The 576,716-nt window shown below is 42.7% G+C and overlaps 2 protein-coding genes across 6 annotated transcripts in view; one reads left to right on the top strand and one right to left on the bottom strand.

The window, feature by feature from the left end:
- The window catches only part of ccser2a (coiled-coil serine-rich protein 2a), an 86,490-nt gene extending 41,200 nt beyond the window's left edge, over positions 1-45,290 (top strand). Inside the window, exons 2-12 of one of the 3 annotated variants that reach the window (XM_055902513.1) lie at positions 1,371-2,691; positions 2,867-3,072; positions 18,960-19,077; positions 23,772-23,883; positions 24,184-24,373; positions 26,164-26,235; positions 26,317-26,409; positions 27,309-27,437; positions 36,744-36,828; positions 38,065-38,104; positions 41,736-41,894. In XM_055902513.1, the coding sequence (XP_055758488.1) occupies positions 1,374-2,691; positions 2,867-3,072; positions 18,960-19,077; positions 23,772-23,883; positions 24,184-24,373; positions 26,164-26,235; positions 26,317-26,409; positions 27,309-27,437; positions 36,744-36,828; positions 38,065-38,104; positions 41,736-41,796 (2,424 nt within the window). In that variant the 5' untranslated portion in view covers positions 1,371-1,373 and the 3' untranslated portion in view covers positions 41,797-41,894. Of the gene's footprint in view, positions 1-1,370; positions 2,692-2,866; positions 3,073-18,959; positions 19,078-23,771; positions 23,884-24,183; positions 24,374-26,163; positions 26,236-26,316; positions 26,410-27,308; positions 27,438-36,743; positions 36,829-38,064; positions 38,105-41,735 lie in introns of all 3 variants that reach the window. The other 2 variants (XM_055902514.1, XM_055902512.1) reach the window with 2 other exon arrangements.
- Positions 45,291-173,150: 127,860 nt separating this feature from the next.
- LOC129836401 (glutamate receptor ionotropic, delta-1-like) lies at positions 173,151-549,364 on the bottom strand. 3 transcript variants are annotated; one of them, XM_055902509.1, is made up of 18 exons: positions 549,223-549,364; positions 548,768-548,886; positions 539,107-539,262; positions 327,863-328,147; positions 281,314-281,519; positions 235,460-235,513; positions 221,082-221,255; positions 218,705-218,866; positions 216,920-217,039; positions 204,085-204,186; positions 199,658-199,855; positions 197,119-197,449; positions 192,964-193,102; positions 184,703-184,898; positions 180,874-181,040; positions 178,228-178,468; positions 175,511-175,649; positions 173,151-174,459 (listed from the first exon to the last, which is right to left on the bottom strand). In XM_055902509.1, exons 2-18 carry the CDS (start codon positions 548,844-548,846, stop codon positions 174,053-174,055), a joined length of 3,156 nt encoding a protein of 1,051 aa, XP_055758484.1. In that variant the 5' UTR covers positions 548,847-548,886; positions 549,223-549,364; the 3' UTR covers positions 173,151-174,052. The 3 variants fall into 3 exon arrangements, with proteins under 3 accessions (XP_055758484.1, XP_055758483.1, XP_055758485.1); XM_055902508.1 differs by lacking the exon at positions 549,223-549,364 and having other exon boundaries at positions 548,768-549,212; XM_055902510.1 differs by lacking the exons at positions 175,511-175,649; positions 549,223-549,364 and having other exon boundaries at positions 548,768-549,212.
- Between the last annotated feature and the right edge of the window lie 27,352 nt (positions 549,365-576,716).

The raw sequence follows: 576,716 nt of genomic DNA, 5'->3' as shown, positions 1-576,716 counted from the left end.
GTGTGTGTGTGTGTGTGTGTGTGTGTGTGTGTGTGTGTGTGTGTGTGTGTGTGTGTGTGTGTGTGTGTGTGTGTGTGTGCTGCCTCAATGCAGCCTCTGTTCTGGAGCTGATCCAGATTAGTAGTAATGGGTCTGGGAATGGGGAACCGTTGGATAAGGAAGATGAAGGTTCTTTACCAGGTGCTGCAAGAAAAGGAAGCTATACTACATGCGGAACCTAAAACTTCCCCTTCCCTTTGAGCCAAATATGATTCACTATTATGCCCTATGCATCTGTGATATAATAAAGCCTATGGTGCTCTGGTGTTTTTATGATAAGGTAGCTGTGACTCATCAGCTTCGTTAAGTTGGGGGGGAAACCCAGAGGTCCCATTGAAGCATATCTAAAGTGGTAATGAATAGAGAAGACAATGGGGAAAGTCCGCCAAATATCTTTCAAAGTTCATTCTTCATTGTCTGTGGTTTACAAATCTAACTCTGTAGATAGTGAAATAACAGACGGTTGGTTCTGGTACTCTACAGTCCAACAAAGGATTCTGTCTATCAGGGATTGACTCCAGAATGTTTACTCTTTTCAACTTGTATATCGTTGCATAGAAAAAAAGAACAATAAGTTCGCTATGATCTTGTGCCACGCTCGACACAGAACGCTGTAGGGCCGGAATCCTTGTGTCAATGCCGGTATCCAGTCTAGTCATTCACCAAAATAAATTATTACTAATCTAGGAATCATGACATCATGTCATTGTCTGTCTCACTGCTACAACATACTGTATATATACTGAACAAAAATATAAACGCAACATGTAGAGTGTTGGTCCCATGTTTCATGAGCTGAAATAAAAAATCTCCTACATTTTCCACATGCACAAAAAGCTTATTTCTCCAAAATGTTGTGCACAAATTTGTTTACATCCCTATTAGTGAGCATTTCCATTTATCAATATAATCTACTAGACAGGTGTGGTATATCAAGTAGCTGATTAAATAGCATGATCATTACACAGGTGCACCTTGTGCTAGGGACAATATAGGCCACTTTAAAATGTGCAGTTCTGTCATACAACACAATGCCACAGATGTCTCAAGTTTTGAGGGAGAGTGAAATTGGCATGCTGACCACAGGAATGGCCACCAGAGCTGTTGCCTGGGAATTTAATGTTAATTTCTCTACCATAATCTGCCTCCAATGTTGTTTTAGAGAATTTGTCAGTACTCCCAACCGGCCTCACAACTGCAGACTATGTGTAACCACGCCAGCCAAGGACCGCCACAGCCACGCATGCATGAGAGTATGAATTTGCAACAGAAATGTAATTTTGATCTCTCTCTCTCTCTCTCTCACACACATACACACACTGTGCTGGCAGCTGATGGAAGAGAAGACACCCATCAAGCTTGCCATGGTGTCCAGACTGCCTAAGTTCGGTGTCCGCCCCACCACGGGGGTCACCAGCCCCCTACCCAATGGAACCACCCCTTCACCCCAAGACAGCAAGACCACCCCCCCAGCAAGACCCAATGGGGTGGTCCGTGCCTCCTCCTTCTCTCTAAAATGGAGGAAAGACGGGGGCAGTACTCCAACCACCCCCACTAGCCTTGAAGATGATGCATGCCCAAAGGAGGGAGGGGACAAGCCCAAGACTCAGCACTCCACATGGGGGAGGGAGATCAAGAAACCCTCCCCATCCACCCCTAAGAGGGTCAGGAGGTCTGGTTCGTCTGAGTCATCTACTTCCAGCCCCAGGGCCATCCCCCGCCAAGCCGCAAAGACCAGCCCCAAGGCAGGGCCCAGACAGGGGCAGAGCAACTCCTTCAGTGGAGGCCCCAAACTAGGCCAAAATGGAGCTACTGATGGCCCAGGACAGTCAGGCTCAGGGCTGGTGAGGCCACGGGCCAGCTCCAGCTCCCCGTGCAGCAGCTCTAGAGATAGCCTGTCCCAGTCCAGTGACAGCCTCAAGTCCCTCACACTGGACAACATGGTGCGCTCGCAGAGTTTCACCCACTTCAAGCAGATCCCGTCCCCGACCAACTTGCCCATGGCACGCTCCTTCTCGTTTAACCGGGCAGTGGAGCTGGCCAAGCCTCTGGCCAACACCCAGTTACAACCACCCAGGACCAACCACATCAGAGCCCACCAGCTGTCGAATGGGAGGCAGGGCCTGGGGATGGGCCTAGGGACAGGGCTGGGGGGGCTTCAGTATCCTCGGAGCCTCTCTTCAGCCGGCTCCCCCTCCACAACCCCTAGTGCCCTGAAAAAACCTCTTCTCCCCAACTGTGTTCTGAACAAGCCTTCTGCTCTGGGCTATAGACTGACACGGCCTGGCCAGGTCAAGCAGCAGAAACCCCTGTTTACAGGGAGGGTGAAGGGGGAGGTCAGGGCTGGAGGAGTGGGGGACGGGGTTAGGGCAGAGTCACCCCCCCTCACCCTCACTCCAGACCCCCTTAGTGACAGCGACAGGACCTCAGGGGGGCAGCTCAGGGGGACAGGGGAGGGGCTAGAGGACATGTCTCTCTCCTCAGCCTCATCGCTCTCTCGAGGAGACACCAGCGAGGAGTTCTTGGATGACTTTAATAACCTGGCTGATGGGGATGTCCCAGACAACAGGACGAGAGATAGTACTGCCACTCAGACCCGCCTGCGGAGCTTCCTGAATGAGACCATGGACTGGAATGAGATGGGCCTCTCAGGTAAGCGAAAAAAACACCTGCTGAAATCTTATTTTCTGCTGTTGTGATTTGTTACTACTAGTTGCCACGATTAACCACTCTAGAGCTTTGATAACACTGCTTCAGTCCCGGCATTCCTGACAGTCAGTAAAATGTACAGTATGAACTGTTTGGCCTGTTTGTGTCCCCTGTGCAGGGCGGAAGGAGGAAGTTGTGGTGAGGACAGTCCTTAACATCCTGCCCCCAGAGAGGGGAGACTTCCTTCAGGGCTCGTCTCTGGAGCTGTCCCCCTCCAACAGCTCGGGGGGCACTTACATGTGGGACGAGGAGGATCTGGAGCCCCTGGGACCCAGAACACACCCATGTGAGAGCTATGATGACTCAGACCGCCTCAACAGCATGGTGAGTCAACGCTTGGTTTGCTCCAGGGTACCAAATTCATACACACGGAAACACCCATATTTACCTGGCTGGTCAGATACAGTCAGAACATAGAGAGGGTCAGGAGAATATTTAGTAATTGTTTCGAAAAACTGACTGTTTTATTGTCCGCAATTCCCTTGTCTTCCGCTTAGCATACACTTGATATAGTATCCCTGACTAGTAATGACATACTGTCATTTCTGGGTGATGCACAGTACAGTACAAAGTTAATTCATCTGATTGACTAGTGTTGGTATTCACCAGAGGCCTGTATCTTTGACCCTATTATGTCAGTCCAGTCCTCTCAGCAAGAGCTACCTGCTTTATTCTATCAATTGATCCCGCTGCTAAAAATTCTGTTAAATTAGATCCTTAATTAGGGATTAGGAGAACAAAGACTCGGGTCAGAAAGGGAATGTGAATGCCAAGGCTGCCAGCCACCCACTCCCAACCAAGGTTTCCCTCCTTTGAGGTTCCCAGATTCAGGAATGTCTGCATAGCTCCTTACAAGCCACATATGATCTCCTGGAGATAATCGAACAGTTTCTTTCTGTTTTCCTCTCTGTGTTCCGGTGCCATTGGCTCTGGAATGTTTAACGAGCTTAATGACGGGGATTTAAAACAGTTAATCAGCTTAGTCTTTTCTTCCCTTCCTCTGGGGTTTACCATTACATGAAGACACAGAACTGTTGACCGAACACTGGTGCATAGACAACTGAGACAGTGTGTATTGAGGAGAGAGCTGTCTGGGGATGCCAACTGTTCTGAGTGGGTGTGAGTGACTCTCTCTAATATATAATAATAATATTTAGCAGACGCTTTTATCCAAACGACTTAAAGTCATGCGAACGGCTTCGGGAATCGAACCCACAATCCAACAGCCATAAATCATTGTACTGATACAATGACAAAGACATTCATGTATCTGGTAAGCCTAGTAGAATAGGGTCCATCTAACATCATGTGTCCTAAATGTTTGGCCTATTGGGTCAAAGCACCCTTGAGATGTGCTGCATTTGTTTGGAACACGTGATGCAGAGCAAACACAGCAAAGTAAAGCGTGTATGTAGGGTGACACCATGTGGCCAAAGCCATTTGTTACACTGATAAAGAAGTATAGATTGGAGTAGAACAGGGGACTCTGTAATAACATATTGTACGGAATTCATTTGTACTGTAGTGAAGCCGTCTCTAGAGTAATGCAAGGTCTCTTTCATGATCATGTGACACGTCAATTGCTATGGAAATGCTGGGATGTGTTTTTCAATGATGTTAAAGTTAATTATGATGCAACTATGACGGTGATACGATATGAATTACAATTATCATCATGAATATCAAGGCTATACGCACTACATGTTACACACACACAGACACTCAAATATGCAAATTGGCGAAGTTATTATTTATTTGGATAGTAGACATTATAATCTTACTCTTATACAGACATCGTACACACTCTCACTAAATCACATCCAATATCATACACATCAACCTACTCAGATTTGCTACACACATAATATATTGTCTCAATTTTCTAACATCTGTGGCATTGGCTCACAGGCAAACAGGCAAAGGAATAAAACAGATATTGCTAGAACCTTTTTCTTGAATTATAAATATCAGACATTTGAAAGCTCTAGTTTTGACTGTCATAATACCTCTGATGGAAGTAACTTTACAAGCACTAATTATGGTCAATTTAGACTGAGAATAGTATCTAGTTATGGTTAAAGGGTGAAATAAGTATAACCAGTTATAATTGTAACAGTTTAGCAGATTATAAATAAAGAAGATCAGTCTTTACATGGCTAAAAGAAAAGGAATTTAACATATACTGTTTACAGGAAACTCACAACATCCTTAGATGAAGTTGTGTGGAAAAAGGAATATAACATATACTGTATACAGGAAACTCACTCTACATCCTTAGATGAAGTTGTGTGGAAAAAGGAATATAACATATACTGTTTACAGGAAACTCACTCTACATCCTTAGATGAAGTTGTGTGGAAAAAGGAATATAACATATACTGTTTACAGGAAACTCACTCTACATCCTTAGATGAAGTTGTGTGGAAAAAGGAATATAACATATACTGTTTACAGGAAACTCACTCTACATCCTTAGATGAAATTGTGTGGAAAAAGGAATATAATATATATTGTTAACAGGAAACTCACTCTACATCCTTAGATAAAGTTGTGTGGAAAAAGGAATATAACATATACTGTTTACAGGAAACTCACTCTACATCCTGAGATGAAGTTGTGTGGAAAAAGGAATATAACATATACTGTATACAGGAAACTCACTCTACATCCTTAGATGAAGTTGTGTGGAAAAAGGAATGGGGTGGGGAAATAATTACTGTCATGGACAAAGGAACTCAAAGGGTGTGATGATATTAATTAACAAACATTTTGATCTGAATGTGCAAATAGTCACGAATGATTCGCAAGAAAGGTGGATATTTTTGAATATGAAAGTGGATGAAAAAGAGATTTGGCTCATTAATCTATATGGTCCAAATCAGGATGATCCATACTTTTTTGAAAACATTTATACCAATTTATTGAACTTACAGGCAACAAATTGTCACGCCCTGGGCTTAGTTATCTTTGTTTTCTTTATTATTTTAGTTAGGTCAGGGTGTGACATGGGGGATGTTTGTGTGTTTTTGTCTCGTCTAGGGTGTTTGTATTGTCTAGGGGGTGTTTGTAGAGTTCATGGGGTTGTGTTCATTGTAGGTGTTTATGTAAGTCTATGGTTGCCTAGATTGGTTCTCAATTAGAGACAGCTGTCTATCGTTGTCTCTGATTGGGAGCCATATTTAGTCAGCCATAGTCATTAGGTAGGTTGTGGGTGATTGTCTATGTGTAAGTTGCCAGTGTCTGCACTTATTGTTTGTATAGCTTCACGTTTGTCTGTTTGTTGTTTTATTTAGTTTGTATAGTGTTTGTTTCGTTTTCTTCTTCATTAAAGAAGTATGTATTGTTATCACGCTGCGCCTTGGTCCTCCTCTCTTTCACTTTACGACAATCGTGACACAAATGATCAAATCATTATGGTAGGAGACTATAACACAGTGTTAAGTACCTCAATGGACCGTAAAGGTAATCACTCTACAAACTATCATCACCGTGCCCTTAAGGAATCACAAATATTATGGACACATTAGAAATAGTTAATATTTGGAGACTAAAAAACCCAGACCTAGTGAGATATACATGGAGGAGACTTAATCAAGCTAGTCGTCTTGACTACTTTCTTGTCTCTTTCTCTCTTGCATCAAAGGTTAAAAAAGTTTTAATAGGAGACAGAATTCGATCAGATCATCATTTAATTGGCATTCACATAACTCTTATAGATTTTCCACGTGGACGGTGATATTGGAAATTGTATCGAAGTTTACTGGAGGACAACCTATTTTTAACTAAGACAAAATAATTTAACTGAATTTTTCCAGTATAATATAGGTTCCGCAAATCCCCTTATTGTTTGGGATACCTTCAAATGTACCTTCAGAGGTCATTCAATTCAATATTCATCAATAATAAAAAAGCAGTTTCTGTCTAAAGAGACAAGACAAACTAATAGTACAGGTAGATAGCAATAAAAATGACACTACAGAGATACAAAATATGTATGAGGAAAAACAAAAATAACTTGAGGAATTATTCAAGAACAATCTAATGTAATCTATTACAAAAATAAATCAAACTGGATGGAATATGGATAAAAATGCACAAAATGCTTCCTGAATCTCCAGTACAGGAACGCTAACAAATCAAATTTGGAGAAACTCGTTACTGAAGACGGAGTCATCTATGATTCTCTGAATTATATTTTAAAAGAGGAAGCTAATTATTTTAGGCAGATGTTCTCTTTTCATTTTACATTACATTTACATTTAAGTCATTTAGCAGACGCTCTTATCCAGAGCGACTTACAAATTGGTGCATTCACCTTATGACATCCAGTGGAACAGCCACTTTACAATAGTGCATCTAGATCATTTTAAGGGGAGGGGGGGGGGGGGGGGGGGGGGGGGGGGGCAGAAGGATTGCTTTATCCTAGGTATTCCTTGAAGAGGTGGGGTTTCAGGTGTCTCCGGAAGGTGGTGATTGACTCCGCTGTCCTGGCGTCGTGAGGGAGTTTGTTCCACCATTGGGGTGCCAGAGCAGCGAACAGTTTTGACTGGGCTGAGCGGGAACTGTACTTCCTCAGTGGTAGGGAGGCGAGCAGGCCAGAGGTGGATGAACGCAGTGCCCTTGTTTGGGTGTAGGGCCTGATCAGAGCCTGAAGGTACTGAGGTGCCGTTCCCCTCACAGCTCCGTAGGCAAGCACCATGGTCTTGTAGCGGATGCGAGCTTCAACTGGAAGCCAGTGGAGAGAGCGGAGGAGCGGGGTGACGTGAGAGAACTTGGGAAGGTTGAACACCAGACGGGCTGCGGCGTTCTGGATGAGTTGTAGGGGTTTAATGGCACAGGCAGGGAGCCCAGCCAACAGCGAGTTGCAGTAATCCAGACGGGAGATGACAAGTGCCTGGATTAGGACCTGCGCCGCTTCCTGTGTGAGGCAGGGTCGTACTCTGCGGATGTTGTAGAGCATGAACCTACAGGAACGGGCCACCGCCTTGATGTTGGTGGAGAACGACAGGGTGTTGTCCAGGATCACGCCAAGGTTCTTAGCGCTCTGGGAGGAGGACACAATGGAGTTGTCAACCGTGATGGCGAGATCATGGAACGGACAGTCCTTCCCCGGGAGGAAGAGCAGCTCCGTCTTGCCGAGGTTCAGCTTGAGGTGGTGATCCGTCATCCACACTGATATGTCTGCCAGACATGCAGAGATGCGATTCGCCACCTGGTCATCAGAAGGGGGAAAGGAGAAGATTAATTGTGTGTCGTCTGCATAGCAATGATAGGAGAGACCATGTGAGGTTATGACAGAGCCAAGTGACTTGGTGTATAGCGAGAATAGGAGAGGGCCTAGAACAGAGCCCTGGGGGACACCAGTGGTGAGAGCGCGTGGTGAGGAGACAGATTCTCGCCACGCCACCTGGTAGGAGCGACCTGTCAGGTAGGACGCAATCCAAGCGTGGGCCGCGCCGGAGATGCCCAACTCGGAGAGGGTGGAGAGGAGGATCTGATGGTTCACAGTATCGAAGGCAGCCGATAGGTCTAGAAGGATGAGAGCAGAGGAGAGAGAGTTAGCTTTAGCAGTGCGGAGCGCCTCCGTGATACAGAGAAGAGCAGTCTCAGTTGAGTGACTAGTCTTGAAACCTGACTGATTTGGATCAAGAAGGTCATTCTGAGAGAGATAGCAGGAGAGCTGGCCAAGGACGGCACGTTCAAGAGTTTTGGAGAGAAAAGAAAGAAGGGATACTGGTCTGTAGTTGTTGACATCGGAGGGATCGAGTGTAGGTTTTTTCAGAAGGGGTGCAACTCTCGCTCTCTTGAAGACGGAAGGGACGTAGCCAGCGGTCAGGGATGAGTTGATGAGCGAGGTGAGGTAAGGTAGAAGGTCTCCGGAAATGGTCTGGAGAAGAGAGGAGGGGATAGGGTCAAGCGGGCAGGTTGTTGGGCGGCCGGCCGTCACAAGACGCGAGATTTCATCTGGAGAGAGAGGGGAGAAAGAGGTCAAAGCACAGGGTTGGGCAGTGTGAGCAGAACCAGCGGTGTCGTTTGACTTAGCAAACGAGGATCGGATGTCGTCGACCTTCTTTTCAAAATGGTTGACGAAGTCGTCTGCAGAGAGGGAGGAGGGGGGGGGAGGGGGAGGAGGATTCAGGAGGGAGGAGAAGGTGGCAAAGAGCTTCCTAGGGTTAGAGGCAGATGCTTGGAATTTAGAGTGGTAGAAAGTGGCTTTAGCAGCAGAGACAGAAGAGGAAAATGTAGAGAGGAGGGAGTGAAAGGATGCCAGGTCCGCAGGGAGGCGAGTTTTCCTCCATTTCCGCTCGGCTGCCCGGAGCCCTGTTCTGTGAGCTCGCAATGAGTCGTCGAGCCACGGAGCGGGAGGGGAGGACCGAGCCGGCCTGGAGGATAGGGGACATAGAGAGTCAAAGGATGCAGAAAGGGAGGAGAGGAGGGTTGAGGAGGCAGAATCAGGAGATAGGTTGGAGAAGGTTTGGGCAGAGGGAAGAGATGATAGGATGGAAGAGGAGAGAGTAGCGGGGGAGAGAGAGCGGAGGTTGGGACGGCGCGATACCATCCGAGTAGGGGCAGTGTGGGAAGTGTTGGATGAGAGCGAGAGGGAAAAGGATACAAGGTAGTGGTCGGAGACTTGGAGGGGAGTTGCAATGAGGTTAGTGGAAGAACAGCATCTAGTAAAGATGAGGTCAAGCGTATTGCCTGCCTTGTGAGTAGGGGGGGAAGGTGAGAGGGTGAGGTCAAAAGAGGAGAGGAGTGGAAAGAAGGAGGCAGAGAGGAATGAGTCAAAGGTAGACATGGGGAGGTTAAAGTCACCCAGAACTGTGAGAGGTGAGCCGTCCTCAGGAAAGGAGCTTATCAAGGCATCAAGCTCATTGATGAACTCTCCAAGGGAACCTGGAGGGCGATAAATGATAAGGATGTTAAGCTTGAAAGGGCTGGTAACTGTGACAGCATGGAATTCAAAGGAGGCGATAGACAGATGGGTAAGGGGAGAAAGAGAGAATGACCACTTGGGAGAGATGAGGATCCCGGTGCCACCACCCCGCTGACCAGAAGGTCTCGGGGTGTGCGAGAACACGTGGGCAGACGAAGAGAGAGCAGTAGGAGTAGCAGTGTTATCTGTGGTGAGCCATGTTTCCGTCAGTGCCAGGAAGTCGAGGGACTGGAGGGACGCATAGGCTGAGATGAGCTCTGCCTTGTTGGCCGCAGATCGGCAGTTCCAGAGGCTACCGGAGACCTGGAACTCCACGTGGGTCGTGCGGGCTGGGACCACCAGGTTAGGGTGGGCGCGGCCACGCGGTGTGAAGCGTTTGTATGGTCTGTGCAGAGAGGAGAGAACAGGGATAGACAGACACATGGTTGACAGGCTACAGAAGAGGCTACGCTAATGCAAAGGAGATTAGAATGACAAGTGGGCTACACGTCTCGAATGTTCAGAAAGTTAAGCTTACGTTGCAAAAAAATAAAAATAAAATACAAGATCTTATTGACTAAAATGATATAGTACTGCTGGCTGGTGAAGTAGCCTGGCTAGCAGTGGCTACGTTGTTGAAAGTGAAGCTGGCTAGGTAACCTCGACAATTTCACTAAATTTCTCTAAACTACACAATTATCGTGGATACAAGGACAGCAAAGACAACTAGCTAACACTACGCTAATCAAGTCGTTCCGTTGTAATGTAAGTTTCTACAGTGCTGCTATTCGGTAGAAGTTGGCTAGCTAGCAGCGTTGGCTAGGTAGGAGGACGGCAGCGCGGCAGGCGAAAAATAGCTGGCTAGCTAACCGATAATTACTCAAAGCTACACAATTATCTTAGATACAAAGATAGCAGAGAAAACTATGTAGCTAGCTAACACTACACAAGTCAAGTCGTTCCGTTGTAATGTAATCGTTTCTACAGTGCTGCTAATTGGTGGCTAGCTGGCTAGCTAGCAGGGTTTACTACGTTACGTTACGTTAGGGCGAGAATACCTGGCTAGCGAACCTCAGCGAACCTTGATAACTACACAATTATCACCGATACAAAGACGGCTATGTAGCCAGCTAAGTAGCTAGCTAAGATCGAACAAATACAAATCAAAGATAGCAAAGACAACTGTGTAGTCAGCCAACACTACACTGATCAAGTCGTTCCGTTGTAATGCACTCGTTTCTACAATGCTGCTATTCGGTGGCAAGCTGGCTAGCTAGCCGTGTTGGCTACGTTGCGTTACGTTAGGGCGAAAATAGCTGGCTGGCGAACCTCAATAACTACACAATTATGTTTGATGCAAAGACGGCTATGTAGCTAGCTAAGATCAAACAAATCAAACCGTTGTACTGTAATGAAAATGAAAATCAGACCGTTGTACTATAATGAAATGTAATGAAAAGTTATACGGTAGACGGTGGACGTTTGCTAGCTGCTGGGCAGATAGCAGTGTGGACTACGATAGGCGACGAAATACGATGATTACGCAATTATCTTTTATACACAGACGGCTAAGTAGCTAGCTAAGAAGAAATTGCTAAGGTTAGACAAATTAAACCGTTGTACTATAATGAAATGTAATAAAATGTAATGAAAAGTTATACTACCTGCAGAGCGAATGCAAATGCGACCGCTCGCTCCAAGCCAGCCCTAAATTCTGTCCCATCCTATCCCACTGAATGGAGATTACGGTAAGTAATTCTTAGTATATCCTTTTTTGATATACTAAAAGCTCCATTGTTAGATTGTTTTAACTACTCCTATAGAAATGGTAGTCTGTCAGGTACTCAGCAGGAAGGTCTGATTTCTCTATTATTAAAACAAGACCCAGATGACAAATATAAAGACCCAGTCTATCTAAGAAACTGGAGGCCCCTTACACTTCAATGTTGTAATGCAAAAATACTAGCGAAATGCATAGGTTTTACCAGGTATTGTTCATCCTGATCAGACAGGTTTTTTACATGGACGATACATTGAAGATAATATATACGACAACTACTAGAAATAATAGAACGTCATGAAACATCTAAGAGGCCAGGCCTGGTATCTATAGCTGATAAAGTAAAACTGGATTTTAATTATAAATGCCTCTTATAAAATGGGTAAAAATAATGTATAGCAGCCCCATGTGTAAAATATTAAATAACGGCTACTTCTCAGAGTTTTGAATTGTCAAGAGGAGTTAAACAAGGGTGGCCGCTGTCACCATATCTATTCGTTATGGCCATCGAAATGCTAGCCATTCAAATCAGATCCAATAGCCACATTAGAGGATTAGAAATCCAAGGTTTAAAAACAAAGGTGTCCATGAATGCCGATAACTCAAGTTTTATATTAAGTCCGCAAGCTAGATCCCTGCAATGTCTCATTGAAGATCTAGATACATTTTCTGGACTCTGGACTAAAACCTAATTATGATAAGTGTACAATATTACGTATTGGATCTTTAAAAAATTCTACTTTTACATTACCCTGCAGTTTACCTATAAAATGGGCTGACAGTGAAGTAGACATACTTTGTATTCATATCACAAAAGATATAAATGAGCTCTCCACAAGGAATTTCAAAAGAAAACTTGTAAAACTAGACAAGATCCTGCAACCACGGAGAGATAAATACCTGTCTATTTATGGAAAAAAATTGCCCTGATTTAACTCCTTAGTCATATCTCAGTTTACTCACTTATGGCGCTGCCTACTCCTAATGATTCATTTTTAAAATCATATGAGCAAAAATGTTTGCTTAACTTGGGACGCTAAACCAGACAAGATAAAATGTGCCTATCTATATAATGAATATGAATTGGGTGGGTTGAGATGATTAAATATAAAAGCACTAAACCTCTCTCTAAAAACTTCAGTTATTCAACCCTAAATGGTTCTCAAGTAGATTACTAAGAAAAGCTCATCCATTGTTTAAAAACTGCCTTTGTGCTGATTGCCATGTCTCACTTTCGATTAATTGAAAAGGATACTTTTTTCAAAGTATCTCTCTTTTTCCAACAAACATTGCAGAGCTAAGCTATAATTTCAATTTCATCCCCCTGAAAAGATGGAACAAATATTACAACACATTTTATGACTGAACTCAAATGTGTTGGTTGATTTAAAAAAAAGTTTTTATGGGTATTTTTTATTATTTTTTTATTTCACCTTTATTTAACCAGGTAGGCCAGTTGAAAACAAGTTCTCATTTACAACTGCGACCTGGCCAGGACAAAAGTACAGTCAACAACAATAGAAACATCTATATACAGTGTGTGCAAATATACAGTGTGTGCAAACAGGTAAGGCAATAAATAGGCAATAGTAGCGAAGTAATGACATTTTAGCAGATTAACACTGGAGTGATAGATGTACAGATGATGATGTAGGAAGGTGTTCCTAATGTTTTGTACACTCAGTGTAGACAGACAAGTCTCTTAAGAGGCAACAGCCAACCATGATGATCTGTCGTCTGGTGTTGGATTAACCTGACAAACGTCTTATGATCCTGTGTTGTAAAAGAGCTTCATAACACAGAACCCAGACAAAAAAATTTTTTATGCTGTGTTGCAATACCTCTATGACTCCACTTGATGGCAGTGTTAAGTTAAATATGACATAAGTGTGTGTGTGGTAAGAGAAGTACATCACCTGGTTTCCATGTTTTTCACTTGATGATTTCCTATAGCCTGCTGTTGAGTAGTAGACAGCCAGCTTCATAATTAGAAGTACTCCTACCCTCATATTAGAGGTTTTAATGCATTATAATAGCATTTTATTAATCTCTGTTTTGGATATAAATGGCATGATATTTTGTTGAACTCGAGCGATACGTTCACATTCCCATTCTTCCCCCTGTACAAGCATCCTGCAGATGAAAGTTGATGCTTGTCTGTTTTGTGGATATTGGCAAAGATATGTCCTAAATGGGCTATAATGATATGGCAACAGCTAATATTTATTTGGCTCGATTTGGTTGCTATAGAGACCGTCACTATCATCACAATGGAAACAAGAATGTAAGTGCATGTATATGCATGAAAAAGTAACATTTGAGTCCAACAAAATGAAATATAACAGTCTGGATAAAGTTTGAAATGACACGATATGTACAACATCTAAAGACCTGCCTCACTATATTGGGAGCTTTGCTGTTTCTAAAATGCCGTATTTGGGTGTTTCTGTAGCCGTTGTTCATGTTTTCTGCTTCCCCTCATACTGCCCAATGAGCCCGAGGAGGTCTATCGCTGTTGGGGTAAGTTTCTCAAAACCAAGTGAAATCAAAACGTGTATGAACACTTCTGTAGCCTTTCATTTTTATAAAAACATGTGCTTTGGTTAAAAATAGCCAGTGGAAGACACATTGTAGAGTGGCTGTCTGTATTCATTCTAATGTACCTGAAATGGCTATTTCCACCGAAATGCTGTCACTGATAGACATTGGAATAAACAATGTGAAGCCACTCTCTCTTCTATTCTTTTCACTTACTCTCTCCTTGGCCTGTTTATTCCTTATTTCTGCAGATACCTAGTATTTGCTGTGTTTTTATTTGAACTCGGCTTCTCTCATGTGAGACATATCCTCTCAGTGGCAGAGCAAGCTCCTGACGGCGCTGTCTCTAATCCTCGCCTCCTCTCTGACTTCAAAGCCGCAGAGCTGCTGCTTCTTGATTTATTTATTTGGATCTAATGTTAGGCTTTGTAGCACTGGGTGGTGACAGCCTAATTCATTAGCAGCTAAATGAGCTAGGTGTTAAGCCTTTCTCTCTGCAGTACACTGCTGTTATAGTACACACACACTCAGCAAGCAGACTGTTGTCATATTAGTTGGCAATTTCTGCGTGGCAAACAAAGCAGCCTAGATATTAGCTAACATGTCCCTACATTGTCTTGTCTGATAATTAATTGATTTCTTATTTCTCTCTCTTGCCTTCTGTCTTCCCTCTTAGTATATGACATACGCCTGCATGCATTTATAGCTGCTATACTGAACCAATGTGTCGTCAGCCAGAACCTGTAGAAACACAGTTGATAGTGGTTACTACTGTTTTTTCAAAGTATTTGTGATGACGGTGATCTGTGTCAGCCCTAAGATTAGTGGGCTCAATGTAGTCATCATATTTTCCTGTTGGTTGCTGACCACAGTGGAAACTATTAGTAACTCCCTTAGTCTGTTTTAAATGTGATAGTCGAAGGTCTCCATTTAATCTCTTAATTTTGTTCCACAACATAACATTCTAAAACTGTCTAGTTTTGCCTCCTCGCGTCTTTCCTTATATAGCCTGCTTGATGTAAACCAGGCTTACTTTTACTTTGCTGCTTTTGGATTTGTTGAATTGATTATGAAGTTGATAAAAGCAGTCAAGTGTGGGCAGGCAGGCAAGGCAAAGGCAGGCACCTGGTTGAAGGAGGCATAATGAAGGCAGAGGTTTATGAAAAGAGTGGAGGACGAATCTGTCACTCACTTATCCCCGTAGCTCTGTTCGCATCAAATAGAGATGACAGGAGGATGAAAATGGAACGAAGAGGGAGAGATGTATGTAGTGTAATTATGAAAGGCCTAATTCCCTCATGCCAAGTACAAAGAGACACCGTATCAGAACACACACACACACCAAATACAAGCACCACTTTAGCACTGTCCTTAAATACAAAACCCTGTAAACAGTGTCGTTTCAAGTCATTTATTATAGTCAGCTAGATGGACAACAGCTTCTTGTCTTGTCATTTAGCATAAATCCGACCGCCGCCGCTCTCAAGCCGTATTCACACACTGGCGTCAGAATCCGCTGCTGCTTCCGCAAATGAAAGCGTTCATATAATGTCCCCCATTTTTCCCATTTGAAATCTGGATGAATTTAAACCAATCTACACCGACAACTCTCCCTCCAACACATTCTGGTGGGTTCGGGTTGGCTGAACGAAGGGGCACCTGTCACCAGAAGCAGAGAAAATAGAGCAGTGATCTATTTCCCACCACTTCTGCCGCCCATATGACCGTCGGGTTCAACGTTCGTTGACTCTCTATGGTGGTCAATGCGGATTCCGCTTTTTGGAACGTTTCTTTATGCGAGGTCACTGTAGACAGTCAGAGGGCAAATGATCCTGGCACTGGATTATTTCCTCACTGGAATAGCTGGATCTAATGGAAAATGTGAAAATCCTGCTTGTGTTCCTACCAGTACAAAATCCAGCCTGTGAGCTCATAGTTTTTGTGGACAGACACACGTAACATAAATGGTATCGTAGCGTCTGTCAACAGACTGCGGGGTATGACAATTAATGAGAAATGTTATGTTTTACTGGTTTTTAGTCTCTGATTATCTGGACAAGTCACGATTTTGAAGGTCTTTCAAATGTAGCTGTTCTAAAAAAAAAGTTTTAAATGTACAGGGAAACCTTTGCCTATCACCTTTAACCATCCCAACCCTGAATGTCCCAACCTACAGCAGCACAACTGACCTTAGATCAGCGCTATGGGGCCATCTCACCTTACATCTCTCTTTTGTGCCCAAGTCAGTATCATCCTAGTGTCCTTGGAAGGGAAGTTCTGCTCTCATCAATCTCTCTAACACTTTCCGGGCTCATAGTGACCCTCTAATTGTCCCTGTAAAAGTCAATAAGCCCTTTGCAGCAACGGACGCCTAGATTACACCACATTACATCCTTTGTAGAACCACAGAGAATGGTCATATGCAGTTGGCTAGAGCCTGAGAATTGAGTTTGGGGGAAATGCATTAGTTCAAGAGCAGTAAATGAGTCGAATAATTGGATTACAAAGAAGTGCTATCATTGTAGAGGTAGAGGGCATATTTTCTATTTAAAGGACAAGCTTAGTGCTTTCAACTCAGAACTTCAGTGTAGAATAAGTTCAACATAATGTCATTGTGGAGGCATTGTGGAGGCATACTCACACACAGGTTAGTAAAACTTTATTTGGAGATATTGTATTGGTCTTTTATCAAAGAAACAGTTTTGAAATCTTCAGTATCTTACATTGCAGTAAGCCCCACTGTGTTACATTTAGTCTGGGAATGTCCTTCAATTAGAGTGAAGATCTACTGAAGGAGCAGCAGTTGGTCTGCAGGCAGCTCTGAAGCCTTCATTGAGAGTTATGGGAAGCAGAATGGACATGTAATGAAAATGCCATGATAATTCTAATCTCAGGCAGAGGGGCTGGTGACTACGTCTGAGAATCTGCGACAGCTATTGATTTGAACAGTTTCAGACTCATTTCTTAAGCCCCTCTAGGATGTATTAGACGTTTGGATGTTTATATTTGTACCCATGATTCCTTATACAGTAGAACAATCATTTACCCAGAAGTTAGTCTTTTTCATTTGTTCTAGTTTCATGTTGTATTGATTACGTTTCTGGGTTAGGCAGGCTGAAGTTCTGCAGGGCTTGGGTTGTGGGGGCAAAGCTACATCATATATTAATCACACTAGTGGGTCATATACTAGTGGGTCATATGAGGTCATCTGTGTGTGTTTTGAGCCTCAGCTAACCTCAGATTCATATCTGAACAGAGAGTTGTGTTTGTTTGAACTTTCAATTCAATATGTGGTTGAATGGGCCAAGGCTTTTCCTTTGGTTTATTATTCTCCATTGATCTCCCCACCGGGTGCAGATTGAGAGGGTAGTAGGGAGAAGATGGGCAATGTGAGGTTAACTGACTGAGGAACACAGAATGGTGCAGGAATTTCCATAGCATGTTACAGTCCCTGTGCACAACCACAACAAAATGCATCCTGAATTGATGTAATCATAATGTGAATAATGTGTAACCTCAATCGATTATATATTTGAACAACGTGTAATCTCAATGAATGAAATATCTTTATATGAAAGATGTATGGTGAGAGAGATGGATAATCATGCTAATCCTAAAAATCAGTTGCCCATTAGTCTGCATCTACTGAACAGGCAGGAGGTGTAGCACCACTGAGGGGACCACCACTGGAGCTATCTTCATTTCAACATGGGGACCTGCTGTGGTACTGTGGTTCTGTTGGACCCCCCAGTCCTCTCTGTTTGGCTGGCGGTTCCAACGTCAGAGCCCCAGGGCAGTCAGCTGGAGTGGGATTTGTGTGAAATATGACCCCAGATTCCCAGTTCATTCAACCAGCCTTTTTCTCCTCCTTGGGGGAGATTATGTGGCCCGCTCAGCTAAGCTGCAGCCTGCCAGTGTGAAATGCCATTTCCTCTCGAGCAACGTGCCGTGACTAAGGCCTGCTCTGCATGAGGAACCTCTAGAGGAGAGAGGGATGGAGTGGGGGAGGGGGAGGAGGTGAGGAGAATGGAAGAGAGCGAGGAGACGAGAGGAAGAGGACAGAGAAAGGGAAAAAGAGAGTGGGAGAAGTAAAGAGGGTGATAATAGAAGTAGTAAAAAAGCAGAGGAGGGCGCAGAGGAGAGCAGGCGTGTGGGAGAAAGACTGAGTACAGTTCAGTTGGGTGCACTGGCAGATATAAGTATGGATCAGAAGATATTGGATTGTTATTTTTCTGTTTTCTATCATGGCTCCCTGCTTCAATGCCAGTTTTTGATTTAGATAACCATTCTCTAACCTTTAATAACACAACATCCATTAAATACCACCAACCACCATCATTTTGTGGGTGCATGTTCAAGTAAAGGCCTCGCTATGTATTTTCATTTTCTGCTGAAGCACAACATTGCCTGGGAATTGATGCTTTGGAAAGCAAAAAGGTGAGGAGTACAAATCAACACTTCATACTTTGAAGTAATAATTTGTACTCTTGCCTTTTTTGCTTTTGGGTATGTTATGCTTTGAATTCAACAACAAGCAAAGTGCAGACTATTTTAGCTTTAATAATAAGACATACTTACCGATTTTATATTATTATACTCATTCAAGAGTGATGTTTCTTTTGAGAAATTCATTTCTGCAAATCTTTTGTTGTCTCCGACTCTGCTTCTTGTTGTTTTGAATAACAACCTGTGTTTGTCCGTGAGAATCTGATTCAAAGGGAGAACTGTTAGCATAAAAATGTACTCACTACTTTTGCACCGGCAGACAAAATCAGTGAACTAATCATGCCTTTACAGATGGGAGCGTTGTGAGATGTTTTTTGAAATACCCCGACATTCTGTACAATCTTTTTTTGAGGATCTCTTGTGAACTGACAAAACAAAACAGTTGGCTTACTCGCTTGAGTATTGTCATAATATAAATTGAATCGAAATAACATAACATCAATTGAACCAACTTTTGTCTCTTCCACCATGCAGGACATTCTGAACAACCTGGACCCCCTGGAGCCAGCTGACCTGGAGGACGACGACCTCATGCTGGACGTGGACCTCCCTGAGGACGGATCTCTACGAACACAGACAACAGTGGCTCCAGGTACAGTCATCGCTTCCTTCATCTTTCCCCAGGCTTGGTGCTCAACACTAATGATTGGTTCAGTAGAGCCCTAATCATTCCAATTATAGCCTAATCACTGTGACCAGACACTCTCACCTTTTGAGTGTAGCTCTTGATTCCATTCTGTAAATGTAATCATGGCACACCTATGGAAATGACAATTTAATCTCTAATCATGACACATTCCTCTGGTCCTATTTCAACTGCTGATTAGGTAAGGAGATAGTTTTGGTGAATAGGTCTCTATTCTCAGAGACAGCAGGATTGTATTTGTGTGTGTAGGTGTGCTGTGGGTGTGTGTGGGCATCTATGTGTGTGTCTGCGTTATACAAGCCATCACAAACTCCCTACGTCAGAGATCATCGGTCATTGATCATGAATCTTAGGTAATGAAGTCTCTCCACTGTATTGTGAATGCGATACTGACAGTGTCATTCATGGCGAATACAGTTCTTTCCACTGCTCTGAAAACACTTGGCCCAGTGTGAGACTGCTGACCAGTCTTGCCAAAGGATTGCTAACAAGGGTCCCTTTATGACCATAAAACTCACAGACAACCCAAAGTGCATCTCGTTCTGTCTCTATACACACAAACACACACAGACTGGTTTTTCAGTTCACAGAGCGCTACATTGAGTGTGTCGTGTTTGTGTGTGTGACAGGAACGTTCACTCTGAAGGATTGTGAATCCAACCGGCATCCTGGAAAGAGACCGTATTTATTTATAGCTCTATGTCATAGCGAGGGGTCGTAGTTAAGGGACAGGGGAGCGGACAGAGGGTCCAGCCATGCTCAGCCCTCCGTGGCAGGCCTAAAGAGAGGGGAGGAAAGGAGAGAGCTTCAATGTAGCATAGCCTTAGGCCCATCCTCCCTCTCCTCCCCTTCCTCCCTCCTTCCCATGGGCACAGGCTCTGCCAGCCAAGCAGGAAGGGGAAAGGGAGAAGGGAAAAGGAGGCCCTGCTATTTTCTCCTGAAGGCAGGCTCCAGCTCCAATGACAGGAGAGGTCCTGGTGGTCTCTCCCCACCCTGCCCAAGCCGGTGACTCCCAGCCTGGCCACAGACACAGACACAGCCACCCCAGCCTCTCCCTCTCTGGCCACTTGGGGAGTTTCTCTGGAAACAGACAGCAGGGTGGAAGAGTTTCTCCAGCCCTTTAAAAAGCTGACTAGGACTTTAGCCCACTCTTTTCCCTCTTCATTTTACCACTTTGGATTTGTAATCTTTGGATTTGAGTTTTGTACATGTTGAGAAGAAGTTGACGGATGTTGCAGAGCACGTTGGAATGTAGCAGTTCACTTCTGGAATTACTGGGCTAACTATTTAGACGGGGTCGTCTTCAGTTGCGGTATGTGGAGAGAGGCTGGGTAAGGTATTTGTTTAGTCCTCAGCTGAAGAACTCTCATGCTACAACCGTAAGATTGAGTTATTTGAAGACTGGCACACAATTTTATGCAGTTTGTCTTTTTTATTTTGTCTCAGTTCATTAATGGCTTGTTTGATTAGAGTGTTGCCAAATATTTATGTTCCTTGGTTGCTCTATTTGGAAGAGTAATTGTGTGTCTGTCTGTGTCTGTAATGTAAGTATTTTGTGGGTGGGTGTTTTGTGGGTGTGTATGAGTTTGTTAATTTTCTCTGTTGATGTTAACCCCTGAGAGTCATACTGTCTGACTGTTGGTCTTAGCTTGAAGCTAGAACTGCCTTCTTCTTGGGTTTGATGTCTTATTCAGTACAAATCAGTGAATGTGTTATGAGATGAAAAACTGCTTGAAGTATCATTATTTCACTATTTGTATTGTGTGTGTGTGTGTGTGTGTTGTGTTGTGTTGTGTTGTGTTGTGTGTGAGACACCAAATAAAGTCCCCTAAGTTAATCTTGTCCCATGAGGCAATGTTTGTGTATGCTTGGCAGAGTGTATACAGGACTCTGTTTACCAGAATGGAATGGTATTGAACACATCAAACAAATGGAAGCCACGTTTGACTCCATTCTAGGGCTGACCCCACTTAGTCGACTGGTCGATTGTTTGGTCGATAGGCTGTTGGTCGACCGAGATTTCTTTAGTCGAGCAGTAGCAAAAAAACAAACAATAAAATCATGGTGTACAAGACACCTGTTTATTGTGGAGGCCGTGGGGATGCCATAGTCCATCAGTCTAAGACATGTGCTACTGAAATTGTATATTGTTATATTATGTAAGAACAATGGTGCAACACAAATAAAAAATATAATTATTTTATAACAAATGTGCTTTCTCCCCCGTTGGATAACAGCCCTTGCCTTAATTGTCTAAGAAAAGTGAGGAGAGTACATCCTGACTTAATTAGGTCCATAATCAATAGCCTAACTGTTAAATGTGCCTGTCTTCATAAATCATCCATATACAGAGCCTTCAGAAAGTATTCAGACCCCTTGACTTTTTCCACATTTTGTTACATTACAGCCTTATTCTAAAATGTATAAAAAATCCTCAGCAATCTACACACAATACCCCATAATGACAGGTTTTTAGAAATGTTTGCAAAAAACAGAAATACCTTATTTACATAAGTATTCAGATCCTTTGCTATGAGACTCAAAATTGAGCTCAGGTGCATCCTGTTTCCATTGATCATCCTTGAGATGTTGCTACAACTTGATTGGAGTCCATTTGTGGTAAATTCAATTGCTTGAACATGATTTGGAAAGACACACACATGTCTATATAAGGTTCCACAGTTGACAGTCCATGTCAGAGCAAAAACCAAGCCATGAGGTTGAAGGAATTGTCTGTAGAGCTCAGAGACAGGATTGTGTCGAGGCACAGATCTGGGGAAGGTTACCAAAAAATGTCTGCAGTATTGAAGGTCTCCAAGAACACAGTGGCCCCCATCATTCTTAAATGTAAGAAGTTTGGAACCACCAAGACTCTTCCAAGAGCTGCTCCCCCGGCCAAACTGAGAAATCTGAGGAGAAGGGCCGTGGTCAGGGAGGTGACCAAGAATCCGATGGTCAGTCTGATAGAGCTCTAGATTTCCTCTGTGGATGATGGGAGAACCTTCCAGAAAGATAACCATCTCTGCAGCACTCCACTAATCAGGCCTTTATGGTAGAGTGGCCAGACGGAAGCTACTCCTCAGTAAAAGGCACATGACAGCCCACTTGGAGTTTGCCAAAAGACTCTCAGACCATGAGACAAATTATTATCTGGTCTGATGAAACCAAGATTGAACACTTTTGGCCTGAATGCCAAGCGTCACGTCTGGAGGAAACCTGGCCCATCCCTAAGGTGTATCACAACCGGTCATAACTGGGAGTCCCATTGGGCGCCGCACAATTGGCCCAGCGTCGCCCGGGTTTGGCCGGTGTAGGCCGTCATTGTAAAGAAGAATTTGTTCTTAATTGACTTGCCTAGTTAAATAAAGGTTAGTTAAAAATATATGTCAAAAAATAAATACAAAAAATAAGGTGAAGCATGGTGGTGCCAGCATCATGTTTTTCAGCAGCAGGGACTGGGAGACTAGTCAGGATCGTGGCAAAGATGAACAGAGCAAAGTACAGAGATTCTTGATGAAAACCTGCTTCAGAGCGCTCAGGAGCTCAGACTGTGGCGAAGGTTCACTTTCCAACAGGATAACAACCCTAAGCACACAGCCTAGACAACGCAGGAGTGGCTTCGGGACAAGTCTCTGAATGTCCTTTAGTGGCCCAGCCAGAACCCGGACTTGAACCCGATCGAACATCTCTGGAGAGACCTGAAAATAGCTGTGCAGCAACGCTCCCCATCCAACCTGACAGAGCTTGAGAGGATCTTCAGAGAAGAATGGGAGAAACTCTCCAAATACAGGTATGCCAAGCTTGCAGCATCATACCCAGGAGGACTTGAGGCTGTAATCGCTGCCAAAAGTGCTTCAATAAAGTACTGGGTAAAGGGTGTGAATACTTATGTAAATGTGATATTTCAGTTCCAAATATGTTATACATTTGCAAACATTTATAAAAAACTGTTTTTGCTTTATCATTATGCGGGTATTGTGTGCAGATTATAAAAACTATTTAATCAGTTTCAGAATAAAGCTGTAACGTAACAAAATGTGGAAAAAGTCAAGGGGTCTGAATACTTTCCGATCTACAGAAAAAATACTGATCCTGCTTGTGTTACCTGTATGAGTGTATGTTTAATAGTCTACTGATTCAGGTGCTAGTCACACAGTCATACTGTCTTTTTTTAACACAGCGCAGCAAGTCTGAGCCTGGCACAATCAAATCAGTCATTTGTGTGTCTTAATTATTTAATCAAACCGTTTGCTTAAAGCATCAGACAAGCTCAGTGCATAATACAGTTGATTTGATCAAAAAATATTTTGACCGATTGATTCGTCGAAAGAACAGACGACTCTTGGTCGACAAAGATTTGTTTTGTCGTGGACAACCCTACTCCATTCCATTTATTCAATTTCAGCCTCCCACCAGCCTCCTCTGCTGTTTACATGCAACATATAGAACCACTACACACACACACACACACACACACACACACACACACACACACACACACACACACACACACACACACACACACACACACACACACACACACACACACACACACACACACACACACACACACACACACACACTTACACTTCTAAGCTACCTTGTGGATGACCGATCTATCCATCCATCCATCCATCTAGACGCTGATGAGATGGCCCATTCTGACCGCTCAGAGAGGGGGGGACGAAAGGGTCACTGGAGGAGGAGACAGCCTCGCTGGAATGGACTAGACCACTTCCATAATGACAACAGGTGAGACGCAGTAGCTGTTCTACAGCATGAAAATGGCAAAAAGACCAAACACAACATAGTCTACTAGGTGTGCTGTATTTATGAATATAAAGCTGCTGTGTGAAATATGATTGGCCATTATTGGATATTTTCTGGATAAAGCCAGAGTGCATTTGATAAATGACTTAATTTTCCCATTTAAGCCTAGTCAATGTGGCAAAGGTCATTCTCTTACTGCCTCTCCTCTTTCTATAATATTATAATAACACATGCTCCTCTTTTTCTCTCTTCTCTGTTCTCTCTCTATCCATTCTCTCCCAGGGGTCCAGTGTTCCAGCAGTATGAGGGTTACACTTGTCATGGAGGGTTCATGGTTGGCCCCCGTCCTCTTCCTCCTGTAGGGAGACACGATGGCTACTTGGGGGCGCTGGATGAGCTCACACTCAAACACATGGCCCAGGACTGCAGCTCTGTGAAAAACAAGCTGCTCAAACTCAATAGTTTATTACAGGTAACACACACACACACACACACACACACACACACACACACACACACACACACACACACACACACACACACACACACACACACACACACACACACACACACACACACACACACACACACACACACACACACACACACACACACACACACACACACACACACACACACACACACACACACACCCTCAAAGTCTCGAAGGCAGTCTTTAGGAACTCAATACAATTCCAATCTAATCACTTAGTTGATTTGAGCTATTTACTGACTAAGCAAGTGGAAATCACATCTTGTCACTGGCGTCAGCTCCTTTTAGAATCAAATAGATTTAGCGTCCAATAAAATGTCACTTGATTAGGATAACTATGATGTCACGTTAGAGTTTTTAATTTGTCAGACGGAGGCTGCACATGTTTTATTAAGCAGTAGCTTTATAGGAGTTTATCACACATCAAAACATCCAGGTGACCGAAAGCTTCTGAAGTTTAAAGGCAGTAGAAATCTACACTGCCACATGCCAGTCACAGTGACCCTTTAGGCCTGTGTAGCAGAGATGCACTGGTTTAATCCATTTTGTGATGTAGAAAATAGCTGCTGGCTTTACTGTGAATGCCATGTCTCATGCCCATGTCTTGAGAGTGAGCAACAGTTAAGCTGTGGCACAGGGTTTTATTCTGTGTGTCAGTCATCTCTTCTTACCTGTTATTACTCCTGGAGCCAATCCTCCTCCCTTGTGGTTACCTATGGTTCCTAATCACTTAATAGATCTGTCAGATGACACATTCCATTCAACAGAGACACACACACAAACACACAGAGTCAGTGATGTGATGTGTGAGAAGTTAATCAGTAGTGTACAGCTTTTGACGGTACAGTGTCTCTGTCTGGCCCTGTAGGACCCCATTATCTATGTTAGTGTCTGGCTGGGTGATATTGGCTTTGCCCTCACAGCCCTCAGCACATTACATTCCTCCAAAACAAGTCAACTGCACCCAAAGAGGGTCTGTGACATGACAAAGCACCACACAGCCACTCTCTGTGATAGTCATTTGATTTGCTTGTCAGAGCGGAGAATATGTTAATTATCTCCAAAAAGGAACATCTTTTATCGGGACCAAAGTGATGTGTATAAATGTGCGTTATTTGTACCCATGTTTGATTCATGTTAATTTGACCTCTTACTGTGCAAAAATGTAGAGATCGTGGCAAACGGCAACAGTGTAACGCCCCTTGCGGGTCTCCCAGCACGTAGGCAGACCTGCTAACCACTACTCCAATAAGGGTTAACCTGTTAAGGGGGATCATAAAACAGGCCTACCTAGGCAAGGTTCGTTACACTAAGTAATGCTCTTGCTGTTGATTATAGTCATGTAATTGCTAAATGACAAAAATGTCTAATTGAGAAAGTCTGAAAGTATGTCTGTCTGTTTGTTGTCTGTATTTAGCAGGGTAGTTTGGCCTTGGGCACCATTAGATGTTCTCTTCTTAATTATCTTTCTTTGGAGCTGTGATGATGTGCTGTGGGCAGCAGCTGTAAAATGACGCTCTACTTTAATCGTAATTGATCTCTCTGAGCTACAAGCAACTGGCTTTATCAGTGTACCCAGCTGGCTATAGGCTAGCTAGAGCAAGGCCTGTCTACAGAAGACATTACAGAAGAGGCTCCAAACTTAGTAGCAATTAGTAGTATCATTATAATCAACTGTCAATATCCATACAGCTAGTCATGCTGTCTGCCCCATGTAGTATAGTTCAGAATACTGAAACCTATGTGTTGTGTGTGCTTTGTGTTTGTAGATGGAGGATGGAGGCCCAGAGGTTGTGAAGGAGGGTGAGGAGGTTGAGGAGGATAACAGCACAACTATACAGGTACAGTCAGCCACATCCAGGAACCAAGACAAGTAGCATTGTTAGCCGTGTTCAGAATGAACCACTGTGTATGTGTTCCAGTTGGAGGAGCTAATGAAGGAGGTGCGGGAGCTCAGGGAGGAGCTGAGGGATAAGGACAGGACAATCACACAGCTCACACGACAGCAACAGGCGGTGAGTCTCCAGGAGGGGTCAGTGAGACAACGGCAGTCATTCTCTGCCAGTGCGTTTGCCTCCATCATAATGCAACACATTACACGTGGGAGTTGTGTTTCTACGAATTCCATAGTCAAGACACCGACATACTAACCTCAGTTATGTTTGCTTTCACATGGATCCATCAGTGTTGTGACGTTCATTAGTTTCCAGGGCCTAGTGTGCTCGTTAGGTAAACAACCAGACCGTCCACTGACATTATTCAAATTCCCCATGTAGAGCAATAGCAAATGTCACAGCAACGTAAGGTACAGTAATAGCAAATGTCACAGCAACATCAGTGTTCCAACCGCTCTAGTTCTCCCAATTAGGGGGGGAGGGAGATATAATAATAAATCATTACTATGGAGAGAAATAGTAAGGGAGTTACTGATTGAATAGTAGATGAGAGAAAGAATAATAGAGAGAATGATATAATTAGCCAAATAGGGAGAAAGAAATAGTGAATGCTCTGTGGGTTGAGCTGCCAGGAGTTCATGCAGATGTTCTGTTTTACTCATTAGCAAAGGATGCTTGGTGTTGTTTTTATTGAACTGTGAGGAGAGAGACAGACGTGGGTATGTTGAATTTTAATGTAGCTCAGCTTAATTAATAAAATGAAGTTATCAATTGGATTGAATATTAACCTCCCCTCATCTGACCTTGGTGCTCCTGGAACGAATGCATTCTTTAACGACAAACTGTGAATTAGCAGCTGATCCACTGCTATAGTCTAAAGTTGAAAACCCACTGGGAATGACCTCCATAGTATTAGAGTTAATAGGGTCTAGTAGTTTTTGAATACCAATTCACCTTAGTAGATCAGTTGGTATTGTATTTTCCTGACACATTAGTGGTAACTCTCTCTCCTGCCCCAGTCTGCTCATGCTGACCAGCCTGGGAGCTGTCACTGTCACCAGAGGCCACCGTCGCTCGAGGAGGACAGACAGACGCACCAAGACAAGGCCACACAGACCCCCTGGAGAGGACAAGGAAACAGCCATGCCGTGAGTACACCTGTATAATATATACTTGGAGAATGGAGACCCACATCCAGTCTCATCTGTCCACTGCTAGTCAGTCATCAAGTCAGTCCATCACCTATAGTCCCCTTCCTCACACCCTATCCTCCCATTCAACTTAGTCACTGGTACTACACCTCCAGATCCCCCACCCCATCACCATTGTTCTAAATGGTGGAACCACTTAATGGATAGTGAGACTGTCTGTGTATTTGAGACAAGCCGTCAGCCCTCAGCCCTCAGCCGTCAGCCGTCAGCCGTCAGCCCTCAGCCGTCAGCCGTCAGCCCTCAGCCCTCAGCCGTCAGCCCTCAGCCCTCAGCCCATAGCCGTCAGCCCTCAGCCCTCAGCCGTCAGCCCTCAGCCGTCAGCCCTCAGCCCTCAGCCCTCAGCCGTCAGCCCTCAGCCCTCAGCCCTCAGCCGTCAGCCCTCAGCCCTCAGCCCATAGCCGTCAGCCCTCAGCCCTCAGCCGTCAGCCCTCAGCCCTCAGCCCTCAGCCATCTACACACAAGGCAGGTGTAGTGACTACCTCTTTTATCTTTCTACCTCTGTATGTGTCATTCTCGCTTATTATTTCCCTATTTAATTATTCTTGTTGTCTCTCACTCACTCACTCACTCACTCACTCACTCCACTCACTCACTCACTCACTCACTTCCTCCCTCACTCACTCACTCACTCACTCACTCACTCACTCACTCACTCACTCACTCACTCACTCACTCACTCTCTCCACAGACAGTTCAAAGGGACTGTTGGAGCAGGTGGAACATTGGCCCAATATTTGACCTCTGATTAATTATTTAATTACTAAGATGAGGTTTAAGGGTGTTCCATAGTGACATGGTGAGATAAGTCATGCTTCAATAACTGTACCTGCTCGCAACATGTGTCCCACATCCGAAGATACATCCATAATCTGTAGACGGTTCTGATTGGAGAATCACCATTGGCATCACATTCCATGTTGTATCCTCACTTTGCGTGAACACTGGTCTGTGTTTCACACCTGTTTGTCTAGCTAATCATTCTTGCAGTAGAGGAAATGTGTGCGTGCAAAACCAGAACAAAACATTGGCATCCATGTTAGATTTTGATTTGTGGAGGGGTGTGCATCTAAAAACTGGGTTTAATAGTTTCTTGTTCACTGCTCGGCGATACAAATGGTGATTCTCCAATCAGAACCGTCTACAGATTATGGATGTATCTTCGGATGTGGGACACATGTTGCGAGCAGGTACAGTTATTGAAGCATGACTTATCTCACCATGTCACTATGGAACGCCCTTAAACCTCATCTTAGTAATTAAATAATTAAGGTTGAATATCTTCTCTGATCCTAATTACTACCGATACTGTTGTTGTGTGACATCCTGGTGCTTGCCTAATAGTCTCTTTTTGAGGTTTACCCAATACACTACTCAGAGGGAGGTGTCTGATGATCAGGATGTTGTCAGAGCTTTCTGATCTCTTATGGAACGGGAGTCTTCTACACACCACACTTTGATAGATTTAACGTAGTCCACTTTAACTACAGAAGATATGAATGGTACTCGTTATCAGATATAACTCCCTATGGCTTAATTGATACACTGTTAATGCACTGCTGTGATTCGAGAGAGAGATCGAGAGAGTGCGCATGTGTGCCTGGAGGTTTAGGATTGAAAGAGGACAGGAGAAGAGGTCTCTGATCAAAGGGCTTAGACAACACCAAACAGACTCATTAATAATGTAGAAAATCAAACAGGCAGGAAGAATAATAGAATGCAAAACCTTGTTTCGTCACACCAAGACAAAAGGCTAATTACTGTCTTCCTGTCTCTCCTCCTCAAACTTTTCTATTTTCTTCCTTTCCCCTCCCTTTCTTTCTATCATTATCGAAGTGGTAATTAGACACAATGCTCTTGTCATCCTGTCAGCAGGAGGGAGAGAGGTAGAGAGAGAGAGACCCCAGAGATTCCACACTCACCGCACTGCCCCCAGCTACCACCCGAACGCTGCTGCTTTGTAAATCAACTTCATATTATCAGACAGGTGCAAATTTAATTGCCAGAACTACCGAAGTAAACATTTGTGTACAGACCTGGGTTGTATCGCTTCTCTTGGTGCTGTCCTCAGTCTAGCGAAATACTTTTTATCTAGTGGATGATACAAGGTACTTCAGGACACTGCTAGCAGAACTGCTAATGGCTTGATCATTTGTAATGAGCAATGACACCATGCTCCACAAATAAGGCCTCAGACCAGTTTGTAAGATGAAAGGGGAAGTGAACACTTTACTAGTATAACTGCTTGTGCTTTGCTTCATCATGAACAACAGCAGTATGCACACCTTATTAATGCTTCACACTGACATGTTAGGCCAAGACACTGTTAGCATGCTAATGACATCATGATGAAAGACAAATCCATCTAATAACGGGTCCATCTACTTGTGTGCTTGAGGCCCAGACAAAATCAGTGGACATGTGGGGCAGAACATGGCTAATGAACTGAATGTTTTCTTCTTACAATTTAAATCAGACGAGGTGCAACTAATGAAAGTGTCATTACAAATGTGTGAGGGGGTTATTGTTAAATAGGTTGATGATTTGAAATTGTTCAGGGGATGTAATACACACGAAAGCCCATGCCTAGACAAAATAGTGTTAAAGTACTGTGCTGAACAATTATCTGGTGTTTTTACCATTTCCAATCCTCCCTCATCCAGCAACACCTGCCAGTGTTGTGGAACAACTCAACAATTATACACATTCCTAAAGAATCTAATCCCTCTGTGCTGAATGACAACTGCCCTGTCGCCTTGACATCCTTAGTAATGAAATGCTTTGCGGAAATTGTGAAAAGCCATATCCTCGACCCTTTTCATTTAGTCTATCAGCCCAGCAGAGGAGTTGATGATGCCGTTCTTACACTCCTCAACATGGTCTATAGATATCTAGAGGACCCCAAATCCCATGTCAGAGTTCTGTTAGTTGACATTTCTTCTGCCTTTAACACAATCCAGCTGTACATTCTGACACAGAGACTCACTCGTAAGGGACTTCTCCTTAGATGGGGGTGGGGGGTTGTGGCTGTTGGACTTGCTGAGCCAGAGGTCAAGGTGGGTCCCCGTGTATCAGACCAACGCACCACCAAGACAGGCTCCCCACAGGGATGTGTTTTGTCCCCACTCCTATACATCTTGTACAGCAAGTATTCACTTTTTAAAACTTTTTGTATTGTTTGTTGCTTTGGCAATGTCAGCCAGAAAATATGCTGAGAAGGATTATCACCACAGCAAGCAAGGTATTTGGAGTCAAACAGACAGGCCTAGATGAGATCTTTAAGGTCAGGGCCCTCCGCAAGGCTCACAAAATCCTTTTAGACCCAAGCCACCCCCTGTACCTGGACTTTGAACTACTCCCCTCTGGGTGTAGGTATAGGAAAAACACAACTAGACAATCATTTGTGTCAGGTGTGATATACCTTCTAAACAGCTCTGGTTAATGTTCCTATCTTATCCACCCAGTAAGGTCAGCAGGCTGGTCTTCTTTCATCGGTATACACTGTATGTAACTGTTATGAATTTTTTATTGTCAATTTGTATTTAAACACCACTTTAAGCGTGTACATGATACTGCAACAACATTTCACTGAGACAATAAAGTCAGTAAAGTAAAAGTGTTCCCCCCGAACTGTCAGACATGGGAAGTAGCTACGTCTTCACACCAGAATGTTAGATTAAGATGGGATAGCTCTCCCTGAGCTGCAGACAGCCCAATAAAAATGCCAGTCACTGTCAGCTCTAGGCTAGCCCAGGCCCTCTTTCCCATTTCAAACTTTCCTTTCTGCAAATGAAGCCGTGGCAGGTGGCTATGCAGAAGGGTCCTGCTGTAATTGTGTTGTACAAGACTGACAGGGAGGAGGTTGATCAGAAACCTCATTTCTCATCCACTTCCCTAACCGTGGGGGTCTTTGAAATAGCGCGGGGCCCCCCAGAGAGTCCAATCTCTTTCACCCTAGATGCATATATGTCCCTCTCGGATTGAAGAGATTTGGGCAATTTAAGAGCCGGCCCCAAACAGTCAGGAGAACCTGTTGACTGTCATCTCTGGTTAACGTAGCGCCTGCGGCCGCCCCTCCACTCCTCTTTTACCCAGAATGCTTTTATGTTTATGCCCAGTTTGGGACTCTTCAGGTGGGATTGGGGCGGTTATTGAGGACAGGCATTCGCCCTCACACACAGACAAACATTCTGTCTGATTATTCAGTGCTAAACGTAATAGACTGTGGGAAAGAGAGCGAGTGAGAGAGACTGCGATTGAAAATAAAGGAAGTAGCTATTGGAGAGAGGTTCACATAAGTACAACATACATTTTAACTTGTATGCCTTTCAAAAGTGTTATGTTTTTGCATTGACATCCTAGAGCAGGGAAACAGAGAGTGAGGATGTAAGAGGAGACAAATAACAGACAGAGTGAGCGATGTGGTCTTGGTGGGGGTGGGAGGAACAGTGGGGTACAATTGATTTTGGCTACTTGCTGTCTGCTGACGGACATTGATGTCTGTCCCTGGCTGCAGAGTGAAATGGAGAGATTGGGTTGATAACCCTTCCTTCTTCCTCCCTGCATTCCTTCACCTGGAAATGACAAGTCAAATTAAGCACTAGTTCTGCGACAGGCTGGCTGGCTTTACAATATGTGACTCTACCTTTCTTACTTTTGTAAATGGTCTTTATAAAGTCGAAACGTCATCCCACTAACGTTAGCATGTTAACAGGATGTGTGTTTTTTCATGCTCGTCGACGTCATGCTTCCTACTCACACAATCGCTCATAACATGGCTGGATGTCTTGTGGAGAAAACAGTGTCTGTCAGTGTGTGTCAGTCAGTGTGTGTCAGTTTCAGTCAGTGTGTGTGTGTCAGTTTCAGTCAGTGTGTGTGTGTGTGTGTGTGTGTCAGTCAGTGTGTGTCAGTTTCAGTCAGTGTGTGTGTGTGTGTGTGTGTGTGTGTCAGTTTCAGTCAGTGTGTGTGTGTGTGTGTGTCAGTTTCAGTCAGTGTGTGTGTGTGTGTCAGTTTCAGTCAGTGTGTGTGTGTGTGTCAGTCAGTGTGTGTCAGTTTCAGTCAGTGTGTGTGTGTGTGTGTCAGTCAGTGTGTTTCAGTCAGTGTGTGTGTCAGTTTCAGTCAGTGTGTGTGTGTGTGTGTGTGTGTGTGTGTGTCAGTTTCAGTCAGTTTGTGTGTGTGTCAGTTTCAGTCCGTTTGCGTCAGTCAGTGTGTGTGTGTCAGTGTGTGTGTCATTCAGTGTAAGTGTCAGTGTGTGTGTGTGTGTGTGTCAGTCATTGTCAGTTTGTGTGTGTCAGTCAGTGTATGTGTGTGTCAGTCATTGTCAGTGTGTGTGTCAGTCAGTGTATGTCAGTCTGTCAGTCTGTCAGTGTTTCTGTCAGTGTGTGTCTGTCAGTGTCTCTGGGTGTGTGTGTGTGTGTGTGTGTGTGTGTGTGTGTGTGTCAGTCTGTTAGTGTCAGTCTGTTAGTGTCAGTCTGTCAGTGTCAGTATGTGTGTCAGTATGTCTGTCAGTGTCAGTATGTCAGTCTGTCTGTCAGTGTCAGTATGTCAGTCTGTCTGTCAGTGTCAGTCTCTCTGTCAGTCTGTCAGTGTCAGTCTGTCATTGTCAGTCTGTCTGTCAGTGTCCGTATGTCAGTCTGTCTGTCAGTCTGTCTGTCAGTGTCAGTATGTCAGTCTGTCTGTCAGTATGACTGTCAGTGTCAGTATGACTGTCAGTGTCAGTCTGTCTGTCAGTATGTATGTCAGTCTGTCTGTCAGTGTCAGTATGTCAGTCTGTCTGTCAGTATGTCTGTCTGTCAGTGTCAGTCTGTCGGTGTCAGTCTGTCTGTCAGTGTCCGTATGTCAGTCTGTCTGTCAGTGTCAGTATGTCTGTCAGTGTCAGTATGACTGTCAGTGTCAGTCTGTCTGTCAGTATGTATGTCAGTCTGTCTGTCAGTGTCAGTCTGTCTGTCTGTCTGTCTGTCAGTGTCAGTATGTCAGTCTGTCTGTCAGTGTCAGTATGTCAGTCTGTCTGTCAGTATGCCAGTATGTCAGTCTGTGTCAGTATGCCAGTATGTCAGTCTGTGTCAGTATGTATGTCAGTCTGTCTGTCAGTGTCAGTCTGTCTGTCTGTCTGTCTGTCAGTATGCCAGTCTGTCTGTCCGTGTCAGTATGTCTGTCAGTGTCAGTATGTCTGTCATTGTCAGTATGTCAGTCTGTCTGTCAGTGTCAGTATGTCTGTCAGTATGTCAGTCTGTCAGTGTCAGTCTGTCTGTCAGTGTCAGTATGTCAGTCTGTCTGTCAGTATGCCAGTCTGTCTGTCCGTGTCAGTATGTCTGTCAGTGTCAGTATATCAGTCTGTCTGTCAGTGTCAGTATGTCTGACAGTATGTCTGTCTGTCAGTGTCAGTCTGTCTGTCAGTGTCAGTATGTCTGTCAGTATGTCAGTCTGTCTGTCAGTGTCAGTGTCCGTATGTCAGTCTGTCTGTCAGTGTCAGTCTGTCTGTCAGTGTCAGTCTGTCTGTCAGTGTCAGTATGTCTGTCAGTGTCTGTGTCAGTATGTCTGTCAGTCTGTCAGTGTCAGTCTGTCTGTCAGTATGTCAGTCTGTCTGTCAGTGTCAGTCTGTCAGTGTCCGTCTGTCAGTGTCAGTCTGTCTGTCAGTGTCAGTCTGTCTGTCAGTGTCAGTATGTCAGTCTGTCTGTCAGTGTCAGTATGTCTGTCAGTGTCAGTATGACTGTCAGTGTCAGTATGACTGTCAGTGTCAGTGTGTCAGTGTCAGTCTGTCTGTCAGTGTCAGTCTGTCTGTCAGTGTCAGTATGTATGTCAGTCTGTCTGTCAGTGTCAGTATGTCTATCTGTCTGTCAGTGTCAGTATGTTAGTCTGTCTGTCAGTATGCATGTCTGTCAGTGTCAGTATGTCTGTCAGTGTCAGTATGTCAGTCTGTCTGTCAGTGTCAGTATGTCTGTCAGTATGTCAGTCTGGCAGTGTCAGTATGTCAGTCTGTCTGTCCGTGTCAGTATGTCTGTCCGTATGTCCGTATGTCAGTCTGTCTGTCTGTCTGTCTGTCAGTGTCAGTATGTCAGTCTGTCTGTCAGTATGCCAGTCTGTCTGTCAGTGTCAGTATGTCTGTCAGTGTCAGTATGTCAGTCTGTCTGTCAGTGTCAGTCTGTCTGTCAGTGTCAGTATGTCTGTCAGTATGTCAGTCTGTCAGTGTCAGTATGTCAGTCTGTCTGTCAGTGTCAGTATGTCTGTCAGTATGTCAGTCTGTCTGTCTGTCAGTGTCAGTCTCTCAGTGTTCGTATGTCAGTCTGTCTGTCAGTGTCAGTATGTCTGTCAGTATGTCAGTCTGTCTGTCTGTCAGTGTCAGTCTGTCAGTGTTCGTATGTCAGTCTGTCTGTCAGTGTCAGTATGTCTGTCAGTGTCAGTCTGTCTGTCAGTGTCAGTATGTCTGTCAGTGTCTGTGTCAGTATGTCTGTCAGTATGTCAGTCTGTCAGTGTCAGTCTGTCTGTCAGTATGTCAGTCTGTCTGTCAGTGTCAGTCTGTCAGTGTCCGTCTGTCAGTGTCAGTCTGTCTGTCAGTGTCAGTATGTCAGTCTGTCTGTCAGTGTCAGTATGTCTGTCAGTGTCAGTATGACTGTCAGTGTCAGTACGACTGTCAGTGTCAGTGTGTCAGTGTCAGTCTGTCTGTCAGTGTCAGTCTGTCTGTCAGTGTCAGTATGTATGTCAGTCTGTCTGTCAGTGTCAGTATGTCTATCTGTCTGTCAGTGTCAGTATGTTAGTCTGTCTGTCAGTATGCATGTCTGTCAGTGTCAGTATGTCTGTCAGTGTCAGTATGTCAGTCTGTCTGTCAGTGTCAGTATGTCTGTCAGTATGTCAGTCTGGCAGTGTCAGTATGTCAGTCTGTCTGTCCGTGTCAGTATGTCTGTCAGTATGTCAGTATGTCTGTCAGTGTCAGTATGTCTGTCTGTCAGTGTCCGTATGTCAGTCTGTCTGTCTGTCTGTCTGTCTGTCTGTCTGTCAGTGTCAGTATGTCTGTCAGTGTCAGTATGTCAGTCTGTCTGTCAGTATGCCAGTCTGTCTGTCAGTGTCAGTATGTCTGTCAGTGTCAGTATGTCAGTCTGTCTGTCAGTGTCAGTCTGTCTGTCAGTGTCAGTATGTCTGTCAGTATGTCAGTCTGTCAGTGTCAGTATGTCAGTCTGTCTGTCAGTGTCAGTATGTCTGTCAGTATGTCAGTCTGTCTGTCTGTCAGTGTCAGTCTGTCAGTGTCCGTATGTCAGTATGTCTGTCAGTGTCAGTATGTCTGTCAGTGTCAGTCTGTCTGTCAGTGTCAGTATGTCAGTATGTCTGTCAGTGTCAGCATGACTGTCAGTGTCAGTATGTCAGTCTGTCTGTCAGTGTCAGTCTGTCTGTCAGTGTCAATATGTATGTCAGTCTGTCTGTCAGTGTCAGTATGTCTGTCTGTCTGTCAGTATGTCAGTCTGTCTGTCAGTATGTCTGTCTGTCAGTATGCCTGTCTGTCAGTGTCAGTATGTCTGTCAGTGTCAGTATGTCAGTCTGTCTGTCAGTGTCAGTATGTCAGTCTGTCTGGCAGTGTCAGTATGTCAGTCTGTCTGTCCGTGTCAGTATGTCTGTCAGTATGTCAGTCTGTCTGTCAGTGTCAGTCTGTCAGTGTCAGTATGTCTCTCAGTGTCCGTATGTCTGTCTGTCTGTCAGTATGTCTGTCTGTCTGTCTGTCAGTATGTCAGTCGGTGTCAGTATGTCAGTCTGTCAGTCAGTGTCAGTATGTCAGTCTGTGAGTCTGTCTGTCAGTGTCAGTATGTCAGTCAGTATGTCTGTCTGTCAGTCAGTGTCAGTATGTCAGTCTGTCTGTCAGTATGTCAGTATGTCTGTCAGTGTCAGTCTGTCAGTGTCAGTCTGTCTGTCAGTGTCAGTATGTCAGTCTGTCAGTGTCAGTATGTCTGTCAGTGTCAGTATGTCTGTCAGTGTCAGTATGTCTGTCAGTGTCAGTATGTCTGTCAGTGTCAGTATGTCTGTCAGTCTGTCTGTCAGTGTCAGTATGTCTGTGTGTGTGTGTGTGTCTGTGTGTATGTTTCAGTTGGTGTCAGTCGGTGTCAGTCAGTGTGTGTGTGAGTTGGTGTCAGTCAGTCAGTGTCAGTCAGTCAGTATGTGTCTGTCAGTATGTGTGTGTGTGTCTGTCAGTGTCTGTGTGTGTGTCAGTCAGTGTGTGTGTGTCAGTGTATGTCACGCCTCCTTTGTCTTTTCTTTGTGCAGGGTGTGCCGCCCGCCCCCTTCCTCTCCCCCTGGCAGAGCCAGTACCATGGGCCGCCCCGCACCAGCATGCACCAGAGCAGACAGAGTGAGTCACTAACCCAACCCTCTGACCCTCTCACTTACCCTTCTGTCTCCTTCTCTGCTCCCCTCAATTATCCCGTGTCTCTGCCCCCCTTGACATGTTTCTCTCTGTCATTACTTTCTTCCTTTTAATATGATCTACCCATTAACACTTGAATTCAGTTAGGTGGGTGAGTGGTGTTCAGTTCAGTCACCTGTGTGTTTGGGGAAATCAGTTGGTAGCAAGGTTGAGTGAGCAAATGCAGCGGGTAGTTTTAGTAAATTGACTTGGATCGTTATCAGACACCCTAGTGTAAAGGAACAAGACTAGCTAATGCTTGGATGAGTTCAGTGACAGGGAGTCAAGACTCCGAAGCAGGGTGCGTTTCCACAACCCGGGGCAGTCTATTGGCTGCTCTTGTATTAGGATTGACAAACATAATGTGTCAATCCCGCTGTCAATCAAAGGGGTGCATTGACAGAGTTATGAGTCCACACACGATATTATCCTGCGTTTAGATGAGGGACGCAAAAACCGTTAATACCTGTCGGCATAGCGGGACAAGAAAGCAAGAAAGACTGTGACGGCAAAAGCAAACGAGCACGATGGAGTGCGTTGCTATGGTGATTTCAGTAAACAAACAGTGCAAATCAACATCTGATAGAAAAAACAACGCAACGACAAAAGTTTTCATATTTGAACTCTGACCCGTCTACCTTGGCAGCTGACGCCATTCACCGCCAACCTCAATGGCATTGACCGTCATGCTCTTATTGAAAACAACGACATCCGGTTTGCCGTCTACCTCGTACCATGTAAACACAGAATGAGAGTGAGAGAGAGGGAGAGAGATGAAGAGGGAGCTGTTTTAATGAGTTGTAGCCAAATGCACTGGATTGAGCTTGTTTGCAATTAACCATTTAACCCTTGAATTCAGGTGTGATGTGAGTATGTCTGTCTTTTACTGTGCCTGAATGGGACACTGAGTCATTATGATGGAGTGGTCATTGGTCAAGGTATTTGTCTACGAAAATGTGAATGCCAGTGAAGATGTCATCACTCATTGATGCAAGTGCTCCTTTTCAGCTACCTTACTATCTTAATCCTGTGTGTGTGTCTCTCCTCTGTCAGTATGCCTTCTGCTCGTCTTTGTCATCTGTCTATCGATCTCTCTCTCATCCCATCTTTCTCTCTCTCTCTGGGAATACGTTGTCAATGTTCTTTCTCTCCCTCTGCCTCTCCCATAATGCCTTTGGCAAGGAATGGAGCACCTTGTGCATTACATCACTGACAAAGCGTGGTACAGTAACCGTCTAACCATCACCCTGGGCCCTGCACGCTGGCGTAGCATGACGTGGCACAATGAACAATGAAAGCATGCCAGTGTTGATGTGTATCTGCATGCCTTGGGTTGGATTTAGAGTCTACCTTGTCTTCCTGCTGGGCCTGCATTGCTCTGTTAAATTATAATGCATGCATCAATAAACATCTACTGTATTTTTAAATTGGCTTTCCCAAAAAATATATAGCTCCTGAACAAGGCCACATGTATTTGAAGCCCCATTATCTCTGTTGTCAGCTTTCGCTGTCCCACTATGTAATCACAAACAGTTTAGCTAAGCCAGCAGTCGACAAATGAAAGCAATCAGGCTTCTCTCCCCCTGTATCATTGGCTCTAATCTGAGCAGTGTAATGTAGACAAAATTGAAATTGCCACTATTTTCGCAGCAACCAATATACGATTGTGCACTAAACTAGAGCTGAAATAGATAATGATCATCATTGGCAATATTCAGAGGGTTATAATAGGGGGATTTCCAGGGAGCTAAATTAGTATAATATTTCAATTCCACAATATCTAGGTCCTTCTGCACTCATTATGCTTAAATCACTGTAGTTTTATTGACACAGTGGGATGGGGTTGTTGAGATTGGTTTGATAGCCTGGGCAGATACCTGTAAATGATGTTATAAAGGGATGTCCTATTGTACTTCATAGACAGTCCACTCAAAATCACAGATGTAGAACCTCTTATTTATACACTGGCCACTCCTGTGAGATAGAAAACTATTCACTCGATTTCTCATTTATTTACACATTTCTGCTTTAGATTTCAATGTGGTGTGCTATTTTTTCATACATACATCACCAAAAGTATGTGGACACCCCTTCAAATGAGTGGATTTGGCTATTTTAGCCACACCCGTTGCTGACAGGTGTATAAAATTTGAGCACACAGCCATGCAATCTCCATAGACAAAGATTGGCAGTAGAATGGCCTTATTGAAGAGCTCAGTGACTTTCAACGTGGCACTGTCATAGGATGCCATCTTTCCAACAAGTCAGTTTGTCAATTTTTTTGCCCTGCTAGAGCTGCCCTGGTCAACTGTAAGTGCTGTTATTGTTAATTGGAAACGTCTAGGAGCAACCACGGATCAGCCGCGAAGTGGTAGGCCACACAAGCTCACAGAACGGGACCACCGAGTTCTGAAGCGCGTAGCGTGTAAAAATCATCTGTCCTCGGTTGCAAAACTCACTACCGAGTTCCAAACTGCCTCAGGAAGCAACGTCAGCACAGGAACTGTTTCGTCGGAGCTTCATGAAATGGGTTTCCATGGCCGAGCAGCCACACACAAGCCTAAGATCACTACACGCAATGCCAAGCGTCAGCTGGAGTGGTGTAAAGCCATTGGACTCTGGAGCAATGGAAACGTGCTTTCTGGAGTGATGAATCACACTTCACCTTCTGGCAGTCTGATGGACGAATCTGGGTTTGGTGATGCCAGGAGAACGCTACATTCCCCAATGCATAGTGCCAACTGTAAAGTTTAGTGGAAGAGGAATAATGGTCTGGGCTGTTTTTCATGGTTTGGGCTAGGTCCCTTAGTTCCAGTGAAGGGAAATCTTAACGCTACAGCATACAATGACATTCTAGATGATTCTGTGCTTCCAACTTTGTGGCAACAGTTTGGGGAAGGCCCTTTCCTGTTTCAGCATGACAATGCCCCCATGCACAAAGCGAGGTCCATACATTAATGGTTTGTCGACAGTTGGTGTGGAAGAACTTGACTGGCCTGCACAGAGCCCTGACCTCAACCCCATCGAACACCTTTGGGATAAATTGGAATGCCGACTGCGAGCCAGGCCTAATCGCCCAACATCAGTGCCCGACCTCACTAACGCTCTTGTGGCTGAATGGAATCAAGTTCCCACAGCAATGTTCCAACATCTAGTGGAAAGCCTTCCCAGAAGAGTGGAGGCTGTTATAGCAGCAAAGTGGGGACCAACTCCATATTTTAATGCCAAAGATTTTGGAATGAGATGTTCGACGAGAGGTGTCCACATACTTTTGGTGATGTAATGTATTTTGTTACATTCGTTCTTTTTGGTGGTTGTGCTTGTCAATGTCTAGAATGTTATCAAAAATGAATTGCAGGCAGGAGGCATATAGTGGGTACTTATGGTAATCTAATAAAAAGTATAATCACCATAGACAATCATGATGTTTACCATATCTGATTGGTGTAGTACGGGAGATGACCACCAGGTGGAGCTGTGGGCCTAATCATCCCATTGCCTCTGTCAGGTTACTGCTGGAACAGACGCCTCCCTGGTCTCCTCTTGGGTGTTTGAGGCGGACTGCCTTGGCCAGACCAGGGCCATCATAAGTATTTTCCCTTTGGCTTAGGAGGGATTCACACAGAGCAGGGTTGGGCTCAATTCAGTTTGTAGGCAGTCAATTCAGGAAGTACACCAACAATACAATTCAATAATTGAAATAGGATACTTCTTTTCAATGACTTCTCAATAAACTGAAAAGTAGAAGCACATTTTTTTTCTGATTTTAAATTCAAATCACTTCCTGAATTGACTGCCCAACCCAGCTCCACCCTGACACAGGGCCCTGGAGCACAACTAGAGTACTGACTCTTGCTAGATCATAAAGATGGCAGTCTCCTAAGGATTGGTAGGATTTAGGAGGATGATCATCACAAGATATGTCCCTTTTTATTGACTGCAGGTTCACAGACAATAAAGGACTAGAAAGCATGAACTTGTTAAGGACTAGGAGCAGAGGCGGCTGGTGGAAGGAGATATAGGAGGACTGGCTCATTGTAATGGCTGGAATGGAATACATGGAACGGTATCAAACATATGGAAACCACTTGTTTGGCTCCGTTCCATGTATTCCATTCCAGTCACTACAATTAGCCAGTCCTCCTATAGCTCCTCCCAACAGCCACCTTTGACTAGGATGTATGTAAGCCCACAGACCAGTAGTATACCAGTCTGTTTTATGTCTACAGAAGTCTGGTTGATGTATGACCCCCTCAGGCTGTCTGAGAGACACAACGCCGACCACCACAAGCTCAAGCCTTCATTCCCCTCTCACTGGATATCACCACAGGGTAAAGAAGAGTGGAGTATGGTTGCCCTCAAAACCCTGCTCTAACCATGGACTTTCCTTGCTCCAGCCTGGTTCTCTCCCGACAGGAGAATAATCTCGTACCACATACTAACTGATAGGTCACCCTGAACTCAGGACCCACAGCTAGCAGCCAGCTGTGCTCTTCCCTGACTCGGTGTTAGATCTGCTTTTTGTCTGATGCACTGGCCTGTGCTAGGTGGGTGAGAGGACCACTGTTTGACTACTACTACTCTCACTGATTGTTAGAGTACAAACAAGTCCTCAGGGCAAAGAATCTTGGCTCGCTGTCCACAGTCTACAGTTTTCACCCATTTTTAATTAAGGGCAAGTTTTTGTTCCAAGAATGAATTGGAAAACTGAATGGGGAAACCTCATCTGGAATTGTAGATAGAAAACATTTACATTATAAATTAACATCTTCATCAATTATAGACCTTTAAGAAGGATAACTCACTACTGGTGAATTGATAATCATGTGTATGTTTTTGTTTTTCTTCCATAGCTTCAAATACTACAGCCTTCCAGCCCCAGCCACCACGAGCACCTCACCCAGGAAAGACTAGTAAAAACAGCCCTCACCGAGGGCCACAGTGACCCCCAGAGAAGGAGGAGCAGGGGAGATAGGTCCCCTTGCACAGACTCTGACCGCCCTGCTAGAAGCCCGGCCAGGGGTGTCGACACTCCCCCAGCGCCCAACCCAGATGAGTTGAGCGTGCTGCTCAGCACCCAGCTCAACATCAATGACAGAGAAGGGCCTGGGACCACTCCCAGCCCTACCCAGGGGCTCCCTGCAGCCAGCAGCCCAGCAACAGGAGCGCTTTCCAGGCCAGACGGGGGGCAGCGAGCCTCTCCAGAGGGCCCTGGCTGCCCTCGCGTCCTGCAGCGGCCTCGCCTCCACAAACGCGTGTCTGTCCCAGCTCTGCCTCAGAGGTACACTAATGGCTCTCTTCTCCGATCAGGCTCTGTAGGACTGCTGGCCAACCACAGGACCAAGCAGCTGCCGCCTCCCTCCAGGGGTCTACCCTGCTTCAATTCTGGTCCCCAGGCAGTGGGCCCCTCCTTGGGCTGCAGTGTGCTTGCTCAGCCCTGCACGCTGGAGGTCAGGAGGGACCTCGAGAGCACCAGCCCCCCTAGTCTGGAAATGCTAGACCTGGGACTTCTCGGAGCTAGAGTCCTGGTTCCCCCCATCCTGTCACGCCTCCCCAAGCCAAAGATCCATTGAAGAGTTCACATCATCAAACATATTATATACTGTATAACATCTCTCCTCTTCCACAGCCTCATGGTTATGACTGAGATACATGGAGGGACTGTTTCTAACTGACAAATCTCCTTCATAAATTGTCCAGTTACTTACTTACTTACTTAGCAGCCTTTCATTGCACATACTCATTATTTTTCTGTATATGACAAACATTAATATTTTTTATCTGGTAATCTCACACGTGTGTTTTCTTTAAGAACGCCAAGACTGTACAGAATGCTCCGGTCAACTCTACTCACACTCACATGGGTCCTTCCTCTGGAACAGCAGAACATGGTTTGACCATGGTCTTCCATGACCTCAGCAATGTTACATTTCTCCCAGAGGGTAAAAATAGAATGACAGAAAAAAAGCAGAGGGGTGGGGGGAGAAATAAGGAGTGGAGCTTTCTGCTCAAACAGGGAAATGGGTTGAATGAAGAATCATTCAAAGAAAGAGGCTCAAAGATAAACACAATTCTCCTGAATTAACCACAGTTCATCTTGTAGTCCTATTTCACCTCTATGAGTATGTAAGGTGATGTGTGTCTGTATGGGTGCTCTCCCTTTCATCTGAGATCAACGTCAGTGTTTATTGTATTTTGAGTTTAGGGCTAAGGTCAGTTTGAGGATTTGAGGGTTGTGTTTATCTCCTCTTCAGAATAGTGGTTAACGTTTGGATGCATTCAGACATGGAGAGTGTGTTAAACAGTTTCTGACAGACTATGGCAGCTTCCATGAATGTGGGCTATGGCTGTAAGTTAATGACTCTGGCACTCTCTGTTTTACAGTACCCATTAATACCATGCACACATGAAAACACACACACACATAACACACACACACATAACACACACACACACACACACACACCAACCAAATACTCTCACCACGTTAGCGCTGTCCATAAATTCAAATCACTGTACACAGTAGTGTTGTTTCAAGTAATTTATTATAGTAAGCTAGATGGTCAACAGTGTCTTGTTTTTTTAGTATAAATCCGACCGACTGAGAGACACACACACTTCTGGAAAATTCTCATATGGACATTGATCCATCTGTCCCCTACAGCAAGACAAGATGGGTGCCAGTGTGGTCCTGGGGGACTGAGCTGAGCCCAGGTGATGACAGGTGTGTGTGTGTGTGTGTGTGTGTGTGTGTGTGTGTGTGTGTGTGTGTGTGTGTGTGTGTGTGTGTGTGTGTGTGTGTGTGTGTGTGTGTGTGTGTGTGTGTGTGTGTGTGTGTGTGTGTGTGTGTGTGTGTGTGTGTGTGTGTGTGGTGTGTGTTTTGTGTGTGTTTTGTGGGAGAGAGAATATTTGTGTTTGCCATGGTGAGATGTCCCATGCCATCCGGACCTGTCAGTCAATACTGCTTGGTAATTCCAAACAGAGAAATCAATAGGACCTTGGTTTTTAGTGAGAAGGGAGGATGTGTGTGAGTCTCTAGATATACCAATCTGGCAGTGTTTTCATTGGGTGTGTGTGTGTGTCAGGTGTACAGTATGTGCCCACAGGCCACAGAAATAAAGCCAGGGAGAAAGGGTAATGCTGTTCTCTCCATCAGCCAATCAATAGCTTTCATCAATAATTCTAAAGCAGGAGTATAACTATCTCGGGGGTCCAACAGGTCGATCTCGCAGCCCGTACTCTGCCATGATGTGCACTAGGCCTAAACAGATAAATCGCTAGCCAAACACATTCGTCTCTTGCTAGGTGTGTACTTGAATTAAAGGGGAATTACACTCAAACGTATACATTTTGAAAAAAAATTCAAGACCTTAACATTTTTATTTTGATGTGATTTATGCATTCTGAACATCCAATTTTGTTGTTTTTCGATAAGTAATTGTCTGAGTGAAACAACAGAAAAAAGCAAGCAGATAAATGAGTAGCTCGCAGCATTTTTTGAAGTAGATCTCATGTTAGAAATTGCCGGAGACACCTGAGTTAGCTAAACCAGAACAAAGAGCCCACACTGCAACAAAACGAGCGGAATGAATTAGCCATTTCTAACACGTTCTCTTTAGTGGCAAAACTAGCAAGCGTTTTTTGTTCATTGTGTTAGTTAATGGAACATAGCTGCCTGCCTATCATCATTAGCATATTATACTTTACTTTTTTGTAGCTGTTGTTAAAGATGACATATTTGATGCAATTGTGCATGTTCCGTTTAGGATAGGGTTGTCCACTCTGCTGTTTGGTTGTCGGTCAAGGCTTTGGGCGTACTCTGATCACATTTCTAACAACATGGGGGTTAATTAATAATTGTGAATCTACCTACACTGTTAATGCAACAGGACTACAATTCCCTCCAGTTTTTCCACTACTTACACATAAACCACTAGAAGTTTACACACCAGTTAACTAATTTGTTGATTACTTACTTAGTTACTTAGTTACTAAAGTGTAATTACAACCGTTGTGAGAGGTATATGTCTATCTTCAATGTTTAACATTTCTTGTTTCTGTATTTCATGTCAAATTACCTATCCACCCATCCTGCTGTAATACATTATCCCATTGCATAACATGCAATATTGTAAGAAACAACAGCTATATTAACCAATATACACACTGTTATTGCAGCAACGCTATATGCCTAACAACTGTTAAGCAACGCTATATGCAAGTGGATTTTTATTTTATTTTTTAAAGCTAATCAGCGATGCACTTTAAATGACAGTTGCGACTGAAGGAACACTAAACGGGAGATTTGACTGGATTCTTTTGTGTTTTCCTTTCTCTGTTTGTACTGTACGTCACGTTCTCTCTCCTGGAGGTTGTGTGAGACAGCAATAAAGACTGTATCAAACTTGCCAGGTCTGTTTTGGAGTCATTTACCTCAGGTCAAGCAGTGAAAGATGTCAAGTTGTTGTGCAGGATTCCGCTTATTCATGCTTTAAAGCAGGCTGCATCAGCCCCTGTTATTGTGGGCCATTGTTGTCTGTTGCTTGTTTTCATCAACTGATTCAGACCTGACATGCCAGATATATGGGTGTCAAGTGGCATTTATTAATGTAATACTAGGAGGAAGAGAGAATGAATGATTCTGCAGCCAACTTCGTCTAGGAGTGACGGCAACCATAGAGAATTATAGGCCATATTAGCATGGGTACTGTAGCGCCATTTTAATGTAGTCAACTGGGTGGGAATTACAACTTCATTGATTGATCCCTCCTGGTGACCCTGTTGTAGTCCGTGTCTAACTGGGTCATCAAGAGGGACCAGCCAATCGCGAAAAAAATTGACTATAGTAAAATGGAGATGGCCTCAATGGCGCTGCTCATGTCACAGATGCTAGTGCTCCCGTGTGGCGCAGAGGTCTAAGGCACTGCGTCTCAGTGCTAGAGGTGTCACTACAGACCCAGGTTCAATTCCTGGCTGTATCACAACCGGCCGTGATTGGGAGTTCCATAGGCCGGTGCACAATTGGCCTAGTGTTGTCCGGGTTAGAGTTTGGCCGGGGTAGGCTGTCATTGTAAATAAGAATTTGTTCTTAAACTGACTTGTCTAGTTAAATAAAGGTTAAATAAAAAGATAAAGAGGCTAAAATGGCACAGATACAAAGATGAGTCCTCTGTCTCTATGATGGCAACAGATCTATGGTTTTCCTGATGTGTTGTGCCCCTGCTGTATGAGTTTTGTGGATGGAATAAATGGAGGTTGTGCTGAATCAACTGTGTCTTGTTTTCTGAATTGTTCTAGTCCTAACTAAGTTGCTCTGGAAAAGATTTAGGATTCTTTAAAATTATTTTATTCGGATCCCCATTAGCTGTAGAAGAAGCAGCAGCTATTCTTCCTGGGGTCCACACAAAACATAGAGCATGACAAAATACAGAACTCTAATGGACAGGAACAGCAACCCACATTTTAACAAAGAACAACACGACCAATGATACATTTTAGGTCTTGTGAGCGGAAACTTGAATTTGTGCATTTTCCGGCGCACGTTTATAGTGAACACTAAGGCTGTACCCTTACAGTTTTTGACAGTAGCCAATAGGCTATTTTGACTGTTTGAGCATAGTGTAGGCCTGCCAACCAAACCAATGTAGCAAATCCTATAACATTTTCACATGGAAATAGCTTTGATTTCTATGATATAGCCTATAGGTGGTGTTCAATGTAGGCCTACATTGCATGAGACTTTTAAAAACGTTTTTACATTTTGAAGGGCTTGACATTAATTCATTATTATTTACTTGGTCTGTAACAGCATGGGCCAAATAGATTACTGTAAATTGCATTGTGTTGTATGATGCAAGAATCCACTTTACAAAATAGAATTAATTATTATTACCATACAGAGAATTAGACAATATAGGCTACCCATCTGCCTATTGGCTTATTTGCATATTCCAGCCTGTCTCAAAATATAATGCCCCTTTAATTAAGACGAAAGCTTTTTACCTGACTGGCTTTTCAAAGACAGCTTTAAATGTAGCTTCCACGTTTTGTGCTCTTGTAGGAAAAGAGACCCTTAAACTCACACTTAGATCACACACCCACTCCACTAATGCTTGCAGTAAGCCACTGATTCCTTCCTAACTCATTGTTGAATTTGCGATTTCCAACTTGTTGTATAATGTTTATGTCCAATGGCCAATGAGCCCTGATACGTTTTATCTCTAATTTCTCTTAATTTCTTTTCATATTGAAAAGGATTTGCCAGTAGATTGCCAACTTGATTCATGATGATGACTGCTTGTCTAGCTTGCTAGCTAAGATTTTGAAAGTATGATGTTGACATGATCAGTCCAATCAAAACTATGGTAGATATAATGTGATTTGATGTCATTTTAAGTGTGGCCAATGACCTTAAGCCTTTTTGGATGGGCACTTCTAAAATAACTCTATGGCAGCACCAAAGGGACTTGAATTTTCAAGCTCTCCCCATAGATTTTGCGGTGACGTAGTGTCCCCATGAGTGACAGAACACAGAGCCAATCACGGCGCAACTAGAGAACATTACCAACCCCGACACCCTGTGTTTTCCACTGGGTGCCCTACAACCACAAAAAGCACTGAGCTAGGCTGAAACACCTGCATTTTGGAGCTGCCTTACTCAAGAAAGCAAAAAAGAGACCATGTTTGCATGCGCATTTATTAACTCAAATATTTTTTTTATACATTGTTTGGAAACTGATATGTGCCATGTATTAATTTCAAAATAACATGCAAAACAGACGCCATTTTTTTATTTAAATAAAGTATTTTTTGTGTATATATCTTTTTTTAGCTTAACAGGTGGGGCTCAAATGAACTCTGTGTCGCCACTGAATATGACGTAAAAACACTACAACTAAAGAACACTAGGACTATTTTAAGATGAAAGAGAAAATAAAGAAAAATGAATAATAAGAAGAATAATGTACGTGGGTGTGTGTGTCAGAGTCTGTGTTGTTTCTTGAGGTTTTGTTTTATCTATTTTTTTAAACAGATTTTATTGCTTGCCTGAGTTACCTGGAAGAGAATTCCATATAGTCATTGCTCTATATCAGGGGTATTCAACTCTTACCATTTGAGGTTTGGAGTCTGCTGGTTTTCTGTCCTACCTGATAATTAATTGCACACACCTGGTGTCCCGTGTCTAAATCAGTCCCTGATTAGAGGGGAACAATGGAAAAAAAACTGTGAAACTGGCTTCGAGGTCCAGAGTTGAGTTTGAGGTCTCTATACAGTGCTGTGCGTCTTCCAGCCTCTGTTCTGGACTTGAGGACTGTGAAGAGACCCCTGATTGCATGTCTTGTGGGGTATGTATGTTTTTTTTTAGCTGTGTGTTAACTGGTTGAACAGACAATTAGATACTTTCAGCACGTCAATACTTCTTACAAAGACCAGCAGTGATGCAGTTAATTTCTCCTCAACTCTGAACCAGGAGACTGACATGCATGTTATTGACATTGGCCCTCCCTCCATGTACATTTGAGAACCAGACGTGCAGCTAAGAGCATCTGCTAAATGACTAAAATGTAAAAAAATTGTAATATTTCACTAACAAACTACAGAATTTTTCCACAGCTGAAAGCTGAATCTTGACTTCAACATCCCATGTCAGAAGTTGTAGTGATATTCCCTGTAGGTTTGATAGACGAATGAGAAACCCCACATACTGTAGATAACAGCACAGTTTGTAGAGGTCTTTGGGGTATCATGGGCCTGTATTGCAGCTAGTTGCCTAGCTTTGAAGCTTTGGGAGAGTTATCAGTCAAAGGAGAGTCTGGAGGATCCAGTCATCTAAGGTGCAATAGGGGGAAGGGAGCGAACCAGAGTCTTTGAAGAAACTATCTTTTTGAAGCCTCACTTGGCAGGACAGTGTATGAACCCTGACCCCACTTCCGCACCAATCACTGTCGCTCTATTGAAAGCTTGGCATAGCCGCGGCAAGTAGGGGTGCTGAAGGTGCTATAGCACCCCTTGAAAAATCAGAATAAAAAACACAATTCTCAGCTGTGTACATACAGAATGTGCAAGCTTTCATCCTAAAAGTATATATCTGAGTCCACTGTGTACTGAGTTCCAGGTTTTGCAAAAGTCCGGTAAACAAACATCTCCCAGTTGTCTATGGTTGTGTGTTTGAACAAGGAGGATCTTCTTGTTTCATATTTCCTCCTCTATGATAGCTATGTCCAGAAATACAGATTCAGTCCCTGCATCCTTGCTAATCAGCAGTAAATCATCTCTCAGCTACAGAATATCGCCTGTGGAAAATAACATAGTAATTAACATGAAAGATTTTAGAACAAAATCTCTGTTGATAACATGTAAACTATATTTCGTCTTCAATGTTTATTAAAAACATACAGTACCAGTCAAGTTTGGACACATCTACTCATTCAAGGGTTTTTCTCTATTTTTACTATTTTCTACATTTACACCTCCAGGCTGTGTAAGGGCTATTTGACCAAAAGCAGAGTGATGGAGTGCTACATCAGATGACCTGGCCTCCACAATCACACGACCTCAACCCAATTGAGATGGTTTGGGTTGAGTTGGACCGCAGAGTGAAGAAAAAACAGCCAACAAGTGCTCAGCATATGTGGGAACTGCCAAGAGTGTGCAAAGCTGTCTTAAAGGTAAAGGGTGGCTACTTTGAAGAATCTCAAATATACCATTTATTTTGATTTGTTTAACACTTTTTTGTTATTTCATAGTTGATGTCTTTACTATTATTCTACAATGTAGAAAAAATCCTGGAATGAGTAGGTGTGCCCAACCTTTTGACTGGTACTGTAAATAAAGTTGCACAATGAGCACATGTCCCTCAAATACATTGTTACAGTTCTTGGTTTGTTAACTAGCAAATGTTAGCCATATTAGCATAGGCGTGACTTCAAAACAAGACATGGTATCAAGAACAAGATCAAACAAGCTTTAACAAGCCACTTACGATTCACCAAATGGCAGTTTCTAGTAATTGTTGCTAGCTACAGTATCTGGCCATCCAGAACCATAACAACACACAGCCTTCTGTCCCCTTGAAGCTCAAGCATCGTTTTCATGACATTGTCAGCTAACCCATATATAAAGCAAGATGCATGTGTGTGTGTGAACTTGTTGATCACATAACTCTCTGAGGAAGTGCGTACTTGAACTTCAGTGTCAATAGAGACAGTGACAAAACAACACTAGGCATGGTTGTCATGAAGTGTCCCTTTGTGATTTTAACAAAGAAATGAGCCACTCTGTCACTCACAACGGCAAACAGAAAATCTATGTTACCCACTGTGTTTGTTTCTAGAGACACCAATATCCCAATGTGTTGTTATTGAATGTGTGTAGTGCGTGTGTCTACAGGGCAGAGGCAACCATGCCAGGGAGAAAGGGAGTTACTTCAATTTCCTTCCAGTCTAGTATTCTCTACAGTGCACCATATTCTCTACCATCGATCTCTGCATAGGACACCCTTTAAGAGTGTGCTCACTTTAACCTCTCTCCACATGACAGCTTTTAAGAATATGTGAATATTAATCTAATTCTGCTGAAGCATTCAAGAAACTGTGCACTTGAACTTCACTTTTTTGAAGTTACAGATTCGACTGGTAGGAGGTTGATTAGCTGAGAAGTGAATGAAAACTAGTGGGAAGCACTTAAACACTCTTGGTGACTGATTGACAAGAAATCTGACAGGTGGTCAAGGTTCTCCCATCCCCACTTATTCTGTATGTCTGACTATTCTGTACAATACTATCAGATTCAATTGATTATCTCTACTTTGAGGCCAGGGAAAAGAAAAAATATCCATGCACAGATATAGATTCCAATGTTTAATTAGAGCGACCACACAACTTCAGGGGACTAATAAAATGTAAGGAGAGATCATATGAGTAGAGAGCTGGAACCTTGGATGTAATCATTAGGCAAAACGGGAGTTTCTAGTTTAAGAAACGTTTTGCAACAGAATAGACATAATGAATACACCCATGCCGTGGCACACAAACCCTAAACTGAAGAGCTACCCCAGCAACCCCTGCTCTTTATGCCCTAGAGCTACAGCTTCCGCTATCAAAATCAAAGTCCCTTAATTACGGTCCCACACTAGCTTTACCAGCTAGAGCTAATTAACATCTAGTGAGTTTTGGAGTTGTGGGTAAGGAAAGGGTTGGCCTTGATTCCGACAGTTAACTTTTCAGCACTAGACCCTGGAGAGTAATGATAATTCTATCTATAGTGCTTGTTTCATCAACTATAAATACATTTTTACTCTGTCTTTATTATGCATTAATTACAGGTCAAGTAAGATCTTACCTTAATGAAACATTTACAGTATTAATAATGTGAATGGCTAGTCTGTGATTTGTCCATTAATGAGTTATCAGTTTTAATCTAAAGGAAATGTATTGAAACATTTTATATTTTTCGGTTTTTACCCCACTCATCTTTGCTCCATGAAGCAACATTTGCCAATTCATACAATGGCTTCTAAATACCTAAACTGTGACACAGCAGAAAGGCACAGAGGAACTTTTTACATTTAACTTGCATTGTTTGAGGAGTTTTCTGCCTCACTTCCACAGTGTAGAATACCATGCCTCTCTTAAAGGGAGATGCCAACTCTGCTCTCTTCCTCAAGGCGATACTTTCAAATATTCACAAACGCTGCAGGCGAGACGGCGTGTTTTGAAAGTGAAAAAAAGGGACGTGAGAGAGACGATGGCAGCAGAACACGGTCATAATCAGATCCCCAGACGCTAGCCTTCATTTTAAAAATCCCTTATTTTGGACTCCATTTTGCTGATTTATTCAAACACCGCTCATGTGTTTTCATACAAATTTCAATGAGTCAGTGCAAAGGATAGATGTTACCATTCCTTTGCTGCAGGACATGCTGATCATACTTGCTGTGGACTGGCTGGGCATTGAGAAACATGTGCTACTCTAGAAAAATCTGTATGATTCATGTTCAAAGTGAATGTATAATGCAAACTGATGAACGCTATAATTGCAATGTGACATCTTCAAAGAGATGTAAATGGACTGCATCAGCGAACAATTATCAATTATCAGATAGCATATTGAGCAGTAAGACTGGTAGGCTAAGCAGTGGTGTCAATAATGGGATTTTACAGATGGGTTGGGTTAAATGCGGAAGACACATTTCAGTGGAAGGCATTCAGTTGTCTAACTGACTAGGTATCCCCCTTTCCCTTTCCCTTTATATTCTAAAAGCTGATCCAGTGAATGAATGCAATCCAACATTCATTTGTAACAGTGCTGCATTGTTTATAAAAATGTACATTTACTCGATTATTGCTGTGCGAAAAACACGTATGACAGTATTACAATGTAAAACACAGAAGGGACATGAACCTGGTATTACAATGTAAAATACAGAAGGGACATGAACCTGGTACTACAATGTAAAACACGGAAGGGACATGAACCTTGTAATACAATGTAAAACACAGAAGGGACATGAACCTGTTATTACAATGTAAAACACAGAAGGGACATGAACCTGGTATTACAATGTAAAACACGGAAGGGACATGAACCTGGTATTACAATGTAAAACACGGAAGGGACATGCACCTGGTATTACAATGTAAAACACAGAAGGGACATGAACCTTGTAATACAATGTAAAACACAGAAGGGATATGAACCTGGTATTACAATGTAAAACACAGAAGGGACATGAACCTTGTAATACAATGTAAAACACAGAAGGGATATGAACCTGGTATTACAATGTAAAACACCTAAGGGATATGAACCTGGTATTACAATGTAAAACACAGAAGGGACATGAACCTTGTAATACAATGTAAAACACAGAAGGGATATGAACCTGGTATTACAATGTAAAACACAGAAGGGATATGAACCTGGTATTACAATGTAAAACACAGAAGGGACATGAACCTTGTAATACAATGTAAAACACAGAAGGGATATGAACCTGGTATTACAATGTAAAACACAGAAGGGATATGAACCTGGTATTACAATGTAAAACACCTAAGGGATATGAACCTGGTATTACAATGTAAAACACAGAAGGGACATGAACCTTGTAATACAATGTAAAACACAGAAGGGATATGAACCTGGTATTGCAATGTAAAACACAGAAGGGACATGAACCTGGTATTACAATTTAAAACACAGAAGGGACATGAACCTGTTATTACAATGTTACATTATATAACTGCATGCTGTTACTGTACATCAATATGTTGTTACAATAGTATCTCAAAAAGACTACCCATTTTGATCCAATGTTGATTTGCAGAGAAAAAAGTGTTTGCGAGGTGAGAAAATAATAAAGTCATTATTTCACAGGTGCCTCCAAGGCAACATAATTGAATGTCCTACTCCCAGCAAGCTATTCACTCTAATCAGGTGTTCACACAGGTCTGAGAGAGGTGAGAAGATCTGTGTCATAACCTTGACCTCCGACTGAAGATTGTAAACACACAAGCCTGAGAGAGAGAACGCTTTTGGAAATATAAAGAGAGCTCCTTAACCTCTCTTTCAAGTTTGACTTTGTTATTATTCATTAATAAACACAATCCATGTTTGAGATGTTAATGTTTGATATAATTCACACTTAGCTTTTCTGGCTAATCTTTTATCTCAAATTTTAATATTCATTATTCGAGAGACTTTGACCTGAGTGGAATAATTCATCCAAGTACAGAATTCAGACATGAAATCAATTGGAGCTGCTTCACTACTGTGTGTGTTGTGTGTGTGTGTCTGTGTGTGTGTGTGTGTGTGTGTGTGTGTGTGTGTGTGTGTGTGTGTGTGTGTGTGTGTGTGTGTGTGTGTGTGTGTGTGTGTGTGTGTGTGTGTGTTTCAGACAGCAATAAAGGGAGAGACAGGTACATACAGAAAATGCCAAGCTTTGAAGATATTTCTTATGTGTCCTTTCTCCTCCCCAACTAGTGTCTACTGTATGTTCAGACAGAGAGATCACTCGATATTGATGAAATCCTGCTGGTATATAACAAATACATTACAAGAACCAGCCTTTGAGGACAGGCTTATTTGTATGATTTTACTACTTGCATCTTTATGGATGAAAATAGGTAAGAGTCTGTCATTAGTTTGTCTTAGCTGGTCTGTATCCAAATAGACCCATGAAAGAGTTGGGAAATAAAGTCTTTGAAAGCAGTATTACTACTAACTTCATCAGGGTATCCATTGGGCCTTGTCAATGATGATTAAATAGTTTGTATTGGGTAGACTGACGCCATCAATGCAATTAGTTGAACTCCTCTCTGCTTTATTACTCAGTATCAATGCATTGATCATTTGTTGCCTTAGCTTTGAAGTTGTCCATATCACTTGTAAGCACAATTTTCTTCCTAAACTGTACATTTCTCTGTATCTTGCAAATTTCAAAGGGATGTTTTGCAGTGTTTTTATTTACCTCAGGCTTATTGGTCTGTTAAAATGCATCTTCCAGAGCAAATTTCGAACACCACCTCACTTGGTCTGTATGTAAGGCTCATGAAGAAAAACTTGCCACAATTACCGGGTGAATCTCAGCCCTGTCAAACGCCGACCGGTGTATGAAATTATTTCTTTCGTCAGACTAAAAACAACAAATAGAGAGAGAGAGACACGAAACCCTGAACACAGGATCACGGCCTAAACTATCAGTCGTTTCTCAGTTGGCCTCAAATTAGGAGGAGTGTGTCAGTACTTGAGAGATCAAACAACCTCGCGGATGGTTTGAAGTGTGACTGAGATGGAAAATCATTTCAGGAGCAAAACGAAGAACGCAACATAACCGTGATAGGAGCAAGAGAACGTGTTGCTCCCTCCACGTTTATGGAGATCAATAGCACTTCACTATAAAGCCGTCTTAGGATGCAGCCTGCTTGCTAATGATGGTAGTGGAGGTGATCCTAAGGGGCCCTGTTGCCACTGATTTATCAACACCTACCGCGTCAAAGATTTATCACTCGCTCACCACAGGCCAGACTGTACAGCAGGGAACACCGGCTAATTGCCCAAAGTATACATACGGTGACTAGAGGACCTATGAAAGATTAATGAGAGGTGCTCCAAGAACAAGGGGCTGTTGAGATGACTGGGAATAAAAATCACAAGCACTCCTAAACATACAGTACACTCACCCACACATAGGGCATACTATGCTATCAGGCCAACGAATACAACACACACACACTCATCTTTGAGTATCCATGAGAAGCTTCTTCCATGAGAAGCTTCACCCATACACGAGAAGGGATAATCATGTCAGGAGTATTATGATATTAAAATAACATTACGGCAGTGAGAACCAATGATGTATAAACCCTGGATTGCTGATGCTATGAATTGGCCATTGAGAGGCTTTGAAGCCAACTGTGTGCCATAATGGCACTCCCTAGTAGGAGCAGTCTTCCATAGGAATGAATGGAATTCTACAGTAATTCAATTATATTTCAAGGACAAAGTTCCATATATTTAAGCATGTTTTTGTTATATTAGGGACAGTAACATAAGTAATAAAAAATAGATATACTTTAAGGAAAAAGTTACCCGTAAAAAACCCGTAAAAAATTTGGACACACCTAATCATTCAAGGGTTTTTCTTTATTTTTACTATTTTCTACATTTGTAGAATAGTAGTGAAGACATCAAAACTATGAAATGACACACATGGAATCATGTAGTAACCAAAACAGTGTTAAACAAATCAAAATATATTTTATATTTGAGATTCTTCAAAGTAGCCACCTTTGCCTTGACGACAGCTTTGCACACTCTTGGCATTCTCTCAACCAGCTTCACCTCGAATGCTTTTCCAACAGTCTTGAAGGAGTTCACACATATGCTGAGCGCTTGTTGGCTGCTTTTCCTTCACTCTGCAGTCCAGCTCATCCCAAACCATCTCAATTGGGTTGAAGTCGGGTGATTGTGGAGGCCAGGCAAGTCTCTTCTTCTTATTGGTGTCCTTTAGTAGTGGTTTATCTGCAGCAATTTGACCATGAAGGCCTGATTCACACAGTCTCCTCTGAACAGTTGATGTTGAGATGTGTCAGTTACTAGAACTCTGAAGCATTTATTTGGGCTGCAATTTCTGAGTCTGGTAACTCTAATGAACGTATCCCCTGCAGCAGAGGTAACTCTGGGTCTTCCATTCCTGTGGCGATCCTCATGAGAGACAGTTTCATCATAGCGCTTGATGGTTTTTGCGACTGCACTACATTTTCAAAGTTCTTGAAATTGTCTACATTGGCTGACCTTCATGTCTTAAAGTAATGATGGTGATGGACTGTCGTTTGTCTTAGCTCATTTGAGCTGTTCTTACCATAATATGGACTTGGTCTTTTACCTAATAGGGCTGTCTTCTGTATACCACCCCTACCTTGTCGCAAGACAATTGATTGGCCCAAACACATTAAGAAGGAAAGAAATTCCACAAATTTACTTTTACAAGGCACACCTGTTAATGGAAATGCATTCCAGGTGACTACCTCATAAAGCTGGTTTAGAGAATTCCAAGAGTGTGCAAAGCTGTCATCAAGGCAAAGGGTGTCACGTGTGCTCCCTCTCCGGCCTCTAGGTCAACAGGCTGCTCGTTAAGGCGCATACCCATAACCATCGTTTTGCACATTAGCGCACAATGAAACTCACCTGGACTCCATCACCTCCTTGATTACCTGCCCTTTATATATCACACTCCTTTTGGTTTCTTCCCCAGTTGTCATTGTTTCTGTTTCAGTTTCAGGTCTGTGCGTTGTTCGGGTTTCGTGGTGTCGGGTCCAGGGGTCAGGACCGAAGCAACCGGGGAGGTCTCAGCTGGCTCATCAGGCTCTCACTCCTCAGCCGGTTCGTCAGATTTCTGCGCCTCGGAGGAGGCGACCGGTCTGCTCCCGAACCCCTGGATCATCCCTGTGGTTGACGTCCTGTGGCTGGAGCTGAACGCGCCAAGGAGGGGGTACTGTCATGTGTGCTCTCTCTCCGGCGCCCTAGGACGCCATGCTCCTGCGCCTCAGCTGGATCGACAGGTTCCTGCGCCTTAAACACTCACTTCTTGAACTTGCTTGCCGACTCAGAGCACATCGTTACCAAGGTATTTTGATTTTTTTAATGCTTTTTTGGTTACTACATTATTCCATATGTGTTATTTCATAGTTTTCATGTCATCACTATTATTCTACAATGTAGAAAATAGTAAAATATTAAGAAAAACCCTTGAATGAGTAGGTGTGTCCAAACTCTTGACAGGTACTGTATATATATTTGTTTATGTTTAGCTCGCATAATATACTTTAAAAGTATGTATTAAGGTGTCTGTAATTGAATACAATGTGGCAAAATGAATGAAGACATTAATAAATGCATTTCTATAGTTTTGAAAATATTTTCACAAAGGTGGGGCATTACCAAGATGGATGCAAGGTGGTTTCAACCCAGCGCCCCCCCCCCCCCCCCCCCCCCCCCCATTTAATCCCATCAGTCATCTAGTGTAAATATCAGTCATTGGTGAGAACAGACATAATGAAAACGAAACCTTAATTAAATGAGCTATCAATCCAAAGCACACTATAATATGACACGCCAAATCTTGCCAGAATTACATTAATCTAATATGAGATTTTTTATTTTATTTTAAATCCTCACCTCAGAGATTTCCAACCACTTTAAATCTTAAGTCGGGAACCTGTTTAATGTGTAGCACCTCAAGATTTCAATAATTAGGCTGAGTAGTAGAGGCAAAGCAAGGCAAGGGCCCTCTACTAGAAGGAAGGGCTCAGCACATTTCTTGGGGAGTTCATTGCCAGCTGTTCTGCCACTACATTGATTTTGCTGACATGGAAATGATTCGCCATGTTAGAGAAATCTTCAAGTCTGTTAAGTGGGTCATACTTTACCTGTGTCTGACAGAGGCTACCGGTATGTCCTCCTGTTTCTACTGACTGCCACACAACATTTTTCAAAAGCCTATCTGTTCTCTGTAGAGAGTGATGAAAGGAATAGGGGAATGGCATACTCAGCGATGATTTGAACTGTTTCATTTCTGCAACTTCCTCTGTGCTTTCTCGTCCTTGACTTGTCCTTAGATCATAGACAACATATATTTCAGATATTTGCTCAAAAACTATTTTATTTCAAATAGAACACAACTGCCTTGAGAAGTCATAATATTACTGTTTGTCTGTTTCGTTCCTATTTGTTACCTCATGATTGAGTCTCCAAAGCCCATATTTCCCCAGCTGGCAGTGTTATTGCTGTCATTACAGACTAATGTTTGTTGGTGTAGAGTTGGAGCACTCTCAGTAGACAGCCCTGCGGGGCAGAGGGGGCCAGGTGGGTGTTGAACAAAAAGTGAGGGATAGGGGCATAAAATATACTTTCAACTTATGTTTGCAGCTCTCTTGAGCAGCCAATCATAAAGACGTACACCTCCACTTCAATAGAGGTATTGTGGCTCCAACAACATAATTGCAACCTTTATAGAATGAAAAGGATTAAAGTGGTGTGAAATCAATCTTCATAATAGACTTGAATGACTAACAAAGAAAAATACAGCCAGCCAAAAATGAAAATAAAGCTAAGGTAACGGGAAGGGGAAAGAAATCTAAGGTAAAGGGAAGGGAAAAAGAAAGCTAAGATAACGGGAAGGGAAAAATAAATCTAAGGTAACGGGAAGGGGAAAAGAAAGCTAAGATAACGGGAAGGGAAGGGAAAAAGAAATCGAAGGTAACGGGAAGGGGAAAAGAAAGCTAAGATAACGGGAAGGGAAGGGAAAAAGAAAGCTAAGATAACGGGAAGGGGAAAAGAAAGCTAAGATAACGGGAAGGGAAAAAGAAATCAAAGGTAACGGGAAGGGGAAAAGAAAGCTAAGGTAACGGGAAGGGAAAAAGGCAACACATGGAACCTCATTCACTTCAATGGGAAGGTCCTTCATCATGGTCAGAGCAACACAGTTTAATGACTGAGAACCTTCCGTTTAAAGTTCTGCCTCTCATCAAAAAAAAATTCCTTTCTTTTAGTGTCAGTTTTTTTAAGTGCCACATATTTATTCATATTTTATTGCCCAATTTCTCAATGAGTAACAAAATATTGTGTTGACGTCAACAAATGTAAAAAAATGACATCAATGATCTTGAGTGTGTCACACAAGATCCTCCTCTTATCTCTTGCCTCACCTAGATGCTTTCCCTCTTCTTCATATGACACAACAGAGGGACTCCTCTCCCTACTCTGATCTACCATGTCACGGACACCCTTCTGATCGCTCTCCCACCTGTCCCTCAGTTGGTGGGATTAGGCTAGATTGATGTTGCCGGTAGCGTATTTGTCAGAAATTGATAAACGTGGCCAGCCCCACTGACGGCCGCTTTATCATCTCAATGGTAGATTGATTGAATTCCACTTCCTCCCAACAGGAGAACATAGAAGCACAGCTGCAGAAGGTGTGGCATTCTAGCCTCTGGGCTCCACTGAGCTCCATACTTAGAGAGCTTTGCCTACACTTAGGGCCCTATAAAAATCCATGATGCGTAGAATGTGGATGGAATCACGGAATCAACAATAAAAACGGAATTCAACAATATTCAAAAATGTACATAGAATTTAGTAGGAAATCAACTAAATGTATTGCATTTATTCGAAAAATAATGAATATGCCCAAGATTATCATAAGACATGAACACAATTCATCAGTGAATCATATTTTCCTTCAACTTTCTGAAGAGGCAAACCCTGACTAAGATATTTGAGATAAAAATGGCTGTATTGGACCTTTAACTACAAAGTTGTAGAATGATATCATGATTATTTGCATCAATCCAGTGACGATTTGTTAAGCAAACTCTGCAATAACATGTGTGCTATAGAAACACCATGACCAAACAAGTCTCTTGCTGTTGTGCACTTGAATTAAAGGGTATCTACACCCAAAAATAAAATAACAAAATTAGATTTTTCCCAGACACCCAAAGTGGTCTCCTGATGTAGTTATAAGCATTGTTGGTCTGTTAAAAAAAAGTGTGATTTTGAAAGCGAAAAATAAAAAAAAACAGACAAATCTGATACCTGGAAAAACAAAACTGAGAATTTGTTTTTGGAAAAAACTACAGAAATAGGCAATTTTTTCAATATTTTATAGGGCCCTATACTGTACACTCCAGCACAGAAATGAGTAAACGTATGGCCCTCACACATGAGGATTTGAGGGGTGCAAAATCACTTAAATCTCACTGGAATAATTGATTGATTTCCTTTTACTCTTGCGACTTTTCCACACCATTGGTGGTGCCATTCGTGTTTTACTATTCATGTTACAACTGTGGAAAAGTTTGTAATGACCTGTCAGTCAAACACACCCCGGTTGAGTCTGAAGTGGGCTCAATGGAATACAATGGTTTTTCGTTGCATCTATAAGAATGGCAACTCTTGGTCTTGGATTTAATGCATCGTCTCAACACTTGTATCACAAAAAAATCAAGAAAGATAACTTCATTTTGGTGGCTGTTCATTGTTTGTGCAATTGAAAACAGTAATCATTTAATATAGTTGAAAAGCAACTTCCAAAAATGAAAACTTGGATTATAGTGATATGTCTGATCTCACAAACAACAAGTATGTAGAGATGTAAGATCTTAATTTGATCAATATTGTCACAGCAAAATAACCCTGCAGGAACAGGATTTTAACGTTTTGTCCATTCACAATTTTCTGCCGATGTAATGTTGCTTGATCGGTGGTTAGGCTATTAGCTAGCCAAAATTAGGCTACATGAAGTGCAATACTTAATATAATCGTGTGTAAGTGCAGGTTTTCAGTGAATTCATGTAAATTATGTGATGCAGGAAAATTCTAGAGCAAGGCTTGTTGATTGGGTGGGTTATCCTTCTCTTGACACACTTGTTGAATTACACAAGAGAACGTGAGAACAGTAATTCCTAAATATAGCTGCGAGCAGCAATGAATGATGTTCACAGTATGACAGAAAGGACACAAGATCAGTTGGATAACAAAGTAAGCGCTTTATCATGTAGGAACTATTTTCCTTTATGTGCAATCATGAGTCTAAAAACAACATCTGGAGTGAATCTGACTTAAGGTTCATTAGAGGAAGATGATTTTGTGCATTAACGTTACAAATGCAAAAAATGAGTTGTTAATAGTTTTCTTGTTTTTTGAAATAACAACACCAAATTCAGTGTGGTTCATCTTAGGGATGCCCATGATATGTTTCAAGTTAATACACCACTGTGGAATGGATTTATAATAATAAATATATAATTTATGGTTTAAGTGGACACTCTTTTTTTTAACCAATCCCTTAGCTTTTCTCAAACTAAGCTAAGACATGCACTATGGGTCTACATTCCAAATTTGGTGTCATTTGGTCCTATGGTTCATGACAAGAAGATTTCTGAAGTGTTGTATTTGAGCATATTAGCATATGTGCTAATGTGCAACTACTGGAATAGTGTAGCCAACTTTGAATGGATCAACGTTATTTTCTCAAACTCACTATATTTCAGTCGATATCTAATGGATCTTAACTTCAAGTTTGGAGTATCTTCATCCATTGTCACACTGTTGCATCTATCAGAATTTTTTTTTTAACCTTTTAACAATTTTGACGACCATTGCTAGGATGGGATGCTGGCTGCTTCAGTGAATGGCCTAGCTATTGATAATGCCTCTCAAGCACAGCGGAGACGGACGGCTCAGCTTAGTTTTAAGAGGAACAGCTGCCTTAAAAGTGTGTGTATTCTTAAAACTGGGTAGGGAGAGATTAGTGCAGTACACACCAATCACTGTATACCTGCCCGGAAAATCTTAGATGTCATATACAGCGCCTTCAGAAAGTATTCATACCACATTACTTATTCCATATTCGTTGTGTTACAGCCTGAATAAAACATTGATTAGATCTATTTCGTCTGACCTATATGCACACAATAACCCATAATGACAAATGGATAACATGTGCTTAGAAATTTTACCAAATGTATTAAATTAATTACAGAAATATGTCATTTACATAATTATTCAGTTTCCTTTTCAATGACACTCTAAATTGAGCTCAGTTGCATCCAATTTCCTTTGATCATCCTTGAGATTGTTTAGATTTAGAGAGAAACACACCTGTCTCTATACTGTATGGTCCCACAGTTGACAGTGCATGTCAGAGCAGAAACTACACCATGAAGTCCAAGGAACTGTCAGTAGATCTCAGAGATATAATTGTGATGAGGCATACATCTGGGGGAGGGTATAAAACAATTTCTAGATTGTTAAACATTTCCAAGAGCTCAGTGGTCTCCATCATTGGGAAATGGAAAAAATATGGAACTATCCAGATTGCATCTAGAGCTGGCCGTCCAACCAAACTGAGCAACCAGGCAAGAAGGACCTTGGTCATGGAGGTGACCAAGAACCCAATGACCACTCTGACATAACTACAGAGTTCCTTGGCTGAGATGGGAGATCCTGCCAGAAGAACAACAAAAATTTAACTCTATGGCCTGAATGCAAAGCATTTTATCTGGAGAAAACCAGGCACAGCTCGTTACCCGTCTAACACCATCCCTACCATAAAACATGGTGGTGGCAGCATCATGCTACGGGGATGCTTTTCAGTGGCAGGGACTGGGAGACGTTAAGGATAGCGGGAACAATGAATGGAACCAATTAGAGGCAAATAGTTGAATAGAACGACAGACTGGGGTGAAGATTTACGATCCAACAGGACAATGACCCCATGCATACAGTCAAAGCAACGCTGCAGTGGCTTCAAAACAACAATGTGGATGTCCTTGAGTGTCCCAGCCAAAGCCCAGACTTGAATCCCATTGAAAATCTGTAGAAAGACTTGAAGATTGCTGTTCACCGCCGCTCCCCATCTAACTTAATAAATGGAACACTAGTTACTTTAATAGTGACACTTTAGGAATTGTGCATATCTCACATTACTCATCTCTTATACTGTATACTGTATCCTTCACTATCTATTCTTTACGATCTATTGCATCTTAGCCGCTCTGTCACTGCTCATCCATATATTTTATACTTATATATTCTCATCCCATTCCTTTACTAGATTGTGTGTATTAGGTTTTGTTGTGGAATTTGTTAGAAATTAGGTTTTGTTGTGGAATTGTTAGATATTACCTGTTAGATACTGCTGCACTGTTGGATCTAGAAGCATAAGCATTTCGCTACACTCGCAATTACATCTGCTAACCACGTGTATGTGACCAATACAATTTGATTTGATCTGATAACCAGACATAATAGAAATATAACTTGTTTTACAATATAGAGATGTGTGTATTCCACAGTAGAGGACGGAGGGGAGGGGAGGGGGGGGGGGGGGACAGACAGGGAGCGATGGAAGAGAGAGAATTATGAGGGAGAGGGGAGAGAGTGTTTAGCAGAGCTGCAGTAAAGAAGTTCAAGAGGGGAGAGGGGTGGTCTGAGGAGGAGAGATGAAGATGGGTGAGATGAGCCTTGTTAAATCTGCCCTTATTACTGTGCGTGTGCTAACACTTTCCCCCAGGCTCTCCCTAATGAGAGGGCTATGGGATAGGTCTGGAGAGCCAAACAGATCGATGGGAACTGCTCCGTACATGCTAAACTGGGCCATGTCTATAATGAAGGACTGTCTCCCTTGAGGCCGAGAGAGAGCGGTAGGGGGAGGGAGAGATGGAGACAGGGAGCGAGAGCAAAGCTATGTAGATGGGCAACCCAGAAAATAATATTTAATATCATATTTTCTTGTATAACTAACGCAATGTTTAGACAACCTTGAAATATGTCATTGTTACATTTTCTCAGACGCCAAGATCATCTCCTTTGAAAGACGTCAGGCCTTGCAGGGCTCCATGGCCACAATGCTCCCCAACCACTCAGTGCAGCATAGCAACTAACCCACAAACAACACTCTTCTATTCCCCCAAAAATACCTTGTTCATCATTATGTGGTGGCTAACAATACTCAAACAAAACATCTAAACACTGATTATCTGAGAATTCCAAGCTAAGAGTAAAGTATTGTACATTCAAGTCTAGGGAGCTTGGCTGCCAAAATGCTTAATCTAATGAGCATATGGAATATCAACAATTTCCCTGAGAAAGCAAGAGGGCAGCCCTATCAGCCTACCAAAGCCACAAAAAACTCACAATTGTGGAGGCCAATATTGGGGTGACAGTAATTTGATACAGTAAAACACCAAACTTGTATTTTCTGTGGGAGAATATACTATTCTAAATGCATTCAACCATGTTGATTAGCTTTAGAAAGAACACCTATCAGTTTCAGACCTCAGTTATGAAACAGCAGCAAACAGATTTGCTTTCACTCTCATGGCTGCAAATGCCAAGACTGAAATGATGTTGATTTGCAGCAGCCAGGACAGCTGGGTCTTCCTCTGTGCCTTTGCTGGACTCACCCAGATAATCAGACACTCCTGCAATCAGAGCTCATTAGCATCTGTGGCCCCAAAAGACACAGGGAATCTCTGGAGATTGATTGGGCTCTAGTTGAAATTCAATTGGATTCTGACAAATGCAAAACAAACATTGCACCTGGGAGTGTAGTTGCAGTAACCTCAAATTACCTATTCCTTACTTAACTATACGAAGGTAAAATGGTAATTATGCTGTATAAATTCATTAATTTCCTGTTGGTGGTCTGGTGGGGGTTGAATTAATGCCTATTCTATTTTTCTTTTTGGTTTTCACTTGGGGACATGGACTTTATCATTTACTACAAAGCAGAATTACTCTGTTACCACAAGCCCAAGACCAAATCTGACACTAATCATACCTCAGTGTGTGGGCACTGATCTAGACTGCCATAAAGTGCCCACGAAGAAAAGGCAAGGAAGGAGAAAAGTGCCAACACCATCAGACAGCAGCGGAAATACCTATCAGTTCTATTTAAGTGGTCTCTAACCTGCATCTTTAGTGACAGAGCGCTCACTCAACCTCACGGCTTCTGTCCTGATCGCTGATAGTCAGGATTAAAATGACTCAGCAACTTTGCTCTCTCTCTCCCTGGTTGAAAACATTGACTGCTGCACTATACATTTCTTAAGGGACACTACACTGCTCTCTTGCCCTCTGGTCTTCCTCTTTCTAACGCCTGTCTGATCCATTTAAAACACTAAACATCCCGGACACACAGCTCAGCAAAGAATTGCTAAGCCATTTGGCCGTGCTGCTGTAACCGGAGTGGACAGTAGTGGAAGGTTACCTGTCGACCGCGGCCCTCTAATGCAGCCAGGCTGGGCGTTCGTGCACTGGAGGAACAAGGACACAGCGGAGAACGGTGACGGTGTATTCCAGAGGCACGGCAGAGCTGCGTCAGGTGTGAACTGATGTAGAGAGACAAGGCGGAGGGCCGACTGTGAAATATTCATCAACCCAGCCTGAGCAACTATCCTCCTCACCCTCCCCTAAAGAAAGGGGCATCTGGATCAGTGACCTACTATGTATTAAACAATGTTTCCACACTCAACATCTTACTGCTCTGTCCTCTAAAAGTTTATGATGAGAGGGAACTCCTAAGGAAAGTAAGTCACCCAGAAAAAAAATACAATTCTTAAATACTACCAAGTAATACTCTATGGTCTACCAACTGTCTTGTCAAGTTATCAATGTTGACATTTAATTTACATTGGATTACTGTGTTTTAACTGGGAATTATAGCTGTGAACAGATTTTGCCAAAGCGTTTGACTGGTCAATTCATATAATGTACTCTCTATGGCAGGCCTTCCTTTCAGGTACTGTCCCAGACCAGAGTCACCTCATCAAGTAGTGTGATTGAGTGATTGGCCAACACTATAGTGGCCCTCTACCCTGTCCTTACTCCACCCTGTCCCAGCTAGAGCACTAATGAAATTCTAAACTTCAAATGGCAGACACCACTTTCAATTACCACACCGTGAAAGGCAGCTAATTCCCATTTGTATGGCTCACCCCATTCATTTAACGCTTTGTCAGTTAACACTGCTTGTGTCGTGTTTTTCCCCCTTTGTTCTTATGAGCAGCAGGAAGCAGAGCTATTGTGATTATATTCCCTGTGGTTAATGAGCTCTCTCCTTCCTTGGTGATCTACCTGCTTCACTGAACCCCTAGGAGCCTCTCTGGATAAGAAGCTAGTGGGCCCAGCTCTCACTTCATCCTTAGGGATATCAGGGAGCAGTGTCATGCACTGCAAAAATCTGAGGGGGCACTGAATACGTCAAGACGGCTGCGGGATGGTCTGGAATAGGCAGAGTTGCAAAGAAAAAGCCATATCTCAGACTGGCCAATATAAAGAAAAGATTAAGATGGGCAAAATAACACAGACACTGGACAAAGGAACTCTGCCTAGAAGGCCAGCATCCCGGAGTCGCTTCTTCACTGTAGACATTGAGACTGGTGTTTGAGGGTACTATTTAATGAAGCTGCCAGTTGAAGACTTGTGGGGCGTCTGTTTCTCAAACTAGACACTCTAATGTACTTGTCCTCTTGCTCAGTTGTGCACCGGGGCCTCCCACTCCTCTTTCTATTCTGGTTAGAGCCAGTTTGCGCTGTTCTTTGAAGGGAGTACTACACAGCGTTGTACGAGATCTTTAGTGTCTTGGCAATTTCTCACATGGAATAGCCTTCCTTTCTCAGAACAAGAATAGACTGCCGAGTTTCAGAAGAAAGTTATTTGTTTCAGGCCATTTTGAGCCTGTAATCGAACCCACAAATGCTGATGCTCCAGATACTCAACTAGTCTAAAGAAGGCCAGTTTTATTGCTTCTTTAATCAGGGACAACAGTTTTCAGCAGTGCTAACATAATTGCAAAAGCGTTTTCTAATGATCAATTAGTCTTTTAAAACGATAAGCTTGGATTAGCTAACACAAAGTGCCATTGGAACACAGGAGTGATGGTTGCTGATAATGGGCCTCTGTATGCCTATGTACTGTGGACATTCCATAAAGAATCTGCCATTTCCAGCTATAAAAGTAATTTACAACATGTCTATGTACACTGTATTTCTGATCAATTTTACGTTATTTAAATGGATCATATCACTTCCACCTTACCTGTCACCCTAGACCCACTTCAATTTGCTTACCACCCCAATCGGATCACAGATGATGCAATCACCATAACGCTGCACACTGCCCTATCCTATTTGGACAAGAGGAATACCTATGTAAGAATGCAGTTCATTGACAATAGCTCAGGATTCAACACCATAGCACCCTCCAAGCTCATCATTAATCTTGAGGCCCTGGGTCTCAACCCCACCCTGTGCGATTGTGTCCTGGACTTCCTGACGAGCCGCCCCAGGTGGTGAAGGTAAGAAACAACATCTCCACTTCGCTGATCCTCAACACTGGGGCCCCACAAGGGTGCATGCTCAGTCCCCTCCTGTACTCCCTATTCACCCATGACTGCATGGCTATGCACGCCTCCAACGCAATCATCAAGTTTGCAGACGACATAACAGTAGTAGGCTTGATTACCAACAACGACGAGACAGCCTACAGAGAGGAGTGTGGTGTCAGGAAAACAGCCTCTTACTCAACGTCAACAAAAGGAGATGATCGTGGACTTCAGGAAACAGCAGAGGGAGCACCCCCCCTATCCACATTGACGGGACAGCAGTGGAGAAGGTGGAAAGTTTTAAGTTCCTCGGCGTACACATCATGGACAAACTGAAATGGTCCACCCACACAGACAGCGTTGTGAAGAAGGTGCAACAGCGCCTCTTCAACCTCAGGAGGCTGAAGAAATTTGGCTTGTCACCAAAAACCCTCACTAACTTTTACAGATGCACAAATGAGAGCATCTTGCCGGGCTGTATCACCGTCTGGTACGGCAACTGCACCGCCCACAACCGCAAGGCTCTCCAGAGGGTGATGCGGTCTGTACAATGCATCACCGGGGGCAAACTAATTGCCCTCCAGGACACTTACAGCACCCGATGTCACAGGAAGGCCAAAAAGAAAATCAAGGACAACAACCACCTGAGCTACTGCCTTTTCACCCCACTATCATCCAGAAGGCGAGGTCAGTACAGGTGCATCAAAGCTGGGACCGAGAGAATAAAAAACAGCTTCTATCTTAAGGCCATCAGAATGTTAAACAGCCATTACTAACACAGAGAGGCTACTGCCTACATACGGACTTGAAATCATTGGCCACTTTAATAAATGGATCACTAGTAACTTTAACAATGCCACTTTAATAATGTTTACATATCCTGCATTACTCATCTCATATGTATATACTGTATTCTATACCATCTATTGCATCTTGCCTATCCCGCTCGGTCATTGCTCATCCATATTTTTATATTCTTATTCCATTCCTTTACTTAGATTTGTGTATATTGCATAGTTGTTGTGGAATTGTTAGATTACATGTTAGATATTGCTGCAGTGTCGTAACTAGAAGCACAAGCATTTCGTTACACTCGCAATAACTTCTGCTAACCATGTGTATGTGACCAATACAATTTGTTTTGATTTAATAGTTGCACTGTATTGTGGGAGTATTGGTTGATAAAAGTAAAAACATTCATTAAGTGAAAACAACCATAACTGAAGCTGCAGACTGTACCGCAAAATCAGCAGTCGTCAGTAAGTTGTAGCTGAATGCCAGCTGCAGTGCACTCATTGTTAGAGTGACAATGTTACTGACACCACTGTTCTACCAGGAGCTGCTGGTCTAAGCCAACATACATAGCCTTGTTGATTGTTTGTGTTTGTCCTTTAAGTCTGAGAACAAAAGGTTGTCAGAATAGTTGTAGGAAAACTAAAACATAAAATCAGAAGAAAGAAATACACAATCATAAACACACACACGCATACAGTTGAAGTCGGAAGTTTACATACACCTTATCCAAATACATTTAAAAACTCAGATTTTCACAATTCCTGAAATTTCATTTTGTAAAATTTCCCTGTCTTATGTCAGTTAGGATCACCACTTTATTTTAAGAATGTGAAATGTCAGAATAATAGTAGAGAGAATGATCTATTTCATATTTTATTTATTTCATCACATTCCCAGTGAGTCAGAAGTTTACATACACTCAATTAGTATTTGGTAGCATTGCCGTTAAATTGTTTAACTTGGGTCAAACGTTTTGGATAGCCTTCCACAAATATCCCACCATAAGTTGGGTGAATTTTGGTCCATTCCTCCTGACAGAGCTGATGTAACTGAGTCAAGTTTGTAGGCCTCTTTGCTCGCACACGCTTTTTCAGTTCTGCCCACAAATTTTCTACAAATTTTCCTTTGCTGTTGTTCTTGGATTGATTTGCACTTTTCACACCAAAGTACATTCATCTCTAGGAGACAGAACGCTTCTCCTTCCTGAGCGGTATGACGGCTGCGTGGTCCCATGGTGTTTATATTTGCGTACTATTGTTTGTACAGATGAACGTGGTACCTTCAGGCATTTGGAAATTGCTCCCAAGGATGAACCAGACTTGTGGAGGTCTACAATTGTTTTTCTGAAGTGTTGGCTGATTTCTTTTGATTTTCCCATGATGTCAAGCAAAGAGGCCCTGAGTTTGAAGGTAGGCCTTGAAATACATCCACAGGTACACCTCCTATTGATTCAAATTTTCTTGAATTTTCCAAGCTGTTTAAAGGCACAGTCAACTTAGTGTATGTAAACTTCTGACCCACTGGAATTGTGATACAGTGAATTATAAGTGAAATAATCTGTCTGTAAACAATTGTTGGAAAAATTACTTGTGTCATGCACAAAGTAGATGTCCTAACCGAGTTGCCAAAACTATAGTTTGTTATTAACAAGACATTTGTGGAGTGGTTGAAAAATGAGTTTTAATGACTCCAACCTAAGTGTATGTAAACTTCCGACTTCAACTGTACGTGTTTATACTACCTACTGGGGACGCCTGTTCTGGCACCACATTGTCAGAATAGTTGTAGGAATACGAAAACATAAAAACAAGAAAAAACGACACAATCCAAAACACACACACACACACACACACACACACACACACACACACACACACACACACACACCTATATTGTTGTTACAGCCTTTAAATGCGCTTAACATTTAAAGGTAATTTCCAACTGAGCCGACTGCAGCGTTTATGTAGCGTTTACCGTGAATGCGGTTTCCACAAACGTGGGGAAATTATCTATATAAGGCCTACAGTTCAGAGGTGTTAGACCATTTATCTTCCAAACCATTACTCATTTTGAATTCTCTGATCTTAGCAGCTAATAACATCCTCTAATTGGGGGATACACAAAGCAATTACTCTGACATCAAATAGGATCTTATTTTTGTGAGCCTGTCAAATCATACAGTGTTGTAATTACTCTCGCAATTCTGTAAATCAACACTATTTCTAAACCAAAAACGACTTGAGTATTCCCAATGATGAGTTGATGTCCTCTTTGCTAGTCACCACATATTCAGCTGTAAAACTAGTAGACATGTTGTAACGTTTTTCTGATTTGATACCTGTGGTTATATGCCTGCCTTCATTTAGCAGGACAAGGGGGTATAATTGAATCAATAAAGCTATTTGTTTTCTGTTTTACTTTTTAAAATGCCAGGCAGGAATTGAAACCAAAGTCATTTGAAACTACAGTATGATTAAACAATATCACTTGTTCTTGTTGCTGTGATTAGAGTGCTGGTGTCCAGTTTCTTGAGCCCTAACAGGTTTCATAATTAGGGAGTTCTCAGGGAGCCATCCTAATCTTGTTTGATATACTTACTGTAGAAGTATTTTTTCTATGAAAAAATAATACATTTTATGGCAAAGAATGGACTCTGCAGGGCACTTTGATTAATCAAATTGTGATTGAAAGGCTTTTATCATATCTCAGCTAGATAAATTCCCCTCAGTAGCCAAGTTCCCTATTATCACATTTTCTGAGCAACATATTTCTCTAGAAAGTGCTGCCATGGACATGGAAAGATGTTTACCAGAATGTTACATTAAGGAGTAACATCCAAGCCAAATATAATCTGTGTGAGTCAAATAATCCAGAATGAAATAATGGCAAACTCTCTGCAGGAAGAACAGACATATTTGCATCAGAGCTTTGTTACGTCAAAGCAAAAGTCTGCGATTTTGGGGAAAGCAACACTGACAAGAGCCAGAACATATGCCAGAACATATACAATCAGGTCCATAATTATTGGCTTCCTTGATAAAGATGAGCAAAAAAGACTAGAAAATAAATAATACAAACACCAAGCTATGTTGTATGCTAAAAGAAAATGGTGAAATTATATAAAATTGTGAAATTTTATTATATGTTAAAATTGTGATATTTATAGCCCCATTTTATACTAATACAATTTCTCAAAGAAAGAGATGTTATTAAACAAGTGAGAAAATAATCTAAAAGATTAAGGTTAACATTTTTAGCAGCCCGTTTTCAATACTCTAGCAAGCACCCTCCCCTTGCGAGGATAACGACACTGAGCCTTTTTCTTAAATGTTTAATGAATTGTAGAACACATTGGGAGGGATCTTAGACCAGCCCTCCATACAGAATCTTTCCAGATCCTTGATATCCTTTGTCTGGTCCTCTGGACTGCCCTCTTCAAATCAAACCACAGGTTTTCAACAGGGTTCAAGTACATGTTCTGGTACTTGGTAAAGTTCATGATGCCGTTCACCTTAACAAGGGCCGTGGGACTAGAAGAAGCAAAATAGCCCCATAACAAAGATCCACCACCATATGTTACTGTAGGTATGAGGTACCTTTCTGCATATGCTTCTGTTTTTCAATGCCAACCCCACCACTGGTTCTTGGCCAAGGAGCTCTATTTTCATCTCATCTAACCGTAGCACCGGTTCCAATCCAAGTGCCAATGGCGTTGAACAAACTCCAGGCGGTGCTATTGTCAGATGACATGAAAATAGAGCTCTTTGGCCATGCACACCGGCGGTGGGTTTGGCATTGAAAAACAAAACATTCATAGAGCCCCGCAGTGGAGGTGTCATAATACCCATAAAACCTAGCGGTCAAACAGGGAAATGGTTTGACCGCTGTGTAACTCTCTCTCGGACAAGGTGACTATCAATATATGCGGCTCTATTTACTCTCAGATTCTAAAATGCTAATTAGCATCAAAGTAGACATCATGCAAGACTACAAATCCCTGCAAGTTCCTGCACATCATATCTAACTGACATCTTTGCTAACAGGTATTGTGTCAATTTAAAACTTGCACAAGAGTTCACAGAATTGTACATTTAAAAAGAGTATAGCCAATTTATTCATTACAAAATGTAATGCTAACATTACATATTTAATCCAGAGATTCTTACCTTTGTCTCATCCAGGTCATCATGTCATTCACAGTTATTTATAATAGCCACATCAGCAGCTAATTAGCGTTTCATTTTTGGGGGGTACAATGCATTCGGAAAGTATTCAGACCCTTTGACTTTCTACATTTTGTTACGTTACAGCCATATTCTAAAATTGATGAAACTGTTTTGTTCCCTCATCTGTTAAGCGGAGTGACACAGGGGAACCCAAGAGCAGACTCAGATGAGGAAACAGGGATGATATTTATATTTATTGTTGCATAGAGAGAAATGGAGTGCAGATCCGGGGAAGCTCGGATGAGTTGCAGAAAAACCAGATGTGGAGACTGAGGTTGGAGTTGGCTGAGTAGAACAGGGTAAACAGGTCCTGAGGGGAATTCAAGGTAGTGGTGGTGAGTAAAATCCAGAGCAAGGTAGTTGCGTGGTGAAATGTGGAACAGAAGCCAGAGACAGAGCAGTAACTGCAATGAGAGGATAAACGGTGTCAGGCAGGGAAACAGGAACTTGAGTAATAATACATGGCTAGTATTATGAACTGACTGAGCAGAGATTACGATCTGGCAGAGTGGAAGTGGCAGGACTGAGTATTCGTAGAGGTCTTGATTATGGAACGAGTTGCAGCTGGTAGGGATCTGCTCTGACTCAGCACACCTGTCTCCAACCACACAATCACACAGAGAGGGAGAGAGAGAGAGTGTATAGGGGGAGTTACTGCAGGTCAAGAAGACACCGGATGAACACCAGAAGGCGTAGCAGGAGCAGATGTGACATCATCAATCTCCACACAATAGCTGCATAATGACAAAGCAAAAACAGTTTTTTAGAAATTTTTGCTAATGTATAAAAAATGTAAACTGAAATATCACATTCACATAAGCATTCAGAGCCTTTGTTGAAGCACTTTTGGCAGCCATTACAGCCTCATGTCTTCTTGGGTATGACGCTACAAGCATGGCACACCTGTATTTGGGGAGTTTCTCCCATCTTCTCTGCAGAACCTCTCAAGCTCTGGTAGGTTGGTCATCAAGGATCTCTCTGTACTTTGCTCCGTTCATCTTTCCCTCGATCCTGACTAGTTTCCCAGTCCCTGCCGCTGAAAAATATCTCCACAGCATGATGCTGCCACCACCGTGCATCACCGTAGGGATGGGCCAGGTTTCCTCAAGACGTGAAGCTTGGCATTCAGGCCGAAAAGTTACATCTTGCTTTCATAAGACCAGAGAATCTTGTTTCTCATGGTCTTAGAGTCATTTAGTTGCCTTTTGGCAAACTCCAAGTGGGCTGTCATGTACCTTTTACTGAGGATTGGCTTCCATCTGGCCACTCTACCATAAAGGCCTGATTGGTGGAGTGCTGCAGATATGGTTGTCCTTCTGGAAGGTTCTCCCATCTCCACAGAGGAACTCTGGAGCTCTGTCAGAGTGACCATTGGGTTCTTGGTCACCTCCCTGACCAAGGCCCTTCTCCACAGATTTCTCAGTTTGGCCCAGACGGCCAGCTCTAGGAAGAGTCTATGTGGTTCCAAACTTCTTCCATTTAAGAAAGAGGCCACTGTGTGTGTTCTTGGGGACCTTCAATGCTGCAGAAATTGTTTGGTACCCTTCCCCAGATCTGTGCCTCGACACAATCCTGTCTCTGAGCTCTATGGACAATTCCTTTGACCTCATGGCTTGGTTTTTGCTCTGACATGCACTGTCAACTGTGGGACCTTATAAAGACAGGTGTGTGCCTTTCCAAATCATGTTCAATCAATTGAATTTACCACAGGTGGATTCCGATTCCAAGGATGATCAATGGAAACAGAATGCACATGAGATCAATTTTTAGTCTCATGGCAAAGGGTCTGAATACTTATTTAAATAAGGTGTTTCTTAAAAAACAATTGTAATACATTTGGTAAAAAAATAAAACTGTTTTTGTTTTGTCATTATGGGGTATTGTGTGTAGATTTTATTTATTTATTTAATTAATTTTAGAATAAGGGTGTAACATAACAAAATGTGGAAAAAGTCAAGGGGTCTGAATACTTTCTGAATGAACTGAAAAAACAGGCGAATATATTGAAAAAAGCCACCTTGTCGTAGAGAGATTTACACGGTTATCAAAACGTCATGCCAGGGTAAGCCTACACAAAACACAGCCCTTATTCTAAGCGTTTCTAAAAAATCCCCTATGGGAAAACTGAATGGTGAAAAAACGATTGGAATCATTTTCTTGTTTGACCGCTAAGTTTTATGTGTATTATGACTCATACTGCGGTAACATTACAGGTAACGTTACAAAAATGTTCTCTGTCCCTAGAATTGTTAGAATGTGGGTTCAGGCTAAAGGTTTAGCGACAGGCTAATATCAATAGCACATAATAATTATCAGGGAGTGAGGCTCACTGAAGAGCTACATTTATTCACACTCACACTGTCAAATGTTGAATTGACCATCAAAGGTGACACTTAGCATGAACCTTTCTGTTTTTCTTTTGAAGAGGTACTGATGAGGGGTGAGCCCAGATCCACAAAGTCATCCCACATTGTGATGGAGCAGTTTGAAGGTGAGTGTTATTTATCTGTAAAATGTTTCATTAAAAGGTGTTTTGTTATAAATGACATGGTAATTTACTCCACGTTGTGCACTGATTAGATCAACCCACATGGTGCTTTAGGAGAAAGTGGCTCACCTGTAATTTGATGTATCAATAGCAATGAATTATAGATGGTTTACATCAGTGTTTTTTTTACATTTAGTTTACAGTGTTTGTTTACATTTACAGTGTACAACCTTATGGGTTCTGATGGGATACGACAGTTGAACTAAGCTCATGGAGCATTTATAAGTAATATTCTTCAAGAATCATAAGGTTATTTATAAGTCCAATATGTAGCAACTGCAGATTGCCCATTTAAGCATGAGGCTGACTTTCCCTGTGTGTAATAACTGTAGATTATGTCTAAACTTAGATTTTACACTTCTACATCAGCCTTCACAAATGATTTCCAAACATGTTTACTCTTGAACATGTTTTTAAGAACTTCAAAGTTCCTCATCCACATCAATAAGGCCGGTTATAACAAAAATAACCACAGTCAAAGGAACACTGTGTTGTGGTTGGACAACATCTTCTCTTCCTCTTTATGCATATTTAATGAACTCTGTCCTCGCAAATAACATCAACAAAGAGCCAGGGAACCTTTCCTTAAGTCTTCTGTCCACCTTTGTTAACTGGGTGACAGTCTATTGTGAGTGACTGTGTAAGTGCTGCCACTGAGATAAGAGATCAGAAGAAGGGCTGAAGAATGGCCCTCAACCACATCATTTCATAATGAAAGTTTCAAATGTTTACTGCATTCTATATTACTTGGCAATCCAGTACCTACAGCACCATGTCACTGAGGTCAGGGACAAAATAGTTTTGTTTCTCAATAAATTGTATTCAGACACAGCTCTGTGTAGATATCCCTTGAATATTTTATTTTTTGAAATGGCACTAACTCAGAAAACTAAGGGGTTAAGTAATTTACTTGATAAATGAGCAGTTTAATATCGAAGTGACTACATCCATTTGTTCTCACATTTCTATAATTCAGCTTATTTGGTTTCATCACAGAGCCATACCAAACCATCTATTGCTCTCGTGCCCAAAAGGAAGAACAAATAAAGCAGAAATCAATCCTTTAGAGGTCACCTCCACAACAGGTCTGTGACACTTAACTCATGTGAATTCAAGGATGACAGACTGCACATGCAAAGGTTATGGCCCTCTTTAAGAATGACAGCTCCTGCTCATCCATGCATCAAACTGTCACTTATGGATATAACGAGGTCATTTACAGTGCCTTGAGAAAGTATTCCTACCCCTTGACTTATTACACATTTTGTTGTGTTACAGTATGAATTCTATATGGTTACCAAGCATATTTTTCTCACCCAACTCCACCCAATACACCATAACATACATAATACACCATAATACACCCCTTTTCGATCTGGTCTCACCTCTGCAACTCCCCAACGTGCTCGGGAGGCGAAGGTCGAGTCATGCGTCCCCCGAAACACGTGTGCCATCACGTTCAAACACGATTAGGACACGCAGGTTTGAAATATCAAAACAAACTCAGAACCGATTATATTAATTTGGGGACAGGTCGAAAAACGTTGAACATTTATGTAAATTTAGCTGGCTAGCTTGCTGTTACTAGCTCATTTGTCCTGGGATATAAACATTGGGTTGCTATTATCTGAAATGTACAAGGTCCGCTACTCCGACAATTCATCCACAGATAAAACGTTAAACCGAATTTGTTTTTAGTCATCTGTCCTTCTTCCTTCAGTATTCTTATTATTATTTTGGACTTTATATGGCAGTTGGCAACCAACTTTAGGTGCATTACGGACCTAAATTCATCTTTCAATCACCCACGCGGGTATATGTTCCTAAAAACCAATGAGGAGATGGGAGAGGCCGGACTTGCAGCGTGCTGAGCGTCAAAAATAGAACCAATTTCTATTTTAGCATCTGGACACGCAGACGCTCGCGAGCAGTTTGGGTTCAATGATTGAATAACATGTATGTGTACATTTATTTTGCAGCGCGACATGTCCGGTCTGGTCAGCATGTAAGAGCTTTCCACACCTGGATTGTGCAACATTTGCCCATTATTCTTTTTAAAATTCTTCAAGCTCTGTCAAATTGGTTGTTGGTCATTGCTAGACAACCATTTTCAAGTCTTGCCATAGATTTTCAAGTAGATTTAAGTCTTAACTGTAACTCAGCCGTTCAGGAACATTCACTGTGTTCTTGCTCCAGTGTAGATTTGGGCTTGTGTTTTAGGTTATTGTCCTGCTGAAAGTTAAATTAATCTCCCAGTGTGTTGTGGAAAGTAGACTGAATTAGGATTTTGCCTGTGTTTAGTTACATTATGTTTATTTTTTAACCTGAAAAACTTCCCAGTCCTTAATGACGACAAGCATATCAATAACATGTTGCAGCCACCACTATGCTTAAAAAAGTGGTACTCAGTAAATTGTTTTATTGGATTTGGCCCAAACATACACCTTGTATTCAGGACAAAAAGTGAATAACTTTGCAACATTTTTTGCACTATTACTTTACTTTCCATGTTTTGGAATATTTTTATTCTGTACAGGCTTCATTCTTTTCACTCTGTCAATTAGTGTCACAATTGTTTGAATGATTGGACCAAGGCGCAGCGTGCATAGAGTTCCACATAATATTTTAATAAATTAAAATCACCAAAACAAAATACAGACAGAAACTAAACGAAACGTGACGCAAATGCAGGGCTAACAGGCACTACACAAAACAAGATCCTACAAACACCAGGTGGGAAAAAAGGCTGCCTATATATGATCCTCAATCAGAAACAACGATAGACAGCTGCCTCTGATTGGGAACCATACCAGGCCAACATAGAAAATGAAAAACTAGAATGCCCACCTTAATCACACCCTGACCTGACCAAATAGAGAAATAAAGAGGCTCTCTACGGTCAGGGCGTGACAATTAGGTTAGTATTGAGGAGTAACTACAACGTTGTTCATCCTCCGTTTTCTCCAATCACAGCCATTAAACTCTGTAACTGTTTTAAAGTCACCATTGTTCTCATGAAATCCCTGAGTTGTTTCCTTCCTCTCCGGCAACTGTGTTAGGAATGACGCCTGTATCTTTGTAGTGACTGGGTGAATTGATACACCATCCAAGTGTAATTAATAAGCTCAAAGGGATATTGTATTTAATGTCATTTTTGTTTAAACGTTTAAATATATATTTTTTTACATCTACCAATAGGTGCCCTTTTTGCCAGGCATTGGAAAACCTCTCTTGTGGTTGTGTTTGAAATTCACTGCTTGACTGAGGGACTTTACAGATAACTGTATATGTGGCGTACAGAGATGTGGTAGTCATTCAAAAATAATGTTAAACACTATTATTACACACAGAGTGAGTCTATGCAACTTATTATGTGACTTGTTAAGCAATGTTTACTCTTGGGCTTATTTAGGCTTCCTATAAGAAATGGGTTGAATACTTTTCAGCTTTTCATTTTTAATTAATTAGTAAAAAAATTATCAAAAACATAATTCCACTTTGGGGTATTGTGTGTAAACCAGTGACACAACATCTCAATTTAATCTATTTTAAATGAATTCTGTATAACAACATTTTGGGGGAAATAGTCAAGAGGTGAATACTTTCTGAAGGCACTGTACCTGGTTCCAGTAGTGGTTTAATGTATGCATTATTATGGAACTTTAAAATCCAGCTGTCACTTTCAGTATTACCCCTCCAGAAAGCTAAACCATTATTATTTAATCCTAGGGTTACATAATGGCGAGCCTTTTTACCTCATCATCAGTACTGAATTCATATTCTACAGCATAGAAATCATGTCCCCCTGCCACTACAGCCACTTCTATTCCTTCGGACATATGTGTGTACTGTGTACCGTGGCCCAGGGGGGTAATAGACATGAATGCATAAAGCGAGGGTGACTTTGACAGTGCTGTCAGGATATCCAATCCCCAAGGAGGCTTGATTATCATGTATTCAGACAGTCACTGTAGCCAATCAGTTTTCTTTTTATTACGATGTGTACTGTAGAATTCTTCCCCTTATCCTAGGGAGAATTGGCTTGTCTAATTGAATATACTGCAAATAGGAGGCATCCCCTCAGGACATTGTCTAACACTTTTGAGTAGGAATTGTGACTGTGTGGGTGTTGCATATAAAATGTTGCTTTAAGGCTGTACTAACGTGGCTCTTGGGGAGAGGAGGCACATCTGGGAGATAATGCAAGCTGTCACCCATGTCAGATGGAGACCATTCTCATATAATCTCCTGCCATTTAGCTGCTGGTGAGAGGCTGCATGACCAATGTTGATGAAGGTTAGCCAAACACCTCACAGATAGGGGGCATGAATGCTTGCCATGTGAAATTACAGCGCTGGTCAGAGGCAGACAGAGAGAGCTCCACTGTTGCTTAAGTAGGTTTTTTTCTGTGATTCAGTCGTGATTGAAGCTTTCAGACAAATGACTCTATTTTTTGCTTTTGTAATAGATTTTGCATGTCACCCTCTCTATGGAACTAATTTTCCCTACATATGTCCAATAGTGTGACAGAGCCATTTGTGAGTCAAACCACAGGAGAAACTAAACTGTATGCAGTAACATGTTGTACTGTACATATTGTACTGTGCAACAGACTTTCACTGAGAAAACAGGGCATATTGAATTTACCCTGTACATCAAATCAGTGTTTAGGGGTGCAGGGTTTATACACCTTCAGACAATTAGACTAACAACTAGAACTATGGAACATGAAATTCTGTTCTGTACACGATTCACTCAAGAGGTTAGAGAGTGAGAAGCATGGCACGATAGCTCACCCATAACTATACTAGCTACTAATAATTTCTTACCATGCATGCTGTCTAATGGCCAATTTGTTGTCTTCTTTCAGAAGACGGCAGCACAAGAGGTGATGTGACGTGATGGTCCAGTTAAAAATTGATTGTAGGTTACTTCATTTCAGAACAAACATCAAAACGCTCTCATATGCCCTGTGGCCTACTCAGTGCTGTTATTTACACTGCATATCGTTTTTTTGTGACAAGATTACAAGGTGTGGTACAGTGATGTTAAGTATATGTTGCTGATCTTCAACAGATGTGATGTGTGTTTCATCACACTTGACTACTGACCTGTCAACAGGAAATAGGCGTGAGACTAGAGACTGAGCACTGGGGTTTTCAGTATTGTTCATACCCATATTTACATCCTTGCATAATGTTTGAAATGGTACAACTGTTCTAAAGGCAGGGGGAATTATGTCAACATGGAAACCAATATAAGTTTCTCCCATGTTCAGTATGTACATCCATATCGAACTAAGTTGCATTCATCAAATGCCTCCTGGTTGTAGGCCTACCATTCAGTATTTCCATACAGTATTAAAACAGAGAATGTCGTTCACTTAACCTGCATCTTTCATGTTGTGTTGCAATCCGCAGTGTTTTATGGTTTACATACACAATGTCATTACTCTTATCTTAAAAGGAACAAGGAAGCATATCTGGTGGCTAAACTGTCTTCTGCCTTGAAGTTGAGTATGTGTTTAATAAGCATGTGGCATAATTCCTTTCTTGTAAAATAATAAAAAGAACAGAGAGAGAGAAAAATACCATTGCAAACAATGTTGTTTACATGCATTCAACAGACATCTGTAAAGCCAATCACCCTTTGAAAATGGATTGTGTTGTCCAGTGGAGAACAGAATAATTAGCATGGACAGGCTGTTGTCAGTCTTGTGGTAGGTGAGCTGGAGAACTACGATGGGCAGGCTGGCTGTTGGTTTCCCTGATTACTATACTTTCTTCACATTCTTTCTTGAGTTTTTCCTCATCTATGTTTGATCCCATCCATCTTCTGGTGTCCCTGTACAGTATGTCCCATTGCAGGTGGACTAGTATCACAAAGGACAGGCTTGTGTGTAATCTCCTACTTTTTTGAAGAGGTTTAACTGGAAGAACTCCTGGCCTTTGATAACTGTCGTTCTATCTTTTCTAGTTCGTCCTTTTTCCTCTTCTTAATGGGAATTGCTCATCAGCCAATGGCATCCATCAGCTAAGATCTTCCAGTTGAAAAACTTGAATACAAACACATCAACAAAGTTTATTCTTCCAATGTGATTCCTTCACTACATTGATAATCCTGGCAGTTTTTTCAGAGTGTTCCGGCAATGAAACATCATAGTTTCAGTTATTTACCCATCAATCATTTTTGACAGAAGCTTGTGCAGCTCTGTTTTCAGGTTGGACCTAGTGAGACTCAGAATGAAACTGTTTCCACTACTTAACACAACCGTATGTTAACACTAAGTCACACAGCATGCTTGGAGTTAAAGGTCAAACAAGGTACACAGGGCTCACATTTTGCATGCTTTAGTGTCATATACAGTTTGTCACAAACTACTGAGATTTGCACTTTACCAGGATGGAATGGGTTCAATACAAATCCCTGTAACACCCAGACATGTTCTTATAGTGGATTCTTGTTAACTTGAGCCTGGCCAACTGTTTCATCACAATAACACATACACAATCAGAATCCATTTAGAGAGACAGGACTGTTGGATGTGTTTAATTAAACAAGACATGCTTCATTGCAGAGACTAATGTAAAGTTAGCTTATGCTTTCACCCATAATACACTATACAAATTAAAGCATTATCATGTAGTCACAGCCTAACTGTTCAATGGATATTCCAAATTGAATCACAGATAGTACCAAACTTGGGGGGAAATTATGATTTCGATAAGATATATATACACTGCTCAAAAAATAAAGGGAACACTTAAACAACACAATGTAACTCCAAGTCAATCACACTTCTGTGAAATCAAACTGTCCACTTAGGAAGCAACACTGATTGACAATAAATTTCACATGCTGTTGTGCAAATGGAATAGACAAAAGGTGGAAATTATAGGCAATTAGCAAGACACCCCCAATAAAGGAGTGATTCTGCAGGTGGTGACCACAGACCACTTCTCAGTTCCTATGCTTCCTGGCTGGTGTTTTGGTCAGTTTTGAATGCTGGCGGTGCTCTCACTCTAGTGGTAGCATGAGACGGAGTCTACAACCCACACAAGTGGCTCAGGTTGTGCAGCTCATCCAGGATGGCACATCAATGCGAGCTGTGGCAAGAAGGTTTGCTGTGTCTGTCAGCGTAGTGTCCAGAGCATGGAGGCGCTACCAGGAGACAGGCCAGTACATCAGGAGACGTGGAGGAGGCCGTAGGAGGGCAACAACCCAGCAGCAGGACCGCTACCTCCGCATTTGTGCTAGGAGTAGCACTGCCAGAGCCCTGCAAAATGACCTCCAGCAGGCCACAAATGTGCATGTGTCTGCTCAAACGGTCAGAAACAGACTCCATGAGGGTGGTATGAGGGCCCAACGTCCACAGGTGGGGGTTGTGCTTACAGCCCAACACCGTGCAGGACACACGCTCAGCGGTCATCGTCACCGGTCTACTAGCTGCCACCGATCCCCTTTTCCTTTTCTGTTGGTTTTGTCTTATTGGTTACACATGTTTCTTGTTTGGGTTTTGGTTAGGGCTATTTAAGCCGGTTATGCCCGCCTGCTTTTGTGCGGGCTTGTTTCTCAGTTCGTTTTGTGGATGTGCATTTTTCTTATTTTCTCCGGACTATTTGGGTCCTATTTTTGGGCCGGTCATTGTATGCGCCTGGTGTTTTTGGCGTGACCTTTTCTGTCAGCGGAATACATACGGTTGTCCTAAACCCTCTGCTCTCTGCCTCTGACTCCGCACCCACTACTCCTAGAAGTCGTAACAATTAGCCTCATCTAACACAATCTGTCTGTCAGTCATTCGAGATGTGGATGAAATTACTCATACATTTTGAGAAAGTAAGACCTGTTGTAGAAAGAATGAAGAACATTGTAATCTAAACCAAACTGCAAGTGCTAGCTGAAGCCTTACATTGTGTAATTAAAAGAAAAGGTTTAAATCTGCTGAAAATCATCTGAGGCTCTCAATGTCTTAAATACAATAAAAAACAATAGAGAATGTCAGTCCTTTTGAACTAATAAGCTTCCTATTTCAAAGCTTCTAATTTAAAACATTTTGTTAATCAAATAGACAAATCTAACCAAATGAATAGTACTTCTTTAAAATTAGCAAGAATGTCATTATTACAAAAGTGGTAGCTTTGGCCAGCTAAATCCTGAAATATTTGCTGCTCAAACTGCCAGACACAATTTCCTGTTGAGTGTGTATCTCCCACTCCCTGTCCAGGAAAAGCATGTGCTGCTTTGTGGTCCTTAATGTACATAGACAGACCAGCCAACTTCTATTGGAGGTCTCATTAGATTTTGAAAGGCCCAGAGAAGAAAATTATGATATTTTACCGTAGAAGCTTCCCATAGTTCCAATTGTAAAGGAAAGGCCCATCAGGAATTGGCCTATTGTCCTTGTATGTGCCTGCCTAAAAACGTCTCACAAAATGTTGTCTTGAAGCTTGTTAGAATACATGGAGGGGACAGTTAGACAGAATGCACAGGATGTTATCACACTGAGATGTCTGCTCCAATCCTTAACATATTTGAAGGGGTGGGGGTTAAGGCTAGGAGTGAGTCTTCATATTTTGACATAACTCGTTACTTATTAGCTGATAGACCATGGGTAGTGAGAGAGCTGAGCTGACTAGTGTTGTCACGATACCAACATTTTACTAACAATACCATACCAGACCAAGTATCACGACACCGCATATTATCACGACACCACAGGGGGAAAAATTCTGAGTGACCTAGCATCCTCTTCATCCATTCTCTCTGAGGCTTTTTCTTTTCTAAACATTATGAGCATGTGCTACACAGAAAACATGTCCCTTATATTCACACTTCTACTCAATACAACACAGATAGAATTTAACTTCACACTGTATAATACAATGCTGCATAGAATGACTGATTTGCTCAAATTTTCAAAGGCCTACTTGTGATTTGGCTGGAGAAATGGGAGAAAGGAATATACATGCATACTGATCTGCATTACATTGTGGCAGTAAGCAGAAAACATGGCATGACACCTTCTTTACTCTTCAGTAAAGAGACCCACACAGAGCTCCCTCCCTCCCTCTCTCTCTCAAACACACACACACACACCACTCTCTCTCCCACAAACACATACACACACTTCCCAACTTGAAAACGTTAAGCACCAAATAGAATATAAGGACCATCAGAAAGAGATAGATTGTTTGATACAGTTTAGGTCTACATATGAATCCTTCCTTTGAAACACATCTCATGAGTGGTGAAGCAGACCCTTTTACTTTCTTTATGTGCCAATCACATTTGCCTGACTGAACAAAATTGTTTATCAAACCAATAATTAGCAACCCGGGATTAGTTTAAAACAACCTGCGGCATGGTTTGTGAAATGATATAAAATCAGTGTGAAAACACGCAGGGGAAAAAGGTAGCTCCAGTAATATGGGTCAAATTTTTTATTACCGTTTGAGCTGGAGACAATACGTTGTCTTTGATGTAAAGCTGCAAGCCTGCCTGTCGTGAAGCTGTGCTCTATTTATCCTCTCTGGCACCTAGAGACTGCGTGACAGCGAACTTGCAAAGCCTACTCAGACTGGCCTGTGCTTGATGAAATTATACAATGTATCAACTTTGCTCACACTGCACTCTGCGGACTGAGAGAAGCAGGTGAGTGATGGCTGGAAGGGGATGTGGCTGCCGGCTGGCTGATTACAGCTCCCACAAGTGATATGTGTATGAAAGTGAAGTGGATAGTATTGGACTGTCGCATACAAGTGACTAGCGTTGCTTAAAACTTCTTAGGGATAGGTCCCTTTTTTCTCAATTTCCTGCCTGAATGACGTGCCCAAAGTAAACTGCCTGTAGCTCAGGCCCTGAAGCCAGGATATGCATATCATTTTTATCATTGGAAAGAAAACTCTTTGAAGTTTGTAGAAATGTTAAAATAATGTAGGAGAATATAACACAATAGATATGGTAGGAGAAAATCCAAAGAAAAAACAACCAGATTTTTGGGGGGGCGAGAGACCATCCTCTTAAAAATGCAAGAGAAAGGTCATATTGTAAATTCTATGGCTTCCACTGTTAGCAGTCTATGTTCAATGTTTCAGACTAGTAACTTCAAAAACAAATAAGAAATAACAGTTTTAGTAGAAGGACACAGTCTTCGGAAATTCGTGTTTGCGCTCGCAATGAAGGAATTATGCACCTGCTAAAATCGGTTTCCTATTGAATATACTTCTTTCCAAAATAAATATTATAGTTTGATTACATTTTAGGATATCTGAGGAGTAAATAGAACTGTGTTTTGACTTGTTGAAACAACGTTTAGGGGTAGATTTTCGGATTCCTTTCTCTGCATGTTGAACGAGAGGATTACTCAAATCGATGGCGCCAACTAAACTGACTTTTTGGGATATAAAGAAGGATTTTATCTAACAAAACGACACTATATGTTATAGCTGGGACCCTTTGGATGACAAATCAGGGGAAGATTTTCAAAAAGTAAGTGAATATTTAATCGTTATATGTGAATGTATGAAACCTGTGCCGGTGGAAAAATATTTTGATGTGGGGTGCTGTCCTCAAACAATCGCATGGGATGTTTTCGCTGTAATAGCTACTGTAAATCGAACAGTGCAGTTAGATTAACAAGAATTTAACATTTCAGCAGATATATATATACATATATTACTTTATTAAAACTATATATAGTTTTTGAGTGGAGTTCACCTTTAACATGAAACTTGGACATGGGGAATTTCATTTAGTATTAAGGTCTGACACAGTAGGGGTTTAATAATTGATTCATCATACACCACAGGTAATAAAAACCACACATGTTGTGTGATAGCCTACTGGACTACGACACATTTCATACACACAAAATTAAAATGTCCTCTCATCTACACGTGAACATCTGGCTGGCAAAAACCAGGAGGTTCATTGTCGTCACTCTCTGAAGAGTGAAATGCTGCCCCCCCCCCCCCCCCCCCCCCCAAATTAGCTAATTAGTTATTAAGGCTTCATTTGAATCACTTAAGGTGAACCAAACCCTATTTGTCTGGTCAAGTCTACAAGCTTAGGTGGACCCCCAGAGCCTACTATATTGTATGTGCTTAAATGCTGTAGTTGCCATGGCAACGTGGCCAGGTAGAAGAAAGTGGATGAAAGGAGGTGTAGACGGGGGTGACAGGTGTTGTTGCATTCTATGACTTATTGACTGTATTTCCCCAGCTAGTGCATCTTTTTCACACACACCAGCACAATGCTAATTTAAGCAGTTCTGTGTTGGCTCTGTCAAAAAGTGGAGATGTTGTATTGGAGCAACGTTATTGAATTACTTGGTTTCCGTAGGTAAAAGCAATGGTGTGGGTTTCTTATCCTCTCTATGTCATTGCCTGCCCATTTCACCAGGCTGAACAAAAGATGATAATCTGCCAGGTAGAGGCACTGCTCCGTAATGGCCTCAGGTTTTCAAAGACTAAACAAAATATCTATTTACTTATCACATAGCTGACACATGTTGAGTTTGTTTGGCTGTAGAGTATAATGAGGGGCTGTTAGTTTGGAAGAAATTTGTAATATCCACAATTACAATTGCATGTTACACTTTCCTAAATGAAATGGTGTTAAATTAATATCCTGAGGCAAAAATAAGCATTGAGACTTTAAGGAACACGCAAATTAACATGAGTTACATTTGTACTAGATCTCCCGGGTGGCGCAGTGGTCTAGAGCACTGCATCGCATTGCTAGCTGCGTCACCAGAGTCTCTGGGTTCACGCCCAGGCTCTGCCGCGACCGGGAGGTCCGTGGGGCGACGCACAATTGGCTTAGCGTCGTCCGGGTCCGGGTTAGGGAGGGTTTGGCCGGTGTGGATATTGTAAAGTGTGTAAAGTGTAAAAGTGGATATTGTAAAGTGGTTGTTCCACAGGATATCATAAGGTGCATGCACCAATTTGTAAGTCGCTCTGGATAAGAGCGTCTGCTAAATGACTTAAATGTATTTGTATTTATTAAGTATCCCCGTTAGCTGCTGCCAAGGCACCAGCTACTCTTCCTGGAGTCCAGCAACATCAAGGCAGTTATATACAATTTGAAATATTACATGACTTTACATTTCACAACACTTTGTCCAATACATTTAAGGTGTTCCCTCAGGCCACTACTCCACTATCACATATTTACAGTACAACATCTACAGTGGGGAGAACAAGTATTTGATACACTGCCGATTTTGCAGGTTTTCCTACTTACAAAGCATGTAGAGGTCTGTAATGCAAATGAATTACTTAAAAATCATACAATGTGATTTTCTGGATTTTTGTTTTAGATTCCGTCTCTCACAGTTGAAGTGTACCTATGATAAGAATTACAGACCTCTACATGCTATGTAAGTAGGAAAACCTGCAAAATCGGCAGTGTATCAGATACTTGTTCTCCCCACTGTATGTGTATGTGTGTGTAGAACACGTGTCTTATCATGTGTATGTGTGTCTGTGCCTATGTGTGTGTGTGTGTGTCTCTTCACAGTCCCCTCTGTTCCATAAGGTGTATTTTTTTACTGTTTTTTAAAATCTGATTCTACTGCTTGCATCAGTTACCTGATGTGGAATAGAGTTCAATGGCTCAATAGTCATGGCTCTATGTAGTACTGTGTGCCTCCCATAGTCTGTTCTGGACTTGGGGACTGTGAAGAGACCTCTGGTTGCATGTCTTGTGGGGTATGCATGGGTGTCTGAGCTGTGTGCTAGTAGTTTAAATAGATACCGCGGTGCATTCAGCATGTCAACACCTCTTCCAAAAACAAGTAGTGAAGTCAATCTTTCTTCCACTTTGAGCCATGAGAGATTTACGTGCATATTTTTAATGTTAGCTCTCCATGTACTTTTTAAGGGCCAGCCATGCTGTTCTGAGCCAATTATAATTTTCAGAGTTCTCTCTTTTTGGCACCTGACCACAAGACTTAACAGTAGTCCAGGTGCGACAAAACTAGAGCCTGTAGGACCTGCCTTGTTCAGAGTGTTGTTAAAAAGGCAGAGCAGTGGTTTATTATGGACAGACTTCTCCACATATCAAATCAAATTGTATTTGTCACATGCGCCGAATACAACAGGTGTAGACCTTGCAGCAAAATTCTTACTTACAAGCCGTTAACCAACAATGCAGTTGTAAGAAAAATAAGTGTTAAGTAAAAAATAATAGTAACAAATAATTAATGAGCAGCTGTAAAATAACAGAAGTGAGGCTACATACAGGGGGTACTGGTACAGAGTCAATCAATGTGCGGTGGCAATGGTTAGTCGAGGTAATTGAGGTAATATGTACAGTTGAAGTCGGAAGTTTACATACACCTTTGCCAAATGCATTTAAACTCAGTTTTTCACAATTCCTGGCATTTAATCGTTGTAAAAATTCCCTGTTTTAGGTCAGTTAGGATCACCAATTTATTTTAAGAATGTGAAATGTCAGAATAATAGTAAAGAGAATGATTTATTTCAGCTTTTATTTCTTTCAGCACATTCACAGTGGGTCAGTAGTTTACATACACTCAATTAGTATTTGGTAGCATTGCCTTTAAATTGTTTAACTTGGGTCAAACGTTTCGGGTAGCCTTCCACAAGCTTCCCACAATAAGGATTTTGGCCCATTCCTCCTGACAGAGCTGGTGTAACTGAGTCAGGTTTGTAGGCCTCCTTGCTCGCACACGCTTTTTCAGTTCTGCCCACAAATCTTCTATGAGATTAAGGTTAGGGCTTTGTGCTGGACACTCCAATACCTTGACTTTGTTGTCCTTAAGCCATTTTGCCACAACTTTGGAAGTATGCTTGGGGTCATTGTCTTTTTGGAAGACCCATTTGCGACCAAGCTTTAACTTCCTGACTGAGGTCTTGAGATGTTGCTTCAATATATCCACATAATTTCCCTACCTCATGATGCCATCTATTTTGTGAAGTGCACCAGTCCCTCCTGCAGCAAAGCACCCCCACAACATGGTGCTGCCAACCCCGTGCTTCACGGTTGGTATGGTGTTCTTCTGCTTGCAAGCCTCCCCCATTTTACTCCAAACATAACAATAGTCATTATGGCCAAACAGTTCTATTTTTGTTTCATCAGGCCAGAGGACATTTCTCCAAAAAGTACGATCTTTGTCCCCATGTGCAGTTGCAAACCGTAGTCTGGCTTTTTTTATGCCGGTTTTGGAGCAGTGACTTCTTCCTTGCTGAGCGGCCTTTCAGGTCAAAATAGGACTCGTTTTACTGTGGATATCAATACTTTTGTACCTGTGTCCTCCAGCATCTTCACAAGGTCCCTTGCTGTTGTTCTTGGATTGATTTGCACTTTTCGCACCAAAGTACATTCATCTCTAGGAGACAGAATGCAGCTCCTTCCTGAGCAGTATGAGGGCTGCGTGGTCCCATGGTGTTTATATTTGCGTACTATTGTTTTTACAGATGAACGTGATACCTTCAGGTGTTTGGAAATTGCTCCCAAGGATGAACAAGACTTGTGGAGGTCTACCATTTTGTGGAGGTCTTGGCTGATTTCTTTTGATTTTCCCATGATGTCAAGCAAAGAGGCAGTGCGTTTTTAGGTAAGCCTTGAAATACATCCACAGGTACACCTCCAATTGACTCAAATGTTGTCAATTATTCTATCAGAAGCTTCTAAAGCCATGACATAATTTTCTGGAATTTTCCCAGCTGTTTAAAGGCACAGTCAACTTAGTGTATGTAAACTTCTGACCCACTGGAATTGTGATACAGTGAATTATAAGTGAAATAATCTGTCTGTAAACAATTGTTGGAAAAATGTCTTGTGTCATGCACAAAGTAGATGTCCCAATCGACTTGCCAAAACTATAGTTTGTTAACAAGAAATTTGTGGAGTGGTTGAAAAACGAGTTTTAATGATTCCAACCTAAGTGTATGTAAACTTCTGACTTCAACTGTACATGTAGGTGGAGTTAAAGTGACTTTGCCACCTGGCCAGTCTTGACACCACTGCCTGTTACAGCACTCCCCAGTTCTTCACGGACCACCTCTCCGAGCCCAAGGATCACCCCCAACATTTTAAGCCCTTCACAACCCCACTGCAAACCCCCTTGGAAGCAGAGGAGGGGTCCTTGTCCCCCCCATAGCAGAGCTTTGCTCTTGCCCCAGTTTACCTTAGCTGATGAAGCTCCCTCGTACACCTTCAGACTAATTTCTAGTGCCTGCATATCCTGACCATCCCTGACCATCACAGAAATATAATCTGCATACGCTGACACTGCTATGCCTGTCACCACACCCATGCCTTTCCAGCACTCTCCCTGCAGTCTCCTGTATAGCAGGCTCAAAAAAGGCTCAATGGCTAGTGTATATAACTGCCACGATCGAGGGCATCCTTGTCTAATGCCCCGTCTCACCCAAACTGGCCTACTGAGCCCCCCTCCCACCTTGACCATACATGACGCCACAGCATACAACATCTTCACACAGGTCAAAAACCTTTCCCCAAACCCAAACCCAGACATAACATTAAACAGATACTCATAGTCCACTCTATCAAAAGCCTTCTCTTGATCTAAAGAGACCAGTCCAAAGTTCACATTAGAACCTCTCGACAAGTCCAACATGTCCCTGATTAAGAACAAGTTGTCCGTGATTGAGCGTCCCGATACACAATATGTTTGGTCCTTATGTACTATCGAGTCCAGATGGGACTTCAGTCTGAAAGAGAGGACCTTATCTACCTCATCCTCATACTGTATTTATTTATTTATCTTGCTCCTTTGCACCCCAGTATCTCATCTTGCACATTCATTTTCTGCACATCTTACCATTCCAGTGTTTAATTGCGTTATTGTAATTAATTTGCCACCATAGCCTATTTATTGCCTCACCTCTCTTATCCTACCTCATTTGCACATGCTGTATATAGGTTTTTCTACTGTATTATTTATTGTGTGTTTGTTTATTCCATGTGTAACTCTGTGTTGCTTTTTGTGTCGAACTGATTTTCTTTATCTTGGCCAGGTCGCAGTTGCAAATGAGAACTTGTTCTCAACTAGCCCACCTGGTTAAATAAAGGTTAAATTAAAAAAAATAAAAACCTTGGCAAATATTTTGCAGTCCAATGCCACAAGCCTCCAGTTCTTAAGTTCACACAAGTCCCCTTTTTGGGCAGGAGAGTCAGTTCCGCCTGACGGCAGCTCATCGGCAACTCTCATACCCCAAGGCATTCACGCAACACACAAAAGAAGTCCAGTCCAATTATTCCCCAGAATTTTTTATGAAACTCCACTGGGAGTCCATCAACCCCCGGTGCACAACTCCCCCAGTTGTGCACCGGGGGTCGATGGACTCCCAGTGGAGTTTCATAAAAAATTACATTTGGATTACGGCCTCTGCCAGTTCATGGGACAACAGAGGAATGTCCATTTCATCCCTCTGTGCCAGATAGAGCTTAGGGAGTTCTGCAAACAAGACCTGAGCACACATAGCAATACACATTTATTCCCTATACAACTCAGTATAAAACTCCACAGTTCGCTCCCGCATCTCCCCCACCACAGAGGTCACCTACCCATCAGACAGCCATAGACAATGCATACCCTTGGCTTCACCGCTCTGTCTTTCCAATCCAAAGAAGAAGGAGCTGGGAGCATCCATTTCCTCCTCCCCCTAGTCTCTTACACTTCCCAACTCCTCATCCACTAGCATAACCTGACTAGACCCAGTCTAATCTACACCACCCTCCATAGCATGACTTGGCCCAGCCTCATCTACCCCACCATCTCTAGCCTGATTAGGCCCAGCCTCATCTACACTACCATCCATAGCACGACTAGGCCCAGCCTCAGCTACCCCACCATTTCTAGCCTGACTAGACCCAGCCTCAGCTACACCACCATCCATAGCTCGACTAGACCCAGCCTCAGCTACCCCACTATCTCTGTCATGACTAGGCCCAGCCTCTGCTGTCTGTGTCTCATTTCCCCCTGCACGTTGACCTCGATGTCCCCCACGGGCGCTTGTACCCTCACCTTGTCTATGGCCTTTATGTGGTCACGGAAAGCTCTTATGCCCCAAATCCCCATACTCAAAACACTGTAGACTATCACTGCTGGCAAACCCTGCGTAGAGCCGCTCTCCATACCTGACTTTAAAATGCACATTTAGCTGTTGCTCATTGTTATTCAGAAACATGAACACTTGCCTCCGGAATGAAACAACGTGCTTAACGACATCTGCCTGAAAACCTGCCAACAGTACAAGAAAACCGCTAGCAAACTTACCAAAACGAAAGAGAGAGAGAGAGAGAGAGACTCAAAACCTGCCACACAAGGCAAAACATTCCATTACACGTGTCAACAGTATGTTTACGTTATATAAAATTTTCTGAAATTGACCATATTAAATTAGCATTGTAATTTGACACATATTAATGTTAGACATGCACCTACCCCAGTACTCTGTTTCTGTTGACTGGAGCAGGACAAGACACCCTCTTTTTGACTGATGACTGATATCAATCAAGTTTATTTTATATAGCCCTTCGTACATCAGCTAATGTCTCGAAGTGCTGTACAGAGACCCAGCCTAAAACCCCAAACAGCTAGAATGCAGGTGTAGAAGCACGGTGGCTAGGAAAAACTCCCTAGAAAGGCCAAAACCTAGGAAGAAACCTAGAGAGGAACCAGGCTATGAGGGGTGGTATAAGGGCATGTACGTGATAGGCCTATCTGGTTAATATGATTATGATGATCATAATGCTTCTTGACCGTGTCATCAAGTGCATTTTCTTAGTCCAAGTAAAGTGACACATAATGCTTTATGAAAGTGTCATAATGTATATATCTATATTTTTTAAGTATATATATTTTTAAATGTGTTGGGAAAAAACATGACCGTAAAGAATTAATCACAAAATGTCAAAGGACTTAAGAAACACATTTTCAAACAAAAGGAAACTTCTTGGCAGGGAAAACACAAATTTGAATAAATGTGGGTTATGACATTATGTAGATGTCATAACCATCCATAAAATAATGACATGTCACAACAGGCATAAATAAGGGTCATTACAGTGTTATGACCATATTATGACAGGTTATGACAAGTTAAGTCAGCTGTTATGACATATTATGACATGGCTATAATGTGTCATCACGTGTTATGACGCTTGGTATCAAGTAAGTGTTACCGAATTGATATACCTCAGTGTGTATTAATTATTTTACATATCCCTTGTATGGAATAAAAAAATATGGTAAAAATGTTATGATAGAAGGTCATTTGCATATATAATCAATGTTTTGTAGTATTATTCATTCAGGTGAATAATTGCTAGTAAATTAAGGCCTTGATTCCATCAGATCAAGCGTTAACCGGCGATAGCCGACACCCACATAGCTGATGTTTTGGCAGTGTCAGAGGTGGAACTGCATTGGAGCTGTCAAATTGGTGAGCAGCTGCTCTTGATTATTGTCACGAAGCCACACCCATCCCACTTGCATTAGAAGTACACAACTAGAAAGGGTAGGCTATATAGAAATAATGACGGTCAAATTGAGAATCATTCAACCAAATAATTCCAGTGTTCGAATTTGTAAACAAGGCTGCATGGGATTTCTCTTAATGTGACTTCATGCAGCGAATTGCAATATCCACTTTAGGTAAAATGCCTGGAGCCACTTGGGGATCTCCTACACTGCCAAAGCAACGGCTATGTGGATGATGGCAACAGTGGATCTGATTGAATAGAGCCCTAAATTGTGTTTTTCTGGCAGAAATGCCTTCTGGAACATGAATTTTCATTTGCCTTAATAACAAATTGTATGCCATATGTAAATACAAATAAAATTGTTAAATTACAAGCCTAGTTGGTTTAGCCACAGAAAAAGTCAGCAACCTTCCCGCTAGCCATGATTGGTTGAGATAATGAGTGGGCTGGACATACTGAGAGATTAGTTCAGATTGGTCTGCCATACAGCATACTTCTGTCTATTTTAGCTGGTTAGTATGTGTAGGTAATCCTGTCTAACGCGGCTTTAAAAAATATATATATTGCTTAGTAGAACTGCATAAATGTTGCTCTCCACTTTCTGGAGGATAGCGTTTTGAAATCAGTGGAATTCGAATATGATAGCTAAGGAGATAACACCTGTATCTGGATTACAATTTCAAACTAAGGGCAACCATGGCATCCGTGACAGGGAGAAGCAACCAACCATGATGTATATGGGCAAGATAGTCTAGCTTGCTACATTTTCAGATATTACACGTTTCTCATTTTGACAAAGTCGTTTTCATTTCAAGTTAAAGTATACTGCTAGCTAGCTAGCTAAATGTCTTAACAAAAGACTCCACTATGCAAGTATCCATTTCAATAGAATGTCACTGACACAACTAGAGCTGTTAGACGTAGCTGGTAAATTTGCTCTGGCTGTCTACTCCGATTTCAGAGCACAGGTAAGATAGTCTAGCTAGCTACATTTTCAGATATTACACTTTTCAAATTTGTACAGAAAGTCGTTTTCATTTAAAGTGTACTGTTAGCTTGCTAGCTAACATTATTTGTTTGGCTCGCTAGCTAATGTTACGTGTATGATCTTATTATTTGTATCTCAGAGACATTTGCTTGGCTAGTTATAGCCTAATGTTAGCTAGCTAACATTGAACCTGGTTGGTTAGCTACCTGCAGATTCATGCAGGGTAGTAACGTCATGAGTTGGGATTGTGGTTCATTGTTTACCTAGCTAGCTAGCTACATGTTTTAACTAAAGACTCCACTATGCAAGTAACCTTTTTGGGTGCATTGGTAAATTCAGTCTGGCCATCTACTCCGATTTCAGAGCACTCTCGTCTGACTGTGCCAGAGTGCAGAATAACTGATGAATGCTTAATACCTGTTGAATATGGCCGGTGCCAGTAAACATTTACCACAAAGCATAATTAAATTGATGCCAGCAGCACAGTTACATACTGACCAGACCGCTCACGCACGTGCGTTCACATGCCCCATCGCATGCATGTTGATTTTGTCCACTCACATTAGATGCGATCAGGACACACAGGTTGAAATATCAAAACGAAATCGGAACCAACTATATTAATTTGGGGCCAGGTCGAAAACCATTAAACATTTATGACAATTTAGTTAGCTAGCTTGCTTTTGCTAGTTAATTTGTCCTGGGATATAAACATTGGGTTGTTATTTTGCCTGAAATGCACAAGGTCCTCTACTCCGACCATTAATCCACAGATAAAATAATAGAGATAAGAGTTAGTTTCTAGTAATCTCTCCTCCTTCAGGCTTCTTCTTCTTCTTTGAACTTTGGTTGGCAACCAACGTTAAGGTGCATTACCACTACCAACTGTACTGGAGTGTGAACTTCACTTCATCTTTTGATCACACTCGTGGGTTTATGCTACGAAAACTAATGAGGAGATTGGAGAGGCGGGACTTGCAGCGTGTCAAACGTCACCAATAGAACTTGTTGACACGCGCGACCAGTGTGGGTGCAATGATTGAATAACATGTATGTGTACATTTATTTCACAACGTTTGTGCCCGCGATGCGAGCTGTGTGGTAAGCATGTTACAGTCACCAACGCTGTGGATAACATGAAAACAGCCTAACTATCTCTGCTAGTGCGAGTAAAATGATCAGAGTGGGGTATTCTCTCATTTGTGTCTGGAAGTAGCTAGCAAGCGAGCCAATGTCATCCAGTTTGCTTGGGTGCTTGACTGCCGTTGTGAGGTCAGAACGCTCGGATCAACCCTACTCCTCAGCCAGAGCATCCAGTGCAGGCTCTGAACGCTCCGAGAGCGGAACGCCCTGAATTTATTAACGGAAAATCTGACAGCACAGTTGCAGTCACCAATGCTCTGGAAATCATAAAAACAATCTAACCAGCTCTGCTAGGGGGAGTAATGTTCAGTGAGCTGTTCTCTGGAAGTAGATAGCAAGTTAGCTTGGGTGCTTGACTGCTGTTGTTAGTACAGAACGCTCAGATCAAGCTTTTAAGAGATGGGTCGAGCTAAAGCTTAAGAGGATGTGAACGATGCTGAATGAGTGTAGACAAAGAAGAGCTCTCCAGTTGGTGCCAAAAATATTCAAAGGCCATTTTCTCAAAAGTGAGGTTACACGTTTATCAACTTTCAAAGCAGAATGACTTTTCCTCAAATGCAGTGTATGATATACCATTGTATGACCTACCATTTTGAAGCTGTGTATCTCTGCTTTTATCCAATGTAAAAAACACTATTTCAAATTTTGTTACATACTCTAAGACTGAATCAAGGCGGTCGGTCACAATTTGACATCAATGGCTGATGAAACGTATGGAAAGCTGTTGATTATCTTGTAAATGGATTCATTGTTTACAAGCAAACATGCAAGTGAGGAAACAGACTAATGTCAATCAATCAATCAAGTTTATTTTATATAGCCCTTCGTGCATCAGCTAATACCTCGAAGTGCTGTACAGAGACCCAGCCTAAAACCCCAAACAGCTAGAATGCAGGTGTAGAAGTACGGTGGCTAGGAAAAACTCCCTAGAAAGGCCAAAACCTAGGAAGAAACCTAGAGAGGAACCAGGCTATGAGGGGTGGCCAATCCTCTTCTGGCTGTGCCGGGTGGAGATTATAACAGAACTATGCCAAGATGTTCAAAAATGTTCATAAGTGACAAGCATGGTCAAATAATAATCATGGTCAGATAATTTTCAGTTGGATTTTCATAGCTGATCATTAAGAGTTGAAAAACAAAAGGTCTGGGACAGGTGGCGGTTCCATAACCGCAGGCAGAACAGCTGAAACCAGAACAGCAGCAAGGCCAGGCGGACTGGGGACAGCAAGGAGCCACCACGCCCGGCAGTCCCGACGTATGGTCCCAGGGCTCAGGTCCTCCGAGAGAAAGAAAGAGAGAAGGAGAAAATTAGAGAGAGCCAAGATTTTCAAAATGTTCATAAATGACAAGCATGGTCAAATACTAATCAGGAATAAATCTGTTGGCTTTTCATAGCCGATCATTAAGAGTTGAAAACAGCAGGTCTGGGACAGGTAGGGGTTCTGTAACCGCAGGCAGAACAGTTGAAACTGGAATAGCAGCAAGGCCAGGTGGACTGGGGACAGCAGGGAGTCGTCATGCCCGGTAGTCCTGACGTATGGTCCTAGGGCTCAGGTTCTCAGAGAGAGAGAAAGAAAGAGAGAACGAGAGAATTAGAGAAAGCATACTTAAATTCACACAGGACACTGGATAAGACAGGAGAAGTACTCCATGTATAACCAACTGACCCTAGCCCCCCGACACAAACGACTGCAGCATAAATACTGGAGGCTGAGACAGGAGCGGTCAGGAGACACTGTGGCCCCATCCGAAGATACCCCCGGACAGGGCCAAATAGGAAGGATATAACCCCACCCACTTTGCCAAAGCACAGCCCCCGCACCACTGGAGGGATATCTTCAACCACCAACTTATAATCCTGAGACAAGGCCGAGTATAGCCAACAAAGATCTCCACCACAGCACAAACCAAGGGGGGGCGCCAACCCAGACAGGAAGATCACGTCAGTAACTCAACCCACTCAAGTGACGCACCCCTCCCAGGGACGGCATGAAAGAGCACCAGTAAGCCAGTGACTCAGCCCCTGTAATAGGGTTAGAGGCAGAGAATCCCAGTGGAGAGAGGGGAACCGGCCAGGCACAGACAGCAAGGGCGGTTCGTTGCTCCAGAGCCTTTCCGTTCACCTTCACACTCCTGGGCTGACTACACTCAATCATAGGACCTACTGAAGAGATAAGTCTTCAGTAAAGACTTAAAGGTTGAGACCGAGTCTGCGTCTCTCACATGGGTAGGCAGACTGTTCCATAAAAATGGAGATCTATAGGAGAAAGCCCTGCCTCCCGCTGTTTGCTTAGAAATTCTAGGGACAATTAGGAGGCCTGCGTCTTGTGACCGTAGCGTACGTATAGGTATGTACGGCAGGACCAACTCGGAAAGATAGGTAGGAGCAAGCCCATGTAACGCTTTATAGGTTAACAGTAAAACCTTGAAATCAGCCCTTGCCTTAACAGGAAGCCAGTGTAGGGAATTTAGCACTGGAGTAATATGATCAAATTTCTTGGTTCTAGTCAGGATTCTAGCAGCCGTATTTCGCACTAACTGAAGTTTATTTAGTGCTTTATCCGGGTAGCCGGAAAGTAAAGCATTGCAGTAGTCTAACCTAGAAGTAACAAATGCATTTTTGGACAGAAAATTTCTGATTTTTGCAATGTTACGTAGATGGAAAAAAGCTGTCCTTGAAACAGTCTTGATATGTTCGTCAAAAGAGAGATCAGGGTCAAGAGTAACGCCGAGGTCCTTCACAGTTTTATTTGAGACGACTTTACAACCATCAAGATGAATTGTCAGATTTAACAGAAGATCTCTTTGTTTCTTGGGACCTAGAACAAGCATCTCTTTTTGTCAGAGTTTAAAAGTAGAACGTTTTCAGCCATCCACTTCCTTATGTCTGAAACACAGGCTTCTAGCGAGGGCAATTTTGGGGCTTCACCATGTTTCATTGAGATGTACAGCTGTGTGTCATCCGCATAGCAGTGAAAGTTAATATTATGTTTTCGAATAACATCCCCAAGAGGTAAAATATATTGTGAAAACAATAGTGGTCCTAAAACGGAACCTTGAGGAACACCGAAATGTACAGTTGATTTGTCAGAGGACAAACCATTCACAGAGACAAACTGATATCTTTCCGACAGGTAAGATCTAAACCAGGCTAGAACTGGTCCGTGTAGACCAATTTGGGTTTCCAGTCTCTCCAAAAGAATGTGGTGATCGATGGTATCAAAGGCAGCACTAAGGTCTAGTAGCACGAGGACAGATGCAGAGCCTCGGTCTGACGCCATTAACCTGTTGGGGATGGGGGCGCTGTTTAGACTATTTATGCTAATGTGGCTAATTTTTTAAACGGCTTCCCACAAAATCCTTGATCGTACAATATGCATATTATTATTATTATTGGATAGAAAACAGTCTATAGTTTCTATAGGAGTTGAAATTTTGTCTCTAAGTGGAACAGAGCCCATTCTACAGCAATTTCCCTGACATGGAGTCAGATTTGAGAAACGTTGGCCACTTTTCTGAAGTCATTTAAACGGGCACTGTCGTTGCTATGACTATACGGACACTTCTTACGTCTTCCCCTGGATGCCTTTACGTGATGACGATTCCAACGGGCTCGATTGCTCGTTCACAGGCACTACAAATGAAAAAAACCTTTAGCTAGCAAGTCTTTTCTTGCTGCGTAACGCGCGTGGAAGACACCGACCCTCTCCTGTTCCAAGCATTAGTTTAGCCTGTTATATTTCTCCGGTCATCTTTTCACTCGTTATAGGAGTTACAAACATCACAAAGTAGTTAATTTAAAGCGTTTTATAGCAATTTATATCCGTTTAGTGCGATTTTGGGACATTTATTTTTGCAACGATGTGAAAAGTTGGGAACGCTTTTCAGTTCATCCCGAACGTAGTTGACATTTCCACATGGCAAGAGGACAGCTTTCCACCAAAAGACGATTTCTCCCAAGAAAGGATCCTTTGCCCAAGATACTGATGGAAGAACAGCTCAAGGTAGGACATTTTTATTATGATAAATCGTGTTTCTGTCGAAACATTTTAGTGGCTTAGGACGCCATGTTTTTTGACGTAGCTTCGCTTGGCGCAAACTGTATTGAAAAGTAAGGATAAATTAAAAAATGTAATAACGCAATTGTATTAAGAATTAAATTGTCTATCAATCCCTGTCCACCCTATATTTTTTAGTCACGTTTATGAGTATTTATGTATAAGAGTAGATCACTGTCTAAGTGGCGCAAGGACGTTTTCTTTACCAGCTTGTCTACATTTCACATTGTCTAACCATGATTTTGGTGGCTAAATATAAACATTTTCGATCAAACTGTATATGCATGTTGTAATGTGATGTTACAGGAGTGTCATCGGAAGAATTCTGAGAAGGTTAGTGAAAAAATTAATATCTTTTGGCGATGTTGACTTTTATCGCTCACTTTGGCTAGAATCAATGCTGGGCTGCTAATTGCTATGTGCTAAGCTAATATAACGATTTATTGTGTTTTCGCTGTAAGACACTTAGAAAATCTGAAATATTGTCTGTATTCACAGGATCTGTGTCTTTCGATTCGTGTATGCTGTGTATTTTTACGAAATGTTTGATGATTAGTAGTTAGGTAAACACGTTGCTCATTGTAATTATTCTAGTCCATTTGTGATGGTGGGTGCAATTGTAAACTATGCCATATACCTGAAATATGCACTTTTTTCTAACAAAACCTATCCCATACCATAAATATGTTATCAGACTGTCATCTAATGAGTTTTTTTGTTGGTTAGGGGCTATAAATATCTTAGTTTAGCCGAATTGGTGATGGCTACTGGTGTTGGTGGACAAATAAAAGATGGTGGAATATGCTAATGTGTTTTTAGGTAATAGATGTACATCTTTACATATTGTGTCTTCCCTGTAAAACATTTTAAAAATCGGAAATGTTGACTGGATTCATAAGATCTGTGTCTTTCATTAGCTGTATTGGACTTTAATGTGTGAAAGTTAAATATTTTAAAAAAATATTTTTTTTGAATTTCGCGGCACTGGTTTTTCAGTGGGGGGGGGGGGGGTGTGCCGCTAGCGCCACGCTGATCCTAGACAGGTTAAAAGGTCATTTACCACCTTCACAAGTGCAGTCTCAGTGCTATGATGGGGTCTAAAACCAGACTGAAGCATTTCGTATACATTGTTTGTCTTCAGAAAGGCAGTGAGTTGCTGCGCAACAGCTTTTTCTAAAATTTTTGAGAGGAATGGAAGATTCGATATAGGCCGATAGTTTTTTATATTTTCCGGGTCAAGGTTTGGCTTTTTCAAGAGAGGCTTTATCACTGCCACTTTTAGTGAGTTTGGTACACATCCGGTGGATAGAGAGCTGTTTATTATGTTCAACATAGGAGGGCCAAGCACAGGAAGCAGCTCTTTCAGCAGTTTAGTAGGAATAGGATCCAGTATGCAGCTTGAAGGTTTAGAGGCCATGATTATTTTCATCATTGTGTCAAGAGATATAGTACTAAAACATTTAAGTGTCTCTCCCGATCCCAGGCCCTGGCAGAGCTGTGCAGATCCAGGACAGCTAAGCCCTGGAGGAATACGCAGATTCAAAGAGGAGTCCGTAATTTGCTTTCTAATGGTCATGATCTTTTCATCAAAGAAGTTCATGAATTTATTACTGCTGAAGTGAAAGCCATCCTCTCTTGGGGAATGCTGCTTTTTAGTTAGCTTTGCAACAGTATCAAAAAGAAATTTTGGATTGTTCTTATTTTCCTCGATTAAGTTGGAAAAGTAGGATGATCGAGCAGCAGTGAGGGCTCTTCGGTACTGCACGGTACTGTCTTTCCAAGCTAGTCGGAAGACTTCCAGTTTGGTGTGGCGCCATTTCCGTTCCAATTTCCTGGAAGCTTGCTTCAAAGCTCGGGTATTTTCTGTATACCAGGGAGCTAGTTTCTTATGACAAATGTTTTTCGTTTTTAGGGGTGCAACTGCATCTAGGGTATTGCGCGTTAAATTGAGTTCCTCAGTTAAGTGGTTAACTGATTTTTGTCCTCCGACGTCCTTGGGTAGGCAGAAGGAGTCTGGAAGGGCATCAAGGAATTTTTGTGTTGTCTGAGAATTTATAGCACGACTTTTGATGCTCCTTGGTTGGGGTCTGAGCAGATTATTTGTTGCGATTGCAAACGTAATAAAATGGTGGTCCGATAGTCCAGGATTATGTGGGAAAACATTAAGATCTACAACATTTATTCCATGGGACAAAACTAGGTCCAGAGTATGACTGTGGCAGTGAGTAGGTCCAGAGACATGTTGGACAAAACCCACTCGAGTGTCGATGATGGCTCCGAAAGACTTTTGGAGTGGGTCTGTGGACTTCTCCATATGAATATTAAAATCACCAAAAATTAGAATATGATCTGCTATGACTACAAGGTCTGATAGGAATTCAGGAAACTCAGAGAGGAACGCTGTATATGGCCCAGGAGGCCTGTAAACAGTAGCTATAAAAAGTGATTGAGTAGGCTGCATAGATTTCATGACTAGAAGCTCAAAAGACGAAAACGTCATTTTTTTTTTGTAAATTTAAATTTGCTATCATAAATGTTAGCAACACCTCCGCCTTTGCTGGATGCACGGGGGATATGGTCACTAGTGTAACCAGGAGGTGAGGCCTCATTTAACACAGTAAATTCATCAGGCTTAAGCCATGTTTCAGTCAGGCCAATCACATCAAGATTATGATCAGTGATTAGTTCATTGACTTTGACTGCCTTTGAAGTGAGGGATCTAACATTAAGTAACCCTATTTTGAGATGTGAGGTATCATGATCTCTTTTAATAATGGCAGGAATGGAGGAGGTCTTTATCCTAATAAGATTGCTAAGGCGAACACCGCCATGTTTAGTTTTGCCCAACCTAGGTCGAGGCACAGACACAGTCTCAATGGGTATGGGTATGGCTGAGCTGACTACACTGACTGTGCTATTGGCAGACTCCACTAAGCTGGCAGGTTGGCTAACAGCCTGCTGCCTGGCCTGCACCCTATTTCATTGTGGGGCTAAAGGAGTTAGAGCCCTATCTATGTTGGTAGATAAGATGAGAGCTTTTATCTACAAATTCTATCTTTTTCGAGGGGCAGAAAACAGTTTTCAACCAGCGATTGAGTGCTGAGACTCTGCTGTAGAGCTCGTCACTCCCCCTAACTGGGAGGGGGCCAGAGACAATTACTCGATGCCGACACATCTTTCTAGCTGATTTACACGCTGAAGCTATGTTGCACTTGGTGACCTCTGACTGTTTCATCCTAACATCGTTGGTGCCGACGTGGATAACAATATCTCTATACTCTCTACACTCGCCAGATTTAGCTTTAGCCAGCACCATCTTTAGATTAGCCTTAACGTCGGTAGCCCTGCCCCCTGGTAAACAGTGTATGATCGTTGGGTGATTTGTTTTAAGTCTAATACTGCGGGTAATGGAGTCGCCAATGACTAGGGTTTTCAATTTGTCAGAGCTAATGGTTGGAGCCTTCGGCGTCTCAGACCCCGTAGCGGGAGGAGTAGAGACAAGAGAAGACTCAGCCTCAGACTCCGACTTGCTACATAATGGGGAAAACCGGTTGAAAGTTTCTGTCGGCTGAATGAGCGACACCAGTTGAGCATTCCTACAGCATTTCCCTCCAGAAGGCATGAGAAAGTTGTCCGGCTGCGGGGACTGTGCGGGGGGTTTATACTAACGTTACTATCTGTACTTACTGGTGGCACAGACGCTGTTTCTTCCTTTCCTACACTGAAATTACCCTTGCATAACGATTGCGTCTGAAGCTGGGCTTGCAGCACAGCTATTCTCGCCGTAAGGCGATTGTTCTCCTGTATATTATGAGTACAGTGACTGCAATTAGAAGACATCATGTTAATGTTACTACTTAGCTTCGGCTGTTGAAGGTGCTGACGAACCATGTCCAGATAAAGCGTCCTGAGTGAAAAAGTTGAATGAGGGAAAAAAAAGTTGCGATGGAAAAACAAAAAATATAAACGGTAATTAAAAACAAAAACAAAAACAAAACGTAAAGTTGTCAGCTAGCAAAGTAAAGTTGGCAGCAAAACGCACAGCAACAAAACGCACAGCAGACACGTCTGCAAATTCAACAGGAATGTGTGTGACTTGATTAATAAATCATATTTGGAGGTAATCATCGCCCTGCTGTATGAACACTGCTGCAGTGTATGTGCTGGGGGGCTTGGGTCAGTCTGTTATATCTGTTGTAATTATCTTGTTTTATCTGGTGTCTTGTGTGAATTTAATTAAGTATGCTCCCTCTAATTCTCTCTCCCTCTCCTCCTGGAGGACCTGAGCCCTAGGACCATGCCTCAGGACCACCTGGCCTGATGACTCCTGGCTGTCCCCAGTCCACCTGGTTGTACTGCTGCTCCAGTCTCCTCCTGTTTTTTTCTCTCTCTCTCTTTCTCTCCCCCCTGCACCTGCTGTCTCGACCTCTGAATGCTCGGCTATGAAAAGCCAACTGACATTTACTTCTGAGGTGCTGAACTGTTGCACCCTCTATAACCACTGGGATTATTATTATTTGACCCTGCTGGTCAATCAATCAATAAAATGTATTTATTAATCCCTTTTTACATCAGCAGATGTCACAAAGTGCTTGTACAGAAACCCAGCCTAAAACCCCAAACAGCAAGCAATGCAGATTTCTAGGAAAAACTCCCTAGAAAGGCAGGAACCTAGGAAAAAAACAGGCTCTGAGGGGTGGTCAGTCCTCTTCTGGCTATGCCAGGTGGAGATAAGATTACATGGCCAATAAGGCCAGATTGTTCTTCAAGATGTTCATGAGTGTTTGAACATCTTGAAGAACAATCTGGGTCTGAGTTTGAGTAAGAATCAGAGTTTTTCCTAGAAATCTGCATTGCTTGCTGTTTGGGGTTTTAGGCTGGGTTTCTGTACAAGCACTTTGTCCCTGATTGAGAGCCATACCCGGCCAAAACATAGAAACAGTAAACATAGAAATAAAGAAACTAGAATGCCCACCCTAGTCACACCCTGGCCTAACCAAAATAGAGAATAAAAGCCTCTCTATGGCCAGGGCGTGACACTGACCACTTTTTTATAGACCGAGTCACTGGTGCTTCCTGCTTTAATTTTTGCTTGTAAGCAGAAATCAGGAGGATAGAGTTGTGGTTGGATTTACCAAATGTTCAAGAATATTTTTCCCTCTGGTTGCACATTTAACATGTTGATAGGATTGAAAAACATTTACGTTATCTAAGGGTAATTAATGAATGTTCCATCTGATTCTAAACATTTCACCATTACATAACAACAAATCGTACAGTAAGGCTTAAGAAAAATATGCATCTTAATTTAAATACCATTGCAGGTCTTCAGCCTACCGTACCCATGCTAATTATTCCAATAAAATTAGCACATAGCAACAACAGATGAAAATCCTAGGATTCATTATTTTATGAGTGTGGAATGAGAAAAAACACTTGGGGACTGACTAAAATATGAAAGGCATGCACTTCAAAGTTACATGGTAATGGTATAATTTAATAATATGCTGGTTATACAAATAACATGTGATGTGACTGAAATAACTTAAAATGGAAATCTACAGACAGCAATTGATAATTGTATGGGTTGATTGATCACATTAACATGATTGACCATCTGTCTGCTCAGAAGCAAAACTATGCTTAACATTATAACTGTACTCAATCTTCGAAATCTAAGATATCATGCAAATACATAAAAAACTATTAGTTGAAAAGAACCCTTTACAAACCTATGTAGGGAAGAAGGTTGCAATTGCTGTGTCGTGTCTCTCAAGTGAGACCACATGCACATTTGTTGACATACAGTTGCCTACATGTATTCCTCCTTATCAGACCAATGTCGTTCTCTCCATGGAGATGCGATGATGAAGCAACACCTCATGTACCCCAACAACACTTAACGTCTCGTCTCAGATATGCACCGTCACAGCTTCAGCCCCTACTTGGGGAAATTTATGTAGAATATGCAGACAATCATGTTGCATAGATAATTGCCATTTATTATTTACTAAATAATTAGCTTAGAGGCTAAAATCAGAGATGATTCAAAGATACATTTCAAAGATGAAGAGGATATTCACTAAGTGTACAACAAATTAGGAACACCAGCTCTTTCCATGACAGACTGACCAGGTGAATCCAGGTGAAAGCTATGATCCCTTATTGATGTCACCTATTAACTCCACTCAATCATTGTAGATGAAGGGGAAGAAACGGGTTAAAGAAGAATGTGTAACACTTCTTATGGCTGAGATCCCGCTAACGGGATCTCAGTGAAAGTGCAGGGCGCCAAATTCAAACAACAGAAATCTCATAATTAAAATTCCTCAAACATACAAGTATCTTATACCATTTTAAAGGTAATCTTGTTGTTAATCCCACCACAGTGTCCGATTTCAAATAGGCTTTACAGCGAAAGCCCCACGAACAATTATGTTAGGTCACCGCCAAGTCACAGAAAAACACAGCCATTTTTCCAGCCAAAGACAGGAGTCACAAAAAGCAGAAATAGAGATAAAATGAATCACTAACCTTTGATGATCTTCATCAGATGACACTCATAGGACTTCATGTTACACAATACATGTATGTTTTGTTCGGTAAAGTTCATATTTATATCCAAGAATCTCAGTATACATTGGTGCGTTATGTTCAGTAGTTCCAAAAACATCCGGTGATTTTGCAGAGAGCCACATCAATTTCCAGAAATACTCATAATAAACGTTGATCGAAGATACAAGTGTTATACATGGAATTTTAGATCCACTTCTCCTTAATGCAACCTCTGTGTCAGATTTCAAAAAAGCTTTACGGAAAAAGCAAACCATGCAATAATCTGAGATAATCTCAGAGCCCAAACCAGACAAAAAGATATCTGCCATATTGTGCAGTCAACAGAAGTCAGAAATAACATGATAAATATTCACTTACCTTTGGTGATCTTCATCAGAATGCACTCTCAGGACCCCCAGTTCCACAATAAATGTTTGTTTTGTTCGATAATGTCAATCATTTATTTCCAAATAGCTACTTTTGTTCGCACGTTTTGTAAACAAATCCAAAGTCACGAAGCGCGTTCACTAGGAGCAGACAAAATGTCAAAAAGTTCCGTTACAGTCCGTAGAAACATGTCAAACGATGTATAGAATCAAACTTTAGGATGTTTTTAACATAAATCTTCAATAACGTTCCAACCGGAGAATTCCTTTGTCTTCAGAAAAGCAAATGGAACAGAGCTCGCTCTCACGTGAACGAACGTCACAAGCTCAAAGCATTCTGCCAGACCTCTGACTCATTCCCCTCTCATTCGGCCCCAGTTCACAGTAGAAGCCTTAAACAAGGTTCTATAGACTGTTGACATCTAGTGGAAGCCTTAGGAAGTGCAACATGACCCATATCCCACTGTATCTTCAATAGGGAATGAGTTGAAAAACGACCAACCTCAGATTTCCCACTTCCTGGTTGGATCTTTTCTCAGGTTTTTGCCTGCCATATGAGTTCTGTTATACTCACAGACATCATTCAAACAGTTTTAGAAACTTCAGAGTTTTTTCTATCCAAATCTACTAATAATATGCATATATTAGCAACTGGGACTGAGGAGCAGGCCGTTTATTCTGGGCACCTCTGGGCACCTTATTCATCCAAGCTACTCAATACTGCCCCCAGCCGTAAGATGTTAAGCCTTGAGACAATAGAGAGATGGATTGTGTCATTCAGAGGGTAAATGGACAGGTCAAACTATTTAAGTGCCTTTGAATGAGGTATGGTAGTAGATACCAAGTGCACCAGTTTGAGGGAGTCAAGAACTGCAACGCTGCTGGGTTTTTCATGCTCAACACTTCCCCATCTGTATCAAGAAATGTCCAACACCCAAAGGACATCCAGCCAACTGTGGGAAGCATTGGAGTCAACATGCGCCAGCATCCCTGTAGAAGGCTTTCGACACCAAATTGAGACTGTTCTGAGGGAAAAAGAGGGTGTAACTCAACATTCCGAAGGTGTTCCTAATGTTTTGTACACTCAGTGTACAATAGTTGAGTGCAACAGACATAGCCGCAAGAACTAGGGGTGCTGAGGGTGCTACAGTACCCCCTGAAAAATCTGAATAAAAAAAAATATATGTACAGTAGCAGTCAAAAGTTTGGACACACCTACTTTTTCTTTAGTTTTCTTATTTGTACTATTTTCTACATTGTAGAATAGTAGTGACGACATCAACACTATAAAATAGCACATGTGGAATCATGTAGTAACCAAAAAAGTGTTCAAAATATATTTTATATATGAGATTCTTCGAAGTAGCCACCCTTTGCTTTGACAGCTCAGCCAAATTGTAAAAATAAAGAAAAGCCCTTGAATGAGTAGGTGTGTGCAAACTTTTGACTGGTACTGTATATATATATATATATTTGAGAAAAATATATTATTTCACAGAAGTAGTGCAGTTAATAGTCATGTATTAGCGGACCGATATAACCGTCTGCAGCGCGGAAACCTTCCCGTGGCTATGGCACCAGATGACTGTAAGGGCTGCAGTTCATCAGATCAAATAAACAGTAAAGCCCCTGACAAACAGCCCAAATGAGGAAATCTAGACTAATCTCAAATCGACTTGCATGCGTCCAGATTTTCTAATTGCATTGGGACAAAGTCCATCAAAAGAGATGAGCCATCTTGTCTGGGAGGACCTCAGGCTAGGAGAAGAGATGTTAATGTGTTTCTGTTTGATACACTGATGACAAGTGAGGGGATATCTGCCTTCCTTGCCAAAGGTTCCCCATGGTGAATCAGATCACTGTCAGAGTAAGCAAGTGTCTGGTAAGGGACAGACGTTTAGCGTGTGCGTGTCTGTGTGTGTGTATGTACAGTATGTGTGTGTTCGCATGTGCGCATACATGACCAGGGGCTCAATCATTGGTCCGCGGAAGGTTTATGTCAGAACTCTGAGCAGGTGTCAGTTTTTGTTGTTGCAATGTGTTGAGTAATGTGGTGTGTTAAAATGTTAACACTTCTTATCAGACAATTACGTTTTTTATTATAATTCTGTGGTGTGTTAAAATGTTAACACTTCTTATCAGATAATCAGTTGTTTATTATAATTATGTGGTCAAATCAAATCAAATCAAATCGTATTTGTCACATATACGTGTTTAGCAGATGTGTTTAGCAGATGTTATTGTTTATTATAATTATGTGGTCAAATCAAATCAAATTGTATTTGTCACATATACGTGTTTAGCAGATGTTATTGCGTGTGTAGCGAAATGCTTGTGTTTCTAGCTGCAACAGTGCAGTAATATCTAACAAATAATATTGAACAATACACACAATCTAAGTAAAGGAATGCAATTAGAATATATAAATATTTGGACGAGCAATGTCAGAGCGGCATAAACTAAGATACATTAGAATAGGATAGAATACAGTATATAAATACACTACCGGTCAAAAGGCGTTTTCTTATTTTTACTATTTTCTACATTGTAGAATAATAGTGAAGACATCAAAACTATGAAATAACACATATGTAATCATGTAGTAAACAAAAAATGTTAAACAAATCAAAATATATTTTGCATTTGAGATTCTGTGTAAGGCTTGTAACTTGAATGTATCCTCTGCAGCAGAGTTAACTCTGGGTCATCGCAAAAACCATCAAGCACTATGATGAAACTGTCTCTCATGAGGACCGCCATGAGAGCCTCATGAGAGCCAGTTTCATCATAGCGCTTGATGGTTTTTGCGACTGCACTTGAAGAAACGTTAAAAGTTCTTGACATTTCCATATTGACTGACCTTCATGTCTTAAAGTAATGGACTGTTGTTTCTCTTTGCTTATTTGAGCTGTTTGTGCCATAATATGGACTTGGTCTTTTACCAAATAGGGCTGTCTTCTGTATACCACCCCAACCTTGTCACAACCCAACTGATTGACTCAAACGCATTAAGAAGGAAAGAAATTCAACAAATTAACTTTCAAGAAGGTACACCTGTTAATTGAAATGCATTCCAGGTGACTACCTCATGAAGCTGTTTGAGAGAATGCCAAGAGTGTGCAAAGCTGTCATCAAGGCAAAGGGTGGCTACTTTGAATAATCTAAAATCTGAAATATATTTTAATTTGTTTAACACTTTTTTGGTTACTACATGATTCCACATGTGTTATTTCATAGTTTTTGATGTTTTACAGAATACTGTAAAAATAAACAAAAAGCCTTGAATAAGTAGGTGTGTCCAAACTTTGACTTGTACTGTATATAAAGTGCCTTCAGAAACTATTCATACCACATTACTTATTCCACATTTTGTTGTGTTACAGTCAGGATTCAAATTGATTAAATAGATTGTTTTCTCTCACCCATATACACACACAATACCCCATGAATAGAAAGGGAAAACATGTTTTTAGAAATTTGATCATCCTACAAATTTGATCATCCTACAACTTGATTGGAGTCCACCTGTGGACAATTTAATTGTTTGGACATGATTTAGAAAGAAACACACCATTCTACATAAGGTCCCACAGTTGAATGTGCATGTCAGAGCAGAAACTAAACCATGAAGTCCAAGGAACTGTCCATATATCACAGAGATAGAATTGTGATAAGGCATATATATGGGGAAGGGTATAAAACAATGTATAGTGTTGAAAGTTTCCAAGAGCACAGTAGTCTCCATCGTGGGGAAATTGAATATGGAACTACCCATACTCTGCCTAGAGCTGGCCATCCAACTAAACTAAGCAACCAGGCAAGAAAGACCTTGGTTAGGGAGGTGACCAAAAACCCAATTACCACTCTGACAGAAGTACAGAGTTTCTTGGCTGAGATTGGAGAACCTGCCAGAAAGACAACAGTCTCTATAGCACTGGGCTTTATGGGAGAGTGGCCAGACGGAATCCATTCCTGAGAAAAAGGCACATGACAGCACGCCTGGAATTTGCAAAAAAAGGCAGGTAGAAAGAGTCTGAGAGCAAAAGGCAAAAGATTCTGTGGTCTGATGAGACAAAAATGTTACATTTTGGCCTAAATGCAAATCGCTATGTCTGAAAACCAAGCACAGACCACCGAAAACCAAGCACAGATCATCACCCGTCTAACACCATCTCTACCATGAAGCATGGTGGTGGAAGCATCATGCTATGGGTATGCTTTTCTTCGGCAGGGACTGGGAGACTGATAAGAGTGAAGGGAACTGTAACGGCATTCCTCCTCCTCTTCATCTTCATCTTCGGAAGAGGAGGAGTATTGAGGGAACCAAGGCGCAGCGTAAAGAACAGACATATTTTATTAACGAAACACGAACTTGATTAACTAACAAAAACAACAAACGGTATAGACAGACCTAGACGACGTACTTACATAAAACAAGAAAAAACGCACAAATAGGAACATAGGCTACACAAACCGAACAAACCGTAAACAGTCCCGTATGGTGCAAACAATTACACAGACACGGAAGACAATCACCCACAACGAACACTGTGACAACGCCTACCTAAATATGACTCTTAATTAGAGGAACGCCAAACACCTGCCTCTAATTAAGAGCCATACCAGGCAACCCAAAACCAACACAGAAACAGAAAACATAGAATGCCCACCCAACCTCACGTCCTGACCAACTAACACACATAACAAACTAACATAAATAGGTCAGGAACGTGACAGGAACAATGAATGGAGCCAAATACAGACAAATCCTTGATGAGAACCTGCTACAGAGTGCAAACAATCTTAGAATGGGGCGAAGATTTATATTCCAACAGGACAATGACCCAAGCATACAGCCAAAGCAACACTGGAATGGCTTCAGAACAAGAATGTAAAAGTCCTTTAGTGACCCAGCCAAAGCCCAGACTTGACAATTGAAAATCTGTGGAAATACTTGAAGATTGCTGTTCACCGCCACTCCCCATCGAACTCAACAGAGCTTGAAAAAATCTGCAAGGAAGAATGGGGGAAAATCCACATATCCATATGCATAAAGCAGATAAAGACATACACAAGACATCTTAAAGCTTTAATCACCGCCATTGGTACAAAATATTGATTCTAAAAACATGTTTTCACTTTATCACTATGGGGTATTGTGTGTAGATGCAAAATATGTATTTTTTGTTTGTTTGCTTCTCTGTAATACTACTAGCTGTCATGCCCTGACCGTAGAGAGCTTTTTATGTCTCTATTTTGGTTTGGTCAGGGTGTGATTTGGGTGGGCATTCTATGTTCTTTTTTCTATGATTTGTATTTCTGTGTGTTTGGCCGGGTGTGGTTCTCAATCAGAGGCAGCTGTCTATCGTTGTCTCTGATTGAGCACCATACTTAGGTTGCCTTTTCCCACCTGTCTGTGTGGGTAGTTGTCTATGGGTAGTTGTCTATGTGTAGTTGCATGTCAGCACTCTGTTATTATAGCTTCACGTTCGTTTTGTTGTTTTTATTAGTTTGTTTAAGTGTTCTTCGTTTTATTAAAAAATAATGTATTCACATCACGCTGCGCCTTGGTCTCCTCACTATGACGAACGTGACAGAACTACCCACCACCAAAGGACCAAGCAGCGTGGAGGAGAGGACTGGACATGGGAGGACATCCTGGACGGCAAGGGATCCTACACAAGGGAGGAGATCCTGGCTGGAAGGGATCGCCTCCCATGGGAACAGGTGGAGGCAGCCAGGAGAGCGGAGGCAGCAGGAAAAGGGAACCGGCGTTATGAGGGAACACGGCTGGCAAGGAAGCCCGAGAGGCAGCCCCCAATTTTTGGGGGGAGGGGGCACACGGGGAGTGTGGCTGAGTCAGGTTGGAGACCTGAGCCAACTCCCCGTGCTTGCCGTGGCGGGCGTCGTACTGGTCAGGCACCGTATTATGCGGTGGAGCGCACGGTGTCTCCAGTACGCGTTCTTAGCCCGGCGTGCTACATCCCAGCTCCCCGCATCTGCCAGGCTAGGGTGAGCATCTAGCCAGGAAGGATTGTGCCAGCCCTGCTCTCCAGACCTCCAGTACGTCTCTACGGCCCAGGATATCCTGTGCCGGCTCTGCGCACTGTGTCTCCAGTGCGTCTGCACAGCCCAGTGCGTCCTGTGCCTGCGCCCCGCACGTGCAGGGCCAAAGTCACCATCCAGCCAGGACGGGTTGTGCAGGCTCTTAGCTCGAGACCTCCAGTGCGCCTCCACGGCCCAGTGTATCCGGTGCCTCGGCCAAGGACAAGGCCTCCTGCATGTCTCCCCAGCCTGGTGAGTCCTGTGCTTGCTCCCAGAGCCAGGCCTCCTGTGTGTCTCTCCACACCAGTGGTGATCCATGGCACGAAGCCTCCAGTGATGACCCATGGCACGAAGCCTCCAGTGGTGATCCATGGCACGAAGCCTCCAGTGATGATCCATGGCCAGAAGCCTCCAGTGATGATCCATGGCAAGAATCCTCCAGTGGTGATCCATGGCAAGAAGCCTCCAGTGATGATCCATGGCACGAAGCCTCCAGTGATGATCCATGGCATGAAGCCTCCTGTGATGATCCATGGCACGAAGCCTCCTGTGATGATCCATGGCAAGAAGCCTCCGGTGGTGATCCATGGCACGATGCCTCCAGTGATGATCCATGGCACGACGCCTCCAGTGATGATCCATGGCACGAAGCCTCCAGTGATGATCCATGGCAAGAAGCACCCAGGGGTGAGACATGGCACGAAGCCTCCAACGGGCGTCTCCAGTCCGGAGCCTCCAGCGACGGTCTCCAGCCCGGAGCTTCCAGAGATGGCCTCCAGCCCGGGGCCTCCAGTGACGGCTTCCAGCGCGGAGCCTCCAGAGATGGCCTCCAGCGCGGAGCCTCCAGAGACGGCCTCCAGCGCGGAGCCTCCAGAGATGGCCTCCAGCGCGGAGCCTCCAGAGACGGCCTCCAGCGCGGAGCCTCCAGGGACGGCCTCCAGCACGGAGCCTCCAGAGACGGCCTCCAGCCCGGAGCCTCCAGAAACGGCCTCCAGCCCGGAGCCTCCAGCGACGCCCTTCAGTCCGGAGCTTCCAGAGGCGCCCTTCAGTCCGGAGCTTCCAGAGGCGCCCTTCAGTCCGGAGCTTCCAAAGGAGCCCTTCAGTCCGGAGCTTCCAGAGGCGCCCTTCAGTCCGGAGCTTCCAGAAGCGCCCTTCAGTCCGGAGCTTCCAAAGGAGCCCTTCAGTCCGGAGCTTCCAGAGGCGCCCTTCAGTCCGGAGCTTCCAGAGGCGCCCTTCAGTTTGGAGCCTCCAGAGACGCCCTCCAGTCCGGAGCTCCCAACAATGGTCCCCAGTCCGCCCCCCACAACGAGGGTCCCCAGTCCGGGGCCCGCTACGAGAGCCGCCACCGTGGTGAAATGCCAACCCAGACCCTCCCCTATAGGTTCAGGTTTTGTGTCCGGAGTCCGCACCTTTGGGGGGGGGGGGGGGGGGGGGGTACTGTCACACCCTGACCGTAGAGAGCTTTTTATGTTTCTATTTTGGTTTGGTCAGGGTGTGATTTGGGTGGGCATTCTATGTTCTTTTTTCTATGATTTGTATTTCTGTGTGTTTGGCCGGGTGTGGTTCTCAATCAGAGGCAGCTGTCTATCGTTGTCTCTGATTGAGCATCATACTTAGGTTGCCTTTTCCCACCTGTCTGTGTGGGTAGTTGTCTATGGGTAGTTGTCTATGTGTAGTTGCATGTCAGCACTCTGTTATTACAGCTTCACGTTCGTTTTGTTGTTTTTGTTAGTTTGTTTAAGTGTTCTTCGTTTTATTAAAAAATAATGTATTCACATCACGCCTTGGTCTCCTCACTACGACGAACGTGACACTAGCCACCTAGCAATTTTATGATGTTGGCTTTAACTAGCCCAGATTGGTTCCTAATCTCCCATCCTCATAACTAGCTATCAAAAAGCAATTTCAGGCTATCCATCAAGTTAGAGTGGCTAGCTTGTCTAGCTATCTTTGCTGGCATGCCTTCAGACAAGGTTGGTAGAGTTTAGAAAGGCAATAAATAACTACATGTACTAAATACATCTCACATTCCTTCAAATCTTTTACCCAGATTTAAGCAGAAATGCAGAGAAGCATTTTTAGTTTCTTTAAAAAAAACTACCTGTCAGGAGGATAGAAACAGCTCAAGAGTTGTGCTTAGATATGCATCCTCATGTATTTTGTGCCCCATCAGATATTTGGGATGCATGACTCACCTGGGAATTACTGCTTACAAGCAAAAACTTAAAACAGGAAGTACCACACAACAATACGGAAGTTGTCCAATGAAACGGATGCTAAACTACATGACTGCTTCACCAGCACAGACTGGAATATGTTCTGGGATTCATCCGATAACATTGAGGAGTGACCATCAGTCACCGACGACGTCCCACCCACAACGACCATATGCACATATCCCAACAAAAAGCCATGGATTACAGGCAACATCCTCACTGAGCTAAAGGCTAGAACTGTCGCTTTCAAGGAGCGGGACAATGATCAGAACACTTATAAGAAATCCTGCTAATACCTCCTATGAGCCATCAAACAGGTAAAGAGTCAATATAGGACTAAGATCAAAGCCTACTACACCAGCTCTGACACTCTTCGGATGTGGCATGACTTACAAACTATTACAGATTACAAAGGGAAGCCAGCCGCAAGTTTCCCAGTGATGCAAGCCTATCAGACGAGCTAATATGCCTTCTATGCTCGCTTCGAGGCAAGCAACACTGAACCATACACTCTGCGGCATACTTTAATCCTTAAGAGTCGATTGATGCACCCGTATGTACAGTTGAAGTCGGAAGTTTACATACACTTAGGTTGGAGTCATTAAAACTCGTTTTTCAACCACTCCACAAATTTCATGTTAACAAACTATAGTTTTGGCAAGTTGGTACGGACATCTACTTTGTGCATGACACAAGTCATTTTCCCAATGTATTTCAAGGCCTACCTTAAAAAATGGTAGACCTCCACAAGTCTGGTTCATCCTTGGGAGCAATTTCCAAATGCCTGAAGGTACCATGTTCATCTGTACAAACAATAGTACACAAGTATAAACACCATGGGACCACGCAGCCATTATACCTCTCAGGTCTGTCTCCTAGAGATGAAGGTACTTTGGTGCGAAAAGTGCAAATCAATCCCAGAACAACAGCAAAGGACCTTGTGAAGATGCTGGAGGAAACAGGTACAAAAGTATCTATATCCACAGTAAAATGAGTCATATATCGACAGAACCTGAAAGGCAGCTCAGCAAAGATGAGGCCACTGCTCCAAAATCGCCATAAAAAAGCCCGACTACGGTTTGCAACTGCACATGGGGACAAATATCTTACTTTTTGGAGAAATGTCCTCTGGTCTGATGAAACAAAAATAGATCTGTTTGGCCATAATGACCATCGTTATGTTTGGAGGAAAAAGGGGGAGGATGCAAGCAGAAGAACACCCTCCCAATCGTGAAGCACGGGGGTGGCAGCATCATGTTGTGGCGGTGCTTGCTGCAGGAGGGACTGGTGCACTTCACAAAATAGATTATGTGGATATATTGAAGCAACATCTCAAGACATCTCAAGACATCAGCTAGGAAGTTAAAGCTTGGTCGCAAATGGGTATTCCAAATGGACAATGACCCCAAGCATACTTCCAAAGCTGTGGAAAAATGGCTTAAGGACAACAAAGTCAAGGTATTAGAGTGGGCATCACAAAACCCTGACCTCAATCCTATAGAAGATTTGTGGGCAGAACTGAAAAAGCGTGTGCGAACAAGGAGGCCTACAAACCTGACTCAGTTACACGAGCTCTGTCAGGATGAATGAGCCAAAATTCACCCAACTTATTGTGCGAAGCTTGTGGAAGGCTTCCTGAAACGTTTGACCCAAGTTAAACAATTTAAATGCAATGCTACCAAATACTAATTGAGTGTATGTAAACTTCTGAACCACTGGGAATCTGATGAAAGAAATAAAATCTGAAATAAATCATTCTCTCTACTATTATTCTGACATTTCACATTCTTAAAATAAAGTGGTGATCTTAACTGACCTAAGACAGGGAATATTTCCTAAGATTAAATGTCAGGATTTGTAAAAAACTGAGTTTAAATGTATTTGGCTAAGGTGTATGTAAGCTTCCGACTTCAACTGTACATAATAAATACATCCCCATCAAGATCAGTCTGTTTAAGTGAGAGATAACATTTTTTTTTTTTTTACATGGGCTTCATCTCAATCCACAGCATCAGACTTTCGCATTTGCGGTGGGAAGTGGCAGAGCTACAGCTCTGTTTGTCAGACCAGGAGACACTTAAATAATCGCTTTACTCACCGGTACCGTTTAAACAATGAATGGATGTATGGAACTAGTTTTATTAGGGTTAAATATGTGTAAAGAAATATCTTTCCTGAGTTTTCTTATATCTTCACCCACAGCGTAGACTTTTAGGGTTTAACACTAAGTAAGCCTTGAAGATAAGATAATCATGGAAGGGCCCTTGCTCATGGAAGGTTTTAAAGTTTCTCTTAGTGATAAGGCATGGTTTAGTTTTAGACAAGTTTGTGTTTCTGACAGACTATGGGACAGTGATCACTGAGGTCCATGGAAAAGTCACCACTAATTGAGGATTTATTAGGGTTATTTGTAAGTATGAGATCAATTAAAGTGGATTTAGCAGGAGTCTTTACATTCAAACGCGTGGGCGTGTGTTCAGATCAATGCATGCTGATTAAGACCTTCAGACAAGGGAGTAAGCCAATTGAGATTCAGATCCCCCAATATCACTATTTCAGAGGCTATGAATGGGGATAGTGGCTCCGACACAGTATTTATTGTGCCCGCTGTGGCGGAGGGATGGTGATAGATCCCTGCGACATAGAAATTAACATTCTGGGCCCCCCGAGTGGCGAAGCAGTCTAAGGCACTGCATTACATTGGTCCGTAGGGCGGCGCACCATTAGCTTAGGGTTATCCAGTTTAGGGAAGGGTTTTGGCCAGGGGGGGGCTTTATTTGCCTCATCGCGGTCTAGCGACTCTTTGTGGTGGGCCGGGAGCTTACAGGCTGACCCCGGACATCAGTTGAACAGTGTTTCCTCCAACACATTGGTGTGTCTGGCTTCCGGGTTAAGCAAGCTGGTGTTAAGAGAGAGCTGGTGTTGACTGATCATGTTTCGGAGGATGCATGACTCAACCTTCGCCTCCCGAGCCCGTTGGGAAGTTTCAGCAATGAAAAAAGATTGTAACTACCAATTGGATATCAAGTTATTGGGGAGAAAAGGGGGGGGGGGGGTATATATTATTATATGTATTATCAATCACTTAAAAATCTTTTACTGAACAAAAATTTAAATGAGACATGCAACAATTTCAATGATTTTACTGAGTTACAGTTCATATAAGGGAATACGTTAATTGAAATAAGTTAATTAGGTCCTAAGCTATGGATTTCACATGACTAAGCAGGGGCACAGCCATAGGTGGGCCTGGGAGGGCATAGTTCCACCCACTTGAGAGCCAGGTCAACTCACTGGGGAGCCATGACCAGGCAATCAGAATGAGTTTTTCCTCAGAAAATGTCTTTATTAAAGACAAAAATACTCCTCAGTTTCATCAGCTGTCTCGGTGGCTGGTCTCAGAGATCCCGCTGTTGGAGAAGCCAGAAGCGGTGGTCCTGGGCTGGCATGCTTACATGTGGTCTGTGGTTGTGAAGCTTGTTGGACATACTGCCGAAATCTCTAAAATTACATTGGAGGCGGCATGGTAGAGAAATTAACATTCAATTCTCTGGCAACAGCTCTAGTGGACATTCCTCCAGTCAGCATGTCAATTGCACACTCCCTCAAAACTTAAGACGTCTGTGGCATTGTGTTGTGTGACAAAACTTCACATTTTAGAATGGTCTTTTATTGTCCCCAGGACAAGGTGCACCTATGTAATGATCATGCTGTTTAATCAGCTTCTTGATATGCCACACCTGTCAGGTGGATGGATTATTTTGTCAAAGGATAAATGCTCACTAACAGGGGTGTAAACAAATTTCTGCACAACATTTGAAAGAAACAAGATTTTTTTGCATTTTTCGGGGATCTTTTATTTCAGCTCATGAAACATGGGACGAACACTTTACATGTTGTGTTTATATTTTTGTTCAGTATCCATATCAGCCATGATCAGAATTATGCCTAGCATTCAGCGCGTCTCTGTGTGTGTGAGGTGCATAATCTGCTTGTGCAAGTGGGCTGTTTCCCGAGGGGTGAGAGAGGGACTATTCAGCAGCAGGTAGCCTATAAAAGAATGATAGACTAACTATGTACAGTGGCAAGAAAAAGTATGTGAACCCTTTGCAATTACCTGAAATTCTGCATAAACTGGTTGATCAAATTTGATCTGATCTTCTAAGTCACAACAATAGACAAACATAGTTTGCTTAAACTAATAACACACAAATTATTGTATTTTTCTTATCTATATTGAATACATACATTAAATATTCACAATGTATGTTGGAAAATGTATGTGAACCCCTAGGATAATGACTTCTCCAAAAGCTAATTGGAGTCAGGAGTCAGTTAACCTGGAATCCAATCAATGTGATGAAATTGGAGATGTTGGTTACAGCTGCCTTGCCCTATAAAAAAACACTCACAAAATGTTAGTTTGCTATTCACAAGAAGCATTGCCGGATGTGAACCATGCTTCGAACAAAATAAATCTCAGACGACATAAGATTAAGAATTGTTGACTTGCATAAAGCTGGAAAGGGTTACAAAAGTATCTCTAAAAGCCTTGATGTTCATCAGTCCGCGGTAAGATAAATTGTCCTTAAATGGAGAAAGTTCAGAACTGTTGCTACTCTGCCTAGGAGTGGCCATCCTGCAAAGATGACTGCAAGAGCACAGCGCAGAATGTTCACTGAGGTTAAAACCTGTCTAGGACTGGGGTTCCGCCACATTCCACTGAAAAGGCAGCGCGGGAAATTCAAAAATATTTTTTTGATATATTTAACTTTCACACATTAACAAGTCAAATACCGTAACGCTCGTCGTTAGGAAAAAGAGAGGAGGACCAAAGCGCAGCGTGGTAAGTGTTCATGTCTTTTTAATAAGCAACACGGAACAATGGAACAAAACAATAAACGAAGAATAACGAACGAAACAGTACCGTGTGGCGAACAAACACTGACACGGCAACAAACACCCACAAACCAAAAGTGAAACCCAGGTTGCCTAAGTATGATTCTCAATCAGGGACAACGATTGACAGCTGCCTCTGATTGAGAATCATACCAGGCCGAACACAAAACCCCAACATAGAAAAACACACATAGACAGCCCACCCCAACTCACGCCCTGACCATACTAAATAAAGACAAAACAAAGGAAATAAAGGTCAGAACGTGACAAATACAGCAAATGAAAGATAAACATCTTGTGAATCCAGCCAACATGTCCGATTTTTTAAATGTTTTACAGCGAAAACACCACATATATTTATGTTAGCTCACCACCAAATCCAAAAAAGCACAGACATTTCTTTCACAGCAAAGGAAGCTTTCACAAAACCTACAAATAGAGATAAAATGAATCATTAACCTTTGAACATCTTCATCAGATGAGTCATATAATACATTTATGTTTTGTTCGATAATGTGCATATATATATATATATATAAAAAATCTCAGTTTACATTGGCACGTTACGTGCAGTAATGTTATGATTCCAAAACATCTGGTGATTTTGCAGAAATACTCATAATAAACATTGATAAAAGATGCAAGTGTTATTCACATAATTAAAGATAAACTTATCCTCTATGCAACCGCTGTGTCAGATTTCAAAATAAACTTTACGGAAAAAGATTAATCTGAGAACGGCGCTCAGAGCACAATCCAGCCAAAGAAATAGTCGCCATTTTGGCGTCAACAAAAGCTACAAAAACACTATAAATATGCACTTACCTTCGAATAACTTCATCAGAAGGCACTCCCAGGATTCCCAGATCGACAATAAATGACTGAAAAGTTCCATAAAGCCCATCATTTAGCCACTTTTAGCATGTTCAGCCAAGGAATCCATTTTCATGACGCACGAGCAATCCCTCCAGACAAAGACTTAAAAAGTTCCGTTACAGGTCGTAGAAACAGGTCAAATGATGTATGCAATCCATATTTAGTATGTGTTTTACATGAATCATCAATAAGGATCCAACCGGAGAATTTCATTGTCTGAAGAAAGAGCATTGGAACGAGAGCACTCTCTCTCGTGAGCGCGCCAAAAGAGACTGAAAGTTTCTGACGACCACTCAGTAAAATAGCTCCTATGAGCCCCTCCTTTATAGTATAATCATATAACTAAAATCTAAAGACGGTGACATCTAGTGGAAGCCCTAGGAAGTCTTTGCTTATCCATATAAGAAGGGATATCATTTGACACTGTTTTGAAAATCGAGTTCTCATTTCCTGTTTTGACCTCTTCTCAGGTTTTTGTCTGCCAAATGAGTTCTGTTATACTTACAGAAATAATTCAAACAGTTTTAGAAACTTCAGAGTGTTTTCTATACAATAGTAATAATAATATGCATGCATTACCTTCTGGGACAGAGTAGGAGGAAATTTCGTTTGGGCACGCAATTTGTTCAAAGTCGAAATGCTGCCCCCTATCCCGAAGAAGCTACGAAGAATCCTAGAGTGTCAGCTAAAGACTTACAGAAATCTCTGGAACATGCTAACATCTCTGTTGGCGAGTCTACAATACGTAAAACACTAAGCAAGAATGGTGTTCATCGGAGGACACCACGGAAAAATCCACTGCTGTCCAAAAAAAACATTGCTGCACGTCTGAAGTTTGCAAAAGTGCACCTGGATGTTCCACAGCGCCACTGGCAAAATATTCTGTGGACAGATGAAACTACAGTTGAGTTGTTTGGAAGGAACACAAAACACTAGGAGAAAAAAAAGCATAGCACACCAACATGAAAATCTCATCCCAACTGTAAAGTATGGTGGAGGGAGCATCATGGTTTAGAGCTGTTTTGCTGCCTCAGGGCCCAGAAAGCTTGCTATCATCGACAGAATAATGAATTTCCAAATTTATCAAAACATTTTGCAGGAGAATGTTAGGCTATCTGTCTGCCAATTGAAGCTCAACAGAAGTTGAGTGATGCAACAGGACAACAACCCAAAACACAGAAGTAAATAAAAAACAGAATGGCTTCAACGGAAGAAAATACACCGTCTGGAGTGGTCCTGACCTCAACCCAATTGAGATGCTGTGGCATGACCTCACGAGATGAGTTCACAAAAGATCCCAATAATATTGCTGATCTGAAACAGTTTTGTAAAGAGGAATGGTCCAAAATCCTCATGACCATTGTGCAGGTCTGATCTGCAACTACAGAAAATGTTTGTGGTTGTGGTTATTGCTGCCAAAGGAGGGTCAAGCAGTTATTTAATCCAAGGGTTCCCATACTTTTCCCACCCTGCATTGTGAATGTTTACACGGTGTGTTCAATAAAGACATGAAAATGTATAATTGTTTGTGTGTTATTAGTTAGCTTCAAATAATATTCACAACTCCACAACGTGGTTCTTGGAGCACTGGTATGCAGTTAACAAGAAGCTAACACCCTCATGTCAATCCATCTAAAGTAATGTTGTACCCACGTTGGATTACAACAGCTCTCCAATGTAATTGCTTGCTCTCACTGTTTCACACTGCATAGGCGCAATCCCATAACAGCTTGTACACATTATTTACTGACCTCTTAAAGGGACAGTTCCATCTAGTGGATATAAATAAATACAGCTTTGTGCTTTGACCATCTGGCAACATAAGAATGGACAGAGATAGGCCTATGCATTCATCTTATCATACAGGATTTCTAAAATGCAGGGCGTCTTGTTTGCAACAAAACTGTCCCCGGGTCAAATTCCAAATTGGTCAATTAAAATCGTTGAAGTAGTTGGCGTAGTTATCAGACGTCATTAGGAATCTGAGCATGGTACTTTCAAGGGGTATGCCTATGCTTTTTGCCATTTTCTTTAAAGGTACAATGCTAATTTCTGAGTAACAATTAAGTACCTTACGTACATTTTTGACTAAATGGTGACAAAGACAAAAAAATGTTTCTTAGCAAAGAGCAATTTCTCAAGCAAGATTTTTACTATGACTGTCTGGGAGTGTCACACCCTGATCTGCTTCACCTGTCCTTGTGATTGTCTCCACCCCCCTCCAGGTGTCACCCATCTTTCCTATTACCCTCAGTGTATTTATACCTCTGTTCTCTGTTTGTCTATATGCAGTTTGTCTTGTCTTGCCAAGTCAACCAGTGATTTTCCAAGCTACAGTTTTTCATAGTCTCTCTTCTCTAGTCCTCCTGGTTGTGACCTTTTGCCTGCCCTGACACTGACTCCCCCTGCCTGACCAGTATGCCTGCCCGTGACCTTGAGCCTGCTTGCCTGCCGCACTGTAATGTTTGTACTCTGACCTAGTTATGAACTGTTGCCTGTCCTCGATCTGCCTCTTGCCTGCACCTTGTTGTTCAATAAATATCAGAGACTCAAACCATCTGCCTCCTGTGTCTGCATCTGGGTCTCGCCTTGTGTCGTTATAGGGAGTGGGGAGGGGAAAAAGTGAAAATTAGCTGTTATTGGCTTGGAACTATTACCTAGTTAAACTCCATCCCAGTAAAACAGGCTGAAATTTCAGGTGGACTTTTCATACAGCTCTTACACTAAAATGGCGTTTTCATAATTTTCACAATTTGACAGTATTATTCCAATCTCATAGTGTGGAAATATATACAGTGCATTCAGAATGTATTCAGAGCCCTTTACTTTTTCCACATTTTGTTAGGTTACATCCTTATTCTAAAATGTATGCAATTGTTTTTTTCCCTCATCAATCTACACACAATTCCCCATAATGACACAGAAAAAATGAAAAACCTTATTTACATAAGTATTCAGACTGTTTGCTATGAGACTTGAAATTAAGCTCAGGTACATCCTGTTTCCATTGATCATCCTGTAGTCCCCCTGTGGTAAATTCAATTGATTGGACATGATTTGGAAAGGCATACACCTGTCTATATAAGGTCCCACAGTTGACAGTGCATGTCAGAACAAAAACCAAGCCATGAAGTATAGGGAATTGCACATGGAACTCCGAGACAGGATTGTGTTGAGGCACAGATCTGGGGAAGGGTACAAAAAACGTCTGCAGCATTGAAGGTCCCCAAAAACACAGTGGCCTCCATCATTCTTAAAACTTCTTTGGGATAGGGGGCAGTATTTTCACGCCCGGATGAAAAGCGCTCCCAAAGGAAACTGCCTGTTTCTCAGGCCCAGAAGCTAGGGTATGCATATAATTGGTAGATTTAGAAAGAAAACACTCTAAAGTTTCTAAAACTGTTAACTTCACTAGGGTAGGGCGCAGCATTCGGAATTTTGGATGAAAAGTATGCCCAAAATTAAACTGCCTGCTACTCAGGCCCAGAAGATAGGATATGCATATAATTAGTGATATATTTGGATAGAAAACACTCTAAAGTTTCCAAAACTGATAAAATAATGTCGTGAGTATAACAGAACTGATATGGCAGGCGAAAACCCGAGGAAAATCCAACCAGGAAGTACTATTATTTTGAGAGGCTGCTTTTCCATTGAGAGCCTATCCACCATACAAAGACTTAGGACCCAGTTCACGAGCTCTTTGGCTTCCTCTACATGTGGCCAGTCTTTAGGCATGGTTTCAGGCTTTTACTCTGAAAAATTAGGGAGAGACAGCACTTTCAATCAGTGGCCAGTGGAAATTTCCATTCATCAGCCATGCGCCTGATCGGGAACGCGCCTTTCTTGTTTCTCCTTTCCTATTGACGAAGCTTTTGTCCAGTTGAAATATGGTTATTGATTATTTATGACAAAAACAACTGGAAGATTGATTGTTTGGCATGTTTCTACTAACTTTTATTGTACTTTTAAAAACTTTTCGTCTGGACTTAGTGCACGCGCCTTAAAACGTCTTGTCAATAGGGGGCGCTGTTTTCACGTTGGAAAAAATCATGCCCAATTTAAACGGCCTCGTACTCTATTCTAGATCGTACAATATGCATATTATTTTTACTATTAGATAGAAAACACTCTCAAGTTTCTAAAACTGTTTGAATTATATCTGTGAGTAAAAGAGAACTCATTTGGCAGCAAACTTCCATACAGGAAGTGAAAAATCTGAAAACGAGGCTCTGTTTCACTTGCATGCACTTCATACGCCTTCCACTAGATGTCAACAGGCAGTGGAAGGTGGAATGGGGTGTCTAGCTTGATCTGAGGTTGAATAAGAGCTTTTGGAGTGACAGGTCCGGTATTTTCTTTGTCCTCGAAGGCGCGCAGGGGAGCTCGACATTGTCTTCTGAAAAGCGTTTGGTATACACGGCGAATATCTCCGGCTCTGATTTTATTTGATACATATGATAATAACATCATAAAGTAGGTTTTTTCAACCGAGTTTTATCAGTTTATTCAACGTTTATTGGGACTTTTGGAGTTTTCCGTTCTTTGCGCCAAGAGAGGGTGGGAATGTTAGCAACCTTGGCTAGCATTGTGGCGCGAATTCGACAGAAGAAATGGACATTCTAAAACCAAACAACGATTTATTCTGGAAATAGGACTCCTTGTACAACATTCTGATGGAAGTTCAGCAAAAGTAAGAAAACCTTTATGATGTTATTTCGTATTTCTGTGGAATATGTAGAATCCAACAGGGCGGAGAATATGTGAGCGCTGTCTCACAATAATGTATTTTGTATGTTGTAGTAAAGTTATATTTAAAAATCTAACACAGCTGTTGCATTAACTTCTACTTCATCCCAATCCTGGATCCGGGAGCACCCACATCAGTAAAAAAGCTGACTAGCATAGCCTAGCATAGCGTCACAAGTAAATACTAGCATCTAAATATCATTAAATCACAAGTCCAAGACACCAGATGAAAGATACACATCTCCAGCCATCATTCCCTGTTTTACAGGGAAGACACAATATGTAAATCTATTAGCTAACCACGATAGCAAAAGACACAACTTTTTTTTCCCACCATTTTTTTCCTGCATAGGTAGCTATCACAATTTCGACCAAATAAAGATATAAATAGCCACTAACCAAGAAACAACTTCTTCAGATGACAGTCTGATAACATATTTATTGTATAGCATATATTTTGTCAGAAGGTATAAATCATAGTTTACCATTGCAGCCACCATCACAACTCTCACCAAAGCAACTAGAATAACTACAGAGACCAACATGAATTACCTAAATACTCATCATAAATTATTTATGAAAAATACACAGCATATAGCAAATTAAAGACAAAGATCTTGTGAATCCAGACAATATTTCAGATTTTACAGCGAAAACACAATATGGCATTATATTAGCTTACTACAATAGCCAAACACAACAGCATTGATTCAAGCCAACAATAGCGATAACGAATAAACCAGAAAAATATATACATTTTTTCACTAACCTTCTCAAAATTCTTCAGATGACAGTCCTATAACATCATATTACACAATACATATAGAGTTTGTTCGAAAATGTGCATATTTAGCGGCACAAATCGTGGTTATACAATGAGAATAGTAGCCAAGCTGCCAACAATATGTCGGGAGAAATCTTGGGAGAGGCACCTAATCTAATCAGTAACTAAATTTAAACTTGACTAAAAAATACAGGTTGGACAGCAAATGAAAGATACATTAGTTCTTAATGCAATCGCTGTGTTAGATTTTTAAAATTAACGTTACTACGACATACAGCGTGCGTTAAAGCGAGACCGCACTGAAATTAATGGCGGAATATGAATTTTACATTTTTCAACAGAACAACGAATTAACATCATAAATAGTTCTTACTTTTTGATGAGCTCCCATCAGAATCTTGGGCAAGTTGTCCTTTTTCCAAAAGAATCGTTGCTCGATTGTAGATTGTCGCCTTCCTAGCCACCGTGCTTCTACACCTGCATTGCTTGCTGTTTGGGGTTTTAGGCTGGGTTTCTGTACAGCACTTCGAGATATTAGCTGATGTACGAAGGGCTATATAAAATAAACTTGATTGATTGAACGTTGGAATTAACAGTAAACATTAGCCATGTGGGCCAGACGTGTCCAACTCCCTAGAACGCAGCACAAATAAATACCCGAAAATCGCAATATACTGATATAAACTGATATAACTCGGTTTAAAATAATAACATTATGATGTTTTTAACACCTATATCGAATAAAATCAGAGCCGGATATATCTAAGGGCTATAGCGGGAGCTTTCCAGAACGCAATCCTGAGGTCTGTCTTGCGTCATGGCGAAGAGAAGAAAGGGAGGACCCCACGTTGCCAGCCCATTTATAAGGCCTCAGATCTGCCTAGCAACTCCATTTCAATTCTCACTATTCGCTGACATCCATGGGAAGGCGTATGTAGTGCATCTCAACCAATAGAAGACTTGCAAATTAATAAACCGACCTCAGAACAGCCTGCAGATTTCAGATTTCTCACTTCCTCATAGGAAAATTGCTCCAAATGAGTTCTGTTATACTTACAGAAATAATTCAAAACGGTTTTAGAAACTAGAGAGTGTTTTCTATCCAATAGTAATAATAATATGCATATTGTACGAGCAAGAATTGAGTACGAGGCAGTTTAATTTGGGAACGAAATTATTACAAGGGTGCAAACAGCAACGATTTATTCTGGAAATAGGACTCCTTGTACAACATTCTGATGGAAGCTCAGCAAAAGTAAGAAAACCTTTATGATGTTATTTCGTATTTCTGTGGAATATGTAGAATCCAACAGGGCAGAGAATATGTGAGCGCTGTCTCACAATAATGTATTTTGTATGTTGTAGTAAAGTTATATTTAAAAATCTAACACAGCTGTTGCATTAAGAACCAGTGTATCTTTCATTTGCCATACAACAAGTATTTTTATGTAAAGTTTATGATGACTTCTTTGGTCAGATTAGGTGAGTGTCCAAAATATCTCCAGACATTCTGGGAAAATGTTGCTACGTATTCACAATGTATAACCACGATTTACAGCTCTAAATATGCACATTTTCGAACAAAACATAAATGTATTGTATAACATGATGTTATAAGACTGTCATCTGATGAAGTTGTCGAAAGGTTAGTGATTAATTTTATATCTTTTCCTGGTTTTTGCGAAAGCTACCTTTGTGGTGAATAAATGTGTTTGTGTGTTTGGCTATTGTGGTTAGCTAATAGAAATACATATTGTGTTTTCTCTGTAAAACATTTAAAAATCGGAAATGATGGCTGAATTCACAAGATGTTTATCTTTAATTTGCTGTATTGGACTTGTGATTTCATGAAAATTATATTATATGATATCCCTGTCCCGTTAGGCTAGGCTATGCTAGTCAGCTTTTTTGATGAGGAGGATCCCGGATCCGGGAGAGAGAAGCGGTAGAGGTTTTAAGCATTCGGATTACTGGACAAAACGTGCAAACAAAAAGGAGGTTTTTGGTCATAAAGAGGAACATTATCGAACAAAACAAACATTTATTTTCTAACATGGAGACCTGGGAGTGCCACCAGATGAAGATCATCAAAGATAAGTGATTAATTTTAATGCTATTTCTGACTTTTGCATTTGCATTAAGGAGAAGTTTATCTTTATATGTATGTTTAACACTTGTTTCATTTATCAATGTTTATGATGAGTATTTCTGTAATTTGATGTGGCTCTCTGCACTTTCACCGGATGTTTGTTTGAAACAATGCATTTCTGACCTTAACGCGCCAATGTAAACTGAGATTTTTGGATATAAATATGAACTTTATCGAACAAAACATACATGTATTGTGTAACACGAAGTCCTATGAGTGCCATCTGATGAAGATCATCAAAGGTTAGTGATTTCTGACTTGTGAGCCCTCTCCTTGGCTGGAAAATGGCTGTATGGTTTTCTGTGACTAGGTGCTGACCTAACATAATCGTATGATGTGCTTTCGCAGTAAAGCCTTTTTGAAATCAGACACTGGTTGGATTTACAAGAAGTTTATCTTTAAAATGGTGGATAATACTTGTATGTTTGAGGAATTTTTATTATGGGATTTCTGTTGTTTTGAATTTGGCGCCCTGCAATTTCACTGGCTGTTGTCGAAGTGGGACGCTAGCGTTGCAGTTCCTAGGGCTTCCACTAGAGTTCAACAGTCTTTAGAAATAGTTTCAGGCTGGTTTTTAGAAAAATGACCCGGAAATTGAAGTTTTTCTAGGTGGCTCCCATTTTGGCTTTAGTGATTCCAAGCGAGTCGAGGAAAGCGCGTTCTTTGTTGTTTATCTCCGGAAAAGACTTAAAGATTCTCTGTCTTAAATTTGATAGTTTATTTGTGTATTCGGATATCTAAGGAATGACTATTAATGTTGTTAGACTTGTTTGGAAAAGTTTATTAGTAACGTTTGGGATTCATTTTGTATGCATTTTGACGGAGGGTCACAGCTAAACTGAGTTTTTATGGATATAAAAAAGGACATTATCAAACAAAAGGACCATTTGTGATGTTTATGAGACATTTTGGAGTGCCAACAGAAGAAGATCTTCAAAGATAAGGCATGAATTATATCGTTATTTCTGAGTTTTGTGTTGCTCCTGGCGGGTTGAAATATGATTGTCATATGATTGTTATATGATTGTTTGTTTGATGGGGTGCTGTCCTCAGATAATCGCATGGTATGTTTTCGCCGTAAAGCCTTTTTGAAATGTGACACCTTGGCTGGATTAACAAGAAGTTAAGATTTATTTTGACCTACTGCATATGTATTTTCAAGAATGTTAAATATTTACAATTCTGTAGTTTGAATTTGGCGCCCTGCGCTTCACTGGATGTTGGTCAGGTGGGATGGTAGCGTCCCATCTAGCCTAGAGAGGTTTTAAATGGAAGAAGTTTGGAAATACCAAGACTCTTCCTAGAGCGCCCGCCCTGCCAAACTGAGCAATCGGGGGAGAAGGGCCTTGGTCAGAGAGGTGAACAAGAACCCGATGGTCACTCTGACAGAGCTCCAAAGTTCCTCTGTTGATATGGGAGAACCTTCCAGAAGGACAACCCATTTCTGCAGCACTCTACCAATCAGGCGGAAGCCACTCCTCAGTAAAAGGCACGAAAGCCCGCTTAGAGTTTTTTCCAAAAGGCACCTAAAGGAAACCTGCCACCATCCCTACGGTAAAGCATGGTGGTGGCAGCTTCATGCTGTGGGGACGTGTTTCAGTGGCAGGGAATGGGAGACTAGTCAGGATTGAGGGAAAGAATAACAGAGCAAAGCACAGAGAGATCCTTGATGAAAACCTGCTCCAGAGCGCTCAGGACCTCAGACTGGGGCGAAAGTTCACCATCCAACAGGACACCCTTAAGCACACAGCCAAGACAACGTAGGAGTGGCTTGGAGAAAAGTCTCTGAATGTCCTTGAGTGGCCCAGCCATAGTCCGCACTTGAACCTGATCGAACATCTCTGGAGAGACCTGAAAATAGCTGTGCAGCGACAATCCCATCCAACCTGACAGAGCTTGAGTGGATCTGCAGAGAAAAATGGGAGAAAGTCCCCAAATACAGGTGTGCCAACCTTGTAGCGTCATACCCAAGAAGACTCAAGGCTGTAATCGCTGCCAACGGTGCATCAACAAAGTACTGAGTAAATGGTCTGAATACCTATGTAAATGTGATATTTTCAGGGTTTTTTCAAATAAATGTGCTAAAATGTAAAAAAAATCTGTTTATGTTTTGTCATTATGGGGTATTGTGAGTAAGTTGATGAGGGGGGAAAAAACATTTAAATCCATTTTAGAATATGTCTGTAATGTAGCAAAATGTGGAAAAAGTCAAGGGGTCTGAATAACTTTCCGAATGCAATGTATAAGATGCAGGAAACTCATGTTTTTTAATGCATTGGGCCTTTAATAAATGGTAAGCCTATGGCATACCCTCTCATTTGAGTCCTGGTTTTCACTTACCAGCCCTTCACTGACACGAAGGTAGGTGTCATGACTGTCCGGATCAGGTCAGGTTACAGGAGACCACAACCCTACAGATTATCTCTCACCCCAACAGAGGAGGAGAGATCTAGGGGTATGAAGATGTGGGGGTTTTATGACCCCTCACGCCCATTGTAAATCTTAGGCAACAGACAAAATTCCTTTGTCCTCTCACTATGGAGAAAAGGCCTCAGAACATTAAACATGCAATAAATGGACTTTGGAACAATGGTTTCATCAGCCACAATGGTGGTAATGACGATAGATGGTATATGAAAATGACTGTAATTTTTGTTATGTTATTAAAAGTCAAAGGACGACGTTACAACGAAAACATTGTAACTTTAAGAGTTTTCCTAATATGTGCTTGATGGTTATACATTGTACATTGTGTGGAAAATGTCCAAATCAAAGAGAATGTTTTTGTAAAGATGAAATGTGAAGTTAGTTGTCTAAATTGGATCTGAGTAAAATCTAGACCTTGCCTCATCACTTTGTACGCCCAGAGAATTGCCATAAAGGTGGTTACGCCCACTTCTGACCCGAGGGTATAAGACATGTGAGTTAAGAATTAACATATCAGACTAAGTGACCCGAGCTGCAGCCAAGGTCTGAATAGTCAACGAACCCAAAACGCAACACGGGGTTGAAGACAAAGGAACCTTATTCTATCCATGCTACGGATGAGTAGCTGCGTCTAAGAGGGTGAATTTAGAACAGATCACCCGGTCTCCACTCCCCATCGAAGCGTGTACCTACACTGTTTTCATTCCTACGCTGTGAGGCCTGAGCTACAGGGCTGGCTGTCCTCAGAAGACCCCTTTCAGAACGAGGGCGAGGAATCAGACCACTAAGCAAAAAGGACACTGACATCGTGAGGCCACTAGAGAAGTGCGCCATCCGAGAAGACGAAACGGTCCACGCAGAGACCCACAGCGGAGACCTTCAACACGTAATTACATCATTATATTCTGACCCATAAGAGCTGCAGTTCGAGGCAAGGTTAGGGTTAAAATAAGCATAGCTGACAAATGCACCCAAATGTATATTTCTCTTGTGTACTTTCTCTTTTTCTCTCTCTTTTGAATCCCCATTTTGGGTAACACGCGTCAGATTGTGTTCGCCCGTTATACTAAGTTCTAACCAATAGCCTAGACTGTGTTTAGTGTATGTGTATCTTTTATCATCATTTTAGCTTTCTAGTAAATACATAATCAACTGAAATTGGTGTGGTACGAACTCATTGGTGGAACTTGGGTTTGTGCAGATTCCCGGATTATGCAACGTTCAGAATGAGACTGTAGAGGAAATTGATTAATTAGCAACTGTTGTAAAATTGATATTCTGATATTCTTTGAGTTAATTTGGGAAATAGAAACTCAATAAAACTAATTTTCCCATGGTGCCCCAGGTTAATGAGTTAATAATTGCCTGATTAATTTAATCAGGCAATTATAAACCGTTAATCATTCGATGAGCAGCAGTCGTCACATGAACTAATACGTCACGACATAGGCTACATAAAGAGTGCATGTTGGGTGGAGGAATTGGCTGACAAATCTATGTCTAAAGCAGCCTATAGCCTAATTCCGTCTGTCAAATAGGTGGACCTACCACATTTCTTAAACAGGAAGAAAGAGGCTCCAACACAAATCCCTCTTGTTAGTAAAGGCAATTTAAAATGAAGACGGTTTAAATGAATTATGCCTACTCGAATTTGCCTACTTTCAGCACAATGAGCTGTTCATTACCAATTGATTGTGTCGAGGCTGCCGCTTCAACTTTCAGCACGACAATGTAAGTTACTCAGATCTGGCTTATTGTGAGGTCAATAACTCTGATAAATGCATCATGGGCAAGAAACATTGTTTTCACAAAATCAATTATAGTATTAGAATGCTATTAAAGTTGACCTTCTCATCTTTTCTCTCTTTCACAAATTGAACAGAACATATAAGCTAGTCCGCATGCTCGATATAGAGTTTTCTGGACTATACCTCATCAAAAAGATGGGCGACACCTGGAGGGGGTGGAGACAAGCACAAGGACAGGTGAAACAGAACAGGGCGTGACACTTGTAGGCGTCCCGGAAGTTGGAGTAGCAGTGGTCGAGTATTTTAGCAGCACGAGTATTACAGTCAATGTGTTGATAGAACTTCGGTTGCGTTTTCCTCAAATTTGCTTTGTTAAAATTCTCAGCTACAATAAATGCGGACTCAGGATATGTGGTTTCCAGTTTGCACAAAGTCCAGTGTAGTTCCTTGAGGGTCGTCGTGGTATCGGCTTGAGGGGGAATATACACGGCTGTGACTATAACCGAAGAGAATTCTCTTGGGAGGTCATAAAGTCAGCATCTGATTGTGAGGTATTCTAGGCTGGTTCTACAAAAGGACTTGAGTTTCTGTATGTTATCACAATCACGCCATGAGTAGTTAATCATGAAACATTCACCCCTGCCTTTCTTCTTCCCAGAGAGTTCTTTATTCCTGTTTGTGCGATGAACTTAGAACCCAGATGGCTGTATGGAAGGGGACAAAATATCCGGAGAGAGCCATGATTCCGTGAGACAGAGTAAGTTACAGTCCCTGATGTCTCTCTGGAAGGAGATCCTCGCCCTGAGCTCGTCTACTTTTCTACTCCAGATACTGAACATTAGCGAGTAGTATACTCGGAAGCGATGGAGCAGCCTCTTGGAGCAGCCTCTGGGATAAGTTCAATTGCCCAGGGGGGTAGGAACAAAGAATCCAATTCAGGAAAGTCGTACTCCTGGTTGTAATCCTGGTGAGTTACCATTGCTCTTATATTCAAAAGTTATTTCCGGCTGTATGTAATAACACAAAAAACTCTCTGGGCTAATAATGTAAGAAATAACACACAAAACAATTAAAGACTGCACAATTGCTTTGGAGCTAGAGGCAGAGCTGCCATGTTTGTGGGTGCCATTTTTGACTCTCCTCCTGAACTGCCACGTAAGACCTACACAGCACCGCCATTGGTTAGGAAGCACAAAAAAAGGCAACCAGAGCAGGCCGGGGTTGGAATATCCATTTCAGTGTGTTATACAGCATAATTTTATTTACACCTTCCCAGCAGTGCAAAAGATTCAGAATAGAAGAGCATTTTCTTCTAAATTGTACTTTGCTCTGTGCTTCTCCAAGCATGCACTTTATATAACTATAGGTTATGTATCATTAGATTGAGACCACACTAAATAGCCTATAGGTTCAATTGATATTGAGCACCCAGTGGAAAATCACAGATATAGCCTAATAAGCTTCATACTCATCGCCAAACCCACTGGCTCCAGGTCATCTACAAGTCTCTGCTAGGTAAAGCCCCGCCTTATCTCAGCTCACTGGTCACCATAGCAGCACCCACCCATAGCACGCGCTCCAGCAGGTATATCTCACTGGTCACCCCCAAAGCCAATTCTTCCTTTGGACGCCTTTCCTTCCAGTTCTCTGCTGCCAGTGACTGGAATTAACTGAAATCACTGAAGCTGGAGACTCATATCTCCCTCACTAGCTTTAAGCCCCAGCTGTCAGAGCAGCTCACAGATCGCTGCACCTGTACATAGCCCATCTGTAAATAGCCCATCCAACTACCTCATCCCCATAATGTATTTATGTATTTCTCTTGCTCCTTTGCACCCCAGTATCTCTACTTTCACATTAATCTTCTGCACATCTACCATTCCAGTGTTTAATTGCTATACTGTAATTATTTCGCCACCATGGCCTATTTATTGCCTTACCTCCCTTATCCTACCTCATTTGCATATGCTGTATATATACTTTTTCTACTGTATTATTGACTGTATGTTTGTTATTTCCATGTGTAACTGTGTTGTTGTATGTGTCGAACTGCTTTGCTTTATCTTGGCCAGGTCGCAGTTGCAAATGAGAACTTGTTCTCAACTAGCCTACCTGGTTAAATAGCCTACCTGAAAATATAGACATTTAATCATTTACAATTGACATGACCCTCCCCTGGACTAGATTAAAAAAATACTAAACCCTCCACTTGACTGAAATTGAAATAGCATGATACTCCTCCATTTTCCTCCAGGTCCCCATTCTGTACATTTCTAACCATCCCTTAGTAGCTAGTCGCTTTGTCAAGGAAGCTTCATGCAATATTGGGACACTAACGTTTACAGACCTAGTGTAACAAAAGAAAACCTTTGAATTTGGAATTTCTAAATATCCCTCTGGTTGCCAAGTTGACCTATTTTAATAAATGCCACTGGTTGGTGGATATAAAGTCCAATATCTTTGATAGGCTGATGCGGAATTTGTTACAGGAAATAATTACTGTCAGCTGGTGAAGTTAGGATACGGCTAGCATGTGCCAGTTATCTGATGGGACCAGCTACAATACAATGTAGCGTTCTATCACGTGCAACTATGTTGACAACTGTAATTGACTGATGCTCATTTTGGGGTCCAGGTTAAACTTTTTCAAATGTTTGCAATTAGGGGCGCAGCTTAATTTTTTGAATCCAGTCGGGTAAGAACTCCAAACAGCCTTCCCGACACTCGGAGGCATCCGCATGGTCCTGTTGCACACCATTGTCTTGTTTTGTGTCACATTCCAATGATAAAACTTGGGGGGACAAAAATGTAATTTCAGAATGTCCCCCCGTCCCCAGTGAAAGTTGCGCCCCTGTTCGCAAGTATGGACCCAGTATGTTCAAACTTTGCCTCACTTCCAACTGAGACCAGCATTTGATTCACTCTGAAGGAATAACCTAAAAAAAGTTGTCCCACACTAAACTTGCATCTAAATTCACACACCATATCCCTCCTCAGCAGTTATTGTAGCGTACAACAGTTTAGTTCTGCTATGCTGACATGCCTTCCGTGCCAACACTGGTGCTGATGCCTTTTGAAATGGAAGCAGACTGACTGTCCAGCTGTCAGGACAGTTATCATAGACTGCATCTTCTACCTGACATCCATCTTAAACAGAGAATTAGATTTAAGTGTCTGCCTGTCTGCAGTTTGATTTGACTCCAAAAATATCTCACAATTTTGGTACTAGTGGAAGAGTTGACACACACACCCAATTTATTATTCCATTCAGACTGTTTGGGAATGAACCCCTATCATGAACTTATTTTTAGAAATGTACATTATTTACCTATTATCTAGTTTACCTGTCTTTATCAAAGGCTTTTATAAAGGATTTATATTGACATTTTGCCATAGCCAGGCTATGAGTTTGAGTGAGGTCCCTAGTCGTTCTCATATTGGTTGCTGACGCTGAGGTGAACCTCAGTCAATCTACAAACATGTAGCCTATTAGCTATACAATTACCTGCTACACATTAACTTAGCACGAGGATTAAAAACTAATATTAATATACTGAACAAAAATGTAAATGCAACATTGTCACGCCCTGACCATAGTTTGCTTTGTATGTTTATATGTTTTGTTTGGTCAGAGTGTGATCTGAGTGGGCATTCTCTGTTGTAGGTCTAGTTTGTCTGTTACTGTGTTTGGCCTGATATGGTTCTCAATCAGAGGCAGGTGTTAGTCGTTGTCTCTGATTGGGAACCATATTTAGGTAGCCTGTCATTGTGGGTTGTGGGTGATTGTCTATGTGTAGTGTTTTTGTGTCAGCACTATTATTTATTAGCTTCACGTTCGTTGTTTGTTATTTTTGTATAGTTTCATTAAGTGTTCTCTGTGTTAATAAATATCAAGATGAACACTTACCACGCTGCATATTGGTCCTCCGATCCTTCAAACTTCTCCTCCTCAGGAGAGGAGGATGACGAGCGTGACAAACATGCAAGGTGTTGGTCCCATGTTTCAGGAGCTGAAATAAAAGATCCCTGAAATGTTCCATATGCACAAAACATTTATTTCACAAAAATGTTGTGCACAAATGAGTTTATATCGCTGTTATTAATAATTTCTCCTTTGCCATGATAATCCATCCACCTGACAGGTGTGACATATCAAGAAGCTGATTAAACAGCATGATCATTACACAGGTACACCTTCTGCTGGGGAAAATAAAAGGTCACTAAAATTGGCAGTTGTGTCACATAACACAATGCCACAGATGTCTCAAGTTTTGAGCAGGGTGCAATAGGCATGCTGACTGCAGGAATGTCTACCAGAGCTGTTGCCAGATCATTTTATGTTAATTTCTCTACCATAAGCCATCTCAAAAGTCGTTTTAGAGAATTTAGCAGTACTTTCAACCGGCCTCACAATTACAGACCACGTGTAAACACGCCAGCCCAGGACCTCCACATCCGGCTTCTTCACCTGCGGGATGGTCTGAGACAATCCACCCGGACAGTTGATGAAACTGTGGGTTTGCACGACTGAATAATTTCTGCTCACACTGCAGAAACAGTCTCAGGGAAGCTCATCTGTGTGCTCGTTGTCCTCACCAGGATCTTGACCTGACTGCAGTTTGGTGTTGTAACCGACTTTAGTGGGCAAATGCTCACCTTCGATGGCCACTGGCACGCTGGAGAGGTGTACTCTTCACGGATGAATCACAGTTTCAACTATACCAGGCAGATGGCAGACAATGTTTATGGTGTTGTGTGGTTTGCAGATGTTAACGTTGTGAACAGAGTGCCCCATGGTGATGGTGGGATTATGGTATGGGCAGGCATAAGCTACAGACAATGAATACAATTGCATTTTATCAATGGCAATTTGAATGCACAGAGACACCATGACGAGATCCTGAGGCCCATTGTCATGCCATTCATCCACCGCCATCATCTCATGTTTCAGCATGATAATGCACGGCCCCATGTCGCAAGGATCTGTACACAATTCCTTGAAGCTGAAAATGTCCCAGTTCTTCCATGGCCTGCATACTCACCAGACAAGACACCCATTGAGCATGTTTGGGGTGTGTTCGACGTGTACGACAGCGTGTTCCAGTTCCCGCCAATTTCCAGCAACTTCGCACAGCCATCGAAGAGGAGTGGGACAACATTCCACCGGCCACAGCCTGATCAACTCTATGCAAAGGAGATTTGTCGCGCTGCATGAAACAAATGGTGGTCACACCAGATACTGACTTATTTTTTGATCCACGCCCCTACCTTTTATTCAAGGCATTTCCCAGTCATGTGAAATCCATAGATTAGGGCCTAATTGACTGATTTCCTTATATGAACTGTAACTCAGTAAAATCTTAGAAATTGTTGCATGTTGGGATCTGTTATTAATAAATGGTAAACCAAATATGTTTGCTTTACAGAGCCTTTTTTTGGTTGCAGTTTTACAGCAACTTTCCTGCAATTCTACACATTTTCCCATGGGGTGGTGAGATTTTAGTAGTTTTAAAGCCAATTTCTTCTAATGTTACACATTTTGCCATGACTTATGCCAGGTTAGCCTTACATCCATTCCCTGGCTTAACCATAACCCTAACCCTGATTGTCAGACATATCAGTCATTCAAATCAATGTGCAACACTTATGTTATACTTTGTTATAAGATAACTACATTATTTGTTATTTTTCCAACTTATTGGCTCTGTTTCACTGAGCTGCCAGCTGGTGTTTAAAAAAACAGGCCTCTTAGAGTAGAGCACAGACTCCCAGACAGAGAGAGACGCACTGATAGAGATAACTAGTTAATTTGTGAGAGTTTTAATTATCATGTTTTACTATGGTGATATGGCAGGCGAACATAAGGAAACATGTGCTGGGGTGAAATGTTCTCCATAAGTTGGACACCCAATAAGAAGTGTTTCAGTTTTCAAAGCCACACAATTTATACATTCAGTTTATGGTCACGGTTCAGTACAATAGGCAGGCCTCAACTTTTGTCGTTTCATAGACTCTAAGGGGGAAATGTATTATTGCTAAACGAAAATATTTTGGCAAGCCTGGTTGAATGCCAAATGTACTTTAAAATCACAACATATAACTTGCCAAATATCCCTGTTTGTCTATTAACAACTTCACTAGTTGGAAAGCTGTATTAGGTGCCTTCTTTAAACTATGCACATTAGCTGGGTGTAACATGTATTGATGGCATATAAAAAAGTAAAATATTTCACTAATCAAGACATCTTCTACATTTAAGGTTTTGAAAGGTCTAAACATAAATAATGTTGTCATAAAGACATATCAAATTTGATTAGGATGAGTCTTGTCCTTGAAGCAAAACTGAGCGATTTTGAGCTAGATGGGCCAACTGCAAAGTTAAAATGGTCTACATTGTAAAAATGTATCAAAACAAAAATGTGCTTTTTGGACTTATAAGGTTAGCAGTGTGGTAAGGGTTAGGTTTAAAATCAGATTTTTTTACTTTCTGGCTGTGCCAGCTACACTCTTAGAAACAAAGGTGCTATCTAGAACCGAAAAGGGTTCCATCGGCTGTCCCTGGAGGAGAGGGTTGTACCTAGAGCCAAAAAAGGTTAAAAAAATGGCCAAAAAGGGTTCACAAGGGCGGCAGGTAGCCTAGCAGTTAGAGTGTTGGGCTTGTAACCGAAAGGTTGCTGGTTCAAATACCTGAGCTGACAAGGTGAAAAATCTGTCTGAGCTCTTGAGCAAGGCACTTAACCCTAACTTGCTCCAGGGGTGACTTACTACTATGGCTGATCATCTAAAACAACACATTTCATTGCACCTATGTGATGTATGTGACAAAAAAGTGTGCTGCCAGGACCTATGGGTGGGAAGTTGGGCTGCAGAGTTGTGAATTGTTTGAAACTTATGGAGGGAGCTTGAGTTGATCCCGGAAAGTAGACAGTTGCAATTGTCAAGGTGGGAGGAGATGAATGCATGTATGAGGGGCATGATGGGAGAGGGAGGACCTGACTTTAGCAATGTTGCAGAGGTGGAAGAATGAGAATTTGACAGTATGTCTGATTTGGTATTCGAAGGACTCCAGGAGGACACCAAGGTTGCGTGAGTGGGAGAAGGGAGAGACAATGGTGTCATCAATGTTGAGGGTGAGGTTGCCAACTTTGCTAATTGTGTTTTTGGTGCCTAAAGGAAACCAGTAATATAAAAGTATTGGCAACCTTGATAAAGATTAGCTAAAAATATTGTAAAAAAATGAATAATTAATACTAAATAATAATAAATACTGAGCTATATTGTATGAACAAATATTTTGGGAAATTATATGATTTTATACTAATACAATTGCTCAGAGAAATTCGTATCACTTGTTTAACAAGATACTGTAGCTGTCAATTACTGGCAGCCCTAAAGATTCTTATAAATGAAAACACAATAAAAAATCTGCATTGACATTTTACTTTTTAAAACTAATCTCAGTTTTTTTTTTTTTTTACCGTTATTTTACCAGGTAAGTTGACTGAGAACACGTTCTCATTTGCAGCAACGACCTGGGGAATAGTTACAGGGGAGAGGAGGGGGATGAATGAGCCAATTGTAAAGTGGGGATTATTAGGTGACCATGATGATTTGAGGGCCAGATTGGGAATTTAGCCAGGACACCGGGGTTAACACCCCTACTCTTACGATAAGTGCCATGGGATCTTTAATGACCTCAAAGAGTCAGGACACCCGTTTAACATCCCATCCGAAAGACGGCACCCTACACAGGGCAGTGTCCCCAATCACTGCCCTGGGGCATTGGGATATTTTTTAGACCAGAGGAAAGAGTGCCTCCTACTGGCCCTCCAACACCACTTCCAGCAGCATCTGGTCTCCCATCCAGGGCCTGACCAGGACCAACCCTACTTAGCTTCAGAAGCAAGCCAGTAGTGGTATGCAGGGTGGTATGCTGCTGGCATATATAGTTTAAAGAACTATATATTGTATTATGGCCTTCCATAGCTTCATGTTTCACTGGGGTATCAAAATTAGGTAACATGCATGTAAAATCCTTTTGTCATCTGTCACCACGGGAAAAGGCAAAGAGCTCACAAATGAAAAGAGACAAATGGTTGTTGACGTTCATAAATCAGGCAATGGGTACAAAAAATTGCTAAAATTAAATTTACTACTATTGGGACATTACAAACCACTGGAACAGTGGTAAACTTGGCAAGGTTTTGGATTCAAGTGTATCTTGTCCCTACGCACAGTGAGGAAGATGGTTTGAAGATGGTTCGCAAAGAAAAATCCCAGAGGCCAAAGTTGGAGAATTACAGAACTTGTTCGCATCTTCAGGTCACCATGAGTCCAAATCTACAATTACACGCCACTTCCATGCCAATAGGTAAATTGGAAGGGTTTCCAGAAAAAAACCTTTATTGAGAACAAACAGCAAATGTAAATGCCTGGAATTTTCTCAATAGCATTGGCACTTAGATTGGAACCAGTGCTATGGTGACATGACACAAAAATAGAGCTCTTTGGCCATGCACAACAGTGGTGGGTTTGGCATCGAAAGAAGGACGCATATGTTATGCAGAAAATAACCTAATGCCTACTGTAAAACATGGTGGTGGATCTTTGATGTTGTGGAGCTGTTTTGCTTCCAGGGACCAGTCCTGGGGCCCTTGTTTAGGTCAATGGCATCATGAACTCTACCAAGTACCAGGACATTTAAGCAGTGGTGGGAATTCTTGGGTACCAAGGGAAGCCAGGCTTCCCCCAAAAATGTATTAAGAAAATTAGAAAAATACATAAAATATTGTATATTTTGTTTCTCTGTGTTTTCATAATTTTCATTCAATTCACAAGAGGCTGAATGTATCTCACCGGAGAAAGCATCTGAGCGAAACAGCACCCCTCTGTCACTGTATGTGTAGGCCATCTATCTGATGCTGTTTGGTCCAAAAGAGTATGACATTGTTGCCACCTGTAGCACTGAATGCAAGGGAAGTCATTTGGCCTCCGTCGATAAAAAAGTGTAAAATTTAAGCCAATTGCATTGGAGGAACACGTCATTGCCAGAAACCACTTGAAATGTTCCATCTCGTTGTGTTGTTGTCCTCCGGTGGCTAGCTAGCTAGCTAAAATTGTCCCTTTCCTAAATTAGCCATGGACGGAGATAGGAATTTTTACTTAATTCTCTGTACTGGCCAATGATTATAACGGCGATTCTGAACCAACCATGAATTAATACATTGTGCCCCTGGCCTGAGAGGGAGGAATTTCAATACGTAGCTAGATGTACAAGGCTAACGTTAACTAGCTTAACGTTGCCCATGAATGGAAGTTAGGCTAGCGAGCAAGCACTTAGCCAGGTAGTCAAGGACAACAAAAAATAAAAGCATGACAGAATAATAGACCATTTCGTCAAGTCTTGTTGTGAATTAGTAATCCAATTGGGGGAAGGGTGGTAGGGTTAGGGGAAAATAATAAAGGAAAATATATCAAATATATATATACACACAGTGCATTCGGAAAGTATTGAGACCCCTTGACTTTTTCCACATTATGTTATGTTACAGCCTTATTCGAAATTGTATTTATGTCTTTTTTTTAAACTCATCAATCTACACACAATACTCATTAATGACAAAGCAAAAACTGTTTTTTATACATTTTTGCAAATGTATAAAAATAAAAACACCATATTTTAAAAAGTATTCAGGCTCCTTTACTCAGTACTTTGTTGAAGAACTTTTGGAAGTGATTACAGCCTCGAGTCTTCTCCGATATGGCGCTACATGCTTGGCACACCTGTATTTGGGGAGTTTCTCCCATTCTTCTCTGCAAATCCTCTCAAGCTCTGTCAGGTTGGATGGGGAGCGTGGCTGCACAGCTATTTTCAGGTCTCTCCAGAGATGTTCGAATGGGTTCAAGTCCGGGATCTGTTTAGGCCACTCAAGGAAATTCAGAGGCATGTCTCAAAGCCACTACTGCGTTGTCTTGGCTGTGTGTTTAGGGTCGTTGTCCTGTTGGAAGGTGAACCTTCGCCCGAGTCTGAGGTCCTGAGCGCTCTGGAGCAGGTTTTCATCAAGGATCTCTTTGTACTTTGTTACCACCACCATGCTTCACCGTAGATATGGTGACAGGTTTCCTCCAGACGTGATACTTGACATTCAGGTCAAAGAGTTCAATCTTGGTTTCATCAGACCAGAGAATATTTTTTCTTATGGTCTGAGAGTCCTTTAGGTGTCTGTTGGCAAACTCCAAGCGGGTTGTCATGTGCCTTTTACTGAGGAGTGGCTTCCGTCTGGCCACTCTATCATAAAGGCCTGATTGGTGGAGTACTGCAGAGATGGGTTGTCCTTCTGGAAGGTGACCATTGGGTTCTTGGTCACCTCCCCGACAAAGGCCATTCTCCCCCAATTGCTCAGTTTGGCCGGGCGGCCAGCTCTTGGAAATGTCTTGGTGGTTCCAAACTTCTTCCATTTAAGAATGATGGAGGCCACTGTGTTGTTGGTGACCTTCAATGCTGCAGAAGTTTTTTTGGTACCCTTCCCCAGATCTGTGCCTCGACACAATCCTGTCTCGGAGCTCTAAGGACAATTTCTTTGACCTCATGGCTTGGATTTTGCACTGACATCCACTTTCAAATTAAATTAAACTTTATTTGCCACATGCGCCGAATACAACAAGTGTAGACTTCTCCGTGAAATGCTTACTTACACGCCCTTAACCAACAGTGCAGTTCAAGAAGAAGACAACATTTACCAAGTAGGCTAAAATAAAAAGTAATAATAAAAAGTACCACAATAAGAATAACAATAACGAGGCTATATACACGGGGCAACGGTACCGGGTCAGTGTGCAGGGGTACAGGCTAGTTGAGGTAATCTGTACATGTAGGTGGGGGCGAAGTGACTGCATCGGTAACAAACAAACAGCGAGTAGCAGCAGTGTGCAAGGGGGGGGGGGTCAATGTAAATTGTCCGGTGGCAATTTTTCTGAATTGTTCAGCAGTCTAATGGCTTAGGGGTAGAGGCTGTTGAGTAACCTTTTGGTCCTAGACGTGGCGCTCCGGTACCACTTGCTGTGCGGTAGCAGAGAAAACAGTCTATAACTTGGGTGACTGGAGACACATCGCCCATTATATAGGTCCTGGATGGCAGTAAGCTTGGCCCCAGTGATGTACTGGGCCGTTCGCACTACCCTCTGATCAGCTCCTTTGTCTTGCTCACACTGAGGGAGAGGTTGTTGTCCCTGCACCACACAGCCAGTTCTCTGATCTCCTCCCTATAGGGCGTCTCATCATTGTCGGTGATCAGGCCTACCACTGTTGTGTCGTCAGCAAACTTAATGATGGTGTTGGAGTCGTGCTTGGCCACACAGTTGTGTGTGAACAGGGAATACAGGAGGGGACTAAGTACACATCCCTGAGGGGCCCCAGTGTTAAGGATCGGCGTGGCAGACGTGTTGTTGCCTACTCTTACCACCTGGGGTGGCCCGTCAGGAAGTCCAAGATCCATGTGTAGAGAGAGGTGTTTAGTCCCAGAGTCCTTAGCTTAGTGATGAGCTTTGAGGGTACCATGGTGTTGAACGCTGAGTTGTAGTCGATGAACAGCATTATCACATTCATTTTGTTCATTTTGTCCAGGTGAGAAAGGGCGGTGGGGAGTGCAATAGAGATTGTGTCATCTGTGGATCTGTTGGGGCGGTATGCGAATTGGAGTGGGTCAAGGGTGTCCGGGAGGATGGTGTTGATGTGAGCCATGACCAGCCTTTCAAAGCACTTCATGGCTACCAACGTGAGTGCCACGGGGCGGGAATCATTTAGGGAGGTTACCTTCACTTCCTTGGGCACAGGGACTATGGTGGTCTGCTTGAAACATGTAGATATTACAGACTCGGTCAGGGAGAGGTTGAAAATTTCAGTGAAGACACTTGACAGTTGGTCTGCGCATTCTTTGAGTACACGTCCTGGTAATGCCTCTGGCCCAGCAGCTTTGTGAATGTTGACCTGTTTAAAGGTTTTGTTCACATCGGCTACTGAGAGCGTTATCACACAGTCATCCAGAACAGCTGGTGCTCTCATGCATGCTTCAGTGTTGCTTGCATTTAGCTCATTTGGTAGGCTCGTGTCACTGGGCAGCTCGCATCTTGGTTTCGCTTTGTGGTCCGTAATAGTTTTCAAGCCATGCCACATCCGGCGCGCATCAGAGCCGGTGTAGTATGATTAAATCTTAATCCTGTATTGACACTTTGCTTGTTTGATGGTTCATCTGAGGGCAAAGTGTGATTTCTTATAAGCGTCCGGATTAGTCTCCCGCTCCTTGAAACCTAACCTTCAGCTCGATGCGGATGTTGCCTGTAATCCATGGCTTCTGGTTGGGATATGTACGTACAGTCACTGTGGAGACGACGTCATCGATACACTTATTGATGAAGCCAATGACTGAGGTGAGGTATTCCTCAAAGCCATTGGATGAATCCCGGAACATATTCCAGTCTGTGCCAGCAAAACAGTCCTGTAGTGTAGCATCTGCATCATCTGACCACTTCTGTATTGAGTGAGTCACTGGTACATCCTGCTTTAGTTTTTGCTTGTAAGCAGGAATCAGGAAGACAGAATTATGGTCAGATTTGCCAAATGGAGGGCGTCGGAGAGCTTTGTATGCATCTCTGTGTCTGGAGTAAAGGTGGTCTAGGATTTCCCCCCCCCCCCCTGGTTGCACATGTGATATGCTGGTAAAAACTTGTTAAAACTGTTTTAAGTTTTCCTGCATTAATGTCCCCGGCCGCTAGGAGCGCCGCTTCTGGGTGAATATTTTCTTCTTTGCTTTTGGCCTTATAGAGTTGGTTGAGAGCGGTCTTAGTGCCAGGTTTGCTTTGTTGTGGTAAATAGACGGCTACGAATAACTCTCTTGGTAGATAGTGGGGTCGACAGCTTATCATAAGGTACTCTACCTCAGGCAAGCAATACCTCGAGACTTCTTTAATATTAGACATAGCGCACCAGGTGTTATTGACAAAAAGATACACATAAGGTCAACAGTGGGTCCTTAAATAGACAGGTGTGTGCCTTTCCAAATAAAATCAATTACATTTACCACAGGTGGGTTCCAATCAAGTTGTATAAACATCGCAAGAATGATCAATGGAAACAGGATGCACCTGAGCTCAATTTCGAGTCTCATAGCAAAGGGTCTGAATACTTATGTAAATAAAGTATTTCATTTTTGTAAAAAAAAAAACTATTGCAAAAAATCAAAAAACCCGTTTTCGCTTTCTCATTATGTGTAGAATGATGAGGACATTTAAATGTATATACATTTTAGAATAATGCTGTAACGTAACAAAATGTGGAAGAAGAAGGGGTCTGAATACTTTCCGAATGCTCTGTGGATCTCGGTGTGGTAGTTGAGGTTAAATTGTAGATTATGAAGAGTAAGGGGCCCAGCACATTGCTCTGGGGGACACCCTGTGTGACAGCAGCAGAGTCAGAGGTATGGCCATTAAGGGAGATGTAGTGGGTCCGGTTGGTGAGGTAGGATTGTAGACAGGAGAGTGCGGTGACCTCAACACCCAAACCTTCCAGCCTGTTGAGCAGGACTTGATGGCTTTTTTTCAGTAAGAGTATTTCCATTTCTTTGAAAAAATATGTAAGAAATACAGGTCTACTCTCTCCAGTGTCTTTTCATCACTCTTGGTTCTTTTTGCTTGATATTCCGAAGGGTTTTGCAGAGGACGGCATAAACATTTCATGGCTCTGTCGGTATGCTGTGTTTCTCCTGGATTATTGATCAAATAGAGAGAAGTTGTTTATCACACTGATCATACTGTTCTGCTCAGGTATGAGAAGGATGCCGTTCAATATAGGCCACACACTGAATATTCATTTATTTTCACCAACAGCAAAGTAGAAGAATGGAAGTGTCATGTTCATTCAACAGAAGTATGAGACAAAGATAACACAATGCAGTGCAGTCGTGAGCACTTCTTCTGGTTCTACTCAAATAACATGTGGTAGAAATGAGAATATGACAGTGATGAGAAATACACTGTGGAGAGAGTAACCCTGTATTGTGACACAACACAGATAGAAAACATTAAACACGGTTTTGTGAACATATGAAAAACAAAGCAAGCCAACAATACAGAATTCCATCACAATTCTGTGTTATACTTGGGGCCCCATCAGTGGAGGCTGTTGAGGGGAGGGCGGTTCATAATAATGGCTGGAACAGAGCGAATGCAATGACATCAAACACATGGAATCCATGTGTTTGATACCCTTCTCCATTCCACTGATTCCGCTCCAGCCATTACCAAGAACCCAGTCTTCCCCAATTAAGGAGCCACCAACCTTCTGTGGCCCACCATAATCGTTACAAACATATGACTGATGTTAAATGGAAAGTCATATAAAAAACAACAACAAAACATTTTTGCCAGTGCCTCAGATGGCTATATTGGTCTGCTAATACTGGACTAGTAAAGGCCCAGTGCACCACTTTTATGAGATTTTTTTTAAATATTATATAATAATACAATATAATTATAATACACTAATTAAAAAAAATATCTGTATTTTTTATGTATTATTATTATTCAGATGTTGCTGCAGCACCATCAGCACCCCTACACCCATGGCTATGCTTCTCTTTCATCTTAATCATATCCATTTAGACTGAATTGGATGAAGCCTATTGTCATAAAATGAGAAGAGATAAATAGTCAGGAGTAGGGTTGCAACGCTACTGGTAGTTTACCAAAATGAACGGAATATTCAGTAACTGGTATTTACCATGGAATTTATGGTAATATATTGTAATTTTGGTAATTAAACTTTAATCGTCACATTCTTTACATCTTTGTCAATCCTAGGCTACCTGCCGAACTGGGGCGGTTAGTGAATAGAGCATTGGACTAGTAACCGAAAGGTTGCAAGATCAAATCCCTGAACTGACAAGGTAATAATCTGTCGTTCTGCCCCTGAACAAGGCAGTTAACCTACTGTTTCTAGGCCGTCATTGAAAATAAGAATTTGTTCTTAACTGACTTGCCTAGTAAAATAAATCAAAACTTGTCTATGAGTGGAAAGATCATTGAGAACATAATTTTATTTATTTTTCTCAACTGCCACAAGTGCCGCCCCAAAGCATTTACAACAAAGATATACATTGAGTGTACAAAACATTAAGGACACCTGCTCTTTCTATGACATAAACTGACCAGGTGAATCAAGGTGAACGCTATGATCCCTTACTGATGTCACTTGTTAAGTCCACTTCAATCAATCAAGATGAATCAAAGTTAAACAGGTTGAAAGATGACAGGTTAAAATAATGTTTTTTAAGCCCTGAGACAACTGAATACATGGATTGTGTATGTTTGCCATTCAGAGGGTGACTGGGCAAGACAAAATATTTGTGCCTTTGAACGAGGTATGGTAGGTAGTAGGTGCCAGGCTTACCGGTTTGTGTCAAGAACTGCAACGTTGCTGGGTTTTCACTCTCAACAGTTTCCCGTGTTTCCCGCGTATCAAGAATGGTCCACCACCCAAAGGACATCCAGCCAATTTTACACAACTGTGGGAAGCATTGGAGTCAGCATGGGCCAGAATCTCTGTGGAATGCTTTCAACACCTTGTAGAGTCCATGCCCTGAGAAATTGAGGCTGTTCTGATGGAAAAAGGGGGGGGGGGGGTGCAGCTCAATATTAGGAAAGTGTCCTTAATGTTTTGTACACTCAGCGCATTGACATAGTAAAATAAAAATAGCTTTTAGAAATGTATAGGTATTTCTTTAAAAAAATATATATTATATCTTTTTTAACCCCTTTTTTCTCCCCAATTTCATGGTATCCAATTGGTAGTTACAGTCTTCTTTCATCTCTGCAACTCCCATACAGACTTGGGAGAGGCGAAGGCCGAGAGCCATGCATCCTCCAAAACACAACCCAGCCAAGCCACACTGCTTCTTGACACTTCTTGACACATGCCCACTTAACCCGGAAGCCAGCCGCACCAATGTGTCAGAGGAAACACCATACACCTGGTGACCGTGTCAGCATGCACTGCACCAGGCCCACCACAGGAGTTGCTAGTGCACAATGGGACAACGAGGAAGGATACACCGTGCACCCGCCCCCGTGGTTAGCGCGCACTGCGCCCGGCCCGCCACAGGAGTCGCTGGAGCGCGATGAGACAAGGATATCCCTACCGGCCAAACCCTCCCCTAACCTGGACAATTGTGCGCCACCCCATGGGTCTCCCGGTCATGGCCGGCTGCGATAGAGCCTGGACGCGAACCCAGAATCTCTAGTCGCTTAGACCACTGTGCCACTCGGGAGGCCATATACAGGTATTTTTTTATATATTTTTTAAATTTTACCCCCTTTTCTCCCCAATTTTCGTGGTATCCAATCACTAGTAATTACTATCTTGTCTCATAGCTACAACTCCCGTACGGGCTCGGGAGAGACGAAGGTCGAAGTCATGCGGCCTCCGAAGCACAACCCAACCAAGCCGCACTGCTTCTTAACACAGCGCGCCTCCAACCTGGAAGCCAGGCGCACCAATGTGTCGGAGGAAACACCGTGCACCCGCCCCCTTGGTTAGCGCGCACTGCGCCTGGCCCGCCACAGGAGTCGCTGGAGCGCGATGAGACAAGGATATCCCTACCGGCCAAACCCTCCCTAACCCGGACGATGCTAGGCCAATTGTGCGTCGCCCCACGGACCCCCCGGTAGCGGCCGGCTGCGACAGAGCCTGGGCGCGAACCCAGAGACTCTGGTGGCACAGCTAGCGCTGCGATGCAGTGCCCTAGACCACTGCGCCACCCGGGAGACTCATATACAGGTATTTCTGATATGGAAATGGAGAATTAGAATGGTGCTGGAAGGGATGGCTGACATTTTACGGGCTCCTAACCAACTGTGCTATTTTGTTCGTGTTTTAACTTTTTTTTCTTATTTTGTACATAATGTTGCTGCTACCGTCTCTTATAACCGGAAATAACTTCTGGACATGAGAACAGCTATTACTCACCTCAAACTGGACAAATATATTTTCTTTAACGAGTCTGACACAAAGGATAAACTGCTTTCTCGGGAACGGGCTCAAATCCCTGTCATTTTCTTGAAAAAAAGATGGAGAAAAATGGGGCGGAGGTCAGACTGCCTTCTGAGAATTCGTAGGCGAGTGAGTAAACCTCCACTACCATCTGTTCTATTGGCCAACGTGCAATCATTGGAAAACAAAATGGATGATATACGATCAAGACTATCCAACCAACGGGACATTAAAAACTGTAATATCTTATGTTTCACCCAGTCGTGGCTGAACTAATATAGAGCTGGGTGGATTGTCCATACATCGTAAGGACAGAGGAGCTACTTCTGGTAAGACGAGGGGCAGGGATGTGTGTCTAGTTGTCAATAACGGCTGGTGCGCGATGTCTAATATTAAAGAAGTCTCAAGGTATTGCTCGCCTGAGGTAGAGTACCTTATGATAAGCTGTAGATCTACCAAAAGAGTTCTCATCTACTGTATGTTATTCGTATGCACCATTGAGAGCATCCTGACCGGTTGCATCACCACCTGGTATGGCAACTGCTGAGCATCTAACCATAAGGCGCTACAGAGGGTAGTGCGTACGGCCCAGTACATCACTGGGGCCAAGCTTCCTGCCATCCAGGACCTACTGTATATACTAAGCTGTGTCAGAGGAAAGCACCCAAAATTGTCAAAAACTCCAGTCACCCAAGTCATAGACTGTTCTCTGTTACCGCACGGCAAGCGATACCAGAGCGCAAAGTCTAGAAGCAAAAGGCTCCGTAACAGCTTCTACCACCAAGCCATAAGACTGCTGAACACTTAATCAAATGGCCACCTGGACTATTTACATTGACCCACCCCCCTGCTAATTGCTGTTTATCTTCTTCAGAATACAGGGGGTGCTGTTTTCGCATTAGCATAATTGCCTCTACAGATTAAACTGCCTCTTATTCAATTATTGCTGTTACTATATGCATATAACCATATACCATTGGATAGAAAACAAGCTATGGTTTCTAAATCCGTTTCAATTTTGTCTCTGAGTGAAACACAGGTCATTTGACAGCACTTTCCCTGAGCCAGAAGAAGATTGCAAGATGTGTATGCTCGCTTCAACGCTCTGCCTATATATGGTCACGCCACCTATGACCCGAAACACACTTCATTCGTCTTCCTCTGGGTGTCAGGAAGACGTCAGAGGAGAAATTTTTTGTTTATCTTGTACTGACGTGAAATAAGACCTATTTCTTTAGCGTGACCGACAACTTCCGGTTTTCTGAAACGCGCGTTTTAGAGGTGCAATTGTCTTTTGTTATGCTGACGTTACAAATGAAAACTATCTCCGTCTCGAAGTTTGTTTGATACATGTGACCATATCATCGTAATGTATGTTTTTTCAATATAGTTTAATCAGATTATTTGAATTTTTTCGGGAGTTTTGCCGTGTTCCGTTCTGTGAGTTTTTTAACTTTGGACAGAATCGTGCCAGTCGACCAGTACCCAGGCTAAATGAAGAGGAAAAGTTGCCATTGTGAATGGATTGAACGACTCATCAGGACTAAGGACACCTTGATCAATATTCTGATGAAAGATCAGCAATAGTAAGATCCAATTTACGATGTTATTTCATATATCTGTCGTGCATGTGAACTGGTCGGGCGCGCCCAGCTGGTTCTGGCTGGCGTGGCTATGCTAAATTAGCGCTACATTTTGTTTTCGCTATAAAACATTTAATAAATCTGAAATATTGTTTGGATTCACCAGATGTTGGGCTTTCAATATCTGTACGCTGTGTATTTTTTCTGAAATGTTTTAAGACAAGTAATTAGTTATATAACGTTGGTCTCTGTAATTGTTCTAGCTGCATCAGCACTATATCAGATTGCAGCTGCAATGTAGAACTGTGATTTATACCTGAAAAATGCACATTTAAAAAAAAAAAACTATACTATACCATAAATATGTTATCAGACTGTCATCTTATGAATTTGTTTGTTGGTTAGTGGCTATCAATATCTTAGTTTAGCCGAATTGGTGATAGCACCTGATGGAGTAAGAAACTGATGGAGTTAGAAAAGTGGTGTCTTTTGCTAACGTGGTTAGCTAATAGATTTACATATTTTGTCTTCCCTGTAAAACATTTAAAAAATCTGAAATGGTGGTTTTATTCACAAGATCTGTGTCTTTCATTGGGTGTCTTGGACTTGTGATTTAATGATATTTAGATGCTACTATTTAATTGTGACGCTATGCTAGCGATGCTAATCAGTGTGGGGGGGGGTGGGGGGTGCTCCCGGATCCGGGTTAGGTACTCGGTAGAGGTTAATGTTTATTTATAATCACTTTGCCCATACCTGCATGTACAAATTACCTCGACTCAGCTGTACCCCCGCATATTGACTTGGTTCCGGTACCCTCTGTATATAGCCTCGTTATTGTTATTTATTGTGTTACTTTTTATTATTTTTTACTTTACTTTATTTGGTAAATATTTTCTTAACTCTTTCTTGAACTGCATTAGTACTTGGACAACTGGCCACCATCATACTTATATTCTTCTGAGCCACTTTCATCTTGTGTTGTGACATCTGTTATTGGCTCAAACAGTTTCAAATTCAGAACGAAATGCCACCATTTGCCACCATAGACCCTTTTGTTGGTCAGCCTATCGCACACCTTAATAAAAGATGCGTACAATACATACAACACCAATAAATACAGAAATACATAGAGACAATAAAACCAGGATTTTATCAATGCATTATAAAAAGATTACCTTGGTGTGCGCAATCCCATAGAGTGACCAATTGCGCTCTGATGCAGCAGATGTAGGTGGTATCTGCAGTATGACTGAGGCAATGGAGGACAAGGCTTCAAAGCTGCAGAGTATCTTTTACCAGAATGACACACTGATGTGTTCAGCGGAAGTCCAAATCCCATCATCTTTCCACAAGCCATCCTACGTTCTGAATTTGGCCAAACTCCCCAGAACCTTTCCCTCATCCAGCTGAAGGTGGTGTGCCATGACTGAAGTCATGTCGTATGCTGACATGATCTGCTCCGCAGATAGGATTGGAGGCTTTCTGGCACCTTTTGGATTTAGCAAAAAGCTGCATGGATGAGCTTGGTGCAGAAGTCTTGCATTTACATTTAAGTCATTTAGCAGACGCTCTTATCCAGAGCGACTTACAAATTGGTGCATTCACCTAATGACATCCAGTGGAACAGCCACTTTACAATAGTGCATCTAAATCTTTTAAGGGGGGGGGGGGGGGGCAGAAGGATTGCTTTATCCTATCCTAGGTATTCCTTGAAGAGGTGGGGTTTCAGGTGTCTCCGGAAGGTGGTGATTGACTCCGCTGTCCTGGCGTCGTGAGGGAGTTTGTTCCACCATTGGGGTGCCAGAGCAGCGAACAGTTTTGACTGGGCTGAGCGGGAACTGTACTTCCTCAGTGGTAGGGAGGCGAGCAGGCCAGAGGTGGATGAACGCAGTGCCCTTGTTTGGGTGTAGGGCCTGATCAGAGCCTGAAGGTACTGAGGTGCCGTTCCCCTCACAGCTCCGTAGGCAAGCACCATGGTCTTGTAGCGGATGCGAGCTTCAACTGGAAGCCAGTGGAGAGAGCGGAGGAGCGGGGTGACGTGAGAGAACTTGGGAAGGTTGAACACCAGACGGGCTGCGGCGTTCTGGATGAGTTGTAGGGGTTTGATGGCACAGGCAGGGAGCCCAGCCAACAGCGAGTTGCAGTAATCCAGACGGGAGATGACAAGTGCCTGGATTAGGACCTGCGCCGCTTCCTGTGTGAGGCAGGGTCGTACTCTGCGGATGTTGTAGAGCATGAACCTACAGGAACGGGCCACCGCCTTGATGTTAGTTGAGAACGACAGGGTGTTGTCCAGGATCACGCCAAGGTTCTTAGCGCTCTGGGAGGAGGACACAATGGAGTTGTCAACCGTGATGGCGAGATCATGGAACGGGCAGTCCTTCCCCGGGAGGAAGAGCAGCTCCGTCTTGCCGAGGTTCAGCTTGAGGTGGTGATCCGTCATCCACACTGATATGTCTGCCAGACATGCAGAGATGCGATTCGCCACCTGGTCATCAGAAGGGGGAAAGGAGAAGATTAGTTGTGTGTCGTCTGCATAGCAATGATAGGAGAGACCATGTGAGGTTATGACAGAGCCAAGTGACTTGGTGTATAGCGAGAATAGGAGAGGGCCTAGAACAGAGCCCTGGGGGACACCAGTGGTGAGAGCGCGTGGTGAGGAGACAGATTCTCGCCACGCCACCTGGTAGGAGCGACCTGTCAGGTAGGACGCAATCCAAGCGTGGGCCGCGCCGGAGATGCCCAACTCGGAGAGGGTGGAGAGGAGGATCTGATGGTTCACAGTATCGAAGGCAGCCGATAGGTCTAGAAGGATGAGAGCAGAGGAAAGAGAGTTAGCTTTAGCAGTGCGGAGCGCCTCCGTGATACAGAGAAGAGCAGTCTCAGTTGAGTGACTAGTCTTGAAACCTGACTGATTTGGATCAAGAAGGTCATTCTGAGAGAGATAGCAGGAGAGCTGGCCAAGGACGGCACGTTCAAGAGTTTTGGAGAGAAAAGAAAGAAGGGATACTGGTCTGTAGTTGTTGACATCGGAGGGATCGAGTGTAGGTTTTTTCAGAAGGGGTGCAACTCTCGCTCTCTTGAAGACGGAAGGGACGTAGCCAGCGGTCAGGGATGAGTTGATGAGCGAGGTGAGGTAAGGGAGAAGGTCTCCGGAAATGGTCTGGAGAAGAGAGGAGGGGATAGGGTCAAGCGGGCAGGTTGTTGGGCGGCCGGCCGTCACAAGACGCGAGATTTCATCTGGAGAGAGAGGAGAGAAAGAGGTCAAAGCACAGGGTAGGGCAGTGTGAGCAGAACCAGCGGTGTCGTTTGACTTAGCAAACGAGGATCGGATGTCGTCGACCTTCTTTTCAAAATGGTTGACGAAGTCGTCTGCAGAGAGGGAGGAGGGGGGGGGAGGGGGAGGAGGATTCAGGAGGGAGGAGAAGGTGGCAAAGAGCTTCCTAGGGTTAGAGGCAGATGCTTGGAATTTAGAGTGGTAGAAAGTGGCTTTAGCAGCAGAGACAGAAGAGGAAAATGTAGAGAGGAGGGAGTGAAAGGATGCCAGGTCCGCAGGGAGGCGAGTTTTCCTCCATTTCCGCTCGGCTGCCCGGAGCCCTGTTCTGTGAGCTCGCAATGAGTCGTCGAGCCACGGAGCGTGAGGGGAGGACCGAGCCGGCCTGGAGGATAGGGGACATAGAGAGTCAAAGGATGCAGAAAGGGAGGAGAGGAGGGTTGAGGAGGCAGAATCAGGAGATAGGTTGGAGAAGGTTTGGGCAGAGGGAAGAGATGATAGGATGGAAGAGGAGAGAGTAGCGGGGGAGAGAGAGCGAAGGTTGGGACGGCGCGATACCATCCGAGTAGGGGCAGTGTGGGAAGTGTTGGATGAGAGCGAGAGGGAAAAGGATACAAGGTAGTGGTCGGAGACTTGGAGGGGAGTTGCAATGAGGTTAGTGGAAGAACAGCATCTAGTAAAGATGAGGTCAAGCGTATTGCCTGCCTTGTGAGTAGGGGGGGAAGGTGAGAGGGTGAGGTCAAAAGAGGAGAGGAGTGGAAAGAAGGAGGCGGAGAGGAATGAGTCAAAGGTAGACATGGGGAGGTTAAAGTCACCCAGAACTGTGAGAGGTGAGCCGTCCTCAGGAAAGGAGCTTATCAAGGCATCAAGCTCATTGATGAACTCTCCAAGGGAACCTGGAGGGCGATAAATGATAAGGATGTTAAGCTTGAAAGGGCTGGTAACTGTGACAGCATGGAATTCAAAGGAGGCGATAGACAGATGGGTAAGGGGAGAAAGAGAGAATGACCACTTGGGAGAGATGAGGATCCCGGTGCCACCACCCCGCTGACCAGAAGCTCTCGGGGTGTGCGAGAACACGTGGGCAGACGAAGAGAGAGCAGTAGGAGTAGCAGTGTTATCTGTGGTGAGCCATGTTTCCGTCAGTGCCAAGAAGTCGAGGGACTGGAGGGACGCATAGGCTGAGATGAGCTCTGCCTTGTTGGCCGCGGATCGGCAGTTCCAGAGGCTACCGGAGACCTGGAACTCCACGTGGGTCGTGCGGGCTGGGACCACCAGGTTAGGGTGGGCGCGGCCACGCGGTGTGAGGCGTTTGTATGGTCTGTGCAGAGAGGAGAGAACAGGGATAGACAGACACATATTTGACAGGCTACAGAAGAGGCTACGCTAAAGCAAAGGAGATTAGAATGACAAGTGGGCTACACGTCTCGAATGTTCAGAAAGTTAAGCTTACGTAGCAAAAAATCAATAAAATTAAAAATCTTATTGACTAAAATGATATAGTACTGCTGGCTGGTGAAGTAGCCTGGCTAGCAGTAGCTGCCTTTTGTCAATCATTTCCAAAACGGCCTCTTCTTCGGCTTCATCCAGCAAAGACGTTGTCAGTGCAGCACCAATCTGCTCACACTGACCTGTGAAGAGCCATTAAACATCTGACCAGACTGCCCCATCTCCCTCCACCTGGTTAATGGCAGACGCAATTGGGGTGAGTAAGGTCAGGTAGTTGCCAACATGCTACCAAAACACATCTTCAAGGAATGTCTTCTCGATGGTAGAATTAATTTCTTTGGACTGAGATGGTGAACTCTTACAGGGACATTGCCTTCTAGAAGGCTTGTGTACATTATTACAGATGAGCCCCATCTGGTTTTGCAAGGCAGTTTGTGAGAGGTGTTCTTCTAAGAACTTGGCTGAGGCCACCCATTTCCCTTGGACATATTTCACCACCAACTTGGCTTTATTGTACAGTATCCGCATGGTTTTCAGGCCCATGATGTCTCCCAGGAGAAGATTGAGAAGCATGAGCTGCACTGCCGATTGGAGTGAAGTGAGGGAAGGCTTGTTTGACTTGACTCCAAGCTTTCATATTTCCCTCATTGTCTGTAACTATGGCAAAACACTTTTTGGGGAACCAAGTTCATTGATGATGTTGATCAGCTCATCTGCAAGTAATTTGCTTGTAAAACGCTGGCTGGGGAGTGCAGACAATGTCATTGATAATACCTTCACCACGTACATTGGACCATCCATCAGAGATCACAGCAATACAGTCTGCCTTATCAAATCAAATGTTATTGGTCACATACACATATTTAGCTTATGTTATTGTGGCTGTAGCGAAATGCTTGATTTCCTAGCTCCAACAGTGCAGAAATAATTAACAATTCACAATAATACACACAAATCTAAAAGGAAAATAATGGAATTAAGAAATATATAAATATTAGGATGAGCAATGTCAGAGTGGCATTGGCTAAAATACAGTAGAATAGAATACAGTATATACAGTTGAAGTCGGAAGTTTACATACACTAATACTGCACCCAAACCGGCTGCGCCATCATCCGCCATCGTGCATAAATGTATTTTGTCCCCCCACACCAAACATGATCACAACACGCAGGTTAAAATATCAAAACAAACTCTGAACTAATTATATTAATTTAGGGACAGGTCGAAAAGCATGAAACATTTATGGCAACTTAGCTAGCTAGCTTGCACTTGCTAGCTAATTTGACCTATTTAGCTAGCTTGCTGTTGGTAGCTAATTTGTCCTGGGATGTAAATATTGAGTTGTTATTTTACCTGAAATGCACAAGGTCTTCTACGCTGCCAATTAATCCACACATAAAACAGTCAACCAAATCGTTTCTAGTCATCTCTCCACCTTCCAGGCTTTTTCTTCTCTTGACTTTATATTGCGATTGGCAACTTTCATAAATTAGGTGCATTATCGCCACTGACCTCGTTCGTCTTCCAGTCACCCACGTGGGTATAACCAATGAGGAGATGGCATGTGGGTACCTGCTTCTATAAACCAATGAGGAGATGGGAGAGGCAGGACTTGCAGTGCGATCTGCGTCACAAATAGAACTGACATCTATTATAGCCTTTGGCTACCCAGACCGCCAGGTCCCTCACTTCCTCCCTTTAGGCTGTCTCATCCTTGTTGGTAATCAGGCCTACTATGGTTGTGTCATCTGCAAACTTGATGATTGAGTTGGAGGCGTGTTTGGCCACGCAGTCATGGGTGAAAAGGGAGTATAGGAGGGGACTGTTGCACCCTTGTGGGGCCCCTGTGTTGAGGATCAGTGAAGTGGAGGTGTTGTTTCCTACCACCTGGGGGCAGCCTGTTCATTGAGCTATAGTCAATGAACAGCATTCTTACATAGGTATTCCTCTTGTCCAGGTGGGATAGGGCAGTGTGCAGTTCAATGGCGATTGCATCGTCTGTGGATGTATTGGGGTGGTAAGCAAATTGAAGTGGGTCTAGGGTGTCAGGTAAGGTAGAGGTGATATGATCCTTAACTAGCCTCTCAAAGCACTTCATTAGTCTGCTTTCTGCTTGGTGTGCCAATCAATACCATGGGCAGTTGCTGCTGACTCAGATGTTGATGCTGTGTTATCTTGGTTGTCTTTGCTGAGAGTTGAAGGTTAAGTTTTTGCTAAACTTATTTGACCAGTAATTGCACAGAAACTGATATCTTCCATTTACATGAAACTTTTTGGAATGCCTCAACATGTGCAAGGGCTATCAGTAACATTCCAACTATCTACTAACCAGTGGTGGTCATTGCCATTTAAGATGAGGGAGGACAACATTTTTTTTCATGAGCTAGGCCTTATTTCTATTACGGCATATTGGATGACTGTCATTCATATTGTAACAGCGATAGGTTTAGGCTACTACATGATACTCAACTGTTCACTATACCCATCATGAGGTTGCTACAACCTAGCCACAACCTAGCCTATGAATGACAGTTTACAACGTAGGTGCACGCACACAGTTCGAGAGACAAATTTGAGGTGACAGACAGTGACACGGACAAATTGTGTACCGCCTTGCACACTTGTGCATGAATCTAGTTGATCTAGGGTGTAATCATTAGTCCAACAGTTGCAAACAAGAGTTTCCATTGGACAAATCCAGGTATTTTTATACCCGTTTTGTTCCGTTTGCTTCTGTTTACGAAATGTTTTTCAACAGAATCGGCAGAAGGAATACACCCCTGATCACATGTAAACACAGTTCACTTTCATAGCAGCCACGTTGTATTCCTTCTCGTATCTATGCGCTCTCCTCCTCTCACCTCTTCCCTTTGCTTGTGGACTTCAACGAACAACACATCAGCTGTATGTGACCAGGCAAAAAAAACTTTCCAAGCCAGACTTCTACACACAGCCTACATCGTTATCACTATATTAGCTAAAGTAATGTGATTGTCAGCATAGCTAATAGAATTAACGCGTTACTATGCTCACTACAATCATGCAGTAAAATTACAGTGTACAGTCAGTAAGTAGTTACACTTGTGGGCCCCGGTGGCAATAAATTAGTAAAACCTAAAGCTTACCTTGACTTGAAAGAGTTCCAGTGTTGTGTTTGAAAGTCATAGCCTGCTAGCTAAGACTTTCATAACACCCATTTGTTTGAACAGGATGTTTCAGTAGGCTAAACTAGCTAATTGCATTTTCTAGCTAAGTAAGTGAAAAAATGGCAATCTCTCTCTACTTCTCTCTTGCTTCTCCTCCATTTTTGAAGAAATTAATTTGTTCAAAACTGTTCAACTACTGTCTTTCTCTCTCTTTGAGTCAACTACTCACCACATGTTATGCACTGCAGTGCTAGCTAGCTGTAGCTAATGCTTTCAGTACTAGATTAATTTTCTAATCATTTGATTGGGTGGACAACATGTCCGTTCATGCTGCAAGAGCTCTGATAGGTTGCAGGATTACTGTGTAAGTCTATGGAAAGGGGTGAGAACCATGAGCCTCCTAGGTTTTGTATTGAAGGCAATGTACCCAGAGGAGGTCGGAAGCCAGCTGTCCTCTGACTACACCATGGTGCTACCCTACAGAGTACTGTTGAGGTTACTGTGTTTTAATCAATTATTTGGTGACTTGATCATAATTAGAATAGTTTTATATAAAAAGATAACTTTTTTTATGTTTTACAATTTACATTTTTATGAAATGCACTGAGGAGGATAGTCCTTCCTTTTCTGAAGAGCCTCCACTGCTACTAACCCTAACCCTAGCCCTAACCCTAACCTTAAACGTTATCCAAACCCTAAACTTAACCCTTACCCTAGCCTTAACCTTGACCCTTGCCCTTACTCTAAACCTAACTGTAACCTTACAAAGCAGTTGCTTATCAACAGATAGTTTGTTGATACTATGACAGATGGACAATCTGGACTATCCATAATAAAGTGTGATCCTGTAAGGTGGAGAGAGGTTAGAGGTCAGCTAAATGCCACATCTAAAGGCGTCCTCATAAATAGGTTAGGTTTTTCTCCGAGGCGAAGCGACCGTCTGTGCTCGCATACTCCCTTAAAAGTTTTGCTTTAGTCACCATAGCAACAACATAGCCAGAAACACTTTGTCTGAATTAATCTTAGATAAATCAATAAACCTGTAATTCATTTTGATGTTTTTGCAGAGGTCTTTCTACATCTAACTAAAATGTTTGGTGCAATATTTCTCAAGTGGATGACAACAAACACTTAATTGAAGAATCCCGTCCATAATTCCCACTCCTAGTAGGAGTAGTACTGTTGACCAATCACCAATGAAGGGCTACCGAACTTCGACTTGCCTCAAGAAAATAAACAAAATGCGAACAGCAAATCCTTCCCTAGCCCAAGTGACCAAAACGTCACAACATTTCGTCATAATATATGCGGGAATTGTTTCGACTGGGAAGCATACGGTAAGCTTTGAGACTACAAGTATCACCAATGCAAGAGTTCATTTCTCAACCACTTTGTGGTATATTGAATTCCAATACTGCATTTCCTCTCACAGTAAAGAAAACATTTCACAGGGTGATTTGATATGTATGTTAAGGAAGCCTATGGGGTATTATTACCAGCATAACAAAGTCCTCTGTGCCATGATATTGCCCTTACAGGAACAAAGACTAACTCTTTTATTTATTAAACCATGTGTGTACATTCCCTGTAGAAGCGCACATAATCATAAATATTTTAGCACATTCATAGAAACGTTTTGTTTCACCCAAACATGATTTGAAAACCAATACTTTCCCCTCCACTAGTCCTTGAGATTGTCTCTGTCTCCCATCATATCTTGAGTATTGGTGTGTTCTCTCAGTCCACACTCTATACAGGCAAATATTGATCCGCAAAATTACTCCCCAAGGTCAGAGGACTTGAGAAGAGCTGTCAGTGCTTTGTAGGAGATATTATGTGTCACCCCCCTTTACCTTTCTCAGGATTGCCTTACGGTAGCATTCAACATGTGTACAATATACACAAGTAATACTCATCTACAACATTTCTCAAGTTTCCCGTGCCTGGAATTGGAAATACACTGGTCCTGCTGTGTTTTGTGTATTTCCTACATATACTGTACTTTGCTCCATTGCTCCTTTTGAATTGAAGTCTCTCCCATGGTGAATCTTCAAATAAGAGATTTTATATCTACATTTCTTAAAATGTAATACCTGAGGAACATTTCATGCATGCAACAGACTAGCTGGAGACTAACTTACAATAGAAGACAGAACCTCAATTTCCAACACATTTGTTCACAAAACTTGAAGACAGATAACAAGGAATCGAGTGTTGGTGGGTAGTGAACTACATGTAGTTCAACTAGTGATTAAACTACATTTTGCAGTAGCTTGGTGGTAGTCAAATCTAGTAAGTGTTTTCAGTATTTAATTACTTTTTTCAGTGGTGTAAAGTACTTAATTAAATTTTTTTTGGGGGTATCTGTACTTTAAATTTGTATAATTTAGCCATTTGCTTTAGAATTTTAGGAGCCCTGTTGGTATAAAAATATAACATATGTCTTTATTTAATTAAAGATTGAAATTGTCCTTTACTGCCATAGCCCATAGAAACACATTGAATAACTTTTGTACACAGCAAAACATACAGTCAAATCATAACGAATAAGGTTTTGAAGTGTCTGTCCTATAGACCCGTGTTTGGTCACGTTATTCATGACACATTTTTACAGCCCGGTACTGGGTTACCTTCAGTCAGTTTTGCGAGAAGACCTCTTTAGAAATTAGAACGTCAGTGATAGAGAGTTCAGACGACTGCCGTAGATCGAAACAACCAACACTGTTGTGTTGCTTACTACGTATAGTCTTGGTCTGGGGTTGTTATGAGCAACATTAGCTACGAAGCTTTAGGTTAACTGAACCCTGGTCAGGTAAAGGCAGAAGGGACAGACGGTACTGTAGGTGATCTATCCCAGAGGGACAATGAGTGCCATTTCTCACCAGATTGCTGCACGGTGCACAATAAAGCAACTTTTATTGTCACATACACCAGATTGGTGTAGAGAAATGTGTTGTTTTTACAGGGTCAGCCATAGTAGTATGTCATCCCTGGAACAAATCAGGGTTATTAAGTGCATTGCTCAAGGGCACCTTGTCGGCTCAGTGATTTGAACCAGCGACCTTTCAGTTACTGGCCCAACGCTCTAACTGCTAGGCTACTTGCCACCCTGTAATTATACAGACCATGGATGCAACTGATCTGGTAGATTACATCATTAAAAATATGTTAATCTGATAATAGTACATGTTATAGCCAATGGGGATCCTGTTTTACGTATTGAGTCTGTTCCTACTGTTTCTGAGTTGGAGATATTAGCATTCAAATCACTTAACCCCTTTCTTATTTATTTAAACCAAATAATAGAATACTTGCTGTGCAACAAAAACAGTCTCCTAGCAACCAATTCACGAGCAGCAGCACTTAAGAGCTCCTACTGAAATTGCAATTTCTTTTAAAATAATTGTATTATATGTGAACAGTTTAGTTATTTTAGTTCATTGCTGTGTTCTGCACATTAAACGTCACATTCACCTATAGGTGCATTATTTAAATAAGGGCTTTCATCTAGAGGCACATGCATATCATTCTAGAACAGAGTGTAATGTTTAAACAGGTCACCATGGAGATGAAGATGGATGCATTCTCTAAGCATTGTTTCAGAGACCTTGCCATCACGTATCCTGAAAATGCTACAAGGAAAAAGTCTTGAGTCAGGTAAAAATTAATTCAAAAATAAATTGCTAATACAATCCCCAGAGACTCAGAGGGCAAACTTCCTCCTGAAAGCGAACAAAGAAATAAAATGAGACGTTCTGTTCTACACAGATGATCCTAATACGTGGCACACAGCTCTCCACAAGATCAACAAGGAACTTCAAATGTCAGAAAACAGAACAATGACACAATTTTACATTAATTTCACCCCCAAATGTAACGTTAATATTTATAATAATGGCACTGTGATGATTCAAGGTTCAGAGGCCAGACTGGATAAATTTTTCCCCTACTTTGACCAGATAAAACCTCTTGTTGCTGAACTTAAAACCTCTACACTGTCACAACCTACAACAGCCTCCACACCCTGTGTGCCCCAATATGTAGTCCCCAGTGTCCCTCTCTAGCCTGCAGCAGCCACAGCCCTGAGCATGCGTCTCTCACACGTGACACCTGCAGTATCACAGCAGAGGAGGAGATCAGCCTGGTGAGTCAGCATAGGGATGAGATCAAGGCGCTGTAGTGTGCAATGAAAAATGTTGAGGAGGACAACCAGGCTCTCAGGATGGAAGTGCGCAGACTTAGAGAGGAACTGTCCAGAACAGTCAACACCAGCCACATTCAGGACCTGCAGAAGGAGCTACATGAGCTAAAGCAGAAATTTCTCAGCCACCACCACCCGCTCTACAAAGAGTCCCACAAAATCTCAGGACCAAGCCAACAGCTGAATCAGCACCCATCAACCAACCCAACCAACCAATGCACCAACCCAGCTGACCCCCTCCATCCCCATTTCACAGCCTGTAATTACTCCTATCACTCCACAGACCTGATGAGAAACCAGACGTTTTATTAATGATGGACTCCAATGGAAAGTTTATATTAGAGAAAAAACTTTTACCAAATAAAAAGTTATGGTTCCCCTCAACAGAGAGAGCTATGGAGCTCGTGACTGTGGACCAGCTTGGCTCCCCCATCCATATCAATCATATGGGGTGGCAGGGTAGCCTAGTGTTTAGAGCGTTGTACTAGTAACCAAAAGGTTGCAAGTTCAAATCCCAGAGCTGACAAGGTAAAAATCTGTTGTTCTGCCCCTGAACAGGCACTTAACCCACTGTTCCTAGGCCTTCATTGAAAATACAAATTTGTTCTTAACTGACTTGCCTAGTTAAATAAAGGTTAAAAAAAATAATATGGGGACGCATGACCAACAGGAGAGGATGGCTACATCACTAGCATGCTGACCGGACCAGACGCATCGCAAAATAAATTTAGAAACCCATGTTAATCAATTATTGCACCCACACTGCTTGCACGCGCCAAGGAGCGTCTGCGACACCAAGGGCTAAAATAGATGTCGTTCCTATTTCTGACGCAGATCGCGCTGCAAGTCCTGCCTCTCCCATCTCCTCATTGGTTTATAGAAGCAGGTATCCACGTGCCATCTCCTCATTGGTTTATAGAAGCAGGTACCCACGTGCCATCTCCTCATTGGTTATACACACGTGGGTGATAGAAAGACGGAAACTGTTTTGCTGGTAGTCTTGGTAATACAATGAAAGTTTAGATGCGATCACCACATAATTTAAACGATGAAAAAGCCTGGAAGGAGGAGAGATGACTAGAAACGATTCGGTTGGCCGTTTTATATGCGGATTAATTGTCGGAGTAGAGATCCTTGTGCATTTCAGGTAAAATAACAACTCAATGTTTATATCCCAGGACAAATTAGCTAGCAACAGCAAGCTAGCTAAACAGGACAAATTAACGTTAGCTAGCAAGCGCAAGCTAACTAGCTAAAATACCATACATGTTTAATGCTTTTCGACCTGTCCCCAAATGAATGTCATTGGTTCAGAGTTTGTTTTGATATTTTAACCTGCGTGTCGTGACCGCGTTTGGTGTGGGGGGGCAAAATAAATTTATGTACGATAGCGCACGCACGCAGCCGGTTTGGGCAAGGTGTAAGGGTAGTGATAGAGAGGGCCTCCACTATCAGGACTGTGTGCTATCGTCCAGTGTGCACCTGGCCCACCAGCCTGGACTGTCTTTATGATAATGTACACCTGTACAAACAGACAGTCCTCGCCTTCTCCATGACATTGCTATTAGCCCATACAAACTACGGTTGAATATTTTCCCGGTATTTTTTAAATGTTCCATCCATAGGATAAATAACTTTTCTCCTGGGTAACCCGGTATTTCCCTCTAAAAACGGAAGTGTCATTCAAACGCATTATAAAGCAAAGAAATGTCTGGATTTGATTAAGGCTTTGATCAGTATGAAAATTCAAACCTGATGCTACATGAGCCTGATGAGCCATATAATTAAATACATTTTATGAGCCCTAAATTAACAATGTTTAAGGAGCCCAGGCCCCAAAAAATACCAAATGATTGTACCGTTATCCAATACATACTGTATATGATTGTCACGACCGTCGTATGATTAATTGGACCAAGGCGCAGCGTGAGTAGAGTTTCACATTTTAATGATAGTGAAACTTCCAAAACAACAAAGATATAACGATCGTGAAATACATAGTGCACATAGGCACTCATACAAAACAATATCCCACATCACAGGTGGAAAAAAGGACACACTAAGTATGATCCCCAATTAGAGGTAACGATCATCAGCTGCCTCCAATTGGGAACCATACACACACCAACATAGAAATATAATACCTAGAAACACCCCTAGTCACGCCCTGACCCCGAGGGCTCTCTATGGTCAGGGCGTGACAATGATAGGCTACCGCACATTACGCATTACAGAAAAACATAAAAGCCCATAGATGTAGCTAGCTATATTCTCTCTTGGATAAATAAATGAAACAAACTCCAGTAGGCTAATATTTTTGAGTGTGAACTGTATTACTGTACTGCATTGTATTATCCTGTATTATATAGATTGGAATCACGTCGTTCAAACCATGATAAAGCAGAAGAGAACATGTGATTCTAAAGGAGCACATGCGGCTAGCAAATTTGATTTCAATTTTGAAATATAATAGGACCTAATTGTATAATTAGTAGGATGACACATATAACATACCAGTCAAAAGCTTTGACACAGCTACTCATTTCAGGATTTCTTCTTTATTTGTACTATTTTCTACATTGTAGAATAATAATGAAGACATAAAAATGATTAAATAACACATATGGAATCATGTAGTAACCAAAAAAGTCTTGAACAAATCAAAATATATTTTATATTTGAGATTCTTCAAAGTAGCCACCTTTTGTCTTGATGACTGCTTTGCACACTCTTGGCATTCTCTCAACCAGCTTCATGAGGTAGTAACCTGGAATGCATTTCAATTAACAGTTGTGCCTTGTAGAAAGGTAATTTGTGTAATTTCTCTCCTTCCTAATGTGTTTGAGCCAATCAGTTGTGTTGTGACAATGTAAGGCGGGTATACAGAAGATAGCTCTATTTGGTAAAATACCAAGTCCATATTATGTCAAGAACAGCTCAAATATGCAAATAAAAACAACAGTCCATCATTACTTTAAGACAGGGGTGGGCAATTCTAGGCCTGATTTGTTGTCACAGTTTTGCCACAACCCCAGCTAACACACCTGACTCCAATAACCACCAGTTATGATCGTCAGTTTAGAATGCAATTTGATGAATCAGCTGTGTTTGCTAGGGATGGAGAAAAAGTGTGACACCAATCAGGCACTCAAGGACTGGAGTTGCCCACCCCTGCTTTAAGAAATGATGGTCAGGCTATCTGGAAAATTCCAAGAACTTTGAAAGTTTCTTCAAGTGTAGTCGCAAAAACCTTTAAGCGCTATGATGAAACTGGCTCTCATGATGACCGCTACAGGAAAGGAAGACCCAGAGTTACCTCTGCTGCAGAGGATAAGTTCATTATAGTTAACTGCACATCTCAACATCAGCTGTTCAGAGGAGACTACGTGAATCAGGCCTTCACGGTCAAATTGCTGCAAAGAAACCACTACTAAAGGACACCAAGAAACACGGGCAATGGAAATTAGAACGGTGGAAATCTCATATATATATGTTTAGATTTGTTTAACACTTTTTTGGTTACAACATGATTCTATATGTGTAATTTCAAAGTTTGATGCCTTCACTATTATTCTACAATGTAGAAAATAGTATTAAAAAAAAAAAAAAACTTGAATGAGTAGGTGTGTCCAAACTTTTGACTGGTACTGTACATCAGTTGGGTTTTAGACCAGGTCCTAGCACTGTAGCTGCTGCATCCATAGTTGATGGCGTTAGATGATGGCGTTAGCTGTGTGAATAAAATGTTGTGCTGCCCTCTTCATTGACCCGTCAAAGGCTTTCAATACTGTTGATCACTCAACGCTATATGTAACTGGTTTAAAAATTACTTGACTCAGTGCGTACAGTATCTACTGATGGTGTTAAATCAGGTTTCCTGAATATTACGAAATGTGTCCCCAAGGGGTTGATTCTGGGTCCTGTACTTTTTACTGTTTATATTAACAATATCGACTTGTCTGTAAAAACATTTAACCTGCACTTGTATGCCGATGAGATTGCTGTTTGTGCTATTGCCCCCACTGTTAACCAGGCTCTATCTGAACTACAGTCTGCCTTCATTGTATTACAGAAAACCTTTATTGACCTGAAATTAGAAATGAATGCAGGTAAAACTAAGTATATGTTGTTCTCTAGAGCGTATAAACATATCTCTGATGATTTAAGCACATGTACTTTGGATGGTGTCCATATTTATCGTGTCCCTGCTTACAAAAAACGGGTCATCTTGATAGATGAAAAGCTGTCTTTTAAAAAGCATATTGATGAGTTAGTTAAGAAGCTGAGAATAAAACTGGGCTTCTATAGAAATAGGTCCTGCATCTCACTAAATAGTAGAAAGCAGATTATTCAGTCGACGTTCCTATCGGTCCTAGACTATGATGACATCATCTATATGAACGCAGTTGCCACTTTATTAAAGCAGTTAGATGCAGTTTATCATAGCGCACTGTGCTTTATTAAGGTCGGCAGTTTTAGTACTCATCACTGCATTACCTAGCAGAAAGTTGGTTGGTCCTCTTTGATGTTGCATACTGTGGGTTGATACATTGCTATATTGTCATTTATTAAGCACTTTTACAAAAGGTCCCACTGTCCGTAACATCATTACTGAACTTTACCACATGTGGTCTAAGGGACGGCTAACTCTGGAAATTTCTTTGCTCTTTACTTAGTTATTGTAAATCAGCTTTTTGTTTCTTGCACCTTCTTTGTCGAACAATCTTCAAAATGTTCTTAAATTTGATGTTTTTCAGAAATCTGATTGAGGACCTTATTACTGACAGTGTTTTTCTTTCTGCTTGCATTTTGTATTTTCTGCTTGCATGTTATGTGTATTTTGTGTAATTTATGTAAGTCAGTGCTCATCTGTAAAAGAGATATTGGTCTCAGTGTCTTGATAAAATAAAGGTTAAAAATAATCAATATTCCAGGCATTCAATCCAGAGGTTCCTCCTTACACAGAGTGGTGGCGATGGAGCATTTGTGTTTGGCGAAAGCAGGAAACCAATCTGTGACAGGGTACACTGCGTCACTGATCCCTCAGGATATACAAATAAAGTTCTGAGTTGGAGTCAGCTGCACTTCTGATTGACAGAATCAGCCTGAGGTCAGGAAGGGCAAATCAACAACAACAACACACACACAATATGACCCTGCCTGGGTCGATCCCATGCATCCACCACCACCCGCACTGTGCAGTTTAGAGGTTAAGTGCACCAAAGTCAGTTGAATACTGTAGCCTGTTACAATAAGTGGCCTTCAGGTCTCAGAGAGAGTTGAACATCGCTGTCCAATGTTATGTCCCCATGGAAACTATCTAGACTAAATTATACTAGATGGATGGTTCTAAGAAATCAGATAAATGTGTTCTCTTCATTCCATTGAGTCTTTCCCTTCGCCAAGGCCCTATGTCCCAATAACACTTTAAATGGATAAAGTAACCATTAACCAATATCCTGTACAAAAGTACACCATGATTTCCATATGTTCATCTCTCACTAATTTGGGTTATGTCCAAATAGACTTTTGCCAAAGCATCCCATTGAAACTGGTGGGGACTGGGGACTACTCCTTACTGGTGTAAAGCAAGGCCCTCTAATGGATTTTGAAATGAGAACATGTTGTTTTCCTCTTTGACTGACAGTTAAAGAATGTTTTACTCCTCAAGGACTTTCTATTCCACATTGGTAAACAGCCATTCAGTTCCCATATCACTACCGTTGAATCTTTTCCATCTGTAGTTGAAGAAAACTTCCATTTGCAGTGGGGATCAATGCACATAGTGAGAAACTTTTTTGTATAAATTCCAAGGCCGGTATGGTAAACTGTTTGCCTTTTATCCATGATATTGATGAGTACTGATAATAATTGGATATAGTGGAATGCTGCTCATGCTGAAACCATTCTCAAATAACTGAATTCAGCTCCACTCTCACACTCCAGTGTGTACAGTATTGCCTCTGTATTGAGTACGATATTGATTACAGCAGATTGAGTCAATACTTTATAGGCCTGGTTGAATTTTTTTATTTCACATGTGTTTCGTACGTGTTCAGTATACACCCATAGAAAAGAAATATCATGATGTATATTTTGACAGCTTCTGAGAGCCGATTAATGTGACATACTGTAAATAGGACAGAAACACATTATGGTGGTGGTGCTATGAATATTAAACCTTGATCTAAATTAAAACACATTTACATAATCACATAGGTAACAACATGTTGCATGAAGAGATATTTTGAGGACAGACCTGATATCACAACCCATCTCACAATCTTGAAGACATAGGCAATATCTGAAATCGGTCTTACTAACTACTTAAACTGTATACGAAAGTCATAACATTCTGTTGCATATTGGGGGGGGTGTCAATGGGTTTCGGGGTCAACAACCTTATAAGGTGGTCCGGGGACATGCTTCAAAAATGTATAGCTGTGAAATGGTTGTTTCTGGTTTTAAAGGGAAAACACATCCTAAACTTTCCTGATAATTTGGTCAATATATCCAAATCACAACTGAAATACCAATAATTTCTGCATTACTTTAAACTGTCGGTCTACTTGACAATTGTTTTGTAGAACGACTGTGAGAAAGTCAGTTCTGGGGTGAGCCCAGTTCCATTCAACCTTTGCTACATTGCGTAATGGCTTGTACTAAATGACACGTTTGCCCAAAACGTTTTTCAACGTTCTTGAACAGACTTTGAGTTAGCCTATGTTTGGTGGGTGTGGCAGGGTGTAGCTTGAAGCAACGTGTGACATATTTGAAGGGTAGTGGTACATTTTGAACCCACAACCCAATCCCTCCCCATTTTTCAACTGGTCGTTCAGAACAGCACTGTTTCCGTTTAACTGAACGTTGGATTATGTTTTTTTGTACTGAACGTAGCCCTGGTGACTTTTCTACTCCAAAATGAATTACAATAAAATGATTCAAATATAATTTCCCCCTCCAAAAATATAATTTCCCCCTCCAAAAATTTGCCTAACTAAATATTGGTGTATATTATCAGGCCGGTTTGTTATTTAGCAATAAGCATAATCACCTGTAGCCCAACTAATAAAGCATAAAGGCTATACATAAATACAGTAGGCTGAAGCTTGGGGTTTCCCATCTGTATTTGTGATAAGTGCTTCCCAAACCTTTTCAGTCATAATCGGTCGGGGGATCACTCATAAAATGAGGAATGAATGGAGTATTACTGTATACTATAAAGCCACAGAAAGCCAGTAGCTACCGTGGGGAAATAATTTCCAATCCATCAAATTCATCATGTTACTGTATATTACTTAGTGGGTCAAATTGGCCGGCCTCTAATATTGTGGGGGTCATTACCCCCCCTTCAAGTTAGGCGCCTACTGCATACTGTGTAGCCTACAAATTGTACTACATACTATTTGCTGTAGAACGCAGTGTTTAGTTAAAGCGAATCCAGTAAGTGACAAATATCAACATAGTAGCCTTACCTATCCTACAAATGCGTCATCTAATGTGCAATTGCGTTGATTACTGCCTTTGTTCATTTGGGTACAGTGCATCATCCCGAGTTGTTCTGCGGAGTTGTTCTGCGGAGTTGTTCTGCGGAGTTGTTCTGCGGAGTTGTTCTGCGGAGTTGTTCGAGGAAGGAAAGAGAGGAAGGCTCCACACCACTCTATCACTTCAGTATCTTATCTAGTTATTTTTAGGTGATCCAATTTTCCTCTTTTGTAGCTTTGGCAACTATGTGTGTGTCTTCTATAAATGTTCTCTCCTCTCCCTGTAGGCTCTACAGACGCTTCCCACCCCTTGGCTGCAACCCTTCTAATTTAGTGTACTCTGAGCGGACAACCCAATTAGAATTCCGGATCTCTGGCAGTGTTTGGAGCTGCCTATCTGCGGTCAAGAATGCAGAGTTCATCTCAGCCTGTGCTGCCCTTCAGACCCTTTACTTTTTTTTGCCCTGACAGAGACAAGGAGCTACTCTCTCTTCATCTGACTACGTTTTCTCTCATAGTCCCAAGAGCATCTGGTCATTGTGGTGTTCGCACAGGGCTACTCATTTCTCCTAACTGGAGATTTTCTATTTTCTCCCTCTCTCACCTGTCCATCTCATTTGAATTCCATACTGTCACTGTCACTTGTTCACTCAAGCTTAACATTGTTGTCATCTATTGCCCACCAGGTACCCTTGGAGAGTTGCTCAATGAGCTTGACACCTTGATAAGCTAATTTCCTGACGATGGCTCACCGTTCTTCGTATTTGGCGACTTCAACCTCCCAATGTCTGCCTTCAATTAATTTCTTTTCAACTCACTATTTCCCCTCCTTGACTTGTTTGACCTCACCCTTTCCCAATCCCCTCCAATTCACAAGGCAGACAATACGCTTGACCTCACCTTTACAAGAGGCTGTTCAGCTACTAATCTCACTGCAACCCCTCTCCAGGTCTCTGATCACTACTTTGTTTGCTTTTCTGTCTCTCTTTCCTCCAACCCTAGCCACTCAGCCCCTACCCCCTCCAGGTCTCACTTTCCTCCAACCTTAGCCACTCTGCCACTACCTAGATCATCATGTGCCATCTCAATCTTCGGTCTCTCTCCCCCACTACTCTCTACTCTTTTATCCTTCCATCTCTCCCTTCTACTAAATCCTTCTCCCTACTTTCTCCTGATTCTGCCTCTTTGACCCTACTTTCCTCGCTTTCCGCATCATATGACTCGCACTGTCCCCTTTCCTCTCGGCCAGCTCGACCCTCTCCTCCTGCTCCATGGCTGAGTGACTCATTGTGAGCTTACAGAACAGGGCTGTGGGCAGCTGAGTGAAAATGAGGGAAAACTACACTTCCAGAGGACCTATCATCATTTTACTCCCACCTCTCTATCTTCTCTTCCTCTGTATACACTGCTAAAGCCACTTTATATCACTCTAACCCTAGGAAAATCTTATCCACCTTCTCCTCCCTCCTTATTCCTACACCCCCTTGCCCACCCCTTCTCCCTCTCTGCGGACGACTTTGTCAACCTCTTTGAAAAGATGGTTGACGACATCCGCTCCTCATTCACTCAGCCTATTGAGTCCGCTGGTCCCACTCACACAGAACTACCCTATGCCTTGACTTCTTCTCCACTCTCTCTCCAGATGAAATCCTGTGACTGGTGAGGTCTGGCTGCCTGACAACCTGCCCGCTCGACCCCATCCCCTCCTCCTTTCTCTAGACCATCACTGGAGACCTTATCCCATTCCTCACTTCCCTCATTAACTCATCCCTGACTTCTGGCTGTGTCCCCTCTGTCTTCAAAATGGCCAGAGTCACTTCCCTCCTCAAGAAATCAACACTCGACTCATCTGACTTCAAAAACTATAGACCCGTGTCCCTTCTTTCTTGTCTTTCCAAAATACTTGAGCATGCTGTCCTGATCAACTCTCTAATTATCTCTCTCAGAATGACCTTCTTGACCCTAACAAGTCAGGCTTCAAGATGGGTCACTCAAACAAGACTGCTCTTCTTTGTGTCACGGATGCTGTCCACACTGCCAAGGCTGACTCTGTCTCCTCTGTTCTCATCCTCCTAGATCTATCTGCTGCCTTCAACACGATGAACCATCAGATCCTCCTCTCCACCCTCTCAGGGCTGGGCGTCTCAGGCTCGGCACACTCTTGAATTGCATCCTACCTGGCAGGCCACTCCTACCAGGTGAACTGGAAAGGATCTGTGTCCGCACCACATACTCCCACTACTGGTGTCCCCCAAGGCTCGGTTATAGGTCCTCCACTCTTCTCTCTATACACCAAGTCACTCGTCTCTGTCATATCCTCACATGGTCTTTCCTATAATTTCTATACAGATGACACTCAACTACTTTTCTCCTTCCCCCCTTCTGACAGGCAGGTGGCGATAGCTACTTTATTGAGGAAAAATGTATTTACTATGCCTGTAATATACTATAAAACGTAATATTTGCACATAGGCCTACCTAAAATGTTTCCTATATAGAATTCAAGTATGGGTATTCAGACATGGCCACTCACTCATACATATATAAATAAATTCATAAATTATGATTTTACAAAAAACAACATGTAAGGCATGGCTTAACACGGCTCAAAGTAGCCTACACAGTTTGAACTTTATCATGATTTTTTATTGTTTTCATACTAAACAAATCAACTCTTTCCACTGTCTTTGAAGTGTGAAGTTAGTGTCTTTTCATAAATTGGATACATTCATATAATGTTCATTTGAAAGAAAACATCTTTGAACTTGGCACTTAGAAAACAACCACAAGGAATTATCACCTTTATTAATTTAGAACAAAATTTACAAATCCATTCAAACAGTCATGTTTTAATACTTTTGTATCTGTTTTTTAAACTCAACTTTAAAAAATTGAGAATATTCAAAAAACACTTTTTTTTTTTTTTTACCTCACCTCTTGATGTCCATAATTACAAATATGTACATGAAAGTCATTTTCCACAAGTTGTTTTCCTACATATTTCTTCAGCAGTAAAAAAACACATTTTCTTGCCATCCATATTTACACTCCCTCTCACCATTCACTCTGTATAGCTCACCACAGCCGAGCCTGAAGCCCCATTAATAACTGGTTCTAACATGCGTCCTGTGTCCTGATCTTGTCCACATTCTGATTGGACCCACATTTTCAGACATGCATCTACACATGGTGTTAAAATGTGTCTATTATCCATCCACTGTGTCTGCATTGTGACCAGACCTCCTGGTCCCTCCATGTAAGCAAATTATATGACAGATATTCTTTCAAAATATATATATTTTTTATTCTAAGACACTGTCCAGATCTGTTTACATTTGTAAGATATCCAGGTCACAATCATATCACAATGTGTCTTTTATCGTCTACACCTGTCTAAAAATGTAGGCAATCAGAATGTGGACATCATCAGAACAAAGAATGCATGTTAGAACCAGATATAAATGAGGTTTAAGTGTCTGTGATTGGGCTGAGGCTGAGTGCTCAGATGGAAGTCCCGTGGTTTCCATCAATGGCTTCTGGAATGGGTCCTCCGGGCACTGACTGGTATGACATTGGCGTCTTGACGGGGCTCTGTCGGAAGAGCCCCCCGTTGGGGGCCCTGTGTTTGCAGCGGATAGAGGGCATGGTGGCGCTGCTGAGGGGTAGGGGGAGGGTTCTGCCAGTGCCCCTGCCGAGTGTCCTTCCTGCCCCATGTCCCTCCTGGAGGAAGGTGGTCACAGAGAGCGACCCCCTGTGGTGGCCTGGGTAGTGGTCCCGTGAAGGCAGGCCTTCCAGGGACTGGCTGGGCTGCATGCTGCCGATGTCCAGGGCAGAGATCTCGATAGATTGGCCCGGCAGCTGCTTGTGCGCCATGTCCTCGTCTAGGAGGCTGTTCAAACGCTGGTGGACCTGCTCTAGATTCACCTCTTTGTCCTAGAGAGTGGGAGAGAGGGAGAGAGGGAGAGAGGGAGAGAGGGAGAGAGAGAGAGAGAGAGAGAGAGAGAGAGAGAGAGAGAGAGAGAGAGAGAGAGAGAGAGAGAGAGAGAGAGAGAGAGAGAGAGAGAGAGAGAGAGAGAGAGAGAGGGGGGGATAGGGAGAAGGAAAGAGGGAAAGAGGGAGAGAGATACACAGAGACATAGGTTGTAAGGGATGAAAAGTGCAAGAAAGGTGAAAAGTGAGAGGGGGTTGAGAAAGAAAGAAGCTGTGATCAGAAATTGTTTGATTTAACAACATGACTAATTATCCACATTGTTGACACTACATTTCCAATTTGAATAATATGGAACTTGAATGTTGAATTACTTCAAATCCATATTATTCAAGGAACACTAACGTCAAACCCATGTCAACACTATGCTACAACCACAAGCTAAGCTGCAAAATCAAGGCGTAATGGTACAACATAAAACCAAATGATTTAATGTGTAATTTATAAACTTGTCTCCTCCAGTAGAAAGCCTTTCTTGAAATGCATGTATCTATGCAGCACACTACTGCATGAAAAGCATCCCTATAAAATGACTGGTTCAGATGGGCATACTGTACAATGTCAATGCATCACACTTTATGGGACAAGATAGACAAAATGTAGGAGACAAGGACTTTCAATCATTTCAATGAATCCTGTATTTTTTGTCATTCAATACTCCGAAAGTTGCAATTTGGGGGTGAGAAGCAGCCACAAGTGCCAAAAGAAATTAAGGGTAATAGATTCTGCAGAAAAATCTCTTGCACAGAAAAACACAGCCAAACATATGGCCTCTTGGCTACTTCTCCTTCCTCTCATTGTTCCAACATTTCTCATGATGTTTAAATCATACCACAAAGACGAAACACCAAACAACAGGAGAGACCATGGAGTGAGATGACTGGTGAAGCGATACATATCTACTCCTATCCAGCGCCCATGCCCCACCCAACCCTATCTGACCCCCCACTTCCCCAACCCCATACAGTGCCCCGTATATCTCAGGTCTCTCCTGACCTGTGTCAAAAGTCTCTGTCTCCTCCCAGTCTCTCTCTCTGTCTGTCCACATGTCACGCCTGCCTTCCGGTGAAGCACTTGTAATATCATTATATGTCAATGGACCAGAAACCCTTTCGAGACTGTAGTCCTTAGTGACCTGCACAGGATCACAGACAATCATACAGTACGTAAATAACCAGCAAGGCTGTGTATCCGGACATTGACATATAATTGCAATAAGACGTCACTCAGTAGAATTACCAGGGATTATTATGGACCGGGGCACAATGTATTGCAAATTGTTGTCATATTGCCTGCATATGCTGTCGCTGTCATAAGACTGAAAGGACACCTGCCATTGAAGGTCATGATAGGTTATGACATCTAATGGCCAATTTATAATGGGGTATTACACTATCGGACATTAAATGGGTAATGTTTAAAAGTCCCGTTTTATTTGAAGTGCATCTTATGAAGGCTTCATAAAGCACTACATACAGTATATCATGCTTGTAATGACTGAACACTCACACTTTGATGCCAAGGTAAGTATATTGCTTTACTGAACAACTGCAGTGATACATATCAAACCTAGAGCCTCATTTTTAAAATCTCGCTCAGGGATCTTGAATGTGACCTTCTTATTAAAAAAGGCCATGCTACATTACAATGCTCTATAAAGATTCATAATAGGCCATAACTGTGTGACATAACCATCCATTTATTTGTTCACATTTATAAATCCTGTATAGAGCATGAAATTATTTGTGACCCATTTATGTAGTAGTGCTTATAAAGCCTATATGAATGCTTTGTGAAGCCTTCATATGATGCACTTCAAATAAAGTGGGACCGTTTAGGTCATCACTCTTTAATCTAATGCTCCATTAATAATATGTAGCAATCATGACAATATTCTTACATGAAGTGCTTTTTTTAATGTTCTCTTTTTGCATTATTGTATCGTCCAATCAAACAGACAGGTCAAGCTAGCATTTTGTTTGCTCAGACTTTAGTTTAGGGATCCATGTCAAGCTTTTGATCTCTGGACACCATATCCACAGAGGCTGTTCAGTCTCTTGCAGGTGCTTTGATAAAGGTATTTGAAAGCAGTAAGACTTGAATGGATGAGCTAAAGGGAGCGTTTGCACGACTGAGGCAGCACATATCTACCCAGAAGTACAACGTTGTTGAATCAGTTGACCAACATAATTGTTGTCATTATTCATTTTTTTTGCTGTTATCATTATTGCCATCCATGAAAATGATGATGTTAATGAATTCTCACTTTTCAGCAGAAACAAGCAAAAACAAGCAATTAATTGCATGTTTACGCTTTTGAATAATCCCTCCAAGGCTCTTTTGAAATATAAAAAAATGGAGAGAGGAAGCGCTTCAAACAAGCCACCCAAACTGACTTCTCTCCCACCCAAACTGACTTCTCTCCCACCCAAACTGACTTCTCTCCCACCCAAACTGACTTCTCTCCCACCCACACTGACTTCTCTCCCACCCAAACTGACTTCTCTCCCACCCAAACTGACTTCTCTCCCACCCACACTGACTTCTCTCCCACCCAAACTGACTTCTCTCCCACCCAAACTGACTTCTCTCCCACCCACACTGACTTCTCTCCCACCCACACTGACTTCTCTCCCACCCACACTGACTTCTCTCCCACCCACACTGACTTCTCTCCCACCCAAACTGACTTCTCTCCCACCCACACTGACTTCTCTCCCACCCAAACTGACTTCTCTCCCACCCAAACTGACTTCTCTCCCACCCACACTGACTTCTCTCCCACCCAAACTGACTTCTCTCCCACCCACACTGACTTCTCTCCCACCCACACTGACTTCTCTCCCACCCAAACGGACTTCTCTCCCACCCACACTGACTTCTCTCCCACCCAAACTGACTTTTCTCCCACCCAACTGACTTCTCTCCCACCCAAACTGACTTCTCTCCCACCCAAACTGACTTCTCTCCCACCCACACTGACTTCTCTCCCACCCACACTGACTTCTCTCCCACCCAAACTGACTTCTCTCCCACCCACACTGACTTCTCTCCCACCCAAACTGACTTTTCTCCCACCCAACTGACTTCTCTCCCACCCAAACTGACTTCTCTCCCACCCAAACTGACTTCTCTCCCACCCACACTGACTTCTCTCCCACCCACACTGACTTCTCTCCCACCCAAACTGACTTCTCTCCCACCCAACTGACTTCTCTCCCACCCAAACTGACTTCTCTCCCACCCAAACTGACTTCTCTCCCACCCAAACTGACATCTCTCCCACCCAAACTGACATCTCTCCCACCCAAACTGACTTCTCTCCCACCCAAACTGACTTCTCTCCCACCCAAACTGACTTCTCTCCCACCCAAACTGACTTCTCTCCCACCCAAACTGACTTCTCTCCCACCCAAACTGACTTCTCTCCCACCCAAACTGACTTCTCTCCCACCCAGACTGACTTCTCTCCCACCCAAAGACAAGATGAAACGATCACATCAATTTGGACTATTGTTAGGGCACACCTATAACTGTGTGTACTGGAGCTCTACTAAATCGGGGCTGGTGTCTGTGCCTGGATCCATAAAGTAGAGTGTGGCAGTGGCATCTCTGGGCAGGACCGGGGGACCCGGGGGTCTGGGTCTCGGCCTGGGCCTGGGGAGGGGCCGCAGTGGGTCTGGGCCCTGGGTCGGGGCTGCTTTCTCGGTCACCTCTTTGGGCTGCTCTCGCCGGCAACGGTTGCTGCTCCACCAGGTCTCCAGTGCGGCCACCAGGCAGGCCAGCAGCAGCCCTGCTGCCAAGATGCAGAACACCCCAGCGAAGCTGTGGAGCCTCAGAGCCCTGCCCTCTGGCTGGGCCTCTGAGTGGCTGTCCAGGTCGCAGCGGCCCTTCCTGGGCCACCATTTCTGCTTCAGGATGTCCAGGTCCCCTTTCTCCTGCAGTTCCAGGATCCTGACAAACACAGATAGAAGAGTTTTATTGTTCTTTGTCTGCACTGAAAGCACTTGGGTGAGAAGCGCGCTAGAGCGAATTCCCTATTCAAACACTTGTGATAGGATTAAATTAAATAGAGAGAATTACATTGGACTCAGTTGTGAAAATGACAGATTACTGGTAGAGGAGACCCACTGGGCACAGACGTCAATTCAATGTCTATTCCACGTTGGTTCAAAGTCATTTAATTGAAATGATGTGGAAACAACGTTAATTCAACCAGTGTGTGCCCAGTGGGGATGTTTAATTAATGTAAAATAAAGCAATGTAGAGAAGTTACTGTGTAACCTACCTAGGGCTGTGGCGGTCATGAAATTTGGTCAGCAGGCGATTGTCAAGCAAATAACTGCCGGCCTCGTGGTAATTGACCGTTAATTAACATAAATACATTTAGCCACTGATGCAGACCGTTGGAACATCTACATTTTAAAAAGCCTACACCATTCACAATAAATCTATTATTTCTTTTTGACAGTTCAAAAGAAACATGATATGAAAAAAATGTAGTCTATTTCAGAATAACAGAATAGCAAATCCCGAGTTGTCCTTATTTTAGGCCCTAATCTGGCTATGCCATATGGCTGTGGGCTACACTAGTTCATTTAGCAGACAAGATTTGCTTAGAATTCCGTGGCATTATTTTATATTATTTTATACCATGAAGAATACAATTGAGCATAGCTGAATAAAATAGAAAGGATATTTTCTCCAAATGATTTCTGAGGAAGTGCGCATATGCGGTGGCTATTCTGTGTTGAGCGGTTAACAAACAAACAAGTCCTCCTTTACGGTTAATTCAGAGTTATTTAGTTGTTCTACAAACGTTGGGCTCTATGTTTTGATTTTTAAAACATTCTAAGGCTGCATGACGTGACTCTAATGATGATTTGAAAAAAATTACATGAAAGAAATGAGCTCTGCTTTGTTTCTTGCGTAGGCTGCAAACATCTCATCAGTCTCTCATTCCCAATTTGACAAGCACTTGATGATATTCTTTCCTGGCCTTGAATTTTCTGGCGGCACCCCCCTTGAGTGGCTGTAATGCCCCCTAGAAAAATCCATTGTGCCCTAGGGCTGAATATAATCATTATAATTCACTTCTCCCGGCTGCCAATCGCTGTGCTCCGATGCACCTCTCACTCACATGGTTCTCTCAGATATCTCAATTCCTATTAGCCAATGCCCGTCATGTGATCGCGTCCTTCTCACAGGCATCTGAGGTCTTAAGTACACTACAAGTGAAGACAGACACATCGGGGATGCAACTGCTGCATCCATCTTATTGAATTCCGAGGCGCATATTGAAGATTTTAGAAGAACTGTCCACATGTACTTTTTGTCAGCCAACAAGATGAGTGGGCCCAAATTAATACAACCACTCGCATCAAAAAACATTTTAAAAGCAATGAGACTGATGCAACAGATCAGACTGTTTATCTTAAAATGTTGATAATAGAGTGCTGAGTACCAGGCAGTTAGCAAATTTGGTAGGCTACTATGACCATCAGCAGCATCAGAGCTTGGAGAAGCCTAGTTACCATGACTAAACGTTCACATGGAATTTGACTGCGGTCATGACTGCCGGTGTGGCGGTAATACGGTCACTGTAACAGCCCTTAACCTACCCCTATACTGTACCCAGTGTAAAAACATAAGAGAAGATTAACAGCAGTCCTTTAAACTAAGACCGTGGCCTGGAAGATGGTGACTTTAAAATGAATTGGTTTTGAAACGAGTTAAACAAGCACTGCCAGCCTGATGATGAAAGACTACAGAGAGTCCATTAGTAAGCTTACAGTATGGATGAGAATGGATATAAGAGAATGATGGCAAAGTGGCTGAAACGTTAAGAAAGACAGTTCATCTCTCCCACCTAAGGTGATGGCTTCTCACAGGATCTTTATTTATCCCACTTCACAACCACACACACCACATAAGCTACGGAACTGTATATTCACACTTATGAGTAATCCCCACTTAAGTTTTCACCATTTGGTACCTGAGTCATTCCACGAATTGAGTGCCTTTTAGGTAGTGTATTGGTAGTGTAATTTTATCAGAAATATCTATTTATTTCACCTAATTTGAACATTCTATCATAGAGTACATGTTCAACTTCATAATAAACATGTTTTCCCATCTCCAGAGGTAAAAAAAAATACTATAAAAGACAACTATTAAGTGACATGGTTGACCGTAACAGGGTTGGCAATTTCACCTTAAATCAGCAATAACTCCCCTTGTGACAGAGGGGACGGGCGCTTGTTGCGTGCAACAGGGAGGGGCAATTGAATGCAAGCTTAACACAAACATTGACCGTGCTAAAACATTTTAGGGTGGGTTGGCTGGAAGGGGGCACTCACTTCTGGGAGAAGAGGTCTCTGTAAGGGCTGCCGTGCTGCAGGGCCAGGCCATAGCCCTTAATGCTCATACTGTTTCCGGTCACCGTCAGGGTGCAGTCATCATCTGTCAGAGCAGCATACTCTACCACAGCCATGTCCCACAGGAAGGCAAAGGAATCTCTCTTCGCCTGGGGAAGGATATACACAGGGGATACATTGAGGGGAGATCGGACTAAATGGGGAAAACAGAAATGTACACAGAAACACACATGCATCACCAGCCTTAAGCACAAACTTAACCACAGCATATTTTCAAGTCCATGACAGTCAGTCAAAACCAGTCAGTGCTGTTCACTGTGGCATTAGCTAATGTGAACAAAGTAGTTTTCAGTAGGAGTGATCATGGCACATCTGCATTGTCAGGGTACAAAGCGGTAGTCTGGCCAGATCGCTTGACCATGACATTTATCCAGACTAACAAGAACAGCAACAGAATCTTTTAAATTCTTGCAGAGTGTGAATTTGTTTTGATCTGTTTATCCTGGCGCTTCCCAATAGTCCCAGGTATTTCAAGGTAATGTCATTATTTCCCCAAATAGAACCCTAAGCTGCCTGTCTGTATACATATTTGTTGAACTGCACAAGGTCCTGAAGGAAAACTCCAAAACTAAACTCCAAAAGAAAGTCAGAAAAAAGTAATTTCCCATCGGATTCTCAATTTAAATCTTCTCATTTACGATTTGCACTGAACAGTATCTCAGTTCAAATCTCTAAGATACGTTTTGGTTTAAGTAGGATCTTAATTTGAGCCAGTTTGCTACAGCAGGAAAATAATGAAGTAACAGGAAATGTGAACCAGTGGAGGCTGCTGAGGGGAGAACAGTTCATAATAATGGCCAGAGCAGAGCAGATGGAATGGCATCAAACACCTGGAAACCATGTGCTTGATGTACAGTGGGGCAAAAAAGTATTTAGTCAGCCACCAATTGTGCAAGTTCTCCCACTTAAAAAGATGAGAGAGGCCTGTAATTTTCATCATAGGTACACTTCAAATATGACAGATAAAGAGAGAAGAAAAAAAATCCAGAAAATCACATTGTAGGATTTTTAATGAATTTATTTGCAAATTATGGTAGAAAATAAGTATTTGGTCAATAACAAAAGTTTCTCAATACTTTGTTATATACCCTTCGTTGGCAATGACAGAGGTCAAACGTTTTCTGTAAGTCTTCACAAGGTTTTCACACACTGTTGCTGGTATTTTGGCCCATTCCTCCATGCAGATCTCCTCTAGAGCAGTGATGTTTTGGAGCTGTTGCTGGGCAACACGGACTTTCAACTCCCTCCAAAGATTTTCTATGGGGTTGAGATCTGGAGACTGGCTAGGCCACTCCAGGCCACTCCTTTGTTTCCCGGGCGGTGTGTTTGGGATCATTGTCATGCTGAAAGACCCAGCCACGTTTCATCTTCAATGCCCTTGATGATGGAAGGAGGTTTTCACTCAAAATCTCACGATACAGGGCCCCATTCATTCTTTCCTTTACACGGATCAGTCGTCCTGGTCCCTTTGCAGAAAAACCCATGCTTCACAGTAGGTATGGTGTTCTTTGGATGCAACTCAGCATTCTTTGTCCTCTAAACACGACGAGTTGAGTTTTTACCAAAAAGTTCTATTTTGGTTTCATCTGACCATATGACATTCTCCCAATCTTCGCCTGGATCATCCAAATGCTCTCTAGCAAACTGACGGGCCTGGACATGTACTGGCTTAAGCAGGGGGACACGTCTGGCACTGCAGGATTTGAGTCCCTGGCGGCGTAGTGTGTTACTGATGGTAGGCTTTGTTACTTTGGTCCCAGCTCTCTGCAGGTCATTCACTAGGTCCCCCTGTGTGGTTCTGGGATTTTTGCTCACCGTTCTTGTGATCATTTTGACCCCACGGGGTGAGATCTTGCGTGGAGCCCCAGATCGAGGGAGATTATCAGTGGTTTTGTATAATAATTGCTCCCACAGTCGATTTCTTAAAACCAAGCTGCTTACCTATTGCAGATTCAGTCTTCCCAGCCTGGTGCAGGTCTACAATTTTGTTTCTGGTGTCCTTTGACACCTCTTTGGTCTTGGCCATAGTGGAGTTTGGAGTGTGACTGTTTGAGGTTGTGGACAGGTGTCTTTTACACTGATAACAAGTTCAAACAGGTGCCATTAATACAGGTAACGAGTGGAAGACAGAGGAGCCTCTTAAAGAAGAAGTTACAGGTCTGTGAGAGTGTCACGACTTCAACCGAGGCAGGCTCTCCTTCCCGTTCGGGTGGCGCTCGGCGGTCGTCGTCACCGGCCTACTAGCTGCCACTGACTCTTTTTCCTCCCCCTCCTTATGTGTTTATCTGTATCACCTGGGTTTAGGTAATTGGCAATTAGTGTGGCTTTATTAGTCAGCCAGCCTGTACGCTTCTTTGTGCGGGATTGTTCGTTCTGTTGCTTTGGATTTCGGGAGTGGTTATTTGTATTGTGTACTGGGTTTGTCTCCCGTGTTTGTAGACAGGTGTTTATGACATCCAGTAAGTCCGTGTTGGACATTTTGGTTTGCCGGTTGGGCATTAAAGATCCCCGTATTGAAGCTCTGCTGGTCCTGCGTCTGATTTCACCCCCCCCGACACCCAGGTCGTTACAGAGAGCCAGAAATCTTGCTTGTTTGTAGGTGACCAAATACTTATTTTCCACCATAATTTGCAAATAAATTCATTAAAAATCCTACAATGTGATTTTCTGGAATTTCTTTTCTCATTTTGTCTGTCATAGTTGAAGTGTACCTATGATGATAATTACAGGCCTCTCTCATCTTTTTAAGTGGGAGAACTTGCTCAATTGGTGGCTGACTAAATACTTTTTTGCCCCACTGCATTTGATACAATTCCACTGATTCCGCTCCAGTCATTACCACGAGCCCGTTCTCCCCAATTAAGGTGCCACCAACCTCCTGTGATGTGAACTAATATGTGGATTATAATTAATGGACATTTTTTGTAGGGGTTGATACATTTTTTTGTAGGGGTTGATACATTTTTCGGTTGGGCAAATGAAGTCTGACATTTTAAAGTGGAGATTACAAACTTAAGAAGTATTTTTAAACCTTGAATACACTACACGTTTGCAGCTTGTTTAATTCATGGAAGATATCTCAGGCTACTCTGTCTGTGTACTGCTGGGCGTGTGTGTGTGTCTGTTTATTACTGTGATTATTCTGAATTACCATTCACACTGAACTTCATCTCAGTTCAAATGACTCTTAAACATTTGGTTAAATTACTCTACTCTTGTCAACACAAATATCAATAATTTAATTTTATGCACAAAAACACGAAGCAATATCCCTCACTAAGTATCTGGTTTAATTGACCATTACACCAAGTATCTGCTGAACACTACGGGTATTGGCTGAACGAATTACAATTAGCAGCTCAAAACATCATGATGTTTAATGACAAGCGTGTGTGACTAGACTCTGTTATAACTCATGTGTTTAATTACTAAAACATTTCTCAGGTTAATTTGTCTGTGTACTGCTGTGTGTGTGTGTGATAGGCTTTGAGATATTAATTTCAGCTGAACCATTAACTTTTAATCAGGAACAATTAAAAAGCCACACCATTCAATTGTCTCTCTACGGACATCATAGTATGCCCTGCATAGTTCCGTTTTTGTGTGTGTCTGAGAGTACTTTACCTTGTATAGCTGGAGTGATTTAGAATAAAACATCTACCAATCATTTTCACTCACCTGGAAAAACATTGTTAGGTGGCTCCACTTTGCTGAAATCGATGAATTCAGACATGGCTGTTCCTGAGCTCACCTTGCGGATGCCTTCAGAGGGGCTGGAGACTGAGTGTTCGTGTCCGTTGTTCTTGTTGATGGTTCTCCAGAGCTCAGCGAAGGTGCTGTCCTGCTCCAGAGCGTTGGTGCCTTTGGCTCTGAAGTACTCGTATACGGCTGAGTCTCTCACTGTTCCGTAGGCTAGGTCCATCTGCTTGGACAAGTCCTGGAACGTCCTATGGAGGGGAGCAAAGGAAATGGGTTACATGTGGGGTAAGGTAGTCATGTGCTGTTGAAGGTCGCCCTTTGCGACCAGAATGATGCATTTTTAGTTTTAAAGAATACACAGTGCACTGGATTCATTCTAAACCAACTTACCCCAGTTATGCTTCTTACATGCATTTGTGATCTAATGCGTAACTTCAGGTATGCAAATGTTCTCTTACTTCAGCTAGGCAAACATTCTATTTCTAGGGTAACTTGGACACAGCACTTCTAAATGCTAACCAGTAGAAAACTGGAATTTAACCACACAGACAAATATCGCCTTTAGCACTTGAACTTGTGCCTATGTATCTTTTCAAGTCCTCTAACTTGCTGGAAAGGGATAAGGAAAATAAAGCATAGGTGATGTTAAATGCCGAGTGTTGATGCCTTGTCAAAGAAAAATAAGAAATGAAAAATAAGACTCAATAATGTATCTTCTCCAGTGTCGTATGTGCACTGTACAATAAATGTATTTTCAGATACATGCCAGGAAAAGTTAAGAATGCCAATTGGACAGGATTATTGCAAATATATGTACAGTGCATTTGGAAAGTATTCAGACCCCTTCACTTTTTCCACATTTTGTTTAATTACAGCCTTATTCTAAAATTAATTAAATATAACATTTTCCTCATCAATCTACACAAAATACCCCATAAAGACAATGCGAAAACAGGTTTTAAGAAATTCTTGCAAAAAAAAAAAATGGAATAACTTATGCATACTTATTGCATAAGTATTCAGACAATCTGCCTATGAGACTCAAAATTGAGCTCAGGTGCATCCTGCTTCCATTGATCATCCTTGAGATGTTTCAACAACTTGATTGGAGTCCACCTGTTCAATTGATTGCACATGATTTGGAAAGGCACACACCCGTCAATATAATTTTTTAAACCTTTATTTAATTAGGCAAGTCAGTTAAGAACAGATCCTTATTTTCAATGACAGCCAAGGAACAGTGGATTAATTAACTTCCTTGTTCAGGGGTAGAACGACAGATTTTTACATTGTCAGCTCGGGGATTCGATCTTGCAACTTTTAGCTACTAGTCCAATGCTCTAACCACTAGGCTATTTGCTGCAGGCTGTTGGGAGGCTTCCTGCCATTGACAGTGCATGTCAGAGCAAAAACCAAGCCATGAGATTGAAGGAATTGTCTGTAGAGTTCCATGACAGGTTTGTGTCGAGGCACAAATCTGGGGAAGGGTACCAAAATATTTCTTAAATGGAAGAAGTTTGTAACCACCAAGACTCTTCCTAGAGCTGGCTGCCCAGCCAAACTGAGCAATCAGGGTAGAAGGGCCTTGGTCAGGGAGGTGACCAAGAAGGTGACCAAGAATTCATTCATGATGGCTCTGACAGAGATGGTTGCCTCGCTTCGCGTTCTTAGGAAACTATGCAGTATTTAGTTTTTTATTATTATTATTTCTTACATTGTTACCCCAGGAAATCTTAAGTCTTATTACATACAGCCAGGAAGAACTATTGGATATAAGAGCAACGTCAACTTACTAACATTACGACCAGGAATACGACTTTCCCGAAGCGAATCCTCTGTTTGGACCACCACCCAGGACAACGGATTTAATCCCAGTAGCCAATCCAAAACAACGGTGCCACAGAAGGGGCAGACGGAGAGGCCTTCTGGTCAGGCTCCATTGCTCCCGAGCAAACTACTCACCAATGTCCTGTCTCTTGACAACAAGGTAGACTAAATTCGGGCAAGGGTTGCCTTCCAGAGAGACATCAGAGATTGTAACATTCTCTGTTTCACGGAAACATGGCTCTCTCGGGATATGTTATCAGAGTCGGTACAGCGACTTGGTTTCTTCACGCATCGCGCCGACAGAAACAAACATCACTCAGGTAAGAAGAACGGCGGGGGTGTATGCCTTATGATTGTGGTGTAATCATAACAAGATACAGGAACTCAAGTCCTTTTGTTCACCTGACCTAGAATTCCCTACAATTCCTTACAATCAAATACAAAAGCATTATCTACCAAGAGAATTCTCTTTGATTATAATCACAGCCGTGGATATCCCCCCCAAGCAGACACATCGACGGCCCTGAAAGACATTCACTGGACTCTATGTAAACTGTAAACCATATATCCTGAGGGTGCATTTATTGTAGCTGGGGATTTTAACAAAGCTAATCTGAAAACAAGGCTCCCTAAATTTTATTAGCATATCGAATGCGCGACTCAAGCTGGCAGAATTCTGGATCATTGCTACTCTAACTTTTGCGAAACATACAAAGCACTCCCCCACGCTCCTTTTGGAAAATCTGACCACGACTCCATTTTTTATTTTGTTCCCTGCCTATAGACAGAAACTAAAACTGGAAACGTCCGTGCTCAGGTCTATTCAACGCTGGTCCAACCAATCGGATTCCACGCCTCAAGACTGCTTCGATCACGTGGACTGGGATATGTTCCAGATAGCCCAAGACAGCAACATTGATGTATACACTGACTCGGTGAGCGAGTTTATTAGCAAGTGCATCGGTGATGTTGTACCCACAGTGACTATTAAAACCTTCCCTAACCAGAAACCGTGGATTGATGGCAGCATTCACGCAAAATTGAAAGTCCGAACCACGGCTTTTAATCATAGCGAGGCAACCGGAAACATGACTGAATACAAACAGTGTAGCAATTCCGTCCGCAAGGCAATCAAACAAGCTAAGCGTCAGTATAGAGACAAAGTAGAGTCGCAATTCAACGGCTCAGACACGAGACGTATGTGGCAGGGTCTACAGTCAGTCATGGATTACAAAAAGAAAACCAGCCCCGTCGCGGACACCGACATCTTGCTCCCAGACAAACTAAACAACTTCTTTGCTCGCTTTGAGGACAATACAGTGTCACTGACACGGCCCGCTACCAAAACATGTGGGCTCTCCTTCACCTTGGCCAACGTGAGTAAAACATTTGAACGTGTTAACCCTCGCAAGGCTGCCGACCCAGATGGCATCCCCAGCCGAGTCCTTAGAGCATGCACAGACCAGCTGGCTGGTGTGTTTACGGACATATTCAATCAATCCCTATTCCAGTCTGCTGTGTCCACATGCTTCAAGAGGGCCACCATTGTTCCTGTTCCCGAGAAAGCTAAGGTAACTGAGCTAAACGACTATCGCCCTGTAGCACTCACTTCTGTCATCATGAAGTGCTTTGAGAGACTATTCAAGGATGATATCACCTCCACCCTATCTGATACCCTAGACCCACTCCAATTTGCTTACCGCCCCAACAGGTCCACAGATGACACAATCACACTGCACACTGCCCTAACCCATCTGGACAAGAGAAATACCTATGTAAGAATGCTGTTCATCGACTACAGCTCAGCATTTAACACCATAGTACCCTCCAAACTCGTCATTAAGGTGGCCCCCAGGTGGTGAGAGTAGGAAACAACATCTCCACCCCGCTGATCCTCAACACTGGGGCCCCACGAGGGTGCATTCTCAGCCCTCTCCTGTACTCCCTGTTCACCCACGACTGCATGGCCATGCACGCCTCCAACTCAATCATAAAGTTTGCAGACAACACTACAGTGGTAGGGTTGATTACCAACAACGACGAGACGGCGTACAGGGAGGAGGTGAGGGCACTCGGAGTGTGATGTTTTGTTTGGGTGGCACATCATTTGAGAATTTCAGGAAGTAGCCTTTTGCCTGTACCACCTTTGTCCATGTTTACTGACTTTTTTCTTCAGTGTTATGCATAATGATTTCTTTGTTAGATTGTAACTACAGCTCACTTTCTTTCTGGCCTGTTGCGGTGGCAGAAATAAAAACACTGCTGAAAATAAGAGCTACTGTCACAATGAATTGTGAGAGTGCTAAACAACACCCACACATATTTAACCCCTTATTTTTGTTGGCACAAAACTACCTCCACACTTCCATTTGTTTTTATGGGTTAACTTCGGACGAGTCCCGTGACACTTGGGGGTCATAGAACAAAACGATTGAACACCATTATGTCCATGAGCGTCTCCCCTTTCCATAGTGGGGTCATATTAGTTTGTAGCTCAAACGGTTCAGACCCTATAGTCAGAAGTTGGCACATCAGCATTACTGACTTCAGACGAGTCCCGTGACACTTGTGGGGGTCGTAGAGCACAACCATCGTGTTTGTGAGAGTCTCCCCTTTTCACAATACTGTACTTTGTAGGCCAAACCGGTCAGAGGCTACAGACGCTTTTGTGAGAAGACTGATTTTCAGGATGTCTCATGGTCTGACAAACACCACCTGCCACCACAGATGCAGAAGGCCTGATATCTGTAGCTTAAACTGACGGATTTTGATGGGGATTTGGGGGATTTTTTTAAATTATGCTAATTAGATTGATGCACAGGTCACAAGAATTAAAACATGTCACAGTGACATTTAGTTAGCATTTGTTATTATGGAATATGACTGCACTGTATTTTCATTTTACTGGTGGTTTATTGTGCAACACGTGTGGGAACATCTTTGAAAGATTATATTCCTTAGTTCTTTTAAGTAATGTCTTCATTATAATTGATCGAAAGTAGCTAATTTGAGTGTCTGTACAGTAAATGTGACACAGATTTACTCATTTTATAGTCACATAATTTCTCTAAACCGTTCACAGTAATGTCTTTGTAAGGCCGTAATTGCTTTGGATGGCCAATGCTACCCCCAAACAAAAGACATTGCTACGTAACATTCTGACAATGCATTTAAGCAGCACTCGTTAAAATGGTAAGATCAATAGAAATACCCAAATTGCCGTTTATCTACAGTGCAGTATTTCATGGCGAGTTTAAAATGCAACAGTTATGCTGCATCATGTACAATCACCAGAGGAACAGACTGTTGCTTTGTCTTACATTTTTCACCTGAGATAAAGGTAATAAACAAAACATTGTATTTTATGACCTTGGCCAGTATTGGCCATATAACCCACATAATGTGTTAATTGCTTTGATGAACCCTGATAAGGCAGCATAAGTAACTGCCTACATAACCAGCCAAGGGTTATGTAACCAGCCAAGGGTTATGCCAATTAATGTTACGTTTCTTAAGAATGTGGGTGTATTTTGTGTTGCTTATCATTGTTATTATTCCTCATGCTGACATCCATGTAAACTGTATACTTAACATACTGACTATGTTACCTGAGAATTTATGTTATGCAATGTATGAGTCATTGAGAATTGTTTGTGCATTTCCAAACTCTAGTGACCAACACTCACATTTGTATGTGTCTCAGCTACGCTAAGCATATTTAATTGTGTTCCCTTCAATTACTTAAGAACCAGCAAATCCATTTGCACATTTCGAGACTACGACATTAGACCAACTATCTGGCAAGGATGCTGAGGTATGTCTTAATCCCTATCACTAGACCTGATAGACTGCATTGTAGTTTATTTCAGTTCCATTTTCAGTTTGTAATCATGAAGGAGAGTCTGGATTGGACTGTTGCTTCTGTGTTCCATGTCCCTCCACGTAGAGTTCTGTAACATGAACAGTACATCCATGGCAGAAAAACTGAGATCCTTCGGATAAGGAAGAATTATTAGCTACAATGACACCCCCCCCCCCCCCCCCCCCCCCCCCCCCCTAGGATCTAGAAGTAAGAGAGCAGGACAGGTGAGAGCAACATGAGAGATATGCACATTACAAAAACATGAAAGTGTATTTTGCTTCTCTGTCATTTTGACAAATCAATATCATGCGTAGTTTGCTATCCCACGTATGCCTACATACTGTATAACTGAATCGTCAAACAATGGGACTGTGGGCATGCTTCCTTTAAAAACACTATTTTTATTTGATTTATTTATTTGTTATTTTACCGTTATTTTACCAGGTAAGTTGACTGAGAACACGTTCTCATTTGCAGCAACGACCTGGGGAATAGTTACAGGGGAGAGGAGGGGGGATGAATGAGCCAATTGTAAACTGGGGATTATTAGGTGACCATGATGGTTTGAGGGCCAGTTTGGGAATTTAGCCAGGACACCGGGGTTAACACCCCTACTCTTACAATAAGTGCCATGGGGTCTTTAATGACCTCAGAGAGTCAGGACACCCGTTTAACGTCCCATCCGAAAGACGGCACCCTACACAGGGCAGTGTCCACAATCACTGCCCTGGGGCATTGGGATATTTTTTAGACCAGACGAAAGAGTGCCTCCTACTGGCCCTCTAACACCACTTCCAGCAGCATCTGGTCTCCCATCCAGGGACTGACCAGGACCAACCCCGCTTAGCTTCAGAAGCAAGCCAGCAGTGGTATGCAGGGTGGTATGCTGCTGGCAATGGAAAGTGATTGACAGTTTGCTAATGGAACACCTATTGTGTGTCTGATTTTTTTTAGTGTGGCACATATATCTGATACGCCCTATGCCCACTTCCTAATGCACTCGCTGCTTCCCCTCCATTCAACCCCCCTGAAGCCCACATCAATACAGCAGACACCGTCATTAGGTGTAATGGTTGGGTGGAGATTCAAATCCATTTCAGGGGGGCACTGCTACATTATCTCCCCCTCTCCCCCACCCACTCCTCCTATGTCTTTGTCTCTAATGTCATTAATGCCTTCTGATGTGTTGTAGGAATCACATCAGCTTGACAGTGCTAAATGACTTACTGTGATCTCTGGCTCTAGTCTAAAGGAGCTTGTCTAGGTGCTGATGATTTTATAAATTGGTTGTCAATTTTAGTGCACATTTTTATGGATGTGCTAATATCAGGAGATGTGCTCCGCTGAATACTTGCGTCTCAATCCCTTAAAGGAGCATTAAGGAAATGTTTTGGCAAAAACATTCTTGACCATGTTGCTATCATGAAGTGACAAAATACTGTTTATATTGGTGTGATTTCTCTAAGGGTTGATTCAAAGGGACATTTTGCTGTGCAGATTTTCCTCAGTGCATATTTGATTGTACTCAAGCCCAGAGCTAATAACTTGCCAACTGTCTATTATATGTTTGTCTGCCAAACAAACAAACCCTGGTTACTATGATACATGAGTTAATTAGTCAATTAGTGTGAAGATTAGAAGAGTTTGTCATATTGTTCTGCAGAGCGACAACAATCTGAAGCGATAAATTGAATCCCAGTCCTTTGATGTCACCTCTTGACCCTGAGGCATGGTGATTACAGTCTATCTTCTTTCAATAGAGAACGAGAAGAAATTATCACACCAATATTCATTACATTGAGTTTATGGAATGATTAAAGCGAGCAAATGTTGGCTGATGGGGCTGATAGCGTTTATTGTTGAAATCATTCCTGCCGTCTCGAGTCTGGATTTGGCCCCAAGACAATATAAATCTTCTGTAATCTTATCCATCTTCTGACTGTGTTACTTCCACTCTCCACATCTATACAGAGACACACTCATTACATCTGAGCAGTAGAAAGACTTTTTCCACTAATATTCCAGTCTTGTACTAATGGGCACTGTGGTTGTGGGTACAGATTCTTGAACAATAAGCCATTATATAAAGGATCTATTTAGCATTCTTCCCTGTAACCCACATGTGCTATTTGCTCGACACCGGACAGACTAAACACAATCAAACACTTCTCCGCCTGCCCTTCAGGAAAGGAGTCTGCTAAATTGGATTTATTGACAAATAACATTTGGACTGAGGAGAGCAAACTTGTTATAAGGAGTGGGTCAGGAATTACAATTGTGTGTCATAGGCTGCGTTTAGACAGGCAGTCTTTTGACCAATCACATCAGATCTTTTCACATCAGATCTTTATCAGAGCTGATCTGATTGGTTAAAACACCAATTAGTGAAAAAAAGATCAGAATTGGGCTGCCAACTTGAGTTTTTGGCATGTCTAAATCCGCATACATGGGTGAGATCTAACCCACAAAGACAAATAACACCAGGGAATTGGCAGTTCAGGTCAATGCTGGAAAAGGTAAGACATAACAGTATCTTACCACCAGGAAATCATGACATCAGACACTGAGTCTTGAACATGGAAGGATACACTGAGCAACAGGGTTGAAAACTGTTGATAACATACCGTACAGCGTTGTCCATTCGGGACACAGTGAGGTAGGCTGCCAGATTGGCCGTGTAGGAGGAACACACAATGAGTGTGAAGAGCCACCAGCTGCCCATGACGATACGCAACGCCACAGAACCCAGGATGGAATCTCCCCCTAGGAACACAACAACATAAGATATATTGTCCTGTATGAAGTCTTGAACAATAACATTATGCTGATTAGATATATTGTTTGTGATATCGCAACTTATTGCACCATTGTTCTGTCGGTTTTATTTTAGCCTGTTGGTTCTATTGATCTGGTGTATATTTATAATGTTTCTGTATTTTTCAGGACCCATTTCTGTCTCAATTTTGCTCTCGCTCTCTTTAATCCTCCATCTACCAACAGCTTTTCGTTCACAATGCCACTGTTTGCCCAGGCAGCAAGAGGAAGATCCATCTATGAGACAAGCTTTTTCATAGCCGTCTCTCTCTCCCTGTAGCAGAGGTCTAAGCACTCTGTTTAACTACACAGGAAGCAAAATGAGGAAATATCTATGTGAATTCTTATTTTGAAGACTAAAACCACAGAAATGTCATCTGAGAGATTCAGGGTGTGAGAAAAAAAGCCCATTCATTTGATTCCAAGTGTCACTATCAATGATATACCCTTAGAACTGTTTAGAAACAGAAGACAACCAGGAGTAATATTGTGTTCAAGCCTCAGTGAGTTTAATTAAATAGGCTTTGAGGCACTTATGCCAAGGTCAAGAGGTTCCAGGAGATTTGTCTCTGAGAGGCGTTTGTGGAACTTGATCTAAAGGCACAATGTCATAGGGTCAAATATTTTTTTTGAATGTAAAAATGTATATATAAATATATATACACACACTACATGACCAGTATGTGGACACCTGCTCGTCGAACATCTCATTCCAAAATGATGCGCATTAATATGGAGTTGGTCTCCCCTTTGCTGCTATAACAGCTTCCACCCTTCTGGGAAGACTTTCCACTAGATGTTGGAACATTAATGCAGGGACTTGCTTCCATTCAGCCCCAAGAGCATTAGTGAGGTTGGGCACTGATGTTGGGTGATTAGGCCTGGCTCGCAGTTGGCGTTCCAATTCATCCCAAAGGTGTTCGATAGGGTTACGATTTCCCTTCACTGGAACCAAGGGCCTAGCCCAAACCATGAAAAACAGCCCCAGACCATTATTCCTCCACCAAACCTTGCAGTTGGCACTATGCATTGGGGCAGGTAGCGTTCTCCAAACCCAGATTTGTCCGTCGGACTGCCAGATGATGATTCGTGATTCATCACTCCAGAGAACGCATTTCCACTGCTCCAGAGTCCCTTGGCGGCGAGCTTTACACCACTCCAGCCAACGCTTGGCATTGCACATGGTGATCTTAGGCTTGTGTGCGGCTATGGAAACCCATTACATGAAGCTCCCGACAAACAGTTATTGTGCTGACGTTGCTTCCAGAGGCAGTTTGGAACTCGGTAGTGAGCGTTGCAAACGAGGGCAGACAATTTTTACACCCTACGCACTTCAGTACTCAGCGGTCCCATTCTGTGAGCGTTGTTACTCCTAGACGTTTCCACTTCACAATAACAGCACTTACAGTTGACAGGGGCAGCTCGCGCAGGGCAGAAATTTGAGGAACTGATTTGTTGGAAAGGTGGCATCCTATGACAGTGCCACGTTGAAAGTCACTGAGTTCTTCAGTAAGGCCATTCTACTGCTAATGTTTGTCTATGGAGATTGCATGGCGGTGTGCTCGATTTATTTTACACCTGTCAGCAATGGGTGTGGCTGAAATAGCCGAATCCACTAATTTGAAGGAGTGTCCATATACTTTTGTATATACAGTGTGTGTATACAGTATATATACTGTGTATATATATATATATATATTTATATATATATATATATTACAAGAAAGCTCTGCCAAGATTTAGAATGACATTATAAAGATTTAAACCTTACCTTACTTAAACCTTGCCACTCTACAGTAGCATCCATATTTATCAACACAGTCGCATCATTCTCTAAAGAGAAACAGATATGCCATGCCCCTGAGTGAAACACAAAGTGCCAATAGAAGTGCCCAAGGTCAACAAGTGAAAAGGAAAAAATGCAAGGATCCAGCTTTCCTAAAATATAGTTGCCGATGCGGCTTAAAAAGGTTGCCGGCAAAGTGCCATACTTTGATAGATGTTTTTGAGGGTTTGACAGGGGTTGCTGAAGGAGTAAGTTATTCATATCTTAGATGCCTGGATCCAGATCAGACTCAAATACCTGATATTCCTTCAGTCAAAGGAACCCTTAAAATGCTATAGCGGAAAATGGGCTCCATGCTTCAAATGAACCCCTCTGTGCTGCTGTCTGTATGTGTGGCATTCATAGGGACATAACAAAGCTATTTCGATTGCTTTTATGTCTGGTTATTCACAGTACCAGTCATAAGTTTGGACACACCTACTCAATAAAGGGTTTTTCTTTATTTTTACTATTTTCTACATTGTAGAATAATAGTGAAGATATCACAACTATGAAATAACACATGTGGAATCATGTAGTAACCAAAAAAGTGTTAAACAGATTCTTCCAAGTGGCCACCCTTTGTCTTGATGACAGCTTTGCACACTCTTGGCATTCTCTTAACCAGGTAGTAATGCTGGAATGCTTTTCCAACAGTCTTGAAGAAGTTCCCACATATGCTGAGGACCTGTTGGCTGCTTTTCCTTCACTCTGTGGTCCAACTCATCCCAAACCATCTCAATTGGGTTGAGGGTGGGGGATTGTGGAGGCCAGGTCATCTGATGCAGCACTCCATCACTCTCCTTCCTTCTAGTCAAATAGCCCTTACACAGCCTGGAGGTGTGTTGTGTCATTGTCCTGTTGAAAAACAAATGATAGTCCCACTAAGCGCAAACCAGATGGGATGGTGTATCGTTGCAGAAAGCTGTGATAGCCATGCTGATTAAGTGTGCCTTGAATTCTAAATAAATCACAGACAGTTTCACCAGCAAAGCACTCCCACAACATCACACCTCCTCCTCCATGCTTCACGGTGGGAACCACACATGCGGAGATCATCTGTTCACATACTCTGCAAACCAAAAATCTCAAATTTGGACTCATCAGTCCAAAGGACACATTTCCACCGGTCTAATGTCCATTGCTCATGTTTCTTGGACCAAGCATGTCTCTTCTTCTTATTGGTGTCCTTTAGTAGTGGTTTCTTTGCAGCAATTTGACCATGAAGGTTTGATTCAAACAGTCTCCTCTGAACAGTTGATGTTGAGATGTGTCTGTTACTTGAACTCTGTGAAGCATTTATTTGGGCTACAATTTCTGAGGCTGGTAACTCTAATGAACTTATCCTCTGCAGCAGAGGTAACTCTGGGTCTTCCTTTCCTGTGGCGTTCCTCATGCGAGCCAGTTTCATCATAGCGCTTGATGGTTTTTGCGACTGCACTTGAAGAAACTTTCTTGAAATTTCTTGAATTTTCCGGATTGACTGACCTTCATGTCTAAAAGTGATGATGGACTGTCGTTTTTCTTTGTTTGTTTAAGCTGTTCTTGCCATAACACGGACTTGGTCTTTTACCAAATATGGCTATCTCCTGTATACCACACATACATTGTCACAACAAAACTAAGGCACAAATGAACTTTTATGAAGGCACACCTGTTAATTGAAATGCATTCCAGCTGACTACCTCATGAAGCTGGTTGAGAGAATGCCAAGAGTGTGCAAAGCTGTCATCAAGGCAAAGCGTGGCTACTTTAAAGAATCTCTAAAATAAAATATATTTTCATTTGTCTAACACTTTTTTTGGTTACTACATGATTCCATACGTGTTATTTCATAGTTTTGATATCTTCACTATTATTCTACAATGTAGAAAAATGTAAAATATTAAGAAAAACCCTGGAATGAGTAGGTGTGTCCAAACTTTTGACAGGTTCTGTATATATATACATCAGCCATCTATGGATCTATCTATGTTGGTGTCATATTGCTGCCAACGGACTGAGGTACCACAATGGTAAAAAGTCGCTGTCTTGTTGTTGGTGATATTGTAACAAGTAAGCATTCCACTATATATGAAGTAACTTTGCTGCAAGATGCTGGTGTACCCTATTTCTTTTGATGCCACATTACCAAGCTCACCTTGCTGTACAAAGGCTCCGTAGACAATCCAGATGGCGCTCTGGAGGGATGTGGACACAGAGGTGGCCTGGTGTCCCCCTGGGGGATTCTGGGAGCGGACTGACTGGACGCGCCTCAGGATGAAGATCATGACCCCAACCACGGGGATTGCGGCTGCGATGCACGCCCACACAGCTAGGTCAAAGGGCGCCAGGAGAGAGAAAATATTGATCTTCTCCTCTGACTTCCTCATCAGAATCCCCACGGAGTAGTCCAGGTAGCGCTTGCTAAAGTCCACCACGCTCTCCCTGTCTGGAGTTATGGTGATGGCTGATACTGCCAAGTCTGCTCGCTGTGGATAGATAGAGAGATATATCAGTTACAGCCATGACATTTAAGATGTTGGTTCAGAGATAATAATCTGTTTGTTGATGTTTGCCATTTCATTTTTATCTTGAGGCCAAAGTCACAGAAAAAAGTTGATGTAATAACACTGTAAAATGTCTGTGTTGTGGCTTTTTCGTTTGTTCTTTGTATGGGCTTGAAATGAAAGCGACAAGATTTTGCCCTCTGTTATTTCTTTCTTTCACACTTGTTCTATTTCACACAACAGAAGGCCGTGCAGAAAAGGATGGGAAAACATTTGATACATTTATATATCGCAATATTATTTTTGGATGATATTGTATATATATTTGACTCCAAGTATCGATTTGTATTTAATAAATAAATAAAAATAAGTCAAATCAAATCAAACTTTTATTTGTCAAATCCTCCGAAGTTATACTATAGGTAGGGTTATACTATAGAAGTTATACTATAGGTAGGGTTATACTATAGAAGTTATACCATAGGTAGGGTTATACTATAGAAGTTATACTAAAGGTAGGGTTATACTATAGAAGTTATACTATAGGTAGGGTTATACTATAGAAGGTATACTATAGGTAGAGTTATTCTATATAAGTTATACTATAGGTAGGGTTATACTATAGAAGTTATACTATAGGTAGGGTTATACTATAGAAGTTATATTATAGGTAGGGTTATACTATAGAAGTTATACTATAGGTAGGGTTATACTATAGAAGTTATACTATAGAAGTTATACTATAGGTAATGTTATACTATAGAAGTTATTCTATAGGTAGAGTTATACTATATACGTTATACTATAGGTAGGGTTATACTATAGCAGTTATACTGTAGGCAGAGTTACATATAGAAGTTATACGATAGAAGTTATACTATAGGTAATGTTATACTATAGAAGTTATTCTATAGGTAGAGTTATACTATATACGTTATACTATAGGTAGGGTTATACTATAGAAGTTATACTGTAGGCAGAGTTATACTATAGAAGTTATACTATAGGTAGGGTTAGCTAGCGCTAGTCAGCTGTACCTGCGTCAAAACTCTGGTATTTGTCATCCTATAGCTTGTTCTCCATCTTCTTTTTAAACAGTTAGCCAACATATTTTCAGCACTTTTATTTCCCTGACTGGTCAAAACTCATTTTCTCTCTGCAGCAGACATATGGTGAGCAATATGTTTGGAACATCAAATTGCCCAAAAATTGCAGTATCGAATCACAATACATATAGAAGTGTGAGAATCACAATACATATCATATTGGCACCTAAGTATTGTGATAATATTGTATCATGAGGTCCCTGGACCTAACGCAGACCTTTAGAGGTCAGACATTCCACATGGCAATCAACTAAATCCTTTTATTGTAAAGCTTTACTGTAAACGTTAATCTCAAATGACAGAGTTACAGTACACTGATCATATGTTGCTCGTGTCCGGTGGTGGTGTACTTGTTTTCCCCTCATTTCACAGCATTGTCACCACTCCGGTAATGGCATGGTTTTGGACACCTGCTGCTAGAGTGGGACCCTATGACACAAATCATATGTCTGGATTGTTGGGTTAAACACTAGCTCTCTAACTCAAGGCTATAATCAAAGATAAGTTCTCCCTCCATTAAGTGATGTTGTCCGCAGATTATCGTTAGCATGAAGGGCTGAAAAGTAGCCCACCTGGGCTACATTCTCTGCAGCAAGCTCACTTACAGGAAATGACAGGGACTTGCACATTGTGCAAACGATCGCAAAAAAGCCAACAGCAGTCTTATTTTTACTGGTTATTCTTTACTCCATTGGGTGATATAATTGTCCCCTGCCCACTCACTCCCATACTGTTAGCATTGTCAGTCTGCTGAGTTGAAGTCCCTCCTGCACTGGTGGGACTGCTTTGTCTGGAGCAGCCTGACTGTCAGCCTGATGGCCAGACTATAGTGGCCCACTCTGATGCAAACATCATTTGGACATAACAGATCTGTCACAAAAGCGAGCCATCACACTGAAGAACATGTGCGGTGAAGTATCTTTCCAATAAGGCCCAAACTATAATGGACTCCACTGTGTCAAGGCTACAGTCAGCTACCAGGGGCTGAGAGAACTGCAGCAATATGCAAGATGATGTCCCCAGAGCAGTCAACAGCAAACTATCAATCAACAGTACAAACTCCAGTTGTGATTGACAGACTTACCTTACTGATGAGATCTCCGATCATGCCATTCCAGGAGCCATTTGAGGTAGGAGAGCCATACTTCCCATCAGCCACCTGGTAGATCTCATACTTGAAGCCCAGAATCTTGGCCAGAGAATCCAGAACATCGATGGAGAAGCCTTTGTAGCGTTTAGGTTGGCCAAGGATGTTCTCAGCTACCATCACAAAGGGATCCTCCTGTTGGATAACATAAATAACACAACATCAGTTGGGCTTAGAAGTACAACTTAACTTTAACTACATGACTTGGCTCAACATATACTGTAGATGTAGTGTCTTTGTGTAGCCAAAAGTTGAAACACTACTGTACATTTTACAGAGTTGTGTCTGTGTGCATTAAATCACAGTCCCATCATTTGCCAAAAGGCCAGCCTAGTTTCATTAACTGGTCCAGTTCAACCGACAGGTAGAACAGTATTTTCTTCATTTAGGACTTTTGTGTGACAACTTTCTGAAGACTAGCTGCAGTTTCTAAGTCAAACTTCATCTTCATAACAAGTCTTCTGGGTGGTTGTTGACCTGTAACACCCATTACTGTGGATATGTGACACTTCATCAGGCAGAAAATACCACTCTAAATTTACTGCGGTAAACCATGGCTCTTCTTTATGGGAGAGAATGTCAGGGCTGAACTGAATGGGTGGAAAGTGAGTTGAGGAGGAAAGCTGCTGGGGTGGACTGGAAAAACGACATGATTAAATGGCACTGCCAAGAGGAAGCCGAGCAGAACTTATTTGAATAAATATGGAGCAGGTAAATCTTGTGTGAAGAGAGAGAACAGAATGTTACTGGACCAGCAGCTAAGGAAGAGCTAGCTGTATGGTTGGAGTTTATGTCTTACTGATGTCCTAGATCAGGGCCGGCTCTAGCCACTAAGTGACATAAATGACTGCTTAGGGCCCCCATGGCTGCTAGTTTTTAAGAACTCAGTCAGGGTTTCAATTTACTGTTGAGGGTTAGATTAGTAGAATACACAAGGTGCAATTTCAAAATTTGGTTGTACATCAGCAGTTTTTCTCTTGTTATGTCAGTCACTGGCCCTAGAGTGTAGCCTGTTTGCCAGGTAGCCACTGGAGAGAATGGATATCTGGCTACCTGTTTTCCAGTGGAGAGAATGGATAACACACACCACATGAACACCAGTCACAGCACAGAGGTAAACCAACCAATAATACCTCATACAATAAGAATGTTAGAGCAATTTAGAGGCAACTTCATAGAAACAACTGACCAGAAAGAACCCAGTTATCAACCACACGGGATTTGCAATAATCTGTATTACCTCCCAGTGGAGGAGTGAGTGGGGCATGACTGTATAAACCAAATTTCAGTAGTCCCTCAAAAAATCAATACAGTTCAAACAATAATAAAAAATTGTAAACTCACACGCAACCTCCATTTCAGTAAGTACTGCTGTGCAAAAGTTCCACAGTAGCACAAGAAAAATAGGAGCACAATGAGAGATTTTTTTTTCCAGTGTAAAGGACTGAAGAGAGAAATAGAAAGAGCGAGAGAGGGCTTAGCTGTTGAAGGCTACTCCAGTGTTGAAGCTTTATTCGTACCTTCCTCCGCCTGACACACTCTTTGGTTAGTTTAGTTTGTCTCATAAAAACTCCACAACAATGTTGCTAACGATCCATGCAATCAATGGAAAGAGCAGTCCCAACAGATTCTAAACACACACTAGAGCTGTACACGGCGATCTGACTTAAAACTTTCATAAACTAAGCGCGGCGAAAATAAACAAGACTTCTGCAAAGAGTTGCACACACCGTCAAAACTGCCGCACCAACCGAGAGCTATCACACAGAGACGGAAGAGCTATATTTATTTCCTCCTTCCTGACAGCTCGTGTGCTCCTAAAGTAGTACAGGATGTGCAGAAGTGCAGGATTTCGCCACAAACTTGTAGTAATGATGGTTGAATTCCAAACGCAGGGCACGAGCCCAGGGGCCCTGACCTCCGGAGGTCCCCCATTGATTTTGTTAGTCACTCTCACTCAGATATCATATTAACATGGCATAAGTCATGGCAAAATTAGTAGAATAACTGCAGGAAATTAGCTATAAAAGTGCAAAAATGTCTCTCTACCCTAAGGCAAAATGAAAAATTTTGGCCACTAAAATGTTGCTTCGGGCCCTCAAAAGGCTAGGGCCGGTCTTTTCGTAGATCTACAGAGCCAGACGGAGAAGAAGACCTCACATTATGTCCTAATCCTACTATACAAGAAATAACATAGTGACCTGGCGGCGTATAGCATCAAAGTCGACAGTTGGCAGTGAGATGGCAGTGAGATGGCAGTGAGTTGGCAGTGAGTTGGCAGTGAGTTGGTAGTGAGTTGGCAGTGAGTTGGCAGTGAGTTGGCAGTGAGTTGGAAGTGAGTTGGCAGTGAGTTGGCTGGGAGATGGCAGTGAGTTGGCAGTGAGTTGGCAGTGATTTGGCAGTGAGTTGGCAGTGAGTTGGCAGTGATTTGGCAGTGAGTTGGCAGTGAGTTGCCAGGGAGTTGGCAGGGAGTTGGCAGGGAGTTGGCAGTGAGTTGGCAGGGAGTTGGTAGGGAGTTGGTAGGGAGTTGGTAGGGAGTTGGTAGGGAGATGGCAGTGAGTTGGCAGTAAGTTGGCAGTGAGTTGGCAGTGAGTTGGTAGGGAGTTGGTAGTGAGTTGGCAGGGAGTTGGTAGGGAGTTGGTAGGGAGTTGGTAGTGAGTTGGTAGGGAGTTGGTAGGGAGTTGGCAGTGAGTTGGTAGGGAGTTGGTAGTGAGTTGGCAGTGAGTTGGTAGGGAGTTGGTAGTGAGTTGGCAGGGAGTTGGTAGGGAGTTGGTAGTGAGTTGGTAGGGAGTTGGTAGGGAGTTGGCAGTGAGTTGGTAGGGAGTTGGTAGTGAGTTGGCAGTGAGTTGGTAGGGAGTTGGTAGGGAGTTGGCAGTGAGTTGGTAGGGAGTTGGCAGTGAGTTGGCAGGGAGTTGGCAGGGAGTTGGCAGGGAGTTGGCAGGGAGTTGGTAGTGAGTTAGTAGCGAGTTGGTAGGGAGTTGGTAGGGAGTTGGCAGGGAGTTATCAGTGAGTTGGTAGGGAGTTGACAGTGCGTTGACATTGCGTTGACAGTGAGTTGGCAGGGAGTTGGCAGTGAGTTGGCAGTGAGTTGGTAGGGAGTTGGTAGTGAGTTGGCAGGGAGTTGGTAGGGAGTTGGTAGTGAGTTGGTAGGGAGTTGGTAGGGAGTTGGCAGTGAGTTGGTAGGGAGTTGGTAGTGAGTTGGCAGTGAGTTGGTAGGGAGTTGGTAGTGAGTTGGCAGTGAGTTGGTAGGGAGTTGGCAGGGAGTTGGCAGGGAGTTGGCAGTGAGTTGGTAGTGAGTTGGTAGTGAGTTGGTAGGAAGTTGGTAGTGAGTTGGTAGGGAGTTGGTAGGGAGGTTGTAGTGAGTTGGTAGGGAGTTGGTAGTGAGTTGGCAGTGAGTTGGCAGTGAGTTGGTAGTGAGTTGGCAGGGAGTTGGCAGTGAGTTGGCAGTGAGTTGGTAGGGAGTTGACAGTGCGTTGACAGTGAGTTGGCAGGGAGTTGGCAGTGAGTTGGTAGGGAGTTGGCAGTGAGTTGGTAGGGAGTTGGTAGTGAGTTGGCAGTGAGTTGGCAGGGAGTTGGTAGGGAGTTGGTAGGGAGTTGGTAGTGAGTTGGCAGTGAGTTGGTAGTGAGTTGGTAGGGAGTTGGTAGGGAGTTGGTAGGGAGTTGGTAGTGAGTTGGTAGGGAGTTGGTAGGGAGTTGGTAGGGAGTTGGCAGTGAGTTGGCAGGGAGTTGGCAGTGAGTTGGTAGTGAGTTGGTAGCGAGTTGGTAGGGAGTTGGCAGGGAGTTGGCAGGGAGTTGGCAGTGAGTTGGTAGTGAGTTGGTAGGAAGTTGGTAGTGAGTTGGTAGGGAGTTGGTAGGGAGGTTGTAGTGAGTTGGTAGGGAGTTGGTAGTGAGTTGGCAGTGAGTTGGCAGTGAGTTGGTAGGGAGTTGGTAGGGAGTTGGCAGGGAGTTGGCAGTGAGTTGGTAGGGAGTTGACAGTGCGTTGACAGTGAGTTGGCAGGGAGTTGGCAGTGAGTTGGCAGGGAGTTGGTAGGGAGTTGGCAGTGAGTTGGTAGGGAGTTGGTAGTGAGTTGGCAGTGAGTTGGTAGGGAGTTGGCAGTGAGTTGGCAGTGAGTTGGTAGTGAGTTGGTAGGGAGTTGGTAGTGAGTTGGTAGGGAGTTGGTAGGGAGTTGGTAGGGAGTTGGTAGGGAGTTGGCAGTGAGTTGGCAGTGAGTTGGTAGGGAGTTGGTTGGGAGTTGGCAGTGAGTTGGTAGGGAGTTGGTAGTGAGTTGGTAGGGAGTTGGTAGGGAGTTGGTAGGGAGTTGGCAGGGAGTTGGCAGTGAGTTGGTAGGGAGTTGGTTAGGAGTTGGTAGGGAGAAAGCACTTACCAGTAATGTTACCACTTTGACCGTCACTCCTTGCATGCCGTTTTCTATCCGACTCTCCTTTAGACTACCGTTCAGCCCACGAGTTGAGTCCCAAGTTGCCAACTGAGAGAGAGAGAAAGGGAAAGGGAGATGAGAAGGGAGAGGGAGTGTCAGCAATATAATTAAACAATCTATTATCTTCAGTGAAAACACAAATTGGTGTGTGATGACAAATCTAATCACCATAGTTGGCACACATGACTCACTCACTTTTAAGAAGCACAGGGAACTGGCCATACAAATAGATGAGCTGGTCACCAAGGCAACAAGAGCTGCCTCTAGCATAGTAACATGGTCCTCTATCTAAATGCTACATCAGCCGCACAGCTTGCAACCATACTGAGGGAGTACGGACTGAGCAACATATCATGGCAATAGACGCTGATTGCTAGAGTTGGTGGTGATGACATTGATGATGATAATGATGATGGGAATGGAGATAATGATGTAGACATTGACGGTGGTGCCAACGACAATGCACTGCAAGGGTTACAAATAAAACAGAAACATTATTATGTTCATCTGAGAAAAAAATACAACATCTACTGTGTGAAATGTTATTTCTCAAATCTTTTACGGAAACAAATCCTCGTCCTTCAATGTGCTTCAGCTAGTGCAACTCAATGTATTATGCAACTAATACAACAACATGAATGTCAGTTTGACAGAATGACAGCCAATGAAAGCAGATAACACACATCCCATTGGTTTAACCACCTCAATGAATCCCAATCCCCTCACGAATCCCAACCCTCGCTCTATTCTGGCTACCTTTGCACCTCACTGGGGAAGTAGAAGTGGTCTTTACTGTTAAGTTCTTAATCACAGTTGCTAGCTGGACAAAGAACTGACAGCTCTTTGGTAGCAGCCCAGGGACCAAGCTGACAGGACAAGAGAGCTGGCCTCAGGCCAGACACCAGGACTGTATCTACACAGAGCATAGCTCAGTCTTCCATATGCAGCTTGGTGCCTACATGCCTACATGCTATTACAATAATGGTGGGCTGAATGTTTCAAAACTAATATAAAACACTTTTCTTATTAGCTTGTTTCAAATCATGTTTATCATTTTTTTCTTTTGGTTTGTTGGGTTTGTTCCAATCACATACTTTCTCCCACTTTCTATCAGACTAGGAAATTTAAATTAATGCATTAACTCATTACAGTAAAACTTAATTTCACGCAGTTAATCCCTTTTAGCACTATTCCCAGTAGTCCACTATTCACACAAACCCATTCATACAAAATGTCAGTTAAGACCTTGGGAGTCTTTGTTCTGTGTCAATAAAAGAGATCCTTCCCTGCTTTAATATGACACACAATCGTATACTGTGGTGTTGTCTATTGTCTGGATGGTGTAAAACCCTGTGCAACAGAGTGAACCTCCCAGTGCAGGAGACCTTACAACTTCCATTCAGACTTCAGTAACCCTGGAGAGGAGAACAAGAAAGAGGAACGGGAGATCAAAACTCTTAGCCATGGGTTATTTTAAGACGTAGGGATTTCATCACAAGCCCAACTCTAAACTTTCTAGGCTGATAGCGTTATGAAATATTGAGTGCTCCCTCGCTCATTCCCTGTTTCTTTTTCTCTGAAATTGAACATGATTTGTTGGGTTTGAAAGAGGAAGGAAAAAACATGTATTTGCGTAGATTGAAAAGGAAGGTTTTTCATGCTGTGTATACAGTGCATTCGGAAAGTATGCAGACACCTTGACTTTTTCCAAATTTTCTTAGGTTACAGACTTCATCATCAATCTATACACAATACCCCCATAATTACAAAGGAAAAACAGGTTTTTAGAATTGTTTGCTAATTTATAAAAAAAAAAATTGAAACTGAAATATTACATTTACATAATTATTCAGAACATTTAATCAGTACTTTGTTGAAGCACCTTTGGCAGCGATTACAGCCTCCAGTCTTCTTGGGTATTATGCTACAAGCTTGGCACACCTATATATGGGAAGTTTCTCCCATTCTTCTCTGCAGATCCTCTCAAGCTTTGTCAGGTTGGATGGGGAGAGTCACTGCACAGCTATTTTCAGGTCTCTCCAGAGATGTTAGATCGGGTTCAAGTCCGGGCTCTGGCTGGGCCACTCAAGGACATGCAGAGACTTGTCTTTGCTGTGTGTGTAGGGTTGTTGTACTGTTGGAAGGTGAACTTTTGTCCCAGTCTGAGGTCCTGAGCGCTCTGGAGCAGGTTTTCATCAAGGATCTCTCTGTACTTTGCACCGTTCATCTTTGCCTCGATCATGACTAGTCTCCCTGTCTCTTCCTCTGAAAAACATCCCCACAGCATGATGCTGCCACAACCATGCTTCACCGTAGGGATGGTGCCAGGTTTCCTACAGACATAACACTTGGAAATTGAGGCCAAAGAGTTCAATCTTGGTTTCATCAGACCAGAGAATCTTGTTTCTTATGGTTTGAGAGTCTTTAGGTGCCTTTTGGCAAACTCCAAGCAGGCTGTCATGTGCCTTTTACTGAGGAGTGGCTTCCGTCTGGCCACTCTACCATAAAGGCCTGAGTGGTGGAGTGCTGCAGAGATGGTTGTCCTTCTGGAAGATTCTCCTATCTCCATTGGGTTCTTGGTCACCACCCTGACCAACCCCCATCTCCCCCTATTGCTCAGGAAGAGTCTTGGTGGTTGCAAACTTCTTCCATCTAAGAATGACGGAGGCCACTGTGCTCTTGGGGACCTTCAATGCTGCCAACATTTTTGGTACTCTTCCCTGTGCCTCGACACAAACCTGTCTCAGAGCTCTACAGACAATTCCTTCGACCTCATGGCTTGGTTTTTGCTCTGACATACGCTGTCAACTGTGGGACTTTATATAGAGTGGTGTGTGCCTTTCCAAATCAAGTTCCAATCAATTGATGTTACCACAGGTGGACTCTCAACAATTTATAGAAACATCTCAAGGATAATCAATGGAAACAGGATGCACCTGAGCTCAATTTCGAGTCTCATAGCAAAGGGTCTGAATACTTATGTAAATAAGGTATCTGGTTTTTATTTGTAATAAATATGCAAAAAATTCCAAAAATCTGTTTTTGCTTTGTCATTATGGGATATTGTGTGAAGATTGCTGAGATTTTTTTTTTTTTTGAATAAGGCTGTAACGTAACAAAATGTGGAAAAAGTCCATGGGTCTGAATACTTTCCGTGGGCACTGTATACTGTATCAGTGCTTGTGGAAAGCATGGTAAGAATGTTTCAATGAAAGTATACTTTGGGTAAACACATTTGTTTATATATGCCTACTGTGCAGTGTACAAAGCAGGATCAATGCCAGTAATGTGGATTCTGTGAGAAGCCTTTGTCTATCATTTACCGCCAATGTAAGCCTCAACAGAAACATCTAGCGATCAATGTCAATACATTCAGGACAGAACACACTCTGTGAGTGTACAAACACTACTGTATGTCCAAATAAAAAAGACAGACAACGGGATAGTGATGATCTGATGTTCCTTTATCCCTCAAAACTCCTTTCTAATGGTCCAGCCTCTGCTTGTTCTTGAAGACCTTCAGATTATACTGCAAAACAGGGGACTATTTACTCATACTTAATCACTGTACAAAGAAAGTCTGATTGGTCTGATCCTGTCTCAGCCTCCAGTATTTATGCTGCAGTAGTTTATGTGTCGGGGGGCTAGGGTCTGTTGGTTATACCTGGAGTACTTCTCCTGTCTTATCCAGTGTCCTGTGTGAATTTAAGTATGCTCTCTCTAATTCTCTCGTTCTCTCTTTCTCTCTGAGAACCTGAGCCCTAGGACCATACGTCAGGACTACCGGGCATGCTGACACCTTGCTGTCCCCAGTCCGCCTGGCCTTGCTGCTATTCCAGTTTCAACTGTTCTGCCTGCGGTTACGAAACCCCTACCTGTCCCAGACCTGCTGTTTTCAACTCTTAATGATCGGCTATGAAAAGCCAACTGAGATTTATGCCTGATTATTATTTGACCATGCTTGTCATTTATGAACATTTTGAAAATCTTGTCTCTCTCTAATTTTCTCCTTCTCTCTTTCTTTCTCTCGGAGGACCTGAGCCCTAGGACCATACGTCGGGACTACCGGCCGTGGTGACTCCTTGCTGTCCCCAGTCCGCCTGGCCTTGCTGCTATTCCAGTTTCAACTGTTCTGCCTGCGGTTATGGAACCCCTACCTGTCCCAGACCTGCTGTTTCAACTCTTAATGATCGGCTATGAAAAGCCAACTGAGATTTATTCCTGATTATTATTTGACCATGCTTGTCACTTATGAACATTTTTGAACATCTTGGCATAGTTCTGTTATAATCTCCACCCGGCACAGCCAGAAGAGGACTGGCCACCCCTCATAGCCTGGTTCCTCTCTAGGTTTCTTCCTAGGGAGTTTTTCCTAGCCACCGTGCTTCTACACCTGCATTACTAGCTGTTTGGGGTTTTAGGCTGGGTTTCTGTACAGCACTTCGAGATATTAGCTGATGTACGAAGGGCTATATAAAATAAAATTGATTGATTGATTGATTGATTGGTTCTCTGGCTTCCAAAGACAGCGTAATGATCTTGCTGTGTTTCTATAGGGAATTCATTTGGTTTGTGGGTGGGATATTAGACATTTTAGTCATTATCCAGAGAGACATATAGGAGCAATTAGGGTTAAGTGCCTTGCTCTGGGGCACATCAACAGATTTTCCACCTAGTCGTCTCAGGGATGCAAACCAGCAACTTTTTGGTTACTGGCCCAACGCTCTTAATCGCTAAGCTACCTGCCAGATAGCAACATTCGGTTGTCTTCTAAACTCTAACTTTAAGCATCAGCTGTCAGAGCAGCTTACCAATCACTGTACCTGTACAAAGCCAATCTGTAAATAGCACACCCAACTACCTCATCCCCATATTGTTATTTATCTTCTTGCTCTTTGCGCCCCAGTATCTCTACTTGCACATCATCATCTGCACATCTATCACTCAAGTGTTAATGCTAAATTGTAATTATTTCGCCTCTATAGCCTATTTATTGCCTTATCTCCCTACTCTTCTACATTTGCACACTGTACATAGATTTTTTCTATTGTGTTATTGACTGTACATTTGTTTATGTGTAACTCTGTGTTGTTGTTTTGTGGCACTGCTTTGCTTTATCTTGGCCAGGTCGCAGTTGTAAATGAGAATTGTTCTCAACTGGCCTACCTGATTAAATAAAGGTGAAATAAAATGTTTTAATTAAATTAAAAAGTATGATGATGAAGATCAGCTTCTCTTTGCACCTGGTCAATGTCTTTAACAATCTAGTCTAACACGTCCGGATTCATTTGGTCCTTTTGTGTGTGTGTGCTTGTGTGTGTGTGTGTGTGTGTGTGTGTGTGTGCGTGCGTGCGTGCGTGCGTGCGTGCGTGCGTGCGTGCGTGCGTGTGTGTGTGTGTGTGTGTGTGTGTGTGTGTGTGTGTGAGTGTTTAGTCTGGTGTGAGTGTGTGCGCTTGTGTGTGTGCGTGTGTGTGTGTGTGTGTGTGTGTGTGTGTGTGTTTTTTTTTATTTTTATTTTATTTCACCTTTATTTAACCAGGTAGGCAAATTGAGAACACGTTCTCATTTACAATTGTGACCTGGCCAAGATAAAGCAAAGCAGTTCGACACATACAACAACACATAGTTACACATGGAGTAAAACAAACATACAGTCAATAATACAGTGAAAATAAGTCTATATACAATATGAGCAAGTGAGGTGAGATAAGGGAGGTGAAGGCAAACAAGATATATATATAAAAAAATTAAAAAAATATAAAAAGGCCATGGTGGCGAAGTAAATACAATATAGCAAGTAAAAAAAAATAACACTGGAATGGTTGGTTTGCAGTGGAAGAAGGTGCAAAGTAGAGATAGAAATAATGGGGTGCAAAGGAGCAAAATAAATAAATACAGTAGGTAAAGAGGTAGTTGTTTGGGCTAAATTATAGATGGGCTATGTACAGGTGCAGTAATCTATGAGCTGCTCTGACAGCTGGTGCTTAAAGCTAGTGAGGGAGATAAGTGTTTCCAGTTTCAGAGATTTTTGTAGTTCGTTCCAGTCATTGGCAGCAGAGAACTGGAAGGAGAGGCGGCCAAAGGAAGAATTGGTTTTGGGGGTGACCAGAGAGATATACCTGCTGGAGCGCGTGCTACGGGTGGGCGTTGCTATGGTGACCAGCGAGCTGAGATAAGGGGGGACTTTACCTAGCAGGGTCTTGTAGATGACCTGGAGCCAGTGGGTTTGGCGACGAGTGTGAAGCGAGGGCCAGCCAACGAGAGCGTACAGGTCGCAGTGGTGGGTAGTATATGGGGCTTTGGTAACAAAACGGATGGCACTGTGATAGACTGCATCCATTTTATTGAGTAGGGTTTTGGAGGCTATTTTGTAAATGACATCACCGAAGTCGAGGATTGGTAGGATGGTCAGTTTTACAAGGGTATGTTTGGCAGCATGAGTGAAGGATGCTTTGTTGCGGAATAGGAAGCCGATTCTAGATTTAACTTTGGATTGGAGATGCTTGATGTGAGTCTGGAAGGAAAGTTTACAGTCTAACCAGACACCTAGGTATTTGTAGTTGTCCACATATTCTAAGTCAGAGCCGTCCAGAGTAGTGATGCTGGACAGGCGGGCAGGTGCAGGCAGCGATCGGTTGAAGAGCATGCATTTAGTTTTACTTGTATTTAAGAGCAATTGGAGGCCACGGAAGGAAAGTTGTATGGTTTAGTCTGGTGTGAGTGTGTGCGCATGTGTGTGCGCGCGTGTGTGTGTGTGTGTGTGTGTGTATGTGTGTGTGTGTGTGCGCATGTGTATGTGTGTGTGTGTGTGTGTGTGTGTGTGTGTGTGTGTGTGTGTGTGTGTGTGTGTGTGTGTGTGTGTGTGTGTGTGTGTGTGTGTGTGTGTGTGTGTGTGTGTGTGTGTGTGTGTGTGTGTGTGTGTGTGTGTGCACACGCTAAATGTCACTGCTTTCTCCCTGCTTCACATGGGGCTATTTTCCCCATGAGTGGGCAGGTCCTCTGGGGACCACATAGAACTCTCTCCAGGCCCTTTACTAAAGACTTCTACTACACAAAGCTCCGCATACAAAGGTCATACAAAAGAACACAACCATGGCCTTTGTGACATGCAGATAACACATAAAGGAGATAAGAACGCTACAAGATGTACTGTAATGTCTAAAACTTTTTTCAATAGATTTGTTTATTTGTAACACTTTAGCATGCCCGTGTGTGTCTTAGTGCAGACATCAACACAAAATGACTAACTTTGATCTAGCATGATTTTTTCTCCATATAGGATTATATTTCAAGAGAAGCTCTGACGAAGGCCTTGAGGCCGATACGTAAAGATTAATGAAGAGCAGTGATACTAGCAAGAGTAGTGTGCGGGTTTCTTATTTTTTCTCATCTTATTCAACTGTTACCATGCACCTGCAACGAAGGTTACTCAGATGTGCGATTGCCTTTTGAATTAAGAAAAGTAGAGAAACACAAATGAATAAATTACTAACGATTTTGTAATGTTCTTCTTGTTGGAAAGGAAATGCTGCTGTGACGACTATAGTTTATGACAGCTATTGACACTGATATGGTAACTGCAGGCTTATCTAGTTTATAACTATCCATAACAGAACTCCACAACACTGAACTATGCAAAGGATGTCAAAACACCTTACACTCAAAACTACATAATGATCTTCAGCATCAGTTCCAAGTTTGCAAGGGAATATACTGTTCATTTTCACAGTCCCCTCCAAAAGGCCTCATTAAAACAGTTTGCCTTGTTTGAGCTATTTCCACCATCAGCACCAAAAGCCTGATGTTTACATATCGACATCCCCATCACACCACCAAAATCCTAATTTACCTCAAAATTCTTACTCCCTCGTAGTCTGTCATGCAGTGTGTCTGTGTGTGTGCGTAGAGAGGTCTTAGTGAATCTTTTTAGTCCCATGGTTACCTGTGTGTCCCTTAACTGGGATAAAACGATGGGGCAGGGTCTGAAGCTTTACCCCACCCCCCCTGGAATATATGATAAACAATCTTAGCATTGAAAATTACATCTTAAAGAGCTCCAAAGCAGAGACAGGCAGATGTGGCGCCTTTCTGTCAATCTAGCCTCCCACGAGCCTCCACTACACTATCTCTGCGTTAGATGGTAATAGAGAATAAGAGAAGGAAGAAATGCGAGAGAGAGAAAGAGAGGGTGGTAAAGAGAGATTACCTCTCGACTTCCCTGCGAAGATTACATCGCTCAGAGAAGAGCCAATGAGGGTCATGGCATATGGCTAGGATGGAAGTCCTATGTTACCTAAGGGACTTCTTTCTCTAACACTCAATCTCTCTTTTCATCTGTTTTTCTTCCTGTCTATTTCTATCTGTGTACGATATGTATTCAGGAGGAATAACAGACAAATGAATAGCTTTTTAAATGAGAAACATGAGTAGGAACTCATTAACTAAATCTGCTGACTGAATACAAGTTGAAATTAGAAACTAGAACCACAACATACATCGCTTAGCAGCAATGAGCGATAACTAGAGGAAACTAAGTGTACATATAGCAAATAGGAAATAGTATTTCACTCTTCATTTGGTTCAGACCCCAATAGTCGCTTCAACTGAGAGGCATCAGGTCATTGAAACAATGGATTGAATGCAGATAAATGATGATGTAGGAGAGGTAACCGAGAGGACCAGTAAAGTAACATGATAATGTCCTTAGATCCTACTCGACATTATTTCAAAAGATAATTTTCCAAAGTGAGACTATGTTGTTTGTGATGTCCGACGTGAGAAATCTGAATCAATCCCACACTCACCACCAGGGGCCTCTTTACCAATATTGTGTAGAAACTATTTTAAAATACTACTTGTGAATGGAATTTAGAATTTTGTATCAAACATTCCTGTGAGCGTCACACCCACACCAGTAAGAGATAACCATTGATAAATACCTATTGCTCTCAGCCTTGGTGCTCTGTGCGCGAACTTGGCTATTTGCATTTCAAAACACCCCTAATTAATCATTTATGGTATAAATCCTCCCTTTAAACCTTGTGGGGAATATACAACTCCATACGATGAAATACAAAGTCGCAAACAAAAAAAGGCAGATTTTGCTGTTCTGCAGAATGAACGAATCGTGCGTACCACCTGGCCACATTGCCACCACGTTCAACAACGTCATTTGCAATCTTTTGCGCATCACATAACCTATCTCCTGCACATTAAGAGTGGCCTGTTCTGTTGAACTCGTTTTGGGATGGTGCTCTTATGGTGATGTTGGTGTCGTCTATTGCGCCGTTCATATTTGGGAACCCATGGATGGCAAAGAAACTCCTCTTCAACCTGTTGTATGATGGTGTATGGAAATTGTCATTTACAGTTCCTTTTGCTGATGATTGCATCCAAAACATTGGCTAATCGAGGGCTGTGAGATGCCGATCGGTAAACTCCCGCTAAAAAGTGCCCGTTGCAAAAAACCTGAGGGTGGAGATCACTTGGATGTGCACCGGAATGGCATGTGTTTGCCTTTTTAAAGTAGGTCTTAAACCCTCGCAAAAATCCTATAAGATTGGTTTTGGGAAACGATATCTGATGAGCCAATCTATACTTTCTGCAAAAAAAAGTCTCACCTGTCTCTAAAAACCCTCTCTCTGTGAAATGCAGAGTGTGCCAAATCTTCCAACAGAGCAAGATCAGCCTCTCATTCGATTTCCCATTATCTCTGGCTTTTATAGTGGTTTCACTTTCACATGTGCCTCTAATTGAACAAATACTGTACTTTATACGGATTATTATTGTAAGAAATACACTGATGTGGTCAAATGATATGACTGTCAAGGTATGTTGCATGAATTCACAATGGAAATACAATGAAATATTATTTAATTATTACTCTACAATTTCAGGCATTTTCAATATATACAGTGCATTTGAAAAGTATTCAGACTTTTTCCACATTTTGTTATGTTACAGCCTTATTCTAAAATGTATTAAATTGTTTTTTCCCCCTCATAAATCTACACACAATACCACATAATAACAAAGCAAAAACAGTTTTTTAGACATTTTTGCAAATGTATTAAAAATACAAAACTGAAATATCACATTTACATAAGTATTCAGACCCTTTACGCAGTACTTTGTTGAAGCACCTTTGGCAGCGATTACAGCCTCGAGTCTTCTTGGGTATGACGCTACAAGCTTGGCACACCTGTATGTTGGGAGTTTCTCCCATTCTTCTCTGCAGATCCTCTCAAGCTCTGTCAGGTTGGATGGGTGTCCCTGCACAGCTATTTTCAGCTATTTTGTTTGATCGGGTTCAAGTCCGTGTGTCTTTCTATATCATGTCCAATCAATTGGATTTACTACAGGTGGACCCCACTCAAGTTGTAGAAATATCTCACGGATGGTCAATGGAAACAGGATACACCTAAGTTAAATTTCGAGTCTCATAGCAAAGGGACTGAATAGGTATTTCTGTTTTTTAATTTTTAATTTGCAAACATTTCTAAAAACTTGTTTTCACTTTGTCATTATGGGTTATTGTATTTGATCCATTTTAGAATAAGACAGTAACGAAACAACATTTGGAAAAAGGCAAGGGGTCTGAATACTTTCCGAATGAACTGTATTTACCCCATCCTACGCTTGACAGGCCATTCCCTTATTCCACCACTTTGCACTGTGCGTGCGTATGGTCATGGCATTTACGCACACTCTCAAGCAAACGTTCATATTCATAAATCTCACACTTTGCATGGAAATTATCCCACGCATGTTTTACGCACAAATTATTGCCTACGCATGATTGACAAACGAGGCCCCAGGAACATATGAACAGGCCATTAAAGGGGAAAGTGGAGAGCTACTTGTGTTTGTGTCTATTGTCCCCAGTAAATGGTCATGCTGCTAGAGGAAGGCAGACAGGAATACTGATAATGAACAACAACACTGAATGCATCTGGCATGCCATTAGCTGACCCACCCGTGCCCTGCCTCTAATGATTTCAAGAAAACAGTGTTCCAGTGTTTGTGTGTTCTCTGCATGCTGTCTCTTATGTGTCTGCACCTGTTTTTCAGCACAGGTAGTGTCCTCATCTGACCTTGTGTGTAGTATGCATGTTACAATAATAATAATAATTGAATACATTTGCAAAGCGCATTTCATTATACAGAATAATCTCAAAGTGCATAAAATAGAAATATACATATATATTTTTTACCTATACTGTGTGTGTGAGCGTGAGCGTGAGCGTGAGCGTGAGCGTGAGTGTGTGTGATTTCCGCATTTGCTAATGGCCATATTATGATGAATTGGCTTCATAACTCCAGTTAGGTAGTCTAGTGATTAAATCTTCATTACAGCGCCCAGTCTCTCCCTGCTCCACATAGATTGCCAGTAAACTAATTTCCTCTTTATTCTGCAGTAATTTTGTGACTGAACCAACAGCAAACAACTCTCACAGTACACACAAACAAAGCATACAATTTCCTGGATAGGGTTAGTTCGTTTTCGCACACCGTCCCATCGTTATATCCCAGTTAAGAGACACAAAGGTAACCATGGGATTGAAAAATATATTCAGAAAGAGCTCCCCACACACACACACGCACGCACGCACGCACACACACACCAAAATACATTCCTTGATGTTTGGTCTCCAAATTAATGTTGTTAATTTCCTCTTGTGGCTCTTCCAATTGAGATACTGACCCACTAATGAGTATCAGAAGTAAGTCTGTGATAGCTACTGAAACACTGTACTCCACTGTATCTGCAGAACATAGTATGTATCTCTTTAAGCTGGTATAGTTGTCTTGGTCTCAGCTCCACTCTATTGCCTGATAGAGATCTCCAGTAGAGGGCACTCTTCCTCCTGACACTTGACAACTACATTCATACCCCTTGCCTTCTTCCACACTTCCACATCAGGCTGAATTCAAAATTCTACTGAAAATGAAATATCTAATTTACATAAGTACTCACAACCCTGAGTCAATACTTTGTAGAAGCACCGTTGGTAGTGATTACAGCTGTGAGTCTTTCTGGGTAAGTCTCACCTGGATGTTGCCCATTATTATTTTCTAAATTATTCAAGCTCTGTCAAATTGGTTGTTGATCATTGCTTGACAGTCATTTTCAGGTCTTTCCATAGATTTTACAGCAGATTTAAGTCAAAACTGTAACTCGGCCACTCAGGAACATTCACTGTCTTCTTGGAATCTGTGTTTGAAATTCACTGCTCGACTGAGGGACCTTACAGGTAATTGTATGGGTGGGGTACATAGATGAGGTAGTCATTCAAAAATCATGTTAAACAATATTATTGCACACAGAGTGAGTCCATGCAACTTATTATGTGACTTGTTAAGCAATTTTTACTCCTGAACGTATTTAGGCTTGCCATAACAAAGGGGTTGAATACTTATTGACTCAAGACATTTCAACTTTTCATTTATAATTCATTTGTAAAACATTTGAAAAACATAATTCCACTTTGCCATTATGGTGTATTGTGTATATGCCAGTGACCAACAATCTTAATTTAATACATTTTTAATTCCGGCTATAACACAACAAAATGTGTAAAAAGTCAAGCGGTGTGAAAACTTTCTGAAGGCACTGTATGTGCTGACAGGTATGTTATGGAACCCCACTGAAAGCAGACACGGCCGAATACAGAGTTTGATTGCGTATTTTCTTTCATGACCCGAAACAAAACGTATCAATATGACAAACAAACTGCGAGTGAAACAGGATGTCCATTTGCGTTGTTCAATATTGACTCACCCGTTTGACATCTTTACCAAACGTCTCACTGTAGCTGGTCCCCAAGATCTCAAACTGGACGTGGGAGTTGGAACCTCCTGCACGGAAGTCCATCATTCCTGTGAGCCCGGTAATCCGTCTCTATGGCAACAGCATAATAACAAGGATATTTTAAGTGGTCTCTAATCAATCAATCAAAAATCAAATGTACTGTATTTTATAAAGCCCTTTTTGCATCAGAACTTGTCACAAAGTGCTTTACAGATATCCAGCCTAAAATCCCATAGAGCAAGCAATGCCTCCCTAGAAGGCAGGAAACTAGGAAAGTTCAACGTTTTAATATGCTTTGAGTGGTCTATAACATGTTCAGCAATCATCTAAGTTGATTGCTGAACATTTATGTGAAGTACACGAGAACATAAACTATGCATTAGTACTAGTGGATCAAGAACCATCCAAATGAGGTGGTTTGGCCAGGATACTTTATACACTCATACTGAACGGCCTATAATATAGCTACTACTAGCTGGACCAAGGTTACCAGCTCAATCCCCATACATAACATTAAGAACCTGATTGCAAGTCAATGATAAGAACATGTGCTGATAAGGACATCTCCTGTAATAAAAGGGGTGCAAAATGATGTGCGTTTGATGATGTGCAAAGTAAGTGCAAATGGCTCAGTTGGTAAAGATGATCGAGGACTATATGACAAGGAGGGCCGAGCACGCCCCCATTCTCATCGACAGGGCTGCAGTGGAGCAGATTGAGAGCTTCCAGTTCCTTGGTGTCCACATCAACAACAAACTAGAATGGTCCAAACACACCAAGACAGTCGTGAAGAGGGCATGACAAAGCCTATTCCCCCTCAGGAGACTGAAAATATTTGGCATGTGTCCTCAGATCCTCAAAAGGTTATACAGCTGCACCATCGAGAGCATCCTGACTGTTTGCATCACCGCCTGGTATGGCAACTGCTTGACCTCCGACCGCAAATGGCTACCTGGACTATTTGTATTGACCACCCCCCTGCCCTTTTTTTTTTTACGATACTGCTACTCACTGTTTACCATCTATGCATAGTCACTTTACCCCTACCTACATGTACATATTACCTCAATTACCTCAACTAGCCTGTACCCCCGCACATTGACTCTGTACCGGTACTCCCAGTATATAACTTAATTATTGTTATTTTATTGTTGCTATTTTATTTTTTACTTTAGTTTATTCAGTAAATATTTTTCTCAACTTTTATTTTTCTTAAAACTGCAATGTTGGTTAAGGGCTTGTAAGTAAGCATTTCACAGTAAGGTCTACACCTGTTCTATTAGGCGCATGTGACAAATAACATTTGATTTGATTTGATGGTGCTTGGGTGCCAGGGTGGTGGGTTCAATTCCCATGGGGGACCAGTACATAAAAGTACAAACAAATGAATGCCCTCACTACTGTAAGTCGCTCTGGATAAGAGCGTCTGCTAAATGACTAAATTGGAAGTGAGTGGTTGAGTGAAATTGTGATTAGTCATCATGACTTCAAAAGAAAACCATTATTATTACAATAAGTGGTTAACTTTTTTATATTTTCATGAAAACACTTTTGTTCATTTATAAATTATTAATTTGATGAAGTGTTAAATCACAGCCTCTAAATTGATGTAATCAAGTACATTTTGTTCCAATATTTTGTTAATTTGGATAAACACAAAAGACGGAATCATTCTCCTTGTATATCTGTTTTCAAAGAGCTTAGATCCATTTCTATGTAATATGACTTAGTCTGCAATGTCGTGTGGTGCCCTACCTTCTGGATGGTGTCCAGCATAGACCAGCCTCCATTCCAAGGCTTGGTGGACTTCCTCATGCAGTTCAGACTGGCCATGCTATGCCACTTCCTGTCCTCCAGCTTACTGTAGAAGGCGTTGGCCAACATCAGCACACTGTCATACAGGTACAAGCTGGAGACCTGGGGAGAAACAACACATCAAAATATATTCTATGAAAGGTGTTGAGCAGAATCAGCAGTGGCTACTATTATCCTAGTTATAACTATTATCCTAGTTTGAGACCTTGCAGGGAAAAACTCCCAAAACGAGATACTCAAAAGTACTTGTTGAACCGTGTAAAGGTTAACAAGACCAACATAAAAGTGGCTCCTCTCTGCCACTGCACCTGTGAGGTTTTGGTGAAATTAAGTTCTCAGTAGGGAATATACACTTTTCCCAGCATGGCCACAGAATGAAAGGGAGAGACAGACCCATGGTGCTATCCACCTGGGGAGCAGAACACACTCGGCCTGACACTGCAACAACAGCTTTTATGTTACAGACAAGAGATATGAAAGACCACCTCAAGTTATTTTATGATAGACAAATACATGTCTGTTGAAATGCCACAGAGCACTTGTGGTCCAGCTTTTCCAACATGTCTGTAGGAAATTGTGATTGTGATTTATTGAAGGAACACTGGACAAAGACGAGCCCAAACACGTTCCCTGGAATTTTCAGTTGGTATACAAATAGGCGCAATGGATGCCTGAGTCCACAGCATGCTTTCATTATGAGGGACACCAACAATGGCATGTATGAATGGCAGGGTACACCAGTAACAACATGAGAGATATTTGCTGAATGCCACCATTCCTCAGGCACCCCAGTCACAGACTGTTCTCTCTACTACTGCATGGCAAGCGGTACCGGAGCGCCAAATCTAGGACCAAAAGGCTTCTCAACAGCTTTTACCCCCAATCCACAAGACTCCTGAACAGGTTTTCAAATGGCTACCCGGACTATTTGCATTGTGTCCCCAGCCCTCCCAATCCCTCTTTTAGGCTGCTGCTACTCTCTGTTTATCATATATGCATAGTCACTTCAACTAGACATTCCTGTACATACTACCTCAATTAGCCCGACCAACCGGTGCCCCCACACATTGGCTACCCGGACTATCTGCATTGTGTCCTGCCACTCACCACCTGTCGACCACTCTTTTACGCTAATGCTACTCTCTGTTTATCATATATGCATAGTCACTTTAACCATACCTACATGTAGATATTCAATCAGCCCGACTAACGGGTGCCTGTATATAGCCTCGCTACTGTTATGGCCTTGCTAACGTATATAGCCTCGCTACGGTTATTTTTCACTGTCTTTTTTACTTTTGTTTATCTATTGTTCACCTAATATCTTTTTTTTTTACTTCGAAATTGCACTGTTGGTTAGAGCCTGTAAGTAAGCATTTCACTGTTCCATTGTATTCGGCGCACGTGACAAATAAACTTTGATTTGATTTGAACTCTGCTCCTCTATTATTGTTCAACCTGTCATCAGGTCAATAAATGTAGTACTCTTGTCCTCATTACAGAGGATTTAATGGGACATTCAATCCAAATGATCATATTGGGTATAGAACAAACACACCTTCTGAGTTCAAATGAATGTGACAGTGGCAAATAAAGTTCACAAAATGGTCACAATTGTAAAAAGTTACAATATAGCTAATTCAATTGAAATTGCAATCTATATTTGTCCCCTCTGGCTCTGAAACGAAGGCTGCTCAAGCATAAACACACTTACCATACCTAAAGGATTTGTTATCGTTGAAGCTTTATGATGGTTTAATGCACCACTTGATGAATCCTAAGAAAGCAAGTCTGGTGTACTTTACATAATAATGATTTGACACCCGTGCATTTCTTCTCTGACAAATACTTTGGTCTTCAGTTCTCCTAGGAAATGCAACTGAGAACCATGTTTTTTTTGGGGTGGGGGGGGTGACCATCTGTCCTAAACAGTGTTCTACACTAGCTATGGAGCCTGCATAGTAAGTCACGGTCACTGCACACTAGATGGAATACAGAGAACATTTCTAAGACATTTCTAATGTTGGAAATCTGTGTGGCTGTGCAGCCCTGTGTAATCTAGTGATGGTGACAGACTGAGGGTTTAACATTGAAGGAAATGACACCGTGTTAGAATGATGACAACGTTCAATGTTGTGATGGCGCTGACGGGCAACTCGCTCTCGTCGCCCTTCAGTATTGTTTTGGTCATGGTCATGTTTCGTCAGTACGTGGGGTGATGTTTGGTGAATGACAAAGTACTCTGTGGAGTTCACTGATGGTGTGGATATATGGTGTGGCTGACGGTCATTAATAAAGTAATCTCAGTCACACTGACCTCCAGGGACTGCAGGTAGCCCTCCTGGGGGTCACAGAGCAGGGAGGAGATGCGGTGGTTGTTCCTCATGCACCGGATGTTGGTGTCTCTCCACAGAGGGAAGATCTGCCGTATGACGGTCATCCGGCCCAACGAACTGTGGACCAGCTCCATGATTTCTGTGTCACTCACCTCCTGCGGCAAAGAATCAAGGATGGGGTGGGAGGGTTCATGGTCAAAACCATGAAAAGAAATCTAATAATTTACTAAAATGTTCACACTCTGTAGGAACTGGTCCAAAACGGCGTATTCACACATTCATTATAGGACTAGGTACATGGTAATCATAGTGTAGGTACATGGTAACCATAGTGTAGGTACATGGTAACCATAGTGTAGGTACATGGTAATCATAGTGTAGGTACATGGTAACCATAGTGTAGGTACATGGTAACCATAGTGTAGGTACATGGTAATCATAGTGTAGGTACATGGTAACCATAGTGTAGGTACATGGTAACTATAGTGTATGTACATGGTAAACATAGTGTATTTACATGGTAACCATAGTGTATGTACATGGTAAACATAGTGTAGGTACATGGTAACCATAGTGTAGGTACATGGTAACTATAGTGTAGGTACATGGTAACCATAGTGTAGGTACATGGTATCCATAGTGTAGGTACATGGTAACCATAGTGTATGTACATGGTAAACATAGTGTAGGTACATGGTAACCATAGTGTAGGTACATGGTAACCATAGTGTAGGTACATGGTAATCATAGTGTAGGTACATGGTAACCATAGTGTAGGTACATGGTAACCATAGTGTAGGTACATGGTAATCATAGTGTAGGTACATGGTAACCATAGTGTAGGTACATGGTAACTATAGTGTAGGTACATGGTAACCATAGTGTATGTACATGGTAAACATAGTGTATTTACATGGTAACCATAGTGTATGTACATGGTAAACATAGTGTAGGTACATGGTAACCATAGTGTAGGTACATGGTAACTATAGTGTAGGTACATGGTAACCATAGTGTAGGTACATGGTATCCATAGTGTAGGTACATGGTAACCATAGTGTATGTACATGGTAAACATAGTGTAGGTACATGGTAACCATAGTGTAGGTACATGGTAACCATAGTGTAGGTACATGGTAACCATGGTGTAGGTACATGTTAACCATAGTGTAGGTACATGGTAACCATAGTGTAGGTACATGGTAAACATAGTGTAGGTACATGGTAACCATAGTGTAGGTACATGGTAACCATAGTGTAGGTACATGGTAACCATAGTGTAGGTACATGGTATCCATAGTGTAGGTACATGGTAACCATAGTGTATGTACATGGTAAACATAGTGTATTTACATGGTAACCATAGTGTAGGTACATGGTAACCATAGTGTAGGCACATGGTAACCATAGTGTAGGTACATGGTAACCATAGTGTAGGTACATGGTAACCATAGTGTAGGCACATGGTAACCATAGTGTAGGTACATGGTAACCATAGTGTAGGTACATGGTAACCATAGTGTAGGTACATGGTAAACATAGTGTATTTACATGGTAACCATAGTGTAGGTACATGGTAACCATAGTGTAGGTACATGGTAACCATAGTGTAGGTACATGGTAACCATAGTGTAGGTACATGGTAACCATAGTGTAGGTACATGGTATCCATAGTGTAGGTACATGGTAACCATAGTGTAGGTACATGGTAACCATAGTGTAGGTACATGGTAAACATAGTGTAGGTACATGGTAACCATAGTGTAGGTACATGGTATCCATAGTGCAGGTACTTGGTAACCATAGTGTAGGTATTGATTAAAAAGTGAATCTTGTTACCAGTTCGTGTAACAGTTGAGTATTAGTAGGATTAATCAATAGACCAATTAATAAATGCAAGCAACAACCACTCTTTCCAAAGTCAGGTTTTCAATTAGTTTTCAGCTGAATATGGATTGGGATCATCACTGTCTGATATCTCTCCGTTCCTCTGATCAAGGTATTCCCAAACTGGGGTAAAAGGCCATCAGGGGGGTGCCAAATAAAAATGTGATTCACATTTTCAAACAGTCCATTGATATTTTCCAATGAGGCTATACATTTGGGTAGCCTCGTTTCACTGCCAAAAATAAAATAAAATAATCTAGTGTTCAGCGAAATAACAACACAATGTCAAATACAGGTAGCCTAGTCAAATAATTAACATCCAATCACATTAACCTTTACTCTCTCGCGGGAATACACACAAACGGTCCGCATGTAGCCAAACGTAGCTGCTGCTCATTCCGTTTGCTTGAAAATTGGTTTAAAAAAAGTAAGGCCCGTGTCCATAGAGACACATACCAGCTCTACTGGTAGTACTGCTACTACCAGCAGTACTAGACCTGCACCTGTCGACGACACAAGTTGTTCTGCTTCCACGAGCACATCCAATGCTAGCATCAGTAAGTCTACATTTGTTGTTAGCCCAACTAGCACGGACACTGACAGTTGTGAATCTGATGCAGCCGAAGAGCTACTGGCCCTTTACCCGGGAAAGCACCAGACAACCGACAGGGACATTGGACCATCGAAGAGGTGCAAATATGATGAGAACTACATTGATTTGGGGTTCACTTATATTGAGAGTATCGCCTTTCCTCATACACAGTGTGTTATATGTGCAAAAGTACTACCTCACAACTCGATGAAACCTTCACTCTTGAAAAATAAGCCACGGGGGTTTTTGGAGCGAGAATTAAGACGACTTCCGAGTAGTAAGACATGTATAAAAGCAACAGATACCATTAATAAGAAGGGGCTAGAAGCGTCTTATATGGTGAGCTACCGAGTGGCTAGGACAGGCAAGCCCCATATTACTATGGGGGGTCAATTAAGGAAGACATACTCTTCTGCAAACTACTGGAAACCAGGACAACAGGAGAGGATATTTTTTATGTACTGGACAGCCTTGTGACATCAAATGGACTTTGGTGGTCAAGATGTGTTGGTAGCTGTACTGATGGAGCAGGGAGACAGTGGAGGGGTAATGCGCGTGCAAGCAGTTGCTCCTGACACCACTTGGGTACACAGCAGTATCCACCGAGAGGCTCTTGCTGCCAAAGGAATAACTGACAGCTTGAAAGACATTTTGGACACTACAGTGAAAATGGTTAACTTCGTTAAAGCAAGGCCCCTGAACTCTTGTGTATTTTCTGCACTATGCAATGATATGGGCCGCGACCATGTAACGCTTTTACAACATACAGAAGTGCGCTGGTTATCAAGGGGCAAAGTATTGACACTTTTTTTTTATTGAGAGACGAGCTTAAAGTTTTCTTTACTGACCATGATTTCCACTTGTCTGACAGCTTGCATAATGACGAGTTTCTCACACGACTGGCCTGCCTGGGTGATGTTTTTTCTTGTCTGAATGATCTGAATCTAGGATTACAGGGACTCTCTGCAACTATATTCAATGAGCGGGATCAAATTGAGGCTATGATTAAGAAAAGTTGGAGCTCTTCTCTGTCTGCATTAACAAGGACAACACACAGGTCTTTCCATCATTGTATGATTTTTTTGTGTGCAAATGAACTAAAGCTTACGAACAATGTCAAATGTGATATAGCGAAGCACCTGAGTGAGTTGGGTGCACAATTACGCAGGTACTTTCCCGAAACGGATGACACAAACAACTGGATTTGTTATCCCTTTCATGCCCTGCCTCCAGTCCACATACCGATATTTTAACAAGAGAGCCTCATCGAAATTGCAACAAGCAGTTCTGTGAAAATGGAATTTAATCAGAAGCCACTGCCAGATTTCTGGATTGGGCTGCACTCAGAGTATCCTGCCTTGGAAAAATCACACTGCTAAGAAACTGATGCTCTTTGCAACCATGTACCTATGTGAGAGTGGATTCTCAGCACCCCCCATAGTAAATACGCCTTAAATAAATATGATTTAACCTGTTGAGGCTGGGGGCGCTGTTGTCACTATTTATGCTAATCGTGTAATTTTTGAAATGGCTTCCCACAAAATTCTTGATCGTACAATATGCATATTATTATTATTATTGGATAGAAAACAGTCTATAGTTTCTATAGGAGTTGAAATTTTGTCTCTAAGTGGAACAGAACCCATTCTACAGCAATTTCCCTGACATGGAGTCAGATTTCAGAAATGTTGGCCCCTGATCTGGAGTCAGTTAAAAGGCCACTGTTATTGCTATGAGTATACGGACACTGCTTACGTCTTCCCCTGGATGCCTTTACGTGATGACGATTTGAATGGGGTCGATTGCGCGTTCACAGGCACTATAAATTAAAAAACCCTGTAGCTAGTAAGTCTTTTGGAGCTGCGTTATGGGCGTGGAGGACACCGACCCGCACCTGTTCCAAGCGTTAGTGTTGGGAGTAATCTTTCTCCGGTCATGTTAAGACTCGTTATAGGAGTTAAAAACATCATAAGGTAGTTAATTTAAAGCGTTTTATAGCAATTTATATCCGTTTAGTGCGATTTTGGGACATTTATTTTTGAAACGCTGTGAATCGCTGGGCACGCTTCCAGTTCATCCCGAACGCAGTTGGCATTTCCACATGGCAAGAGGACAGCTTTCCACCAAAAGACGATTAGACCCAAGAAAGGATCCTTTGCCCAAGATACTGATGGAAGAACAGCTCAAAGTAGGACATTTTTATTATGATAAATCGTGTTTCTGTCGAAAAATGTTAGTGGCTTAGGACGCCATGTTTTTGACGTAGCTTCGCTTGGCGCAAACTGTATTGAAAAGTAAGGATAATTTAAAAAATGTAATTCCGCAATTGTATTAAGAATTAAATTGTCTATCAATCCCTGTCCACCCTATATTTTTTAGTCACGTTTATGAGTATTTATGTATAAGAGTAGATCACTGTCTAATATGGCGCACGGACATTTTCTCACCAGCTGGGCTACATTTCACATTGTCTAACCATGAATTTGGTGGCTAAATATGCACATTTTCGAACAAACTGTATATGTATGTTGTAATGTGATGTTACAGGGGTGTCATCTGAAGAATTCTGAGAAGGTTAGTGAAAAAAATAATATATTTTGGCGATGTTGACGTTATCGCTCACTTTGGCTAGAATCAATGCTGGGCTGCTATGTGCTATGTGCTATGCTAATATAACGATTTATTGTGTTTTCGCTGTAAGACACTTAGAAAATCTGAAATATTGTCTGTATTCACAGGATCTGTGTCTTTCGATTAGTGTATGCTGTGTATTTTTACGAAATGTTTGATGATTAGTAGTTAGGTAAACACGTTGCTCTATGTAGTTATTCTAGTCCATTTGTGACGGTGGGTGCAATTGTAACCTATGCCATCTACCTGAAATATGCACATTTTTCTAACAAAACCTATCCCATACCATAAATATGTTATCAGACTGTCATCTGATGAGTTTTTTTCTTGGTTAGGGGCTATAAATATCTTAGTTTAGCCGAATTGGTGATAGCTACTGGTGTTGGTGGACAAATAAAAGATGGTGGATTATGCTAATGTGTTTTTAGGTAATAGATTTACATCTTTACATATTGTGTCTTCCCTGTAAAACATTTTAAAAATCGGACATGTTGGCTGGATTCACAAGATCTGTGTCTTTCATTAGCTGTATTGGACTTTAATGTGTGAAAGTTAAATATTTAAAAAATATATATTTTTTGAATTTCGCGGCTCTGCCTTTTCAGTGGGGGTGGGGGGGGGAGTGCCGCTAGCGGCACCCTCATCCTAGACAGGTTAAAACTTCTTGTCAATAGGGGGGCGCTGTTTTCACTTTGGAAAAAAACGTGCCCAAATGAAACGGCCTAGTACTCTTTTCTAGATCATACAATATGCATATTATTATTACTATTGGATAGAAAACACTCAGAAGTTTCTAAAACTGTTTGAATTATATCTGTGAGTAAAACAGAACTAATTTTGTAGCACACTTCCATACAGGAAGTGAAAAATCTGAAAACGAGGCTCTGTTTCAGGGCCTGCCTATTCAACTGGCTTTTATTTATTGATATGCATGCACTTCATACGCCTTCCACTAGATATCAATAGGCAGTGGAAGGTGGAATGGGGTGTCTAGCTTGATCTGAGGCCGAACAAGAGCTTTTTGAGTGACCGGTCCGGAATATTCTTTGTTTTCGAAGGCGCGATGGGGAGCTCGACATTGTCTTCTGAAAAGCGTTCGGTTTACACGGCGAATATCTCCGGCTCTGATTTTATTTGATACATATGATAATAACATCATAAAGTAGGTTTTTTTCAACCGAGATTTATCAGTTTATTCAACGTTTATTGTGCCTTTTGGAGTTTTCCGTTCTTTGCGTCAAGAGAGGATGGGAATGTTAGCAACCTTGGCTAGCATTGTGGCGTGAATTCGAAAGAAGAAATGGACATTCTAAAACCAAACAACGATTTATTCTGGACCAAGGACTCCTTGTACAACATTCTGATGGAAGCTCAGCAAAAGTAAGAAAACATTTATGATGTTATTTCGTATTTCTGTGTAAAATGTTGACTCCTATTCTCCGCCGTTTTGGTGAGCGCTGTCTCACAATAACGCAAGCTGTATGTTATGGTAAAGTAATTTTTTTAAATCTAACACAGCGGTTGCATTAAGAACCTGTGTATCTTTCATTGGCCATACAACAAGTATTTTTATGTAAAGTTTATGATGAGTTCTTTGGTCAGATTAGGTGAGTGTCCAAAATATCTCCGGAGATTCTGGTGAATCGATGCTACGTATTCACAATGTATAACCAGGATTTGTAGCTATAAATATGCACATTTTTGAACAAAACATAATTGTATTGTATAACATGATGTTATTAGACTGTCATCTGATGAATTTGTTCAAGGTTAGTGATTAATTTTATATCTTTTGCTGGTTTTTGCGAAAGCTACCTTTGCGGTGAGTAAATGCGTTTTTGTGTTTGGCTATTGTGGTAAGCTAATATAATTCTATATTGTGTTTTCGCTGTAAAACACCTAAAAAAATCGGAAATATTGGCTGGATTCACAAGATGTTTATCTTTCATTTGCTGTACACCATGTATTTTTCATAAATGGTTTATGATGAGTATTTATGTATTTCACGTTGCTCTCTCTAATTATTCTGGCTGCTTTGGTGCTATTTTTTGATGGTAGCTGCAATGTAAAACTATGATTTATACCTCAAATATGCACATTTTCAAACAAAACATAAATGTATTGTATAACATGTTATAAGAATGTCATCTGATGAAGTTGTTTCTTGGTTAGTGACAAATTTTATCTCTATTTTGTCGGTTTTGTGAAAGCTACCTATGCGGTGGAAACATGGTGAAAATATGCGGTTGTGTGTTTGGCTATTGTGGTTAGCTAATAGAAATACATATTGTGTTTTCGCTGTAAAACATTTTAAAAATCGGAAATGATGGCTGGATTCACAAGATGTTTATCTTTCATTTGCTGTATTGGACTTGTGATTTCATGAAAATTATATTATATGATATCCCTGTCCCGTTAGGCTAGGCTATGCTAGTCAGCTTTTTTGATGAGGAGGATCCCGGATCCGGGAGAGAGAAGCGGTAGAGGTTTTAAGACTGAGACTCTCTCCAATACAACCCAACATTGCAGAGTTGTGTGCATCCTTTCAAGCACACCCTTCTCATTAACCTGTGGTGAGTTATTCACAATTTTCGATTAACAAATAAAGTTTTATGTCTAAGATGACTAAATAAAGAGCAAAATGATTGATTATTATTATATTATTATTTGTGCCATCGTCCTATAAGAACTCTTTATCACTTCCCACGAGCCGGGTTGTGACAAAAACTCACACTCATTCTTATGTTTAATAAATGTATTGTGTGTGTGTGTGGCAGGCTTACAATGACGGCAAAAAAACAACATTTGAGAGTGCGTTGACCCTGGTGCTAGAGGGGGTATGCAGCTGGAGGTTGAATGTTTGAAGAGGTATGGGACTATAACAAGTTTGGGAACAACTGCTTTGATCAATTGACAAATAAACAACAACACTCCTTCAATTTCTTAGAATACCAGAGCATACACCAAACAGCTGTGGGTATGAAGGAAACTCCCAAGTCATGTATGCAGACAGGGGTGAGACGGGGGTGATACAGTTATGGGTGAGAGGAATGAGTACAGGGCCAGACAGGGTCAGATCAATAGTAATGAGAGCCAGAGCAGGACAGCAGTCAATGATGTGCCAATCAACCAGCACTGGGGTCAAACACCACACTAATGAGGCAACTGACAGTTCAAACGTATTTGTGCTTCTCCGTCTCTCTCTCTCGATCTGTCCAAGTCAAATTTTTCTCTCAGACGTTCTATCTCCAAGCCTCTGTTTCCCGTTAGCTGTCTCTCTGTCTCGCTTTCTCCCTTTTTTATTTTGAACTTTGTGTCGATTTATCTCACTCTCCTTGGCCTTTTGTTCTTTCTATCTCACCATCCAAGCTCATTCATTCCTTCGAGAAATGCATAACTGTTATGCAACAAGCATACAACCTCATCAATAATTTACTAGGTGTGTACTTTACTGCTTTTAGAAAGATGTACATGTATTTTTATACAGCACAAACACACTACACTATGAGTCATACAAACAGAATTTTGTAGGTGTTAAGTGTTTAAGATTCCTCTTGACAGCCAGTCAACTGTAAATAATGGCTATTCACGAGGTGCTGTGTTGCATTAATCGGGTGGAATATGCCGCAGGATCCATGGAGGTATGACTTCATGTTCAGGGTCGTCCTTCCTGTCCTGACCTGCCAGAACGTTCCACCACCACCACCACAGGTTACCTCTGTGACATCACTTGACACTGCAGTGACCTTGTTGAAGCCATTTTACTAACAAGACAAAAATGACCATAGATTAGGAGTTTTAAATAAAAGCATGGATCATTAAAGGGGCACTCAGAGTTGTCCATTTTTTTACTTATTAATGATATGTACCCATTAATTATTGAAGAATATAAATTATAAATGCCTCATGAGCTTAGTCCAAGTGTTGTACCCCATCAGAACCAAACTATTGTTTGTTTACATTTACTCTGTTTAGAAATATTAGCGTAAAACAAGCTTATGAGCTCAGTTCAACTGTTGTAAAACTGCTTGTAAACAAGGTTTGTAAACAAAGTAAATGTAAACACACACTATATAGCCTCAAAACATGGTTACAACTCAAATTTTTATATCATGGATGGTCAGTCCTTGCATCAATAGCTCTGTCTATGAATTTATGAGCGGTTACATTTTTCCAGCCCCATCCCTCAGCTTTTTACCGAAACAAATGCAGGGAAACGCTTTGTTATTGTTTCCACTGCTGATCGCCGCTTTAAGCTTCAAATGGCAAGGTCTTAGTATTTTAATGGGGTGGGAGGAAGTTTGGGTATGCAAGGAAAGAACATTGGTGGGTTACCCTTTGAGTTTGTTGATTTCGTATGGCACCACTCTAACACAATGTGACGAACATCCACTATTGTGTTACTCTGTAATACAATTTCAATACAGGTCAAAACCGTCATTAGAGAGCTAATACATAGCAGAATGGATGAATGTGAGAGATCAGCTGTTTATGCATTCAGTGTGGACACACACTTTGAGGGGAAAACAATAGCAAAATTCAGATGACCTAGTTAAGGTAAATTGACCTAGTCAAGACAGAAAACCCAAAATTCAACAGAGGGTAGTTTCAATGACATACATCATCTAAATACATTAATCAAATCAAGCCTGGCTGACAGCTAAATTATCCTCAATACGCCGCTCAATCATGTTATTAATCTTTCAAGATATATAAATAAAGAAATCCTGGTAATCACCCTGGAGATTTAATTAGGAGTTAAGGTGCTTTTTGTTCTTCAGCTTTAGACATGTATGCTGAGTAGCTCAGAGCCTAGTGGAAGGACTGGGAGGGGAACTCTGGGATGTACTCTTACTTAGCCAGGATGAACCCTCAACCATATTCACACTCCTCTCTCTCTCTATCTCTCTCATCACCATATATAGTGCAGCTCCAAAGTAGTGGATAATTACAGTATGTGAGGGAGCATACATTACTATGGTTAACTAAAGTGCTTGTCTATTTCCGACTCAATGATTTATTACAGTTTTTGTCTAACTATGTTAATGTAAAATACATATCCCTAATAAATAAAAAAATCCTGTCTTTGGATAGTAGAATGTGTTTTATTTCTCTCTACTATGCGCACTGCTGTTTCACAGATAGTGTCAACATTATCCGTTTCCATCCCAACATTTGTCGGGCAGTTACCACGGACAATCAGTCATATCATCCCTGTCCTCCTTGACTCTGGCTGTCACGCCGCGTGACTCTAATCCATCACACACAGACTCAGGTGTCACCTCCTCTCTTTTTTGTGAAAAAAAAACAAATCCTGTTTGACTGCGTCATCCATCCATCCAGACAGAACCAGCAGAGAGTGTCAACCACCCTCCCCTGTGCCAACATCACACCCTGGTTTGGCTGATGATTTAGAGAGAAGGATGCCTTGTTACTTCCTCCCACATACATCAATCAATGATTTGTAACTGATCCTGTCCTGTGGTGAAGAAAGTGGAAGATTGACCAAACTTGGTATCAACAATTGCTGAAGAATAACGTGACAAACCATCTCTTTTACTCTGCACCATTCTTTTTATAATTCTCAGAACTTTTCAGTACATGTTCTTCTTTCTCTTTCTCCCTCTCTCCTCTCCATCCATTCTCTACTTCAGCTCTCCTATCATTGCTTTTCTCACCAGTTAAAGACCCAGTGCAGTCCTAATTGTATTTACCTGTGTTTTATATCATATTGTACAACAGCTGATGAAACTAACACTGTAAAAGTATAAGTGTTATTTCCTGATAGTTGCTGGTTGAAAATACAATCTACACAGGACCTTCTAATCAGCAGGTTTGCTTGGGTTTCGGCTTTCCATGGTGACATAGACATGTGGTTAAATTGATTCGACCAATAACAAAGAGTTCCAAAACTCTCTGTCAATAACAGCTTGATTTCAGTTTTCCCCTTCCCACTCAGAATACTCCCAGACAGTGCTAGCTAAATTCTTGCCTGAGAAATAGTATTTTGCTAAAAAGCCCATTTTAATTTAAATCCAATAGGGAAAGGGGGATACCTAGTCAGCTGACAAACTAAATGCATTCAACTGAAATGTGTCTTCTGCATTTAACCCAACTCCTCTGAACAGAGCAGTGCGGTGGGCTGCCTTAACCGACATCAATGTCATCGGCGCCCGGGGAACAGTGGGTTAACTGCCTTGCTCAGTGGCAGAATGACAGATATTTACCTTGTCAGCTTGGGGATTTGATCCAGCAATCTTTCGGTTTCTGGCCCAATGCTCCTACCCGCCAGGCTACCTGCTGGTTTCTGGCCCAATGCTCCTACCCGCCAGGCTACCTGCCGCCCCTCACAGTAAGCTACCTGCCGCCCCTTAATCGTTACCCAGAAGCTGTTTGATGTTGATATGAAAATGGCTGCATTGGCCTTTAACTCTTCATATGAACTCATTCTGAACTGACTTTGGTTAGCAGTGACAATAGATTATCATAGCTGGTTGTGGTGGCTGATGAATGAGACATGAGACCTCGCCGCAGCCTCCATGTCCTAGTTAGCGCCGAGGCCCAGGGGGCAGAGAACTTACAGAGACACCCCCTCCTCTCCTGATGCCAGCCCGTCTGGCTTAAATGCCTCACAGGGACCAGTGGAACACAGAAGCGTAGAACACAGGGCCTGGAGATTACCTGGCTAAAATGGTTGCCCCTGCCCAATCACAACACGTAGTAATCATACTGGGGCATGGGGCATATATTTTAATCAGGATTAGGGGAAAGATGAACAGCGCAAAGTACAGAGAGATCCTTGATGAAAACCTGCTCCAGAGTGCTCAGGACCTCCGACTGGGACGAAAGATCACCTTCCAACAGGACAATGACCATAAACACACAGCCAAGACAACGCGAAATGGCTTCAGGACAAGTCTCTCTGTTTTTTTTTATTTGTAATACATATGCAAACATTTCTAAAAAACAGTTTTTGCTTCGTCATTATGGGGTATTGTGTGTAGATTGATGAGGGGGAAAAAGATTTAATCCAATTTAGAATAAGGCTGTAACGTAACAAAAGGTGGAAAAGGTGAAGGAGTCTGAATACTTTCGGAATGCACTGTATATAGTGATTGAGAGTAAACTATAGGTAGGCTTATTAAGTGGACCATTTCAGCTCCCACTCTTCTAATTAGAAGGTCAATCAAATCATATGGTATTTTTTTGGTAAATATCCCCTCACTGTATTTTGACAGGTTTTACGTCAGTATTACAGTATTCAGTATTACACCACCTCCTTTTTTCCCTTCCAAGTTGAACATGTTGTGTACTCCATGTTAAAATACATTGCCAGCATCGAACAAGGCCGATTGAAAAATAGTTTGCCTTTGTCGTTCCCTCCTCAAGGTGATCACAGTGGCATCATATACACTACCGTTCAAAAGTTTGGGGTCACTTAGATATTTCCTTGTTTTTGAAAGAAAAGCTAATTTTTTGTCCATTAAAATAGCATAACATTGATCAGTGTAGGCATTGTTAATGTTGTAAATGGCTGTTGTAACTGAAAACGGCTGATTTTTAATGGAATATCTACAGTTGTAGTCGGAAGTTAACATACACTTAGATTGGAGTCATTAAAACATATTTTTTTAAAGGCGGCCAGTTTTATTCCTTCTTTAATCAGAACAACAGTTTTCAGCTGTGCTAACATAATTGCAAAAGGGTTTTCTAATGATCAATTAGCCTTTTAAAATTATAAACTTGGATTAGCTAACGCAACCTGCCATTGGAACACAGGAGTGATGGTTGCTGATAATGGGCCTCTGTACGCCTATGTAGATATTCCATAACAAATCAGACGTTTCCAGCTACAATAGTCATTTACAACATTAACAATGTCTACACTGTATTTCTAATCAATTTGATGTTATTTTAATGGACAAAAAAAATTGCTTTTCTTTAAAAAACAAGCACATTTCTAAGTGACCCCAAACTTTTGAACGGTAGTGTACGCTTGACATTCAACGAGAAAGAAAGAGGGGATGTCATTTCAAAATACTCAGGTACAGCCCGTTCTATTCATTAATATAGTGAGGAGTGATAACTCAACAATATGCCACATCGTGTCAATCATTAAGGAAGTGATGGAGAAATTAACATTCAATTAGCTCATACATTCTGCAGTCTGATGCTATTACAGCTAATGTCTTGGTGGTGACACTCTATCATAATTGTCTGAAAGCAAAAAGGAATGTGTTTGTGTGCCACAAAATAAATGATTAACTTTTTATATTTTACTAACAGGAGTTGTGTGCAGCCTAAACAGGAAGATACTATGAGGTACATTAATAAATCACATTCACAAGATGAATGCAAGATCAATACATGCATCATGATTAGGATGTTGGAGCAGAGTTGCGAGATAAGGACTTGTCATTCGTATAATGATGAAGATCAGCCCGTTTGTGCACCTTGTCAATGTTTATAACAAAGGAGGCTGCTGAGAGGAGGACGGCTCATAATAATGGAGCGAATGGAATGGCGTCAAACACCTAGAAACCATGTGTTTGATGTATTTGATGATATTCTACTCATTCTGCTCCAGCCATTACAACGAGCCCCTCCTCTCCAATTAAGGTGCTACCAAGCTCCTGTGGTACTGTATTCTAAAGCATTCATCTTCATATGGTCCTAGTGTGTGTGTGTTTGTGTGTGTGTGCATGTGTGCGCTCATGTGTATGTGTGGGTAAGTTCACTGTGGTTTCGTGGTTAAGTCAATTTTACAGTGTACTTTGGAAGTACATAAATGCTAATAAAAAGACATCCAGGTATGGTAGGAACATGCTTTTTCCCATTAGCATTGGGACATCAGATGGATTATGGTCCTTATCTCCAAATCAGCCTGAATCAATGTAAACGTACCCAGCTGCTCTCAGGCAGGATAGAGAGCACAGTGTTTAGTAGTCACAAAGTGCTTGGCATTTAGTGATGTTCAAGTCCATTTGGAAGACCATTTAGGCCAATCTCATATCAACAAATAACATGTAAAAACCGACTTTGGCTTCCAAAGTGCTGTGAATACGCAATAAACAAGAATGATTGGGTCAATATTGTATAAACGTCCTCAGAAAGACAGAAGAGAAGTGGCATGTTGTGAGAGCTTTAATACTGTTTATGAGTCTAAATATGGAAGAGAACAGAGTGAGAGCATTATTGATTTTCATCCATATGAAATGTATAAATATGCTGTACGGGTTTTGGTCTCACCTCATTGGCATAAACCCAGTGGCTGTCCTTTGATGCCAGGTTGGTTTCCACAGCCTGTATACAGAGAGAAGAAGGGGGGACATTAATATTTTCTGTGTTTCACAAAATATTATTTTAACAACATAAGAGTAGTGAGTCCGAACTCAAGTACATATACTCGAATGGTTCACCATGGTTACTCATTCCCCATTACTTAGGCTCTTCACAATATTCTGTATGTGCAATCATAATGTGAGTGCTCCGACGTAATGGCTCTATCACATATCACATGACTATTCACGCATGACATCTGTCATGGTTACCATCTCTACGCTTGTCCTCTTCTGTAAATTGCTGTCATTAGCTTCCAAATGATCCCCTTTGCTATACTGCAACTAAGATTGATAGCCCCATATCATCCTTACATATAACTGCAAAGCTTTCACCATTTTACCTAACAACAGTGTGCTCATCAATAGCAGCACCCAGCACAGCCCGAAAGCTGCCGATCGATCTTCTAACCTTGCAAGAGTCATAATTTGATTTTAATGTCCCTCATTTCCAGCTTGGTCTCTGTGAATATTGCAGAGACACCTGAACACAAGAGTGATATTTCCCTACATGATTGAAGTGGTCTGTCTCTTACTCACTCTGAAATTAACGGGCCATATGCCATTCAAACACACTTGCATTTAAACAGATAGCCCGTCGCTATCTATAGAGATACAAGAAATATAGCAAACAGCTGCTGAAGTTAGTGACTCTCTACAGATTTATTCAGCAATGTACAAACAATGAACATTGTGTCATTGGATCATATCCTGGGTCTGAGAGCTGGAGCCAAATGATCTCCCACCCAGATGTAAGCAATAGGGTCTTGGTACAGGCAGGCAGATTATCACATAGGTTATCATATTTTGATCTACACAGCACAATGCTACTCACCAGACAATAGAAGTGATTTCACAATGCTAGAGTGTTCCAGAAGTAAAAACATAAATTACAGTGAAACAGTCCTTACCATAGAAGAAATCAACAAACCCCTTTGTGCATCTGAGTAATCCATTTAGGCATATACAATACATACTGTTTGGTGCGTATGAAAGCCTGGCAGCAAAAGCCTTGGTCTGGTCCCCAAGGATAACCTTGATGTTAGAATGAGCAGACAGTTCTTTGTACTTTTCTTATGAAAACTGTCACATTCTATAATGTAAATAACAAAGTGAAGGGGGCTATGTTAGTGCGCCAGCTGGGTAAAGGTTATGATTGGGGCAAACGGTCCTCCTAGTTTAGCCTCAGTTCAGCTCCAACAATAGCAACAGTATTGTAAACAACGTCGACCTTAGTCGCACCAGGAATTCGACGTCATCAAGTGAAAAGGTTATGAGGTTCATGGACTTTTTGGGGGACAAATTATCTGTGTGGGATTGACAGCTGTTTGTCAATAGAACTTCAACTAGGACTCAAACATCATTATGTGGTTTGTCCTTTATACTGTCAGTTTGATTAGGTTCACACGTTATCACACTATGGCAACAACATGAACTTGTGACCTACAGGTCACATCTCAGCAACACATCTTGTCGAGAATTCAGTTGTGTTTAACATTTTTCCATCCACTTGAGGAAATTATTCTAAATTAAGCTTTGTAGAGACATACCGTTTTGGCATAAAATGCATACTCAGGAGAAGCAACATCAGAGAATGATTATATGCTATAATGTTAATGTAACTGAGTTTCACAGTTAGATCTAGTGACATAAGTGAGGGCCCTGAGGCTTGTCTTTACACCTAGTCAACACAAAGAAGAACATAATATAGAACTCCATGATTTAAAAAGGGAATTACTGTTCAGCAGATTTGAGCGTTTGAGGATATAAGGTCTCAGCAAAGCAAATATTTCTTGTTGGATATGTTCAGAGTTGGATGGTAACTCCCATATGCCCATTGGGCTATTCTGTATCTATTTGACCTCCTTATGGAATAATGCACTGAGATGAATTCCCAAAGGTTGGTGAGTGAAGCTACAACATTACATATGAAACACCTTGACATTGAATATAATGGTACGGAATTCTCAATTGTGTCCATATTCACTATGCAATGGCTGCCCAATTCTGACCTTTTCCACTAATTGGTCTGTTGACTAGTGAGATCTAATTGGGCAAAAGATCAGAACTTGGCTGCCTATGTAAATGCAGCCAATGTACTGTACATTCTAAATGTCTCTGTGTCTTGTGGATCCCTTGTTTGAAACAAAACCCTGCAAGATTGTTTGTCTAATCTGTAAACACAGCCAGAATCACTCAGGCTGTCTATGTTTTGCTTTTGGTCAATAAGTGCAACAAGTAATTATGCGTACAAATGAAAATGGATCACTGCATCCCATGGTTGAGAGGAGACCTGATTAAACAAAAGGAAAGGGCACAACTCTGCTGCATACTTTCCAGTTAGTGTCAGAGCAGATGCATTTCAGCAGCAACATTTGTTGTTCTCAGAGTTTATTAAACTACATGCCAAGAGCAGGGAAAATGTTTATTTTTCTTTGTTTCACACATAGAGACAAGCACAGTTTCCCTTCATTATTGGCAATTAGCAAAACAAATGGTCTAATTGGCAATAATTGTGGAAATAACATGTTTTGCTTTCCAATGTGCTGTCAATCAAACTGTTTAAAGTGTCTTATTAGCTCAAATTAGGATCTGTTGTGAATCTTTTTTTTGCATGAATACACAGTCTAGACTCAAACAACAATTTATAAAGTTTAACACGTTTACTTCTTTATTTATTTGTTATCTGGCACATTACAGTACAGTAGGCTTAATGTTGGAAGTATAATAATTATAATCTATAATAATAATAATAGTATAATAATGATCTTAATTTATGGATTTACTGAAGGACCTTTATAAATCCAGCCCGGGAGGTTATTGTTATATTCCTAGAATATTCTTGGAATAAAGGGTTATGTTCTCCACCTTGAGCTAAGAGGTATTCCACCTCATTTGGAGCATTCAACAGGCAAAATCCATCTTACTCTGACAACATGTTATAATGAACTTTTTGTAAGTACTGTTGGTAAAAAGAATACACATATCAAAGCATTAGGATACTAGGCTTGGTATAAAATAAATGGTGCTTCTATGCCACGTGAACTGTGTTGGTGTGTCTGTGTTACTCCTATCATATTAATGTAGAGTCTGTGTAAGAACTGTTTTGTAATGATGTGCTGTGACATGGCACAACCATTATTACTAGTAATTGGAACATAGGTCGTTGGTATTGCTATATAGTAATGAGAGGATCTCTCTATGGAATGAAGCCATTCAGTGATCCCAAGGGTTCAGGAGAACTTTAGATCAGACAGTCGTTTGAAAGGATAGACCAGGATGAGTTGTCAAAAGCTCACTGTTTAATTCTGTGCCAGTCTTACAAAGGCACCCAAGTCGTAATGAGGCCCTTCATGAAATACTCACAATGGTTGGGACCCTGGCTTTATCTCCTATAGTCCTCTGTTGCTGTGGAAACAAGCTCAGACCTGAGCCTACTCACCTCCATTAGTATAGTGATAAACGCCTATGTAACGTAGCGCAGGGCAATTCAACTATTTCATTACAGGGGACAGACATTTGGGATTGATTACTCTTCCTAAGACTGGTATAAAAAACAATGCACAAACACAATTATAATCTTATAAATCACTTTTATGAAAATTACATTCGATTTGAAGTGCTTTAAAGTTGAGCTGACAGTCGTTTTGCACTGTTTCGCTATGGTTTTAGTCCTTAATCCCAGCAAGAGGGAAATATTTTATTAATGTACAGTAGTAGTGTTGGGGGACACACTAATACACGGTCCTAGAAAACTCTGGTTGGATGTCTTCTGACTTAGAAAACGGTCGGAAATCAATAAAATAAAAATGTAAACATATACACACAGTTGAAGTCGGAAGATTACATACACTTACATGCTGACCAGACCGGACACCTCACGTGCGCAAGCGTCGCAAAATATATTTAGAAATCCATGTTATTCAATTATTGCTCCCACACTGCTTGCGCGTGCCAACAAGCATCTGCGATGCCAAGGGCTAAAATAGAACTCCTTTCTATTTCTGACACAGATCGCGCTGAAAGTCCTGCCTCTCCCATCTCCTCATTGGTTTATCGAAGCAGGTACCCACGTGCCATCTTCTCATTGGTTATACCCACGTGGGTGATTGAAAGACGAAATGTTACCGGTTGTCATGGTAAAACTATGAAAGTTTAGATGCCAATCGCCATATAAGTTAAACAATGAAAAAGCCTGGAAGGAGGAGAGATGACTAGAAACGATTCGGTTGGCCGTTTTATGTGTGGATTAATTGTCAGAGTAGAGCACCTTGTGCATTTCAGGTAAAATAACAACTCAATGTTTATATCCCAGGACAAATTAGCTAGCAACAGCAAGCTAGCTAAATTGGACAAATTAGCTAGCAAGTGCAAGCTAACTAGCTAAATTGCTATACATGTTTAACCTGTTGGGGATGGGGGCGCTGTTTAGACTATTTATGCTAATGTGGCTAATTTTTTAAACGGCTTCCCACAAAATCCTTGATCGTACAATATGCATATTATTATTATTATTGGATAGAAAACAGTCTATAGTTTCTATAGGAGTTGAAATTTTGTCTCTAAGTGGAACAGAGCCCATTCTACAGCAATTTCCCTGACATGGAGTCAGATTTGAGAAACGTTGGCCACTTTTCTGAAGTCATTTAAACGGGCACTGTCGTTGCTATGACTATACGGACACTTCTTACGTCTTCCCCTGGATGCCTTTACGTGATGACGATTCCAACGGGCTCGATTGCTCGTTCACAGGCCCTACAAATGAAAAAAACCTTTAGCTAGCAAGTCTTTTCTTGCTGCGTAACGCGCGTGGAAGACACCGACCCTCTCCTGTTCCAAGCGTTAGTTTAGCCTGTTATATTTCTCCGGTCATCTTTTCACTCGTTATAGGAGTTACAAACATCACAAAGTAGTTAATTTAAAGCGTTTTATAGCAATTTATATCCGTTTAGTGCGATTTTGGGACATTTATTTTTGCAACGATGTGAAAAGTTGGTCACGCTTTTCAGTTCATCCCGAACGTAGTTGACATTTCCACATGGCAAGAGGACAGCTTTCCACCAAAAGACGATTTCTCCCAAGAAAGGATCCTTTGCCCAAGATACTGATGGAAGAACAGCTCAAGGTAGGACATTTTTATTATGATAAATCGTGTTTCTGTCGAAACATTTTAGTGGCTTAGGACGCCATGTTTTTTGACGTAGCTTCGCTTGGCGCAAACTGTATTGAAAAGTAAGGATAAATTAAAAAATGTAATAACGCAATTGTATTAAGAATTAAATTGTCTATCAATCCCTGTCCACCCTATATTTTTTAGTCACGTTTATGAGTATTTATGTATAAGAGTAGATCACTGTCTAAGTGGCGCAAGGACGTTTTCTTTACCAGCTTGTCTACATTTCACATTGTCTAACCATGATTTTGGTGGCTAAATATAAACATTTTCGATCAAACTGTATATGCATGTTGTAATGTGATGTTACAGGAGTGTCATCGGAAGAATTCTGAGAAGGTTAGTGAAAAAATTAATATCTTTTGGCGATGTTGACTTTTATCGCTCACTTTGGCTAGAATCAATGCTGGGCTGCTAATTGCTATGTGCTAAGCTAATATAACGATTTATTGTGTTTTCGCTGTAAGACACTTAGAAAATCTGAAATATTGTCTGTATTCACAGGATCTGTGTCTTTCGATTCGTGTATGCTGTGTATTTTTACGAAATGTTTGATGATTAGTAGTTAGGTAAACACGTTGCTCATTGTAATTATTCTAGTCCATTTGTGATGGTGGGTGCAATTGTAAACTATGCCATCTACCTGAAATATGCACTTTTTTCTAACAAAACCTATCCCATACCATAAATATGTTATCAGACTGTCATCTAATGAGTTTTTTTGTTGGTTAGAGGCTATAAATATCTTAGTTTAGCCGAATTGGTGATGGCTACTGGTGTTGGTGGACAAATAAAAGATGGTGGAATATGCTAATGTGTTTTTAGGTAATAGATGTACATCTTTACATATTGTGTCTTCCCTGTAAAACATTTTAAAAATCGGAAATGTTGACTGGATTCATAAGATCTGTGTCTTTCATTAGCTGTATTGGACTTTAATGTGTGAAAGTTAAATATTTTAAAAAAATATTTTTTTTGAATTTCGCGGCACTGGTTTTTCAGTGGGGGGGGGGGGGGAGTGCCGCTAGCGGCACGCTGATCCTAGACAGGTTAATGCTTTTCGACCTGTCCCCAAATTAATGTCATTGGTTCAGAGTTTGTTTTGATATTTTAACCTGCGTGTCGTGATCGCGTTTGGTGTAGGGGGACAAAATAAATGTATGCACGATAGCGCACGAAGGCGCACGCGCGTAGCAGGTTGGGTTCCGTGTTAGGTTGGAGTCACTAAAACTTGTTTTTCAACCACTCCACAAATGTTTTGTTAACAAACTTTAGTTTTGGCAAGTCGGTTACGACATCTACTTTGTGCAAGACACAAGTAATCTTTCCACATTTACATTTTTACATTTTAGTCATTTAGCAGACGCTCTTATCCAGAGCGACTTACAGTAGAGTGCATACATTTTATTACATTTTTTACATACTGAGACAAGGATATCCCTACCGGCCAATCCCTCCCTAACCCCTAACCCGGACGACGCTATGCCAATTGTGCACCGCCCCACGGGCCTCCCGGTTGCGGCCGGCTGCGACAGAGCGTGAACCCAGAGACTCTGGTGGCGCAGCTAGCACTGCGATGCAGTGCCCTAGACCACTGCGCCACCCGGGACAATTGTTTACAGACAGATTATTTCACTTATAATTCACTGTATCACAATTCCAGTGGGTCAGAAGTTTACATACACTAAGTTGACTGTGCCTTTAAACAACTTGGAACATTCCAGAAAATGGTGTCATGGCTTTAGAAGCTTCTGATAGGCTAATTGAAATCATTTGAGTCAGTGTACCTGTGAATGTATTTCAAAGCCTACCTTAAAACACAGTGCCTCTTTGCTTGACATCATGGGAAAATCAAAAGAAATCAGCCAAGACCTCAGAAAAAAAATTGTAGACCTCCACAAGTCTGGCTCATCCTTGGGAGTAATTTCCAAATGCCTGAAGGTACCACTGTAACGGTCCTGACCTGTTTTATGTTGTTTTTGTATGTGTTTATGGTCAGGGCGTGTGTTTTGGGTGGGCAGTCTATGTTTTCTGTTTCTATGTTGGTTTTGGGTTGCCTGGTATGGCTCTTAATTAGAGGCAGGTGTTTTGCGTTTTCCTCTAATTGAGAGTCATATTTAGGTAGGGTGTTCTCACTGTTTGTTTGTGGGTGATTGTCTTCCGTATCTGTGTTATGTTTGCACCATACGGGACTGTTTGGCTGTTCGTTTCGTTTTGATGTAGTCTGTTCCTGTCCGTGAGTTTTACGTTTAGTTATGTAAGTTCATGTATAGGTTTTCGTCTACGTCGTTTTCTTGTTTTGTATTTTGAAAGTGTTTTGTTTTTCGTGTTGCCATCGTCGTTACAAATAAAGAGATGGCTTATTTCCCTAATGCTGCATTTTGGTCTACTGATCCTTCTCTCCTCTCCTCATCTGAGGATGAGGAGAACGACAGCCCTTACAGAATCACCCACCACGCTAAGACCAAGCGGCAAGGGAATGCTCAACAGAGCAACAAGGACTCCTGGACTTGGGAGGAGATCCTGGAGGGTAGAGGACCCTGGGCTCAGCCAGGGGAATATCGCCGTCCCAAGGAGGAGTTGGAAGCAGCGAAGGCTGAGAGGCGCTGGTATGAGGAGGCAGCGCGTCGACGCGGTTGGGAGCCCGTGAGTCAGACCAAAAAATTTCTTGGGGGGGGCACACGAGGAGTGTGGCAAAGCCGGGTAGGATACCCGAGCCAACTCCCCGTGCTTACCGTGGAGGTAGAAGGCGTCGTACTGGTAAGACACCGTGTTATGCGGTAAAGCGCACGGTGTCCCCAGTACGCGTGCTTAGCCCAGTGCGGGCGATTCCACCTTGCCGCACTGGGAGGGCTAGGTTGGGCATCGAGCCGGATGTCATGAAGCCGGCCCAACGTATCTGGCCTCCAGTACGTCTCCTCGGGCCGGCGTACATGGCACCAGCCTTACAGGTGGTGTCCCCGGTTCACCTGCATAGCCCAGTGCGGGCTATTCCACCTCGCCGCACTGGCAGGGCTACGGGGACCATTCAACCTGGTAGGGTTGGGGAGGCTCGGTGCTCAAGAGCACGTGTCCTCCTTCACGGTCCGGTAGACCCGGTGCCACCTCCATGTACCAGTCCTCCGGTGGCAGCCCCCCGTACCAGGCTGTCTCTCCGGGTTCTCTCTCCTGCTGTTTCCTCCTCTCCAGCGCAGCCAGTGCCTAGACCACGCACCAGGCTGTCTCTCCTTCTCCTCCCTACAGAGCCGTCCTGCCATGACCAGCCAGAGCCGTCCTGCCATGACCAGCCAGAGCCGTCCTGCCATGACCAGCCAGAGCCGTCCTGCCATGACCAGCCAGAGCCGTCCTGCCATGACCAGCCAGAGCCGTCCAGCCAGGACCTGCCAGAGCCGTCCAGCCAGGACCTGCCAGAGCCGTCCAGCCAGGGCCTGCCAGAGCCGTCCAGCCAGGGCCTGCCAGAGCCGTCCAGCCAGGACCTGCCAGAGCCGTCCAGCCAGGACCTGCCAGAGCCGTCCAGCCAGGACCTGCCAGAGCCGTCCAGCCAGGACCTGCCAGAGCCGTCCAGCCAGGATCTGCCAGAGTCCCTCAGCCAGGATCTGCCAGAGTCCCTCAGCCAGGATCTGCCAGAGTCCCTCAGCCAGGATCTGCCAGAGTCCCTCAGCCAGGATCTGCCAGAGTCCCTCAGCCAGGATCTGCCTGAGTATATCAGCCGGGACCTGCCCCTTGTACCGGTCCTGTCCCTTGTACCGGTGCTGCCCCTTGTCCCGGTGCTGCCCCTTGTCCCGGTGCTGCCCCTTGTCCCGGTGCTGGCCGTTCATTTAGGGGATGTTAGTTTTAGGGTGGTCATTGGGAGGGGAAGACAGAAGCGGGGAGTGACTATGGTGGTGTGGGGACAGCGTCCAGAGCCTGAGCCACCACCGTGGTCAACTGCCCACCCAGACCCTCCCCTGGACTTTATGCTGGTGCGCCCGGCGTTCGCACCTTGAGGGGGGGGTTCTGTAACGGTCCTGACCTGTTTTATGTTGTTTTTGTATGTGTTTATGGTCAGGGCGTGTGTTTTGGGTGGGCAGTCTATGTTTTCTGTTTCTATGTTGGTTTTGGGTTGCCTGGTATGGCTCTTAATTAGAGGCAGGTGTTTTGCGTTTTCCTCTAATTGAGAGTCATATTTAGGTAGGGTGTTCTCACTGTTTGTTTGTGGGTGATTGTCTTCCGTATCTGTGTTATGTTTGCACCATACGGGACTGTTTGGCTGTTCGTTTCGTTTTGATGTAGTCTGTTCCTGTCCGTGAGTTTTACGTTTAGTTATGTAAGTTCATGTATAGGTTTTCGTCTACGTCGTTTTCTTGTTTTGTATTTTGAAAGTGTTTTGTTTTTCGTGTTGCCATCGTCGTTACAAATAAAGAGATGGCTTATTTCCCTAATGCTGCATTTTGGTCTACTGATCCTTCTCTCCTCTCCTCATCTGAGGATGAGGAGAACGACAGCCCTTACAACCACGTTCATCTGTACAAACAATAGTATGCAAGTATAAACACCATGGGACCACGCAGCCTCCATACCGCTCAGGAAGGAGACGCGTTCTGTCTCCTAGAGATGAACGTACTTTGGTGCGAAAAGTGCAAATCAATCCCAGAACAGCAAAGGACCTTGTGAAGATGCTGGAGGAAACAGGTACAAAAGTATCTATATCCACAGTAAAACGAGTCCTATATCGACATAACCTGAAATGCCGCTCAGCAAGGAAGAAGCCACTGCTCCAAAACCGACATAAAAAAGCTATAGTACATTTTGGAGAAATGTCCTCTGGTCTGATGAAACAAAAATAGAACTGTTTGGCCATAATAACCATCATTATGGCCATTCTGTTCTATATCTATTCATTTAATTATTTCCTGTCTTACACCTTTTCTTTTGAACATAAGAAACACACACAAGGGCTTCTCTTCTAATTGCACTTTTAGATTGGGAAAGAGCAGAAATGTTTGGCACATAGGAAGTCAGGACAACCCGCTGGCAGTGATGAAGATTCACGTTTGAAATGGAGGAACGAATGTTCGTTTTCTATGGCATTCGTGTGAGAGAAGCTGGACTAACGTGTATGTTGACCCAAACATTGTTAAAAGAATTTGTGTATGTCATTGACAAAAAATGACAATTAAATCTATTTTAATCCCACTTTGTAACACAACAAAATGTGGAAAAAGTCAAGGGGTGTGAATACTTTCTGAAGGCACTGTATGTGATATCTTACTTGTGGTGACAAACCACGTCCTTCCCTGTCAGTATTCCGGACCACCCAGGCCTTCCATGAAGAGTGTGCACGTGACATTAAACAGAATCACTGCTCCCATCTGTCATTGCATTCAGGCATTCTTCCCCTCAGCTTGTAGCTAGTGACGCGACACCTGAGCTGAATCCCTAATGCGCTGCTCTCAATGCAGTAACAAGAGACCTGTCTGTTGGCAGGTCAGCCTCAAAATGAAAACCAAAGCCCCTCTCACGATAAACAACAGGAGCAGTGGAAACAAAAAGGACGATAATACAATAACAAATGTTCCGTCAATGAAACACAATAGTGATACATCAGGGTGGTGAAACAGAAGCCCTGTTCTCCTCTGATACGCACACAGTCAGAAAACTGCATCTCAAACACTGAGCCGACGAGTCACTGAGGCTTCCCCCCCTGATTGCTGCGTGTTTGTGGGTAGATTGGATACAGATATGACTGTTTATGCATGCCACAACAAAAGTCTTTACCATGTGTGCCTTCTAACCATCCAAGCACATTATTAAGGATCACTTCTGCATAAGCGACAAGAGAAAGGCTGTATATCACACAGAGCAGTTGATAAACATCATTCTACAATTGGTCGGTCCGAACAAGACGCGTTCTAAGCTATACTAAACAACTTGTTTAGCACAGGTAAGCTTATGACGCAAAAATGGGAATCTTGTTTTCTGTTCCATCTGAGAAATCCCTGGTCATCCACTTTCCCATCAGCCCATCCAGCCAATTCATTAACTTGATGTCCACTGTAAAAGGCATCTAGACATTGTTTCCCCTTGCTTCTAGCCTAACATTTGGTTTGCAACAATGGGGGGTTGGACAAGCGTTGCTGTCTGTCTCTCTACATTTGCAACATAGTTTCAATATTGAAATTCGATCTTCTCATACCTGTGACCGCAGTTGTTTAGCACCCCTCTTTTGTACAATTCTTTATTTAATGGTGTGAAACGTGTGCTGCTGTGACTTCAATGCCAAGTCGAACTTGCTGATGTGTAGCAACAAGAACATACGTTGCATTTTAACAAAGTGTCTTAGACTTACCTCAAAGATGACCTGTAAAGTGTCTTAGACTTACCTCAAAGATGACCTGTAAAGTGTCAGACGTACCTCAAAGATGACCTGTAAAGTGTCAGACGTACCTCAAAGATAACATCTAAAGTGTCAGACTTACCTCCAAGATAACCTGTAAAGTGTCAGACGTACCTCAAAGATAACCTGTAAAGTGTCAGACTTACCTCCAAGATAACCTGTAAAGTGTCAGACTTACCTCCAAGATAACCTGTAAAGTGTCAGACTTACCTCAAAGGTAACATGTAAAGTATCAGACTTTTCTCCAAGATAACCTGTAAAGTGTCAGACTTACCTCAAAGGTAACATGTAAAGTGTCAGACTTACCTCCAAGATAACCTGTAAAGTGTCAGACTTACCTCCAAGATAACCTGTAAAGTGTCAGACTTACCTCCAAGATAACCTGTAAAGTGTCAGACTTACCTCCAAGATAACCTGTAAAGTGTCAGACTTACCTCCAAGATAACATGTAAAGTATCAGACTTACCTCAAAGGTAACCTGTAAAGTATCAGACTTACCTCCAAGATAACCTGTAAAGTGTCAGACTTACCTCAAAGGTAACATGTAAAGTGTCTTAGACTTACCTCAAAGATAAACATGTAAAGTGTCTTGGCACAGTAGGAAGATAGACATTACATAACACATCAACAAGGTGCCTTTTCATACAGCTGGCACATAAACTTTGCATTGCACCAGCAAGAGGTTTATGTTCTGAATCTATGATGCTACCTCAATTGAATTTTTATTGCATAATTGATGGGTTAACACATTAATACTCCAATACCTTGTGTTCATCTGTAATTAGTTTGAAAAGGACATAATGCTACACATAGGGAAGGTAGTTACAAGTGTTACTCAATTACTGTCACGTTCCTGACCGGTTTTCTGTTATTTTGTATGTGTTTGACGGTCAGGGCGTGAGTTTGGGTGGGTAGTCTATGTTATGTGTTTCTATGTTGGTTAAAGGGTGACCTGATATGGCTCTCAATTAGAGGCAGGTGGTTTTCATTTCCTCTGATTGAGAGCCATATTAAGGTAGGTGTTTTCACATTGATTGTTGTGGGTGGTTGTCTCCTGTGTCTGTGTTTGTCGCGCCACACGGGACTGTCTCGGTTTGTTTTGTACGTTCGTTCTTTTGTGTAGTCTGTTTTTCCTGTTCGTGCGTTCTTCGTTACATGTAAGTTCTTACGTTCAGGTCAGTCTACATTCGTTTTTGTTATTTTGTTTAGTATCAAGTATAGTTTGTTTTTTGTCTTGTTTAAATAAATATAATGTCATTTCACAGCGCTGCGTTTTGGTCGAATCCCTGCTCCTCCTCTTCGGATGAAGAGGAGGAAATCCGTTACAATTACCCAATAAATATGATGCTGATATCACATATAGTGATTCCATACTGTACATACCTACATGTAAGGCCTCATCTTCGTGACCAATGAAATGGTCGTTCAGCAAGCCTCAAACAAACACACTCAGTCATTCACGATTCACAAGAAAAAGTAATCGTGAGCATTTACTGCCACAAAGCCCCAACAGCAGCAGCATAGACAACAGAAAAACAACAGGCTAAAACTAAATGTTTTACCATCAGTATACAGAACTGGTGGAGTGCTTTCAGGTGAGTTGATCCTTGTAATTGTTTCCCAGGCACTCTCCCTATTCTAAAGCCATTACTCTGGAATAACGTATGAGAGGTACAAAGACATCTTCTCACTTTGAAACTGCCGGGGGGGGGGGGGCTAATACACATAAGAAGCCTCTTAAAAAAGCTTATGGCAGATAAACAGTAATCTAAAGGTTGTTACGCTCTCTAAATGACACAACTAATAACAGCATTCAGTGAAGAATGGCATGGGATAGATTCCCAATGGACAACGAGTTTGGTCTGCAGAAAGTTGAAAAGCACTTGTATAGCTAATGAAATAGAGGTTTTGACTAATACCAATTTAGAGTCTCACTCCATTCCTACATTTAATCAGCATGAAGACGTGCCTACTTGCCTCATGTGGTTGTGTCGGTGAACATACAAAAGCGGCAACATTGGGGAGTTTTTCCATTGCAGTGATGTCGGGGATTCAAAGCCCCCCTGTGCTGCTGTGTCATTGTAGAAAACTCGTGGCTGTCGAAGCCTTTCAATCCCATCATGCACTGGGGGCCAGTTCTCACATTGCCTCTGAGGAGACAACACTACCCACCAGGTAGGCACAGGTAGTCTTCTAATCTTTGCCGCAGGCTACGGGCTCACACACTCACACTCTCTCACTAGTGAGACTGCCAAGAAGTCAATGCACCACATAGAGCTGTCAGGAGAGGCAGAGGAAATACAAAGCAGCTGAAGCACAGAGGGAAAAGGGAAGGTGCTATTAAATTGTGACAGCCTTGTCAGGATGTGATGAGTAGAACAGCGTCAGACAGACTCCTGAGGCCCAGACGACTCCTGGCGTCCCCACCACCTCTTTTTCTCTCTCCTTTCCAACACTTCCTTTGAACCACCTGTGTATGAACCATCTATAGTGTCTTCCATCACACCTATAAAGACAGTGCTAAGAGGAGTTAGAACAGAGCACTGAATAACTCTACTTCAAAATAGCCATTATAGTCGGCAATAACACAAACAAGGCCATTTCGGTGGGAAAAACACCCAATATTGGTTGAACGAAAGGAACATTAAGATGCAGGTACTAAAGAGTAGTGTCCATTATGCTTGATGAACAGGTAGACTGAGGACATGATGTTCTGCTTCGCTCTCTTAAAATGTCCCCCAGATTAAATTAAACTATCATATACTATAGATCAACACAGCGTGGCCTTCAGGTCTAGTTGTTCTGCTTCCCCAGAGAAGACATGGTGTCCATATGGATGGTGGGCTTTGCTACATATGAATGAGTGGGTTTAACAAGTACAGAGGAAATGATGTAGCAATGTGGGGGACCAAAGTTCAACATTAAGCTGATATTAATGTGAACAGTACCAGTTGTGGGTGTTGGAGGAGAGTGGGAGTGTGAAAACTAGAGTTCTTCCCACTGGTAATATGAAACCGAGCTGACAGTTGGCCAAGCAGGGAGTTTTGGGAGAGAAGAGGCAAGGTGATAGCACATTGCCAGCAAAATGCCAAACCAAATCCACAGATAACACCCTTAGACATAGCTGATATTTAAGTGTTTTTGTTTTAATTTCTCCTTTGGAATGGAAAATGATAGGATAAAATGGATGTTTTTAATGTATTCAGGTGTTTTCAGGTGACTTGCCAAAAGCATGTCAGTTAGAAAGTAGACTGGAGAAGATCTATCAAATACACCTTAAAGGGGCTTCATCCATTTTTTTACTTCTAAATTAATGAAACGTACCCATTGATTGTTGAAGAAAATATCGTATGAATGCCTCATGAGCTTAGTTCAGCTGACGCAACCCATCAGAACACAAAATATAAGCTTGTTTCACTCTGTCTGCAAACAAAGTCAATGTAAACAAACACTACATAGCCTCAAAACATGGTTAAAACTACAATTATGATATCAAGGATGGTCAGTCCTTGCATCCATAGCTGTCTATGAATTTGAGAGTGGTTACATTTCTTTAGCCCTACACTCTTAGAAAAAATGGTTCCAAAAGTGTAACGCCCAACCCAGGAGATGAGAAGCAGGTACAGGGAGTGAACCATTTAATATAGACAGACCTGCAATGAGACAGCGTCTGTACATAAACAAGACACGACAAACAATGTTACTACTGGGAACAACAGAGGAGCAGATATATATGCAGGGACAATCAACAAAGTGAGGGAGTCCAGGTGAGTCCAATGAGCGCAGCTGTGCGTAATGATGGTAACAGGTGCGTATGATGACGGGTAGCCTGGCACCCTCGAGCGCCAGTGAGGGGGAGCGGGAGCAGGCGTGACAAAAAGGGTTCTTGAGTTGTCCCCATAGGAGAACCCTTTTTGGTTGCAGGTAGAATCCTCTGTGGAAAGGGTTCTACATAGAACCCAAAAAGGTTTTCCTGCTTTGTTATAGCCTTGTACCGTTCGTGCCAGCTTGTTATTCTTCTTGTCCTGAGGTGGAATGTTTACAACAGTAACAATAACAGCTGAAAACTCCATCGGCAGGAAGAAGGGTCTGCATTTGACCAACAGGTATTCGAAGAAAGGTGAACAATGGAACGACACTTCCGCCGCGCTCAAGTCAGCACACCAGTTTTTGTTGATGAAGAGGCAAACCCCTCCCCCCTCGACATCACTGTTCTGTCCGCACGGTGATTGGAGAGTGCATCGAGTTGGATGGCCATGCGGGGTATCTTGTTTAAGAGCCATGTTTCAAAAAAGCAGAGAATATTGCAGATTCGAGAATCCCGCAAATCCGTGATTGGAGGGCATCCATCTTATTATCCAGTGACTGTACATTGGCCAGTAGAATGGAGGGAAGAGGTGGCCTGTTCTCCCTTTGCCTTAATCTCGCCAGGATCACCCCTCTCTTGCCTCTGCAACGATGGCATTTCCAATTGGGTAATCGGGTCGGAATAACAGAAAGAGCCCAGGGCAGATGAGTCGAAGTTGAAGTTGAAGCCGGAATTGAGGTAAAGAAACTGCCGATCAGATGTTCAAAAGTTATTGTCAGTTGTACGAAATTATAGTGGATACATTGGTGACCCGTTTCAGCAAGCTAGGCATATGTTGCACCGCACTACAAAGGAGAGGCATTTGAACGTAAACTTTTCATTTTTTATCAAAATTCGTCTTTCGGCAGAAATGTCTTCTGGAACATGTGAACTTTCATGTGCCTTAATAACAAATGTGTATGCCATTTGTAAATAAAAATAAAATGGTAAAATTACAAGCCTAGTTGGTTTAGCCATGGAAAAGGACAGGTTCCTTCTCGCTAGCCATGATTGGCTGAGATAACGGATGGGTTGGACATAACGAGAGATGAGTTCAGATTGGTCTGCTATGAGTTCAGATTGGTCTGCTATGAGTTCAGATTGGTCTGCTACAACACCTGACTCCGTACTTCAGGCCGCTGCCACAGATCAAGCAGTACCAGCACTTCAGGTGAATATTATTTCCATTGCATTGTATGAGGTTATTCTTATTATCTAAACTTTGGAGGTGAATTGATGTTATGCAAGGTTGTAATGTCTTCTTAAAATGATGTTATATTTTCTTGTTTTACAGCTTTGATGCTCTGGAGCCTGGTGTTGTTGTCACCAAGGAGTGTTCGGACTCAGTCGGGACCAGGTTTCAGCTGCTGCGCAACGCTGACGTCCTTCCGCACATAGATGGTCTGCCTGTACAAGCAGCAACAGGACTGGAAACAACTAGACAAACATAAAATTCTGAGAAGATCAGGGAGTTTTGCGATGAAGAGGGCATGGACATCACATGCCTTTCACCAAAGTCAAGGGCAGGACAGAAACAAGCTCTCCAAATATAAACTCAGCAAAAAAAGAAACGTCCTCTCACTGTCAACTGCGTTTATTTTCAACAAACTTAACATGTGTAAATATTTGTATGAACATGACAAGATTCAACAACTGAGACATAAACTGAACAAGTTCCTCAGACATGTGACTAACAGAAATGTAATAATGTGTACCTGAACAAAGGGGGGGGGGGGGGGGGGGGGGGGTCAAAATCAAAAGTAACAGTCAGTATCTGGAGTGGCCACCAGCTGCATTAAGTATTGCAGTGCATCTCCTCCTCATGGACTGCACCAGATTTGCCAGTTCTTGCTGTGGGATGTTACCCCACTTTTCCACCAAGGCACCTGCAAGTTCCCGGACATTTCTGGGGGGAATGGCCCTAGCCCTAGCCCTCACCCTCCGATCCAACAGGTCCCAGATGTGCTCAATGGGATTGAGATCCGGGCTCTTCGCTGGCCATGGCAGAACACTGACATTCCTGTCTTGCAGGAAATCATGCACAGAACGAGCAGTATGGCTGGTGGCATTGTCATGCTGGACGGTCGTATCAGGATGAGCCTGCAGGAAGGGTACCACATGAGGAAGGAGGATGTCTTCCATGTAACGCACAGTGTTGAGATTGCCTGCAATGACAACAAGCTCAGTCCGATGATGCTGTGACACACCGCCGCAGACCATGACGGACCCTCCACCTCCAAATAGATCCCGCTCCAGAGTACAGGCCTCGGTGTAACGCTCATTCCTTTGACGATAAATCGAATCCGACCATCACCCCCGGTGAGACAAAACCGCGACTCGTCAATGAAGAGCACTTTTTGCCAGTCCTGTCTGGTACAGCGACGGTGGGTTTGTGCCCATAGGTGACGTTGTTGCCGGTGATGTCTGGTGAGGACCTGCCTTACAACAGGCCTACAAGCCCTCAGTCCAGCCTCTCTCAGCCTATTGCGGACAGTCTTAACACTGATTGAGGGATTGTGCGTTCCTGGTGTAACTCAGGCAGTTGTTGTTACCATCCTGTACCTGTCCCGCAGGTGTGATGATCGGATGTACCAAGCCTGTGCAGGTGTTGTTACACGTGCTCTGCCACTGCGAGGATGACCAGCTGTCTGTCCTGTCTCCCTGTAGCGCTGTCTTAGGCGTCTCACAGTACAGACATTGCAATTTATTACTCTGGCCACATCTGCAGTCCTCATGCCTCCTTGCAGCATGCCTAAAGCACATTAACCTAGATGAGCAGGGACCCTGGGCATCTTTCTTTTGGTGTGTTTGTTTCAGTAGAAAGGCCTTTTTAGTGTCCTAGGTTTTCATGACTGTACCTTAATTGCCTACCATTCCAATTTGTAAGTCGCTCTGGATAAGAGCGTCTGCTAAATGACTTAAAATGTAAATGTAGGTGTACCAAAATATTCTTGTGCCATTTTCTCAAGTAGGGTTATAAGTTTATCAACTTTAAAAGAAGAATTACTTTCCCATTGTTCCTCAACTGCAGTGTATGATATACCATTTTGTAGCTCTGTGTCTCTACTTTTATCCAATGTAAAAAAAAATGTTTTTTAAACATTTTGCTACATAGTACCGAATCTAGGCTGTGGGTCACATTTCGTGAAAGTAAAGTAAACAAACGACAAAAGAATCACAAAATAGTAAAGTTGGGTCAGAGCTTGCAAAACAGTGGCCATCCAGTATCGATTTCGTGTGAGTGAGTGAGTGAGTGAGTGAGTGAGTGAGTGAGTGAGTGAGTGAGTGAGTGAGTGAGTGAGTGAGTGAGTGAGTGAGTGAGTGAGAGAGAGAGAGAGAGAGTAAGAGAACAGAAAACAGTAGGATATATAGTTTTTCTTGAACTGTGGTCCAATGCCTGCTTGTGCAGAATCTAATTTCCAGTATGCTCTAGAAGAGGCCGTAAGTTATGACTACAAGGCTTTTATAGCTAACAATGAACGTTTCAATAGACCTGAGGAGCACTTTCATTCAACCTTTCTCATCATGATCAATAAAAGGGTCTGAATTGTGGCTCCCGGGGACATTATGCTCTTTAATATTGCACTGTGCTTTTAGGACAGTCATTTTGCGAAGCCTATGCAACAGCGTACAGCCACGGAAAAGACTCCCATCAAGCCAGAGAAACATGGTGCTGTCAAAGCATAGCATACCATATGATCTCCCTTTTAATGACAACCCATATAGACTCGATAAAAACGCTTCAGCACGCATACATGAGGGGCATACGACGAGACAGAGGAAAGTGAGTGATGGGAGGGTGGGCTGAGGGAAACATGATCAAAGCCTATATTTTGAAATCACTTACTTCTCCATTAGTTTGATTAATGGGGCCAGCATAGTCCCCAGACAGAGGCAAGGGCCTTGAAAAATGATGCAATTACAGCTTTTTGAATGGGGGAATGAAAGGGCCTGTTGGAGAGAGGTACAGTATCTGGAGGAGAGTCTACAGGGCATCCTGGAGAGAATGTTTTCGCTTTTCAACCATCTCTCCATCGCCCACAAAGCCTTCATCCCTCCATCCAACTATAACCCCTTCCAAAAGGTAGTTTGTCCATCTCACCTTCCTACAAGTATATTTAATGGCATAAATGTAAACAAATGTCAAGTGACATACATTGACATACTGATTCCTGCATATTAAAAAGGAAAGTGGCAAATGACATCCCATTTTCTTCTATAGTGTTGCCTTAAACTATATGTCTAGAAACATTACAATAGGAGGGGACTACTGTACTCTACTTCTCAAAATTAGGGTCCGACTTACATGCCTAACTGTTTTGATTGGTTTTAAGAGATTTGGAGCTTGGAACAACCATCATGCAAAGCACTCTGGGTTGACCGGCTAGTGTGCAGTATTAGTGTATTAGCAAGTCTTAAGTGGGGGTCCTGGAAAAAATATATTGTAACAAACTACACTGAAAATTGCCTTTTCTATCCTTTCTGCATTGTTTGCATGATCCCTGGACATTTCCAAGTTAGGAGTATGCTTAAGCTAAAGGACAGGGTTGAGGAGTTAGACTTCTTGTCGTGTTTCCAATGTCTTCTAGAGCCAGGAGGTTTTCCAGACCATGTGACCTGAGTGAGTGGGTGAGTTAATGAGAATACCATAGATCCTGAGCACGACTTTCCCTCGCTACAGTAAAGCACACACACACACACACACACACACACACACACACACACACACACACACACACACACACACACACACACACACACACACACACACACACACACACACACACACACACACACACACACACGATCTTAATAAAAAGTGAGCAAACCTTATGCCATGTCCTCATAAGCCCTCTAAACTATAACTAATTGTCACGCCCTGACCTTAGAAATCTCTGTTTTTCTATATATTTTGGTTAGGTCAGGGTGTGACTAGGGTGGGTACGCTAGTTTTTTATGTCTAGGGTTTTTGTATGTCTAGGGAGTTTTGTATGTCTATGTTGGCCTCATATGGTTCCTAATCAGAGACAGCTGTTTATTGTTGTCTCTGATTGGGGATCATATTTAGGTAGCCATTTCCCTCATTTGTGTTGTAGGATCTTGTTTTTGTATAGTTGCCTTGTGCACTGCAATACTGCACGTTTGTTAGATTCTTTGTTGTAAGTTTCACTATTAAAGAATGTGGAACTATACGCACGCTGTGCCTTGGTCCGATCCTTTCAATGAACGTGACACTAATGCTTATGAACTGCCTGCACAGATTGAACAATGTCAAATAAACGACAAAGACAAGCCATAATCACAGTCGTAGCCTACAAGTAGCTTAAGGTACCTAAGGGAACTGAAGGTATCACAGTCTAAGCTTACTTTTATATACTGAGTGTGATAAATCTGAATTTAAGTTCTGGCTCACACAGTCAGCATTTACAGTGTTTCTCACACACATGAGGCTTGGAATCAGAGTTTCATGGACACCAATTAAGGGTTTCAATCATCCGCTAAGCACAGCTCATCTTCATTTACTTACAAAGCAGCCATACCCAAGTGAAAATGAGCATCATTTGATTCTAGAGATTCTCTGGTAAAGCTCCCAGTTTTTAAATAACGGAGGGTTATCAAATTAGACTAATTTCGGGGAATTAAGATGTTGGTACAATTAGTTATGATATGACTGAATTACATTTGGCGTTTTGGTGTAGTGTTATATTGCCTCTGCATAGGGATCTTATGGTCTCTGATACAGCAATGTTTGAGAAAAAATTCACAGAATTGTTTAACTAACAAGAAATAACTGACAAAGACTTTAAACATCAATAGGAGAATCAAAGCTGGTGGTAGAGAGTAGATCTCACGACGTGCACTATCTAATGCAAGTCTTTATTTTATTCCGTAGCTGTAGTGACCTTCAACTGATTCTACCTTTTTCCTAAGAGCTCAGAGTATGTAGTAGTAAGGGACCAAATATCTGTTTTCCAAATGGTTGGATTAGCAATTACCCTGAAAACTCTTACTTTGAGTCTCCCACTTGAGAACAAAAAAAGCACCATTCTGCACTAACTGTATGTAACGGCTGTCTTCGGATGAAAAGGAGGAGTAGGGATTGGACCAAAGCGCAGCGTGATAATTTGACATAATGAAGTTTATTAACTTCTTGCGACTACAGGGGGTGCTGTTTTCTCATTAGCATCATTGCATTACAGATTAAACGGCTTCCTACTAAATTCTTTATCGTACAATATGCATATTATTACTATTATTGGATAGAAAACAGTCTCTAGTTTCTATAGGCGTTGGAATTTTGTCTCTGAGTGGAACAGAACTCATTCTACAGCAATTTCCCTGACATGGAGTCAGATTTCACACATTTTGGCCCCTGATCTGGAGTCAGTTTAAAGTCCACTGTGAACGCTATCAGGATACGGACACTGCTTACGTCTTCCCCTGGATGCCTTTACGTGATGACGATTTGAATGGTATCGATTGCGCAATCACAGCCCCTATAAAACAAAAACACGTGTAGGTAGGAACTCCTTTCCAGCTGCGTCGGACGCACGGTGGACACCGACCCGTTCTTTTTCCAAGCATTAGTGTAGCCAGTTATATTTCTCCGGTCATGTTTCTACTCGTTATAGGAGTTAAAAACATCATAAGGTAGTTAATTTAAACCGTTTTATAGAAATTTATATCCGTTTAGTGCGATTTTGGGACATTTATTTCTGAGACACTGTGAATCTCTGGGCACGGTTCCAGTTCATGCCGAACGCAATGGGCATTTCTACATGGCAAGAGGACAGCTTTCGACCAAAAGACAATTAGACCCAAGAAAGGATTCTTTGCCCAAGATTCTGATGGAAGAACAGCTCAAAGTAGGAACAATTTATTATGATAAATCGTGTTTCTGTCGAGAAATGTTAATCGCTTATGACGCCATCTTTTTAGACGTAGCTTCGCTTGGCGCAAACTGTATTGAAAAGTAAGGATAATTTAAAAAATGTAAATCAGCGATTGTATTAAGAATTAAATTGTCTATCAATCGCTGTCCACCCTATATTTTTTAGTCACGTTATGAGTATTTATGTATACGACTAGATCACTGTCTAATATGGCGCACGACATTGTCTGACCAGCTGGGCAACTTTTGTCATTGTCTAACCATGATTTTGGTGGCTAAATATGCACATTTTCGAACAAACTGTATATGTATGTTGTAATGTGATGTTACAGGAGTGTCATCTGAAGAATTCTGAGAAGGTTAGTGAAAAAATAAATATATTTTGGCGATGTTTACGTTATCGCTCTCTTTGGCTAGAATCAATGCTCTGGTAACGTTTGCATATGTGGTATGCTAATATAACGATTTATTGTGTTTTCGCTGTAAGACACTTAGAAAATCTGAAATATTGTCTGTATTCACAGGATCTGTGTCTTTCGATTAGTGTATGCTGTGTATTTTTACGAAATGTTTGATGATTAGTAATTAGGTAAACACGTTGCTCTATGTATTTATTCTAGTCCATTTGTGACGGTGGGTGCAATTATAAACTATGATATCTACCTGAAATATGCACATTTTTCTAACAAAACCTATCCTATACCATAAATATGTTATCAGACTATCATCTGATGAGTTTTTTTCTTGGTTAGTGGCTATCAATATCTTAGTTTAGCCGAATTGGTGATAGCACCTGATGGAGTAAGAAACTGATGGAGTTAGAAAAGTGGTGTCTTTTGCTAACGTGGTTAGCTAATAGATTTACATATTTTGTCTGCCCTGTAAAACATTTTAAAAACCTGAAATGGTGTCTTTATTCACAAGATCTGTATCTTTCATTAGGTGTCTTGGACTTGTGATTTAATGATATTTAGATGCTACTATTTAATTGTGACGCTATGCTAGGCTATGCTACTCAGTGTGGGGGGGGGGCGGGGGTGGGGGGTGATCCCGGACCCGGGGTAGATACTCGTGAAAGGTTAAAGTAAAGACGAAAACCGAAAAACACTTCAACAAGCTACAAAATAACAAACGAACATAGACTGACCTAAAACATGTGAACTTACATATAATGAAGAACGCACGAACAGGTACAGACTACAAACAAACGATACAGTCCCGTGTGGTAACATATACGGACACAGGAGACAACCACCCACAAACAAACAGTGTGAACAGCCTACCTTTATATGGTTCTCAATCAGAGGAAAACGTCAAACACCTGTCCCTGATTGAGAACCATATAAGGCTAATTACAAACGACCTAAACATAGAAACACAAAACATAGAATGCCCACCCCAACTCACGTCCTGACCAACTAAACACATACAAAAATAACAGAAAACAGGTCAGGAACGTGACACTGTAATTTTTATTCAGACATTTGGAACAACACAAATAAATAATCTTAACATTTAAAGCTATATAAATATATTCAAAAATAAGATTCATAAATATTTAACAAAGACAAATTGAAACAAATTTGTGTTGATTTGGCACTTGAGCATCAATACATTACCCATCCCCCAACACTGTCAACCAAGAGTCAAGACTACATTACCCATCCCCCAACACTGTCAACCAAGAGTCAAGACTACATTACCCATCCCCCAACACTGTCAACCAAGAGTCAAGACTAAACCAATTCACCTTGGTGGTGTGCAGACTGCTTTTATATTATTTTTCACGATTTCGCACAAACCAGAAAAAAAATGCAACAATATGTCTGTGAAACTATATATTCACAGTATTATGAATGAATTGTGGGGGTTTTTGGTAGCATTTCGTAGTGTAACTGATTTCACTAATTGCATTAGTACTGTACAAAGTTAGAGGTGCGCTATTTGATATATTACCCCGCTCCCCCTACCTCGGGCTTCCAGTGGGGAGACCTGAGGTCAACCTACCCCCGCCCCCTCCCCATCTCGTACTTCTGAATGGGAGACCTTCCCAGGCAGTAGCCTGCCTAGCTCACAAACTAGAATCAGGGCACCCACAAGGTTAATTGACCCACAGTCCAACATGGTGACATGATATCATTGACGTGACGTGCAAATGAGCGATAGAAATCCGATCGCGCAAATGTCACCATTCAAAAGAAGTTGTGCTGGCGCCCTTGGCAGCCCTCAGCAGCCGACATGGGCGTTTAAATCCGCCACTGGTGCTGACTGTGAAGGTCCATCCTGGTGCAAAAAACAAAGAAAAGGTGTCCAAGAGGTAACACTAAGGATGTTTGGAAATCACACACATCCATGAAAATGTATCACCCTCTGTCAAAATGTGAATACCTTTTGGTTATCGCCATGGAGATGCACAAATGCAATTCACCGGACATGAGTTCATGTTGTCCATTGAACTGTGTTAAAAACATGTCCATTCGTTATCTGTACTGAACACTGTGATATAGGACGGGGTGACATTTACCCCTCCCTTTATGAAAGAGGATTTATGATATTACAGATATCTCTAAAATAGGGACCAGGTACAATGCCTTTGGAAAGTATTCATACCCCTTGACTTATTCCACATTTGTTGTGTTACAGCCTGAATTCAAAATGTATTAATTAGATTTTTGTTAATTTCCAATACATGTGCAAATATTTCTACATGTTTTCAGTTTGTCATTATGGGGTATTGTGTGTAGATGGGTGAGAGAAAAAAAATGATTTGAGCCATTTTGAATTCAGGCTGTAGCACAACAAAATGTGGAATAAGTCAAGGGGTATGAATATTTTCTGAAGGCACTGTATGTGACTTAATGGATGAAAATGGTTATTGTAGACCAGTGAGATCCCATTGAGTGATATACATTTTAAACAAAAACAAATTGGTATATCACTGTAATGTACTGGTGATGGTTGAAAATTGTCTTTGCCCCCTGGTGCACTAGTTTCTTCCCATAAACAATACATGGAAGCCATAATCAATGGGGACACATGGGGGGCAGTACAGTTAGTATAACAGGTATGTCTAAGGGTGAAACAGAACAAAATAAACATGTCAGAATGGCTTCTACTGCTACAAATCACCATCATCACAACTTAATGATGATAATCCATAACATATGTCACTGAAGTGTCCACTGCCCTATTAAGATCATGCTTTTGGCCACATCCTTTCCCCTAAATGAACAGTATGAAACAGGCCTCTCACGCAGTTCTAAGAGATTACTTAAGAAAAGGCAAATTATTTATGAAAAGTTATTTTACTTCCCCATATGATTCATTCTACCATAAGTAATAGCAATCCATCATGTAAACAGCTTTCCAACTGCAGCCATTTCCATTTTAATACCAGAACTTGAATATACAGTCATTTTTCTTGATTATAGCTCCCCTATAATAGGAGAATGTTCATTTCATATTTTTATACACTGGACTATGCAACTAACAACTTGACTGTCTATATCATGCAGATGGGCAACTCCTGCTTTATTAGAAAGAGGTTAAATCAATATTTACACCACATGGTAGGGTATTGATAATATCCTCAGGACTCCCTTCAGGTAGAATTATATGACACTGGACACCCACCTCAGATATAAATGGAAACAAAAATCCATTATTCTTGAACGAGTATAATGGACTTTAACATTTTGGGGAACTAAATAGTTTTTTTTCTCAGAATGGTGACGGCTGAAACTAATGGAGGCCAAAGGTTGATTTCCACAATGTCTGCATTTTTTTAAATCTGTGTGTCTTTTTTACTCCCTTTATGTCAGCCTCTCCCCAGGTTACAGCGTGCACGATGATGAATACCACATCTGATACAGTGAGATAGAGATTGACCTTGTCTTATCATGTTTTATTGAGGCCAAAGGGGGTGCTGAGACATAGAACGAGAGAGGGAGAGAGAATAACATAGAGATGTGGTGAAACTGGGACAGAAATAGAGAGGTAGAGAGTGGTATGATATACAGTAACGTATGTGGAAAGACAGTAAGATAGATACAGCGAGAGACACAGCAAGAGAAAGAGAGGTAGAGTGAGAGAGAGAGGGCGAGAGAGGTAGAGAGGGGTATGAGAAAGTTTGATACAAATGGAGACGAGAGTCAAAATAATATCAGAATATTGAACGGGAAATATACAAAGCACAGAGGGCGACACATGAAACCATTCTGAAGAAAGTACAGATGTAGAATCTTAATTTGAGCCAGTTTGCTACAGCAGGAAAATAATCCTGCAGCAACAGGAAAGGTGAATTATTATGTGGATTATAATTAATAGCCATTATTTGGGGGTTTGATAAAACATTTAATTCTGAAATTACAAATACACTATAAGTTTTACATTTCTTGCATGCAGGAAAGTTCTCCTGCAACAAGGTGATTACATTAAGGTCCATCTGTTGGAAATATAACAACTAGAGAATCTCTGCAAGAAGGAGCGGGGGAGAGAGCAGAGGGCAAAGGAGGATGCGATGTAAGGCAATGATAGATCGCTCAATGTCAGGCTCAATTTGTCATGATGTTATTGTGAAGAAAAGGGAATTGACGAGTCACATACAGGGGCACTGGGAGAGGACAGAAGGCCAACAGTGGCTGCTCTAAAGTCAGAGAGGAGGAATGATAAGACTGAACAGTAACCAAGATAAACTCCTGGGACCCCTTTGACCAAGACAGGCATCACCGCAGCCACCTTTGCCCCCATCCACCGGATCCTTTTGGGTCTTCACAGCTTCACATTGCCCCGAACTCTATGGATTTCCTGGGAACTGTTGCACCGCTGGTTGCATCTGATCGCATCCATTGGTTGCATCTGATCACCAAGACAAGATGGTGCATCTTTGTGTACAAGACAATCAAAAGGAGAGTAGGTGGTGAGCAACGTACTATTCATTCATTCTTCTCTGAATGAAAATGTGTTCATATCCACGCTAGAAACAACCACAAGCCAATACACTGTGTATGTGCTGAGCTTGTATTTACTTTATAACTGCACTGAGATCTGAGTTAGTAGTCCCATTCTTGAGACAGGGCTAATTCTACAATCAACATGCCTTTCATTCAAAAAGTATTTCATAGAAATGAATACATACAGTACAAATGTCAGCTGGAAGGCTAGCACAATTTCTGTAATGAATATTCAGGGAGAAAAAGGTGTAGATTCACGGACAGAGCGCAGAAGGCAGGAATCGTGGTCCCAGGCAGGCAATGGTCATACACAGGTAGGCAGGCAGGTGAATCAAAACTAGGACTCGTTCTCGCAAACGAGCTAGGAAAAGGCTTAGTGGAGTCAAAATGAACAATACCACACAAAGGCACAAACAGAATGAACTGAACATAAGGAGCTGATGAGACCAGGTGAGTAACTAACACAGGAGAAATCAATGAACAATGAAAGACAGGGCTACGTTCAAGAACACAATGAAACAGAACACAAGGTTGACTAAGAAAATAAATACAGAACCTTATTTCATGCATGAGTGCAAGTTATTTTTCAAACCCTAGATCCAACATTCATCTTAGATTTAATAACTTTTTCATATATGTTTCCAACTTACATCCCTCACATAAGATCCAAGATGGCGTAGCCGTGTAGGCGTGTTTTGTCCGTCCTCCCGTGTACTTTTGTATTTTTCGTATTTGTTGTATATATATATATTATTTTTTTTTATATCTCTTTTCAATTTTTTATTCGATTATACCTTCCAGTAACCTGCCTCACCCAACGTGATACGGAATCGCTATTATTTTTAACTTTGGAACACATTCAAGAACCTCCAGTAGCTAACCAGCTACAAGCTATTTAGTCACTTTTACCTTCTGCACAGACACCAGCCCTGTTCTTAGCCTGGATATTACTCGCCAATCTACCAGCATCGGACTGTCTCTCCAAAACAACGCCGGATTCCTGCTGTAATCCCTGAGCAACTACTTCTGATCCTCACAGCTAGCTTGCAGCTAGCTAGCTCACAGCTAGCTTGCACCCTCCGTGGCACCCAGTACCGAAGCTATCCCCTAACGCCACTGCCACGAAGCTAGCACCAGTTAGCAAACAAAATTCTACAATACCTCTTTCGCCATCTCGCTTGGATTCTGTCGACACGGCGCCCAACCGCACCACCACGTCTGGTCTGCCGACGAATACTCCATCCGCTGTGCCCTCATCCGGCCTCCGTCTGAGCAGACCACCCCCGGGCTACTAACTTTAAACGCCGCGTGCTAGCGTGGTGACGGCTTCCCTGCTCCATCCACTGCTCCCCCCTGGACACTATGATCACTTGGCTACATAGCTGATGCCTGCTGGACTGTCCATTAATCACGGTACTCCATTCTGTTTATTTGTGTTTATCTGTCGGCCCCAGCTGCGAACTCAGGCTCTGTGTGTAGTTAATCTGACCCTCTCTGCCTAGTCATCGCCATTTTACCTGCTGTTGTTGTGTTAGCTGACTAGCTGCTGTTATCTCACCTGTTGTTTTAGTTAGCTCTCCCAATCAAGACCTGCAATTACTTTATGCCTTACTGTATGTCTCTCTCAAATATCAATATGCCTTGTATACTGTTGTTCGGGTTAGTTATCATTGTTTCAGTTCACAATGGAGCCCGTAGTTCCACTCCTAATACCTCTGATACCTCCTTTGTCCCACCTCCCACACATGCAGTGATTTCACCCATTATAACCAGCATGTCCAGAGATACAGCCTCTCTCATCATCACCCGGTGCCTGGGCTTACCTCCGCTGTACCCGCACCCCACCATACCCCTGTCTGCACATTATGCCCTGAATATATTCTACCACGCCCATAAATCTGCTCCTTTTATTCCTTGTCCCCAACGCTCTAGGCGACCAGTTTTTATAGCCTTTAGCCGCACCCTCATCCTACTACTCCTCTGTTCCTCGGGTGATGTGGAGGTAAACCCAGGCCCTGCATGTCCCCAGGCACCCTCATTTGTTGACTTCTGTGATCGAAAAAGCCTTGGTTTCATGCATGTCAACATCAGAAGCCTCCTCCCTAAGATTGTTTTACTCACTGCTTTAGCACACTCTGCCAACCCTGATGTCCTTGCCGTGTCTGAATCCTGGCTTAGGAAGGCCACCAAAAATTCTGAGATTTCCATACCCAACTATAACACTTTCCGTCAAGATAGAACTGCCAAAGGGGGAGGAGTTGCAATCTACTGCAGAGATAGCCTGCAAAGTTCTGTCATACTTTCCAGGTCATGCCCAAACAGTTGGAACTTCTAATTTTAAAAATTAATCTCTCCAGAAATAAGTCTCTCACTGTTGCCGCCTGCTACCGACCCCCCTCAGCTCCCAGCTGTGCCCTGGACACCATCTGTGAATTGATCGCCCCCCATCTAGCTTCAGAGTTTGTTCTGTTAGGTGACCTAAACTGGGATATGCTTAACACCCCGGCAGTCCTACAATCTAAGCTAGATGCCCTCAATCTCACACAAATCATCAAGGACCCCACCAGGTACAACCCTAAATCCGTAAACATGGGCACCCTAATAGACATTATCCTGACCAACTTGCCCTCCAAATACACCTCTGCTGTCTTCAATCAGGATCTCAGCGATCACTGCCTCATTGCCTGTATCCGCTACGGGTCCGCGGTCAAACGACCACCCCTCATCACTGTCAAACGCTCCCTAAAACACTTCTGCGAGCAGGCCTTTCTAATCGACCTGGCCCGGGTATCCTTCCAGGATATTGACCTCATCCCGTCAGTTGAGGATGCCTGGTCATTCTTTAAAAGTAACTTCCTCACCATCTTAGACAAGGATGCTCCGTTCACAAAATGCAGAACTAAGAACAGATATAGCCCTTGGTTCACTCCAGACCTGACTGCCCTCGACCGGCACAAAAACTTCCTGTGGCGAGCTGCAATAACATCGAATAGTCCCCGCGATATGCAACTGTTCAGGGAAGTCAGGAACCAATACACGCAGTCAGTCAGGAAAGCAAAGGCCAGCTTTTTCAAGCAGAAATTTGCATCCTGTAGCTCTAACTCCAAAAAGTTCTGGGACACTGTAAAGTCCATGGAGAACAAGAGCACCTCCTCCCAGCTGCCCACTGCACTGAGGCTAGGTAACACGGTCACCACCGATAAATCTGTGATAATCGAAGACTTCAACAAGCATTTCTCAACAGCTGGCCATGCCTTCCTCCTGGCTACTCCAACCCTTGCCAACAGCTCCGCCCCCCCCCCCCCCCCCCCCCCGCTGCTACTCGCCCAAGCCTCCCCAGCTTCTCCTTTACCCAAATCCAAATAGCAGATGTTCTGAAAGAGCTGCAAAACCTGGACCCATACAAATCAGCTGGGCTTGACAATCTGGACCCTTTATTTCTGAAACTGTCCGCCGCCATTGTCGCACCCCCTATCTCCAGCCTGTTCAACCTCTCCTTCGTATCATCTGAGATCCACAAGGATTGGAAAGCTGCCGCGGTCATCCCCCTCTTCAAAGGGGGAGACACCCTGGACCCAAACTGTTACAGACCTATATCCATCCTGCCCTGCCTATCTAAGGTCTTCGAAAGCCAAGTCAACAAACAGATCACTGACCGTCTCGAATCCCACCGTACCTTCTCCGCTGTGCAATCCGGTTTCCGAGCCGGTCACGGGTGCACCTCAGCCACGCTCAAGGTACTAAACGATATCATAACCACCATCGATAAAAGACAGTACTGTGCAGCCGTCTTCATTGACCTGGCCAAGGCTTTCGACTCTGTCAATCACCATATTCTTATCGGCAGACTTAGTAGCCTCGGTTTTTCTAATGACTGCCTTGCCTGGTTCACCAACTACTTCGCAGACAGAGTTCAGTGTGTCAAATCGGAGGGCATGTTGTCCGGTCCTCTGGCAGTCTCTATGGGGGTACCACAGGGTTCAATTCTCGGGCCGACTCTTTTCTCTGTATATATCAATGATGTTGCTCTTGCTGCGGGCGATTCCCTGATCCACCTCTACGCAGACGACACCATTCTGTATACTTCTGGCCCTTCCTTGGACACTGTGCTATCTAACCTCCAAACGAGCTTCAATGCCATACAACACTCCTTCCGTGGCCTCCAACTACTCTTAAATGCTAGTAAAACCAAATGCATGCTTTTCAACCGGTCGCTGCCTGCACCCGCATGCCCGACTAGCATCACCACCCTGGATGGTTCCGACCTAGAATATGTGGACATCTATAAGTACCTAGGTGTCTGGCTAGACAGCAAACTCTCCTTCCAGATTCATATCAAACATATCCAATCCAAAATCAAATCGAGAGTCGGCTTTCTATTTCGCAACAAAGCCTCCTTCACTCACGCCGCCAAACTTACCCTAGTAAAACTGACTATCCTACCGATCCTCGACTTCGGCAATGTCATCTACAAAATAGCTTCCAATACTCTACTCAGCAAACTGGATGCAGTTTATCACAGTGCCATCCGTTTTGTTACTAAAGCACCTTATACCACCTACCACTGCGACCTGTATGCTCTAGTCGGCTGGCCCTCGCTGCATGTTCGTCGTCAGACCCACTGGCTCCAGGTCATCTACAAGGCTATGCTAGGTAAAGCGCTGCCTTATCTCAGTTCACTGGTCACGATGGCAACACCCACCCGTAGTACGCGCTCCAGCAGGTGTATCTCACTGATCATCCCTAAAGCCAAAACCTCATTTGGCCGCCTTTCCTTCCAGTTCTCTGCTGCCTGCGACTGGAACGAATTGCAAAAATCTCTGAAGTTGGAGACTTATCTCCCTCAACAACTTTAAACATCTGCTATCTGAGCAGCTAACCGATCGCTGCAGCTGTACATAGTCCATCGGTATATAGCCCACCCAATTTACCTACCTCATCCCCATACTGTTTTCATTTATTTACCTTTTTGCTCTTTTGCACATCAGTATCTCTATTTGCACATGATCATCTGATGATTTATCACCCCAGTGTTAATCTGCTAAATTGTAATTATTCGCTCCTATGGCCTATTTATTGCCTACCTCCTCATGCCTTTTGCACACATTGTATATAGATTCTCTTTTTTTTCTTTCTTTTTTTCCCTACTATGTTATTGACGTGTTTATTGTTTACTCCATGTGTAACTCTGTGTTGTTGTCTGTTCACACTGCTATGCTTTATCTTGGCCAGGTCGCAGTTGCAAATGAGAACTTGTTCTCAACTAGCCTACCTGGTTAAATAAAGGTGAAATAAAATAAAAATAAAATGAAGTGGGATTTGTTCATGTTGATCAATATAATTTATGAACAGACAAATGTGTGCTGCCCTGGTTTTCTTAATACAGTATGTTGTAGATATTTGGTAAGATGAATTTGGAAGTCATGATGAGCTAACATTAAACGTAAGCAGTGTCCCTTTGCATTAAAAGATTAACAACACATCTTATGGATAATTAAGGGAGATCCAACACTGAGTGGTTGTATACAATAATGAAATAATATATCCTTAAAAAGGATTCAAGCTCAACTGAGGCTCACATAATATCTTCTGGGATAACGAAATATCCCCATGTTGATTCTGCTGCAATGGCAAAACCAGCGCAAAACCAGCATGGGGACATGCTAGGTTGCATTGCAATTGAGTTGGATTTGAGTCTTCTGTTCAATGTCTAACACTTACCTTGCTATTGTAGTACTACTTTATGTGCCCAAAATGAGGAGTTCCCTTCCACCAAGTGACGCCACTTAAGCAATCAACACCAGCGACCTTCATTATCATTGTGGCTAGTCTAATTGAGATAGACTCTTTTTGGATAGCTGTGCTGAGACATATACTTGTGTTTAAAATGCTAGTGCTGAAAACAGAATTGGAAATGCTTAAATTATAGTTGGCCACTTTGATTAACACTGTGGGCAGGGTTGCAACTGGGTAGTAGTGATGGATCATGGGAAGAGCGGTGGGCGGATTGTGCTTGGAAACAGATTTTTGGTGCCATCACTGTGTTCTGTGTTGAGGCAATAAATCATCTGGTGATAACAAGCACAAGTCATGTCCAGCCCTTTCCATCTCACATCAGTAAATTCAGGAAGGTCCAAAGGTTAAAGGTTACCATCTGTGACACTGGGGAGAGTGGATTACCATCTGTGACACTGGGGAGAGTGGGTTGCCATCTGTGACACTGGGGAGAGTGGATTACCATCTGTGACACTGGGGAGAGTGGATTGCCATCTGTGACACTGGGGAGAGTGGATTACCATCTGTGACACTGGGGAGAGTGGATTACCATCTGTGACACTGGGGAGAGTGGATTGCCATCTGTGACACTGGGGAGAGTGGATTGCCATCTGTGACACTGGGGAGAGTGTATTGCCATCTGTGACACTGGGGAGAGTGGATTGCCATCTGTGACACTGGGGAGAGTGGATTGCCATCTGTGACACTGGGGAGAGTGGATTACCATCTGTGACACTGGGGAGAGTGGATTACCATCTGTGACACTGGGGAGAGTGGATTACCATCTGTGACTCTGGGGAGAGTGGATTACCATCTGTGACTCTGGGGAGAGTGGATTACCATCTGTGACACTAGGGAGAGTGGATTCTTGGACTCTGGGGAGAGAATGGAGACTAGGGAGGATGTCTAAAGTGACAATAGATGAAGAGGTGAGTTTCCCCTTCCATCTATTGTCACTTTAACCATTCTCCCTAGTCTCCATTCTCTCCCCAGAGTCTAGAGTCTAGATAAGAGTGGTTAGGGTTTATTATAACGAGAACGTTAACACTACAGAAGTTGATGATACAGTTAGAGGTGACACTGGGGAGAGGGTAGACATTAAGCAAAGAGAAAGATATGGATATCAATACCACAGACTGATACCACAGTACATATTAAGAATAGAGTAGATGTTGGACAGAGGGAGTAGTTATCTCAGCAGGGATAGACCTTTTGACAGGAATAAAATTGGGTTGGTGGACCCTTGGGCAAGATGACACAGTGCTACTTTTCAGGCTATAGTCATGCTCTTAAAGGGATAGTTCACCCAAATTACAAAATTACATGTTGGTGTCCTTACCCTGTAAGCTGTCCATGGAAAATGTATGAAAGCAATCCATACCTTTGAAGGTATATTTTATGAAAGTTGTTATTTTCTGTTTCACTGTTGGTTAGTAAAAAAGTGTGTGGAATCATTTGTTTGGAATGGTAATAGTTATTGTGTATTTACCTAGCTAGCAATCACCTTGCTGTTTTGTGAATAGTGGAATGTGAGTTAATTGAAAAAGAGAGAACAGGAACTAGGTCAGTTCATGCATGGCTGTATCTGTGTGCAGTTGACGATTAAATCTACAACATAGTAATCAGTCTCCATCCAGTTTATGTCCACATAGTCATCCATCCATCATTGAAAGAACCCTTTGGTTTGGTTTAGTTTACCTGGCACTAACGTTTTAGCATTTGTGGCACAAATACCATTCAAATCATGGGACTGATATTAACATTTTTGTGCATTATGTTAAAATCATCTATAACTGCCTTTGTCGAGCTTCACTTTACTTTCGGATGATTTTGACATGTAGAAACACTGCCAGGGAAACTAAACCAAAGCATGGATTTCTGGCATACCTTGTCCGCAGACTGCTTACAGGGAAAGGAAACCAACGTGTAATTTTGTAACTATCCCTTTAACAGCCACATTGCCTTTCACTGAAGTCTGGAACGACCAATTCTTCTGGAGGAGGAAATAAGAAGAGTGACACTTCGAAATACCTTAAAACATAAGTGAACGCAATTTACAGACCATAATTTCCTATTACACTATTTCACACCTGTAACTCACTGACTTTGACAAAACATCAAGGAAGGACATATATATCAACTCTGCAAAAAAAGAAACGTCCTCTCACTGTCAACTGTGTTGACTTTCAGCAAATTTAACATGTGTAAATATTTGTATGAACATAACAAGATTCAACAACTGAGACATAAACTGAACAAGTTCCACAGACATGTGAGTAACAGAAATGGAATAATGTGTCTCTAAACAAAGGGGGGTCAAAATCAAAAGTAACAGTCAGTTTCTGGTGTGGCCACCAGCTGCATTAAGTACTGCAGTGCATCTCCTCCTCATGGACTGCACCAGATTTGCCAGTTCTTGCAGTGATATGTTACCTCACTCTTCCACCAAGGCACCTGCAAGTTCACAGACATTTCTGGGGGGAATGTCCCTAGCCCTCACCCTCCGATCCAACAGGTTCCAGACGTGCTCAATGGGATTGAGATCCGGGCTCTTCACTAGCCATGGCAGAACACTGACATTCCTGTCTTGAAGGAAATCACGCACAGAATGAGCAGTATGTCACGCCCTGACCATAGAGAGGCTTTTATTCTCTATTTTGGTTAGGCCAGGGTGTGACTAGGGTGGGCATTCTAGTTTCTTTATTTCTATGTTTTCTATTTCTTTGTGTTTGGCCGGGTGTGGTTCTCAATCAGAGGCAGCTGTCTATCGTTGTCTCTGATTGAGAACCATACTTAGGTATCCCTTTTTTCCACCTGTATTTGTGGGAAGTTAACTTTGTTTGTGGCACATAGCCCTTAAGCTTCACGGCTGTTTTGTATTGCTTATTGTTTTTTGTCTGCGTCATCCTAATAAAAAGGAATATGTTCGCTCACAACGCTGCGCTTTGGTCCAGTTCTTTCGACGGCCGTGACAGTATGGCTGGTGGCATTGTCATGCTGGAGAGTTCTGTCAGGATGAGCCTGCAGAAAGGGTACCACATGAGGGAGGAGGATGTCTTCCCTAAAACTCACAGCGTTGAGATTACCTGAACTGACAACGAGCTCGGTCCGATGATGCTGTGACACACCGCCCCAGACCATGACGGACCCTCCACCTCCAAATTGATTCCGCTCCAGAGTACAGGCCTCAGTGTAACGCTCATTCCTTCTATGATAAACGTGAATCCGAAAACCGCAACTCGTCAGTGAAGAGCACTTTTTTTCAGTCCTACCTGGTCCAGCGACGGTGGTTTCAGAGTCAGCAGAAAGGCCTCTTTAGTGTCCTACGTTTTCATTCAATGAAGATCTGTGAAGTTATTTGTATTTTTACTAATTATCTTTGAAAGACAGGGTTCTGAAAAACGGATGTTTCTTTTTTTGCTGAGTTTATATTTATATATATATATATATATATATATAAACTCAGCAAAAAAAGAAACGTCCAAATTATTGAGGGAGTGTAACTGTCAAAAGCTATCTATTGCTATCCCTTCAGGAAGGGAGAGGAGGGTGGATGGTGTATAGTACCCCTGGGTTGTCATGTCAATGGCTCTGAGTCTCAGCTAGACAAGTCATCACTGCTGTTCGTCTACAAAGCAGCCCGTAATAGCATATCAAAGTGATCCCTTTTAAATCACAGAACACAACCACTTCACAGTCCTTGGCATCAATACAACATTTAGAGCAAGGACATACTTGTTTATTGCAACTTGGACAACATTTCAGACATGGTTTTAATCATCAGTGGCTTATCAATTTTCCTCTTGGCAAGTAAAGATTTTTTTCTAAAGAAGTAGCCATCCACCATCTTGACAAAGTAACAGACATAAATGATGATTGAGGGCCCTGAGACATTGAATGTGTTTTCCCTGTGTCAATGCTCAGGAACTGCCTGCAAAGATCATTTCAGTCCATGGTAACATCAACTTGCATGCACCAACTCTGTATCCTGAGCATGAGCATCACAACTGTCTACTTGTCTCATGTCATTATTTATCCTGCCTGCTACTTATTTATATTTTACAGTGACTTAACTATGACATCACACAATCTTGAGAATATTCCAATGATGAATAGGATGAATCATCCAAAAATGACATTACCTTGACAAGCCAAGGTGGTCATTTATATTGTATCCCCCCCATAGAAAGCCAGATATTGAAAATGTTACAATTTATCACGGGACATTAGGAAACTACAACCACAGTACTGTAATCCACCACTGCCAGTCAAGGTCATCAAGATAGGAGACAATTTATTACCTCCAAAGTTTGAAATTACAGGCGCTTCTCTAAAGCCCCACAGTGGCTACTGACAATCTGAGAATCTCTACCTGCCTGCTTTTAGTCTGTTCTTATGTTTGATAATAGTAAACCATTATGGAAAAGCAACTGGTTGTACCGTATAGTGGCACGTTTAATCTGGGTGTACTGCACTGTGGTGTTTTCTGACTAAATGAGACATCGACAAAGACTCTCTCCCAAAGCACACCAACACTATCAGTCCCGAGATTCCAGCAAAAATTGGCTTTTCATTTATCTGACTTTCATTATCTGCATGTCCAGCCCTTATATTTATCCTCACAATAAAGTGTTTTACCATTTTATTTTCAGGACAACCAGAGCTACAAGTAGAACACAAAACATTTTGACATAAATATTTGCATAAATTAGTTTTATTGACAAATGGCAATAAAAAACAAGGCCTGCCAAAGTATAAACCTAATAAAATGAATTTATATGAATGCTTTAAGTACATAAATTATTTGCTAAACGGGAAATCAATATCCAACCAGTCAGTGACAAATGTGTGAAGGTTGTGAGTTTATTACAGTATTATAAACACTATGTCATGTGATTTCCAATTATCTTCTATGTAGAACAACCCCTTACTTTATAATGACATGTGTTACATGTGCTTGTTCGTGAGAGTCTCATATTTTCATAGATAGCTTTTAACAGTTTGTAGCTCAAACCATTTGAACTCAATAGACATTTTTTACAAAAGACCCGGCCCCCTTCGGGATCTGCCCTTGTCTCAAAAGAATACTGCTCTAGGTCAGCCCCCATTAATCACACAGACTTGATATCTACGGATGCAGAAGAAATAGGCAAATCCAATGTTTAACACTAGAACTGCATGGCTTTCAGCCTATAAGTACCCGCCAGAGAACGTTGCCGGGAATATTTTTTAGCAGCCCCATCAGATGCATATCAACCTGCAGGGTGCACAAACATACTGTAAGCACCAAGGCTTGATAAATAGACCATAAACAATTGTAAAGTATGAATTGCATGAAGAAATGTATCCATGTAAAAGTATAACAACAATAGGTATTTGTTTAGATAGAGTCAAGGATATGTTTTGAATAATTCTACAAAGTCCTAGTGAAAAATGTATGCCTAAAGCCAACTTTCGACAGTTGTATATATGCTATCAGAAGAATAATTATTTGGTTGTGCTTAGGTAACATTAGAAAACTAAAAAACAACTATTTTAAAAAACAAAAAAGTATTTTTATTAGTTTATGTTACTCTACTGTAGGCTATAAGTAAAAACAGAAAACCACTAGTTCAACTCCATCACAAAGAAGTCCATTATAATTTTGTTTTCGCAAGTCTAAAGACGCATTGTGTAAATGAGATAATGTGTTTAAAAGAAGACAAAATAGTGATTCTTACGTTTATTATGTTACTAGTCTGCTTGTTAACCAGAGCAATGCTGCCACGTGAGTGGTCATGTGCTGAACACATGGACAGCGCAGATATTCTTGGAAAAAGTTACATTTGGAAATAGAGCTGCACCTCTTGAATTTTGAGTTATTTGACAAAGGTTAGTGTCATAGAAACTGCAGCATATGCTCTTTCTAATACTATACAGAAATCTAAATGTTTTACCTGCATGTGACTCTGAAATACGATTTTCCCTGCATCTGTCAATTACAATTTGACAACTGATAATAATGTCACTCATTAGACTATTGTCAATTTAATCTTGTCTAAAGGCTAACTCTTATTTTGTGTGGAATTAGTTTCAGTATAGTTTGGATGTAGTTTCAATGGGCCAGCGGTGCAGGCTAACTGGTATTGTTTGTTTCCCCTTGCTCATCAACTTGGATAGAGTCACGGATGTTTTGCATTATTCTAAAGGCCTCCTGCAACATGTAGCTTGTTTTTGTTGCCCTTACAATAAATGTGATTAGTAATATTGTAACAGCTTCTTTTTACAAGGTAAAATGTAAAAGAGAACGGTATCAACCCGCAAGGCGCGTAATCAAATTATTAACATGAGTGCCAACGATGATAAATAACATGACGCAAACGTATTATTACACTATGGTTGTATCATCATTACACCTCTTCGCCCTCCTTATTCAGTTAGGCTTAATTTAAATTTGATTGTGAAGTAACGTGCACAATTATCACCCATTCATCCATTTGTCATTCATTTGGTGGACTGGCATCGTTTGCTTTCCTTCGCTCATCGACTCGGATAGAGTCAAGGATATGTTTTGCATTATTCTAAATCCCTACTGCAACACGTAGCATGTTTCATTTCCTTTACAATACCTTTGATTAGTAATAGAGTTATAGTAAATAAAACAGTCCCGTAACAGCTCCTTTTTGCAAAGTAAAACATAAAAGAAAATGATATCAACTCGAGTGGTCAAATGATTTGCTATAAACATGAGCACCAGAGCTGATAAATAGGCCTAACACAAACTCATCATTACACTATTGCCTTTAAAAATGAAATCAACCTCTTTACCCTCCTTATCATTAACTAAGGCCTCGTTTAAATTCAAATGTGAAGTAACGTTCACAATTACTGCCCATTCATTTGTCATTCATTCAGTGAGGAGAGAGAGACACATTAGCGCCTGGCTGGGTACTAACGTCCTACAACGCATTGTCTTGGCGGGTTAAGTTGGGAATAGCTGTGGGGAAAAAACTGCTGAAAAGACTCAAATTACTCTTCTGTTTGTGATTTCAAAATTCTGACAAATAAGCAATGTAAAATACAAACATTTAGGAAGTCAAGGAAGGAGAAGGACATTGCTTTTTTGGGGGGAGATTTCTTTTTTTTACAAAATCAAAAATTAGCGGCCATTGGCCTATAGAGCTTTTAGTGTTAAAAGAGATTAGAAATCCAAAACTCGCTAGCAGCACTATTTCATCCCAAAATACACAATCTGAAAACGCAATTTGGTTCAGTGGTTAACTGTTTACCATAGCCATATGGTTTACTTCCATAATGCACCTGGGGTCTAAGCTGCTGTGGCACAAACATGAAAAATGTGAATGAAAACAATCACACTATTTAAGATTTTGATTAGAAAACAGTTATAAGACATTACAATAACGTTCAGGGGTATACACTGAGTGTACACAACATTAAGAACACCTGCTCTTTCCATGACAGACTGACCAGGTGAATCCAGGTGAACACTATGATCCTTTATTGATATCATTTGTTAAATCCACTTCAATCAGTGTAGATGAAGGGGAGGAGACAGGTTAAAGAAGGATTTTTAAGCCTTGAGACAATTGAGACATGGATTATGTACAGTATGTGTGCAGTTCAGAGAGTGAATGGGTAAGATAAAAGATTTAAGTGCCTTTGAACGGGGTATGGTAGTAGGTGCCAGGCACACCGGTTTGTGTCAATAACTGCAATGCTGCTGGGTTTTTCACTATCAACAGTTTCCTATGTGTATCAAGAATGGTCCCCCACCCAAAGGACATCCAGCCAACTTTACACAACTGTGGGACATGTGCCTTGTAGAGTCCATGCCCCGACGAATCAATATTAGGAAGGTGTTCTTAATGTTTGGTAATTATATGATTTTTCAGTTTGGAGTGGGAGCGGGCATCAATTCTGCCTCTTATGGCCAATCCTATGGTTGCGAAATGGGAGAGAAATTTATTTTTGATTAATCTACTGCAAGGTATTGGGAAATTTCAGTGTAACTCTAAGGATGATAAAGACATCCATATTAAACATCAATAAGGTTTCATAACTTTTTCCACGATAAAAAACAGCTTTGAGCACGTAGGGTTACTCAGAAGCCATATCACCGTAGAGCATTTACGGTGTATCTATCCCCTTATTTTGGAAAGATGTATCTATCCCCTTATTTTGGCACTAAACAATCTAAGCCCTGTCTGTGCTGGGTGGGTGGGGAAGGGGAGATCTACTAAGCTATATAGAATTGCTATTTGATTTTGAATATTTAGACCACTTGAAGTATCAAAAACAAATTTAAACAAATAGTTTAATGAAACATTTTATTTGTCCTTACTGTTATTAGCCAATACAAATGCATTGAATAACAGATTAACTATATGGAACAACAGTCCCCCAACAAATATCTAAAGGAAGTTTGTTCTGAAGTGTCTGTCCTATATATGAAAGGTTTTTTTTACATGCATCTAACCCTTTATTTTTGGATAGTGAACTGAAGTAAGGAACTACAGTCCTACAGTATGATGGCATTAGCCTTATTAGCATGTGCAAAGCAACCCTTGACATTGTGCATCTGAAGTAGAGAATAGCTTAACTCACCATTGTTTACATATTGTTCAGCTATATGTTCTCAATTTAAAAACCATACCAGAGGACAAAGTGTATGAGGCTAATCATTATACTAGATTGTGTACATGCCTTGTGCTGACATGAAATTGTTTGTACAGAAGACAGCCCTATTTGTTAAAGTCCAAATCCATATTATGGCAAGAACATCTTAAATAAGCAAAGACAAATGACAGTCCATCATTACTTTAAGCCATTAAGGTCAGTCAATACAGAAAATGTCAAGAACTTTGAAAGTTTCTTCTTCGCAAAAACCATCAAGCGCTATGAAGAAACTGGCTCTCATGAGGACCACCACAGGAATGGAAGACCCAGAGTTACTTCTGCTGCAGATGATAAGTTCATTAAAGTTACCAGCCTCAGAAATTGCAGCCCAAATAAATGCTTCACAGAGTTCAAGTAACAGACACATCTCAACATCAATTGTTCAGAGGAGACTGCGTGAATCAGGCCTTCATGGTCAAATTTCTGTAAATAAACCACTACTAAAGGACACCAATAATAAGAAGAGACTTGATTGGGCCAAGAAACACGAGCAATGGACATTAGACATTAGTGTCCTTTGGTCTGGAGTCCAAATTTTAGATTTTGGGTTCCAACCGCTGTGTCTTTGTGGGATGTGGTGTGGGTGAACGGATGATCTCCGTGTATGTATTTCCAACCACAAAGCATGGAGGAGGAGATGTTATGGAGTGGGGGTGCTTTGCTGGTGAAACTGTCTGTGATTTATTTAGAATTCAAGGCACACTTAACCATCATGCCTACCACAGCATTCTGCAGCGATACGCCATCCCATCTGATTTGGGCTTAGTGGGACTATCATTTGTTTTTCAACAGAACAATGACCCAACACACCTCCAGACTGTGTAAGAGCTATTTTACCAAGAAGGAGGGTGATGGAGTGCTGCATCAGATGACCTGGCCTCCACAATCCCCAGACCTCAACCAAATTTAGTTTGGGATGAGTCGGAGTGCAGAGTGAAGGAAAAGCAGCCAACAAGTGCTCAGCATATGTGGGAACTTCTTCAAGACTGTTGGAAAAGCATTCCAGGTGAAGCTGGTTGAGAGAATGCCAAGAGTGTGCAAAGCTGTCATCAAGGGAAAGGGTGGCTATTTGAAGAATAACACTTTTTTGGTTACTACATGATTCCTTATGTGTTATTTCATAGTTTTGATGTCTTCACTATTACTCTACAATGTAGAAAATAGTAAAAATAAAGAAAAACCCTTGAATGAGTAGGTGCTCTAAAACTTTTGACCGGTAGTGTACATGTGTACATAAATAAATTACTGTGAAACTATGTTTCTGTTAAGTCAGTAGTTATTGCTACAACCTTCATTCGGTTTAAGGGTGCACTTTTGTCATGCTGACAAGGTGATGGTGCTCTTTTCTCAAACGTCACAACAGAATCATTCAGATTGACCAAGTCATAGCATATGACAACCATTTTGTCTAACTGAGGGATGTCTCCTGTCATATCTGGAAAATGACAAAGTAGTAGAAGTAGAAACTGATGCTGCTGCAGCATCGTTCATCTTTACAGTCGACATTGGTGTCTTGATAGAGGTCAGCTGGTTAACCTACAGAACATAAACAAATGAAAAGCATACCTGATGTTTGAATATCACTTCTTCATGTCACCTACAGTATAGCATTGTTTAATTCATTCAAGTATTTTAGTGTCATATAAAGATTCAATATATTGTTGGGCTGGAACAACCAATAGTCAACACAGGAGGTTGTCATATCCCATTGAGGCCTTTGTCCTTTGCTGTCATGTCCATACAGTTTCCTTCCTCTTATGAATGAAGTTCTCAACAAATTATAATTAGGTCAGTGCCACTGGAGTTTTTTTGGACAATAATGGTGCTTTCAAGACAACTGGGAACTTTCAAATCATGACGTCAGTGATCTTCAGGTTGGAAATTCAGAGCTCTAGAAAAATGCCTGAGTTTCCGACTTGGAATTCCAAGTTGGATGGCCACTGATTTTACAATTTTTTTATTCAGTCGGAGCTCGTTTTGTCCCTGTGTTCCCAGTTGTTTTGAACGCACTGAAGTCGGAAGTCTAGATTTCCGAGTTCCCAATTCTTTTGAATGTGGCATAATGTCCTCTTCCAGCCTAGATGGACGCCATATTGTACAATTTGTGTCCCCTTTTCATAGACCTAGATTAGATGGTTGCATTCAAGACAAGGTCATTTATATTGATCTGTTTGTAAGTGTCAGCAGAGTAGGCCTAAGCTACCCCATGATTTGTCATATTAAAAAAGATTCTGCTAATGTCTCCAGTCATATCAAGTGAAGTAGAATTGCGTGAAATGTGTTTATCAAAAGCCACATTTTTTCCAGGTCAAAGAAAGAAGAAATGTTTCTGATATAGCCTATAGGGCTATGGGCTCAGCCATGCACAGTGATTAGATTAAGTTATATTGATAGCCTAATAAATTATAACTATCCAATCTACTCATCACATTAGGATTAGTAGGCTTTCATGAGTCTGCAAATGTGATGATACATGTATGCAATGTTTATAATAAAGCATTAGCGTTAGCATAACAGCTAACAGCTAAACTAAACTCGAAATTGATTAGACTTACCAGTGATGAAATGATCAGAGCATGCCCTGTACTGACAGCTGTCTGGGTTCAGGTCTTGACAGGCAAAAGGGTTTCTTCGCTTTTCTGACAGTTCTTGAGTTATCTCCTTGGTGTTTCATGATTGCGGGTAATATGTAAAAACACTTTCCCCCCCATTGTCTTTCCTGCCTTATTAGAGCAGTCAAATACTGCACAGAAATGTACCAACTAGTGAATAGACTAGTTTTAGGCACTGTTATCATGCAGCTTAGGGTAGCTGTCGTCATTGGAAGAATTGATGTGATGGTCTTCCAACATGGCCACCAGGAGGTGTCGTATGTCAGCTGGCAACCCTCTTTAGAGTGGAATCACCATGACAACATTGCCATTACAAATCACGTAGCCATGGTTATGGTGTTGTTCATCCAATTGCATTACCATACTGTAACAGTATATTTTCATATTAGCTACTGTAATGTAATTACAGCCATCATTTTGCTAGCACTGTCTGGGATTGGTCTGAGTGGGGAGGGGAAAACTGAAAGCTAGCTGTTATTGGCCTAGAGGTTTGGAACTCACTTTCTCATTTGTCTATTAACAAATTTAACACCTGGTGATGTCACCAGGCAGGCCAAAGCTCCGTCCCACCAAAACTGGATGAAATTCCAGACGTTCTTTTCAAACAGCTCTTAAGGGAGATTATCATCATTTTCACAATTTCACAGTATTATTCCAACCTCATGGTGTGGAAATATATATCAAACACAAGGAAATCCAGTTTTTGACTGCACTGGGCCTTTAAGGATTTTCTATATCATTAACATATTTGTTCCCTTGCTGGTTTATACATTATCATATTATAATTTGGCCTCTGGAGTGCTAGGTAAATGAAGGATGTGTGTTATTAATCTATGAGAGTGATTGAGGTTGCTGGAACAACAGAAAGGGGGCTTACTGCTTATTTGTTAAGAGTAAAGAGTAGGAAAATATATAATATGCATTTGAGCATGCAGGTATGCACATATCCACCAAGACTTTGAGCTGTGGATCATGTCTCACGGCAGGAAGCAGCTCACCTGTCAAAACAGTCATGAGCAACAAGACGGCAACTTTATTTTTTTTATGACCCCCAAAAGCCTCTAATTAATTGAAATGGAGATCAAATCACACACAATCTGCCTACACCTAGTAGTGAGAAAAACAGATGCTATGGAATTCACAGAGGGGGAGATCAAAGGAGTGTCAAAACTTTAAAGCCATGGTGTATTCACTATCTGTGTTGTAATTTATTAATATACAGTGCGTATGCTTAATTTTCAGGATGATAACCAGTTGAAATTCTTTCTGGGATATGTAGGGCATTCACCTGTTTCACTGTCCAGTTGGCCTGTGATACGGTACATCTCATTTCATCTCCACATTTCAACTCCCTCTGCTGAGTCATTTGAGATTTCCCCCAATATAAATAACATCACCATTTGACCTTTCAGTTAATCCCAAACAGAACAGAGGGTACCATGCTGGTGACCACACCCCTCACCTGGTGGATGAACACCTGTGCTCCTCGGGGGCTCATGAGAAGCACGGCCCGCCGCAGCGTGTCCCGGTAGCGGTTGAGCTCCTCAGTCCGCATGGTGCTGAACAGGTTGGTGAACACCCTGCTCACGTTGCGGTCCACCCTCTGCAGAGACACGTCCAGACCCTGCCGAGACGCCTGGTCCAGGAATGTCTGCAGTCCACGGATGTCTGAAAGAGAAGCAGAGACAAACAGTTGAAAGTACAGCCAAAAAACACAGGAACATCAGAGTCAGGTGCAACTGTAACTAAGTTGAATTGATTAACTGATTATTTTATTACATTTTTGCTCACAACATTGACGTTTAGGTCCAAAAGGCCTTCCTGGAAAAGTGACAGTCGTGCCTCCCTTCTCTAAAGGACATTGGACAGGTTTGTCAGTTCATTCTCTGCTCTGGCATGTCAAGGCTATTTCAGTGGCAGTAAATGTGAAAAGCTTTCAGCGATCAGCATCAAACAGCTCTGCTTCCTTTTGTTATAAGCCAAAAAATGTAATGTGTTTCAACAGGTGTTTGAATTTCTGTTGTATACCTACCTACCAATGCTTCAGTTTCAATACACAGATTTTCTCTGTTTATAGTTTACAGCCAGTGAAGTTAGTGGCGGTTGTGCTTCCCCCAGAGAAATGTTGAGGGAAGCCTCTCCAGAGATGTTGTGCAGAACAGGCAAATTAAAGGGGGAGGGAAGCCGGGATCTCCACAGAGAATTAACAAGCCAACAGCTGCAGCTGCAGCCATGCCAAATGTCAAACTGGATTTGCAAAGAGTGTCTCACTCTGCACAGTGGGAATAGTGGCAATCTTCTCTGTGTGTGGGTTTGTGTTTTTTTCCCATTCTTCTCTCATTGCACCTCTAGAGGATTAATTAGTTATTCAGGTCCCTCATCAGTGTTCAGAGCAGACAGTCCACAGAGGTGGAGTCTCCACACGCATACACACATGTACGATCACACACATGCACACATAGATGCATTGTATTTCAGACAGCATAAAGCTGCATGCACAAATTCGCTAGAGAGGATAGAGAACTGACAGTGCTAACATACACTCACCAGTCAGCCTATTTGGTACACCACCCTGTTCAAGAAAATGGATCGCTCCTACAGACAGTGACCGTGGCTTGCTATATAAAGCAGGCAGACAGGCAGCAAGACATTCCGTTACTGTTCGATTGAATGTTAGAACCTGCAAAACGAGTGACCTAAGCGACTTTGAGCGTGGTATGATCGTCAGTGCCAGGCATGACAGATCCAGTATCTCAGAAATGTCAAGCCTCCTGGGCATTTCACACACGACAGTGTCTAGGGTTTACCAAGAATGGTGTGACAAACATCCAGCCATTGGCAGTCCTCTGGGAGAAAACAGCTTGTTGATGAGAGAGGTCAAAGGAGAATGGCAAGAATTGTGCAAGTTAACAGGCGAGCCACAAACAGACAAATAATGGCTCAGTACAACAGTGGTGCACAGAAAGACATGTCAAAACGCACAACTCGTCCCAAAGAGGCTATTGCAGCAGACGACCACGCTGGGATCCACTACTATTAGCTAAAAAGAAGAAGAAGCGTCTCCAGCGTTTCCTGTTGCATCATGCTGATGGTGTAAGCAGCATGAGTCCATGGACCCATCCTGCATGGTACAGGCTGGTGGCAGCGGTGTAGTGGTGTGGGGAATGTTTTCCTGGCACACTTTAGATCCCATGATACCAATTGAGCAAAGTGTCTATGCCCCGAATAATTCAGTCTGTTCTGGAGGCAACGGGGGTCCGACCAGGTACTAGATGGGTGTACCTAATAAGTTGTGTGTTGTTGTGTTCATACTGCTCAGGGCCACAAAGGGAAATTACAATAACGAGAAAAAAATTCTGTTGTACTTTCCAAAATGTACTCTTCAGTCTTCATACTTTAAATACATTGTATTTTCTCCTGATCCCCAACTCAGTTTGAAGCAAAAGTGTGGTGTTTTCTCTCTCTCTTTGCCTAGCCTAGCCTATTGTGAAACAGGGAAAATAAGTTATTGGTTTCAAGATTTCCCTTGGTGAAAAAAACACATCTGTTTTCATCTTGAAACCAGAGAATGAGAGTAAATGTAATGGACTAGAAATGAGGCCTCAAGGACAATGGACAGGTTTACTCAAGTCATTCCCCAAGGCAAATGTATGGAGAATAACACAGCGTCAACTTTGGTCCTGCCTTTAAAAAAAAGTTTTCAGTGGCATTTCTCTCATACCACCACAAAGTTAATCGTGGATGAAAGGCGGCCATGCAACAGCTCAGGGTGAGGGCCCAGGCTAAGATGGCTGACACTGACTTCAAAGTCCCAGTGCTAAACCTAGGGCTTCCTTCCAGAGCACAGCTACACTATCCTGGCCATGGACAGGGGGCAGAAAAGAGGATTAATGGGGAATTATGGATCAGATTTCTGGACATGTTTTCTCAAGCATAACTTCTGAATACAAATCTGGAGTAAATATACTCCATCTCGGAGAGATAATTCAAGGTCTTGCAGTGAATCTGCTATGAGGCTCAGTTTCATCACACAAAAAATATTAACTGAATAGGCTACCTTTTCTTCATTTTTTGGCAAAAAAAATTGACCAGAAGGTAGCGAGATGTTTTTACATGAGTTCCCATAAGCTGTTTCTCAAACCAAGTATAAGATGTCTCTGCAGACCTATTGGAGTATGATAGGCATTATGCGTAAATCTGCATTATATCACAGTATGCACAAACATTTAATAACCTTTGCTTATGATTCAATAAACTTGGGGTGAAAATAACTGCAGCAATATTTAGAAAACATTTGCTTTCATAACACCTTGATAAATAAAGTATCGTGGGGAGATGGAAAAGAGCACTTGTATCGTATACAGTACATCTTGATGGAAATCTGTTCTATATGCATGAGCCTATTGTGTACTGAGGCAAATGCCATGACAAAGATAAGCCCTCATCCTCCCGTTCCTCTGTCAATCATGATATCAACCTCCATCTATGTTAATGCAGCCTAATTAGATTACTCAGACTCTAATCGACTTCAGTGCCTCTGATCAGAGCTTGACATGCAAGGGCGGTGGAGGCCATGGCAACCTCATTGTGTGTGTGTGTGTGTGTGTGTGTGTGTGTGTGTGTGTGTATAAGTGCATATGTGTGTGTTTGTACATATACAGGTGCATATGTGGGTAAATTTAAAGGGATAAACCATAGAAAATAAAAAAATCATGAAAATCCTGTCAATTTGGTGAAAGCCAATCACAAACACACATGCACGCGCACATTACGCACACACACACATGCGCGAGCGCGCACACACACACACACACACATGCGCGCGTGCACACACACACACACACACACACAAACACACACACACACACACACACACGCATTGTAAATCAGACAGCTTACAGCTGCATGAACAAATTCGCAAGAGGGAATAGAGAACTGACAGTGCTAACATACATTGTTGTGTTCATACTGCTCAGGGCTACAATAACAAGAAAACACTTGACCAAACTCATGCAGCAGACCGACATAATGTGCACATCTGCTTTCTTCCTTGTGCTCCTTTGGGCAAAACTATAGGCCCATGTCTGGCCACAATAAACTCACTCACAATGAACAAATGCACATAACCTGGAGCGTAATTTCTGTTGTACTGTCCAAACTGTACTCTTCAGTCTATCAATTTGGTGAAAGCCTATTTTCTATCAGTGGGTAAAATAAACAATTTCACCATGATTTAACTTGTGGTCCAACTGTGAAATCAGGAAATCATGTAGGAACTGGCCATACCTATCATGCTTTTAAAACAATGACCTCTCTAGATCACCAAATCTGCCAATAGATCGTATGGGCATACTTGTCTAGAACACATCTATTGTCTATATCGTCATGACAAAGTACAGTGCCTTCTGAAAGTATTCATACCCCTTGACTTATTCCACATTTTGTTACATTACAGCCTGAATCCAAAATGGATTACATGTTTTCCCACCCATCTACACACAATACCCCATAATGACAAAGTGAAAACATGTATTTAGAAATGGTTGCAAATGTATTGAAAATGAAATACCTCATTTACATGAGTATTCACACCCGAGTCAATCACCTTATGCCAGTGATTACAGCTGTGAGTCTTTCTGGGTAAGTCTCTAAAAGCTTTGCAAACCTGCATTATACAATATTTGCAAATTATTTATTTTTTAATTCCTCAAGCTGTCAAATTGGTTGTTGATCATTGCTAGACAGCCATTTTCAAGTCTTGCCATAGATTTTCATGCTGATTTAAGTCAAAACTGTAATTAGGCCACTCAGTGTCTTCTTGGTAAACAAGTCCAGTGTATATTTGGCCTTGTGTTTTAGGTTATTGTCTTGTTGAAATATTAATTGGTCTCCCAGTGTCTGCTGGAACGTAGACTGAACCAGGTTTCCCTCTAGGATTTTACCTGTGCTTAGCTCTATTTATCAAAATTAAAACCCTAGTCCTTGCCGATGACAAGCATACCCATAACTTGATACAGCTACCACCATGCTTGACAATATGAAGAGCGGTACTCAGGGATGTGTTGTACTTGCTCCAAACATAGCTCTTTGTATTCAGGACAAAACGTTCATTTCTTTGCTACATTTTTTGCAATTTTATTACTGCAAACACGATCGATGTTTTGGAATATTTTTTATTCTCGACAGGCTTCCTTCTTTTCACTAATTTAGGTTAGTATTGTGGATTAACTACAATGTTGTTGATCAATCCTCAGTTTTCTCCTATCATAACTATTAACCTTTTCTCAACTCTGTAACTCTGTAACTGTTTTAAAGTCACCATTGGCCTTATGGTGAAATCCTTGAGCGGTTTCTTTCCTCTCCGGCAATGCCTGCCCTTCAGGACATCTACAGCACCCAGTGTCACAAGAAGGCCAAGAAAATCATAAAGGACCTCAGCCACCCAAGCATGAGCCTGTTAACTCCGTTATCATCCAGAAGACAAGGTCAGTACAGGTGCATCAATGCTGGGACTGAGAGAATGAAAAAGCTTCTATCTCAAGGCCGTCAGACTGTTAAATAGCCATCACTAGCTGGCCTCCACCCAGTGCCCTGCCCTGAACTTAGTCACTGTCACTAGCCGACTACCACCCAGTTATTCAACCCTGCACCTATGGGCTGCTGCCCTATGTACATAGACATGGAACAAAGGTCACTTTAATAATGGAACACTGGTCACTTTAATAATGTTTACACACTGTTTTACACATATAATATATATATATTGTCACGATCGTGTGGCGGATTGACGGACCAAAACGCAGCAGTTGGAAAATAAGCCATCTTCTTTTATTTTAAAAGATGACGAAAAATAAACACGACACGAAACACTTTAACAAAACGAACAAAACAACAAACGACCGTGAAGCTAAATAACGTTGTGCACATACACACACAGGCTACAAACGTTCTACATAGACAATTACCCACAACCAATGAGAGCCCATGGCTACCCTAAATAAGGCTCCCAATCAGAGACAACCGAAATCAGCTGTCTCTAATTGGGAACTCATTCAGGTAACCATAGACTCTCCTAGACAACTAAACATACATAGACAACACTAGACAAATGTACTCCACACAAACCCATATACTATACAACAGCCCCTTTACCATAAAAAACACCCAAAACCAACAAAACACAAAATTTCCCCATGTCACACCCTGACCTAACTAAAATAATAAAGAAAACAAAGAATACTAAGGCCAGGGCGTGACATAACCCCCCCCCTTAAGGTGCGAACTCCGGGCGCACCATTACACAGTCTAGGGGAGGGTCTGGGTGGGCTTCCATCCACGGTGGCGGCTCCGGCTCCTGTCGTGGTCCCCACGTCACCACAGTCACCAACCACCTCCTAGGCTTCCTCCAAATGACCCCCCTCCACATTAACCCCATTGCATTAAGGGGCAGTTCCGGACTAAGGGGCAGCTCCGGACTAAGGGGCAGTACCAGGGTAAGGGGCAGTACCAGGGTCAGGGGCAGTACTAGGGTCAGGGGCAGTACCAGGGTCAGGGACAGCACCAGGGTAAGGGGCAGCACCAGGGTAAGGGGCAGCACCAGGGTAAGGGGTAGCTCCGGACTGAGGAATGGCAGCTCCGGACTGAGGGACGGCCCATGGCTGGCTGACAGATCTGGCTGCTCATGGCTGGCTAACGGATCTGGCTGCTCATGGCTGGCTAACGGATCTGGCTGCTCATGGCTGGCTGACGGATCTGGCTGCTCATGGCTGGCTGACGGATCTGGCTGCTCATGGCTGGCTGACGGATCTGGCTGCTCATGGCTAGCTGACGGATCTGGCTGCTCATGGCTAGCTGACGGATCTGGCTGCTCATGGCTAGCTAACGGATCTGGCTGCTCATGGCTGGCTGACGGATCTGGCTGCTCATGGCTAGCTGACTGATCTGGCTGCTCCTGTCTGATTGGCGGCTCTGGCAGATCCTGTCTGGTTGGCGGCTCTGGCAGATCCTGTCTGGTTGGCGGCTCTGGCAGATCCTGTCTGACGGACGGCTCTAGCGGCTCCTGTCTGGCTGGCGGCTCTAGCGGCTCCTGTCTGGCGGACGGCTCAGTAGGCTCATGGCAGACGGGCGGCTTTGCAGGCTCATGGCAGACGGGCGGCTTTGCAGGCTCATTGCAGACGGATGGCTCAGATGGCGCTGGGGAGACGGATGGCTCAGATGGCGCTGGGGAGACGGATGGCTCAGATGTCGCTGGGGAGACGGATGGCTCAGATGGCGCTTGGCAGACGGGCAGTTCAGTCATCGCTGTGCAGACGGCAGACTCCTGCCGGCTGAGGCGCACTGTAGGCCTGGTGCGTGGTGCCGGGACTGGTGGCACCGGGCTGGGGACACGCATCTCAGGGCTAGTGCGGGGAGAAGGAACAGGGCATACTGGACCCTGGAGACGCACATTAGGCCTAGTGCGTGGTGCCGGAACTGGTGGTACCGGGCTAGGAACACGCATCTCAAGGCTAGTGCGGGGAGCAACAACAGGGCACACTGGACTCTCAAGGCGTACTATAGGCCTTGTGCGTGGTACCGGTACTGGTGGTACCGGGCTGAGGACCCGCACATCAGGGCGAGTACGGGGAGAAGGAACAGTGCGTACAGGACTCTGGAGACACACAGAGGGCTTGGTGCGTGGTGTAGGCACTGGTGGTAATGTGCTGGAGACACGCACCATAGGGCTAGTACGTGGAGGAAGAACAGGGCTCTGGAGACACCCAGGAAGCTTGATGCGTGGTGAAGGCACTGGTGGTAATGGGCTGGAAACACGCACCTCAAAGCTAGTGCGGGGAGCAGGAACAGTGCGTAAAGGGCTCTGGAGACGCACCTTAGACCTAGTGCTTGGTGACGGAACTAGTGGTACAGGGCTGGAGACACGCATCTCAGGATGAGTGCAAAAAGTAGGAACAGGACACACCGGGTTGTGAAGGTGTACTGGAGACCTGGTGTGTATAGCCGGCATCAAATCTTCCGGAACTTTAACACAAGTTTCAGGCTGAGTACGAGGAACTGACACAGGTGGCATCGGACAGCTAATACGCTCCTCAGGGAGAATGCATTGCATACTCTGCCAAACCAACAGCTCTCTCTCTTCACTCTCCTCCAATTTCGTCAACAACTCTTCGAATGTCTCATAATCTCCCCTTCGTTCACTCTCCTCCAATCTGTCCAATAACTCCTCGACACACTCAGACTCACCCCTCAACTTCGCCGACTGCTCCAAGTGCCCCCCTCCAAAAAATTTTTTGTGCTGTCTCTTGGGCTTCCTCCCGTGTCGCCGTGCTGCCTCCATCTCTGCCTTGGGGCAGTGATATTCCCCTGGCTGTGACCAGGGTCCTCTCCCGTCTAGAATTTCCTCCCACGTCCAGGAGTCTTGACATTGCTGCTGTTGCTTTGTTTTCCGCTGCTTGGTCCGATGGTGAGTAATTCTGTCACGATCGTGTGGCGGATTGACGGACCAAAACGCAGCAGTTGGAAAATAAGCCATCTTCTTTTATTTTAAAAAGATGACGAAAAATAAACACGACACGAAACACTTTAACAAAACGAACAAAACAACAAACGACCGTGAAGCTAAATAACGTTGTGCACATACACACACAGGCTACAAACGTTCTACATAGACAATTACCCACAACCAATGAGAGCCCATGGCTACCCTAAATAAGGCTCCCAATCAGAGACAACCGAAATCAGCTGTCTCTAATTGGGAACTCATTCAGGTAACCATAGACTCTCCTAGACAACTAAACATACATAGACAACACTAGACAAATGTACTCCACACAAACCCATATACTATACAACAACCCCTTTACCATAAAAAACACCCAAAACCAACAAAACACAAAATTTCCCCATGTCACACCCTGACCTAACTAAAATAATAAAGAAAACAAAGAATACTAAGGCCAGGGCGTGACATATATATATATATATATATAGTATTCTAGTCAAAGGTCTGAATACTTATGTAATTAAGTAAATAAGTGTTTTTATAAATGTGCAAAAAACTTTGTCGTTATGAAGTGTTGTGTTTCGATTGATGAGGAAAAAAACTACTTAATCCATTTTAGAATAAGACTGTACTGTTTAAAAAAGGGTTCTGAATACCTTCCGAATGCACTGTATATACAAAAGTATGTGGACACCCCATCAAATTAGTGGATTCGGCTATTTCAGCGACACCCGTTGCTGATAGGTGTGTAAAATCGAGCACACAGCCATGCAATCTCCATAGACAAACGTTGGCAGTAGAATGGCCTTACTGAAGAGCTCAGTGATTTTCAACGTGGCACCGTCATAGGATGCCACCTTTCCAACAAGTTCAGTTGGTCACATTTCTGCCCTGCTAGAGCTGCCCCGGTCAACTGTAAGTGTTGTAATTTTGAAGTGGAAACGGCTCAGCTGTGAATTGGTAGGCCAGACAAGCTCACAGAACAGGTCCGCTGAGTGCTGAAACGCATAGCGCATACAAATCATCTGTCCTCTGTTGCAACACTCACTACCGAGTTCCAAACTGCCTCTGGAAGCAACGTCAGCACAATAACTGTTCGTCGGGAGCTTCATGAAATGGGTTTCCATAGCCGAGCAGCTGCACACAAGCGTAAGATCAGCATGTGCAATGCTCGCCGCCAGCTGACTCTGGAGCAGTGGAACTGCGTTCTCTGGAGTGATGAATCACGCCTCACCATCTGGGAGTCCGACGGGTGAATTTGGGTTTGGCGGATGCCAGGAGAGAGAACGCTACCTGCCCGAATGCAGAGTGTAAAGTTTGGTGGAGTAATAATGGTCTGGGGCTGTTTTTCATGGTTCGGGCAAGGCCCCTTAGTTCCATTGAAGGGAAATCTTAACTCTACAGCATACAATGACATTCTAGACGATTCTGTGGTTCCATCTCTATGACAACAGTTTGGGAAAGGCCCTTCACTGTTTCAGCATGACAATGTCTCCATGAACAACGGTAGGATCATAAAGCAATGGATTGCCGAGATCGGTGTGGAAGAACTTGACTGGCCTGCAGAGAGCCCTGGCCTCAACCCCATCAACCACCTTTGGGATGAATTGAAACGCCGACTTCGAGCCAGGCCTAATCGCCCAACATCAGTGCCCGACCTCACTAATGCTCTTGTTGCTGAATCGAAGTCCCCGCAGCAATGTTCAAAATTCCAGTGGAAAGCCTTCCCAGAAGAGTGGAAGCTATTATAGCAGCAAAGGGGGGGGGGGGGGACGACTCCATATTAATGTCCATGGTTTTTGAATGCGATGTTAGACGAGTAGGTGTCGACATACTTTTGGTCACTTAGTGTATGTGTATGTGACCAAAACATTTTATTTTATTTAGTTAGGAAGGATGTCTGTACATTTGTAGTGACTGGGTGTATTAATACACCATCCAAAGTGTAATGAAGGACTTCACCATGCTCAAAGGCATATTCAGAGTCTTTAAAAAAATAGATATATTTGAACCCATCCACCAATAGGTCTTTCTTTGCGAGGCACTGAGGGACCTTACAGATAATTGCATGCGTGTGGTACAGAGATGAGGTAGTCATTCAAAAATCATGTTAAACGCTATTATTGCACACAGAGTAAGTCCAGGCAACTTATTATGTGACTTGTTAAACACATGTTTTATCCTGAACTTTAGACTTGCCATAACAAAGGGGTTAAATACTTGTTGCTGCAACACATTTTAGCTTCACATTTTATATGAATTTGTAAAAAAAATTCTAAAAGCATAATTCCACTTTGACATTATGGGGTATTGTGTGTAGGTAGGCCAGTGACACAAAAGCAACATTTAGTGCATTTTAAATTAAGGCTGTAACACAAAAAATTGTTGAAAAAGTCAAAGGGTGGGAATACTTTTTGACGGCACTTCATACACTGTGTACAAAACATGAAGAACATTTGCTCTTTCCATGACAGACTGACCAGATGACTCCATGTGAAAGCTATGATCCCTTATTGATGTCACTTGTTAAATCCACTTCAATCAGTGTATATGAAGGGGAGGAGACAGGTTAAAGAAGGATTTTTAAGCCTTGAGACAGTTGAGACATGAATTGCGGATGTGTGCCATTCAGAGGGTGAATTGGCAAGACGAAAGATTTAAGTGCCTTTTAACGGGGTATGGTTGTAGGTGTCAGATGCATCGGTTTGTGTCAAGAACTGCAACGCTGCTGGGTTTTTCATGCTCAACAGTTTCCCATGTGTATCAATAATTGTCCACCACCCAAAGGACATCCAGGCATCTTGACACAACTGTGGGAAGCATTGGAGTCAACATGAAACAGAAGAAGGGGTGCAACTCAACATTGTCTCCTCTTGCCTCCCTGCTAGTAGGGTCTCGGATCCTTCAGACGTCCCTATCGCATATGGTTAGGGTTAGGGTAAGGGTTAAGGAATTCCCAAGGATCCAGCATAGCACGGACCCTGCTATCAGGCATTGCCATAGCAAAGTCACCAAATAACAGTTTTGAGCTAGAAACAGGTTATCTAACAAGTTGAAAATTGTCAGATTGTAACTTCTAAATTGATAATACAGTTTGTTTCAGGGATTTTACATCTGGCTACCAACTCCAAGAACTGATATTGACTTTGGTATTATTGTGTGTAACTATGTTTTCAGCTAGCTAGCTAGTCAGAGAGCATTTAAAAAATATATTTAACCAGGTAGGCCAGTTAAGAACAAGTTCTCATTTACAACTGCGACCTGGCCAAGATAAGGCAAAGCAGTGCGACAAAAACAACAACACAGAGTTACACATAAACAAACGTACAGTCAATAACACAATAGAAAAATCTATGTACAGTGTGTGCAAATGTAGAAGATTAGGTAGGTAAGGCAATAAATAGGCCTTAGAGGAGAAATAATTGCAATTTATCATTAACACTGGAGTGATAGATGTGCACATGATGATGTGCAAGTAGAGATACTGGGGTACAAAAGAGCAAGAAGATAAATAACAATATGGGGATGAGGTAGTTGGGTGTGCTATTTACAGATTGGCTGTGTACAGGTACAGCGATCGGTAAGCTGTTCTGACAGCTGATGCTTAAAGTTAGAGAGTGAGATATAAGTCTCCAGCTTCAGTGATTTTTGCAATTTGTTCCAGTCATTGGCAGCAGAGAACAGGAAGGAAAGGCGGCCAAATTAGGTGTTGGCTTTGGGGATGACCAGTGAAATATACAGTACCTGCTGGAGCACGTGCTAACGGCGGGTGTTGCTATGGTGACAGTGGGTTTGACGACAAATATGTAGCAAGGGCCAGCCAAATAGAGCATACAGGTCGCAGTGGGGGGTAGTATATAGGGCTTTGGTTTCAAAACGGATGGCACTGTGATAGCCTACATCCAGTTTGCGGAGTAGAGTGTTGGAGGCTATTTTGTAAATTACGTCGCCAAAGTCAAGGATTGGTAGGATAGTCAGTTAAACGAGGGTATGTTTGGCAACATGAGTGAAGGAGGCGTTGTTGCAAAATAGGAAGCCGATTCTACATTTAATTTTGGACTGGAGATGCTTAATGTGAGTCTGGAAGGAGAGTTTACAGTCTAACCAGACATATTTGTAGTTGTCCACATATTGTAAGTCAGAACCGTCCAGAGTAGTGATGCTAGTCGGGCGGGTGGGTGCGGGAAGCAATCGGTTGAAGAGCATGCATTTAGTTTTACTAGCATTTAAAAGCAGTTGGAGGCCACAGAAGGAGTGTTGTATGGCATTGAAGCTTGTTTGGTGGTTTGTTAGCACACTGTCCAAAGAAGGGCCAGATGTATACAGAATGGTGTCTTCTGCTTAGAGGTGGTTCAGAGAATTACCAGCAGCAAGTGCGAAATCATTGATATATACAGAGAAAAGAGTCAGCCCGAGAATTCAACCCTGTGGCACCCCCATAGAGACTGCCAGAGGTCTGGACAACAGGCCCTCCGATTTGACACACTGAACTCTATCAGAGAAGTAGTTGGTGAACCAGGCGAGGCAGTCATTTGAGAAACCAACGCTATAGAGTCTGCCGATAAGAATGCGGTGATTGACAGAGTCGAAACCCTTGGCCAGGTCGATGAAGACGGCTGCACAGTACTGTCTTTTATCGATGGTGGTTATTATATAATTTAGGACCTTGAGCGTGGCTGAGGAGCACCATGACCAGCTCGTAAACCAGATTGCATAGTGGAGAAGTTACGGTGGGATTCTAAATGGTCAGTGATCTGTTTGTTAACTTGGCTTTCGAAGATTTTAGAAAGACAGGGCAGGATGGATATAGGTCTATAACAGTTTGGGTCTCGAGTGTCTCCCCCTTTGAAGAGGGTGGATAACTGTGGCAACTTTCCAATCTTTGGGGATCTCAGACGATACGAAAGAGAGCATTGCATTGTTGATTTTGTAATCAACTTGAGCTCCGAGAGATTTCCAAAACAATTTTCACATGTTGTTTCTTACCTTATTAACTTCTTTGGGGTAGGGGGCAGTATTTTCACGTCCGGATGAAAAGCGTGCCCAGAGTAAACTGCCTGTTACGCCTGCCTAGATCCTGGGATATGCATATTATTAGTAGATTTGGATAGAAAACACTCTGAAGCTTCTAAAACTGTTTGAATGGTGTCTGTGAGTATAACAGAACTCATATGGCAGGCAAAAACCTGAGAAAAAATCCAACAAGGAAGTGGGAAATCTGAGGTTTGTAGGTTTTCAACTCTTTGCTTATCCAAGATACAGTGGAAATGTGGTCATGTTGCACTACCTAAGGCTTCCACTAGATGTCAACAGTCTTTAGAACCTTGTTTGATGCTTCTACTGTGAAGTGGGGCGAATGAGAGGAGATTGAGTAAGGTCTCTCACAGAGTGCCACAAGCTGACCATGCGCTGATCATGCGCGTTAATGTGAGAGATAGCTGCGTTCCATCGCATTTCTGAACACAAAGGAATTCTCCGGTTGGAACTTTATTGAAGATTGATTCTATACATCGTTTCACAAGTTTCTACGGACTGTAACAGAACTTTTTGGACTTTTCGCCTGTACTTTCCGCTGGACTTGCACGCGCGTCGTGAGTTTAGATTGTGTACTGAACGCGCGAACAACAAGGAGGAATTGGGACATAAATGATGGACATTATCGAACAAAAAAAACATTTATTGTGGAACTGGGATTCCTGGGAGTGCATTCTGATAAAGATCATCAAAGGTAAGTGAATATTTATAATGCTATTTCTGACTTCTGTTGACTCCAACATGGCGGATATCTCTTTGGGTTGATTTGTCGTCTGAGCGCCGTACTCAGATTATTGCATGGTTTGCTTTTTCCGTAAAGATTTTTTGAAATCTGAAACAGCGGTTGCATTAAGGAGAAGTGGATCTAAAATTCCATCTATAACACTTGTATTTTCATCAACATTTATGATGACTATTTCTGTAAATTGATGTGGCTCTCTGCAAAATCACCGGATGTTTTGGAACTACTGAACATAACGCGCCAATGTAAACTGAGATTTTTGGATATAAATATGAACTTTACCGAACAAAACATACATGTATTGTGTAACATGAAGTCCTATGAGTGTCACCTGATGAAGATCATCAAAGGTTAGTGATTCATTTTATCTATATTTCTGCTTTTTGTGACTCCTCTCTTTGGCTGGAAAAATGTCTGTGTTTTTCTGTGACTTGGCTCTGACCTAACATAATCGTTTGGTTTGATTTCGTTATAAAGCCTTTTTGAAATCGGACACTGTGGCTGGATTTACAACAAGTGTATCTTTAAAATGGTGTAAAATACATGTATGTTTGAGGAATTTTAATTATGGGATTTCTGTTGTTTTGAATTTGGTGCCCTGCAGTTTCACTGGCTGTTGACTACGTGAGATGTCCCACATACCCTAGAGAGGTTAACACAATTAAATGCAAATGTTTTTCACAACAAATATTATTCTCACGTTTGCCTTGTTTAACCATGTAAATCATAGTAATTGGTGGTTTTGAGTGTTATCAATTTACGCTTTCATTTAATTCTCTCTCATTATGGGGAGGTATGCTATTGAAATTGCCAGCAGTAAGTAGTTCGATATTTCTTTTTTGTTCGATTTTTTTTAAAGATATTGGGTCCAAAAATGGTTACTGTTGTTTTACACCACTACATTTAATGAAAAATAATAAAATGGATGCAATACTTTGAACTGTCTCTGACTTTCTCTATGCATTAAAAGAATACTTCATTATTTTGGCAATGAGGCACTGTATCTACTTCCCCAGAGTCAGATGAACTTGTGGATACGTTTTTAAAGTTTCTGTTTAAGTCTCTTTTTTTAAGTCTCTAGCATCCTAGCTGATACCCATAAACTTCTTGTCATTGCACTAATGCTAACTGGAAGTTGTGCTAGCGCTAGTTAGCAACTACCTTCAAACTGCACGCAGAGACATGCAATTTTAATTCACAAGTTTATCTGACTCTGGGGAAGTCGATAACGGGCCTCATTGCCAAAATCCCGAAGTATCCCCTTATTAAGGCCAATCTCCTGCGGTGTGCGGCAGCTAAATCAATCTCCCACCTAACACCAGTCTAATACCTCCTCCTCTGAGAAGAGAGCAGGCCATAAAGAGGGCAGTGACAGATGTCCCACTCCATACTCATTATGAAGCCCAGGTAATCTCGACACCGCCCAGGGAGGAGCATGACGCATCCAGGGCCAGTTGTGATTCACTACAATAAATGTGAGTTCATATAGGTATTATACACTGAGTGTACAAAACATTACGAACAACTAATATTGAGATGCATCCCCTTTTCCCTTCAGAACAGCCTCAATTCTTCGGGGCATAGACTACAAGGTGTCGAAAGCGTTCCACAGGGATGCTGGCCCATGTTGATTCCAATGCTAGTGAGATGGCGCCGACAGACATGTTAACTCTGCTCTAGCTCCTAAGCACCTTTGCTGTATTTTGTTTTTTTTGTGTGTTATTTCAAACATTATTAGCCCAGAACGTTTTTGTGTTATTACATACAGGCGGAAAGAACTTTTGGATATCAGAGTGGGGATAACTCACCAGAATTACGACCAGGAAAATTACTTTCCAAAATTGGATCCTTTGTTTGAACCCCCAGGGCAATTGAACTTATCCCAGAGAATGCTCCAAGACGCCGTCAGCGGAGAAGAGGTATTCGGAGAGAACTTCTAGTCTGACTCAGGAAGCGGTCACACCATCCATCGCTTCTGAGTATATTACTCGCTAATGTTCAGTCTCTGGACAATAAAGTAGATGAGCTCAGGGCGAGGATCTCCTTCCAGAGTGACATCAGGAACTGTAACATACTCTGTTTCACAGAATCATGGCTCTCACCAGATATACTGTCTCTGTCCATACAGCCAGCTAGGTTCTCAATAAATCACGCAGAACCCAGCAGAACCCATACAGGTGTATGTTTCATTATTAACCACTCATGGTGTGATTGTGATAACATACAAAAACTCAAGTCATTTTGTTCACTCGACCTACAATACCTCACAATCAGATGCCGACCGTATCACCTCCCAAGATAGTTCTCTCCAGTTGTAGTCACAGCCGTGTATATTCCCCCTCTAGCCAATACAACTACGGCCCTCAAGGAACTACACTGGACTTTATGCAAACTGGAAACCACATATCCTGAGTCTGCATTTATTGTAGATAGGGATTAAAACAAAGCAAATTTGAGGAAAATGCTACCGAAGTTCAATCAACACATTGACTGTAGTGCTCGCGCTGGGAAAACACTCAACCACTGCTATTCTCTCTTCCGGGATGCCTACAAGGACCTTCCCAGCCCTCCCTTCGGCAAATCAGATAACGACAACATTTTAATCCTGCCTTCTTAAATGCAGAAACTCAAACAGGAAGTGCCCGTGCTAAGGTCTATTCAACGCTGGTCTGACCAATCGGACTCCATGCTTCAAGATTGTTTTGATCACGCGGACTGGGATATGTTCCGCGTAGCCTCAGAGAATAACATTGATGTATACACGGACACGATGACTGATCAAGATGAGTTCATTAGGAAGTGTATAGGGGATGTTGTTCCCACTGTGACTATTAAAACCTACCCAAACCGGAAACCGTGGATAGATGGCAGGAAACCTCTCTCTCAACCACCACATTTAACCATGGCAAGGTGACTGGGAATATGGTTGAATACAAACAGCGTAGTTATTCCCTCCGTAAGGCAATCAAACAGGCAAAACATCAGTACAGAGACAAAGTGGAGTCGCAATTCAACGGCTCAGACGTGAGATGTATGTGGCAGGGTCTACAGACAATCACGGATTACGTCGTGGACCCCGATGTCTTTCTCCCGGACAAGCTAAACACCTTCTTCGCCCACTTTGAGGTAAATACAGTGCCATCGATGCAAACCATTTCCATGGACTGTGGGCTCTCGTTCCCCATGGTCGGCGTGAGTAAGACATTTAAGCGTGTTAACCCTCGCAAGGCTGCCTGTCCAGACGGCATCACTAGCCGCGTCCTCAGAGCATGCGCAGAACCAGCTGGCTGGAGGGTTCATGGACATATTCAATATTTTTTATTTTTTGTCCACCATTGTTCCTGTACCCAAGAAAGCAAAGGTGACTGAAATAAATGACTATCACCCCGGAGCACTCACTTCTGTCATCATGAAGTACTTTGAGAGGCTAGTTAAGGATCATATCACCTATACCTTACCTGACACCCTAGACTCAATTTAATTTGCTCTCCGTCCCAATAGATCCACAGACGATGCAATTGCCATTTCACTGCACACTGCCCTATCCCATCTGGACAGAAGGAATACCTATGTAAGAATGCTGTTCATTTTCCTATAGCTCAGCAATAGTACCCTCCAAGCTCATCATCAAGCTTGGGGCCCTGGGTCCGAACCCTGCCCAATGCAACTGGGTCCTGGACTTCCTGACGGCCGCCCCCAGGTGGTGTAGGTAGGAAACAACCCCTCCACTTAACTGATCCTAAACACAAGGGCTCCACAAGTGAGCATGCTCAGCCCACTCCTATATTCCCTATTCATCCATAACTGCGTGGCCACACACGCCTCCAACTCTATCATCAAGTTTGCAGACAACACAACCATAGTAGGCCTGATTACCACCAATGACCAGACAGCCTACAGGGTGGAGGTGAGTGCCCTTGTGGAGTGGTGCCAGGAAAATAACCTCTCATTCAACGTCAACAAAACTAAGGAACAGATCGTGAACTTCAGAAAAAAAGTTCCTTGTCGCATATATCACTGACGATCTGAAATGGTACACCCACACAGACAGTGTTGTGAAGAAGGCACAACAGCACCTATTCAACCTCAGAAATGTGGCTTGGCCCCTAAGATTCTCACAAACTTTTACAGATGCACAGTTGAGAGCATCTTTTCGGGCTATATCACCGCCTGGTAAAACAACTGTACCGCCCGCAACCGCAGGGCTATCCAGAGGGTGGTGTGGTCTGCCCAACGCATCACCCGGGACAGACTGCCTGCCCTCCAGGACACCTACATCACCCGATGTCACATGAAGGCCAAAAAGATCATGAAGGACAACAACCACCCGAGCCACGGCCTGTTCACCCCGCTATCATCTAGCTGAGACTGAGAGACTGAAAAACAGCTTCTATCTCAAGGCCGTCAGACTGTTAAATAGCCATCACTAGCTGGCTACCACCCGGTAACTCAACCCTGCACCTTCCAGGTTGCTGCCCTATATACATAGACATTGAATCACTGGTCACTTTATTAATGGAACACTAGTTACTTTAATAATGTTTACATTCTGCTTTAATAATTTCATATGTACAGTTGAAGTCGGAGGTTTACATACACTAACAGGCTGACTACACCGCTCACGTCACGTGCGCGAGCGTTGCAAACTAAATTTAGAAATCTATGTTATTCAATTATTGCACCCACACTGCTCGCGCACGCCAACGAGCGTCTGCGTTGCCAATGGCTAAAATAGAAGTCAGTTCTATTTCTGACGCAAATCACGCTGCAAGTCCTGCCTCTCCCATCTCCTCATTGGTTTATAGAAGCAGGTACCCACGTGCCATCTCCTCATTGGTTATACCCACGTGGGTGACTGAAAGACAAACAAGGTCAGTGGTGGTAATACACGTAATTTATGAAAGTTGCCAATCGCAATATAAAGTCAAGAGAAGAAAAAACCTGGAAGGAGGAGAGATGACTAGAAACGATTTGGTTGACCGTTTTATGTGTGGATTAACTGGCGGAGTAGAGGACCTTGTGCATTTCAGGTAAAATAACAACTCAATGTTTATATCCCAGGACAAATTAGCTAGCAACAGCAAGCTAGCCATAAAGTACAAATAAGCTAACAAGTGCAAGCTAGCTAGCTAAGTTGCCGTAAATATTTAACGCTTTTCGACCTGTCCCCCAAATACTACAATTGGTTCAGACTTTGTTTTGATATTTTAACCTGCGTGTCGTGATCGCGTTTGGTGTGGGGGGACAAAATACATTTATGCGCGTTGGCGCACGATGGTGCCATTCGTTTTTCAACCACTCCACAAATGTCTTGTTAACAAACTATAGTTTTGGCAAGTCGGTTAGGACATCTACTTGGTGCATGATGCAAGTAATTTATACAGACAGATTTTTTCCCTTATAAGTCACTGTATCACAATTCCAGTAGTGTCAGAAGTTTACATACACTAAGTTGACTGTCCCTTTAAACAGCTTGGAAAATTCCAGAAAATGATGTCATGGCTTTAGAAGCTTCTGATAGGCTAATTGACATCACTTGAGTCAATTAAGGTGTACCTGTGGATGTATTTCAAGGACTACCTTCAAACTCAGTGCCTCTTTGCTTGACATCATGGGAAAATCAAAAGAAATCAGCCAAGACAAGGCCTCAGAAAAAAATTGTAGACCTCCACAACTCTGGTTCATCCAGAAATTTCTAAATGCCTGAAGGTACCACATTCATCTGTACAAACAATAGTACGCAAGTATAAACAGCATGGGACCACGCAGCCGTCATACCACTCAGGAAGGAGACATGTTCTGTCTCCTAGAGATGAACGTACTTTGGTGCGAAAAGTGCAAATCAATCCCAGAACAGCAGCAAAGGACCTTGTGTAGATGCTGGAGGAAACAGGTACAAAAGTATCTATATCCTCAGTAAAACGAGTCATATATCGGAATTTATACTCTGATTAAATGTCAGGAATTGTGAAAAACTGAGTTTAAATGTATTTGGCTAAGGGGTATGTAAACGTCCGACTTCAACTGTATTTACTGTATTCTATTCCACTGTATTTTTGTCAACGCCACTCCGACAATGCTCAACCTAATATTTATATATTTATTATTTCCATTATTTTACTTTTAGATGAGTTTTTATTGTTGTGAATTGTTAGATATTACTGCACTGTTGGAGCTAGGAACACAAGCATTTCGCTACATTCGCAATAACATCTGCTAAATATGTGTATGTGACCAATAACATTTGATTTCATTTGATTTGATGCTTCAAACAAGTTGTCTGGATGTCCTTGGTAGTGGATCATTCTTGATACATGTGGGAAACAATTGAAAGTGAAAAACCCAGCAGCGTTGATGTTCTTGACCCACTCAAACCGGTGTGCCTGCCCCCTACTACTATATCCCGTTCATAGACACTTAAATATTTTGTCTTGCCCATTTACCCTCTGAATGGCACACATGCACACTTCATATCTCAATTGTCTCAAGGCTTAAAAATCCTTATTTAATCTGTCTGCTCCCCTTCATCTACACTGATTGAAGTGGATTTAACAGGTGACATCAATAAGGGGTCATAGGTTTCACCTGGATTCACCTGGTCTAATGTTTTGTACACTCAGTGTATATGCACATCCCAATAGCCTTTCTCAATATTTAGATGTTTTAACGTAATTTCTTTCAAAGTAGATGTTAGTTTTAAAAGATGCCTGCAGTTTTTGCTAGTTTTCTCTTCTTCTTGGTCAGTTGATGTCATTGATTGAGAAGATATTTGTTTTCACCTGGCATCACAGGTTTGTTGCTGATCAAGACAGGGATAGAAACCAGCAAAGGTTTCAGTCGTGAGGGACTGAGAGAAACAGTTGATAACAAAAGTGACCTGATTTGACTTCCACTGAAAACACCACAATGGTTTCTATTATCGTGCATTCAACCCAACAATGACATTCTTGCCTCTCGAAAGAGTCTCAGCACAGATCCAGTACAACACGTCTTCTAAACTGTCTCTTGGTTGTGGTCAAAAGCCTAATGTAAACACACTACTTTATATTTGTCAATGTCACTTCACTGCAAGACGACAAGCAGAGTAGAGGAGAGGGTAGAATGAATGATTCACTTCGTTTTGCTGTTCTCTGTCTGCTTTGGTGCCTGCAGAAGGTGTTGATCCGTAAATGCAAACTGAAAGAAGTTCGTTTTCAGTTGAATAGTTAAGTTTTCTCTTTACTGCTCAAAATTGACTCTATTTGTGGGCTTTTCAAAGTAAAAAATAGCAGAAACATCAGTGTACTCTGTTGATGATTCATGGTCCAAGAACAGGGATAGGACAGTATTGGCCAGACAGAGGGTATTTATGTAAAACGTGTGTACTTCACTGTGTCCTTATTTCAACTACTGCACGTCCCTGCAATGCTACCAATCTGGAGAGATGCAGGTCACATCCCAAATAAAAAGCTGCATCATTCTCCAAATGACAACTGTTGGAGATGTTTATATAGCACAGGCATACATGGGACTACAATCTACTTTGCATGAACATGCAAGAAAATATCATTTTCAAATTGTAATAATCTGGGTGGGACACTATTCCTCTAGCACTTGTAGGCAAACAATGTGGAAACTATCGCTAACTAAGCAATAATTAGAAAACCCTACACTTAAACTAAAAAGTTATGAGTTACAAATGGGAAAAGATAAGGGAAACAGAGAGGAGGCATTTAAAAGGGATGCCATTGATACATTCACTCAGATGTGAATACATGGGCATCACTACCTAGGTTTCCATCCAATTGGCGACACATTTTCATGTGAATATTCTAAAATATGCATTAAAAAAATATGCACATATTCACATCAGAGATGTTCCCATTAAATGAACTTGTTGAGGATAGAAAGCTGTGCATGATGACGTAGTGCACATAAAAACACTTTTTGAATTCCCATGTACCAAATAACAAATACAAGCTAATTGGGTTTCCTTCGCATTTTCATCTCTAGTGATGGTTTTAACATGAAAAATGTTTGCCTTATATAGTGAGTGTGCCCACTCTGGTATTGGCACGTAGCCAACAGCTCACAGATACAGTGCTTGTAGGCCTATAAATCTTATAAAATAAATATTTATTTTTCAAATGTGCCGAATACAACTGGTGTAGTAGGCCTTACTGTGAAATGCTTACTTACAAGCCCTTAACCAACAATGCAGTTAAGAAAATAAGAGTTAATCAAATATTTACTACATAAACTAAAGTTTTTTTTTTAAAGTAACACAATAAAATAACAACAACGAGGCTATGTACAGGGGGTACCGGTACTGAGTCAATGTGCGGGGGTACAGGTTAGTTGAGGTAATTGAGGTAATATGTACATGTATGTAGGAGTAAAGTAAAGTTCATCATCATTTCTTTAATCTGTAGCCTAATAAACTGCTTGCTTTCCCGATGAGTCAGAGTGGGAGGACCACACAACATGTCTTCTCGTGACTACAAGTTTACTTCGATATAATGGTTATTATATCAATATTTGTGCATATGTTTCCACCAACATTTCTCACATAATTAATTTTACAGACACAAAAAGATCCCACCTTGTCTAGCTTATTTTGTTTTGTCAACATTTGGAAAGATTACAGACAAATTAGCTTTTTCCATCAGGCCTGTCATGACATTGTTTATCCGACATGTACTTTACTTGCATAAAAAGGTTGGAAACCTGGTTAGTAACACACATCATTTAACACTGTCTGAGTTTACCCCAGAGGACACAAAACCAGCTGCTTTAACAGAGATAAAAGCAAACAGCCAAACAGTCAGTGTGACAACATTACTGTAGCAACTCTAGTCTAAACACAACATCCACTGACTGTAGCCATCTAAGGACAAACTCCCATTCTAGTCCATTTCAGCACTTCTGCAGAGATTCACTGCTACCATAACAGATTCAAAGCTGAGATAGCCTAAATCCCCACTTCACTAGCTATCGATGCTCCATTAATGCCTACATTCCAACAGAATAAGAACATGAGAGCTATACCAAATGCAATGGAGCTATGGGCTATGGACCAAAGTTGGATATCAAACGTGTGTTTGGAATAGTGTTCATGCTTTTTCTGACTGCTTGACACGACTTTGTCCTGTTCAGGTTAGGTCAAGTCTTGGCACTATGATTTACACAATGTTGGAAAAGGAGCATGTCATATATACCACAGCTTAGTTCTTAAATCTTAATAATGGATTAGCCTACACGTCAGAGGAGGCTGGTGTGAGGAGCTATAGGAGGACAGGCTCATTGTAATGGCTGGAATGGAATAAATACTTTTTTCCTCAATGAAGTAACTACAGATGTAGGCTCTTTGACCTATAATGTCAAGACAAAATAATCCTGCAGCAACAGGATTTGAACGTAGTCCATAATGTTGCATGATCGGAGGTTAGGCTATTAACTGGCCAAAAGTAGTCTACATGAAAGGGCAATACTGTTAATTTAACCAAGTTTTACTGTGGGTTTTCAGCGAATTTATGTAAATCACAAAGCTCATTATTGAGAGGAGGGGTGCTGTGGGATTAATCGTGATACTTCAAGAAGAGGTGGGTTTTCAGAAGATAGGCAGGGACTCTGTTGTCCTAATGTCAGGGGGAAGCTCGTTCTACCATTGGGGTGCCAGGAGGGAAAAGAGATTTGACTGGGATGAGCGGGTGCTGACCCCCATATGGTCAAGAACCAGAGGTGTCCGAAAAGAGTGTTGGGGTGTAGGGTTTGAGCATAGCCTGAAGGTAGGGAGGGCGAAGCACCACCGCAACGCGTAACATTTTACCTCGAACAACGCAGCAAAAGCTAACTACTTACTCCACTATTATTTCGCTTTCAGAAGCATTAGGCTACAGCACATTGAGTCTGTTATTAAAGAATGTGAAACAGTATTGTCTGTGTTTACTATTGCCTGATTGGGTTCAGGAGTCTGTTATTCATGAGTCTGTTATTAAAGAATGTGAAACAATGTGTATATTTACTGCTTTTTATTCAATCATGTATGGCTATAAATATTGTATTTATTTTTGTTCATAAGGTCAGAACATTGTATATATAGCCTACAGAAATAAAAATAAATGTGTTCATATGGGCAGAATATTGTATATACATCTGTTTATATGGTTATATAAAAGCTGAAGGCTATGTATTTTTTTTTTTTTTTACACCATCCATTAACACCAACCATTCACTATAATCAATTTATTTATGAATAAATAAGCTTGTTTGATGGGGCAAAAATAATTAAGCCTAAAACAAAAATCAACATTCCAATGTTGAATCTCTCATGCATGTTTTTTGATTGAAAATTGGAACAATGGGAGATGGACAAATACTGATTTCAAAACAAAATGGATTACATTATAATTCATATTATCAAGACATGAGGTAAGTATCAAAATAATTTTAAAAGATGCCCTTCCCTTAAAGTTGAACCTCAGATAGATCTTTAGTATAATAGCCTATACAGTCAACTCAAAATATGGTATTCTGTTCTTTTGAAATAGCCCACATTTTCCATATCATAATGACACTAAATGAAACATAGGCCAATTGGATTTTATGATGTTGTCCTATCTAACATTTAGTTATTAGACTGTTAAAATATAATGGAAAAGACAGACATTTTAAATAAACATTTGATTTCTGTGGTCCAAATTTCATAATCATTTTGTGTTTTCAGACGTTTTCCTTTGGTAGGCCTACCCATGTGTCCCTCCTTACTCGGAACGCATGCTCATACCAAAGCTGATAATTGTGACTTGATTGAATTGGAATTATGTGAATAATGATGATGACGGTGAGAGCCCAGTATAGCCTTACCCTTTAATCATAGGCTATTGTTACTTTGTGTCTCTAAAGTTACAATGTTTCAATTTCTATAGTCATGTGACAAAGAGTCTGTTTTAACTGAAACATCTGCATGTTATATTCTCATAACTGATCAAAATTCAGTATACTATAGCCTATAGATCAGGACTCTCCAACCTTGCTCGGCCAACCCTAATCTAGCACACCTGTTTCTAATAATTAGCTAGTTGATAAGCTCAATCAGGTTAGTTACAACTGGGGTTGGAGTGAAAACCTACAGGAGAGTAGCTCTCCAGGATTAGGGTTGGAGAGCCCTGCTATAGATAATATTCTGACCATATTAACACATTTAGTTTAGGTCATACAAAGAACAGCTATAAATGATTTAATGAAAAGCAGCAAACAGAGACACACCATTGTTTCACATTCTTTAATAAAAGACTCAAACAGAAACAGCCAATAGGCTATTCAGCTGGCTTCGCATTATTCCCGAGCGAATAGGCCTACAAAGAAACTAGACATATCTCAATGAAGTTGATTGCGCGAGAGGGTCTGTGCACTGCATAGTACCTTCCACAAAAAGGTTAGTTTGACAAAAGACGCGTAAGTTAGGGAGTGCATTTCCCCTTGCTGCTCTGTAGGCAAGCACCAGGGTCTTGAAGTGGCAGCAATTGCTTTGACAGAACATCAGTGATACCTCATTGGAAATACAGAAGACAAGTGTGCTTTGAGGAAATATATACAGACAAATCGTTATCAGTTCTGCACAAACACAACTTACATTACTGTTAATTCCACCATTGCATCAAATCAAATCAAATGGTGTTGGTCACGTACACATATTTAGCAGATGTTATTGCGGGTGTAGCGAAATGCTTGTGTTAATAGCTCCAACAGTGCAGTAGTATCTACAAACAATTCACAACAATACACAAATTTAAAAGTAAAAGAATGGAATTAAGAAATATATAAATATTAGATTGAGCAATGTCAGAGTGGCATTGACTAAAATACAGGAGAATAGAATACAGTAAATACATATGAGATGAGTAAAGCAGTATATAAACATTATTTAAACATTATTAAAGTGACTAGTGTTCCATTATTAAAGTGACAAGTGATTCCAAGTCTATGTATATAAGGCAGCAGCCACTAAAGTACAGGGTTGCGTAACTGGGTGGAAGCCGGCTAGTGATGGCAAAGTCATTAAAAGCATTAACATTCATATAATTAAGTACATACATTTACATTTTAGTCATTTAGCAGACGCTCTTATCCAGAGCGACTTACAGTAGAGTGCATACATTTTATTACTTTTTTTTTTTTTTTTTTTACATACTGAGACAAGGATATCCCTACCGGCCAAACCCTCCCTAACCCGGACGACGCTATGCCAATTGTGCGTCACCCCACGGACGCGGCAGAGCCTGGGCGCGAACCCAGCCCAGCCTGGGCGCGAACCCAGAGACTCTGGTGGCACAGCTAGCACTGCGATGCAGTGCCCTAGACCACTGCGCCACCCGGGAGGTCTACATACATACACTGGGGCAAAAAAGTATTTAGTCAGTTACCAATTGTGCAAGTTCTCCCACTTAAAAAGATGAGAGAGGCTTGTAATTTTCATCATAGGTACACTTCAACTATGACAGACAAAATGAGAAAAAAAATCCAGAAAATCACATTGTAGGATTTGAAATGAATTTATTTGCAAATTATGGTGGAAAATAAGTATTTGGTCACCTACAAACAAGCAAGATTTCTGGCTCTCACAGACCTGTAACTTCCTCTTTAAGAGGCTCCTCTGTCCTCCACTCGTTAATGGCACCTGTTTGAACTTGTTATCAGTATAAAAGACACCTGTCCACAACCTCAAACAGTCACACTCCAAACTCCACTATGGCCAAGACCAAAGAGCTGTCAAAGGACACCAGAAACAAAATTGTAGACCTGCACCAGGCTGGGAAGACTGAATCTGCAACAGGTAAGCAGCTTGGTTTGAAGAAATCAACTGTGGGAGCAATTATTAGAAAATAGAAGACATACAAGACCACTGATAATCTCCCTCGATCTGGGGATCCACGCAAGATCTCACCCCGTGGGGTCAAAATGATCACAAGAACGGTGAGCAAAAATCCAAGAACCACACGGGGGGACCTAGTGAATGACCTGCAGAGAGCTTGGACCAAAGTAACAAAGCCTACCATCAGTAACACACTACGCCGCCAGGGACTCAAATCCTGCAGTGCCAGACGTGTCCCCCTGCTTAAACCAGTACATGTCCAGGCCCGTCGGAAGTTTGCTCGAGAGCATTTGGATGATCCAGATGAAGATTGGGAGAATGTCATATGGTCAGATGAAACCAAAATAGAACTTTTTGGTAAAAACTCAAATCGTTGTGTTTGAAGGACAAAGAATGCTGAGTTGCATCCAAAGAACACCATACCTACTGTGAAGCATGGGGGTGGAAACATCATGCTTTGGGGCTGTTTTTCTGCAAAGGGACCAGGACGACTGATCCGTGTAAAGGAAAGAATGAATGGGGCCATGTATCGTGAGATTTTGAGTGAAAACCTCCTTCCATCAGCAAGGGCATTGAAGATGAAACGTGGCTGGGTCTTTTAGCATGACAATGATCCCAAACACACCGCCCGGGCAACAAAGGAGTGGCTTCGTAAGAAGCATTTCAAGGTCCTGGAGTGGCCTAGCCAGTCTCCAGATCTCAACCCCATAGAAAGAAGAAGATTAATTTCAATTTACCACAGGGGGACTCCAATCAAGTTGTAAAATTTCTGTATTAAAAAAAAGTGTAAGGCTGTAACGTAACAAAATGTGAAAAAGTCAAGGGGTCTGAATACTTTCCAAATCCGCTGTTTGTAATTAGGTTTAGTCATCAATTTGATTAAGTGTTAAGGTTTGGATTAAGCTCTAAGTTTAGGGGGGTGGGGGTGAAGTGCAAGTGTTGATTCAGGAAAGGTTTTATTTAATAAATAAAAACATTTGGGGGGGGGTCGAGGTGAGGTGGGGGATTGTTTAAGATGCTCTTTGAAGAGGTAGGGTTTCAGGTGCTTTTGGAAGCTTAGTCAGTCATGGCAAGTGGCAAGTACTATTGGTTTTTAACAAATCCATTATAGGAGTGTGTTGATTATATATCCCCTGTCTACTCGATATGCCGTGGACAGATGGATGTAATATATCTTTGACCTGACAAAGCCTGAGATATCAGCTGGCCTCGAAGGCATTCATTAGCTTTCTATGAAATATAATGTAGGTCTTTACATAGAAATTAATGTCTCTGTCGTGTGCTACATTGCACCTGATGCTATAATTTATACCGTTCTACTCATCCACCGGTTGCAGTCAAAAACATTGAATGTAATTGTCAGGGTTAACATAGCAGTGCTGTCACATAACCTATTGTAGCGTTAACATAGGGTATCTGTCTTATATTTATATCTAGATACCGTATAGAAGCACCCTGCTACAGCTATAGTTCCCTCAACCCCCTCCACATATTTCATTGTCGTCAGTAATACTCTCCAGGTATTAATGTGCTGCTTTGCTGCTTTTGTGAAAGACCTTCTAGAGCATCAATAGACGGCTGCTTACTCCTCAGACTATAGATAGACAAGAGGCAGAAGAAGTGGAGAGGTGTTTTGACACAATCACACTCAGAGAACATTATATGTTCTTAAATCACTTGTCTTCTTTCCTTCGTGAGCAGCAATCTGAAGTAACTTGATAGGTGAAATAAATGTGTTGGAAGCCTAGGTCTTTCAACCATCAGTGCTCATCAGTGGAGGCTCCTCAGAGGAGAAAGCAGAGGACCATCCAACTTTGTGAATTTCAGAAAAATACAAATATCCTTTTTAGTTAAAACTATAGTAAATATATTCACGTCACCAAATAACTGATTAAAATACACTGTTTTGCAATGAAGGTCTACAGAAGCCTCAACAGCACCTTCAAGGGTAGCACCATGGTTTTGCCGGGGGACAGCAATTTTCCATCCTCCACTGGGTACATTGACTTCAATATAAAACCTAGGAGGCTCATGGTTTTCATCCCCTTCCATAGACTTACACAATAATTAAGACGACTTCCTGAGGTCGTCCTCCAACCTATCAGAGCTCTTGCAATATGAACTAACATATTCTCTATCCAATCAAAGGATCAGAGAATGAATGTAGTATTGAACACATAAGCTACAGCTAGCTAGCACTGCAGTGCATAAAGTGTGGTGAGTAGTTGACTCAAAGAGAGAAAAACAATAGTTGAACAGTTTTTTAAGTATACATTTCTTCAAAAATTAAGGAGAAGCAGCAGAGAGAAAGAGAGAGAGATTTCGTTGTATATGTTTTCTTCTTAATTTACCTTCACTTACTTAGCTAATGCATCTAATTTAGCCTACTCAACAACCTGACTCAAACAGAGATGAATGCTATTTATGTTAGTTAGCTGGCTAAGGCTATCCAACACTGCAACTCTTCCAAGTCAAGGTAAGCTTTTGGTTTTATTAATTTATTGCCACCGGGGCCTGCCGGTGTAACTGCTAAACTGCTTGGTGCAGACTGTACTGCGTGATTGTTCCCATGTATTGGACTGTGGGTTTAGTAACGCGTTCTAGTTTGTTGACTAAAATGTTAATATGCTGACAATGTGTAGCAGTTAGCTGTTATGGTATGAAGTTTTTGCGCCTCTTCACAGACAGCTGTTGTGTTGTGCACTGATGTCCACAATTGAAGGGAAAAGGTGAGCGGAGGAGAGCACGCAGATGCGAGAAGGAACTATACAATGAGCAAAATGATAATGCTGTATGTGGCTGCTATGAAAGTAGCCTAAACTTATCAATGCTACATTGAGCTGGGTGAATGCAATATGAATGACCGTCATCCAATATGCTGTAATAGAAATAAGGACATGCTCATAAAAAATGTATTGTCCTCCCTAATCTTGAACAGAACTGACCACCACTGATGCTCATGCAGGGTAGGTGACAAGTAAAGCAAGCAGGTCAACACAATCAGGACACAGTTGTAAAGTGGCTGTCACACTTGCGGAACTAGTAGAACTGCAAACCACAATTCCATGTGATATCCTTTAAACAAGAGATTCCCAAACTGTTTATAGTCCCGTCCTCCTTCAAACATTTAACCTCCAGCTGCGTACCCCGTCTAGCAACAGGGTCAGCGTACTCTCAAATGTTGTTTTTTGCCATCATTGTAAGCCTGCCACACACACAATATACATTTATTAAACATCAAATCAAATGTTATTTGTCACATACACATGGTTAACAGATGTTAACTTCTTTGGGGTAGGGGGATGAAAAGCGTGCCCAGAGTAAACTGGGATATGCATATTATTAGTAGATTTGGATAGGAAACACTCTGAAGTTTGAATTATGTCTGTGAGTATAACAGAACTCATATGGCAGGCAAAAACCTGAGAAACAATCCAACCAGGAAGTGGGAAATCTGAGTTTTGTAGGTTTTCAACTCTTTGCTTATCCAAGATACAGTGGAAATGGGGTCAGGTTGCACTTCCTGGATTTATCCAACTTATCCAACTTCCTGGATTTATCCAACCGGCACCTCCGTCCCGGCATTACCTGAACGCTCATCTGAGGCCCGCTAATCGTTAGCTGTCTTATCGGCTGCTATCTGAACAAAACCCCACTACACGGAACCTACCGACGGAAACGCACGAGGTATCTACAAACAGACCTCCATCCTATGCTGCTACCGATAGCCATATACCCGGCCAGCTGTCTGGATCGCCACGACCCCAACCAACCTCTACTCACTGGACCCTTATTTATCACTCGATTAAGCTTGCCTCTCCTTAATGTAAATATGCCTTGTCCATTGCTGTTCTGGTTAGTGTTTATTGGCTTATTTCACTGTAGAGATTCTAGCCCTGCTCTCTATACCATATCCAACCCTGCAGTTCCACCACCCACATATGCGATGACATCACCTGGTTTCAATGATGTTTCTAGAGACAAGATCTCTCTCATCATCACTCAATACCTAGGTTTACCTCCACTGTATTCACATCCTACCATACCTTTGTCTGTACATTATTCCTTTAAACTATTTTATCGCCCCCAGAAACTTCCTTTTACTCTCTGCTCTGGTAGCTCTAGGCGACCAATTCTCATAGCTTTTAGCCGTACCATTATCCTACTTCTCCTCTGTTCCTCTGGTGATGTAGAGGTGAATCCAGGCCCTGCAGTACCTGGCTCCACTCCTATTCCCCAGGCGCTCTCTTTTGATGACTTCTGTAACCGTAATAGCCTTGGCTTCATGCATGTTAACATTAGGAGCCTCCTCCCTAAGTTTGTTTTGTTCACTGCTTTAGCACACTCTACCAACCCGGATGTTTTAGCCGTGTCTGAATCCTGGCTTAGAAAGACCACCAAAAATTCAGACATTTTTATCCCCAATTACAATATTTTCAGACAAGATAGAACGGCCAAAGGGGGCGGTGTTGCAATCTACTGCAAAGACTGCCTGCAGAGTTCTGTTATACTATCCAGGTCTGTTCCCAAACAATTTGAACTTCTACTTTTAAAAATCCACCTCTCTAAAAACAAGTCTCTCACCGTTGCCGCCTGCTATAGACCACCCTCTGCCCCCAGCTGTGCTCTGGACACTATATGTGAACTGATTGCCCCCCATCTATCTTCAGAGCTCGTGCTGCTAGGCGACCTAAATTTGAACATGCTCAACACCCCAGCCACCCGACAATCTAAGCTTGATGCCCTCAATCTCACACAAATTATTAATGAACCTACCAGGTACCACCCCAATTCCGTAAACACGGGTACCCTCATAGATATCATCCTAACAAACTTGCCCTCCAAATACACCTCTGCTGTTTTTAACCAAGATCTCAGCGATCACTGCCTCATTGCCTGCATCCGTAATGGGTCAGCGGTCAAACGACCTCCACTCATCACTGTCAAACGCTCCCTGAAACACTTCAGCGAGCAGGCCTTCCTAATTGACCTGGCCGGGGTATCCTGGAAGGATATTGATCTCATCCCGTCAGTAGAGGATGCCTGGTCATTTTTTAAAAATGCCTTCCTCACCATCTTGAATAAGCATGCCCCATTCAAGAAATTTAGAACCAGGAACAGATATAGCCCTTGGTTCTCTCCTGACCTGACTGCCCTTAACCAACAGAAAAACATCCTATGGCGTTCTGCATTAGCATCGAACAGCCCCCGTGATATGCAACTTTTCAGGGAAGCCAGAAACCAATATACACAGGCAGTTAGAACAGCCAAGGCTAGCTTTTTCAAGCAGAAATTTGCTTCCTGCAACACAAATTCAAAAAAGTTCTGGGACACCGTAAAGTCCATGGAGAATAAGAACACCTCCTCCCAGCTTCCAACCGCCCTGAAGATAGGAAACACTGTCACCACCGACAAATCCACTATAATTGAGAATTTCAATAAGCATTTTTCTACGGCTGGCCATGCTTTCCACCTGGCTACCCCTACCCGGGACAACAGCACTGCCCTCCCCTCTGCTACTCGCCCAAGCCTTCCCCATTTCTCTTTCTCCCAAATACAGTCAGCTGATGTTCTTAATGAGCTGCAAAATCTGGACCCTTACAAATCAGCCGGGCTAGATAATCTGGACCCTTTCTTTCTAAAACTATCTGCTGAAATTGTTGCCACCCCTATTACTAGCCTCTTCAACCTCTCTTTCGTGTCGTCTGAGATCCCCAAAGATTGGAAAGCAGCTGCGGTTATCCCCCTCTTCAAAGGGGGGGACACCCTTGACCCTAACTGCTACAGACCTATATCTATCCTACCCTGCCTTTCTAAGGTCTTCGAAAGCCAAGTCAACAAACAGATTACCGACCATTTCGAATCACACCACACCTTCTCCGCTATGCAATCTGGTTTCAGAGCTGGTCATGGGTGCACCTCAGCCACGCTCAAGGTCATAAACGATATCGTAACCGCCATCGATAGGAAACAATACTGTGCAGCCGTATTCATTGACCTGGCCAAGGCTTTTGACTCTGTCAATCACCACATCCTCATTGGCAGACTCGACAGCCTTGGTTTCTCTAATGATTGCCTCGCCTGGTTCACCAACTACTTCTCTGATAGAGTTCAGTGTGTCAAATCGGAGGGTCTGTTGTCCGGGCCTCTGGCAGTCTCTATGGGGGTGCCACAGGGTTCAATTCTTGGACCGACTCTCTTCTCTGTTTACATCAATGATGTCGCTCTTGCTGCTGGTGATTCTCTGATCCACCTCTACGCAGACGACACTATTCTGTATACTTCTGGCCCTTCTTTTGACACTGTGTTAACAACCCTCCAGGCGAGCTTCAATGCCATACAACTCTCCTTCCGTGGCCTCCAACTGCTCTTAAATACAAGTAAAACCAAATGCATGCTCTTCAACCGATCGCTGCCTGCTCCTGCCCGCCTGTCCAACATCACTACTTTGGACGGCTCTGACTTAGAATATGTGGACAACTACAAATACCTAGGTGTCTGGTTAGACTGTAAACTCTCCTTCCAGACCCACATCAAACATCTCCAATCCAAAGTCAAATCTAGAATTGGCTTCCTATTCCGCAACAAAGCATCCTTTACTCATGCTGCCAAACATACCCTTGTAAAACTGACCATCCTACCAATCCTCGACTTCGGTGATGTCATTTACAAAATAGCCTCCAAAACCCTACTCAATAAATTGGATGCAGTCTATCACAGTGCCATCCGTTTTGTCACCAAAGCCCCATATACTACCCACCACTGCGACCTGTACACTCTCGTTGGCTGGCCCTCGCTTCATACTCGTCGCCAAACCCATTGGTTCCAGGTCATCTACAAGACCCTGCTAGGTAAAGTCCCCCCTTATCTCAGCTCGCTGGTCACCATAGCAGCACCTACCCGTAGCACGCGCTCCAGCAGGTATATCTCTCTAGTCACCCCCAAAACCAATTCTTCCTTTGGACGCCTCTCCTTCCAGTTCTCTGCTGCCAATGACTGGAACGAACTACAAAAATCTCTGAAACTGGAAACACCTATCTCCCTCACTAGCTTTAAGCACCAGCTGTCAGAGCAGCTCATAGATTACTGCACCTGTACATAACCCATCTACAATTTAGCCCAAACAACTACCTCTTTACCTACTGTATTTATTTATTAATTTATTTTGCTCCTTTGCACCCCATTATTTCTGTCTCTACTTTGCACTTTCTTCCAATGCAAACCAACCATTCCAGTGTTTTTTTTAGTTTTTATTTTACTTGCTGTGTTGTACTCACTTCGCCTCCATGGCCTTTTTATATTTTTATTTATTTATACATATATCTGTTTGCCTTCACCTCCCTTATCTCACCTCACTTGCTCACATTGTATATAGACTTATTTTTTTTTATTTTTTTCACTGTATTATTGACTATATGTTTGTTTTTACTCCATGTGTAACTATGTGTTGTTGTATGTGTCGAACTGCTTTGCTTTATCTTGGCCAGGTCGCAATTGTAAATGAGAACGTGTTCTCAATTTGCCTACCTGGTTAAATAAAGGTTAAATAAATAAAAATAAAATAAAAACTTCCTAAGGCTTCCACTAGATGCCAACAGTCTATATAACCTTGTTTGAGGCTTCTACTGTGAAGTGGGGCCCGAATGAGAGGGGAATGAGTCAGAGGTCTGGCAGAATGCTTTGAGCTCGTGACGCTCGTTCACGTGAGAGCGAGCTCTGTTCCATTTGCATTTCTGAAGACAAAGGAATTCTCCGGTTGGAACATTATTGAAGATTTATGTTAAAAACATCCTAAAGATTGATTATATACATCTTTTGACATGTTTCTACGGACTGTATGCAACGGCAGTCATAATCCTCCTCCTCGGACGAGGAGGAGCATGGATCGGACCAACACGCAGAGTGGAAAGTGGTCATTATTTAATGAACGTAAACTGAACACTTACACATACAAAAACAACAAACGTGACCAAACCGAAAACAGTCCCGTGTGGCACGAACACTGACACGAGATACAAACACCCACAAAACACACGTGAAACCCCGGCTGCCTAAGTATGATTCTCAATCAGGGACAACGATTGACAGCTGCCTCTGATTGAGAATCATACCAGGCCGAACACAAAACCCCAACATAGAAAATAACACATAGACAACCCACCCCAACTCACGCCCTGACCAACTAAATAAATACAAGAAAAAGGAAAAACAGGTCAGGAACGTGACACTGCAACGTAACTTTTTGGACTTTTCGTCCGTCCTTTCCGCTGGACTTGCACGTGCGTCGTGATTTTAGATTGTGTACTGAACGCGCGAAAAACAAAGAGGAATTTGGACATAAATTATGGACTTTATCGAACAAAACAAACAGTTATTGTGGAACTGGGATTCCTGTGAGTGTAATCTGATGAAGATCATCAAAGGTAAGTGAATATTTATAATGCTACTTTTGACTTCTGTTGACTCCAACATGGCGGATATCTCTGGGTTGATTTGTCGTCTTAGCGCCGTACTCAGATTATTGCATGGTTTGCTTTTTCCGTAATTTAAAAAAAAAATCTGACACAGTGGTTGCATTAAGGAGAAGTGGATCTAAAATTCAATGTGTAACACTTGTATTTTCATCAACAATTATGATGACTATTTCTGTAAATTGATGTGGCTCTCTGCAAAATCACCGGATGTTTTGGAACTACTGAACATAACGCGCCAATGTAAACTGAGATTTTTGGATATAAATATGAACTTTACCGAACAAAACATACATGTATTGTGTAACATGAAGTCCTATGAGTGTCATCTGATGAAGATCATCAAAGGTCAGTGATTCATTTTATCTATATTTCTGCTTTTTGTGACTCCTCTCTTTGGCTGGAAAAATGGCTGTGTTTTTCTGTGAATAGGCACTCACCTAACATAATCGTTTGGTTTGCTTTCGTCGTAAAGCCTATTTGAAATCAGACACTGTGACTGGGTTTACAACAAGTGTATCTTTAAAATGGTGTAAAACACAAGTATGTTTGAGGAATTTTAATTATGGGATTTATGTTGTTTTGAATTTGGCACCCTGCAGTTTCACTGGCTGTTGACGAGGTGAGACGCTACCGTCCCACATACCCTAGAGAGGTTAATGCGAGTGTAGCGAAATGCTTGTGCTTCTTGTTCCGACCATGCAGTAATATGTAACAAGTAATCTAAACTAACAATTTCACAACAACTACCTTATACACACAAGTGTAAAAGAATGAATAAGAATATGTACATAGAAATATATGAATGAGCGATGGCCGAACGGCATAGGCAAGATGCAGTAGATGGTATAGAGTACAGTATATACCTATGAGATGAGTAATGTAGGATATGTGAACATTATGTAAAGTGGCATTGTTTAAAACCTCTCTAGGGTATTGGGACGATAGCGTCTCACCTCGTCAACAGCCTTAATGAACTTAATGATGAGCTTGGAGGGTACTATGGTGTTAAATGCTGAGCTGTAGTCGATGAACAGCACTCTTACATAGGTATTCCTCTTGTCCAGATGGGTTAGGGCAGTGTGCAGTGTGATTGCGATTGCATCTTCTATGAACCTATTGGGGCGGTAAGCAAATTGGAGTGGGTCTAGGGTGTCAGGTAGGGTGGAGGTGATATGGTCCTTGACTAGTCTCTCAAAGTACTTCATGATGACGGAAGTGAGTGCTACGGGGCGATAGTCATTGAGCTCAGTTACCTTTGCTTTCTTGGGAACAGGAACAATGGTGGCCCTCTTGAAGCATGTGGGAATAGCAGACTGGGATAAGGATTGATTGAATATGTCCGTAAACACACCAGCCAGCTGGTCTGCGCATGCTCTGAGGACAGGGCTGGGGATGCCGTCTGGGCCGGCAGCCTTGCGAGGGTTAACACATTTAAATGTTTTACTCACGTTGGCTGCAGTGAAGGAGCACGCAGGTTTTGGTAGTGGGCTGTGTCAGTGGCACTGTATTGTCCTCAAAGCGAGCAAAGAAGTTGTTTCGTTTGTCTGGGAGCAAGACATCGTGGTCCGCGACCTGGTTTTCCTTTTGTTGTCCGTGATTGACTGTAGACCCTGCCACATACCTCTCTCTCATAAGAATGAGTGTGAGCTTTTGTTACAACCCGGTTCGTGGGAAGTGGCAAAGAGCTCTTATCCAGGGCACAAATAATAATATTATAATTTTTCTCTTTATTTAACCATTTTACATATAAAATCTTATTTGTTCATTGAAAATGGTGAATACCTCATCACAGGTTAATGAGAAGAGTGTGCTTGAAAGGAGGCACATAACATAATGTTGGGTTGTATTGGAGAGAATCTCAGTCTTAAATCATTTCCACACACAGTCTGTGCCTGTATTTAGTTTTCATGCTTGTGAGGGCTGAGAATCCACTCTCACATAGGTACATGTTTGCAAAGTGCATCAGTGTCTTGATAGCGTGATTTTCCAAGGCAGGATACTCTGAGCGCAGCCCAATCCAGAAATCTGACAGTGGCTTCTGATTAAATTAAATTTTTATTTAATCTCTTGTTGCAATTTCTATGAGGCTCTCTTGTTCAGATATCAGTAAGTGGACTGGAGGCAGGGCATGAAAGGGACAACGAATCCAGTTGTTTGTGTCATCAACTTCGGGAAAGTACCTGCGTAATTGCACACCCAACTCACACAGGTGCTTCGCTGTATCACATTTGACATTGTCCATAAACTTGAGTTCATTTGCACACAAAAAATCATACAATGATGGAAAGACATGTGTTGTCCTTATTAATGCAGACAGAGAAGAGCTCCAACTTCTTAATCATAGCCTCAATTTTGTCCTGCATATTGAATATAGTTGAGGAGAGTCCCTGTAATCCTAGATTCAGATCATTCAGGCGTGAAAAAACGTCACCCTTATAGGCCAGTCGTGTGAAACTCGTCATCATGCAAGCGGTCAGTAAAGAAAACCTTAGCTTGTCTCTCAATTTAAAAAAAACGTGTCAATACTTTGCCCCTTGATAACCAGTGCACATCTGTATGCTGTTAAAGCGTTACATGGTCGCTGCCCATATCATTGCATAGTGCAGAAAATACATGAGAGTTCAGGGGCCTTGCTTTAATTTACAAAGTGAACCATTTTCACTGTAATGTCCAAAACGTATTTCAAGCTGCCAGGCATTCTCTTGGCAGCAAGAGCCTCTCGGTGGATGCTGCAATGTACCCAAGTGGCGTCGGGAGCAACTGCTTGCACGCGCGTTACCACTCCACTATGTCTCCCTGTCATGGCTTTTGCACTATCAGTACAGAAACCAACATGAGCAGCAGCTACGTTTGGCTACATACAGACCGTTAGTGGAATTCCTGCGAGAGAGTAACTGTTAACGTGATTAGATGTTAATTATTTGACTAGGCTATTTGACATTGTGTTGTTATTTTGCTGAACACTAGATGGTTTCATTTTATTTTTGGCAGTGAAAACTTACCCAAATGTATAGCCCCGTTGGAAAATATAAATGTATACATTTTTTATTTGAATCACCTTTTGTGTTTGGCGTACCCCCGGCGGCATTGCGTGTACCCCCGGCAAAACCTCACCCAAATGTATAGCCCCGTTGTACAATAGAAATTGACAGTTTTTTAAATTTTTAAATGTGAATCACATTTTTATTTGGCGTACCCCCTACGGCATTGCATTGTAGCCTCCCCAGTTTGGGAATACCTGCTTTAGACCAAATCTCCCAGCAAATAACAAAGTGTACTGCACTGCAATCGACAAAGCCCAAGGGTATTTCAGTCTTCATTCCACTTAAATTGGCTAAATCAATCACCCATTTACTTCAGTGAGCTAACTTGGATTCACTAATCATTCCTCACCAGCTCAATTAATACTTTAAATTCAACATCTCTGTACCCTGACTAAAACTTTGAAACTACTGGTTACAGCCTCATGTGACATATTTGTCTGCGCATTAAGTTTTTTGTAAAGAATGGGTAGGCACTGACAGTATTTTGACTGCTCTGAAATACCTGTTCTAATTAGATACTACATTTATTACATTGAGTTAAAGAGTGTAACTCAAGGAATGTGGATGTCAGGGTTGCTGATCTTAATGAGCATAATTAGCTAAGTAGGCTGCCTCATCAAAACCGGTGTCCCTATTCATTATTTAACATTATGGGACCTGGTTAAACTCAGAATTAACATGGTGGCTAGTCATACTTCTTGTGTACTCTTATCCCTGATTATTTGCATCTTATTCAGCCAAAATCCCATGACTACCTCTTGAGTTGAGTTATAACAGGAAAACGAATACCTAATCATCTGTATGAAAGGTGTCTACTGAAAGTGTGTGAAGCAAGAGTCCATGATAAGGTATCCCTACCACAGGTAGCAGTCTAGTGTCAAACAGCTATGTATGTGTGTACAACTTCTGTACAACAGTTAGTGCCCTCAGCAATTCATTGCTCATTCTAAAGCTTGCCGTGTTCTAAAAGTGGGTCAAAAAAGGTCTAGTCTAAAGGGAGTTATAGGTGAGATTTATGAAATAGAAATAAGGATATGAGAAAACAGAAATGCACTCTGATGTCATAATGTCATCATGCAGCTAATGAAGACTAGCTTGTCCAAGTACAGTGTCAAGAGCGCAATCTGTTATTACTCTTTTCCCTGTGGCCATAGGATGAAATGCACAAGCAATCAAGGTTTCAACTAGCCTAGGCAGCCGATAGTGGGCGCTAGATCTGCCCTATCATCTAGGATTGATGTGCCCAGCTAGTAATACACTCGTACTCCCCGTGGACCGGCTTGTACATAAAGCATCCTCCATTCAGGCTAAAAAGGCATAATTTCCCTCCTTATCGAGCTTTAATGGCGGGAAGTTGAAAAAAACTGGAAAGATACAGTATGTGTACTGTTTTTATAAAACACAATTTCCCACCACTATGTTTTTTCTGACAACTTAGGATGTTGCACACCATGTTTAGCCCACTATCGGCTGCCTAGGATAGGTTTCAACTAACAAATGCACACATGAAAAACGTACATTCCATCTAACCCAATCAGCGTGCAGTGCATAAAAACATACATAAAATGACAGATTACACCTTTAATATTAACATGGCCAAGGATTTACCACAACATTTGGGAAATCAACATGAATGTGATGCTGGAAACGTTGATCCCCTCTACGAGTCAGTATTTGGCTTTGAAAATGTTTCTAAATGTTATGAATCACTAAACACTGATCTTCATAACTCGTTATGGAGGTCCCTGATATATTATTTACCTATACTGTGATATGAGGAGATTTACTAATGATATTATGCTGATAACACCATGAGAGCCTGTAGTCATGATCGTTTAAGAAGTGATTTCATTGGAATGATTTACAGATGTTGACAGGGAGTAATATTTAAACTATGCTTCAGTAGCACCTAAAACAACTTAATAATGAAACTGTAATTAAAGGCATTGGAGCAGAAATACTGAGCTCTAAAATATTTTCATCCTGGCAGTTCAGATGTGCCTTTCATTGTAAACAGAACATACTAATGAGTGCAATTGGAATCAATGGCTCCAGTAACTACCTTCAACTTCCTTCAAAATGCACACAGAGACATAAAAATGGTATTCATTAATTAATCTGACTCTGGCTAAGGACACTGAACAAAAATATAAACACAACATGTTTTTATTTTTACTAGGCAAGTCAGTTAAGAACAAATTCTTATTTTACGATGATGGCCTACCCCAGCCAAACCCTCCCTTAACCCAGACAATTGTGCATCACCCTATGGGACTCCCAATCATGGTGGGTTGTGACACAGCCTGGGATCAAACCAGGGTCTGTAGTGATGCCTCTAGCACTGATATGCAGTGCCTTAGACTGCTGCGCCACTCGGGAGCCTTTTACAACACATGTAAAGTGTTGGTCTCATGTTTCATGAGTTGAAATAAAAGATCCCAGTGCCCAAATTTGTTTACATCCCTAGTGAGTTAGTGAGCATTTATCTTTTGCCAAGATAATCCATCCACCTGACAGATATGGCATGTCAAGAAGCTGATTAAACAGCATGATCATTGCACAGGTGCACCTTGTGCTGGGGACAATAAAAGGTCACTCTAAAATGTGCAGTTTTATCACACAACACAATGCCACGGATGTGAGAGAGCGTAAAATTGGGATGATGACTGCAGGAATGTCCACAAGAGCTGTTGCCATAAGCCGCCTCCAACATTGTTTTGGAGAATTTAGCAGTACGTCGAACCGGCCTCACAACCGCAGACCAAGTGTAAGCATGCCAGCCCAGGACCTCCACATTCGGCTTCTTCACCTGCAGGATCATCTGAGACCAACCACCCGGGCAGCTGATAAAATTGTGGGTTTGCACAACCGAAACATTTCTGCACAAACTGTCAGAAACCATCTCAGGGAAGCTCAGCTGCGTGCTCGTCGTCCTCACCAGGGTCTTGACCATACTGCAATTTGGCGTCGTAACCAACTTCAGTGGGCAAATACTCCCCTTCGATGGCCACTGGCATGCTTGAGAAGTGTGCTCTTCACGTTTTCAACTGTACCGGGCAGACGTGTAAGGCATACAGCGTGTATGGTGTCGTATGACAAGCGGTTTGCTGGGTGCCCCATGGTGGCGGTAGGGTTATGGTATGGGCAGGCATAATCTACGGACAACAAACACAATTGCATTTTATCGATGGCAATTTGAATGCACAGTGATATCGTGAAGAGATCCTGAGGCCCATTGTCGTGCCATTCATCTGCTGCCACCACCTCATTTCAGCATAATAATGCACGGCTCCATGTCGCAAGGATCTGTACACAATTCCTGGTAGCTGAAAATGTGCCAGTTCTCTCATGGCTGCATACTCACCAGACATATCACCCATTGAGCATGTTTGGGATGCTCTGGATGGATGTGTACGACAGCTTGTTCCAGTTCCTGCAAATATCCAGCAACTTGGCACAGCCATTGAAGAGGAGTGAGACAACACCCCACAGGCCACAATCAACAGTCTGATCAAATCAAATCAAAGTTAATTTGTCACGAGCGCTGAATACAACAGCTGTAGACCTTACAGTGAAATTCTTACTTACAGGCTCTAACCAATAGTGCAAAAAAAATGTATTAGGTGAACAATAGGTAAGTAAAGAAATAAAACAACAGTAAAAAGACAGGCTATATACAGTAGCGAGGCTAGAAAAGTAGCGAGGCTACATACAGACACCGGTTAGTCAGGCTGATTGAGGTAATATGTACATGTAGATATGGTTAACTTGTTTGGGATAGGGGGCAGCATTTTCACTTTTAGATGAATAGCATGCCCAGAGTGAACTGCCTCCTACTCAGTCCCAGATGCTAATATATGCATATTATTATTAGCATTGGATAGAAAACACTGATGTTTCTAAAACTGTTTGAATGATGTCTGTGAGTATAACAGAACTCATATGGCAGGCAAAAATCTGAGAAAAAATTCAAAAAGGAAGTGGGAAATCTGAGGTTTGTAGTGTTTGAACTCACCCCTATCGAATACACAGTGGGATATGGGTTATTTTTCACTTCCTAAGGCTTCCACTAGATGTCAACCGTCTTTAGAACGTGGTTTCAGGCTGCTGATGTGAAGGGGGGCCGGATGGGAGCTGTTTTACTAAGGGGTCTGCCTACAGCCTCGTTCTCAGTCATGCGCTTTCACTTGAGAGGTGCTCTCGTTCCAGTGCATTTCTACAGACAATGGAATTCTCCAGTTGGAACAGTATTGAGCTTTTATGATAAAAACATCCTAAAGATTGATTCTATACTTAGTTTGACAAGTTTCTTCGACCTGTAATATAACTTTTTGAACGTTTCGTCCGAATGGACTAGATCGCGCTTTTGGATTGTTTACCAAACGCCCTAACAAAAGAAGCTATTGGACATAAATGGACATAAATGATGGACATTATCGAACAAAACAAGCATTTATTGTGGAGCTGTGATTCATGGGAGTGCATTCTGATGAAGATCATCAAAGGTAAGTGAATATTTATATATCAATAATGTTGACTACCCAACATGGCGGATATTTCTCTGGCTAGTTTGGGCTCTGAGCGCTGTTCTCAGATTATGCTTTTTCCGTAAAGTTTTTTTGAAATCTGACACAGCGGTTGCATTAAGAAGTGTATCTAAAGTTTCATGTATAATAGCTGTATTTTCATCAACATTTATTATGAGTATTTCTTTGAATTAATGTGTCTCTGCAATATCACTGCATGTTTTGGAACTACTGAATCTAACACGCCAATGTAAAATAAGATTTTTGGATATAAATATGAAGTTTACCGAACAAAACATACATGTATTGTGTAACATGAAGTCCTATGAGTGTCATCTGATGAAGATCATCAAAGGTTAGTGATTCATTTTATCTCTATTTGTGCTTTTTGTGACTCCTCTCTTTGGCGGGAAAAATGGCTGGGTTTATCTGTGACTTGGTGGTGACTTAACATAATCGTTTGTGGAGCTTTCGCTGTAAAGCATTTTTGAAATCAGACACTGTGGCTGGATTAACGAGAATTTTATCTTTAAAATGGTGCCTAATACTTGTATGTTTGAGAAATTGGATTTATGTTGATTTGTATTTGGCGCCCTGGAATTTTCTTGGCTGTTGGTGAGGGGTTCCGCTAGCGGAACGGGGTTAAAGTCCTAGACAGGTTAAAGTGACTATGCATATATGATCAACCTACTGTAACGGCGGTCCTCCTTCTCTTCGGTCGAAAAGGAGGAGTATTGATCGAACCAAGGCGCAGTGGAGTTTGAACACATATTTATTTTAAACGAAAACACGAACTTAACTAAACTAACAAAACAACAAACGGTGTAGACAGACCTAGACGACGAACTTACATGAAACAAGAAGAACGCACGAATAGAGAAAACAGGCTACACAAAAACAACGATGAACAAAACAAACCGAAAACAGTCCCGTGTGGTGCAACGACATACACAAACACGGAAGACAATCACCCACAACGAACACTGTGACAACGCCTACCTAAATATGACTCTTAATTAGAGGAACGCCAAACACCTGCCTCTAATTAAGAGCCATACCAGGCAACCCAAAACCAACACAGAAACAGAAAACATAGAATGCCCACCCAACCTCACGTCCTGACCAACTAACACACATAACAACTAACATAAATAGGTCAGGAACGTGACACCTACCTAGGATAGGATAAAGTAATCCTTCTAACCCCCCCCCCCTTAAAAGTTTTAGATGCACTATTGTAAAGTGGCTGTTCCACTGGATATAAGGTGAATGCACCAATTTGTAAGTCGCTCTGGATAAGAGCGTCTGCTAAATGACTTAAATGTAAATGTAAACAGAGAGCAGCAGTAGCGTAAAAGAGGGGTTGGTGGGTGGTGGGTGGCAGGACACAATGCAGATAGCCCGGTTAGGCAATGTGCGGGAGCACTGGTTGGTCTTGAGGTTTGAGGTAGTATGTACATGAATGTATAGTTAAAGTGACTATGCATATATGATAAACAGAGAGTAGCAGCAGGGTAAAAAGAGGGGTCCGGTTAGCCATTTGATTACCTGTTCAGGAGTCTTATGGCTTGGGGGTAAAAACTGTTGAGAAGCCTTTTTGTCCTAGACTTGGCACTCCGGTACCGCTTGCCATGCGGTAGTAGAGAGAACAGTCCATGACTGGGGTGGCTGGGGTCTTTGACAATTTTTGGGCCTTCCTCTGACACCGCCTGGTGTAGAGGTCCTGGAGGTCCTGGATGGCAGGCAGTACTGGGCAGCATGCACTACCCTCTGTAGCTCCTTGCGGTCGGAGCCCGAGCAATTGCCATACCAGGCAGTGATGCAACCAGTCAGGATGCTCTGGATGTTGCAACTGTAGAAACTTTTGAGGATCTCAGGACCCATGCCAAATCGTTTTAGTTTCCTGAGGGGGAATAGACTTTGTCGTGCCCTCTTCACGACTGTCTTGGTGTGTTTGGACCATTCTAGTTTGTTGTTGATGTGGACACTAAGGAACTTGAATCTCTCAACCTGCTCCACCACAGCCCCGTCGATGAGAATGGGGGCGTGCTCGGTCCTCCTTTTCCTGTAGTCCACAATCATCTCTTTAGTCTTGGTTACCTTGAGAGATATGTTGTTATTCTGGCACCACCCGGCCAGGTCTCTGACCCTTCTCCCTATAGGCTGTCTCGTCATTGTCGGTGATCAGGCCTACCACTGTTGTGTTGTCTGCAAACTTAAGGATGATGTTGGAGTCGTGCCTGGTCATGGGTGAACAGGGAGTACAGGAGGGGACTGAGCATGCACCCCTGTGGAGCTCCGGTGTTGAGGATCAGCGTGGCAGATGCGTTCCTACCTACCCTCACCACCTGGGGCGGCCCGTCAAGAAGTCCAGGATCCAGTTGCATAGGGAGGTGTTTAGTCCCAGGATCCTTAGCTTAGTGATGACCTTTGAGGGTACTATGGTGTTGAACGCTGAGCTGTAGTCAATGAATAACATTCTCACATAAGTGTTCCTTTTGTCTAGGTGGGAAAGGGCAGTGTGGAGTGCAATAGAGATTAGAGATCCTCAGCATTGTCTGTGGATCTGTTTGGGCGGTATGCAAATTGGAGTGGGTCTAGGGTTTCTGGGATAATGGTGTTGATGTGAACCATTACCAACCTTTCAAAGCACTTCATGGCTACGGACGTGAATGCTACGGGTCTGTAGTCATTTAGGCAGGTTGCCTTGGTGTTCTTGGGCATAGGGACTATGGTCCCTCTTTGTGGTGTACATGTGATAAATAATTTTTTTCCCTCTGGTTGCACATTTAACATGTTGATAGTAATTTGGTAGAACTGATTTAAGTTTCCCTGCATTAAAGTCTCCGGCCACTAGGAGCACCGCCTCTGGGTGAGTGGTTTCCTGTTTGCTTATTTCCTTATACAGCTGACTGAGTGCGGTCTTAGTGCCAGCAGAGGCAAATGGTGGTCACACCAGATACTGACTGGTTTTCTGATCCAGGCCCCTACCATAAGATGCATATCTGTATTCCCAGTCATGTGAAATCCATAGATTAATTGAAATAATTTAAATTGACTGATTTCCTTATATGAACTGTAACTCAGTAAAATCTTTGAAATTGTTGCATGTTGTGTTTATATTTTTGTCGCACTATCGCACTATCCCTTTAAACAATTATCAGCTTTGTGCGATGTCCAAAAGAACAAGATAGATAAAGGGAGAAAAAAATGTCTCCTAATGATTACTGCTAGTTGGCTACCACGGTTATCATCATCATCATCTTCATCATTGATATCGTACTGGCCCTCCACATACAAATCAACGTGTGTAATACTTGTAGTTTCTGAAATAGTTCGTCCAGCCACCACTTCCTCCTGCTGTTTGTTTATGTATGTGTGCTTTGGAGAAAATCTCAGTAAGATCTTTTTTTTTTAAGTTAAAGATGTCTGTTGGGAGGAGTCTTAACATCTATGGCTTCAAATTTACCCTGATAAACTGTCCATTATAAGTAGCAGTAAATATTTCATTTACTCTCCCATTGGTCAGCTTTGTGCATTGTCCAAAACAACAATATCGTATTAAGGGAAGAAAAAAAATCCTATTGATTACTGCTAGTTGGCTACTGCGGTTATGGTCATCATCATCATCATCATCATCATCATCCTCATCCTTAATATTGTACTGGCCTTCCCCATTGGAGAACTGGTCTTTAGAAGGTCACACATACAAAAAATAAAAACTGTAATGGTCACACAATACTCAACTGTATTTTCAGCACACCCACCAAACCCCACTCACCCTATACCCCACCTCTCTCCCCCACTCACCCTATACCCCACCCCTTTCCCCCACTCACCATAGTCAGCATCATAGAAGATGATGAACTTCTGCCAGCGCAGCTCAGTGACCAGGGTGAGCATGACGTCGTTGAGGCGTACAGGCGGGCGGGCGGCCAGGGTGTAGCTCTCCCCGTCAGGACTTGGGTTGAGGTGGCAGGCGGTGCGAGGCGTGCCCTGGCCGTTTCTCTGAATAAACAGGTGGGGTATGTGCATGGCGTCGGTCAAGGACTGGAGGGCATTGGCGGATGCACAGCCTGTAGATGTTACCAGTGCCAGTATGCCTTGGTTCATCAGCTCACAGGCTAAAGAGGGACAAGGATGAGAGGGACATGATGAAACAAACTTCAGACAATTCAAGTAGACAGCATAGAGCACGTGGAATCAGTACGAATCAGTCAAATAAAAGTAGTGCGTTCTGTTTGTAGAAATAACACAGATAAAGATGGAGATAAGAAAGATAGATAAGAAAATGCCCCCTGAAGATCAAACTGCTGGAGAAGGGAATTTAGAAGGGACTTATGGCTTCAGGAATTATGTGAGGTGGAGGGGTTAAAGTTAAAGGGCAGGTCAGGACAGGGCACAGCAGTGCAGGACATTGGTAGGGTAGAACCCAGTAGGGCAAGGCAGGACATGGGCAGAGAAAAGTAGAGCAGGCCAGGGTATGGGCAGGGAAGGAACTGAGGGCACATACAGCCATGGGCATTGGGACAATAGGAAGAGGATGGGTGAAAGGGCGGGTAGGGCCTGTAGAAAAGTGAACAAAACATCCCTTTAATATCACCAAAAAAATGCACAAGTACTATAGCAAGTTAAGTAATAAATCCCTCTTTCCCTTTTGCACCCCCTCACCACCCCCACCACCACCACAGAAACATGTCATCTCTGAAATCTGTGCCACCCAGATTAACATACAAATCCATTTGTGTAATACTTGTAGTTTCTGACATAGTTGGTCCAGCCACCACTTCCTCCTGCTGTTTGTTTATGTGTGTGTGCTTTGGAGAAAATCTCAGTAAGATCCTTTTAAAAAAGTTCAAGATGTCTGTTGGGACGAATTACTGAAAGTACAGTAAAATATTTATACAGAGTCTTAACATCTATGGCTTCAAATTTACCCTGATAAGCTGCCCATTATAAGTAGTAGTAAATATTTTATGAATGTTGCACATCTGTCAGTGAGCTTCTGGTTATGAAGTGTTGAGCGTGGAGGCATTAAAACATATTAATGTACATTTACCAGTGCTTGAAAGCTGCTGGCTGCCAAGTACACAAGTGGATGTCTTTGTTAAAATATAAAATAAAATGTACAGTCATAAGTTGAAGAAGTTTGGTTAGTGTAGGAGCTGTAAATCTTCTAAACTTCACACAATCTCACACTCTCACCTACACACATAAACTCATAGGAGACACCTACAGTATAAGTCTAATTAACAGGGGACTCTGATTCAGTCTTAATAAGGCAGGAAAACTTCAGTCAACCAGGCCTTGGGTTAATGAATACTTGTCTTGCATCAATGAGTATAGTCACTGCACCTGATCATTTCATGAGTAAAGGTACTGCTCTCTGCCCCATAAAATGTATAAATAGCTGTCCGGTCAACTAAACAGGTCCTCTCCCTTGCAGGCAGATTTTACACTGAATTTCAGAGTCTAGTATCACCAGAAAATATTCTGTGCAATCTAAAACTTCTGCAGCAAATTCCAGACTAGAGAAATGAGGAGCTTTATTTGTGGCTGATGGTAGAGCCATATCTGTGTAGAGTTACAATCTATACATACCAAATATAATCCTCTACTACTAATCTTATTTGAACACGAAAAACATGATCACCACATTTGGAATTCAAGTCAACATTTGTCATATAGTCAACAGGCCTCTTTTTATCCTTTATCTGGGCACAAACAAAGCGCTAATGGAATGCAACAGTAATTAAATGTGTGCCCACTGTTTGTTAAAAATCACCCAATTAAGTGTAATCTCTTTGAAATGCTTAGAGAGACTCGCATGCTCAAAATGACGTGAAATCCAAAACAAAAGCATTACAATGCACAAAGACCAGCCACCTAGAACAATACAGAAGGTTAAACAATGACGAAGGACTATAGAGCACGGACTGTGGTTACACATGACAAAAGGGAGAAAGAAACTATAGCTGGACAAAAAATGAATCAGAAATCAGGAAGATCAGCTATAGCAATGTTGCTCTGATCCGCCAAGCAGCACACAAGGATGGGGGGGGCATAGGATGAGGTAGGGGGCGACTGTGGATGGAGTCATACTAGGACGCTGGCGTGGAGGGACTATTAATGTGACAAATGGGACATTTATCTGCCGACTCCCAGCACAGGACTACATTAAGACATTGTAAATCAGGAGCACTGGGGCAACTAAAGAGCGTGATGAGGGGTTGAAAATAGAGAGAGAGAGAGAGAGAGAGAGAGAGAGAGAGAGAGAGAGAGAGAGAGAGAGAGAGAGAGAGAGAGAGAGAGAGAGAGAGAGACAGAAAGAGAGAAAGACAAAGTGAGAGAGAGCGAGAGACAGAGCGAGAGAGAAAGAGAGAGAGAGAGAGAGGAGAGAAAGAGACAATCGGGGAGATATAAATGGAAATTCTTGAAATGACAGGACCAAAAACAGCAGGGGGGTGAGAGAAGGAAATGGGGGAAACAGAGACATTGATGAGAGAGGGAGAGATGGACTTGACTACCAAACAAGCTACTTGGAGGCATTTAGGGGATTAAGGGACCTATTTTCCCAGAGACACCTTCACATTCGAATGAATCACCCATGACCTGAACCCTCAGCAGCTCAAAGTTCCTTTGTACTCCCCACTGGCTTGGCAATCACAAGTTCAGTTGGACAGTTTAGTAGAGGAACTCTGGTTGAAATTACAGCACAGAAAGTACAAAACAGAAAATGAACCCATTTACGTCAATTACTTTTCTACATTAATTGCGGTTAATTATTAGAATATAAAATCAAATTGTATTTGTCACATGCATGGACTATGTGTGCAATAATCGTGTTTAATATCATTTTTTAATGACTACCTCATCTCTGTAACCCACACATACAATTATGTGTAAGGTCCCACAGTCAAGCAGTGAATTTCAAAAACAGATTCAACCACAAAGACCAGAGATGTTTTCTAATGCATCGCACGGAGGGGCACCTATTGAGCAGCTGTAGACAAGAATCACTTTACCCCTACCTACATGTACAAATTACCTCGACTAAAGTGTACCATCGCACATTGACTCAATAGTTTATTTAGTAAACATTTTCTTAACTCTATTTCTTGAACTGCGTTGTTGGTTAAGGGCTTGGAATTAAGCATTTCATGGTAAGGTCTACACCTGTTGTATTCGGCGCATGTGACAAATACAATTTATTTTGATTGACCCACTCCAATTTGCATACATTCCCAACAGATCCACAGATGATGCAATCTATATTGCACTCCACACTGCCCTTTCCCACCTGGACAAAAGGAACACCTACGTGAGAATGCTATTCATTGACTACAGCTCAGCGTTCAACACCATAGTGCCCTCAAAATATCACTAAGCTAAGGACCCTGGGACTAAACACCTCCCTCTGCAACTGGATCCTGGACATCTTGGTGGTACCCCAAGGTGGAAAAGGTAGGTAACAACACATCTGCCACGCTGATCCTCAACACGGGGCCCCTCAGCGGTGCATGCTCAGTCCCCTCCTGTGCCTCCTGTTCACCCATGAATGCATGGCCAAGCACAACTCCAACACCATCATTAAGTTTTCTGATGACACAACAGTGGTATGCCTGATCACCAACAATGATGAGACAGCCTATAGGGAGGAGGTCAGAGACCTAGCAGTGTGGTGCCAGGATAACAACCTCTCCCTCAACATGATCAAGACAATGATCGTGGACTACAGGAAAAGGAGGGGCGAGCACATCCCCAATTCTCATCAACGGTGCTGTAGTGGAGCAGGTTGAGAGTTTCAAGTTCCTTGGTGTCCACATCACCAAAGAACTGGTTGCATCACCACCTGATATGGCAACTGTTCGGCCTCCGACCTCAAGGCACTACAGAGGGTAGTGTGTACGGCCCAGTACATCACTGGGGCCAAGCTTCCTGCTATCCAGGACTTATATACCAGGCGGTGTCAGAGGAAAGCCCTAAAAATGACCAAAGACTCCAGCCACCCTAGTCATACTGTTCTCTCTGCTACCGCACAGCAAGAGCCAAATCTAGGTCCAAAAGGCTTCTTAACAGCTTCTACCCCAAAGCCATAAGACTTCTGAACAGCTTGTCAAATGGTTACCCAGACTTTTTAAATTGACCCCCCCACCCCCTTTTTACACTGCTGCTACGCTCTTTTTATTATCTATGCATAGTCACTTTACCTACATGTACTGTACATATTACCTTAATTACATTGACTAACCTGTGCCCCCCGCATATTGGCTCTGTACCGGTACCCCCTGTATATAACCTCGTTACTGTTCCTATATTGTTGCTCTTTAATTATTTGTTATTTTTTTAACTTCAGTTTATTTTAGTAAATACTTTCTTAACACTTATTTTTCTTAAAACTGTATTGTTGGTTAAGGGTTAGTAAATAAGCATTTCGCTGTAAGCAAAATAAGCATTTTGTTGTATTCGGCACAGGTGACAAATAACATTTGATTTGGAAGTGTTCCAAAGACACATACTTTACAAGATTTCACATGTGAAATTTCACATGAAATCATGTGATTTTCCACATATGAAATTAGTTGTTTTTTCTGTAAGGGTCAGTGTAAAAAGAAGATGCCGTGTTCATTTTCTCCTCGAATAAAGGCTATACAAATATTTCAGTCACATTACAGACAAGCCTCTCTCTAACAGGCAGAGGTCTTCAGAGGCACTGGCAAGGATGATAATGATGGAATAATGACTGCTAAATGTTCTCACTAGAGTGGACGACCCTGTCATTCATATCTGACTCTTCATGTCCGTTCAACTGCAGGCCTTATTCCGGAACTCCGTCAGGGTTCCAACTTACTGTTGAGAATTAGAATAGTAGAATGCACAAGGTGCAATTTTGAAATTTGTTTGTGCATCAGCAGTTTTTCTCTTCTTATGTCAGTCACTGACAGTCTCTCAATTAGCCAATGTCAGCTAACATTGTTTAAACTGTTAGTTCATCTTGCGGCCAGCTATCTCAACTTGTAGTAATCATGGTTGAATTACCGACCGGGGGGGCCCCATTGATTTTGCTAGTCATTCTCAGTCAGGTTTCACATTAAAAACTGCAAACAGTTCTCTCCATCCTATGGCAAAATGTGCAGAATGGCAGGAAATTACCTGCAAAACTGAAAATGTTTATTTCCGCCCCATGGCGAAATGTGTAGAATTCCAGGAAATAAACTCTAAAACTTAGAATTTTGCTTATGGCCCCCAAAACGCGAGTGCTGACTATATGTGTGGGTATGGATGTGGGGACGCAGACCCACGAGCCACTGCGGCCCCCCCATGATGAGTTTCAGATTTTTTGGTGGGGGTCACCCTCACCCCCATCACCCCCATCAAAGGTACCCATCCCTGTTTTAAGCACTATGGCAAGACGTTTTCAGCATGGGTAGAAAACCTGAGAAAATAATTACAGTCGAAAAGCAATATTGCATTTGTGTGTGGGGGTGAATTTCAAGCACACCTAATAAACACAGTGCATGTCATTAGTAGGGCTGTGGCGATGGACAACATTTTGTCAGCCGGTGATTGTCAAGCAAATAACTTTTGGTCTCAAGGTAATTGACAGTTAATTAACATAAACACATTTAGCATCTCCTGACATCCACTACAAGCCAAAAAGTCTAACAAATACATGTTATACAGTCTACACCTTCACAATAAACCTATTGTTTATTTTAGACAGGTCTAAAGAAACGTGATTTGAAGAAAATATTGTCTATTTCAGAAGAAGAGAATAGCATACTCTAAGTTGTCCTTATGTTAGGTCCTGATCTGGCTATGCCTTATGGCTGTGGGCTACACTAGTTGGGCTATATGTTTTGATTTTAAATACATTGTAAGGCTGCATGATGCGACTAATGATGATTTGAAAAAAGTTGCTTGAAGGCATAAGCTCTGCTTTGTTTTTTGTGCAGGCTGTACACACTTCGTCAGTCTCTCATTCATAATTTGAGAAGCATTTGATAATGCCTCGAATTTCCCGGCGGCATTCCCTTTGTGTGGCTATAAAACAACCTAAACAAATCCATGCCTTTTGCAGCCCTTCTCCCTGAGTGCTGCCTGCTCCGAAGCACCTCTCATCTCACTCACATGGCTCTCCCTCACGTGATCGTGTCTTTGTCACAGACTACAAGTGAAGACATACACATCAGGGAAGCAACAGTGCACGTCCTTATCCAATTCCGAGGTGCATATTGAACATACATTTACTTTTAGTCAGCCAACAAGACAAGTAGGCCTAATGAACAGGAAAAGCACTAGCTTATGTCACTCTACTATCCCCCATAGTACAAAAGTTGACCTAGAAATAAATATTCCAAATGAATACAACCATTAGCTTAAAAAAAAACTTTTCCCGCAATGCGCTTGATGCAATAGTTCCGAACGTTTAGCTGAAAATGTTGATAAACTAAACTCAGCAAAAAAAGAAACGTCCTCTCACTGTCAACTGCGTTTATTTTCAGCAAATTTAACATGTGTAAATATTTGTGTGAACATAACAAGACTCAACAACTGAGACATAAACTGAACAAGTTCCACAGACATGTGACTAACAGAAATGGAATAATGTGTCCCTGAACAAAGGGGGGTCAAAATCTAAAGTAACAGTCAGTATCTGGTGTGGCCACCAGCTGCATTAAGTACTGCAGTGCATCTCCTCCTCATGGACTGCACCAGATTTGCCAGTTCTTGCAGTGAGATGTTACCCCACTCTTCCACCAAGGCACCTGCAAGTTCCCAGACATTTCTGGTGGGAATGGCCCTAGCCCTCACCCTCCGATCCAACAGGTCCCAGACGTGCTCAATGGGATTGAGATCCGGGCTCTTCGCTGGCCATGGCAGCACTTACATTCCTGTCTTGCAGGAAATCACGCACAGAATGAGCAGTATGGCTGGTGGCATTGTCATGCTGGAGGGTCATATCAGGATGAGCCTGCAGGAAGGGTACTACATGAGAGAGGAGGATGTCTTGCCTATAATGCACAGCGTTGAGATTGCCTGCAATGACAACAAGCTCAGTCCGATGAAGCTGTGACACACCACCCCAGATTATGACGGACCCTCCACCTCCAAATCGATCCCGCTCCAGAGTACAGGCCTCGGTGTAAACATCATTCCTTTGGCAAAAATCGCGAATCCGACCATCACCCCTGGTGAGACAAAACCGCGACTCTTCAGTGAAGAGCACTTTTTGGCAGTCCTGTCTGGTCCAGCGACGGTGGGTTTGTGCCCATAGGTGACTTTGTATCCGGTGATGTCTGGTGTGGACCTGCCTTACAACAGGCCTACAAGCCGTCAGTCCAGCCTCTCTCAGCCTATTGCGGACAGTCTGAGCACTGATGGAGGGATTGTGCGTTCCTGGTGTTACTCGGGCAATTGTTGTTGCCGTCCTGTACCTGTCCCGCAGGTGTGATGTTCGGATGTACCGATCCTGTGCAGGTGTTGTTACACATGGTCTGCCACTGCGAGGACGATCAGCTGTCCATCCTGTCTCCCTGTAGCGCTGTCTTAGGCATCTCACATTACAGACATTGCAATTTATTGCCCTGGCCACATCTGTAGTCCTCATGCCTCCTTACAGCATGCCTTAAAGCATGTTAACGCAGATGAGCAGGGACCCTGGGCATCTTTCTTTTGTGTTTGTCAGAGTCAGTGGAACGGCCTCTTTAGTGTCCTAAGTTTTCATAACTGTGACCTTAATTGCATACCGTCTGTAAGCTGTTAGTGTCTTAACGACCGTTCCACAGGTGCATGTTCAAAGGAAATCCTGGTAATCACCCTGGAGATTTAATTAGGAGTTAAAACAATAGCAACAAAATAGCAAAATTCAGATTACCTAGTTAAGAAGTTCATTCATTGTTTATAGTTCATTGAACAAGCATGGGAAACAGTGTCTAAACCCTTTACAATGTAGATCTGTGAAGTTAGTTGGATTTTTTACGAATTATCTTTGAAAGACAGGGTCCTGAAAAAGGGATGTTTCTTTCTTATTCGGCTATTTATTCACATTTTAAGCGCAGCAATGCGGGAACACACCATTTTTAAAAGTGACAACCAATGGAATTATGCATGTAATGCTTTTATGATAAAGGTGCATTTTTATGGTGAAAATGTTCTTAACCCAACTTGAAAGTCCCGCGCTGCATACAGTATGTATGCCAGTTAGGCTCTACACCCGTTGTAAAGCGGATTAATGTGCTTAATTTTAAGAAGTTATTTGGCCACTTTAGTTGTGATACAAACCTTATCAAAACATATAGACCTATGGGCTAGGCTACATGAGGTGTGCGACTATGATTCAAAAAAGTCACAAAAAAAGGCATTGTTTCTTGCCTTAAGCTGGGCATCATTCACAAGTGATAATATATAATTCACAAGTGATAGGCTAATATTGTCACCCATCAGACTATTCTTGATTTAATTTTGTCTTTACATACAGTATACTAAATAATATATGTGTGGAATTCATTTCGATTTAGAATGGACCAGTATCATGCACCTGTCTCGAAACAGGGGAAGAAATATGTCATCTCTGCACTTAAATAGTGAATGGAGGACGCTTTTCCTGTGGTTCATTTTCATTCCAGCCAGGTAGGCTATACTCCTGTTTTAAAAGATAAGCAATGTGCTTCATATTTGCTAAATTCTAGGAAAGTTGAGAAATACATTTAGTAGGCCTAGAAAGCTGATGGGATCGTCCTCTTTTTAATAGAGGCCATCACTGTTTTCATGGGCCTATAGCCTATAGAAAAGTTGCACAAGATGAGCTCATGGTCTCTAAAGTGTTTGATTAGATTTTCGATGACATTTGCATTGATGTAAGAGTGATTAGAGGGACAATAGTGCTGAGTATCAGTTTGGTAGGCTACTAATGACATACATTTTCTGCAGAGCAATCCATTGCAATGAATGAGATTATCGTGCATGTGTACAGTCGTCATTGTAACATAGCGGAACAGAGCTAATGCACCACACTGCTGTGGTGCAATTAGATAAATTGGGGCTGTCGTAAGAATTTAACACTGCAATTGAGATGATCTCATTTAGTGTCTTTCTCTGTGGACTCAATACAGAGGATTCAAAGGGGAAGCCATTGGTAAGATAATCAGTGACTGCAGTAGTACTAACACCATTCATTTTGTAACACTGGTACACTAGCTGTAAAACAGGCAGAATGTAGACAGAAATAATTATAGGTATATATTGTGACATATTACAACACCAGCCACACGGATTCCACATTTGCCCATGATCCTAACAGTAAACAGAAACCAATGTGATTTGCAAATATCTTCTGATGCATTGGTTATTCAATGGAAGGGATACACATAACCAATTACAATTAGATAATACACATTCTATAATTCCATAGATTTCCACCAGTATACTTCAGTAGGTATTCAATCCAAATCTTCTCTGATCATTCACTCCTTTTGACCGTGGTTAATCTGTGAAATGCGATAGTTTCTGGTTATGACAGTGTCTGTAAAAACCATATGGTTGATTTTAAAGGCTTTTTATCAAACACACCAAAATCTGAAGATTCCACCCTGCCTATTGTTAAGATAAACATCTTAAAAGAAAATGAATCAGAAAAAAACAGAGAACCCATCTCTGCCCTCTGATTGAAAGTGTTCTATCAATCACAAACTGTTGCCACCCACACACTCACAACAAACCATCCGTTTGAGCAGACAGACAATCATTAATCTGGTCAATCAATTAAGACGATTCGTCACTCGCTAATATTCACACTAATTCCTCTGGGCCGTTGTGAGCTTGACAAATTACAGTAGCATTGTTAAAGTAGCCAAACATAGCACACCATTGCACAACCACATGTCTGAAAATGGCCTCTCAAACTGCATGAGAACCTGCCATCAGGATTCTACGTAGTTATGTTACTACAGTATGCTACTGCACCCTGCTTTAGAACATATGGATTTTAGAGGAAAATGTAAGAAAGCTGTCCCTCCCTCAAGGAGAGATTTTAATTCCCACTTATCAATCATGGTTGAGAGGTTCTGAGCGTGTTAGGCTGGGGCTTGGCTCCACATCTTGCCCTGTTTGGGTCAAATGCTGACAGGTGCAGCTCAGTGAATCACTCTCCATCTGCTAATGTGACTGTCAGACACATCCCCCTGTACCTTATCACCATCTCTATTCCACACCCTGCTACGGGTACTATCCCTTACAAAAATGTACCATGATACTACTATGGTACTTTCACTTATACCATGTTATAGTCTGAATCATGGAAATACATCATGGTTTTAGCCTTGAAGTATGATGGTACTACCATGGTACTACCATTGTACCTAAATAGTACCATGGTATGGCATCATATATACCATGGTACTGATCTGAAGCATGGAAATGTACCATGGTTTTAGACCTGAAGTATGATGGTACTGCCTTGAACTTAAATAATACTATGGTATTGCGTCATAAATACAATAGTATAGATGTGGATCATGGAAGACTCATGGTTTAAACCTGCATTATACTACCATGGTAAAGCACAATTATGATAAATGGTAGCATGGTACAATAGCAGTATAATGCATCAAATAAATAAACCCCCAAAGGTCAAAAGAGGTTGGTTGGTATTATATTGTTTAATTTATATGCCAGTATGGGCAGGTTTCTAAGAAAGTCAGGGGCATTTGGCTACTATTGTTGGTCCTATTTTGTCTGTAACATCAAATAAAAATGAAACAAGTTGCTGACATAAAAGGGTAATACTTTCTGTATTAATAGTAAAGTTTTTTGCTTTTGTCTGGGTTCCCTGTGTTGCCAACCAGAAATGTGGGAGATTGGGAGAATGTGAGAGACTGTATGGTAGATACTGGTAGATACTATATGTTAGCTTAATCTTTGGGATTTTGTATTCATGTATTTATAGTCAAGGGGTGTGCTTGTTTTGGCCCGAGGGAGCCGCTTACTCTAGTGATTGCTTCACGCTCTCTCTCTCTACAGTGACTCTCACGCTAGCCTGTCACTCTACAGTGACTCTCTCGTTAGCCTGCCTAGTCAGTGAGTCAGTTGAAAGAGAGAGCCAACTGAAGAGAGAAGCACTAGATAAACAAATTGTTTTAAAGCTGATCTTCATGGTAAGCAAGCTATTCAACATAGAATATGAAACACCAAGTTAAGCAGAGTGTAATGATATTATTGCTGTTATTTTTTATTATGTTTTGATAAATTTATCTAAGTCAGTTAGCATAGAAACTAACATGGGCTCCATTCACGCTAGCCTGTCATAGTCATGACAACAGAGGACTCCAACGGACGTTCATACGTGTACTGTTCACCCACGAATGTGTGGCTTTGCACGGCATCAACTCCATCATCAAGTTTGTTGATGACACAACCACGGCCTGATAACCAACAACAATGAATCAGCCTATAGGGAGGAGGTAAGTGAACTGCCATTGTGGTGTCATGACAGCAATTTCTCCTTAAACGTGGCATCAAAGGAGTTAATTGTTAACTTCAGGAAGCAGAGTAGGGAACATGCCCCGATCCACATCAATGATACTGTTGTAGAGAGTCATGAGTTTCAAGTTTCTCGGCATCCACATCACGAGGACATGTCATGGACCAACAACACCACCACTCTTGTCAAGAGAGTGCACCAGCGTCTCTACTTCCTATGGCTGCTGAAGAAATTCAGCATGCCGCCCCGGGTCTTCTCCAAATACTACCGCTGCACCATCAAGAGCATCCTGAACGGTTGCATCATGGCCTGGTACGGGAATAGCTCCGTCCACGACCACAAGGCCCTCCAACATGTGGTAAAGACGGCCCAGTCCATCACTGGGACCGTGCTTCCACCAATCCAGAACATCTATTTGAAACAGTACCTGAGGAAGACCCGCAGCATCATCAAGAACCCCACACACCCCAGCCACGAGCAGTTCTCTCTCTTCCAGTCGGGCAGACGTTATCGAAGCATAAGGTCTGATGCCAACAGGCTCAGAGACAGCTTCTATCTACAAGTCATCAGACTGCTGAACACTTGAACTGGACTGACCACCTTAGCACACAGCTGCTGCTCTTATTGTACTGTTGAATTAATACACTTGCCTCCCATCCCCCCCTTCAACCATACATGTGTAAATATTGGACTATAAATTATTGCCTTCTTGTATTAGACTTATGCTTTGATATTTATTTTACTTCATGTTCGTATTCTTATTTTTACTATTTCTTATTGTTGTTGCATTGTGGAGAAGGAACCTGAAAGTAGGCATTTAGTTGGACAATGTATACCTTGCGTATCCCGTATATACGACTAATAAAACTTGAAACAGAGAGTCTAAACAAAGAGAAACATTGTAACTTGCTGTTGTTAGGGATATGTTGAGAACGACATGATGAAAATGTATTGATGAGATAAGATGATATGAATACCTTTTTACAAATGTAGAAGTCTAGACGTGTAGCCTAGTCAGTTGAATGAGAGAGCCAACTGAAATTGAAGCGAAAAGCACCAGATAAACTAATTATTTTAAACATTATGTTCAAGATTTCAGACTCCATTCATTCTTATCACCAAACCCTATGCAGGTCCCAAGATTTAAGAGGTTACACTTCACTACTAGACCATGGGTTTTTTACCAAGCTGTAAAGATGTTGGAGAGGGTACACTAGGCCAAGGCTTTGCCTTTGCAGAGCGAGTACCATAAATTACTATGTTTTGGTCCCTTTACGCAAAAACTGGTGGAACACAGACCATCATGATAATACATTCTAAACAACTGCGATGTTTAACTACACACTACTAGTACAAAACCATGGTATTTTTTTTATTGTATTACCATGGTCAATTTTTTAAGGTATACCAACCCACCTCCAGAATACAATACGCCTATTATCGACCTGCCCAAACTAGTCTTTCAGAGTTTTCTCCAGGGATGTACTATATTTACTCTCTGTTAAACAAGTCACGTAGAACCATGGTGTGGGAAACCATGACTCAGGGAAACAGTGTGCTGCCCACATTAAGGGGGACGACATCAAGAGGAGTTGAAAGAGCTGAATTAAGTAGATGGGGAATGTACCAGACGTGATAAATGTTGTTAGGGGACGTACACGACTGCCACAGCGCAGGACCCATGTAGAGGTCTCCGCACTGCCTGAAGCCACTTTATAGTGGCGTGTGATTGGCCAATTAGCCACACTAGGCCAATATAAAGAGTGTTAGAAGCTTGAAAGTAATAAGATGGATGTGGGAGGAGAAAGAAGACGAGGAGGAGGAGAAGGAGTGTAAATGGGTATCTCCTCTATCATGGAGGCCGTTAAATGTGTAATACTCCACGATCCTAGGCGATGCACTGCATTCGTTCAGAACGGTATGAATTCCGTTGTGAGATCTCTTAAACAAACGGGTAATATGGTGATTAGCCTCAATGCTTTTAACCACATGTGACCTATATCGGGAACCACTTCTAAAATGATCTTTGAAAGCAAAATTAGTCTACATGTGGGCTTAGTTCTTCCAGTTACCACAGGGTAGAACTCCTAATAGAGGAAAATCCTTATGGTTCAAACCTTTTGCAATAATATTTTCTATTCCAAAATTAACCGTAAATCTAAAGTATCTTAAAATTAACATAAATCTTTTTGCAACTAGTTGGACCATCTACACATTGCATGCATCAGTTCCAACGCAAGTTGTTTAGTGCTAAAATGAGACAAAAAAATATTGGGAGCAAAGATAACAAGTTTTGCATGTGAAATACTTGCTAACCTTTTCAGGACCCTAGGAAGGTTGTAGAGTGTTTTACTGTCTTTAATGGTAGGTTTCCTGCATGCTGAAAGTCTCCTAAACATGGCTAATGAGGGGAGCTTTGAGCTCTGGGTTCCCCTGTGGATGGATGAATACAGTTGATCTCAGTTGGCAAGCGTTCCCTTAGCGACGCAGTGACCTTAAGGCCAAATGACAACAGAGCCTGTGGGAAGAGAGTGGCCTCGCTAGTGGGTTAGTCTACCCACATCACACTCACTCACAGAGGAGAGAGAGAGAGAGCAAGAGAGAGAGACAAGATATGAGAGATTCAGAGAAGGATAAGAGGGGAGAGCGAAAGAGAGAGAACTTGATGAAAGATCATGAAAATCAGAGACAGAGGGGAAGGTAAAATGCAAGATTACACAGCACATGTCACTGACACTATATATAGCTATCATACAGTTTCTTAAGAAAGTATTCACACCCCTTTACTCTTTACACATTTTGTTGTTTTACAAGGTGGGAATAAAATCGATTTAATTTAAAAAATACACAAAATACTCCATAATGTCAAAGTGGAAGAAAAACTCTTATATTTGTAAAAAATATATGAAAAATAAAACACTAAAATATCTTGATTACATAAGTATTCAACCCCCTGAGTCAATACATGTTAAAATCACCTTTGGCAGCGACTACAGATGTGAGTCTATCTGGGTAAGTCTCTAAGAGGTTTCCACACCTGGATTGTACAATATTTGCACTTTTTTTTATTTTTTTATTCTTCAAGCTCTGTCAAGTCGGTTGTTGATCATTGCTTAGATAGCCATTTTCAAGTCTTGCCTTAGATTTCCAGGCCGATTTATGTCAAAACTATAACTACAGTAGGCCAATCAGGAATATTCAATGTCATCTTGGTAAGGAACTCCAGTGTATATTTGGCCTTGTGTTTTAGGTTATTGTCCTGCTGAAAGGTGAATGTGTCTCCCAGTGTCTGTAGGAAAGCAGACTGAACCAGGTTTACCTGTAACGGGTGTTGCTCTCCTCATCCTCGGATGAGGTGAGGAGAGAAGGATCGGTAGACCAATGCGCAGCGAGGTGTGATGACATAATGAATTTATTTAACAAAACGAACACTGACACGAACTATACTTTAGAAATGATACAAAATAACAAACGGACAACGTAGACGAAACCTGAACATGGAACTTACATAACGACAGGAAGAACACACGAGCAGGAAACAGACTACATAAACCGAAAACGAAACGAACAACCGAAACAATCCCGTATGGTGTAAGACATAACACAGACACAGGAGACAACCACCCACAAACAAACAGTGTGAATGCCCTACCTAAATATGACTCTTGATTAGAGGAAAATGCAAACCACCTGCCTCTAATCAAGAGCCATACCAGGCAAACCAAAACCAACATAGAAACGAATAACATAGACTGCCCACCCAAAACACATGCCCTGACCATAAACACATAAAAACAACATAAAACAGGTCAGGACTGTTACAGTACCCCCCCCTCAAGATGCGCACGCCGGGCGCACAAGCACAAAGTCCAGGGGAGGGTCCGGGTGGGCATCTAACCACGGTGGTGGCTCAGGCTCCGGGCGCGGTTCCCATCCCACCATAATCCATCCTAGCCCCCTCCCTTCAAGAATGTCCACCCTCTTACTTCCCCCACAAAATCCTCCTAATAACAAATCTAATAGTGACAATACCGGGACAGAGAGATAAACCAAGACAGAGGGATAGATAAGACTATAGATGTAGATAAAGATAGAGAGGGAGATCAGGATAGAGGGGCAACTCCGGACTGAAAGGCAGCTCCGGACAGAGAGACAGCTCTGGACTGATGGGCAGTTCTGGGTATCTAGCCTTTTCAGGCTGAAGGGCAGCTCATGGCTGACTGACGACTCACGACGCTCATGGCAGGCTGACGGCTCTCGACGCTCATGGCAGGCTGACGGCTCTCGACGCTCATGGCAGGCTGACGGCTCTCGACGCTCATGGCGCTCTGACGGCTCTCGACGCTCATGGCGCTCTGACGGCTCTCGACGCTCATGGCGCTCTGACGGCTCTGGCTGCTCATGGCGCTCTGACGGCTCTGGCTGCTCATGGCGCTCTGACGGCTCTGGCTGCTCATGGCGCTCTGACGGCTCTGGCTGCTCATGGCTCTCTGGCGGCTCTGGCAGATCCTGTCTGGTTGGCGGCTCTGGCAGATCCTGTCTGGTTGGCGGCTCTGGCAGATCCTGTCTGGTTGGCGGCTCTGGCAGATCCTGTCTGGTTGGCGGCTCTGGCAGATCCTGTCTGGTTGGCGGCTCTGGCAGATCCTGTCTGGTTGGCGGCTCTGGCAGATCCTGTCTGGCTGACGGCTCTAGCGGCTCCTGTCTGGCTGACGGCTCTAGCGGCTCCTGTCTGGCTGACGGCTCTGTAGGCTCATGGCAGACGGGCGGCTTTGCAGGCTCATGGCAGACGGGCGGCTTTGCAGGCTCCTGGCAGACGGATGGCTCAGATGGCGCTGGGGAGACGGATGGCTCAGATGGCGCTGGGGAGACGGATGGCTCAGATGGCGCTGGGGAGACGGATGGCTCAGATGGCGCTGGGGAGACGGATGGCTCAGATGGCGCTGGTGAGACGGATGGCTCTGGCCGGATATGGCGCACTGTAGACCTGGTGCGTGGTGCCGGAACTGGAGGCACCGTGCTAATGATAAGCACCTTCCTACTAGTGCGGGAAGCAGGGACAGGGCACACTGTATTCTCAAAGCCTACTCTATCCCTGATGCGTGGTACCGGCACTGGTGACGCCGGGCTGAGGACAAGCACATCAGGATTAGTAGGGGGAGAATATACAGTGTGTACAGGGCTCTGGAGACGCACTGGTAGCTTAGTGCGTGGGCCCGGAACTGGAGGCACCGGGCTAAATACACGCACCACAGGGAGAGTGCGTGGAGGAGGAACAGGGCTCAGGATACGCACTGGTAGCCTAGTGCATAGTGTAGACACTGTAGGTACTAGGCTGGGGCGGGGAGGTGGTGCCGGAAATACCGGACCGTGGAGGCGTACTGGCACTCTTGAGCATTGAACCTGCCCAACCTTACCTGGTTGAATGCTCCCGGTTGCCCGACCAGTGCGGGGAGGTGGAATAACCCGCACCGGCCTATGTAGGCGAACCGGGGAAACCATGCGTAAGGCAGGTGCCATGTATGCCGGCCCGAGGAGACGCACTGGAGACCAGACGCGTTGAGCCGGCCTCATGACACCTGGCTCAATGCCCAATCTAGCCCTCCCAGTGCGGGGAGGTGGAATAACCCGCACTGGGCTATGCACTCGTACAGGAGACACCGTGCGCTCTACTGCGTAACACGGCGCCTGCCCGTACTCCCGCTCTCCACGGTAAGCCTGGGAAGTGGGCGCAGGTCTCCTACCTGCCCTTGGCCCACTACCCTTTAGCCCCCCCCCAAGAAATTTTTGGGAGTTACTCACGGGCTTTTTCGGCTTCCGTGCCAGACGCGTTCCCTCATAGCTCCGGTTCCTCTCTCCGGTAGCCTCCGCTCTCCTCAGTGCCTCCAGCTGTTCCCATGGGAGGCGATCTCTACCAGCTAGGATCTCCTCCCATGTGTAGACACCCTTTCCATCCAGAACATCGTCCCATGTCCATTGCTCCTTCTTGCGCTGTCCCTTACTCCGTTTACCCCGCTGCTTGGCTCTGGATAGGTGGGTGGTTCTGTAACGGGTGTTGCTCTCCTGAGGTGAGGAGAGAAGGATCGGTAGACCAATGCGCAGCGAGGTGTGATGACATAATGAATTTATTTAACAAAACGAACACTGACACGAACTATACTTTAGAAATGATACAAAATAACAAACGGACAACGTAGACGAAACCTGAACATGGAACTTACATAACGACAGGAAGAACACACGAGCAGGAAACAGACTACATAAACCGAAAACGAAACGAACAACCGAAACAATCCCGTATGGTGTAAGACATAACACAGACACAGGAGACAACCACCCACAAACAAACAGTGTGAATGCCCTACCTAAATATGACTCTTGATTAGAGGAAAATGCAAACCACCTGCCTCTAATCAAGAGCCATACCAGGCAAACCAAAACCAACATAGAAACGAATAACATAGACTGCCCACCCAAAACACATGCCCTGACCATAAACACATAAAAACAACATAAAACAGGTCAGGACTGTTACATTACCTCTAGAATTTGTCCTGTGCTTAGCTCTATTCAGTTTATTTTTATCCTAAAAAACTCCCTAGTCTTTGGCGATGACCAGCATACCCATAACATGATGCCGCCAACACCATGCCTGAAAATATAAAGAGTGGTGATGTGTTGTGTTGGATTTGCCCCAAACATAATGCTTTTGTATTGAGGACAAAACTTTTTTCTTTGCCAGAGTTTTTGCAGTTTTACTTTAGTGCCTTTTTACTAACAGGATGCATGTTTTAGAATATTTTTATTCTGTACAGGCTTCTTTCTTTTCACTCTGTCATGTAGGTTAGTATTTTGAAGTAACTACAATGTTGTTGATCCACCCTCAGTTTTCTCCTATCACAGCCAACTGTTTTAAAGTCCCCATTGTCTTCTTTCCTCTCCGGAAACTGAGTTAGGAAGGTCGCCTGTATCTTTGTAGTGACTGGGTGTATTGATACATCATCCAAAATGTAATTCACCATGCTTCAAGAGATATTCGATGTCTGCTTTATTTTAATTTTAACCAATCTACCAATAGGTGACCTTCTTTGTGAGGCCTTGGAAAATCTCCCTGGTCTTTGTGGTTGAATCTCCCTGGTATTGTCACGGCTTTCAAGAGAAGAAGATGAGGACCAAGGTGCAGCGTTGTGCGTGTTCATATTTAATTTAATAACAACCGAACACTAAACATGAAAATGACAAAAATAATAACCTAAACAGTTCTGTCTGGTACAGATACGAAACAAAAAACAACTACCCACAAACACTGGTTGGAACAGGCTACCTAAGTATGGCTCCCAATCAGAGACAATGATAGACAGTTGCCTCTGATTGGGAACCACACCAGGCCAAACACATAGAAACACAACAACATAGAAAAATGAACATAGACTGCCCACCCTAGTCACACCCTGGCCTAACCAAAATAGAGAATAAAAAGCCTCTCTATAGCCAGGGCGTGACAGGTATATGTGTTTGAAATTCACTGCTCGAATGAGGGACCATAGAGATAATTGCATTTATGCGGTACCTAGATGAGGTAGTCATTCAAAACTCATGTTAAATACTATTATTCCACACAGAGTAAGTTAATTTAACTTGTTATGTGACCTGTTAAGGACATTTTACTCCTGAACTTATTTTGGCTTTCCATAACAAAGGGGTTGAATACCTATTGACTCAAGACATTTCAGCTTTTAATTTTGATTTAATTTGTAAAAAAATTAAAAACATAATTTGACTTTGACATGATGGGGTATTGCGTGTAGGCCAATGACAAGAAATATCAATTTAAAATTCTGTCTAACACAACAAATGTGGAAAAAGTCAAAGAGTGTGAATACTTTCTGAAGGCACTAATGGAAACAGCAATTTTGTTTGTAAACTTTCCAAATGTCGACAAAACAAAATACGCTAGACAAGGTAGGATCTTTTGAATGCAAAATGCAATGTTTTACCTTTATTTAAGCAGGGAGTCCGCATTGAGACCATGGTCCCTTTCACAAGGGAGCACTGCAGATACAATTTCAAAATGCAAAAATCGAATACAATATTAAACAAGTAAAACAGAAATATTCAAGGCAAACAATTACATTCCTCAGTAAAAAATTCACCAATCAATATGTTTAATTGCCCGATCAGCACCAGAACATCCAATTGTATTGCATTTGTAGTTGGTTCCAGCAAGGAGGTGCTTTAAAGCTAAAAGCGGATTTACCTAGTTTGGTGGAGACCCGAGGAACCTCAAGAGTTAACCAACCTTGTGAATGGGTTTGGTATCTCATGTTTTATATTTTAACAGTGAAGTCAGGTTAGTCGGAAGCTTTTGTAGTAGAGCTTTGTTACCAAAAAGTGAATAATGAAGTGATCATCGGGACTTTAATGAGGACCAGCCAACCTTTAGGTACAGGATGTGGTGGTGAGTATTAAAACTCACCTGTGATAAAGCGAAGGGCGCTGTGGTAGATGGCATCCAAAGCGTTAAGAGTAGTGGCTGCTGCAATCTGGTAAAGGGTGTCACCATAGTCAAGAACCGTCAGGAAAGTTGACTGTACAATCGGCTTCCTGCTATTTAGGGAGAGGCTATACCTATTTCTTAAAAATAAGCCCACTTTAAACCTTAGCTTTTTAAATAGCCCATCCAACCAACTACCTACCACATACCCATATTTGTTTTTGTTTTTCTGCTCTTTTGCACATCAGTATTTCTACTTGCACATCCTCATCTGCACATTTATCACTCCAAAACAAAAACAGATATGGGGATGAGGTAGGTAGTTGGTTGGATGGATGGGCTATTTACAGATGGGCTGTGTACAGCTGCAGCAATCGGTAACCTGCTCTGACAGCTGATGCTTAAAGTTAGAGAGAGAGATATAAGTCTCCAGCTTCAGTGATTTTTGCAATTCGTTTCAGTCATTGGCAGCAAAGAACTGGAAGGAAAGGCGGCCCAAAGAGGTGTTGGCTTTGGGGATGACCAGTGAAATATACCTGCTACGGGTAGGTGTTGCTATGGTGATCAGTGAGGTGAGATAAGGTGGAGATTTACCTAGCAAAGACGTATAGATGACCTGGAGCCAGTGGGAATGGCGACGAATATGTAGCGAGGACCAGCCAACGAGAACATACAGGTTGCAGTAGGGGGTAGTATATGGGGTTTTGGTGACAAAACGGATGGCACTGTGATAGCCTGCATCCAATTTGCTTAGTAGAGTGTTGGAGGCTATTTTGTAAATGACATCGCCGAAGTCAAGGATCGGTAGGATGGTCAGTTTTATGAGGGTATGTTTGACAGCATGAGTGAAGGAGGCTTTGTTGCGAAATAAGAAGCCGATTCTAGGTTTAACTTTGGATCGGAGATGCTTAATGTGAGTCTGGAAGGAGAGTTTACAGTCTAGCCAGACACTTAGAATATGTAGACAACTACAAATACCTAAGTCAGAACCATCCAGAGTAGTGATGCTAGTCGGGCGGGCGAGTACGGGCAGCGATTGGTTGAAGAGCATGCATTTAGTTTTACTAGCATTTAAGAGCAGTTGGAGGCCACGGAAGGAGTCTTGTAAGGCATTGAAGCTCGTTTGGAGGTTTGTTAGCAGTGTCCGAAGAAGGGCCAGATGTATACAGAATGGTGTCATCTGCGTAGAGGTGGATCAAAGAATCACCCGCAGCAAGAGCGACATCATTGATATATACAGAGAAAAGAGTCGGCCAGAGAATTGAACCCTGTGGCACCCCCATAGAGACTGCTAGAGGTCCGGACAACAAGCCCTCCAATTTGACACACTGATTTCTATCTGAGAAGTAGTTAGTGAACCAGGTGAAGCAGTCATTAGAAAAACCAAGGCTGTTGAGTCTGCCGATAAGAATACGGTGATTGACAGAGTCGAAAGCCTTGGCCAGGTCGATGAAGACGGCTGCACAGTACTGTCTTTTATCGATGGTGGTTATGATATCGTTTAGGACCTTGAGCGTGGCTGAGGTGCACCTGTGACCAGCTCGGAAACCAGATTGCATAGCGGAGAAGGTACGGTGGGATTCGAAATGGTTGGTGATTCACTTGGCTTTCGAAGACTTTAGAAAGGCAGGGCAGGATGAATATAGGTCAGGATGGATATAGGTCTTTGAATGATAATGTATTGCGAAAATCAAATCAAATCTAACCAAATATATTTATATAGCCCTTCTTACATCAGCTGATATCTCAAAGTGCTGTACAGAAACCCAGCCTAAAACCCCAAACAGAAAGCAATGCAGGTGTAGAAGCACGGTGGCTAGGAAAAACTCCCTAGAAAGGCCAAAACCTAGGAAGAAACCTAGAGAGGAACCAGGCTATGAGGGGTGGCCAGTCCTCTTCTGGCTGAAAACAGTTGAAGGCCTTGGAAAGGTCTATAAATAACTCAGCACTAATACCGATATAATAACCATAATTTTTAAGTAAACTTGTTTGGTCCTCCCACTACGACTTGGGAAAGCATACAGTTAGTTCGGCTACAGATGAAATAAGTTATGATGAACTTCACAGGGTGGTAAAAGTGCATAGTAATCAATGCTTGGCTCACTCCCCAAAGGGCTTACATGTGTTACATATATATACTGTATGTTACAGGAGAAGGTCAATTTGGGAAATATATACGTACCCAGATGTTGGCTACAGCAAATTCTCTATATATTGCAACACTTGTTGTGACAAAACCATCAGTAGAGTTGAAAATGCGATGGAAACCCATTTAACTTAGATTTATTATTCAATACATGGGAATTTAACCCACAAATATTTTTGGGATGGAAACACATCTCTGGCGTATTGTTTTAATCTGTCGCCAATTGGATGGAAACCTAGCAACTGTAAAGGAAAGCATGGTGACATATATTTTCTGTGCTAAGAGTTAAAAGAAAGAAACATGCACTGTAATATAGCTTAGTCAATGAATTTCTACTTCGTAGAGTGTGCATATGTGTTCCCTTTTCTGAGCGCATAAAGGCATCCTGGCAGTGAGGGTTATAGTTGAGTCTGACAGCTAGCTGAAACACCCAACCACATTCAACTTCTCAGCAGCTTTCACTGCCACTATCATAACACACTGACCAGAAGTATATATAAATAGATATAACTATAAATACCACATGTGACATTTCCACTGAGCTCACTGACAATGTACAGACATAATAAAAATACAAAAATTATAAATAAATCTTGGAGATCGAAGAAACTATGAAATATCAATGTAGGCAGTAAGCCACGGCTTGTGATTTTAATCAAAGCAGAAATGGTGCCGCAGAGGACTGGGAGGGGGGGGGGGGCCCTCTCTGTAGACAAATATAAGCTCTGCAGGTGACACTCTAAATTGATGTTGCCAACCTCGTAATAGACTTGGTTTGCTTTAACTCACATCACACATTACGGTAAATGACAGTTTACTTAGGGGACTCAATAAACTGTATCATATTTCCACTTGATTTTCTGTCTATTCATATCTATCTCAGTCTGGAGAACCAGATAGCTCATCCTCTACTTCTGCTTTATCTCTAAGTGTGACATTAATGGACGTTTCATCCATTTTACTTAAGTGACACATATTCAGGCAACATGTCTGTACAGCCAAAGGTCACCCTTCCATGACATTTCTGAAATGACGCTATTTGCCAGTATACAATATATCTTGCTTAGGTGTCTTGGACGACATAATCAGGATTGGGAGCACTGTGTCCCCCATGGTTACCTGGGGTGGTAGCCTGTAGCAGTGTAGAGATGAAGACTTGTATACGTGCTCTATAGTTGGATGACAGAAATAACACCATGGGACAATGGCGTTGGGATCATCCTACTGTACACTTCATTGGACGCTCCTTACGTTGTGGTGGGCTAATGGAAGGGGTGTCACACAAAGCCCTGGGACAAAAAGAGCATTTAAAGGCTGTCACGTCCAAGGAAGTCGTCACTGTGTAAAAACATACTTCTCCACACTGACATCCTGGACAGGCCTGTTACTTCCACAGTAGTTGACTTGTGATGCAAATGCTTTCCATACAGCAGCTTGAGCTGTATGTACCCTTTTAGGGCGGAAGCATGTAGCCTATGCCTCGGCAGAGCAGCGAAATGTACAAAGTGCCTGAAGCGTACACAAGCTTTACCTTTGCAGATGAGCCAGTGTCATTTCCTATAGGAGAAGAAAGTTTCCTCTCATTTCATGCATGAGGAAGCACTCTCTACAGATGTAGGATCTTCATTTGAGCCAGTTTACTACAGCAGGAAAATCCTGCAGCAACAGGAAATGTGAATTATTAAGTGGATTGTAATTAAAGGACATTATTGTTAGGGTTTGATACACGTTTCATAAGGGAAAATCAAGTCTGAAATTTTGAAGTGGAAATTACAAACTTCAGAAGCCTTTTTGAACCTCAAATACACTACAAGTATTACATTTCCTGCATTGCAGGAGAGTTGTCCTGCAACCGGGTGATCAAATTAAGATCCTACATCTGTAGCGTTTGTTGTTCAGCTGCACACTACTTCACCAGAGAAATTAATAAAAACTTCAGGGCAGAAACACGAAGGTAGAAGAGATGCAGAGAAAATGACGAAAAATGAACTGAGTGTCTTACGCCAAAAATATTCAATTTATCGAAAACAATGTGGAGTTTAAATGCTAAAAATATTATTTCAGGACGTTACCATAAACATAATCACATTTCCTCGGTCTAGTCACAAGTCATGTTTGTTTTTGGACCAAGTGGCAGCAGGAATGACTATTAAAAATGGTCAGGTAGCATCCTCAATACACAAAGACACACTCTAATCTCCCATCAATGCCAAACAAATTGCTACTACAAGCTACATTTCTAGCAGTTTCCCAAACCACCATCCCCATTAAAAGCAACAGCAACAGCAAAGACAGAAGACATCACAATCCACAATGCTGCACTACTTATGCTATAGCACATACTAATTTCTAGGATTATAAAAACCTTCAGGGAGAAAGAGAGATCATGGAGCCATTATAGAGACCTGCTAATTAGACTGCATAGTGCAGTCGTAATCAAGGAATAAATGTGTGTCCTGTATGTCTAATCGCTCACAGAAATGTGGCCATGCATACCATTCATCTCCAGTAGTGTAAGCTCCTCCAGCAAATAGAAGTGTGTGTTGTTTGTGCTGTGAGGGGTCACCTTGGCATTTAGCAGTGTATATTTTAATTCACAGCCAACTGAAAAATCTGTCCACAGATTGGATTCCCACTCCTAAAATAAGATGTGATTAATTTAACATGTGGGGTGTTATTTAACTGACAGGTAAAAGTGAGGAGTTGGGTGGCTTAATGGACTAGTTAATGGGGATCTGTCTTGGCAAGTCCATTACCGTCTGTCAGCTTTTAATGTGAGCTCAAGGAAGCATGTTGTAGGCATTTTCAGCTTGGCAAATCCAAGGCCAAATGCACCTCATGCCTGACTGACTGGTTCCAGGTACCCAGCCTGGCGACTATAATGAGACAATTCATTTTTAACGTCACTGCACTAGCCTAAAACCATTGGACGCCACGGTGCTGATGTAAAACTACTGGATGTCACCAAACTAACCGTCCACACAACAAACAGATCACAAAATACAGTTGTGTTCTAGGGTACAGTTGTGTTCCTAGGTACAGTACAGATACATTATCCAGAGAACAACACTGCTGTGTATCTTGTGTACCACTTAGAAAGGATTGCCAAAAATGCCCTTGCGAAAGCAGTTGTCATATACATTTCACCACATACCCTTTAAAGATGGAATCCACAGTAGGGGGAAACAGCGCCACTTGCCTCCCAACCACCGTAATTGTTTTCGCGCAGCATGGTCCAAAATATTTTTTGCAGTACATATTATCCTCTTCTATCAGGTGTGCGATGATGTACCAGGGGAAAAAATGATTTCGTAGGCTACCTACCTGATGTGATTATTACAGATAAGAGTGAGCCAAGCATCGATTATCATGTCACCAAAATAAGACCTTCGATAGTTCTTGGAAAGGAGCATCAAGCTCATCACTATGCACTGTCTTAGTTGTGGTGATATCACAAAAAGAAGTGGCACTTTAGCCATTAAGGATTCTAGCTTCAAGAGAATAAAGTGCTGAGTGAGCTGATTACAACATATTCACTAATAAAACCATTGGGATAGTAAAGTATGCATGCTATCACCCTCTACTAAAATGCTTTTACAAAGCATCATGTTTTGAGTGAGCTGTTTCCAACCTATTCACACAACCACAAGCATGATTTAGCCAGAAGGCCTTAACCTCATTATAGACAAAAACTAAATTGGTGATTTATGTCCTGGAAAATAGCACTTAGCATCAGTTTATTAAGAAGATAAGCTTGAATATACTTAATTAGAATCTTCATTTCACCAAGCAGATGGGTGATGGATATTAACTGTTGGTTTAAAGGGTCTTAATTGGATGCTCGTCATATGTTTTTTATGGTTGCAAACAAACACAGGATGCATTTAAATGTATGTTTAAGCCCAGAGCTGGTTGTATCACAGATTACTGGCTGAAAATGTGAACCTATGAAAACATAGTTATTCCTTAGGGGGAGGCTAGACAGTAGAACCATATGATCTGCATCTATAAGAGGTTACATTTTAAATTATTAAAACCAGTCTAATAAACAATCTCTTTTAAGCCCCCCCCCCCCCCAAAAAAAATGTATTGTTCAATTGGGTTTGTTTACTTCCCCCAACATCTCTAACACACCTCGTCCCCTCCAGTAAAGCACTTACTCATGTTAATTGCAATTTCATTAACGTTTGCCCCTTTTAAAATTGTGGTGACAAGCTTGCAGAGGTAACAGCATGCCATAGAAACCGCCACCCCAAACCCATTCAGTCCCCTTTCGCCGTCCATAGACATACACACGGCATACACAGAATTGTTCATATTTTATAGGTATCGCATTTAATCAGTTGACAGCATGGTAGTTAGGGCCTTTCTCATTATACAGGCTGGGTTGCTGTCTTAAGTTGCCACAGGCTGTTCTTAGCTAGAGGCAGTGTAATAGTGACTGACTCTCTTTCCGTTTAGCCCATGACTGACAGGCTTTCCTCCTCCCTCCTGGCGCTCTACCTCTCCCATCGATCCTTAAAAACGCAGTGTTGGCTAGAACAGGGCTAAATGTAGCACTGCACAGCCAGCCTGGGATACATTTGGCAGCCTTCTATAGGTCTTTTCATTTTTGTGATGTGTGCACTCCTACCAATGCAGACAGGCTCACTGCAGCTAACATAATCCAAGATCATAAATTGGTCAGACAACTCATTAGTTGTTTTGGCATACAGTAGGTGCCCCTCAACTAAATTGTCCAACCTGTGAGTTTTGCTTCTCTACAACAGCTTACAAGGAAGCTCTTCATGCCTGGGTAGATTATTGGAAAATGTCTTGTAGCCTCCAAAGATAGAGGACCAGAAAGTGGAAAAAATAGCCTTACAATGACTGACTCATTGGTCAAATCTCTATGATAACATGGCTCACAGATGACTTAGCAATATCCTGCTGGGAGAGTATATATCCAGACCTGACCACCCTAACATGTTGCCATCTTGCTTGCCAAGACAGGCTCAATGGAGCTGGCTGCAGCTAAAAAACAAAGTAGCACCAATGCTATCCAAAGACTACAGAAACAGCTCTCCATACTGTAGTACCATCAATCCCCTCTACACTCCTCTCCCGCCGCCCAGTCAGGGTCTCCTCTGCTGCACACGGTGTGGTGACTCTGTGAAGTTACCCTAGGGGCCGGTCCGTGAGTCATGTCTGCCTAGCCTCTCACAGCAACATCTGCTAACGTGGCGCCTCTGTCACTGAAACGCTGCTATGGGCTGACTGGAGCAGCTTTTAGGACTCCTGGGTGCTGGTTAAATGAAATATACATATGTTTGTGAGACATAAGGGAAGTACATGGCCAGAAGCATTTAGAGAGGAACATCCCCCCCAATCGCTCCTATCACCCAGTCCTGCAGTCTTCCACTCTCACTAGAGTTGGATAATGGAGGGATTCAGCATGAAGGGGAGAAAGTTGCACCCAACAGTATAATCTTATTTTATTATGGTTTACAGTGGGTTGCACTGTATAAGTGCATTGGGCTCCCATGGGCTCCTTTCTTTGATATTTTGTATTACAATATTGTTTGGATTTATTAATCTGTTTGCTCCCAGAGAACGTTTTACTGACTGGGGAAAAACTCCCTCATCATCTCAGTTAATAAATGTGCATAATCCCCACAAGTTCTATACAGGAATCTGATTCCCTGATTACATTTTATTTATTGTTAACCTTGTGAGATTAATCGTTTCCATTAACTTGATATAAACTAAAACAGAGACAGAAAAATCAGTGATAAGAGAAACAGAGAGAAAAGGATAGGGGGAGAAAGAGAGGGTGAGGGTGGGGGGGGGGGGTACGGGGGGGGGGGGATGCAATGAGAGCAAATTACACATTAAAAAGACAAAGCGTGATACGTTTCCTAATTCCAGCAGCAAAACAACCACAGGGACATTCCTGTGAATGAATCTGATGAATGTAAGTCGCAATTCATCTCTGACAATGCTATCCAATCTCTTTCAATAACACCATCCAAATCAATCATCCCAAAACCCAACAGGTGTCAGTCAAACGAGAGGTAGCCGAGCTTCCAGCCTCTAACTTCTCTCCCACACCCCAGTTTAGTAATTCAGCACAGTACAGACAAGGCGGAACCTTGTCTTTTTAACTGGCCATGTTGCATCGTAATTGTAAAACAGCTAATCAACGTGAGGGAAAACATGTCCTTGAGTATGTAGAGTATCATGCCATATTGGAATGACCACATTAGCCTGTGGGTCCCGAGACAAATTGTTTATGTTAACTAGCTGGTTGTAATGGCTGTCGATAATTAAAAGTGAGTGACTATATCATTGCTAATCATTATATTGTAATTGAGCTAGTTGGAGTGATTTAGACTACATGCTTTTTTCATCTCCATGGTACACACTCAAACAATAACCTCAAAACAAATCATTTATTTTGTGAAACAAAGTTTACCTGCCTTGTACTGCTCAAGAAAACATTTTTGAATACATTCTATACAACTTATTATAACATGTGACTTCTCCTTAAAGTTGTCGCTTCCACATCAGAGAGGAAATAGCTGACCAAGGTACAGTACAACAATTTTCTTGTCTCAATAGAAAAATATAATCTAAAAATATAAACAGGGGTTTTCTTACTGGAATGGCCTCAACACATGTACATCTTTTTCTGCTGTGACACTACCACTACTGTCAATGCCGCCTGCTACAGGGACAATGCCTCTATGATGCTTGTGGTGGTGCTAACACAACAGCAGGGTTTCTATAAATTCTCTAGGTCAGATGATGGCTATGAAAGCCTGAGCAGCAGATAGTGCTCGGTTATGCTTGCCATCTGTGCAGGCTGTACAAACTTAAATATGATTGACTGGGAAAGCTATTATACATGAAAAGTGAGCAAAATACCAAGCTTAGATGACTTGGGACGTTGTGCAATCACATTAATTCAGAGAGAAAATCGATTGTCTATTCAGCCTCTCAAGTATGTTTAAACATCACTACAAAGAATTGTACGATGTCTTCCCACTGCATTATGCAAGTGAGAGGACCCATGTCTCACGATCCACAAGTCACTGATGCCAACTACATACAATAAGCTTTAATAAAGTAGAAAGTAAAGAGCCAGAAAAGCGAGTGTATTATTTGATTGTCTAGGTCTACTACTACATATCCTTCACTACGTATTAAACACAGAGAGAATATACTACATCCACAGTACCAATATCAATCTCATCCACCTACCACATCTTGCAGTGAGTATTTCCTAACTGCATACAAGGTCAAGCATACATATGATAATATTAACATGGAATGTTTGAAATGAGCATTTTATTAGGGAAGAAAAAATAAAAGGTTGTTTAAACATTGTTTGATCTGTATTCATAGCTTCTCAGCTAAATTGTATTATGTACAGTAAATCAAAATAATATCAGGCTATTGACATGACTGCGCTTGTGTCACATAGGAATGAGTAATGTGCCACGTCCCTCCGCTTCGAGAGACATTTTATTTCTCTATTTGGTTAGGTCAGGTTGTGATTTGCGGTGGGCATTCTATGTTGTTTGTTTCTATGTTTTGGCCAGGTTTGGTTCTCAATCAGCGACAGCTGTCTATCGTTGTCTCTGATTGGGAATCATACTTAGGCAGCCTTTTTTCCTTTGTATTTTGTGGGTAGTTATCTTTGTTAGTGGCACTATAGCCCTAGTAAGCTTCACGGTCGTTGCTTTGTTTCTTGTTTTGTTGGCGACATTTACATAAATAAAGGAAAATGTACGCTCACCACGCTGCACCTTGGTCCGGTCATTTCCACCTAGACGACGGTCGTGACAGCTTCGTTCAATAGAGACATGATGCAACATGTTGCTCTTTTCTGTGACTTACTGATCCTCTCCGTGCTGAAAAGTCTACACTCTTAGAAAAAAAGGGTTATCTAGAACCTAAATGGGTTCTTCGGCTGTCCTCGTAGGATAACCTTTTGAAGAACCCTTTTTTGGTTCCAGGTAGAACCCCTTTGGTTCCAGGTAGAACCCTTTACACAGAGAGGTCTACATGGAACCCAACGGTGTTCTACCTGGATCCAGAAATGGTTCTACTATGGGGACAGCCAAAGAACCCTTTTGGAACCCTTTTTTCCAAGAGTGTAGTGCATGGAAAATTAGTGAATACTATCATGTGGGGATGCTGTACATAGCTAAGAGATGGGCTGGTACACATGCAATATCTGTCCCTGAACCCCTACTTAAGGAGTACATGTATATCTGGTACTGAGAAACACAAGGACTATGGTAGAGTTTTCCATTATCTCTTTCTCTCTTGTCCGCCATGTTCCCTCTCCCTTTCTTCATCTTCCTCTCGCTCTCCCACTGACAGGAAAATATCACTTCCCATGAATTTTCATCCCTGATCTTTTCATCACATTTATAACCTATTTTTCTGACCCAAATTACCATAAACAATCCCATGTTAACATGTTAGCTCATATGCCAATTGGAATCAATTATCGTAGCATTTACATTTTTAAGAAAGAAACATGAGAATGTTGAATATATTGACAACTATTTGCATGGTTTTAAAGATCCAAGGTCTTATTTCCCAGATGTATCTTAATGCTCCATCTTTACTGGCAAACTGCCATATGGAGCTGTGAGCTGTAACAGCCAAGATGAACACTCTTATCAATATGTATTGACGGGGATCGGTGGCCTTATCTGGGGCTAACAGCAGCAGTCCAGGTGTGAGGAAAAGGACATGGGTGTTTATCCTGGGTGAAAAAGTGTTAGAAAAGAAAAGGCCATCCATAGTATATGGAGGAGTAAAAACCCTACACAAGAGTGAAATAGGATACAGTCAGTATTGGCATGTGTAGGATTTTCAGGTTATCATATTAATGGGTGTGGATGAAGCTGGGGACATACAGTAAAGCTGTCAAGAGTCACAGTATAAAGGACAATCAATAACAGGAAGTGACATAACATCCATCTCCTCCTCACTGGACCTGGACCCTCCAGGGTTGGGGTGTGGAGGGGGATAAGTGGGGGTGGGGGTTAAAGCACTGTTAATGTGCTGAGTATTACACCATACAAACACCTGTGTATCCAATACTGTCTCACCCTGATCTGTTTCACCTGTCTTTGTGCTTGTCTCCACCCCCCTCCAGGTGTCGCCCATTTTCCCCATTATCCCCATGTATTTATAGCTGTGTTCTCGGTTTGTCTGTTGCCAATTCGTTTTGTTTCGTCAAGCCTACTAGAGTTTTTCCAGTGCTCCTGTCTTTCTCTAGTTCCTGTTTTCTGGTTTGCCCTGACCCTGACACTGCCTGCCATTCTGTACCTTTCGGACTCTGCTCTGGATTACTGACCTCTGCCTGCCCCTCTGTTTTTGTAATAAACTTTTGTTACTTCGAAACTGTCTGCATCTGGGTCTTCTCCTGAGCCTTGACAAATACCAGGTTGACAAATAAACGTTAAAGGGATAGTGCCACAATTGCACAAACTATCCCTTTAGAAACAAGTCCGGTCATAGCACATCTTTATACTGACAGAAATCGACCATATAAACCCCTGTATGAACTATGGGGGTAAGTTCTATTTTAACTGAGTCAAGTTATTGAATAGGAGGGATACCATGATACCATTCATTCCAAAGAGGAATTTGTCTCCATACAGGAACAGAGTTTCACTTTATCCCCTGAATTGCTTTGTTAGATGGAATCGACTCAAACCCTGATTTGAGCTCTTTTCCAGTACTAGCAAGAAGAGAATGGTTGCCTCCCTAACACGTCAGCTTTATCAGTTTCCCTTTTACATTTTACTCAGAGTAATTCCTTACTATTGTCGCCCCAGGCTTGTTTATGGTAGATGTAAAGCATTGTGTGAAAAACGACTTTATACAAAATTACTGACTTACAGATCTCCGGAGCACCAAGTCTAGGTCCAAGAGGCTTCTAAACAGCTTCAACCCCGAAGCCATAAGACTCCTGAACATCTAGTCAAATGGCTACCCAGACTATTTGCAACCCACCCACCCCTTCTTACACCCTCTTTAAACTACTGCTACTCTCTGTTGTCATCTATGCATAGTCACATTAATAACTCTACCTACATGTACATACTACCTCAAAGAACCAGCACATTGACTCTGTATCGGTACCCCGCTGTATATAGTCTCGCTTTTGTTATATCACTGCTGCTCTTTAATTACTTGTTACTTTTATCTCTTATTCTTATCTGTATTTATTTTATTTGAATCCACTCCATTCACAGCCAGTGTGATGTGTGCCACCCATCAGGCAGTTAGCTAAACTCAGCAAAAAAAGAAACGTCCCTTTTTCAGGACCCTGTCTTCCAAAGATAATTCGTAAAAATCCAAATAACTTCACGGATCTTCATTGTAAAGGGTTTAAACACCGTTTCCCATGCTTGTTCAAAGAACCATAAACAATAAATGAACATGCACCTGTGGAACGGTTGTTAAGACACTAACAGCTTACAGAAGGTAGGCAATTAAGGTCACAGTTATGAAAACTTAGGACACTAAAGAGGCCTTTCTACTGACTCTGAAAAACATAAAAAGAAAGATGCCCAGGGTCCCTGCTCATCTGTGTGAACGTGCCTTAAGGATTGCTGCAAGGAGTCATCAGGACTGCAGATGTGGCCAGGGCAATAAATTGCAATGTCCGTACTGTGAGACGCCTAAGACAGTGCTACAGGGAGACAGGACGGACAAATGATCGTCCTCGCAGTGGCAGACCACATGTAACAACGCCTGCACAGGATCGGTACTTCCGAACATCACACCTGCGGGACATATACAGGATGGCAACAACAACTGCCCGAATTACACCAGGATCACACAATCCCTCCATCAGTGCTCAGGCTGTCAGCAATAGGCTGAGAGAGGCTGGACTGAGGGCTTGAAGGCCTGTTGTAAGACAACAACGCCGCCTACGGGCACAAACCTACCGTCGCTGGACCAGACAGCTGGACCAGACATACAAATATTTACACGTTAAGTTTGCTGAAAATAAATGCAGTTGACAGTGAGAGGACATTTCTTTTTTTGCTGAGTTTAGTATCTGATCCATCTCATCAGCACTGCTGCTGTATTTAATGGGGATCCTTAATAAAAACAAATGCAAATGTTATTTTATCTCTATACTGATCTAGTACTTAATGCAGGACGGTGATATCTTTCCTGTCAAGTCCCTGAGGCTTATTTGTTTGCTGTCAGTGACTATCTACATCCATACACACCCTATTGTGTTTGCTTGCTCATCCTGGCAGAGACTAGATCTTCCTTTTTTTATACAATGTCAAAAAGCTGTCCCCACTTGATAAAAGCACACACTCCGCATTTTGTTAAATCGATTTAAGACAAGGGATAGGCAGAAAGAGAGAGAGGCGAGGAGCTCTGATGATGTGACATATGACTGGTTAGAAAAGGTTGGAGAGAGTGATATAGGGATGTGGACAAAGAGATGAGGAGTAGCACACAGACAGAGAGATGGAGAGAGAGAGAGAGAGACAAAGAAAAGAAGCAAAAGAGAGGGATTTATACTAACATAACAGATGGCTGGTCAGAGAGAGATGGAAGAATAAGATGAGAGCAATGAGGATGTGGACCTGGGGTATGTGTAGAGATGAAAAGACAGAGATGGATGGAGGGAGAGCGAGATGGATCAGTCCTCCTGATGCAGACTGCAGTTGGAGCATCGATATGCAGCATGCATGCTTCCCTTAGACTGACCCTTCACCTAACCAACCCATATAAACATACTAGCAAGCTGTGGGAGCAAGAACAAATTAATGATGTAGTGTGTGTGTGTGTGTGTGTGTGTGTGTGTGTGTGTGTGTGTGTGTGTGTGTGTGTGTGTGTGTGTGTGTGTGTGTGTGTGTGTGTGTGTGTGTGTGTGTGTGTGTGTGTGTGTGTGTGTGTGTGTGTGTGTGTGTGTGTGTGTGTGTGTGTGTGTGTGTGTGTGTGTGTGTGTGTGAGAGAGAGAAGAGAGATTGACATGAGTGAAATCTTCTCTCTCTGAGCAAGGGAGCAGAGCAGTGGAAGGGAGGGCTGCACTCAGGGCCATACATCCTCATTAGAGACCCTGCTGCACACACACACACACACACACACACACACACACACACACACACACACACACACACACACACACACACACACACACACACACACACACACACACATACAATTGCATAACCACACACAAACAACACACACACATATGCACCTGGATGGATCTTGGAAGGAGTTAGACGTATTCAAAAAGTTTAGAAAAAATTATAGGACACACAAGTTGACATGTATTTCACATTTTGTTGTGTTTCAGCCTGAATTCTGAATGGATTGAATAGATTTTTTACCTCACTCAACTACACACAATACCCCATAATAACAAAGTGAAAACATGTTTTTTTTTAAATGTTTTGCAAATGTATTGAAAATTAAATATCTCATTTACATAAGTAATGATTACGAGTCAATACATGTTAGAATCACCTTTGGCAGAGTCTTTCTGGGTAAGTCTAAGAGCGTTGCACACCTGGATTGTACAATATTTGTGGAAGCCTTTGACACTTACGAAATGCTTGTAATTATACTTCAGTATTCCATAGTAACATCTGACAAAAAATATCTAAAGACACTGAAGCAGCAAACTTTGTGAAAATTAATATTTGTGTCATTCTCAAAACTTTTGGCCACGACTTTACACACATTCAGCATCATTCACACCCTCTTAAAAGCCCCACCCAGCTCTTTAAGGATTCACATGTGAGACCACGTACTAAACAACCAAAGATGTCAAGACTAAATGCTGGTTTATATTACGGGTGTATGGTAAATTCAGTCTGGAGTGCCAGAGCGCGCTCTGGGCGTTCGTAAACAAAGAGCGTTAACAGATCGTCCATTCGTAAATTCAGAGCGCACACTGGACCTTCTGGCCGAGGAGTAGGGTTGATCCGACCATTCTAACCTAACAACAGCAGTTAAGCACCCAAGATAACTGGCTAACGTTGGTTTGCTTGCTAGCTTCTTCCAGACACAAATTAGAGAACACCCCACTCTGCCCTAGCAGAGCTGTTTAGGCTCTTTTTATGTTATCCAGGGGGTTGGTTACTGTAACTGTGCTGCTGACAACAATTTAATTACGCTTTTTTGCCAATGTTTACTGACACCGGCCATATTCAACTGGTGTTGAGTGTTCGTAAATTCGTCAGTTATTCTGCACTCGGCACACTCAAACCAGAGTGATCTGAAATTGGAGTAGATAGCCAAAACGAATTTACCAACTACATCGATCGACAGTTGCCACAGTGACATAATGAACATTCTATTGAAATGGTTACTTTTGTCTAAGTCTTTTGTTTAGACATGTAGCTAACTAGCTAAACAATGAACAATAATCCCAACTCATAACATTACTACCCTGCATGAATCTGCAGGTAACTAAACAGCCAGGTTCAATGTTAGCTAGCTAGCTAACATTAGGCTATAAATAGCAATGCAAATGGATCTGAGGCAGTTTACTTTGGGTACACTTTTCATCCGGACATGAAAGTAGTGCCCCCTAGCCTTAAGAAGTTTTAATAACGCACATGAAATTTCACATGTTCCAGAAGGCATTTTACTTTCAAATGGCTTTCCTGTGAAGTAGTGAGGTGTGACATACGCCTAGTTTTGTATTTGATTTGCCCCAAATATAAAACGTTGTATTCAGGACAAAGAGGGAACTGCTCTGCCACATTTTGTGCAGTATTACTTTAGTGCCTTGTTTCAAACAGGATGCATGTTTTGGAATATTTTTATTCTGTACATGCTTCCTTCTTTTCACTCTGTGTAACGGCTTTCTTCCTGGGATGAAGGAGAGGACCAAAATGCAGCGCAGTTAGTGTTCAACATGTTTAATATATCGAACTGTGAACACTTACAACAATACAAAACAACAAACGTGAAAACCGATACAGTCCTACCTGGTGCAGAACACAAACACAGAGACAGGAAACAGACGAACTAGACACACAACATAGAATTCCCACCCAGCTCACGTCCTGACCAACACTAAACAAGCAAAACACATAAGAACTCTGGTCAGGACGTTACACTCTGTCAATTATATTAGTATTGTGGAGTAACTACAATGTTGTTGATCCACCCTTAGTTTTCTCCCATCACAGCCATTAAACTCTGTCACTGGCAACCACTGGCCTGAAATCCCTGAGTGGTTTCCTCCTTCCTTTCCTCTCTGGCAACTGAGTTAGAAAGAACGCCTGTATCTTTGTAGTGACTGGGTGTATTGATTCACGATCTAAAGTGTAATTAGAAACTTCCTCATGCTCAAAGGGATATTCAAGGTATGCTTTTTATTTTTTACCCATTCAGGTGCCATTTTTGAAGAGGCATTGGAAAACCTCCCTGGTCTTTGTGCGTGAATCTGTGTTTGAAATTCACTGCACGACTGAGGGATCTTACAGATAATTGCATGTGTGAGGTACAGAAATTAGGTAGTCATTCAAAATTCATGTTAAACACTATTAATGCACACAGAGTGAGTCCATGCAACTTATTATGTGACTTGTTAAGCAAATTATTACTCCTGAACGTATTTAGGCTTGCCATAACGAAAGGGTTGAATTGTTATTGACTCAAGACATTTCAGCTTTTCATTTATAATTCATTTGCATAAAATAAAATACAAAAATGAAAAAGATAATTCCCCTTTGACATTATGGGGTAATGTTTGTAGGCCAGTGAAAAAAAAATCTAAAATTAATCAATTTTAAATTCAGGCTGTAACACAACAAAATGTGGAAAAAGTCAAGTTGTGGGAATACTTTCTGAAGGCACTGTATAGAAAACAGTAATAGACACACTGATGGACAAACAAACCCATACACTCACAGATGGAGGGTCACAGATGTGCAGAGAAAGCCAATTAACGAAAGGGGACTGTGGTGTGATGCAAATGCAGCAAAATATGATTAAAAAAAGCAGTGTCAGCCAAAATATGGCAATACTAAAATATGCTAGTGTCTTCCTTTGACCCTCTTATCTGCATTGCATTGACACACACACACACACACACACACACACACACACACACACACACCCACACACACACACACACACACACACACACACACACACACGTATACAAACGCACTAAGAGAGCAGGAATTCAATCTCACACTTCATAAATATCACAATAACCTCTCTTTCTCTCTCTGTCATTCTCTAACTCAATCATCCCCCACCCTCTCTCTCTCTCTCTCTCTGTCTTGCTGGCTTTCACACAACCACACAGCGCACACACACACAGACACACACACTCAATCATTCCTATTTGCTCTGAGTAGTATTTCATCCGACATCAGGTTTAGTGAAAGTGGAGTGATAGGAGCCAATCCCCAGGCCTGGCAGGGTAATATCTTCTCTCTCCCTCAGGGCTCTGATAAGACCAGACATTTTAATTTGCTGGGTCAAACCAGATTCTCCAGGACTGAACTAGCACCTGAAAAATTATAATAATGAACTCTAATCCAGTATGCCGTGGGAGACTGGCCCTCCATTTTGTGTCATTTCCATTTCACTATGACATTGCAGAAAACAGTTTTACCAGTCAACTCCTCCAACACACAGCTGGACAGCATTCGTTTACTATGTCATAATCCACTGGTTGACATTGCGCTTCACAAAAATGTTTGCCCTTTGTAGAGTATTCGGATAATGTCATCCTGGAGGTGAATGAATATGTATAACAGTGTGACCAGACTCGTAAACAGAGCACAATGAAGCAGCCGAGGGGTCAGCATGCACCGCAAACCAATCATTTGAAAGTCACCATCTTGTAAAGGAGCTTCAAGGAGTTTGTGAAGGTTTGAAAGGAGAAGACAGATGTAGAAATTGAGCTAATCCAAAAGCAACATGCTTGCTATGTATCCTCCAACCAAACATCTTCTGATGCCACCGCTTCCCCTACCTGCAACTTACTATACAATCATCCCACAAATATTGGAGAAAGTTGCATCTGATGTAAATAGCTGGGGGAACTAGAGAAAGATGACAGGCAGAGGGCTGGCGTTGAGTTGGGTGTGTTAGGAGCTGACTGTGAACGTTCTTTGAAGTTCTACAGGTTGCAGAGGTTGTCGGTAATGAGGAAGTTCAAGGTTTGAATCCTTCATCAGACACATTTAAAAACATGGCTGACTCCAATGACAGGGCAGGAGGAGAAGACAAAGGTAAGCTTTCCCCTCTTGAAAAAAATAAACATAAATCTCGACGCCCCTCCTGAGGGTTATATTTGTAATTACACAAGCTGATAGCACCAGGCACAAAGAGAAACAATGTGGGTACATTTGCAAAATTCATAACACCCCATCGGTTGGACAGGATCTATGTGAATAGAGGTGGTGGTGGTAATCCTGAGATTTAATGGCAGATAGGCAGAGAGCCTCTTTACACATATCAGATGCTACAGAGGACCAGCATCAATAGATGTCAATCAAGAGCAGATTGATTGACAGCCGGCAGTCATCACAATCTTGAGTTGAGTTCAAGGCGGGGGGGGGGGGGGGGGGGGGACTGGCTCAGTTATTAGACCATTTAGAGAGCCTGAAGCCTGAGTAACTCACACAAAATTACATTGGAATACAGATATGTGCGCACCTACATTCATAAACACACACACACATACGCACACACTTTGAGAGAGGATGTCTACAACAAGGACGAAGATTAGATTTGATCGCCGCAACGGCTTGTCTCTGCCGTCAGGACTGCCATTGAATGGAGAGGGCCTCCTCATCTTTTAATGTGACAGGCTCATCTGCATGTACAGAGTGGGCAAGATCAAAACACATGGTCCTCTAGTGATGAAAGACAAACACTTGTATCAAATGCCACTAATGAGTCTCTCTCTCCATCTCGCTATCTTTATCCCTCTGTCTCTCCCACCCCTCTCTCTGTACCTCTATCTCTTCCTCACCCCTCTCCCGTACCCTTTGATCAATTTATATATCCAAACCTTTATCTCCATCTCTAATAAAGAGAAGAAGTTAAACGTCAACAAACAAGATCATTTTCACCACTTGGATGAAAGCCAATGGTTGAGCCTTTTCAATTTCATGTGAGGGGCCCAGATTGATCGCCACCAAACAAACATGAGAACATATCTTAGAATGATCTGCTGCACACAGAATATTGCAGGGCCAGTAACGGTGTGGAGAACATCACCAAGATGTCCATTGACAGCAACATTTTTAGTGACAGGAATTATTGAGCTGTGCATTGATCGTTGCTGTTCAACACCTCAACCTTTTTGGTTAGAAAATATTTTCTAAAAGTGTAAGTGTTTGTGTGTTTGTGTGTGTGTGTGTGTTTCTGTGTGTGTATGTGTACAATATACTGTATATTGGTGTCTGACCATTTGTTTCTGTGTGTGTATGTGTACAATATACTGTATATGGGTGTCTGAGCCAGGTTTCCCCAGATGTCCCTTTAGTATTGACCACTTTGTCCTCTCGTCTTCCTCTGTTGTGTGATACATATGACAAGGGTCAGGGGGCACTTCCAACTGCCTCTCCCATAATTCCCTCCTATACACAGTGGGCAGCAGGGCACCTCAACCCAGATGAATAGGAAGGAAATGTGATGTCTTGTACTTCAATGGATTACAACTGTTATATTTATATCAAGGTTACAGCGATGACATGGAACACAAATCTTACATAAAAGAAGGAAAACAACAGTGCTGTAATTATTTTGAAAAGAAAAGATAACCCTAGTATTTTACACTCTGTAAAATGGCTAAAAGAGCTTTTACATCCTTCACACAGGTTGAATCTCACAAATGTGTTTTTTGAGACCACTACCTAATAATAAAATGGACAAATGGTCCATTACAGAAAAAAAAGATGCAGGATGTTGGATCTGCAGGCTTTTAAAATGTGTGAAAAAGTTGAGAGCTTCATTCATTAGTGACAATGGACTCTTAGGCTGTGTTTACACAGGCAGCCCAATTTGGAACTTTTGCACAATTATTGGCAAAGAGCTGATTTGATTGGTCAAAAGCCCAATTAGTGGAAAAATAATCAGAATTGGGAGGCCTGTATAAATGCAGCCTTTGAGGGACACCAGAATAATGTTGTCTGGTACATCCTAAACAGCCCTCTAATGAGTAAAACATTTAGAGACATCAAGCGAAGATAGGGGACTTCATGGGTGGATGATGTGTGGTGAATGGAGTTATGGAGGATAGGTAGAAAACAGGAGATGTGATTTATTATTTACTTTTAGTCATAGTGTTTTGAGTCACATACAGTAGTGTGTTTGTTTAAAAATGACAAAAAAAAATTGCTCTCTCTTTTCACCATTTCATTTTCCCCTTACTAGAACTCAATCATACACACTCCCCCACCCCGCCCCCATCCCCACCTTGCCCCTGTTCTAATAGCAGTAGACCCTGTCTCTGGCCACAGCCCTCATTAGCCAGCCCAAAACAAAACGCAGCACTAATCCCAAATAGAGCTGGGTAATGAGAGGGCGATTCGTACGAGGGAGGAAGCACCGGGCCGCATCCCCAAACTCAATTACACAAGCGGCCAGGCGGGGGGAGCGGGGGGGTTGGCTCACACAAAATACAGAGAGGGAAGACTTAATTCAATTAAAACATGTACTGAAACGATTCAGGGAGTCGCACACGAGATGATGCAGCCGTAGCTTCAAGCACAATCTGTTCTAACACAGGACTAGTCGAAAATACTTAGATGCTGAGTTGACAGAGAATGCTGTGTTTCCAAATTGCATTTGTGCCCCAATTCAGTGGGGAGTGAGAGATACAAGTAACTCAATTAAATAAGTGGCTGGAATCAAACAGGGAAACCAGACAAGAGGTGCAATCCTGCTGCTGTAAAAACGACATAAACACACTGAACTGACTAGAGATATCATACCATAGACACCTTGCAGGAACATAGGCCTACACATATCACTTCAGAATGGCACAGTTGTTTAGAAGTCCAGGGGAGCATTGAGCTTGAGGCAACAAACATAATACCCTCATAGCTAGTCCTGGGTATAACACATAGCCTGTCAAGATGTCCAGAAAAAGGACATTCATGTTTAGTCCTCCAAGATTTATGACCTCAATGACTTATACTTTTATTGGATTTTATCTCACACAACAGTTGGTGTTAATCAGAGTGAAAGCATTGTTGAACAACTTCATAAAACATTGTTTAGGCAACATTTTACACATTTTTACTCTGCTCAAAGCTATGATAATTATTTCGGTTCAATTTGGTCGACATGCAGATTGAGGATGTGCAATGGATCATTGCAAATAAAAACACAGCACATTTCAATGTAACATTTGATTTTCCACCAATTAAACCACCATATGAACACATTACCTTCACCCATCAGCTGGGTACTGGAAATCCATCACGATAAGTCTGGCCTGAGGCTGCAACTGTTCTCAGAACCCGTTGTGTGGCTCAAATGATATCTGTGAAATGCAGAACTGAGTCTAATTGAGATCCTACATTCTAATAATAATGTTGAGTTCTCAAACTGGAGTAAATTAAAGGGACCGACAGAAAGTTATGGAGTGAAACTGGACCGGAAATGTCTATCAATGTTGACTGAGAAGAGTATTTATCCCTGTCAGTAAGTTGGTCACTCACCTATTCCACATAGAGTCAGGGAATCATTCAAACATTCATTTAGCACATTGACTCTGGAAACCATTTAAAATGAATACACTCACGGCTATGGAGGAACTCTGGCGTACTAAAATGAGAGAGGGGATTTTAATGCAATTTCTGTTTCATCAAGTCACACAATTAAACATTCTCCACCTGAGATTAGAAATCTATCCTGCCCCCATTCATGATACACCATCTAATATGCAAAATTAGAGAAATTGATATTTCAACATTGTTCCACCATGTTATTTATTCATGAGTTAAAAGTTTCAAGAGTTTCTTGAGTTCCAGTAGAGTATATTTTCTCTGCCTCTGTCTGTCTCCCTGTGTGTGTGTGTGTGTGTGTGTGTCTCTCTCTCTCTCTCTCTCTCTCTCTCTCTCTCTCTCTCTCTCTCTCTCTCTCTCTCTCTCTCTCGCTCTGTGTGTGTCTCTCTCCCTCTCTCTGTGTGTATCTCTTTCTCTGTGTGGGTCTCTCTCTCCCTCTCTGTATGTGTCTCTCTCTCTCTCTCTCTCTCTCTCTCTCTCTGTGTGTGTCTCTTTCTCTCTCTGTGTGTGTCTCTCTCTCTGTGTGTGTGTGTGTCTCTCTCTCTCTCTCTCTCTCACTCTCTCTCTCTCTCTCTCTCTCTCTCTCTCTCTCTCTCTCTCTCTCCCATCTCTCTCTCTCCTCTCTCTCTGCTCTCTCTCTCTCTCTCTCCTCTCTCTCTCATCTCTCTCTCTCTCTCTCTGCTCTCTCTCTCTCTCTCTCTCTCTCTCTCTCTCTCTCTTCTCTCTCTCTCTCTCTCTCTCTGTGGGTCTCTCTCTCTCTCTCTCTCTGTGTGTCTCTCTCTCTCTCTCTCTCTCTCTCTCTCTCTCTCTGTGTGTGTGTGTGTCTCTCTCTCTCTCTCTCTCTCTCTCTCTCTCTCTCTCTGTGTGTGTGTGTCTCTCTCTCTCGCTCTGTGTGTGTCTCTCTCTCTGTGTGTGTGTGTGTGTGTGTCTCTCTCTCTCTCTCTCTCTCTGTGTGTGGGTCTCCCTCTGTGTGTGTGTGTCTCTCTCTCTCTGTGTGGGTCTCTCTCTCTCTCTCTCTCTCTCTGTGTGTGGGTCTCTCTCTCTGTGTGTGTGTGTCTCTCTCTCTCTGTGTGTGTGTCTCTCACTCTCTCTCTCTGTGTGTGTGTGTCTCTCTCTGTGTGTGTATGTGTGTCTCTCTCTCTGTGTGTGTGTCTCTCTCTCTCTGTGGGTCTCTCTCTCTCTCTGTGTGGGTCTCTCTCTCTCTCTGTGTGGGTCTCTCTCTCTCTGTGTGGGTCTCTCTCTCTCTGTGTGTGTGTCTCTCTCTCTGTGTGTGTGTGTCTCTCTCTGTGAGTGTGTGTGTCTCTCTCTCTCTCTCTCTCTCTCTCTCTCGTCTCTAAGTTTAATGTCAATTTCAATTTCAAGTAAAATAGATAACAAACAATATTGAAATAAACGATAAATAAATGTACAGTAAACATTACACTTACAAAAGTTCCAAAATAATAAAGACATGTCAAATGTCCAATTATGTCTATATACAGTGTTGTAATGATGTGAAAATAGTTCAAGTACAAAAAGGAAAATAAATAAAGATAAATATAGGTTGTTTCTACTACCTCCCATGCTGCCACACCACAATGGCTGTCCCCTTGCACTGAGTACCACATCAGCATGCTGGCAACACATCACGTAATGAGTAGTGCAGGACAAAGGAGGGAGGGGAAGTGCATTAAAAGGTCCCTGATAAAGGTTAACTACTGTAGATTAGATGCATCAGCAGACCATTAACACCACGGCGTTCTGTTTTTTCACCCTGTCTTGTCAATCAAAAAGTTGTTTTGTAAAAGGCCAGCTACAGTTGTTAGCGATACCATTCATTGTCAGGCACAAATTGGTCTGAACTTTTAGAGAGGAGGACACTAAAGCTTTAGCACAGCAGTGATTACTTTCAAAATGGTTCCAGACTTTCTAATAGATGATGATGACAATGATTGCTCTTGGTCAGTCATTTTACTTAACATGAACTGAAGGAAAACTTTCATTAGTAGCCTAGATATGGTACACTATAGTGGTATATGGTGGAACTCACTGAAGAGTTCAAAAGGTACTTTGAAAATGGTTTTATTTTGTTCAGATTGCATGGATATGAGTTAAATCCAACAGTGGGATACTATTTAATCAGTTTTGGCTACATGCATACGTTTTTGCTAATTGCTTTAATTAATTACTGCTCCAAAATAACACTGTGTCATTGGGGGGTTTATTAACACAGTGTATGTTATGCTCATTCAAGGACACTGAGCTTTCTCTGTTCTCCAAAGCTAATCCTTTTGAATTTCTCTGAATCACATATCTATCCCTTTAACCTAAGCTACTCGTTGGATCACAATCACCATCAAAGTAGCGTGAATAATGTTGGAATCCACAAATCCCTACACAGATACAATTCAACTATTTCTATGTTTCTGGATTATCTGTGAGAGGCCATCTCCAAGAGAGGGTGAAATTCATTTAGGTGCCGATCAAAATGTCAATGGCAGTAGTCCGCTGATGATGTCTAGCAATAATTTGATTACTTTTCCCCCAGTGAGACTTTCATCGTCATGCATCAATTCCTCTGTTCTGATTACTTCCATTGTGTCAGGCTCTTAAAGGCCCAGTGCAGTCAAAAACGCTATTTCAATTTGTTTATATATATTTCCACCCTGTGAGGTTTGAATAATACTGTGAACTTATGAAAATGATGATAATGCCCTTTTAGTGTAAGAGCTGTTTGAAAAGGCTGTCTCAATATTCAGCCTGTTTTGGTGGGATGGAGTTTTGGCCTGCCTGGTGACAATAAAATGTGTTGTATTGTATTTTACACACTGAAATGCCTTTGAGGGGTGACAGCTGTATCCATGCATGGAAGAGACAAAGTCTAACAACAGATTAGATCTCAATTAGATTTGGCAGTTTGATTCAACCCCTTTGGCTGATCCTTCTTTGGAAATCACAGAATTATTTTTGGAAGCAGCTTTTGATGCTTTTGCCATACGTCTATGATTTCTTTTGGCTCTCTCTCTCTTGACTCTCTCTCTCCCTGGACTCTCTCTCTCTGGACTCTCTCCCTCTCTCTCTGGACTCTCTTTCTGAACTCTCTCTCTGGACTCTCTCTGGAGTCTCTTTCTGGACTCTCTCTCTGGAGTCTCTTTCTGGACTCTCTCTCTGGACTCTCTCTCTGGACTCTCTCTCTGGACTCTCTCTCTGGACTCTCTCTCTGGACTCTCTCTCTGGACTCTCTCTCTGGACTTTCTCTGGAGTCTCTCTCTGGAGTCTCTCTCTGGACTCTCTCTCTGGACTCTCTCTCTGGACTCTCTCTCTGGACTCTCTCTCTGGACTCTCTCTGGAGTCTCTCTCTGGACTCTCTCTCTGGACTCTCTCTCTGGACTCTCTCTCTGGACTTTCTATGAAGTCTCTCTGGACTTTCTCTCTCTGGACCCTCTCTCTTTTTCTGGAATATCTCTCTCTGGACTCTCTCTCTCTTTCTGGACTCTCTATTTGGATCACTCACCCCCCAAATGAATAATAAAGGATTTACATCAGGGTTAGAAATGGTACATACATAGGATTACAGCAGGGATTTACTAGCTAACTCCATCAGCGAATAGCATGATTTAAAATAGTCCTATTGTTCCACTGCACAGCACCTGACAATAGAGGAGTGATGCATGAATGTATGAAAAAGAGAACAAAAAGAAGCAGTGAAATAGTTGCAAGCAATGGCGGTTATATTCTCTCTCCCTCATTCAACTATTTGATCTCTTCCTATCTGTTTCAGTCTCTCTTTCACTACCTTGTTCTCTCTCTCCCTCCCTCTTTCTCTCTCTGTCTCTATTAGTCTTCATTTCATCAGTATGGAAATAAGGCATAAAAGGGCTCCTTTTCATCTGCACCTCATAAAAATGTGTGAAAGGAAACGGAAAGCTGAAAGCCAATCCTAGGACAACAGACAATTAACCTCCCGCCTCCCCTCCTCTTCCTCCCATTTTTTTCTCTCACTCTCTCTTTTTCTCTCCTTCTCCTCCAGACCATTAAAGGGACAGGAGCCCAGTGGTTATCTGTAATTACAATTACAATGGAACAATAATTAGAACAGAATCAGGGGTCACACAATTACGACAGACAGTCACTCCCCCCAATGACTCTTCTTTAATTAGCTGCACAATGCTGGAAAATGACTTGTCTTCTCTCTGAGAAGGATCATCATATTACCACTGTCAGGGGAAAGGACAGGCTAGATCTATGACCTACAACTCCCAACACCCTGGTCACAGTCAAGTCAAAGGTGGTGGGACTGCTAACACCCTCTCTGTTGTGTTATTGCAGATACTGTATGACGCGACATGACTCCACCACCAGCCTGCATCATCACCACCAGTTAGCATCATTCCATTTTGGAAGGAATGAAAGCTGCTGGCAATTAACTAACTTGTCCACTGCAATCAATGGGCTTGAACCTGCGGGTTCCTGGGCAGACAATGACATATAAGCCTTTTGTTTGGTACACCTGGTCAGTGACAAAGCAAAAAGACTATTCAGTAAGTGAGGAGGAACAAGCCATTCACACAGCCAATTACTGTAATATATTCATCCTGATGTCACACTGTTCTCCCTCAAACCGTTCTTTTTTCTTGGGATGAAACACATTGCTTCTTGTTCTGTCATTTCCACCAGGTCCAGGAGGTGAATGCTAAGCTCTGGATTTGTGTGTGAAAGCCTGAGGGGGCGTGAACTCCCATGTAATTTCTGTAGAGAAGCAGAACAGTGGATCGTCTGAAACAAAGCCAAAATTGCAGAGTTTAGTGGAGACAGGCTGGCTTAGTGCTTTATAAAGGGGTTCAAACAGTATGCTAGGAGGATCCCAACATTAATGACCAGAATGGACCATTCCATACTGGGCACGGACAGTAAATTCTAAAATGCAATTTTGAGAACAGCAAAAACAAGCTAAATTGACTCCAGCCATTATCACCTTGTTGCTGTGGCTTCGTTCACCTCAGTCAATAGAGGACTTAACATTCTACAAACACATGTCATACAAGAAATAGCTGCTACGCAATAGCTCAGCACATTAAAACTCTATTTTAGTTTCATGTCAAGTCAATCAGCAGTTACCTAGCCAAAGCCATCTAGTACAGCCAAAGCCATCTAGTACAGCCAAAGCCATCTACAAAGTAATCTACTCTTTGTGTTGTTCCCTGAAGCTTAGTCAATGCTTGTTTAGTTTATTATGATCCCCATTGTCTACAGCACAAGCTGCAGCTACTCTTCCTGGGCTCCACATAAAACATACACATACATGACAAAGCAGTAATAGACAATAACAACATAAGATTTTACATTACATTCAAAAATAAGAGTTACATATTGGAAAAACAGTAAGAGACAACAACAAAAAATACTATTTACACACTATTCATAAATAAAATGTATATTCTTATATACAGTACAGTTAAACTATATCTTTAGAGAGAGGAGAGGCACTGTGATACACTGTTTATATTCGTTTTTTAAAGCTAAACTTGCTTTTTGCCTGAGTAACCTCTGGTGGCAGAGCATTCCACAATGACATGGCTCTATACATACTGTAACTGAGCGACGCATTAAATCTGTTTTTTTGCGCTCTCCATAAAGCCAGACTGCCAGCCATACAAATATCCTTCCCTCAAGCTCCCAGGCATCCACATGGTCCTAAAGTCAGCCCGACAAATACGGCTAAACTGAATTTGCCTTTTAATAGGGATTGGAATAATTTTGTAGCCTATTTTAAATTGTAGGTGTTGATCTAGGTTATGGCGACTGCCCTGCCACACCCCTCCATGCCCAATTGACGCCCATGGGCATGGATCAATAGAACCTGTTCCATTACACAATAAAGGTCAATGAAAAATCGAGCCAATATGTATACAGTATATCCATTAAAGGGCCAACTGCCAATGATGAACAAAAAAAGGTCAAGTAGAATGTGTCCAAGTGTAGGGTAATGGTAAATGAACAACATAAAAGGGAGAAATAGCTATTAAATTGGGGTAAAAGGTCAAAGACGAATGGGAGAAACGACAAATGTAATTTCTTCATTACTGATCCCTGGATCCCTGCAGGGAGCAGGACAGACAAGGGAGAGGGGCAGTTGTCTGGGTAATATACCAGAGGCAGAGAAGCAATACATGTCACTTCAAACTCACGTACCAACCTGACCATTTTTAAATAAAAATGACTGATTGCAGAGCACTCTATGTCGTTACTGTAATTAGTGGAATATGAAAGGCCCTCACACACACTTAAATTATGATGGATGAAGTGGGACTCTCCCCTCTCTGTGTGAAGTCCCAGCAGTGACCCATTCTCTCCTAGAAGAGACGAAGGAGGAGGACGTGGTGTGTGGTTTGCCCCCTGTCTGTGTCCCACCTATAGTACATGAGCACAATGCGGATGTCCCTACACACACTGACTCCCTGAAATAAGTGATGGACCGCTAAGAGGACCAGGTGATGTCAGATGTCTCTCTATCACTCGTTTGCTTTGATAGTCCTTTTTATCTTATTTCATCATCCCTCTCTTCTCTTCCTCTCTATATATGCTTCTATTTTTATGTCTCCATATCCTCCCTCCCTTTCTGTGTGTCTCTCCCTTCCACTGCCCCCCTCTATTCCCCACCCCCCATTGTTTATATATGCCCTCTGCCCCTGTCTCTCTCAGTATGTATGCTGGGTAGCTGGAGTGACCTTTAGATTATTGGGTAGGATTGATGGCTCCTCAGAGAGAGAATGGGAGAGCGAGATATAGAGAGAGCGACAGAGAGAGAGACACGCCATTTCTTGTCTGAACCCCATAGCAACCATCTCTAACAGTGCAGCGATGATGGGCCCTGTCCAGTACTAAAACACTGCTAATTAGTCCTCATCTCAAAGTCAATCGGGGTGAACAATGTGGACCCTACACAGTGACGCCATATTTCCATTAGTAGTCATAGCAGTGCCAATATTCCGCAGCCTCTTTTTGTTTAAATGGCTTTAAATGGCTTCCTATTTTCTTCTTTCTCCCCTATGTATTTTATAATCTTCTGATGACCTCTCACTTCTAAAAAAGCATCCTGCTGATGTGTAAAGTGGTGTGCAGCGGGAGTCAAGTGTTCCTCTCCATCTTCCTCTCATTAGGGAATCAGTCAGGACAGGAAGCATGCCAGCTGGCACTTTTAGAAACCTTCCCCTGTCCACTTCCTGGTTCCTGGCCAATGCTAATGCCCAGCGCTAACCTGCTGGACTGTTGGTTACAATAAGGAAGCGATGGTTCTGAATTTGTAATACGTGATTGCCTTAATTTGTATCAATTAGATTAGTCATGTTTGGTAAAACAAACATGTCACGTCAATGGATGATAGGATTACTCATCTATTTTTAATAATCTATTTGACATTACTTATATTCTGTGCAGAGTTGTTTTAGCTGACGACGATGCCGGGAGTTTTGCTTTTGCTCTCTATAGAACATGGCAGGGTGGAATGAAGAAGTGGCCCAAGTGGCTCCATTCATCTTCAATGCAGTGAACTTGAAAGTTATCAGCAACTCCAGTGATTCACTTGGCCCATTTCGCCCCTCTATCTGAGAGATACAGAGGGCTTTCCAGACTGTAGTTCACAGTGCCAGTCTGGATTTCTGACAGATAAAACAGATGACACCTTGGCCAGAACCAATCCCCCAATGTGTCTGTCTCTGTTGTCTGTAGTTTGAAGGAATGCCATTGTGACAAGGGCAAGTTACGGCTCACATTATAAAAATAGTTACAGAAAAGCAGAGTTTTATTGATATATGCCAAAAGTTACACTATGCATCTATGCCCAAGTAAAATGTCTGACTTTGAAGCTCTGAAGCAGATATGAGTGATGAAGCGTTCCCATTTCTTTTTTACAACCACTCCCAACATCACTAAACTGTATATCAGTCCGGAATACATTTACCCCTACCTGTGTTGAAAGTGTAAAAAAGGTGTCAAAATGATCAGATAACACTGTATTTGGATAGTCCATCTGTAAATGCTCTACAGACTACCTACAGACTATCAGTAACATTTCAACTAACCATCTATCTATTAACCCTAAACCTAAACATAAACTTACAATTTACCCTAACCCAAACCCTAGTCCTAACCTTAACCTTTATCCTAACCCTTATTCTAAACCTAACCATAACCTTAGAAAACAGTTGCTCATCAACAGATAGTTTGTGAATAGTAAATACATCTGTAGAGCATCTACAGATGGATAATCCAGACTATCCAAATAAATTGTGACAAATTGACTGTTTTAACTAAACTAAAATATTGAGCATCTTTTTTTTATTTAACTAGGCAAGTCAGTTAAGAACAAATTCTTATTTACAATGATGGCCTAGGAACAGTGGATTAACTGCCTTGTTCAGGGGTAGAACGACAGAACGACAGCTCGGGGATTCAACCTAGCAACCTTTCGGTTACTGGCCCAATGCCTTAACCACTAGGTTACCTGCCGCCCTTTGACTGACAGCATTGTTTATCATTGTCCAGGCGATTCACTCCATCTCTCACACTAAGAAATTATCTGCACCAAGCAGCTGTTGAAATTATAGACACTGAAATATCCTAGAGAAAGATACTATCTCTGTCAGAAGTGGCTCACCCTTCTGCTAAGATGTTACATACAAGTTATTCAGGGAAGCCAGCATCCCTTGGACTACAGTAATGGCCAACAGTTTTGAGAATGACACAAATATACATTTTCACAGTCTGCTGCCTCAGTTTGTATGATGGCAATTTGCATATACTCCAGAATGTTATGAAGAGTGATCAGATGAATTGCAATTAATTGCAAAGTCCCTCTTTACCATGCAAATGAACTGAATCCCCCCCAAAAAATTCCACTGCATTTCAGCCCTGCCACTAAAGGACCAGCTGACATCATGTCAGTGATTCTCTCGTTAACACAAGTGTGAGTGTTGACGAGGACAAGACTGGAGATCACTCTGTCATGCTGATTGAGTTCGAATAACAGACCGGAAGCTTCAAAAGGAGGGTGGTGCTTGGAATCATTGTTCTTCCTCTGTCAACCATGGTTACCTGCAAGGAAACACATGCCGTCATCATTGCTTTGCACAAAAAGGGCTTCACAGGCAAGGATATTGCTGCCAGTAAGATTGCACCTCAATCAACCATTTATCGGATCGTCAAGAACTTCAAGGAGAGTGGTTCAATTGTTGTGAAGAAGGCTTCAGGGCACCCAAGAAAATCTAGCAAGCGCCAGGACCGTCTCCTAAAGTTGATTCAGCTGCGGGATCGGGGCACCACCAGTACAGAGTTTGCTCAGGAATGGCAGCAGGCAGGTGTGAGTGCATCTGCATGCACAGTGAGGCGAAGACTTTGGAGGATGGCCTAGTGTCAAGAAGGGCAGCAAAGAAGCTACTTCTCTCCAGGAAAAACATTAGGGACAGACTGATATTCTGCAAAAGGTACAGCGATTGGACTGCTGAGGACTGGGGTAAAGTCATTTTCTCTGATGAATCCCCTTTCCAATTGTTTGGGGCATCCGGAAAAAAAGCTTGTCCGAAGAAGACAAGGTGAGCGCTACCATCAGTCCTGTGTCATGCCAACAGTAAAGCATCCTGAGACCATTCATGTGTGTGGTTGCTTCTCAGCCAAGGGAGTGGGCTCACTCACAATTTTGCCTAAGAGCACAGTCATGAAAAAATAATGGTACCAACACATCCTCCGAGAGCAACTTCTCCCAACCATCCAGGAACAGTTTGCCTTTTCCAGCATGATGGAGCACCTTGCCATAAGTAAAAAGTGATAACTAACTGGCTTGAGTAACAAAACATCTAAACAAAACCCCATAAATTCCAAGCATTGATTATGCAAGAATGGGCTGCCATCAGTCAGGATGTGGCCCAGAAGTTAATTGACAGCATGCCAGGGCGGATTGCAGAGGTCTTGAAAAAGAAGGGTCAACACTGCAAATGTTGACTATTTGCATCAACTTCATGCAATTGTCAATTAAAGCCTTTGACACTTATGAAATGCTTGTAATTATACTTCAGTATTCCATAGTAACATCTGACAAAAATATCTAAAGACACTGAAGCAGCAAACTTTGTGGACGTTAATATTTGTGTCATTCTCCAAACCTTTTGGCCACGACTGTACACTTTGTCTATGGTAAAAATGTTTTTAAAAGCATAAGTAATGACCCAAAAATATGTTATGGGGATCATATGGGGTTTGTGCTGGAAAGTAACTAGATTGTAAAGAAAGCAGGCATGAATGTTTCTCTAGGAAAACAAATAACATATTTTTATAGCTGAGCTCTCGGCATTCAGTGAGAGGTGAGCGAAGGCTGTAAAGTTAAATGTATTTATTTATACATAGACCTCAAGCACTTCAGTGCTTATGAACACACAAATAAATGTGTCCTTTATTTCACTATCTCACTACTTACTTAATTGTTTTGCCAACCAGGGTTCATATTTTAGATCCAATATTCTATAAGAAGTGCTGATTTTCAAGCATTAGGCAGTCAAACAGGGTTCATATTTTAGATCCAATATTCTATAAGAAGTGCTGATTTTCAAGCATTAGGCAGTCAACCAGGGTTCATATTTTAGATCCAATATCTTATAAGAAGTGCTGGTTTTCAAGCATTAGGCAGTCAACCGGGGTTCATATTTTAGATCCAATATTCTATAAGAAGTGCTGGTTTTCAAGCATTAGGCAGTCAACCAGGGTTCATATTTTAGATCCAATATTCTATAAGAAGTGCTGGTTTTCAAGCATTAGGCCATCAACCAGGGTTTCTATTGCAAATACAGCTGTGAGACTTAATATTCTGACATCCGTAAACAGATGCGCCGATATATGAATACAGACAGACAAAAACAATATCCAAAGATCAAAAGAACAGCTTTGTCAACTTCAGTACTATGTTGAAACATCCTAAGAAGTATAAAGCACAGAACATGTTCCCAACAAGAGATCCAGGCTTCAGGTTCAAAGGCATCCACAAAGCGTTCATCATTTATCTCCCGAACAACCAGTGTCAGTCTCAAAGACCTACTGTACAGCATGATTGATAGTCAACATAACTGCGATTAATGTGTTGTCCTTCTTAATTACCTAAGATGAATAGCTGTGGTGTAGTGCAGTGGCAGGTGTGTTTCTGTGGAGCAACCTGCATGTGAATATCTGCCCATCGGATTCAGTGACAGATGAATCCTCCTCTGCACCTTGACAATGCAAATTAGCACTGGCTTCATAGTGTGAAAGACGGGACAAAGTTAAGCTAAGCATTTATCCATTATCCATGACATGGAGGAGTTCTTTAAAGAGATAACGCACGCACGCACGCACGCACGCACGCACGCACACACACACACACACACACACACACACACACACACACACACACACACACACACACACACACACTCAAACACATACACTTTCTGTCAACTTGTCTTCTCGCTCTCTCCTCATTCATTCAGTCAGCTGCCTTATTCTCCATATGACACAGTCGTTGGAACTCATCCCTACTGATTCTGCTATCTCATGTTAGAGCGGCAGGTAGCCTGGAGTTTAAAGAGCGTTGGTTCAGTAACTGACAAGGTGAACAAGAAAATCTATTACTGTGTGTTTGAGCAAGGCACTTAACCAAAAGTGCTCCAGGGGCGCTGTACAATGGCCACCCTACGCCGTGACCCCACTCCTTGTGGGTGCAAATTATTATTATCATGTCTCTTGTTGATGACATTCAAATCCTTCAGATTTGAGTCTCTTTCTTTGCATTGTCCTACAGTACCACTGTGTGCATGCATATGTCCGTGTATTGGCCCAAAATAGATCATGAAGAACAGACATGTCAAAACATAGAGTAAAGCCCAGTCTATCACACAATACAAACCTTAAATTGAGCCATTAAATATTCAAAACATCCAGGTACGAGTGCTGTTGCCTTGTTGACTTTTAACTCAGTCAGAAATAGCAAGCACTTTTCAATGCAACGGTAAGAGAGTAGAGTCATTTTCAACCTGACCCTGGCCTCTCTAATACACCCACTTCAACATGGACAGCAACAGCCAGCATCATATGGTAAAATAACACTGCAGCTGTATGGGAAAATACTTTGACTTCCTACAAATAAACAATTGCATTTTTCAATCAATAACCTAACCGACACCTACAATAAAAACCAACCAATAAATGTGTCAATATGCCTCTTATAACAGGATGTACTGTATTATAGAGAAAAGTAAATTGCTATGAACTTCAGCAAAATTTGTCAAATGTCTGTCCTATCCAATCAATAGGGCAAGGATGTTATACTGATCACGTGAACTGTCCAGGGAAATCTCTGGGTCCTAGTTAGGTGCTACCTATGAAATATATCAATACAGCACAAACCACGCCAACTTTGCTGTCGATAAGACAGCATCCCTATGGCAGCTCTGTGATGTCCACACCTAAATGAATTACTCTCAGAGCAACAAGTGTCTTTGCGATAACTTGCAGTAATTAATCACTTTAAAGGGAATTAATGAATACATTTTTTCTCCACCCTTTGTGGAAATGTGCCTAATGACTCCCTCGTCAATAGTAATGACCATTGGCGGCCTGCCCATTAGGGTGTTAGGGGCGGCACCCCGCTTGTGATAGGTCAATTATTTTTTTACAAATATTTTTAGAAAAATATAAGAATATATAATTTATGGATTATGTTTCAAAAGCTTTTAAAAGTGTGGTAGATGTGCACATTTTCCTGTTCAAATTGTTATTGTTTAAAACAAGCTATTCAGTTCCTACCCTGCCCATAAGTGACTGCCAGCAGCTCCGCGGGAACATAGGCCATGAAAAAATTGTTTGGATTGTTTTGCCAGCTATTTGCTATGAGGGGGCACTGCCCCAATGAAATTGCAGGATTTCATAGAATAAATTATAACAGCACAAAGTAAATGGACTGTTCTGGGGCGCTCAAATGTGCGCTCAGTCAGAACTTCTAGGTCTGCTCTAGTCTCCCTCCCAATGAGTCTCTCGCCCCAGATGGCTTAATAGATCTGCTCTATCAGGTTCAGATGGCGCTAAAGTAAAAAGCTAATTATAATTAACTTGCTAAATAATTATCACAACAGTCATATCGTAATAATCATACTAGTTTTCCCAACTTTTTAAAAACTTATATTTGGGCTTCCAACCTCACTTGCACACCATTTGTACCAGTTTCTTTATCTGTACTATTTTATCTTTTTTCTTTGCACCAAAGAAAACAAGTCGTGGGAGCCTGGGACCTGATAAACGGGACTCTCTAGAACCTTCTCATCAAAGATCTGGTAGGGGAAAAAAGCATGACGGTGGCAGGCCAATTTTATTGTTTCCCCCCACTGTGTTCATCAGGTTATGTAGGTGACAGGGCGACATGTTGTATGGACAAAAACAGCAGAAAACCGGATGCGTAGCAAAGCATGATCAAATTAATTACCCAGCTACAGTAATTTTGAGAAACATTAGAAGGGGAAAAAAGTAAGGAACTTGTATGTCGGCCCTATATTAAAGAACATAAATGGTTAAAGAAAAGTGTGATAAATAAAAACATATACCAATTTAATTTAAGGACCAAAAAACTAACAGCTGTGCCATATAAATTGCAAAATAGTTGGGAAGAGATTTTCGATGTACCCATTCCATGGCACATGGTTTATGAATTGATACGCAAAACAACACCGGATTCAAAACTTCGAATTTTTCAATTTAAATTACTGTACAAAATTATTGCAACTAATAGAATGTTATATATATGGGGGATACAATCTTCCCAGCTCTGCAGATTCTGCTGTGAGGAGGCAGAGTCATTAGATCATTTATTTTGGTATTGTCCGTATGTAGCTCGTTTTTGGTCACAGGTCCAGGAATGCAACATTTGCGTAGAACTAACGCTACAGATAGCAATACTGGGGGATTTGAAAAGCCATAGTCAATCAATCAATAATATAATAATTATTTTAGCAAAAATGTTTATTTTTAATTTACAATCCGTGGAAGCTATGAGAATAGGAAGATTCAAATCTTTTGTGAAGCATCACAGCACAGTTGAAAAATATATGGCAAATAAAAATCCGAAATGGATGATGTTGGAAGATAGATGGGAAGGGTTGAGTGGAGCTGAAGGGTGGGACTAATAACAAGATAAACAATGTAGGGCATACGGGATCTGTGAAATGTGTATAGGTGCGGAGCTTTTGTGAAATAGCACAGTTACAAGTGGAAATCAAACTGGATGGACAACAGAAATAGAGGAAGGACTAAGAACAAACAAGAGAGAACTATTATAAAGTAGACTGTGTCTGTAAAATGTGTATAAGATGTATAAATTGAAGGTAAAAACAGAAATGTTTATCAGTTTACTCCAATTGGGGGATCGGTGGTAGGGTTTGCGGGGAATAATAATAAAGGTATACTCTTTAAAAAAGTATGTATGTCTATATAGTTATGTGTATGTATATATGTGTATATGTATGTATACGTGTATGGATATATATATTTACCCCCAAAAATATGGGGGATTGGAAATGATGCAGACAATTACATTGGAAGCAACATTCTTTCCGCAATATTAAGCTGATCCACCCCTAGAAAAAAAAAAGAAAAGAAAAAAAGTTTTTTTGAGAAACATTGAGAAATAGTTTGGTAGATTTTATTGTCAAATTAAACAGTACTCAATCTTTGATAAGCAGCTAGCAAGCTATAGCTAGCTTGTAGCTTGCTAGCTAGTTAGCTAGCTCCCATGCCAATTTCAAGTATTTCTAAAAGAATATCTAAGTCGGAAACATGAAGTTCTTTCAGAATGTCTCATTATGTTAGCTAGCTATCCCTAGTTGATCATGTGTTTTCACTTTGTCACGCCCTGGCCTTAGTATTCTTTGTTTCCTTTATTATTTTAGTTAGGTCAGGGTGTGACATGGGGAAGGTATGTGTTTTTTTGGATTGTCTAGGGTGGTTGTATGGTTTAGGGCAGGGGTGTCAAACTCATTCCACGGAGGGCCTAGTGTCTGAAGATTTTTGGTTTTTCCTTTCAATAAAGCCCTAGACAACCAGGTGTGGGGAGTTCCTAACTAATTAGTGATGTTAATTCATCAACCAAGTACAAGGGAGGAGCGAAAACCCGCAGACACTCGGCCCCCCGTGGAATGAGTTTGACACCTGTGGTTTAGGGGGTTAAGTAGAGTAGATGGGTTAGTGTTTAGTGTAGGTGTCTAGCTGTGTCTATGGTTGCCTGAATGGTTCTCAATCAGAGACAGATGTCATTAATTGTCTCTGATTGGGAGCCATATTTAAGACAGCCATAGGCACTAGGTTTATGTGGGTAATTGTCTATGTGTAGTGTTTGTGTCAGCACTATTTGTCTTTATAGCTTCACGGTCGTTATTTTGTTAGTTTGTGTATAGTTGTTCGTTTCGTGTTTTTTTTCTCTCTTCTCAATAAAAGAAGATGTATTTTCCACACGCTGCGCCTTGGTCCACTCTCTCTCACGAAGACGATCGTGACACACTTATTGCATCTGCATGCTTGTTGCGTTCTCCCTGGTGCACTTGTTTGTTCGTGAGCTGGCTGTTCATTCTAAATAGTATAATTGAATCTGTTGAAAACAGTGTTGGCATGTATGCAACAGTGGTCATTAGTTTTTTTTATGCAAAAGATAAAAATAGGTATATTCCAATCAGCGACTGCATTGGCTCAAGTAGAAGAAGCAGGAACAAATGAAAGCAACATATAACAAATAGAAATTCCCTTAAAAACATACTAATATCCAATGAAAAATCCTCCAGTGGCGTTCCATTTCATTACTGCAAACACAGGAGTCTCCAAGGACATTGAAAACACAATTGTACAGATATTTATGAACCTCAACTATAAGGTCACTACAAAGCAAGTTGGGTCTAAACACTGCTTTGGCGAATGTGCAATGTTGCAGAAAATACTTAATATCATTATTAGCACATTGTTATAAATCTCTGTACTTTGAAAGTAGCTTGCAAATCTGCAGTCATTATATTATTTATTGAAGAGCCTTCCAACCACCCCAAGCTGTATCTGTCAGTGTGTGTGTGTGTGTGTGTGTGTGTGTGTGTGTGTGTGTGTGTGTGTGTGTGTGTGTGTGTGTGTGTGTGTGTGTGTGTGCCACAGAGGTGTCTTGCCAATAGGGGGTACAAGGGTGCGTAGTAAAGTATTCACACCCCTCTACATTTTGTTGTGTTACAGCCTGCATTTAAGGTTGATTAAATTGAGATTTTGTGTCACTGATCTACACACAATACCCCATGATGTCAAAGTGGCTTTTTGTTTGTAGATCATTTTAGAAATGCATAAAACATTTAAAGCTGAAATGTCAGGCTGAAGTGTTCAAACCCTTTGTTATGGCAAGCCTAAATATGTTTAGGAGTAAACTTGTGCTTATCAAATCTCAGAATAAGTTCCATGGACTCATTCTGTGTTAAAAAATAGTGGTTAACATGATTTCTGAAGGAAGCTAGGCGTATGGTGCACGTCACTACTTCACATGAGAGGCATTTGAATGTAAAAAAAAATGTTTTAAATCAAAATGCGTTTTTTGGCAGAAATGCTTTCTGGAACATATAAACTTTCATGTACCTTAATAACAAACATGCATGCCATCTGTAAATACAAATACAATTGTTAAATTACGAGCATAGTTGGTTTAGCCACGTTAAAACACAGGAACCTTCCCGCAAGCCATGATTGGCTGTGATAATGGATGGGCTGGACATGCCGAGAGTAGAGTTCGGATTGGTGTACTATGTAGCATGCTTCTGTCTATAACATGAGCTGCTCAGTATGTGTAGATAATCCTTGCTAAAATTATCATGAAGAACTGCAAAAGTGTTGCTAGTGCTCTCAATATTGCTGGCTTGAATTTAGTAGGCGCTATCGACAAAGATCAGTGGGAAAAAGTTGTGATGGACAACTTTCTGGAGGACGGTCGTGCCATGCTGACGCTCTCTGACGCTGAAAATGAATCAGACGATGAGGAAATCCCTGATTTAGGTAAAACTACACTGCTCAAAAAAATAAAGGGAACACTAAAATAACACATCCTATATCTGAATGAATGAAATATTCTTATTAAATACTTTTTTCTTTACATAGTTGAATGTGCTGACAACAAAATCACACAAAAATGATCAATGGAAATCAAATTTATCAACCCATGGAGGTCTGGATTTGGAGTCACACTCAAAATTAAAGTGGAAAACCACACTACAGGCTGATCCAACTTTGATGTAACTTTGATGTCCTTAAAACAAGTCAAAATGAGGCTCATACGTGCCTGTATGACCTCCCTACAATGCCTGGGCATGCTCCTGATGAGGTGGCGCATGGTCTCCTGAGGGATCTCCTCCCAGACCTGAACTAAAGCATCCACCAACTCCTGAAGAGTCTGTGGTGCAACGTGGCGTTGGTGGATGGAGCGAGACATGATGTCCCAGATGTGCTCAATTGGATTCAGGTCTGGGGAACGGGCGGGCCAGTCCATAGCATCAATGCCTTCCTCTTGCAGGAACTGCTGACACACTCCAGCCACATGAGGTCTAGCATTGTCTTGCATTACGAGGAACCCAGGGCCAACCGCACCAGCATATGGTCTCACAAGGGGTCTGAGGATCTCATCTCGGTACCTAATGGCAGTCAGGCTACCTCTGGCGAGCACATGGAGGGCTGTGCGGCCCCCCAAAGAAATGCCACCCCACACCACGACTGACCCACCGCCAAACAGGTCATGCTGGAGGATGTTGCAGGCAGCAGAACGTTCTCCGCGGCATCTCCAGACTCTGTCACGTCTGTCACATGTACGTGTGAACCTGCTTTCATCTGTGAAGAGCACGGGGCGCTAGTGGCGAATTTGCCAATCTTGGTGTTCTCTGGCAAATGCCAAACGTCCTGCACGATGTTGGGCTGTAAGCACAACCCCCACCTGTGGACGTCGGGCCCTCATACCACCCTCATGGAGTCTGTTTCTGACCGTTTGAGCAGACACATGCACATTTGTGGCCTGCTGGAGGTCATTTTGCAGGGCTCTGGCAGTGCTCCTCCTTGCACAAAGGCGGAGGTAGCGGTCCTGCTGTTGGGTTGTTGCCCTCCTACGGCCTCCTGCACGTCTCCTGATGTACTGGCCTGTCTCCTGGTAGCGCCTCTATGCTCTGGACACTACGCTGACAGACACAGCAAACCTTCTTGCCACAGCTCGCATTGATATGTCATCCTGGATGAGCTGCACTACCTGAGCCACCTGTGTGGGTTGCACTACCTGAGCCACTTGTGTGGGTTGTAGACTCCGTCTCATGCTACCACTAGAGTGAAAGCACCGCCAGCATTCAAAAGTGACCAAAACATCAGCCAGGAAGCATAGGAACTGAGAAGTGGTCTGTGGTCACCACCTGCAGAACCACTCCTTTATTGGGGGTGTCTTGCTAATTGCCTATAATTTCCACCTTTTGTCTATTCCATTTGCACAACAGCATGTGAAATTTATTGTCAATCAGTGTTGCTTCCTAAGTAGACAGTTTGATTTCACAGAAGTGTGATTGACTTGGATTTACATTGTGTTGTTTAAGTGTTCCCTTTATTTTTTTGAGCAGTGTATTTTAATTGAACAAGCCATTGTAGAATCTTCTGATAACATTGATGGGGGAAAAACAGTGATCAACAGTGTTGATGTAACGGAAGAAGTTGACTGAGTTTTGAAATCAGTGGAATTCCCTGTGGAAGCAGAGTATGATTGCAAATGCAGATGGAGTGGAAAAGAGAACACATTAGGCTGTTGTATAACCTATCTCTGGATTACATCTTCAAACTAAGGGCAACCATGGCATCCATGATAGAGAGGGAGAAGCGTCCATCCATATATATACAGTGGGGAGAACAAGTATTTGATACACTGCCGATTTTGCAGGTTTTACTACTTACAAAGCATGTAGAGGTCTGTAATTTTTATCATAGGTACACTTCAACTGTTAGAGACGGAATCTAAAACAAAAATCCAGAAAATCACATTGTATGATTTTTAAGTCATTAATTTGCATTTTATTGCATGACATAAGTATTTGATCACCTACCAACCAGTAAGAATTCTGGCTCACACAGACCTGTTAGTTTTTCTTTGAGAAGCCCTCCTGTTCTCCACTCATTACCTGTATTAACTGCACCTGTTTGAACTCGTTACCTGTATAAAAGACACCTGTCCACACACTCACTCAAACAGACTCCAACCTCTCCACAATGGCCAAGACCAGAGAGCTGTGGAAGGACATCAGGGATAAAATTGTAGACCTGCACAAGGCTGGGCTACAGGACAATAGGCAAGCAGCTTGGTGAGAAGGCAACAACTGTTGGCGCAATTATTAGAAAATGGAAGAAGTTTAAGATGACGGTCAATCACCCTCGGTCTGGGGCTCCATGCAAGATCTCACCTCGTGGTGAGGGATCAGCCCAGAACTACAGTGAGGGATCAGCCCAGAACTACACGGCAGGAGTAGGGATCAGGTGAGGGATCAGCCCAGAACTACACGGCAAGACCTGGTCAATGACCTGAAGAGAGCTGGGACCACAGTCTCAAAGAAAACCATTAGTAACACACTACGCCGTCATGGATTAAAATAGTCCAGCGCACGCAAGGTCCCCCTGCTCAAGGCAGGGCATGTCCAGGCCCGTTTGAAGTTTGCCAATGACCATGTGGATGATCCAGAGGAGGAATGGGAGAAGGTTATGTGGTCTAATGAGATAAAAATAGAGCTTTTTGGTCTAAACTCCACTCGCCGTGTTTGGAGGAAGAAGACGGATGAGTACAACCCCAAGAACACCATCCCAACCGTGAAGCATGGAGGTGGAAACATCATTCTTTGGGGATGCTTTTCTGCAAAGGGGACAGAACAACTGCACCGTATTGAGGGGAGGATGGATGGGGCCATATATCGCGAGATCGTGGCCAACAACCTCCTTTCCTCAGTAAGAGCATTGAAGATGGGTCGTGGCTGGGTCTTCCAGCATGACAACGACCCGAAACACAGAGCCAGGGTAACTAAGGAGTGGCTCCGTAAGGAGCATCTTAAGGTCCTGGAGTGGCCTAGCCAGTCTCCAGACCTGGACCCAATAGAAAATCTTTGGAGGGAGCTGAAAGTCCGTATTGCCCAGCGACAGCCCCGAAACCTGAAGGATCTGGAGAAGGTCTGTATGGAGGAGTGGGCCAAAATCCCTGCTGCAGTGTGTGCAAACCTGATCAAGAACTACAGGAAACGTATGATCTCTGTAATTGCAAACAAAGGTTTCTGTACCAAATATTAAGTTCTTCTTTTCTGATGTATCAAATACTTATGTCATGCAATAAAATGTAAATTAATTACTTAAAAATCATACAATGTGATTTTCTGATTTTTTTTTTCTGGACAGTTGAAGTGTACTTATGATAAAAATTACAGACCTCTACATGCTTTGTAAGTAGGAAAACCTGCAAAATCGGCAGTGTATCAAATACTTGTTCTCCCCACTGTATATAGGTAAAAGTCTAGCAATATTTTCAGATATTATCAGTTTCAAATTTTGTCAGAAAGTTGTTTTCATTGCAAGTTAAAGCATACTGTTAGCTAGCTAGCTAATGTTAGCTGGCTGGATCACTAGCTAATGTTACGTGTATGATCTAGGTAGTAATATTGCAGTACATTCAGAAAGTATTCAGACCACTTGACTTTTGCCACATTTTGTTACGTTACAGCCTTATTCTAAAATGGATTAAAAAAGTAAAGTCCCTCATCAATCTACACACAATACCCCATAATGACAAAGCGATAAACAGGTTTTTAGAAATGTTTGCAAATGCATTCAAAATAAAAAAAAACAGAAATAGCTTATTTACATAAGTATTCAGACCCTTTGTTATGAGACTATAAATTGAGCTCGGGTGCATCATGTTCCAGTGATCATCCTTGAGATGTTCCTACAACTTTATTGGATTCCACCTGTGGTAAAGTCAATTGATTGGACATGATTTGGAAAGGCACACACCTGTCTAAATAAGGTACCACAGTTGACAGTGCATGTCAGAGCAAACATTAAGCCATGAGGTTGAAGGAATTGTCTGTAGAGCTCCAAGACAGGATTGTGTCAAGGCACAGATCTGGGGAAGGGTACCAGAACTATTCTGCAGCATTGAAGGTCCCAAGAACACGGTGGCCTCCATCATTCTTAAATGGAAGAAGTTAGGAACCACCAAGACTCTTCGTAGAACTGGCAGCCCGGCCAAACTGAGCAACAGGGGGAGAAGGGCCATGGTTAGGGAGGTATCAAAGAAACCGATGGTCATTCTGACAGAAATCCAGAGTTTCTCTGTGGCAATTTGGGGGAACCTTCCAGAAGGACAACCATCTCTGCAGCACTCCACCAATCAGGCCTTTATGGTAGAGTGGCCAGACAGAAGTCACTCCTAAGTTAAAGTCACATGGCAGCCCACAAAAGGCACCTAAAGGACTCTCAGACCATGGGAAACACGATTCTCTGGTCTGATGAAACGAAGATTGAACTCTTTGGCCTGAATGCCAAGCGTCATGTCTGGAGGAAACCTGACACCATCCCTACGGTGAAGCATGGCGGTGGCAGCATGATGTTGTAGGGATTTTTTTCAGGGGCAGGGACTGGGAGACTAGTCAGGATCGAGAAAAAGATAAATGAAGCAAAGTACGGAGAGATCCTAGATAAAAAATCTAGTCCCGAGCGCTCAGGACCTTAGACTGGGGGCGAAGGTTCACCTTCCAACAGGACAACAACCCTAAGCACACAGCCAAGACAACGCAGGAGTGGCTTCGGGACAATTCTCTGAATGTACTTGAGTGGCCCAGCCAGAGCCCAGACTGGAACCCGATCGAACATCTCTGGAGAGACCTAAAAATAGCTGTGCAGCGACACTCCCCATCCAACCTGACCTTTAATCAACCTTTAATGAATCAAATGTATTTATAAAGCTCTTTTTTTATCAGCAGACGTCACAAAGTGCAATACAGAAACCCAGACTAAAACCCCAAACAGCAAGCAATGCAGATGTAGAAGTACGGTGGCATGGAATAACTCCCTAGAAAGGCAGGAACCTAAGAAGAAAGCTAGAGAGCAACCAGGCTCTGAGAGGTGGCCAGTCCTCTTCTGGCTCTGCCTAGGTGGAGATTATAAGTGTACATGGCCATTTAAGGCCAGATTGTTCTTCAAGATGTTCAAACGTTCATAGATGACCAGCAGGGTCAAATAATAATCGTAGTGATTGTAGAAGGTGCAACAGGTCAGTACCTCAGGAGATAGCTAGCTAACATTAGGCTATAGATACAAATGCAAATGTCTTTCTAAAATACTAATACAGTGCATTCGGAAAGTATTCTGACCACTTGACCTTTTTCCACAATTTGTTATGCTACAGCCTTATTCTGAAATTGATTCAATTGTTTTTTTTTCTTCTTCATCAATCTACACACAATATCCCATAGTGACAAAGCAAAAACAGTTTTTTAGAAATTTTAGCAAATTTATAAAAACTACAAAAAGGAAAGTTGGCTTTTCATAGCCGAGGATACAGAAGTCGAGACAGCATGTGCGGTAGAGAGGGAGAGAGAGTCGAAAACAGCAGGTAGCTGGACAAGGTAGCACGCCCAGCTGGACAAGGCAGCACGTCTAGTGAACAGGTCAGGTTTCCCTAGTCACAGGCAGAACAATTGAAACTGGAGCAGCAGCACAACCAGGTGGACTGGGGACAGCCAGAAGTCTCCAGGCCAGGTAGTCCTGAAGCATGACTCTAGGGCTCAGGTCCTCCAGGAGGGGAGAGAGAGAGAGATAATTAGAGGTAGCATACTTAAATTCACAGAGGACACCAGATAAGACAGGAGAATTACACCAGATATAACAGACTGACCCTAGTCCCCTGGCACATAGACTATTGTAGCATAGATACTGGAGACTGAGACAGGGGTGGGTCGGGAGACACTGTGGCCCCGTCCGATGATACCCCCACACAGGGCCAACCAGGCAGGATATAACCCCACCCACTTTGCCAAAGCACAGACCACCAACTGACTACCCTGAGACAAGGCTAAGTATAGGCCACGAAGGTCTCATCCACCGCACAAGCCCGAGGTGGCACAAAACCGGCCAGGAATACCATGTCTGTGACTCAACCCACTCAAGTGGGTTGAGTCAGAAAACAACCTTCCCAAGTTCTCTCACGTCACCCCGCTCCTCCGCTCTCTCCACTGGCTTCCAGTTGAAGCTTGCATCCGCTACAAGACCATGGTGCTTGCCTACGGAGCTGTGAGGGGAACGGCACCTCAGTACCTTCAGGCTCTGATCAGGCCCTACACCCAAACAAGGGCACTGCGTTCATCCACCTCTGGCCTGCTCGCCTCCCTACCACTGAGGAAGTACAGTTCCTGCTCAGCCCAGTCAAAACTGTTCGCTGCTCTGGCACCCCAATGGTGGAACAAACTCCCTCACGACGCCAGGACAGCGGAGTCAATCACCACCTTCCGGAGACACCTGAAACCCCACCTCTTTAAGGAATACCTAGGATAGGATAAAGCAATCCTTATGACCCCCCCCTTAAAAGATTTAGATGCACTATTGTAAAGTGGCTGTTCCACTGGATGTCATAAGGTGAATGCACCAATTTGTAAGTCGCTCTGGATAAGAGCGTCTGCTAAATGACTTAAATGTAAATGTAAGTGACGCACCCCTCCTAGGGATGGCATGGAAGAGCACTAGTAAGCCAGTGACTCAGCCCGCGTAATAAGGTCAGTGGCCAGCAGAGAGAGGGGTGCCGGCCAGGAAGATACAGCAATAGCAGTTCGTCACTCCAGTATCTAGCCGTTCATCTTCGCACCCCTGGGCCAGACTACACTGAATCATAGGACCTACTGAAGAGATGAGTATTCAGTAAAGACTTTAAGGTCGAGACCGAGTCTGCGTTTCTCACATGGATAGGCAGATCATTCCATAAAAATGGAGCTCTGTAGGAGAAAGCCCTGCCTACAGCTGTTTGCTTAGAAATTCTGGGGACAATAAGAAGGCCTGCGTCTTGTGACCGTAGCGTACTTGTAGGTATGTATGGCAGGACCAATCGGAAAGATAGGTAGGAGCAAGCCCATGTAATGCTTTGTAGGTTAGCAGTAAAACCTTGAAATCAGCCTTAGCCTTAACAGGAAGCCAATGTAGAGAGGCTAGCACTGGAGTAACATGATCAAATCTTTTGGTTCTAGTCAGGATTCTAGTAGCTGTGTTTAGCACTAAGCACTAAATTTACTTAGTGCTTTATCCGGGTAGCCAGAGAGTAGAGCATTGCAGTAGTCTAATTTAAAAGTGACAAATGCATGAATTAGCTTTTCTGCCTAATTTTTGGGAAAAAAGTTTTAGATTTTAGCAACGTTACGAAGATGTAAAAAAACTGTCGTTGAAATATTCTTGATATGTTCATCAAAAGAGAGATCAGGGTCCAGAGTAACGCCGAGGTCCTTCACAGTTTTATTTGATACGACTGTACAACCATCAAGATTAATTGTCAGATCCAACAGCAGATCTCTTCGTTTCTTGTGACCTAGAACTAACATCTCTGTTTTGTCTGAGTTGAAAAGTAAAACATTTGCCGCCATCCGTTTTCTTATGTCTGAAACACAAGCTTCCAGGGAGGGCAATTTTGGGGCTTCACCATGTTTCATCGAAATCTACAACTGTTTATTGTCTGCATAGCAGTGAAAGATGACATTGTGTTTTTGAATGAACCTCGAGGGATGCCAAAACGTACAATTGATTTGTCAAAGGACAAACGATCCACAGAGACAAACTGATATCTGTCCTACAGATAAGATCTAAACCAGGAAAGAACTTGTCCGTGAAGACCAATTAGGGTTTCTAATCTCTCCCAAAAAATGTGGTGATCGATTGTGTCAAAAACAGCACGAAGGTCTAGGAGCATGAGGACAGTCTCAGTGCTATAATGGGGTCTAAAACTAGACTGAAGCATTTTGTATACATTATTTGTCTTCAGCTTTTTCAAAAACAATTGAGAGGAATAGGGGGGTTTGATATAGGCCAATAGATTTTTACATTTTCTGGGTCAAGGTTTGGCTTTTTCAAGAGAGGCTTTATTACTGCCACTTTCATTGAGTTTGGAATACATCCGAACGATAGGGAGCCATTTATTCTGTTCAACATAGGAGGGCCAAGCACAGGAAGTACTGTAGCTATTTCAATAGTTTAGTTGGAATACGCAGATTCAAAGTGGAGTCTGTAATTTGCTTTCTAATGATCATGATATTTTAATCGAAGAATTTCATGAATTTATCCCTGTGAAAGCTATCCTTCCTTGTTGAATGCTGCTTTTTAGTTAGCTTTGTGACAGTATCAAAAATATATTTATTCTCCTCAATTAGGTTGGAAAAAGAGGATGATCGAGCAGAAGTGAGGGCTTTTCGATATTACACGGTACTGTCTTTCCAAGCTAGTCGTAAGACTTCCAGTTTGGTGGAGCGCCATTTCCGTTCCAATTTTTTGTTTACCAGTGAGCAAATTTCTTGTGACAAATGTTTTTGTTTTTAGGGGTGCAACTGCTTCTAGGGTATTACTACCAGCTATCAGTTAGCAAACCATTGCTAGCGGTCATCAGCTAACCTTTAGCTTGGAAAGCTCTCGCCAGTTTGGACAACGTAACTCAAACCAGAGCATAACGGACCTATTTTTCTCTCCATATCCCCGGATTCCTACCGCAAACTCTGAACATTTTCATCTGGATCTTCGCAACTAGCTAACCGTAATCCCGGGTGACCACTCCTGGCTAGCTGTTCCATCCCGGAGCAAGCACCAATTAGCCTGAAGCTAGCCCGGCCAGGGCTCCTGTTCTACCACCAAAGCCCACTCCTGGGCTACAATATCCAGACCCCTTCTACTGCCGGTACGGGGCACGGAACCCCGCCGATCATCTACGACTGGAATACCGACATAATCTGCCCGAGGACTCCAACAGGCCCCTCAGGTGCGACGCCCGATGAAGGCCCATTCTGCTAACCTGCTAGGCCTGCTAGCTACCTAGAGCTACCTGGATCCCTACTAATTCCACGACTGGTCTATCGACGTCGCCGCACGAAGAGGCAAAAAAGACTTACCCCCATCGCGAAGTCCCCCAAAGGCTAACTTGCTAGCCCCGGTCTGCTAACTGCTAGCTTGCCTGGCCGGTCTGCTAACTGCTAGCTTGCCTGCCCCGGTTTGCTAACTGCTAGCTTGCCTGCCCCGGTCTGCTAACTGCTAGCTTGTTTAGCCCGGGCCTACTAACTGTTAGCTTGTTAGCATCGGCCTGCTAACTGTCTGAATCGCCGTGTCCCCAGTCAGCCCAACCACTCACTGGACCCATATGTTCACTTGGCTACGCATGCCTCTCTCTAATATCAATATGCCTCGTCCATTACTGTCCTGGTTAGTGATTACTGTCTTATTTCACTGTAGAGCCTCTAGCCCTGCTCAATATGTCTTAACCAACCATGTTGTTCCACCTCCTACATATGCGATGACATCACCTGGTTTAAACGTATATCTCTCTCATCATTACTCAATGCCTAGGTTTACCTCCAATGTACTCACATCCTACCTTACCTTTGTCTGTACACTTTGCCTTGAATCTATGCTATTGAGCCCAGAAACCTGCTCCTTTTACTCTCTGTTCCGAACGTGCTAGACGGCCAGTTCGTGTAGCATTTAGCCGTACCCTTATCCTACTTCACCTCTGTTCCTCTGGTGATGTAGAGGTTAATCCAGGTCCTGCAGTGCCTAGCCCCACTCCCCAGGTGCACTCACTTGTTGACTTCTGTAACCGTAAAAGCCTTGGTTTCATGCATGTTAACATTAGAAGCCTACTCCCTAAGTTTGTTTTACTCACTGCTTTAGCACACTCTGCCAACCAGGATGTCTTAGACGTGTCTTTATCATGGCTTAGGAGAACCACCAAAAACCCTGAGATCTCCATCGCTAACTATAACATTTTCCGCCAAGACAGAACTGCCAAAGGGGGCGGTGTTGCAATCTACTGCAGAGATAGCCTGCAGAGTTCTGTATTACTATCTAAGTCTGTACCCAAAACAATTCGAGCTTCTACTTCTAAAAATTCACCTTTCCAGAAACAAGTCTCTCACTGTTGCCGCTTGCTAAGACCTCCCTCTGCCCCCAGCTGTGCCCTCGATACCATATGTGAATCGACCTGGCTGGGGTATCCTGGAATGACATTGACCTCCCGTCAGTAGATGATGCCTGGATATTCTTTAAAAGTGCCTTCCTCACCATCTTAAATAAGCATGCCCCATTCCAAAACAATTGAACTAGGAATAGATATAGTCCTTGGTTCACTCAAGGCCTGTCTGCTCTTGACCAGCACAAAAACATCCTGTGGCGTTCTGCATTAGCATCGAATAGCCCCCGTGATATGCAACTTTTCAGGGAAGTTAGGAACAAATATACACAGGCAGTTAGGCTCTTACTGCTGGTGATTCTCTGATACACCTCTGCGTAGATGACACCATTCTGTATACATCTGGCCCCTCTTTGGACACTGTGTTAACTAACCTTCAGACGAGCTTCAACGCCATACAACTCTCCTTCCGTGGCCTCCAACTGCTCTTAAACGCAAGTAAAACTAAATGCATGCTATTCAATCGATCACTGCCCGCACCTGCTCGCCCGTCCAGCATCACTACTCTGGACGGCTCTTACTTAGAATACGTGGGCAACTACAAATACCTAGGTGTCTCGTTAGACTGTAAACTCTCCTTCCAGACTCACATTAAGCATCTCCAATCCAAAATTAAATCTAGAATTTGCTTCCTATATCGCAACAAAGCATCCTTCACTCATGCTGCCAAACATATCCTCGTAAAACTCACCATCCTACCAATCCTCGACTTCGTTGATGTCATCTATAAAATAGCCTCCAACACTCTACTCAACAAACTGGATGCAGTCTATCACAGTGCCATCCGTTTTGTCACCTGTACATAGCCCATCTATAATTTAGCCCAAACAACTACCTCTTTACCTACTGTATTTATTTATTTTGCTCCTTTGCACCACATTATTTCTATCTCTACTTTGCACCTTCTTCCACTGCAAACCAACCATTCCAGTGTTTTTTTTTTTTACTTGCTATATTGTATTTACTTCAGCACCATGGCCTTTTTATATTTTTATTTATTTATATATATATTTTGTTTGCCTTCACCTCCCTTATCTCACCTCACTTGCTCATATTGTATATAGACGTATTTTTCACTGTATTATTGACTGTATGTTTGTTTTACTCCATGTGTAACTATGTGTTGTTGTATGTGTCGAACTGCTTTGCTTTATCTTGGCCAGGTCGCAGTTGCAAATGAGGAACTTGTTCTCAACTAGCCTACCTGGTTAAATAAAGGTGAAATTAAAAGTAAATTTAAAAAATAAAATTATGCAAGGTTAAATAAAGATCCTCAGTTAGGTGGTTAACCGTACTCCGACGTCCTTGGGAAGGTGGACGGAGCCTGCAAGGGCATCTAGGAATCTTTGGGTTTTCCGAGAATTTATAGCATGGCTTTTGATGATCCGAGGTTGGGAAATGAGCAGATAATTTTATTGCGATTGCAAACATAATAAAATGATGGTCCGATAGTCCAGGATTACGAGGAACAACATTTAGATCTACAATATTTATTCCACGGGACAACACTAGATCCAGGGTATGACTGTGGCAATGAGTAGGTCCAGAGACATGTTGGACAAAACCCACTGAGTCGATGATGGCTCCGAAAGCCTTTTTGAATGGGTCTGTGGACGTTTCCATGTGAATATTTAAGTGACCAAAACTGTGACTATTATTTGTCATGACTACAAGGTCCGATAGGAATTCATGGAACTCAGGGAGGATTGCTGTATACAGCCCAGGAGGCCTGTAAACCGTATCTATAAAAAGTGATTGAGTTGGCTGCATAGATTTCATGACTAGAAACTAAAAAGACTAAAACGCAGTCATTTTATTTTTCAATGAAATTTGCTGTCAAAAAAGTTAGCAACACCTCCGCCTTTGCGGGATATATGATCACTAATGTAACCAGGAGGAGAGGCCTCATTTCACACAGTAAATTCAGGGCGAGTGCGAGGAGCAGGCACAGGACGTACCTGACTGGGAACACACACTTCAGGGAGAGTGCGAGGAGCAGGCACAGGACGTACCGGACTAGGGAGGTGCACTTGAGGCCAGAAGCGTGGAACCGGCACAGGTTGCACCAGACTGCTAACCGGATCCTCTGGTCGGATGTTGAGCAGAACAAACTTGCACAACATCTCTCTCATCTCACTCTCTCCCAACTTCGCCATTGCCTCCCTGACAGTCTCTGGCTCTTCCCTTTGCTCAGCTGTTAGCTCGTATTGCCCCCCCCGCCAAAAAAAACTTGGGGTTGTCCTTGGGCTTTCTGTAGCCGCGAACCCTGTCGTCGTTGCTGTCCTCCATAATCTCCTTCCGTCTGTCGCCAAGGAAAGGTTTCGCATCTCCCCATCACTTCTTCCCATGTCCAGAAATCCTTCCGTCTTTGGGCAAGCTGCTTGGTCCTGGTTTGATGGGATATTCTGTCACGTTCGCTGGAATAATTATCGGACCAAGCTGCAGCACGATATGGTTTCCACATATTATTTATTAGAAACGCACACAACAACAAAGAAAGAACGAAACAAACAACAAACCGTAACTAAGAGGTGTAACATACACTAACTCAAAACAATATCCCATAAAACACAGGTAGAAAGAATGCTACTTAAATATGATCCCCAATTATGATCCCCAATTAACGATAGCCAGCTGCCTCTAATTGGGAATCATACCAAAAACCAACATAGAAAAACTAAACTAGAACCCACATACAAAATAATAACTAGAAAACCCCCCAGTCATGGCCTGACCTACTCTACCATAGACAATAAGGGCTCTCTATGGTCAGGACGTGACAGTCACTTCTCAGCAGGCCAGGCTTGGTTCTGTTTGTGGGTGAGTCCCAGAAAGAGGGACAATTATCTACAAATTCTGTCTTTTGGGAGGGGCAGAAAACAGTTTTCAACCAGCGATTGAGTTGAGACTTTGCTGTAGAGCTCATCAGTCCCCCTAACTGGGAGGGGGCCAGAGACAATTACTCGATGCCGACACATCTTTATAGCTGATTTACATGCTGAAGCTATGCTTGGTGACCTCTGACTGTTTCATCCTAACATCGTTGTTGCCGACGTGGATAAAAATATCCCTATACTCTCTACACTCACCAGTTTTAGCCTTAGAAAGCACCATCTTCAGATTAGCCTTAACGTCGGTAGCCCTGCCCCCTGGTAAACAGTGTATGATCGCTGGATGATTCTATTTAAGTCTAATATTGGAGTCACCAATGACTAGGGTTTTTCAATTTGTCAGAGCTGATGGTGGGAGGCTTCGGCGGCTCAGTCCACGTAAGGGGTGGAGGAGAGACCTGAGATTTTGTTACATAGGACCAAATCGAGGTGGTGGGTCAGAACAATTATCTGTAAGGTCCCTCAATCGAGTAGTGAATTTCAAGAACAGATTTAACCAAAAAGACCAGGGAGGTTTAAAATTGCCTCGGGAAAGAAAGGCACTGATTGGTAGATGTGAAAAATATAGCCCTTTGAGCATGGTGAAGTTATGAATCATGCTTTGGATGGTATATTAATACACTCAGTCACTACAAAGATACAGTTATCCTTCCTAACTAAGTTGGCAGAGAGAAAGGAAACTGCTCAGGGATTCCATTATGAGGACAATGGTGATTTTAAAACAGTTTAATGGTTGTGATATGAGACAGCATTGTAGTTACTCTACAATACTAACCTAATTGACAGAGTGAAAAAAGCATCCTGTTTGCAACAAGGCACTTTGGTAATACTGCAAAAAATGTGGCAAAGAAATTAACTTTTTGTCCTGAATACAAAGAGTTATTGTAAGGGTGTTTAACTGGCGGCAGAGAAGTCAGACGCAGGAGAGAAATAACTGTGTTTCCAATGGCACAGTTTATTTACAAAAAAAAACACCAGAAAACATAATAATAAAAATCAATGGGTACATAACCCGCCACACACCAGTACAGACGTACACATACACTTACAATAAACAATCACCGACAAGGACATGAGGGGAAACAGAGAGTTAAATACACAACATGTAATTGATGGGATTGGAACCAGGTGTGATGGAAGACAAGACAAAACCAATGGAAAATTAAAAATGGATCAGCGATGTCAAGAAGGTTGGTGACGTCGACCGCCGAACACCACCCGAACAAGGAGAGGGAACAACTTTGGCGGAAGTCGTGACAGTTTGACAGTAGGACATAATCTAAATCACAAAGCCAAATATACACTGGAGTTTCATACCAAGATGACAATGAATTTTCCTGAGTGGCCTAGTTACAGTTTTGACTTAAATAGACTTTAAATTCTATAGCGAGACTTGAGAAATGTTCAACAATCAACTTGACAGAGCTTGAAATATTTTTTTAAGAATAATGGGCAAATATTGTACAATCCAGGTGTGCAAATCTCTTAAAGACTTACCCCAAAATACTTACAGCTGTAATCGCCGCCAAAGGTTATTCTACAAAGTATTGACCCAGAGGTGTGAATACTTGTATAAATGAGGTATTTATCTATTAAATTTTCAATACTTTTGCAAAAATGAATAAAAACATGTTTTCAATTGTCATTATGAGGTACTATGGGGTATTTTTTTTAAAAATGTAACCAATTTTGTATTCAGGATGAAATACAACAAAATGTGGAATAAGTCAAGGGGTACGACTATTATTATTTTTAATTAAATGAATTACTAAACTTCATTTTTATTTTGCGGAGAGGGCACACTGTCTGGACATGGTAAAGAGTACCCCCCCTCCTATTCTCCCTAGTAAGTGGTTCATTCCAAAGTGCACAACGGAGTAAAGATATGCTAGGCAGGACGTTAGATACTCTAGTGAGTGCAGACCTTTTCGTCAGTGGAGGAGGAGAGAGAGTTTTGAGTGAGGTATGTTTACGAATACATTTGATCAAACTATGTAGCTTATTGATTCCATCTTGATGAATAAATAAAACAAAAATGATTTGTTGTTTCTCTGTAATACTAGCCACCTAGCAATTTTATGAAGTTGGCTTTAGCTAGCCAGCTAGATAGGTTCCCAATCTCCCTACCTCATAACTAGCTACCAAGTCATTTCAGGCTATCAATCAAGTTAAAGTAGTTTGTCTAACTATCTTAGCTGGCATGCCTGCTGGAAAGGTTGATAGAGAATATTACAATTCATTATTGGGTTATGATACTATATACCAATGTGGCAGTTGTACCAAACTCCCAAGGCATAAAAGTTATTAAATAATCATTCATTAAAATTAAAATTTAATAGGCAAAGAGGTATGCTTAGATAACCTGTGCCTAGAAATATACTATATACAGTGGGGAGAACAAGTATTTGATACACTGCCGATTTTGCAGGTTTTCCTACTTACAAAGGATGTAGAGGTCTGTAATTTTTATCATAGGTACACTTCAACTGTGAGAGACGGAATCTAAAACAAAAATCCAGAAAATCACATTGTATTATTTTTAAGTAATTCATTTGCATTTCAAGCTGTTTCAGGTGTTTGAAAAATGCAAAATTCAAAAAATTCCGGAAGGGTGACAGTCCCCCTACTGACCACACCCTGTCCATGCTCACGCACTTCATGCCCCCTCTAAAATAATGGGTGCATGACGTCCCTGTGTGTGTGGGAGTGCGTGAGCTCGCATGCGTATGTCTTTTTGTGTAGTTGTTTGTGTGGGAAGTGAGTGTTCTCCACAATGCTGAATGTCCCATTGCTATGCACCTATTTCAACACAGTGTGATAGACAGCTGACAAAGAGTCTGTGAGTTAATTGAATACCTCTCAGAGTTAGCCATCCATTCATATTTTATTACCCTCTCCCTCTATCTCATCCCCCCATAGAAATAAAATTTGATTGGGCCAGAGAAGCACATTGTCAGAAAGTACAATGTGATTAAGCATCCTCTGTCTTGCCAGCGGTCAATTATACATTCAATTTCACTATCAGACTGGCTTAGGAGGTGCAGCTGTTCAGGCCCGCCCCTTGTTTTGACAGATAACACATTTTGCTTTGAGGATGAACAGAAACCACATAGGTCATCCATACTATTGCATGACAGGTTTCATGCAGAAGCCGAGGCATATGTTGATGCATGGCATTGACAGAAACCAGAGACGGCACGGCCTCACAGATTGAGAGGCCTTTTAACAAAGTTTCTGCCAACAGTGCTGAACATGGCCGGGTGTATGTCACCCTTACAACAAAAAAACATGAAACACATTCGGTTTTCGGACATGTGTGAAAAATGTCAAATTTGTTCACTTGAAATTTTTATGAGTGAGACTCAAGTGGTTTTTGGACACACGTAAGAACGTCACAAAATATTCCCCACTTCACAATTGTTTTATAGTTTTATTGTTCACCACTTCCAGCTACATCTGGTCTCCCATCCAGGACTGACTGCTTAACTTCAGAGGCAAACCAGCAGTGGGATGCAGGGTGCTATGATGCTGGAATATGAATGTGCAAACTTACAACTGGAAAAAAGGCAGAGAAAGCAAAGGCCAGGGTAACATAACCAAAGATAGGGGAAATTGCTTTATCATAAAAAAATTGAATAATTTGCATCCATTTACAATGCATTTCCTCTCGCATTTAAATGTTTTTATTTTTCTTTGCAATACTAAGAATTTTGTTTCTTAACTTAAGAAGTTTTGCTTGATAGAGGTAACTTACAAACTAGAGGATTGCAACATTTAATAACAATAGAAATATCTGTAGTACGGCTGGAGAGTTCAAAGTTTCTCACTCCACCTGCCACAATTTCAGTAAAAAGCTGAGGGATGGGGCTGGAGAAATGCAACCATTATGCTATGGACGCAATGACTAACCAAATTATAGTTTTAACCATGTTTTTAGGCTTTACTTCATTTACAAACATTGGAGTTTTCACTTTCCCATGTGGAATTGCAAGTTCACATATAAAAAACAATCACATATAAAAATATAATTTTAAGTTTCATATATGAAAAATCTGTAGTACGGCTGGAGAGTTCAAAGTTTCTCACTCCTCCAGCTGTGATAACAGGGTGCTAATGACGAGCTTCTTCCTCCTAGCCTGTGGTCTCTGGTGGAGGAGGGCATGTGGTTATTGTTGGTACCCCAGGGAAGGTAGGCATGAGGCAGGAAAACAGCATTGACCAACCATCAGGCAATGAGGTCTTTCCAAGAAACCCACATCCTTTCCAGGAAAAAGGCCTTTCCAGGAAAACTATATCCCACCATTTTTTATTTAACCAGGCAAGTCACTTAAGAACAAATTCTTATTTACAAAGACAGCCTAGGAACAGTGGGTTAACTGCCTTGTTCAGGGGCAGAATGACAGATTTTTACCTTGTCAGCTCGGGGATTTTATCTAGCAACCTTTCGGTTACTGGCCCAGCGCTCTAACCACTAGGCTACCTGCCGCCTCCATTAACACAATACGTATCGAAGCAGACTGTAAGTCTCAGCACACAGTCACAGATAGGCACACGCAGAACAGTCAATACTAGCATGCAAAGACAAACATAAAAGCACACAGAACACCCACTCTCTCTCTCATCACACTGTCACAGAGCATCACCATCTATGCTCGTCCACATCCGGCTGTCAGTCATGTGTCTGTGGGCCATCACATGCTGTGTCACACTGTGCTAATGGAACCTCCAGCGCAACACATGAGATCATGACTTCCTGCAAATGTGCCATGATGAGAGGGCCGGCAGGCAGGCCACATCAAAGCAGAGCCCTGGACGTGTGAGTAAACACTCAGAGTAGCCAGAGTCCCTCATTAATGCACTACCACCTCCTGACGACAAGTGATCCACTAAAGGGAATCAGCATCCATTTAACACTACATTAGAGACATGGCCCTGGCAAAAACCAACAATAAATATTCACAATATTCCACCATACAGCTGCGAGTGGGATTTTCAAACCTAAAACACAGACACATACCCTGAATAAAACACGTAGATAGACACAGGCAATGAACTACGACCTAGAGCAACATAGATGCAGATATAATACACAATTACAGACTCAGACACAAACATAGACATACATGGAGACAGACAGTCTAAACACAACCAGAAAACTAAATAATAATAATAATACAAATTAAACAGCAACCTCCTGTCTTTTCCCCAACCCTAATGTGATCTCGACAGCTACAGTGAGCTCCAAAAGTATTGGCACGGTGACACATTGGAAATAATACAATGACTATAAGGTTAAAGTGCAGACTGTCAGCTTTAATTTGAGGATACTTTCCTCTATATCTGGTAAACCGTTTAGAAATTACAGCACCTTTTTGTACATAGTCCCCCCATTTTAGGGGACCAAAATTATTGGGACAAATTCACTTATATGTTCATTATAGTATTGTAAATAAGAACATGATATGTTTCAAACATTTAATGTGGATGCTACCATGATGCTACACATACTGACCAATACTTTTGGTCCTGTAAAATGGGAGGACTGTACAAAAGTGCTGCAATTTCCAAACGGTTCACCCGATATGGAGGAAAGTACCCTCAAATTAAAGCTGACAGTCTGCACTTTAACCTCATAGTCTTTGTATTTTTTCAAAACAACAAACCATTTGTCACTGTCCCAATACTTTTGGAGCTCACTGTATATGTCTATTTGTTTGTTGTTTATTTTTTCGTTTGTGACTTTGTTTGTTTTCTTCTCAACAGAACACTCCATTTAATGATAAGGTTGGAATCCATTACGTGCTTCTGCTCTCTCCTCTGATCTGTGAAAACACATTGGCTCTGCCTCAAGAAGGATGGCTGGAAATGAAAAATGAATCATTTAGATTGTGACACACTCTGCCATGGAAATCTGTCACCACACAGGGCTAGGTTTAGACTCCAGTCTACTGTCTCTACAGCCATAGGAGGGATGGAACAACTGCTAGAACCATATGCATGACTGCAGCTCGCTCAACAAGCCTAGATCCTCCAGGCTCCACAATGATACCGTATAGAATCCAAAACCTCTGGAATAGTGTTCCTATCTAATAATCTGTGTTTTAGAGATGTAGGATCTTAATATGAGCCAGTTTGCTACAGCAGGAAAATAATCCTGCAGCAACAGGAACTGTGAATAATTATGTGGATTACAATGAATGGACATTTTTTGTAGGGGTTGATATATTTTTCATTCGGGCAAATCAAGTACGACATTTTAAAGTGAAAATTACACATTTTAGAAGCCTTTTTTAACCTTGAGTACACTACAAGTTAGCATTTTCTGCTGTGCAGGAAAATTCTCAGCAACAAGAGTGATCAAATTATGATCCTACATCTGTATGTATGTTGTTGACTGTAATCTTTTAGATTTAGATTTCATCAAATTGGAGACAAGGCCTTTTTTGTGTGTATTTCCTTAACATTTATTATATATATTTGTGCCTTATTCTAATTCTGGATTGCTGTGTTTCACCCTCTTTAAAAACATTTTTTTACCTTTATTTAACTAGGAAAGTCAGTTAAGAGCAAATTCCTATTTTCAATGACAGCAGGTTAACTGCCTTGTTCAGGGGCAGAACAACAGATTTTGTACCTTGTCAGCTCAGGGATTTGATCTTGCAACCTTTTGGTTACTAGTTCAATGCTTTAACCACTAGGCTACGCTGCTGCCCTGAGTTCTTGAGTTTCCTAACTTATTGATTATAGACTCCTCCCCCTTGGCTGGTTTCCTTGGAGACGGGAGTTGGCCCAGGTCTACCTGAGATTATTGGTTTATTAAAAATCCTTAACCTTTATAACCTTGTCGGGGTGGTGGCCTGGGATTGCAGAAACCTGTCTTTGACATAATCATTTTCAGGCATGGTACAAATGGAGGCATAACATATTAAAGGGGCAGTGCAGTCATTGATTTTCTTGTTTTTTTAAATTATATTTTCCCACTAAGGTCGAAATAACACAGAAATGGTCAAAAAAAATCATAAAATAAACACACACATGATGTATTGGACATACACTGATTTAAACATTTAATTAAAAAGACTACTTTTAAGAATGTTCCATTTAGAACTCAACCGCGTAATGGAAATCATCAAGAGACATACAGGTTGTTGTCTTTTTTCGACTGTTGATTAAACATGCATAGTAAGAGCTGGAGATCAGAAAAGCACTGTTCTTTCTGAAAATGGTGCAGTGTATAATAATCATATCATTATTTGTTGGGTGCTTATATTTGTCCCATGTACAAGTGTGTATTGTACGCATGTGTGAATTGGAAATGTGTCTGGATTCTAGGGAGACCTCTGGACTGTGCTCATTGAGCATCCAGGATATATTTATTTAAAGAATGAATGACTGGCTGTTAATTTCCAATTTGTGTTTTTCTTTTCAAACTTAAATTACATTTCACAGTTCAGTATCCAAGTAACAATGACAGACCTGGCCTTTTCCAATGAAAAGAGAGAGATTAAAAAAAGAGGGAGCGCAAGAGAGACATGGTCAATTACACGCTTGACATGCTAAATCAAAATGGTTCCATCTAACTGCTTTTCTTCTGCTCTATTCCCCCTCAGATCTTATAATGACCAGGATAATAGATATTAATAGAATAGCCATCTCTGTACAGTTCACTCATGCACAAATGTCTAATATCACATATGTGAATGGAGCAACTATGAAAGACACAGGAAATAAAATAATTCTTCACAATTAGTGGTGGGTGTGGTCTGTAATGTTGCCCCAGTGAGTTGCACCTGATGGGGTCAGAGGTGCCAAGCTGGGGCCCAGGGAGTCCAGGTGGCCACATCAGGCCCCCAGCTCCAAGGTCAATAGGGGCCAATGTGAAGTGGGCAGACTGGTGAGTCATAGAAGTCATAGAAGTCAAAACTTGTTGACATCCTCTCTTCACTCAATAGATCTACACACTTGAGAGGATACTGCAAGGTTCAATTGGTGGATTTAAAAAAATAGTATACTTGGGTCCAGGATGCTAAGCAATAGCAGGCATGCAATGTTTTTAACTGTTCTGAAACTCCTATGCACACTTGTATTCCTTCACGTGGCCTTTTTTTCACCTTTGGTTCTCCCTTAGCTTTCCTAAAATAATTCCGCCCTGAATGTAGAAAAATAGAATTAGTTTGGTAGTCACAGTTTCTGTCATTATTTGGCCTGTCCATTGTTCTGGCAAAGGCTGAACTGTCTGGAGAGAGTTAATGATTCGATGGAGGGTACTTCTGAGATACTTCCAGGGTCAGTGTTTCAGTACTGTTTTCGTTCTGTCCCTCTCACCAGAGTTCAATCATTAGAGGCTATTTTCAGCAAATCTAAAATAGACAGTGGGCAAAGAGTCCACAAGCCTTATAGAGAGGCAGCCAACATATGGAAGCTATGGTGGAGCATCCTCCATAATCTTGTAATTTTAACAGCTCCAAATGAGCCCTGTTTATACCTGGTGCTAACACTGGTCCTTTGTCCTGATCTTGTCTACATTCGGATTGTGCCCAAATTTTCTGAAATGTGTCTACACATGATATTAAAATGTGTCTGATATCCGTCCACTGTGTCTGCATTGTGAACCGATTTCCTGGTCCCTTCCTTTATGCAAATTATTTCACAGCTATTCTTTCAAAATAATATTAATTTATTGTAAGATACATATTGATGTAATCAGTCAATGGTGCCACCTGTCTATGATTTTAGAGGGCAGAATAATTATGACTTAAATGGTTTCTCTGTCCAGATCTGTCTACACTTGTAAGATATACAGTCACAATGTGTGTGTGACTACATCTGGAGGTGGGCAGGATGATCTGATCACAATCAGATCACAATGTGTCTTTTGATTGTCCACATCTGTTTAAAAATGTGGGCACAATCAGAATGTGGAAAAGATCAGGACAAAGGACGCAAGTTAGAACCAGGTATAAACGGGACTTGTGATTCCATATATAGGCATCATACTATACACAGACAATATTCTGGTCATAGATAGTGATAAAAAAACAAAACAAGACAGGCAATATAAAATAACCAATGATGTGGTGTGGGGAGACATGTTGCAGTTCAACGATAAAGAAATATAACATTGCTGTCTGATGAAAACCTTGTAACTAAATTTATTGAAAGCAGTAAATCAACTTGATGTACTCTGAACATTTCATAACTCTAGGACTAAGAAAATGTATTCAAAATAGCTTCTAAAGTTTTATAATTGTATGTTCATTAATGAGAAAATCTGGTTATTCTTTTGGAGATACGTGGTTTCATCAGACAGCGACAATAAGCTAGTTATACAAGAGCATATTCCTATTAGAAATCCATATTCAAACATATTGAACAAGCCAAAATTACTTACCCTTGGTCAGTATGCAGTATTTAGCTAAAAGAGATCATGTGGCCTTTGAAAAAGGCAGTTTGAAAAAGCCTGGTTTAAAGGCCGTCCCACATCTTAGCACACCTGGTGATGACATCTCTGTCAAATGTGCTGGAGTCCATTGTCAGGAAGGTCTATTCCACAAAGAGCCTTGTACCATCAAATCCCTTCCAATTTAAAGATACCATTAGCATCCACTTGAAGTATACTGCCCCTACATCTAATGGAAACCTATCTGAAGCTGATTGTGATTTTTTGATTGTAAGCTTTATCATCCATTTGCCAGTGGGATTTAAATAGTGCTGTGTGATGTGTCACATATCTGGGATAAATCACAATGTATCTGGATGGCTATACAGATTTCCCATTGCTGGAGACATGCAGTTGACCAGCCTTTCTCATAAACTAGATGTAACATATTAAACGTAAATCCGTGAAACTCAAATTAGTATGATATGTTACGTTTGGTATGGTTACACAAGACAGAACGTTACTTAAGGCAAAATTGAAAGGAGGGAGGTTGGTCGGGGTGGATGGGTTGGCATGTAACGCAGCAACCCAAAGGTTGCGTGTTCGAATCTCATCCCGGACAACTAGCATTTTAGCAAATTAGCAACTTTGCAACTACTTACTACTTTTTAGCTAATTTGCAATTACTTAGCATTTTGAATAACCCTTCCCCTAACCATAACCATTTTACTGAACCCTTCTCTAACCTTAACCCTTGAACCTAACTCCTAATATATTATATTTTTTCTTTATTTTTCAATTTCGTGATATCCAATTTTTAGTTACAGTCTTGTCCCATCGCAATTGGTAGTTACAGTCTTGTCCCATCGTTACAACAGACTCGGGAGAGGCGAAGGTCGAGAGCTGTGCGTCCTCCGAAACACGACCCCGCCAAACCGCACTGCTTCTTGACATAATGCTCACTTAACCCGGAAGCCAGACGCACCAATGTGTCAGAGGAAACACCGTACACCTGGCGACCATGTCAGCGTGCATTGCTCCCGGGACACCACAGGAGTCATCGGACAAGGACAACCCTTAACCCGGACGACGCTGGGCCAATTGTGTTCCGCCTCATGGATCTCCCGGTCGCGGCCGGCTGCGACACAGCCTGGGATTAAACCAGGATTTGTTGTGACACAGCTAGTACTGTGATGCTGTGCCTTGGACTGCTGTACCACCCGGGAGGCCCTAACTCCTAATCTTAACCCTAACCCAACCTTAAACACTAACCCTAACCCCTAGCCTAGCTAACATTAGCCAGCTAGCTAATGTTAGCGTTATCCACATAGCCACCCAGCCAATATTAGACACAACAAATTGGAATTTGTAACATATATTACATTTTGCAAATTCGTAACATATTATTCAAATTGGAATTCATAACATGTCATACAAAATGGAAGATAGACATCCAAAAATGAATTTATACCATACAAAATGTAACATATCATAATACATGGAGTGTCTCGGATTTACATACAGAATAATATGAAATGCTATGAGACCAGGTTGAGTTGACAGGCTTGAGGGACAGATGGGTCCATCCTTACCCCCAATTTCCTGCCCATATCTCCTACCATTTTCTCATCTTTCCAGCTTCCGTCTGTTGTATTTGAGTTTTCTGTCACAATCATACTGTAGTCTTCCTAGTCGATCAATAGGAGTGAGCCTTCCAGGCACAAATGCAGAAAATAGGTTTGAAGAGATGAGGGAAAGACCAACCCTGCAGTCTATCGAACTAAAGCCCTTTGTATTTTCTCTGCAAGGCATCTTCCCACCTCCATACAATACGTTCAACTGCATCGCCATCAGTAGAATGGGATCCTGCAGCCACAATTACATCATTAGAATGGTAAGTTATCTCAGAAAAGGTCTCCAATAAGCCTAATTTTATGCTTTTGTTGGATTGAAGAATGGACATTGACCGAACCCAGTGCAGTCAAAAACATGATTTTTCTGTGTTTTATATATATTTCCTCACTATGAGGTTGGAATAATAATGTGAAATTATTTAAATGATGATGCATGAATGCCCATTTAGTGTAAGAGCTGTTTGAAAAGGCCGCCTGAAATGTCAGGCTGTTTTGGTGGGATGGAGTTTTGGCCTGCCTGGTGACATCACCAGGTGGTAAATGTGTTAACAGACCAATAAGAAAGAGAGTTCCAAACCTCTGCCAATAACAGTTAGTTTTCTGTTTCCCCCTCCCCACCCAGACCCCTACCAGACAGTCCTAGCAAAATTATTGCTTGAGCAATTGCGCTTGCTAAGATGCTATTTTTGCTTCTTTTTACAATTTTAATTGAAAACAATCACAGTAAGGTATTTAATTGTTACCAATAATTTATTTGATATTGAGATAAAAAAAGGGGTAGGATTGGACCTATACTTTAAACAGTTGAAAGCTCTGAGAATAGTATTGATGTATACACTGACTTGGTGACTGGGTTCATCAGGAAGTGCATAGAGGATGTTGTTCCCACAATGATGATTAGAACTTATCCAAACCAAAAACCGTGGACATTTGGCAGCGTTTGCGCAAAACTGAAAGCGTAAACAACCACATTTAACAATGGCAAGGTGACTGGGAACATGGATGTGTATAAACAGACCAGCTATGACCTCCGTAAGGCAATCAAAGAAGCAAAACAACAGTACACGTACAAAGTGGAGTCGCAATTCAACGGCTCAGACACAAGACCTATGTGGCAGGGACTCCAGACCATCACGGATTATAAAGGGAAACCCAGCCATGTTGCGGACACCGACCCCTCACTCCCAGGCAAGCTAAACACTTTATTTGCCCACTTCGAGGAAAACAACATTGAGCCACTGATGTTTGGAAGTTATTTAAGCGTCTTAACCCTTGCAAGATTGCCGGACCAGAGCATGTGCAGACCAGCTGGCTGGAGTGTTTACGGACATATTCTATCTCTCTATATCCCAGTCTGTTGTCCCCACATTATGTCCACCATTGTTCCTTTACCCATGAAAGTGAAAGTAACTGAGCTAAATGACTAACGGCCCGTAGCACTCACTTCTGTCATCATGAAGTGCTTTGAGAGGTAGTTAAAGATCATATCACCTTGCCCGACACCCTAGAGCACCTACAATTTACATACTGCCTCAACAGATCCACGGCCAGTGCAAACTCCATTGCACTGCACACTGCCCTATCCCACCTGGACAACAGAAACACCTATGTAAGAATTCTGTTCATCGACTACAGCTCAGCCTTCCTCAGGTGGTGAAGGTAGGCAACAACACCTCTGCCATGCTGATACTCAACACGGGGGCCCCACAGAGATGCGTGCCCAGCCCCCTCCTGTACTCCCTGTTCACCCATGACTGCGTGGCCATGCACGTCTCCAACTCAATCATCAAGTTTTCAGTGGTAGGCCTGATTACAAACAACGATGAGACAGCCTACAGGGAGGAGGTGAGAGCCCTGGCGGAGTTGAGCCAGGAAAAAGAATAAGCTTCAAGTTCCTCTGCATGCACGTCACTGATTACCTGAAATGCTCCCTTCACACAGACATTGTGGTGAAGAAGGCACAAAAGAATGGTAAAGCTTCCTCAGCCGCAAACAGTTAAATAGTCAATGAAATATGAATCTATCAAATGAAGTAATAATTTTATAGCAGTAATTGATTTTAGGTGGTTTGTTGATGTGGAACTTTAGTGGGAAGGCCGTTCACTGGGAACCCAGATGGTCCATTAGCTGCCTGGTGCTGCTGCTGTTGGTTCTGAGGAACATTACATTTTTATATTTTAGTCATTTAGCAGACGCTCTTATCCAGAGCGACTTACAGTAGAGTGCATACATTTTTATTACATTTTACATACTGAGACAAGGATATCCCTACCGGCCAAACCCTCCCTAACCCGGACGACGCTATGCCAATTGAACCCCACTGATATTGTTAAAACTATTCACTGCTCTGGTTTTGAGGAATCCAAACAATATTTCCCGAAAAGATGGAAAACGAGCATAGTGTTTTGTTTATGGCGGTGTAGTCTTCTGAAACCCAGTGTAATGTTGAGTATGTCATTTACAGTGTAGGGACATAATTAATGGTGCGGCTGAATTTAAGTCAATATGTATCAATAAAAGAAACCAAAGATTCCCACTGGGCATAGACATCAGTTCAACGTCTAGTTTTGATTTACATTTGGTTGAGTATTCAGCTAATGTGAATTCAACATGAAATCAACAAAAGATATCACCATGTCATTGTATTTAGGTTAAAAGTTGAGTGAAAAAATATGAAATACCCTATATTAATTACTTTTTGCAAATCAATGACATCACATAGATTTTTGGGGTTGAAATAATGTATTTGCTCCAGTGCTCTGCAAAGATCATATGATCATTATTTTCTCATCATCCGATTATCATTTCAGCAATAGTCTGTCCAGATAGATTCTTTTTTTGTTGCAATTTCCCAAAAATATACACATATTGGTTTTCTTTCTTACGAACTTAAAAAACAAGACCACAGTGGAATTATTGAGAAATAACGTAGTTACACAGAGAAACATGTTTGGTAAACATCTGCTTGAAAACAAAAAACGACTTTCATTATTCATAATCCAAGATGCCAAACTGTCTGAGCAACATCTTCGTCCGTGAGATTATTTATGATCCCAGCAGTGTTGCTTTTGCATAATCCAGAGAACATAGAGAAACTACCAGTGTCTGTTCAGAGGCTATTCTGCAGGGGGAAGGAAGGATGGAGTTTTCACTTTCATTTGTAAGTCTACACCGCTGGAGATACACAGAGGGAAAATAAGAGAAAATGAGAGACAGAGATAGATAGATAGATAGATAGAGAGAGGGGGAGAGGGAAAGAGAGCGAGAGAGAGAGAGTGAGAAAGAGAGAGAGAGAGAGAGATAATGTCTGCTGGAGGCCCCTGAGCTCAGTCATACAGACAGACTACTGATGAAGAAATTCACCAAAGTCACACTCCACTGGCCTCCACTGGCCTCTTCTCACATCCCCCTTCTAGTCCGGTTTACTGATTTACCCACCTCACCCTCCCAATTCAATTTCAATTAAAATGTCAATTTAAGGGGCTTTACTGGCATGGGAAATGTATTGCAAAAGCAAGTGAAATAGATAATAAACAATAAAACATTTTCAGAAAAATTAACACTCAAAAAAGTTCCAAAATAATAAAGACATTTCAAATGTCATATTATGTCTATAAACAGCATTGTAATGATGTGCAAATCGATAAAGTACAAAAGGGAAAATAAATAAACATAAATATAGGTTGTATTTACAATTGTGTTTGTTCTTCACTGGTTGTCCTTTTCTTGTGGCAACAGGTCACAAATCTTGCTGCTGTGATGGCACACTGTGATATTTCACCCAGTAGATATGAGAGTTTATCAAAAATGGATTTGTTTTTCGAATTATTTCTGGGTCTGTGTAATCTGAGGGAAATATGTGCAGCTCAGTTTCCACCTCATTTTGTGGACAGTGTGCACATACCCTGTCTTCTCTTGAGAGCCAGGTCTGCCTTCGGCAGCCTTTCTCAATAGCAAGGCTATGCTCACTGAGTCTGTACATAGTCAAAGATTTCCTTAATTTTGGGCCAGTCACAGTGGTCAGGTATTCTGCCACTGTGTAGTCTCTGTTTAGGGCCAAATAGCATTCTAGTTTGCTCAGTTTTTTTGTAAATTTTTTCCGATGTGTCAAGAAATAATATTTTGGTCTTCTCATGATTTGGTTGGTTCTAATTGTGTTGCTGTCCTGGGGCTCTGTGGGGTCTGTTTGTGTTTGCGAACAGAGCCCCAGGACCAGCTTGCTTAAGGGGCTATTCTCCAGGTTCATCTCTCTGTAGGGGATGGCTTTGTTATGGAAGGTTTGGGAATCGCTTCCTTTTAGGTGGTCTCTTTTCTCAATTTTGATAATTAGCCGGTATCGGCCTAATTCTGCTGTGCATGCAATATTTGGTGTTTTATGTGGTACATGGAGGATATTTTTGTAGAATTCTGCATGCAGAGTCTCAATTTGGTGTTTGTCCCATTTTGTGAATTCTTGGTTGGTGAGCGAACCACAGACCTCACAACCATAAAGGGCAATAACTGATTCAAGTATTTTTAGCCAGATCCTAATTGGTATGTCAAATTTTATTTTCCTTATAAATGCATTGAAGGCCTTTCTTGCCTTGTCTCTCAGATCCTTCACAGCGTTGTGGAAGTTACCTGTGGCGCTGATGTTAAGGCCGAGGTATGTACCGTTTCTGGTGTGCTCTAGGGCAACGGTGTCCAGATGGAATTTGTATTCGTGGTCCTGGCAACTGGACCTTTTTTGGAAAACCATTATTTTTGTCTTACTGAGAGTAATTGTCAGGGCCCAGCTCTGACAGAATCCGTGCAGAAGATCTAGGTGCTGCTGTAGGACCTCCTTGGTTGGGGACAGAAGCACCAGATCATCAGCAAACAGTAGACATTTGACTTCAGATTCGAGTTGGGTTAGGCCGGGAGCTGCAGACTGTTCTAGTGCCCTCGCCAATTCATTTATGTATATTGAAGAGGTAGGGGCTTAAACTGCATACTTGTCTCACCCCACAGCCCTGTGGAAAGAAATGTGTGTTTTTTGTCCATTTTAACTGCACACTTGTTGTTTGTGTCCATGGAATTTATAATGTTGTATGTTTTTCCCCCAACACCACCTTCCATCAATTTGTATAGCAGATCCTCATGCCAAATTGAGTCGAAAGCTTTTTTGAAATCAACAAAGCATGAGAACACTTTCCTTTGTTTTGGTTTGTTTGTTTGTCAATTAGGGTGCAGGGTGAGTTTTCCGATTTTCCCAGAAGTGGTTAGATTCTATGGATTCTTCAATTACGTTGAGCTGATTTCTGATGCGCTATTCCCTCTTTTTCTGTATTGTCTCCATGTTTTTGGTTGGATAGGTTTCTCAATTTCTTTCTTAGGTGTTTGCATTCTTCATCAAATCATTTGTCGCTGTTGTTCAATTTTTAGGGCTGTCTGTTTGACATTATTTGATTTGATAGGGAAGCTGAGAGGTCAAATATACTGTTTAGGTTCTCTACTGCCAAGTTTACACCTTCACTATTACAGTGAATCCTTTTGTCCAGGAAGTTGTCTAGAAGGGATTGATTTGTTGTTGCCTAGTAGTTTTTTGGAAGATTTCCAAACTATTGTCCTTCCATCTATAGCATTTCTTAATATTATTCAGTTCCTTTGGCTTTGATGCCTCATGATTGAGCATAGCTCTGTTCAAGTAGATTGTGATTTTGCTTTGATCTGATAGGGGTGTCAGTGGACTGACTGTGAATGCTTTAAGAGACTTTGGTTTGAGGTCAGTGATAAAGTAGTCTACAGTTCTACTGCCAAAAGATGAGCTATAGGTGTACCTACCATAGGAGTCCCCTCGAAGCCTACCATTGACTATGTACATACCCAACGTCCAACAGAGCTGCAGGAGTTGTGACCCGTTTTTGTTGGTTATGTTGTCACCTCCAGGTAGGTGTTTGTCCCCCTGTGTGCTGAGGGTGTCGGGTTCTTGTCCAGTTCTGCCATTTAGATCGCTACAGACTAGTTCATGTCCCTGACCCCGGAAATTGTTGATCTCCCCTACTCATCGTCAAAGTATGGGGATTCTATTGGGGGTATATAAGTAGCACACATGAGGACATTTTTCTCTGTTGAGATCATTTCCATATTAATTTCTAGCCAGATGTAAAATGCTCCTGTTTTTTATTTTTTTTATTTATTTATTTTCCTTTTCTTACCAATTTTCGTGGTATCCAATCGCTAGTAATTACTATCTTGTCTCATCGCTACAACTCCCGTACGGGCTCGGGAGAGACGAAGGTCGAAAGCCATGCGTCCTCCGAAGCACAACCCAACCAAGCCGCACTGCTTCTTTAACACAGCGCGCCTCCAACCCGGAAGCCAGCCGCACCAATGTGTCGGAGGAAACACCGTGCACCTGGCCCCCTTGGTTAGCACACACTGCGCCCGGCCCGCCACAGGAGTCGCTGGAGCGCGATGAGACAAGGATATCCCTACCGGCCAAACCCTCCCTAACCCGGACGACGCTAGCCCAATTGTGCGTCGCCCCACGGACCTCCCGGTCGCAGAAACTCTGGTACTCTGGTGGAAACTCTGAACCCAGAAACTCTGTTGGCGCAGTTAGCACTGCGATGCAGTGCCCTAGACCACTGCGCCACCCGGGAGGCCCCTAAAATGTTCCTGTTTTGACTCATTTAATAGAGTGGGTTTGGTCTGCTCTATGTCAAATTAGCATACCCCCTTAGTCTCTTCCCTGTTTCACACCTGGTAGTTTGGTGGATGGGACTACCAGCTCTCTGTAACCTAGAGGGCAACCAGTGGGTCCTTTGTACCATGTTTCTTGCAGGATGACAATGTCTGTTTTACCAATTTCTTTGATGAAGTCTGGGTTCCTGCTCTTTAGGCCAAATGCAGATGACATCAAACCCTGTATATTTCAGGATGAGATAGTAAAAGCTTTGTGTTCCGTAGTGTCTAGTGTTGTTTTTGTGTGGTTCAGGCCTGGACCATCACAGCAGGTGTGAGCAGAGCATGTTGAGCATCTGATGCATACCTATTAGGTCGCAGGATGGGGCTTGGGCGGGTGTAATAGTGTGGGTTGGGCCTGTTGCTCTGCTCACGGCTTGGGCATATGTTCTGCTGTCATGTTGAGGTCCTTGCCGCAGGGGCTTGGGGCATGGGGTGAGCAGAAGGGACATAGGTCTGATATGGGGGGGCTATATAGGGTTTGGCCAGGGTTTGCTTGGGGTGGTCTTAGCTGGTTGGGGTGTGGCTGATGATGCTGTGGTCTGGGTGTAGGTCCTCTTGGCATCCTTTGTGAGTGGGTCTTGCAGGTCTAGGATCCATTACTCTGTTGCTCCTGTGTGAGATGCTAAGGCTACGGTTGAGGGTGACGTCCTTCAGGGTCCTAGCAAAAGTTGGGATTGCTGCCTTGTAGAGGAGGACCTGGTCATAAAGGCTGTTCAAGTCCAGGGTGGAGTGGTGGGCCAGGTAGACACTGGGTTTTGAGGCACAGTCTCTCGATATGCTTGCATTCACCCGCTGTATGGTGGCAGGGTGAAAGTATTTTTGTGGTAGTGTGACAGGTTAAAGGAAATACTAATAGCCTGTTATGCATTAAAAAGTATTAGTAAGTTCATAGTATGTGAGGATCTTAAAACATCTAAGGTTAAGAAGATCATGCATTCAGTATTAGTTGATAGATTGATAACATCTATATAATTGTGTTAAAATCCGTCAAGCGTACAAAGGGTACGAATTGTGAGAGAAATGTGTAAACGTTATGTTGATTACTTTATTTTGTCGTGGGTAAAAGTGTTAATCTGTGATCTACTAAATGCTCTTAATCTATGAGCCTGAGATCGATTGCTCCGGTTTCCACTGAAGGTCCCGGAGAAATCGCGGTCTTTTTCTCATTGCACTAAAGTTTTCATTGAAGAAACAATTCCGTATCACACTCGTGATCATTTCTCCCCTTTTTCAGGGGTGTAACAGTAGCAGGGTGGAGATAACCACTTGTGCGTTGGGGAAAGTAGAAGAAGCTTTTTCAATCACTCCCTTGAGTGCTGTTGCCACCTTTTACTGCTGGGCCTTCAGGTCATTTGTGCCCATGTGAATTATGATGTGACTGGGGGACCCTAGTCTGTCCTCTGACAACAGCTCCAGGGCATGCCAAGTGTCTGGGCACCAGAGTTTAGCCACTTTGTGTTTGGGAAAAAGTTTTCCTCTTGAATGTGATTGCCATTTGAGTCAATGAGGAGCACAATCTGTGGCTTTTGTGTGTCCTCAGTGGATGTGTGGGGGTTGTCAGGGGGGCTATCAGGGGGGCTATCAGGGGAACTGACAGGGGGCTGTTAGGAAGGAGGTGGGGTCTGTTGCGTTGGTGCGTCCTGTGTTGTCTGTCCCATTGTGAGTTGTGCTCCGGGTATGAGGTGGGCTGTTCTGCTGGCTTGTCTGGGGGAATATCCTGCTCTCTGTCACACCTCAGCTTTCTCACCTCCTCCTTCAGTGCCATGTGTGTTCCTTTAAGTTCTCACTTCAGTACATAGAGCAGCCAGCTCTCTTAGACAGCCGTCCATATCCACATTCTGTCTTGTTGAGGGGGGGGGGGGGGGGGGGGGGAGTTGTGCTGGTCTGTTTCATGGGTTTGTTCTGTCTGGATTGTGTGAACTAGCTCTCTGAGCTCCACCATGTCTCTCTCCAGCTCTGTGAATGTATTCCTCTCAATGATGGAGGAGCAGTGCAGTTGTGGGACCTGGGTGTGTTCAGTGCTGGGGGGTGACTATCCTCGTCTGCAGGACAGTTTGAAGAGGTGTGATAAGATTCACTCAGGATGGGGGAGTCGTCACAGAGAGAGAGAGAGCTTTTCCTGCTGTGCTCTCTCTTTGATCCCGTAAAAGTCCTGCTGGAATTTACATTTACATTTAAGTCATTTAGCAGACGCTCTTATCCAGAGCGACTTACAGATTGGATAGCATTGAGATTTTCACAGCTTTTTCACTTTCTTACATATTTCAGTGTAGTTACATCATATTTCAATACTATTTACATACAGTATATATACACTGCTCAAAAAAATAAAGGGAACACTTAAACAACACAATGTAACTCCAAGTCAATCACACTTCTGTGAAATCAAACTGTCCGCTTAGGAAGCAACACTGATTGACAATAAATTCACATGCTGTTGTGCAAATGGAATAGACAAAAGGTGGAAATTATAGGCAATGGGCAAGACACCCCCCAAAAAAGGAGTGATTCTGCAGGTGGTGACCACAGACCACTTCTCAGTTCCTATGCTTCCTGGCTGATGTTTTGGTCACTTTTGAATGCTGGCGGTGCTCTCACTCTAGTGGTAGCATGAGACGGAGTCTACAACCCACACAAGTGGCTCAGGTAGTGCAGTTCATCCAGGATGGCACATCAATGCGAACTGTGGCAAAAAGGTTTGCTGTGTCTGTCAGCGTAGTGTCCAGAGCATGGAGGCGCTACCAGGAGACAGGCCAGTACATCAGGAGACATGGAGGAGGCCGTAGGAGGGAAATAACCCAGCAGCAGGACCGCTACCTCCGCCTTTGTGCAAGGAGGTGCACTGCCAGCGCCCAGCAAAATGACCTCCAGCAGGCCACAAATGTGCATGTGTCTGCTCAAACGGTCAGAAACAGACTCCATGAGGGTGGTATGAGGGCCCGACGTCCACAGGTGGGGGTTGTGCTTACAGCCCAACACCGTGCAGGACGTTTGGCATTTGCCAGAGAACACCAAGATTGGCAAATTCGCAACTGGCGCCCTGTGCTCTTCACAGATGAAAGCAGGTTCACACTGAGCACATGAACACATGTGACAGACGTGACAGAGTCTGGAGACGCCGTGGAGAACGTTCTGCTGCCTGCAACATCCTCCAGCATGACCGGTTTGGCGATGGGTCAGTCATGGTGTGGGGTGGCATTTCTTTGTGGGGCCGCACAGCCCTCCATGTGCTCGCCAGAGGTAGCCTGACTGCCATTAGGTACCGAGATGAGATCCTCAGACCCCTTGTGAGACCATATGCTGACACATGCACATTTGTGGCCTGCTGGAGGTCATTTTACAGGGCGCTGGCAGTGCACCTCCTTGCACAAAGGCGGAGGTAGCGGTCCTGCTGCTGGGTTGTTGCCCTCCTACGGCCTCCTCCACGTCTCCTGATGTACTGGCCTGTCTCCTGGTAGCGCCTCCATGCTCTGGACACTACGCTGACAGACACAGCAAACCTTTTTGCCACAGCTCGCATTGATGTGCCATCCTGGATGAACTGCACTACCTGAGCCACTTGTGTGGGTTGTAGACTCCGTCTCATGCTACCACTAGAGTGAGAGCACCGCCAGCATTCAAAAGTGACCAAAACATCAGCCAGGAAACATAGGAACTGAGAAGTGGTCTGTGGTCACCACCTGCAGAATCACTCCTTTTTTGGGGGGTGTCTTGCTAATTGCCTATAATTTCCACCTTTTGTCTAATCCATTTGCACAACAGCATGTGACATTTATTGCCAATCAGTGTTGCTTCCTAAGTGGACAGTTTGATTTCACAGAAGTGTGATTGACTTGGAGTTACATTGTGTTGTTTAAGTGTTCCCTTTATTTTTTTGAGCAGTGTATATTTTTATACCTTTATTTAACTAGGCAAGTCAGTTAAGAACAAATTCTTATTTTCAATGATGGCCTATGAACAGTGGGTTAACTGCCTTGATCAGGGGCAGAACGACAGATTTGTACCTTGTCAGCTCGGGGATTTGAACTTGCAACCTTCCGGTTACTAGTCCAACACTCTAACCACTAGGCCACCCTGCCGGAATTGCATGAGGATTCCCTGCACCATTACTGTCCCAGACTTGAACATGTTGACAGAGGTTGTTTCAATTTCCTCAATGTCTAGTGTTTTGAGTTTCCACCCTGGGCCAATACCCTCATCCTTTTAAGCACATCCTTTCGCAAGACAAGATTTCTCTAGACAACCCAGTGCCTCACTTAACATCCCATGTGAAGCTTCCATCATTAATAATATTAGTAAAAGATGGTAGAGGGAATTTGCATTTTGCTATAAGACAGTCACAACATACATCTAAAGACGCATCACATGTAACAACAGTTAAAAGAAACAACATTATTTGAATTCAGGACTGCATGTTCATGCTATAGACAAAACTAAGCCAACTTTGTCAGTCTGACCATTAATTATATGCCTCTTTCAAACGGAAATTAACGACAACATCTGCTGTTCACTCCCATCCAAAATCCAAGACCCTTTACCTCATTAGCAACACCCACATTTCCATGTTGCCATTAAGAAATGTGATTATTGGCACATACGGAAACAGCACTCTACCGCAGGGTCCTGGCAAAGTGTTAGATTATGACAGAGTGAGCCTATTATATTCCATTCAGCCTACCCAACAACACAGAGTCAAATAGAATGTCCTGGTAGAACGGTCAAAGTAAGAGCTTTCATTCAACTTGATCCATGAGTGCATAGCACCTTCACAGATGGATTTAGAAGCAAATTAACATTGATAAAACAATTCAAATAAACAGAAAGTCCCTGAATTCGGCTACTTTTATCTCGATGTAATTAAAAGTATGTGAATAAGGAAACACACTAGGTTGATGTGTGGTTAGTCAGAGTGTGTGTATTTATCAGCGTGTGTGGCAGGTCAATTACTTACATGGTGTTTATTTATGCAGGTAGGCACGAGGCTGCATACAAATCTGTTAAACGTTCATACAAAAAGCATGTCTGGAAAACAAATGTTGCATGGATGTGTTTTGCCATAATAAAAAACTATAACTGGAGAGAAAATGTGCCTCAGCATTTATATAAAACATATTCATCCATGTGTGTGTGTGTACAAGCATGAGTCGACTGTACAACACTGCTAGCAGTTTAACAAAATAACTTCATCTTACCTGGTTTAGAGAAGCACAGCGTAGGATGAGGAGCATCGAAGGAAAAATAAGAAAGAGACACAATCCAACTGTTAGTGGACAACCATGGATAAAACATGAAGAGTATCCTTTTCATTTAGAGTAGAGTAGTCAGTGAAAAGCCCCAGTGGCAGAGTGACATCTATCAAAGTCATAGTTCACTACTCCATATTTGAATAGTCATTAATCATATTCCTTGAGTGATGTGAGCCACAGTTAAACATGCCCCCTACTGATTATTGTCACAGGCAGACTTTTATACAGCTAAAGAGACCTTTGAGTAATCTGACTCCCAGCCACTTTACTATGCTTGTAATTAACCTGTCAAGGAGGTCAGGCATTCATATTATCCTAATAAGTACCACTAACCTTGATTTTACCAAGTTAAGAGAACACTTTCCAGGAACACCTTTTATTTTTCACAGTACAGCAACGGCTTGGGGACAATGTCCCTACTGCACCAGTGTAGTGGTCTGAAATCATATAGGCTGCATGATGTCATATTTATCAGACCATAACGTAATAGGATAATCACACACGGTAAAGACCCTCATTGAATCTTGCATGGTGAAATCCAATTGAAATACATCCGAAGCTTTATAGACAGCATGCATCTCAGTGTGTGTGTGTGTGTGTGTGTGTGTGCGCATTTTTACATATGTGCACACAGGTATGCATGATTATAGTACATGGTTAGCTGGGCCTTCAAATCGAAAATGTCATTGCAGTGCCTTGCGAGACATAACAATCAAATGTGTGATACAAACAACCACCAGTTTGACCGAGACACACTCTCTCTTCCTCGTTTTGTCCCTCAGTTTCTCTCTCTGAGGACGGCGGACGGTTTTTGCAGACTAAAGTATAATGTAGTATTTACTGTAGTATTTGCTGTAGTATGTACAGTTAACTATAGTATAAATACTGTGGTAAAAGAAAACGGTAGTATATACACTACCATTCAAAAGTTCGAGGTCACTTAGAAATGTCCATGTTTTGAAAGATTTTTTTTATTTTTAATTGCCATTAAAATAACATAAAATTGATCAGAAATACAGTGTAGACATTGTTAATGTTGTAAATGACCATTGTAGCTGGAAATGGCAGATTCTTTATGGATATCTACAGTACATAGACGTAGAGGCCCATTATCAGCAACCATTACTCCTGTGTTCCAATGGCACGTTGTTTTAGCTAATCCAAGTTAATCATTTTAAAAAGGCTAATTGATCATTGAAATTATGTTAGCACAGCTGAAAACTGTTGTTCTAATTAAAGAAGCAATAAAACTGGCTTTCTTTAGACTAATTGAGTACCTGGCACATCAACATTTGTGGGTTCGATTACAGGCTCAAAATGGCAAGAAACAAATACCTTTCTTCCAAAACTCGTCAGTCTATTCTTGTTCTGAGAAATGAAGGCTTTTCCATGCAAGAAATTGCCAAGAAACTGAAGATCTCATACAACGCTGTGTACTACTCCCTTCAAAGATCAGCGCAAACTGTCCCTAACCAGAATAGAAAGAGGAGTGTGAGGCCCCGGTGCACAACTGAGCAAGAGGATAAGTAGATTAGAGTGTCTAGTTTGAGAAACAGACACCTCACAAGTCCTCAACTGGCAGCTTCACTAAATAGTACGCACAAAACACCAGTCTCAACGTCAACAGTGAAGATGCGACTCCAGGATGAGCGATACTACAGTGTGTAGCATAGTATTCTACTGTATACTAAACTTTACTATAGAATTTTATAGTAAGTACTGCAATATTCTATAGTAAACTGTAGTATGTTTTCATGTGTTTCATGTTTTAAAATGTCAGGCTTGAAAGTAAAATACTCCAAGGCCCTCCCTCTCTCTTCCTCCTCACTCCTAGATATTGCCCTGTCACTGTGGCTCTCCATTAGGCCCTGGAGAGCCCGGATCCAGGCATCTTGTAGCCCTCCATGCAGACGCGTCCTGACCACCTTCACTGTGACCTTCGCCACCCTCCTTGTTGCCTCTGACAAGCTGCCATAAAAGGACCCAGGTAACAGGGCTGGGTGTGTCGGATGTGTGTGTGTGTGCGTCCGTAAATGCACAAAATTCTTATGGCTCAGACACGTAAATAAAAGATCCAGAGAACAGAGAACAAGGGCATCTTCATGGATCCTGGTTAAACAAGTGTGCATTTGTGTGTCCGTGCGTGCGTGCGTGCGTGCGTGCGTGCGTGTGTGTGTGGGGGGGTGTGTGTGAGTTTTCAACACATCCTCAGTCTAATAATGACCAGCATTAACCCCTATGAGCTTCTCTTAACCTCCACTCTCCAAGGGATCCTAAGAGGCCATGGCTTCTAACACTCAGATTAACCAGAGGTACTAAAGCCTGCCCACAGCTCTGTCTCTGATCTCTAACAAGCCTGTTGAGACTGACAGGCACTGCAGTAAACTGCAAAGTACCCTGAGACATTCTAAAGTGGATAACAGTAATACTGTGAGTACACAGCCTGAAGAAACTACATAGATGTTTGATAAACAAGACAAAAATCCCATGCAGTGTGCTAATTTCAACAGATGATATACAGTACTATTATTAGTTGCTTGTTGCCAACTGTGTATTCACCAGGTGTATCTCCTCCGTCATTAAAATCAAAGCTAAACACACACACACACACACACACACACACACACACACACACACACACACACACACACACACACACACACACACACACACACACACACACACACACACACACACACACACACACACACACACACACACACACACACACACACACACACGCGGCAGAAAACAAAGCGACACCAAAGCCTTTGGTCATCAGCAATGGATAGACTTCCAGCCATTGTGCTAACACTAGTTAGCATTGGCTCGCAAAACTACCTCTAACTTCCTTAATCTTACCGCAGTAAAAAGAGATCACAAATATATCTGGAAAAACAGTAAAAAGGTATATAATGCTGAGGTGGCACTGTTGTGTTATTCTTTGCAGATATATGTATGTGTATGTATATATGTATTGCAGCTCTGGATACGGCAGCTCGAGACCTCTGTTTTACTGTTTCATATTGCAGCTCTGGATACGGCAGCACGAGACCTCTGTTTTACTGTTTCATATTGCAGCTCTGGATACGGCAGCTCGAGACCTCTGTTTTACTGTTTCATATTGCAGCTCTGGATACGGCAGCTCGAGACCTCTGTTTTACTGTTTCATATTGCAGCTCTGGATATGGCAGCACGAGACCTCTGTTTTACTGTTTCATATTGCAGCTCTGGATACGGCAGCACGAGACCTCTGTTTTACTGTTTCATATTGCAGCTCTGGATACGGCAGCTCGAGACCTCTGTTTTACTGTTTCATATTGCAGCTCTGGATATGGCAGCACGAGACCTCTGTTTTACTGTTTCATATTGCAGCTCTGGATACGGCAGCACGAGACCTCTGTTTTACTGTTTTATATTGCAGCTCTGGATACGGCAGCACGAGACCTCTGTTTTACTGTTTTATATTGCAGCTCTGGATACGGCAGCACGAGACCTCTGTTTTACTGTTTCATATTGCAGCTCTGGATACGGCAGCACGAGACCTCTGTTTTACTGTTTCATATTGCAGCTCTGGATACGGCAGCACGAGACCTCTGTTTTACTGTTTCATATTGCAGCTCTGGATATGGCAGCACGAGACCTCTGTTTTACTGTTTTATATTGCAGCTCTGGATACGGCAGCACGAGACCTCTGTTTTACTGTTTCATATTGCAGCTCTGGATACGGCAGCTCGAGACCTCTGTTTTACTGTTTCATATTGCAGCTCTGGATATGGCAGCACGAGACCTCTGTTTTACTGTTTCATATTGCAGCTCTGGATACGGCAGCACGAGACCTCTGTTTTACTGTTTTATATTGCAGCTCTGGATACGGCAGCACGAGACCTCTGTTTTACTGTTTTATATTGCAGCTCTGGATACGGCAGCACGAGACCTCTGTTTTACTGTTTCATATTGCAGCTCTGGATACGGCAGCACGAGACCTCTGTTTTACTGTTTCATATTGCAGCTCTGGATACGGCAGCACGAGACCTCTGTTTTACTGTTTCATATTGCAGCTCTGGATATGGCAGCACGAGACCTCTGTTTTACTGTTTCATTTGTTGATATTTATTAACGCTCGTATTCTTCTGGGGGCTTTTTTTTTCTGGGGGCTCTCGTATCCAAAATTCATGGCTTTTTGACTCTAAAATCATGGTCCAATCCACCCACACATTCAGTTAGATGTGTCAAAGCTGGTGTATCGCTGTGATGTGAAAAGCTGGGATGCCGGAGGTAGATGAGGCCACTGAATATTCATGTTTCCCAGAAGCTACAGTCAGTCAGTCAGTACGTCTGGCCAGGCCGAGGCACCACTTAGACCAAGGCAGAACATACGATAAGCTTGCTGCTTATCTCACTGGCCTTTTCTCTCTTTAGAGAAGCTAGGAGCAGTAGTTTGGAGGGAAAGTTAGTCATTAGACACAGACTTAAGAGAAGATGCAAACAGGAGCACCCAAAGGTGAGGGTGCCACTTTAGCATTAGCCTAACCTCGCCTGCAGTGGAGTGAAGGCTTGTGAAGTCGACAGAGTAAACCACTGACAAAACCTGCCCTCACCAGATAATGAAAGGCAGAGATGATAAGGGAACACATTAGAATTTTGTCTTCAATTTCCACTTTTCTAATGTTTCCATATGCCATGGGTTGTGCGTGACCTCTTTTCTAGTCACTTTTGGTCCCTGGTTGTAGCGCAGCAGATAGCTGAGAATGATTTTTTGAGCAGGGTGGATTTGTACGAACTGCTAGCGGCTTCACCACTCAGAAAAGCCCGTTGTGATGTGCAAAATGCTAAACCTCATGTCATAATGCAAGACTGAATTATCTGCCTCCACTAGCTGTCACATTAAAGTGCAGGGGGGGTCATTTTAATTACAGTTCCTAGACATGGATTGAATAATGCCCAGTTCCGGCGCCGAACTTATGACGAGTTGAACTGAATAGAAATTAAGAGCGGGCTGCATGCGGTTGAGAGCTTTTCATGACGTTAGTACAATTCAACTCTGCAGACTTCCTCATTGGTTTTGGGTCGAATTCAGGAATAACAGCGACCTCTTCTGTGTTAAAGAAATCACAGAAAGTTTATTTTGAACTAAGAAAGAAGGCAAAGAAAGATGATTCACACGTGTGCAGATTGGAAGTTAATGTTTGAAACAGTGAATATGATCGATTTAATGTGTCTCGGTTTACGTAGCGTATCTTAAGACTCCTTTTACTAAGGAGTCTCCCTATCCCTAAAATAAACAATGAGATATTTTATCAATAGCTATTATACCGTGCAAAGCAAACGTTCTATTTTCTACCGAGAATGCAATTATATGTTGATGTAGTCCCCATAGGTTATGAAAGTTTCAATCTCTGTGTTGAGAAGTTGTGTTTTTACCGTCAGTTGCTGGTGTCAACGAGCACCAAAAACTTCACTAACCATGAGCCTTAGCGTTTCTGCCGCCACAGAAATGTACCCTGAGTCTGTTCTAATAGCCTGATGAGTCGAACATCTGTGGGCATGGCGTAGCGTTTGGCCAGAGCAAAGAGTCTGGGTAGCAGGGCAACCGTTCTAACGCATCCACCTACGAATCCGAGGCAATGATTGTGCTTCTGTTGTGGGTGTAGTAGCAAAGCAACCTTTATTTGCATGCAATTAACATATATTAATATGCATGGTCACACTTTATTTGGATAGTCCGGATTAAATACTCTACAGATGATCAAATTATCTACAAACTATCTGTTGATAAGCAACTGCTTGCTCGGATTACTGTTAGGGTTAGGTTTAGAATAAGGGTTAGGGTTAGGGTAAGGATTAAGGTTAGGACTAGGTTTAGGGTTAAGTTTAGGGTTAGGATAAGGGAAGAACTCCTCTGGCGCGCTGCACGAAATAGAGGTGTGCTTCACACGCATCGCACCAAAAGAGAGGCCGAGGCTGCCAAACAATTGTCAAAAGTCCGCCGAGGCGCATTGTGTGGTTTCAGATGACACTCTATCCCTGCTCTTCCAAAGAGAAAGTGACGTATTTCTTAGTTGGGTGTGGCGATGGAGCTGTGTTTGAACTAGGGCTAAGTCTGCCCCCAGTGCTGACCGCAGGCAAGCTGAAGGGGTTTCCTATTTATAAAGTGAACTGCTCATCTCTGTCTCTCTCTAAACAGGTGCAAACTTTAGGTTTTAAAGATATAGCGATATACAGGAAATGAAAATATCTTCAGACAACCATGATTTACAAAGACCGAGGTCTCAAAAGTCTAATAGCCATTTGTTACAGAAACAATAAACAATTCAGTATCTTATTTGTACAACATGTTAAAAAATAATACAATAGCACAGCATTTACAGTAAAGTGAACTGGTCTATATACAAGCTCACACAAAAAAACTAATTTGGTTTAGTTTGGTTTAGCTCTATCTAGTTCGTATATAGGGCTTGAACTTTGCCTCGACAGGGAGTCTTCTGTACTCCCCTCACACAGACACATTTACACCAACAAGACATGTATTTTCAAATAAAGAGTAACATTTTTGTGTAAGGTGCCTTTTACCAAAGGTCTTGAAAAGCTGTCTATAATCTACTTCAGCTTTGTACCAATGTCGTTCGCCAGCCCTACTACCTCCCACTCCGATTGCGGTCTCTCTGTGAAACTCTGTTCAATAGCCTTCCTTTCTTACAGATCACAAAAGGTGAAAATGGTGCTCTGTCGGGCAAGGGGAAAATGGTGCCCCGTCAGACAAATTGTAGTCACCGAGCTTCAAGCCGAGTGTGGAGAAAAATAAACATGATAGAAAAGATACAGCTACTATGTTCTCTCTTTTTCAGTCGCAGGCACATTGCTTCCTAAAAAAACAAATACATCTGTTCTGGTTGTAATTGTTATTGTTCATGGTTTGATTCCAATCCATTTTCCATGGGGACAGAGAAGTCCCTGTGCTCTGTCTTGATGCCTGGTTGCTGTTCTTTCAGTTCACTCTTGTACATCATAGGACTAAACTCTTTTTTTTTTTTACAAATTTATTTTTGGAGCAACATTATGGGAGAGGAGCTACAACAAAACAGAAAAGCATTCACAGCACTGCTTCAAACATGAAAATTCTGTAAATGGCTGATAGCGTATTAATAACAAGTTGCTTATGTCAGATTGGCTATACTCCACATGCAGGTGATGCTCTTCCCTACTAGGAAACACTGACAAAAAATCTATCTAATTCCAATTCTAATTCCAGTCTGTCAGTAATGTGATCAGATACAGGATTTAGTTCCAGTACGATTGAGGTTGGTGATGCCATGTCAACGGTCCCACTACATGGACCATCAGGCACAACGCTGGGTTTAGACTGAACTACCATCATGCAACACAACAAAACACAAAATCATCCTGCAGAACATGGAAAAATGCAACATAATCTTCTCATTACAATTTCCTCTGTTACGGGTTAGTAGAATGGAGACCGAGCTAAAATGTCTCGCACAGTTGTAATTGCCTGCATTAACACTGCATGATGCTCGCAAATGTGCCACATCACAAACACATACACATACACATGCACATACACGCACACGCTCACACACACGCACACACTCACTGCACCTTATCAGGGAGCAATAAACAATGAGCCCCTATCATGATAATTATCATAATGGCAATAAAGTAATTACATCTCTGTGATGCCCCTGGATTTATCAATATGGAAGAGGCCTGTAGTAATTGTGGAAGCTAGACTATTGTTGGATCAGACAATAACACTGTTTATCAGCAATTGGAATACCTCTCTCCCTCCCTCCGTCTGAATCAAAGCTGGCTGTAACTGGCCTTTAAACAGCAGTAAGTACAGTACAGTGTGAGAGGGAGTGTGTGAAGTGACAGGGAGGGCTGTTTTTGATGTTTGTTTTTCTGCTCGCTAATCCACCTACTCAAACTCCTCTGGATGGGGGGAGTTCGGCGACAGAAAAGCGCAGCTGTTTGAAGCTTGACAGAAAAAGAGAGAACGAGAAAGAGCAAAGAAGACAAACTTGGAATACAAACAAATATTTACTGAATGTCATTCACAATAACAGGTCGGTTAAATATACATTCAGAATGAAATCACGTGGTTGACAGTTTTGGGTTACCACACACACGACTTACGATTAATGTGTTCAGACTAAAACACTTCAAATGAAGAGAGTGGAACTGTACAGTAAAGCCAATGATCTCACTGTTTCTTAACCAAGCTAGACCAACTGCTCATATGAACAGAGCCCTGACAGCATTTTAAATAAGAATAGCTCTTTAGCTTATATAAGCAGGACATATGCATTGTATTAGTCCTCCGTAGTGTAATGGCTAACGAGGAGAGCTAATTAGCGAGCGGCAGCATGGCTGTGGGGTTTATGTAACGATACACTCTGTCTGTCAGGCAGGACTAAGTGAGGAGAAGGGAAAAGGGTGTGAACAAACAGGAACACAGGGAGAGATTCCTCAAGTCTGGCTTTTCGCCAGGCTGCAACACGGCCTGTGCGCAAGTCCGCAATCCTTCTGTGGCAGAGTGGTCACAAACCGAAAGTAATGCTCCGCCTGAACACGTGTCTGTGTGGAACAAATGGTCACTGTTCACATCCATGATACACCATCTCTTTCCGTCACTCCACTAGTTCATCCTACACTGACTGCCTGTAGATCAGCATTAGTCCTCTGTGTTTGCGGCTTTTCTTGGACTAGCTACCTGCCTGGCATTGTCATCTAGTTGGACTGTCACGTACTGCTGATGCTGCTGACCGTGACTGGAGTACTGGAGGCTGACAGAAGGGTAACGTGCTTGGGTTTCTGCTTCATTGTCCCCTTCTCTCTCGGCATCACCGCCATCAGCCCAGACACACTTGTTTATGACAGGAGCTAACAACATCAAGTCCCATCCACCCCTTCCTTGATGCTGATTGGCAGGTGTGATGGGACAAGGCATTAATTGTGCTTGAATGTTCCCCAGTATCAGTGTGCTGTCATGCTGATGAAGGCTGGAGGGTAATTCATGTTTTTCAGTCTTTGTGTATAAAATTGAAGGGACAAACATTGTTTACTGTACCTGTTCTATGTGTGTTTACGTACTTGAGGAACTTGACAGCCTAAGAATAAATGGATAGCCATTTAGCCTGTTTTTAAGAGGTTTTGTGTATATATAATGTTGACTTGACTGTCTACTGACGGAAATAAAAGGGGACTGGGGCGTTGAGTTGGTGTTTTGTTCAGTGGTAGTTAGAGTGACAGTAATGGTTTCAGGGAAAGGGTGTTTCTCTCAAATCACTGCAAGTTTGTCAGCAGGCTAATAAGCTACCTTGTTGCATATCAATGCTTATGACTCCAGCAGAGTTATTGACTTTGTCCAGCTAGTGTAAAGAAGGCAATCAAGCGAAAGACTGAAGCAATCTAGCGTTTTCAAAGTAGACGCAGAAGCATCCCTCCATAGGCATTTGTCCATATTTACACTGAACAAAAATATAAACGCAACATGTAAAGTGTTGGTCCCATGTTTCATGAGCTGATTTTTTTTATTTTTAAATCTCACATTTTGTGCACAAATTTGTTTCCATCCCTGTTAGTGAGCATTTCTCCTTTGCCAAGATAATCCATCCACCTGACAGGTGTGGCATATCAATAAGCTGATTAAACAGCATGATCATAATACAGGTGCACCTTGCGCTTGGGACAATAAAAGGCCACTAAAATGTGCAGTTTTTTCACACAACACAATGCCACAGATGTCTCAAGTTGAGGGAGTGTGCAATTAGCATACTGACTGCAGGAATCTCCACCAGAGCTGTTGCCAGGGAATTGAATGTTCATTTATCTACCATAAGCCACCTCCAACATCATTTGGCAGTACGTCCATCTGACCTCACAACCGCAGACCACGTGTATGGCGTCGTGTGGGTGAGCGGTTTGCTGATGTCAACGTTGTGAACACAGTACCCCATGGTGGCACTGGGGTTATGCTATGGGGAGGCATAAGCTGCGGACTACGAACACAATAACATTTTATCGATGGCAATTTGAACGCATAGAAATACTGTGACGAGATCCTGAGGCCCATTGTGAGGCCCAATTTCTTTACGTTATCTGTGACCAACAGATGCATATCTGTATTCACAGTCATGTGAAATCCATAGATTAGGGCCTAATGAATTTATTTCAATTAACCCTCCTGCTGTGTTCCGGTCGAATTGGACCGATTTACAAGTTTTCTCTCTGAAAAATGTAGTTAATTTATTCTGATTGTCATAAGGTTCCATGACTATGTCCACACAGGGCATCTGAACACACAAAATACATTTTGACGAGTTTCATTACATTTTGTGTGTTTTATTTAACTTTTGTACACCTGTGATGTTCTCGGTCAAATATGACCGGTCATTAGAAATTAATGGGTGAGACTACAATCAGTGTATCAAATTTAGTTCAGGCACATGCCCATTCATCAGATGGACTCACTTCTTCTCCCAGACCCCCACGTGCATGTATGTTTGAGCACACACACACACCTCACTCCCTTCTTGGCTGCCATGGCAACCCCCATGGGAACCTTTTCCTAATAGAACATTTCCCCAACGGGAACCACACCTGTTGGCATTCTCACAAACAATCGCAACATTGTTTCAATAATAATTTGAACTTTTCTTGCAGCTCTGGAATATAAAGCTTTTTTGAGGCCTTGCTCACAATTCATTCTGTGGCAGCACAATGACCAAACGATATACTGTATGTGAGGCTCTTGATCATATCTTTGATCATGACACTGTTGAGGAGGAGAGAGTCCTTGTTAGACTTTGACACAAAGTAGTCTGTGATAAATAGCACAATATGTTTCATCTGAGTATTTGTTATAGTCAAAATAATCCATATATTATGCTTTTTTTTACTCAACAACGAGTTGTATGAGATCAGGTCAATGAGGCCTTCAGGCCATATATATCAAATAGAAGATTAAAATGTGTAATGTTCACAAGAACTTGAGTTGATAAAAAGATGTAACACAACATCAGGTGATAATATATGGATTATTATGGATTTATAATCAGCTATAATGGAATGAATTAACATGAAACGAACACAATAAGAGAGTGAACTGATTTCCTCATATGAATTGTAACTCAGTAGCATCTTTCAAATTGTTACATGCTGAGATCATGTTTTTGTTCAGTGTACATGTATATATGACAATCTGTATGCATCAAGCTGTTCTAAGACGAGCACAGCAGTGTGTGTTCTTAGACTATGCATCAAGTGACAACTGCCTCGAGGAAAGCTACGCAAACATTGTTCTAGGGAATTTGTGCCATACGCAGCAGTGTAAATGATTTAGTATAGCATTGCCATTGTACATAGCTGTATCTGCATCAGAATATAAAGAAGCCACACTGTCATAGACAATGATAAGACTGCTGTAAGGCTAGTTAGGCTACAACTGGTAACTGTATACATGTGTTAACGCAATACTGAGCCTGTGCTCACACTGAAGAAAATGCTAATACTTTCCTCAGAGGATGAATACATCAAATAGAGAGGGGATGCCCCATTGACTTTATGACTAAAGCATACTGACACCAACATACAGACTCCCTTAGGTCAAGATGTCAAGTAAACAGATTAGAATGAGGGTGGTGACATTTGACCCCTTCACTAGGCCACATCTCCTTTAATGTGTTACTGAAGACAGTGATGACCTCAAGGTAGCCCGACCTTGACATGACCACACACGCGCGCACACACACAGCTGAGATATGCAGATCCCAGAGCAGAGCAGCTTCATTCCACTCAGTAAACATGACTCATAGCTCAGTACTAGCACGCACTCCCATTCCCTGAGGTCAGAGCAGGGGGAGAAAGTGCATTAGGTCTAAATCAACTCAATACAATCTCAGGAGTGGGTGAGCAGGGTAAGAGAGAAACAGAGAAAGAGAAAGAGAGAGCTACATAGAGAAAGAAAGAGAGAGATACATCGAGAGAGAGAGAATGAGAGAGAGATACATCGAGAGAGAGAGAATGAGAGAGAGATACATCGAGAGAGAGCGAATGAGAGAGAGATACATCGAGAGAGAGAGAATGAGAGAGAGAGAATGAAAGAGAGAAAGAGATACAGAGAAAGAGAGCGCGAGAGAGAGAATGAGAGAGATACGTAGAGAGATACATGGAGAGAGAGAGAGAGATACAGAGAAAGAGAGAGATACAGAGAGAGAGAGAGAGATACAGAGAGAGAGAGAGAGAGAGAGTTTTGTATATTATCTACCTCACTTGCTTTGGCAATGTTAACATATGTTTCCCATGCCAATAAAGCCCATTGAATTGAATTGAATTGAATTGAATTAAGAGAGAGAGATGCATAGTGAGACAGAGAGAGAGAGCGAGAGAGATACATAGAGAGACAGAGAGAGAGAGAATGAGAGAGATCCATAGAGAAAGAAAGAGATAGGTATACATAGAGAGATAGAGAGAGATACATATATATATATATATATATATATATATATATATATATAAAAAGAGAGAGAGAGAGAGAGAGAGAGAGAGAGAGAGAGAGAGAGAGAGAGAGAGAGAGAGAGAGAGAGAGAGAGAGAGAGAGAGAGAGAGAGAGAGAGAGAAAATGAGAGAGAGAGAGAGAAAATGAGAGAGAGAATGAGAATGAGCTCACAGGTCTGTACTGCCCCTGTTAAAAAAACATCCTTCACTGCAGCTATATGGCTGCCAATCTGATCAGCACCTTTAGGTACCTGACAGGAGGGGTGCTTGTAACACATTAGGAGAGAGTAAGAGAGGGGCGGGCTCCTCTCCAACCCCAGGGTTAGGCTAGCCATAACACCAATCACTGCTTTTCTTTGGCTGGGGGACTACAGTACAGTATGAACTGGATAGTGAACTGTTGGAGCACCTGGGGTTATAAATGTCAGTCGATGACTGTGCTAAGGCTGTACAACCAGTCAATATCAAAGTGGAAATGAGGGGTAAAGTTGCTTAGAAGCAGGAAATACAGTAGGTAAGACAAAATGCAGTTAATTGCCATTTTCTGAGGCTGGTAATGAACTTATCCTCTGCAGCAGAGGTAACTCTGGGTCTTCCTTTCCTGTGGCGGTCCTCATGAGAGCCAGTTTCATCATATCACTTGATGATTTTTGCGACTGCACTTGAAGAAACTTTCAAAGTTCTTGACATTTTCCGTATTGACTGATCTTCATGTCTTAAAGTAATGATGGACTGTCATTTCTCATTGCTTATTTGAGTTGTTCTTGCCATAATATGGACTTGGTCTTTTACCAAATAGGTCAATCTTCTGTGTACCACCCCTGCCTTGTCACATCACAACTGATTGGCTCAAACGCATTAAGAAGGAAAGAAATTCCACAAATGAACTTTTAACAAGGCACAACTGTTAAGTGAAATGCATTCCAGGTGACTACCACATGAAGCTGGTTGAGAGAATGCCAAGAGTGTGCAAAGCTGTCATCAAGGCAAAGGCTGACTACTTTGAAGAATCTCAAATATAAAACATATTTGATTTGTTTAACACTTTTTTTGGTTACAACATGATTCCATATGTGTTATTTCATAGTATGTGTTATTCCACAATGTAGAAAATAAAGAAAAACCATAGAAAGAGTAGGTGTGTCCAAACTTATGACTGGTACTGTAGACAAACCTAGATTAGCACTACGGTAGGCTGAAGACCAATGTATCTCTCCTGATTGTCTCATAATTTCTGTATTTGAAATTCAATTACCCTACCTGTTGCCTTATAGGAGCTTGAAAGGCATAGGGATCTTAGATAGCCTTTTTTTTATTAATCTTATTGCAGAAGAAGCATTTGCATAACCACGAGCTGTTACTGAGAAGGCACCGGATGTGTTGGCTACATTTGTGAATGTGATTCTAAAGCTCTCACAAAACTGGCAGGACAAGAATCCCTCTTTGCTCTTACCTTAAAACATGTAGCAATGCAGTGAAAATGTTCGAGGGCCATTGCTTTGAGTTGCGCTGCCTAATATCTCAGGAGGACTACGATCCCTCAGTGTCATTCTGTATCAAGATCAAACGTAATGGCTCTTAAAGTAAAAGTTTAATTTGTACCATGTTTACAGGGAGCGGTGTTGAGGCAGAGTCTTGAAGGTCGATGAGAGATATGACCAGCATATCAACTCCCCTGTTGCTGTGGTTCTAGCTGTTCGGTATTGACTGATTAACAGAGATCAACGGTGTGTGCTGCACTACTCTGGAAACATGAAAGCTATCAATATCATGCAAGTTGGGAGATTAGGGTTATACTGTATACACTGCCTCGAATAACACCACATTTCAATTAGAAAAAGAAGCCTCCAAGACCCAGACCTTCTAAAACAAAGGTGGGCAAACTTTTTGGGTCGAGATAGATTGTGATTTAGAAATTCAACAAAACAGATTGTTTTTGGACTGATTTGTTCAAATCAAATCAGATTGTATTGGTCACATACGCATATTTAACAGATGTTATTGCGGTTGTAGCGAAATGCTTGTGTTCCTAGCTCCAATAGGGCAGTAGGCAATCAATTTGTGGGCTTTAAAAAGGGCAGTTCTTTCAAAATATTGTAGTGACCCCCTTGGACTGTTACGTGTCTGTGTTCTGAAGTTCTGTTGTTGTGACACGTTTATCCGTTTGCTCTGGGTTCTCTCTCCTGACAGTGAGTTGTGTACCTGTATGTTATATCCGATTTATTTGGCTAAGACTACAGCCAGACAGTAGCCTGTGAGTTTGGAGTCAATAAACTGTGCAATTTGAGAACTGTTGTGGACATTTTCTCATTGATAACCTATCAAGGTCATTACATTTGTGTCAGAAGTAAAAACAAAAATTGAGCTAGCTAGCTAGCTATCTGACTGATGTTACGGTGGCTAGCTACGTGGAATAGCCTAGCAGAAAAATAGACTGAAAATGCTTTGTGGTATTATGAGAGTGAAGGAGGAGGTGGTGGTGAATGAATGCGGCGATGAAGGAGGATCTGGCTGAGTTTGTGCGGGAATCGGGGCACAAAGCCTGCTTGAGGTAGATCGCGAGACGAATGGCGGCTGAATAAGGTCATGGGTGAATCTTCCTCTGTTCTTCACGCCGATTCTGCTGGGTGGACCGAACACGTGACCTTGATGTTGCATGAAGGGAAGGCTGGGGCTCAGGATGCAAACTAACATGGCGGCGCCCAGTCCTTGATGATATCCGTATATGTTATTAAGACCCTGAAGTGCTCCAGTAAGGCGAATTGGGACGCTTTTCATGCCCAGTTTGAACTGTTAACTCATTCAGGGGGATGGTCGGGTGAAGATAAGGTACTTCAGCTAGCTTTGTGTCTTACGGACGATGCTCTGTCCTGTTTGATATTGATTAGCCCGGAAGACAGACGCGATTACAGGGCTTTAGTTGGAGCACTGAGTAGGTGCTTTTGACATTGTTTACAACCCGGGCTGCTGCGCTCCAAACTGAGTAATAGACGCAGGCATCCAGGGGAGCCACTATGGGTGCTAGCTAATGACATTTAGAGCATCACTTGGCGGGCATACGCTCACATGCCCTCCTCCGTGCAGAGCGAGCTGGCACGCGACCAGTTCATACAGGCACTCTCCCCTACGGGGGGCTTCGCACACAGACCCAGCTGGCTCATCCTGAGTCATTACAGAATTCCTTGGAGGTGGTTTTGGAGAGGGAGATTGTGTGGGCTGGGGTTTCAGCTGGGACTTCAGCTCGGCATGTGTGGAGATACACCCACTGTGTGGGGCTGTGGTGCAAAACAGGCCAGAGCCGGAAAAGCCTGCATGTGTGGCTTTGCTGCAGCACTACAGACTGCATGCAACACTCGCTCTGGCCCCATGGTCTTCTGGGGGTGTGGCCAGCCAGGCCATCTGCGCAGGGTGTGCGCCGTGTCCCCAGTGCCCATGTAAATGGCGCGGCGTCCGCATAGACGGGGCAGTGGCTCTCTTTCCCGTCCCCCACCATCGCAAGGAGGAGCCCACCGGCACAGGCGGGGGAGCAAGGCCCCACTTCACCCAGAGGCAGATGACTGCATGCAGGGAAAGTCTGTTGTTGTCGTGAGCCGAACCTATTGGGAGACTTTTGTCATGTCCATGTCACTGTGGAGGGGGTGCCCTACTCTGTCCTGGTGGACACTGGGTCAACAGTCACCATGGTGAGGCTGGACATTGTACCAGGGTGGACACAGTTCGAGCCCACAACTGTCCAGCTCCACACGGTCAGAGGGCAGCTGCACCCATGAAAGGGAAGAGGATAATGACTCTGACAGTAGGGGGCAGGACTGTGCTTCATCCTGTGTGGGTAGCGGGTGTACAGGCTGCCGGCTGGACCTAGACAGGGGCACACTGAGCTCCCCCCCCCCCCCCCCCTCTAATGTTGCATTCGCAGTGGCCCCCTTTTGAGAGACCCATGACTGCCCCCACACCCCTCCCTCACATATGTGTGTGACTTTCCCCCAGCCCCTCTGTCACCTGCCCACCGTAGCTGTGTCCTTCTTAGGGTACAAAGTGTGGGGAGAGGGTATCAGCACCATGGAGGACAAAGTGTGGGGAGAGGGTATCAGCACCATGGAGGACAAAGTGTGGGGAGAGGGTATCAGCACCATGGAGGACAAAGTGTGGGGAGAGGGTATCAGCACCATGGAGGACAAAGTGTGGGCTGTCCGAAACTAGCCCACCCCCACTGACCAGCAGCAGCTGAAGATATCCTGGGCCTCGTACTATCAAATCACATTTTATTGGTCACATACACATGGTTAGCAGATGTTAATGGGAGTGTAGCGAAAAGCTTGTGCTTCTAGTTCCGACAGTAGAGTAATATTTAACAATTAATCTAACAATTCCACAACAACTACCTAATACACACAAATCTAAAGGGATGGAATAAGAATATGTACATATAAATATATGGATGATGGCCGAGAGGCATAGACAAGCTGCAGTAGATGGTATAAGGGGTTTCTCCAGTGTCACCAATCGCCTAAACCACCTACTGTTGAAGGACAAGGCCTTCACATGGACAGTGGAGTGCCAGGAGTCCTTCCCTCCAGCGTGCACTGAGCGAGGCCCCAGTGCTGGCCCCCACTGACCCCACCTTGCCCTTTATCCTGGACACAGATGGGAACAATAATGACATGAGTGGGATGCTGGCCCAGTTTCTGGCCAGAGGGGGAGAGAGTAGTGGCGTACTTCAGCAAGACATTCAACAAACACGAGCGCCGCTACTGTGGTGGCGTCCATCAGACACTTAAAATACTTTCTGGGTGGCCTGCCCTTCACGGTAAGGACTGACAACTCTGCTCTTCAGTGGGTTGTGTCTTTCAAAGAACCAGAGGGGCAGGTCACATGCTGGTTGGAGGAGCTACAGACGTACGACTTCACAGTGGTACACAGAGCGGGGGCACGCCACTCCGGAGTCCTGCCGGCCCTGTACTGCAGACGAGCGCCGCCACTGTGGGTGGAGAGAGGCCCGTGAGAGAGAACTGTGTGTGGAGGACGGGATCTGTGCCTCAGTACACCAGGTGAGCGTGCCTGTCTGCTGTGAGCTGCAGGCTGTCGACATGGCTGAATGGAGGCAGCAACAGCAGCAGGACACAGACCTACAGCCAGTGCTACAGTGGGTGGAGGAGTGGCAGCGGCTGGTTGATGGCGTGCCACTGTGTTCCAGGGCATGCATGGTAGGGTCTTGACACTTGACACTCACAAAAACGGACCCTGGAGATGACGTTCTGGCGGCCCCCTGATAGCCCTGCTACTTCCCCGGGTCGGAGTACCCTAAGAGGTACCAGGACCGCCTGGAGACAGCCCACACCTTTGCCAGAGAGAAGCTGGTGAACGCAGGTGTGAGGCAAAAAAGGCATTTTGAGGCTGAGGAGCTAGTCTGGCTCTACACCTGAGAAAGAAAGTTTGATGCCCCAAGCTCGACAGGGTGGGGCCCGGAAGGTCTTGGAGAGGATGGGGGAGGTGATGTACCAGGTCCAGCTGCCTTCCAGGGGGAGAAAGGTGGCACTGCACCGGGACAGATTAGTCCCATACAGAGGGGCCGCTTCTCCTCCACAAACCCCACAAACCCCAGGCTGCATATCTGTGATATTGCAATGCTGGCATTGTTCTCTTTCTTTTCATGTCTCGACAATGAGTTGACTAGCTGTGATTGTTGTATCGGATTTATTTGGCATAGACCTGTGATTTTGCAGTCTATAAACCGTGCAATTTGAGAACTGTTCTGGACATGATCTCATTTACGATCTACCGAGGTCATTACAATATATAGGGCCATTATAATTTCTACCTCGTTTCTATCTGGATTCAGACGTTCAGGTTAGGGATGCACTGATGTGGACATTTTGGGCAGATACCGATCTCCAAATATATTCTCATTTATGGCGTTTTTAACCATTTTAGCACTTACAGATACTGCAAGTTTCTATGTTCTTAAGGCTAATAAGAAAATATGTAAAATTACTTGAATATGGAAAAGGTGCATCACAAAGTAAGTGAAATGCATCAGGAAGATATTGTAAAGTTCAGTATGTACAGAAGAACCCTGCATTGCTTTCAGTTGCAGTTTTATCACAGTCCTTCTAACGTATCCTGCGTGGCAGGTTACTCAAGTAATTGTGGTTTTATGAACAAATGTTTTTTTTGTTTCTTTACAAAAATACACCACGGGTCGCTTCAATTGGCTGTCGGGCCGTCTGTTCCAAAATAACAAATCCAATTGAGGTTATATCAACAATGTTTTCAGTTGCATCTTTCTCCTAGTTTTACGGCTATGTCACTAAGGGCTTTTTTTCTGGTATTCAGTCATCTCTGCCCTGGCTACGCCTGACGCAGCAGGCCAGCTCCAGCGTCACAAAGGCAGGGCTGACTGATTGGCTCCGACATTAATGCCATCAAAACTTTATCCATGGCTACACTTCCATTTCATTTGAAGGGAGCAATCGCTCATCTATGCGCGTCCCCTTGACAGATTAGTTAATTACCATTGCCTGTGACCTGAGATTATTTGCCATTGTTCGCTTTTTATCTTCCCGGAAAGAAGGGAAAGGGAAGGAAAAAAAGAAAAGAGAAAGCTTGGTCTGTCACTTGTATAAGAGCAGATATGTGCACTGGATGCTGGAAGCTTGGCGACTTCAGACCCATAGGAAAGGGATATGAAGAAGACTCATGTTTACCCTGACTGATGATAATGACTCAATTGGATTTGGAGTTCAGATTTTCAGAAGTTATGGATAAAAGTGTCAAAGTCTATAGGGACAGAAGTGGTTCTTTGCCATAAAAGACCTGACAATGAAAAACTCCAGCCTATAACTTCCTCAGTCAGGAAAAAGCTCCTGGCCTAACGTATTACAATTTGTGAAAATGCAAGGGTTAGTGTGCAGTGACACTTGAAGCATTTATGCCAGTGTTGTTGTACAATCAATGTACTGTATATACTACACTGAGGATATACACTGAGGATATACACTGAGTATACCTAACATTATGAACACCTTCCTAATATTGTGTTGCCCCCCCACCCCTCGGGGCATGGACTCTACAAGGTGTCGAAAGCATTTCACAGGGATGCTGGACCATGTTGACTCCAATGCTTCCCACAGTTGTGTCAAGTTGGCTAGATGTCCTATCGGTGGTGGACCATTCTTGATACACACTGGAAACTGTTGAGCGTGAAAAACCCAGCAGCGTTACATCTACTAGCATACCCTGTTCAAAGGCACTTAAATCTTTTGTGTTGCCCATTCACTCTCTGAATGGCACGCATACACTATCCATGTCTCAAATGTCTCAAGGCTTAAAAATCCTTCTTTAACCTGTCTCCTCCCCTTCATCTACACTGATTGAAGTGGATTTAGTGACATCAAGTGACATCAAGAAGGGATCATAGCTTTCACCTGGATTCACCTGGTCAGTCTACATCATTGGAAAGAGCAGGTGTTCTTTTGTGCACACAGTGTATATCAACAGCTATCAACAAGTTCTTACCTACTAAGCTTCCAGATGTGTTTATGATTCTGCCAACTCATTATCCCGTGTCCCTATTTTAACATTTCAAACAGACTAGCTAAAGACCAAAACAACACATCAAATGCATCATATGGAGCATGAAATGTGTATGATTGCTCATCTGCTTGTTCCCATCATCAATGCCTCTATGTGTGTCCAGCTCTCTGGGTACGACATCAGATGAAAAGGAATGGAATGGTGCCTTGAGTTATTGAAATTTGACACCGTTTATAAAAACACAGTGTGACTTGAACAGGTTGTGTAATTTGCTCTGGTAATGAAAAGCAGCGCCAATACATACAAGTGTACTACCCGCATGTAGAGAGGGGAAGGTTGTTCTGTATGTCAATCAAACATTTGACGAGTCCTCACATGTACCCAAGTGTCTGAGGCCAGACCACTCCAGCCTTAGCCATAATGATCTCATCATGGTCTACTTTGAAGTCGGCGGCTATGATCAAGTCAAATTGATCAAACGGTACTAGACTAAGTTAGTTAGAGTCCTCTCTTATGTAAACAAATGACTGAGGGCATTGAGTATAATGGCCCTACGGTGCAAAGTACTTGAGTGGAGAGTTCAAAAATGGCAGCTTAACACTAAAACCACTGGGCCTCAAGGGACCCTCCTTCAAGCTAACGAGTAGTGATTTTGACATTCTAACAGTGTAATTCATACAGTTCATATATGCTATCGTAAAAACAATCATTTTGTTGTGTTTATCAAGGTATAAGGTAACATTAGAATACAATTTTTATTTCAAATAACACAATAGCATTTTCATTAGTTCATGTTACTGTGGGCTATATGTAAAAACAAAATCTCAATTCCTTGTATTTGTGAAGTGCCCATGTTACAACTATGAAACAGAAAGCATGTTTTGGAACAGGGTAACAGCTTATTTTTATATGACAAAATAAATAAAAATACCCCAAGACACACGGTGGGTAAAACACGCTGTCAAATTATGAAAACATCAGTATCCTAAGCATCATTATAAGCTCCAAGTGTGCTTGATAAATAGTGAAAATCAGCACAAAGGCAATAATGGCATTATGATAAATATAAGTGTCGATATGACAGCAGTCAAAAAAAGTCAATTATTTAAACGTTGGATACCATGGTGAATTGATCTGTTTCTTTGTCATCAAAATGGAGGTAACACATGATCTCTCTAAAGTGATCCCGGGACATAGTTTCTCAAAGAAAAGTATCTCAGACATGTCTGACCAGAAGCTCTCCATATACAAGCTGTTTCAACCGAATGCTCCACAGACATACAGGCTTGAGATGTAGGGCCTACTCTCTTCGTGAAGACATTTTGTGCTGATAATCGTCCTGTGGCATTGCCCGGATTGTTCTATCTAAACGGTGCCGTGCCTTCCTCTCTCCTGTCTCACCGTTTCATTTGGTGGTGGCGTGGGCACCAGCTCAGTGCGCACCTTTCTGTCTTTTTTTGCACTTAGGCCTAGGAGGTGTAGGTTATTCAGGCCGAGGTTCGGAATCAGAAGAACAATCATCAGAGATGTCATGATTCATTTCTTCCCCACCATCTGAATCATTTTCATTCAGATCTTGTAGCAACACTAAGACAGCATGTGCATCCATTCGTCTTGGTCTTCTTGCCATTGTAAATGACGCACGCTCTCAGTGCTTGGATTTGGTGGACTGATATAGGGTACATACCATTTTCAGATTAGAATTATAATTGACCAATACAATAGAACGACCCGCCCTATTCTTTATTCACAAATGGTGATTGCATAATTATGCATTGTTCACTTTCCCTCGCTCATCAACTCACCCATTCTCTCCCATCATACTTTACTTAATTTATGTCATCTGTTGTTATATGTATGAAATTCATTTCGGTATAGTTTAGGTTCAGTTTCTAGGCAATTATTGGGGTGATTATCAACTGGGCATGACACCTTCAACTGTCAGAAGAAGGAGTGGAGCAGGCCCTACTGTCAGGGAGAAGGAGTGGAGCAGGCCCTACTGTCAGGGAGAAGGAGTGGAGCAGGCCCTACTGTCAGGGAGAAGGAGTGGAGCAGGCCCTACTGTCAGGGAGAAGGAGTGGAGCAGGCCCTACTGTCAGGGAGAAGGAGTGGAGCAGGCCCTACTGTCAGGGAGAAGGAGTGGAGCAGGCCCTACTGTCAGGGAGAAGGAGTGGAGCAGGCCCTACTGTCAGGGAGAAGGAGTGGAGCAGGCCCTACTGTCAGGGAGAAGGAGTGGAGCAGGCCCTACTGTCAGGGAGAAGGAGTGGAGCAGGCCCTACTGTCAGGGAGGAGTGGAGCAGGCCCTACTGTCAGGGAGAAGGAGTGGAGCAGGCCCTACTGTCAGGGAGAAGGAGTGGAGCAGGCCCTACTGTCAGGGAGAAGGAGTGGAGCAGGCCCTACTGTCAGGGAGAAGGAGTGGAGCAGGCCCTACTGTCAGGGAGAAGGAGTGGAGCAGGCCCTACTGTCAGGGAGAAGGAGTGGAGCAGGCCCTACTGTCAGGGAGAAGGAGTGGAGCAGGCCCTACTGTCAGGGAGAAGGAGTGGAGCAGGCCCTACTGTCAGGGAGAAAGAGTGGAGCAGGCCCTACTGTCAGGGAGAAGGAGTGGAGCAGGCCCTACTGTCAGGGAGAAGGAGTGGAGCAGGCCTTACTGTCAGGGAGAAGGAGTGGAGCAGGCCCTACTGTCAGGGAGAAGGAGTGGAGCAGGCCCTACTGTCAGGGAGAAGGAGTGGAGCAGGCCCTACTGTCAGGGAGAAGGAGTGGAGCAGGCCCTACTGTCAGGGAGAAGGAGTGGAGCAGGCCCTACTGTCAGGGAGAAGGAGTGGAGCAGGCCCTACTGTCAGGGAGAAGGAGTGGAGCAGGCCCTACTGTCAGGGAGAAGGAGTGGAGCAGGCCCTACTGTCAGGGAGAAGGAGTGGAGCAGGCCCTACTGTCAGGGAAAAGGAGTGGAGCAGGCCCTACTGTCAGGGAGAAGGAGTGGAGCAGGCCCTACTGTCAGGGAGAAGGAGTGGAGCAGGCCCTACTGTCAGGGAGAAGGAGTGGAGCAGGCCCTACTGTCAGGGAGAAGGAGTGGAGCAGGCCCTACTGTCAGGGAGAAGGAGTGGAGCAGGCCCTACTGTCAGGGAAAAGGAGTGGAGCAGGCCCTACTGTCAGGGAGAAGGAGTGGAGCAGGCCCTACTGTCAGGGAGAAGGAGTGGAGCAGGCCCTACTGTCAGGGAGAAGGAGTGGAGCAGGCCCTACTGTCAGGGAGAAGGAGTGGAGCAGGCCCTACTGTCAGGGAGAAGGAGTGGAGCAGGCCCTACTGTCAGGGAGAAGGGGCAACGGGGAAAACCAATCAAAAAATGACATGCCCTTCTAAAATTGGTTATAACTACAATTCTGTTTGTGATATTAAGATTCTAACAGCAGTGTGTTATGTAGACTTATTAAGGAAAAGTTTCGGAGAGGGGCGTGACTTTAAAAATGTCAGTAATATATATCTTTATATTCATGGGCAGTCAAAATGACTGCATTAGCGGTTCTAGTGTTAAAGCTTCAAACATAGAGCTTCATGTTCAAGACAATAGCCTACTGTGTATGTTGTAGATATAACTGAATCCTTTAAATTGTCATTTTTTTCAAACAGGAGAATTGTGTCACGCCCTGATCTGTTTCACTTGTTTCTTGTGTTTGTCTCCACCCCCTCCAGGTGTCGCTTATTTTCCCTAGTGTATTTATCCCTGTGTTTCCTGTCTCTCTGTGCCAGTTCGTCAACCAGCGTGTTTTCCCGTGCGCCTGCTTTCTTTTTCTCTTTTACTAGTTCTCCCGATTTTGACCCGTTTTCTGGACTCCTTTCCTGCCTGCCTGACCATTCTGCCTGCCCTGACCTTGAGCCTGCCTGCCACTCTGTACCTCCTGGACTCTGAACTGGTTTTGACCTTTTGCCTGTCCACGACCATTCTCTTGCCTACCCCTTTTGGAATGTTAATAAATATCAAAGACTCCAACCATCTGTCTCCTGTGTCTGCATCTGGGTCTCGCCTTGTGTCCTGATAAATTGAATAAGCTGGCGTAGGCTTTATTGTCTCTGCAGCTATATTTCTAGTTTCCTTTAAAACATAGTTATGTAATCTTATGGTGCTTAAGAGAGCAATCAAAAAGCTACTGTACTGTATAATAACTTTCCTTTTGACATGGCATGAATTTAATTAATCCTAGAAGTCGTACCATTTTTTAAAACTGGTGTAATAATTGAATGACTACTTGCCATTTTCAAATGTGGTTCAAATAGAGATCAGGATAAAGTGTTTCTATATCATCACCACACAAAATAGTGAAAATCAAATTAGTTGAATTCACGGAGGGTGTGGGATATTTTTAGCTATGCCGCAAATTTCTTCCAGGGTTTCTATCCGGAGCCATACCTCCCTCTGAGCAGGAAGCAAAGAACAATACTGTTCCTCAGTGGCCTCTTTAAATCACCATAGCCAAAGTCGAGAAATGCTATGAATAAATGGGATGCATTATTTCATATGAATCTGCTAGTGCTACAATGAGTTTTTTCTCTCTGTTTATGCTTTTTCCCCCACAGTGCAACGCCTGCACAAATGTAAACTCCAATAATGTGTCCTCGTCCTTTTCCTGGGGTGTAGGGACGTCCCTATGTACCCAAACTGCTGTGTGAATGTCCCTGCATTGCTGATGGATGGTCACATGTGTGGCGCCAAAATAGGGAATGATGGAGATCCCTGTTGGTCAGATTAATCTCTCCCCACACTGTCCCTAGAAGTAAACACAATATGCATATCATGCACTCTAATAATTGATAGCCAGTGGGTTCTATGACTTCCATGCCTTTGTCAGAGACTAGACGTCATTCTGCTGCATAAACTGTCTGTGTACTACTGTGTTGCCAGTCATTATGTTGGACTTGGAACTACTGCATATTCATTAGAAGTTAGGAAATGGTTGAGGTTCTTTTCTAACCCCTATAAAGTGAGACAGCATTTTTGAAGAACGACCAAGTAGTAGTGCGTTCTCACCAGATGGCAAGTCTAAGTTACCTCTCGCTTTAGCGCAGTCTCTCCTTGCTGAGAGAGATATCGCCCGCTGCCAAGGATGGCGTCACGAGGCCAACCGCAGTCAAGTCAAATGAATGCAGATACATTTATGAGATGCATGTGCCTGTTTACAGTCATGCTTTCTGTCAATGGGGGCTTATCTCGAAAGCGCTGTTGTGCATATAGAGCATCAGTTAACAGAGACTCTCTCTCCTTCGCCACAACACAGCAGATAATTATCCGTTTGGTGCTAATTTGCTGCGGTCTTCTGAGGTCCTTTAAAGTTCTCCAGAGATATTTAGGACAGAGACGTTTCCATGGGTTAGCATTTGTGTGTCTGCATTAAGGCTGTTCTGTGTGTTGGTTGGCGATGAGAGGGATGATGTTGACTTGGTAAGTGGTATGTTAGCTGAGTGTGGGGATGGTAGAGTGCAGAGCCTCCACAGCCTGAGGGGTCAGTAATTGTAATGGTGTGAAATGAATAAGGTCATTATTGTTCATGTCCGAAGGGGTAATAAAGCCCATATGTCACGTCCTTAATGCAGCCAGGCAACGACTGGCTTAGAACACAATGAGTAAAGCTACATTTGAATCACTTAAAGACACTACAACAAACAGACAGCATTTCTCCACTACCAACATTGCCTTAAGTAACATCCTTCTCTCTTTGTATATGTGTATATATAGTATATTGTATGCTTTGTGAACTCACTGTACTAACAGGGACTAGGGACTGCAGCCTAAACCTACATGTTTGTAGGATATGTTTGATCATTGCCACTGGCTCTGAGGTTGTGTGTGTTGTGGACTAATTACACTCTTGAAAATGTCCCATCTCTTATACAGTCCCAAGATTCATCCTCTGTATGTTAGTCACCTCTGACCTAACTGGCCATGCTCAGCTCCTTCCCAGCCATGTTAGTCACCTCTGACCTAACTGGCCATGCTCAGCTCCTTCCCAGCCATGTTAGTCACCTCTGACCTAACTGGCCATGCTCAGCTCCTTCCCAGCCATGTTAGTCACCTCTGACCTAACTGGCCATGCTCAGCTCCTTCCCAGCCATGTTAGTCACCTCTGACCTAACTGGCCATGCTCAGCTCCTTCCCAGCCATGTTAGTCACCTCTGACCTAACTGGCCATGCTCAGCTCCTTCCCAGCCATGTTAGTCACCTCTGACCTAACTGGCCATGCTCAGCTCCTTCCCAGCCATGTTATTCGACTTGATTAGGCTGAGAGTCTGTCCTCCCAGTGGGCCTCCAGAGACCTCTTAGAACCATTGACCCGGACATAAAACCAAGCTGTCTGTTATCCATCTCAAGCTAGCCTTGATGGCATACTTGGACACACACACACACACACACACACACACACACACACACACACACACACACACACACACACACACACATACACACACACACATACACATACACATACACACACACACACACACACACACACACACACACACACACACACACACACACACACACACAGTGGCCTTTTGCTCTGACAGATCACCTGCCACAGACACACAGTACTAACACCATGGCTCATGCCATATGTCCATTAACATACTGCTCTTCATTAGGCCTCTGATGCAAAATGGCGTGCCATGACTCTAAACTCAATCACTGGCATGTCTGTAGATCTACTAGAGGGAGATGAGGCCCATGCTAATGGGAGCTGCAGGAGTAAGCTTGGCATGGAGAGTTACTATAGACTTATCTAACTAATATACAATGACTACAAAATAATTTGACAAAACATTTCAGTAAATGGAATGGGTGATAACAGCATGCATCAGCCTTTCTCTTGGATTGATCTCCCAGTAACCCCACACATATAATAGAAGGGACTCTTAAAAAAAGACAAAACCAAGAATGTGTTGAACGCTTAACAATTACTCAAACTTTTCATATCATAAATTGTTGGTAAATTAAAGCATATGATGGAGGGCTGATGCGGCCCCTTATATTTTCTGCCACTTCAACAGATTGCTTCAACACCATGGGATAGTCAAGTGGGTGGGAGAAGAGCCCTTGAGAGATAGAAGTTCCACTCATGTGTCCCACTTCCCACTTCAGTTCTAGTGATGCTCTATAACTATAGACCCGCATGTGGGGAAAACAACCTGTGGTTACCTAGGTTACCCCATTAGCTCACAGTAAAAACGTAACCTTTTTCAAACGTAATTTTCTTGTTGTCTGCTTGTTTTAGTCAATTACAAAAATACATTTTATTAAAAATACAACATGTCTAAAGGTTACTTTTCAACATTGCCTACTCTAGAGCGTTGTAGAGCGTTGTCAATACTTAGAAAAACGTCATATTGTAGGGCTTCCCTCGTGCCCCTGTTCATGATGGTTCTAGCAGCCACATCAGTGAGTGAATGCCAGCTAGCTACTAACCGGAACATTAAGCTAGCCAAGACCAACAACACAAACAGACTATACAGCTACAACTAGTGAATGGAGTTACAAACGGACTGTACTAAACAAGTTGTCTTACCTGTGATTAAATATTTTCCACACACATAGGTACATGTAGACAGGACAGTCTCCCTGTGAAAAAGCTGGAGCGGAGCGGGCTGGGGCTGGCAGCATGGTCTACCTGGGGAGTATCTAAACTCCCATCAGCCTCCCAGCCCACAGCCATAATGAGAAAACGGGGACCTTTAAAAACATGCTTGTCACTGGCAGCAGCACTGCACCAGGCTGGACTCAAGATAAAAAGCTTGCAATATATTAATGCTTCATGTGTTGGTGCCCAAATAAAAAATGGCAAAACTGTGAATGGTGTATATGCAATGAATTGTCTATTGGTTCTTCTGTTTATAGCTATGAATTTGGCTTGTTTTAGAGGGGGAAAGTAATGAGAAAATGGCTTGTAATTGAATCACGTGCAGTATTTACCAACAAATAATTAGTTTTGCCCAATTACATTCCTCCGTCATTCGACCCAGCCTCTGCGCCTTATGAGCTACAGCCAATCGAGTGGATTCCTTACAGATAGAGAGGACATGAACGTTTGACCCAGTGTCACAGAAGATAATTGCGTTTTAGATTAAAGTCGTACTGAATTGATTATCAGTGAATATTGAATCGATGTGAGAGTCAAGAGCAGAAAACATTGGACTGGCTACCTGGGGTGATTAACTGCACGTGGCTGAATTTGATTTGTGATCAAACGAGAGAAGATTAAAAGGCCTTTCGATGAGGGTTGAAATTGCATGAAAGAGGCAGTGAAACCTTTAGGGTGTAGCTACATCTGTAAGCCAAAAGCACTTTAGAGACTCTTACAGTGTTCATGGGTATACAGTAGAGGGATACACATGTACTGTAGCTAGTGCTTGCTTTTGAAAGAGCTACCTTAAATGTGGCACTTTTTAAAGTTCACAGCAATCTGGCATGACATTTACTTTTTCATCCCATAGCTGTTAAACTTGCTCTGTGCCAAACGGAAAGCCTGCGTCATATTGAACCAACTTGCTGAGCAGCTGACATTTGGGAGAGTCCCTCCTGTGTTATTCCAGGTGAAAAATGAAATTTCCCAGCATGTCACAATAATTGAGAGGGCCTCCCTTAACAGACTGGACCCAAACAATGAGCCACCTGACAGGGTGCAGGGTTCCAGAGACAGAGGGTCTAGGGAGGTATTAACTCTAATTGAGGAGGAAGGGACACCGGGTGATACTAATATCATACAGAGGCAATGACAAATTGAAACCAACCTGGCACAGTGTTAGAATTATCCGTATTATAGGCAGTGTCAGGTATTTGAAATAAAGACAGTGATGGATATATGACAAGCGCCAGAAACCGTGAAAGAGATACAAAGAAGAAGCAGAGAAAGAGAGCTAGCAACCATAGGAAGTGAGAAAAATACAAACTGAGATACATGCAAACCAAGAACCAATCAGACTCAAGGGAATACAACAACAACAAATACTAGCAAATAATAGCATAAATAATCATTACTAACAGCCTTGACCAAAATAGGGCTAAGCCAAGGGAACAGGCCTTTTCGCAACTGGGGAAAAAGTCTGTCCTCTCCTCGACTCCTCCGTCCTCGTGGGGAGGATGCTCAGGTGTATACTACCATGGAGAAGGTTTCAAATCCGCTAGAAGCCATTACATTTTACATTTTAGTCATTTAGCAGACGCTCTTATCCAGAGCGACTTACAGAGTGCATACATTTTATTACATTTTACATACTGAGACAAGGATATCCCTACCGGCCAAACCCTCCCTAACGACGCTATGCCAATTGTGCGTTGCTCCGCGGACCTCCCGGTTGCGGCCGGCTGCGACAGAGCCTGGGCGCGAACCCAGGCCAGCCTGGGCGCAAACCCAAGACTCTGGTGGCGCAGCTAGCACTGCGATGCAGTGCCCTAGACCACTGCGTCACCCGGGAGGCCCATGAAAGCAATACAAAGAAACAGCAGTTGTTTTCTCAGAGGAGAAAAGCATGCACACATTTAAAAAAGGATGTGTTACTTATCCTTTTATCTATAAAATGTCTAGTTCAACTCGCTACATGTTTAACACTTTACACTGGTATTTTGGGATTCCACCTCTGTAAACATAATTTGCCTGATGACACACTACTGGAGAAGGAGAGTCTCATTTCTTACAAGAGAATTTGGTTTCAGGTTTCTTGTTCAAGCCTCCTCTCCTCGATTACCTTTGACCTTTTTCCAAAGGGGGCGAGAAGAGGGCGGAGGAGAGGGCATGAGTGTCACATTCCTGACCTGTTTTCTGTTGTTTTGTATGTGTTTAATTGGTCAGGGCATGAGTTGGGGTGGGTAGTCTATGTTGTGTGTTTTCTATGTTGGGTTAATGGTTTGCCTGGTATGGTTCTCAATTAGAGGCAGGTGTGTGTCGTTTCCTCTGATTGAGAGCCATATTAAGGTAGGTTGTTCTCACTGTTTGTTTGTGGGTGATTGTTCCTGTGTCTGTGTATACCACATGGGACTGTTTCGTTTGTTCGTTAATTTTAGGTAGTCTGTTCCTGTTCGTGCGTTCTTCGTCTATATGTAAGTTTGTTTGTTTCAGGTCTGTTGCCTTCCTTTATTGTTTTGTAGTTTGTTCTAGTGTTTTGTCAGTGTTTAGTCTGTTAAATAAATTCAGTATGTATTCATCACCCGCTGCGCCTTGGTCCGTTCATTCACCACAAGATGAACGTTACAGAATCACCCACCAAACCAGGATCAAGCAGCGGGTTAACGGGCAACAGCGACAGCAGCAGTGGTTCAAGGAGGAATGGACATGGGAGGAGATTCTGGACGGAGAAGGACCCTGGGCAGAGCCAGAGGAGTGTCGCCGCCCAAAAGCGGAGCTGGAGGCATCTAAAGCGGAGTGGCGGCATTATGAGGCGCTAGCAAGGCAGAGCGGCTGGAAGCCCGAGAGGCTCACCCAAAAATGTCTTGGGGGGGAGGGGTAAAGGGTAGTGTGGCGAGGGCAGGTAGGAAACCTGCACCCACTTCCCATGCTTACCGTGGAGAGCGAGAGTACGGGCAGACACCGTGTTACGCAGTAGAGCGCATGGTGTCTTCTGTACGTGTTCATAGCCCGGTGCGGGTTATTCCACCTCCCCGCACTAGCCGGGCTAGATTGAGCATTGAGCCAAGTGCCATGAAGCCGGCACTACATATCTGGCCTCCAGTACGTCTCCTCGGGCCGGTGTACATGGCACCAGCCTTACGCATGGTGTCCCCGGTTCGCCAACACAACCCAGTGTGGGTTATTCCACCTCCCCGCACTGGACGGGCTACGGGGAGCATTCAACCAGGTAAGGTTGGGCAGGCTCAGTGCTCAAGGGAGCCAGTACGCCTGCACGGTCCGGTATATCCGGCGCCACCTTCCCGCCCCAGCCCAGTACCTCCAGTTCCAGCACCCCACACTCGCCTTATGGTGCGTGGCCCCAGCCCAGTACCACCAGTGCCTATACCACGCACCAGGCTTCCAGTGCGTCTCCAGAGCCCTGTTCCTCCTCCACGCACTCTCCCTGTGGTGCGTGTCTCCAGCCCAGTGCCTCCAGTTCCGGCACCACGCACCAAGCCTCCTGTGCGTCTCCAGAGCCCTGTACGCACTGTTCCTGCTCCCCGCACTAGCCCTGAGGTGCGTGTCTCCAGTCCGGTACCACCAGTTCCGGCACCACGCACCAGGTCTACTGTGCGCCTCAGCGGGTCAGAGCTGCCTGCCTGCTCAGTGCCGTCTAAACTGCCTGCTCTGCTCAACGCCGCCTGCACTGCTCGTCTGTCCAGCGCCGTCTGAGCTGCCTGCCCAGCGCCGTCTGAGCCATCCGTCTGCCCAGCGCCGTCTGAGCCATCCGTCTGCCCAGCGCCGTCTGAGCCATCCTTCTGCCCAGCGCCGTCTGAGCCATCCGTCTGCCCAGCGCCGTCTGAGCCATCCGTCTGCCCAGCGCCGTCTGAGCCATCCGTCTGCCCAGCGCCATCTGAGCCATCCGTCTGCCCAGCGCCGTCTGAGTCATCCGTCTGCCACGAGCCATTAGAGCCGCCCGTCTGTCCCGAGCCATTAGAGCCGTCCGTCAGTCAGGAGCCGCTAGAGCCGTCCGTCAGTCAGGAGCTGCCAGAGCCGCCAGCCAGTCAGGAGCTGCCAGAGCCGCCAGCCAGTCAGGAGCTGCCAGAGACGCCCTCCAGTCATGAGCTGCCCTCCAGTCATGAGCTGCCCTCCAGTCATGAGCTGCCCTCCAGTCATGAGCTGCCCTCCAGTCATGAGCTGCCCTCCAGTCATGAGCTGCCCTCCAGTCATGAGCTGCCCTCCAGTCATGAGCTACCCTTCAGTCCGGAGCTGCCCTTCAGTCCGGAGCTGCCCTTCAGTCCGGAGCTGCCCTTCAGTCCGGAGCTGCCCCTCTGTCCTGAGCTGCCATTCGTCCTGAGTTGTCCCTCTGTCCTGAGCTACCTCTTTGTCCTGCGCTACCTCTTTGTCCTGAGCTACCTCTTTGTCCTGAGCTACCTCTCTATCCTGAGTTGTCTCCTCTATTTTAGAGGGGCGTTGGTGAAGGTTCCTGGACCATGGTCGGGGGCGAGGGTCGCCACTCAAAGGACGCTAAGGAGGGGGACAAAGACAGTGGTGGAGTGGTGTCCTCGTCCACCGCCGGAGCCGCCACCGCGGACAGATGCCCACCCAGACCCTCCCCTTGAGTTTTAGGGGTGCGCCCGGAGTTCGCACCTTGAGGGGGGATTGTTCTGTCACGTTCCTGACCTGTTTTCTGTTGTTTTGTATGTGTTTAATTGGTCAGGGCGTGAGTTGGGGTGGGTAGTCTATGTTATGTGTTTTCTATGTTGGGTTAATGGTTTGCCTGGTATGGTTCTCAATTAGAGGCAGGTGTGTGTCGTTTCCTCTGATTGAGAGCCATATTAAGGTAGGTTGTTCTCACTGTTTGTTTGTGGGTGATTGTTCCTGTGTCTGTGTATACCACATGGGACTGTTTCGTTTGTTCGTTAATTTTAGGTAGTCTGTTCCTGTTCGTGCGTTCTTCGTCTATATGTAAGTTCGTTTGTTTCAGGTCTGTTGCCTTTGTTTATTGTTTTGTAGTTTGTTCTAGTGTTTCGTCAGTGTCTGTTAAATAAATTCAGTATGTATTCATCACCTGCTGCGCCTTGGTCCGTTCAATCACCACAAGATGAACGTTACAATGAGAAATTTAGCAAATCCAAATGAGATTTTCCCAGTGAGACCCAGGTAAACCAGAAATGTTGGATAGATCCCGTCTAATTTTCGGGGGGCCAGTGAGTGAGTCAGACAGCAGGATTTAAGCCAATCCATGCAAAGCCCCTGCAGGTGAGTGTGTGTGATTCAGTGCCCTCTCCAATGAGAGGTTTACTTAAGCTTTTAGCCCACTATATCTGCCCACTAATCTCGACTAACTTATAATAATAAACATATAAACAACACACAGGAAGGAATTGTGAGAACACAAAAAACGTGATGCAAATAATCTCTTTCTGGCTAGAACATGCTCTTTCTGGCTAGAAAATGCTATGTATGGCTAGAACATGCTCTTTCTGGCTAGAACATGCTCTTTCTGGCTAGAACATACTCTTTCTGGCTAGAACATTGTATTTATGGCTAGAGCATGCTCTTTCTGGCTAGAACATGCTATTTATGGCAAGAACATGCTATTTATGGCAAGAACATGCTCTTTCTGGCTAGAACATGCTGTTTATGGCTAGAACATGCTGTTTATGGCTAGAACATGCTGTTTATGGCTAGAACATGCTGTTTATGGCTAGAACATGCTATTTATGGCTAGAACATGCTACTTATGGCTAGAACATGCTATTTATGGCTAGAACATGCTCTTTCTGGCTAGAACATGCTCTTTATGGCTAGAACATGCTCTTTCTGGCTAGAACATGCTCTTTCTGGCTAGGACATGCTATTTATGGCTAGAACATTGTATTCATGGCTAGAGCATGCTATTTATGGCTAAAACATGCTATTTATGGCTAGAACATGCTCTTTCTGGCTAGAACATGCTCTTTCTGGCTAGAACATTGTATTTATGGCTAGGACATGCTATTTATGGCTAGAACATGATCTTTCTGGCTAGAATGCTCTCCTACTCTCCAAAACAACCAAAGCAGGGTGAGAGGACATGTTTACAGTAAGAGGATAGTGCATCTATCCTGAGGAACAAGCATTGCAGATGAACATCTCTCACTTTCTCTCCCAGAGGGGCATCTTCTTCCTCTCCTTTACCCTCACTTCTCTTTCAATCTACCTATCAGCATGTTGTTACCTCTACCCCTCCTTCTCTGTCTCTTTCTGTCTTTGGTTCCCTTACTTTACTCTCTCAAACCCACTTTGTGTGGTTCTCTCTCCTCTTTAACCTGTAGATCTCTTTCTATGTTCCACTGACCGTCTCGCATCCTCTACTCCTCTCTGTATATGTAACAGTCCTGACCTATTTATGTTAGTTTTTATGTGTTTATGGTCAGGGCATGTGATGTCTTCGTTGTGTTCGATGTATTCACTTTTGGAGCTGTTTGGCTGTTCGTGTGTTTCGATGTCCGTTCCTGTTCGTGAGTTTACGTTTGTCCATGTAAGTTTATGTTCAGGTTGCGTGTACGTCGTTTTCTTATTTTGTAGTTTGTTAAAGTGTTTGTTTTCGTGTCATCAGTTTTCGTTATTAATAAATAAAGATGGCATATTTCCCGGACTCCGCATTTTGGTCAGAAGATCCTTCTCTCCTCACCTCTTCCGAGGATGAGGAGAGCGACAGTCATTACAGAATCACCCACCAAAAACAGAGACCAAGCGGTATGGGAATGCTCGACGGCGCAACAAGAACTTCTGGACTTGGGAGGAGATCTTGGACGGTAGAGGACCTTGGGCTCAACCAGGGGAATATCGCCGTCCAAAGGAGGAATTGGAAGCAGCGAAGGCTGAGCGGCGCTGGTATGAGGAGGCAGCGCGACAACGCGGTTGGGAGCCGGTGAGTCAGCCCAAAAAATTTCTTGGGGGGGGGCACACGAGGAGTGTGGCAAAGCCGGGTAAGATACCCGAGCAAACTCCCCGTGCTTACCGTGGAGGTAGAAGGCGTCGTACTGGTAAGAGACCGTGTTATGCGGTAGAGCGCACGGTGTCCCCAGTACGCGTGCTTAGCCCAGTGCGGGCTATTCCACCTTGCCGCACTGGGAGGGCTAGGTTGGGCATCGAGCCGGGTGCCATGAAGCCGGCCCAACGTAGCTGGTCTCCAGTACGTCTCCTCGGGCCGGTGTACATGGCACCAGCCTTACAGGTGGTGTCCCCGGTTCGCCTGCATAGCCCAGTGCGGGCTATTCCACCTCGCCGCACTGGCAGGGCTACGGGGTTCATTCAACCTGGTAGGGTTGGGGAGGCTCGGTGCTCAAGAGCACGTGTCCTCCTTCACGGTCCGGTATATCCGGTGCCACCTCCATGTACCAGTCCTCCGGTGGCAGCCCCCCGTACCAGGCTGTCTCTCCGGGTTCTCTCTCCTGCTGTTTCCTCCTCTCCAGTGCAGCCGGTGCCTAGACCACGCACCAGGCTGTCTCTCCTTCTCCTCCCTACAGAGCTATCTGTCTCCCCAGCGCCATCTGAGCCATCCGTTTCCCCAGCGCCATCTGAGCCATCCGTCTCCCCAGCGCCATCTGAGCCATCCGTCTCCCCAGCGCCATCTGAGCCATCCGTTTCTCCAGCGCCATCTGAGCCATCCGTCTCCCCAGCGCCGTCTGAGCCATCCGTCTGCCATGAGCCTGCAAAGCCGCCCGTCTGCCATGAGCCTGCAAAGCCGCCCGTCTGCCATGAGCCTACAGAGCCATCCGCCAGACAGGAGCCGCTAGAGCCGTCAGCCAGACAGGAGCCGCTAGAGCCGTCAGCCAGACAGGATCCGCCAGAGCCGCCAACCAGACAGGATCTGCCAGAGCCGCCAACCAGACAGGATCTGCCAGAGCCGCCAACCAGACAGGATCTGCCAGAGCCGCCAACCAGACAGGATCTGCCAGAGCCGCCAACCAGACAAGATCTGCCAGAGCCGTCAGAGAGCCATGAGCAGCAAGAGCCGTCAGAGAGCCATGAGCAGCCAGAGCCGTCAGAGAGCCATGAGCAGCCAGAGCCGTCAGAGAGCCATGAGCAGCCAGAGCCGTCAGAGAGCCATGAGCAGCCAGAGCCGTCAGAGAGCCATGAGCAGCCAGAGCCGTCAGCCTGCCATGAGCAGCCAGAGCCGTCAGCCTGCCATGAGCGTCGAGAGCCGTCAGCCTGCCATGAGCGTCGAGAGCCGTTAGCCTGCCATGAGCGTCGAGAGCCGTCAGCCTGCCATGAGCGTAGAGAGCCGTCAGTCTGCCATGAGTGTCGAGAGCCGTCAGCCTGCATGGACCTGCCAGAGCCGTCCAGCCAGGACCTGCCAGAGCCGTCCAAACAGGACCTGCCAGAGTCCTTCAGCCGGGATCTGCCCCTTGTCCCGGTGTTGCCCCTTGTCCCGGTGTTGCCCCTTGTCCCGGTGCTGCCCCTTGTCCCGGTGCTGCCCCTTGTCCCGGTGCTGCCCCTTGTCCCGGTGCTGCCCCTTGTCCCGGTGCTGCCCCTTGTCCCGGTGCTGCCCCTTGTCCCGGTGCTGCCCCTTGTCCCGGTGCTGCCCCTTGTCCCGGTGCTGCCCCTTGTCCCGGTGCTGCCCCTTATTCCAGTGATGGTCCTTATCCTGGTGCTGCCCCTTGTTCTGGTGCTGCCCCTTGTCCCGGTGCTACCCCTTGTCCCGGTGCTAGCTGTTTATTTAGGGGAGGGTAGTGTTAGGGTGGGCATTAGAAGGGGTAGAAAGAAGAGGGGAGTGACTATGGTGGTGCGGGGACAGCGTCCTGAACCGGAACCACCACCGTGGTCAACTGCCCACCCGGACCCTCCCCTGGACTTTGTGCTGGTGCGCCCGGCGTTCGCACCTTGGGGGGGGGGGGGTACTGTAACAGTCCTGACCTATTTATGTTAGTTTTTATGTGTTTATGGTCAGGGCATGTGTTTTGGGTGGGCAGTCTATGTTATCTGTTTCTATGTTGGTTTCGGTTTGCCTGGTATGGCTCTTGATTAGAGGCAGGTGGTTTGCATTTTCCTCTAATCAAGAGTCATATTTAGGTAGGGCATTCTCACTGTTTGTTTGTGGGTGATTGTCTCCTGTGATGTCTTCGTTGTGTTCGATGTATTCACTTTTGGAGCTGTTTGGCTGTTCGTGTGTTTCGATGTCCGTTCCTGTTCGTGAGTTTACGTTTGTCCATGTAAGTTTATGTTCAGGTTGCGTGTACGTCGTTTTCTTATTTTGTAGTTTGTTAAAGTGTTTGTTTTCGTGTCATCAGTTTTCGTTATTAATAAATAAAGATGGCATATTTCCCGGACTCCGCATTTTGGTCAGAAGATCCTTCTCTCCTCACCTCTTCCGAGGATGAGGAGAGCGACAGTCATTACAGTATAGTTCTCTATCTCTCTACTCCTCTCTGTATAGTTCTCTATCTCTCTACTCCCCTCTGTGAAGTTCTCGCTCTACTCCCCTCTGTGAAGTTCTCACTCTACTCCCCTCTGTGTAGTTATCTCTCCTCTACTCCCCTCTGTGTAGTTCTTTCTCTCTACTCCTCTATGTGTAGTTCTCTCTCTCTCTACTCTCCTCTGTGTAGTTCTCTCTCTCTATTCCTCTCTGTGTAGTACTCTCTCTCTACTCCTCTCTGTGTAGTTCTCTCTCTCTACTCTCCTCTGTGTAGTTCTCTCTCTCTCTATTCCTCTCTGTGTAGTACTCTCTCTCTATTCCTATCTGTGTAGTTCTCTCTCCTCTACTCCCCTCTGTGTAGTACTCTCTCCTCTGCTCCCCTCTGTGTAGTACTCTCTCCTCTACTCCCCTCTGTGTAGTTCTCTCTCCTCTACTCCCCTCTGTGTAGTACTCTCTCTATATTCCTCTCTGTGTAGTTCTCTCTCCTCTACTCCCCTCTGTGTAGTACTCTCTCTCTATTCCTCTCTGTGTAGTTCTCTCTCCTCTACTCCCCTCTGTGTAGTTCTCTCTCCTCTACCCCCCTCTGTGTAGTACTCTCTCTCCTCTATTCCTCTCTGTGTAGTTCTCTCTCCTCTATTCCCCTCTGTGTAGTACTCTCTCTCTATTCCTCTGTGTAGTTCTCTCTCCTCTACTCCCCTCTGTGTAGTTCTCTCTCCTCTACTCCCCTCTGTGTAGTTCTCTCTCCTCTACTCCCCTCTGTGTAGTACTCTCTCTCTACTCCTCTCTGTGTAGTTCTCTCTACTCTACTCCCCTCTGTGTAGTACTCTCTCCTCTACTCCCCTCTGTGTAGTTCTCTCTCCTCTACTCCCCTCTGTGTAGTACTTGCTCTCTCACCTCTTCTCCCAGAGTTCATGGTTATCTGCTATGGTTGGACACACTGGCGGCCATTATCTGTGGCCATTGAATGTGTAGAGCCGGAGCTCCATGCACCCTGCTGTGTCTCCTCGTCTCCCATGTTCCACAGTCTGATGGGTTTTCCATGTCCACTCCATCAGCCGTGTCCTGGTGTGTCCCTTTATCGCAGAGACACACAACAACACACTTCCTGTTATAGTTCTCATACATAGCAATACCACTTTTTCTAAACCCTATCGCACCCAAACACACACAAACCTCTGACCTTTTCCAAGACCCTCTCTGTGGTCTCTGGCTTCTTTGTCTGCCCTTACTACCTGACAGTCACTAAATTTGTGGTATACCTGATAACCTTCCTGTGTATCCTTCAAAGACAAACCCATTCACCCAAGCACACATATTTGTTCCCCACTTCCACACACACTTCCACACACACTTCCACACACACTTCCACACGCGAATCTACACACTCACTTTCATCATAAACATAGCGTCCTCTTTCCCTGGTCACATCATCCACCTTGACTTTATTCTTAAATAATTCAAATCTTATCAGCATAAACACGAGTGTGTGTGTACGCGCATACACACATCTGTGTTAGCAGTATTACAAATCTGTTCTACAGCACGCCATCCTCATCAAAGTGCTCCTTTCATCGCGATTAGACCAAACCAAATTAGTTCATGTTTGAAAATACCATAAACAAATTTAAAAAATCTCAATCTACCTTCTCTCTGTCATCATTAATTAGGTTTTGATTCACACTGACTCAAAACAGCTGCCAAGCGAACAGTGATGAAGGTAAAAACTAAAAATAGACAAATGTACAAAAATATAGCAGCAAGCAGCCTTGGTAAGGTTCGAGCTATGGCCCCACAGCACCACAATCAGGACAAATTGGATACATCACCCTAGGATGGGATTCTTCTGTACACCTTACCATGCTTGCCAAATAGCAGAACTCAAAATCATGCAATATGCTTTAATGACTTTTGGACCATTTTAATGATGTTGACTACTTCATCTCCTGAACCCCTGGACCGATCAGCACCAAATTTGGGATATAGCATCTATGGATGCAAGTCTTCAAACACAATATTTCCAAGGTCAAACAATATGCCCAATAAGCTTGCATGAATAGTTTCTCCTGTCCAACAGCGCCCACATGTGGCCAAACAGAACCATGGTTAGCTAGATTAATCTCCCTGAGCATGTGTGCCAAATTCCATGACTTTGGCAAGCAGATCAAGAGATACAGTATACGTTCACGTTATAGCACCACCATGTGGTCAATCGGAATGTGCTTGAATATTTTGAGTCTTGACAATGCTTTAAACACGTATGTAAAGTTTTGTTACAATACAAATATCTGCATCGCATTTATATACATTTATGTGTCATGTTACACCCACTTGATTGTTTATTGGTCCGATCGGTCTGCAGTGGAGTTGTTCGAGAGCTTCAAGTTCCCCGGTGTCCACATCACTAAGGATTTATCATGGACAAAACACACCAACATAGTCATGAAGAGGGCATGACAACACCTCGTCTCCCTCAGGAAGCTGAAAATATTTGGCATTGGCCCTCAGATCCTCAAAAGGTTCTACAGCTGCACCATTGAGAGCATCCCGGTATCTGACTGCAAGGCGCTACAGAGGGTTGTGCAGATGGCTCAGTACATCACTGGGTCCAAGCTTCCTGCCATCCAGAACCTCTATGTTAGGTTAAGGGTTAGGGAAAATATGATGCTGAATGGAATCAATTGTTTGGTCCCCACAAGGATAGTAAAACAAACCGTTGTGTGTGTGTGTGTGTGTGTGTGTGTGTGTGTGTGTGTGTGTGTGTGTGTGTGTGTGTGTGTGTGTGTGTGTGTGTGTGTGTGTGTGTGTGTGTGTGTGTGTGTGTGTGTGTGTTAGGGTGTTAGGGTGTTAGGGTGTTAGGGTGCATGAGAATGTGGGTTTATGTGAGTCTGGGGACAGTATGTTAATGGTACTCTCACAGTAGGAGTAGGTATATTTCCACAGTGGTTAAGCGATACAGAAGCCTATTTCCATTGTGCCTGCCTCCACGTTGGACATCATCATTACTGGTAGGATTTCAATATCTCCGGGGTGACTGTGTTGTAATTTATACCTCTCACAGTGGCACAGCTAGAGAAAAGCTAACATTACTTGTCGCGCCTTTGCACCCGTCACACACCTTGCAAAATGACCTGACAACGGTAGATATGCACTATTGTTCAATGTGCTAACCCTTCTCCTCAGGACACACACACACACGGATGCATAAACATACACGTAGACAGACACATTATTTGTGCATGAAATCAACAGTAATGGAATTCAAGACCAACGATCATTCATAAACAGCTATTTAATCTCCCTGCCTTGCAAACAAAAGGAGCACTGCCCCCACTGTTTTTCCTGGGTACCCTCCTATCCTTACAACAAGACCCTCTATCTCTGAGCGCCTCCTCAAGCCGCGAGTTAATAATTCAATAAATTCAATAATTAAATTCAATAAAGTGGAACAGATGAAATAGGAAACAACCAATGTGCGTGAGGGGCAGGGCGTAGCAGGGTTTTCCATGAGATAAGAAGGTGTTGGAGAGGAGGGAGGGATGGAGCTGTGTTCTAAGAGAGAGTAGAGAGAGAGCGAGAGAGAAAGAGAGAAAGAAGCCTGATGAATGGTTAAATATTCCTAAAGGCTGACTGGGGATCAGTAATCCGCAGGGCCCTGCCTCTGGATAGAGCAGGAGATAGAGGAGCCATCAGGAGACTGCAACATAATGAGCCCACAGCCATATGTGTGCACACATACACACAAACATATTTAATGTCTACATCTCTACATATACAAAGCACATGAACATATTTAATGTCTACATCTCTACATATACAAAGTACATAAACATATTTAATGTCTATATCTCTACATATACAAAGCACATAAACATATTTAATGTCTATATCTCTACATATACAAAGCACATAAACATATTTCATGTCTACATCTCTACATATACAAAGTACATAAACATATTTCATGTCTACATCTCTACATATACAAAGTACATAAACATATTTCATGTCTATATCTCTACATATACAAAGCACATAAACATATTTAATGTCTGTATCTCTACATATACAAAGCACATAAACATATTTAATGTCTATATCTCTACATATACAAAGCACATAAACATATTTAATGTCTACATCTCTACATATACAAAGTACATAAACATATTTAATGTCTATATCTCTACATATACAAAGCACATAAACATATTTAATGTCTATATCTCCACATATACAAAGCACATAAACAGATTTAATGTCTATATCTCTACATATACAAATCATTTAGACATATTTAATGTCTATATCTCCACATATACAAAGCACATAGACAGTAAAACAGATCCAAATTGTCTGGTATGGAGTTGGAGAGAGTGGAGATGCATTTGTTACTCCCGTCAGTGGGACAGCGCGCCCTTCACAAACACACATCTTCATTGTGCCACACACACACACACACACACACACACACACTGAGGACTGGCCGTCCACGGTGTGTAATGTGATTGGCCTGAGTGTGCTGCTGTGCTGATTGACCCTCTTCTCCATCTCACAGAGGGGATTGGAATTCAATTAACTCTGACCACTAGAGTGATAAAACAACTGGAGATGGAGAGATTGAGAGAGAGGGGAATACCAGTTGGGTGGATAGCGAGATGAGAGTCAGGGAGAGGGAGAGGAGCAAGAGAGAGGGGACAGGGAAAGAGAGGGGTGGATTGAAGAAGAGTCATGGGAAAAGGGGAGGAGCAAGAGAGAGGGGATAGGGAAAGAGAGGGGTGGATTGAAGAAGAGTCATGGGAAAAGGGGAGGAGCAAGAGAGAGGGGATAGGGAAAGAGAGGGGTGGATTGACGATTAGAGTCAGGGGAAAAGGGGAGGAGCAAGAGAGGAGGGGATAAGGAAAGAGAGGGGTGGGTTGACGATTAGAGTCAAGGGAAAAGGGGAGGAGCAAGAGAGAGGGGACAGGGAAAGAGAGGGGTGGATTGAAGATTAGAGTCAGGGGAAAAGGGGAGGAGCAAGAGAGCGGGGACAGGGAAAGAGAGGGGTGGAGTCAGGGGAGAGGTGAAAGGGAGAAGGGAGCAATAAAAGAGAAAGAGAGTGATTAAGGCAGAAATGAGGGAAGAGAGGTGGACTCATAAAGGGAAATAGATGGGATAATGGAGGAAAGAAAAAAAGAGAGTGTCAAAGTAGGAGATATACAGATATGAATTTGTTGATCACAGATACCTTTAAAACAAAGGTAGGGGTGTGCAACAGAAAACCTGTCAGTATCTGGTGTGACCAGCATTTGCCTCATGCAGCGCGTCACATCTCCTTCGCATAGAGTTGATCAGGTCGTTTGATTGTGGCCTGTGGAATGTTGAACACACTGTCCTACACGTCGATCCAGAGCATCCCAAAAATGCTAAATGGGTGACATGTTTGGTAAATTGCAGGGAATTGAAAAACTGGAACTTTTTCTGATTTCGGCTGTGCATTATCATGCTGAAACATGAAGTAATGGCTGCGGATGAATGGCACGACAATGGCCCTCAGGATCTTGTCACGGTATCTCTGCGCATTCAAAATTGCCATTGATAAAATGCAATTGTGCTCATTGTCCGTAGCTTATGCCTGCCCCACACCATAACCCCACCACCACCATGCAGCACTCTGTTCACAATGTTGACATCAGCAAACCGCTCGCCCACACAACACCATACACGCGGTCTGCCATCTGCCCAGGACAGTAGAAACCGCGATTAATCCGTGAAGAGCACACTTCTCCAGCATGCCAGTGGCCATCGAAGCTGAGCATTTTCCCACTGAAGTTGGTTACGAAGCCGAACTGCAGTCAGGTCAAGACCCTGGTGAGGACGACGAGCACGCAGCTGTGCTTGCCTGAGACGGTTTCTGATAGTTTCTGCAGAAATTCTTGGGTTGTGCAAAGCCACAGTCTCATCAGCAGTTCGGGTGGCTGGTCTCAGACGATCCTGCAGGTGAAGAAGCTGGATGTGGCGGTCAAGGGCTGGTGTGGTTACATGTGGTCTGCAGTTGTGAGGCCGTTTGGACGTACTACCAAATTCTCTAAAACAACGTTGGGGGCGGTTTATGGTAGAGAAATTAACATTCAATTCTCTGGCAACTGCTCTGATGGACCTTCCTGCAGTCAGCATGTCAATTGCATGCACCCTCAAAACTTGAGACATCCGTGACATTGTCTTGTGTGACAAAACTGCACATTTTAGAGTGGCCTTTTACTTGTCCAAAACACAAAGTGCACCTGTGTAATGACCATCCTGTTTAATCAGCTTCTTGATATGCCTCACCTGTCAGGTGGATGGATTATCTTGACAAAGAAGAAATACTCACTAAGAGAGATGTAAACAAATTTGTGCACAACATTTGTGATAAATAAGCTTTTTGTGCGTATGGAACATTTCTGTTACATGTTGCGTTTTTATTTTTGTTTAGAATACATTGTGTTTGAAAAAAGTAATCAACTGTTGTTTTGATGGTGGAATTTCAACCACAGGATTATGTCATCATTGTAACTGATTTTCAACATAGAAAACCTTGTATCAAAAACCTTGTATAAAATATGTTGAATTTGTACCTTTGAAAGAACATCAGATCTTCAAGATCTTTCATCCACTATCAGCAAATAAACAATAGGATGGGCAGCACCTCCTACTAGAGAGTTGATCTATCTACAGCTATCCATTTGGTCTCTCATCCAGGTTTTTAACCAAACCCAGCCCTGCTTAACTTTGATATTGAGAGCTTGGGACTATACGGTTCTATCTGCAAAAATATGATTCTGAGATAATTGGATTTAAAGTTCTGAAACCCTCATTGGTTTGAGCGGTGTCAGCTACATTCTATTTCTTTTTTTACTCAACATCCTGAATTGGGATATTTATAGTACTATAGGTATAGTAGGTACAGTAGGTACAGTAGACACAATTGAACAGAACAAGGCTATGTCAATAAATACAAAATAAAAATGCTGATAGAGCCAAGCTCTCGATTTGTCATTGACTACTACCAATGTGCTATGCTGAGAATTACATATAGGCCTAGGGTTTCAAGTTTTGGTCGATTTAACATTTAATCTTCAAGTTAATCATTAATATAATCTCAATCTCAAATCAAAGAACAGGACTAAATCAAACTTCATCTCAGGTGCATTCAAATGTTGATTAGATTAGATTTAGTCCTGTTCTTTAACGTAGATTTCAGGTTGAGATGAAGACGTGAACCCAAAATAGACAAACTGGATACTGAATTGTGTTTGATTGTCAACGCAACCAAATATCAACTTTTGATGGAGACACTGCTCAAAAAAATAAAGGGAACACTTAAACAACACAATGTAACTCCAAGTCAATCACACTTCTGTGAAATCAAACTGTCCACTTAGGAAGCAACACTGATTGACAATAAATTTCACATGCTGTTGTGCAAATGGAATATACAAAAGGTGGAAATTATAGGCCATTAGTAAGACACCCCCAAAAAAGGAATAGTTCTGCAGGTGGTGACCACACACCACTTCTCAGTTCCTATGCTTCCTGGCTGATGTTTTGGTCACTTTTGAATGCTGGCGGTGCTTTCACTCTAGTGGTAGCATGAGACGGAGTCTACAACCCACACAAGTGGCTCAGGTAGTGCAGCTCATCCAGGATGGCACATCAATGCGAGGTGTGGCAAAAAGGTTTGCTGTGTCTGTCAGCGTAGTGTCCAGAGCATGGAGGCGCTACCAGGAGACAGGCCAGTACATCAGGAGACGTGGAGGAGGCCGTAGGAGGGCAACAACCCAGCAGCAGGACCGCTACCTCCGCCTTTGTGCAAGGAGGTGCACTGCCAGAGCCCTGCAAAATGACCTTCAGCAGGCCACAAATGTGCATGTGTCTGATCAAACGGTCAGAAACAGACTCCATGAGTGTGGTATGAGGGCCCGACGTCCACAGGTGGGGGTTGTGCTTACAGCCCAACACCGTGCAGGACGTTTGGCATTTGCCAGAGAACACCAAGATTGGCAAATTCGCCACTGGCGCCCTGTGCTCCTCACAGATGAAAGCAGGTTCACACTGAGCACATGAGCACATGTGACAGAGTCTGGAGACGCCGTGGAGAACGTTCTGCTGCCTGCAACATCCTCCAGCATGACCGGTTTGGCGGTGGGTCAGTCGTGGTGTGGGGTAGCATTTCTTTGTGGGGCCGCACAGTCCTACATGTGCTCGCCAGAGGTAGCCTGACTGCCATTAGGTACCGAGATGAGATCCTCAGACCCCTTTTGAGACCATATGCTGACACATGCACATTTGTGGCCTGCTGGAGGTCATTTTGCAGGGCTCTGGCAGTGCACCTCCTTGCACAAAGGCGGAGGTAGCGGTCCTGCTGCTGGGTTGTTGCCCTCCTACGGCCTCCTCCACGTCTCCTGATGTACTGGCCTGTCTCCTGGTAGCGCCTCCATGCTCTGGACACTACGCTGACAGACACAGCAAACCTTTTTGCCACAGCTCGCATTGATGTGCCATCCTGGAAGAGCTGCACTACCTGAGCCACTTGTGTGGGTTGTAGACTCCGTCTCATGCTACCACTAGAGTGAAAGCACCGCCAGCATTCAAAAGTGACCAAAACATCAGCCAGGAAGCATAGGAACTGAGAAGTGGTGTGTGGTCACCACCTGCAGAACCATTCCTTTTTTGGTAGTGTCTTACTAATTGCCTATAATTTCCACCTTTTGTCTATTCCATTTGCACAACAGCATGTGAAATTTATTGTCAAGCAGTGTTGCTTCCTAAGTGGACAGTTTGATTTCACAGAAGTGTGATTGACTTGGAGTTACATTGTGTTGTTTAAGTGTTCCCTTTATTTTTTTGAGCAGTGTATTATTATATTATCTTCTGCTTGGATAGTTCCATCTGTGCCACTGACTTAGTTACAGTTCAGACGCCAAATTTATGGCTTGTCGAACTGAATAGAAATTAAGAGCGGGCTGGCATGGTTAAGAGCTTTGCTTGATGTACTGATTGGTTTCATATCACTGCAGCAGACTTCCTCGTTGATTTTGGGTCAAATTGAGGCATAACAGTGACCTCTCACAGAAGTCCTCCACCTGTGAATTTGAGACCATGATTGTGCTTCTGTTGTGGGTGTGGTAGCAAAGCAACCTTTATTTGCATGCAATTAACATATGTTAATATGCATTACCATTTCTCCCGACAGTGGAAGAACTGCTCTGGTGCTCTGCATGAAACAGAGGCATGCTTCATCCGCACCGCATTGCACCCGAAAGAGTGGCAGATGATAAAGTGACATATTTTTTTTGTTCCGTGCGGCAATAGAGCAGTGTTTGAACTAGGGCTAAGTCTGGCTTTAATTCCAGTTTGTCTACAGATTAATAATTGGTAATTATTCACGCCTCCATCTCAATAGGACTACATCAAATCAAACTTTGAATGCACTTTACACCAAGTTTGATTTTATTTAGTCCTATTCTTTAAATTTGATTCTTGGTTGATATGCATCCAATATATCAATGATTAATTTGTAGACAAACTGGAATCAAAGCCAGACTAAGTCAGTGGCACCAAAAATACATCTCCTTCTAATGTTGATATTTGGTTGCATTGACAATCAAACACAATTCAATTTCACAACGCAGTGAATAGCCAATTAACTTGTTGACAACTTAACAAATGATGTGTTGGATTCACATCTCCAACTAAACCAACAATCAAAGTTAAAGAATAGGATAAAGGCACTGGCTCAGATTAAACTATCCAAGCATTAGATATCCTTTAAATGTTGATATTTGGTTGCGTTGTCAACCAAACACAATTCAATATGGCTTTTGTAATACAGGAAATAGACTAAAGTTAAGGCTATCTTACAAACTAATGTAACAGTATTTATTCAACCTTAAAATTAGTAACACATCCATGGCCACATTTTGAGGTTAGCCTCCTGTAACTATACATGTCTTCTTATGTAATCATAGAAAGCCTGGAAGTTCAAGACAGCATGCAAGGGTTGCAGGTCTGTGAAAATCTTCACAGTTGCTATATTAATCTGCGCAGAATCTTGAACAGCATTGATCACTTGCACTATGTACTTTAATATAATCTAAACCCCAATCCAGGCCATTTAGTTGTGCTTGTCGATGAAGCACAGTGAAAACACATTTAGATGACAACTACACCAAAAATCTGACCGTTTTTTCCAGTGGAATTTGAGCGTGCTTTTAGATGGTTGAAATGACATGGTGTGCCCAGTGGGATCCCTCAAAACCGGTTTCAGCCCTTCAACCAGATACTGGTACTCACTGACAAACTGCTCTCCAAAATGTGCATGCGTGGCTACTTTTTAAAGCAGAATAACAACTGCAATTCCTGCAGTGTGTTTGGAAACATCACTCTGTCACTAGTGGGCTGCACACACCACTTTCCTCAAGTTCTTACTGTTTTATCCATCGTTTTGGGCGACACTGTTGGAAAAACTCAACAAAACCTGGTTGTATTTCAAGTGTAATAGCTATTACCTACCTTGATGCACACACCTTGCTGCGCCAGTAGCTGGCAGCCAGCAGCCTGTATTCATCTACATATCCCAGGGGTAACCGCTGTACTATTCTCTTTCAAGGTATCTACTCTCAGCGTTTTGTGATGCAGCTATTCAAAGTGCAGAAGGTGGTTAAAGTTTCCTTTCATAGAGATCCCAGAAATAATGAAATAAGGCTTTAACAAAAGTGTAACAAAATGTGCCGGGAGAATGTACAGGGAAGTAGCACTTTAGAGAACAGTGAAATATAGCCTAATTTTGTTTTATTTTGGTATAATATATTTATGTATAATTTCTATAATGTAGCTAATCATGCAGATTTGCCATGCACAGCAGCTATGCTAGCCACCAGCAATACTTGACTGAAGCTAGATGACTTAAGTTAACTGGGTTTCATGGGCAGTTGACAGTGAAACATTCAATCACCATCGAATCACTAACACATGCCATAGCAGTACAATAATGTTTGACACCAGTTGATCAAGCATTCATCATTCATGTGTGCCATTTAAAAGGTTATGCTTAACTAGGGTTGCAAAGGTAAAGTATATTTCTGGAAACATTTAAAGTTTACCAGTAAACTACCAGAATTTTGGTATCTTTCAAGGATTATGTGTACCTCAGATTGTCACAGGCTTCTGAAATAATCTCTGGCCCTCTGTGTGGCCTTATCACATATTTTAAATAATTGAATCAGATGATTTTCTTCCATAAAAAATAGAATGAAAAATCTGTCAAAACTTATCCTAAATCTAAACCATAAATGTAGTGAATACCATTAGTGTTTAATATGAGAGTTTCAGCATGAAATATCCTTCATAAGAATGTTTTTACAAACTTTTGTAGATTTTACTATGTAAATATTTATTTGCTGTCAATGTGCTGGCGTCAAACTGGTGGCAGTTAACAGTTGGAAGAGTTTCAACAATGCTATTGTTGTTTAGATGCTTTTTTCATTAATTAGGCTATTTACTCTGAACCGTATGATCTCTATCTACTAGCAACCCATGGACAATACGGACACATATATAATAAATGAATACTATACATGTATATATATTTTTTTTTTAAAGTTATTCATGTATAAATTACCAAAGTTATAATAGATTGCCATAGATTTTCTGTTAATTACCGAAATTACTGAAGATTCCAGTAACTTTAGTAAATTACCGGTAGCTTTGCAACCCTATGCTTACTGCTAAAAGTTATGATAAATGTTGAGTGGACACTAGGGGCCAAGCAGCTGTTTTAAGAGCTCACTGCTCTCAGATTAAAGAAGGCCGTTAACCCATATGGGAGATAGAGGGGTTGCTGGGTTTGATTAGCATGCTCTATGGACAAGATTAAACAGCACAGGGAGATGCCAGACTAAAGGTCTTCCCAGGCACATCGCGTCAAAGATCTCTTCATCTCCACTGGGACTATGTTCACACAATCTTTATGCATATTTGTAAGTGTGTGTGTGTGCGCGTGCGTGCGTGCGTGCGTGTGTGTGTGTATGCAAGGAGAGGAGGGGGAGGCTTGAACCCAATCAACATCCTCAAGGCCCTTGAGCCCGATCAAAATCCTCCAGGCCTAAATGGACCAGAGGAGACAAGGGGTGATGCCAATCACACACACCTGAGTCACACACAGACTGTTTTGAGCAGTAAAATGCTAGACAGTGCTGCATCTCTGGGAGAAAAAAAACAAAAACAAACGCAATAAAACACATAGCACCTTATCACCAAGTTTGATGCCTAATGCATGGCAGAGTTGGCTCCAGGAATCAAGCCGAGTCTCGTATCAGAGTTGTTCCATTTGTTTTCACACCAATAGCGACTCTTATCACCCCGTACACTGACAGTCATTCAGGATAACACTTCACATCTCCCCCCTTAAGGTTTGTCTCTCACTTTCTCTGAACTTCAAAGGCAGCCGTGGATGAGTCTCTCCAGAGCTATTAAAAACAACTCATATCTAGTGTGTTAGCAGAACAGCCTCTGGTCTTTGGCTCCCACGTGAAATTTGACCTGCTCTAGTCTGTAAGAGTTCCCTGACCAAAACCATGCAACCCGATGAGGAAATATACAGGGCACATAGACTTTCAAGGCAAGGAAAAGCTCTTGGCCCAAATCTGTGAGTACTCTTGAGGATGTACAGCAGGAGTAGGCATCCCTGGTCCTGGAGTGCCACAGGCACTTCATGTTTTTGATTTAACTGATCTGGAAGGCCAGGTGTGTTGACTTTAGGGAATCATTGAAACGATCAATTAACTCAGTTGGTGGGGCTCCCGAGTGGTGCAGCGGTCTAAGTCACTGCATCTCAGTGCAAGAGGCATCACTACAATACCTGGTTCAAATCCAGGCTGTATCACATCTGGCTGTGATTAGGAGTCCCATAGGGCAGTGCACAATTGGCCCAGTCCAAACTGACTTGTCTAGTTAAGTGAAAGTAAAATAAATAGTGTGGTGCCTAGTTGGAACAAAATCTTGCGGCACTTCAGGAACATGGTTGCCAACCACTGATGTATAGGGTGGATGTATGTACTGGTTAATAAGCCATTCAGGGTTAGAACATGAATAGATGAGATTGGTGTTGGAAAGATGGTCCTACATTTTTCTCCAGTGTTTTCAGAAAATGAATAGACACACAGCTCTGATAAATAGATGAATAATGTATAAGTAAATAGATGACAGAATTGTTATACATGTATTTGGATCAAAATAGATTAATATAAGCCTTATTTATCATCAAATGTACATCAATTCAAGGCATTGGGTAAATTAGCCTGTATCTGCACTTGGTCTAAGTGTGTGTGTGTGCATGTGTGTGTGCGTCAGGTTAAGTATTACATGAAATAGCCTGTGCAGTCTTGAGAGCCTAGCATGCGGAGAAGGAAGCAGGCACTGCCATAGCCAAATGACATTGGCGAGCTGTGCCAATCTTACTTTGCCATGCCTCTGTTGATCTGAGCACAGTATGGCACCTTCCCCATTATCCCATCATCATCCTTTCAGGGACAATAGGTGCAACAAGGACACGGTAAACATTCGGGATGGAGAGGGCGCTTGGTTTCCTATTTATGACCACATTTGATGTGTAACCACGGCAACATCACTGTGCCAACGTCCTGAAGTTTATTCCCAGCTCTACCTGTTTTATAATTCCTTGGTATATTCTGATAAATGTATTCAAATGAAAAGGAGTTTCATGGCATAACTGTCACGACTACCGCCGAAGTTGGTCCCTCTCCTTGTTCGGGCGGTGTTCGGCGGTCGAAGTCACCGACCTTCTAGCCATCGCTGATCCATTTTCATTTTCCTTTGGTTTTGTCTTGTCTTGTCTTCCATCACACCTGGTTCCAATCCCATCAATTACATGTTGTGTATTTAACCCTCTGTTCCCCCTCATGTCCTTGTCGGTGATTGTTTATTGTAAGCATTGTGCAAGACATGTTCTGGTGTGCGACGAGTTTTGTGCCCACCCCTTTTATTTTGTATATTTTGTTTTTTTGAGCACTTATTAAACTGCTCCGTTTATACCAAGTTCAATCTCCTGCGCCTGACTTCCTGCCACCAGCACGCACCCCTTACACATAAGCTGCTAGACCATGTTCACTTTAACTTGTTCAGCATAATGTGCTGATCTCCAGTACAATTTAGCTTGAAAGAAATGTTCAAATAATCTACGCTTAAACAGGCCTGCTAAAATATCAAATATGAATTAGTAGATTAAGTAGAACAAATGTTCCAGTTGATTACTCCGCATATCTAAAGTACAGTGACAACAATCATCACACCAACATGCCTGCTGCCGCATGAACTGTATATGAACAGGAGACCCTAAAAGGATTGAATGAACGAAGATTGGAAATTAGTTTTATATCATGTTACGCACGGTAAGATTTTACATTTACATTTTACATTTACGTCATTTAGCAGACGCTCTTATCCAGAGCGACTTACAAATTGGAAAGTTCATACATATTCATCCTGGTCCCCCCGTGGGGAATGAACCCACAACCCTGGCGTTGCAAGCGCCATGCTCTACCAACTGAGCCACACGGGACCAGCTGTTTCCCACCGGGTAATGGTGCCACCACCATTTTGGTTTATATCACCCCATAAAACTGTGTAGTGAGCTACTATATAGTGAGGTACTGTGTAGTGAGCTACTGGCTACAGGAAGGGCAGTAGGCTAAACTGTTACTGTGTCATTACTGTGAGATGGCCTCCATAAGCCATTGACCTATGATTTCATCACAAAGAGGACTGCTGTGCTTGTAAGCGGTCTGACGTAAAGAGGGAATTGAAGGGTTTAAAAGACAGAGTCTGTGGCACTATGGAAACCTGAAACAAGTGTGTTTTATGTTTCTGGTGTGTGTGTGTGTGTGTGTGTGTGTGTACTGTATATGTGTGTATATATTTTTGTGTTTATGTGTGTGTATGTATGTGAGAGGCCTTGGCATCTGTGTCAGCTAGCGTAACCACTGAGGAAAAGGACACTGATAAGCATGTACTGTACGTAGTGAGTTCACACACACACACACACACACACACACACAATACATTCAATGGTGGACAACGAGTCTTTCCTTCAGCTCCTCATCCTGACCTTTTCAGACAACTATATACAGGAGCTAGCAACATGATGAAAGGCTGGATCTCAAAGAAGAATAAAGCAATCTCATATAGCTCAAGAGGAACACAAAGTGCTAAGTACAGTACACACCATCTCTGTTCAGAAACACAAGTGTTTGTACTTTACCATTTGTACTCTGTTTTCCATTGCGCAATGTTTATCCTCCTTGCTTCACGGTTGCACAATCTCATCAGAATCGACTCAAAGTGAAAGCCAACCTCTAAGTGTAGAGCCTCACACATCTCGCCGAGCTTAAAAGCACAAAAGGGACTCGCCATAAAATATATATAAGGCTAAACTTAAAGGCTTAAGTCACTTTAATATCAACAATGGCAACTGCCTGCCAGCAATAAGAACACAGAGTTGTTTTCTCCCTCTGACGCTCACAGACAGCTTAGCTTTAGCATCACCTGTCAAATGGTTCCGTGAAGCTCTACAGGGATGTTTCAAAAACAGAGATTCATATCATGCAGTACTCTTAGAGGTGGCATACACAAATAAATAATGTGCTCACTCTGGTCTACCCAACAGAATTATTAAGTATTGCATTTGTTCTAACTAGTGAACTAAAACACACTAACTCACAACCCGTATCATTATCAGATGCCATACATCTTAAGGCTTAATAAAAAGCATTAAATAATGTGCAGTCTAAAATACGTCCCCTGGGTATCACTTGTTATCTGCCTGCACTAAAGCATAATGATATTCATATGGACACGCAGATGGACACCTTGGCAGAGGACCAGAGCTAACCTGAGGTGGTCCTCTTGGGAGAGACATTATCCTGCATATTTAAGCAGCTGGCGGACATTATCCGCACGGGGAAAGAGTCCGCTAATGAAGCTGGATCAGCCAAGACGATAAGTGAATTTCCACTCCCCTTGAAGGTGTCTTTAAGTAGGAAAAACTCATTAGTGCAATACTGGGATGTTTAAGAGTAAAATATGATCTGTGTTTAATGAGTCTCTTATCTCAGAGCTAGGAGAAACGGTAGAGGAAAAGCAGTGACGGCCCTATTGGGAGACATCAGTAATGCCACCCAACCCGCCTAAGGTCAAACACACACAAAACAACATCAAAGAAACGTTGTCCTAGCTAGATAATAACACGGCTCCTCCATGTGGTCCAGGATCAAGGTAAGTAAAAAAATGAAAAGCAAGATGAAAGAGTACTATGTGATGAGAAGCAACTTAATGTCAGGTTATGAGAGGAATCAGGGAGAAGATGATCAAGCTTCAACAGCACTGCCAGTATGGGATTCAAATGAAAGGCAACAGGAGATTCACTAATAGAGTGAAATGGCGTGCACACACTCACACACAATGCTACAACCACACACACACTGCTACAACCACACACACACACACACACGTGCACACGCACAAGCAAGGGCACAAACACGACAGGGCAAAGCAGAAAAAAACGCATCCATCGGCGTTGAATACACACTAGTGAATCTAACCTCCAGCAGCTGTTATCTGTATTCAGCAGGTGCCAAGGCCGTGGCAAGCCAGCATGCTGGTGATAATGGGTGAGTCTAAGCACCAATGACTCCTCTCCTTCCATTCTAATGGCCTACATGTACCTGGTCATTGTCAAACCCACCACAGTCAATGTGACAAAATCTGTCTGTGAAATGCTTGAAAGAGAGCCTGTCTGTGAAAGGCTTGAAAGAGAGCCTGTCAGTAAAAGGTTGACAGAGAGCCTGTCTGTGAAAGGTTTGAAAGAGAGACTGTCTGTGAAAGGTTTGAAAGAGAGACTGTCTGTGAAAGGTTGAAAGAGAGCCTGTCTGTAAAAGAATTGAATGAGAGCCTGTCTGTGAAAGGTTTGAAAGAGAGCCTGTCTGTGAAAGGGTTGAAAGAGAGCCTGTCTGTGAAAGGGTTGAAAGAGAGCCTGTCTGTGTAGTAATAGAAGTAGTAATGTAGTAGGATGAGGTAATACATAGTACTACACACACCCTCCCCCTATCCACTGATGACTCTGCGCCTCAGACATTCCAAAAGGGTGCAGTGGTTCAGTAAATTGCATTAGCCAGAGCTTGAGCTCTACTGTTATGAGAAGGGAATTAAATCACATATTTCTCTCATCTCATTGATTTTCTCTGTGTGTGTGTGTGTGGTTATCTTTTTCCTCTCTGGGCATGCATATCATCTCCCCACATTATTTCTGAGTTTGTGGGTAGCTATATATGAGAGAGAGAGAGAGAGAGAGAGAGAGAGAGAGAGGAGAGGAGAGAGAGAGAGAGAGAGAGAGAGAGAGAGAGAGAGAGGAGAGAGAGAGAGAGAGGAGAGAGAGAAGAGAGAGAAGAGGAGAGAGGAGAGAGATGAGAGAGAGAGAGAGAGAGAGAGAGAGAGAGAGAGAGAGAGAGAGAGAGGAGAGAGAGGAGAGAGAGAGAGAGAGTGAGAGAGAGAGAGAAGATCCAAATTGAGCAGCAGCTGCTGAAAAAATGAGCTCCTACAAATATTGAAATGTACATGGTTTTTAGAGTGAAGTACATCGGAAAAAAGCTAAAGAAAACTGCAAGACAGAATCGGAGACAAAACAAGCAACAAACGAAGAAGAAAGGCTTTTGAAAAAGTAACTGTTTTTCATTCAATTGTACAGTTATCTTAGCTAGCTGTATTGTTTACCAGTTGCTAAGCAGTTGCTAGGGACTCTCCTGGAAGAAGCTAGCTAGCTAACAAAGAATATCTAGTTTAACAGAAGAAAAGAAAGACAAAATAAGACAAAATAAGGACAGAAGAAAAAGGACATCAAAGTGAAACAGTCCTCTAAAGACACAAGAGGCAATAATGCAAGAAACAACACTTCTATTGCAACATTGTAGCCAACGTCACCAGCGTTGCTATGGAAATTGTTTACCCACCAGACATTCAAACAGAGAAAGCTAAGAAAAGTTTAAAAGGTTTGTTGATGGGACAGAACCATGAATGCCTGTTTGCAGATCTTACCAGTTGCAAAACAAGAGCAAATGTAATTTTTAATACCAAATGAGGGCACATATGGAAAAGGGTTATTTGCAACCATTTCCCTTTCTCAAAAAAGAGAGGCATCAGCCAAGGATGTCAGATCAGCATTTTTGAAGAAGCTGACCAGAGCAACACGTATCAAACAGTACACTTATATAATAATGGAAATGTATTGATACAAGGCAATGATTCAAGCCTCCAGGCCTTTGAGAATAGGTTTGCTACCCTAAAAGCAGAAGCTGAACTCATCTCAGAAACAGAGGGAAAAGTCAAGGAGGGAGATGGAGAAAAGCAGGCCCCAAAGGTCTCTGTGACCCAGCAAGTGTCCCTCTACCTACCTCACCTGCAGCAGACAGAGTCAATGACATGCCTACAACACCAGGAACACCTGCTATGCAACGTTTCCACAACACCCTCTCTCTAGTCAAAGCAGAGGTCATAGAACTCAGAGAGAACAAGCTTCAAGAGGAGGACACTGTCCAGAAACTAAAAGAAGAGATGAAACAGTTCAGGGAGGAGAGCAGTGAATCTATTGCTAAATTAGAAAGCAGAATGTACAAACTGAGTCAGACAAATGATGACCTCAGAGACCATCTGAGCACAACAAGAAAGGAGCTAGAACAAAGAGAGAGGTACATTGACCTCCTCAACCAGCAGCGAGTCATTATGTCCTCTGCATCTAGAGAACATGTCCACCAGCTTGGCATAACACAAGCAGAACCTGAGACAAGCATGGCCTCCACCACACAGCCTGATGACACTGCACCAGCGTCCCAGTCTGCTCCAGCCCAGATCAGCCAACCAGCGTCCCAGTCTGCTCCAGCCCATGTCAGCCTACCTGCTTCCCAGTCTGCTACAGCACAGTGTGCTCCAGCCCAGGTCAACCTACCAGCTTCCCAGTCTGCTACAGCACAGTGTGCTCCAGCACAGTGTGCTCCAGCCCAGGTCAACCTACCAGCTTCCCAGTCTGCTCCAGCCCAGGTCAGCCAACCAGCCTCCCAGTCTGCTCCAGCCCCGGTCAGAATATCAGCCTCCCAGTCTGCTCCAGCCCAGCCCAGGTCAGCCAAACACCCTCCCAGTCTGCTCCAGCCCAGATCAGCCAACCAGCGTCCCAGTCTGCTCTAGCCCATGTCAGCTTATCTGCTTCCCAGTCTGCTCCAGCACAGTGTGCTCCAGCCCAGGTCAACCTACCAGCCTCCCAGTCTGCTCCAGCACAGTGTGCTCCAGCCCAGGTCAACCTACCAGCCTCCCAGTCTGCTCCAGCACAGTGTGCTCCAGCCCAGGTCAACCTACCAGCTTCCCAGTCTGCTCCAGCCCAGGTCAGAATATCAGCCTCTCAGTCTGCTCCAGCCCAGGTCAGAATATCAGCCTCCCAGTCTGCTCTAGCCCAGATCAGAATACCAGCCTCCCAGTCTACTCCAGCCCAGATCAGAATACCAGCCTCCCAGTCTGCTCCACCCAGACAATCACCCACAACTGCAATCCTTATTGTTTCAAATGGGAAGTTCTTAGTCCAGGAAAGATTATTCCCTAGACACCAGGTGTATAAGTTCTGGTGTCCTACAACTGACAGTGAAATGCAGCTACTCAGTCAGACGAGGAATGACACCCCTGACAACATCATCATCCACACTGGCACAAACCACCTTCATGTCAAAGGTGAAAATGTATCTGGGGCAGTGAGAAGAGTGACAGAACGGGCACGGGCTATGTTCCCAACAACCAATATAGTTGTGTCCACCCTCCTACCAAGAAAAGACTTCCCAGCAAAGTTGATCGACAAAATAAATCAACAGATCACTGTCGCCTGTGCCTCACTGCTCAACATCAGAACGGCTCACCACCCCACTCTGACATGTCAACATACGATAATATACATCTTGATTAGGATAGTATCAGAAACTTTGCCAAGGAAAGATGCAAGACTTGGCAGGGACCCACACACCCATCACCCCAGCAACAGAGGTCCCCCACCCCACATTCTGAAACAACAGTACATCCACCATCCCCAGGAGAAAAGAGCCAGACACGGCTTATTACAGCACAGCTCTACTAGACCAGGCCCACTACAGCACAGATTTACCAGACCAGACCCGCCTCAGGACAGCACGACTAGACCCGTCCCATCACAACACAGCTCTACTAGACCAGGCCCATCACAACACAGCTCTACTAGACCTGGCCCATCACAACACAACTCTACTGGACCTGGCCCATCACAACACAGCTCTGACCACTACTCTAGGGTAGTGGTCAGAGAAGTACACCACATGATGCAGTCCACACCATGTATCATTCAGATCATCAGCCTACATATGCTGAGGTAACCTCTGGCAAAAGACACCTAGAACAATCAGAGATTGGAGAGGTGCGCCAACTACTACAACTAATATGCAGACTACTGAGCTAGACAGACCCTTTAATTCACACACACACACACACACACACACACACAAACAGACAATGGGTTGCAGATTGCATTGTACTCATTTTTTGTGCAATTTTATTCCATTCTTATTAATTTGTTTACAACTATTCTTAATTTTATTGGCACCGGTATTATGAGGTATGTGGCGGCAGGGTAGCCTAGTGGTTAGAGCATTGGACTAGTTATCGAAAGGTTGCAAGTTCAAATCCCCGAGCTGACAAGGTACAAATCTGTTGTTCTGCCCCTGAACAGGCAGTTAACCCACTGTTCCTAGGCCGTCATTGAAAATAAGAATTTGTTCTTAACTGACTTGCCTAGTTAAATAAAGGTAATGATATATATATTATTTTGTTTTTTTTTCAATGTACTTTACTCAAACCAGTGAATATCACTTATTATAAATGAGATCATTAACCATCAGCTCTTGGAATATCCAGGGCCTATACTCTTCACATTTTAGTTATAAAACAACAAATCCAGAATTGATTAAAAACATCAAGGGACAGGACATCATAATCCTACTGGAAACATGGTATCGTGGAGACATAGATACTCAGTGTCCCTCAGGCTATAGAGAAAGTTTACTACCATCAATCAAACATAAAAATGTTAAACGGGGCCGAGACTCATCATTTGGCATAAGCAGGACTTGGCACTGAATGAAATGAAAAAAGGTACCAGTCACATTTGGCTAAAACTTAACAAAGGTACAATATATTGTGACAATGATGTGTACATATGTGCAGCTTATGCTCCTCCTTCAGATTCATCATATTATGATGATCAGTTTTTTGACAATCTCCATACAGAAATCCTTACATTTCAGGCAGAGGGTAAAGTGCTTCTTTGTGGAGATTTCAATGCAAGAACAGGTTCTGAGCCTGACTACACTGATGCGGGTGGTAACCACCACATATCCGGACACCCCTCCTTGTACAGTAGCCCGATTATAAATAATAGAAACAGTCCTGACCAAATACTGAACAAAAATGGGAAGGAGTTAGTGCATCTCTGTCAAGCCTTAGGCCTGTACATGCTTAATGGTAGAATCAGAGGGGACTCTTTAGGTCAGTTTACTTACTGCTCAGCTCTTGGGACAAGTGCAGTCGATTATGCCATCACTGATATTGACCCCTCCTCCATTAGTGCATTCACTGTCAGATCACAGTCAGATCAACGTGTTTCTGAAGAAATTAACCGGCAATATTAATTCAAAAAACAGCCCAATAAACTCTACAACATAAACCAATCGTACAGATGGGCTCCAAACAGTGCAGAGAGATTCATTAAAACATTGAACTCAAATGAAATGATGAACTCTATACAGTTTTTCAATAACTCACAATGCCAAAACAATAAAGATGGTGTCAATTCGGCTACTCAAAACATCAACTGCATATTCCAAAAAGCAGCATCGAAAGCAAATTTGAGAAAACCAAAGAAATGCAATATCAGAAACAAAAAACTAAATGTTTCTGAAAAATGGTTTGATAATGAACGTAAAACAATTAGAAAACACCTAAGACAAATGTCAAACAAAAAACATAAGCAGCAAAACAACCCAGAGCTACGATATGAATACTTTGAAACTCTGAAACAGTATAAACATACACTGAAATGCAAGAAACTGAAATATACCAACAAGACACTTGATGAAATTGAAAATGCAATTGACCAAAATCAGTTCTGGGACATGTGGAACAATTTAAGCACGACAAAAGGTACAAGAATTAGCCATACAAGATGTAGGATTTTGGAAAACTTATTTTGATAATCTATACAAAAACATCCTACAAAAAGACTTACAACAGAACCAATTAGAAATGAAAGAAAAATTGAACATCCTTGAATTAGTCATTAAAAACAACCAAAATCCATTAGATTACCCAATAACCCAACTAGAACTAAATGAAAAGCTCAAATCTATAAAATCAAAGAAGGCTTGTGGTCTAGATAACATCAGAAATGAAATGCTGAAAAACAGCACACCTGAGTTGCAAAATGCTGTGCTTAAATTGTTCAACATGGTTTAAACTTCTGGTTGCTACACTGATGTCTGGAACCAGGGGCTCATCTCCCCTATCCACAAAAGTGGAGACAAATCAGACCCCAATAATTACAGGGGAATTTGCGCAAACAGCAACTTGGGAAAGGTTTTCTGTAGCATTTTGAATTCAAGAATTCAAACCTTTCTTCAAGAATAAAATGTAATAAGTAAATGTCAAATTGGCTTTCTCCCTAACCATCGCACTACTGACCATATATACTGTAACGGACAGGGCACACTGGACTCTCAAAACAAACTATGGACCTGGTGCGTGGTACCGGCACTGGTGGCACCGGGCTGAGGGCACGCACATCAGGACGAGTACGGGGAGAAGGAACAGTGTGTACAGGGCTCTGGAGACGCACAGGTGGCTTAGTGCGTGGTGCCGGAACTGGAGACACTGGGCTGGAGACACGCACCATAGGGAGAGTGCGTGGAGGAGGAACAGGGCTCTGGAAACGCACTGGAAGCCTGGTGCGTGGTGTAGGCACTGGTCGTACTGGGGCGGGGAGGTGGCGCCGGAAATACCGGACCGTGCAGGCGTACTGGCTCCCTTGAGCACCGAGCCTGCCCAACCTTACCTGGTTGAATGCTCCCCGTCGCCCGACCAGTGCGGGGAGGTGGAATAACCCGCACCGGGCTATGTAGGCGAACCGGGGACACCATGCGTAAGGCTGGTGCCATGTAAGCCGGCCCAAGGAGACGTACTGGAGGCCATATATGTAGAGCCGGCTTCATGGCACTTGGCTCAATGCCCAATCTAGCCCTACCAGTGCGGGAAGGTGGAATAACCCGCACCAGGCTATGAACACGTACAGGAGACACTGTGCGCTCTACTGCGTAACACGGTGTCTGCCCGTACTCCCGCTCTCCACGGTTAGCCTGGGAAGTGGGCGCAGGTCTCCTACCTGCCCTCGGCCCACTACCTCTTAGCCCCCCCCCAAGAGATTTTTGGGGTTTCTTCACGGGCTTCCGTGCTAGCCGCGTACCTTCATATCTCCGCTCCTGGGCTGTGGCTGCCTCCTTCTCCTCCCCAGAGCGGCGATTCACTCCCACCTTAGCCCATGGTCCTTTTCCTTCTATGATTTCCTCCCAACTCCAGAAATCCTGCAATCCTTGTTTCGTGGACCACTGTTCGTGGTCCCGCTGCTTGGTCCGGGTTTGGTGGGTGGTTCTGTAACGGAATTCTTCATCCGAAGAGGAGGAGCAGGGATTCGACCAAAACGTAGCGTTGTAACTTGACATGATTTATTTAAACAAGACAAAAAAACGAACTATACTTGATACTAAACAAAATAACAAAACGAATGTAGACTGACCTGAATGTAAGAACTTACATGTAACGAAGAACGCACAAACAGGAAAAACAGACTACACAAAAGAACGAACGTACAAACAAACCGAGACAGTCCCGTGTGGCGCGACAAACACAGACACAGGAGACAACCACCCACAACAATCAATGTGAAAACACCTACCTTAATATGGCTCTCAGAGGAAATGAAAACCACCTGCCTCTAATTGAGAACCATATCAGGTCACCCTTTACCAACATAGAAACACATAACATAGACTGCCCTCCCAAACTCACGCCCTGACCGACTAACACATACAAATTAACAGAAAAACGGTCAGGAACGTGACATATACACCTTACACACACTAATTAATAAACATGTCCACCAAAACCAAGAGGGCAAAATCTTTGCTTGCTTTATTGACTTTAAAAAAGCCTTTGATTCTATTTGGCATGAAGGGCTATTCTACAAAATTCTCCAAAGTGGGCTTGGTGGTAAAGTGTATGACTTAATAAAATGTATGTACACAGAAAACAAGTGTGCAATAAAAATCAAAAACCAAAGAACAGAATTCTTTCCACAATGTCGAGGTGTGAGACAAGGCTGTAGTTTGAGTCCAAATCTTTTCAACATTTATATCAATGCATTAGCAGACAAGTTGGACCATTCTCCAGCCCCAGGACTCACACTATTTGACACAGAGGTGAAACACCTGCTATATGCTGATGACTTGGTACTTCTATCACCAACCAAAGGTCTTCAACAGAGCATTAATATTCTAGAGCAATATTGCCATAATTGGGCCCTGGCAGTAAATTTCCAAAAAACGAAAATCATGATTTTCCACAAAAAAAACAGATGTCAGAAACACAAATATAAATTTACCCTGAACAACACCATACTTGAACACACTAAAAAATACACCTACCTTGGTCTGACCATATCTGTATCGGGAAACTTTGATATGGCATTGAATGCATTCAAAGAAAAAGCCCGCAGAGCATTGTATGCAATAAAAATGAAATTATTCAAAATCAACAACCCAATTAGAATTTGGACAAAAATATTTGACAGTGTAATCATAACCAATAGCTCTTTACGGAAGTGAGGTTTGGGGGCCACTCAATAAACTGGACTTTAAAATGTGGGACAAACATCCATTTGAAGCCCTACATGCAGAATTCTGTCGGAAAATTCTACAAGTCCAGAGAAATACACCAACTAATGCATATAGGGCAGAATTGGGCCTCTTTCCAGTAGTAATGCAAATACAGAAAAGATCATAAAATTTTTGGCTACATCTAAATTCAAGTCCAAATTCAAGTCTGCATGTTAAAGCACTTCAAACCCAGGAGCTGAGCCCAGAAACGAGCCCTCTCAGTCAGCTGGTGTTGAACCTAACCAACCAAGCTGACACCAGCACTGCTTCAAAAGAAAGAATTGCAATAAATAAAATCATGAACCAATCAAAGGAATCATATTTACAACATTGGAAAAAAAAAAAAAATCCCAAAGCTGACTAAATTGCTATCTGATGTAACGTTCCTGACCTGTTTTATGTTGTTTTTGTATGTGTATATGGTCAGGGCGTGAGTTTTGGGTGGGCAGTCTATGTTTTCTGTTTCTATGTTGGTTTTGGGTTGCCTGGTATGGCTCTTAATTAGAGGCAGGTGTTTTGCGTTTTCCTCTAATTGAGAGTCATATTTAGGTAGGGTGTTCTCACTGTTTGTTTGTGGGTGATTGTCTCCTGTGTCGTCGATGTATGTACCATACGGGACTGTTTGGTTGTTCGTTCGTTTTCATGTAGTCTGTTCCTGTCCGTGAGTTTTACGTTTTAGTTATGTAAGTTCATGTTCAGGTTTTCGTCTACGTCGTTTTCTTGTTTTGTAATTTTGTAGTGTTTTGTTTTCGTGTGCCGTCGTGTCAAATAAAGAGATGGCATATTTCCCTAATGCTGCGTATTGGTCCACTGATCCTTCTCTCCTCTCCTCATCTGAGGAAGAGGAGGACAACAGCCCTTACATCTGACCCTAAACAGAGAATATGAATTGGCTGATTATCTCTACTCTGTCAGAGATACGAAGCAGAGACAGATCCTTACCAAGTACAGGATGAGTGACCATCAATTGGAAATAGAAACCGGCAGACATAAAAAGACATGGCTACCCAAAGAAGAACGTGTATGTGGTCACTGCACAACAGGGGAGGTAGAGACAGCGATGCAGTTTCTCCTTTACTGTGATAAATATTCCTTACAAAGAGATTCATTATTCACAGAAATGACTACATTTATTCCAAATTTGAACTTATTAAACTCAGAGGAAAAACTAAAAATACTCATGTGCGAAGGAGCAATGGCTCCTCTTGCAGCCAAATATGTATTTGCCTGCTCTAGCCTGAGGGACACTGAATAATAACATCTGCATAGTAGGCGGTAACTTACTTATTATTACTTTTATTGTTATTACTATTATTATAGTTGTTTATCATTCCAAATAGTAGTGGTATGGGTGGTAATGGTAATGATAGCAGTTTAGTGATGGTGGTGGTAGTAGTAATGATGATGATGATGGTAGTTTTAGTACTGATGTAATGGAGAAGATGACCGTTATTTAGCTATAAGTTAGTTATAGTTTCATTTTCCATATTTATATTTTTATATTTATTAAATTTCTACTATTGACTGTTACCATTTTATTGTTATTATTTTTGTATTTAAATTAATATTATTCGTTACTACCATTTTATATTATTATTTGTTATTGTTTATAGAGAGAGAGAGAGAGAGAGACCCCTCATTTCACTGGTCCTGGGGCTAAGTTCACAAACCTGTTCTACTAACACACTGAAGCCTCAGGAACAGAACATCCAATCAATCAGAATAAACCACATTTTGAAAACAGTCAAAACAAAACGACATTAGCTATTGGGAAACACAAACACAAAGCGCTTTGGCAATATGTACATGGTTGTGTCATGCCAATAAAGCAATTAGAATTGAATTGAGAGAAAGAGGGAGCGAGAGAGAGAGAGACGGAGGGAGAGAGAGACATCAGCACCACAGGTAACTTCCACAAAGCTGTGAACAATCTGAGAGACAAGGCAAGAAAGGCCTTCTATGCCATCAAACGGAACATAAAATATGACACACCAATTAGGATCTGGCAAAAAATACTTGAATCAGTTATAGAACCCATTGCCCTTTATGGTTGTGAGGTTTGGGGTCCGCTCACCAACCAAGAATTCACAAAATGGGACAAACACCAAATTGAGACTGCATGCAGAATTCTGCAAAAATATATTTTGCGTAAAACATAAAACACCAAATAATGCATGTGTAGCAGTGTTACTGTACCCTCCTGTTGTTCTCTCTTGCCTGACCTTCAGTTAGCGAGGTATGTTGTCCTTGGCTCCAATATTTTTAAATATAAAACCGTGGTAATGTTACACAATGTGCTATGATGGTTGCATAAGTTTTGTTAAATATTTATATTGCTAGCGTACCTATTGTAACTTGTGGGTACTTGGGACAGTGTTTGAGTGAGTTACCTTGTGCTCGTGCAGGTGCCTGAGAGCTGTGAATGCGCCAAGGGCTAACATATCGTGCGTTGTCTCTTCGTGTGCAGGACAAATAAAAATCCAACAAGCAGACCTCCGGTTGTGGCAGTGTCCTCATTAAATTACACAATGCCGAACAAACCACACTACACATGCTGAACAGAATTAGGCTGATACCCACTAATTATCAGAAAAGAGACATTAAATTCTACAACCACCTAAATGAAAGCAATTCCCAAATCGTCCATAACAAGGCCCTCGCCTACAGAGAAATTAACCTGGAGAAGAAGCAAGCAAGCTGGTCCTGGGGCTCTGTTCACAAACACAAACAGACCCCACAGAGCCCCAGGACAGCAACATTAGACCCAACCAGATCATGAGAATACAAAAAGATAATTACTTGACACATTGGTGTAATGACGGTCCTCCTCCTCTTCATCCGAAGAGGAGGAGCAGGGATTGAACCAAGGTGCAGCGCGTTGAAATGACATGATGAATTTATTTAACAAGACAAAACGAACTATACTTGAAAATGATACAAAATAACAAAACGAAAGTAGACAGACCTGAACTACGAACTTACATACAACGTGAAGAACGAAATGAACAGGAACAGACTACATGAAATGAACAAACCGTATACAGTCCCGTATGGTATAGACACAGACACAGGAGACAACCACCCACAAACCAACAGTGTGAATGCCCTACCTAAATATGACTCTTGATTAGAGGAAAATGCAAACCACCTGCCTCTAATCAAGAGCCATACCAGGCAAACCAAAACCAACATAGAAACGAATAACATAGACTGCCCACCCAAAACACATGCCCTGACCATAAACACATAAAAACAACATGAAACAGGTCAGGACTGTTACAATTGGAAAGAATTTACAAAAAAACAGAGCAAACTAGAATGCTATTTGGCCCTAAACTGAGAGTACATAGCGGCAGAATACCTGACCACCGTGACTGACCCAGAATTAAGGAAATCTATGACTATGTACAGACTCAGTGAGCATAGCCTTGCTATTGAGAAAGGCTGCCGAAGGCAGTCCTGGCTCTCAAGAGAAGACAGGCTATGTGCACACTGCCCACAAAATGAGGTGGAAACTGAGCTGCACTTACTAACCTCCTGCCAAATGTATGACCATATTAGAGACACATATTTCCCACAGATTACACAGAACCACAAAGAATTTGATAAACTTACATATCTATTGGATGAAATTCCACAGTGTGCCATCCCAGCATCAAGATTTGTGACCTGTTGCCACAAGACAAAGGCAACCAGTGAAGAGGAAACACCATTGTGATTAAAACCTACATCTATGTTTATTTATTTTCCCTTTTGTACTTTAAATATTTGCGTATCATTACAACACTGTATATATCCATAATAGGACATTTGAAATGTCTTTATTCTTTTGGAACTTTTATAAGTGTAATGTTTACTGTTAATTTTGTGTTGTTTATTTCACTTTTGTTTGTTATCTATTTCACTTGCTTTGGCAGTGTAAAGATATGTTTCCCATGCCAATAAAGCCCCTTAAATTCTAAATTGAATTGAGAGAGACAGAAAAAGAGAGACAGAGAGAGAAAGAGAGAGAGAGAGAGAGAGAGAGAGAGAGAGAGAGAGAGAGAGAGAGAGAGAGAGAGAGAGAGAGAGAGAGAGAGAGAGAGAGAGAGAGAGAGAGAGAGAGAGAGAGAGAGAGAGAGAGAAAAAGAGAGAGAGAGAGAGAGAAAGAGAAAAAGAGAGAGCGAGAAAGAGAAAAAGAGAGAGCGAGAAAGAAAGAAATAGTGCCTACAGCTTGTGTCTATCTTAACTCGGCTGTGACTACGTGTGTGTTTGTGTGTGTGCATGTGAATGTGAGAAGAGCTATTCCCTCTGGCTGTATAATCTCCTCACATTCCCAGTGAGTCTTGGGGCCTTGTCTGCCTAACCGTCTCGGTGTTGTCCCTGCTCCTTCATGTGAGAGGTCAAGCCTGACTGAGAACAGCCACTAAGAGTCCCCTTGGCCTGCAGCATCACTGCTCAGTCAGTCAAAGCAGTATGACACAGCTGAGCTTGCTCCAACCACTTGACCATTACCTATTCCTGCACTTACACTCCTATCATGACTGCCTAGTGTTATCATAGTTCACTGATGCATCGGTTTCACCACACTACAGTATTGTAGCTAGAAAATAAAATATGCCAGACAAAAAGAGCAGCAGGCATCTTGTGATACAGAGATTCCTGTCTTGTGGTGTAAGCAGAGAAAGACAAATATACATTCTCTCTGACTCCTAAGTGGTATATTGTACAGTTTTCTTTACTGCCAAGACTCCATAATCCATTTCTTCTCCATTTACAGTGTGTATCTGTGTCCTACAACTGAACTGCTTCATTTTTCTCTTACACCACATGACATGTATGTGGACAACTGCTCGTCGAACATCTAATTTCAAAATCATGGTTTATTAATATGGAGTTGGTCCCACATTTGCTGCTATAACAGCCTCCACTCTTCTGGGAAGGCTTTCCACTAGATGTTGGAACATTGCTGCGGGGACTTGCTTCCATTCAGCCAAAAGAGCATGGGTGAGGTCGGGAACTGATGTTGGGCGATTAGGCCTGGCTCGCAGTCGGCATTCCAATTAATCTCAAAGGTGTTTGATGGGGTTGAGGTCAGAATCAACTAAAATAAAATCAAGCTTTATTTTTGCAGCAGATTTCAGACATGGAATGCAATTTGCTTTACAGGAAAGAAATTATAAAAAATGAAAATAAAAGCTGAAATGTTTACTACACAACACATTTAAGATAAAAAACAAAAGAATGACACAAACTGAACAACTGAAAAGCACCCTAAGGAAAATAAAAGCTAAAAAGATGTGTTTTGAGATCTCTTAAATATGCCTAAATAATAACTGGCTGCCTCTCCATGCCTCTTGGTCCTTGGCTTTGGGATAGTTAGAAGGCCAGTGCCAGAGGACCTGAGGGACCTACTGGGTACATAACTTATAAGCATGTCTGATATGTATTGGGGTGCACAATCGTGGATTGATTTAGAAACCAATAGAATAATCTTAAAATGAATTCTAAAGCTTACAGGCAGCCAGTGCAGAGACGTTAAAACCGAGTGCTTTCCGTCTGGACTTGGTCAGTATCCGTGCTGCAGCTTTCTGTATGTCTTGGAGTTGACCAATGGCTATCTTGGGTAGACCAGACAGGAGAGCATTACAGTAGTCAAGCCAGCTTGTAATGAAAGCATGGATGAGTCTCTCTTTATCAGCACGAGAGAGAAACGGATGCACCTTGGCAATGTTCCTCAGGTGGTAAAAAGCTATTTTGATCACATTCCTAATGTGTGATTTGAAATTTTGTTCAGAATCTAAAATAACACCTATGTTTTTTACCTGGTGTTTTATCTTTATTGCCTGTGAATTAAAATGTGCGGCTAGATTCTCTCTCTGTGCTTTGGCTCCAACAATAAGTACCTTGGTCTTGTCTTGATTTAGCTGAAGGAAGTTGTGAGCCATCCAAGTATTTAAATCACTAATACAGTTTAATAATTTATCTTCGGAGCTAAAATCCTCTGGTGACACAGAAATGTAAAGTTGTGTATCGTCTGCGTAGTAGTGAAAATCAATGCTGTGCTTTCTGATTACGCTGCCAAGAGCAGCAGTACCGGACCCATAATCGAACGTTGTGGAACGCCACATGCGTTATGTATTTTCTCTGAGTTCACCAAGGGTGACAAAAAACTCTTGACTGGTTAAATACGTTCTAAACCAATTTAGAACTGGACCAGGGAAGCCAACCCATCTCTACATTCTGTCCAGAAGGGCATCATGGTCAACAGTGTCAAATGCAGCACGTAAATCCAAGAGTACAAGGACAGAGAGCGGTTTGGCATCTGTGTTGGTTCTAAGATCATTTAGCACTTTAACTAAGCTGTCTCTGTGCTGTGGTGGGCAAGGCAGTTGGCACTGTAAAAATGATTTAGCTGCTTGAAGAGCCATTTCTCCAGAATTTTGCTTAAGCATGGAAGGTTGGAGATTGGTGGACAATTGCTAAGAGCTGAAGAATCGAGATTTCATTTCTTCAGAAGGGTTTTCACCATAGCAGGTTTTGAGTGCAGTGAGAAAAGTGCTTGTGAACAGGGAGTGATTAACAATAGCTTGCACTTGTTCAGACATGCAATTAAAAACTGTTTTGAAGAAGGTGGTGGCGATAGGATCGAGAAGAAAAGTAGAAGTAGTGATATCAGTTTCCTGAACATGTCTGTGTCAACCAGGGAAAATAAATCCATAGTGCCTTTGCGTGGTAGGCTAGGGCACATATCATCAAACTTCAAGCCTAATGGGTGTCATCTTATCTCTGAAATATGCCGCAAACTCATCAGATTTAGATGTGGAAGAAAGTTCACAAAGGTTTGCAGGGGTAGGATTTATCAGGAGGTCGAGAAGAGCTCTCTCAAATTAGAAAAATGAGCCCGTCTGTCATTTCTAATTGTCTTGTTATACATGCCAAGTTGCTCTCTTAGAATATCATAATGGACCTGCAACTTTGACTTTCTCCGCTTCTGCTCTGCCTTTCTGCAATTTCTCTTTAATTGATGAGTTTCTTCGCTCATCCAAGGGTAAAGCCTTTTTCATCTTTACTGGATCTAAGGCATCAATGGTTGCCCTTAATTTGCTATTAAAGTTCTCAAATAAATCATCACAAGAGAAAGGCAGAATAGGTGGTGGATTATTGTTCATACACTCAATACAATCTGTAGCAACTTCAGAGGTAAGATAGCACTTCTTAATAATGCATTCAGTATTACCCTGTGCTATGGGCAACAAGGTAGTAAAAAATACACAATGGTGACCAGATAAAGCAACATCAACAATGGAGGATATGAAATAGAAAGCGTAATTCATTACTCCAGAAAACGTCCAATGACGGCGAGCTTTACACTTTTCCAGCCAACGCTTGGCTTTGTGCATGGTGATCTTAGGCTTGTGTGCGGCTACTCGGCCATGGAAACCCATTTCATGAAGCTCCCGGCGAACAGTTCTTGTGCTGACGTTGCTTCCAGAGGCAGTTTGGAACTCGGTAGTGAGGGTTGCAACTGAGGAAAGATGCGTTACGCAATTCAGCACTCAATTGTCCAGTTCTGTAAACTTGTGTGGCCTACCACTTCACGGCTGAGCCACTTTCACAGGCATACATATGACATAAGCCAACTACAGTATAAACATTGTATGTACATATTTTAACATGTGTTGTCAGGGTCTGTTTGTCAACTGAACTGCCCATGCTGTTGGCTGGCAAATGAGATAATCAAATCATTTCCCATGCATACTGAATTATGACTGTTTTCACAGCTGCTATACACAAACATTCATTTACACAAATGCCGTTGACATGTATCCTGTTATGGTTATATATATTCACATATGCTAGTGAGAGAAAATAAACTATATATACGAAAGTATGTGGACACCATCAAATTAGTGGATTCAGCTATTCAGCCACACCCGTTGCTGACAGGTGTATACAACCAAACATTGGCAGTAGACTGGCCTTAATGAAAAGCTCAATGACTTTCACATTTCTGACCTGCTAGAGCTGCTCCGGTCAACTTTAATTGCTGTTATTGAGAAGTGTAAACGTCTAGGAGCAACAACGGCTCAGCCGTGAAGTGGTAGACTACACAAGCTCACAGAACTGGACCGCCGAGTGCTGAAGCACGCTGCACGTAAAATCGTCTGTCCTCAGTTGAAACACTCACTACCGAGTTCCAAACTGACTCTGGAAGCAATGTCAACACAACTGTTCATCGGGGGCTTCATGAAAGGGGTTTCCATGGCCGAGCAGCAGCACACAAGCCTAAGATCACAAAAGCTCGCCGCCATTGGACTCTGGAGCAGTGGAAACGCGTTCTCTGGAGTGATAAATCATGCTTCACCATCTGGCAGTCCGACGGATGAATCTGGGTTTGGCTGATGACAGGAGAACGATACCTGCCCCAATGCATATTGCCAACTGTAAAGTTTGGTGGAGGAGGAATAATGGTCTGGAGCTGTTTTCATGGTTTGGGCTAGGCCCCTTAGTTCCAGTGAAGGGGAATCGTAATGCTACAGCATAAAATGACATTCTATACGATTCTGTGCTTCCAACTTTGTGGCAACAGTTTGGGGAAGGCCCTTTTCTGTTTCAGCATGACACTGCCCCCGTGCACAAAAGCGAGATCCATATAGAAATGGTTTGTTGAGATCTGTGTGGAAGAACTTAACTGGCCTGCACAGAGCCTTGACCTCAACCCCATTGAACACCTTTATGATGAACTGGAATGCCGACTGCGAGCAAGGCCTTATCGCCCAACATCAGTCCCCGGTCTTGCTAATGCTCTTGTGGCTGAATGGAAGCAAGTCCCTGCAACAATGTTCCGTATTCTAGTGGAAAACCTTCCCAGAAGAGTGGAGGCTGTTATAGCAGCAAAGTGGGGACCAACTCCATATTAATGCCCATGGTTTTGGAATGAGATGTTCGACAAGCAGGTGTCCACATACTTTTGGTCATGTAGTGTATATATCAGGAGCTTTTTTCAAAATGCTCGCATGTGTTCCTCCCTTGTGACATGTTGATTAAAGGGGAAAGACACCATTTCCCCTCTTTGCAGGAAAATGTGAAAATAATCTGTACGCAATTCTACAGCATCATCAACATTTGGAACTGGTGAGTAAGATCAGGCAAGGGTTCTGTTTTCATTAAACTTTGCTCACACAGGACAACATTTCCGCTAAAGTGAGCTTGATATTCCCCTCATGTAATTACAGCCATAGGTCAATGAAACATGGAGTGGGACACGGTTGTCTCTCCAAGCCAAGCAAATCACTGCCGTGCACAACACATGAAGGAACAGCTCTGAGTCTGAGGTTTTGGCAGTGCATCGATCCACATGTGGTACATTGATCGATCCACATGTGTGTCATTATCACTCTGCTCCTCTAAGCGACTGGAGATGCTCAGCGACTTTCAATTTGAGTTCTACTGTATCACAATGGGTTATTTTTTTGTTTCGTTTTTTTCTCCTTTTGTATTTCTGCCACTTTAATTAGACAGTGTTGAAGTAGAGGGGAAGCTAGAGTAAGAGGAGACACAGTAGGATGGGTGGAGATCACGCTCTCTGGTCTCCGGGATCGGTATACATACAGTTGAAGTCAGAAGTTTACATACACTCAGGTTGGAGTCATTAAAACTAATTTTTCAACCACTCCACAAATATCTTGTTAACGAACAATAGTTTTGACATCTACTTTGTGCATGACACAAGTAATTTTTCCAACAATTGTTTACAGACAGTTTATTTGACTTATAATTCACTGTATCACAATTCCAGTGGGTCAGAAGTTTACATACACTAAGTTGACTGTGCCTTTAAACAGCTTGGAAAATTCCAGAAAATGTCATGGCTTTAGAAGCATCTGAAAGGCTAATTGACATCATCTGAGTCAATTAGTGGTGTACCTGTGGATGTATTTCAAGGCCTACCTTCAAACTCAGTGCCTCTTTGCTTGACATCATGGGAAAATCAAAAGAAATCAGCCAAGACAACAGAAGAAAAATTGTAGACCTCCACAATAAACACCATGGGACCACGCAGCCGTCATACCGCTCAGGAAGGAGACGCATTCTGTCCCCTTGAGATGAATGTATTTTGGTGTGAAAAGTGCAAATCAATCCAAGAACAGCAGCAAAGGACCTTGTGAAGATGCTGGAGGAAACAGGTACAAAAGTATCTATATCCACAGTAAAACTAGTCATATATCGACATAACCTGAAAGGCCGCTCAGCAAGGAAGAAGCCACTGCTCCAAAACCGCCATAAAAAAGCCAGACTAGGGTTTGCAACTGCAAACTGCACACCGACAAAGATCAAACTTTTTGGAGAAATGTGCTCTGGTCTGATGAAACAAAAATAGAACTGTTTGGCTGTAATGACCATCGTTATGTTTGGAGGGGAAATGCTTGCAAGCTGAAGAACACCATACCAACAGTGAAGCACGGGGTGGCAGCATGTTGTGGGGGTGCTTTGCTGCAGGAGGGACTGGTGCACTTCACAAAATAGATGGCATCATGAAGCAGGAAAATGATGTAGATATATTGAAGCAACATCTCAAGACATCAGTCAGGAAGTTAAAGCTTGGTTGCAAATGGGTCTTCCAAATGGACAATGATCCCAAGCATACTTCCAAAGTTGTGGCAAAATGGCTTAAGGACAACAAAGTCAAGGTATTTGAGTGGCCATCACAAAGCCCTGACCTCAATCCCATAGATAATTTGTGGGCAGAACTGAGAAAGCGTGTGCAAGCAAGGAGACCTACAAACCTGACTCAGTTACACCAGCTCTGTCAGGAGGAATGGGCCAAAATTCACCCAACTTATTGTGGGAAGCTTGTGGAGGCGTTTGACCCAAATTAAACAATTTAAAGGCAATGCTACCAAATACTAATTGAGTGTATGTAACTTCTGACCCACTGGGAATGTGATGAAAGAAATAAAAGCTTAAATAAATAATTCTCTCTACTATTTTTATGACATTTCACATTCTTAAAATAAAGTGGTGATCCTAACTGACCTAAGACAGGGACATTTGACTAGGATTAAATGTCAGGAATTCTGAAAAACTGAATTTTTAAATGTATTTGTATAAGGTGTATCCAACTTCCGACTTCAACTGTGCAGTATGTGTGAACAGTCAGATCTGTTACCACTAGACCAAGGGCTCTGCATAACAATGGGTTCCTTAACTCTCTGTCTCTCCTTTAATGATTAATAATGCCCCCACCCAGACCAACATCTTCCTCAAGATGCAGGTATTTCCCTCGCAAAAGCAAGCTAGAAGCTACACTTCTTGAGCTAAATCAGTGGGCTCTGAGCTAAGTCACAATGAAATCCTCTCCAGTGAAGCAGACTTCTGAAGTAGTTGAGGCGAGCAGAGTTAGTGCAGGTAATTAAGCACACACTCTGTACCCAGCTGGGCCATACCAACCCTGGGCCGCTGCTTTCTGTTAATACCCATTACAATAGAGCCTTTTCATCTGACACGGCTGATACAGGGGAAGCCATGTTGGGAAGGGGATAACTAGGAAGCCAAGTGACTTCAAAGAGCATGGAGCTGGGCTGACATGCTGCTAACAGGTCAGGGGACCATTTTGTATTCACATCAGCTGCAGAACAGACATGCAAGCAGGAACCTTTTTCTTCGTTACTCCCTGAATTGCAACAGAGATTGTAATAGGCATAATGAATGTCAAAATAAAGCAAAAGTCAATCTGTCCAGTCACAAAATAAGGAAAAAGCTACCTCTCTGTCTGAGGGCCTTGTTGATGAGGATGGGGGCGTGCCAAGCCTGGTTCCTCCTGAAGTCCACAATCAGTTCCTTTGTTTTACTGACGTTGAGGGAGAGGTTATTTTCCTGACACCACACTCCGAGGGTCCTCACCTCCTCCCTGTATGCCGTCTCGTCGTTGTTGGTAATCAAGCCTACCACTGTAGTGTCGTCTGGAAACTTGATGATTGCGTTGGAAGCTTGCATGGCCACGCAATCATGGGTGAACAGGGAGTACAGGACAGGGCTGAGAACGCACCCTTGTGGGGCTGTTGAGGATCAGCGGGGTGGAGATGTTGTTTCCTACCTTCACCACCTGGGGGCGGCCCGTCAGAATGTGCACGACCCAGTTGCACAGGGCAGGGTCGAGACCCAGGGCCTCCAGCTTGATGACGAGTTTGGAGGGTCCTATGGTGTTAAATGCTGAGCTGTAGTCAATGAACAGCATTCTTACATAGGTATTCCTCTTGTCCAGATGGGATAGGGTAGTGTGCAGTGTGATGGCGATTGCATTGTCAGTGGACCTGTTAGGGTGGTAAGCAAATTGGAGTGGGTCTAGGGTATCAGGTAAGGTGGAGGTGATATGATCCTTGACTAGTCTCTCAAAGCACTTCATGATGATAGAAGTGATTGCAACGGTGTGATAGTGATTTAGTTCAGTTACCTTAGCTTTCTTGGGAACAGGAACAATTGTGGCCATCTTGAAGCATGTGGGGACAGCAGACTGGGATAGGGATTGATTGAATATGTCCGTAAACACACCAGCCAGTTGGTCTGCGCATGCTCTGAGGACGCGGCTAGGGTTTCCATTTGGGCCGGCAGTCTTGCGAGGGTTAACATGTTTGAATGTTTTACTCACGTTGGTCATGGAGAAGGAGAGCCCACAGGCTTTGGTAGCGGGCTGTGTCAGTGGCAATGTATTGTCCTCAAAGCGATTAAAGAAGTTGTTAAATTTGTCTGGGAGCAAGACGTCTATGTCCAAGACAGGGCGGGTTTTCTTTTTGTAATCCGTGATTGACTGTAGACCACATACATCTCGTATTTGAGCTGTTGAAGTGCGCCTCTTCTTTGGCTCTAAACTGACGCATTGCTTGTTTGATTGCCTTGCGGAGGGAATAGCTGCACTGGTTGTGTTCGGTTATGTTTCCAGTCGCCTTGCCATGATTAAAAGCAGTGGTTCGCGCTTTCAGTTTTGCGAGAATGCTGCCATCAATCCACGGTTTCTGGTTAGGAAAGGTTTTAATAGTCACAGTGGGTACAACATCTCCAATGCACTTGCTAATAAACTCGGACACTGAGTCAGCGTATACATCAATGTTATTGTCTGAAGCTATCCGGAACATATTCCAATCCACATGATCGAAGCAAATCTTCAAGCGTGGAATCCGATTGGTCAGACCAGCATTAGATAGACCTGAGCACGGGCAATTCCTGTTTTAGTTTCTGTCTAAAAGCTGGGAGCAACAAAATGGAGTCATGGTCAGATTTGCCGAAGGCAGGGTGGGGGAGGGCTTTGTATGCATCGCGGAAGTTAGAGTAGCAGTGATCCAGAATGCTACCAGCTCGTGTCACGTATTAGATATGCTGCTAGAATTTAGCAAGTCTTGTTCTCAGATTAGCTTTGTTAAAATCCCCAGCTACAATAAATGCAGCCTCAGGAAGTATGGTTTCCAGTTTACATAGAGTCCAGTGAAGTTCTTTCAGGGCCGACTAGGTATATGCTTGGGGGGGATATACACGGCTGTGACTATAATCGAAGAGATTTCTCTTGGAAGACAATGCGGTCGGCATTTGATTGTAAGGAATTCTAAGTCAGGTGAACAAAAGGACTTGAGTTCCTGTTGTCACGCCCTGATCTGTTTCACCTGTCCCTGTGATTGTCTCCACCCCCTCCAGGTGTCGCTTATTTTCCCAAGTGTATTTATCCGTGTTTCCTGTCTCTCTGTGCCAGTTCATCTTGCATTTTTAGTCAAGTCAACCAGTGTGTTTTTCCCCGTACTCCTTTTCTATTCTCTTTTGCTAGTCTTCCCGGTTTTGACCACTGCCTGACTCTGGACTACTTTCCCGCCTGCCTGATCATCCTGCCTGCCCTGACCTTGAGTCTGCCTGCCCTTCGGTAGCTATTGGACTCTGAACTGGTTTTGACCTTTTTCCTGTACATGACCATTCCCTTGCCTACCCCTTTTTGGATTAATAAACATCGTAAGAGTCCAAACATCTGCCTCCTGTATCTGCATCTGGGTCTCACCTTGTGCCTTGATACATGTATGTTGTTGTGATTACACCATGAGTCGTTAATCATAAGGCATACACCCCCGCCCTTCTTCTTACCAGAGAGATGTTTGTTTCTGTCGGCGCGATGCATGAAGAAACCGGGTGGCTGTACCGACTCTGACAACATATCCCGAGTGAGCCATGTTTCCGTGAAACAGAGAATGTTACAATCTCTGTCTCTCTGGAAGGTAACTCGTGCCCTAAATTCATCCACCTTATTATCTAGAGACTGGACATTGGCAAGTAATATGCTCGGAAGCGGTGGACAGTGTGCTCGCCTCTCCTGCGGCGACCTCGTTGTTTTGGGTCGGCCTCTGGGGTAAGATCGCATGTCCAGGGTGGAGGTCCGAACAAAGGATCCACTTCGGAAAAGACAAATTCCTGGTCGTAATGTTGGTAAGTTAACATCACTTTTATATCCAATAGTTCTTCCCAGCACTCCAGCCCGCTGTAATAACACTTGAGATTTTCTGGGCTAACAATGTAAGAAATAATACATAAAAAAACAAATAACTGCATAGTTTCCTAAGGACCTGGAGCGAGGCGACCATCTCTGTCAGCGCCAACATAATGTGGATGCTACCATGATTATGGATAATCCTGAAGGAATCATGAATAAGGATGAGTGACAAAGTTACAGAGGGTCAAAGATCACCCTCAAGACATGCTAAACTCTCACCATTACAGTACCAATAAAATTGGAGGTAAGCATGTCTTTGGGGTATGATATTTGACCCTCTAACTTTCTCACTCATCATTATTCACAATTCATTCAGAGAGATTCACTTATGGTAGATTCTGGAGCGGCGCTTGAGGCAGCATTTTCTACCACCATCAACAAAACACCAAATTATTGAATTTCTCCTGGAAGAATGGTGTCGCATCCCTCCAATAAAGTTCCAGACACTTGTAGAATCTATGCCAAGGTGCATTGAAGCTGTTCTGGCTCGTGGTGCCCAACGTCCTATTAAGACACTTTATGTTGGTGTTTCCTTTATTTTGGCAGTTACCTGTAGCTCAGTATTTTAATTGAATATTTTATCCAGTCAGCATTGTTCATGTCTATCAAGGGTGTCCATTTCGGACCTCACTGTTTGTGCGTATTTGTGCTCCAGAGTATCTCCTGTTCAATCATGACCCCATATACAAACAGGACATCTATACAGACAGAGGGATGTATCTTCCCCTCAAGGCATAATTGGTAGGTTCATTGTTGGTAGACTGGCTGAGATACCTCTGTGGTAAGACGACAGAGTAAAAAGACTATGTGATATTACTGTAGATGCTAGAGATTTTACAATTCCGTTAGAATAGATGTACTGTTAAAGGCAGATATAACCTTGGACAGCTGGGGAACTCAATAGAAAACCGTCACTGGGGAGCATTAATATCTCCTGGTTTCAGCCCACATTACTCTACACAGGGAGAGACTCTGAAGACAAAAACCCCAAAGGAATACAGCTCATTTCTTGGAGTACAACCACACACTAAGGAAATGACGGGGAACCGAATGAAATACACTTTCATTTAGGCCAGTAATTGATTACTTCAAAGGAGCCAGAGATTTGTGGTCTAATAACTTGACACGGCAGCCATCTTGGAGAAGGTCAGTCCGTACATAAATATAATCTCAAGTTGAAGTAGTAAGAGGGGTTGCCAGTATTTCTGACAGTACCAACGTTGGGAATCGGATTGTAAATACTTGTGGTTCATAAATGCCACCTCCTTCAGTGATGTAATGTATGATGACCTAAGACCATTATTCATAAACACATGTATGGACCACTTGCTTCAAGAACAAGTGAGTAATAATGTATTGCAGACCATCCAACTTCAGATGTTTCTAGTGTAACAAGAAACTGTGGGACCCCCAAAAATTACTGGAACTCATCCCATACCTGTGCCATATTGGGTATTAACATTAACGTCTTTGTTCAACTTCTCTTTATAAACTGCTAACAGCCCAAAATACAAGCTGCTGCAAGAATAAGTCACAGGTAGGACCATGGCAAAATTCACAATGGGTGAAGTTTAATCTGGTTAAGTCCTGGTACACTTAAAAAAAGGTGCTATCTAGAACCTAAAAGGGTTCTCCTACGGGGACAGTCTGTTACATTCCCCAGCAAGAATCCAAAAAGTGTCTCTCAAACAGAAGGGGGAACTAACAAAGAGTCCCTAATAATCACCAAAACAGGTGGGGTTCTAGGAGGGGTTCTGAAAGACACTCATGGGGGTGTCCACTGAAAGTTGACTAGCAACTACAACTGGGATCTAAAAGACACCCACCAAAAGCCCGCACAGGTGTAAAACATACTGCCTAACGAGGTGACACCACTCAGTGCGCTCAACGTACTAATGTTCTAACGTCCAACCTCAAAATATAAATGGAAGCCTGTAAAAAGCTGAAGAACCCTTTTGGAACCCTTTTTCCTAAGTGTGTAGTGTATAGTAAAGCTGTGTGATGGGAGTGTGTTTTCTAAGCTCAGTCCCATCCCACACAGTCTGTAGAGCTGCAGTCAGATCCTACAGGCTTGACTCCGTGCCAGAGCTACAGGGCTAAAAAGCAATGAGGCGGCACTAAAGAAATACTTACTATAGCCCATATCATAGTAAACTGCTCAAAAAAATAAAGGGAACACTTAAACAACACAATGTAACTCCAAGTCAATCACACTTCTGTGAAATCAAACTGTCCACTTAGGAAGCAACACTGATTTGACAATAAATGTCACATGCTGTTGTGCAAATGGAATAGACAAAAGGTGGAAATTATAGGCAATTAGCAAGACACCCCCAAAACAGGAGTGATTCTGCAGGTGGTGACCACAGACCACTTCTCAGTTCCTATGCTTCCTGGCTGATATTTTGGTCACTTTTGAATGCTGGCGGTGCTCTCACTCTAGTGGTAGCATGATACGGAGTCTACAACCCACACAAGTGGCTCAGGTAGTGCAGCTCATCCAGGATGGCACATCAATGCGAGCTGTGGCAAGAAGGTTTGCTGTGTCTGTCAGCGTAGTGTCCAGAGCATGGAGGAGCTACCAGGAGACAGGCCAGTACATCAGGAGACGTGGAGGAGGCCGTAGGAGGGCAACAACCCAACAGCAGGACCGCTACCTCCGCCTTTGTGCAAGGAGGAGCACTGCCAGAGCCCTGCAAAATGACCTCCAGCAGGCCACAAATGTGCATGTGTCTGCTCAAACGGTCAGAAACAGACTCCTTGAGGGTGGTATGAGGGCCCGACGTCCACAGGTGGGGGTTGTGCTTACAGCCCAACACCGTGCAGGACGTTTGGCATTTGCCAGAGAACACCAACATTGGCAAATTCGCCACTGGCGCCCTGTGCTCTTCACAGATGAAAGCAGGTTCACACTGAGCACATGAGCACATGTGACAGACGTGACAGAGTCTGGAGATGCCGTGGAGAACGTTCTGCTGCCTGCAACATCCTCCAGCATGACCGGTTTGGCGATGGGTCAGTCATGGTGTGGGGTGGCATTTCTTTGTGGGGCCGCACAGCCCTCCATGTGCTCGCCAGAGGTAGCCTGACTGCCAATAGGTACCGAGATGAGATCCTCAGACCCCTTGTGAGACCATATGCTGACACATGCACATTGTGGCCTGCTGGAGGTCATTTTGCAGGGCGCTGGCAGTGCACCTCCTTGCACAAAGGCGGGGGTAGCGGTTCTGCTGCTGGGTTGTGGCCCTCTTACGGCCTCCTCCACGTCTCCTGATGTACTGGCCTGTGTCCTGGTAGCGCCTCCATGCTCTGGACACTACGCTGACAGACACAGTAAACCTTTTTGCCACAGCTCGCATTGATGTGTCATCCTGGATGAACTGCACTACCTGAGCCACTTGTGTGGGTTGTAGACTCCGTCTCATGCTACCACTAGGAACTGAGAAGTGGTCTGTGGTCACCACCTGCAGAATCACTCCTTTTTTGGGGGTGTCTTGCTAATTGCCTATAATTTCCACCTTTTGTCCATTCCATTTGCACAACAGCATGTGAAATTTATTGTCAATCAGTGTTGCTTCCTAAGTGGACAGTTTGATTTCACAGAAGTGTGATTGACTTGGAGTTACATTGTGTTGTTTAAGTGTTCCCTTTATTTTTTTGAGCAGTGTATAATAACAAAGTTTCAACAACTGTATATATAGTAGACATGTGAGCATATTATTTTAAGTGGAAGCATTTGTAATGTTCAAACTGGTGCATATCAGTGGGATCAGCCTGCCGGTTAGTATGCTGCCATAGTGCAGTAACACATGCCAGATCAAAATGCCTCACAGCAAATCCTGAGTATGTAAACTACATCGCAAAAAGACACATAAGCAAATTAAATATATCACAGAAATCTATATCCCACTGTTACAGCATTGCAGAGGGAACCACTGTAGTAAGTGTAAAGTTGTGACATACTGTAGAGAGAGACTGGTTGGCACCAGGTTAATCCGTGTAAATCCGGCCATCCAGCAGATTATACGGCATGCGGCAAAGAATCAATAGAGAGGAGGATGAGCCTCCTGAGCTTTTTAGATCTGGGATGCTTTAAAGCACTTTAAACCTGGCTTGAGTAAATAAGGGAATGTCAGAGTGACTTCTGGAGGAACGGGCGAGGCAAGCCGCAGTGGTATATTAAGCAAACAGCCTCATTCCTGTGTCACATTGCATCACAGTGGGTTGTGACCAGTTTTCACAGGTAATACACACACGCTACACACACTTGCAAATGTGAGCATTTTCGCACGCACACACCGTTCCAAGAAAAGTTATGATATCAAAGCAAAACAAGTTGTTTGAGCTCCTCAGGTGTTTGTTGTTCTGTTACACAGCTGCATCATGAGCAACAGTGGAGCCACTCCAGCGTTAGCATGGCTGGTGACTCACAGTAATAAAGTCTCTCAGGGTCTCACAACATCAGCTCTAATCAAAGATGGCAGTAGCACCCCCCCTCCCAAAAAAAATAAGTGCAGACAGAATGGAAAAGAGTGCCTGTTTCTAGCCGTGTACTGATTGCAAATGCTGAATATTCGTCTGTCACTTGGTGTGTTTGGATTTACTGTGTGAGCGTGTATGTATACATTTTGCAAGCTGCTGTGTGTTGCCTAACAATCTTGCTTGCTTATCCTTGCTTATTAAGTCAGGCAGAAATATGATCGAAGGAAAGGAGGCACTGCACCTAGCATGGATCATCGATCCCAACCAGCCTCAATAAGTAAAGCACAGAGTCAATATGTGCACCTACAGCACTCCAGCCCAGAGCTACCCCATGCAGCCATATATCCCATAGAATACAGCACTCCAGCCTACAGATACCCCATGCAGCCGTATAACCCATAGAATACAGCACTCCAGCCCAGAGCTACCCCATGCAGCCATATATCCCATAGAATACAGCACTCCAGCCCAGAGCTACCCCATGCAGCCATATATCCCATAGAATACAGCACTCCAGCCTACAGATACCCCATGCAGCCGTATAACCCATAGAATACAGCACTACAGCCCAGAGCTACCCCATGCAGCCATATATCCCATAGAATACAGCACTCCAGCCCAGAGCTACCCCATGCAGCCATATATCCCATAGAATACAGCACTCCAGCCCAGAGCTACCCCATGCAGCCATATATCCCATAGAATACAGCACTCCAGCCTACAGATACCCCATGCAGCCGTATAACCCATAGAATACAGCACTCCAGCCCAGAGCTACCCCATGCAGCCATATATCCCATAGAATACAGCACTCCAGCCCACAGATACCCCATGTATAACCCATAGAATACAGAATTCCAGCCCACAGATAGCCCATGCAGCCGTATAACCCATAGAATACAGCACCCCAGCCCACAGATACCCCATGCAGCCGTATAACCCATAGAATACAGCACTCCAGCCCACAGATACCCCATGCACCGTATAACCCATAGAATACAGCACTCCAGCCCACAGATACCCCATGCAGCTGTATGACACATAGATTACAGCACTGATTTCTCTGGTCGACCTAACAGTGAAAAACATTGACTGCAACCTTTTGTCTTCACTCTTAGAAAAAAAGGTTCCAAAAGGGTCCCCATAGGAGAACCCTTTTTGGTTCTAAATAGAACTCTTTTGGGTTCCATGTAGAATCCTTTACATAGAACTAAAAAGGTTGTATCTGGAAACAAAAATGGTTCTTCAAAGGATTCTCCAATGGGGACAGCCAAATAACCCTTTTAGGTTCTATATAGCACATTTGTTTCTAAGACTGTACACTACCAAAGCCCGTAGCCCACAGCTCTTGCTGATTTTTGGGGAACAGAACCCCGGGGAGAAGTCTTGACAGTCCCCAGAAGGGTCCAAAGCGCAGCTGGATAATCATAGTGGAAAGGTCGGCCGGTTAATGGCTTTCCCTGCGTGTTGATGACCTGTGTGGACACCCAGCTGCTGTTCCTAGTCCTTAATCTGTTCCCCCATGGCACACAGGCAGGAGACCAGGCCAGGCTCTGTGAATCATAGAGCCACATGTCCATATCTCTATTCAGCCAGTTATTGAGCAGGTTGACATTTATTGTCATGAGTCTTGTTCTGGAGACAGAACTGAGCGATTTCCCCTTAGATAGGCCAGCTGCAATGTCAAAATTGGCTATAATGTAAAAATACATTTTACAAAATGTGCTTTTTGGTCTTCATTTGTTGTGAAAGGTTGGGGGGAGAGGGAGGAAGGAGAAGGTATGGAACAGTAGAGGCTCCTATACACAACATCTATCAATAGGGTGGGAGGAGAACCTTCTGTGTTAAGGCGGGTCTAATAGCATCTCTAGGGATTGTCTCCATTGACCCTCCATGTTCCTAATTGATTGTAACAAGTGGTTTTCATCACGGGGGACCAGTCGTCTCTTATCCTTTACACTCTTCCATAAAATCTCCAATATAGTCATGGGATCGTCGTTCTTACTGTACACCATCTAACTGGGAGCCATTAAGAGCCTGTGTTTACTGTATTAAAGGATGTGTTAGAGTATTGTACAATAAAGAGTTAGTGTTTGTATTAGAGCGCACCTCAGAGGTTTACTCTGTCCTTGAAGTACTGCTGTTCCTGCAGCGGGACGCTGGAGCACTAATCACTCCGTGACAAATCTGCCTCTTCCTCTGCTTGTTTTTCATTTGGATAATGCAGCCCACTTCTAAGGGATAAAATAACCTCTCCGGAGTCGTCTTTTCACAGCCAGATTAAATGTGATCACCTTGCCAGTCGTTCCTACGGGAATCTGCATGACTAAGAGAAAAAGTAATAATGGTAATCATTCACAGGATAACCGAAACCAAATGGCTGTATCTGCTCATCAATCAGAGAGCAAGTCTTTTCAAATCAACACAGTTTCACTCAAACTTTTACGAGTTAGAATTCCTCTAAATCGACAGAAGCAAGTAAAGAAGGAAAGACAAAAATGTAGGAGAAAAGGAACCAAATGCAAAACGTATCGTCTCATACTTTGCTGATCAACTGTGGGCTGTGTGGATGAAGGGGGCGAGGTTATATATTGGAGACTGGAGTAGCCATAGTAGTGAAAAACGTTGATTGACTGATGAGAAGAGTGAGTAACTAGGTGTCAGGGGCTACAAGCTACAGGCTATGAACAAGCGAGTCATCATTAATATTGGCATTGGTGCTTGTCATTTTAACGAGTCCTAGCAGGGGTGTGCTGTCTGTCACTCCATAAAATGTACTGTTCCTCCACGGCACAGCTTCAACTAAGTAATCAACTAAAAGATAGATGCTTGTCCTGAGACTCTATGCTCTACGCCAACCTGTTACACTGTACCTCGTTTTTCAGATGAGATGGATAAAATAAAAATAACATTTTGTAAACACATGTAGGCCTATAGCCATAGTGCATGCAAAGGAATACTATACAGGAATTCAAACTATCAGTCACACTTGTTTTAAGATTACACAGGCAGAACTATTCACATCCTTTTTTTACTAATTAGTCTTTTGACCAATCAGATGAGCTCTTTTGCCCATAATTCCAAAACCTCTCGTAAATATCTGCTCCGAATTAAGATTCTAAGATGTTTCGGTTATTGAACTACAGTAAGTGAAGTGGATTTACACACTGTAACAGAATGTCATCATGGGTCCCCATATTTGTACTACACAGAAATGCATAATGATGAACATGAATGTCATTCTCTTCATGGTGATGTATCCTATATAGGTACACAAATGTAGAAATATGCAATATCCTCTTTTGCATTTTGGGGTATTATTCTACACACGGGATATTATTTTAATGAGCTCCACCACTAAACAGGACCAAATTTGGTTGTTCAGACCAATCATAGACGTCTTTGTTTCACAAGTTTGGACATCAAAATACAGTTCAGTAGAGTAAAGTAGAGTATAGTTCAGTACATTATAGTTTACTCAACTCTAGTGTGCTCTACTGTGTACTGTACCGAACACTACTCCACTCTATTTTACTCTACCGTACAGTAGAGGATGGTACTGTACTCTACTGTATTGTCCTAAACTATACTCTATTTTTCATTACTGTACTGAACTATCCTCTACTTTTCTTTACAGTATTTGGTAACAGAATTTCGAGTTTTAATCACTTAAAGCTGCAATATGTAACTTTTTTAGGTGACCCTACCAACTTCGCATGTAAATGTGAGTTATAGAGCTGTCATTCTAATTGAAAGCAAGTCTAAGAAGCAGTAGATCTCTTCTATGTGCGTTATTTCTATGCTTCCCATTAAGTTTATTTTTTGCATCTTTTACTTTCGGATTTTGTACACAAGCTTCAAATAGCTGAAAATACAACATTTTTGGTAATGGAAAATATATTTCACAGCAGTTTAAGATGATACAATGACTCTCTAGACTGATCGGTCTACCTTTACTTGTTAATTCTGTGAACTTTCATTATCCTTCTTTCTCATTAGGGAGAGACATTTGAAAATATCTTACAGGTTTTTGGTAACAGAATTACAAGGCAATGTGTTGATATTAGTTGGCAGGGTTATTCACTTCAACATTATTGTATTTTGATGTATTTCTAAAACCATTTGACAAGAAATCAAAGCCTTTGCTTATTCTTAATTTCTATGATGGAAAATGGTTCAAATGTATTTATTTAAAAAATAATTTCATTTGACACGCAATTTGACATGCTGCTATGAACTTCACATGTTGGTGCTCATGGCTCCTTTTAAATGGAAATGACATTCAAGTGCTTTATTCTCCCAAGGAGACAGAGGTTATTGGGTATTTGAATGGGGTGTTTATCTGAATCCAATAGCCCAGCATTATTGGCAGGTTCCCACATCCGTTCATGCAACAAAACAGTGATATAAAGAGTCGTCAATGTGGGGCAATCGATATGCAGCAGGCATGATAAGTGAGTTCCTACGTGATATCACTAAGGACTTCAGCATTCCCCCAGAATCCTTAGGGAAATCGACCCCGGAGTGAATTATAATGGGGGGTTTGGAGTGTAAGCGTGCAGAGATGAAGCACAGTAAGCAATAAGGAAGGAATGTGGGAACAAAAGCAACAGACAGTATGTTGAACTCCTCTGGTTGAAAATATATAGATTATTCTCCACAGTAGGAATCCCTAGTCATATTGCACTGTATAAACATTCTATTGACCTGACAAGGCTACATCGATGTTCACACTAAGGATATTGGCAGTGTTATTCTGCTTGTTTTGACGTAATTGTAAAATGTGATGAATGAAAAGTTCAGCAACCCAATATGTTTTCTTATGGAAATAGATATTTATGTTAATTCCCAAAGTGCCCATCTTCAATTAGTTCTGCGATTGACAGTGTTGTGTCTGGAGAGGAAGAGGGTATATGTGAAGACAGATCTGCTAACCCTGTAGTCGGAACTGTTGGAGGCAGAGTTTTCACACCTAAACACCCACACACACCATAATACACCTGTTCAGGAAGAAACCAGTGCGCAGCCATACCAGGATTACGTACATGTGTGTGTGTGCGCACACGTGCGTGCGTGCGTCTGTCTGTACGTGCATCTGTCACATTCACATTTCATGAAAATGTGTGAATACAACCTAAGAAAGGAAAATGGGACATGAAACCCATCATTAAAACACAGTAAGCACTCTTACATGTGCACGTTATGCATTTGAGTGGCATTTCATAAGCAAGTACTTGATTACTGTTATTTTCAATTGCAGCCTTAATTTATGAAGCTTCAAATTATTATATCTTTGTCATTTAAAACATGCACAAACATAAAATGCTTAATCTTAGCTAACCAATTGGAAGTAATAGCTTGCGATCCATCCACCATTTTTAAGTCTCTGTGTGCAGTTTGAAGGAAGTTAGAGGTAGTTTCTCGAGCCAATGCTAACTAGCTTTAGCGCAAAGACTGGAAGTCTATGGTAACAACTAGAATTCCAGTCATTGCGCTAATGCTAGTTATCGAAACTACCTCTAACTTCCTTCATATTGGATGCAGAGACATTAAAATGGTATCCATGAGTTCATCTGACTCTGGGGAAGTGGATAAAGGACTTCATTGCCAAAAATCCCGAAGCATCCCTTTAACATTAACATTAGTATAGGTTAAGGAATAAGGACAAGGAGAGGAATAAATTATACACTATTGAGATGCCCTCACTGTCTCATACATTATGGTTCAGATCCAAATTACATAAACTTGTTGGAAAAGAACTAAACTCATTGAACCTGATCCAAACTCTGAACTCAGCAGGGGAGGAGTCAGTCGTTTTTAAGCATTCTGCAGAGTGGGAGGAAAGATTCATCACAAAGCTGGATATCCACAGGGAATGGAATGAGGCTATCATGATGCAGATAGCCTGGTCATCCCTCACTGCTCAAAAAGTTGTTACAGTGAAGCTCTGATGAACCTCGGATTAGCCTGACACATCATTATTCAGCTTGACTCTGCTCAAATGCAGCACATAACAGGCAAGATGTTGTCATCAGCATTACTACTGTCGGCTATGTCTACCATTGATATTACTTCACATTTACATTTTTGTCATTTAGCGCTTACCCAGGGTGACTTACAGGAGCAACTAAGGCACATCGACAGATTTTTTTTACCAAGTCTGGGATTCAAACCAGCGACCTTTCAGTTACTGGCCCAATGCTCTTAACCACTAGGCTACCTGCCACCCTTGTCATTACCTCAGCAAGAGGCAGGTTTCCACTCTTTCTGCTGATAAGACTATGTTTTGAGGTTTTCCATTTTCCTAGTTAGTTTCCCAGTTTTCCCAGTTAATGAACACACTAAAACTATTGTACTGGGGCAGATTTGTCTTGAAAAGAACCCAAAGGAAGGACTACAGTGGATTATTTGAACTTGAAGCATCAAAGACCTAACAAGAGCTACAACGGCATCAACAGCACTGAAGGACTGAAATGTATTATGGGACTAGGGAGATTATTGATGATATTCCCCAAACCCATTCTCTGAACCCCAGCTTTCTCATACCCTGACACATAATCAGAGATTTGCACTGTTTAATGGTAAATCCTGCTGGGTGCATAGAGGACAAAATGCTGTAGATCTCTAACGGGAGATCACATAGAGCCATGTTGTCTAAGCTACTTGCCTCCATAGGCAGGGGATTGGGCTCTCACACATCGACGGCTATACTGATCAAGCTCAACATTAAAGCTTCCATTAGCCTGAACAATACAACAGCCTTGGTCTATCAATAATTCCAATATTGTTTTAATCAGTGGTGGAAAAAGTAAAGATACCTTAATAGAAAATTACTAATTGAGTGAAAGTAGAAAAGTATTTGGTTTAAAATATACTTAAGTATCAAAAGTAAAAGTATAAATCATTTCAAATTCCAAACCAGATGGCACGAAAAAAACATTTAAAAAATAATTACGGATAGCCAGGGACACACTCAGAAATAATTTACAAACTAAACATTTGTGTTTAGTAAGTCCGCTAGATCAGAGGCAGTAGGGATGACCAGGGATGTTCTCTTAATAAGTGCGTGAATTGGACCAGTTTCCTATTCTGCTAAGCATTCAAAATGTAATGAGCAATTTTGGGTGTCAGGGAAAATGTATGGAGTAAAACGTACATTATTTTTCTGTAGGAATGTAGTGGAGTAAAAGTAAAGAATTTAAAAAAATTAATAATAAAGTACAGATACCCCAAGAAACAACTTAAGTAAAAATACTTTAAAGTACTACTTAAGTACTTTACACCACTGGTTTTAAGTTATGATTTCCTCTGAAAATCATAATGAAAGTTGTGATATTGACAGGAGATTGTGTTCCAATATTTCTCAGGGAAAAGCATGAATAAGCTGATCCAATAGCTTTTATCATGGATATAAAAGGATTAATTTGAATAGTGCCATTTTATTACTATGGCTAAAGGGCTGTTGCCCTGGGCTCCAGGTCGACTTAAAAAAAGAAGAGATAATCGTGAATTAGAATGGACCTTTTACACACAGTCCATTAAAATACACCAACACAGAAAACTGAGCTGATCTGATTCAGTCCATAAATACACATTGTGAGGCATTCGCGTCAGTTATTGTAACAGCTGTGTACATTCCCCCTCAAGCAGACACCACGACGGCCCTCAAGGAACTTCACTGGACTCTACGTAAAATGGAAACCATATATCCTGAGGCTGCATTTATTGTAGCTGCCAATTTTAACCAAGCAAATTTGAGAACAAGGCTGCCTAAATTCTATCAGCATACTGATAGCAGTAATCGCAGGGGTAATAGACTCGATCACTTCTACTCTAACTTCCGCGATGAATACAAAGCCCTCCCCCGCCCTCCCTTTGGCAAATCCGACCACGACGCCATCTTGCTCCTACCGTCTTATAGGCAGAAAATCAAACGGGATGTACCAGTGACTAGAACCATTCAACGCTGGTCTGATCAATCGGAATCCACGCTTCAAGACCACGATCAGACTGGGATATTTTCCGGTCACCCTCAGAGAACAACATCGATCTATACTCTGACTTGGTGAGTGAGTTTATAAAGAAGTGCATTGGAGATGTTGTATGCACTGTTACTATTAAAACCTACCGTAACCAGAAACCGTGGATGGATGGCAAAATTCGTGCAAAACTGAAAACGCAAACCAGCGCATTTAACCATGTAAGGAGGTCCGGGAATATGGCTGAATATAAACAGTGTATTTATTCCCTCCGCAAGGCAATCCAACAAGCGAAATGCTGGTACAGGGACAAGGTGGTCTCAATTCAACGGCTCAGACACGAGACATATGTGGCAGGGTCTATAGGAAATCACGGACTACAAAAACAAAAACGGTTACTTCACGGACACCGACGTCATGCTTCCAGACAAACTAAACACCTTCTTTGCCTACATTGAGGATAATACAGTGCCACCATTGCGGCCCGCTAACAAGGACTGCGCCCCCCCCCCCCCCCCCCTTCTCCGTGGCTGACTTGAGTAAAACATTTAAAAGTGTTAACCCTCGCAAGGCTGCTGGCCCAGACGGCATCCCTAGCCGTGTCCTCAGAGCATGCACAGACCAGCTGGCTGGTGTGTTTACGGACATATTCAGTCACTCCCTATCCCAGTCTGCTGTCCCCACATGCTTCAAGATGGCCCCCATTGTTCCTGTACCCAAGAAGGCAAAGATAACTAAATGACTACCGCCCTGTAGCACTCACTTCTGTCATCATGAAGTGCTTTGAGAGACTAGTCAAGGATCAAATCACCTCCACCTTACCGGCCACCCTAGACCCACTTCGGCCACCCTAGACCCGGCCACCCTAGACCCACTGATAGCAGTAATTTCTTCAACCTCAGGGGGCTGAAGAAATATGTCTTGTCACCTAAAACCCTGACAAACTTTTACAAATGCGCAATCGAGAGCATCCTGGGCTGTATCACAGCCTGGTACGGCAACTGCACCGCCCTCAACTGCAAGGCTCTACAGAGGGTGGTGCAGTCTGCACAACGCATCACTGGGGGCAAACTACCTTCCCTCCATGACACCTACAGCACCCGATGTCACAGGAAGGCCAAAAAGATCATCAAAGACAACAACCACCTGAGCCACTGCCTGTTCACACCGCTACAATCCAGAAGGCGAGGTCAGTACAGGTGCATCAAAGCTGAGACCGAGAGACTGAAAACCAGCTTCTATCTCAAGGCCATCAGACTGCTTAACAGCCATCACCAACTCAGAGAGGCTGCTGCCTACATTAAGACCCAGTCACTGGCCACTTTAATAAATGGATCACAAGTCACTTTAAATAATGCCACTTTAATAATGTCTACATCGCTCATCCATATATTTATATGTACATATTCTCAGTCACCCCTTTAGATTTGTGTGTATTAGGTAGTTGTTGGGGAATTGTTAGATTACTTGTTAGATATTACTGCACTGTCGGAACTAGAAGCACAAGCATTTCGCTACACTTGCATTAACATCTACTAACCATGTGTATGTGACCAATAACATTTATTTTGATTTGATTTGTCCAAGAGACAGAAAGGAGAAAAAGTAGTATAACAGCTTTACACAATATGATAGCGAGAAAGTCTAGAAGTAGGCTACTTTAACGTCCAGTGACAGCCAACCAACACACATGGTCTGTACATATTCCATCATCTACCCTCCTGAGAAAGTAAATGAAGGGAAATCGCTAAGGCCATGAACATGTTTCTCCAGAACAGTCAGAGGCTTTTCTTTTGTTCTTGATGAAGTGGAAAATAGAGAGAAGCACACTTCTTGTTGTACTTTGGATTACACCATTTCACAGTGGAATAGCCCTGACATTACTTTCACAGTGGATTAGCCCTGACATTACTTTCACAGTGGAATAGCCCTGACATTACTTTCACAGTGGATTAGCCCTGACATTACTTTCACAGTGGATTAGCCCTGACATTACTTTCACAGTAGAATAGCCCTGACATTACTTTCACAGTGGAATAGCCCTGACATTACTTTCACAGTGGAATAGCCCTGACATTACTTTCACAGTAGAATAGCCCTGACATTACTTTCACAGTGGAATAGCCCTGACATTACTTTCACAGTGTAACATTTTGGTGGGGGTCACGTGACAGCTGGCTTTATTCTAGGAAAGGGGGTAATTTCTAGAAAACACAGACATGAATGTGAGGGAAGCATGGAACTTTTTTTCAATGACAGACAATACAGAATCACATAGATGGGGTTGTTATGGAGTATTTGTCTAGCTGCACATTATGTCCAGACAGAGCAGTGATATCAGGATATTTAGCATATCAGACAGACATTTTTGCCAGGCCTTCTGTGACAATTTACTATCATTTTCACCACAATGATGATCCAATTTCACTCTCTAGCTCTACCTCTCTCCCTCCTACTCATGTTAAGAACATATGCAGACAGAGCACCATCCATGCAACAGGTGGACATTGAACAAAACAGCTTGTTTACAGAGAGAGCTGTTGCCATTTCAACCATCCATTGATTTACTATGGAATATGTTTCTAAGCAGCCCTCTGCATGCACACCTAAAATAAGAAACATAGGCAGCCATTTCCATCAAACACACCTTTTATTCAAACTGTGCATACACTAAGATATTGTGAAATGTCAGTTATTACCTACAATGTAGTTATCATCTACAACTGTTCTCCACACCTAAACATGTGTTTGCTAATTCTCACATAATGTCTAGCCCAGAGGTGAAGCCACGGCAGGTCGAGGGTGGGCAGAGGCCCTGCCAGATTGAACACCAGCCCACTCAATCAGGTTGGCTTCAAATACATATATCAAAAATACTTAAAAAGAAATAACAATGAAATAAATGAATTGGATTTGTTGTTTGTATTGTCTCCTGACTAATCAGTAATGTTGAAGAATGCAGTAGGAGATTCGGATCGATGTGGTTATATTGCTATCATATGGTACCACTACATTTCCCAGAGGCCACAATGGAAGGCTGATTTGTTAGAGATGGATATAAGGATTGAAAGCACGATGCGAGGCATGCTTCAAGCACCAAGCTAGTAAACCCCACTCTTTTGCACTGGAAACATTTGAAGGCTACAGTGCAAGCCATCGCAATCAAAGCCGGGGTAATGTTTTAAATCAACTGAACTGCGAGGCCATGGCCTATTCATTTGTAGAGAGGAATCATGCAAAAGTGGTTCTGGACATTGTTATGCGCTAAACATGGCATAGCACTGTGTGGACATAGGGAGAGTGAAGAGGCCCGTAATAAGAGCAACTTCTTGGATTATTTCAAATTCATATCCAAATATGATCCAAAAATTATAAATCGTCTGACTGAGCTGTACACCCGGTTCCAGGAGGATCAATATGGAATAATGAGAGCAGCGGCCTGTCTGCCAGGGTCTAGGACCCCTGAAAGAATCAATGCTGGCCCCATGTGATCACTATCATATCTCTGTTGAGGATGCTGAATTAACAGTGTTTATTCAGAAACTGCATCGGAAAGTGAGGGGAGGTCAGGAATCCCCATCACTTATTGAAGATTTGAACAGCTGTAGCCTGGACATTTTCCCTGACATCAATAGTCTACTAAGGGCCAGCATCATCACCCTTCCTATGACTTCATGTACTGTTGAGACTCCTCTGCACTACAGGCTGTATCAAAACATCCATCAGATCTTGCATGCTGACTGCACGTCTAAACAATCTAGCCCTGTTGTACATTGTAAGGGAACTCAGTGACTCTTTGGACGATGATGAAATAATCTCTATCTTCAACACCAAAGGCTAGGTATATACGCCTTCTGCTGTACACACGTAAAACACATAAGAACGCTAAGCCCGAATGCTGTTTATTTAAGATTTTGCCTAATGTTTTCATGCCTTCCTTGGTTTGCCAGTCCTATATGTGTCTGAATTAAAGTGAGCTACTTTATTCATACCCATATTAGGCTATGTATGATGAATTCATGTTTTCATGCCTGCCTTCAAAGGCCAGGTTTATGTTTGCTAATTCAAGTGAGCTAATGTATTCATACCCACCATGATATTATTTATAATAATTGCATGTTTCCATGCCTGAAGGTCTATACAGTACTGTTTGCTTATATTTAGGCCAACATTGTAAATAAGAATTTATTCTTAACTGACTTGCCTCAGGCCCTGTGTGTAGTTAAATGACCATCTCTGCCCATTCATCGCCATTTTACCTGTTGTTGTTGTCTTAGCTGATTAGCTGTTGTTGTCTTACACGTTGTTGTCTTAGCTAGCTCTCCCAATCAACACCTGTGATTGCTTTATGCCTCGCTTTATGTCTCTCTCTAATGTCAATATGCCTTGTATACTGTTGTTTAGGGTAGTTATCATTGTTTTATTTTACTGCGGAGCCCCTAGCCCCACTCAACATGCCTCAGATACCTCTTTTGTTCCACCTCCCACACATGTGGTGACCTCACCTAGAATAACTAGTGCCTCCAGAGATGCAACCTCTCTCATCGTCATTCAATGTCTAGGTTTACCTCCACTGTTCCTACACCCTACCATACCCGTGTCTATACATTAGGCCCTGAATCTATTCTACCATGCCCAGAAATCTGTTCCTTTTATTCTCTGTCCCCAACGCACTAGACAACCAGTTTTGGTAGCCTTTAGCCGTACCCTCATCCTACTACTCATCTGTTCCTTGGGTGATGTAGAGGTTAACCCAGGCCCTGTGTCACCAGGCGTTCTCATTTGTTGACTCCTGTAACCGTAAAAGATTTGGTTTCATGCATGTTAACATCAGAAGCCTCCTCCCTAAGTTTATTTTACTCACTGCTTTAGCACACTCCGATAACCCTGATGTCCTTGCAGTGTCTGAATCCTGGCTTAAGGAAGGCCACCAACAATTTGGAGATTTCCATCCTCAACTACAACAATTTTCGTCAAGATAAAACTGCCAAAGGGGGAGGAGTTGCAATCTACTGCAGAGATAGCCTGCAAAGTTCTGTCATACTTTCCAGGTCTATGCCCAAACAGTTCGAGGTTCTAATTTTAAAAAGGATTCTCTCCAGAAATAAGTCTTTCACTGTTGATGCCTGTTATAGACCCCCCTCAGCTCCCAGCTGTGCTCTGGACACCATATGTGAATTGATTGCCCCCCATCTATCTTCAGAGTTCGTTCTGATAGGTGACCGAAATTGGGATATGCTTAACACCCTGGCCGTCCAACAATCTAAGCTTGATGCCCTCAATCTCACACAAATGATCAAGGAACCCACCAGGTACAACCCTAAATCCATAAACATGGGCACCCTCATAGATATGATCCTGACCAACATTCCCTCCAAATACACCTCTGCTGTTGTCAATCAGGATCTCAGCGATCACTACCACATTGCCTGCATACGCGATCAAACGACCACCCATCATCACTGTCAAATGCTCCCTCAAATCATCAAATCAATTTTATTGGCAATTTTATGGCACTACTTAGACCAGAGTCATTTCAGAATGAAGACTGCTATAGTTCTGACAGTGTTGCTGTTCTGTCTGGGGCATGGACTCAGGGAGAGAGTGGAGGGGTAACTAGTAGTTATGTCTGTCTGTCTGTCTGTCTGTCTGTCTGTCTGTCTGTCTGTCTGTCTGGGGCATGGACTCAGGGAGAGAGTGGAGGGGTGACTAGTAGTTATGTTTGTCTGTCCGCCCATAATGTGTTGATAATATTATACTCTGTTGTTAGGTACAGATTAGAGGTAAGTAATTGGTTATCTATCTATCTATAATAATAAACTCTGTTAGGTACAGAATAGAGTAAGTGGTTAGGCCACCTTAAGTGAGTAGGGGGAAGTTGCACCTAGATGCTGATCTTGGGTCAGTTTAGCTTTTTCTCAACATGTGTTTAAGGATAGGATTGGGGTTGGGTCATGGCTCCCTAAAACACTTCTGTGAACAAACCTATCTAATCGACCTGGCCCGGATATCCTGGAAGGATATTGACCTCATCCCGTCAGTAGAGGACGCCTGGTTGTTCTTTTAAAAGTAATTTCCTCACCATCTTAAATAAGCATGCCCCTTTCAAAAAATGTAGAACTAAGAACAGATATAGCTCTTGGTTCACTCCAGACCTGACAGCCCTTGACCAGCACAAAAACATCCTGTGGCGTACTGCACTAGCATCGAAAAGTTCCCTCAATATGCAACTTTTCAGGGTAGTCAGGAACCAATACACACAGTCACTTAGGAAAGCAAAGGCTAGCTTTTTCAAACAGAAATTTGTATCCTGCAGATCTAACTCCAAAAAGTTTTGGGACACTGTAAAGTACATGGAGAATAAGAGCACCTTCTCCCAGCTTCCCACTGCACTGAGGCTAGGAAGCACTGTCACCACCGATAAATCCACGATAATCAAGAATTTCAATAAGCATTTCTCTACGGCTGGCTGTGCATTCCTCCTGGCTACCCAAACCCTGGATGGTTCTGACTTAGAATATGTGGACAACTACAAATACCTAGGTGTCTGGCTAGACTGTAAACTCTCCTTCTAGATTCATATTAAGCATCTCCAATCCAAAATTGTATCTAGAATCGGCTTCCTATTTCGCAACAAAGCCTCCTTCACTCACGCTGCCAAACATACGCTCGTAAAACTGACTATCCTACCGATCCTCGACTTAGGTGATGTCATTTACAAAATAGCCTCCAACACTCTACTCAGCAAACTGGATGCAGTCTATCACAGTTCCATCCATTTTTTTACCAAAGCCCCATATACCACCCACCACTGCGACCTGTATGCTCACTTCGGCTGGCCCTCGCTACAGATTCATCGCCAGACCCAATGCCTCCAGGTCATCTATATGTCTATGCTAGGTAAACCTCCGCCTTATCTCAGCTCACTGGTCACCATAACAACACCCAACCATAGCACGCGCTCCAGCAGGTATAACTCACTGGTCATCCCCAAAGCTAACACCTACTTTGGCCGCCTTTCCCTACAGTTCTCTACTGCCAATGACTGGAACGAATTGCAAAGATCGCTGAAGTTGGAGACTTATATCTCCCTTACTAACTTTAAGCATCAGCTATCTGAGAAGCTCACCGAGCTTCTCAGATGGGCTGCAGCTGTACACAGCCCATCTGTAAGTAGCCCATCCAACTACCTACCTCATCCCCATATTGTTTTCATTTACTTTTTTTGCTCTTTTGCACACCAGTATATCTACTTGCACATCTATCCCTCCAGAGTTAATTTGCTAAATTTTAATTACTTCGCTACTATGGCCTATTTATTGCCTTACCTCCTTACTCCATTTGCACACACTGTATATAGATTTTTATATTGTTATTGAATGTACTTTTGTTTATCCCATGTGTAACTCTGTGTTGTTTTTTGTCGCACTACTTTGCTTTATCTTGGCCAGGTCGCAGTTGTAAATGACAACTTGTTCTCAGCTGGCCTATCTGGATAAATACACTGCTCAAAAAAATAAAGGGAACACTTAAATAACACAATGTAACTCCAAGTCAATCACACTTCTGTGAAATCAAACTGTCCACTTAGGAAGCAACACTGATTGACAATAAATTTCACATGCTGTTGTGCAAATGGAATAGACAAAAGGTGGAAATTATAGGCAATTAGCAAAACACCCCCCAAAACAGGAGTGATTCTGCAGGTGGTGACCACAGACCACTTCTCAGTTCCTATGCTTCCTGGCTGATGTTTTGGTCACTTTTGAATGCTGGCGGTGCTCTCACTCTAGTGGTAGCATGAGATGGAGTCTACAACCCACACAAGTGGCTCAAGTAGTGCAGTTCATCCAGGATGGCACATCAATGCGAACTGTGGCAAAAAGGTTTGCTGTGTCTGTCAGCGTAGTGTCCAGAGCATGCAGGCGCTACCAGGAGACAGGCCAGTACATCAGGAGACGTGGAGGAGGCTGTAGGAGGGCAACAACCCAGCAGCAGGACCGCTACCTCCGCCTTTGTGCAAGGAGGTGCACTGCCAGCGCCCTGCAAAATGACCTCCAGCAGGCCACATATGTGCATGTGTCTGCTCAAACGGTCAGAAACAGACTCCATGAGGGTGGTATGAGGGCCCGACGTCCACAGGTGGGGGTTGTGCTTACAGCCCAACACCGTGCAGGACGTTTCGCATTTGCCAGAGAACACCAAGATTGGCAAATTCGCCACTGGCGCCCTGTGCTCTACACAGATGAAAGCAGGTTCACACTGAGCACATGAGCACATGTGACAGAGTCTGGAGATGCCGTGGAGAACGTTCTGCTGCCTGCAACATCCTCCAGCATGACCGGTTTGGCGATGGGTCAGTCATGGTGTGGGGTGGCATTTCTTTGTGGGGCCGCACAGCCCTCCATGTGCTCGCCAGAGGTAGCCTGACTGCCATTAGGTACCGAGATGAGATCCTCAGACCCCTTGTGAAACCGTATGCTGACACATGCACATTTGTGGCCTGCTGGAGGTCATTTTGCAGGGCTCTGGCAGTGCACCTCCTTGCACAAAGGCGGAGGTAGCGGTCCTGCTGCTGGGTTGTTGCCCTCCTACGGCCTCCTCCACGTCTCCTGATGTACTGGCCTGTCTCCTGGTAGGGCCTCCATGCTCTGGACACTACGCTGACAGACACAGCAAACCTTTTTGCCACAGTTCGCATTGATGTGCCATCCTGGATGAACTGCACTACCTGAGCCACTTGTGTGGGTTGTAGACTCCGTCTCATGCTTCCACTAGAGTGAGAGCACCGCCAGCATTCAAAAGTGACCAAAACATCAGCCAGGAAGCATAGGAACTGAGAAGTGGTCTGTGGTCACCACCTGCAGAATCACTCCTTTTTTGGGGGTGTCTTGCTAATTGCCTATAATTTCCACCTTTTGTCTATTCCATTTGCACAACAGCATGTGAAATTTATTGTCAATCAGTGTTGCTTCCTAAGTGGACAGTTTGATTTCACAGAAGTGTGATTGACTTGGAGTTACATTGTGTTGTTTAAGTGTTCCCTTTATTTTTTTGAGCAGTGTAGTTAAATAAAGGTTCAATTTTAAAAAGAAAACTATTATTATTCAAAGTAAGCTATCATTTCATACCCACCATACATTTCAAAACATAGGCCTAAAATGTTTGTGTTGTGTGTGTGTGTGTGGCTGTTTAAGCCCAAAAGTGTGCACATTAGGGCTTAACGAAAACACCTTCAGGCCTTTCTATTCTTTCTTGCTTACTTGTACAATAAGCTGTTAGCTGTTTGCCTACGCCGCTGGTCTAGCCTCTGACTATTGGTACAAAGTACAAATTCAGAGATGTCACCCAAGAGTAGCCATTTTTGTGGGTTTTTTTATATGTTATTTTACACGATGAGAGAAAGCTATGTAGGGTAGAGTGTCTCATTCCTATGTCCTGTATTATTAATTCGGAGGGGTTGCTAGCGGGAAGTTGGCATCGCAGTGAATGAGAACACGTAGGACAGACTTCCGTCCTGCTGGGTTGGAGAAAAGGAGGATGGGGATGATTAGAGACGCATCCCCCACACGTTTCCCCTCCAGCTAACTAGTCCTCCTCACCACCTCCTACTCATCCACTTGTTTTTCCATTCTCCAATAAGACATCATAATGAAATAAGATTTTCTCATTTCAACGCTGAGATTGTTTAGTTCACACCTGTAAGATGCAGCACGGTCAGGTTTCCTAAGCTAACTTCTTACTTTGCTATGCTTACCATGTCCATGCTACATGTCCAATCAGAGTTACGTTGTTTTAGAACTGTGTCAAAGGTGAAGTCACTAAAAACAGTAATAATCACAAATTACAATTGTTGTTCTGCCTGACAACTGGAACATGAGGCCTGTAGACAAATCACCGCCCAAAGTACTACTGAATGTGGCCAACAGATGTACGTTTTTTTAGCTAAGTATCATTGAACCATTGTTTGTGATTTCTAATTGCAGTTGAGAAACTTCAATCTGACCTTTGAGGCTTGCCTTAGGAGCTTGGGGCTGTTAACTCCATGCCGTCATCTGGTCTGTCCATTAGAAGCAGCTCCAAAGACCCATAATCTTATCACAGCTTGCCTGCTGTATTCAACCTTTTCAATAATCACACAAGGGAATAAGCCTCTGTCAAGTCTGAATTATTTACATTACATGTATAATACATGCATACATGTACAATGCAGCATTGTATATGTTAATTTAGTCCAAAGGCTGTAATATTTAGGGTATGTCTGCATAGCCAAAGCTGACAGTTTGGCAATGATTACAGTGTTGTATGGGCTATTTGGCCAGTATATGTGGAGTTGCTTTACTGCCAGGATATGAGAAACTCTACTGCTCCAAGCAAAGACACATACACACACACACATATAATGTATAGTGGCACATACAGAGCATTTGGAAAGTATTCAGAACCCTTGACTTTTTCCACATTTTGTTGAGTTATAGCCTTATATCCAAAATGGATAAAATCCAAAAATTGCTTCATCAATCGAAACACAATAACCCATAATGGCAAAGTGAACACAGGTTTTTAGAAATATTTGCTAATTTATTAAAAATAAAAAACAGAAATACCTTATTTACATAAGTATCAGACCCTTTGCTATGAGACTCGAAATTCAGCTCAGGTGCATCCTGTTTCCATTGATAATCCATGACATGTTTCAACAACTTGATTGGAGTCCACCTGTGGTAAATTCAATTGATTGGATATGATTTGGAAAGGCACACACCTGTCTATATTAGGTCCCACAGTTGACACTGCATGTCAGAGCAAAAACTAAGCCATGAGGTCAAAGGAATTGCATGTAGAGCTCCGAGAGGATTGTGTCGACGCACAGATCTGGGGAAGAGTACCAAAACAGTTCTGCAGCATTGAAGGTCCCCAAGAACACAATGGCCTCCATCATTCTTAAATGGAAGAAGTTTAGAATCACCAAGACTCTTCCTGGCCAAACTAAACAATCGGGGGAGAAGGGGCTTGGTCAGGGAGGTGGTCACTCTGACAGAGCTCATCTGTGGATATGAGAGAACCTTCCAGAAGGAGCACTCCACCAATCAGGCATTTATTGTAGACTGGCCAGACGGAAGCCACTCCACAGTAAAAGGCACATGACAGACAGCTTGGAGTTTGTAAAAAGGCACCTAAAGGACTCTCAGACCATGAGAAACAAGATTGTCTGGTCTGATGAAACCAAGATTGAACTCTGTTCTGAATGCCAAGCATCACGTCTGGAAGAAACCTGGCAACATCCCAAAGCATGGTGGTGGCAATATCATGCTATGGGGATGTTTTCAGCGGCAGGGAAACTAGCCAGGATCGAGTGAAAGATGAATGGCGTAAAGTACAGAGAGATCCTTGATGAAAACCTGCTCCAGAGCATTCAGGACCTCAGACTGGGGTGACGGTTCCCCTTCAAACAGGACAATGATCCTACGCACACAGCCAAGACAATGCAGGAGTGGCTTCGGGACAAATCTTTGAATGTCCTTGAGTGGCACAGCCAGAGCCCGGACTTGAACCCTATTGTACATCTCTGGAGAGACCTGAAAATAGCTATGGATCGAGGCTCTCCATCCCACCTGACAAAGCTTGAGAAGATCTGCAGAGAAGAATGGGAGAAACTCCCCAAATACAGATGTGCCAAGCTTGTAGAGTCATACCAAAGAAGACTTGAGGCCATAATCGATGCCAAAGACGCTTCAACAAATTACTGAGTAAAGGGTCTGAATACCTATGGAAATGTGATATTTCAGTTTTTTATTTGTAATAAATTTGTTTTTGCTTTGTCATTATGGGGTATTGTGTGTAGATTGAGGGGAAAAAACAATTGAATCAATTTTAGAATAAGGCTGTAATGTAACAAAATGTGGAAAAAGTCAAGGGGTCTGAATACTTTCCGAATGCACTGTACAATATCCATAGCAAATTACACTTTAGTGCAGCACTTTGATTACAAAACAGGGTAAATGAGGGCAATGGTATGGAATGGATTTCTGTCTGATGAGGAACAAAATGAGGCCAAAGCTGTAGGCGACTAGATAATGGAAGACGCGCGTACTGTACTTGACTGAGGTAAAATATAAATCATTCACATTAACTTTAGTAAAAAAGGGCCCGTCTCTCCCCCTCTCTCTGTCTCGAAGATCCCTTTTAACCTGTAGCTACTTCATAATTCATGCCCTCTCTCTTATGGAGAGGTGGAATGATGTACCTCATATATTTATCGACCATCCTATGATTGATAAAGATTACCCTAGTAAGTAATGTCACTAGAATGTACAGATGAATAAAGAAATCACCTCATGACTGGTTCTAGAAAGTAATTCTTATTTTTTTTGCGTGTGAAGACAAGTATAAATCTGGCCAATTTATCGGTTATAAATCAAGCCAGCGTTTGTAAAGCAGAGATGCATGCTTTCATTTGTGAAATGTCAAGCATAATGGCTGGGTTTACACCACAGCATGCAACATGCAGAGAAACATCTATTATTCATCTCAAATGTACTTTACCAGCAACAATATGTGACAAAGACTGACATTACATTCTCTTGTGTTAAAAACAAAAAACAAAGTTAAGTGACAATGCGCTTTTACACCGGAAGGTGATTATGCATCATTATTATACAACATTATAATTAAGCAATAAGGCCCGAGGGGGGTGTGGTATATGGCCAGTATACCATGGCTAAGGGCCGTTTTGCATCATCTACTCCAAAAATCTACTCCGAACTTGTTAAGAATTATCTACTGTAAATATGGCATTATTCCACTATTTCCATCAGTTTGAATCCCTTTCAAGGGGGGGCTTTTATTTTGAAGATGAACCGCAAATTTCACTATTGTGGCTAGCTTCACACAGGTGTGCGCCGCAGTTTGGAAAAATATCCAACACCTGACAGAGTTGTTAGTTTGGCAATGTTGATTAGCACATATGTGGATTAAAATGCCAAGAAGACTGTAGAAGGAACGTATGGTGTCCACAGATCAATGTATAAACAAAAATGTTCGTTGAAATCGGTACCAGAACTACGCAGGTGTCCTAAACAGGGAACTTTACATCTAAAATGTTTAAAGAAAGAACGGTCAAAATATCTCTTCTAGGAGGTGAACCGACAATGTTCTAATCCACATGCGGGAATACCAACCATTACGCAACAAATCCTGCTCCAAAAGGTTTGACTTCGAAAGACAATTTAAATGTCTTGAAGCGTACATTCCAAAATGATTTTGTTAATTCACTCAAGAGTGATTGCACGTTTATTTGTCTTGCTTGTTGAAAATATAATAGTCTTAAACAGTTAATTTGTTAAAAACAGACTAATTTAATCAAGTAGGTAACCAAGTTAGCCAGAGTTTGCTTTGATTTTGACTGCATGATGCTGGCTGGCTGGGCTGGTTACAACCTGATCTCATAGAGTTTCGTATTCTGTATGTAAATCCGAGATACTTAATTTAGTATGATATGTTACGTTTCGTATGGTGTGTATTCATTTGTGGATGTCCATAATCCATTTCTCATGATATGTTACGAATTAAGTATTTGCAATTTGTATGAGCTGTTATCGATTTTAATTCGTACAATATGTATGATATGTTACGAAATCCAATTTGTTGTTGCTAATGTTAGTTAGGTGGCTGATGTTAGCTAGGCTAGTTAGGATTAAGGTTAGTGTTAGGAGTTATGTTAAACGGTTAAGGGAAGGGTTAGCTAGCATGCTAAGTAATTGCAAAGTAGCTAAAAAGTAGTAAGTACGGTAATTGCAAAGTTGGTAATAAGCTAAAATGCCAAAGTTGTCCATGATGAGATTAGAACACTCAACCTTTGGGTTGATAGACATTTGTGTTATCACACATCTGTCCACTGCGACATATACTTAAGTATCAAAAGTAAATGTAATAGCTAAAATATACTTAATTATCAAAAGTAAATATATTACTTCACGTTCCTTATGTTAAGCAAACCAGACAGCCAATTTTCTTGTTTTTTATTTACGGATAGACAGGGGCTCTCTCCAAAACTCAGACATAATTTACATACGAAGCATTTGTGTTTAGTGAGACCGCCAGATCAGAGGCAGTATGGATGACCAGGGATGTTGTCACGTTCCTGACCTATTTCTGTTAGTTTGTTATATGTGTTAGTTGGTCAGGACGTGAGTTTGGGTGGGCATTCTATGTTTTCTGTTTCTATGTTGGTTTATGGGTTGCCTGGTATGGCTCTTAATTAGAGGCAGCTGTTTGGCGTTCCTCTAATTAAGAGTCATATTTAGATAGGTGTTTTCACAGTGTTCGTTGTGGGTGATTGTCTCCTGTGTTTGTGTATGTCATTGCGCCACACGGGACTGGTTTCGGTTTGTTTGTTCAGTGTCATTTATGTGTAGGCTTTTTTCCCTGTTCGTGCGTTCTCGTGTGTTATGTGAGTCCGTCGTTCAGATCTGTCTACACTGTTTATTTGTTTTGTTAGTGTATTAGTCGAGTTCGTGTTTTTTCGTTAATAAATCATGTCTACAAACTCAGCTGCATTTTGGTTCGATCCCTGCTCCTCCTCTTCTGATGAAGAGGAGGAGGAAAGCCGTTACAGAATCACCCACCGATCCAGAACCAAGCGGCGCGAGTTCAAGCAGGATTATACACAGGAATCATGGACTTGGGACCAGATATTGGACGGGAGAGGTCCATGGGCACAGCCGGGAGAGTATCGCCGTCCCAAAGCTGAGCTGGAGGCAGCGAAAGCAGAGAGGCGGTGGTATGAGGAGGCAGCAAGGAGACGTGGCTGGAAGCCCGAGAGGAGACCCCAAAAATTTCTTGGGGGGGGGGTGGCTAAGAGGTAGTGGGCCAAGGGCAGGTAGGAGACCTGCGCCCACTTCCCAGGCTTCCTGTGGAGAGCGGGAGTACGGGCAGGCGCCGTGTTACGCAGTAGAGCGCACGGTGTCTCCTGTACGAGTGCATAGCCCAGTGCGGGTTATTCCACCTCCCCGCACTGGTAGGGCTAGATTGGGCATTGAGCCAGGTGTCATGAGGCCGGCTCAACGCGTCTGGTCTCCAGTGCGTCTCCTCGGGCCGGCTTACATGGCACCAGCCTTACGCATGGTGTCCCCGGTTCGCCTACATAGCCCGGTGCGGGTTATTCCACCTCCCCGCACTGGTCGGGCGACGGGGAGCATTCAACCAGGTAGGGTTGGGCAGGCTCGGTGCTCAAGGGAGCCAGTACGCCTTCACGGTCCGGTATTTCCGGCACTACCTCCCCGCCCCAGCCCAGTACCACCAGTGCCTACACCACGCACCAGGCTTCCAGTGCGTTTTCAGAGCCCTGTGCCTCCTCCACGCACTCTCCCTATGGTGCGTGTCTCCAGCCTAGTGCCTCCAGTTCCGGCACTACGCACTAAGCCACATGTGCGTCTCCTAAGTCCTGTGCACACTGTTGTTTCTCCCCGTACTCGTCCTGATGTGCGTGCACTCAGCCCGGTGCCACCAGTGCCGGTACCACGCACCAGGAATATAGCACGCTTTGAGAGTTCAGTGTGTCCTGTCCCTGCTCCCCGCACTAGGCTTGAAGTGCGTGTCCTCAGTCAGGTGCCTCCAGTTACGGCACCACGCACCAAGCCTACAGTGCGTCTCAGCCGGCCAGAGTCTGCCGTCTGCCCAACGGCGCATGAACTGCCTGTCTGCCATGAGCCTGCAAAGCTGCCCGTCTGCCATGAGCCTACAGAGCCTTACGCCAGACAGGAGCAGCCAGAGCCTTCCGCCAGACAGGTGCAGTCTGAGCCATCCGTCTCCGCAGCGCCATCTGAGCCATCCGTCTCCTCAGCGCCATCTGAGCCATCCGTCCCCCAGCGCCGTCTAAGCCATCCGTCTCCCCAGCGCCGTCTGAGCCATCCGTCTCCCCAGCGCCGTCTGAGCCATCCGTCTGTCCTGAGCCATTAGAGCCGCCCGTCTGTCCCGAGCCGTCAGAGCCGATAGTCAGTCAGGATCTGCCAGAGCCGCCAACCAGACAGGATCTGCCAGAGCCGCCAACCAGACAGGATCTGCCAGAGCCGCCAACCAGATAGGATCTGCCAGAGCCGCCAACCAGACAGGATCTGCCAGAGCCGCCAACCAGACAGGATCTGCCAGAGCCGCCAACCAGACAGGATCTGCCAGAGCCGTCAGTGAGCCATGAGCGTCCAGAGCCTTCAGCCAGCCATGAGCGTCCAGAGCCGTCAGCGAGCCATGAGCGTCCAGAGCCGTCAGCGAGCCATGAGCGTCGAGAGCCGTCAGCCAGCCATGAGCGTCGAGAGCCGTCAGCCAGCCATGAGCGTCGAGAGCAGTCAGCCAGCCATCAGCGTCCAGAGCCGTTAGCCAGTCATGAGCTGTCCCTTAGCCCAGAGCGGCTATTTACCCAGGACTGCCCCTCAGTCCAGAGCTGTCTCTCTGTCCGGAGCTGCCTTTCAGTCCGGAGTTGCCCCTCTATCCTGATCTCCCTCTCTATCCTGAGCTACCTCTATATCCTGATCTATCCCTCTGTCTTGAGCTATCCCTCTGTCTTGATCTATCCCTCTGTCCCGGTGCTGCCCCTGTCGTTGATGTTACCAAGAGGATTTTGTGGGGGTAAGATGAGGGTGGACATTCTTAGGGGGAGATGGAAGCTGGGATTGACTATGGTGGGGTGGGGACCTCGCCCGGAGCCTGAGCCACCACCGTGGTCAGATGCCCACCCAGACCCTCCCCTAGACTTTGTGCTGGTGCGCCCAGAGTTCGTACCTTATGGGGGGGGTTATGTCACGTTCCTGACCTATTTCTGTTAGTTTGTTATATGTGTTAGTTGGTCAGGACGTGAGTTTGGGTGGGCATTCTATGTTTTCTGTTTCTATGTTGGTTTATGGGTTGCCTGGTATGGCTCTTAATTAGAGGCAGCTGTTTGGCGTTCCTCTAATTAAGAGTCATATTTAGGTAGGTGTTTTCACAGTGTTCGTTGTGGGTGATTGTCTCCTGTGTTTGTGTATGTCGTTGCGCCACACGGGACTGGTTTCGGTTTGTTTGTTCAGTGTCATTTATGTGTAGGCTTTTTTCCCTGTTCGTGCGTTCTCGTGTGTTATGTGAGTCCGTCGTTCAGATCTGTCTACACCGTTTATTTGTTTTGTTAGTGTATTAGTCGAGTTCGTGTTTTTTCGTTAATAAATCATGTCTACAAACTCAGCTGCATTTTGGTTCGATCCCTGCTCCTCCTCTTCTGATGAAGAGGAGGAGGAAAGCCGTTACAGATGTTCTCTTGATAAGTGTGTGATTTCGACCATTTCCTGTCAAAATGTAACGAGTACTTTTGGCTGTCAGGGAAAGTGTAAGGAGTAAAAAGTACATTATTTTCTTTAGGAATGTAGTGGAGTAAAAGTAAATGTTGTCAAAAAAGATACAGTACAGATACCTCCAAAAATGACTTAAGTAGTACTTCAAAGTATTTTTACTTCAGTACTTTACACCACTGGTAGCTTGTAGCTTGCTGTGACTTCAGCCATGATAGCTCTCAAAGCAATGTTGTCTAAAAACTATTCATAGAATAAAAGGCAAAAGATGTGGTGCATGTCTGAATGGAATGAGCTATAATATTATGTCCAGTGTCCAATGTCCATGCATTTTGTTCAGATTTCATCTGCTCTTGACCTCCACTCAAAAAAACAGAGTTTGGGGTTTTACGTTTCTTTCTGGGGGTTTACATAGCTTCACTACCAGATACATCCATGATGCCTGGGCATGAGTGTGAGGACTTGTGGCATGGAGAGAGCAGCGTGACCCAGTAGCAGATGGGCCCACTCACTGATGCTGAGTTGAACAGTGTTTCTCGGCGATACCACAGACAAAGGCTCACAAACCTGCCTTGTAGTCAATGTGGCAGTGAGCTGAACCAACGTGATCTTTTTTATTGCCTAAGATTTAACCCTCTGTAGCTCTCCTCTCTCCATTTCTCGCTCTCTCTCTAACCCTCTCTCCCTTCTTCTTCATCTCTCTCTCTCCAACTCTCCCTTCTTGTCTCTCTCCAACTCTCTCCCTTCTTCTTCATCTCTCTCTCTCCAACTCTCCCTTCTTCTTCTTCCTCTCTCTCACCCTTCCTCCATCTCTTTTTCTCTATCTCTCTGAAAGGAATGAGTAGTGGGAAGCGGCCAAGCAGCCAATGTTCCTCTCGTTGCCTCCTGTTTATACACTAATAGGATTTACTCTGAGGCTTATTTTCCGCTCCTTGTCTTCCGTCCTGGAATGGAGTCCTCCGCAGCCAACAGTGCAGGTGGTGGGTAGTAAATTATACATGCTGCCCTCCAAGCACTTCAGCATGAGGGAGGGGGGTCCCCCCAAAAAGCCTCCGCCCTGAACACCCCCATCACAACCCTCCCTAACTCCTACTCCCACCATCTTCCTCCCCATCCCTTCCTCCTCTCCTCTCCATCCCTCCCTCCTCCACTCCATCCCTCCCTCCTCTCTATCCCTCCCCTCCTCCTTTTCATTCCTCCACTCCATCCCTCTCTCCTCCACTCCATCCCTCCCGTCTATTCCTCCCTCCTCCTCGCCATCCCTCCCTCCTCTCCATCCCTCCCTCCTCCTCTCCATCTCTCATCCACTCCATCCCTCCTTCCCTCCTCCTGTCTATTCCTTCCCTCCTCCTCTCATCCCTCGCTCCCCCTCTCCATCCCTCCCTCCTCCTTTCCATCCCTCCCTCCTCCTTTCCATCCCTCCCTCCTCCTCTCATCCCTCCCTCCTCCGCTCCATCCCTCCTTACTCCGCTCCATCCCTCCCTCCTCTCTCTTCCCTCATCCACTCCATCCCTCCCTCCTCTCCATCCCTCCCCTCCTCCACTTCTCCCTCCTCCGCTCCATCCCTCCCTCCTCTCTCTTCCCTCATCCACTCCATCCCTCCCTCCTCTCCATCCCTCCCCTCCTCCACTTCTCCCTCCTCCGCTCCATCCCTCCCTCCTCTCTCTTCCCTCCTCCTCTCTATCCCTCCCTCCTCTCCATTCCGCCCTCCCTCCTCCTCTCCATCCCTCCCCCACTCACTCCATCACTATTTCTCAAGCACTTTTTAAGCAGCTCAATGATGTTAAAGCACAGCAAACCATAGAAAAAAAGAAATGACGCCATAGACTTGTGACCTAGTCGATCACCAGCATCCATCTGATTGAACAGGTCATCTCCCAGGAGCCAATCAGTCTTGATTTCCTCTTTACCACCTCCATCACTATTACAGGTAATGGAGAGGAGTATTTGGGGTCACAGAAAAGTTAAAACATTTGTCATATCGACCTGCACTGTTCTTACTGTCACATGGGAGAGAAATGCAGGAAAATAACCTGCATAAGATGGATATGTTGTTGTTAGTTCAGTTAATCATTGAAATTGATCATTTCTACAGACACAGGCGAGTACCCGTGGATAGATAATATGGCAACAAACATTGTACAATAAAAAAGGGATTGGCAATCTTACATACAGTAATTACATACAGTAATTGGTCCATTTCAGTAGTTTATACCAGACCTCATATCATGAGAGCCTGTTTGCCTTCCAAAATAAAACTCAACCTGTAGCAGTGTGACCCAGAAATATCCCCACCCAAAGACCAGAAATCACCTTCAAAAGACACATCAGCTGGAGGACAAGAGGAAATGAGGGACAAAATAAAAAAGAGAGTGATGATGCACCTGAAACACCCTAATTAGTGCATTACAGTCACTCTGTTTACATGTGAATCCAAAGTTCACCATTTCATTTCCTGAAAACCTGGCAATTACCGGCCTTGCAATCGCTAAGGGAATAAGGCAGGAAAAAAAACAAATAACATTGCTTTACTTTTGCAATACGTAAAAACATGCTTCAAAAGGGCCAGCCTGTTTTCTGATACCCAAATTAAAAGATTAGTGAAATCCCAGCTCGCAGTGACATTTAGAGAGAAGCCGATGACTCCTTTGAATACAGATTAGTGTATACCTTTTAAATACAACAGTGGTACCAACACGTAAAATTCCAAAGGCAAATCTCATTCACAGTGCTAGCAATTCCTCTAAGGGCTGATTCCAAGAGATGACTTCCACTGCACTCTCAATGCATTCAGAGGTGTCCCAGAAACTCAGAGACGTGCAGAGTCAATGACCTGAATGACACAACATATCCCAGTGCACCCAAAGAATGACAGCAGCAGCCTGGGTTTAGGCACAGAGCGGACAACCCCTTGTACAGAACGCTTCAGTGGAACACTTTCCAGGACGGGGAGAGAAGAGGGACAGAAGAGTGACTACATTTAGGAGCAGTGGGCCGGACCATAACTCACACTCTCTCTCAGCTCACTTTGTCTCTTTATTCTCTGACAGGACCTACAGCGCCAGGCAGTGCTGACTCTCTCCATTCCAAAGGGGATAGTCGAATGCATATTCTATGTGTCTTTCAGGTCTCAATGGGTTGCAGGTCTGATAGACCTCTGGCAAGAAGGGCCTATCTGTGATTTATTCTGCTGTAGACTACATGGTCACTACAGCATGAAAATGCACATGCAACATGCACAGGCAAGGCAGTATTTATGCATAGTAGAATAGGCTGTGAGTAAAAGGTACAGGAGTAATGTACACACACACCTAGGATACTAAGAGTAAACAAAACGCTATTTAACACATATGCACAGACAAACACACACACGGCCAACTCAGCATGTATAAAGTACCAACACAGCCGCACATACACATGTACACACACTTGCACAAAGTGAACTGGACGGCAGCAGCATCATGTATAGTATACTGCTAGCTGATGTGTTTTCAGACATTTTCATGTCCACTATCATCCCTGTGCCCAAGAAAGGGAAAGTACCTGAACTGAATGACTACTGACCCATATCACTCACTTCCGTCATCATGAAGTGCTTCGAGAGGTTAGTCAAAGACCATGTCACCTCCTCCCTCCTCGACACACCCAACCCTCTCCAATTCTCCTACCTCCAACAGATCCACGGATGACGTAATCACCATGGCACTGCACACTGCCCTCACCCACCTGGACAAAAGGAATGCATATATGAGGATGCTGTTCATCGACTACAGCTCGGCATTCAATACCGTAGTGCACTCTAAGCGCATCACAAATCTCAAGGCCCTGGGACTGAACTCTTCCCTATGCAACTGGGTCCTGGACTTCCTGAAGGGCCACCCCAAGGTGGTGAAGGTAGGCAACATTACCTCCTTGACACAGATTCTCAACACGGGGGCCCCACAAGTGTGCGTCCTCAGTCCCCTCCTGTACTCCCTGTATACCCACGACTGCGTGGCCTCACACAGTTCCAACTCCATCCTCAAGTTCGCTGACTACACAACAGTCGTAGGCCTGATTACCAACAACGATGAGACGGCTAAAAGAGAGGGGATAGGCACTCCGACGGTATGGTGGCAGGTAAACAACCTCTTCCTCAACGTCAGCAAAACAAAGGAACTGATTGTGGACTTCAGGAGGAACCAGGCTTGGCACGCCCCCAGCCTCATCAACGAGGCCACCGTGGAGACGGTCATAAATGTCAAGTTCCTTGGCGTACACATCTCAGAGGAGCTGAAATGGTCAAACCACACGGACACTGTGGTGAAGAAGGCACGACAGCGACTCTTTAATCTCAGGAGGCTGAAGAAATGTGGCCTGTCCCAGAGGGCCCTCAGTGTTCTACAGGAGCACTATCGAGAGCATAATGTCAGGCTGCATCACAGCCTGGCATGACAACTCCACCGCTGCTGATCGCAAGGCTCTACAGAGGCTGGTATGGTATGCTCAGCCGAATGCACCATTGGGCGCACACAGCCTGCCCTCCAAGACACCTACAATACCAGGTGTAGCAGGAAGGCCAAGAAGATAATCAGAGACCTCAACCAAAATCGAATCTAAATCTAATCGAATCTTACTACAGGCTAACTACTGTTTAACAACAATGCAGTTTGTCATGCAAATCTACACAGCCCCTCGGAGGTGCAGCCCTGTGTATTAGTACACAATGTTATCGTAAACCCTTCATACTATACAATTCACCATCAATACACAATAAGCAGCCTGACCAAGCCAGGCCCAGAAACATCCAGTATAATTACAAGAATAGTGTTAGACATGGATTAAATGAAAGGGTTAAATGTACACCACGGCTGTGACCTCACTTAGCTGATTGAAGCAGTTCCGTGTCTGCAGGCCTATCAAAGAGCTTATGACGGATTAAAAATAACCATTGGATAATTAACAGGCCTGGAAAAGATGACATGATCATTCTCCTCACTACGCCTAGGAAATAGACATAAAAACACAAACAAATCCATTATGGAGATTTACCTACAGTTATTAAACCACAGGCCTGGACAATAATTGTCAAAGACCAGCTTTCCATCATGTTTAGAGAATTGTGAATAATGAGTTGTCATAAGTGGGGAATCTAGTGGGGATATTGCATTGGCCACGCCAACACTCTAAAAGGAGCTATCATTTGATCCTTCGGCACGTGTAGTAGAGGAAGGTGAAAGTGAACCTTACAGTTATTGAAGGAGGGTTTTCTAAGTCTATGTGCTTAGAGCAATTCAATTCTCCTTGACTTTTCCCTTGGGAGGAGTTGATGTAAATGGAGTTGCTGTGGGTGTTGGGGGGTATTGGTACAAAGCACTCAACAAATTACTGCATCTCAACTCGATGACTAAAATAGACCCTCATCTGCCGCAGTGAATAGTTAACGGCAGTTATTTGATACTCCGAAATAACTAACTTGTCATTGATCTGATTGTTTGTAAATTTGAGTAATGCACAGGTCTCAACCCCTTTCATCATATCAGTCTTGACGTGAAGGATGTCACCTAACCCACACCTCATCATCCAGTGATCAACTTCATGCTAATATGGAAGCTCTCATCACCTTAGTCCCTCTAGATCACAGAGATAGGTATTCTAATGCAACAGCTGTTTTTCCTCTTACCCTCCTACTGATCTTCTCCTTCACTTTTAGTCTTTTCCTCATGCCTACCCTTTTCCTTTCCTAAGCACTCCTCTTCCCACACTCCTCCTTCACTCCCGCTCATTCTTATTCTGATCCTTGTTCTCCTCACACTTCTGCCCAGCCCTGCCTGTCTCCTCCTCCCTGGCGGTACACTGGCAGGGTCCTTAGTGGCAGTCACAGGGTGAATGTGAACAAAACAGTAAAGCAAAGGTCAACACGACCCTACTGCCACTCAACCATCCACTCATCTCACACACACCCCAGTCCCGGGAAGGCTCATCGATCCTGGCACCTCATCGACCGGTAAGCCCCGAGTTCCAAAACACCCCCAATCAACAATAAATAAATAGCACTGCTAGTGTGGAAATAGTAAGCTATAATAATAACCAAAGGAAATCATCATAGACTAAGCAGCGGGAATGTCCAGTGTAGAACAACCAGTAGGTTCCCTTTGAAAGGTATTTGGGCTCACCATCAATCAGCCTTGATACCCAGTAGACCTTTGTGTTGTTGTCATATTTTAAGTCTTCTGCACTGATTTGTTTGGTATGCAGACAGAAATAAACATCTGTCTTCTCTTATACTTTCAGAGCTGGAAAGTTATCGCCTGCTGTAACGGTAGATGCCCTTTATTAACAGAAAATTGCTTTTTTGTACATGTTTCGATGATAGGCAATGACTCTGAATTAGGACGAGATAAGAAAACACATTTCTAAATAGAAGTCACCTCACTTTTATCGTGCAAAAATCACTTCAGTATTAACTTAAAACTAAAATCTGCAGTTTAAACAATAACAAAGCAGTGAACCCGCGTCTGTGTTAGTAAAAAGCTGAGGAATGGGCTTGGAGAGATGTAACCACTCTCAAATTCATAGACAGAGCTATGGATACTAGGACTGACCATCCATGATATCAAAATTATAGTTTTAACCATGTTTCAAGGCTATACTATATACAGAGTGTTTGTTAATATTTACATGCTTTACAAACGCTGGAGTAAAACAAGGTTATATTTTGGGTTCTGATGGGACACTACAGTTGAACTAAGCTCATGAGGCATGTATCTGTCACGTTCCTGACCTGTTTCTGTTAGTTTTGTATGTGTTAGTTGGTCAAGACGTGAGTTTGGGTGGGCAGTCTATGTTTTCTGTTTCTATGTTTGTTTAAGGGTTGCCTGGTATGGCTCTCAATTAGAGGCAGGTGTTTGGCGTTTCCTCTAATTGAGAGTCATATTAAGGTAGGTGTTTTCACACTGTTTGTTGTGGGTGGTTGTCTCCTGTGTCTGTGTATGTCGTTGCGCCACATGGGACTGTTTCGGTTTTGTTTGTTTGTTTGTTCGTTCGTTTTATGTAGGCAGTTTTCGTGTTCATGCGTTCTTCGTGTTTCATGTGAGTTCGTCGTTCAGGTCTGTCTACATCGTTTATTTGTTTTGTAACTTCAAGTGTTCGTTCGTGTTTTCTGTTTTGTTTATTAAACATCATGTCTAAGTATCACGCTGCGTCTTGGTTCAATCCATGCTCCTCCTCTTCGGATGAAGAGGAAGAGGAGAACCGTTACAGTATCAGTTATACTCTTCAAGAATCAATGGGTATTACTATTTGAGCGCTTTCGTAACGGAGTAACTATTCGATTCAAGGCCAATGTAAAAGGATGCAGTGGACTAAATGGCTGTAGCAGATCCCTAGCTAATAGGTTCATTTCATGAGGGTTCCATTCTCTTTCACAGTGCATGGAAACATCCTTCAATACCACCATCATGGCATTGGCAAATATATTAGTATCCAGTTCATTAATCATCCACTAACATTTAGTTTGCCTAGCTGAACATTCAGTCCAATTCAATAGAATCAACAATCCCTTACAACAGCTCTAACAAAAACTTCAACATAAGCCAATTACTCCTCGTTTAAGTTACCATTATGTTGGGGAGGCATGTAAAAGTTTTATAATTGTTCACCACTCTCATTCTATGCTTCTATGCCATTCTTTATGTCTGACAAGGTCGATAATCTCTTTGGGAACTTCTCTAAGCCTTTGACAACGGTTTTAATACTATTGTGTTCTCCTCGAGTTATATACAACTAACTGACAAAATAAAGGAAACACTTCCGTAAAAGAGGCATATGAAGTATACTGAACAAAAACATAAATGCAACATGCAACAATTTCTAACAATTTACTTAATTACAGTTCATATAAGGAAATCACTGCCCAGTCATGTGAACTCCTAATCTATGGACCCACTGTGGAGCCAGGCCCATCCAATCAGAATTAGTTTTTCCCTACTAAAGGGCTTTATTACAGATAGAAATACTCCTCAGTTTTGTGTAACAAAACTGCACATTTTAAAGTGGCATTTTATTGTATTTTTTTTGCTCATGAAACATGGAACTAACACTTTACATATTGCGTTTATATTTTTGTTCAGTGTATATTGAAAGCCGGTGCTTCCACACAGGTATGGTTGTTGAGTTAATTAAGCAATTAACATCCCCTCATGCTTAGGGTCATGTATAAAAATGCCCAGTTGCCCATTATTTTTGCTACCATGGCTAGAAGAAGTGATCTCAGTGAGTTTGAAAGAGGGGTATCCATGGAGCATAGATGGTTTAAAGTGTGTGTGTGTGTGTGTGTTTTAAAAATGTTTATCCCAGCCCCCATCCCCACAGGAGGCCTCTTACCAGGCCCATCATTGTTTGGATTTTGGTTACAGTTTACGTTTGGGTTTGGGTTACAGTTAGGTAGGGGTGTGTGTGTGTGTGTGTGTGTGTGTGTGTGTGTGTGTGTGTGTGTGTGTGTGTGTGTGTGTGTGTGTGTGTGTGTGTGTGTGTGTGTGTGTGTGTGTGTGTGTGTGTGTGTGTCAGTCACCAGATCTCAACCCAATTGAACACTTCTGGGAGATTCTGGAGCAGTGCCTGAGACAGCATTTTTTAACAAAACACCAAATGATGGAATTAGTCATGGAAGAATGGTGTTGCAGCCCTCCAACAGAGTTCTATACATGGCGCATTGAAGCTGTTCTGGCTCGTGGTGGCCCAGCACCCTATAAAGACAATTTATGTTGATATTTCCTTTATTTTGGCAACCTCTGCGATGTATTGTGATGATGTCAGCTGCTGGGTGACATCATATTTGAACCAAGGGGCCAGGGTTCCGGTCTACAGAAGAAGAACAGTTTTGACTGCTCCTGCAGTTTCGAATCGATACTGCAATTTAACTGATTGACGGCCACATAGAAAAGTCAGATTAGAATATTCATAAAAATACACATTAGTCATCACCTTTGTGTAAATTTTGAGATGTTGAATTATTCAAATAATTGTTGCTGAGGGTTATCCCCCCCCCCCACCATCACTCACAGCCGAAGATATTAACGTTTTATATTCATCCAATGTCTGCCATGTTTGTGGTTGACGTGATGACATCATCGCTGCTCCCTGTGCGCACTGAGTGCTAGCGCGCATGTGATGTTGGTCCGTATAAACTGGACGCATCCTGGATATAGACGGTGAGCATGAGTAGATTACCTTGAAAACAACGGTCGGAAATCTTGGATGCAGTCTCCAGTTTGTATTATACCTCAGTGATTTGAACGGCACTGTCTGACTGACTATGCAAGCTACAGGAGACAAGCACTTTTAGCACTGTGAAGCTGTAGATGTGAATCTACAACATTAAAAAGTGAGATTCAATCTATCCACATTCTAAAGCTGATTATCTGCATCTGAGAAAAGAGATTTAAGTTAATAATCACCAGTCTGAACTTTGACTCAATACTTACATCTAGCTAAGAATTTAAACTGCAATAGATACAACAAACTATGGAAACAAGAAAATTGAAAGGATTTTTCAACAGCCTGCAAGTCTTTAACCACGATAAGAATATAAACACCCTCATGCCATCAGAAACCACAAAGCTGAAATGTTGTCCCCAACCCTCCGGTCCTAAGCAATTAGATATAACAGCAAAGCAATCGATACAAAAAAATATTCTGCCGGGTCACTTACCTTCCTGCACTGCTTGAAATGGGTTGTTAGCCTCGATAGATTTTACAGAGTGGGTGATTTTTTCACTTTGTAGAATGTCGTCGTTGAGACTTAGGTCAGAAATGGCAAGTTGGAAAATTTCGTCATCCCTTCCAGCGTTTTCCTCAAATATGGCACCTGTTGGAGCAAAATAAATCAATATAGGCTCACTTATTTGGTGGGAAAATAAACTGTGAACTGTGCCCATGGTTTTTTCATTCACCAACAGGTTTACTTGATCCAGCATAGTATCTATCCATTTTTAAATGATGATGCAGTTTACACTGAACTACCTTATCGATTGCTCTTTATGGTATATGCGCTATTTGGATGCGGATGCCTAAATCAATAGTATTAAGGCTACGTATTTACTGTAGGCAGAGTGGCTAACCTTGTCAAAGGTTCTTGATAGCCACTCTAGCACAGGCGGGATTACAAATGTTCATAAACGCGTGCAAAACAAATCACTTTCCAGACATGGATCTTTGGTTGGGTCTTTTTCCTATTTATTAGCAGCAAAGATAAACCATAGAACAGTGGAGTGCGGCAGAGTCACAAGCTTTGGCTGTATAGTAGCCTACAAATGTGGAAACTGTCAATGGGATTTATTTCACATATGGACCTGTGAGTAGGCAGGGCAAACCCGTTTTGGTGATTTCTGCTATATAATCAAAATAAATCAATCACAGCACGTTTTTGTACTCATTCAGCAGTTTTTACCTGATTAAGTACAATACCATTGGAAATTAAGATTGAAAGTTTAATTTATATTCCTAAAACTGCAGTTGAACATGATTCTGTCACTGCTTCTTGTAAACATTTTGATAAATAGCCCAACGTCAAAAGACAGTTTTAAAGTGTCCAAATCAATAACCAATATGCAGAAACAATTCAGGATGTATTTGAAAACCTAAACATAAAATGTACTATCTACAGTACACTTGTAACAATTGTAATCATATTGCTTGTATTTGTACAAGGGGCATATGCACTGTTTTTACATCACTGGTTAGAGGACAACCTGCAGAACACAGTCAGCTACGTTTTAGAATGTTGCATTTTGATACGGGGGTCACCAAAACAGAAAGAGAGACGCAACACTGTTTTGTCAATCACTCCTATCGATTATCGCTTTGAAATCAATTAAGCGAGAGGGGGGAGATAAGGTGCACATCCTGTTAAAACTAACACACCTCAAAAAACACACGGAATCTGGGAATAATGTGTACATCACTGTTTAGAGGACAATTTGTAGAAGACAGCTAGCTACATTTTGAAGGGTTGCATTTTGTTTCAAGTGGGTCGCCAACACGATAAGTGTAATGCAACACTTTTACATTTATATTTTGGAATGTCAGATGATGATTCCGGGAGACTGCCATCACACACCACTTTTTATGTTAGTTAACTTCAATGAATCTTGACACAGCAGGGCCGGACTACTACCCCCTTCCCCCCCAAAAAAGTGTTTTGTGTTGCCAGTTTTAAAGCTAATTTCGTGCAATTCTACACATTTTGCCATAATATGATATCTGGGGTCTAACCACCCCTCCTGCCCTGAGGCACGTTCCCTGCGGTAATCCGGCCCTGCGAGCAGTGACAAATGTTGGTTGCTATTTAAGTGATAGTTTGACTTTCAAATATGTGACCCCCAAAAATGTTCATGCCATTTGAGAGTTAGAAAATTAACCCAGCCTGTGACAAAATCAACAGTACAAAACCAAAGATATTGATCTGTTTAAATCAATTGATCTTACGTCATAGTGATGACTATAAACTTTTATACTGATATCGCCAATCTGAGGTAAATCTTGTGTGCAATTCCACTCAATTTTATGGGGTGGAAATGCAAGCTTGTGTACTGTAAGGTACACAGGTACCCATTAGGGAAATTAGCGCAACATAAAATAATGCTATATTGCAAAATAATTCAACATGTCAATTTAAGATGATGGTATATGTTGCCCACTCAAAAACTATTTAAACAATTACATATGTTAGTGCCTTTAAAAAGTATTCATACCCTTGACTATTTCACATTTTGTTGTGATACAGCCTGAATTCGAAATGTATTAAATATATGTTTTTCTCACCAGTCTATACACAATACCCCAGAATGACAAAGTGAAAACATGTTTTTAGTAATTTTTGCAAATTTATTGAAGATGAAATGCAGAAATATCTTATTTACATAAGTATTCACACCCCTGAGTCAATCCATGTTAGAATCACCTTTGGCAGTGATTACAGCTGTGAGTCTCTTTCTGGGTAAGTCTCTAAGAGCTTTGCACACCTGGATTGTAGAATATTTATTCATTTTACATTTCTTCAAGCTCTGTCAAGTTGGTTGTTGATCATTGATAGACAGCCATTTCCAAGTTTTGTCATATATTTTCAAGCAGAAATAAGTCAAAACTGTAACTAGACCACTCAGGAACATTCCATGTCTTCTTGGTAAGCAACTCCAGTGTATATTTGTCCTTGTGTTTTAGGTTATTGTCCTGCTGAAAGGTGAATTTGTCTCCCAGTGTCTGTTGGAAAACAGACTGAACCAGGATTTCCTATAAGATTTTGCCTGTGATTTTCCTGTTTCTTATCCTATTTTCCTGTTTCTTATCCTAAAAAAAACTCCATAGTCCCTGCCGATGACAAGCATACCCATAACATGATGCAGCCACCACAATGCTTGAAAATATGAAGAGTGGTACTCAGTGATGTGTTGTGTTGGTGTCACGCCCTGGCCTTATTATTCTTTGTTTTCTTTATTATTTTAGTTAGGTCAGGGTGTGACATGGGTAATGTTTATGTTTTGTTGGTTTTGGGTGTTTATTTGGTAAAGGGGTTATGGGGTGTAGTAGATGGTTTTGTGTTGAGTGTATATGTCTAGCGTTGTCTATGTTGGTTAGTTATCTAGGAGAGTCTATGGTTACCTGAATGAGTTCCCAATTAGAGACAGCTGATTTCGGTTGTCTCTGATTGGGAGCCTTATTTAGGGTAGCCATAGGCTCTCATTGGTTGTGGGTAATTGTCTATGTAAGAACGTTAGTAGCCTGTATGTTTGTGCACAACGTTTGTAGCTTCACGGTCGTTTTGTTGTTTTGTTGTTTTGTTAAAGTGTTTTTGAGTTGTGTTCCTCTTCATGTTATAATAAAAGAAGATGGCTTATTTTCCAACTGCTGCATTTTGGTCCGTTAATCCGCCACACGATCGTGACAGAATTACCCACCATAGGACCAAGCGGCATGGAAGGCGGCAACAGGACCTACCTACACAGGATTTCTGGAGATGGGAGGACGAATTGGAAGGAAAGGGACCTTGGGCTCAACCTGGAGAATATCGCCTCCCTCGTGAAGAGCTGGAGGCAGCGAAAGCCGAGAGGAGGCGATATGAGGAGGCAGCAAGGAAGCAAGGCTGGAGACCCGTGAGTAATACCCAAAAATTTCTTGGGGAGGGGCTCATGGGGAATGTGGCGAGTCCAGATGGGAGAACTGCGTCAACTTCCCGTGCTTCCCGTGCTTCCTCTAAGAGGGAACCTGAGCCAGTCGGGCTGAGATTGGAGGGGAGCAATGGGAATGATGCAGAGACGGTTAAGGATTTATTGGGGAGGTTGGAAGAGAGTGAAATGAGGGAGCTGCTGTGTTGGTGCGTGAGGCACAAGATCCACCCGACAGAGCGTGTGCGGGATGTGAGGTTACCTGAGTCAGCTCTACATGCTCGTCCTGATGTGCGTGCTAACCGTCTGGAAAGGACAGTCCCACGAACCAGGCCTCCTGTACGCCTCCCTAGTCCTGCACCTCCTATATTAGCCCTATGTACTAACTCTCCTGTGACGGTTCCCAGCCCAGTACAACCGGTGCCTCCTCCACGCACTAGCCTTATGGTGCGTGTCTCCAGCCCTTTACCACCAGTGCCTAAATTACGCACCAAGCCTCCTGTGTATACCCAGAGTCCTGTGCGTCCTGTTGCTGCTCCCCGCATTAGCCCTGAGATGCGTGTCCCCAGTCCGGTACCACCAGTTCCGGCCCCACGCACTAGGCCTAATGTGCGTCCCCAGGGTCCAGTATGCCCTGTTCCTGCTCCCCGCACTAGCCCTGAGATGCGTGTCCCCAGCCCGGTACCACCAGTTCCGGCACCACGCACTAGGCCTAATGTGCGCTCCCAGGGTCCAGTATGCCCTGTTCCTTCTCCCCGCACTAGCCCTGAGATGCGTGTCCCCAGCCCGGTGCCACCAGTTCCGGCACCACGCACCAGGCCTACAGTGCGCCTCAGCCGGCAGGAGTCTGCCGTCTGCACGGCGATGACTGAACTGCCCGTCTCCCCAGCGCCATCTGAGCCATCCGTCTCCCCAGCGCCATCTGAGCCATCCGTCTCCCCAGCGCCATCTGAGCCATCCGTCTCCCCAGCGCCATCTGAGCCATCCGTCTCCCCAGCGCCATCTGAGCCATCCGTCTGCCATGAGCCTGCAAAGCCGCCCGTCTGCCATGAGCCTGCAAAGCCGCCCGTCTGCCATGAGCCTACTGAGCCGTCCGCCAGACAGGAGCCGCTAGAGCCGCCAGCCAGACAGGAGCCGCTAGAGCCGTCCGTCAGACAGGATCTGCCAGAGCCGCCAACCAGACAGGATCTGCCAGAGCCGCCAACCAGACAGGATCTGCCAGAGCCGCCAACCAGACAGGATCTGCCAGAGCCGCCAACCAGACAGGAGCAGCCAGATCAGTCAGCCAGCCATGAGCAGCCAGATCCCTCAGCCAGCCATGAGCAGCCAGATCCGTCAGCTAGCCATGAGCAGCCAGATCCGTCAGCTAGCCATGAGCAGCCAGATCCGTCAGCTAGCCATGAGCAGCCAGATCCGTCAGCTAGCCATGAGCAGCCAGATCCGTCAGCTAGCCATGAGCAGCCAGATCCGTCAGCTAGCCATGAGCAGCCAGATCCGTCAGCTAGCCATGAGCAGCCAGATCCGTCAGCCAGCCATGAGCAGCCAGATCCGTCAGCTAGCCATGAGCAGCCAGATCCGTCAGCTAGCCATGAGCAGCCAGATCCGTCAGCTAGCCATGAGCAGCCAGATCCGTCAGCTAGCCATGAGCAGCCAGATCCGTCAGCTAGCCATGAGCAGCCAGATCCGTCAGCCAGCCATGGACCATCCCTCAGTCCGGAGCTGCAGTCCCTCAGTCCGGAGCTGCAGTCCCTCAGTCCGGAGCTGCCATTCTTCAGTCCGGAGCTGCCACTTATCCTGGTGCTGCCCCTTACCCTGGTGCTGCCCCTTACCCTGGTGCTGCCCCTTACCCTGGTACTGCCCCTTACCCTGGTACTGCCCCTGACCCTGGTACTGCCCCTTACCCTGGTACTGCCCCTTACCCTGGTACTGGCCCTTAGTCCGGAGCTGTCCCTTAATGCAATGGGATTAATGTGGAGAGGGGTCATTTTGAAGAAGCTAAGGAGGTGGTTAGGGACTATGGTGAAGTGGGGACCACGACCAGAGCCGGAGCCGCCACCGTGGAGGGAAGCCCACCCAGACCCTCCCCTAGACTGTGTATGGTGCGCCCGGAGTTCGCGCCTCAAGGGGGGGGTTATGTCACGCCCTGGCCTTATTATTCTTTGTTTTCTTTATTATTTTAGTTAGGTCAGGGTGTGACATGGGTAATGTTTATGTTTTGTTGGTTTTGGGTGTTTATTTGGTAAAGGGGTTATGGGGTGTAGTAGATGGTTTTGTGTTGAGTGTATATGTCTAGCGTTGTCTATGTTGGTTAGTTATCTAGGAGAGTCTATGGTTACCTGAATGAGTTCCCAATTAGAGACAGCTGATTTCGGTTGTCTCTGATTGGGAGCCTTATTTAGGGTAGCCATAGGCTCTCATTGGTTGTGGGTAATTGTCTATGTAAGAACGTTAGTAGCCTGTATGTTTGTGCACAACGTTTGTAGCTTCACGGTCGTTTTGTTGTTTTGTTGTTTTGTTAAAGTGTTTTTGAGTTGTGTTCATCTTCGTGTTATAATAAAAGAAGATGGCTTATTTTCCAACTGCTGCATTTTGGTCCGTTAATCCGCCACACGATCGTGACAGTTGGATTTGCCCCAAACATAACACATTGTATTTAGGACATTAAGTACATTTCTTTGCCACGATTTTTGCTGTTTTATTTTAGTGCCTTATTGCAAACAGAATGCATGTTTTAGAATGCATCTTATTCTGTAAAGGCTTCTTTATTTTCACTCATTTAAGTTAGTATTGTGGAGTAACTACGATGTTGTTGATCCATCCCTGAGCGTTTTCCTTCCTCTCCAGCAACTAAGTTAGGAAAGAAGCCTGTATCTTTGTAGTGACTGGGTGTATTGATACACCATCCAAAGTGTAATTAATAACTTCACCATGCTCAATGCTGCTTTAAAAAAAATATATTTACAATACATGTAGTTGCCCTTCTCTGTGAGGCATTGGTAAACCTGCCTGGTCTTTGTGGTTGAATCTGTATTTGATATTCACTGCTCGACTGAGGGACCTTACAATTATATGTATGTGTGGGATACAGAGATGAGGTAGTCTTAAAAAAATCATGTTAAACACTATTGCACACAGTGCAACTTATTATGTGACTTGTTAACTTCTTATGGCTGCAGGGGCAGTATTGAGTAGCTTGGATGAAAGGTGCACAGAGGTGCCCATAGTAAACTGCCTTCTCCTCAGTCCCAGTTGCTAATATATGCATATTATTCGTATTGAATAGAAAACACTATGAAGTTTCTAAAACTGTTTGAATGATGTCTGTGAGTATAACAGAACTCATATGGCAGGCAAAAACCTGAGAAAAAATCCAAACAGGAAGTGGGAATTCTGAGGTTGGTCGATTTTCAACCAAGACCCTATTGAATACACAGTGGGATATGGATGATTTTGCACTTCCTACGGCTTCCACTAGATGTCAACAGTCTGTAGAATCTTGTCTGATGCCTCTACTGTGAAGTGGGGCCGAAGGAGACAGGAATTAGTCAGGTCTATCATGACCTGACCATGCTTTGACCATGCACATTCACATGAGAGGGAGCTCTGTTCCATCGCACATCTGAAGTCAATGTATATCTCCGGTTGGAACGTTACTGAAGATTTATGTTAAAAACACTCTAAAGATTGATTCAATACATCCTTTGACATGTTTCTACTGACTGTTACGGAACTTTTTGACATTTTGTCTGCTTTTAGTGAACGCGCTTCCTGACGTTGGATTTGTTTACCAAACACGCTAACAAAAATAGCTATTTGGACATAAATGATGGACATTACCGAACAAAACGAACATTTCTTGTGGAAGTGGCAGGCCTGGGAGTGCATTCCGATGAAGATCAGCAAAGGTAAGTGAAGATTTATAATGCTTTTTATGAGTTTTGTTGACTGCACAATTTGGCTGGTAACTGTATGGCTTCGTTTTGTGGCTGAACGCTGTTCTCAGATTATTGAATATTGTGCTTTTGCCGTAAAGCTTTTAAAATCTGACACAGCGGTTGCATTAAGAACAAGTGTATCTTTAATTCTTTGTAAAACGTGTATCTTTCATCAAAGTTTATGATGAGTATTTGTTATTTGATGTGGCTCCCTGCAATTTCTCCGGATATTTTGGAGGCATTTCTGAACATGGCGCCAATGTAAACTGACGTTTTTGGATATAAATATGAACTTTATCGAACAAAACATATATGTATTGTGTAACATGAAGTCCTATGAGTGTCATCTGACGAAGATCATCAAAGGTTAGTGATTCATTTTTATCTCTATTTATGCTTTTTGTTACTCCTGTCTTTGGCTGGAAAAATGACTGTTTGTCTGTGATTTTGCCGTGACCTAACATAATCGTTTGTGGTGCTTTCGCTGTAAAGCCTATTTGAAATCGGACACTTTGGTGGGATTAACAACAAGATTACCTTTAAAATGGTATGAGATACATGTATGTTTGAGGAGGTTTAATTATGAGATTTCTGTTGTTTGAATTTGGCTCCCTGCACTTTCACTTTCACTGGCTGTTGTCATATCATCCCGTTAAAGCCATTTACTGCGTGAGTGTAGCTTCGGTTAAGTTCCCTAGCACTATCTTTGAGAGAGCAAGAGAGAGAGCGAGAGAAAGAGACAGACAGACAGACAGACAGACAGACAGACAGACAGACAGACAGACAGACAGACAGACAGACAGACAGACAGAGACAATTGCACTTGCACGGACACAGACACACCCACATTAATCAAAGCGAGATAACCCAATAGCCACATATACAGACATCCCCACTTGAGATCAACCACAGATATTCCCAGAAACCAAGTGTTGCATAATACAATAAAAAGTGGGATGATTAATTGTATTATCTGGGTCATCCGAGTAAGGGTTATTAGGGTCTATTAATATTAAAACCGCACCGCAATTTCCCTGGAGAATGACCCAGAGGAGAGAGAGAGAGCACCTGCTGCTCCTATTTGGTAAGCAGTGCAATGTGAAATAATACATTATATGTAGGCCTATATGCCGTATGATAAGTACAAAGTAAAGGACACATTTAGGGTATGCAGCTGTAGCTTAATATTATAAAAATGTGTAATAAACTTGTGTTTCGTCTTGATCTTTAAAGGTGGTGCAACTACGCAACAGCATTGTGATCAGTGTTGAGAATATGCCTATTTGTTGAGAATATGCATATCCATTACTCTTGTAAAGAAATAGACTACCATATATTTGCACGCGTGTGTGTGTTTGAGTGAGCGAGCGAGAGAGAGAGAGAGGGCTATGGAAGGTGTGGGATTTATCGTCGAGGTCGGGCATATCAATTCCATTTCATACCAGGTTTTTCAAATAATTTAACTAGTGGTAGTAAAGGCTATCCTTGTTTAGTATTTATGCATGTATTTTATGGAGATCGGGCATCAATGTCAATCCCTCAATCTCTCTTTAACATTCTGTATCATCATGAGTTTATTCTGTCTCCACAATACAATGACAACTCATGCTTTTTAGGTGCTGGAAAACTGGCAGATCAAACATCAAGCATATGTTGGCAGAAAAGCTCCCTCGAGGTTTAGGCTGCACGATCCAATTTAATAACAGTATTGCATCGTTCACAATGAAATGAAAACCTATTGGCAGCCCATCTGTAATGCTATTGATATTGCGGTCACGTTCCATTAAAAGTTAAGGCTTGTGGTCTGATTTAGGAGGGGGAGGGCATAACAATCCGTGAACCGCTCAAGTGACATTGATTCCTCAAAAGCTGATGGGGGAAAAGGCACTGCTACTGGTGAAAATAAATGCCATGTCTTTGCTAAATGATTGATATTTAAGAAATCGATCCACTCCATTTACTTGTTAGCTAGACTTTCTCTGATAGCCTAAAAAAAATGACGTCGGCGAATGTTTACATTTCCTACACCAATGTGGAAATAGGGTTATGTTCAGGAGACTATACCTTAAGTTAACATTGACTGCATCCAAACTTTCAGTATACACTTGATGCAGTTAAAATAGATTATTTATTCCGCAAAACATCCCTGAGGCTGCCCTTCACGCGTTACAGTTACGTGCTTCGCATGCATTTGTCTCTGCTACACAGTGATGGTTCTAGATGTTTCTGAAGCACGTCTCACTAAAACCCGCGCATAGCTGTCCAGGGTCCTTACCAATATGAATGATGGAGTCCGCTCCGGCAGAATTGCATTGCAATATCCAGAGGGAAAGGCAGATCAACAGCAACCCCATTTCTGGCTTTTAGCGAAGCAGCTCATCCAAGCTTCCTCGGCTGTTCGACAATCCAATGGGTCACCACAAACAATGTCCAAAAACGATACAAATCACAACTGTCATTCAGAAGCCTCAAAATGAAGGAAACACTAAATAAAAACTATATTTATAACAAGGGAAATAACTGTTTTAAACGGAAAGTGAGGGGGAAATAAGGGAAGAAAGGTTGGGAAACCCGTGGTTGTATTCAGACAGCTACTGAGCCCGGCGTTCCGTCTCTCGCTCTCGCCTTCTCCAGCGCTCACTGTGTCTAAAAGCATGGCAAGCTGCAAAAATGCGGAGGGACACCCCCCTGTAATCACAGAGAGAGAGAAAAAGAAAGAGAGTCACTCACATACACACACTGAATCGTGAAATCGCTTGTTCGCCCGACCCACGTGACTGCAGAGACTTCACTTATCCGTGCTGTCCGGAGAAGCCGGGTAAAATGGAATTTGTTCTAGCCGGAGAGAGACGCGGGCAGAGCGCAGTGTTTTTAGAGTAGCCTACCTTGAGGCTGATAGACAACTATGCAGTGTATGCTTGGATGAAGGCTACTAAATAATTGCAAACACTGAATATAGTCTTATTGCGGTAGGCCTACATGATATACATTGGTAGTCTGATCGAAAACTAGATTAGGCTATATGGTTCTGCCCCTGCTTGCCAAAATGCATTATGATTTACAAGTTATCATTTGATATATAGGCTAATGTCAAGAAACTAAAAAAGCAGAGCAACGGGGTGAGAGAAGACGCGGGCGCAGATGTTGAGCCGAAGAAGGGGATCTAGCCATAAGGTGATCACCGGTGAAAAGTGATGGATGATGGACATTTGACAGAACTTAACATTTTTCAGCGCAGAAGTTCTGGTCATAGGAAACAGCCAGCGAGAAAGCCTAATTGACTTGGCAACAGTGGGATTTGGCCAGAAGCGAAGATTGAGGAACTACAGACATATGCAAATGAAGGCTGATTGATTGATTGATCGATTATGCCTTTACGCGTTACTTGACTGACTGATTGATTAGTCTCTTCACAAAACGCTGAACAAACGAATTAATGGGCCACTCCTGTGGCGATAACTAGTATGGTAATTGTTGAATGCCTATATGCTAATAACTGAGGATGAATCAATGTCATGTCATATTGAGCCGAATCCAATTTTATGCAGGTTTACAATTCCATAGATTTAAAGAGGATGGGTATAAATTAGGCATTTCATTTGTTATTTTACCCGCTCACAGAAGGGAACAGGTGCTGAGAAGAGGTTTCAAGTGCAAGATGAAGATGCATGATAGGCATAATCTTACAATTAAAGGATATTTCTTGTGACTGAGCATAAACGGAAATATCTTGTAATTGTTTGGTTAGATCTACCAGGTCACGTCGCCTTTCAGAACCACGAAAGTGGACAGAGCCTTTGGAATACGCTACAGGACCGCTTGACTTGACTGAAGGAGCAATCACCTGTAGATCGCAGACAACGAAGGAATGCATGCATTCAAATACTTTTACATTGAAATTGTTATTTAAATAATTGATTGAGTTGTCTAACAAATTAATTCGGTTGTATATTTTTGTCGAATTTCATAACTTCAATAGGACACATCATTTGGTCTAACATGCGTAGCTTACATTAGACTGAAACATTAACCAAGCTCGCCCAGTTGTAGGCTACAAATGTAGGATCTTAATTTGATCACTCTTTTGTTGCTGAGAGTTTTCCTGCTTTGCAGGAATTACATAAATGTTTTTGATTTACATAAATTCAATGAAAACACATGGTAGTGTTAACGTATTCCACTTTTCATGTAGCCTCATTTTGACCAGCTAATAGCCTAACCACAGGATAAAGAAATATTATGGACTAAACAATAAACTCCTGTTGCTGCAAGATTATTTTCCTGCAACAATACAGGTCAAATTAAGATCATACATCTGTATATTCACCTCAATCATTCCACCACCTCTACGACTATCATATATGTATGCTACGTCACCCATCTAACTCCCACCCTGTCCATTTGGAACACATACATCCATGCGCCAATGCCCTAAAGTTGCGTTCAAATTACAGCTGACATACCGTCCCTAGTGGCCATCTCTATGCACTACGACTGTACCAGCATATTCCAAACTCACCCTCTCTCCTAGGTGCGCTGAGGCGCATCATAAAACAACAAGTCTCAGAATCTTAGTATTATTTTTCAAACGCATTCTTTCATTCAAAGTGTGTTATTATGTAACAGAGGAGTGGGGAAATAAATGAGGTTAGGTGATGTAAATTTACTGAAGATTGCTGCATACAGCTTTACTGAGAAATAACTGGTTCTGTCAACCTCTATGGATTAAATGAGCCCACCATCATTTAGTGAATGACCTGTACTAGGATGCTAAATTATTTATAAAGTTGTCAAACTAAGATATACACAAATAATCATAATCGTGTTGAGAGATTTACGTAGGACCTGTTTCCCAGACCCAGAGTATGCCAATTGCTGGACAATGAAGAACTTTCAATAAAGAAACTGAGCATGCTTTATGGTTCAGGAGTAGGACCAGCCCATTAAATCCTAGACTTAGGCATGCATGTGTGCTATGTCCAATAACTTCATAAAGTTTTGACTTTCCATTATCTAATTCACACTCATACTTGGATGGATGAGAGAGTGTTTTTGATAAAGTATAGAAACTATCAGATCAGGGGTGAACTGAAAGGGAGTATAGGAATGTTTTATGACATTCATCGCATGGCTGACTAATTTGCTGCTCCCACCCATGTAACCATCAATTTTTTTAGAGCTGGTCCATATACCATGTCTGAGAGGCACTGGAATCATCAAAGAAATCCTTCTGGGGAAGCCTACAGTAGCTTAATTCCACACCCTCGCTATGCATTTTACCCATGTAACATGTAAGAGACATCCAATTTAGAGGTACAACATAATACATAATACAAATCTGACTCCAATGACCCTTACCTGTCTGCATGTACTGTAGATGGCATGGGAATGTAATTTCAGTAGATCAAAAGAGTTAGTGGGTTATCATATATTCTGTTTGTTAAGCTACTTCATATGCAAATAGAAATATAAGAAAAAGGCATAATCGTTAAAGATGATTACTGTGAGCCTGGGGGCACTTAGCATGTAACAGAAGGGTAGGGCCATACATGCTGCCTCTTGAGGACTCAAGGACTGATTCTATTTCAAGTAGTTAATGTATGTATAGGCTTTTGAAACATTATTCCATATAAACCAATTTGTATCCAAGTGATTATTTTTGTGGTCTGTTCATAGTGTTTGTTTTGGGTCCAAATGTAACCCATTGAGATACAGTAACAGTCAAAAGTTTGGACACCTACTCATTCAAGGGTTTTTCTTTATTTTTTGACTATTTTCTACATTGTAGAATAATAGTGAAGACATCAAACTATGAAATAACACATAAGGAATCATGTAGCAACCAGCAAAGTGTTAAACAAATCAAAATACATTTTATATTTGAGATTCTTCAAAGTAGCCACCCTTTGCCTTGACGACAGCTTTGCAGACTCTTGGCATTCTCTCAACCAGCTTCATGAGGTAGTCACCTGGAATGTATTTCAATTAACAGGTGTGGCTTGTTAAAAGTACATTTGTGGAATTTCTTTCCTTCTTAACGCGTTTGAGCCAATCAGTTGTGACAATGTAGGGTTGGTAGACAGAAAATTGCACTATTTGGTAAAAGACCAAGTCCATATTATGTCAAGAACAGCTCAAATAAGCAATGAGAAATTACAGTCCATCATTACTTTAAAACATGACGGTCAGTCAACCCGGAACATTTCAAGAACTTTGAAAGTTTCTTCAAATGCAGGCGAAAAAACCATCAAGCGCTATGATGAAACATGCTCTCATGAGGACCGCAACAGGAAAGGAAGACCCAAAGTTACCTCTGCTGGAGAGGATGAGTTCATTAGAGTTACCAGCCTCAGAAATTGCAGCCCAAATAAATGCTTCACAGAGTTCAAGTAACAGACACATCTCAACATCAACTGTTCAGAAGGGACTGCGTGAATCAGACCTTCATGGTCGAATTTCTGCAAATAGACCACTACTAAATAACACCAATAAGAAGAAGAGACTTGCTTGGGCCAAGAAACATGAGTAATACGCCATCCCATCTGGTTTGCGCTTAGTGGGACTATCATTTGTTTTTCAACAGGACAATGACCCAACATATCTCCAAGAAGAAGAGTGATGGAGAGCTGCATCAGATGACCTGGCCTCCACAATCACACAACCTCAACCCAATTGAGATGGTTTTGGATGAGTTGGACCGCAAAGTGAAGAAAAAGCAGCCAACAAGTGCTCAGCATATGTGGGAACTCCTTCAATACTGTTGGAAAAGCTTTCCAGGTGAAGCTGGTTGAGAGAATTCCAAGAGTGTGCAAAGCTGTCATCAATGCAAAGGGTGGCAACTTTCAAGTATATATAACCTAAAATATATTTTGATTTGTTTAACACTTTTTTGGTTTACTACATGATTCCATATGTGTTATTTTTATAGTTTTGATGTCTTCACTATTATTCTACAATGTAGAAAATAGTACAAATAAATAAAAACCCTTGGATGTGTAGCCAGCAGCATACCACCCTGCATACATACCACTGCTGGCTTGCTTCTGAAGCTAAGCAGGGTTGGTCCTGGTCAGTCCCTGGATGGGAGACCAGATGCTGCTGGAAGTGGTGTTGGAGGGCCAGTAGGAGGCACTCTTTCCTCTGGTCTAAAAAATATCCCAATGCCCCAGGGCAGTGATTGGGGACACTGCCCTGTGTAGGGTGCTGTCTTTCGGATGGGACGTTAAACGGGTGTCCTGACTCTCTGAGGTCATTAAAGATCCCATGGCACTTATCGTAAGAGTAGGGGTGTTAACCCCGGTGTCCTGGCTAAATTCCCAATCTGGCCCTCAAACCATCATGGTCACCTAATAATCCCCAGTTTACAATTGGCTCATTCATCCCCCTCCTCTCCCCTGTAACTATTCCCCAGGTCGTTGCTGCAAATGAGAACGTGTTCTCAGTCAACTTACCTGGTAAAATAATGGTTAAATAAAAAAATAAATAAAAAGGTGTGTCCAAACATTTGACTGGTACTGTACGTTCGACAAATCGGGTTCTATCTGCATTTTTCAAAATTTAGTTATTGACATAGGCTTGTTCTGTTCAATGTTCTCTACCGATATACCTCAATTCATGTTGCTAAGTTCAAAATAATACATCATAGAAATAGCTGACACCATTCAAACCAATGAGAGTTTGGAACTTTAAAGCCAGCTTTCTCAGAATCATCTTTTTGCAGATAGAACCTTATAGTTCCAAACTCTCAAAATCTCCAAAGTTCTAGCGTCTCACCCGAAAACCACAGTGTTGAGTTCTACTCACTTCCACTGATTAAGTGCACCTCCAAGGTTGTCAACATTTAACACATTAAAAGTGCTCTGAACAGGCCTCCGAAGCGTTGCCATGAGGGCGAGCGCTGGCTTTGAGTGATGACAGTGGCATTTCATTGTCACACAAGCCGGAGTCATTAAAGTTAACAGTTCGAGCAATGAACTGAGAAGTAGGATGGAAACGTTTTTTGGAGGTGTGCGAAAAGTTGATTTAGATGAAGAGATGCTGTCACATTAGTCCACCGAAGCGCAGCAGTTAGAGCAAATAAAACCTGCCATTAAAATGAATTAGCCATGCATGGTCAACAACGACCGCTACCATGCACCATTTTTCACAGCCACTGTCCATCATCCAACTGTATTTCTAAATGAGCTTAAACACTGTGTGCCCAAAGTCGGCGCAGAAAGCTTAAATAAGCATTTCATTACACTTATAACATCAAGATTTAACATGCAGAAATCATTTTCTTTTGACAAAGGTAATCGACTCTCAAACCCCTGTTCAATCCCCAGTCATTTACTCATAGCTTGGGGTACTGCAGTGAAGAAGGTTGGCTGTGAATTGACTGTTGTTTACAGTGTAATCTAATGTCCCCATAGGAGAACCCTTTAAAGAACCCTTTTTGGTTGCAGGTAAAACCCTTTTGGTTCCAGGTGGAAAGGGTTCTATATAGAACCTAAACGGGTTCTGCCTGGAACCAAAAAGAGTTCTCCTGTCACGCCCTGACCTTAGATATCTCTGTTTTTCTATATATTTTGGTTAGGTCAGGTTGTGACTAGGGTAGGTATGCTAGTTTTTGTATGTCTAGGGTTTTTGTATGTCTAGGGTTTTTTGTATGTCTATGTTGGCCTGATATGGTTCCCAATCAGAGACAGCTGTTTATCATTGTCTCTGATTGGGGATCATATTTAGGTAGCTATTTTCCTCATTTGTGTTGTGGGATCTTGTTTTTGTATAGTTGCCTTGTGCACTGCAATACTGCACGTTTGTTAGTTTCTTTGTTGTAAGTTTCACTATTAAAGAATGTGGAACTCTACGCACGCTGCGCCTTGGTCCGATCCTTTCAACGAACGTGACATCTCCTATGCAGACAGTCAAAGAACCCTTTTGGAACCCATTTTTTTAAGTTTACATCTCTGACAAACAGTTTCTTCAGAAAGTAACAATTTATTTAGAGTTGACTCTTTCAGAAGTCAAGTACATTGAGGTCAAACATAACAATACAAAATGCTAAATTGGTAAATAAAACTTGTTTCCAGAGAATGTCAATAATTACTCAACCCATTTGTTATGGCAAGCCTAAATAAGTTCAGAAGTAAACATTTTCTTAACAAGTCACATAATAAGTTGCATAGATTCACTCTGTGTACAATAATAGTGTTTAACATAATTTTTTAATGACTACCTCATCTCTGTACCCAACACATACAATTATATGTAAGGTCCCCCAGTCAAGCATTGAATTTCAAACACAGATTCAATCACAAAGACCAGGGAGGTTTTCCAATGCCTCAAAAAGAAGGGCACCTATTGGTAGATGGGTAAAATAAAACAAAGCAGACACTGAATATCCTTTTGAGCATGGTGAAGTTATTAATTACACTTTGGACGGTGTATTAATACACCCAGTCACTACAAAGATTCCGAACTCAGTTGCCGGAGAGGATGGAAACCGCTCAGGGATTTCACCATGAGGCCAATGGTGACTTTAAAACAGTTAGAGTTTAATGGCTGTGATAGGAGAAAACTGAGGATGGATCATCAACATTGTAGTTACTTCACAATACTAACCTAATTGACAAAGGGAAACGAAGGAAGTCTGTACAGAAAATTAACTTTGTCAGGAATGGGGAAAATACAACATAACACATCACTGAGTACCACTCTTCATGTTTTCAAGCATGGTGATGGCTGCATCATGTTATGGGTATGCTTGTCATCGGCAAGGACTAGGGAGTTTTTTTTACGATAAAAATAAACAGAATAGAGCTAAGCACAGGCAAAATCCTAGAGGAAAACCTGGTTCAGTCTGCTTTCCAACAGACACTGGGATACAAATTCACCTTTCAGCAGGACAATAACCTACAACACAAGGCCAAATATACACTGGAGTTGCTTACCAAGATGACATTGAATGTTTTTGTGGCCTATTTACAGTTTTGACTTAACAGAGATTGAAGAACTTTAAAAATAATAATGCGCAAATATTGTACCATCCAGGTGTGCAAAGCTCTTACAGACTTAGCCAGAAAGATTCACAGATGTAATCGATGCAAAAGGTAATTTTAACATATATTGACAACATGTATTTCATTGTAAATAAATGTGCAAAACTATCTAAAAACATGTTTTCACTTGGTCATTATGGGGTGTAGTGTGGAGATGGGTGATACATTTTTTTAATTTGATCCATTTTGAATTCAGGCTGTAACACAACAAAATGTGAAATAAGTCAAGTGGCATCAACACTTTCTGAAGGCACTGTATGTTTTTGTCTACTGATATCATGAGGATGAATACACACTGAGAACTGTGCCCCGGCTAGATGACAGTATTATCAAGAGTGGACAGCGGAGTTAAGAGTCTCTGAACCTGTATGTTCTCGCTAGAACATTATGTCTCAGCAAAATTAAATCAGATCATTGACTGATTAGGCTAAGTGGGTTTGTCTCAGTCTGAGTGTTTTCAGGTCAGGTAGGAATACCCAGTACATAATATAACAGCCCACCTACAGTAGTAAAGGTGAGCAAGCTTTTCATTTCCAGGACTGAGCCTGGGGTAACATTATAGTTTGATGTTGTTTTGGAATAATAACACAAACTCCACTGCATCTCAAATAAATACCAATTATTCATCAAATATATCCATTGTATTTATTGTTCAGCATTATAGTCCCTTAACTAGGTAACATACAGTGTTGTCTGAAATTATTGATATCCTTGATAAAGATGAGCAATAATAATAAAATCAATCATTTCAAATACAGAGCTATATTCTATTCCCCTAAAATTAGAGATATTATTTTATATTAATCCAATTGCTCAGAGAAATACATTTTGTTTAACAAGTAATACTTTTTTTCTCAATGGTAGGGGTCAAAATTATTGACACCTCTAAAGATTTTTTAAACTAAAGTAGTCAAAAGTTAAGGATTTAGTCCCATATTCCTAGCACGCAATGACTACATCAAGCTTGTGACTACAAACTTGTTGGACACGTTTGCAGTTCGTTTTGGTTGTGCTTCAGATTATTTGGTGCCCAATATAAATGAATGGTAAATAATGTATTGTGCTACCATGATTACTAATCATCCTGAATGAATCGTGAATAATGATGATCGAGAAAGTTATAGAGGTTCAAAGATCATACCCCCAAGACATATTAAACTTCCCTGTTATTGCTAAGGGTGAGAGGTTAGCATATCTTGGGGGTAATTTCAGACCCCACTGTATATATACAGATTTGTTAAAAATTTAACTAAATGAAAATTGATGTTTGAAAATAATCTCTCCTTAAAAAGGTAGAGCCAGTGATGCCCGAAGTAAACAGCAATATCTGGTTGATTTCCACAACTAAAAGCATTGATGTGCAAAGCTAAACTTCTCAGCTGTTTCCAGTCCCACATCTATCACGTTGTAGCTATTGTAACACACCCGTACACATGGTATACTCTGTGAGTGCATCGCAGTGCGTCATCTTGCATTGTGCTCATCTGTAACGTCTGTGGTGTTGCTTGTGACAACGTCATATCGCTGACTCTCAGTTTAAGGTGCTTATATGTTGTAAACTATACATTTTGCCTATGTGATGTTGATTGTAAAATGATTATTTCTAATGACAGAGAGGAAAGGTGCATTGACTTGTTAGTCCTGATTTTGTAACAAGAGCCCATCTGGCCCAAGCCCTTCATAAAGAGGAAAATTAAATCATTTTAAAAGCCTCACACTACCCCTTTTTTCACAGTTGCTAGTTTCACAACGGGGGCAAATTTACACAATAGGACAAGCAATGTTATTGATCACTGCTGTCAATGGTATGGGTCATTGCTTTAGGTGGAAGTCCCCTGAGATAGCTTATGATTATAGGAATACATTTCCATACTAAACACACGCTTAAACAACTAAATATATGTATGCACGCACACACACACACACACGCACACACAGCAAGGTGACATGGATGTGTGATTGTGTCCATCCATGTCCTATATGCAGGTGGTCACCTGTGTAGAGGCCAGAAATAATTGGCCAGACATGGGTCATTACATACCTCCCCGCCTCAGTATGCAGGTTAGTACATATAGGGGAGAGAGAAGGAAAGATGGAAAGGAGAGAGAGAGGGAGAAAAAAGAGGAGAGTATATTGTTAATTGAGGCCAGATTTTTGCCCTGTTTGTTTTGAAAATGATATATGCTATTGCCTTTCAAAGCAGCTCCATTTAACATTAATATTCATAACAGAAGTAGCGGTATTTGTTTAAATTGTTACAGTAAACAATGTGCTGTTGCTGCAGTTCCCAGGTGCTTAGTGAGGCAGCCAGTGCTAACAGGATCCATCACAGCAGGGCTTTATAGCAGTAACACACTCAGGGTTCTCAGCATTTACTACAGCACAGAGAACACATCATGGTAAAACTGGAACACTGAAGGTTCAGATTGTAGTGTCATGCTCCTGCGACATGTAGTCAGCTGACAGTTAGAGGACACTGGAGTTTTGGTTGATGGCTGTCTGGATTGTGCTTTTACGATGTTTAGGACGTTTAGGACGTTGACCAAGTTCTCTCTGCTTTCTTCAGCCATGTTTTATCCTCCCTCTGCAGGTAACTGCCACAACCCTCTCTCTCTCACACACACGCACGCACGCACGCACGCACACACACACACACGCTTATTTGTAAATCCCTTTTAACATCGGCAGATGTCACATAGTGCTTATACAGAAACCCAGCCTAAAGCCCCAAAGAGAAAGCAATGCAGATGTAGAAGCACAGTGTTTAGGAAAAACTTCCTAGAAATGCAGGAACGTAAGAGAAACCTAGAGAGGAACCAGGCTCTGAGGGGTGGCCAGTCCTCTTCTGGCTGTGCCCGGTGGAGATAAGAGTACACAGCCATTAAGGCCAGATCGTTCTTCAAGATGTTAAAATGTTCTTAGATGACCAGCTGGGTCAAATAATAATCACAGTGGTTATAGAGGGCGTAACAGGTCAGCACCTCAGAAATAAATGTCAGTTGGCTTTTCATAGCCGAGCATTCAGAGATTGAGACAGCAGGTGCGGTAGAGGGGAAGGGAGGGAGAGAGAGGGAGGGCGAGAGGGAGAGAGAAAACGAGTGTCGAAACAGCAGGTCCGGGATAAGGTAGCACGTCCGGTGAACAGGTCAGTGTTCCACTTGAGCGGCAACATGACAAGGTAGCACATCTGGTGAACAGGTCAGGGTTCCATAGCCGCAGGCAGAACAGCAGAAACTGGATCAGCAGCAAGAACAGGTGGACTGGGGACGGGAACAGCCAGGAGTCGTCAGGCCAGGTAGTCCTGAGGCATGGTCCTATGGCTCAGGTCCTCTGGGAGGGGAGAGAAAGCAAGAGAGACAGAGATGGGAGAATTAGAGGTAGCATACTTAAGTTCACACAGGACACCAGATAAGACAGGAGAATTACACCAGATAAGACAGGATTATTACATCAGATAAGACAGGATAATTAATCAATCAATCAATCAATTTTATTTTATATAGCCCTTCGTACATCAGCTAATATCTCGAAGTGCTGTACAGAAACCCAGCCTAAAACCCCAAACAGCTAGTAATGCAGGTGTAGAAGCACAGTGGCTAGGAAAAACTCCCTAGAAAGGCCAAAACCTAGGAAGAAACCTAGAGAGGAACCAGGCTATGAGGGGTGGCCAGTCCTCTTCTGGCTGTGCCGGGTGGAGATTATAACAGAACTATGCCAAGATGTTCAAAAATGTTCATAAGTGACAAGCATGGTCAAATAATAATCATGAATAATTTTCAGTTGGCTTTTCATAGCTGATCATTAAGAGTTGAAAAACAACAGGTCTGGGACAGGTGGCGGTTCCATAACCGCAGGCAGAACAACTGAAACTGGAATAGCAGCAAGGCCAGACGGACTGGGGACAGCAAGGAGTCACCACGGGCGGCAGTCCCGACGCATGGTCCTAGGGCCCAGGTCTTCCGAGAGAAAGAAAGAGAGAAGGAGAAAATTAGAGAGAGCCAAGATTTTCAAAATGTTCATAAATGACAAGCATGGTCAAATAATAATCAGGAATAAATCTGTTGGCTTTTCATAGCCGATCATTAAGAGTTGAAAACAGCAGGTCTGGGACAGGTAGGGGTTCCATAACCGCAGGCAGAAGAGTTGAAACTGGAATAGCAGCAAGGCCAGGCGGACTGGGGGCAGCAAGGAGTCACCACGGCCGGTAGTCCCGACGTATGGTCCTAGGGCTCAGGTCCTCCGAGAGAAAGAGAGAAGGAGAAAATTAGAGAGAGCCAAGATTTTCAAAATGTTCATAAATGACAAGCATGGTCAAATAATAATCAGGAATAATTTTCAGTTGGCTTTTCATAGCCGATCATTAAGAGTTGAAAACAGCAGGTCTGGGACAGGTAGGGGTTTCGTAACCGCAGGCAGAACAGTTGAAACTGGAATAGCAGCAAGGCCGGGCGGACTGGGGACAGCAAGGTGTCAGCATGCCCGGTAGTCCTGACGTATGGTCCTAGGGCTCAGGTTCTCAGAGAGAAAGAGAGAACGAGAGAATTAGAGAGAGCATACTTATATTCACACAGGACACTGGATAAGACAGGAGAAGTATTCCAGGTATAACCAACTGACCCTAGCCCCCCGACACATAAACTACTGCAGCATAAATACTGGAGGCTGAGACAGGAGCGGTCAGGAGACACTGTGGCCCCATCCTAAGAAACCCCCGGACAGGGCCAAACAGGAAGGATATAACCCCACCCACTCTGCCAAAGCACAGCCCCCACACCACTAGAGGGATATCCTCAACCACCAACTTACAATCCTGAGACAAGGCCGAGTATAGCCCACAAAGGTCTCCACCACAGCACAACCAAGGGGGGCGCCAACCCAGACAGGAAGTTCACGTCAGTAACTCAACCCACTCAAGTGACGCACCCCTCCTAGGGACGGCATGAAAGAGCACCAGCAAGCCAGTGACTCAGCCCCAGTAACAGGGTTAGAGGCAGAGAATCCCAGTGGAGAGAGGGGAACCGGCCCGGCAGAGACAGCAAGGGCGGTTCGTTGCTCCAGAGCCTTTCCGTTCACCTTCACACTCCTGGGCCAGACTACACTCAATCATATGACCTACTGAAGAGATAAGTCTTCAGTAAAGACTTAAAGGTTGAGACCGAGTCTGCGTCTCTCACATGGGTAGGCAGACTGTTCCATAAAAATGGAGATCTATAGGAGAAAGCCCTGCCTCCCGCTGTTTGCTTAGAAATTTTAGGGACAATTAGGAGGCCTGTGTCTTGTGATCGTAGCGTACGTATTGGTATGTACGGCAGGACCAATTCGGAAAGATAGGTAGGAGCAAGCCCATGTAACGCTTTATAGGTTAACAGTAAAACCTTGAAATCAGCCCTTGCCTTAACAGGAAGCCAGTGTAGGGAAGCTAGCACTGGAGTAATATGATCAAATTTCTTGGTTCTAGTCAGGATTCTAGCAGCCGTATTTAGCACTAACTGAAGTTTATTTAGTGCTTTATCCGGGTAGCCGGAAAGTAGAGCATTGCAGTAGTCTAACCTAGAAGTAACAAATGCATGGATTAATTTTTCTGCATCATTTTTGGACAGAAAATTTCTGATTTTTGCAATGTTACGTAGATGGAAAAAAGCTGTCCTTGAAACAGTCTTGATATGTTCGTCAAAAGAGAGATCAGGGTCAAGAGTAACGCCGAGGTCCTTCACAGTTTTATTTGAGACGACTTTACAACCATCAAGATGAATTGTCAGATTTAACAGAAGATCTCTTTGTTTCTTGGGACCTAGAACAAGCATCTCTGTTTTGTCCGAGTTTAAAAGTAGAAAGTTTTCAGCCATCCACTTCCTTATGTCTGAAACACAGGCTTCTAGCGAGGGCAATTTTGGGGCTTCACCATGTTTCATTGAAATGTACAGCTGTGTGTCATCCGCATAGCAGTGAAAGTTAACATTATGTTTTCGAATAACATCCCCAAGAGGTAAAATATATTGTGTAAACAATAGTGGTCCTAAAACGGAACCTTGAGGAACACCGAAATGTACAGTTGATTTGTCAGAGGACAGACCATTCACAGAGACAAACTGATATCTTTCCGACAGGTAAGATCTAAACCAGGCCAGAACTTGTCCGTGTAGACCAATTTGGGTTTCCAGTCTCTCCAAAAGAATGTGGTGATCGATGGTGTCAAAGGCAGCACTAAGGTCTAGTAGCACGAGGACAGATGCAGAGCCTCGGTCTGACGCATTAAAAGGTCATTTACCACCTTCACAAGTGCAGTCTCAGTGCTATGATGGGGTCTAAAACCAGACTGAAGCATTTCGTATACATTGTTTGTCTTCAGAAAGGCAGTGAGTTGCTGCGCAACAGCTTTTTCTAAAATTTTTGAGAGGAATGGAAGATTCGATATAGGCCGATAGTTTTTTATATTTTCCGGGTCAAGGTTTGGCTTTTTCAAGAGAGGCTTTATCACTGCCACTTTTAGTGAGTTTGGTACACATCCGGTGGATAGAGAGCTGTTTATTATGTTCAACATAGGAGGGCCGAGCACAGGAAGCAGCTCCTTCAGCAGTTTAGTAGGAATAGGATCCAGTATGCAGCTTGAAGGTTTAGAGGCCATGATTATTTTCATCATTGTGTCAAGAGATATAGTACTAAAACACTTAAGTGTCTCTCCCGATCCCAGGCCCTCGCAGAGCTGTGCAGATCCAGGACAGCTAAGCCCTGGAGGAATACGCAGATTCAAAGAGGAGTCCGTAATTTGCTTTCTAATGGTCATGATCTTTTCCTCAAAGAAGTTCATGAATTTATTACTGCTGAAGTGAAAGCCATCCTCTCTTGGGGAATGCTGCTTTTAAGTTAGCTTTGCAACAGTTTCAAAAAGAAATTTTGGATTGTTCTTATTTTCCTCGATTAAGTTGGAAAAGTAGGATGATCGAGCAGCAGTGAGGGCTCTTCGGTACTGCACGGTACTGTCTTTCCAAGCTAGTCGGAAGACTTCCAGTTTGGTGTGGCGCCATTTCCGTTCCAATTTCCTGGAAGCTTGCTTCAAAGCTCGGGTATTTTCTGTATACCTGGGAGCTAGTTTCTTATGACAAATGTTTTTCGTTTTTAGGGGTGCAACTGCATCTAGGGTATTGCGCAAGGTTAAATTGAGTTCCTCAGTTAAGTGGTTAACTGATTTTTGTCCTCTGACGTCCTTGGGTAGGCAGAAGGAGTCTGGAAGGGCATCAAGGAATTTTTGTGTTGTCTGAGAATTTATAGCACGACTTTTGATGCTCCTTGGTTGGGGTCTGAGCAGATTATTTGTTGCGATTGCAAACGTAATAAAATGGTGGTCCGATAGTCCAGGATTATGTGGAAAAACATTAAGATCTACAACATTTATTCCATGGGACAAAACTAGGTCCAGAGTATGACTGCGGCAGTGAGTAGGTCCAGAGACATGTTGGACAAAACCCACTGAGTCGATGATGGCTCCGAAAGACTTTTGGAGTGGGTCTGTGGACTTCTCCATGTGAATATTAAAATCACCAAAAATTAGAATATGATCTGCTATGACTACAAGGTCTGATAGGAATTCAGGAAACTCAGAGAGGAACGCTGTATATGGCCCAGGAGGCCTGTAAACAGTAGCTATAAAAAGTGATTGAGTAGGCTGCATAGATTTCATGACTAGAAGCTCAAAAGACGAAAACGCCATTTTTTTTTTTTTTGTAAATTGAAATTTGCTATCGTAAATGTTAGCAACACCTCCGCCTTTGCGGGATGCACGGGGGATATGGTCACTAGTGTAACCAGGAGGTGAGGCCTCATTTAACACAGTAAATTCATCAGGCTTAAGCCATGTTTCAGTCAGGCCAATCACATCAAGATTATGATCAGTGATTAGTTCATTGACTATGACTGCCTTTGAAGTGAGGGATCTAACATTAAGTAACCCTATTTTGAGATGTGAGGTATCACGATCTCTTTCAATAATGGCAGGAATGGAGGAGGTCTTTATCCTAATAAGATTGCTAAGGCGAACACCGCCATGTTTAGTTTTGCCCAACCTAGGTCGAGGCACAGACACAGTCTCAATGGGTATGGCTGAGCTGACTACACTGACTGTGCTATTGGCAGACTCCACTAAGCTGGCAGGTTGGCTAACAGCCTGCTGCCTGGCCTGCACCCTATTTCATTGTGGGGCTAAAGGAGTTAGAGCCCTATCTATGTTGGTAGATAAGATGAGAGCACCCCTCCAGGTAGGATGGAGTCCGTCACTCCTCAGCAGGTCAGGCTTGGTCCTGTTTGTGGGTGAGTCCCAGAAAGAGGGCCAATTATCTACAAATTCTATCTTTTGGGAGGGGCAGAAAATAGTTTTCAACCAGCGATTGAGTGCTGAGACTCTGCTGTAGAGCTCGTCACTCCCCCTAACTGGGAGGGGGCCAGAGACAATTACTCGATGCCGACACATCTTTCTAGCTGATTTACACGCTGAAGCTATGTTGCACTTGGTGACCTCTGACTGTTTCATCCTAACATCGTTGGTGCCGACGTGGATAACAATATCTCTATACTCTCTACACTCGCCAGATTTAGCTTTAGCCAGCACCATCTTAAGATTAGCCTTAACGTCGGTAGCCCTGCCCCCTGGTAAACAGTGTATGATCGCTGGGTGATTCGTTTTAAGTCTAATACTGCGGGTAATGGAGTCGCCAATGACTAGGGTTTTCAATTTGTCAGAGCTAATGGTGGGAGCCTTCGGCGTCTCAGACCCCGTAACGGGAGGAGTAGAGACAAGAGAAGACTCAGACTCAGACTCCGACTCGCTACATAATGGGGAAAACCGGTTGAAAGTTTCTGTCGGCTGAATGAGCGACACTGGTTGAGCATTCCAACAGCATTTCCCTCCAGAAGCCATGAGAAAGTTGTCCGGCTGCGGGGACTGTGCGGGGGGATTTATACTAACGTTACTATCTGTACTTACTGGTGGCACAGACGCTGTTTCTTCCTTTCCTACACTGAAATTACCCTTGCCTAACGATTGCGTCTGAAGCTGGGCTTGCAGCACAGCTATTTTCGCCGTAAGGCGATCGTTCTCCTGTATATTATGAGTACAGCGACTGCAATTTGAAGACATCATGTTAATGTTACTACTTAGCTTCGGCTGTTGAAGGTGTTGACGAACCATGTCCAGATAAAGCGTCCGGAGTGAAAAAGTTGAATGAGGGAAAAAAGTTTCGATGGAAAAACTAAAAATATAAACGGTAATTAAAAACAGAAACAAAACAAAAAACGTAAAGTTGTCAGCTAGCAAAGTAAAGTAAAGTTGGCAGCAAAACGCACAGCAACACGTCTGCAGATTCAACAGATAATTACACCAGATAAGACAGGAGAATTACACCAGATAGGACAGACTGACTAGCTCCCCGAAACCTAGACTACTGCATCATAGATACTGGAGGCTGAGACAGCAGGGGTTGGGAAACACACACACACACACACACACACACACACACACACACACACACACACACACACACACACACACACACACACACACACACACACACACACACACACACACACACACACACACACACACACACTCTACCTTGGTGGTGGGTTCTTTTACAAATATCATCTTGTATCTTGTAAATGTTTTATTGCAGTAAAAGAGCAATACAGAACACCCTCAATTAAAGGGATAGTTTCCCAGAATGTTAATCCAAGTTGAATTGTTTTTTTAATTTAATGCACAAGTTCACTTCTTTTCAAACAAATCTTTTTGGGAGGAGGTATTCATCTTTTTTTTGCAATTTCACTTGGTCATGAGAAACTTAGCCAATGAGCGATAGACTTCCTCCTGCTCGTTCTGCAGTTGCAGTGGCACAGATAAAACATGAAAAAAAGGCTACAAAGACACCCAAGTAGGTCATTTTAGAAACAGCAAAGCTCTCAGTATAGTGATGCAGGTCTTTAGATGTTGTACACATGAAAATGTATTCGCAACATTATATTCTAATTTGTTGGATACTTCTTCGTGTAGGCCACCCACAAGCACACGGAATTCGAATAGAATGTTGCGGATATAGTTCGGAATGACACAATCTCGTGTGTACAACAGCTAAAGACCTACAGATGCTTTCCATTGGACCCAGGATTTGAACCCTCCGGTTGCTGGCTCGCATTTCTAAGTGCTAGGCTACCTTCCACCCCGTGTACAACATTTAAAACAACATTTGAAAACCGTGCCAGGCAAACTAAACCGAAGCATGGATTGCTGTCACACCTTGTCCATAGACTACTTACAGGGTAAGGAAACCAATATGATGTTATTTTTCTATTTGGGTGAACTATCTCTATAAACGAGTTGTCTTGATATTGTAATACTAGCTCTATGAAAAGCGCTGTACCATAAACAATTCATGAAATGCGTTGAAATGACTGAAGATCTTATTCAAATAAACCATTCTTTGACAATATCCGGGAAATCCGTATCTGATGTAAACAGAGTAAAACTGCATTGCACAATGTTCTGGCCTGGACACCAATCGTAAATGTCATGTTAAGCCTACAGCGTGTTCTCTGCCCAGATAAGCCAAAAATATGTGTTCTTTGGATAACACTTTGGGTACTGTGGCTGTAAAAATAGAAATTTCCTGGATGAATGGATGTGTGAAGATCTCTTTGACAGGACTTTCATTTTGAAAACAACTTATTAATGATGTTGAATACATCTGTTGTGAAGGTTATTATAAATGATACTGCAATGCTCATGAAGGTGTTATAAATGATGACACGGAGGTGCTATGAATTCCTGATGTCATCACCTTTCAAGTAAAGTGTTAACAATTCCACCATCTAATTGAACCTTAGAAGTCTCAGTTCTTTTAAGTAATATTTAGAAAGAAATCTACAGCATAGGGAGTCCGTAGGATTGGAAATGGAGTACCCATGGCCTTTGGACATTTAACAGGGTTGTAATGTGTACCCTGAAACTCTTGAGAGTATTCATTAGTTGCACACTGTTGAAATTTGTTTTGCACTGTAGCAAAATGTTCCACAACGGAAAACGTTTTTGCAACGTAACCAAGAGTTTCTATTGAACAAATTCATGTACGTCCCTCCTCGTTTCATTCTCTCTGCTTCCATTTGGTTTCTAGTGAATACACCTGAGGAAACATACTGACGTTACACTCATGTTTATCATCTCCACTCTGTACTTATGTATTAAATAACACGGACACTGGGGCACAACACAATGCACATTTCTATGTTGTGACTGCCTGACATGTACACTGCAAGAAGACACCCATTATTTCCATAATAATACCACTGTGCTGTCCTGAAAGCAGCACAAACACATAGTCACACTCCCCCACACAATGCACTTCAATACAAGGCCAAGACTGAGAACACATTCATCCTCCCATAATTTGACATATGGTGGCTGTGACATGTTATTGAAAGTCCATTTATGACACATTAATTCCATCAGCTTGGTGCGGTGGAGAGCAGATTGCTAGGAGCAGAGAGCCATCAGATATGCTACTGACAGTATCAGTGTGTACACAGTGTCATGCATAATAAAGTCCATAGTGGAGTACTGCAGAACAGGGGGAAGGAGGAAGTAATACCATGATGACTTACAAGCTTGCGGTTTGTAATGTGTTTGTAATACTGCCTACCTTCCAGAGCGGCCTCTCACCAGCTGGTCTGTTACTGTACACCAACCGGGGCTTGTTCACCTGGTAGAGCGTGTCAAGCCTGTTGTCTGTTCTTCAGCCAATACAAACGGAACACATCCATACACATTCTTTCTCTCCCTCTCTCTCCACTGTATCTAAATGCGTGGGACACCTCTAGTTAAGGCGTCTTTCTTTGCTGTAAATTTGGTCTTAGGGGTTTTAAGCCTGCGGCTAATGACAAAACGCATGACAAAAAGCACTGTTGAAATAAAACTAAATATCATTTTATGCACAATGAAATAAAAGCATGCATTCCACCGTTCTTGTAAACTCTACACCGGTTCTCACCCGCTGAAGCTGCCATGCGGATCTGTCCCCCCACAATCTGTTTCTATCACAGTAAGAATAATAAACGGGCCAACAAATGTGTCATAATCCTTGAAAATATGCAGGAATATGTGCCACTTCCTTATTTAAACACATATAAAAGTCCCTGCAGATATATTACCACCCTCCATTTGGGTAATTATCCTTCACATTTTGGGGTAAATGACTGAGTATCTGTGTCGCATCTGGTGAATTAGAATGAGATTTAATAGGCCTAGCATGCTATAGTGGATTAATTAATAGGATGATTATGTGGTCTACTGTCGCAGACCTATTATGTTCACTGTAACACTGCCCATTACAAGATGAAGCATAGTGCAATCAGGGTAATGACACAAACATACATGATATTACCATGACAACATGGCACTAGATCATATCAAACATACATGATATTACCATGACAACATAGCACTAGATGATATCACACACACATGATATTACCATGACAACATGGAGCTAGATCATATCAAACACACATGATATTACCATGACAACATGGAGCTAGATCATATCAAACACACATGATATTACCATGTGTAAGGGGTGCGTACTGGCGGCAGAGAAGTCAGACGCAGGAGAGCAAACACTGTGTTTCCAACGGCGCAGTTTAATAACAAAAACCCACCGGAAAACAGAACAATCAATAAATGGGTACATAACCCGACGCACACCAGGACAGACGTGCACAAGCACTTACAATAAACAATCACCGACAAGGACATGAGGGGGAACAGGGGTTTAAATACACAACATGTAATTGATGGGTTTGGAACCAGGTGTGATGGAAGACAAAACCAAAGGAAAATGAAAAGAGGATCAGCGATGGCTAGAAGGTCGGTGACTTCGACCGCCGAACGCCGCCCGAACAAGGAGAGGGACTAACGTCGGCGGTAGTCGTGATACCATGACAACATGGCACTAGAATATATGAAACATACATTATATTACCATGATAACATGGAACTAGATCATATCAAACATACATGATATTACCATGACAACATGGCGCTAGATCATATCAAACATACATGATATTACCATGACAACATGGCGCAAGATGACATCAAGATGTGGCTTATTCATGTCTTGTTCATTCGTATTTGACTATGAAGTTGTGAGGAATTGAATTAGCATGATACAAGCCATATGCTATTTTTTACAGTGAAGCACATTGGGGGTTGCAGCTCTGACCTAGTCATTGTTAGACTCCATATAGCTCTAAATCAGATGCTACTCCTTTGGCAAGGGCACATCTTGCCGATTGTGCAAGTTCATAATACAAGGTAAGGTGACATCTCCACTACTTCATAGTTATCTGCATGATATTTACCCCACTTGAAATGACAGCATGCATCTCTTGGTGATTTACAATCCAGTGTAACTATAATAAAGCAGATACAGTAAGATAAGGATGCAACAGATTTATTTTTGTTTTAGATCATGCTTTCCCATTTGCTTCCAGACTGATTTCGGCTCTTAAAAAGATAACAATATGTATTTGTCCCTATGTCTTCCTTGCAGGCGTAGATGAGGCTGTGAGATAATAAGAACATTAGTCACAATGCACTCTGGAGCTGACAGGGAAATGTTTGTGATTGTGTGTGTACACTGGTGCGTTAATGCATCTTTAACCAGCTGTGGGCTGAGGTATGGTCACGCTGCCCTGCTGTTCCACTGCATTAATTCCTCAAATCAAATGTTCTTTGTCACATGCGCCGAATAAAATGGGTGTAGACTTGACAGTGAAATGCTTACTTACAAGCCCTTCCCAACAATGCAGTAAAAAAATTATGATATATATTTTTTTGTAACATAAGAGGAATAAAATACAATGCACAAAAATGGAGCTATATAGAGAGAGTACCAGTACTTGAGGTACTTGAGGTAGATACTGAATGTACATGAAGTCCAGGACAAAGTGTGACGTGGCTGTTTCACATTCAGACATCTTCTCAAAACACAAATCGATGCTCAGTGTCTGGCATTATAGAGGCTAGTTTGGCAAAAATCCAACATGTGAAACATGGACTAAATTTGTAGCACTATAATAACACATGGTAATAAAGCATTTATAATGAATTAGTAAATAGTTTATTCATCATTTTAATTATTCCTACTTTTTTAGTAAGCTATTAATAAACAGCATTTTATCAATTCATAAACACTGTTATAAATGATTAAATAGTGATAATAAGCTCCAATATAAGGTGTTTGATAATTGTGTTTTCATAAAGGGGTTTTACTAATCTATTATACATGCTTTATTACCAGGTGTTATTATAAAGTGCTACCCAGAATTGCTACCCAGAAATCATTTTACCATAAAAATATAGCTTGTTCCACACACTTCAACCCAATCTGTAAGACAAAGGCTTATAAAGACTTTACAGAGCGTACATGAAGTCTCAACATACACTACCGGTCAAAAGCTTTAGAACATCTACTCATTTAACTGTTTTTCTATATTTTGACTATTTTCTACATTGTAGAATAATAGTGAAGACATCAAAACTATGAAATAACACATATGGAATAATGTAGTAACCAAAAAAGTGTAAAACAAATCAAATATATTTTATTTTTGAGATTCTTCAAATAGCCACCCTTTGCCGTGATGACAGCTTTGCACACTCTTGACATTCACTCAACCAGCTTCACCTGGAATGCTTTTCCAACAATCTTGAAGGAGTTCCCACATATGCTGAGCACTTGTTGGCTGCTTTTCCTTTCCTCTGCGGTCTAACTCATCCCAAACCATCTCAATTTGGTTGAGGTCGGGGGATTGTGGAGGCCAGGTCATCTGATGCAGCACTCCAGAACTCTCCTTCATGATAAATAGCCATTACACAGCCTGGAGGTGTGTTGGGTCATTGTCCTGTTCAAAACAAACGATAGTCCCACTATGCCCAAACCAGATGGGATGGAGTATATCTGCAGAATTCTGTGGTAGCCATGCTGGTTAAGTGTGCCTTAAATTCTAAACAAATCACAGTGTCACCAGCAAAGAACCCCCACACCATCACACCTCCTTCGCCATGCTTTACAGTGGGAAATACATACGCGGAGATCATCCGTTCACCCACACTGTGTCTTACAAAGACATGGCGGTTGGAACCAAAAATCTCTAATTTGGACTTCAGATCTAATGTCCATTGCAAGTCTCTTCTTATTATTGGTGGCCTTTAGTAGTGGTTTCTTTGCAGCAATTCGACCACAAAGGCATGATTCACAATGTCTCCTCTGAACAATTGATGTTGAAATGTGTCTGTTACTTGAACTCTGTGAAGCATTTATTTGGCCTACAATTTCTGAGGCTGGTAACTCTAATGAACTTATCCTCTGCAGCAGAGGTAACTCTGGGTTTTCCATTCCTGTGGCGGTCCTCGTGAGAGCCTGTTTCATCAAAGCGCTTGATGGTTTTTGCAACTTCATTTGAAGAAACTTTCAAAGTTCTTGAAATGTTCAGTATTGACTGACCTTCATGTCTTAAAATAATGATGGACTGTCATTTCTCTTTGATTATTTGAGCTGTTCTTGCCATAATATGGACTTGGTCAAGTACCAAATAGGGACATCTTCTGTATAACACCCCCCACCCCTACCTTGTCACAACACAACTGATTGGCTCAAACGCATAAAGAAGGAAAGAAATTCCACATATTAACTTTTAATAAGGCTCACCTGTTAATTGAAATGCATTCCAGGTGACTAGCTCATGAAGCTGGTTGAGAGAATGCAATGAGTGTGCAAAGCTGTCATCAAGGCAAAGGGTGGCTATTAGAAGAATCTCAAATAGAAAACATATTTTGATTTGTTTAACACTTTTTTGCTTACTACATTATTTCATAGTTTTGATGTCTTCACTATTATTCTACAATGTAGAAATTAGTAAAAATAAAGAAAAACCCTTGAATGAGTACAGTAGGTGATCTAAAACTGTAAGCACAACCCCACCTGTGGATGTCGGGCCCTCATACCACCCTCATGGAGTTTGTTTCTGACCGTTTGAGCAGACACATGCACATTTGTGGCCTGCTGGAGGTCATTTTGCAGGGCTCTGGCAGTGCTCCTCCTGCTCAAAGGCGGAGGTAGCGGTCCTGCTGCTGGGTTGTTGCCCTCCTACGGCCTCCTCCCCGTCTCCTGATGTACTGGCCTGTCTCCTGGTAGCGCCTCCATGCTCTGGACACTACTCTGACAGACACAGCAAACCTTCTTGCCACAGTTCGCATTGATGTGCCATCCTGGATGAGCTGCACTGCCTGAGCCACTTGTGTGGGTTGTAGACTCCGTCTCATGCTACCACTAGAGTGAGAGCACCGCCAGCATTCAAAAGTGACCAAACATCAGCCAGGAAGCATAGGAAATGAGAAGTGGTCTGTGGTCACCACCTGCAGAATCACTCCTTTTTTGGGGGTGTCTTGCTAATTGCCTATAATTTCCACCTTTTGTCTATTCCATTTGCACAACAGCATGTGAAATTTATTGTCAATCAGTGTTGCTTCCTAAGTGGACAGTTTGATTTCACAGAGTGTGATTGACTTGGAGTTACATTGTGTTGTTTAAGTGTTCCCTTTATTTTTTTGAGCAGTGTATATTTATCTTGTACTTTAAACAGTTAGTATATATTGTTACTGTTGGATGCCCATTCGAGCTTTGCAAAGAAAAGGAAAAAAAGACACTCCTCAATTTGAAGACAAACCTTGCAGTCATGTGATTGGCCAAACGCTAATGATCACAAAAATATTAAATAGGAGTTTCACTTCTCCTTATCTCAGGATTCACCGGGCCCACTTCAGCCACAACGTAGACTCTTCACAAATTGTAGGTACATTTATAAAGGTTGCATGAAGCATAACGTTACAGCTCCCTACGTAGGGTTCATTGCCATATGTGACAAAACCCACTATTAGCCTGGTCCCAAATCGCAAATATAGGCGAAAAATCGCTCTAAGGTGGTCAGCTGAAAATGTTGCACAGTATTACATAAGTTAATTATGATTTGTGAAACATCTATGTTGTGCTTATGAAGACTTTATGTATGCTAAAGTATTTATAAATTATAGTTCATTTAAGTAGAACTATCACATCTATACAGGCTCCCACCATCAAACACACATAACATCTCTGCTGTGATGGACTTACCTGACCCTCAAGCATGACTCACAACTTCCTACATGATCATAGTCGTCTATGATTACACAGAAAAGAACACAGACCCTGTATCAGAAAGACTGCTGGTAAATCTCCATGATGGGTATTATTGATCCCCACCAAGCTACTAGCATGCTTATTCCCGCCCAATAATCAAGACAACACTGGAACAAAACAGAAAAAATGAGTGTACTCTTCAAAAGAAGGCAATCATCTCCCTTAGGCTGTTAGAGATAAAGCTGGGAGAGACTCCAGATTCAGATACTGTTTGTGTGTCTGGCGCTACTCAGAGGGATTGAGCTATTTGATTTGTTTGTGTGCTGCAATAACAGTCCTTTACACATTGGAAGCTGCATAGAAGGGTGTCCTCTCAACCCCGGAAGGAGAGGTGGTGGGGAGTTTGCCCAGCAGCAGTTTTTCTTTCATGGCTACAGAAGCCTGAAATCAGGGCCTGGACATGGTTGTGTCCATTTGTCTATCTCTGAATGGGCCACAGTGAGTGTAAGGAATGAACGATCCTCTGCCAAATGGACTCAGTTGGCCAATTGCACCGAAGACGCTTAACTTCGCACCTTAGCACTGTGTTAGCGATGGTTTTATTAAAGCGGTATTAATGTAATGGGAAATTACATGCACCTGCGTGCTAAAATAAGCTTGATTGCAATGCAAAACCCACACAAGTAAACCAGTGATTTAGCTGATCTCACGTTGATACCAGACAGCTGCAACTTTCCTCATCAATGTTTTCTATTCCTGCTCCTAATGCAATAACGACCTATCACGAGCATCACAAACCGTAAGGCTGATTAATCTAACAGTATAACAATAAAGGATTAGAAGCCCTACATTTCATTGAAAAGTTTCATCTTCAATGGTGAAATAATATAATCTGTGTCATTTCAAATAGCTTTATTGGACTTTTTTTCATTTGATAAAAATGATATCACGATTGGCTTGATTTAGTTACAAATTTCAAACTTGTGCAACTAAATGTTAATACGGTGGCCAATAATAGTTGCATTGGCTCAGTGTGTTTACTTCTAGTGTAGTGTTGCTAGTATGTGTGTGGACCATGTCAGTATTATGGCTCACCTTATTAAGCATTCATGACTGAATAGGGGAACAGAGGGGATAATAAAGGGTGGATCAGAGGTAACTGTTTTTATTGTGTGTCGCTGTGAAGCTCCACATCTGTTGCTACTGAAGGTGGTTGGTGAAAAGAGTGTGAGATTACTCTCCTCCTTCAACTCTCCCCGTCAGATGAGCAACACCATCATTAGACCAGGGTGTGTGCCTGAGGAAAAGAGGTGATCAGTCACACTGGGCCTCTGTGTGTGTGTGTTCGTGTGCGTGCATGTGTATGTGTGCAAGTCATTATCTAGTCTGATATCCTCTAGCTAGACAGCGAGCCTCAGTGCAGTAGCTTCTTCGCAAGCCGTAGGCTTCCACCCCTCTTTCGCAGAGTCTCTCTGCAGTACTGCGTTTAGTGTGTTCAGACCTTCAACATGGAGACATCCATCACAGAGTTGGCCATCCAATTGTTTTCCCTATCATGGCCCTATCGTCACAACATAAATCCAAGCTCTCCCATCACATGAGCCAAAGCCAATGACAGGATGCCAAGACGTGGCACGACTTTGCCTGTGACGGATTCTATCTTTACATCATAACCCCTGTTATCAATGACCATTTATGAGCTGGTTTGTTCTTTAAATGGTCAATATTTATTTAGATGCATTAAAGACAAAATGCAATGTTACTTGATTCATAAATATAAAGAAATACAGTATTGAGTGGTTGCAACCAGTGGTTGGAACTACTGTTTCAGTCTTAAAGAGCAAGATGTGGACAGGCCAGGCAGAGCCAGGAAAATGTCTGATTAAGCAAATTTCATGAATACAGAGACATTTAAAGAAAAGGTTATACACAGAAGACATCTAACTTTTAATACACAACTGTGGGAAATGTCATTATAATTGCTTTGTATATCTCTAATTAGAAAAACTATGTGAATAAAACAACATCGTACAGATCATAGGAACTACAGTACCTCATTAGTATCCAACTGCACTGCTCAAGGCGTTTGACAGTAACAGATTTGGCAGCAGAAGCATAGAAGTAACAGCCAATACAGATAAATACAGGTCTTGTCACTGCCAGACGACAGGACAGATTGTACATATTCTTCAAATTCCACTGCTCCTTCCCTCCAATAATAAGACAGGTATTGACTTTCTGAGTCTCCAGGCATGCCATTTTCACTTCCCTGTGCATGTTTAGTGGATTTTCTTTTTGAAATACAACTTATGCCCTTTGGGTCAAATGAGCACTGGTAATTGTTCCCTGTCCAGCAACCCTTCACTGCTCACAACCACGTTGAATTATTATTTTCTGGAATACGATATCTTGTGTAATTAACCTTTTCATCTGAAGTGAGCCAGAAGATCTTAAATAACCAGGTTGTTGCTATCTCCTGAAATCGCTATTGACTGTAATGGGGCAAACTGTCCTCAACATGTTTCATGTCAATGTGGTGCACCGTTAAATGTCTTTGAGTATTGGATCTTTTTGGGAGGGGATCTTGGCACTGCACACTGACTTCTGACTGACTTCTGTTGCTGAATTGTATAAAGGGTGGTGAGACAGAGGCTTGGTCACGTGGTTAGCATTGTTTTTTTTACATATCTCCCATACTTTACAGATTGAGGGTTGAATGAATACCAACTAACTATGTTGTGTCAGTAATTAAAGAAACCATAGCTACGTCCCACTGATTCACCTTCTGCTTGACAGAATAATTATTACGTGTATGAATAAAAGCACACATTTCTAAATTGTAAATAGTACGTGTGTGTGTTTTACAAACAAATAACTTTTGGGAGCATATGACAGCTGCACATTTCATTGCTTCATTATTTTCAGTAATTGTATTTACGTTCAGCTGTACCACTATGATGCACAC

The sequence above is a fragment of the Salvelinus fontinalis genome, chromosome 37 (assembly GCF_029448725.1).
Source record: "Salvelinus fontinalis isolate EN_2023a chromosome 37, ASM2944872v1, whole genome shotgun sequence".
In the NCBI taxonomy this organism is placed as follows: Eukaryota; Metazoa; Chordata; class Actinopteri; order Salmoniformes; family Salmonidae; genus Salvelinus; species Salvelinus fontinalis.
Note: the sequence above shows the minus strand (reverse complement) of the source record. Positions and strands in the feature narration are given on the sequence as shown.

What these genes read in the sequence shown, in the direction of transcription:
- LOC129836401 (XM_055902509.1), bottom strand. Translation starts at nt 548,846, where the DNA reads ATGGGGTTGCTGTTGATCTGCCTTTCCCTCTGGATATTGCAATGCAAT. An exon ending in AGAGACCTCTTCTCCCAGAA is followed by an intron (nt 178,469 to 180,873) that starts GTGAGTGCCCCC and finishes TGTGTTTGTCAG; the next exon opens with GATCCTGGAACTGCAGGAGA. An exon ending in GGCGAGAGCAGCCCAAAGAG is followed by an intron (nt 175,650 to 178,227) that starts GTGACCGAGAAA and finishes GATCCTGTGCAG; the next exon opens with GTCACTAAGGACTACAGTCT.